Raw genomic sequence first — 485,627 nt, forward strand, 5'->3', positions numbered from 1 at the left:
CCACTTTTGATGCCATATACACTTAGTTGTCATGTCTCTAGCATCCTCTTGGCTGTGACAATTTTTCAGACTTTCCTTGTTTTCGATGACCTTGAGAGTTATGAGGAGTACTGGTCAGGTATTTTGTAGATTTTGTAGAGGATTTTGAAACTTGTCTGATGTTTTCCTTATCATATAAATGAGGTTATGAATAGTTGGAAGACCACAGAGGTAAAATGCCATTTTTATTACATCATATCAAGTGTACATAGTATGAACCTCACTCATCACTGCTTGTGTTGATTTTGATTAATGGCTGAAGTAGTGTTAGTTAGATTTCTCTCCTGTAAAATTACACACCCCCACCATTATTCTCTTTGGAGGGAAGCCAGTATGTGCAACCTCTACCTGAGGGGTAAGTTATACTCCACCTCTTTGAGGGCATAATTATTAATTATTGGAATTATTAATTCCAATAATTAACTATATTAATTATTTGGAATTCTTCTACATAGGAGATCTGTATCTTCTCTCCCATTTACTTATTCAATGATACATGTATACCAGTATGAACTCATATATAGTATTTATTTTATACTTCAGGTTATAACCCAATATGTACTTTGTTTTCTTGCTCAAATTGTCCTAGTTTTGGCCACTGGGAGCTCTTTCAGTTGGCTCCCGTGTCCCTTTCACACACTTCGATCAGTGTGGATTTTGAGTCACCATTTTAATAAGCTCCCCAAGCAGTTCTAAGGACTACTCTGTGAGAAATGTGACTTAAGGTGTGCTGTGAGCTCTGCTAACTACAAAGTGCCACCCATTCGTTGATTCCTTCAGCAAGCAGGTAAAAAATGACTTCTAACTATTTTATCTATTCATCAAACTCTTACTTATTGTCACTTCCTGCCTCTTTTCTGCCAAGCGCTGTCTTGATGCTGGGAACACAGAGCTTGTCTGGAAATTCAGACTTGGGGATGAATATGTTATGGGGGAAATATGGATGTGGCTAAAGGAGAGAGGAAAAGATGTTCCTACTAAACCATTTATCTGTATTTAGTCAGATCCCCAGAAACTGTAGAAAAGAGCATGTTAAAAATTGGAAGAGGATATGCGTAAGGGACAGAGCAGGGTCCTAGAAGACACAGGATGGACGCGACAACACCTATGGGAGATTTTGAATTAAACAGGAAAAAAATGCTTTATCCTCTGAAACTGAAGAAAATAAATTAGCTATAGAAATTTTTATAAATTGGGTGGTGAGGGAGGCATGTTTGAAGTCACCTATAATAACTTTATTTTCTGGATAAAACTGGAGGCCATCCTTATGAGAGTGAGGGGTCTGGGGTTAAACACGCTGCCTGGGAAAGCACTGAAGTTTCAAGATGATGGTTTTAGGGAGCAAGGATGTATCAGTTAGAAGCCATTCAAGAGACTAAACCACAACAATAATTTGAAAAGAAAGAACTAAATATAAAGAACTGTTGGCTATATGGAAGTCAAGAGAGAATTCCATGGTCTCACAGAGAAAACAGCTAGTACCTCTTAGGCTAGACAAATAGGGTGAGTACCTGGGGTCATTGGAACCCATAACTCAGAGGAGCGGCCCCATGGGCCTGGGACCTAGACCTCTGAGGGGGCTGCTGGTTGGCTGGTGATGGTCAGAAGCAATGAAACTGTCTCCTCAAGTGTGGGAACAATTGAATTCAGGTTTCAGCTGCTGCTACAGGAAGGGACTGCTCCTCCTGGGTAAAGAGGCATTGCTGGGGTGTTGCTCAGTAGAACCATAAGCAGAAAGGAGTTTCGAGTCTCCCCTTCTTGCAGGTTTACAGCCTTCTGAGCCCAACATGAGTTCTGAAGGATCTCAGCCCCAGCATCACAAAGCTAAATAAAGAAGCATTGGTTTGGAGCTGAGAGGGAGTGACTGTCATGGGTACTACACAAAGCCCTCAACTGTGTGAGTTACATTTAGAGACTGCATACACATGTGAGTCTCTACACTGGCTGAATTCTTTTCTCCCTCGTTTACAAATCATGTCTTCTTCTCTTAGGGCCTTGCTCTATGGAGGTCTTGCCTCATTCCAGGAGTCAGTCACTGATTCCTTTGGTTGCTTAACCTGCTCCAGAAATTCTTGATGAACTGTCTGGTTCAAAAGGAACTAAACAAGGGTTACAAGCATCCACTGAAGAAAGAGAAGATAAACAGAATGTGATATATGCATATGGCAGAATATTGTTTGACTTTGAAAAGGAAGAAAATTCTGATATATGCTATTATATGTATGAACCTTCAGGACATTATGATAAGTGAAGTAAGCCAGTTATAAAGAAAAATGGTACATAATTCCACTTAGAAGAGGTACTTAGACTAGTGCAATTCATAGAAACAGAAAGTAGAATGTTGGTTGCCAGGGGCTGTGGGAGGGGAGAACAGGGAGTTGTTATTTAATGGTTTTACAGAGTTTCAGTTTTACAAGATGAAAATGTTCTGTGGATAGATGGTAGTGATGTTTGCACAACAATGTGAATGTACTTAATGCTACTGAAGTAGATGCTTAAGATAGTTAAAATGGTGAATTATATATTATTTGTATTTTACCACAGTATTTTAAACATTTTAAAAGAGACTAAAGAAAAGTTACAGCTAGAGAATATGGGTGGGTGACCTCTAGCCTGATGTGTTGCAGGTCTACATGTTCCCCTAGTGATTCATTCCTTGACTCACCTTCATGAGCAGCTTTTTCCAGGCTTTGCTTCATAAATTTCAATGCGTTTGTGGCCTCATTTGCTCTGCTGCACATGCCTGCACCCAAGATGTATGTGTATATGCAGGGACAGCTTTCCCCTCTAGTTTTCCTGAGAATAATGTTATTTCAATGGATGATAATAGTTAATAGTAACTGAGTTTTCCAATGTGAGGCATATCCATTATATATAACAAATCTGTGTTTTAAATAGTATTCCCGTCTCCATTTCACAGTTGAGGAAACTAAAGCTCTGAGGTGTTGCGACTAAGCTTACCTCACCTCTCTCCAAAGTGGAGAAACCGGGACAGATCGGGGGCTCTCTCGGAGCCAGTTCCTTCAGGCTCTGTACTCCACTGCCCCCTAGTGGATCCTCTAGTCTTTACGGTCTCACTGACCATGGGCTCAGGTAGAAGCCCCTGCTTTTTTCCCACTCAGTGAGAAAGTCATTTCACAGTCATTTACATTTTCCAGTGCAGTCTATAGTTCCGCAGCATGGCCCCTCCTTTCAGCCCTGGCACTACACTGTCTGTATTATGGCAAGTGGTAGCAGTGGCTGAGTTTTGCTGCATGCCTAATGAGGTTCCCCAGATTCTCACTTCCCAGCAGCATCCCTGGTAGCTTCCAAGATTTGTAGCAGGATTAATATGTATTGGTTACAACAGCCCTGTCACTCTCTTCAGGAGCATCTCTGATAGATTTAAGAGTTCTTCTAAGCTTCTCTGGTTGTATTGATCCTTTGAATGGTAAAAATCAAATCAAAACAAAACACCCAAACCCACAAAAAGTATTTCTATTTCCCAGCTACCTAAGTATTTTGGGGAGTAAATAACTCTCCCTGTTTCTCTATTGATCTGAGTGGTCTCAGCAGGGTTCTGAGTTGGGGATCTGTTCCATGAGAAGTGCTTTTTCTTTTTTTCCTATACCACAAGACCACTGTCTTCAGAAAGTATGGATGATGCAAATATTTTTTGTTGTTTCAGGATTCAGTTGAAGTTGACACATTGCATTTGGTCAATATATTCGTTCAGTCTCTCTTTTTTTTTAAATTTATTTTTTATTGATTATGCTGTTACAGTTGTTCTATTCCCCCCTTCATTCCCCTCCACCCTACCCCCCATCCCCAGCATTACCCCCCCCTTTAGTTTATGACCATGTGTCTCAAGTCCTTTAGATTCTATATTTCCCATGCTATTCTTGCCCCCCCATCTATTTTCTATCTACTGTCTATGCTACTTATTTTCTGTACCTTCTCCCCCCATCTCCTCCTCCCACTCCCCTGTTGCTAACCCTCCTTGAGATCTTCATTTCTATGTTTCCACTCCTGATCTAGCTGTCCTTTTAGTTTGCTTTCGTTTTAGGTGTGGTTGTTAATAACTGTGAGTTTGTTGTCCTTTCACTGTTCATGTTTCTTTAACTTCTTTTTCTTAGATAAGTCCCTTTAACATTTCATATAATAAGGGCTTGGTGATGATGAACTCCTTGAATTTGACCTTATCTGAGAAGCACCTTATCTGTCCTTCCATTCTAAATGAAAGTTTTGCTGGATAGAGCAATCTTGGTTGTAGGTCTTTGGATTTCATGACTTGGAATACCTCTTTCCAGCCCCTTCTTGCCTATAAGGTCTCTTTTGAGAAATCTGCTGACAGTCTGATGGGGACTCCTTTGTAGGTGACTGTCCCCTTATGCTCTTGCTGCTTCTAGGATTCTCTCCTTCATTTTAATCTTGGCTAATGTAATGATGATGTGCCTTGGTGTGTTCCTTCTTGGATCCAACTTCTTTGGGACTCTCTGAGCTTCCTGGATTTCCTGGAAGTCTATTTCCTTTGGCAGATTGGGGAAATTCTCCTTTATTATTTGTTCAAATAAGTTTTCCACTGGTGGCTGTGCCTTTCCCCCTTTTGGTACCCCTATAATTCGGATGTTGGAGCATTTAAAGATGTCCTGGAGGTTCCTAAGACTCTCCTCATTTCTTTGAATTCTTGCTTCCTGACTCTTTTCTGTTTGGCCATTATTTGCTTTCTTCTGGTCCACTCCATTGATTTGAGTCCCAGTTTCCTTTTCATTGCTATTGGTGTCCTGTGCAATTCCATTCATTTCAATTAGTTTCGCCTTCATATATTTGTCTAATTTGTTGATATAATCAACCAGTTCTGTGAGGACCCTGATGACCAGTGTTTTAAACTGTGCGTCTGAGAGTTTTGCTATTTCTTCATCGCTTAGATCTATAGGTTCTGGGGCTTTGAGATCTTGTGACATTTTTGGTCTGTTCTGGCCCTTTAAGTGTGAGAAGCGGTGCCTTGGACTCCCAGGTCGCTGGGTTGTGACGCTGTATGTGGGGGCGTGGTCAGAGCAGGGAAATGGCGGCGCCCTCCACTGCGGCCGCCGGCTGCCGTGGGGACCTGCGGGGCCCGGTCCAACCGCCCACTCCCTTGCCTGTCTGCCCGCGCACAAATGGGCGGCCACAGTCAACACGCAGCACCGCTTCCCCGCTGTCTCCTCCGCGGTCACTCACCCGGTGGCTCGCTCGGTCACTCACTAGGTCCAACCCTGCTCCTGGATTCCGCATGTCTGGATTCCGCGCCTGAGTCCGTCTGACTCCTGTGCAACTCCTCACCAGCCGCTGGTTTCGCCCCTTACCGGTCAGGCTGAAGAATTTGTTGTTAATGGACTTCCGAAAAGTTCAATTTTCCATGTTCAGGCTGTGTTTTCTGTTGCTAATATTTAGTTGTCTCTAAACTTGGTTGCGTGAGAAGGCACGGCACATCCACCTATGCCTCCATCTTGGCGGAAGTCCGTTCAGTCTCTTTTAATCTAGAGTAATCCCCCCTCTCACTTTTGTGTGTGTGTGTCACATGGAACATTTTGGAAGATTCCAGGTGCGTTGTTTTAGATTGTCTTCCTTGTCAAATATGTCTGATCGTTTCTTCATGATTAGATTCATGTTAAATAATTTTGGCATAATTAATTTGTAGATGGTGTTTTGTACTTCTTAGTGCTTCATATTAGGAGGCACATAAAACCCCATCTGGGCATTGTACACTCAACAAATATATGTTGGCTGTGTAGGCTGAGCACTCTTCTATGGAATGAAGATATAGGGGACCCACAAATATAAGTGTGAGGTAAAAAGATAAGGAAAACAGAAGTTTAAGCTTAACAATAGGGAATAGATTTGCCTACTCATGACAGAAAACTCAGCTTGCTGTAGTTATACCAAATAGAGGGAGGTTTGTTTTTTTCTTGTATAGCTACCAGTCAGGAGGCAAAGAATCTAGAGCTGATATAGCACCTCCACTATATTCAGGGTTTCTTTCTCTCTGTCCACTCTCATTACGGTATGGTTTTAACTTCCATGGATCTAAGGTGTTACCTACCCCCCAGACATTGTGACTCCCTTCCAAGCAGGAAGCAAACAGGAATGTCCAATGACTCTGCACCCATTTGAGCCAGTTTTATCAGAGGCAGCACCCAGTGATTCTGCTCACATCTCATTTGTTAGGACTGTGTCACATGGTCAAGCCAATATGCAATGTTGTGTGGGAAATACAATTGATGGTAACATTGCTACCTTTAAGAAAAACAGTCTTCTGTTAGTAAGAAAGAAGGAGAATTGGTATTAGGTAGGTAATTGACAGTCTTTGCTGTGGAAGGTATAAGGCAGATTTTTAATGACTGGAGAGACAGCTACACATGTTGCACATGAGAATTTAAAAGTTTCCATAAACCAGGAAAAATTGATTCTTCTGTAGTCATGGTAACAAGTAGCCACAAGAATGAGTTTTATATCTGTTAAACTGGTGAATGACAACTTGCTTCAATGAACACGCTTTTACAACCTAACAATCACAGACTGACTCACTTTTGAGTGCCACCCAATCAACAGTAGCTCAGCCAGCAACCACACCTCTACAGATGATGTTAACCCCCTTATACCTTGACAGTTTTTTAATCCTTGAATTCCATGCTCCCAAAACCTTTCATAAGTTAATACTGTATTTTGTTTAGAGAGACTGAGCCTAACTAGCATAGCTCCCCCTCACTATAGTAAATAATACACTTAGTTTTGTTTTCTTATTTCTGATATTACATGTAGTCCTATTATAAGCCAACCAAAATCATATTCCTTAACTTCTTTGCATCCTCCACAGAAGACTCATCCCCCAAGCAAAGCCTTCAAACATCTCAGTCTGTACCCTCAGTACCTTAGGCTACAAAGTGTGCAGAAATGTCAGCAGCCCAGACTAATGGAGAAAGAAACAAAACAGGGACCCAGAGTGCTAGTGTTGGGAAACCATCCAGATGTTAACAGGTGATCTCTCTGTTTAGAGCACATTTACTGCTTATTGTTAAGGGAATTACTTAACCTTAATTACTTATTTAAATGCCCTCTCTCCAAATATAGTCACAGTCAGAGCTACTGAAGGTTAGAGTTTCAACACATGAATTTTGAGGGGGCAAAATACAGCGCCTGTACATCATTCAGGAGATGCCAGGCCATTACACAGCAACAAGTTCTTTTTTTTTTATTATTTTTTATTTTACACAGCAACAAGTTCTTGACCCAACCCGGTAGTGATGGTGTTAGAAGTGAGGAAGGATGTATAAATGTGTCCCTATCTTTGTAAATAATGCCTTAGAAATGGGGTGAGCTTTGAGTCTCATAGTGGAGAAAACTTGCTGTCACAGGGCTTGCTGAAAACAAGTATTAAAGACTTCCTTTTTGATACATTGTATTTTATTAATTAAAAATCAATTACAGAATTACCTAGATTTTTTCTTATGACAATAAGAAAAGAATCCAGTATAATTTTAGCAGGAAGTAATGCACATTCACTTAGGAGTGTTTTTGCCCTGCTGTGAATCAGCTTCAGAAAAGGTATCCAGTCCAGGTTTTCTCCTGCAAATTCAGCTAACATACTCCTCTCTGTTCTGAACACATCATTACTACCTTCACCCCTATTCATGATTATCTATCCTCTATTTCAGAGGACACCTTGAAGAAACATGACCAGATACATTTTGGGGCCAAGAAATGACTCTCTCCCTCAGTGAAGGTGGCTGAAATGCCACATTTTTCTTTCTTCTCTCTATGTCAGAGGCAGAAAAATGCTCTAGTTTCTGACCTATGACATGAAAAAATAAACACACACATACCACAACCCCCAGCCTACTGTGCCCACACTTCAACCTCCCACCAACAAATCAAGAATGGAAACTGAAATGTTTAGAACAGAAATGTCACATGGACTGACATGGTTTAATTCTGAGACACTAGAACAGATACTACTCAGATGAATTTGAGACAACAGAGATAAAGGATCCAATTAAAGGAATAGTATATTATAATACTTTTTCAATACCATAAAACCAGAAAAATGTTTCCAGTGCTGCAAAACTAATTTGGAGAATATAGAATTGATTAAGATAGTGTATCTTAACACAATAGAATAAGCTACTTACTTCCAAGCTAGATTGAAGTACAGTGGATCAAATATTTAAAAATTCAGGCAACCAATGTATAAATTCAAATAATTAATGCAATCAGGAGGATAATGCTTGTTCCACTCATATGTACTCCTTTCCTAAATATCCTCTGACCTCAAGCGTGCCAACATTCATATCATGGGGGTGCCAGAATGAGAAGTGAGACAGCAAGAAATTGAAAACCTATTAAAAAAATAACGACAGATAACTTTTCTACCTTGGTGAAGGAAATAGACATACAAGTCCAGAAGCACAGAGAGTCCCAAACAAGATAAACTGAAAGAGCACCAAGACACATCATAATTAAAATGCCAAAGATTAAAGACAATGAGACAACTTTAAAAGAAGCAATAAAATAGGAGTTAGCTCCCATACCTACAAGGGAGCTCCCGTAAAACTGTCAGCTGATTTCTCAACAGAAATTTTTCAGGGCAGAAGGGAGTGGCAAGAAATATTCCAAGTAATGAAAAGCAAGGACCTATAATCAAGATTACTCGACCCAGCAAAGCTATCATTTAGAATTGAAGGACAGATAAAGAGATTCCCTGACAAGAAAAAACTAAAAGAGTTCATCACCACCAAACCACTATTACATGAAATATTAAAGGGTCCTCTTTAAGAAGGAGAAAAAGAAGATCAAAACTATGAGCAATAAAATGGCAATAAATATCTATCGACAATTGAACCTAAAAAAATAAATAAACATAACAGAAACAAAATCAAAGATACAGAGAATATTTTGACAGTTGCCAAATGGGAGGTGTTGGGGAAATGGTGTAAAAGGTGAAGGGATTCAGAAATTCAAATCTGTTGTTACAGAACAGTCATGGGGATATAAAGTATATCATAAGAATATAGTCTATAATAGTCTAATAGCTATGAATCATGCCAGGTTGGTATGGGGTAATGGGGACCTTGGGGTGACAGGCACTAGGCCATGCAAGGGGTTCTGGGGGGAGATCATTTAAAAATAGTGTGCAGAAACATCACTTCCCTTTTGGATCTCCCTTCCTTCCCAGTTTTCAGGGGCTAGAGATCCTGGGCCCTGAACATTAGAGATGGTGAGAGGGGAGAAAAGGAGACTCGGGTCTTTCAGTGGCAGGCCTCACACCCTGCCCTGTGCAGACCTGTCAACAGCCACAGACTCCACACCTCTTCCCAGGTGTGGGCCTGTCAAGCATCGCCAGCAGTTGCCAGTGTGGTCCTGTAGAAAGAGGACAGCAGGCCACAAGGAAGAGGCCTGGAGGCACAGTTTCCGAAAAATACCTGAAGCTAGACAGTGACTGGAGACCTGCTAAGCCACCTATGTTTACACTATTTTGGGGTGGGATAAGAGGTTACTGGTGTGGACTTGAACTGAGCTGGCAGAGGGTAACAAGGTGATTTTGGGGAGGGCGTCTTAGACCAAAGATTATGTGCCTTCTTCAGTTGTCTTGCATTATTTTCAGTTCTTGAATCTATGTAATAGTTGTAATGACAAATATTTAAATAGCTTTGAAAATTATTAAGTAAAAGATTCTTTTCCTTTCCACCACACTCTGTCTTTGGAGTTTTGCCTGGCAAGCAGCGAGGACCCCACCCCCACCACCATTGGTTGAGTTCAGTAACAGAAAATGGCAACTCTGCTGGGACCCTAGCTGCTCATGGAAAGTCGACCCCCTGAGAAATGAGACTGTGGGTTTTCCCAGTTTCTGGGAAATCCTTTGCACACCCACTGGAGGCAACAACTGCTTAAACATGCCTGGCTGGTAGAAAGAAAATGTGGCTGGAAGATAGACTCTAAGAAGGAGGAAGGATCACCTGAGTTTTGGGTCTGTGAACCATGGTCTGGCTGAAGACTGGCCCAGGAACGTCATGTAGCTAGGACTGGGAGAGGAGCACCTGAGTTTAGTGGTGGGTGGGGGGCACAGTTTGGAGGCCATGATTTGCAGCATCAGTTGGCTGAAGATAGGACCGCCAAAACCTGCTTGTGAGATGGAGTTGTGGGTGTAAGTTCTGCTTATATGTTCACAGTTTGCCTGCATTCTTCCAGTCATAGCTTTGTATGCCTGTGCCAATAAGGGCAGTTCTGTGCTGACTCCTACCATAGGGTAGGATTTGGGCATGTACTGCTATTATCCAATGTCCAAAGAGGTATTGATTTATTATTGTAATACTGTATGGCCTACATGTGTTTTGGATTATGGGAAAGGTGGCCCATGCATGGTTCCCTAAGTTACTGTGGCATCATGTAATTGAAACAGTATTGCCAATGGTTAGTCAGATGAGATGAAATCCGTTGTGTCAATGCACTTATGTCATTGCATAATAGGGTTTTGCTTGGGACAGAGAACTGCTTGATGGCACAGAGGATGGAAATGGCCTCAAAAACACATCCTTAAGAGTAAGACACAAGAAGAAAAAGAGAATGAAGAAATAAGTCTTGTTAATGTCTTGAACCAAGGGGCCATCAGATTAGTAGTGGGAAGACCTCTCCAGTCATCACTCTCAACACTAGCTACTCCTGGAGTGGGGCCCACAGAGTCAACGGCTCTACCCCTGGTTCTATGGCAAGGGGCAGGTCTCCACCTCAAAAACCTATCAGGAAACCTCCCTATCTGGGGCAAGGCAGTTCCCTTTGAGGCAATATCCTATAGGTGGAATAACTCAGGAAGACCAGCCTACTGGCTACTATTGGGCCTATACTCTATTCTCCACTTCAGACTTAATGAATTGGGAGAATTCCAACCCCTTATCTAGTGAGGGTCTTCAGAGAACAGCAGACCTTATCACCTCCATTTTTGCTACTCATGCTCTGAGTTGGACAGATGTACAGGCTCTCCTTAACATCTTATCAACTGTAGATGAGAATAGCAGGTTATAAATAAAGCAAAAAAGGTCTAATGTCTCCACATAGAGAATCCCAATGGGACTCCCAACCCAGCTGGGGCAATACCCTTGACAGAGCCTGACTGGAACCTAAATGATGGGGGCCTTACTTTCCTGAAACATTACAGAAAGTGTATCCTGGAAGAGCTTAAGAAATAGGTGTCTAACTAAGAGCCTGGATAGGATATAGACCCTTCAACAAAAACCAAATGAAGATCCATCTGAATTTTTAGAAAGGACCTACCAGGCCTATAGAAAGCACACTGATGCTGTCCTGCAGGCACCAGGAAATGTGCAGATGGTGAACATGACCACTATTGGACAAAGTGCTCCAGATATTAGAAGAAAACTCCAGAAGTTAGATGGAGCATGGGTAATGAATCCTTCTCAGCCTGTAGACATAGCCTTTATCATCTACAATGCCAAGGAACAAAGGAAGATAAAACAAGTCATGGTGTTCTCAAAAACAAAGTAGAGCAATTAGAGGCAGAGGCAGGACCCTAAAGGAAAGAGGAGAGGCCCATTAAGTGCAGATCAGTGTGGCTTGGCAAGGAGGAGGGCCATTGGGTAAAAGAGTGTCCAAAGTTCAAAAAGGAAAATAGAGATGAAAACCCTCACTGAGAAATGTTAAAAAGGTGAGGGAAATCTGATAATGAATGAGAAGGCCCAGAGGCTCCTTTGGACATCTCCCAACCTATTACTAGTTTCCCACAGAAGCCTTGGGTAGAGTTGATGGTATTGATTTCTATGTAGATATGGGAGCTACATATTCAGTCTTGAATATAAAATTAACCTAGAAAACTTAGGATGCAGTAATAGTTACTGGAGTGACTGGACAACTACAAAACAGGCTTTCCTTCAACACATAGAACACCAGCTTAGGGACCAGAGGATTGTATATAGTTTTCTCTACTTACCAGATTGTCCCATTCCATTGCTGGGCCATTGGAATGCTTGGCCCATTGCTGGGCCAAGATTACTTTGCAAATTACAGGCACTAATAAATTTTTCTCCCAGAAAGTAGAAATTATGTGTAGAGGTCCCACTGGAACATGCTGTACAGCTCCAGGTGCTCCTGACTTGCCTGGAGGACTCGGAGGTGAGCACTTCCCACTTGAGATCTATGAACAAATCAATTAAACCTTTTGGGCTGATTGAACCCCAGGTAAAGCAGTTAACATCCAACTCATAAAAGTCAACATAAACAAAGGTGTACAAAAAAAGAAGGGGTGCAGATCCCATAGAAGAAACAGTATCCCCTCAGAAAGGAGGCTTTGGTGGAGATTGAACTGATATTACAGAAGTTCTTAAAATTGGGACTAATCTGGTCATGCCAGTCTCCGTATTACTCCCATATGTCAGTCAAAAAACCTTGTTGTAATGAATATTGGTTTGTACAGGATGTTAGAGCTATAAATGACATTGTGCAAGACATTCATCCTACAGTGTTGAACTCCTATATTCTGTTGACCATGGTGCATGGAGATAACAAATGGTTTTCAGTCCTAGACTCAAATAAATATTTCCACAAATAGTTTTCAGTCCTAGGCTCAGATGAATTTTTCTACATCCCAATAGATGAACAGGCTCAACTATTATTTACCTTTAAATGGCAAGACCCAGAAAAAAAGCCACACTCCAACACTGCTGGACTGTGCTGCCAGGATTTAAGAACTCCCCAACTATATTTGGTGAAGTATGAGCCAAGGACTTAAGGAACAGTCAATTGAGATCAAAATTATTCTGCATTATGTAGATGACATATTGATACCTAGTAGCACTTATGAGGACTGTTTGGTCAACACCATCACAGTTCTAAATCATTTGGCAAAAAGGGGATATAAGGTATTGGCTCACAAAAACCCTGATTTTCAAACAGGATGTGGAATACCTGGGATTTCAACTGAAAGGGAGAACTGGGAGCTGAAATGCAAATAGAAAGCAAACCATTGGAGTTCTGGCCAAGATAAAGGCATAGGTAGAGATACTCTGATTCCTCACATAACCAAAAGAAGGATAACAACCAATTTAAAAACAATAAACAATGAGAACTGCCAGAATATCAAAGTGCATGGAAATCCAATAACCAAGGAGTTAAAGAAGCATTCATCCAGACCAGTAGAAGAGGGCAGAGATGGACAGGCAGCAAGGTGGTGGACCATACAGGTGAGGAGGGGCTGGCTCACTGGGAAACTAAAGACTCAAAACTTCTAGTGGTAAAATATATTGCTAGAGACTGTAAAGTCAGGAGAAACTCCCAGTTTCACAGGAGAGTTCATTGGAAAGTGGGGCCAGAGCAGAGAGAGCAAACAGCATTGTTCCTTCTCTGACCCCTCCCCCCACACACAGGGCCACAATGCACCTAAAAGGGTTGTCCCACCCTGCTGAATACCTAAGGCTCTTACAATGTAACAGGTGCACCAAGACAAAGAAATATGGCCCAAATGAAAGAACAGCTCAGCCCTGGCTGGTGTGGCTTAGTGGATTGAGTGCCAGTCTGCAAATTCCTGGTTTGATTCCCAGTCAAGGGCACATGCCTGGGTTGCAGGCCAGGTCTCAGGTGGGGGGCATGTAAGACGCAACCATACATTGATGTTTCTCTCCCTTTCTTTCTCCCTAACATTCCCCTATCTAAAAATAAATAAATAAAGTCTTTAAAAAAGAAGAAAGAACAGATCAAGACTCCAGAAAAAGAGCTAAGTGATAAGGAGATAGACAACCTATCTGATGCAGAGTTTAAAACATTGGTAATCAGGATGCTCACAGAATTGATTGAGCTCAGTCACAAAATGAAGGAAGAAATGAAGGCTACACAAATTGAAATAAAGGAAAATATACAGGGAACCAACAGTGAAGGGAAGGAAATCAGGACTCAAATCAACAGTTTAGAGCAGAAAGAAGAAATAAACATCCAACTAGAAAAGAATGAAGAAACAAGAATTCAAAAAAAAAAAAAAAAGAGGAGAGGCTTCAGAACCTCTGGAACAACTTTAAGTGCTCCAACATTCGATCATAGAGGGTGCCAGAAGAAGAAGAAAAGGCAGAAATTGAACACTTATTTGAACAAATAATTAAGGAGAATTTCCTCAATCTGGTGAAGGAAATAGACTTCCAGAAAGTCCAGGAAGCCCAAAGAGTCCCAAAGAAATTGGACCCAAGCAGGAACACACCAAGATACATCATAATTAAGTTACCCAAGATTAAAGATAAGGAGAGAATCTTAAAAGCAGCAATAGAAAAGAAGACAGTTACCTACAAAGGAGTGCCCTTAAGGCTATCAGCTGATTTCTCAAAAGAGACCTTGCAGGAAAGAAGAGGCTGGGAAGAAGCATTTGAAGTCACGAAAGGCAAGGATTTACATCCAAGATGACTCTATCCAGCAAAGCTATCATTTAGATAGGAAGGGCAGATAAAGTGCTTCCCAAATAAGGTCAAGTTCAAGGAGTTCATCATCACCAAGCTCTTATTATATGGAATGGTAAAGGGACTTATCTGTGAAGTAGATAAAAAACTATGAACAATAAAATGACAACAAACTCATAACTATCAACAAAAAACCCTAAGCAAACAAGTAGAACAGGAATAGAATCACAGAAATGTAGATAACATGGAGGGTTATCAATGGGGAGGTGGAGGGGTTAGAATAGGGGAAGATACAGGGAATAATATGGCACAACATAATTGGTAGGCATAAAAGAGACGGGTGGGTTAAGTATGGTATAGGGAATAGCCCTTGCTGATGTGGCTCAGTGGATTCAGTACTGGCCTGCAAACCAAAGAGTTGCTGTTTGATTCCCAGTCAGGGCACATGCTGGGTTGTGGGCCAGGTCACCAGTAGTGGGCACTCAAGAGGCAACCACACATTGATGTTTCTCTACCTCTCTTTCTCCCTACCTTCCCCCCCTCTAAAAATAAGTGAATGAATGCATGAATAAATAAATAAATAAACAAACAAATAAATATATAAATAAATTTTAAAAACCAGAATAGTATAGGAAATAGGGAAACCAAAGAACTTATATGTACAACCCATGGACATGAAGTAAGGGGGAGGGGAATGCTGGAGGCAGGGGGTGCAGGGCAGAGGGAGGATAAAGAGGAGTTTAAAATTGGGACAACTGTTGAGGGAAGATGGTGGTGAGATAGGAGGGAGCGGATTCCACTTCCCCCTACATGCAGGAGAAAAACCTAGCCAATCTACAGAGGAACAGAGCAAACGGCCAAGAATACCCAGTGTATATGAAGATAGGAGACCAAAAATTATAGCAGACATTGAAAAACCAGACTGTCAGGAGAGTGCTTCAGGACAATAAGGTCCCTCAGACCAGGGCAGCTGCAGCCCCAGGCCCCAGCACCTGCCTGGTGTACCACAGGGTTCTTGGGAAAGAGTGGGTCAATAGCTCCCTCCCCTGCCAAACAAGGTTTGAGCAGCACCAGGAGAGACCTGGTTGCTTGAAGTTGCAGAGAGGGGAATAGGACTAAGTGGCAAACATGCAGGTGCTCTGAGCACCCACAGAATTTGTGTACACCAGCTGAGGAGAGTTGAGAGTTGGGCTGTGGCAGGTCCTGACCTGGATAGTCCTAGGTCTGGTTGGAGAATTGGTCTGTGCAAGAGACCAGGCCTCTGTACAGAGCGGCAGGCTTGAGTAGGATGAATTTCTCAAAAAGAAAAAGTGAAAAAAGAAACACTTGGTGGCTGTTTAGGGAACTTTCTTGCAGCAGCCATTCTGGTCTCCTCCCCACCCAGCCAGGTAGCACTCCAGAGGTGGCACGGAAAGCCCTGCACACCCCCATAACCCTGGGAAGAGAGCGCACCCAGACCTGAGGAACTGAAGGTGACCTGGTCCAGTGCGCACACCCACAACCCAGGGAGAGTGTGCTCTGCAGAATGCCCTGAGCCCACAGCCATAATGCCAAAGAGAGTAAGTTCTGAGGAAGGCCTGCATCCTGCACCCAAAGCCCTGGGAAGAAGCACCCACCAGCAAGACCAGCAAAACTGGTTTTGGCCAGTTGGCCAGTTTGAAACCAGCAAGAGGCTTTTTTTTTAAGTAATTATTTTGTATTTTTATTCTTTTTTATCTTTCGACTCCTTTTCCCTCTTTCCTTCTTTTTTGTTTTATTCCTTCTTCATTTCTTTCCAACTTTATCTCTTCTTCCTTCCTTCCTTCCTTCCTTCCTTCCTTCCTTCCTTCCTTCCTTCCTTCCTTCCTTCCTTCCTTCCTTCTTCTTCTTTTTTTAAAATTCCCACAAGTGCGACAAAAAACCCTGGAACTGCCCTGGCTGATGTAGCTCAGTGCATTGAGCATGGTCCTGTGAACCAAAAAAAACCTGGAGCTGTGAAAAGACCAGAGTTGGACCCAAAGAGGGGTCATCCCAACAGCTGAGACAGTAAGACAAATTTCACTTTCCTATTACAAAGAAACTGCAAGTTATTGCATATTTGTATTACTATTTTTCATTATTCTTACATCTTTTATTTTAACAGTATTTTTGTATTCCTCTTCTTTTTGTTAAACCTTCTTTGCTTGGCTGCTTAAATTGTGTCATTTCACAGGCTTCCTCTGTTCTCTCTTTCACAGTGTATTTTTAATTTACTGTCCTTCACGTCCCTTGTGTTCCATTAGCACACTACTCAAGGTCCTATACTCCCTATTCCTGTTATCCAGATCACATAGATTCTCTCATGATTGTTGCTCCGTTATTATTACAAATAATAGCTGTTCCAAACAATTGTAAATACTACACGACACCCCTCCCAGATGTTAGCCCACTTTAGGTGGGCTAAGGTTTAGGTTTAGGTTTCCTGAACTTAGCCCACTTTAGGTTTAGGTTTCCTGAACTCTATTACTGTAGTGGTTAACTCTATTCTCTCACACACTACACCTATTTACTATCATTTACTATTGCCTTACCTCAGAGTCTGACCTCCAACAACCTCACTGCTTTCTAGATCCAACTCACAATCCTTCCCTCCCCAACAAGAGTTTTATCTTCTTTCCATCCTTTCTAAAAAGTGGCTAGTTGGGTGTAATACCACTGTTAACACTGTACGTAGCCAAAGGATCTCCTATCTCTTCTCTACTGGCTGCTACTGTAAGTATAGAATACACTCTTGCTGTCTCAAACCATTTTGCCTTCTCCTTCCAACTGATCACAAAAAAAGAGTAGGTGGAAGCTGTGAATACCAGGATACCTGCTAGAAGAGGAAACCCAACAACAAAGGAACCACCAACAGATAACAACAGGAGAAGGTAAAGGCGGGAGTGGAAGCTTCAATCCAAGACCTATCTGGAAATACAATTAAATAGTGGAGAAATTACCCAGAACAAACAACTGAACAAGAGCAAGAGAGAATCCTCAAAACCTGTACACACAGAAGAACCAGCTTCAGTGCAACGTGCCCACACCTGCCCAACACAATACAGAGGATGGCGGACAGAATAACCCTCAGTTAAACAGCTAGTGGGAGGGGCCCACCAAAGAAAGACCCAACAACAATTAAAACCCAAAGACAAACACACAGCAAACTTAAATGAGAGCCCAAGACCAGTGAGCTCGGGAGATCAAGGAGACAACACCACCGAATCTCACAGGTGTTCTACCATAGAAGTTCACACCATAAACCCAGAGAGTCAGAACAGATCAATTTAAGAAGCTGAGGCTAACAAGAAAAGTCTCACAAACAATGGGAACACAAAGCAACAACCCCCAAGTGAAAGGAAAGGAGGAAGCCTCAGAAAGAATGCTAAATGAAATAGAGGCAGGTCAGCTATCAGATATTGAATTTATGGCAACAGTTATCAGGAAGCTCAGTGAGCTCACAGCAAACTACCAGAAACTACAGGGAAACTACAATGAATTCACTGCAAACTATATCAACATGAAAAAAAAGGATATAGAAACTATCAACAAGGGCCAAGAGGTGATGAAGAATATAATTCTTGAACTGAAGAACACAGTAGAAGGAATCAAAAGCAGGATTGATGAAGCAGAGGATTGGATCCGTGAGCTGGAGGGGAAGGTACAAAAATACATCCAGAAAGAATAAGAGAAAAATAGGCTCAGAAAGGATGAAGAGGGATTAAGAGAAATGCAGGACAATATGAAACATAATAATATCCATATAATAGGGATACCAGAAGGAGAAGAAAGGCAAAGGAAGAAAATCTATTTGAAAAATTAATTATAGAAAACTTCCCTAATTTGATGAGAGAAAAAGCAACACAAATCATGAAAACCCAAAGAGTCCCAATAAAGATGAACCCAAAGAGACCCACTTCAAGACACATCAAAATTAAAATGTCAAAACTCCAAGACAAAGAGAGAATCTTAAAGGCAGCAAGGGAGAAACAGGAAGTAACAGACGAGGGACCCCAATAAAGTTAGCAGCTGACTTCTCAGTGGAAATGCTCCAAGCCAGAAGAGAATGGCAAGAAATATTCCAAGTAATGAGAACCAGAGGCCTGCAACCAAGGCTACTTTACCCAGCAAGGCTCTCAATCAAGATAGAAGGCCAAATAAAGAGCTTCCAAGACAAAAGAAGTCTAAAAGAATACACCTCCTCTAAACCAGTTCTGCAAGAGATGCTAAAGGGACTGCTTTAAGGAAGGGAAGAAAAAGAGAGGGAGGGGGTGGAGCACAGATACGAAGTTTAAATACTCCAATCAAAAGACATATAATAGCTGAATGGATAAGAAAGCATGACCCACACATATGCTGCCTACAAGAAACCCACCTCAGGAGAAAAGACCTACACAGACTGAAAGTGAAGGGCTGAAAACAAATTTTCCAAGCAAATAGACAGAAAATTTTATAAAAGCCAGGGTAGCAATACTCATATCATACAAAGTAGACTTAAAAAAAAAGGGCCATAAAGACAGACCCAGAAGGTAACTTCATAATACTCCAGGGAAGAATCAACTAAGAAGACATAAACATTGTAAATATATATGCACCCAACATAGGAGCACCCAAATACATAAAGAAAATCTTAGAGGACTTCAAGAAAGACATTGACAGCAACACAATTATAGTAGGAGATTTTAACACTGCATTGTCAAAAATGGATAAATCTTCCAAACCAATGATTAACAAAGATATTGTGGCATTGAACAATGCCCTAGATGAAATGGACTTAATTGATATTTATAGAGCCCTTCATCCCAAAGAAGCTAAATACTCATTCTTTTCAAATGCACATGGAACATTTTCAAAGATAGACCACAACACAGAACACTAAACAAGCCTCAACAAAGTCAACAAAATTGAAATAAAATCAAGCATTTTCTCTGAGCACAAGGGACTGAAACTAGAAACCAACCCCAAGGAAAAAAAACCCATGCACTAAAAATCATGGAGATTGAATGGCATGCTATTAAACAATGAATGGGTCAAGAATGAAATTAGGGAAGAAATCAAAAAGTTTCTGGAAACACAGGAAAATGAACTCACAAGAATCCAAAACTAATGGGACATAGCAAAGGCACTCTTATGAAGGAAGTTCATAGCAATATAGGCTTGCCTAAAAAACATAAAAATATTTCAAATAAACAGCCTAATCCTACACCTACAAGAACTGGAGGAACAACAACAAAGACAGCCCAGTGCAAGTAGAAGGAAGGAAATAACCAAGATCTGAGCAGAAGTAAATGACATAGAGTTTAAAAGCACAATTCTAAGGACATAGAGTTTTAAAGCACAATTCTAAGGATCAATGAATCCAGGAGCTGGTTCTTTGAAAAGATAAGCAAAGATAAGCAGGCTCTTCAAGAAAAAAAGAGAGATGACTCATGTAAACACAATAAAAAATGAAGAGGAGAGATTATAACTGATACCACAGAAATACAAAGGATTGTAAGAAATTACTACAAAGAACTGTATGCCAAGAAATTTGAAAACCTAGGTGAAATGGATGAATTTCTAGAAAAATATAATCTTCCAAAACTCAATGAAGAAAAAGCAGAAAGCCGGAAAAGACCAATAACAGCAGACGAAATTGAAGCAGTAATCAAAAAATTTCCATCACACAAAAGCCTTGGACCAGATCGTTTCACAGGAGAATTCTACAAAGCATTTAAAGAAGAGCTAACCCCTATTCTTCACAGACTATTCCAAAAAAAATTCAAGAAGATGGAAGACTCCCAAACTTTTTTTATGAAGCCAGCATCATCCTAATCCCAAAACTAGATAAAGAAACAGAAACAAAACAGAAAGAAAACTTCAGGCCAATATCACTGATGAACATAGAGGCTAAAATCACCAACAAAATATTGACAAAATGCATTCAACAATACATTAAAAGGATTATACACCCTGACCAAGTGGGACTCATCCCAGGGATGCAAGGATGGTACAATATTTGCAAATCAATAAGTGTAATACATCACATAAACAAAACCAAGGACAAAAATCACATGATCATATCAACAGATGTGGAAAAAGTTTTTAATAAGGTAAAGCACTCATTTATGATAAATACACTCAGCAAAGTGGGAATAGAGGCAGCATTCCTCAACATAATAAAGGCCATATATGAGAGACCTACAACCAGCATCATACTCAATGGGCAAAAACTAAAATCTTTTCCACTAAATCAGGAACAAGATGAGGTTGTCCACTTTCACCATTTCTATTCAACATAGTATTGGAAGTTTTAGCTACAGCAATCAGACAAGAAAAAGAAGTAAAAGGCCTCAAAATTGGAAAGAAGGAAACAAAACTGTTACTGTTTGCAGATGACATAATAGTGTATATAGAAAATCCTATTGATGCCACAAAAAAACTACTCGACCTATTAATTTAAAAAAACAATGGGATACAAAGTCAATATTCAGAAATCAAAGGCATTTTTGTATACCAACAATGAAACACCAGAAGCATAAATCAAGAAAAAATCCTTTTGATATAGCAACAAGAAAAATAAAATACCTAGGAATAAACCTAACCAAGGAGGTAAAGGACCTGTCCTCAGAAAACTACACAACACTGAAGAAAGAAATCAAGGAAGACACAAACAAATGGAAACATATACCACGTTCATGGACTGGAAGAATTAATATAATCAAAATGTCCATAATATTCAAAGCAATTAAAGATTCAATGCAATACCTATTAAAGTACCTATGTTATATTTCACAGTCATAGAACAAACACTTCAAAAATTTATATGGAATGATAAATGACCCTGAATAGCTGCAGCAATTTTGAGAAAGAAGAGCAAAGTAGGAGAGAGCACAATACCTGATACAATCTGTATTACAAGGCCACTGTAATTAAAATAGCTCGGTACTGGCATAAAAACAGGTACATAGACCAATGAAACAGAACAGACAGCCCAGAAGTAAATTCAAGTCTCTACAGTCAATTAATATTCGACAAAGAGGGCAGCAACATAAAATGGAGTAAAAATAGCCTCTTCGACAAATGGCATTGGGATGGCTGGACAGCTATGTGCAAAAAAATGAAACTTGAGCACCAGCTTATGCCATACACAAAAATAAATTCAAGGTGGATAAAAGATTTAAATGTAAGTTGTGACACCATAAAAGTCCTTCAGGTGAACATGGGCAGGAAAATCTCAGATATTTCACACAGCAACATTTTCACTGATATGTACCCTAAAGCAAGGGACATAAAGGAAAGAATAAACAAATGGGATCTTATCAAAATAAAAAGCTTCTGCATGGGTAAAGAAAACAACATTAAAATGAAAAGAGAGCCAACCATATGGAAAAAGATATTTGCCTCAGACAAGAGATTGATCTCCAAAATGCACAAAGAACTTACATGACTCCACTCTAAGACAAGCAACCCAATTAAAAAGGGGGGGAAAGGATGATTTGCATGGTTCATGAAAATTTTTGTCTTTAGACTTCTGCCAAGATGGAGGCATAGGTGGAAACACTGTACCTTCTTGCACAACCAAGTTTAAAAACAACAAAGTTTTAGTAAGAAAAAACGCAGCCCAAACACAGAAAGTTGAACTCAACGGAAGTCTGACAAAAACAAACCATTCAGCCAGACCAGTAAGAGGGGCAGAGCCAGCAGTGGAGCAGGGTCTGGCAGAAAAGATTTGCCTGACCAACCCAGGTGCACAGGGGGCCGTGGGCGGATCCCAGGTGTGGGGTAGCAATGGGCGGACCCAGTGAGGGCACAAGGTGGCAGGCTGACCGCAGTCACATATTTGCGCATACAGATAAACCATCAAAGGAGAAAGGAGTGAAACAGACCTCGCAGGCCCCAGTGGTGGGGAGCAGCAGAGGGGACCGCTATTGCCCCGCTTTGACCCCACCCCCCACATACAATGTCACAACCCAGTGACCTGGGTTGCCCTACCCTGGTGAACACCTAAGGCTCCGCTCCTCATACATAACAGGTGCAAACAGACCAAAACATGGCTCAAGAAGAACTCAGAGCCCCAGAGCTGATAACGCTAAGTGAGTTATAGACCAAGAAATAGACAAACTTTCAGATGCACAGTTGAAAACAGTGGTGATCAGGATGCTCACAGAACTGGTTGATTATAGTCATAAAGTAAAGGAACAAATGAAAGCTAAACTAATTGAAATGAAGGGAGATGCACAGGAAACCAATAGCAATGAAAAGGAAACTGGGACTCAAATCAAGGGAGTGGACCAGAAGGAAGAAAGAAACAACCAAACAGAAAAGAATGAAGAAACAAGAATTCAGAAAAATGAGGAAAGGCTTAGGAACCTCCAGGACATCTTTAAATGCTCCAACATCCGAATTATAGAGGTACCAGAAGAGGAAGAGAAAGAGCAAGAGGAACACTTATTTGAACAAATAATAAAGGAGAACTTCCCCATTCTGGCAAAGGCAATAGACTTCCAGGAAATCCAGGAAGCTCAGAGAGTCCCAAAGAAGTTGGACCCAAGAAGGAACACACCCAGGCACATCATAATTAATTAGCCAAGATAAAAATGAAGGAGAGAATCCTAGAAGCAGCAAGAGCTAAGGGGACAGTCACCTACAAAGGAGTTCCCATCAGACTGTCAGCAGATTTCTCAAAAGAGACCTTACAGGCAAGAAGGGGCTGCAAAGAAGTATTCCAAGTCATGAAATCCCAAGACCTACAACCAAGATTGCTCTATCCAGCAAAACTTTCATTTAGAATGGAAGGACAGATGAAGTGCTTCTCAGATAAGATCAAATTTAAGGAGTTCATCCTCACCAAGCCCTTACTATAGGAAATGTTAAAGGGACTTATCTAAGAAAAAGAAGACAAAAAAGATGAACAGTGAAAGGACAGCAAACTCAGTTATTAACAATTACACCTAAAACAAAAGCAAACTAAGAGGATAGCTAGATCAGGAGCAGAACCATAGAAATGGAGATCACATGGAGGGGTTAGCACCAGGGGAGTGGGAGGAGGAGAAGGGGGGAGAAGGTACAGAAAATAAGTAGCATAGATGGTAGGTAGAAAATAGGGGGGAGGGTAAGAATAGTAGGGGAAATATAGAATCCAAAGAACTTGAGACACGTGGTCATAACCTAAAGGGAGGGAATGGTGGGGGAGGGGTGTGCAGGGTGGAGGTGAATGAAGGGAGGGAAATGGGACAACTGTAATGGCATAATCAATAAAATATATTTAAAAAAATAAAATAAATAAAAATTGGGGAAAGGACTTCAACGGACATTTCTCCAAGGAGGACATACAGAGGATCCAGAGACACATGAAAAGATGTTCAGTATCACTAGCTATCAGAGAGATGCAAATTAAAACCACATTGAGATACCACTTCACACCAGCCAGAATGGCCATCATAAACAAAGCAACAAACAAGTGTTGGAGAGGTTGTGGGGAAAAGGGAACCCTAGTTCACTATTGGTGGGATTGCAGACTGGTACAACCACTATGGAAAACAGTATGGAATTTTCTCAGAAAACTAAAAATGGATCTGCCTTTTGACTCAGTAATTCCACTGCTAGGATTACATCCTAAGAACACTAAAACACCAATCCAAAAGAACCTATGTACCCCAATGTTCATAACAGCAGAATTTACAATAGCCAAGTGTTGAAAGCAACCTTGGTGCCCATCAGTAAATGAATGGATCCAAAAACTATGGTACATTTACACAGTGGAATTCTATTCAGCATAAAGAAAGAAGGAACTCCTACCCTTTTTGACAGCATGGATGCAATTGGAAAGCATTATGCCAAGCAAAATAAGCCAGGTGGTGAAAGACAAATCCCATGTGATCTCACCTTTAATAGGAACCTAATCAACAAAACAAACAAGCAAGCAAAATATAACCAAAGACACTGAAATAGAGAACAGGCTAACAGTGAACAGAGGGGAGGGAGAGGGAATTTCAGGGGAAAAGGGGAAGGGTTTGTAGGAACTGGTATAAGTGACACATGGACAAAAACAAGTGGGGGTGGTGGAAATGGGAGGCAGGTAGAGAGGGCTGGGGGAGTGGGCCTGGATGGGAATAAAATAAAAAATAGGACAACTGTAATAGCACAGTCAATAAAATATACTTAAACAAAGAAAGCAAACAATTGCTACACTAAAAATCCCAGAGAACCAATGGTAGATTCATGGGTTCTTAGAGATTACAGGGTTCTTCAAATTTGGATTCCAATCTTTGGATTTACTTACAGTAAAACCACTGTATGATTCTTTGAGAGGACTAGACTCTGGACCTTTTGAATGGGCAATGGAATGTCAGGTAGCATTTGATATCTTGGAGGAAAAGCTAGTTTTGGCTCCTGTACTAGGATGGCCCAATTTACAGAAACCTTTCATACTGTACATTCATAAAAGCCAGGAGATTGGACTAGAGTTACTAATCCAGGCTCTGGGAAACATCCCCAGACTCAGCCTATCTCTCAAAGAAGTTGGATCACAGAACAAAGGGATGGCCACCATGCCTCCAGACAGTGGCAGCTACATGTGACATCTTACTGGAAGGCGAGAAATTCACTTTGGGACAGACTACTAAGGTATTGGTGCCACACCAGGTCCTAACTCTACTGGAGCTGAAAGGAGGGCATTGGCTGATGGCGGAGCCCATGGGAAAATACCAGGCCTTTCTGTTGGGAAACACAAATGTTACCCTGAAGACTACCACTACCTTGAATCAGGCCACTTTGTTCCCAGACTCAGAGGGAGACTCAGCCCTCCAGCATGACTGATTGGAAATTATTTACCAAGTTAATTCTAGCAGGCTGGGTCCACTGGACCAAACACGGGGAGCAGCAGACTGGAAATTGTACAAAAATGGAGCAGATTCATGAATAATGGCCAGTGATGAGCCAGGTATGTGGTAGTCACCATAGACAAGATAACAGAAGCCCAAGCACTCGCACAAGCACTTGCACTTGTGCAGAAAGCTGAACTGATAGCCCTGATGAGAGCCTTAGTACACTGTCCCTGGGAAAGAAGGTTAACACCTACACAAACTCCAAATATGCCTTCATGGTAGCCTATGCCCATGGAGCAATATGGAAGGAGAGAGGACTCCTAACCTCAGGGAACAAGCATGTAATCATCCAGAGGAGATTTTATAATTGTTAGAGACAGTGAATCTATTGGACAGAATGCACCCCAGAATAAAAGGGAGTACAATATAAAGGGTTATGCCCTTTTGAGGACTGGAAAATAGACTTTAAAAAAAATTGTTGTTCAGGTACAGTTTTCTGCCTTTTATTCTCATCCCAGCCCTCCTCACTTCCCTCCCATTTCCACCCCCACCCCTTGTTTTTATCCATGCGTCCTTTATACTTGTTCCTGTAAACCCTTCCCCTTTATACAAATGCCTAAAATCAGAGGGAATTTCAAAATTTTATTCATTTTTGTAGACACTTTTTCTGGGTGGGTAGAGGCATACCCTACTAGAACTGAGAAGGTGACTGAGGTAGTAAAACTTCTATGTAAAGAAATAATTTACAGGTTTGGCCTTCCTCACTGTATTCAGAGTGAGAATGGATTACCATTCACTTCAGAGATCTCCCAGAAGTTTGGACAGGCGCTGCAAATAAGATGGAAACTAAACTCATCTTGGAGACCTCAATCTGTGGGAAAGACTGATAAAGTGAATCACACAGTAAAGAAGACCCTGGCAAAAAATTTCCAGGAAATGCATTTGAAACAGGACCAGGCTCTTCCCATTGCTTTACTCCAGATTAGGGTAGCACCCAGAAGTGGGCTTAAATTAAGCCCACTTTTGAAATAGTTTATGGGACACTCTTCCAAATTTTTGTTCTGGGAATGTCAACCCCCTAGATTTGGAACATGAATAAAAAATCAAGCAATATGTGCAACATTTAGGGCAAATACTAACCATTCTGCACGTTTGCTCACTTCAGGTCCACCTACCCATTTGATGAGCCCTTACACCCATTCCAGCCAGCCAGGGGACCGAATCTTACTAAAAATCCGAAGACTCAAGGACCTGAACAGCAGCTAGCTGAGCAACACACTGGTCTTTATGACGTCCTACTAATAAAGCACTCTTCTCTAAAGCTCATGGAAATTAAGCACTGGATCCACCACACATGGATAAAAGAGGCACTTCCTGAGGACGATTTAAAACTGCTGCAACATCCTGAAAAAGACACCTAGACTTATACTTCAGAAGGAGATTTAAAATTTCTCTTTCAGAAGAGAAAGAGAAATTTTTGTTCATGGTCAGAAGACAGTGGGCCCCAGTGAAAAGTGACCATATTCCCTTACTTTTTTTACGTGTTTGAAAATGTATGGACTTTAGGCTGCTTGACACTGACTTAGGGTATGGTCTTTTTCATTGTTAAAAAGAACAAGGATTGAAAGGAAGTTATGGTTATTTCTGAATCAGTATAGAAAGTTGTGAGAGTTTTAACTTAAAATTAAAGAAACCTCAGTTCTTGGTTACAGTTATTCTTTGCTTATTTCCTGTTCCTGTGGAGACTAGGGCAAACTTAGATGTTTTGTTTATACCAGGAATCCTCTGTTTCTGCTATTGACATTAGGCTTCATGACATTTGGATCTGGTCAAGGTCATTTGTGGGTTGGGACAAGATAACATCTCTGTCATTTGGGCTTTGTGCCCCTTGGACCTCATAAAGGTCATCTGTGTTACTGAATGGTGTGAGATAACGTCTCTGCTTGTTGTGCTTCATGCCATGTGGATCTTAGGTCATCTGTGTGACTGATTAGTGGAACCAGTCTGTGTGAGACAAGAATCTAAGGCTAGTTCCAGTCCTTCCCTGACTTCTTTTGAAACTCTGTTCTCACTTTGGGTTTATGCTTTGAAAAAAAATTGAGGTTTCTAAGGGTTAAAACTTCACATTAAGTTGAAAAGTAAAGTAACAAAGATATAAGGCACAAAGATAAAACTTTGTCAGATACTAGAAGGACAGGATTTTCCCTTATGCTATGTATTTTTTCCCTACTTGATCCTTCTAGAATTTGGATGATAATGAGTATAATTTTAGAGACAGGAATCAGGTTTTAATAAAAATCACAAGGCTCAATTAAGAATATTGAACTTTAGTGTGGCTAACTGTCCTCAAAGTTGGTTTTCACTTAGCATTTGAACTACTTTACATGAAGGATTTGTCAAATTGTCACTGCTTGATATCATTTTAGCAAAGGCCTTGCAGCTGAATGTACTCTCAAAAGATAATCTTACAGACTTAGAGATGGTGTAGGTGGGACCTACTTGAGAATACCACCTACATTGCCACCTCCTAAGACTCAGTGGTTTGGCTGGACTAGATGGTTGAGTTGATGACCTATGGGGGCAGCCTACCAGCTTTGTTTTGAAATTGGTTTTCTTTTTCTGCTTTAATGATTTGGACAGAAAAGGTACAGATGTATTAAAAGGGGGGAATTGTGGTTATTTAGTTGTGTGGTTTTGATTGTGCCTTCTAATTCTCTTGCTAAATTTGTTGTCCCCAGAATACAAAAGGCTGGCAAACTGCTCATCAATGCCAGCTTTTGGACATTGTGCATGCCACTTTCCAGGAACAACCAACTGACCTGAACCTTGCAAGATTCTTCTCCCTTGAATGAAGACTCGCCTCAATTCCAGACCCCCTTTTATTACTGACCTCTGGACCAGAGGATAGGTAGGACTACATCCTTGGCCAGCGGGAAGAAGAATGAGACCTTTGTCCATTAGAACTTGTAAGATTATAAGTGTTGGAATGTTAAAAGGGGGCAGTTGCAATGGGGTAACAGGGGCTCTGCCCCAGACATGGGGGAGAGGTTGAGTTGCACATGTGTATGTCACCCTAGCAACCAGGGCAACACACATTGGGTGACACAAAAGATTCTGGGTGAGATCATTTAATAGGAGTAGGCAGAAATGATCTCCCCTTTTTTCTGGATCTCTCCTCTTTTTGGATCTCCCCTCTTTTCTGGCTGCCTAGGGCTAGAGGTCCTGGGCCCTGGTCATTATGGATGGTAAGAGGGGAAAGAAGGAGGCTTGGGACTGTCAATGGCAGACCCTGGACCCCTCCCCACAAGCAGAATCTCAAGGGTCACCAGTGTGGGCTTATGAGGGGCAGTAGAAAGAGGACAGTGTGCCACAAATAGAAACTTGTAGGTAGTCTCTGAAAGATGCCTGAAGCTAGACAGTGACTGGAGACTCACTAAGCCACCTACATTTACAATAGTTTTGGGTGGAAGAAGAGGTCACTGGTTCAAACTTGAACTGAACTGGCAGAGGGTAACAGGATGATTTGGAGGGGGGTGTCTTAGACCAAAGATTATGTGTCTTCTTCAGTTGTCTTGCATTATTTTCAGTTCTTGAATCTATGTAGTCGTTGTAATGACAAATATTTAAATATCTTAGAAAATTGTTAAATAAAAGATTTCTTTCCTTTCCACCACACTCTGTCTTTGGAGTTTTGCCTGGCAGGTGGCAAGTGGTAGGATTCCCTTACTGGTTGGGTTCAGTAACAAGGTGGGTGTGAAATTTAGTGGGATGATCACTTATTAAGTTATGTAATGTCTAACCACTGGGTGTACACCTGAGACTAAATAGTAATGTATGTCAACTGTAATTGAAATTTTTAAAAATGATTTTAAAAATAAGAAATAAATATCCTCTCTCCATTTGTTGTTCCCTATAACTGTTGTTTTCTGCAGTATTTCTCATTGCCTCTCTTTGAATACATTTTCTTGGAATCTGCTTTTCTCACCACAGTTTTTCCTAGTTTGACCTCATTCATTTCTCTCAGTTTCCAAGTTCAATATTCTCTCCTATGTGGATCTCACATTCCCAGTGTAAGGAAGTACCAGTGCCCCCAAAATGTAGTTCTTGAATTAGAATTTGGTACATCATGTTGGGGCTGATGTAGGAGTATTAATTCTATCTTTTGAGTATTCCCTAACCCAGTGATCTCTCACATGGTCAGGTGACTTTATACAGTGTTTGTCACATAGTATATACTCAGTAATGTTAGATTCTGTTGTTGTTAAGACAGGCTGGACCCAGCAAGACTTTACTGGATGCCAGTGGAGATGAACCATGGAGAATATGAGAAATATAAACAAGTCACTTAAAAATAAACTCTAATACCACCATGGCTTTCCTTTTGTCCCCAAGGCTCAAGGTCCATTCCCTTTGCAAATGAGATCCCAAAGAAAGAGTGCTCCTGGCCTGTCTTTCTACATAGTCCCAGCTGATTTCTTCCTACTAGATTCTCCCTGGACACTTTGATCTCTCTATAATTAAACCTAAATGAAAATACTGCTTTTTGTCATTTAAGGCCTCCCTTCTGATTCTAGCTTCTGATCTGAAATATTTGCCTTTCTCCTAGATATCTGACATCATGAAAGGATTCACCTTTCTTTCCTGTTTTCCATTCTCAGGTGTGGTTTCTAACCATAGAGAAACGCTAGAGAAAAAAATAACTATATTTCCAGCCCTGGCTGGAAATCGAAACTGACTTTTTGGTTCACAATCCAGCACTCAATCCACTGAGCTATACCAGCCAGTACAGAAATTTAAAATGCTGGTTGGCTCTAGCTGTAACATTTGTCAAATTTTACAATTTGACTACATGACATAAATGGAGTGCTGATGTAACTACACCTGTACAATAAAAGAAGGGTAGCTCATCATAACTGACCTTACAACTCATCATTTAAAGTATAATATTAATACCTGATTTCCATATTAATTTAAATTGGGTTGAGATATCCACTAACTTGTCATAAAGACTTTAAATTCATAGAGTCACACAATGTTAGAGCGGGGAGACACCTACATATTCCAACTTAGAGTTTCAACTATGGAATCGAATTAAAGTCCCAAAAGTCCCCCCAAGGGAGCCAAATGAATTTCCTAACTTTTTATACTTCAGTGTGATTTTGTTAACTGAGATCAGATTCTTAAAGGTTGAGTCTGGGAAGAGAATCTGAAGAAAAGAAAAGAGAGAGGACCATAAGAACAAAAGAAGAATCAAAAGGTGGCTCCTAGAAACAATGTATCTGTTCCATAATTTTTTCTTCATCCCTGCCCTAAGATACCAGGGATGGTTTTGATGCCTTCTCCATCACCAATATTCTGACTTAAATTAAGATCATGTAACTCTGTGGGCTCTTTTCTTTTGCCTCCAGACTGCTGCCCACCCAACCTTATTAATAACACAATTCTATCAATTATATCTATAAACAATTTTTGTATTTCATCATCTCTAAAGTATTCAAAACTAGATAAAATTCTCACTTGTCTATCCTGAAACAACTATTTTCATTTCCTATTAGATCTTCAAAATATATTCTGTTCAAAAATAGATATCTTTTTATTCCCCTCCTCCTTTCATATTATTTTTTTCTTCCCCTTTACAACGAACGAAGCTCAGAGAGTTGGTGATACTTGCTGTGTTGATTTCTCAACCTCCCAATTCTCTTTCTAACCCATTCCAAGCAGGTTTTCACCTGTGACTCAGTGAAATAGTGTTTATTAGAATAATCAATGACCTCTACCTGGTATGATCCAGAGGTCAGTCTTTGTCCTTTATCATAACTGAACTCTTAGTTCCTTTACACAATCAACTATTTCCATCTTCTTTTAAAAATTACATTTTTCATACATGAAAAAAGACATAATAAACACCAGTATACCCATCAGTCAAGTTAAAAAGTAGAACATTTCCACTAGAAACTGTTGTGTATCTTTCTCTGACTGCTCGTTCCTTCCTACCTCCTGGATGTAACTATTCTCTTGAATTTTGTGCTTATTATTATTTTATTATCCTGCTTTGTTTCACTATATATGTGTATACCGCTAACAATGTATTATTTCGTTTTTATTTTATAAACTTTATATGAATGACAACTTACCAAACATCTTTGTAACTTGTTTCTTCTCTCAACATTATATTTATGAAATTGATTTATGATGTTACTCGTAATCATAGCTTCTTATCACTATTGTACGGTAGTATTCTTTTATATGCCCAAATTAGTAATCTATGTCGACAGTCATAGATTACTCCACAATTTAGCAGCTCAAAACAACTATTAACAATTTCTATAGGTAGGAAATTTAGGAGAGGCTTAGTTGAGTTGTTCTATCTCAGGGTCTCCCATGAGTTTGCAGTCATGATATTGACTAAGTATGCAGTCATCTAAAGGCTTGACTGGGCTGATAGTTCATTTTCAAGGTGTTTCACTCATAAGACCATGCATTAGTGCTGGTTTGGAAAGAGGCCTCAGTTACTTGCCATGTAGATATCTGCATAGGGCTGCTTGAGTATACCTAAAACATGGTAACTGGCTTCTTCCAGAGACAGTGATCCAAGAGTACAAGGCAGAAGTCACAGTGACTTCTATGACCCAGCCTTGGGAGTCACCTACCATTGTTTCTGAATTGTCCTACCGGTTACACAGTTCACCTCTATTCAGTGTGGGAATGGACTACTCAAGGTACATGAACACTAAAACTTGATTATCAAGTGGCCATCAGAGGGAGACCCTGTCTCACAGTGTCCCCCAGCGTCATGGATGAAATAGATCAGCATCATGAGGAAATGGATCATGTCCCCAAGACATGACCTGCTTGGGGAGAAAAGGCTGGCTAATCTCTCAGAGGAGAAGAGCCTTGAGCACCTCATTCCCTGGGCTTTTATTGAGTTTAGTTTCTATGGGGATACATGGCACATATATAAAGCTCATCACTCAGTGTTAAACAGTAATGATCAAGGAAGAGAGATATGGTTAATAGATAACATTTAAAAAATCTCAAGGGCCTTTTTTGAGTCAGGGTCTGGTAGACAGAGTGATGCCAATTGGCCATAAAACCTGGGGAAACAAACTCATTTTGTGCGTGGACCCTAAACATTTAGTACATATTAACTTGGGGGCATTCTAAGCAAACAAGTTTTACAAGATTTAATGTACTATTTCTCAGGCCTGATTGCCCCTCTGGGAACTACCCTTTCCAGCACAGGGCTGCACCTGCCACCAGCATTGTTTTAGGCTTAAGTCAGGAGAGGGAAGTAAGGCAGCCATGAGATTAGGAGACTGCTTACAGATAGAAGGAGGTCTGTAACAGGCTATAACAAAGCTGAGGGGTGAAGGTTCATCACCCCTTCTCTAAAGTCCTCTATGTCCTTCCCTGATGGTATCTTTGTGACTGTGCCTGCCTTGGGTTGTTTCTTCCTTGAGAATCTTACCCATCCTTGGCTAACCAGCCATCAGCCCAGGCCAAGCAAGGGGACATAAGAGAGGGGATAGGTTTTCGTCTCCTAAGCAGCTTATGTACCTAAGGCCTTTCCACTCAACCTTTGCCGTGGGAGGCTACTGTTTCTGAAACCAGGAAGGACAATTCCCAACAGCCATCTTGAAGGCTGCCTACCATAATGACTATATTATAATTTATGTATCTATTCTCATGTTAATGACAATATTATTTCTTTTTTTGGTTATTATAAACAGTGCTTCTATGATCATTCTTGTTCAGGCTTCCTGGTGCACAGGAGCAAGGGTTTCTCTGAAAAGCAATAGCCAGGTCACAGGGTGTGTGCACCTTTAAATGTATTAAATAACACCAAAATTGACTCAAAATGATTGTACCAATTTATATTCCCACCAGCAATGAATAGTGTTTTACATACTCCATGTCCTTGTCAATACCGAGTATTTTCATATTTTTAAATGTATGCCTATCTGGTGTGTGTAAAATGATATCTTTTGCAGATTTAAATTTGCATTTTCCGATTGCTAATGACATTAAACACCTTTTCATATGTTTATTGTCCATTCAGGCTTCCTGTAATGAAAAGGGTCTATTTATGTCATCTTCTCATTTTTTTCTATTGGTTTATGTGTCTTTGTCTTACCAATTTGTAGTTCTTAATATATTCTGAATTATTAAGAAGCTTTTGGTGATTATATATGCTGCAAATACCTTCTTGCAGTTTGTGCTTTTTCATTTTACTTTTTAATACTGTTCTTTAATAAATAGAAATTTATTTATCTTATTTTATTTATTAATTTTTTAGAGAGAAGGGAGGGGAGGGAGGAAGAGTGGGAGAAAAACATCAAATTGTTGCCTCTCACATGTCCCTAACTAGGGATATGGCCCACAACCCAGGCATATGCCCTGGCTGGAAATTGAAATTCTGACTTTTTGGTTCACAATCCAGCACTCAATCCACTGAGCTATACCAGCCAGGACAGAAATTTTAAGTGCATTAGTTTTTCCCTTTGTCATATGTGCTATTTATGTCCTTTCAAAGACATAGTTCCAGTGACTGAAGTCATAAAGATATTTTATACACTCCCTTCAAAAACTTTTAAATACCATATGATCTCACCTTTAAGTAGAACCTAATCAACAAAACAAACAAGCAAGCAAAATATAACCAGATATATTGAAATTAAGAACAATCTGACAGTAACCAGAGAGGAGGCAGGAGCTGATAATGGGGGGGAAGGGTTTTCATGAACAACTATAAAGAACACAATGACAAAACCAAGGGCAGGGTGCAAGCAGGGGAGGGAGGTGGGGATGGCTGTGGTGTGGGGAGAGTGGTAGGGGTTAAATGCAGACAACTGTACTTGAAAAGCAATAAAATAATTTTAAAAAACTTTTAAAGTTATGCTCTTCATTTAGGTATTTTATCCAAGTGGCACCTGTTTTTGTGATATAGGTAAGGTGGAGATTTAATTATAATGCTTGTTCCACATGGATAACCACATGATCAAGCTTTCTTCTTATAGCACTTCCTTCACCTTTCTTCAGACACAACACATGTTCCAGGTCTTTCTCTGATCCGGCTTGTTTCTTTTTCTTGGTCAGCATTGCTACCTGTTTGAATCCTCTAAATGACGGAGTGATTTGGGAGTGTTTCCTTTCTCTTGCCTATCTAGTGTCTCTCAATATTCTCTCTCTAGATGATATCATCCAAGTTCATGGCTATGAATAACATTTGTATGCTGAACATTCCATGTTCATATCTTTACCTCCTTCCATATCCCTATGTGGTTCACTCCTTCCCATTTCTTAGGGCTCCCATCAAATGTCATCTCCTCAGAAAGTACTTCCCTGACCATATTATGTAAAATAGTAAGCACCTGTAACTGTCTGTACACTTACATTGCTTTAGTTTACATCAAAGCATCATCAGTCACCTCCTGACCTTCTATTAAAAATCTATTATATATTACCTTCCTAGAACTAGAATATATGTTATAATTCATGGACTTTGAACTGTTTGCTGCTACATCTAACTGACTAAGAAAAGTGTCTGGCTTACAATATTATAGATGCACAATACACATGTGTAATAAAAGAAGCAATGATAACCTTTATTTAATACAGTGTTTCACAGTTTATATAGATCCTTTATATGCAATCATATTTTTCCTAACATCAATTTAATCCTCAGAGGTGTGATTTTTACCTACATTTGTGAATATCAGAGCAATAACATCTCTTTAGAGGTCTCTTAAAGTTTTTTTTACACACAATCATTAATATTACTCCCAGTTTTATGCATTGTTAGGTGTGTGACTATCATTTGAAGAGGCTTGAACTATAACTTCTCTTAGCTGACTCCAGGTCATGCAATCTGCCACTTAGTTCACACGAATGAAATGTAGTTCTGAGAAAGTGATAAGCAATTCAAATTTATGAATGTGTAAAGGTATTTGTTAATCTAACAAACAAACAAACTCATAGCTACTCAAACTAGTGGTTCTCAGTAATTTCTTTTCAACCAAAATACATGATTATGGGCTACTTTGATATGACCATAAACATTTTTGCTGGACGAAAAATACTATAAAACATTCTTTTTTTTTAAGATTTTTTATTTATTTATCTTTAGAGGGGAAGGGAAGGAGAGAGGGAGACAAACATCAATGTATGGTTGCCTTTCGTGCGCCCCCTGCTGGGAACTGGCCTGCAGGGAACCGGCCTGCAACCCAGGCATGTGCCCTGACTGGGAATCGAACCGTAATTGCCTGGTTTGCAGGCCCGCGCTCAATCCGCTGAGCTAAACCAGCCAGGGCTAAAACATTCTTATTCACCACAACTATCAGCAGCTGTTAGAACCACAGCCTACATTTACACACAAGGTTATCTAGCAGACATGGTCTTTGCATCTGGGCCCTTCCAGGAGCATACTGACAAGATCCAGACCTCTATCCATATTAAATTATTGAGAAGCCAGTAAATCTATGTGGCTAAGTGCATAAAAACACACATTTAGCAAATTCGAGCAGCCAGAGAAATTCATTAATTCACCCAGTCTACCAGGGGTTTTTGAACTCAGTACTTGAGAATCTGGTCAATTGTGTCAAGTTACTTGTTTGCACTCTGACTCATTTCACAACACAAATAGAATTAATTTGTGCATATCTCTCCCTTGAGGACACAGAAAGGGACTTGAGGCTGATTTAAAATAGATTTCTAATTATCTGGAATTCAGTAGACTGGTTATGTTATTGACAGTTCTGACCCTGTATGCTGACAGTTCATAATCTCAAAGCACATGTTCAAGAATATGTGGGAAAGATTCCAGGTACTTTGTGGGGATATGGGGGCTGAAATTCTAAGTCCTGTTAAATAAAGTTGGTGAAGACAGGAGTGATAAACTGTACAGCAATGGACCCTGGAAAGTCAAAGTTTATTATCAGCAACAGAGCTAACTGTCCTCAAGGAGATCTCCTGCTGAAGTTGTTTGACTGATTGACACTGATTGACAGTGAAACAAAAACTAAGTCAAGAGGAGGGGCTTACCTGAATTCTAAAAGAGCACAATACCACTGTTACACAAATCCAAGGGCAGAAGTTGTGTCCAGGTAGGTGTCACCCACAGAGTCTCAGCAATTTCCTTAGAATCTAAGAGGTATGATGTATATTACTCAGGAGAAGCTCACTGCCACAACCTACAATAGCCAAGTCTAATTGGCTTAACAAAAAAAGACTCTCAATCGAATATAGATTTGGGGAGCAGGAAGCTCTGTTCTGTGTAGTTATTCAAGGACTCAGGCTTCATTTATCTAGTGGCCCTTCTATCCTCTAGAGTCCAGGAGTCCTCAGAAGATTCTCTGCATCTAGCACACAGACAAGACAAGCGGGATATAGATAATTCAAGGAAGAATTAGGGGATTCATCTGGAAATGCCACACATCACTTATCTCCACATTTTACTGTCCAAGACTAGTTTATGATCAGCCCCAGACAACAGGGACCTGGGAAGTGCAGTCCAACTGTCTGACCAGGAAGCAGAGGAAAGTTTGATACTGGTGAGTCCTAGCAGCCTCTGTTACAAACAGTTCATAAAACAGTTCATAAACTCAGTTTAAAAAAACTTTATTGTAATTTTTCCATTACCATTTATCTCCATTTTCCCCCTCCTCCTACAATCACCACACTATTGTTCATGTCCATGAATCTTTTTCCTTTCTGTTTGATCCATTCACTCACTAACCCTACACACAGAGCTGTTAGCCTACTCTCTATCTATGAGTCTGTCTCTATTTTGCTTGTTTGTTCATTAGATCTCACATATGAGTGAAATCATATGATAATTGTCTTTTTCTGACTGGCTTATTTCAGTTAGGATAATGTTATGCAGGTGCATCCAGGCTGTCACGAAGGGTAAAATCTCCCTTTTTAATGGCTGAGTAGTATTCCATGGTGTAACTGTCCCACTCATCAAGTTGTTTTACCCACTCATCTACTGATTGACACTTGAGCTGATGCCATATCTTGGTGATTGTAAATAACACTGCAATGAACATATGGGTGCTTATGTTCTTTCAAATTAGTGTTTCAAGTTTCTTTGGATAAATTCCCAGAAGTAGAATCACTGGGTCATAAGGCTGTTTCATTATTAATTTTTGAGGTATCTCCATACTGCTTTCCATAGTGGCTGCATTCCCATCAACAATGCCAAAGAGTTCTCTTTTCTCCACATCCATGCCAGCATTTATTGTTTGTTGAAGTATTGATGATTGTCATTCTGACAAGTGCAAGGTGATATTTCATCATGGTGTTCACTTGCATTTCTCTGATGATTAGTAACACTGAGCATCTTCTTGTATGTCTGTTGGCCATTTGTATGTCCTCTTTGGACACATGTCTGTTCAGGTCCTTTGCCCATTATTTAATTAGATTGTTTGGGTTTTTTTGGTGGTGAGTTGTATAAGTTCTTTATAAATTTTAGATATTAATCCCTTGTCAGATGTATTGGCAAATATGTTCTCCCATTCTGTGGGTTGTCTTTTTATTTTGTTGATGATTTCCTTTGCTGTGCAAAAGTTTCTAGTTTGATGTAGTGCCATTTGTTTATTTTTTTCTTTTGTTACCCTTGCCTGAGGAGATATATCAGAAAAAAATATGCTACAAGCAATGTCTGAGATTTTTACTGGCTATGTTTTCTAGGATTTTTATGGTTTTGATTAGAACATTTAAGTCTTTAATCTATTTTGAAGTTATCCTTGTGTATGGTATAAGAAGGTGATCTAGTTTCATCTTTCTGGACTTACTGGTCTAGTCTATGGCCATACCACCCTGAACGTGCCCGATCTCGTCTGGACTTACTGGTCCAATTTTCTCCACACCATTTACTGAATAAACTGTCTTTAGCCCATTGCATGTGCATGCTTCCTGTCAAATATTAATTGGCCATAAAGACATGGGTTTATTTCTGAGTTCTCTGTTCTGTTCCATTGATCTATGTGTCTGTTTGTATTACAGTACCATGCTATTTTGATTTCTATGGCCTTATAGTATAGTTTGATACTAGGTAGTGTGATTCCTCCCAATTTGTTCTTTTTCAAGATTGCTATTGCTAATCTGAGACTTTTTGTGATTCCATATACATGTTTGAAATATTTGTTCTTGTTCGGTGAAGTGAATCACTGGTATCTTGATAAGAATTGCATTGAATCTATAGATTGCTTTTGATAGTGTGGACATTTTAATGATGTTAATTCCTTTTACCCATGAACATAGTATGTGCTTCCACTTATTTGTATTTTCTTCATTTCTTTCTTTATTATCATGATTTTTCAAATATAGGTCTTTTTCAAATATTGGTTGGATTTATTTCCAGGTATTCTTGTCTTTTTGAAGCAATTGTGAGTGGAATTGGTATCCTAATTTCCCTTTCTGATAGTTCATTATTGACATATAAAAAAGCAACTTATTTCTGAATATGGATTTTGTATCCTGGTACTTTACTGAATTCATTGATCAGTTCTAGTAGTTTCTTGGTGGAATCTTTAGGGTTCTCTATGTACAATATAATTTCATCTGCAAGTAATGATGGTTTTACTTCTTCATTTCCAATTTGGATGCCTTTATTTATTCTTCTTATCTGATTGCTGTGGCTAGGACTTCCAGTACTGTGTTGAATGAGAGGTGAAAATGTACATCCCTGTCTTGTTCCCAATCTTAAGGGGAACACAGGTAGTTTTTGCCCATTAAGCATGACACTGGCAGTGGGTTTGCCATATATGGTTTTTATTATGTTTAGGTATGTTCCTTCTATTCCCACTTTACTAAGAGTTTTCATCATACATGGGGGCTGAATTTTATCAAATGCTTTTTCTGCTTCTATTGATATGATAATGTGGCCTTTATCCTTCATTTTGTTTAAGTGATATATCACATTTCTTGATTTCTGAATGTTGTAGCAACCTTGCAATCCCAGAATAAATCTTACTTCATTATGGTATATGATTTTTTAAAAAGATTTTATTATTGGTGGTTGGTGAGCATCATGGCAACCGTGATTTTATTTAGGACTTCCTCCAAGATGGAGGCGTAGGTGGAAACACCTTGCGTCCGCGCACAACGAAATCTAAAAATAAAGTTTTAACAACAATAAACATAACCAAACCACACAAAAAATCGACAATACAGAGTCCAAAGACAACGAAATGCTCAGCTAAACCGGCAAGAGGAGCGAAGCCAGCAGTGGAGCAGGTTGGCAAAAAAGATCCCCAACCGGGTGGTACACAAGAAGCTGAGGGCACAGATCCCAGGTGCGGGCTAGCTGCGGGCGAACACAAGGAAGAGGCGCGGCTGGCGGTCTGCAGTTGGTGGAGCATTTGCGTGCAGATAAAACAGTGAAGAGGCGAGCATTGAGACCGCACAGTGCAGGGCGGTGAGCTCTCGCATTTCTGCTCAGATAAACAGGCTGGGGCAGTGGGACAGTCAGGTGAGCAGAGAGGACTGCCATTGCTCCCTCTCTGACCCTGCCTCCACATACAGCATCACAAACCAGCGACCTGAGTGGCCCCGCCCTGGTAAACAACTAAGGCTCCACTCCTCATACTTAACGGGCAGGAACAGACCAAAAATGGCTCAAGAACAACTCAGAGCCACAGAGCCGATAAATCTAAGTGATGAAGAAATAGCCAAACTTTCAGATGCACAGTTTGAAACACTGGTGATCAGGATGCTCACAGAACTGGTTGATTTTAACCACAAATTAGAGGAACAAATGAAAGCTAAACTAATTGAAATGAATGGTAATGCACAGGAAACCAATAGTAATGGAAAGGAAACTGGGACTCAAATCAAGGGAGCAGACCAGAAGGAAGGAAAAAATGACCAAACAGAAAAGGATGAAGAAACAAGAATTCAAAAAAATGAGGAGAGGCTTAGGAACCTCCAGGACATCTTTAAACGTTCCAACATTGGAATTATAGGGGTACCAGAAGGGGAAGAGGAACAGTCACGAGTGGAAACCCTATTTGAACAAATAATAAGAGAGAACTTCCCCGTTCTGGCAAAGTAAATAGACTTCCAGGAAATCCAAGAAGCTCAGAGAGTCCCGAAGAAGTTGGACCCAAGAAGGAACACACCAAGGCACACCATCATTACATTAGCCAAGATTCAAATGAAGGAGAGAATCCTAGAAGCAGCAAGAGCTAAGGGGACAGTCACCTACAAAGGAGTCCCCATCAGACTGTCAGCTGATTTCTCAAAAGAGACCTTACAGGCAAGAAGGGGCTGGAAAGAGGTATTCCAAGTCATGAAAACCAAAGACCTACAACCAAAATTGCTCTATCCAGCAAAGTTTTCATTTAGAATGGAAGGACAGATAAAGTGCTTCTCACATAAGACCAAATTCAAGGAGTTCATCATCACCAAGCCCTTATTATATGAAATGTTAAAGGGACTTACCTAAGAAAAAGAAGATAAAAAAGTTGAACAGTGAAAGGACAGCAAACTCACAGTTATCAACAACCACACCTAAAACAAAAGCAAATTAAGAGGACAGCTATATCAGGAGTGAAACATAGAAATGAAGATCACGTGGAGGATTAGCAACCGGGGAGTGGGAGGAGGAAAAGGGGGGAGAAGGTACAGAAAATAAGCGGCACAGAGAGTAGATAGAAAATAGACAGGGGGGAGGGTAAGAATAGTAGGGGAAATACAGAATCTAAAGAACTTGAGACACGTGTTCATGAACTAAAGGGGGGGAATGGTGGGCGAGGGGTGTGTAGGGTGGAGGGGGAATAGAACAACTGTAATGGCATAATCAATAAAAAAATGTTTAAAAATATTTTATTCATTTATTTTTAGAGAGAAGAGAGGAGGAAGTAAGAGAGGGAAAGAGACATCAGTGTATGGTTGCCTGTCATGCTCCCTCGACTGGGGACCTGGCCCATAACCCAGGCAGTTGCCCAGACTGGGAATTGAACTGGTGACTCTTTGGTTCACATGCTGGCACTCAATCCACTGAGCCTCACCAGCCAGGGTCTTGGCTGGTGTATCATCATTTTGACATATTGCTGGATTCAATATGCTAATACTTTGCTGGGGATTTTAGCATCTATGTTTATCAGGGATGTTGGCCTATAATTTTCAATTTTCGTAGTGCCTTTATCTGGTTTTGGAATTAGGGTAATGCTGTCCTTGTAAAATTAGCTTGGGAATTGTCCCTCCTCTTGAATTATTTGAAATAGTTGAGGAGAGCTATAAGATCTTGGAATGTTTGCTAAAATTCACATTTGAAGCCACTTGGTCCAGGACTTGTTTGTTGGGAGTTTTTTTTTTATTACTGCTTCAATTTAACTAGGTATAATCTGTCTATCCAAATTCTCTGATTCTTCCTGAGAATTTTGTTTTGGAAGATTGCATGTTTCTAGGAATTTATTCATTTCACCCAGGTTGTCCAGTTTGTTGGCATATAGTTGTTCATAATATTTTCTTACAATCATTTGTATTTTTTGAGTGTCAGTTATTATTTCTCTTCTTTCATTTCTGATTTTATTTATTTGGTTCTTTTCTTTTTATTTCTTGTTGAGTCTGGTTAAATGTTTTTCAATCTTGTTTATCTTTTCAAAGAGCCAGCTATTAGATTAATAGATCTTTTGTACTCTTTAGACTCTATTTTGTTTATTTCTGCTCTGCTCTCTATTATTTTCTTCCTTCTACTCACTTTGGGCTTTGTGGAAACTCAATTTTAAAAACAAATTTATTAAATTTAATAAAAGCCAACACAGAACTGACTTTCAAAGTGGGTTCTACAAGAGATCATATGTTCAATTCAAGTAGTGCTGTCTATTTTCAAAAATGTCCTTTGGATCAACACTCTTGGAATTTCATTCAGAGATATCACAGAAGGTCATTTTTTTTCATAGTCACCCTGGTTGAAGTTAATACTCAAAGTATTAAATTTACCCATCATTTAAATAATATCCATCATTGATACCCTCAGCGTTTTTTCAGTTTCAGTGAATACTTTTATCATTTATTTAATAGATCTTCAACTTCATCTCCCTCCCTCCCTGCAACTGAAATTTTATCTCGTTTTCATGCTGAGTAGCAAAACAATGACAATGCTAACCAGAGTAAGCCATTCCAAGAAAAGAAGTGAATAGTTTAGCAGGTAAAATAAAAATATATTTTATCCTTATATTTATGCACTCTAGAATGCACAATGGTTTAGCCACTAAGAAATTCAGACGAGATTCTGAAGAATGTAGTGAAATCCAGGGTGAAATCCAGGATTGTTTGTTATTGGTTGTAGTGAAATCCAGCTGCTGTACAGCTGAGTTAAGTGTTCCTGGACAGCATCTCTTGTCTACTAGCTGAATCCTGACATGGGGGAAGATTTTAGCTAATACAAAGTAGAGATGTGGAAAGCACTAAGTAGAATTAGGACATACACACAGGAACCAAAAGGCAGCAAAAGTACTAAACATTGTTGAAAGCATCCACCCCAGGAAGGACTTTACCTTTCAGTAGCTCCAAACTGGCATCACCCCCAAGGCTGACATGGCTGACTTTGTCTTCCGTGTTCCATATCAAGCAGCAAGTGGCAGTGTCTCCACCATCTATGATGGTGATGCAGCCACTGGAAGTGGCTTTTACCACCTTGTCCATGACGGCTTTGTTCTCTCAGGCACAAGCTTCCCATTCAAATATGCCCACAGGTCCATTCCACACAGTCTGCTTGGCCCTAGCTACAGCTTTGGCCTATTTCTTTCTGCTCTCAGGACCACAATCCAAACCCAAGCCAGCAGGTATGCCAGCGGCCGCAGTTGTTTGGCCAGTCTTGGCATTCTCATCAAACTTGTCAGCAGTGACAAAGCCAACCAGCAAGGTAATCTTCACACCGTTCTTAGCTTTGGACATCAGATCTTTGATGATCTTGTCTCCCTCTCCATCAAACAGAGAAGTGCCAGTCTCCAAGCTTTTGAGCACCTTAAAGAAGGTAAAAGCCATTCCACCACCAATAATCATCTCATTGACTTGGTTCAGCATATTGACTACCTGCATCTTATCTGCAATTTTAGCTGCACCCAGGATGGCCAGGAAGGGTCACTCTGGACTTTCCAAGCCCTTGGCAAAGTACTTAAGCTCCTTCATCAAAAAAGTTTCAGCTTTCTGTGGAACATTGACTCCCACCATAGAGCTGTGGATTGGTGAGCAGTGCCAAATGCATCACTGATATAGACATCTATTAGCTTGGAAAGTGAAGCTCAGAAAGCTTCTACTTTAGCTGGCTCAGCTTTAATATTGTTCCCAGAAGCATCTTTTCCCTTCCCTTCTTCTTCCATGTGAAAGTAAGGGTTCTCCAGCAGGATGACAGACCCAGCAGCTGGGTCAGTACAAGCTTTCTCCAGTTCAGGGTCTGCACAGTCCTTCAAGAACAGAACATCCTTGCCCAGCAGAGATTGGAGTTTTACAGCAACTGGCTCCAAGGAGTACTTGTCAGGCATGGGGACACCATCAGGCTGACCCAGGTGGCTCATGTGAATAACTGACTTGGCTCCATTGTCCAAGCAGAATTTGGTGCTTGGGATGGCAGCCTTGATCCTCTGGTTGTTTGTTATTGGGTTGTTCTTCATAGGAACACTCAAGTCCACTATCATGCCCTTCACAAACAGCTTGTCCAGAGTCAGCTTGTTAGCAAGTGACATCTCGGCAGTACAACAAAGGCAAGAGGCCAAGGGAAGGCAGTGATGGAGATAGTAGCAAGCATGCACTAGGAAACGCATGCCAACAGCTCAGCTCGATAGCCTCAATTTGATATTTAATTTTAAACAAAATGCCCTGAATTGCTCAGATTTTACACAATCAGATAGTATAAAAACAATTCTCTGCAAAGTATGAATGAACAAAGATAAATTAATCTTCCTACATGTACTCTCATCCTTTTTAAAAAAGATTTAATTTATTTATTTTTAGAGAGATGGGAGGGCAAGAAGAAAGAGGGAGAGAAATACCAATGTATGGTTGCCCCTTGCATGCCCCATACTGGGTACCTAGCCTGTAACCCAGGCACGTGCCTTGATTAGGAATTGAACTGGTGACCCTTTGGTTCACAGCCCACACTGAATCCACTGAGCTACAGCAGCCAGGGCTATTCTCATTCTTTAAAAGGGGACCCATGGAGTGACATCAGCAAAATGGTTAAGTAGGAGCTTTCTACCATTGATTTTGAAAAAGAATATACCTGCTGAAAAGGACTCCTTTTGGTTAATTGGGCCCAAAATCATAACCAAAGTCTAACAGGCATTGCTAACAGTCTCTCACACGCATTTCAGGAAAAATCCAGACTGAACTTTCAACCTTCTACACTGTGTCCCTGTAGACTGAGCTTTATAAAAATGTTGCTGGTATCAACATGGAACCAATGAACTAACACCTGTCCCATCCAATCAAAACTGCATAGCAATATCCTTATTTGCATCCATCTTTACTGACCAATCAGAGTAGCCCCCTAATGACCAATCAGAACATGAAATTCCAACAAATAAGAATAGTGCTATTTGGAACAATTAGACTGTGCAAATTTGGATTACTCATTTGGGTAAAAATGGGCCAATCAAGGACCAGGGCAGGGACTTTATAAAAAGTGCCCCCCTTTTTGTCTCAGCAGAGCACACTTGCAGTTTCCACCAGAGGCTGTTTCCCCAGTTTGCAAAATGTTTACCTGAATAAAGTTTCTCCTCTTTCTGCACTCCAGACTGGGAACTCCTGTTGATATTAGATTGGTGGCAGTGAACTTTTGTTGACACTAGTCTATTTTCTCTAAATTTTTACTGCCTCCCACAGGTAAAAGTATATATTTGGAAGTCCAAGAGTCCAGCAGAGAAATGTCAGCACATCACTGGAGGAAAAAAGAGGGAGTGAGGAATTGAATGCATTGAAGATGGTAAGAGGAACAGTTTCATTTTATCTGCACTGCCCATCCCCCAGAGCTGTGCAGCTGAGTGTCAAGAGAGACCTTTTCTGGTGGTGATTTCTCCTGAGCAAAGTGGAGGTGAGTATCTGGTTTCCCCAACTGTGGGACACTGCCAAAGAGGATCACCTCTTTCTTGCCCCATCCAGACAGAATACTGAGGTGTACTGCCCTGCTCAGGAGGGCAGGGGCCAGGTGAGCAGCAGCCAGTACTGTTGAAGGTCATCAAAATGACATGAATCTTACTACTTGCTTCTCAGACTCAAGTACCCTGCCCATCAGAAACCCTGCCCATGAGCCACTGGGGATACCTTGCCTGCAGAGCCATACAGACATTCAGATATTGTAGTAGTGGCAAAGGAGATCTTCTAAAGTTCTACCAAAAACAAAACACTGGACTTCAAGTCCAGACACCAAGGGTGAGTTCTGGCCTGATGCAAGCCAGTGGCCACATCTGGGAACAAAACATTTCCCTATACAAAGGGAATTTTTCTCTCTATGTTAACACAGCAGAAGCAGAATGCTTCTACATCAGTCTTCCTAAAACTGCCTCTAGTCATGTTCTTTCATGTACAAACACCTTCAAGGATTCTCCTTGTCTTAAAATCTGAGAAATTCTCTGAATCTGAGGTCCTGTGCTCCTGCCACACCACTCTTTTCCATCCGACCTCCAAGGACTCTCCTGCCATCATCCTTTTTCAAACAAACCTGATAATCCTGTTCCTTCACTTACTCTTCACTCTCTACTGCTGTGCTCTCCCCACTCCCACCATCTAGAATGTTTCTCATCTCCCTCTGTCATGTGTGCCAGTGGAAATCTCATCCATTCTTCAAGGTCCAGGATGAATGTTTTCTCCTCCCTGAAATTTCCCCTGATCTAGCTGAATGTCCATAACTCTTGGGTATCCTCTCTTATGTAAAGTACTTTGTTATTTATGTGATTTATTTTCTCCCTGCCCCTGGAAGAATTCATGTTTCTCTCAATGGTGTATATATCTTCTTTCAACTTTCTGTTTCTCCATACACACTAGGAAGATGACTTTTACCCAGTAAAGCTATACTATGCATTTATTACATATTCATAGACTCAAAATGAAGCAAATTAAAGACATCAACATTGTCAAAAATAAAACAACTTTTATTGAGCACTTACTATGTACTAGACCCTGTATTAAGAGCTTTTTATACATTATATAATTGTCATGTATATATTTCTATATAAAGAATACTTACACTTATTTTCAAGTTACTTGTCTATTTATAATTATTTTACATTTGGCTATTTTATGTATAACCCTTAACAATCACTAGTTTATAATACATAAGCTCCAAAACTAAGTAAGTATCAGAAGAAATAAAATATAAACTTTTCTATTTAGGTAGAGTGATATTTAGGAATTTTGTATTTTTTGATTGACAAACACTCTGACTTGGCCCTGGCCAGGTAGCTCAGTTGGTTAAAGTGTTGCCCAGATATGCCAAGGTTGTGGGGTTCAATCTCTGGTCAGGACACATACAAGACTCAACCAATGAATGCATAAATAAGTGGAACAACAAATCAATGTGTGTTTTTCTCCCTCTCTCTTCTCCTCTCTCTCTAAAATCAATAAATAAAAAACATTTTTAAAAGCTTTCATTTAAAGGGCATTGGTAGTTAAAATATCAATTCATATTAGTCAAAATGATGGGAAGGCAAAAATTAATAAAGTCAAAGAATGCATTGCCTATAGATTGTACCTGAGACAACAATAAAAAACAGTATTTTTCTCACTAGATTATGATTACCTACTATTTTTTAAAAGTAGTGTTTAAGGAGGAATTGTAGAGCATTTCTGGTCTGTGAGAAGAATTCTTTTCTTGCCCTACATGCTTCCTATTACTAACACAGGACACAGGCCAAATTTTTGACCTCTTACCTTTAAGAAAATTCTCTTAATCACATTTTATCTTATTCTGTCAGCAAGTTGGAAAATAGATGTATGTTTTATAATGAAAACTATGCACTCCTTAAAGCTGTTGATTTTTATAGTCAGCCAGACCTCAACAATCTGGTCATTGCCAAGGAGGTGGTGTAACCCACTGAATCACTCATTACAGCTAAGTTTCTGCAGTAAATACTTTTTTATTGTGGTAAAATAAATATAACATAAAACTTAATATTTTCACGATTTTTAAGTATATGATTCTCAGGCATTAAGTGCATTCATATTATTGAGCACTCATCCTCACCATAATCTCCAGAACATTTTCTTCACTTCGAGCTCTGTACCCATGAAACAATAACTCCCCATTTCTGTCCTTCTCACAACCCCTGGAAACCACCATTCAATTTTCTGTCTATAAATTTGATTATTTTAGGTACCTCAAATAAATAGAATCAAGCACTAAACATTTCAAAATAATCTATTTTAAAAATAGATTATTTTTAAATAATCATGTGTTACATGTCTTAAGCATGTTTTTCTTTTTAAATTTGTTTTAAAAATATTTTTATATAATTATTGAACAAGTATAGTTTTCTGTATTTTACTCCCATCCAAGCCCACCCCCCCAGTGCTCCCCACCTCCCTCCCATTTCCACTCCTCTTAGTTTTTGTCCATGTGTCCTTTATACTTGTTCCTGTGAATCCTTCCCCTTTTCCCCTGAAATTCCCTCCCCTCTCCCCTCTGGTCCCTGTCTGCCTGTTCTCTATTTCAGTGTCTTTGGTTGAATTTTGCTTGCTTGTTTGTTTTGTTGTTTAGCTTCCTGTTACAGGTGAGATCATATGATATTTGTTTTTCACTGCCTGGCTTATTTCACTCAGCATAATGCTTCCCAGTTCCATCCATGTTGTTGCAAAGGGCAGGAGCTCCTTCTTTCTTTCTGCTGCATAGAATTCCATTGTATAAATATACCATAGTTTTTGGATCCATTCATTTACTGACGGGCACCTAGGTTGCTTCCAACTCTTGGCTATTGTAAATTGTGTTGCTATAAACATGGGGGTACATAGGTTCTTTTAGATTGGTGTTTTAGGGTTCTTAGGATGTAACCCTAGCAGTGGAATTGCTGGGTCAAAAGCCATATTCATTTTTATTTTTCTGAGAAAATTCCATACTGTTTTCCATAATGGTTGTACCAGACTGCAATCCCACCAACAGTGAACTAGGGTCCCCTTTTCCCCACAACCTCTCCAACATTTGTTGTTTGTTGCTTTGTTTATGATAGCCATTCTGACTGGGATAAAGTGGTATCTCATTCTGGTTTTAATTTGCATCTCTCTGATAGCTAGCAATATTGAGCATCTTTTCATGTGTCTCTGGATCCTCTGTATGTCCTCAGAGAAATGTCTGTTCAAGTCCTTTGCCCACTTTTTAAGTTCTTTGTATATTTTGGAGATTAAGCCTTTGTCTGAGGTATCATTGGCAAATATGTTTTCCCATACAGTTGGTTCTCCTTTGATTTTAATGCTGTTTTCTTTAGCAATGCAGAACCTTTTTATTTTAATGAGATCCCATTTGTTTTGTTACAGAAAACAACTCAGCCGCTTTCAGGTGTACAGAGTGGAAATTTATTTTACACGTGGACCCAGAGGAGTCAGTCTCCAAATTCTGGGCACTGAGCAGTGGGGGAGCAGTTATTTTTATAGAGCAAGGGAGGGCCCTTCCTTTGGACCCTTACTTCTGGTGCAAAAGCAGGAGACAGTTTACAGAAGCAGAAGGATTTATCTCTGGTATGATAAACAGTCCAGAGAAGCCAAGAGAGGCTTTTGGCCTCTTTGGGCCAAAACAAGCCACCGGGCTTCAAAAGCAACTGGGCTGCAAAAACAAATCACTCTGTAGTCACTGTGTTGTATCTTAAAATGGCTATCAATTTCCCCCAACAGTTTATCCTTTCCTGTACATCCCTTGCTCTAGGGGACATATCAGTGAAAATGTTGCTGTGTGAAATATCTGAGATTTTCCTGCCCATGTTCACCTGAAGGACTTTTATGGTGTCACAACTTACATTTAAATCTTTTATCCACCTTGAATTTATTTTTGTGTATGGTGTAAGCTGGTGCTCAAGTTTCATTTTTTTGCACATAGCTGTCCAGCTCTCCCAACGCCATTTGTCGAAGAGGCTATTTTTACTTCATTTTATGTTGCTGCCCCCTTTGTTGAATATTAATTGACTGTAGAGACTTGGATTTATTTCTGGGCTCTCTGTTCTGTTCCATTGGTCTATGTGCCTGTTTTTATGCCAGTACTGAGCTGTTTTAATTACAGTGGCCTTGTAATACAGTTGGTATCAGGTATTGTGCTCCCTCCTACTTTGCTCTTCTTTCTGGAAATTGCAGCAGCTATCCAGGGCCATTTACCATTCCATATAAATTTTTGAAGTGTTTGTTTTATGTCTGTGAAATATGCCATTGGTACTTTAATAGGTATTGTATTGAATTTGTAAATTGCTTTCCGTAGTATGGACATTTTGCCCATTGGAAGATGTTAATTCTTCCAATCCATGAACGTGGTATATGTTTCCATTTGTTTGTGTCTTCCTTGATTTCTTTCTTCAGTGTTGTGTGGTTTCCTGAGTAAAGAAAGGTCCTTTACCTCCTTGCTTAAGTTTATTACCAGATATTTTATTTTTGTTTTTGCTATATTGAATGGGATTTTTTTTCTTGATTTCTCCTTCTTCCATTGTTAGTATATAAAAATGCCTTTGATTTCTGGATATTGACTTTGTATTCCGCTGTCTTGCCAAATTCATTGATTAGGCCGAGCAGTTTTTGGGTAGAATTTATAGAATTATCCATGTACACTATCATGTCATCTGCAAACAGTGAGAGTTTTGTTTCCTCCTTTCCCATTTGGATGCCTTTTATTTCCTTTTCTTGTCTGATCACTGTAGCTAAAACTTCCAATACTATATTGAATAGAAGTGGTGAAAGTGGACAACCTTGTCTTGTTCCTGATCTTAGTAGAAAAGATTTTAGTTTTTGCCCATTGAGTATGATGTTGGCTGTAGGTCTCTCATATATGGCTTTTATTATATTGAGGAATGGTCTCTCTATTCCCACTTTGCTGAGTGTATTTATCATAAATGAGTGCTTTACCTTATTAAAAACTTTTTCCACATCTGTTGATATGATCATGTGATTTTTATCTTTGGTTTTGTTTATGTGATGTATTACATTTACTGATTTGTGAGTATTGAACCATCCTTGCATCCCTGAAATGAATCCTACTTTATCATGGTGTATGATCTTTTGAATGTGTTGTTGGATGTGATTCACCAATATTTTGTTGAGGATTTTAGTGTCTATGTTCATCAGCGATATTGGCCTGCAGTTTTCTATCTTTGTTGTGTCTATATCTGTTTTTGGAATTAAGATGATGCTGGCTTCAGAAAAAGAGTTTGGGAGTCTTCCATCATTTTGTATTTTTTGGAATAGTCTGTGACAGATAGGCGTTAGATCTTCCTTAAATGTTTTGTAGAATTCTCCTGTGAAACGATCTGGTCCAGGGCTTTTGTGTGATGAGAGTTTTTTTTTTATTCCTGCTTCAATTTTATCTGCTGCTATTGGTCTGTTCAGGCTTTCTACTTCTTCTTCACTGAGTTTTGGAAGATTATATTTTTCTAGAAATGTGTCCATTTCCTCTAGGTTTTCAAATTTCTTGGCATACAGTTCTTCATAGTAATTTCTTACAATCCCTTCTATTTCTGTGGTGTTAGTTGTAATCTCTCCTCTTTCATTTCTGATTGTATTTATTTGGGTCCTCTCTCCTCTTTTCTTGATGAGCCTACTTAAAGGCTTGTCTATTTTGTTTATCTTTTCTAAAAACCAGCTCCTGGATTCATTGATTTTTAGAATAGTGCTTTTAATCTCTATGTCATTTAATTCTGCTCTGATGTTGGTTATTTCTTCCTTGTACTTTCTCTGGGCTGTCTTTGTTATTGTTTCTCAAGTTTTTGCAGACGTATGGTTAGGTTGTTTGTTTGAAATGTTTCTATCTTTTTTACATAGGCCTGAATTGCTATGAACTTTCCTCTCAGGACTGCCTTCACTGTGTCCCATAAGTTTTGGGTTGTTGTGACTTCATTTTCATTTGATTCCAGAAACCTTTTGATTTCTTCCCTAATTTCACTCTTGACCCATTCATTGTTTGATAGCATGCCATTCAATCTCCATGATTTTGAGTGCATGGGTTTTTTTCCTTTGGGGTTGGTTTCCAGTTTCAGTTTCTTGTGGTCAGAGAAAATGCTTGGTATGATTTCAGTTTTCTTGAATTTGTTGAGGCTTGTTTTGTTTCCTATCATGTGGTCTATCTTTGAAAATATTCCATGTGCATTTGAAAAGAATGCGTATTTAGCTTCTGTGGGGTGAAGGGCTCTGTATATATCAGTTAAGTCCATTTCATCAAGGGTGCTGTTTAATGCCACAATATCTTTATTGATATTTTGTTTGGAAGATCTGTCCATTTTTTACAGTGGTGTGTTAAAATCCCCTACTATAATTGTGTTGCTGTCAATATCTTTCTTGAAGTCCTCTAAGGTTTTCTTGATATATTTGGGTGCTCCTATTTTGGGTGCATATATATTTACAATGGTAATGTCTTCTTGGTGGATTCTTCCCTTGAGTATTATAAAGTGATCTTCTGGGTCTGTCTTTATGGCCCTTTTTCTGAAGTGTATTTTGTCTGATATCAGTATTGCTAGCACGGCTTTTTTTTTCTTGTCTGTTTGCTTGGAAACTTTGTTTTCAGCCCTTCACTTTCAGTCTGTGTAGGTCTTTTGTACTGAGGTGGGTCTCTTGTAGGCAGCACATGTGTGGGTCATGCTTTTGTATTCATTCAGCTATTTGATGTCTTTTGATTGGAGCATTTAATCATTTATGTTTAATGTTATTATTAATATGTACTTATTCATTGCCATTTTTTTTACCTGTGTTCCTCTCTCTCTTTTTCTTCCTTAAAGCAGTACTTTTAGCATCTTGTGCAGAGCTAGTTCAGTGGAGGTATATTCTTTTAGACTTCTTTTGTCTTGGAAGCTCTTTATTTGGCCTTCTATCTTGATTGAGAGCCTGGCTGGGTAAAGTAGCCCTGGTTGTAGGCCTCTGGTTCTCATTACTTGGAATATTTCTTGCCATTCTTGTCTTGCTTGGAGCGTTTCCAATGAGAAGTCAGTAGCTAACCTTATTGGGGCTCACTTGTTTGTTACTTACTTTTTCTCCCTTGCTGCCTTTAAGATTCCCTCTTTATCTTGGAATTTTGCCAATTTAATAATAATGTGTCTTGAAGTGAGCCTCTTTGGGTTCCTCTTGATTGGGACTCTCTGTGATTCCTGGATTTGTGTGACTTTTACTCTCATCAAATTAGGGAAGTTTTCCCTCATTACTTTTTCAAATAGGTTTTTTATCTCTTGTTCCTTTTCTTCTCCTTCTGGTATCTGTATTATTCAGATATTATTATGTTTCATATTGTCTTGCATATCTCTTAATTCCTCTTCATTCTTTCTGAGCCACTTTTCCTTTTCTTGTTCTTTCTGGGAGTTTTTTTCTACTTTGTCCTCCAACTCAGAGATCTGATCTTCTGCTTCATTGATCCTGATTTTGATTTCTTCTACTGTGTTCTTCAGTTCAGAAATTTTATTCTTCATTTCCTCTTGGCCCTTTCTTGTAGTTTTTATTTTCTTTTTCATATTGATATCATTTGCAGTGAGTTCATTGTAATTCCCTTGTAGTTTTCTGGTAGCTCATTGTGAGCTCTTTGAACTTCCTGAAAACCAGTGCTTTGAATTCAATATCTGATAGTTGACTTGACTCTATTTCATCTAAAATTCTTTCTTTGGCTTCCTCCTTTCCTTTCATTTGGGGGTTGTTTCTTTGTGTTCCCATTGTTTGCGAGACTCTTGTTATTAGCCTCAGCTTCTTAAATTGATCTATTTTGACTCCCTGGTTTTATGGTGTGAACTTCTGTGGTGGAATGCCTGTGAAATTCAGTGGTGCAGTCTCTTTCGGTTATCCTGGTGTTCTCCACTTCCATCTACTCTTTTTTTGTGTGTGATGAGTTGGAGGGGGAGGCAAACTGGTTTATGACAGTGAGAGAGTATTTTATATTTACAGTAGCAGTTGGTAGAGAAGAGATAGAAGATCTTTAGGCTATACATAGTGTTAACCATAATCTTCAACCCAACTTGCCACTTTTAACAGAGGATGTACAAAAGATAAGTCTCTTGTGTGGGAGGGAGGGCTTGTGAGTTGGATCTAGAAAGCAGTGAGGTTGTGGCTGGTCAGATTCTTAGGTAAGGTGAGAATAAAAGAGTAAATAGGTGTAGTGGATAAGCAAATAGAGTTAATCACTCCAGTAATAGAATTCAGGAAATTGTGAAGTGGACTAAGATCTGGGAGATGTGTAGTGAACTATTTACAGTTGTATAGAACAGCTATTATTTACCATAATATTAGAGCAACAACCATATGACTGACTCTGTGTGATCTGGATAACATGAATAGGGGGTATAGAAGTTTGGGTCGTGTGCTAAAGGAAAACAAGTGCCATGAAGTGTGGAAAATTAGCAATACACTGTTGAGGAGAGAACAGGGGAAACCTGTCAAATGATAAAATATAACCATCCCAAGGCAATGAAGCCTATACAGAAATAGGAGGAATACCAAGATACTATTAAAATATAAAAGAAGTGAGGATAATGAAAAAATAATAATACAAACATGCAGCAACTTGTGGCTCCTCTGCTACAGCAAAGTGAAATATGTCTCTCTTTCTGTACTGTTGGTATACCCCTTCTTTGGGTCCAACTCTGCTCTTCTTGCAGTTCCAAGTTGTTTGTGTCACTTGTGGGTAAAAGAATAAAAAGGCAGGAGAAGTGAGGAAGAAGCTATAAGTTTGGAAAGAAAGGAAGAAGGAATAAAACAGAAAAGAAGAAAAGAGAGGAAAAAAGGATTGAAAGATAAAACAATAATAAAATTAAAAAGATACAAGATTACTTTGAAAAAAAAGAAAAAACATCTCTTGTTGGTTTCAAACTGGCTAAACCAGTTTTTCTGGCTGCAGCAGGCTGAGGGGTGATTGGTGTGGTCTTTCTGCGAGCGCTTTCCCAAGAGCCAACCCTGTGCGTCTCCCCAGCACCCCATAAAAGGGATCTAGGGCTTCCTCATAGCACTCTTTTCCCAGGGGTTATCAATGTGGGCTAGGTTGCGGGGTGTGCATGCACACATGCGCTGGCCAGGCTGCCTGGGTCCCGTGATTTCGGGCACAGACCCATCCCAGTTCTGTAGGGGGACTCCAGGCCCTCCGTCCAACCTCGGGTTTGCTGCTAGGCTGGGTGGGGAGCAGGCCAAGCAGCTGTCACAGAAGAATCCTTCAGTTTACTTTCCAAAAACTTTCTCCTTTAGAAAGCCTGCCTCTCAGCACAGCTTAATCCCCCAGCCAGACTGCTGACTATCGGAGTCAGGGCCCCACACTACGCCTCTCAATTCTCCCAGGCTGGTGACCACAGAGTCCATGGCTGATCTCAGCCCTTTGTCCTTGGTACCCTCTCTGCAAACTCTAGCAAAGAAATCTCTCCCGGCGTGCAACCTTGCTTGGCCGGGGAGGGAGGGAGCTGATAACCCAGCTCTCTCCCAAGGACTCTTCAGCAGGTCCGTGGCTCCCAAAGACTCAGCGGGAGACACACTGGGAGCTGGCCCTGAGTACTGGGCACTGGCTGAGGTGTGCTTGGAGTCGGCCGAGGTGGGCCAGGCACTGGGCTCTGGGCTGTGTGCTGGCTGAGGCCACAGCTACTCCTGCCTTTGCTCCAGTCCGTAAGACTCTACTGTACTGCAGCTGTCTCCTTACAGTCTGGCTTTTCTGTGACCATTAGGCTTTCTGGTCACTTATTTTCATATATGCTGGGGAACTGTTGGCTGTTTGCACTGTTCCTCTGTAGATTGGTCAGGATTTTCTCCCATGTGTACGGGGAAATGGAATCTGCTCCATCCTACTCCGTTGATATCTTGGAAGCCTAAGTATCTTAAATTAACCAAATTGGCTGAGTTTATTCAAACACCTAAGTAAATCTTTTTCCACCTCCCTCAAAATGGGATTGCAGAAAAGGGATTATTTAATCTGTATATGTATCAAAACTCTTCATCAACATGGGTTAGTGGCATTGGGAGTCTCTGAAGATGTTTTACTTCTCAGACACAAGAAAATATCTCAACAATCCTGGCATTTCTCCAATCTCTAGAAAGGGAAAACTTATGCTTTTTGATTGTTAAAGCAAAAGATTTTGATTTTGTTTTCTCCTATTATATATAAGAGAATATCTGCTGAGAGGAGCACACATTTCTTTTTTCTTTACATCATATCAAACGTGTAAAGTTAACTGGTTAAAAATTTCAGTATTTTTTTTTTTTACTAAAAATGATTGATTGATTGATTTCAGTTTGGTTTGTGTCAGGATGGGCAGAGTAGGATAAAATAGTAGCCGGACTACAGTCTGAATGGCGCCCGGACTACAAACCGGAAGAGATGGCTGATGTCAAACCAGAGAGCCGAAAGGGCAGGCTTTGCTAAAACAGATGTCTGCATAGCAACCTAAGCTCAAGCCACCAATGATATATTGCCGCTTTGTTCAATGGGGACCAATCCCCAGCTCCCACAAAGAGAGCCAACCAAATAAAACCTGGCCATATTCCCTACTTGGGTGCAACTTCCCTGGCCCCACTCTGCAATCCGGAGAACACTGCCTGGGTGCGCAAACCCCAATAAGGCTCTATACTGCCTAACTTTGTGGCTGATTGGCATTTTCTTCCTCGGTGGAGCTTAAAAAAACCTTTCAGTTTGTAAGTGTCATTAGAAAAGATATACTTTTTTCTGTTTTAATGTGACAGTTGTATACAGGCTCCCTTTTAGTTTCTAAATACAAATTTAGGCAAATGGAGCTGTTTGCTTTGGCTCAAATACATTTATTTCTTCAGAGTTGAAAAGGAAAATATAATACAGAATAATATTGGAGACTCCATGAGCACAGATAGTTTTGTATTCAGCCCCCCTTTGATCTCTATAGAAACAGGCTTCCTGCAGGTGTAAACTAGCAGCCTCTGCCTCAGCTACTCCCAGTATATTAAACTTCCTGCTTTCTACTCTGAAAGTGTCAACTTGACACTCAGGTATGTGCAACCTGTGAGTATGGTTAATTTTATGTGTCAACTTGGTTGGGTCATGGTACCTAGTAAAATAAAGATACTTTACTTACTCTTAGAACATATACATTACAAATTAGTAAATTATTAGTAATTATACATGAAATGGTAACTTATAAAATAGCCAAGCAAACCTGAAAAAAGTATACTATTTATATAGAAATAGCTACATGACTATTAAATGCTGTAATTAATGGTCAAACATTATTCTGGATGTTTCTGTGAAGGTGTTTTTTTAAAAAATGAGATTAACATTTAAATCAGTAGACTTTGAGTAAAACTCTTATTTATTTTCCACTGTCCCTCGTATGAGTAGGTCTCATCTAATCAATTGAAGACCTTAAGAGTAAAAGACTGACTTTCTTCTGAGCAAGAAGGCATCCTGGCAGAACATGACCTTGGGACTCAAACTATGACTCTTTCCTGAGTTTCAGCCTGCCAGATATTATATCAGATTTTGGACTTGCTAAACCTCCATAATCATATGAGTCAATTTCTTAAAATCGATCATCTATCTGTCTACTATCAGTTTATCTATCTATCTAATTAGCAGACATTAGGTCCTGACCAAAACATCTATGGAGACATTTGGTCATGCCAAAATGTCCTTGATATTTGGTGAGCAGAATGATAGAAAAGACACATGGTTGGGAAGGGAGATCCTGAGCTGAGTTTTGGAAGACCCTTGTCCTTTACTATTTGCCTCTTCCTGAGTTTTATTCCTTCACAGTTTTGATGATCTATTTATAGATCCTTTACCTCTGGTTACCCTCTGGTTTCCTTTGTTTGCATTACTCCTACTTTCTAATTTCCTTCCTAAGCAATCCTAATTGCAAGCTCTCTAAGGCCAGGGCTGTCATGCTTAATGTAGTTCTTACCACTACTCTATCCTCCCAAAAATTGCACCTGCAGGGGACTACTTGCTCTGTCTGTCTAAGGTAGGGTTGGCTCCAGTTCATCACTGTTTAGTCCTGTGGCTACTCCTACATTTAATCTCATTCAAATATTGCAGCATATTAGGAAGTAAAATAGGTTTTATGAGAATAATGGGGGACTGGGCAAATGATAAAAAAAAGAGCAAAATATTAGCTTCAGTGGCTGAACTAAACTGTTAGTTGGCAGCTGCTCTTTGGCATATCCAGTAATTTTACTGTCAAATATACATAAGAAAAAGAAGACACTAAAACAGACTTTCAGAGATTTCTTTGAGAATGGCTTAAATTTACAGAGATCATTCCATAACATCATTTTACTCTCTTTCAATAGGATTTCTTCCCATTGTGTGCTAACAACCATTAGGTTGCATAGAACTATTAATTATCTGTGTGGAATTTCACATTTTTAAAGTCTCTCAAAAAATCAACCCTCTTACCCACCCCCACCAACTGAGCTCAGAGACCATGGCCCTTTGGACTGATACAAATGGGTCTGATTTTTTTTGTCATTGGGTTCCCAGGCCACGTTGCTAAGCTAAGTGAAATCATTGATTAAATTGTAAATTCAGGGCAAACTAGTCAAACTTATTTAAATCAGGTCAGACACAGAGGTGGGTCAGTGTTTTCCATTTATAGTATAAAATATGTTCAAGTCCCCAGAATAGGTCAGAAACAGATATTATGTGAGGTGATGACATTACAGGGATTATGTTAGCTCTCTTTGTCTCTGTCACAACATATGGATATATGCAACATAGAAATGATGGTTTTAGATATGGTAAATATGTAGTTTGACTCAGCATTTCACTTTGATGGGAAGAACCTCAGTAGATAATGAATGAACATTATTAAATCAAACATGTAGAAGCATGTTTCTAAAACAGGCTTCTAGAGGCTTGCTCCTCCTAAAAATCTTGTCCATCTCAATCAGTTGCTTCATTGTCCACCTGGTTACTCAGGCAAAAAGCCTCAGAGTCAACATCTCTTTCCAGCCAAGTTCTAGTTTCATAATATTTGTATCCTGAAACCTATATCACCATATCCACTAGTATCACTAACCCAAGCCACCTGGCCCCTCCTACTTGAAGAATTTTAATAGTCAATCCTACCTAATTGGTATTTTTAACCATCAGTCACAGTTTTAACCTGAGGAACTTTACCTGTAAGTGAGTGGGTTTAGTAACTAAAAGGTAATGCTTCATAAAAGTGCATCATACATTGCTTGTTGAAATCAAAAACACCTCAAAGAGGGAAAAGATAAAATGGTAAAAAGGGATATGAAGGAATCAAGGCATAGCAACAGCATCACCCAAAATGTCAAATAATCTGATTCGTGATATCTGGAGTCCAGAAAGCTGGATGCTGTTTTCCAGTCCTGTTATTCACTCAAGTAACTTTGGGAACACACATTGGCATTTTGGTTCTCAGTTGCAAATGTAAAGAGATAATGATAATGCTTGTACAATTTTTTTGTACAGAAAATGTTCACTTTTCAGGGCTGATACTCATCTGCTATAGGTACATACTGATTGTTAACACATAAGTAGCTCTGTGTTGGGTGGTAAACAGCCTCTGCCCTGAATGCCCCATCCTAATTTGGTCCCTTCCCTGGAACCCCCACAACTAAAATGCTGGGCACAGCTAGGGGGGTCCCTAGTGTTATGGTCAGTATTCTTTCCACCATGGGAGATTAGTGAGAAGATATCTGTCTATGAGTCAGGAAGTGGGTTCTCACCAGATCCTGGATCTGCTGGTGTCTTGATCTCAGACTTACCAGCCTCCAGAATTGTGAGAAATAATAGCTGTTTAAGCCATCCAGTGTAAGGCTGCACTGAGTGTCCTTTATAAGAGCACTAATCTCATTCATGAGGGTTCCACCCTCATGACCTAATCACCTCCCAAAGGCCACATCTCCTAATACAATCACATTGGGGATTTAGACTTTAACATATAATTTGGGGGTACACATTCAATCCTGACTGGTAAAAAGCGAAGATCTTCTGGAAAAAATGTAAAAACATTATACAAGGGCATAGTATTAATCTTTTAACTTTTCTGAATGGGTGAGTCTACCAATGACCTTTAGGTTTGAGGAAAGTTCCAGGATATTCAAATTAAAAATTCAATTGTCAATGGCTTTGTTTATGCAATTCCTACCACTTTTACTACCATTTTACAAATTAATGAACTCTTTTCACATGGTGTATATGGACACAATATTTCATGTAACAGGAGCTGGGGCATGTTAATTTTTAGCAAAAAGAGGCTTTCTTTGAGGAAAAATAAAAATAGCCAATGCAAAGATACCTATGATTTCCTTTGGTGTATTCCAAGTCACATAGGTTTAAAGAAAAAAGAAGAGGACAAAGAAGGCCAATAATCTTCCCAGTGTAAGCCTTTGAAATGTAAATTCATTTTCATTTTAGGTTCAGAGCTTTGCCATAGATCAAGAAGACAGATGTTTGAAGGAAACTACATTGATTTAACCACAAGAGTTACATCTGGCCCAAGTGTTTACCTCAATGTCAATTTTCTGAGGTAGAAAATATGACAAAAATCTACCCACAAATATGGCCTAATTGGTAGTATTTTCAAGGTCTATTGATATTTAAAGATGATAGTTACTGACAAAGAGTGATTAGAGGTCAGGACCCAATTTAGGGTAGGTATCAGCCATCAGAGAAAACTTTTTTATTTCTTGGAATTTTGAATGGGCTTTGGAAGATTATTTGGGAAAACAATGAGTCCCTTTGTATAATTTTATGTTGACATCTAACTGTCATCATAAATTGGCATCTAACTTTTCATCATAAATTGGCCATTTCTGGAGTATTATAAATATTGAGGATTTAATTATTAAATTGTCACGTCATTCTCAGATAAACCCAATAGAATCTAAAAGCAATTTAACAGTCACATCGTCCATTTAAAAAATACAGATCACTGTTCACAGCTGGACAGTTCACAGTTTCATTTTCCCTCCTCAAACTCATTTCTTTTCCACTCTCACCTTAGAAATTTACCCTAATGTAAGTTTTTATGCTTGAAAGTTTTCTGTTGCTCACCTCTTAATGATACTTTGTAATAAAAGTATGTATATAAATTTAACTTTCTGTGACTATGAAATTAAAAGTGATAGTTATAAGTTGTAGTGAATTTATATTATAATTATAATGCCCACAATTGAATAAAACAAAAAAATACATTACAATAAAAGAATGTATAAACCAACTGTGGTATATTCATACAGTGGAATCCTATTTAGCAATAGGAAGGAACACACTACTTATACATAGAACATCATGGATGAATCTTAAAAACATTTTTTACACTGAAAGAATCCAGACACAAAGAGCACATATTGCATAATTCTGATTTACATGAAATTCTAAAACAGGCAAAGCTGATCCATGGTGGATGAGCATGAGCACCTCTGGTGGACTTACTGCCTCTGGGGTGGACTTGGGCAGGGACTGCATGAGAAATAGTATCAGGGCTTTCCAGTTGATTGTACCTTGATGGAAATGTGAATTACACCGGTGTATGCATTTGTTGAAACCCACAGAGTGGTCAATTTAAGATTTGAGTATTTCATTGTATGTTGATTTTACCACAAAATAAAAAGAAATAACTGCCTACAAATACTGAATTTTAATTAATGATACATATGCGTAAGTGTTTCAGAGGAAAATACACCGATGCCTGCAATTTATTTTGAAACTTACATGGATTGATAAGTGGAGAGAGGGAAGGACAAATGGGTAGATATGTGATATAGCAAGCTCAGTAAAATAACTCCAAATCTAGGCAGTGTACACAAGGACACTGCAGAATCTTTTCAACTTTTCTATATGCTTCAAATTTTTCATAACAATTACACAACACATTGAAAATACTTCCTTTACTGAGATGGGTGGGAATATCTTCAACCAGTTGCATGTATCCAGGGAATATTAATTTCTGCTAGAATTAAGGCTAGGGTTTAGCATCAACTTCATACGTATTTTCCTCTTTTAAAAATGTAAGCACTGAGCCCTTGCTGATGTTCAGTTGGTTGGAGCATCCTGCCATAGATTGAAAGGCTGTGGGCTTGATTCCCAGGCAGGCACACACTCAGGTTGTGGGTTCCACCCCTGGTAGGGGCACTGAAAGAAGACAATCAATTTATGTGTCTCTCTCTCTCTCTCTCTCTCTCAAAGCAATGAAAAAAATGTCCTCCAGTGGACAAAAAAAAATGTAATCACTGAGAAAACATCTAAGTGGATGGGAGAAAATGGATGTGGGTAAAGAGAAAGGCATCCAGTTGAGAGATGAAAGGGATCAGACCATTATTGGTGCTGTGGAAAAAAAAGACACTGGTATAGAGACACTGCAGAAGTAGAATCAATTGAACTCACTGTAGAAAGAATGATCCAGACTCCAGGACCAAATACCTATTTAGGGAGAGAAGACAAAAGTGTTTCAAAGCTTTGAAACCCCAGAGACAGTAAACCCAATGAGCCCATCAGCAAAGGTAAGGATCACATCTGGAGCACATAGTGGACATTATTGGACAATTTCTTTTTTTCTTTTTCTTTTAATTGTTGTTCAAGTACAGTTTTCTGCCTTTTACCCCCAGATAATTTCTTTTCTTAAAATATATTTTATTGATTATGCTATTACAGTTGTCGCATTTGCCCCCCTGTCTTTCCCTCTGCCCTGCATACCCCATCCCACCCTCATTCTTGCCCCTTTAGTTTATGTCCATGGGTCATACATGTAAGTTCTTTGGCTTCTACATTTCTCATACGATTCTTAACCTCCCCCTTCCATTTTGTACCTACCATTTATGTTTCTAATTCCCTGTACTTTCCTCCCATTTTCCTTCCTCCCCCTCCCTGCTGTTCTAGTTGTTTGCTTACTTTGTATTTCTTTTTGTTTTTAGGTTTAGTTGTTGACAGTAGTGAGATTGTTGTCAATTTATAAGCTTTTTTCATACTTGCCTTTCATGCTACAATGTTGTATCCTAACAGTGACTATTTTATCTTTTAACAATTTAGTTTAAAATGTGTTCATTTTTTTAAGAACTTTGAATTGTTTAAGTGTTATTCTTTTTATTGGTTTGTGAGTGCTTTTATTTATAAAGATATATTTTTAACTTTAAGTATATTTTATTGATTATGCTATTACAGTTTTCCCAACTTTCTCCCTGCACTTTACCCCACTTCCACCCTGCACCCCCGGCCCTATAAGTTCTTTGGCTTCTCTGTTTCCTATACTATTTCTAATCTCTTCAGTCTATTTTATATCTACCAATTATGCTTCTTATTCCCTGCACCTCCCCCCCATTCCTCCCCTCTTCCTCTCTGCTGAAAAGCCTCCATGTGATGTCCGTTTCTCTGGTTCTGTTCCTGTTCTGGTTGTTTGCTTAGTTTGTGTTTTTGTTTTTTAGGTTTAGTTATTGATAGTTATGAGTTTGTTGTCATTTTACTATTCATAGTTTTTGATCTTCTATTTCTTAGATAATAGATAAATACCTTTAACATTTCATATGATAAGGGCTTGGTGATGATGAACTACTTTAACTTTACCTTGTCTGGGAAGCACTTTAGCTGCTCTTCCATTCTAAATGACAGCTTTGCTGAATGGAGTAATCTTGGATGTAGGTCCTTGCCTTTCATGACTTTGAAAATTTCTCCCTAGCCCCTTCTTGCCTGTAACGTTTCTTTTGAGAAATCAGCTGATAGTCTTATGGGAACTTCTTTGTAGATAACTGTCTCCTTTTCTCTTGTTGCTCTTAAGATTCTTCATCTTTAATCATGGGTGACTTAATTATGATGTGCCTTGGTGCATTCCTCCTTGGGTCTAATTTCTTTGAGACTGTCAAGGCTTCCTGGACTTCCTGGAGGTCTATTTCCTTTGCCAGGTTTGGGAAGTTTTCCTTCATTACTCAAATAAGTTTTCAATTTCTTGCTCTTGTCCTTTTGGTACCCATATGAATCAGATGTTGGGATGCTTCAAGTTGTCCCATAGGTTCCTAAGCCTCTCCTCATTTTTTTGAATTCTTGTCTCTTCATTCTGCTCCAGCTAAATTTATTTCTTCCTTCTGTTCCAAAGCATTGATTTGAGTCCCATTTTGAGTCCACTCTTGGTTCCCTGTATATTTTCCTTTATTTCACTTTGTGTAGCCTACATTTTGTGCCTGATTTCAATCAGTTCTGTGAGCATCCTGATGACCAGTGTTTTGAACTCTGCATCATATAAGTTATCTATCTCCATGTCACTTAGCTCTTTTTCTGGAATTTTGATCTGTTCTTTCATTTGGACCATATTTCTTTGTCTCAGTACACCTGTTACATTGTAAGGGGCAGATCCTTAGGTATTTTCCTAGACTTGGCAAACCATTTTGCTGTGTTGTAGCACTGTATGTGGAGGAGGGGTCAGAGAGAGAACAATGCTGCTTCCTTGTCTTGCCTCACTTTCAAGAGACTGGCAATTTCTCCTGCTGCCTCAACCCCCACAGATTTTTTTCAGTCAGAGGTTTTGAGGCTTTATTTCTCCGCAATGGAACTCTGGGTTGTGTGATCTGTCCCACTCCCCAGGTGTTCTTCCTGGTTTATCTACACATGAATGTGGGAATGCCCAGTCCACCAGCTGCCACCTTTCCATCCATCCTTTCTGCCCCAGCAGCCTGTCTCTGCCCCCCCTACCAATCTGGATGAATGTTTCTTCTTTAACTCCTTGGTTGACAGACTTCCACACAGTTTGATTTTCTGGAAGTTCTGGTGTTTTTTGTTTTTGAATTGGTTGTTTCCTTCTTTTGGCTGTGCAAGGGGGTAAAGCATGTCTACCTAAACCTTGATCTTGGCCAGAACTTTCTTGGGTATAATACCTTCAACTTTGTTCTTATTTCTCCAGCTTGCTGTGGCTATTCAGGGTCTTTTATGGTTCCATATGAATTCTTCTTTATTTGTTCTAGTTCTGTGAAATATGACATTGGTATTTTGATAGGAATTACATTGAATTTATAGATTGCTTTGGGTAGTATGCACATTTTAATTATGGTAATTCCTATTATGCATGAACACAGTATATGCTTCCATTTATTTCTATCTACTTCAATATCTTTCTTCAGGATTTTGTAATTTTACAAATACAGGTCTTTTACATTCTTTGTTGAATTTATTCCAAAGTATTTTTTGATATAATTGTATATCGGATTCTTCATTTTTCTTTCTCATAGTTCATTATTGATATATAAAATGCAGCTGGTCTCCAAATATTTATTTTGTATGCTGCTACTTTACTGAATTCATTGATTTCAGTAGTTTTTTTGTGGAATATTTAAGGTTCTCTATATATACAGTATCATGTCATCTGCAAATAATGACAGTTTTACTTTTTCCTTTCCAATTTGGATACCTTTTATTTTTTCTTTTTGTCTGATTGTGCAATTAGGATTTCCAGCAATATACTGAATAAGAGAGATGACAACACACATCTTGCTTTGTTTCTGATCTTAAGGGAAATGCTCTTAGTGTTTCCCTGTTGAGTATGATGTTAGCTGTGGGTTTGTCATATATAGCCCTTATTATGTTTAGGCATGTTCCTTTTATTTCCCCTTTGCTAAGAGTTTTTGTCATAAGTGGATACTCAATTTTGTCAAATGCTTTTCTGCTTCTCTTGATATGATAATGTTTTTTAATCCTCACTCAAGGATGCATTTATTCCATTTTTAGAGAGAGGGAAGGAGAGAGAAAAATATTGATATGGGAGAGAAACATCAATCAGTTGTCTCCTGTACATGCCCAGACTGGGGATTAAACTTGCAACCTAAGGAAATGCCCTGACCAGGAATCAAACCCATACTACTCTGGTATATGGGACAACACTCCAACTCACCGCCAGGACTGATCATGTGGTTTTATTCTTTATTTTGTTAATGTGGTGTATCACATTAATTGACTTGGGAATGTTGTAGCAACCTGGCCTCCCAGAAATAAATCCAACTTGATCATGGTGTATGATCTTTTTAATGTATTGCTGAATTCAGTTTGCTAATTTTTTATTGAAGATTTTAGTAACTATGTTCATCAGTGATATAGGCCTATAATTTTTTTGTAGCATCTTTATCTGGTTTTGTCAGGATTATGCTGGCCTCCTAAAATGATCTTGGGAGTTTTCCCTCCTCTCACTTTTTTTTGGTGGGGAATAGTTTGAAGAGGATAGGTGTTAATTCTTACTTGAATGTTTGGTAAAATTCACCTGTGAAGCCATCTGGTACAGGACTTTTGTTTGTTGGGAGGTTTTTCTCTCTCTCTTTTTTTTTTTTTTACTGCTTCATTTGTTTTTAGTTGTAATCAGTCTGTTCAATTTTTTTTATTCTTCTTCATTTAGTTTTGGAAGATTGTATGTTTCCAGGAATTTATCCATTTCTTTTAAATTGTCCAATTTGTTGGCATATAGTTGTTCATAATATTTTCTTATAGCTCTTTGTATTTCTGTGGTATCAATTGTTACTTCTCCTGCACAGGTAACTAATTGCCTTTTTTCTTGCTGCTTTTAAGATTCTCCCTTTGTCTTTAACCTTTGGCATTTTGATAATGATATGTCTTGATGTGGGCCTCTTTGGTTTTATGTTGTTTGGGACTCTCTGCACTTTGTAGTCTTGTGTATCTATTTCCTTCACCAGGATATTGAATTTTTCAGTCATCATTTTTTCAAATATGCTTTTAATTTCTTGCTTTCTCTCTTCTTCTTCTGGTACCCCTCTGGTGCGGATATTAGACTCGATGTTGTTCCAACAGCCACTTAAAGTATCCTCATTTTAAAAAATTTACTTTTCCTTTTCTGCTCTGATTGGGTGTTTTCTGCCACCTTGTCTTCCAAATCACTGATTGGATCCTCTACTTCATCTAACCTGCTGCTGATTCCTTCTAGTGTATTTTTTCATTTCAGATATTTTATTCTTTATTCTGACTTTTTTTTAGTAGTTTCATTGTCATGGTTTATGTTAACTATTTCTCTGTTTATGTTCTCACTAAGTTTATCCATTCTTCCCCTTAAATTTCTTGAGCACCTTCATAATCATTGTTTTGAACTCTGTATCTGGTAGTTTGCTTGCCTTTATTTCATTTTAGTTCTTTTTGGGAGGTTATTTCTTTTGTTTTTTCATTTGGTATGCGTTTCTTTTTCTCCCCATTTAGCTGAATTCCTGTATTTGTTTCTATGTATTAGGTAGGTCTGCTATCCCTCCCAGTTTTGTTATGGTGGCCTTATGGAGTAAGTGTCTTGTGGGGCTATATGGCATAGTCTCCCTAATCACCTGAGGTAAGTGTTCCAGAATTGTTTCATGTGTGTGTTTTGTGATCTCTTTTGTTGTAGTTGAGTATTGATTGCTGCTGGCCCATTCATGGGTGGGGTTGATTCTCAAGCTAGCTGACTGTGAGGATCGACCTCAACCACAGTGCATGTGCTGCTCTTTGGGGATTAACTTCACAAAAACTTTGCCCCAGCAGGGTATGGTGACTTCAGAGTGCTCCCTTGGAGTGTGCCACTTTGAAGCTAATTGGTTTGTGCTCTGGTGTGGTCTGAATTCTGCCACCAGCTGTGTTGGTTTGGGGACCTTTTTGCATGGACTTTGGTACAGGTCATTGTCAGTCACTGCCTATGACAGGCTACCTGTGGATGAAACAGTGACCCACAGTTTGTGGCTGCCTCTCCTGGGCCTGCAAGCACATTGGAGGGGTGAATCTGGGCACCAAAGCTGACTTCTATCATCATCGAGCCCCGGTGCAGGTCACCAAAAGGCCTAAGGTACCCCAAGATACCTGCCAGCTGCCTGTTAAGCTCAGTCACTGAGAGAGCCTTTGGTGGTTTGTGAGTTGTGAGTTGCATGAACTAGGTTCTCAGTGAGTTACCAGGTAGGTGTGAGTGGCGTTCACCATATTCATACATATTCAAATTTGGTGTCAGTGCTGGGTCTGAAGCCACTCAACAAAAGTCTCAGGTTAAAATGAGGGCAGCCACAACCTGCCAGGTACTTGCAGACATTTGTGGTGGGAGGAGTCTCAGGGGGTCATCAGGGTGAGGCCTACAGAATCATCAGACCCATACCAGACCAAGATTTGGCTGTATGAAAGGAGGGATTGGCACAGGAATGGTGGCAGCTCTTGATCTTATGAGGGAAAAGTGGCTCCTTTCCTAGAACCACACAACTCAATCTCTTTCTGAGTTTGCCCAGACCTCCTCAAGAGACTCCCAAAAGAGCTGCATCATTGGCCCAGTCAGCTGAGTGGGTAGTCTGCCACAGTCAGCTGATAATATTGTAGAGCTCAATCTTGTACAGGATGGGGGCACCAGGAGTCATAAGGGTGGGGCTAGTGTACCTCCCTTGGTAAAGCTAGTGGATGTCCCCATAGAAGTGTAACACTGACCAGGTTTGCATTGGTCAGCTTTGGTGCACAGTGGGGAGGAGAAATTCTCACAGTCCCAGAGCCACACAACTCAGTCTCTGACACCCTGAGTTTGACTTCAAGAACCCTCCAAGAAAGTCTACACCACTGGACTAAGCAACTGACTCCTGCTCAAGGTATGAGTTGGCAGGGTAGGGCAAGAAGTAATTGAGAGTGTGGGATAATACAGTCCTCCAGGCTGGTGCAGTATAGAGTGGACTGTTCAACTCAGAAAAGGTAGCATCTGTGGGTGTTGCATGACAGGGACTCAGCCCAGGAACTCTGAAAGCCACCCTTTTAGCTCTTTCCCCCAAACCACACAACCCAGTTTTTCCCTGCACAACTCCAGTCTCCTTCACTTCTCTCCCCACTGCTGGAGCCTATGGTAAATGGCCATGAATGAGATTTTGTGTGTTGGCTTTTTAAGAGGGAGCCTGGGTTTTTAGCAGACTCCTATCTCTCTGGATGACAGAATCCTAGCTGATTTTCACCCTAGCTCTGGCACTCTGGACTAGGGAGCCCATAATGGTATTGAGACCCCGAAGTCCTCAGAGGAGACTTTGCAGCTGAGATATCCTTCTGGACTCTCATTGCCATACCTGGGTGTAGGATTAGTGTTTTTTGGGTCTCCACCTTTCTCACTAGTCTGGATGTAGGTTCTTTTGTAAATCCTTCTTTATAAGATTTTGTTCAGCTAATCTTCAGTTGGTTATTCAGGTTGATTGTTCTAAATTTAGTGGTAATTCCAGTTTGGACCTGGGAGGAGGTGAATGTAACTTCCACATACTCTGCAGCCATCTTTGACCCTCCTCTCTGTTTTTTCTCAAAATGTTTTTAGTTCCAGAAATTCTGTGAGTATGTGTGCTGTGATTGAATCTTATGTGTTCTTTTTGTACTTTACTTCAAATTTTTGCCTGTCTCCTCCAATAATTGTACTTCCCTTGAACCTATAAGTACTCTGATGGTTGTTTCTCTCTGGTGATTCTAGGGAAAAATTCATTTCCATCTTATCTCCAACTTGTAGAGGCTGTATTTCTCAACTTAGAGAATCATCAATCTTTAAAACACTCACACCAACCTCTGTTTTTCTGCCTCTGACTTTCTTGCCTCCCTCTGATAAAGACTTTTGTAATTTCATTGGTTCTGTCTGAAAAATCCAAGATGATCTCCCATCTCAAGATTTATCACTTAATCATATCTTAGTAGTCCTTTTGCTATGTAAAATAACATATTCCCAAGTTTCAAGGATTAGGATGTGGGCATCTTTGGGAGAAGGTTATTATTATGTCTATCACATTCCTTAAACAGAAGTCATTCCTTGAATGACAGAAGCAAGACAGTGCCTGCCCCTGTGGGCCAGTTGAGTGGCAGTTAACATCCCATCAGTTCTCTATTGTGACATTGGGAGAAAGGCTCCTTGACCTCTCATGCTGTCAGCTACATGGGTTTATATGTTCTCATATAAGACAAATGTGTCTCAGTAAAGACACATTTGTCTCCTTCCCTCCTTCTCCAGCTTCTTAGAATACAGAAAAACCAGTGGGTTCTTCTGAAGATACCATAAGGATCCAGAATTACCCTTTCTCTCAGGGGTCTGTGATGATTAATTTTGTGTCTACTTGCCTAAGCCACAGTTTTCAGATATTTGGTTAAACACCAATGTGTTTATTGCTTTGAGGGGTTTTTTTTTGTAATATTAACATTTAAATCCATAGACTTTGAGTAAAGCAGATTAACCTCCTTAATGTGAGTGGGTCTTATCTAATCAGTTGAAGGTCTTAAGAGAAACAACTCAGATTCTCCAAGAAAGGACTTCTGCTTCCAGACGGCCTCCACACTTAAGCAACAACATTAACTCTTCTGGGCTCTCTAGTTTGCTGGCCTGCCCTGTAGATTTTGAAATTGCCAGCCTCCCCTCCATATTTGCATGAGACAATCCTTTAAAAATCATTCTATCTGTCTGTCCTTCTCTCTCAATATATATCTTAATATACACATCTTATTGGTTCCATTTCTCTGAAGAATTTTACTGTTACAGATCCATAGATCTCCTCAACAGGCCAAATGCTCTCAAAGAAATCTTCTCTGATTTTTCTCCAGAATTTGGTCACTGGTTGCACAGCACCTCTTTGATCTAGTGGGGGGAAAGTCCTGAGCCATCTAAGAGAATGGTGGCAGAGCCCAAGTCCTTCCACTCACTTTCTAGGTTCCCTGGAGTTAACTGGAATTGAGAGAGAAGTAGAACATGGGGACACTTAAGACAACTGTTTCTCAAAATTTTGTCAGGATTTTTTTAACCCGATTTTATAATCCAGAGTTTAGCTTCCCAGAATTTTACCTTTCTTTAATTTGATAACAATGCATTTTACATATTTATCCAAGATGTTGATAAAAACATAAAATAAATGAAAGTCAAAGATACATCCCAGAAACCATCTCTTTAAGATTCAATTTTTTTCATTTAGTCCCTCCTTTTTCTAAGTCCCTATTTTTTTTAAATATTTTATTTATTTATCTTTAGAGAGGAAGGGAATGAGAGAAGGAGAGAAACATCAATGTGTGGTTGCCTCTCATGAGTCCCCTGCCGGGAACTGGCCTGCAACCCAGGCATGTGCCCTGACTGGGAATCGAACTGCGATTGTGTGGTTCTCAGGCCCGCACTCAATCCACTGAGCTATGCCAGCCAGGGCATCTAAGTCCCTATTTTTAAATACTAAATTGATTTTGGTTCCCATCCTCTTTTGGGGAACTTGGTGACCTTTTCATCATGGGCCCCAAAAAGAGGGTACCTCTCTCCCTTTACTTTTTAGAAGTCAAAGTTTTCCTTCTGGGGGATTACTTACAGTATGGCCTGCCAGATCCCCTGCCTCTGTACCTGCCTTCCATGTTCTAATGAATAACATCTTTTCCCCTACCCCACATATAACCTTAGTGAACAACAACCACCCCCCAAGTTTTGGAGTCAAATGTGGCCTTAGCCACATGGAATTCAAAAGTGTAGATCAGTAGATAAGTCCTGATAGAGTATGCCCTGTCATAGGTTTTCTTACACCTTGTGACTCATTACCTCCCCCACACTTAGTATTCAGTTCTAGTGTTTCTTGACTTCTGAAGTTATTTTTGTAGCCTGACAAATGACTGCTATTTTTATATACTACCACTTGTCTGTTTGGTTCATCACATATTACCTTCTCCCTGCTGTTATGCCTCAGTGGTCTGCAAACACCAACATACTACTTTCTTTCTGAACTTCAGAAGTGCTGAGCACTGCCTAGTCTATTGCCAGGCATGGTCCTCTCACCAGGTGATACATTGCCTACATGTGGGTTCTCTCTCCAAGTATTGGTCTTTACCCCATGAGCATGTCTAGACTCCAGGTGCAGAACCCTCCTGGGCAGTCCTCATCCCTTCATTTTACCCCTAAGCTCTTGTTTTGATAGAAAGGATGTGGGATTCAGAAACTCCCCAGCAGGGCAGCTCCAGGAAGGCTGGGACCTTGTTTTGCATGCACTCGAATATATTGAACATTTAGTTGTTATAGAAAAGTAACCTGATTTTGCTCAACCATAATTAAAGTCTTACTAGTTTTAGAAAATAATCTGATTTTCACATTCTCATTTTACCTTCAAAAATATATTTCATAAATTTCCCCTCACAAATGGCTTATATGTAACTAATAACCACAAAATTTTATTATCTTATAAAAATATATCAGAAAGATTTGAGAGTCTGAAACTGGATGAAAACCCCTTGTTAGCTTGAGCATATGAGGAGGGTGAGCAGGAACACTTTCTTCCAGTTCTCCTAAAACAGCAGCTGTAGAGTCTTTAGCACATTATTTTAACAGTTTTGTGACTCATTTCCTCAGTTGTAGCACTGAAAAACTAATGCAGTGCCAACCAACCATGAAAGGATGTTATGAGAAATCTCATCATAGAGTAATTAAAATTTTATTTTGTATATAACATTGACCTTATATATTCATATTATAATACTTTTGGGTTTGAATATATAATATTATTTTTGGCTTTGCTTGCTTCGACTAGAAGCTGTGAACTATGTAGACAATGATGGAAAATCACTCCCTGAACAACATCCTGGACTACAGTGTCCATAAAAGGCAGTGTGCTAGCTTAAGAAAGTGAATGATATCATACCTAACCTGTGATTCTCATCTCCCCCCACCCTCCTTCAAATCTGAAAGCACATTGACACAGAGAGGAGAAAAGTCTCTTTTTTTTTTTCATGTTTTCTTTTTACAGCTCCTTGTTCAGGTCTCCTAGTTGGAAAGACATTTATTTCTACACAGGAGCTTATTGCTCCTGGAAGAATCCTTCACAGTCATATAATGTAGCCTGTCTCCTAATGCAGAAATACCTTCTAAAAACTTGACAGATGACCTGCCAAGGATTAATTATTTATTTATCTAAGTGCCTACTGTGTGCTTTGACATTGTGCCAGGCCTTGCATATTAGCAGATCCTGAGATAAAGATTCAAGTGCAAATAATTTATTTGAGAGACAGTCCTAGGAAACACTGGTCATAATGGACATGAGGCAGGGAAGGGATGGAAGGCAACGGAGGGTTTATTATCAAGCAAGTTACCACCATGGACAAAGAGAGTTCAATTGTAGTAGGAAAGTCTCAAAACCTCAGCTCAGAATTAATCCAGTCAATGGGCTGGTGGGCTGAGGTGTTTATCCATGAATTCACCATTGGTTCGGGGTGCTTTCAGGGGAATTAACTGGCTGGCATTTTTGGTTTTCCCATGCCTGGGCACAGTATGTTTCCAAGTCCAGAAGAAGACTTCAAGTGGAGATTTTCAGGGGTCACATGTAAGCAGGCTTTGATTTTGGAAATGAATCTAAAAGGGTTGGGGTAAGGGAAACTAACAGTACCAGCTATGGTAGGAAGGCAGAAAGAATTAAGATCACCTTCCCCTTTTGACATGAAGGAGGAAATAGGACATTCATTCCTTAAATCCAGTAGTGTCCAAAATGGGGAACTGAGCAAGGAGAAAACACTGCAGCAGCCATGGAGGTACTAAGTCTGAGGGAGTATGTACAAAACATGTGTCAAATTGGGGTGAAGATGACAGTGAGAACAACAGCTCCAGATGACATCAGGCCTTGGCTAGTTGCCAGTAATGCAAAAGATAAAACTGTCAGGAGTGACATGGAAATGCCAGCCCTCCTGCATCTGTCTGGCTGAAGTACATGAATGTTACCTTAGGCAGACAAACCTGACACAGAGTCAAGCCTGGGGTAAAGGGGTTGGAAGTAAATATGCGTGTGTGAGCTGGGCAGGACTTCCACCTCCTCCTCCTTTGGGGAAAGCTGGCTCAAAATATGTGTCAAGGAGCCAAGTGGAAAGGCTAGTAGGGCAGGCTAATCAGGGGCATGGAAGATGCAAGGCCCAGATTGCAACGTTTTCACCAGACCTGGCACTATTTAACACTAGTTACTTAGAACAATGGAAGGGATGCCAAGACCAGCGGCAGCCCACCTGCTTGCAGGGAGTAGTGACTAATACCTAGCTGGGCTGTAGGTTGTTTGGGTTAGAGAGGAGTGAGAGCTGAGGCTATTCAAACTCAGAAATCAGTAAGAGAGAGGCGAATGGGGGTGACTTTCCAAGGTAAGGCAGCTGGAGTGAAGCACTCCTGTTTTTAGGATTGTTTTTTTCTGGGTTGGACTGAAATTAACCTGCTTTGAACTTTTCCTTGGTCCTAATGCTGCCATTTGAAATTCTTTAATCAACCCCAAGAAAGTTTTTCCTCAATGTAGTGCCTGGCCCGTGGCAACCAATACAAATCCCATTTGGGTAGGTGTTTGTGTTTTATGAGATATTAGGAAGGTTATAACAAAAATGTTGTGGCTCATATCCCTTCCCCTAGTTTTGGTTAGACTGCTTACTCCAGCTATTTCCAAGGACAGCAACTCTACCATGGACACATGTAAGGTTTTACTGCCAGGCTCCTTGTCTTTATTCTATTTGCCATTTCAGGCTCACAGTTCAAGGTGCCATCTCAAACAGCAATGCGTTTTTCTCCTTTTTTTTTTTTTTGTTTTTGGTCTGCTATTATAAGCCCTCTTACAGAATTTTAAAATGTACTCAATATTCGTTCAGTTTCTCTGTTACTAAAAGAGACCCATTTTACTACCCTATCAACCTGCCATATGGATCAAGAAGGGCTTTAATTCATTTTATGTTATTTGAAACTTAAAGCATAAGATTTAAGAATGAATAACAATGGTGCACACATATTGGTAAGTCTGCCCGTGGTCACTTCCACAAATTTGTATAAATTATACTCTTACATCCTAATTAGGATTTGAAACATTTCTCCTTTTAAAACTAAACCAAGACTTTGTTTGCTTTGTTTTAGCATCACCCAGTTACAGAGAAGAGATAATTAGATGAACTTAGGAGTTATTGAAGGGAATTGAAAAGTTTGGCTAAAAGAGCTTGTATTTTTTGAGCTAAATATTTTTATTTCATTTTAATTGCATATTAATGAATTTCTGAGAAATTAAAAAATTAAACCTGAAGAATTTACATATACTCACATATTTTCCAAGTTTAAGTATAGATAGATAGAGAAGCACTTTCTTTACCTTAATATTATTTACCCTTAATCTTACTGTATATGTGTTTCAAGTGAATATATTTCTTTCATAAATTATCTTCTTTCCCCATTTTCATTGGGAACTCTATTTCCATTAATTTCAATTCTATCAAAAAACTATTTTAAAAAAAATTTATTTATTTATCTTTAGAGGGGAAGGGAAGGAGAAAGGGAGAGAAACATCAATGTATGGTTGCCCTTTGTGCATCCCCTGCTGGGAAGTGGCCTGCAGGGAACCGGCCTGCAACCCAGGCATGTGCCCTGACTGGGAATCGAACTGCGATTGTCTGGTTCGCAGGCCCGAGCTCAATCCACTGAGCTATACCAGCCAGGGCCTCAAAAAAACTATTTTTAAAGGTTAAAAATATTTCTTTCCTTTTGATCCTTCTTAATAACTGACATAAAAGTAGGCTATGTCCTACTTCTAGGAGAGAGCACATACATGATGAGGAATACATAAAAGGGAGTGGAAAAAGTAATTTGTCATTCTCTATTTTCTAAGATACTGAAAATATCAAAGCTGAAATTATTCCTATATATGGTTTTCCTTCCTCTAGAGTAATGTGGGTTTATGATGAAACATAAATCCTAGGGAAAATATAATGACTGTTTAAAAGGAAAAACAAAATTTTCAAAAAATAAACAGCAAACGATGATAGATTTATAAATTAGGTCAAAGGAGAAAGAATATAAAAACATCTGTTGCTAATATGCTTTTAGTGAATATAGTAAAAATTTCCAAATTAAATAGATATAAATTTTTAAAACTTACTTTCTGAACTTTCACTGAGAGGTAGAAAGGGAAAAGATCAGACCTCCTAGCAAACCATTCTTACCTCATAATTTTTCTGATTCTTTCTGAGTAAGGTAAGATTTTCTTTGACCTTCACAACACTGTGAAACAACATATGTTCAGATTTTGTAAAGCAAGAGTTTAAACTGAGGTTTCTGGGGTTGAGGCCTTGAATGGAGTCCTTGTAGAGGTGGGAAGAATGTTAATCCATCTATTAACCCTAAGTGCCTCCCAAACAGCACTTACTTAATTCTTCCAAACAATCCTATAAAACAGGTATCGTCCTCATTTTACAGATGAAGAAAGGTGAGAGATTAATCAACTTGTAGAAAGAAGAACTGGGATTCAGGCAGAGGTCAGCCTGTCTCTAGAACTAAGTACCAAATGAAGCTCTTTTAGGGTTAAACAAGCTGATATGTGGAGAAAAAGACGTGAAGATAGAGTTAAAAATGGAGCTTTTCCTCAGATATGTTAGTAAATGGATAGGGGAGTTAAGATTTGAAGTAGGTGATAGCGTAACAATTGAGGTAAAGCATTAGGTTAGGTTTCAGTATGTTGCAGTCATTGGAGTTAGGATTTTATCAAGAGTTGTGAGGCAGGGGTGGCCTCTTTATTTGAGATTGAAAGAGAGTTTAGATTCAGAGTGAAATTTGCATTAAATACTGGGAAAGGATTTGAACACAGCCGTGTTAATTAAATTTCCTTGATGACAAGAATCCCGTAGGCCCTTGTTGGAAATACAAATTCCTGGTCCCACTCAGCTGAATCCCCATCTCCCAGAGAAAGCAGTACTGTTCACAAAGGAACCCAGCATGGAATCTGATCATGAGGAAAGTTGGGAGAGGCCAGGTATTGGCCACGGCTGAGGCTTTCCATTAGAATCATGTGGTGAGCTCTTTGTAAATACTGATGCCTGGGCTCTAACCCTCAATTAAATCATAATCTGAGGAGATAATTATGTTTAAAAAATTCTCTAGGTGATTCCTTTGGGAAGTCAGGATTGGAATACCAGATAGATAGTTAGAGATGAAAATAGATACTTCTGTCTTCTGAATTCCTGAAGATCTTCAACGATCCTGTTATTGGCAATGTTTGCATACTAATTTATTAATATCTGTATACATGTTTTTTACAACAACACTGTAGCCTTAAAGGGCAGAGATGTATAAACTATATCACCCACATATTTAGCATTGTGATTTTGAGTAGATAGATACTGTTTTGTGCATATAGACATTCAAAGAACATCCTTGGTACCTCTGCTCAAGGACAGGAAATACACCATGAAAACTACATGCAAATTCACCCAATGAAAAGGACTTTCCTCTCTACTTGTTTTATAAATTATCAAGACTAATTTAATGCTGAGCAGTTTATTGATTGATTGGAGTCTGGGGAGCCATTCCTGATACCAGTTTTTTCTGGGCTGTTCCTGCCTTGGCTTCCCCTGAATCCAGGCTTGTGCTTAGTGACTTGCTTGATCAATAGGATGTGGCTTTTGGGAACTTCCAATGCTAGGTTATAGAAATTTTTGCAACTATGAGAATTCTGAAGATCTTATACAAATAAGAGTTCTGGAGCTCTTACATCATTCACGGAGCCCTGAGCTGCCATGTAAGAAGTCCAACCACCCTCTAACCAACATGCTTGAAACAACAAGTGCAGTTCCTGAAATTACATAAAGAGAGAGATGCCTGGCCATCCCCAAAAGCACTCACTTTCAGACAAGAGGATTGTCAAAAGATTTAAAGATCTCCTTAACCTAGCAAAGCACATCACTAAAAAAAAAATCACTATGATTTCCTGTCAGTACTATAAAGAAAAATAAAAGTTAAGTAATTTATAATAAAATAATACATATTGCAATATTTTATTTTATTTTTAAAGATATTTTATTCATTTATTTTCAGAGAGAGGGAAAGGGAGGGAGAAAAAGAGGAAGAGAAACATCGTTGTGAGGGAGAAACATCTATTGGCTGCCTCATGTATGGACCCCAACCAGGGTACAGGCCCAACCAGGATAAAACCTACAACCCAGGCATATGTCCTTACCAGGAATCAAGCTGGTGAATGTTTTGCTTTGCAGGGTGACACCCAACCAACTGAGCCACATCAGTCAGGGAGTATTGCAATATTTTAATGCCTCAGGTAAAGCACAAAGAAGTAAGCAGGAAAAAGAGTGTGTATGTCTATAGAATCATTGGAGAATACAAAACTACAAATGCAGGCTCAAATGGGTGTGCTGTGCTGGCCAAAAGCACAACCTAATGCCATGGGAAATGTTGCCTTTGGTGACTTCTGAAGATGATGAATACATTTTATATAGTTCTAAATAAAATAAAATATACTATGTCCTGGTTAATTAATTAATGTGTAATTAATTACATTCCTAAAAATTCAGTATATATTAAAACAGTATAACACTGCCTTGTGTTTAAAAATTCTGATCCTCCATAAGATGGAGAAAGCACATTTATCCTCTTTCTCTGAATGCAGCTATGAATCCGCATGGAACAGTTATTTGAGGACTCTGAAGAGTAAATGTGGGGCAGATGAATTGGGAAAAAAAAAACAGAATTTGTACTACCAATGAACTGGAAGTGAATTTCCTGTTTTTGTCCTTTCCCATATCTTCCATACCTGGACTCCAGATAATCTGAAACCTAGAAGAGGGTCCCCAGTCATGGACAGAAAGAGCTCTCCTGGTTGAAGTAACTGAAAAGGAGACTCCTAATCATCAGAGCTTTCCAGGAGATCCCTTGCATTTCTTTTTTCCCTCCATTTTCTTAAGCCCTAGCCCCTAGGCAATCACAGCCTTTGCTGCACCAGTATGAGTTTGCAGGTATCTAAAACTCCGAGGTGGGAAGATTTCTGTTTGTTTTTTTTAAGATTTTATTTATTTATCTTTAGAGGGGAAGAGAAGGAGAGAGGAAGAGAAATATCAATGTATGATTGCCTCTTGTGGGTTCCCTACTGGGAACTAGCCTGCAACCCAGGCATGTGCCCTGACTGAGAATCAGTCGATCCTCTGGTTCGCAGGCCTGCTCTCAGTCTACTGAGCTACACCAGCCAGGGCAGGAAGACTTCCTTTCTAATGATCACTAGATGGAGAAAAAACTTCCAAAGCATTTTTCTCTCTCTGTCCTCACACCTCTTTTCCTGGACATGGGCACTGAGTGGAATAACTAATATCCCAGCTTTCCACATGGAGGACCACAAACAGGGAACCACAGGAAACTAGAAAATACCAGGGACATGGCAGAAAGAGAAAAATCCCCAGGAGAATACTTCTTTTCCAAGCTACAAAAATCTGACCATAAAGATCATATCACAAAGTTTGAGAATTGAGCTATGAGTAGATACCACCCTAGTCCCAGACTGGCTATTGAGATAATGCAGACACAGGACAGATTCTAATAGTATAGCAAAGATATTATGAATAGAAATAACACTGAAAAAAACAACATACAGAAAGGATAATGGAACAAAAAAGACTTACAGATATGGTCATTTGATTTTCAACAAAGGTGCAAAAGCAAATTAATGAAGAAAAACGGTCTTTTAAGCAAGTTGTATTGGAAAAATTGGTCACCCATATGTAAAAATAAATAAATAAATAAATAAATAAATAAATAAAAATCTCCACCAAAAACTTAGCCTAAACCTCAAACTTATGTAAAAATTAACTCAAAATGGATTGTAGATCTAAATGTAAAACACAAAACTTTGTAAGTCTCAGAAGGGGAAAAAATCATTGTGATTTGAAGTTAGGTAAAGAGTTCTCTTCCATGGTGTCAAAACAACCAATTTTTTAAAAATTATACTTCCTCAAAATTTTGAAAAAAATACTATTAAAAGAATAGAAAGACAAATTGTAGATGTGGAGCAAAGATTTTTTAAATCACATATTTAAGAAAGAATTTATATCCAGAATATATAAAGAACTTTCAAAACACAACAAGAAGAAAACAACCTAGCTTAAAAATGTGCAAGAGACTTAAACCCTTCACTAAACATGGTATATATACTCCCTAACTATGTGGCTTAGTTGGCTGGGTGTTGTCCTGCAAAGCAGAAGGTTGCTGGTTTGATTCTCAGTCAGGGCACATGCCTGAGTTACAGGTTTGGTACCTGTTCAGGGTACCTACAAAAGGCAAATGGTAGATATTTTTCTCCCTCTCTCTAAAAAATAAATAAAAAATAGGACTTCCAGCTAAGACAGAGATGTAGGTAGACGCACAGTGCCTTTTCACACAACCCAAACAAGGACAACAATTTAAAAACAAAACAAACAAACAAAAAAACCCAGAACTGACCAAAAATCAAACTGTATGGAAGTCTGACAACCAAGGAATTAAAGAAAAACATTCGTCCAATTCAATAGGAAGGGCAGAGAGGGGCAGTCCAGTATAGAGGACTTGTGGAAAGGTGGTGGCGGAAGGACCAAGGTGGGCAAGGTGGTGGCTGGAGGACCCAGAGACACAGCGGACTGTGGAGCACAAGGCTGCATCTGGAGGGCAAGACAACAGCTGGTGAAGCAGGTGGTCCCACATTTGCCTGCAGATAAACTGGGATAAACAACTGAGAAGCCGGAAGGACTGTGTGACCCAGGGCCCCAGAATGGGGAAATAAAGCCTCTAACCTCTGACTGAAAACATCACTGAGGGTTGAAGTGGCGATGGGAGAACTCCTACCCTCATAGGAAAGTTTGTTGGAGAGGCCCAAAGGGTCCTAGAAAGTACACAAAGCCACCCACCCAAGATTCAGCACCAGAAGGGCCACTTTGCTTGCGGGAAACGGGGGAAGTGACTTAATCAGCAGAGAGAAAAGCAAGAGCCCTTGTTCCCTCTCAGACCACTTCCCAACATACAGCATCACAACAGAGTGACTTGGGTTGCTTCGCCCTGGTGAACACCTAAGGCTCCACACCTCATACATAACAGGCAGGTCAAGACAAAAAAAAAAAAAAGGCCCAAATGAAAGAACAGATCAAAGCTCCATAAAAAATACAGCTAAGTGATGAAGAGACAGTCAACCTATCAGATGAGCAGTTCAAAACACTGGTGGTAATCAGGATGCTCACAGAATTGGTTGAGTATGGTTGCATATTAGATGAAAAAATGAAGGCTATGCTAAGTGAAATAAAGGAAAATGTACAGGGAACCAATAGTGATGGGAAGGAAACTAGGACTCAAATCAACAGTGTGGACCAGAAGGAAGAGAGAAATATCCAACCAGGAAAAAAAAATGAAGAAACAAAATTTCAAAAAAATGAGGAGAGGATTAGGAGAGATGTCCAGGACATCTTAAACATTCCAACATCTAAATTATAGAAGTACCAGATGGGGAAGAGGAAGAGCAACAAGTGGCAAAGATATTTGAACAAATAATAAAGCAGAACTTCCCCAATCTGGCAAAGGAAATAGACTTCCTGGAAATCCAGGAAGCTCACAGAGTCCTGAAGAAGTTGGACCCAAGAAAAAACAGACGAAGGCACATCATAATTACATTACCCAACATTAAGTTTTTGTTTTAAATATATTTTATTGATTGTGTTATTACAGTTGTCCCATGTCCCCCCTTCATTTTTCTTTACCCTGAACACCCCTTCCCATGCACATTCCCCACTTTAGTTCATGTCCATGTGTCTTAAGTTCATTAGCTTTCACATTTCCCATACTATTTTTGCCTTCCCCATCTATTTTCTACCTACCATCTATGCTACTTATTCTCGGTACCTTTTCCCCATCTCCCATCCTCCCACTCCCCTGTTGCTAACCCTCCATGTGATTTCCTTTCTGTGGTTCTGTTCATGTTCTAGTTGTTTGCTTAGTTTGCTTTTGTTTTAAGTGTGGTTGTTAATAATGGAGTTTGCTGTCTTTTTACTGTTCATGTTTTTTATCTTCTTTTCCTTAGATAAGTCCCTTTAACATTTCATATAGTAAGGGCTTGGTGATGATAAACTCCTTGAACTTGACCTTATCTGAGAAGCACTTTATCTGCCCTTCCATTTTAAATGCAAGCTTTGCTGGATAGAGCAATCTTGGATGTAGGTCTTTGGATTTCATGACTTGGAATACTTCTTTTCAGCCCCTTCTTGCCTGAAAGGTCTCTTTGGAGAAATCAGCTGACAGTCTGATGGGAACTCCTTTGTAGGTGATTGTCCCCTTATCTCTTGTTTCTTCTAGAATTGTCTCCTTCATTTTAATCTTGGGTAATGTACTTATGATGAACCTTGGTGTGTTCTTCCTTTGGTCCAACTTGTTCAGGACTCTCTGAGCTTCCTGGACTTCCTAGCAGTCTATTTCCTTTGCTAGATTAGGGAAGTTCTCCTTCATTATTTGTTCAAATAAGCTTTCCACTTGTTGTTCTTCCTCTTCTTCTTCTGGTACCCCTATAATTCAAATGTTGGAACGTTTAAAGATGTCCTGGAGGTTCCTTAGCCTCTCCTCATTTTTTTGAATTCTTGTTACTTCATTCTTTTCTGTTTGGTTGTTTCTTTCTTCCTTCTGGCCCACTCCAATTGCTTTGAGTCTCAGTTTCCTTCCCATTACTATTTGTTCCCTGTGCATTTTCCTTCATTTCACTTACTATAGCCTTCATTTTTTCATCTAATTTGTGACAAAAATATCAATTCTGTGAGCATCCTGATCACTAGTGCTTTGGACTGTGCATCTGATAGGTTGGCTATCCCTTCGTCTCTTAAAAGTATTGGTTTTGGGGCTTCAATCAGTTCTTCCATTTGAGACTTTAAAATTTTTTTTTGGTCTGGTCGCACCTGTTATGCAGTGAGGGGTGGGGCCTTAGGTGTTCACCAAGGCAGACCAACCCACATTGCTGGGTTGTGATGCTGTATGTGGGGGCAGGCTCAGAGAGGGAACAATAGCACTTGCTCCACTCTCTCTCAGATTTCATTCCCCTCTGCTGCTTCCCACAAGCAAATTGGGCCCTTCTGGTGCTGATTCCCATGTGGGTGAGTTTGCGTACATTCTAGGACCCTGTGGGTCTCTCCAATGAACTCTCCTGTGAGTCTGGGAGTCTCTCCAGACACCTCAACCCCCAAAGTGTTTTCAATCGGTGCTTTTAGGCTTTATTTTCCAGCGCAGAGGCCCTGGGTTGCATGGTCTGTCTTGATGCCTGTTTTCACCTGGTTATCTGTGCACGAATGTGGGACCACAGTCAGCCAGCCACCTTGAGTGCCACACTGGGTCTGCTCATTGCCTCCCCACGCCTTGGGTATGACAGTTGCCACCTGCGCACCTGGGTCCACCAGCCACCACTTTTTTCTGCTGCAACCCCTCTCTGCCGGCCGCTGACTCAACCCCTCTTACTGGTCTGGATGAATGGTTGTCGGACTTCCATACAGTTCAATTTTCTCTCAGTTCTAGTTGTTTTTTGTTTGTTTGTTTGTTTCTATATATTTTTGTTGTCCTTAATTTTGGTTGTTTGTGGAGGCACAGTGTGTCTAGCTATGCCTCCATCTTGGTCAGAGTCCGCCCAAGGTTAAAATTAAGGAGATGTTCCTAGAAGCATCAAGAGAAAACAAAAGAGTTACCTACAAAGAAGTTCCCATAAGACTACTAACTGATTTAAGGTCTTCTTAAAAAGAGACCTTACAAGCAAGAAGGGGCTGGAAAGAAGTATTCCAAATCATAAAAGGCAAGGACCTACATCCAAGATCCCTCTATCCAGCAAAGATTTAATTTAGAATGAAAGGGCAGATAAAGTGCTTCTCAGATAAGGTCAAGTTCAAGGAGTTCATCATCGCCAAGCCCTTATTATATGAAATGTCCAAGGAATTTATCTAAGAAAAGAAGATAAAAATATGAACAGTAAAATGACAGCAAACTCTGTTATTAACAACCACACCTAAAACAAAAGCAAACTAAGCAAACAACTAGAACATGAACAGACCCACAGAAATGGAGATCACATGGAAAGTTATCAACAGGGGAGTGGGAGGGGGAGAGAGGGGAAAAGGTACAGAGAATAAGTAGCATAGATAGTAGGTAGAAAATAGACAGGGGGAAGATAAGAATAGTATAGAAAATGTAGAAGCCAAAGAACTTATGTGTACAACTCATGGACATAAAATAAAGGGGGAGAATGTGGCTTACGTTACTTAATATAATGCTTTCCAGTTCCATCCATGCTGTCACAAATGGTATAAGCTCCTTCTTTCTCTCTGCTGCATAGTATTCCATTGTGTAAATGTACCATGTTTTTTTGATACATTCATTTGCTGGTGGGCATCTAGGTTGCTTCCAGCACTTGGCTATTGTAAATTGTGCTGCCATATACATTGTGGTGCATAGGTCCCTTCAGACTGGTGTTTCAGGGCTCTTAGAGTATAATCCCAGCAGTGGAATTGCTGGGTCAAAAGGCATGTCCACTTTTACTTTTCTGAGAAAATTCCATACTGTTTTCCACACTGGTTGCACAAACCTGCAATCTCACCAACAGTGCACTAAGGTTCTATTTCTCCACATTGTTTCCAATATTTGTTGTTTGTTGCTTTGTTTATGATGGCCATTCTGGCTGGTGTGAAGTGGTATCTCATTGTGGCTTTAATCTGCATCTCTCTGATGGCTAATGATACTGAGCATCTTTCCATATGTCTATGGACCCTCTGTATGTCCTCCTTGGGGAAGTGTCTGTTCAAGTCCTTTGCTCATTTTTTAATTGGGTTTTTTGTCTTTCTGGAGTGGAGTCATGTGAGTTTTTTATATATTTTGGAGATCAGACCCTTGTCTGAGGTATCATTGGCAAATATGTTTTCTCCTACAATTGGTTCCCTTTTCATTGGAATGCTGTTTTCTTCAGCTGTACAGAAGCTTTTTATTTTGAAGAGATGCCATTTGTTTATTCTTTTCTTTATGTCCTTTGCTTTGAGAACATGTCAGTGAAAATATTGCTGTGTGGAATATCTGAGATTTTTCTGCCTATGTTCTTCTCTAGAACTTTAATGGTGTCAAGACTTATATTTAAATCTTTTATCCACCTTGATTTTGGTGTATGGTGAAAGTTGGTGGTCAAGTCTCATTTTTTTGCACGTAACTGTCCAGTTCTCCCAACACCATTTGTTGAAGAGGCTGTCTTTCCTCCATTTTATGTTGCTTCCCCCTTTGTAGAATATTAATTGACTGTAGAGATTTGGGCTCTCTATTCTGTTCCATTGATCCATGTGTCTGTTTTTATGTCAGTACCAGGCTGTTTTGACTACAGTGTCCTTGTAATACAGTTTGATATCAGGTATTCTGATTCCTCCTACTTTGCTCTTCTTTCTCAAACTTGCTGCAGCTATTGAAGGTCGTTTATGGGTCCATATAAATTTCTGAAATGTTTGTTGTATATCTGTGAAGTGTGCCATTGGCATGTTAATAGGTATTTCATTGAATCTACAAATTGCTTTGGGTAGTATGGACATTTTGATGACGCTAATTCTTCCGATCCATGAACACAGTATATATTTCCATTTGTTTGTGTCTTCCTTAATTTCTTTCTTCAGTGTTGTGTAGTTTTCTGAGTATGGGTCTTTTACATCCTTGGTTAGGTTTATTCCTAGGTATTTTATTTTTCTCATTGCTATACCAAATGGGATTTTTTTTTCTTGATTTCTGCTTCTGCTGTTTCACTGTTGGTATACAAAAATTCCTTTGGTTCCTGGATATTGACTTTATACCCTGCTGTTTTGCCTAATTCATTTATTACATTGAGCAGTTTCTTGGTGGAGTTTATAGGGATTTTCTATGTACACTATCATGTCATCTGCAAACGATAATAGTTTTGCTTCCTCCCTTCCAATGTGGATGCTTTTTATTTCTCTTTTTTGTCTGATTGCTGTGGCTAGGACTTCCAGTACTATGTTGAATAGAAATGGTGAAAGTGGGCATCCTTGTCTTGTTCCTGATCTTAGTGGGAAAGCTGTAAGTTTTTGTTCATTGAGTATGATATTGGCTGTAGGTCTCTCATACATGGCCTTTATTATGTTGAGGAATGCCCCCTTTATTCCCACTTTGCTGTTTTTTTCATAAATGGGTTCTGTACCTTATCAAATGCTTTTTCTGCATCTATTAATATGATCGTGTGTTTTTGTCTTTTGTTTTGTTTATGTGGTGTATTATGTTTATTGATTTGTGAATATTGTATTATCGTTGCATCCCTGGGATGAACCCCACTTGATCATGGTGTATGATCTTTTAAATGTATTGTTGAATGTGGTTTGCCAGTATTTTGTTGAGGATTTTAGCATCTGTGTTCATCAGTGATATTGGCCTGAAGTTTTCTGTCTTTGTTACCTGGTTTTGGGATTGGGGTGATGTTGGCTTCATAAAGAGTTTGGGAGTCTGCCATCTTTTTTGATTTTCTGAAATACTCTGTGGAAGATGTGGGATAGCTCTCCCTTAACTGCTTTTAAAATTCTCCCATGAAACCAACTGGTCCAGGGCTTTTCTGTGTTGGAAGCTATTAATTATTGTTTCAATAATTGGTCTGTTATTGGTCTGTTCAGGCTTTCTGCTTCTTCTTCATTCAGTTTTGGAAGATTATATTTTTCTAGAAATTCATCCATTTCACCTAGGTTTTCAAATTTTTGGCATATAGTTCTTCATAGTCATTTCTTACATTCCTTTGTATTTCTGTGGTATCAGTTGTAATCTCTCTTCTTTCATTTCTGATTGTGTTTACTTGGGTCCTCTTCCTTTTTTTCTTGATGAACCTCCTTAAAGGCTTGTTGATTTTGTTCATCTTTTCCAAGAACCAGCTCCTGGATTCATTGATCCTTAGAATTGGGCTTCTAGTCTCTATGTTGTTTAATTCTGCTGTGATCTTGGTTATTTCCTCCCTTCTACTTGCTCTGGGGTGTCTTTGTTGTTGTCCCTCATGTTCTTGTAGGTGTAGAATTAGGCTGTTTATTTGAAATGTTTCTATGTTTTTTAGGTAAGCCTATATTGCTACGAACTTCCCTCATAAGACTGCCTTTGCTGTGTCCCATAAGTTTTGGATTCTTGTGAGTTCGTTTTCATTTGTTTCAGAAACTTTTTGATTTCCATTCTTGACCCACTCATTGTTTAATAGCATGCTACTCAATCTCTGTGAGTTTGAGTGTTTTTCCTTGAGGTTGGTTTCTAGTTTCAGCTCTTCGTGGTCAGAGAAAATGCTTCATATGATTTCAATTATCTTGACTCTGTTGAGGCTTGTTTTGTGTCCTATGCTGTGGTCTGTCTTTGAAAATTTTTCAAGTGCACTTGAAAAGAATGTGTATTTTGCTTCTTTGGGATGAAAGGCTCTATATACACCAGTTCAGTCCATTTGTTCAATTCCACAACATCTTTGTTGATATTTTGTTTGAAAGATGTGTCCATTTTTGACAGTGGGGTATTAAAATCCTCTACTATCATTGTGTTGCTGTCAATATCTTTCTTGAAGTCCTCCATGATTTTCTTTATGTATTTGGGTGCCCCTACGTTGAGTGCATATGTATTTACAATGTTGATGTCTTCTTGGTTGATTCTTCCCTGGAGTATTACGAAGTTACATTCTGGGTCTCTTTTTATAGCCCTTGTTTTGAAGTCTATTTTGTCTGATATGAGTATATGGGGGGGGGAGAAAGTATCTTGTCTTCTTTTTTTCTGTCCGTTTGCTTGGAATATTTGTTTCCAGTTTTCACTTTCTTGATGAACTTTCACTTTCAGTCTGTATATGTCTTTTGTTTTGAGGTGGGTCTCTTCTAGGTAGCATATGTGTGGGTGATGCTTTTGTATCCATTCAGCTACTCTATGTCTTTTGATTAGAGCATTTAATCCAGTCACATTTAAGGTTATTATTGATATGTACTTATTCATTGCCATTATTTGTACCTGTGATCCTCTCTCTCTCTCTCTTCCTTTTTTTTCTTAAAGAGGTCCCTTTATCATCTCTTGCAGAGCTGGCTGGGAAAGGTGTATTGTTTTAGACTTCTTTTGTCTGGCAAGCTCCTTATTTATCCTTCCATTTTAGTTGAGAGCTTTGCTAGATAGAGTAGTCTTGGTTGCAGGCCTCTGGTTTTCATTACTTGGAATATTTCTTGCCATTCTCTTGTGGCTTGGAGCATTTTCATTGAGAATTCAGCTGATAGACTTATCAGGGCTCCTTTGTATGTTACTTCCTATTTCTCCCTTGCTTCTTCTAAGATTCTCTCTTTGTTTTGGAATTTTGCCATTTTAATTATGATGTGTCTTCAAGTGAGTCTCTTTGGTTCCCTCTTAATTAGGACTCTCTGTGTTTCCTGGATTTGTGTGACTTTTTCTCTCATCAAAGTAAGGAAGTTTACTATCATTACTTTTTCAAACAGGTTTTCTATCCCTTGCTCTTCTTGTCTTTCTGGTATCCCTATTACATGGGTATTATTATGTTTCATGTTGTCTTGTAGTTCCCTTACCACCTGTTTCTTCTTTCTGAGTCTCTTTTCTTTCTCTTACTCTATTTGTGAGTTTTTTCTACCTTGCCTTTCAACTTGCTGATTCAGTCCTCTGCTTCATCTAGCCTGCTTGTAAATCCTCCTAATGCGGTTTTTAAAAAAAAATATTTTATTTATTTATTTTTAGAGAGAGGGGAAGGGAAGGGGAAAGAATGGGAGAGAAATATTAATGTGTCATTGCCTCTCATGTGCCCCCTACGGGGGACCTGGCCTAAAACCCAGGCATGTGCCGTGGCTGAGAATCCAACCGGCGACCCTTTCCTTCACAGGCCTGTACAAAATCCACTGAGCTACAGCAGCCAGGGCTCTAATGTGTCTTTTATTTTTGAGATTTTATTGTTCATTTCTTTCTGTTTATAGTTTTTATTTCTTTTTTCATGCTGATGTAGTTCTCACTCAGTTCCTTGTAGTTTTCTGTGAACTCCCTGAGCATCTTTTTTTAAATTTTATTGATTATGCCATTACAGTTCTGTCCCCCTCTTCATTCCCCTCCACCCTGAACATCCCCTCCCCCACCATTTCCCCCTTTTAGTTTATGACCATGTGTCTCAAGTTCTTTAGGTTCTATATTTCCCATACTATTCTTGCCCCCCCCATCTATTTTCTACCTACTGTCTATGCTACTTATTTTCTGTACGTTCTCCCCCCTTCTCCTCCTCCCACTCCCCTGTTGCTAACTCTCCATGAGATCTTCATTTCTATGGTTCTGCTCATGATCTAGCTGTCCTCTTAGTTTGCTTTTGTTTTAGGTGTGGTTGTTAATAACTGTGAGTTTGCTGTCCTTTCACTGTTCATCTTTTTAATATTTTTCTTAGATAAGTCCCTTTAACATTTTATATAATAAGGGCTTGGTGATGATGAACTCCTTGAATTTGATCCTATCTGAGAAGCACTTTATCTGTCCTTCCATTCTTTTTTTTTTTTGGATGCATCAAAGTTTATTTAGTCAATTTCAAATAGTGCATTAAAGTTGTTATCTATTTTTCATTGATATTACAAAGCATATAGCAATGAACATTCTTGTGCAAAAAATCTCTTTGCATACTTCTGATTATTTCTTTAAGATAGTTTTTTAAAAATTTTTTATTGATTATGCTGTTACAGTTGTTCTATTCCCCCTTTCATTCCCCTCCACCCTACCCCCCCATCCACACCATTACCCCCCCTTTAGTTTATGACCATGTGTCTCAAGTCCTTTAGATTCTATGTTTCCCATGCTATTCTTGCCCCCCTTCTATTTTCTATCTACAGTCTATGCTACTTATTTTCTGTACCTTCTCCCCCCATCTCCTCCTCCCACTCCCCTGTTGCTAACCCTCCTTGAGATCTTCATTTCTATGTTTCCACTCCTGATCTAGCTGTCCTGTTAGTTTGCTTTCATTTTAGGTGTGGTTGTTAATAATTGTGAGTTTGTTGTCCTTTCACTGTTCATGTTTCTTTAACTTCTTTTTCTTAGGTAAGTCCCTTTAACATTTCATATAATAAGGGCTTGGTGATGATGAACTCCTTGAATTTGATCTTATCTGAGAAGCACTTTATCTGTCCTTCCATTCTAAATGAAAGTTTTGCTGGATAGAGCAATCTTGGTTGTAGGTCTTTGGATTTCATGACTTGGAATACTTCTTTCCAGCCCCTTCTTGCCTGTAAGGTCTCTTTTGAGAAATCAGCTGACAGTCTGATGGGAACTCCTTTGTAGGTGACTATCTCCTTATATTTTGCTGCTTCTAGGATTCTCTCCTTCATTTTAATTTTGGCTAATGTAATTATGATGTGCCTTGGTGTGTTTCTTCTTGGATCCAACTTCTTTGGGACTCTCTGAGCCTCCTGGATTTCCTGGAAGTCTATTTCCTTTGCCAGATTGGGGGAATTCTCCTTTATTATTTGTTCAAATAAGTTTTCCACTGGTGGAGGTTCCTTTCCCCCTTCTGGTACCTCTATAATTTGAATGTACGAGTGTTTAAAGATGTCCTGGAGGTTCCTAAGTCTCTCATTTTTTTGAATTCTTGTTTCTTCATATTTTCCTGTTTGGTCATTTTTTCCTTCCTTCTGGTTCACTCCCTTGATCTGAGTCCCAGTTTCCTTTTCATCACTATTGGTTTCCTGTGCATTTCCATTCATTTCAATTAGTTTAGCCTTCATATGTTCCTCTAATTTGTGACTAAAGTCAACCAGTTCTGTGAGCATCCTGATCACCAGTGTTTTGAACTGTGCATCTGAAAGTTTTGCTATTTCTTTGTTGCTTAGCGTTATGGGCTCTTGGGCTTTGAGATCTTCTTGAGCTATTTTTGGTCTGTTCCCGCCCGTTAAGTATGAGGAGCAGAGCCTTAGGTATTCACCAGGGTGGGGCCACACAGGTCGCTGTTTTGTGACGCTATATGTGGGGCGGGGTCAAAGTGGGGAAATGGCAGCCCCTTCTGCTCCATCCTGTACCTGGGACCTGCTGGGTCCTGTCTCACTGCCCACTCCCTCACTGGTCTATCTGCACAGGAATGCACCAGCACAGTCAACCTGCTGCCCTGAACCCTCGCTGGGTCCGCTGTTCAGTCACTGGGTTGCTCACGGGGTAGCTCACTGGGTCTACCCATTGGAACCCCATGCCTGAGATCTGTGCGTCTGCGTCCATCTGACCAAGTTTTCCTGTGCAACCCTGCTCCACCAGCTGCTGGCTTTGACTCTCTTACTGGTCAGGCTGAAGAATTTGTTGTTATCAGACTTCCAAGAAGTTCAATTTTCTGTGTTGTGGCTGTGTTTTCTGTTGCTAATATTTTCTTGTCTCTAAATTTGGTTGTGTGAGAAAACACAGTGTGTCCACCTATGCGTCCATCTTGGTGGATATCCTTTCCCTCGAGCATCTTTATAACCACTAATTTGAATTCTATATTTGATAGTTTGGTTACCTTCATTTTGTTTAGGTCTTTTAGTGGGGAGTTTTTTGTTTCTTTTAATATCATGTTCTTTTTGTGTCTCACAACTTTACTTTCTTTTAAGATTTTTATTTTTATTTATTTATCTTTAGAGAGGAAGCAAAGGAGAGAGGGAGAGAAATATCAATGTATGGTTGCCTCTCGTGCGTCCCCTCCTGGGACTTGTCCTGCAACCCAGGCATGTGCCCTGACTTGGAATCGAATTGCGATCCTCTGGTTCCCATAACGGTGCTCAGTCCACTGAGCTACGCCAGCCAGGGCCTATCTCACCATTTTAGATGATTCTTTTTGTTTGTGTGCTTCCTTATGTTTCAATTTGTTAGCTGACTTTGTAAGGTGAACTTCTATGGTAAGAATTCTATGAGGTTCAGTGGTATGGTCTTTGATTTTTTTGACTGGTTGCTCTAGGTTTGCCCTTCTGTTTGTGTGGGCTCTCTTGTTGTACTTGTGTTTGTACTTTTTGGTGGTTCATTTATTGGTGGTTTTTCTCCTGCAGCAGGTATACTGATGTTCACAGCTCTCACCTATTCTTGTATTTGCTCAGTGGCAGGGGGTAGGCAAAGTGGATTAAAACAGCAAGAGAATATTTTATGGGGTTTAAAATACCAGTAAGTAGAGAAGAGATATGAGATTCTTTGGATAAGTATAGCCTTAACTGTGGTATTTCACCCAATTAGCCACTCTTTATAAAAGATGAAAGAGAAATAAGACTCTTGGTAGAGGGGAGGATGATTGTGAGCTGAATCCAGAAAACAGAGTGCTTGTGCAAGGTTAGATGAGGAGGTATAGTGAGATTAAAGTATAGAAAGTTGATGTAGTGTGAGAGAGAATAGAGTTAACCACAACAATAATAATGCTCAGGGTTAAAGTGAAGCGGGCTAAGATCTTGTGGGGTTGCTGTGTAGTATGTACAATTGTATGGAACAACAATTATTTACAATAGTACTGAAACAACAATAATATGAGAAGAAATAAATGACTTGGATATACAGAGTAGAAATTACCCAACAGAGCATTGTGCATTATTGGAACATGGGTGAAGTGAAAGAAGGAAAATTAAAATGCAATACAGAGAGAGAATAAGGAAAACAGTCAAGCAATGCAATTAAACAAGAAAATAAATTGAGGAAAACTAAACATAAGGAAGGGAAATGAAAAAATACTAATAAAATAAAAGTGGTAAAAATATTTATTTGTGAATAATAATACACATACACAATAAACAAGGGGTTAACCTTGTGCTCCCCCTTTTGATTTGTTTCTGGACCTTTGTAACTTGTATCTTATTGTCTCACTTGGATGAAGAAAAAAAAAGAAAACAACAAAAAAGGTGGGGGCGGATTCTGAGAAGGACTTCCACCAAGATGGAGGCATAGGTGGAAGCACTGTGCCTTCTCACACAACCAAGTCTAAAAACAACAAAGTTTAGTAACAAAAACGTAGCTAAACCACAGAAAATTTAACTATATGGAAGTCTGACAACAACAAACCCTTCAGCCAAACCGGTAAGAGGGGCAGAGCCAGCAGCACAGCAGGGCTGGGCAGGAAAGATCCACCAGACCGACCCAGGCGCGCAACCCTGGGACTCCGGCAGCCGTGGGCGGATCCCAGGTGTGGAGTTGCGGGTGGACCCACTGAGGACCCAAGATGGTAGACTCACTGAGGGCTGACCACGGTCACACATTCGCGTGCAGATACACTGGTGAAGGAGCGAGCGGTGAGACAGACCATGCAGGCCCCAGTGGTGGGAAGCGGCAGAGGGGACCACCATTGTCCCTCTCTGACCCTGCCCCCACATACAGCATCACAAATCAGCGACCTGCGTAGCGCTGCCCTGGTGAACACCTGAGGTTCCGCTCCTCAGACTTAATGGGCGCTAACAGACCAAAAATGGCTCAAGAAGATCTCTTTTTGTTTTTTTTTTAATTAATTTATTTTTTTGAATTGATTATGCTGTTACAGTTGTTCTATTCCCCCCTTCATTCCCCTCCACCCTGCCCCCCCATCCCCACCATTACCCCCCTTTAGTTTATGTCCATGTGTCTCAAGTCCTTTAGGTTCTATATTTCCCATACTATTCTTGCCCCCCCCCATCTATTTTCTATCTACTGTCTATGCTACTTATTTTCTGTACCTTCTTCCCCCATCTCCTCCTCCCACTCCCCTGTTGCTAACCCTCCTTGAGATCTTCATTTCTATGTTTCCACTCCTGATCTAGCTGTCCTTTTAGTTTGCTTTCGTTTTAGGTGTGGTTGTTAATAACTGTGAGTTTGTTGTCCTTTCACTGTTCATGTTTCTTTAACTTCTTTTTCTTAGATAAGTCCCTTTAACATTTCATATAATAAGGGCTTGGTGATGATGAACTCCTTGAATTTGGTCTTATCTGAGAAGCACCTTATCTGTCCTTCCGTTCTAAATGAAAGTTTTGCTGGGTAGAGCAATCTTGGTTGTAGGTCTTTAGATTTCATGACTTGGAATATTTCTTTCCAGCCCCTTCTTGCCTGTAAGGTCTCTTTTGAGAAATCTGCTGACAGTCTGATGGGGACTCCTTTGTAGGTGACTGTCCCCTTAGCTCTTGCTGCTTCCAGGATTCTCTCCTTCATTTTAATTTTGGCTAATGTAATTATGATATGCCTTGGTGTGTTTCTTCTTGAGTCCAACTTTTTTGGTACTCTCTGGGCTTCTTGGATTTCTTGGAAGTCTATTTCCTTTGCCAGATTGGGGAAATTTTCTTTTATTATTTGTTCAAATAGTTTTTCCACTGGTGGTTGTGTCTTTCCCCCTTCTGGTACCCCTATAATTCGGATATTGGAGCGTTTAAAGATGTCCTGGAGGTTCCTAAGACTCTCCTCATTTCTTTGAATTCTTGCTCCTTGACTCTTTTCTGTTTGGCCATTATTTGGTTTCTTCTGGTTCACTCCATTGATTTGAGTCCCAGTTTCCTTTTCATCTCTATGGGTTTCCTGTGGAATTCCATTCATTTCCCTTAATTTAGCCTTCATATGTTTCTCTAATTTGTGGCTATAATCCACCAGATCTGTGAGGAAGCTGATGACCAGTGTTTTAAACTGTGCGTCTGAGAGTTTTGCTATTTCTTCGTCACTTAGATTTATCTCTGGGGCTTTGAGTTCTCCCTGAGACATTTTTGGTCTGTTCTGGCCCTTTAAGTGGGAGAAGCGGCGCCTTGGAGTCCCAGGTCGCTGGGTTGTGACGCTGTATGTGGGGGCGTGGTCAGAGCGGGGAAATGGCAGCGCCCTCTATTGCCGCCGCGGCCGCCGTCTATCGTCGCCGCCGCCGCCGGTCCAACCGCTCACTCCCTCACTCGCATGCAATTAGGCAACCACAGTCAACACGCTGCACCGCCTCCCCACTGTCTCCTCTGCAGTCGCTCACCCGGTGGGTTGCTCGGTCGCTCACTAGGTCTAATCCTGGGTTTGGAACCCGTGCGACTGGATTCGCGCGTCTGGATTCCGCGCCGGTCCGACCGAGCCCTCCTTTGTAACTCCTCACCCGACGCTGGTTTCACCCCTTACCGGTCGGGCTGAAGAATTTGTTGTTAGCGGACTTCCGAAAAGTTCAGTTTTCCGTGTTCTGGTTGTGTTTTCTGATGCTAATATTTAGTTGTCCCTAAACTTGGTTGTGTGAGGAGGCACGGCACATCCACCTAAACCTCCATCTTGCGGAAGTCCTTCTCAAGAAGATCTCAAAGCCCTAGAGTCCATAATGCTAAGCAACAAAGAAATAGCAAAACTTTCAGATGCACAGTTTAAAACACTGGTGATCAGGATGCTCACAGAACTGGTTGATTTTAGTCACAAATTAGAGGAACAAATGAAGGCTAAACTAATTGAAATGAAGGGAAATACACAGGAAACCAATAGTAATGGAAAGGAAACTGGGACTCAAATCAATGGAGTGGACCAGAAAGAAGGAAGAAGCAACCAAACAGAAAAGAATGAAGAAACAAGAATTCAAAAAAATGAGGAGAGGCTCAGGAACCTTTAGGGCATCTTTAAACGTTCCAACATCTGAATTATAGGAGTACCAGAAAGGGAAGAGGAACAGCCACCAGTGGAAAACTTATTTGAACAAATAATAAAGGAGAATTCCCCCAATCTGGCAAAGGAAATAGACTTCCAGGAAATCCAGGAGGCTCAGAGAGTCCCAAAGAAGTTGGATCCAAGAAGAAACACACCAAGGCACATCATAATAACATTGCCCGAGATTACAATGAAGGAGAGAATTCTAGAAGCAGCAAGAGGTAAGGAGATAGCCACCTACAAAGGAGTTCCCATCAGACTGTCAGCTGATTTCTCAAAAGAGACCTTACAGGCAAGAAGGGGCTGGAAAGAGGTATTTCAAGTCATGAAATCCAAAGACCTACATCCAAGATTGCTCTATCCAGCAAAGCTATTATTTAGAATGGAAGGGCAGCTAAAGTTGCTTCCCAGATATGGTAAAGGTAAAGGAGTTCATCATCACCAAGCCTTAGGTATGTTAAAAGGACTTACCTAAGAAAAAGAAGATGATCAAAACTATGTACAGTAAAATGACAACAAACTTACAACTATCAACAGCTGAATGTAAAAACAAAATAAAATACAAAAGCAAACTAAGCAAACAACTAGAACGGAAACAGAATCACGGAAATGGAGATCACATGGAAGGTTAGCAGTGAGGGTAGGGAGAGGGGGATAAAGGGGAAAATGGTACAGGGAATAAGAAGCATACATGCTAGCTAGAAAATAGACAGTGGGTGGGTATCAAGAATTGTGTAGAAAATGTAAAAGCCAAAGAACTTATATGTACAACCCATGGACATGAACTAAAGGAGCAGGGGGAATGCAGGTGGGAGGAGGTGTGCTGGGCAGAGGGGAATAAAGGGGGGGGAATGGTACAACTGTAGTAGCATAATCAATAAAATATATTTTAAAAAAGGAAATGTGGTTACAATAAATAAAAAATAAGCTATGTGCAAAGAAAAAAGCAAAAAGCTGGGACAACAATACTTATATCAGAAAAACAGACTTCAAAAGAAAGGGCATGTAAGAGACAAAGAAGGTCACTACATTTAAGGGAATAGTTCATGAAGAAGATATAACCCTTGTAAACATTCATGCACTCAATATAGGGGCACCTAAATCTATATGGAAAATCATGGAGGACTTCAAGAAGGATAGCGACAGCAACACAGTCATTATAGGGGATTTTAATGCCTCATTGTCAACAACAGACAGATCTTCCAAGCAAAAAATCAACAAGGATTTTGTGGCATTGAAACAACACTGTGGATCAAGTGGATTTAATTGATATATACAGAACCTTCCAAGCCAAATAAGCAAAATACACATTTTTCTAAAATACACATAGATCATATTCAAAGATAGACCACATGGTATCACAATGACTTGAAACTAGAAACCAACCTGAAGGAAAAAACTGTTAAATATTCAAATACATGGAGACTGAATAACATGCTATTAAATAAGTTAACAATGAGATCAAGGACAAAACCAAAAAGTACCTGGAAACAAATGAAAATGAACACACAACAGCCCAAACCTATGGGATACTGCCAATGCAGTCCTCAGAGGGAAGTTCATAGCAGTAGAGGGTTACTTAAAAAGAGATAGAAAAGTCTAAAAAAAAAACTAACCTAACCATACATCTACCTGTACACACACCTGTACTTGGGAAACTACAAAACACTGAAGAAAGAATTTAAGAAAGACAAATAAATGGAAGCATATACTGTGTTCATAGACTGGAGGAATTAACATCATTAAAATGTGCATACTACCCAAAGCAATCTATAGATTCAATGCAATCCCTATTAAAATGCCAATGGCATATTTTACAAATATAAAACAAGTATTTAAAAAATATATATGGATCAAAAAACAACCCTGAATATACTCAGCAATCTCTAGAAAGAAGAACAAAGTTGCAGGGATCACAATACCTAATATCAAACTATACTGCAAGTCCATTGTAATCAAAACAGTCTGGTACTGGCATAAGAACACGCACATAGGTCAATGAAACAGAATGAAGAGCTTAGAAATAAACCCATGTCTCTATGGTCATTAAACACTTGACAAAGGTGACAGGAGCATAGAACGAAGTTAAAAATAGCCTCTTCAATAAATGGTGTTGAGATCTGGACAGGTACATGCAAAAAAAAATAAAACTAGACTATCAACTTACACTATACACTAGAATAAACTCAAAATAGATAGAAAGACTTAAATATAAGTTGCAATACCATAAAAATCCTAGAGGAAAACATAGTCACTAAAATTTCGGATATCTTATGTAGCAATATTTTTGTCAATATATCTCCTAGGGCAAGGGAAATAAAGGAAAAAATAAACAAATGGGACTACTCAATTAAAAACTTCTACACAGCTAGAGAAACAATCATCAAAATGAAAAGGGAATTGACCATATGAGAAAATATATTTGGTAATAATACCTCAGACAAGGGTTTGATCTCCAAAATATAAAAAGAAACCATACAACACCAGGAAGACACACAATCCAGTTAAAAAATGGGACAAGGACCTGAAAAGACACTTCTCCAAGGAGGACACAGAGATGGCCCATAGACATATGAAAGGATGCTTAACGTCAGTAGCCATCAGAAAGATGCAAATTAAAACCCTAATGAGATACCATCTCACACTGGTCAGAATAGCCATCATTAATAAATCAAGAAACAGTAAGTGCTGGCGAGGATGTGGAGAAAAGGGAACCCTAGGTCAGTGTTGGTGAGAATATAAACTGGTGCAGCCAAGTGGAAAACAGTATGGAATTTCCTCAAAAAATTAAAATGTAACTGCCTTTGGATGCAGTGATTCCACTGCCTGGATTATACCCTAAATCCCTGAAATACCAATTCAAAAGAACCTATGCACCCATATGTTCATAGCAGTATTATTTACAACAGCCAGATGCTGTAAACAGCCTAAGGGACCATCAGTAAATGAATGGATCAAAAACTGTGGTACATTTACACAGTGGAATACTAAGCAGCAGTAAGGAAGAAGGAATTCTTACCCTTGGCAACAGCATGATTGGACATTGGAACTGGACACTATCATTCTAAGTGAAATACGGCAGGTGGTGAAAGAGAAATACCACATGATCTCACCTATAAGAGGAACCCAATAAACAAAACAAATGAGCAAAATAAAATGAGATGCATGGAAACAAGGAAGAGACTGACAGTGACTGGAGGTGTAGAGGGAAGGGGATAAGGTGGAAAAAAGAGGAAGGGACTAATCAAGAAACATGTATGAATGACTCATGAACATGTAGAAAAGGGTAGGGATTGACTGTGATAGTAGGGGGTAGGCTGGGTGGAGGAGAGCAAAGGGGGAAAATTGGGACTACTGTAATAGAACAATAAAATATTTAATTAAAAATACTAAGAAAACCCTTACAATCTTGCTTGATTAGTGTGGCTCAGTTGGTTGAGTGTTGTCCTATAAAGCAAAAGGTCACTGATTCGATTCCTGGTCAGAGCACTTACCTGGGTTGTGGGTTGTCCTTGTTGGGGTGTATGCCAGAGGCTGCTGATCATTGTTGCCTCACACAGTGATGTTTCTCTCCCCTTCTTTCTTCCTCCCTTCCCCAAGTGTCCATCAGTAGATGAATGAATAAACAGCTATGGAACATTTACACAATGGACTACTATTGGGCAGTTAAAAAAAAAGAAATAAAGAAAAGAAAATTTTACCCTTCATGAGAGCAAAAATGGACCTGGAGAACATTATGCTAAGTGAAATAAGCCAGTCAGAGAAAGACAAATACCCTATGGTTTCACTCATATGTGGAATCTAATGAACAAACTGAGCTAGCATGCAAAATACAGACAGGCTCATAGAGAGAGAGCAGGCTGACAGCTATGGTGGGGTGGGGTGGGGTTAGGGGGTGGAGGGATCAAGCAAAAAGGGAAAAGAACTGATGGACATGGACAATAGGGCAGTAATTGGAGGGGGGAGGGTATAAGGGCCCTAAATGTTAATGAAAAAATATAATAAAAATTAAAAATAATACATTTTAAAAAAGAACTCCATGAGCACAGAAAAGATAAGTAAATAAAATCTTTAAAAATTAAAAAATAAAAAGCAGTTTTTATAAATAGGATCATTTTACTAACAATTCCTTACATTTTGTTTGTATATTACAGGTTAACTATTCCTTCACTTTAATGGTAAACCTTCGTTTATTTAGAAGGGATGTTGATGCAGCTGGATATTTTTTCTCTGCTTGTTGAATGGTAGAACTATTGAAATTGGGATGTCAAGCTAAGTGGGGAAAAGGTACTGGTTTATACTTCCCTTTGCCTGAAGTTTTGCAGAGAGAAGAGGTGAGGACAGGAAAGTTCAGTTATGACACTGATAACTCTCAAGATACATCATAATGGTGCAAGAATTTGTGGGTTTAGAATTTTATGAGAAAAACTACGTAGGTACTAAAACTGTCATTGGGTTTACTGTTGGGTAAGAGAAATGTGATCCCTAATGAAAGATCTGGAATGAATAGAATGAACTGTTGGAAATAATGGTGAACAGATTAACTAATAAATATATGAGCATATCTAATCAAATATTGACTGTATCAAACAAAAATTAATGCTTTATTTGCGGGGCTTAAAGCAACCCCAAATATAAAGCAGGATAGTATTTGACAGGATGGTGTTTACCAGTCATTTTATATCTTTTCTATGAATTGTTTGGTTATAAGTTTCGTCCATTTTCCCATTGGATATTTGGTCTTTCCCCTTAAAATTTAAAGGGCAGTTCGAGCATTTTTAAGGGTCTATGGTTTGCCAAACTGCTAGAAAGGGAAGTCTAAATGCTCACCACTCACAAAATGTGGTCTGCGGATGATTCCCATCTCCATCAGTGAAGAGTTTGACATCACTGGGGAGCTTGTTAGAACTGTAAAATTTTTGGCACCACACCTGACATTCTGAATCAGAACCTGCCTTTTAACAAGATCCCCAGTTGATTTCTATGTCTAATAATGTTTGAGAAACTTTGGTCTCAACCATCTCTTAAAGATCTCATATTGCATCTCCTCTAGGAACTTCTCCTGACTAAAAGAGAAGTGAAAGATGCCCTGGCTGGTGTGGCTTAGTGGATTGAGTGCTGCCTAGTGAACCAAAGGTTTGCTGGTTCACCCAGTCTAGGGCACTGGGTTGCAGGCCAGGTTCCTAGTAGGGAATGCATGAGATGCAACCACACATTGATGTTTCTCTCCCTCTTTTTCCCTCCCTCTCTCTAAAAATAAATAAATAAAGTCTTAAAAAATAAAATAGCAAGGGAAGAGGGGATTGTATTCCTCCAGTACCATTAACCCTAACAGGTGTCTGTGAACTCATGTGTTATATTAATTGCATACCTTTCCCCAGATGCTCTATTTTGAAGGAAAGGTTGTGTCTTCTACATGTGTTAGCAAAATTTTAAAAAGTTTGTTTTCTAAAATTAACCCATATTCTTAGAAAACAAGCATTATAAGAAACATTTAGAAAATACAGTACAGTATAATGGTTTGTCAAAAAATTAAACATAAAATGACCATATGGTACAGCAACTCCACTTCTGGATGTATACCCAAAATAATGGAAAGTAGAGGCCCAAAGAAGCATTTGTACACCCATATTCACAACAGCATTATTCACACTAGCCAAAAAGGGAAACAACCCAAGTAAGTGTCATTGATAGATTAATTGATTTTTAAAAAAGTGATACACACACACACACACACACAATAGAATATTGTTCAGGCTTAAAAGGAGGAAGTTCTGACACATGCTATGTGAAATAAGCTGGACACAAAAAGAATTATATTTATATGAGGTACCTAGAGTAGTCAAATTCCTAGAGACAGATAAATAGAATGGTGGTTGCCAGAAACTGAGGGAAGGGGGAATTACTGTGTAATGACTATAGATAGAGTTTCAGTTTGGCATGTTGAAAAAAGTTCTGGAGATGGATGTTAACAATTGGTGTTGAACACCAATGCAAATGTACTTAATGCTACCGAACTGTGCACTTAAAAATGGTTAAAATAGTAAACTTTACATTACATGTATTTTACCAAAATAAGAAATCCAAAGCCTATTTACCATTAGATTGTAAGAAACTTAAAAATTTATAATAATGAAATTTTATAAATGTCATTATAATTTTCATTATAAATAATGAAATTTATAATAAAAATTTCATTATTATAAATTTTGATCTCTAGGAATGCCTTGTATATAATAGGGTTCATATTTTTAATAAAAGTTGCAACTTTCATAGGAAAAAAAGTATAAAATTCATAGATGCATATTTTAAAAATGCACTTAATGCAAGAATAAAGAATGAAAGCTTCCTGTACACTTGCTTGGATGCTACAGTTCACAGATCTGACTACTCTTTAGAGGTTAATTTTTATTTATGCTAATAACAGATGTGCTTTTTCAGGATATATATGGAAATAATTTTAAATGAATTATGTGTCATTGAGACATATACAAATCCTATAGCAAACTTAACCAGGAAATGATACAGTAAGAGGTTATTTAAACATTAGAACTATTTGAGCATAGTGCAGTCATTTATATGCAATTTTTTAAAGCTGGCTACATTGTATCTCCACTATCTACTAGTCTCACCTTCAACTAAAGGAAAACTTACTTTCTACAGCTTTGGGACAACCAAGACAGAGTCACTCCTCAGATGGATGTATCTTCCACCACACTTAAACACCATCCATTCCCATTCCACAAAGCGCCTTCGCTTGGAGCTCATGCTCCTTTTGTAAAGGTGTGACTGCCTCTCTCCAGGAGTTGATGCAGTAAAAACTCACACAATTCTAGTTGGGGATTAAAAAAAAAGTCTTTAGTAAATATGTTAGCTTCCAAAGGTCATTTATTTAATAAAGTACCATAAACAGGATGCCTTAGAATAACAGAATTTACTTTCTTAGAATCCTGAAAGCTAGAATTCCAAAATCAAGGTTTAAGCAAGCCATACTCTCTCCAAAGGCTCAAAGGGAAGAATCCTTTGTCTTGCGCCCCTCCTGGTGGTTGCCAGCAATCCTTTGTGTTCTTGACTTGCCGATGCATCATTCCGATCTTTGCTTTTGTTGCCAGAGGGCCTTCTCCTTGTATGTCTGCATCTGTATCTCTTCTCTTCTCATAAGATGTCAATCATGTTGGTCCAGTGTGACCTCATTTTAACTTGGCATCTGCAAAAACCTTATTTGCAAATAAGGTCACATTCACAGGTACCAGGATTAGGACTTCCAATATTTATTTTGGAGGGATACAATTCAACCCATAACAGTAGAACCAAGTTTCTGCTGAAACTTAAACTTGAGCAATGTTCTATTTGTTAACAATACACTTTACCAGGAAGAAAGGTCTCAGCTCCAGGTTGCTGGGAAAATCAGTCTTTCTGGGCTTAGTTCACATTTCCACACTTCTTTTTTGACTATAAGAACTTGCACTTGGTTAGATACTGTCGGTCACTACTGTCAGCACCTTATATTTCACTTCCTGCTTCCTAAATGAAAATTTGAATTGTAGAATGTAATGAGTCAGCAAGCAAGCACAGAATTTAGGGCTGGTAGATATGAGGATGAAATTAGAAGGCTGGGGAACTCTTCACTATCCAGATATATGTGCTCTTTTCTTTGCTAATGTATTTGTTAAACAAAATGAAACAAAGAAACAAAAAGAATAAAGCCCCGTAATTTTGTGTGCTTTTGTTGTTGTTTTTAATATTTATAATCTATTTCCCTTCTATGGAAGTAGATATTGTTTAGTAACCCAAGTTAATATGGTGGGTAAAGGTTTGTGCTGTTTAGGACTTCTTCAGGAGTCAGAAACTCAAAAAGGAAATCTTAATTTAGAATTCTCAGACTAGTATCTGAAAGTTCAGGTAAGAATTAAGCTTACAGTAATTGCTGGTGTGGTTCATTTGGTTGGAGTATTGTCTGGTAGACTGGAAGTTTGAGGGTTCAATTTCCCATTGGGGCATATATCCAGGTTTTGGGTTCCATCCCCAGCTGGTCATGTACAAGAATGCAACTAATCGATGTTTCTCTCTCACTAAAAGCAATGTAAAAAAAATAGTACTCCAGATGAGAATAAAAATCAACCAAACGAAGAGAACTGAGCTGACATATACCAGTGTAGCTCAGAGGTGTAAACTTGGGGTGTGGATGGTTTTATAAAACAGCACGAGGCAGGGTGAGGTTGCCCTGTATCTCCCTATCCTATTGGGAATACCCAGTCTACTTTTGGAACAGATAAGGCCTGGAAAATGTCTAACACTATTCCCTGATTTCGTAGAGGAAGTAGATATGTGTGAGATTGTTTTTACTATACACACATTACTTGTTTTGTTTCTCTTCCAGGCCGCCAGGCTCACTCAGTGCTACATCCTAGGTTCCAATTGATTAAGATTAGGAAAATAATTCAAAGCAACAAGCATTTATTGAATGCTGATTGTATGCCTAACCTCATGTCTTATGTGCCAGACTTACCCATTAAGTCACGAACGGCGGTGTTTTGCTTCCAGCACTGGATTGGTAGATTTCTCTACCACTTTAAGATTCCGCATTAAGCCAGTGTTTGGTTTTCGGGCTGGGTGGGATGCAATGGGCGGCCTTCTTCCCCGCAGTAACGTTCGGACACTTGGGCGGGAGGAGCCACTGGGATTCCCCTGAAAGGTAGCGAGGCCAACGCTGACTTTGGGGAAGCCAAGCTGGCAGGTAAAGAGCTGTCCATCAACAGGGTACGGGCTTGTCCTGCGCTAACCGGCCAACCAGCCCTGTCCTCCGAGAATCCGCCCAAATCCAAACCACTGAGCATGCGCTAAAGGCCTCTACGCAAATTCGCCTTCTCAGCACGTTTCCCTGCGGGGTCAGTGTTAGAGTGCTCAAGGTATCCTTAAAAAATAGGGGGAAAGAAGAAAAAATAATGAGTGTCCTTTGCAATGGGAAAGCGGGAAAGTATATGTGAAGAAATTCCTCCGAGTGGTGGTTGCTCGCAGCCGCCAGCTCTTGGGCAGGCATGTCCTGTCATTTTAGCCTCTTGCAGATTTTTCTTTAAAGAAGCCGCATACGAAACTCAGAAGTTTTGATCCTATTCCAGGTCGCCCTTTCGAGCTGGGTGTTTGCGTGATTAGCAAGCTACTCTGGCCTACAGTGTCCCTTAATCGCGGGATGCTCATTCAGGGTCTCAGAAGCTTCCCACATTTCTCTAGAAGCCTTTGGGGCGCTCCGTCTGGCCTGCACACACGCGACTTCCGAACGTCCGTGTCCTCTCGGTGCCCTATAAAGGCCACCTTCTTGAAACTTCCGTCCCCACAGGCCCCAAGCGCACAGGGGGACAAGATGCCATCACACCCGGTCCGGCCCTTACGGTCCGTAAGGGTGATTCCCCAAAGCTCTAGAGGTGCTCCATGGGCAGGGAACCCAAGATCCCAGGGAATAGGCGCCAGTTCCAGGGTCTTCGCCTGAGCTAAACGCCCCCCGCTGGCGTGCGCCACCCTCATCTCAGCCCATTGGGCCTTCGGCTTGGGGAGGATCGAACCGGAGAGGAGGCGCTCCTTGGAGTCCCCACCCGCCCCGCTGGGGGCACCTCAAGGTGCTGCATGAGCATCGTGCAGCGTCGCTCCCGCACTGCGCTGAGTGGTGCTGGCCCGACACCCCTCGAGGCCCGTGCCAGCCCCTCCTCCGTCTGTCCCGCCCCAAGCCGCACCGGACACCCCGCCCCGAAGAGGCGGCCGCGTGAGCGCCTGTGGTGGGAGGCTGGTGGCTTGAGGGAACCGCCACCGCCACAAGCACAGTTACCCCCAGCGAGCCCAGGCACTACTCCGAACGTGCATAACTGCAGACGCGGAGAGGGTCGCCTCGCAGCGTGACACGGCTTGGAGGGCGCGGCCTGGGCTGCCCCCCCCCCCCCCCGACTCGCTGCGAAGGAAACAGGCGGAGGCGCTGGGAGCCTAGGGCGGGCGGGGCGTGAGGACGCACCTGGCGGCGGCGGCGCTGCGGGGCCAGACTCCGGGAGCCAGCGCGGCGGCGGTGGCGGCAGCTGCGAGAATGTCGCAGCTCTCGCTGCTTCCCGCCTCCGCAGAGACTCGGAAGTTCACCCGGGCGCTGAGTAAGCCGGGCACAGCGGCCGAGCTGCGGCAGAGTGTGTCTGAGGTAGTACGCGGCTCGGTGGTCCTGGTGAGTGAGGGAGGAATTGGGACAGAGGGAGGGGGGCGGACGGCCACTTCCTCCGTGCTCTTCTAAGTGGGCTGGGCAGAGGTGGAGTAGTCGACTTTACTGGGTCTTAAATATTATGAGGTGGTGGGAAAGAGGGGCGGGGGCGTTGGACGGGGAGAAGAAGACAGTACTGGAGGGGTAGCAACTTCCAGATTCCACCTTGCATCCGGAGGTCCTCGCGCCACTGCTGCCCCTTACTGGGCAGTGAGATCGCTACCTCCGCTTCCCATCCCCCAGCCAGTTTACCTCCCTCTGCCAAGTGGGAAATTATCCTCACCCCTAGTCCCTGCCACAGCCCTGTTTTCCTTCGGTTTATGGAGAGGCTTGACACCTGTAGCTTGAAGGGGCTCAGGGGCGTGGAGATTGGGGTTTCCTTTCCCAGTTTGCAACATAGGGTTGGGAGATGGCCCTGTGGACCCTTTGGGTGGGCTGAGTTCCAAGAGCAAAGGGGCTCTTCATCTTCTTAATCCCCCTTCTTCTAGCCGGCATCCTGAGGGTTGACCTCCTCTTATAAAGGGTTAGGGGGCATGATAGGAGCCGTCGGTAACTTCAGCTTGGTGCAAATTACTATGAAGTTTGGGGATTTGAAGCAAGTGAAGCAAGCTTCTCCGAGATTAATCTGGTTGTAGCAGAAGGTCTTTAGAGAATAGACCCCTGGATGTGAGGGAGATGAAATTTTAAATCAACTTTTCCACAGCCAGGGCTGGCCCTGTTATATTGGGAAACTCGGTGTGCCTGATCAGTTGGATGATCCAGGAGAGGAGTGACGTTTAAGCAGCAGCATGTTTTTCCGGGCAGCTGGAAACTTTTAGTAGCAACTCGCCTTGTGGCTGACATTTGTTTTCTTGAAAGGGGCTTGTTTGTGGGTGGTTAACTCATGGTGTTTGTTGGAACGATGCAAGAAGATGGGCCTTGGAAGCAGTTCACTGGGCCATGTGGCAATGTTTGTGGGGTATTATCAGGGTGGAGTGCCAGGTCCCTTAAAACAGGGGCTAGGTATCTTTTTGGTGGTAGAGAGATGCCCTGCCTGGGCAAACACAGGATGGCATGAGTGATGTTTGTGGAGTTGGAGATGAAGTTTTGCTGATTGCCAAATTCAGCTTGCTCAGTTTGATTTTTCTCTCAATTGCCAGCTCTGCCAGCTCACTCTATATTCCACAAACTCTAATTTGTTCCATAATAAACAGGGATTCTATTTTTCTGGTTTACTAAAGGTGATGCGTTGATGGTATGGAGTAGAGGTAGAGTTGGCAAAAGACCAGAACCTTGCATCTCATCCATAATCCCAACTAACTTTTGTTGATTTGGCTTTAGTAGGACATCTGCATCTTCCCAACTTTAGCCAGTGTGTGTATGTTAAGGATCAAACTGCATTCTCTCTGTTTCACAGGAAACTTAGTTCTTTAAACTGGGGGCTGCTGTTCTGGGGGATTTGTGGCAAAAAGAGTGAATAAAATATAACTGCCATGATTTCCAAAGTGCTGGCAGACCTGTACTGAAGAGGAGGTATGAGCTTAATAAGCCATTCCATTGAGCACAGAAGTGCCAACATAGACACAACACTGCTTGTTACTGATGTGCAACAGTCCTTGAATATCTGTTTTTCCTTTTGGAGAACGGCCTACTGATAGTGACTTACTGTTCATTCCTGTGTGTGACATTCTTCTACTGTGTTACCTTATGACACTTTTAAATAGTGTATCTGTTTTTCCCTGGATACCCTTAAGCATGAACACTGGGCTGGTGTCTCAATTTGTAGTGCTGTTTATCTGTGGTCACTTGTTTAATGAAACCTGTTATGAAACAAATACAAACGGTAGGAAAGCAGATGGGCCTATTCTGGTGAGTAAAAGGCTCCCCCTGAATGGAAAGTGTATTGCAATGGTTCTGCATTGCAAAAGGAGGAATTTGGGATAGGTTACAGATACTAAAAATTACCCATAAATTTCTATTCCCTCACCTCCTGCCAGGTACTGTACCACTGTTTTCTTCCTCTTGCTGCTCCCCTGTGTCTGCCAGGAAGTCACAGCAGGTGCATCTCCCATACAGGTTCTGGCTCAGCTTTGTTCTAGTAGGATCTAAGAAAGTGACTCTGATCCGTGCTGGAGGCAGAGCCACAACTAAGCCAGGCTTTGGAATCCCATGGTCCACTGATCTATGCTTGGATGGAAGTATTATTTTGCTCTGTCTTTGATGACTTGGGTCAGAGCTAATACAATGCCTCTAGCATAATAAATGCTTATTAAATATTCTTAAGTAGCTGATTAATAAAGCAGTTCTGCAGATGGACTAAAAGAAAAAAGGCATAGGTTATCAATTTAACTACCTCTTCCCATGCCTCTGGTATTAATGAGTGGCCAGTACTGGGTTCAGAAACAACCAAATTAAATAGTTCAGTGGGTTGCAAAGGCTTCCATTTAACAAACTAACTTGAAAATGTAAAAGTGAGATGTGCTTATAAATTTTTCATAGCTTCATTTTTTTAATGTTTAGGTTTGTGGACCTTTAAAAATGGTCCTCTTATCAGCTATACAGTGTTAGGCATATAACTTCACCTTGTTGTCCCTCAGTTTCTTTGTCTATAGAGTGGAGATAATAATTGTGCTTGAATTATAGGGCTGTTGTGAGGATTAAATGTACAGGTAAAACTCTTAGTGCATGGCATATATTCTTTCAGCTATTAAGTCACCTTGTGCTGTTGCTTAACTTCAGGACTCCTGTTCTGGGGTTTTTCTAGAGTTCCTTTTGTCACCAACAGGCTTTGATTCTAAGCTGCTTTCATTAGAGTAACATGTGCTACTAGTGATATTCCAGTAATATATACATTAGGAAAAGTAATTTATGACTTTGGATAATGAAAGAAGAATCCTCATGATTCTAGAATCAGCTTTCCATGATTTAGAATCATCTGGAGGGCAGCATGCTCAAAATATATGCAAGCTCAGAAGAAAGACTAGAAATAATTCCCTGAGCAGAGTCGAGCGAGTTGTGATTGCTTTTGGAACTCCTGAAGGTATTTATTTTACCTTGGGTCTCTCAGTGTATTAAAGATAGCATCATAATGTCCTAGATCTAACAGTCTATCATTCAAGGCCTAAAAATATCTTTTCTCTGAAAGACTTGTTTAAGTATTGTGACACAGCTCTTTGTATGGATTTGCTGATTTATGTGTCCAAGTCATCTGGCTACTGGCTTCTTACTGATCTTAACTTCTTATGTTTAGTTTCAACCTCTTCTAGTATGTGAAGCCCCTGCCAGCAATACCATTCTGTGCCTCTTGGAGACCTAGCAATATAAAATGAAATAAAATGAAACCAAGTCAGGTCCTTACTAAATTTTCCTTTGCGTTGCTGGAGGACAGACAGGTGTGGAATGATAATCTCCCAGATGTGCTTGGGCCTTCCTCACCCTCCCAGTTTAGTCAGATTAGGATTCTAGTATTATCTGAGGGAATGTGAGACCCAAGTGGTGTTCTTTGAAATGCTCTGGTAACGTAAAACCTCATTTTGGCTGTAATTTTAAATCAGATATGTTAGTAAATCAGCGACTAAATTGGCCTGAGCTTTCACCTCACTGTCTTTCTCTACCCTCTGGTGGAGTCCTAACAGAAATAATCCTAAAATACAGGAAGCACAGTGAAGGCCCATCTCCAACTAGATAATCAACAACAGGTTCTGTTTCTTTGGCTGCTAGTCTATTTGAATATTAGGAGACAGGAGAGCCTTGAATTTGAACAGGGAAGGAAGGAATTATGAAATTTTTATCCACATTTATTGAGGGCCTGCTCTGTGCTAGGACTCTTTGTTGGGTTCCGAGGATATGCTGTTTTGTTAGAGCAGGCCCTTGTCCTGAAGTGTTTATGATCTAAACAGGTAGAAAGGTCAGTCATCTATAAAAAGATAGATAACAGTACAAAAGAGCAAATTTAAAGGGTCAAATGCCTCCTGCAGAGAATTGAGGAAGGTAAAATAGCTGAACTGGTACACTAGGAAAAGATTTATGAAGAATTGCACTGGACTTGGAAGTATCTTGCATAGGGGGGATTGCCCTCTGCCCCAGAAAAGAATAAGAGATTGAGCACATGCTTAGGGTGCCCAGGTAGGCCAAAAGCGAGCAGAGCAGGTTGGGCAAAGAGGGGTGTGTTTTAGGATGAGGGGAGAGAAGTTTTGAGAAATACAGTTGCCAGTTTTGTAAAAAAATATCAGTGATTGGCTGAGAACACATCATAAAAGATTTTTTTTCTTGTCTTTGTGAAACCCCAATTTAGGGAAGAAGTTCAAACCAGCCTATGAACATATGCTTCTTTTTTAAAAAATATTTTATTTATTTATTTTTAGAGAGAGGAGAAGGGAAGGAGAAAGAGTGGGAGAGAAACATCAATGTGTGGTTGCCTCTCATGTGTCCCCTACTGGGGACCTGGCCTGCAACCCAGGCATGTGCCCTGACTGGAAATCGAACCAGCAACCCTTTGCTTCACAGGCCCGCGCTCAATCCACTGAGCTATACCAGCCAGGGCTGACCATACGCTTCTTAAGGAGATTTTTCCCCTTAGTACAATTGTGGGGTAAATGTGATAGTTTTGTGTCATATAGGCCCAAGGGCAGGATAGAGGTCTGTAGTGTGGAGGAGAAAACTCTGAAACCTCTGTGTGTGTGTAAACATTTAGGGTATCATGTGAAGAGTCAGATATGGTGAGTGCACCATTAAGTAAATGATGTTGCATAAAACAGTGTTGGAACCCCATCATAAATAACATACTAAAATAAGTGTAACTAAACGTGAGAGTTACCTATAAAATGAATAATAGAGAAAGCATTAATCATGGGTGAATAATCATGTAAGAGTGAAGAAGGATTTTTAAAGCATGAAATGAAAGAGAAAAACCAGTTTGGCCTGGGCTCGGGAGGTGAGCCATGCCTTTGCCACTGATGAACTGGGAGGCCTTTGAGCAGGTCACTTCACCTAAGCCTCAGTTTGCTCATTTGAGACTTGGGATTGTTAGGTATTATTATTTTAGAGAATTAAAAAAAAGATTAAATAAAGTAATGTATATGAAGTACTTTAATGAATGTAAGCTTGTATTATGTTAATAAAGGAAAACACTTATTATCTTGACTAAATACATCTGGAGCTAGTGTTTATTGAGCACTTATTCTGTCCTAGAATATACAGCTGTAAGTGGAAGGGCTGACTCTTGAAACTGGCCACTGTGGCTTAAGACCATGGTTTTTTTAATCACAATATTTTGTTATTGTATTTATTCATTATCATTTATGAATGTCCCCTATGCCCCCCCCAAAGGCCACGACATTGTCATCTGTGACCTTGAGCCCTTTTTCCTTTTTGCTCCATTCTTCCACCCCCAACCCTCTCCTGGACCATAGCTGTCATCCTGCTCACCATCTATGCATCTGTTTCTATTTTGCTTGTTCAGTTTGTTCATTAGATTCCACATGTGAGTGAAATCATATGGTATTGGTCTTCTTCTCACTGGCTTATTTCACTTAGCGTAATGTTCTTCAGGCCCATCCATACTGTCTCAAAGGATGAAATTTTCTTTTTTACAACTGAATAGTATTCATTGTATACATGTACCATTGTTATTTTGCAGATCATGTGTTCTTTTTTGAAAATATATTTTATTGATTATGCCATTACAGTTGTCCCATTTCCCCCCTTCGTTCCCCTCCACCCTGCACAGCCCCTCCCCCACCATTCCCCCCTTTAGTTTATGCCCATGTGTCACAAGTTCTTTAGATTCTATATTTTCCATACTATTCTTGCCCTCCCCTCAGTCTGTTTTCTACCTACTGTCTATGCTGCTTATTCTCTGTACCTTCTCCTCCTCCCACTTCCCTGTTGCTAACCCTCCATGTGATCTCCATTTCTATGGTTCTGCTCCTGATCTAGTTGTCCTCTTAGTTTGCTTTTGTTTTAGGTGTGGTTGTTAATAACTGTGAGTTTGCTATCCTTTCATTGTTCATATTTTTTATCTTCTTTTTCTTAGATAAGTCCCTTTAACATTTCATACAATAAGGGCTTGGTGATGATGAACTCCTTGAACTTGACCTTATCTGAGAAGCACTTTATCTGCCCTTCCATTCTAAATGAAAGCTTTGCTGGATAGAGCAATCTTGGATATAGGTCTTTGCATTTCATGACTTGGAATACTTCTTTCCAGCTGCTTCTTGCCTGTAAGGTCTCTTTTGAGAAATCAGCTGACAGTCTGATGGGAACTCCTTTGTAGGTGACTGTCCCCTTATCTCCTGCTGCTTGTAGAATTCTCTCCATTTTAATCTTGGGTAATGTAATTATGATGTGCCTTGGTGTGTTCCTTCTTGGGTCCAACTTCTTTGGGACTCTCTGAGCTTCCTGGATTTCCTGGAAGTCTATTTCCTTTGCCAAATTGGGGAAGTTCTGCTTTATTATTTGTTCAAATAAGGTTTCTACTTGTTGCTCTTTCTTTTCCCTCTCTGGTACCCATATAATTCGGATGTTGGAACGTTTAAAGATATTCTGGAGGTTCCTAAGCCTCTCCTCATTTCCTTTGAATTCTTGTTTCTTCATTTTTTTGTTTGGTCATTTTTTCCTTCCTTCTGGTCCACTCCCTTGATTTGAATCCCAGTTTCCTTTCCATCACTACTGCTTTCCTGTGCATTTCCCTTCATTTCAATTAGTTTAGCCTTCATTTGTTCCTCTAATTTGTGACTAAAATCAACCAGTTCTGTGAGCATTTTGATCACCAGTATTTTGAATTGTGCATCTGATATGTTGGCTATCTCTTGGTCGCTTAGAAGTATTGGCTCTGAGGCTTTGAGCTCTTTTTCTGCTTGAGCCATAATGTCTTGGTCTGTTTGTGCCTGTTATGTATGAGGGGCGGAGCTTTAGGTGTTCACCAGGGCGGGGCAACTCAGTCACTGGGTTGTCACGCTACATGTGGGGGCGGGGTCAGAGAGGGGAATTGGTGTTCCGCTCTCTCTGGGATTTCGGTCCCCTCTGCTGCTTCCCGCAAGCAAACCGGGCCCCCCTGGTGTCGGCTCCTGGGTGTGGGTCTGTGCACCCTCCAGGACCCTGTGGGTCTCTCCAACAGACTCTCTGTGAACCTGGGAGTTTCTCCCGGCAACTCGACCCTGAAAGTGTCTCCAATTGGTGCTTTTAGGCTTTAATTCTGGTCACTGGGGCACTAGCCTGCATGGTCTGTCTCACCGCTCACTCCTTCGCCTGGTTTATCTGGGCGCGAATGTGTGACCACGGTCAGCCAGCCGCCTTGCACCTCCACTGGGTCTGCCCGTTGTCATCTCACGCCTGGGTTCTGCCAATGGCTGCCTGCATGCCTGGGTTGGTCAGGTTCGGCTCCTTTTTCCTGGACAACCAGGCTTTGCCAGCCGCTGACTCCGCCCCTCCTTCCAGTCTGGATGAATGGTTTGTTGTTGTTGGACTTCGGTACAGTTCAATTTTCTGTGTTTTGGTTGTTTTTGTTACTAAAACTTTGTTGTTTTTAAACTTGGTTGTGCGAGGAGGCACAATGTTTCCACCTATGCCTCCATCCTGGCCAGAAGTAGATCATGTGTTCTTAGTTTGGTAAAGCCTGCTGTTTTCCCATATAAACAAACCTCTGTTCTGTATGTCACAATTATCATAAATGTAAAAGTTAAACATAAGCTTAGAAACAGTATTTATCTGTTTCTATATCTTGGTTATAGTATTACGTTTTTTTAAAAATATTAGGAGTTCTTACAAATTAACCTAAAAAATATTCCAATAGAGAAGTGAGAAAGGCAATTCTTCAAAGAAAGGAATACAATTAGCCAATAAAGAGTGGAAAAAGATGTTCAGCCTTGCTTATAATTAAGGAAACATTAACTTAAATAAAATTCCATTCTTTCTGATAATTTTGCAAATTTACAAAGATAGAAAAGGTATTTGCAAGCCTGGGCGACCTGGGCACTCTTATTTGTAGGGCTGCACCATTGCACAACTCCAGTGCCCCATTCAGGTAGTATTTTATAAGACTTTTGTCTCCTATATTTTATAACATGGTGAATGATACAGTCTTTTTGCAGTTGGTGTATATGTAACAAGAACTTTAACAAACTCTTATTCTTTGGCCCAATACTAACATTTGTGGGAACTTCTAAGGACTAACCTGAAATGTGTGAAGTATCTGAAGTCACAGTGCTGACTGGAGTAGAACTTGTAGAATGCTGACCAACTACAAACTATCTAAAGGTCTTCACAAAGTCTAAAAAACTGAAACATGGACTGTTTTTTGATGCCATTAAGTTTTATTTTAGAAAAATAGTAACGAGCAAAATTCTTCCATTACAGTACTGGAAGGCAGTGGGGCTTGTGGTTGAGTTCAGGGGCTTGGACCTGGCCTCCTGGGTGGGACCTTTATTTGTAACCTTGCAACTTGGTGTCTGTCGTTTGTGTGGGGTGGCTTCTCACTCCTTTAATTTGTCTTCAGTTGTCTGCTGCATTGGATATCATTCAGTGCCCCTCCTTCCCTTTCTGTGGTTCTTCCTCCTTTGCTGTGTTTATTCTGTCTGCATTCTGCACTCAATGGCTTCCATAACGGGTCTCTTCTTCACCATTGGTTCATAGAATTCATTCTCCTCCTTTTATTCTGAAGGGAGTTATATACCTATAAGCAATTTCTACATCTTTATCTCAGTTTTGATTTTTCTCCCAGCTCAGATCTGGTTTTCTGCTCACTTGTCTGATGTGTACTTGATCATCCTACCAAGTCCTTTACCTTTAACATCCGTGAAGCATAATTGTCCCTTTTTATCCCAAATCAGCCTTCCTTTCTGCATCTTGCATCATTTTCATGGTCACCGACTGTGAAATCTCCAATTCCTCTTTCGTCTCTTCTGTTCATTTCCTTTTGACTTCCTCATTCCATCATCATTACATCTATTATGTTCTATTTCTACATCAGTCAGTATGGGCTCATCACTCCTAAATCTCAGTGGCTCAAAACAGAAGGGTTTATTTTTTCCCCCTCATTCTTCCTCTTCATTGAGGGTAGCTAGAAACCATGTTGTCCATGTCCTGGAACCTGGGTTGATGGAACTGCCACCATCTTGAACCTAGTGGGTACACGTTGAGGGAAAGTGTGGGGACTCCTTCATAAGCTCCTAACTTCCACCCAGCACTTTTTCTTATGTTGCATTGGCTAAAGCAAGTCTAATGGCCATACCTAGCTCCAAAGGGCAGGGAGGTACAGTCCCATCTGTTTGCCTGGAAGAAGAGATGAACTGTTCAGTGAATAGCATTCATGACTGTTGCAACCTGTAACTCCCTCCCCTCTGTCTCCTACCCTTATCTTGTTCCATGTAGTAGTAGGGATAGGGTCCTCCTACCTGGTCTCCACTGCCATTCTTACTCTATCCTTAAGGCTTCAATTTTAAATCCTTAATTCTCCAGTGTTCCCACTGTCCTTGGAGTAGAAGCATCTTCCCTTTGACAGTAAGGTGCTCTTCTTATCAGGTACAACCTTGCCATTGCTCACCAGCCTGGCTTTAACATTTTCCAGATTCTAGGCTCCCATACTCCAGGACCTTGGCAGAAGCTCTTACCTTTGCACAGGGTAATGATCACATCCTTGCCTGCCTTCTCATTTGCCAGGCCACGCCCCTTGATCTTTGGAACTGTACTTACACAGCCTTGCCTATCCACTCAAACTGAAACAGGCCCTGCCTGTTCTTTCCCTTTGTATCACTGGGCACATTTATATATTTATTTGTGTATTCATTTGTCAGTCTGTATTTCCCTCACTGGACTGTTTGCTCATTATGGTTTTTTCATTGTCTGGCTCAGTAAATATTTTGTGGATAAAATACCTTACACGTTTCAGCTTTTCATTCTTTTTTGATTCCGCTGTTGTCTTTAATTTCTTCTCTCTTCTACACCCGTTTCTATTTACTTTATTCAGTCCTACTTTCCTCTGCCAGATTAATTTTCCTAAAGCACAGGTTCCATTATTATCATTAATTTTTTATTGCCACTGATAAATTGCTGGTAGTCTGGCATGTATTGCTTTGGGGGCCAGTCCTGTGTTTGTGTTAGCTTAGAAGAAGCTGATCAGGTTGTCAGTAAATCTGCATCATCTTTGCATGATTTTTGAAAACAGCTATACATTTTGATTCAAGTAAGATTAATTTGTTTTTTTTAGGATGATTTTTTTCACCAACTCTATATAGCTCCAGTATGTAAAATAACAGTTATCTAAATTCTTTTGTTAGGATTTAGTAACACATTTACTTGGGGAAAACAAAAACCAACAAAATAAAACAAATATACAGATAATAAAAACCATTGAAATGGCCTTTTATTCAGTTAAATCACGAGTTTTCAAACCTTCAAAGGAGCACTTACTTGGATGTTGAGGTTTCTGTTTCTTTTACATTTTTTTGTCACTCTTTCTCTCATGGACTTCTTGGGTACAATTCTGTAATTCAGAATGGTTCGTTTGAATCTCCTTGTCCCTCATTTCTTTGAAGTTGGCAGGGATAATTCAATTAAGATAGTGCTTGGGTATGTCTACTTTGGGAGGCTGGCTGGGTCAGTGCCTGTGTTAGAGACATGCCCATTTATTTACTATAGATGAACATTTATTGAATATTAACCTGGAAATGAATGTGAAAGCAGATGTCTGAATTGTTGAGGGTCTCCATTGACCACTTGAAATTTATTCTCAAACTCTTATGTACTTAGTTTGAGATTCACATACTCTATTTTCATACATTTTGTCTTAACAGAGAGTACATATTCTGTCATGTGGTAATAGTAATGTTTTAAGGAGATACGTTTACCACACTAAGTTAAAAAATGTATAAACAGTGTATACAGAATTAATTCACTTTTTAAAAAGTGTAAATGTTTTTGTTCATGAGAAAAGTTTTACGATCTTACAGGTACAGTAATAAATTATTCTCTTTTGTTTCAAGAATAAGTTAAATATCAGATATTTACTTCTGGAATTCTAGAACATAGAAAATACAGTAGTATAACCACGTTTGTGGTAATAAAGGTTTTTTTTTTCTTGCTAGGGATGGCAGTAGGGCATCGTAGATAAGGACTTGATTTCAGAGATTCTAAACCTTGCTCTTCTGAGAAAGGTGTTTACCCTGAGAATGAAAATTATAATAGCATTTACCCCATAGATGTGATGATTAAGTGAGCAAATGCATATACAGCACTTAAAATAGGGCCTGGCCCATAGTAAATGCCGAATAAGTGCCAGCTTTTGTTATTTATGAGGGCAACCTAAAGGAATATCATATAACCCTTCTGGAAAATTTATAATATGGAAAAATTAAAATATTGGGTGAAGAAGACACAGTATTGGGAAATAGTGTGATCACAATTGTGTAAAAAATAACTTATGTTAAGAAATGTGTTGGAAGGAAATAAATGAAAACGTAGGCATATGATTGTTTCCTTATATATCCCAATATTTTCTGATTTTTACTTTTACAATAAAAGTCTGGATAATAATCTGTCAAGAATAAGAAAACAGCAAATGTAGGAGGGAAATTTTGGCATATAAAACATTCAAATTTGTACGCTTTGGACATTCCGTTTGTACTTCTCAGTGCGTGTGCAGGTGTGCATCTTAATGTAGAATGTGTTCCTGAAGTGAGATGTACACATGCATCTGATAGCAAAAGTATTGTTGGCTAGTGAGGAGCCCTGCTCATTAAATGCTCAAAGAGGGAGAAGGCCCCTGTGAAATAATGAAACTTTGCATTTGACAATTCTATAAAATTCTTTCAAAAAACTTCTTGCTTGAGCCTCTGGAAAATCTAGTCAGTCAGGGATAATTTTTTTTTTTTAAATTCTGACTTTCAATTTGCTTAAAGTCACCTGGCTAGCAGTAACGTCCCCCCCCCCCCCCGACACACACAATCTGATGGCAGGGATTGTCTGAAAGATATTTTAAAATTTGAATTTCTTGGAAGCTTTTAAATTGTTAACTTGAATCATTTAGCACTTTTCTGGAAAGTACCACAAATTCTTTGGGTTGATAGATATTTGTGATGTGGAAATGAAGTCATACTGTTTGGAGGTGAAAGATATTTTTAGAGGTCATTTAATTCAATTTCTTAATTTTTAAAGATGAGGAATAAAAAGTCTTGGATTTGTGTGTGGTCATACAGTTAGTGTTATGGAAAAGAACAAAATCTAGTTTACTAACTACTGGTACAGGGTATTTTCCACTGATCATGGGAAGTAATTGAATTTACTTTGTTTACACTTGCATTTTTCAGTAAGTAATTTTACAGACCATGGTAATCAGATATCAGAATATGAAACATCTATTTGCACCATAGATCTCCTACCTGCTTTTATATTTCATTAGTCCCAGGTCAGTTTATAGGTGAAATTGACATACATTTTTTTCTATACTTTAGGACAAAAGAGGGGAAAAGCAGGAATTACAGGATTAATCTAAAGAAAGTCTCAATAGAAACTTATTGAAGAAAGAAGAATTAATTTAGTAGTCACATAAGTTATCAGGGAATGGAAAATCATGGTTTTATATATACTGTGGTTAATATAATTATGTGGCTTGAGAAAAAAACCTCCCCAGGCCTATTAACCTAAAATTCTTTAATATAGAAAAAAACTCCGTTAATTTAGGTCATTTTACCTTGCAAGCTCCTTTGCCTTGGCTAAACTAAATATTCAACTATAAAAAGCAGTTTGGTTCAAATTGTATACTACAGAAAGAGTTTCATTTCTAAGATTGTTTAGAGGATTTATTTAATCTGTCATTTTAACATATTGCTGTTTTCTTAAATAGAAAGCCGAGTTCCTATGGTGATAGCAGATGTGCCATAATACTTACAATATATTAGATTCATTTATAAACTATTAAACTAGTTAGAATTTACACATATTTGATCTCTTAGGTGAACTTTTTTTCTTCCCAGGCTATTTAGTATGCTCATTTGTTCATTTTTTATTTTCTTCATTTAAGGAAACCTTCTGAGAGAAAGCTAATTATTTACTTGTAGAAGACCAGAAGTAACTTATGTTTTTTCCCTTTAAAATGAAGACTGTGTGTGCTTTTTTACTGACTTCTTTGGAGGTGATTTTTGTGAAAAACCCAACTAATACACCAAGTTTTTAAAGGTCAAGACATAACCTTGTCCTCAAGGAACATGTAATTTAGAGGGAAAAAAGAGCTTAGATGGTACTCAAGGAGCTTATAGGTATGTACTCCTTTGAGAGTCCTCTACATCTTGGCTCTTTCACATCCTTGAAAGAAGAAGGAACCACTTCAGATCAAGTTCATAGGAAGGTGCTGAGACTCAAGTCAGCTTTCTGGGAAGTGGAAGTATACATGGACTTCCCATCTATTACTTTGCTTTCGTGAGATCCAGCATACTATGTGCACGTTCATTGCAGGAGCAGCAATGTTTAGAGTAGTGACATTTGGAATAGAATGTTTCTCTGATGAAGATATTGGGTAGGGATAAAAGAAACTCATATCAATGATAAGAGTACAGTGAGAATTGTGGGCCAGGGATCAAAGAAATTGTCTAGAAAGGTGGAAGGGAATGGTAGGAGAGAAGGCTAATAACAACCTAAAGTTTCTTAAAATTAAGACTTTTAGTCCTGGCTGGTGTGGCTCAGTGAATTGAGCACTGGCCTGCAAACTGAAAAATTGTGTTTTTGGTTTCCAGTTGGGGCACATGCCTGGGTTGCAGGCCAGTGTTTCTCTCCCTCTGTTTCTCTCTCCCTTCCCTCTCTCTGAAAATAAATAAATAAAATCTTTAAAAGAAAAGAGATTTTTAACTATACACATGTAACTTACCTTCAAGCTAACTAGGGAAAACTGGGTCTTCAAAAGATTTATTTCTTTTGGCATTTAGAATATGTCCCCTGGTGCAAAGACCCTCACATTTGTAGGAATTTGGACCTCAGTTAAGTCCTTAATTAATCCTAGAAGTAACATACGACATTTGTGTTAAATAACATAGTATTGTTAGCATTTTAAACATGTGAAATAATGTGGTAGTATTTTATTGTAGTTCTTTATATACTATATTCAAGGGTGCAAGAACTATAAAATCTTTGCTTTCTTTAGACCTGAAAATGAAACCAATTATTGTGGAGCTCCTGAGTAAAAATAATCTGAATTGATTGTGAGAATTGTGGGAGAAAACAAAATTAAGTGAGTTATGTAAAATTATCAGTGAGTTTAAGTTTCATGGAACACAAATTTGCATGGTGGCACTATTGCCTGGGTTTTTAAGTGAATGTAAAAAGCACTGAATACTTACATGGTGGTTTTTGGAAGCAAGATGACATCCTGCTGATTGCAGGATGACATCCTCTCATTAGTTAGGCTAATGATAGCATAACTAAGGTACTTGTCATTGCTTCAAGAAAAGCACCACATTTCAGGTGCCAAGAAACATCTTTATTTGTAAATACTGAAATTGGTTCTTTTAAAAAAAATTTTATTGATTATGCCATTACAGTTGTTCTATTCCCCCCTTCATTCCCCTCCACCCCGCACACCCCCTCCCCCACCATTCCCCCCCTTTAGTTTATGACCACCTGTCTCAAGTTCTTTAGATTCTATATTTCCCATACTATTCTTACCCTCCCCCCCTATTTTCTACCTACCGTCTATGCTACTTATTTTCTGTACCTTCTCCCCCCTTCTCCTTCTCTCACTCCCCTGTTGCTAACTCTCCATGAGATCTTCATTTCTATGGTTCTGCTCCTGATCTAGCTGTCCTCTTAGTTTGTTTTTGTTTTAGGTGTGGTTGTTAATAACTGTGAGTTTGCTATCCTTTCATTGTTCATATTTTTTATCTTCTTTTTCTTAGATAAGTCCCTTTAACATTTCATAAAATAAGGGCTTGGTGATGATGAACTCCTTGAACTTGACCTTATCTGAGAAGCACTTTATCTGCCCTTCCATTCTAAATGAAAGCTTTGCTGGATAGATCAATCTTGGATGTAGGTCTTTGGATTTCATGACTTTGAATACCTCTTTGCAGCCCCTTCTTGCCTGTAAGGTCTCTTTCGAGAAATCTGCTGACAGTCTGATGGGAACTCCTTTGTAGGTGACTGTCCCCTTATCTCTTGCTGCTTCTAGGATTCTCTCCTTCATTTGAATCTTGGGTAATGTAATGATGATGTGCCTTGGTGTGTTTCTTCTTGGGTCCAACTTCTTTGGGACTCTCTGAGCCTGCTGGATTTCCTGGAAGTCTATTTCCTTTGCCAGATTGGGGAAATTCTCCTTTATTATTTGTTCAAATGAACTTTCCACTTGTGACTGTTCCTCTTCCCCTTCTGGTTCCTCTTCCCCTTCTGGTACCCCTATAATTCGGATTTTGGAACATTTATTTTTTTTTTAATTTTATTTATTTATCTTTAGAGGGGAAGGGAAGGAGAGAGGGAGAGAAACATCAATGTATGGTTGCCTTTCATGCGTCCCCTGCTGGGAACTGGCCTGCAGGGAACTGGCCTGCAACCCAGGAATGTGCCCTGACTGGGAATTGAACCACGATTGTCTGGTTCGCAGGCTCGCGCTCAATCCACTGAGCTACACCAGCCAGGGCTGGAACGTTTAAAGATGTCCTGGAAGTTCCTTAGCCTCTCTGCATTTTTTTGAATTCTTGTTTCTTCATATTTTTCTGTTTGGTCATTTTTTCTCCCTTCTGGTCCACTCCCTTGATTTGAGTCCCAGTTTCCTTTCCATCACTATTGCTTTCCTGTGCATTTCTGTTCATTTCAATTAGTTTAGTAGTTCAATATGTTCCTCTAATTTGTGGCTAATATCAACCAGTTCTGTGAGCATCCTGATCACCAGCGTTTTGAACTGTGCATCTGAAAGTTTGGCTATTTCTTCCTCGCTTAGAATTATGGGCTCTGGGACTTTGAGTTCTTCTTGAGCCATTTTTGGTCTGCTGGTGCTCTTAAGTATGAGGAGCGGAGCTTCAGTTGTTCACCAGGGCGGGGCCATGCAGGTCGCTGGTTTGTGACGCTGTATGTGGGGGTGGGGTCAGAGCGGGGCCATAGTGGTCCCCTCTGCTGCTTCCTGTCGCTGGGGCCTGCGTGGTCTGTCTCACTGCTTGCTCCTTTGCTGGTTTATCTGTGCGAATGTGTGACCGTGGTCAGCCTGCTGCCTTGTGCCCTCACTGGATCCACCAATGAGTCCACCCCCACACCTGGGGATTTGCCAACCGCTGACCGGGCGCCTGGGTTGGTCTGGCTGAGTTATCCTCGGATAACTTCGGGATAACTTGATTTAGGCTTGATTTTTATCGTTTAGTTTTATCGTTTTATTTTTAACTTCCTGCCATTAAGCAATATGTAGATCATGTTAGTTCCATGGGAAAAGAAACAAGTAAATATTTGACATAAATATGCAAGCACATGTATTGTATACATGTGGGAGCATATGTATTACACATCTATACATGTATAATATACATTTAAATAGACTGTGTCATTGGAGAATTTTAAGTAAAGTGTTAAAGGGAGCTAAAGAGAGAGAGTACCTTTAATCTAGGAAATCAGAATACCCTTAATGAAGGAGATGGCATTTTGAGATGAAAACATACTTGAGCGATAACAGTTGTGCTAGATAGAGGGCTGTGTGTAATTAACGGCCTGGAGGAAGGAAATTATGGGTTGTAACCCGGGAACAGGGAACAGTTGAATCTGGCAAAGTGTAGGAAGATTTAGGGGTACACAGATCTGGGTCACCCATGGAGGGGGAGGGTTGTTGAAGTTGTAGAGTGTCAACTTTATTCTTTGTTGTGGGTTTTTGAGCTGGAAGGCACACACATTAGAGCTTTACGGTGGGAATATGGTGATTGTGTTGTTGGAACCTAGTGCCTGGGGGCAGAGAGCTGGGGGTTTAGATATTATTTAGGAAAGTTTTGCTATAATTTAGGCAACAATTAGTAAGCAGGTCATGAAGTAAAGAAGTTATGTATAAGAAGTATTTTGGGCCCTGCCTGGTGTTGCTCAGTGGATTGAGTGTGGCCTGTGAACCAAAGGATCGGGGTTCAATTCCCAGTTAGGGCACGTGCCTAGGTTGCAGGCCAGTTCCCAGCAGGGGATGCACGAGAGGCAACCATACATTGATATTTCTCTCCCTCTCTCCTTCCCTTCCCCTCTAAAGATACATAAATAAAATCTTTTAAAAAAGAAGTATTTTGGGATAAAGTGGATGGGTATTTGAGCCTGATTGGATTAGGTGATTTATTTATTTAATAAATATTTACCAATAATTCTCCATCCCCCCACACCTAGGTGAGGTTTGTATTTCCTGGCTAGGTGAGATTGTAAAGCTGGAGGTATTAATATAGCCTTAGGTTTCATCCCTGGGAAACCTGGAAAGGGGTGAGGCAGAAATCTGAGAACACCCACCCCTGTTACCAGTCCTGGAGGGGAGTGTAAACTTATCTGGTCTCCAGGATGGCTTTCAGATAAACTGTAGCTGACAGATTAGAATCTTATCTGCCATTATAAACTACCACCAGAGAAAGGGATTAGCAGTGAACTGCTAGGGACCTTCATTTTTTTTTTTTTTTTTTTTAAGAGAGTGTTTAGGGTAGAGCAGGCAGCTTTAAAAAACCATCTAGCTAAGTACTTAGTCCTCTTTAAAATAATCATAGTGCGCTCTTTAACCAAGAGATTCCGGTCAGCTACTTTTTCTGCCACTGTGCCTCCAGGGCTTACTGACATTCTGACTTCATATTGATTTTGTAGGATGACCTTCCTTCCTCCTTTTTACGGGAAAAATTAAAGAAGCCTTTACAAATGTTGGTTCATAAACAATTATTTAGACAAGATAGTTAGGTAATTAATTTTGTTATTTTTTTTGGTGCACATTTCCATTGTGTACTTGTTTTAGGTAAGAGAAAATAAATGTGACTGCTTTGTTACAACAGGGGTCCCAGTTCATTTTTGGATGTGGGCTTCTTTAACATTTTCAAGTACAAATTAAGTCACTGCATGGATTGATAAATTATAGATAGAAAGGTGTTCTCAGTTTTCTTCCTCTTGGATTTCTTTGCTTCCTGTAACCACAGATCTCTTCTGAAATTCTATCTTCCTTTGATACCCAAATACTGTTATTATTACCTGGTTATTAATCAGTATGGTGAGAGTGGTAATAATAATAACTTTTTTTTCATGTCTTTCTCTTTCACTGTGTTCTCATTCAGCTTCCTACTCTAGCCATTCCCCCAGAAGAATGAGGACCTGATGCTGTCTGTCTTCCACCTTACAGAGCTATTGCCTTTATTTCAATGACTCCTTTATTTCCAGCCTTGTCTAAGACATTTGTGAGGGTGAGGAGAAAGCCAGTTGGTGAAGGAATATGATGAGTAAGAAGGGAGGAGGATAAATTAGAGTTTCCCCTAGTGGAGGATCTGCAGGTCTTAGTGGAAGCCTTCAGAACAGAGAAGCACAGTGAGAAGTGAAGATGTGAAGGTGTTGAACCTCCATATCTTGTTTTAAGGCAGTGCTACACAATTTGAAATCCATGAGCAGGGTTTGTAACTGACCTATGACAAGATACATATAGAAATGGAGAATAAGTGTTTAGACAATTTGAAAGGGCAACTTTAAGTCTGTTAAATCTAATAAAAATTTGGGGCATTTTTACATGTCCTTGTTTTATTTATTAGTTGTTTTTATTTTGTATTTTATACAGCTGTTAGTCCTCAGTGCAGTGGAGGAGGAAGTAGACCTTCACCACAAGTAGTTTGAGAAGGTCTGTTGTAGGTTTGTGGAGATGGCAAATTTATTTGAAGTGGTTGGTTTGGGAAGCCAGAACTAGGGATACCTGAAGGAAAGGAGCCCCTAGTGAGAAGGAGTCTTGTGACTTAAGGGAGTCGTGGGTGGAGGTCAGTGTTTAGACACATGGTACCCACACCGACATGAGGCCCAGCCCCAGCATTTGGTAGGAATGTGTACATTGTAGTTCCCTCTTATCCATGGGGAATACATTCCAAAACCTCCAGCAGATGCTTGAAACTGTGAATAGTACTAAACCCTACTGTTTTTCCTTAGACATAGATACCTTTTCACTTTAAGTTAGCGCTTAATGTCTTCTCTTTGGCATATCCAAATTACCAGCATCACTACTCTTATGTTTTGGCATCATTATAAAATAAAGTAAGGGTTACTTGAACATAAGCATAGTGATACCAAGACAGTTGATCTGATAAAAGAGATGGCTGCTAAGTGATTAATGGCTGGGGAGTGTATACAGTGTGGATACACTGGACAAAGGGATGATTCATGTCCCAGGCAGGATGGAGTGGGACAGCGTGAGATTTTATCACTTTACTCAGAATGGTGTCAAATTTAAAACATAGGAATTGTTTATTTCTGGAATTTTCCATTTAGTATTTTTGGACCTCAGTGGGTAACTGAAACTGCAGAAAGACAGCAAAGCTGTGGATAAAGGGGGAATTGTAGTGTCCTGCTGGTGTGGCCTTCTGAGCTGGAAGAGATTGCCTGTGATCTGAGTAGGGGTTTGTGGATCATCAACAGCAGTGTTGGTTTTGGCTTACTAGATGAGACTATGGGATCATAGCTTTGTGTGCCCTACCCTTGCTTTTCATATTTTATTTGTCCCTGTTCTTTCCTACTTTGACTCTGCCTCGTCATATTGCATAAGCCTTAATGGTGATTCTTTTCTTTTTTTCCCTAAACCCTTAAAATTCTTCCAAAATGAAGAATGATTCCCTTTGTTGATAGTTATCCTGGACCTCTTGGATTCTAAGCCATATACCTTTCCATTGGCCTTTTCTTAATTCTGTCACTTATATAAAGGCGACTGGTTTTTCTTTCTGGATGCCCAGTAAACATTAACACCAGCAGAGCAGATTCTGATCCTGTACTGGCAACTTCATCATTCTGTCTTTTCCCCAAAGCAACCATATATTAAACCACTGATCTGGTGCATTCCTCGGCTGCCTGCCAAAGGAATATTTGGGGAGGAATGAACCAACTTTTGTTTCTCTTGCTTTCTCTGTAGACTTGGGGTAGATTCTGAGGGGATGTTTTTCCTTGCAGCACTTACCCATTTGTATTGAGGAAGCAGGAAAGAGAGTTTTCCTGTTTTAAGTCTTAAACAAAAAGCAGGCAGCGGATGGAGATATCCTGTTGTAGAAGGCTTGGGGGAATAAATGCAGACAAATGCATCTCATTCTTTCTGTGTCTTTAAGGAAGATGAGGAGATGGAAAGGAAATCAATCACTCTGTAGGCCAAGCCAGAATGGGTTTCCTTTTATTTATGGTGCTTAATAAGAAGGTTATAAATGTATGCTTTGTGATTTCAAAACTTGTCAGATTCAAAGATGTATAGCATGTAACAAATTAGAAAAACAAAGCAGTGTTTTTGCTTCCCATGAAGTCATTCTAAGTTTGCCTGGGATTGGGCAGTGAACTCTAAAAGTCAGCGTAAACTCGTATTCAAGTTTTATTTATTTTTAAGTTTAAAAATAAAATGGCAAATTCTTGCAGAATTAGATTTATAAGAAGATAGCTTGTTATATACTGTTAGGGGGCTCTTTCTTGGTACTTTTGAAAAATAACTTTTTCCTCTCATTATAAGAGCAATACATGTTTATTATAGGAAAATGAGAAAACACATACAGGGAACTAAACAGTATAATAATGGGCTGGAAAGATATGGAAATGGAAATTAGAGCCAGTGATGAAGGAGTGTCGTCTGGGAGCAGTGGGGTAGGGACAGGCTCAGGGAAGGCCTCCCTGAACCCCCAGGGAGGAGGTTGTCTTGCTTGAATGCCACACCTCCAACTGTGACTTCATATCTTTTAAGGCTGGCCTCCCAGTCTGTCACAGGGCTAGAGCAGACCATTCCAAGCTGGTTTAGAGCTAGAAAAATGTGTAAAGACACAGTTGACACTGTGACACTGTAATGACAGTATAAAGTTGAAAGTTTAGTTAACCCACTGAATTTTACATATTGTCAATCAAGAAGAAGGAGTGCTAAACAAGATTCTCAAGAGACAGATTTATATCAGTGAGTGAGTGAGTGTTGTGTGTGTGTGTGTGTCTGTGTCTGTGTGAGTATGTGTGTGAGAGAGAGAGATGAAATCTTTGAGAAATTTGACTTTAAGGGAGATAAAGCAAATATAAAAGAGTAGATGTAGAAAGGTAATATAATTGAATACTTGTGGGTGGAGGAGGAAATGTGCAAATGTCGTCATCTTTCATTGTTTTCTTGACTTTGCCATTCCCTCCACATCTTGCCAATTCTCAAATACTTAGATGTGCTATAGAATGAAGAAAGTTCCATGAAATGAAGAAGCTCATTCCACTGTTTTATGTCAATAAATATCACTGAGCAGCTCTGAAAGCTCTCACTTTATGTTAAAATTAATATTTCTATTAATATTGAGAAAAGAAGAAAGTGTAGGACTTATACTTCCTGATTTCAAAACTTACTGCAGAGCTATATTTATAAAATAATGTGATACTGGCATAAGGAGAAACATATATATATGCATGCTATAATATTTAATATATAATTATATATATGTGTGTGTGTGTATCACTGAACTAGAATTGAGAGTTCAGAAATAAACCTGTACATTTATAGTCAGTTGATTTTCAAAAAGAGCGCCAACCAAGATCATTCAGTGGATATAGAATAGTCTTTTCATCTGGCCAAGATGGAGGTGTAGTGGAAACACAGTGCCTCCTTGCACAACCAAAATTAAGGACAACAAAGATTTAGAAACAAACGCACAACCAGAACAGACAGAAAATCGAACTGTATGGAAGTTTGACAACCATACCCGTAAGAGGGGCGGAGTCAGTGACTGGTGGAGAGGGGTTGCAGCAGGAAAAGGCACTGGCTGCCAGTGGTGTGCAGTGGGAGTGCTGGCAGTGCAGGTAGGAAATGAGCAGAGCGGGCAAGGCAGTTGGCTGACCTTGGTCACACATTCGTGTGCAGATAAACCAGGAAGAAACAGGTAGTAAGACAGACTGTGACACCCAGGGACCCAGTGACAGGAAATAAAGCCTAAAAGCACCTATTGAAAAGGTGCCAGGAAAGATAAAGTGCTTCTCAGATAAGATCAAATTCAAGGAGTTCATCATCACCAGCCCTTATTATATGAAATGTTAAAGGGACTTACCTAAGAAAAAGAAGATAAAAAAGATGAACAGTGAAAGGACAGCAAACTCACAGTTATTAACAACCACACCTAAAACAAAAGCAAACTAAGAGGACAGCTAGGTCAGGAGCAGAACCATAAAAATGAAGATCACATGGAGGGTTAGCAACAGGGGAGTGGGAGAAGGAGAAGGGGGGAGAAGATACAGAAAATAAGTAGCATAGACAGTGGGTAGAAAATAGACGGGGGAGGGCAAGAATAGTATGGGAAATACAGAATCTAAAGAACTTTTGACACATGGACATAAACTAAAGGGGGGGAATGGTGAGAGAGGGGGTGTGCAGGGTGGAGGGGACTGAAGGGGGAATGGGACAACTGTAATGGCATAATCAATAAAATATATTAAAAAAAGAAGTCTTTAACAAATAGTGCTGGGACAACTGGATATCCATATTCAAATTAATGAAGTTGGATCCTATGTCACACTGTATGTAAAAAACAAACTCAAAATTGATATAGACTTAAATATAAGACCTAAAAGTATAAGAATCTTTGATAAAGTATGTGGCTTTGAATTCTCATGACCTTGGATTAGGCCGTGACTTCTTAGATGTGATACCAGAAGTCCAAGCAACTGTGTAAACTTTTGTGTATCAAAGGACAGTGAGGAAAGTGAAAAGACAGCCTACAGAGTGAAAGGAGAGATTTGCATATTATGTATCTGATAAAGGACTTGTGTCCAGAACGTGTAAAGAACTATTAAAATCATTAATAACAAAATGGGCAAAGAATCTAAAAAACATTTTTAAAGAAAATATTCAAGGTTGAGAATTCAAATATTCATAACTGATAAATGGATAAACAAAATGTAGTATATCTATAAAATGGAATGTTATGTAGCCATAAAAAAGGAATGAAGTTCTGATGCAATTCACAACATGGATAAAACTTGAAAACATGCTAAGTGGAAGAAGCTAGACATAAAGGGGCACATATTGTTTGATTCTGTTTATTTGAAATGTTCCGAATAAGCAAATCCACAGAAACAGAAAGTAGATTAATGGTTGCCAGGGAATGGGGAGAAGGGGCATGGAGAATTATTGCTAATGGGTCCAGGGTTTTTTTGTTTGTTTGTTTTTGAGTGATGAAAATTAAGTGGTTGTGGTTGCACAAGCCTGTGGATATATACAATTATTGAATTGTACACTTTAAATGTGTGAATTGTGTGGTATATGAATTATATCTCAATAAAACATTTTAACAAAGGAGTGTGAACTTTATCCTGAGCTTGGTCGAAGGGTTTTAAGCAGTACTGTGACATGATTGGATTTGTGTGTTTGGAAGATTATTCTGGATGCAGTGAGGAGAGCAGCTTAGAAGGGGCAAGACTAGAGGCACGGATCTCATTAAGAAGTTATTAGAATAATACAAGTGAGACATGGTAGTTTAAAGTAGGGAAATGGCAGTGGTAATGACAGGAAGTAGACATGTTCAAGATATAAAACTCAGTAGGCTTTGGTGGTTGATTAGATGTAGGAGCGAGGAATCAAGGATGATGCCTGTATTGCCCAGATTAAGCCATGGGTGGAGGAATGAGCAGGTTCGAAAGAAAAGGTGACCTGATCATGTCCCCAGCATCCTTAGTGGTGAGATGTCCTTGAGCCAGGCACATAGAGGTATCTAGTAGGTAGTTGATACAGGGCTCAGGAATTCAAAACCTCAGGGGGCTTATTAAAAATGCAAATTTTGAGTTTCACTCCAGACATAATATGAGTCAGAATCCCTGATGATGGTGACTAAAATGTAAGGCCTCCTGTGGATGTGCCTTGAAACCCTAGGAGTGGATGGGATTTCCTATGGAGAGGACATGGAGGAGACAAGAAGTGGCTCTGTCAACATTGACAGGTCCAGTAATAAAGAGGAGAACTCGTGGAGGCCTGAGCCCTGAGACCAGAGACATAAGAGGTGTCTAGGAGGGTGGGTGTCAGGGACACTAAAGGAACAGTGTTTCAAAGTGAGAAAGTGTCCGGGGTATCATAAGCTTCAAGATAAGAGATGCAAAATGTACATTAGATTTATTTACCAACAAAATGGTGACTTTGGTGAGGACTGAATGATGCAGATGTGTCCCCAGAGCCTGGCTAGTGTGGGGCTGCCACGTGCGGCTGTTGGTTTCTCCAAGGGTGGAGTTCTTGTGCTGATGGTCTGCAGCAGTCAGCGTGTTTTCCCTGGCTGTACTCCATTCTGTGGTGTGGCCTCATAGCACGATATGTGCTTCCATAGCAATCACTGTGGAATTGACCCTGACTGCATCACCAGCGTCCTAGGGGGAACCCTTGGTGAGTGGCCTAGGCATGTGGGGCACATAGAGCTGGGTGGGGGAGGTGAGGTGCTACATTGTGGCAGAGCAGGTGTCCCATCTGGTTTTCACTTTGCCTGGTGAGGGACCAGCGCTTGGCTCCATCGTCTTCACACTGTCAAGATATATACTGTTGTGCTGTGGGACTGAATCACTGAGGTCTGGGGTTTTTGAAGTTAGGGCATTACATATTTTTCTTGGTTTGTTGGTCATGCACAGCTCTGAGAGCAATACTGTACAAATGCTTGGAAATAATAGCCACTTCCCACCCTACCCCTGATTTTGGCGTATTCTTTTTCTTTTTGAAATATTGCCTAGTAAAAGTTACTCAGTTCTCTTAGAACTGTAAATCTATATCTCGTCATTTTTCAGCATAACAAAGTTACAGGGTATTTTCTGTATGAGAAATATCAATGTGAATGACAGTATCTTCAAAAACACAGATAAGCAGAGTGCCTGCTAGTCTTTGGTCTATTGTGAACCAGACTGGGACTCTAGAGGTCTGCCTATTTGTGTTTTCAAAACTGCTGTTCTTTTTTTTTGGTAAAATATATTTTATTGATTATGCTATTACATTTGTCCCATTTTTTTCTTCCCTTTATTCCCCTCCGCCCTGCATCCATCCTTCCACCAGCATTCTCCTCCTTAGTTCATGTTCATGGGTTGTACATATAAGTTCTTTGGCTTACTATAAGTTCTTTGGCTTTTCCATTTCCTATACACTTCTTAACCTCTCTATTTTGTACCAACCAGATAGGGGTGTTATGTTACAAGGGGCGGAGCCTTAGATATTCACCAGGGTGGGGTAACCCACATCGCTGTGTTGTGGCTCTTTGTGGGGGGAGGGGTCTGAGAGGGGAAAATGCCCCTTGCTCTGCTCTCTGCTGGTTTTAAGTCACTTCTACCACTACCTACAAGCAAATTGGGCCCTTCTGGTGCTGATTCCTGGGTGGGTGGGTTTGTGTATATTCTAGGACCCTGTGGGTCTCTCTAATGAACTCTCCTGTGAGGCTGGGAGTTTCTCCTGCCACCACATCCCCCACAGATTTTTACAGCCAGAGGTTTTGAGGCTTTATTTCCCTGAGCTGGAACCCAGGGTTGTGTGGTCTGTCTTGCTTCCCAGTTGTTCTTCCTGGTTATGTACACACAAATGTGAGACCACCCAGTCTGCCAGTTGCCGCTTCACCAGCCGGGGATATGGAAGTACCCTACCTGCAAAATTGAGTCAGTGATTAGTAAAGAAATCAGAGGTGAAATGAAAACCCAGGTGGTCTTCTAGCTCATTTAGGACTATGGCTTCCTAGTCCTAATAATACAAGGGTCAAGGTAATTGTTTAAAAATAAAGACTTAAAAATATTATTTTTATTTGTGTTCCATGCTTATTTGTGCTGTAAGGTTTCAGTCCCAATGTATTAACTCCTAATATTTTGAGACCAGTTTTTTGGTGTGTGTTCTATTTATTTGGACCCTTTGTTACAAGTAACAGAAACTAAATCCAAGTAATTTAAGTAAAAAAGGGAACTGTATTATAAGGACACAGGTTATCTCCAAGGGCCAAGGAGCAGAAATGCAGCTAGGTGTATCAACGGGTTTCCCAGCCTCCAAAAATCTCCCTGATCTCTGCTGTTGTCATTCTTCGGCTCCTTTTCCACCTGGATATTTTGTTTCTTTGCTCCCGGTCTACATGGTGGGAAATGGTTCTGTGACAGTCCAGCTATCTGGCAAGAGACTGGTCCTTCTCTTAGGCCCAGGCTCTAAGCCCCCAGGGAGGGGATCTGGATTGGATCTGATGTGTTCACCCTTAGAACCCTGCACTGTCACTGGTATCATGGTTCATTGTAGGAATGTGGCTTCTGGGAGCCCTACTTCTGTACCAGGACCACTTCCTTTTGTCGGGGCAAGGGACTGCTTCCCAGTCCCAGAGAAGAACTGGCCTGGATGACCTTTCAGCCTCTACTGGCAGGAGAGAGCCCCCACTGCCATGGAGGGGAAGGGGACAGGGTAAAGAAGACATCTCAGAAAAAAATGTCTTACGGGGAAAAGAAGGTGCTGGGCAGCCACTCCAACAGATACTCTATGAAATGTATTTTTCACTTAGAAAAACAGAATTGGGGAGGGATGTTTGTCACTCCAAAACATGAATTCATTCAGAAATGAGTTTCGATTGCTCATTTCTTTGTTCTGCATGGTTAGGAGCTGGTTTAACTCTTCATGAGGCCTGTGCCACACCTAGTTGAATCATTCAGATGTAATATCCTTTCCCCCACCAAAGTTAATGTACAAAATAATATTTGTAATCCTTCATAAGGGTATTAATATATCTTTATAACACTTTTTAATATTTAGTATTAAATCTCCCTTTGATGATATTTCCCATTAAGATTTGTTGCTTTAAGAGAAGCTCAAAAACAGCTTCATCAGCACCATTTAATGTGGGGGAAAAAGGTAAAAAAAGAATGTGATTGAATGCCCAGGGAAGCTGAATTGCCTGTGATTAGTGTGTGCAGCAAAACATGTCACAAATACATTTTCAGAAGTATATTTTGCATGTATATTCTAAAAATGACCATTGCTTTTTTTATCAGAAAAAACAATTCCCTGGAGACACTATGCTCACTAAACTGGAAGAAGACCTTAGAAATTAGTATTTGTCATCTTTAAAGCATTTGGTGTGGAATACAATAACAAGACTAGGTTCTGCTTCACTCAGCTACAAAGGCACTTTTGTTGTTAAAATTACATGTCCCTGTTCCTGTCCCTACAGCTAATACTTGGTTCTGACAGTGCTTTTGGGAATCTTGGCTTATTTCAGGTAAAGCTCAGATGCCTTGGGCTAGGATTATGACAGGCTTTGATCCTGGGTGTAGTTGCTGCAAACTTTTAGGATGTGTTCTGAGCTGTCTTCCCCATTTTGCTCTCTGTATTTAAAGCTGGAGAGACGGTGTGCAGTCTTAGTCCTGTTAGAACCTTGGAGAAAAGTTGTCCATGTGCATAGTAGTAAATAATTTAGTTATTTACATAGTTTGCCTCATATATTTGCATGTATTTTTTCAATAAAATCCAAATTCAGATTTCTTGTGCCTCTTTTAATGCTCTGCCCTGTGTTTTTGAATGACTACAGTTGATAAGAGTGTTTGCCAGGCTGCCCTTGTCTCCTAATCCCTCCCATTCATTTCTCTAGACAAAGTCCCAGCTAGCTCTATTGTACCAGGTATAGCATTGTCCTGCAATTGCCTTGTTTTATTCACTGGAACATCCCCAGCCCAAACAAATATCCATCTCCCAGTCCCACAGGTTCTCCTTTCCTTTTGGATTCCTGCTTCTTTCTGCATGGGGACACAGATTTCACTATTGAAAGCTCCTTTAATTATTTATTTAATATATTTTATTGATTATGCCATTACAGTTGTTCTATTCCCCCCCTTGATTCCCCTCCATCCTGCACACCCCACCCCTCATTCCCCCTTTTAGTTTATGACCACGTGTCTCGATTTCTTTAGATTCTATATTTCCCCTACTATTCTTGCCCTGCCCCCTATCTATTTTCTACCTACTGTCTATGCTACTTATTTTCTGTACCTTCTCCCCCCTTCTCCTCCCACTTCTCTGTTGCTAACCCTCCATGTGATCTTCATTTCTATGGTTCACTCCTGATTTAGCTGTCCTCTTAGTTTGCTTTTGTTTTAGGTGTGGTTCTTAATAACTGAGTTTGCTGTCCTTTCACTGTTCATCTTTTTTGTCTTCTTTTTCTTAGATAAGTCCCTTTAACATTTCATATAGTAAGGGCTTGGTGATGATGAACTCCTTGAATTTGATCTTATCTGAGAAGCACTTTATCTGTCCTTCCATTCTAAATGAAAGCTTTGCTGGATAGAGCAATCTTGGATGTAGGTCTTTGGATTTCATGACTTCCAGCCCCTTCTTGCCTGTAAGGTCTCTTTTGAGAAATCAGCTGACAGTCTGATGGAAACTCCTTTGTAGGTGACTGTCCCCTTATCTCTTGCTGCTTCTAGGATCCTCTCCTGCATTTTAATCTTGGGTAATGTAATTATGATGTGCCTTGGTGTGTTCCTTTTTGGGTCCAACTTCTTTGGGACTCTCTGAGCCTGCTGGGTTTCCTGGAAGTCTATTTCCTTTGCCAGATTGAGGAAATTCTCCTTTATTATTTGTTCAAATGAACTTTCCACTTGTGACTGTTCCTCTTCCCCTTCTGGTACCCCTATAATTCGGATTTTGGAACGTTTAAAGATGTCCTGGAGGTTCCTTAGCCTCTCCGCATTTTTTTGAATTCTTGTTTCTTCATATTTTTCTGTTTGGTCATTTTTTTCTTCCTTCTGGTCCACTCCCTTGAATTGATTCCTAGTTTCCTTTCCATCAATAGTGCTTTCTCGTGCATTTCTGTTCATTTCAATTAGTTTAGCCTTCATATGTTCCTCTAATTTGTGGCTAAAATCAACCAGTTCTGTGAGCATCCTGATCACCAGTGTTTTGAACTGTGCCTCTGATAGGGTGGCAGTTTCTTGTTCACTTAGATTAATGGGCTCTGGGACTTTGAGTTCTTCTTGAGGCAGGTTTTGATCTGTTTGCGCCTGTTAACGTATGAGGAGTGGAGCCTTAGTTGTTCACCAGGGTGGGGCCACGGAGGTCACTGGTTTGTGATGCTGTATGTGGGGGCGGGGTCAGAGCAGGGCAATAGCGGTCCCCTCTGCTCCTTCCTGTCGCTAGGGCCTATGTGGTCTGTCTCACTGCTCGCTCCTTCGCTGGTTTATCTGTGTGCAAATGTGTGACCCTGGTCAGCCTGCTGCCTTGCACCCTCACTGGGTCAGCCTGTCACTACCCCACACCTGGGATTCACCCTTGGCTGCCTGGTGCCTGGGTTGGGGGATCTTTTTTGCCCCACCCACTCTGCTGCTGGCTCCACCCCCTTACTGGTCTAGCTGAGTGGTTTGTTGTTGTCGGACTCCTGTATTGTTCAATTTTCTGTGGTTTGGCTGCGTATATTGTTGCTAAAACTTTGTGGATTTTAGATTTGATTGTGCAAGAAGGCAAAGTGTTTCCACCTACGCCTCCATCTTGGCGGAAGTCCCTGAAAGCTCCTTTAATGTTGGTCTTCAACTGAAGAAACCCTACACAGAAAGGAAATTAATATATTTTTTCCTGTTTTGTTGTTTGGAACTTTTATTGACTTTCAAACTTACACAAAAATGCAGTAGAACCAGGAAGTCTCTCATACCCTTGACCTAGATACCCCTAGTTGTTTACATTAGGGTAGATTTTTATTGATCATATTCCTAAAAGCACATAGAAAAATCACTAACAAGGTATGATTTCTTCTCTACACTGAAATCTCATGACTTCTCTGTACTTTTCAGACTTTAAAATTTTGCCTTGTATTTTTGTACTTACGTAGTCAGCTGTGACTCCTGGAGACCCTATGAATGAGTGATGTCCACAGTGTCCTGTCCTCAACAGCCCTGCTTAGCTCCTGTAGGCTCCTGCATATGGCTTCTTTTATGGAGTCAATCTACCTCATATTTGGTCTTTGTCTTCTCCTGCTTCCTCTGTTTTTTGCAGCATTATTGTTTTTCAAAGAACCCTGCCTTCTCATGTTGAAGCAGTATTTAATATTGTATCTATTGAAACATGTAGTGCAGTGCTATAGTGAGAACCTTAACAAGTGGTCAAATGCAATTTTCTTACTAAGATTTTTCTTACATAGTTTGCCAGTTAGCCATTTCTCATGTGTCCCTGTGTGCCAGGCTGCAAAAATAAGTAGGCAGAGGAAAAGGTCATGGTGCTACTTTCCTCCCGTGTTCTTTGTGGCAGCTGGGGCGATAGCCTGCAGATAGCTAGGAGCACTGTCCTTTACTTTGCCAAGTTTTTAAAAAACAGCTTTATTAAGATACAATTCCCTTACCATATAAATTTACCCATTGAAATTGTACAGCACAATGGCTTTTGATATATTTATTAATTTTAAAAATTGTGGTAAAATATGTGTGACATAAAATTTAGTATTTTAAGCTAAGCAGAATGTGTGCTTGATCTTTTGGCTGCTTAAGGAAATGAGTAGACTTTGGAGTGACTATGGCAGTTAAAAAAATGCCTTCATTTTTTAGACTTGCATATTTCGCTAATTTGGAATGCGATTGTTTCCTTGAGTTTCAAACATAAGACTGCCACAGCCCCATCACAATATTCAGTGGTAAAACTTTGTTTGTTCCTGTCATTCTCATTCCTTTTCATTTAGAATCAGAATAAGGTTGTATTTCAAATATCAAAAAAATTACTACTTTAACATTTCTTTATTCACTTATTTTTATACGTTTTTTGAATATCTCCCAGAAACATAATTTTTAAAAATATTATTGTTTATGTTGGCACAGTTGTCCTAGTTTTTCCCTCTTTGGCCCCTTCCACCCAGCTTGGCTTCCACTTCCATAGTCCTCACACCATTGTCCATGGGTCCTCCATGTATGTTCTTTGACTATTCCCTTCACCTTCTTTCAATCAGTCTCCAACTCCTCCCTCCCCTTTTACAGCTGTTAATCTATTCCATGTTTCTATGTCTCTGGTTCTGTTTTGCTCATTAGATTCCACTTATAAGTGAGCTCATATGGTATTTGTCTTTCACTGGCTGGCTTATATCACTTAGCCTGATAGTCTCCATTTCCATCCATGCTGAAGGTAAGAATTCTTTCTTTCTTACTGCTGCATAGTATTTTATTGTGTAAATGTACTACAGATTTTTGAGCCACTCATCCACTGATAGGCACTTAGGCTGTTTCTAAATCTTGGCTGTTGTGAATAGCGCTGCTATGAACATGTAGGTACATAAATTCTTTTTATGTCAAAAGGCAGTTCTATTTTTAATTTTTTGAGGAAGACCTATACTGTTTTCCACAGTGGCTGCACCAGTCTGCATTCCCCCTAACAGTGCACTGGGGTTCCCTTTCCTCCACATCTTCTTCAGCACTTGTTACTTGTAGATTTATGGACAATAGTCATTCTCACAAGTGTGAGGTGATATTTCATCGTGGTTTTAAGTTATATTTCTCTGATGATTAATGTCATTGAACATCTTTTTATATGTCTGTTGGCCATCTGTGCTCTTTGGAGAAGAGTTTATTCAGGTCCTCTGCCTATTTTTAAATTGGATTGTTTTTTGAGTGCTGAGTTGTATGAGTTTTTTAGTAATTTAGGATATTATATTGGATATGTCATGGGCAAATATCTTCTTCCATTAAGTAGGTTGTATTTTCATTTTATTGATGGTTTCCTTTGCTACCAAAAGTTTTTAGTTTGATGTAGTTTAGTTTAGTTTGATGTAGTTCCATTTGGTTATTTAGTTTGATGCCATTCCATTTGGTTATTTTTTTAAATTTTTTATCCTAAGCTGAGGAAAACTTTTTTCATTGCTTTTAGAGAGAGAGAGGAAGGGAGAGAGAGAAACATCAATGGGAGAGAGAAGCATTGATTGGTTGCCTCCCATATTCACCCGGATTGAGATTTGCATATGTCAGGACTGGCATCTGAACTCACAACCTAGGCATGTGCCTGGATGGGGAATGAATTGGCAACCCTTTGGATATGGGTGGATGCTTGACTAATTGGGCCACACTGGCCATGGCCGTTGATTATTTTCTTTTGTTTCCCTGGCCCAAGAAGTTAAATCGGAAAAAATATTGCTGAGAGAAATGTCAGAGATTTTATTGCCTGTATTTTCTTCTTGAAGTTTTATGGTTACCAGTCTTACATTTAAGTCCTTATTCCATTTTGAGTTTTTTTGTTTTATGTGGTGAAGGAAAGTGGTCCAGTTCCATTGTTTTCATTATCTGTTAAATTTTTCCAACAGCATTTATTGATTGGACTGTCTTTACCCCACTATATGTTCTTGCATTCCTTTGTCTAATACTGATTAACTACAGAGATGTATGTTAATTTCTGGGCTCCCATTTCTATTCCGTTGATATATATTTCTGCAATAACATTGTTTTGATTACTGCAGCCTTGTTGTATAGTTTGATATCAGGTAGCATAATACATCCCACTTTGTTTTTTCTACAGATTGCTGTGGCTGTTATCATGTCTTTCATGGTTCCATATAAATTTTTGGATTATTTTTCTAGTTCTCCGATATACATCATTAGTATTTTGATAGGAATTGCATTAAATTTTTATATTGCTTAGGGTAGTATGGACAGTTTTAATGATGTTAATTCTTCCAGGAAGGACCCTCAAAAACCCAGAATTATTTTCTGGAGTGCAGGCTTTTTGTAGTATAGGCTTTCTCTGCTACATAAGTGTTTTAGGAACCCATCTGCATCAACATATCAGCTGGCATAGTTGTGAGAGGCTATATTTGGCTTCAGCGAAATTTCTTTTGAAGACTTCTTTCAATGTATTTGCCCATTTTGTGATGGGTGATTTACAAGCACACCTGCCCACACCTAGCTGAGTGTTCAGCAGTTTTTGATGAAAAATGGCATGACTCCCTGTGCCCTACTCTCAGTATGTGCCTGATCTCACCCTGAGCGACTCTTTTTTGTTTTCCTGGATGAAAAAAGTCCTCAAAAGGAAACATTTGCTGAGTGGAAGAGGTGAAACAAAAAAGTGTCAGAAGCACTGAAAGGCATCAAAATCAATGAGTCAAAAACTATTTTGAGCAGTGGAAAAAATGTCTCAGTAGGTGTATAGCATCAAATGGGGAGTACTTTGAAGCTGACTGAATTTTAAATGTGTAAGAATAAATAAATAATTTTTTATAAATAAATCTGTTTTTGGGGGTCCCCCCTCTTATTCTTCCATTTATTTGTATCTTCTTTGGTTTCTTTCTTTGGTGTTTTATAATTTTCTGAGTATAGGTCTTTTACCTCCTTAGTTAAATTTATTCCTAGATATTTTTCTATGATGAAATTATAAATGGGATTGTTATCTTGGTTTTTCTTCTGATAGTTCATTATTGGTATATAAAAATGCAACTAATTTCTGAATATTTCTTTTGTATCCTGCAAGTTTACCGAATTAACTTATCAGTTTTTGTAGTTTTTTTTGTGGAATCTTTAAGGTTCTCTATATACAGTAGTATGTCATCTGCAAATAATGACGGTTTTACTTCTTCCTTTCCAATGTAGATGCCTTTTATTTCTCTTGTCTGATTGTGTGGCTAGAACTTCCAGTAATATGTTGAATAAGAGTGGTGAAAGTGGACATCCTGCCTTGTTCCTGATGTCAAGGGAAATATACTTAGTGTTTCCTGCTGACCATGTTGGTGGCAGTGGGTTTGTCATACATGGCCTTTATTTTATTGAGGTATGTTCTGTGTATTCTCACTTTGCTGAGAGTTTTTATCATATATGGGTGTCCCATTTGTCAAATGCTTTTCTGCTTCTATTGATACAGTCATGTGAGGTTTTTTTTATCCTCACATGAGGATATGTTTATTGATTTTAGAGAGATAGGGAGGTAGAGAGAGAAACATCAATCAGTCACCTTCTGTACGTGCCCAGACTGGGATAGAACTTACAACCTAGGTATGTGCTCTGACCAGGACACATACTCATAACCTTTTGGTGTATGGGACGACACTCCGACCATCTGAGCTACCCAGCCAGGGCTGATCATGTAGTTTTTATTCTTCATTTTATGTGATGTATCACATTAATTGATTCGCGGATATTATACTAATTTTTCATCCCAGAAATAAATCCAACTTGGTCATGGTATATGATCTTTTTAATGTATTGCTGAATTCTGTTTGCTAATATTTTGAGGATTTTAGCATGTATGTTCATCAGGGATATTGGCCTATATTTCTTTTTTTCTTTGTGGTGTTGAAATCAGGATAATACTGGTTTTATAAATGATCTTAGGAGTCTTCTCTTGAATTTTTGGTATAGTTTGGGAAGAACAGGTGTTAATTCTTGTTTGAATGTTTGGTAAAATTCACCTGTGAAGCCATCTGGTACAGGACTTTTGTTTGGGAAGAATAGGTGTTAATGCTTGTTTGAATGTTTGGTAAAATTCACCTGTGAAGCCATCTGGTACAGGACTTTTATTTGTTGGGAGTCTTTTGATTACTGCTTCAATTTTGTTAGTTGTAGTCAGTCTGTTCAGATGTTCTGTTTCCTCTTGATTGAGTTTTGGAAGATTGTTTCTAGGAATTTATCCATTTCTTCCAGATTTGTTGGCATATAGTTGTTCACAATACTTTCTTATAGCCCTTGTGTATTTCTGTGGTGTTTTTATTTATTGGGGTCCTTTCTCTTTTTTTTTTTGATGAGCCTGGTTAAAGATTTATCTGTCCTATTTATCTTTTGAAAAAGCAGTTCTTCGTTTTGTTGATCTTTTGTATTACTTTTATAGATTCTATTTTGTTTTTATCCACTCTGGTATTTATTATTTCTTTTTTTCTATGCACTTTGGGCTTTGTTTATTGTACTTTTTCTAGTCTTATATGTATATGGTTAGATTGCTTATTTGATATTTTTCTTGTTTCTTGAAATAGGCCTGTAATGCTGTGAATTTCTTAAGAGTATCTTAAGACTGTTTTTGCTGAGTTCCGAAGATTTTGGGTTTCTGTGTTTTCATTTCATTTGTCTCATGGTATCTATTTTTTCTTCCTTGATCTTGTTAGCCCTATTCATGTGGTTTTCTTTTTTTCTTTCTTGTAATTGATTTCTAATTTTATACCACTGTGGTCAGAGAAGATGCTTGATATGATTTCAGTCTCCTAAAATGTATTGAGACTTTTTTTGTTTTTTAACATGTAGTTTATCCTGGATAACATTCCATGTGAACTTGAAAAGTGTATATTCTGCAGCTTTGGGGTGAATTTCTCTGAAAATATCACTTAAGTCTATCTGGTCTGGTGTGCCATTCAAGGCCACTCTTTCTTTGTTGATTTTTTTGTGCGTGGAAGATCTATCCCTTGATGTCAGTGGGGTGTTAAAATTCCCTACTGTGACTGTATTGCTTTCAATCTCTTTCTTTATGTCCATCCAGATTTGCTTTATATATATATATATATATATATATATATATATTTAGATGGTCTGTGTTGGGTGCATAAATGTTTACAAGTGTTACATACTCTTGTTGATCTTTTTATTATTATGTAATGTCCTTCATTATTATAACCTGTGTTTTAAAGTCTATTTTGTCTGATATAAGTATTGCTAGCCCAGTTTCTTTTTTTTTTTTTTGTTCCATTTGCATGAAGTACCTTTTCCATCCCTTTACTTTCAGTCTGTGTATATCTTTTATTCTGAGGTGGCTCTCATGTAGACAGCATATATATGGGTCCTGTTTTTTTTTTTTTATTCAGCTACCCTATATCTTTTGGTTGGAGCATTTAAATCATTTAGGTTTACATTATTATTGGTACATATTTATTGCCATTTTATTTTTATAACTATGCTCCTCTTTGTTTTTCTTTCTCTTAAAGAACATCCCTTTAACATTTCTTGTAATACTGGCTTGGTGGTAGCAAAGTACTTTTGCTTTTTAAAAAATTTGTGTGTGTGTGTGTGTGTGTGTGTGTGTGTGTATACAAAGCCTTTTATTTCTCCTTCAATTTTAAATGATAGTCTGCCTAGGTAAAATAATCTGGATTTTAGGTCCTTGGTTTCCATCACTTTAAATATTTTTTGCCAGTTTCTCCTGGCCTGAAATGTTTTGTTTTGTTTTGAGAAATCTGGTGACAGTCTTATGGGAGCTCCCTTGTAGGTATCTGTTTGTCTTGCCGCTTTTAAGATTCTTTGTCTTTGATTTTGGCATTTCAGTCATGATAGGTCTTGATGTGGGCCTCTTTGGTTTTATCTTGTTTGGGATCTCTGTGTTTCCTGGTCTTGTGTGACTTTTTTTTTTTTCACCAAATTATGGAATTTTTCAGTAATTATTTTTTAGAATAAATTCTCAATCCCTTGCTTGTTCTCTTCTTCTGGTATCCTTGTGGTGCAGATATTATTAGGTTTGATGTTGTCCCAGAGGTCCTTTAAATTGGACCTCCTTTTTTAATACATTTGTTCTCATTTTTTAATACATTTTTCTCATTGTTCTCATTTTTAATATATTTTTCTTTTTTTCTGCTTTGATTGGGTGTTTTCTGCTACCTTGTGTTTTAAGTCACTGATTTGATCCTTTGCTTCATTCAACCTGCTACTGATTCCTTCTAGTATATTTTTCATTTAAGACATTTTATTCTTCATTTCTGACTGGTTCTTTCTTATGGTCCTGTTTTATGTTTACTATCGTGTTCATGTTGTCACTGAATCCACCCTTTCTTCCCCTAAATCCCATTGAGAATCCTTATAATCATTGCTTCAAACTCTGTATCTTGTAGTTTGCTTGCCTTTATTTAATTTCAGTTCTTTTGGGGAGTATTTCTCCTGTTCTTTCATTTGGGACATGTTTCTTTATCTCCCCATTTGCCTGCTTCTCTGTATTTGTTTCTGTGTATAGGTAGATCTGCAATGGCTCCCAGTCTTGGTATGGTGGCCTTATGGAGTGTCTTGTGGGTCTCAGTAGCACATTCTCCCTGATCACCAGAGGTAGGTGTTCCAGGAATGTCCCTTGTGTGTGTGTTTCGTGATCTTGTTTGTAGTAGCTGAGTCTTGATTGCTGTTGGCTCATCCATGGGTGGGGTTGATTCTCAGACTGGCTGACTATTAGGATGGACCCCAGCTACTGTGTATATGCTGCTGTGTGGGGGCTGAGACCTCACAAAGAGCAATTTGCTTCATCAGGGTCTGATGCCTGCCGAGATCTCCCTTGGGGTATGCCACTTGTGGAGCTAATTGGGTTGTTCTCTGGTATGGTCTTGGCACAGGGTGCGTTGGTTCTGGGGCTTCTTGGATGTACTCTGGTGCAGGTCACTGTCAGACACTGCTTGTGGTGAGCCGTGGGCTACCTTTTTGCAGCTACCCAGTGATCTGTAGTTTGTGGCTGCCTTTCATTGTCCTGGGTGTGCATAGGAGGGGCCAAGCTAAACACCAAGGCTGGCTTCTATCAGCACCAATTTCATGCATAGGTCAGCAAAAGGCTAAGACATCCCAGCTCTGCCTAGCAACTTCATGTTAGGCTCAGTCACTGAAATAGCCTCTGGTGGTACATGAGTTTTGTGAGGTCGATTCTTAGTGAGTCACCATGTAGGAACAAGTGGTGTTCACCTGATTGATAACAGATTTAAACTAGGCACCAGTACTGGGTCTGAGTCCACTCAGAAAAGTCTCAGGTACACCAAGGACAGCTGCCACCTCCCAGGTGCCAGGTGGACCTTTTTGGCGGGGTAGAATCTCAGTGAGTCATGAGGGTGAGGCCATTAAAATTCATCAGGCCCAAACAGACCATGGTTTGGCCATGTGAAGGGAGGGCTCTGCACAGGAATAGTATGCTTGTAGGGCAGTGAGGGAGACATGGTCTCACCCTAGAGCCACACAACTCAGTCTTTTCTGGATTCTATTTGGATCTTCTCAAGAACCTTCCAAGAGAGTGCACTGAGGGCCCCTGCCAGCTGATTCCCCTGCAGAGCGTGAGCTCTGCAGGGTAGAGCTACAGGGTATTGGGAAGATGGGGCTAGCGGACCTCCTGGGGAGATGCGGCACCTGAGGAGGTGGGTGAGGCAGTATGTGTAATGGCCCCGCGCAAGAGCCACACAAGTCAGTCTCTGGCTCCTCCTGAGTTTTCCCTCAAGAGGCTACCAAGAGAGTCTACATCTTGGGCCCAGAAAACTAACTCCCCTGTGTCGGCAGGGCAACAGTGAGTGGGGAAAGTAGGGCTAGTGAAGGCTGATGTAGTATGGATTAGAGTGATCAACCTAGGAAAGATGGCATCTATGGGTAGTGTGGGAGAGGGTCTCAGCACAGGGACTCTGGCTGCTGCCCCTTCAGCCATCTCCTGGGAGCTACACAACCCAGTCCGTCCTTGGACTGTGGTCCACTCTGATTCACCCTCCCTCGCAGGAGGCCAGTATGAGTGGCTGCAAATGAGATTTTGTGCCTTGGCTTTTTAAGAGGGTCCCTGGGTTTCTAGCATACTTCTGATTCTCATTCATGATCAGAATCCCTGTTGCTTTTCATAGCCAGATGTTACATGGCCTCCTCTTCCCAGCTGTGGTGCTCCAGGCTGGAGGGTTCAGCTGTGGTTGAGCCCCATGCTCCTCAGGTTGGATCCCCACAGCTGACCTATCCCTCCCAGTTCTTCCAGTTTCCACACATGGATATGGGGTCATCCCGTTTTGCATCTTCACCCTTCCTACTGGTCTCAATATGGCTCCTTCTGTAAATCCTTAGTTCTAAGATTTGTTCAGCTAGTGTTCAGTTGGTTATGCAGGTTGGTCATCTTATGATTTAGTTGTAATTCCAGATTGGACCTTGGTAGGGGTGAATGTAACTTTGTACCTACTCAACCGCCATCTTAGATCTCCTCAACAATTTTTATTTTTTTAAATTGTAAAATACACAAAATATAAATGTACTATTTTAACCATTTTTAAGTGTACAGGTCAGTTACTTGAAGTACACTCACATTGTTGTGCTACCATCACTACCATTTATTCATGGAACTCTTTTCGTCCTGCAAAACTGAAACTCTCTACCTATTAAACAATAACTCACCACTCACCCCAGCCCCTGGTAACTCCTGTTCTACTTTCTGTCTCTATGAATTTGACTTTTTTTAGTACCTCATATAGGTGAAATAATATAGTATTTGCCCTTTTGCGACTGGCTTATTTCATTCAGCATAATGTCTTCAAGGTTGATCCATGTTGTAGCCTGTGTCAGAATTTTCTTCCTTCTTTTTTAAAGCTGCATAATATTTCATTTCACCTATCATTTATCCACTTATCTGTTGAACACTTGGATTGTTTCCACCTTTTAGCTACTATGAAAAATGCTGCTGTGGACATTGGTGTACAAATATATCAAGTCTTTGCTTTCAATTCTTTTGGGTAAATACCCACAAGTGGAATTGCTGCATCATGTGGTAATGTTTTAAATTTTCTGAGGATATTTAAATGATGTTAATTGTACAGTTAAGTAGCATCATTTATGTTTACAATGTTTTGCAACCATCACTTTATTTTTATCCAGATCGTTTTTTATACTTCAGACACAAACCATGTACCCACTAAACAGTAATTTTAGGAGGAATTCCCCATTCCTCCTCCCTTGCCCCTGATAACCTCTATTCGATTTTCTCTTTTGATGAATTTGCCTATTCTAGGTGACTTCTTGAAAGTGGAATCAGACATGCATGTTTATCCTTTTGTTTCTGGCTTTTATTACTTAGCTTGAGGTTTTCAAGTCTCATTCATATGGTAGTACATGGTCAGAGAATTTTTTTATGGCTGAATCAGAATTCATTGTATTTGTATGTGGCTTTTAAAAAATCCACTTATCTGTCAATGGAAACTTGGGTTGTTTTACCTTTTGGCTTTTGTGAATAATGCTTTAATGAATACTGATATACAAGTATCTATTTGAGTTCTGGCTATCAGTTTCTTTGGGTATATACCAGGAGGAGAATTGTGTCTCCTCTTTCTTGGTACATCCTCTGTATAAGTTAAACAGAATCAGTTAAGCCATGGCACTCTCAAGTAGTATGGAGCCATAGGCCATTCATTCTTATGTTCACGTAAGAACTTTTCATAATAGAGGCTTTCTGTATAAAAACAGATGGGAACCATTCTCTCCCTACTTCATGTCTACTAATAGCAAGTTGTGACTGTTTTAGTTTCTCAATCTCTAAAATGGGTATATGAAAACTTATTTTCTGAGTTGGAGATGTAAAAGGGGAGAGGATACTACATAATTCTGAGATACCATCTTTTGTATTTTCTTTGTGGGATATTGGCTTTAAAAATGGCTCATATTACAGGCAAGCTCAGATGTAAGGTGGTTTGAGTGTTTCTCCTTTATCCTTTAGCCTCATCCCTTAATTTCAGGATGGTGGTGTCTTTGATTGCACTTGTGTAGTAATACTGGTGTAGTTAAGAATCTCCTAGCAGAGAAGAGAGAACCTAAGTAGCAAGAGTGAAAAGAGGAGCAGGTTTCATCAAACCTCTGTGCTTTATGCCTGGGTCAAAACAATAGTAAGAAGAGAAAGTTGATGTTATTTTGTGCCTGTGTTTCTTTCGCACTTGTTTTCAAACCCTGTTCAACAAAACCAATAAACAAGAAAAGCCCAGTTTTTAGGTTTGCCACAGTTAGGAACTTCACTGTATTGTGTAGGCTTGTGTAGTTTCCTCTAGATATTCTTTGAAACCAGTTTCTTCATGATTTTTCTTATTTATGCTGTTGAGCTAAGTGTCTGTGTCTTGTTTTTAAGAGATTTTATTTATTTTTAGAGAGAAGGGAAGGGGGGAGAGAGGGAGACAAATATCGATGTGAGGGAGAAACATAAATTGATTGCCTTTCATACATGCTCCGACTGGGGAGCGCACCCGCACCCCAAGCATGTGCCCTGATCAAGAATCGAATTGGTGACCTTTTTCTTTGTGGGACAACGTGCAGCCAGCTGAACTACACTGATCAGGGCTGTGTCTGTTTTTTAGGATGCACTAAGATTATGGCTAAGCTATCTTGGCTTAGATCTCTAGGTAATAGTGGGCTGTGTGGGCCTTCCTTCTCTCAAATTTTCAGCTAGGACAGAAGTACATCACATTAGGATCTCACGGAGTAGAGTCACATTTGTGTGTTGCAATTACTCTAGAACTGAGGCTGCTTTTTTCTAGGTGAGGGCAGTTATAGTTGTAATTTTTTTATCCATTGGGATATATAAATAGACCAGGATAATCCTTGTGAACTACATTTCAGAGCAAGCCACAAGGAGAGTTGCATTCTTTGACATATGGCAAAGCATCACAACATCTTTTATAGTAGAAAAGGAGAAAGGTGAAAATGAGTAATATAGAAATCCCCTGAACCTGTTGCAAAAGCCCCCTCTTCTCTGACTTCCCAGTGGGCTAAGGCAGTCCAGTCTAGGCTCTTATACCGCTATTTCTCTGCTGGACCTTTCCTTGTTTCACTGTCTCCAGCTTTAATAAATGTATCCTCATAGTTGGGGTGGGCTGGGGAGAAATTCACCCCAGATTTTCACTTAGGTTTCTCCATGATTTCCTTTTTCTTGTTTAACGTGTTTGGGCAGATAATCTTTGAGAGGTGTTTAAACTATTTCAGCCCTATTGGTTGTGTGTGTTTCCAATGTGGAATTAACCTTGTTCCTAAAAGCACATGCTGTTTTCTTGGTTGTAGGAAGGAGGGTGAGCGGAAGTGGAGGGTACGGGGTGCTTTGTTCTCTTTGCTAATAACCCTCTGAGTCAGTGCTATCTGATGGGCCCAGGCCACATGTTGTCTATTTGTCACTGGGGAGCAGGTAACAGTCTCAGTTACAGTAACTGAGCCTGACTCCAGGCAGTGGAAGGAAGCAGAATCCTCCAGTGCTTACTGAAACTGTGACCCTGTTTTTATTTCTTTATTCTTTTGTACAACTATCTGAGTTACAGAGGGTTGTGTTTGTCTCAGTAAATTCTTACCATTGGCCTTAAATAAAACCAGGTATCCTTCTTGATGCAAGTTTCTTATGGGAAGAATATCTTTGAAAACAACTTAATTTAATGTAATTACATTAAATTTGAATAATTACATTTGTATTGTTGTTTTTTTCTTAAAAGCATGTGTGGTATTTTGGAAACATGTATCAGAGTTGCTAAGGTTTTTCCCCCTCTTTTGACATACGTGATTCGTGAGGGAATTATACTACTCATTGCTGCAGTTTTGAACAAATGAGTGACAAAATTTATCTTAGTTCTCCTGAAAATTTAAGAAGATGGTTAATTTTCACTTTCCTTATTTAACAAAGTCCTACTTATCTATGTAGTTTAAGTTATAATCAACATATTTCTTATTCCAATAGAGAAGGGTAGTAGGAAAGGGAACACATTGGAAGCTGGGAGAGGCAGTGGTGGTGATGTCAGTAGTAATTCACTGAGGGGAGAGAGAGGTCATTGCTCAGAGGTGGTATTTGTAGGGCCTTTTAGCAACAGGGCTCCTTGTGACAACTGAGAAACAGGTGCTGGAAGTGGTCTTATTGAAGGGGTAATGGGAAAGACTTCATCCCACCATGTAATCCTTAGTGAGACCTGAAAAATTTACCATTAGTAATTATTCATTTGTATTAATCATAGCTGTCTTCCTGTGATCTTTTATTAGCATATATTACTGGGAGCAATAATGTCTTAACTCACTGATATCTTAGTACAAATTAGTTTTTGTGTGGGATTTTATAATTAAATTTTCTATTAGGTAACTGACCTCTGAGATAAGATGAAAAATAGAGGGGCACAAAGAACACAAAGTTAGAGAGCAACCCCATAAGCTTTCTAGTTTGGCCTTGGTTGATGGCCAAGTTGGTAGTAAGATTGGGAACTTCACTAACAGGGCAGCTGTTTCTGGCAAGAATAGATCAGCAATGATCCAGAACACCTCTTCTTTATCACTGATTTTGTACTCTAACCTGGCATGATGAGAGATGATGCGTGTAATATATCTGGCTTAAGCTTTGGCACATGGTAGGCAATGAATTTATGAAGCCTCTTTATAATAATATAATATTAGTGGTTATCAATAACTAATACAGTTTTGCTCTCTTAAAAGGCTTTAGAATGAAAGGCAGAGTTCTTGGGTAAAAATGTTACAACAGAACCTGTTGTCTTTCTTCCTTGGTGATTGTGGCAAGAGGGTGACTAGAGAAATTGATATTTGGAAATATTTTAGGAGAGTAGAATATTTTGTTGACTATTACTCTTTCAAGGAATCTGGGGAGATGGAGAGTAAGCTGTGTACTGGCTCCTGATTAACATGAGAATTTTCCATCCTACTTCATGCCCAGGTAGTGAGTGGTAGGTCAGGGAAGGAGGTCACTGAGGAGGAGAGGATTCTGGTGGATTGCTTTGTTGGGTATGCTACACCAGGCAGGTCCCTCAGCGTTCACTCATGAGCTGTGAAGTGGATTTATGCCTGTTACCTTAGTTTCGCTGGTGTCCAAGCATTTCCATGAAGAAAGTGATCGTGCAGGGAAGCCAAGAACTTACGATTTATGATTATTAAGGATGTTTTGAATCTTTAAACAGGAATAATACCTTGGCTGAATATCAGCTTGGCTTCTGTTGCTTCTTGATTTTTTTCTCTATTTTCAGAAAGCCAACTCATATCTTTTCCTATGAGGTATTTCCTGTGGTTCTTGTGTTTTTGTGGCCAAATTTATTATGAGGGAAGTTTAGAAGATTGTGAGTTACAACTTCTTTTTAGCCACGAGAGGGTGAAACATGTTCTTTATCTCTAGACTGAAACATAATTTTTATTTGATGATTTTTGAGAGGGTTTATGTACTTTTTTGATCATGTTTAGCAACTAGGACTCTTTTTTGTCTGCGGACTGAGGTAATTGCAGATAAAAATGATTAATGTGATGATGGCGAAAGACACAATTCTGTAGTTAAAGTCCGCTATAGATCGTATTTATCATTCACATTGGGCTTTTTTTGATTTGCTCCATATCTATCAGCAAAAGACTTGTTTATCATTCTGATAACACTAAGGCCTGGGTATTAAAAAACCCCCACATTTTTCTGGTTTGGGTGATATTTTTCTGGGCATGAAGGCTGCAGGCTTCAGGTTCCTGTTAGGAGGTAGAAGTGAAGGGGAAGGATGACAAGTCTGTAGGCCCTGGGCCCCAAACCCTGGGTAAGATGTATGTCTTTAGGCTCTGTCTTCAGGGACTTTGAGAAGGTTGCAGATGTGGTGTGCATGAATAGTGAGCTTGTATGAAAATCAGTGAATTAAAAAGCAATAATTGAGCTTTGGACCTCAAGGAGTTAGGGGGAGGGGTTAGCCTGGAAGAGTCTACAATTTTAATTGCCAGCTCCCTGTTAGTGAAGTGTTGATCTGGCTAATAAGCAAAGAGAATCTGGGTCAGGTTTCCCTTCAGCCTTTCAAGTTCATTCTTTCCCCTGGTGCTTCAGGTGACAGCAGAGGAGGCTGTAAAGTCAGTCCCACAGAGGGCAGTAGCCCTCATACCCACTGTTGCTGGATGGAGGGGTCCTGGCACACATGGGCAAGGGGGCTTACTTTGAGGGTGGGTGGTGGAGAAGGAAGTCTCCCACCTGCTACTCCATTCTTCTTACATCTACTTTGGAGAATGAGTTTATTGTGCTTGGCTTTACCTCCTGATAACTCTCTCTGAAAAATTTTGACCTTTGCTTTTGAGAGTCAGACACTTTTGTATCAAGGGGGAACTGGCATTAGCGGAGGTCATGTCTAGGAAGTGGAATCTAATTTAGAAGCAAAGGCGCCTTAAGTGAGCTGTAGCTGCTCCAGGTTATAGGTGAACAGTTAATGGGACTTGTTTGTCAGGGTGTCTGAAACATAGTGAATGCTTATGAAATGTTTATTGAATGGACAAGAGAATAAGTGAGTCATTAAAGATTGGACTATATGTTGTTGATTCATTTTCCTGCTTTTATGTTTCTACTGGTGTATTATCCTGAAGGAAACTGATTTGTTTACTCTTCTCCTGTGGTCTTGAAATACAGGATGAGCTGTAGGTACTGGATTATAATTAAAGCATTACTAAAGTTTTATCTTCTGTTTTTTGATATACATAAACTACCCATTCTATGTGTGTTCCAATTTTTTATTTGTTTTTACTTGCTGTCTCCTGTTTGAAATTTTAGACATGATCCAACATGTAATCAGGTGTCATCTTACATTCTATAAACTTTGAAAGCCTCATGAGTTATTTTAAATATATTTATCTATTAGACTAAAAAATTCTTTTTAGTCTATACCATAATTGCTGCTTGTATTTTTAGATATGATGAAGTTGTTGGCTAGGAGAATGCTGACAGCATTGATGACCTTGAAAGATCAATAATGAAATGCAGTTTTATGTGTTAGAAATCATTACCCGGCCCTATAGTGTGTGTCATGCCATCAAACATTTATCTGTTACATCAGTTAAAGTAGCCTTTAACTGGCCCCCTTGAATCAGATCTCTTTTTCTTTTTTTCTTTTTTTATTTATCCCTCAGACAGTTCCTTCTGGAACAAACTTTCTTCTTCTCCCCCAGCCAGCCCCAGTAGGTTAACCTTTACAGATTCTGGGACTAGAACAGTAGGTAAGACATGTGAATGTTTCATCATTGGGAAGAGATCTCTCTTTTTCTAGTATGTCCTTACTCCATGGTTACAGCAAGCTTCTGGAGCTCTGAGTTGGTCAAGCCACCCTGCTCTGACATGAAGCCTTTAACATCACTTGTTACCTTCCCTTAGCCAGATATGCTGAGGTCGGAAGGTGATGAGGCAGGTATGGTGTGTGAATTTGGAGATATTGTAAACATGTTCATATGAACTCAGTGTTACTGTTCATGAAGTTTTGCTTTACACTTTGGGTTCACCTGTAAAATTCTTAAGTACTAAGTGAATTGAATAAGAATAACCATTGGTTACATTGCCATTTGAAACCAGGGAGCAGTGTTTTACTGAAGTTCATATAATGCCAAAACAGTAACTATTCCGTTTCATACCATTCTGAGCCACATAATTTATCAGCTGATATCTGTAGCAAACTAAATTCTAGTGATTCCAGATTTCATTTTTTAGTACTGATATCTTTAAAAAGTGGGCGATTATCAGAAACTGTCAGTGATGGATTAGTATAATAAAGTATATTACATAAAGTTACACAGGTGACTGAAGAGACCTAAAACTAGTGACATTGTGAGAGGATAGGAGTGTTGTTTGTGTGTTCTCCTTGTTTCTCATATTAGACAGTTGATTGGAAATGGTTAGAAAAGGTAAATTTAGAAAACCTATATGTTAGAGATATGGAGGGAACTATCAGAGAAACACCAAAATCATTGAAAGAATTTGCCTCTGAGGAGCAAGGCAGGAAGTGGAGTAGAGCAAGCCAGACTACACTTGCTTTTCATTATAAGTGCTTTGTTTATATTTATATTTTTAGATATGTACATATGTTACTTTGATAAATACAAAATACTCAATATTAAAAATTCTTCTTCTTCTAGAGTAGGTACCAGATAGTAGCAGAGTGGTGAACTTTTAAGCAGTGGCAGCGAGAACTGAATTAGGGGAAGCCTAGAGTCCTGGTCACTACCCATAGGCTGTCTTCAGGTTTGCTTTTCTCTAAACCCAGTTTGCTGAAAATCTTGCCAGAGCTTTGAAACAAAACAAACAAACACAGAAACAAAACAATAAGCCAAGAAATGGCACAATGGTGAATCATTTTTAATCCTGTGTGAACATCTTCTAGAACCTTGGAGCACAATGGAATGTATTACCAGTGGGCACAGACATTGAACACCAGTGTGGGATTGAGGCTTTTCTTCCATTGTGATTCCTGGTGCTCCCACTGAATAGGACTTTGCTAGGCTGATATTTGTATCAGAGCCAATTATTTGACTAGTACTAGCTCTGCTATTGAGTTAGTAACATTACAGGGAAAGCAAGACATGAGCTCAAAATTGGCAAGGCAAAGGGGATGGGACAGCAAAATGCTGAATTTGTGTCCAGGGACACTTCAGGAAAGGCTGTTGCTTAAGGTTGGTGCTTCTTAAGGGATGAGAAGTTTGCCTGTGGATCATGTTTAATTTTCTGTTTATTTGTAAACACCCCAGGAGTGAAAGATAATGCAAAAAGAAGACATTCTTATGCCAAATAAGTTTAAAAACTGAAAAAAGAGCCCCTAATTCTTATCTAATTTTAGGGCCTTGACAGTGATGGAAATACTTATTGGGAACCTCAGTGTTTGCATGGCCGGGCCAGTGTGCAGCCTGCACTCCTCAGTGCGGCAGCTCTCTGCCCTGCCTAGGGAGATCTGGGATCTGTGGTCCCACTGGGGAGACTTTTCTGAGGAAGTCAAAAATATATAATTTTTTGTGTGTGTAAATAGGCCATACTTTACTTTCAGGGTCAACTGGAATATATTTTATTATAACTTATTTATTATCTTGTGAAATTTTAGCATTGAGAAAAGTTAAGCGATAAGCTTGGTTCATGTGAGTCCAAAAATTGCACAGATTTCAGTGGCTCTTTGGCATTATTTTAAATAAATATTTCACCTATTAATTATTAGGGACACAAGAGTAAAATTTTATTCATCCAACATTTGCTCTTGCTTCATATTCAGCCTATTGGAGAGAAGATTTCGGATGGATTTTCACTTGAGGTGAAACCTAAATAGAAGGCTTTAAGAAGCATTCGGAGCTACATTTTGTAGTACAACACAGGTGTGAAGCTAAGTGTGATATATTTCTGGGCATATCTTTAGGAGAGCGGGAGGTCAGTTGGATATAAGAATAAAAATGAAGTAAATGATGGATTTAGACAGAGACAGATACTGGTATCCAAGTTTATACTCTAAATAAAACTTTTTGAGGGTGTTTATGAAATACAATCAATGTATTTATTTTTAAGATACAACACTTATTTATTTATTTTTATTATTGTTCAAGTATAGTTGTCTGCATTTCCTCCCCACCATTCCTCCCCTACCCCAGCCATCATCACTTCCCTCTCCTGGTCCCAGCCCCCCCTTGGTTTTGTCCATGTGTCCTTTATAGTTGTTTCTGAAAACGCTTCCCCCCATTATCCCCTCCCACCTTCCCTCTGGTTACTGTCAGATTGTCCTTGATTTTAATATCTCTGGTTATATTTTGCTGGCTTGTTTTGTTGTTAGGTTTCACTTAAAGGTGAGATCATATGGTATTTGTTTTTTATTGACTGGCTTATTTCACTTAGCATAATGCTCTCCATTTTTATCGATGCTGTTGCAAAGCGTAGAGCTCCTTTCTTTCTGTTGTATAGTATTCCATCATGTAACCATACCTTCATTTCTTGATCCATTCATTTACTGGTGGACATTTAGGTTGCTTCCAGCAATTGGCTATTGTAAATTGTGCTTCTGTGAATATTGGGATGCATAGATTCTAATGGATTGGTGTTTCAGGTTTCTTAGGGTGTAATCCCAGCAGTAAAATAGCCAGGTCAAAAGGCAGTTCCATTTTTAGTTTTTTGAGGAAATTCCAAACTATTTTCCACAGTGGCTGCATCAGTTTGCATTCCCACCAATAGTGCAGTAGGGTTCCCTTTTCTCCACATCCTCTCCAACACTTGTTTGTTGCTTTGTTTCTGATGGCCATTCTCACAGGTGTGAAGTGGTATCTCATTGCAGTTTTAATTTGCATCTTTCTGATGGTTAGTGATGCTGAGCATCCTTTCATATGTCTCTGGGCCATCTCTGTGTCCTCCTTGGAGACTTGTCTATTCAGGTCTTTTGCCCACTTTTTAATTGAGTTGTTTGTCTTCCTGGAGTGGACTCGTATGAGTTCTTTATGTGTTTTGGAGATCAAACTCTTGTCCAAGGTATATCATTGGCAAATATGTTTTCCCATATAGTTGGGTTCTCTTTTCATTTTAATGCTATTTTCTTTAGCTGTGCAGAAGCTTTTTTATTTTGATAAGATCCCATTTGTTTATTCTTTCCTTTATGTCCTTTGCTTTAGGGGATATATTGGTGGAAATATTGCTGTGTGGAATATCTGAGGCTTTATTTAATTTTAGAGACAGGGTGGGGGAGAGAGAGAGAGAAACGTCAGTGTGTGGTTGCCTCTTGTGTGCCCACCTCTCTTGTGTCCCTAGCTGGGAACCTGGCCTGCAACGCAGGCATGTGCCCTGACTAGGAATCCAACCCAAGACCCTTTAGTTCTCAGGCTGGCACTAAATCCACTGAACCACACCAGCCAGGGCCTACACTCAATGTATTTAACACAATAGTGATTCACAGTGATTTTTTAGGACCACCCCCCTCTTGGGCTTTTGACTTTCCTATTAGGTATGTGTCTCTCAATAACTGGGCAAGTTCTTTAGGGTGTTTGCTGCTAAGACAGGTCCTGAAAGTTGAACAAACCTTTAATTGCTGTTTTCCAGAATAGAACTAAGGGAGTTAGCACTTTGAGTGTAAAATCCTCCCTCCTTTTGAAATCCTCCCTCCTTTTGAGAACCTCAAAACCTACAAACTACTTCCTTTCTTAATCTCCATTGTGGAGCCCTTAGTTATGTAATGTATGTGGCCCCAAGGTCAGAATCCTCCTATTCAGATCCATTGGGCCTCATTCCAGCAAAACCTGTTGGTGAGTATTCTACCTCCCATCTGCCATAGAGAAACACAAGGTGGGAGCAGTCATTCAGCTTAGTTCTGCTGAGTCTGGGGTAGGATCTTTTCTGTTTTTGCTTTAGATATTTCCTGATTGTCTTGTTAGTGACAGACACTTAAAAAATGCTGATTAGTAAAGTAAGACATCTCTTGCAGAAGGTCTATCCGCCTGGGTGCTGCCAAGTGGTTGGTTGGTGGGTATTTTTTGCAGGAGTGGTGGTGCTGGAATTAGGGTGGAAGTTTACCCCTCTTGATTCTCAGTATGATAAAAATCCCATCTTGTCCCTGAAAAACATATAGAGAAATGAAACAACACATACCTGTGTGATGCAAGTAGCTGCATGTATAATCAGGTGATAGTTCTGTTATTTACTTATACTCTGTGGTTTTAAAAACTGTATCGTAGTGGGGAAAATGATTACTCTTGTCTTCAGCCAGTATGGAAATGATTACTAAGGGAGTCAAAATATGTGCCTTTTAAGATAACTCCATTGTTTCTTGTTCTAAGCTTTTGGATTCCAAATTCTGTTTTTTTGCTTTTTGTGGCAAAACTTGCACTTTTATAAAGCATCAGTGAGTAATTATTCTGTATTACTTTAAAATAAAGAAGTAGGAATCAGTTCTGGTTTTCAGAAATAATGATCTATCATTTCTTTGCAGTTGCCACCACATTGCCACACTGCCATCCTGAGTGCTGTGGGTTTGGCTGGGGCCCTCAGCCAGGTGAGGGGACACTTGTTGTCTCCAGAGGTTGAAACACCTCAGCTATAGGAAGCATCTGCTGCTGCAGAAAACCTCAGGATAAGCATTTATTGATGCCCTACTGTATACTAGGCATCCTGCATACTGCTAAGGAAACAAACATAAGTACTATCCACTGCCTGTGGCTGAGTCATCTGCAGGGTTCTTGTTTGTTGAGTTAGTGTTTCCAGCAGAAATAATTGTAAGAGGGGTGGCCTGTTGTTTTTCTTACTGTCTGTGTTTAAGATCAACTTGATCGCTAAAACTCAGGACAGTGAACAGTCAGGAGTTGGCCCTGATTTTCCACTTGTGAATGAATGTTCAGCAATGTTGCTGGAGCAGTTGAACATGCTTTATGACCAACAAACCATGACTGAGCCTCCCTGAGCTATTATTAGCAGATAACTTCATAGCAAAGTTAATCATATAAATAAGAATTACATTTGGGTTGTACAGTAATTACATGTAAATTGTAAGGGCTCACGTTCATTCAGCAAACATTTATTAGAGGCCTCTGGTGCCAGGTAGTGTGGAGGGGTAGTCACACCAGTGTTGTCCCAACTATAATAGCCAGATACACAGAGGCTGGTGGGGGACAGGAAGTGAGCAAACACTGGAGTTTGCTGTGTGTGTGACCTTGGAGGGCTTAAGAGAAGAGCTGAGCTGAGTGTGGGGCTGTGGACAAGGTGCTTCTTGTAAAAAAGTCAGTTCTCTATTGTTACTATTGCCTACTTGAAGCCCCCAGTTCCCTCTACCCCAGAGGGACACCCTGTCCTCAGCTTCCCTTCCTAACCCTATAACACCTTATCTTATTAATGTAAGGTGAGGATCATGGGGTATGAAGAGCAGGCTTAATGGCTAAAAATCTGCTTGCTTGTGCTATTTTTAAAATAATTGGATGTGTAAAAATGTGTGTTTGGTGCTGGTGAACTTTTGAGCTAACCAGACTCAGCCTGCAGTGAAGAGATAAACTATCTAGGGGCCAGTGCACAGAGGCCATCTTTATATAACAATGACAAATCTTTTAATTCCACAGGAAAGGAAATGTCTAACAATGTAAACACTTGGGGAGTAATAAGTCATTGGTGTTAACATATTTCAATCCAAATTTAAACATATTTCCAGGTTGCTTTCTCGTTTGACAGGGAATTTAGAAGTCTGGCAAGCATCACTCTGCCTAGTAGGACAGGGCTGGGTGGGGAAGAGAGGTGGCTATTGGACAGAAGGAAGAGGCTGCACAGCCCAGTAAACTTAAACACATTTTTGGATGGAAGGCATGGAGGACTAGGAAAAAGACCTCATTTAGTGGACCCAGGGGTGTGACATGCTGCTCTACCATATCTTGCTTCATGATCTCGAGCAAGTTAACTTTTGGTGCATCAGGGCCTGTTTGTAGAACAGAGCTAATACCTACCTTGTAGTTTGTTAGGATTATTGATTACGACTGAAATAAATGTGCCCGACTGTAGGCTGCCAATAAAAGGCCACCAGAAAAATCATATAAACTCTCTTGGCTTAATAATATTGTTCTCTGTATGTTTCCTAGGGCCGCCATAACAAATTATTGCAAACTTAGTGGCTTAAAACACCTTGTTCTTTTACAGTTATGGAAGTCAGAGTCTGAAATGTAGTACTACTTCTGGAGGCACCTCCAACTTCTAGTGGCTCTAGGTGTCCTTGGGACCCTCCAGTCTCTGCCTCTGTCTTCACATGATTTTCTCCTCTCGGTCTGTGCCACCTCTTCTTCTGTTTCTTCTAAGATCACTTGTCACTGGACTTAGGATCCACCTCCGTAATCCAGGATGATTTGATTGCAAGATACTCATTACATATTTCAGAGACCCTTTTTCACAGGTTTTGGAGGTTGGGACATGAACATACTCAGTATCATTTGAGGGGATACCATTCAACTCACTATATTCCCTCTGTATCCTGATGACAAGAAAGTATAGCAGAGTTACCCCATGGTGTGCATTAGGTGTCCAACTCAAATGATGCTTTTAATTGTACAGCATTTAAAATGTTGAGAAGTGTATCAAGAAACAAGGAAAAAAATGTATCTGCCTACCTGTACATATCTCTGTAGCAGAGTAAGAGAGAGTAGTTTATTTTCTCCTTCTATCCTGCTTAAACATCTTCATTCCTCCTTGTATTCCTTTCAAAGATGGTCTAGTCAGGGGTGTCCAACCTTTTGGCATCTCTGGCCCACACTGGGAGAAGAGTTGTCCTGGGCCAAACATTAAATACATTGCAACACGTAATCACACACACAAAAATCACATAATGTTTTACGTAAATTTACGATTTTGTATTGGTCTTCAGGTTGGACACCTGCTAGCCATAGATGCTCACTTGTTCCTGTTATAGGCTGAGCTGTGTCCCCTCCATTCACATTTTGAAGCCTTAACCAGTACCTCAGGTTGTGATGGTAGTTGGAGACTGGGTCTTAAAAAAAGTAACTAAGTTAAAATGAGATCATTGGAGTGGCCCTAATCTAATATGACTGATATCTTTATAAGAAGAGATCAGATCACAGACATACACAGAGGAAAGACCGTGGGGAAATACAAGGAGAAGATGGCCATCTGTATACTGAGGAGAGAGGCCTCAGAAGAAACCAACCCTGCCAACACCTTGATCTCTAGAATTGTGAGACGATACATTTCTGCCACGTAAGCCAGTCAGTCTGTGGTACTTTGTTATGGCAGCCTGCACAGACTAATGTATGCCCCACACCCAGTAACCCCAGAGTTACTTGATAGCTCTTAGATGCCTTGGGACAAAGGGTTCTGCGGGGCCCACCTTGGTTGTGAGTAGCATGCCTAGGAACAGGAAAAGCAACTTTTCAGACTTTTGTGTGGGCTGCCAAATGAGATTTTTAATTGTCATTAAGTACAGTTGTCTCCATTTTCATCCCACAACACGCCCCCACCCCACCGATCCCTGTCTCCCACCCTTGAGCCCATCCCCTTTGGCTTTGTCCATGTGTCCTTCATACATGTTACTTGATGGCCTCCCCATTACCCACTATTATCTCTCTTCACCCCTCCTCTGTGGTTACTGTCAGATTGTTCTTTATTTGTCTCTGGTTGTATTTTGTTTGCTTGTTTTCATTCTAGTTTGCTTTAAAGTAATAAAACCATCTTTTATTACATCACTGACTTAGGGAAGATCATCTCATGCAGGGATGATTTGGAGTAGCGAGGCAAGAAAGGGTTGGTCAGTACATTCTAAATATTACAAGTTGTGTCCTTCCTCCTTCCCTCCCTACCCCTAATCTCCTCACCTCCTGTTTTCATGGGCTTCTTTAACAGTGATGCAGATCTTCTCCCTGTGTCTCCAGTCTGAACAGAATAAGAACTATCCATAAATATTTGGTGAATGGGTACTTGAATTCTGGGGATACATGAATGATTTATGCTGCCACCAACTCTCTGGTCCAATATTTAGATTGAATTTTGAAACAGAATGCTCTGTTTACACAGTCACTGTACATATTTGTCTTAAATGTATATATTTCTTTTTTTAATATATTTTATTGATTATGCCATTACAGTTGTCGTATTTCCCCCCCTTGATTCCCCTCCACCCTGCACACCCCTCCCCCACCATTCCCCCCCCCTATAGTTTATGTCCACGTGTCTCAAGTTCTTTAGATTCTATATTTCTCATACTATTCTTGCCCTCCCCCCTATTTTCTACCTACCGTCCGTGCTACTTATTCTTTGTACCTTCTCCTCCTCCCACTCCCCTGTTGGTAACTCTACATGTGATCTCCATTTCTATGGTTCTGCTTCTGATCTAGCTGTCCTCTTAGTTTGCTTTTGTTTTAGGTGTGGTTGTTAATAACTGTGAGTTTGCTGTCCTTTCACTGTTCATATTTTTTATCTTTTTCTTGATAAGTCCCTTTATGTATGTATTTCTTTTTTTTTAAATTTTATTTATTTATCTTTAGAGGGGAAGGGAAGGAGAGGGAGAGAAATATCAATGTATGGTTGCTTCTCGTGCATCCCCTGCTGGGAACTGGCCTGCAACCTAGGCATGTACCCTGACTGGGAACTGAACTGCGATCTTTTGGTTCACAGGCCCATGCTCAATCCACTGAGCTACACCAGCCAGGGCCTATGTATGTATTTCTGATGATGATATCTTTGTCTTCTCAGAGAGTTGGAGTCAGTTTTTTTCTATTTCCACTCAGGTCTCAGCAATACTTGTAGATGTCCATCCTGTGAAGTGTGATAAAAAGAACGGCGTAGTGATAGTTGGCATTTAGGGGTGGGTACTATTACTGTCCCCCTTTAACAGATGGGAAAACTGAGCCTTATAGAGGTTAAGTAACTTTTTCAGTAAGCAGTGGAGCTAGAATTCCTCAAACCAGGACTGCCTGACTCCAGGTCCCCTTTGGATTTTGAGCACCCGCTCAATATTATTCTTCCTCAAAAATAAAACTCCCATAAGGCAGTCCATACAGATATGTATAATTAAAGTAATAGAATGGTACTTGGTCTCCTTGATGGTGTTGCTGTACTGATAACTGAGCAAATATGGAAAAGGAGCAAGAGTCTGTTACCAAGAATGGGCTGGTCTTACCCTCTTGTGTAGAAAACTTCTCTGCTAGACAGAGACCTTTATGGGATTGAATTACTTTTTTGCTATATTCCTCTACCAAGTATAATGCTTGTTGAAAAAGTTGCATCATTTCGTAGACAATAGCCATTAGGCTTTATTATTAATAATATTCAATTAAAGTATTACATGTATGTCTTTCTACCAAATTTTCTTCTTTGTAACACTTTCCCACAGTTTCATTTGAGAATGGGGTTTTATTCTATTTGGTAGTTAAAAATAAAACAATTCCCCAGTGTTAAGAAATAAAAAGCATTTTTTCTTCCCATGAGTCATGGTTGACAATAATGTCATTTAAAAGTTGGATTGTAGAGCCATTTTAACACCCACAAATTATAGGGTTTATTTTGTGAGGCGGAATGTTAAGACTTTTAAGATCCTGTCTTATTTATGGGCACTTATTAACATAATTACGTGTGCAACAATATTTTTTCTGACTTCGAGAAAGAAATATTTTAGTTAGTGAATCTATTGTCCAGACAGATGTTGTTTTTTAAATAATGCATTAAAAATTAACCTATATTCCGCCAGGATGGAGGCATAGGTGGAGACGCCGTGCTTTCTCACACAACCAAGTTTAGAGACAACAAAATGTTAGCAACAGAAAACACAGCCAGAACACAGAAAATTGAACTTTTCGGAAGTCTGATAACAACGAATGCTTCAGCCGGACCAGCGTGAACAGACCAAAAGTGGCTCAAGAAGATCTCAAAGCTCCAGAGCCCATAACTCTAAGCAATGAAGAAATAGCAAAACTTTCAGATGCACAGTTCAAAACACTGGTGATCAGGATGCTCACAGAACTGGGTGATTTTAGTCACAAATTAGAGGAACATATGAAGGCTAAACTAATTGAAATGAATGGAAATGCACAGGAAACCAATAGTGATGAAAAGGAAGCTGGGACTCAAATCAAGGGAGCAGACCAGAAGGAAGAAAAAAATGACCAAACAGGAAAATATGAAGAAACAAGAATTCAAAAAAATGAGGAGAGGCTCAGGAACCTCCAGGACATCTTTAAACGCTCCAACATCCGAATTATAGGGGTACCAGAAGGGGGAAAGGAACAGCCACCAGTGGAAAACTTATTTGAACAAATAATAAAGGAGAATTTCCCCAATCTGGCAAAGAAAATAGACTTCCAGGAAATCCAGGAAGCTCAGAGAGTCCCAAAGAAGTTGGACCCAAAAAGGAACACACCAAAGCACATCATCATTACATTAGCCAAGATTAAAATGAAGGAGAGAATTCTAGAAGCAGTAAGAGATAAGGGGACTGTCACCTACAAAGGAGTTCCCATCAGACTGTCAGCAGATTTCTCAAAAGAGACCTTCCAGGCAAGAAGGGGCTGGAAAGAAGTATTCCAAGTCATGAAATCCAAAGACCTACATCCAAGATTGCTCTATCCAGCAAAGCTTTCACTTAGAATGGAAGGACAGATAAAGTGCTTCTCAGATAAGATCAAATTCAAGGAGTTCATCATCACCAAGCCCTTATTATATGAAATGTTAAAGGGACTTACCGAAGAAAAAGAAGATAAAAAAGATGAACAGTGAAAGGACAACAAACTCACAGTTATTAACAACCACACCTAAAACAAAAGCAAATTAAGAGGACAGCTAGATCAGGAGTGGAAACATAGAAATGAAGATCTCATGGAGGGTTAGCAACAGGGGAGTGGGAGGAGGTGAAGGGGGGAGAAGGTACAGAAAATAAGTAGCGTAGACGGTAGGTAGATAATAGATAGGGGGAGGGCAAGAATAGTAGGGGAAATACAGAATCTAAAGAACTTAAAGACACATGGTCATAAACTAAAGGGGGGAATGGTGGGGGAGGGGAGTGCAGGGTGGAGGGGAATGAAGGGGGGAATAGAACAACTGTAATGGCATAATCAGTAAAATAAAAATTAAAAAAAATTAACCTATAGAAGTTGTTTTCTAAAAGGTTTTGATACTTCATGCTGGGTATAGCATAGCAAATGCAATAGTACAGATTTTTATTTAGATGTTTTGTAATGAAGTAAGTAAATATAAATCAAGTAGGTTATAAAGTTAAATTGCTGTTTTTATGTTTTACAATTATTCAAAGGATGATGTGGAACAATAATTGTCAAGCACCAAATGTGTGTGTGGCTTCCAAGATATCCAACAGGTATTTTATATTTAGGATTTTGAGAAATTCTCATAGTACAGTTAGAACTTTGGTTCATCCACTAATGCTTGATAACTTCTAGGTACCACTTATTTTTTTCTTTCTTAACCCCCTTTGAAGTATACATGTGTGCACACACTGAGTGTAAATGTACTTTCCCATGGGAGAGGCCAAAAATGGCATGGGAGACAACTGAAATTTTTTTTTATTCAAAGGACAGTGTGAAATGCATGTTCTTCTTCCCTCTTTTTGAAGTCAGTTTTGTTTTGAGTTAAAAATGACACAATGTCAGTTTTTCAGCTTACTAATTAGGGTATTTTGGTAACTTTAGAATATAATCTGAATTAGATTGGTTCAAACTAAGACAGATGAATGTATTTTTGAGTCTTTGTGTGAAAGTGCTATCATAAAGACCTTTTCCTTAAATAACTTTATTGAGGATAACTGACATACATTAGAAAACATATGTGTAAAGTTAAAATATTAAAATTTTAAGTTATTTATATTACATAATGGACTACTTTATTTATTTATTTATTTTATAAGATTTTATTCATTTATCTTTAGAGAGAGGGGAAGGGAGGGAGAAAGAAAGGGAGAGAAAAACATCAATGTGTGGTAGCCTCTTGTGCACTCACAACTGAGGACCTGGCCTACAACCCAGGCATGTGCCCTAACTGGGAATCAATCTGGCATCCTTTTGGTATGCAGCCTGACACTCAGTTCACTGAGCCACATCAGCCAGAGCAAATATGGTAAGTTTTGATATCTGTAAAACCATCACCACATTCAAGATGGTAAACATACCCATCATCTCCCAAATCTCCTCATACCCTTTTGTAATCCATTCTTTTTTTTTAAAATAATTTTAAGATTTTATTTATTTATCTTTAGAGGGGAAGGGGAGGAGAGAGGGAGAGAAACATCAATGTATGGTTGCCTTTCGTGCATCCCCTGCTGGGAAGTGGCCTGCAGGGAACCGGCCTGCAACCCCGGCATGTGACCTGACTGGGAATCGAACCGCGATTGTCTGGTTCACAGGCCCGTGCTCAATCTACTGAGCTACACCAGCCAGGGCCCTGTAATCCGTTCTTTTTGTTCCTTCCTCATTCCTAGATAGTCACAGTTCTACTTTCTCTTTCTATAGATTATCATAAAACCCCCTACAGTTATATGCTTTTTTTGATGTCAGTTGCTTCATGTGGCATAATTATTTTGAGATCTATGTTGTTTCATATTTCAATATTCCTTTTTATTGATGAGTAACATTTGCTTAGAAAGATATACTATAATTTATCTGTCAGTCAGTCAGTTTACTTGGATATTTGGGTTGTTTACAGCTTTTGGTTATTATAGATAAATTTGGCATGGATATCTGTGTGTAAATTTTTGTTTGGGTACATATTTTAATTTTGGGGGGGTAAATATCTAACAGTAGAATGGTTGGGTCATATGGCTGGTGAAAGTTTTGCTTTTTAAGAAACTTTCAGATTATTTTCCAAGGTAGTTGTACCATTTTATATTTTCACCAACAGCATATCAGAGGATATTATAGTTCTTTTGCTCCACGTCCCTGTCAGCACTTTAGTAAGTATGTAGTGGTAGCTCGTTGAATTTTAAAATAAAATTTGCTGATTACTAGTGACATTGAACATATATTTTTTTAAGGTTTTATTTTTTATTCTTAGAGGGGAAGAGAGGGAGGGAGAGAGGATTAGAGAAGCACTGATATGAGAGAAACATCAATTGGTTGTCTTTTGCATACACCCTGGCCCTGACTGGGGACTGTCTGGCATGTGCCCTGACTGGGAATTGAGTTGACAGCCTGTTACTTTGAGGGACAGGGCCAGCTAACTGAGCCACACCAGTCAGGGCTGAACAGCTTTTTATGTACTACCTTCTGTGTATCTTTTTTTGTGAAGTGTGTATTTAAATTGTTTATCTATTGTTTATTGTCTTTTATTATCATTGAGTTTCAGAAGTTCTTTACTAGACACAAACCTTTATTAGGCATATGATTTAAAAACCTTAAATCACTCAGTTAAAATGTTTTTTTCTGAATTTTTCCTTTTGCATTTTTTATTTTTATAAACTATACACAACATAAAGTTAACTTTTTAAACACTGTTTCAGTGTGTAGTTCGGTGGCATCGGGTACATTCACATTATCCTCTCTTTTTAATACTGTAGTCCAGAGTTTTAAAAAGTCAATCAGAGTGTGAGCTCTTAGAGTGCAGGAACTGAATCTTATTCTCAATTGTATTTCTAGAGTTTGTACTATGCTTGGCACATAATAGGTTCCTAATAAATATTTGTTAAGTGGGCAAAATGTTTGTTTTCGGGTTTGTAGCTGTTTCATTATTAGTTAGGATTTAACTTTTACAAAGACCAAAAATCAGTGGCTTATAGAGGATGGAAGTTAAGTTCTCTCTTACATAATAATCCAAATCTATACAACCTGGGCTTAATTAATGACTCCACCATTTTGGAGCCCAGGTTCCTTCTATCTTGTTGTTCTTTCATCTTCCACAATATCTTTCTTCTTTCTAGTTTTGGGTAATTGGTACTCTAGCTTCTGCTGACTTGTCTGTATTCTGGTTAGCAGGAAGAGGAGATGATAAGAGGATGGTATTCTCTTTCTCATTAAGTGCATGACTTTAAAGTTGAACATATCACTTCTGCCTACCTCCCATTAGCCAGAACCCAGTTGTGTGGCCAAACCTTATAGTAGGAGAGGCTTTGAAACATAATCTTTGTCTGGGTAATCATAAGCTCATGAATACTTCTCTTGTATTAAAAGGGGAGGATAGATTTTGGAGGCAAAATAATTTCTGACAGTGTTCATTCATATTTTGTGTTACATTACAGTTAACAGTTTAATTGTGGTTGAGGGTGTTTACTGATAATATTAAACATGCTCATTGAAAACTGAAAAGTTTAGAGTTATGACCCAACAAATGGTTCATAATTGGTATTACTGAATTTGATCTTTTTAAAAGAAATTTATTTTATTTTATTAATTTTTTTCCTTTTTTAATTTTATTGATTATGCCATTACAGTTGTTCTATTTCCCCCCTTCATTCCCCTCCACCCTGCACACCCCTCCCCCCATTCCCCCCCTTTAGTTTATGACCAGGTGTCTCAAGTTCTTTAGATTGTATATTTTCCTTACTATTCTTACCCTCCCCCCTATCTATTTTCTTTTTTTTGAACCTTTTTTTAATTTATTTTTTTATTGATTATGCTGTTACAGTTGTTCTATTCCCCCCCTTCATTCCCCTCCACCCTACACACCCCCTCCCCCACCGTCCCCCCTTTAGTTTATGACCATGTGTCTCAAGTTCTTTAGATTCTATATTTCCCATACTATTCTTGCACCCCCATTTATTTTGTATCTACTGTCTATGCTACTTATTTTCTGTACCTTCTCCCCGCTTCTCCTCCTCCCACTCCCCTGTTGCTAACCCTCCATGAGATCTTCATTTCTATGTTTCCACTCCTGATCTAGCTGTCCTCTTAGTTTGCTTTTGTTTTAGGTGTGGTTGTTAATAACTGTGAGTTTGCTGTCCTTTCACTGTTCATGTTTTTTTTAACTTCTTTTTCTTAGATAAGTCCCTTTAACATTTCATATAATAAGGGCTTGGTGATGATGAACCCCTTGAATTTGATCTTATCTGAGAAGCACCTTATCTGTCCTTCCATTCTAAATGAAAGTTTTGCTGGATAGAGCAATCTTGGTTGTAGGTCTTCAGATTTCATGACTTGGAATACCTCTTTCCATCCCCTTCTTGCCTGGAAGGTCTCTTTTGAGAAATCTGACGGTCTGATGGGGACTCCTTTGTAGGTGACAGTCCCCTTATCTCTTGCTGCTTCTAGGATTCTCTCCTTCATTTTAATCTTGGCTAATGTAATGATGATGTGCCTTGGTGTGTTCCTTCTTGGGTCCAACTTCTTTGGGACTCTCTGAGCTTCCTGGATTTCCTGGAAGTCTATTTCCTTTGCCAGATTGGGGAAGTTCTCCTTTATTATTTGTTCAAGTAAGTTTTCCACTTGTGACTGTTCCTCTTCCCCTTCTGGTACCCCTATAATTCGGATGTTGGAGCGTTTAAAGATGTCCTGGAGGTTTCTGAGCCTCTCCTCAATTTTTTGAATTCTTGTTTCTTCATCCTTTTCTGTTTGTTCATTTTTTTCCCTTCTTCTGGTTCACTCCTTTGATCTGAGTCCCAGTTTCCTCTCCATCACTATTGGCTTCCTGTGCATTACCATTCATTTCAATTAGTTTAGCCTTCATTTGTTCCTCTAATTTGTGGTTAAAATCAACCAGTTCTGTGAGCATCCTGATCACCAATGTTTTGAACTGTGCCTCTGATAGGGTGGCAATTTCTTAATCGCTTAGATTTATTGGCTCTGGGGCTCTGAGTTCTTCTTGAGCCAGTTTTGATCTGTTCGTGCTGGTTATGTATGAGGGGAGGAGCCTTAGATGTTCACCAGGGCGGGGCTATGCAGGTCGCTGGTGTGTGACGCTGTGTGTGGGGGCAGGGGTCAGAGAGGGAGCAATGGCGGTCCCCTCTGTTCCTTCCCACTGCTGGGGCCTGCATGGTCTGTCTCACTGCTCGCTCCTTCGCTGGTTTATCTGTACAGAAATGTGTGACTGTGGTCAGCCTGCTACCTTGCGCCTTCACTGGGTTAGCCTGTCGTACCCCCACACCTGGGAGTAGCCGGTGGCTGCCTGGGTCGGGTGATCTTTTTTGCCTGACCCGCTCCACTGCCGGCTCTACCCCTCTTACTGGTCTAGCTGAGCGGTTCGTTGTTGTCGGACTCCTGTATTGTTCAATTTTCTGTGGTTTGGCTGCGTTTATTGTTGCTAAAACTTCGTGGATTTTAGATTTGGTTGTGCAAGAAGGCAAAGTGTTTCCACCTATGCCTCCATCTTGGTGGAAGTCCTCTGAATTTGATCTTTTTTTTTAGCACTTAAAATATAAGTCTTGGTGAACAGGTATGTGAAAGTTGACATACAACTTTTGAAGCTGAGGCAGAAGACAGGAACCCATTCGTTAAGAGTATTCTACCTCATTCTTTAGGAAATGGGTCGATAAAGTTTTGGAGCAGTGTGGGACAGTGACAGATTGGGGGCATGGACAGTTAATATCGGGGCTCCCCACTGATTGTTGGATGAAATCCAAACACATTAATATGGTCAACAAGGACCCACCTTCCTGTTTCATCTCAACTCAAGGCATCTACCTGTATTACCTATGTTTTGGTCACTGAGTGGGGGACAATTCCTTATTATTATGTATCTGCCTATCTTCCAGCAACTCAGCTTGCCATTTGCATTACTTTTTTAAAATAGAAATTTGAAGGTGAAGAAAAGGAGAGAAAGGGTTCATAAACTAGAGGAGTGAGCCTATTTAGGTTTCGCCATTCATTGTGTGCTCTGGTCCTCCAGAAAGCTTCTGTGGTGCTTTTCATCAGTCATCCCTCTTCATCCTCACAGAAACCTGTTGGGGTGTACCACCATCCATGTTAGACAAAGGAGGAACTGAGGCAGAAGTTAAATAAATTACTTACCAAAGGTTACTACATTAAGAAACCTGGCAAGACCAGGTATGTTGGCTGACTTCTGAGCTTCATTTTTTTCTTACCACCTGTTTTTTTTTTCTTTGAGAGCAATGTTTACTCTTGGACTTAAAACGAAGATTAGTAACTGCAGTAATATCAAAGAGCTATATAATATCTGAGCATCTGAGTTAGACCTGCTGGGTGTGTGCCACCTGAGAACTCCTTTTTTGATTACTTGTGAGGGGGGCAACTTGCTGAATCCTTGCATATGCTGGGGAAAAATGAGAACAGGGGAGAGGAAGCAAATTTAGAGTATAATTTTAATTAGTTGAGTGAATTCATCCTTGACTCTTGCAAGCTTTATAATCTCTTTATAGTGCTGCTCTTTTGGGTAGAGGTATGGTTTAATGAATGCTTTGGGATTATGTGAACTTAGCAGTATTGAAAATGTGCATTTCCCTCAGACCAAGGATCTTACTTTAACCCACTAGATGGAGCACATGCTTCGAATATATTTCATGATGAGAAGTTGGAAGAAAAGATCTGGTCTTCACATCACAGCCATTTTGCAGGTCCCCCTGAAGTTGATCAGGCATTTTGATGTATCCTCCCCCCCCAAAACATTTTTTCTTTTACTTACTATTTCTGTGTGTAAGGAATATGTGAGATTCTTTGGGAGCCTGACAGAGAAGCATCATGGTAGAAGTAGAAAGAGTTTGAATCTGCAAGTCTGGGGATGAGCAATGTAGCTGTTCTAGTTCAGATACTCAACACTCTGTTTGATCATGTCATCTTTAAACATCTTTGAGCCTCACCATCCTTACTTGGAACTAGGCAATATGTAAGATGTACCTCAGACATGTTGGGTATATTGGGCCTTCCTGACCATCCCTTCAGCTCACCCATGTAACCAAAGATGCCCTAGCTGCCTTGTTGTCTTACTGAAATTGCACTCACAGTCAGTGTCTATAGGATGGAGAACCCATCAAATTGCAGGACCTGAAATGATTTTTGAGGTAATTTAGGCATTTTTGAGGCATTCTTACTGCAATGTCACTCACCTGGAGAGCACACATGGGGGCAGCACTTTCCTTGCCTCCCAAACAGCCCATTCTATTTTAAGGCAACACTGGTGATTAGAGAATTTTTACATATTGATCTTTCTAGAATAGCCCAGATCTTGTACATCTATTCTGTCTTCCACATTCAGATTTTCTGTTTTAGAGCTCAGAGGGAGCATTTGTCTTTACCTTCTCTACTACTGGGCCTGGCTAAATGAAATGATCTCTAAGAAATAAAAAGTAGCATCAAGATCTTTCTCAGTTTTTAGTTCACACCTGATGGCTGGGAAAGGAACCATTTATATTTAAATGTGTTATCTGTGCTCAACTATGTTAAAACATCACATGTCTTAAGATTTTTAGATTTCATAGCAAGGAACTATATTTTTTAACAATTGTTGATATTCCTAAAAGGCAATGCTATCTTAGACCACTGGAATTTGCTCCTAATGTTTAGTGAAGTGAAATTAAAGCTTTCATTTTTAGGCAGCTTTGACCTTTCTATGGAAATGGGCAATTTCACCATTTATAATTTCTGTTCATAATTTTTCATTAAATAGACATCTGCTAATAAAGACTTTCACATAGGTTGACATTCTTATTGATTACCAAGTACAAAAGAATGTGATATTTGGAAGCGGATTCTTCAGAATTTCTTTAAAAATTATGCAGATTTGGTATCTTCAATGAAAAAGCAACAAAACAACAAGCCCACTTTAATTCATAGCATATAAATCAGTACATTTCTAGGACCTTCCTTTTGGTTGATGGAAAGGACCTGGCCTTAGTCTTTCCTTTCCCAAGTAGAGGGGTCTTAGGGTTTCATATATTTGAATGGACTTTGGAATCACTTTTAACATTAGTATATAACCTTTACTGAATCTTCATTGGCACTGAGGTAATACTAAATATATTAATATATAGCCATTTTCCCATGCATTGGGTGAAAAATAAAAACTGAGAAACTTTCTTGGACTGAGGCTGCTTAGTGTAAGCATGAACTTTGATCTTCCTAGTAACTTCCAGCCAGTGACTTACACTGGGGGACTCTGACACATTAAAAGAAGAAATTTTTTCTTCATAATTTTTTTCCAGAAAATATTGAGTTATCAAGATATTTCTTTGGTCACCTAATAGGTGAAATCGAGCTGTTGGTTATTATGAAATTAAGTAACATGTCTTCTTAGAGTGGCATTGATTTGTTCATTTGTGAATCTTGGAAGATTCTAATCTCTTCCTCCTATCGCAGATGTGTTGGGGTGTCCTAAGCAGGTAAGTGTGACATCAGTCCCTGAATTCCCTGTGGTTCTCATCAAGAACAGTAAAAATGGTTCCTCACTTTTTGTGGAAGTGAGGAATTTTTGTTTTAAGTAGAAATTGAGGGAGCATTCAAACAGAGACTTTACCTTGGCTTTACATGAATCAGGAGGTTTGGGATAATACTAATGACATTTGGCTACTTATTGAGGATCTTCTTTGATGCTGTTTGACTTTGGGGAGTGTACCTTCCCTTTCAGTTGATGGAAAGGACATAGCCCTTGCCTTAGGTTTCTCAAATAGAGGACCAGCTCTGTTTTAATAAACTAATGTAATCTAAATCATCATTATCATTAATGACATTTGTGACATGGTGGAAAGAGTAGGGATATAGGAGTGAGGGAGACCTGGCTCTGACTTTGGTAAGTTAGTTTATTTCTCTGAGCCTTGGTTTTATCATGTGTAATGGGATTAAGTAGGTGACCTGTGTCTCTTGGCCTAATTATTAGTTCCTGGATAACATTTCAAGAGATCGCTGTTAAATTCAGCTTGTATTTACTGTACCTTAGGCAGAATGTTACAAATTTGGGTTTTATTGCAGAAAATCATTTTATGCCATAAAAGCAACAAATATGACAAAAATTATAAAAAATTATAACAAATACCTGCTTTTTAAAGTATTAATTATGAAAAACAAGATATTTATTATAAAATCCATGTTATCAATATATTCCTTTTTGAAATATTTTACATGAATTTGGGGGGAAGTCTTAAAATATGAACATAAAGTATGAACAAAATACAAACTGTGGCCTAGAGAATAGTTCTTTTCTCTGTAGCAAGCATTGACATTTTTCATTATCCAGGAATCAACAAGTTGAGTTGAAAATCTGAGCCATTCATTTAAAAAAAAGTGCTTGCCTATCTGAATGGTTTGTTTAGTGGAGGGAATGTATCCATCTTTAGAGATCCCTTGCCTTTACATTGTAATGATATCGCAGTTCCAGTTTGTTTTCAAGGTCAAGCACAATTTCAGTGATATAGATGATATATTTAGTTGTATAGTATTTGATGCCTAGGGACAGTCAGTCTTTGCTCTTTTGCAACGAGGCATTATCAGTTTTTCTTGTCAATGTCACTGTCATTGGTAAAAGGCATTCCTATGGAGGGGGGAAAGCCTGTCTCCTTCACTCAGGCTGAGCATGTTTCTAATGCCTTACTCCAGACCTATTCCTAAGTACTTGAAAGATATTTAATATGCTAAAATTGTTTGGTTCTTAGGCATGCTGTATTTATCATATGCAATTATATGTATGTCTAGGGACAAACATTTCATTTTACTTATCAGTGCATTGTGGTTTCTTGTCATGATTTATTTTGTTTGCCTATGACATTAGATTTTCTTCAAAATGTTTTTTCTATTCTTTTTGGGGGCCTGGATTTATTTATTTATTCATTCATTCATTTATTTATTAAAATATATTTTATTGATTACGCTATTACAGTTGTTCCATATTTCCCCCCTTTATTCTCCTCTGTCCTGCACCCTCCCTCCAACCCATATCCCCCCGCCCCTTAGTTCATGTCCATAGGTCATACATATAAGTTCTTTGGCTTCTCTATTTCCTATACTATTCTTAACTTCCCCCTGTCTATGTTGTACCTACTATTTATGATTCTTATTCCCTGTACCTTTTCCCGCATTTTCCCCTTGCCGATAACCCTCCATGTGATCTCCATTTCTGTGATTCTGTTCCTGTTCTAGTTGTTTGCTTAGTTTGTTTTGTTTTTTTTTAGGTTCGGTTGTTGATAGTTGTGAGTTTGTTGTCATTTTGCTTTTTATATATTTTAGCATCTTCTTTTTCTTAGATAAGTCCCTTTAACATTTCATATAATAAGGGCTTGGTGATGATGAACTCCTTTAACTTGACCTTATCTGGGAAGCAGTTTATCTACCCTTCCATTCTAAATGATAGCTTTGCTGGATAGAGTAATCTTGGATACAGGTCCTTGCCTTTCATGACTTTGAATATTTCTTTCCAGCCCCTTCTTGCCTATAAGGTGTCTTTTGAGAAACCAGCTGGTAGTTTCATGGGAACTCCTTTGTAGGTAACTGTCTCCTTTGTCTTGCTGCTTTTAAGATTTTCTTTGTATCTTTAATCTTGGATAATGTAATTATGATGTATCTTGGTGTGTGCTTCCTTGGTGTGTCCCAATTTCTTTAGGACTGTCTGGGTTTCCTGGACTTCCTAGAAGTCTGTTTTCTTCCCCAGATTGGGGAAGTTCTCCTTCACTATGTTTTCAAATCAGTTTTCAGTTTCTTGCTCTTCCTCTTCTCCTTCTGGTGTCCCTATGATTCAGATGTTGGAACATTTAAAGTTGTGCTGGAAGTTCCTAAACCTCTCCTCATTTTTTTTTTTTCTTTGAATTTTTGTTTCTTCATTCTGTTCTGGTCGAATGCTTATTTCTTCCTTCTGCTCCAGATTGTTGATTTGATTTTAGTTTCCTTCCCTTCACTGTTGGTTCCCTATACATTTCTCTTCATTTCACTTTGTATAGCCTTTACTTTACTCCACTTTGTGACTATACTCAAGCATTTCTGTGAGCATTTTGATTACCAGTGTTTTGAACTGTGCATCTGATAGATAGGCTATCGCTTCATTGCTTAGTTCTATTTTTGGAGCTTTGAGAGCCTTGATCTGTTCTTTATTAGGGCCATATTTTTTTGTCTTGGTGTGCCTCTTATGTATTAAGGAGTGGAACCTTAGGTATTCACCAGGGCGGGGCAACCCATGTCACTGTGTGGTTGTACTTCATGTGGGGGAGGGGTTCAAAGGGGAACATTTTCCCCTGCTCAGCTCTTGGCTGCTTTCCATAATTTCCTCTGGTACCCACAAGCAAATTGGGACCTTCTGGTGCTGATTCCCAGGCGGTTTGGTTTGTGTAGATTCTACGCCCATGTGAGTCTCTCCAACAAAGTCCCCTATGAGGCCAGGAGTTTCTCTTGCCATGCACCCCCCACAGGTTTTTACAGCCAGAGGTTCTGAGGCTTTATTTTCCTGAGCTGGAACCCATGGTTGCATGGTCTGTCTTACTCCCCAGTTTTTCTTGCTGGTTATCCACGTGCAAATGTTGGACTACCCGCTCTGCCAGCCACTTTCTTGCCCTTTCCAGTCCTCCAGCTGCTGCCTTGCTGGTAATCCTCTCACCCCAGCCGCCCATCTCTGCCCCTCCTACCAGTCTGAATGAATATTTCTTTTTTAACTCCTTGGTTGTCAGATATTCATACAATTCAATTTTTTGGCAGTTCTGGTTATTTTTTTTTAATTTGTTGTTGTCTTTTTATGGTTGTGTAAGGAGGCAGAGTATCTACCTACACCTCCATCTTGGCTGGAAGTCCTATTTTTCCTATTCTTTTGTTTCACAGCTTTATTGAGGTATAATTTACAATATCATAAAATTCACTCTGAAATTTAAATGTACAATTCAGTGAGTTTACATAAATTTGCAGACTTGTGCAATCATCACTGTGATCTAATTTTAGAACATTTCAGTCATCTCCAAAATAATCATTCCTATTTGCACTTCCTCTCAGTTCCTACACATAACCACTCATTCTGTATCTATAGATTTTTTTTTTGAACATTTTGTTTAAATGGAGTAAGTCAGGTCCAATGGCCTGCCGAGCAACATGCCCAAGTTTTATTGTGACTACTGTGATACATACCTCATCCATGACTCTCCATCTGTGAGAAGGACACGCTGCAGTGGCAGGAAACACAAAGAGAATGCGAAAGACTACTATCAGAAATGGATGGAGGAGCAGACTCAGAGCCTGATCAACAAAACAACTGCAGCATTTCAGCAAGGAAAGATGCCTCCCACTCCGTTCTCTGCTCCTCCTCCTGCAGGGGTGATGATTCCTCCTCCCCCAAGTCTTCCGAGTCCTCTTTGCCCTGGGATGATGCCCGCACCCCATATGGGGGCCCTTCCATGATGCCAGTGATGGGTCCTCCTCCTCCTGGGATGATGCCAGTGGGACCTGCCCCTGGAATGAGGCCACCTGTGGGAGGGCACATGCCCATGGTGCCTGGGCCCCCAGTGATGAGACCTCCTGCCCATCCCATGATGGTGCCCACTTGGCCAGGAATGACTCGACCAGACAGATAAGGAGAGAGGGGAGCCTCTTTCTGTCACTTTTATATTACTTGTTCTACTTCACCAGGAGAGTGTGGTGCTGTGACTCTGGGTGTTTCCTAACAGCATGACAAGGAAGACTCACTCCCTCTTCCTATCAAAGAGAGAATAGTTTTGGAGCGGAGTAGTGGGACAAAAAGAAAAATTTCATTTGTGCTTTAAAATGTGAAAATAAAGTTGTAAACTCTGCTAGCAAATAAACAAACAAACAAATAAATAAATAAATGGAGTAAGTTGGTGTGTGACTTTGTGTCTTGTCTCCTTTCACTTAGTTCAATATTTTTAAGGTTCATTAATACTATAGCATGTATCAGTACTTGATCCTTTTTATTGCCAAATAATATTCCGATATTATTTGGCAATAAAAAGAGCACATTCTGTTTATCTTTTCACCAGTTGATAGACTTTTCATCTATTTTTTGGTTATAAATAATGTTGGTAAGAATATTTTTATACAAGTCTCTGTGTGAATATGTGCTTTCATTTTTCTTTTATTTCTTGTTTTTTAATCTTCTCCCAAGGACATTCTGCTCATTGCTTTTAGAGAAAGAGAAGGAGAGATAGGAAGTATTATCGATATGAGAGAGAAACATTAATTAGTTGCTTTCTTGTATGTGCCCTGACTAGGAATCGAACTCATGACCTTTTGGTCTGTACATGACATTCTAACCAACTGAGCCACACTGACCAGGGCTGTACTTTTATTTTTCTTGAGTGGGTACCAGAGAAGTGGAATTGCTAGATTATATAGTAACTTTTTGTTTAACATTTTTAGGCACTGGTAAACTGTTTACCAAAGTGGCTCTGCCAACAGTGTATAAGGGTTCCAGCTACTCCACATCCTTGCTAACATTCATAATGGCCAGTCTTAAAATTTTAGCCATCCTAATAGGTGTGGATGTCATTGTAGTTTTAATTTGCATTGCCCTATTCATGCTGAGCATCATTTTATGTGCTTATTTGCCATTCTTATTCTTTGGTGATCCTAGTCTTTTAAAATTGTTAGAACCTAGTATAGTATAGCAGTCAAGAGTCCAGCCAGGAAACAGAAATCATGCTGGTTATATTTTAACAATTAAATAAACATTATTATTAGGGGCCTGGCTAGTGTGGTTTAGTGGATTGAGTAACAGGCCTGTGAACTGAAAGGTTGCCGGTTGGATTCCCAGTCAGGGCACATGCCTGGGTTGCAGGCTGGGTCCTCAGTTAGGGGCATGCTAGAGGTAATGGATATTTCTCACACATCGATGTTTTCTCTCCTTCTCTTTTCTCCTTACCTTTCCCTGTCTAAAAATAAATAAGTAAAGTCTTAAAAAGAAAAAAAAGAATTGTTAATAGGTATGAAGTTAAGTAGGGAACTGAAAAGTTAAAAAGAGGACATTAACATGTTACAGGAGTAGTGGCTGCAGGAAGCAGCCATCAGCTCTGGGTCTGGGGGGATCGAAGGATAAGATTGTGTTATCGAATCTTAGAAGCTTAGAGGAGGGGCCCTATAGATTGGAAACCCAGACCTCTGAGGAGTGGTGCTGGGTGCCTGGGGATGGGATTTGTGAGGAGATGCAGTGGGAATGGTTCTATAAGTGCTAGAAAAGCTGCAAACCCAATTCAGCTGCTGCACAGGAAGGAACTGCTACTGGCCAGGATGAAGAAGTGTTGCTGGGTGAAGTATGGAACCAAAGCAATAGGGAAGTAGGTACCAAAGAGCGAGCTCCTTCTCCTGCCCCAGGTTTGGTCTCTCTTTGGTGCCCTTGGTGGCAAGCCTAACAGGGAACCAACTGGGTAACACAGTGTGGTTTTCAGAGTGCCAGACCTATCCAGAACTGAGTGTGGAAGAGTGGGGTTGGAGGTGGGAGACAATAACTTGGTAAGTGGCACAGCCCACTCCTTTGACTACTCAGCATGCAGATCTACCCTTCCACATGTATTGAACTTACATACAACAAAAATTTCTATATTTCAACCTAACAGAAGACAGATACTCCTCATGCAAATGAAGATTCTCACCAGCTCCCCAAAACAAGGAATCACAGTCTCATTAGTCATTGTATCCATCTTGAAAAAGACACACATTATTCATCTCTGGGCTTTGTTAATTAGTCCTTAAATTCAGTTGCAGTCTTGTGTGAATATGTGCTACCCAAAGTCCAAATTGCAGAGTTAAATTTCAACAGCAGTGTTTGTATGAAGTGTTACAAGAAGGAGGAGGAGAGAAGAAATTGGTACCCACATGCACAGCCACACGCACAAACCCCACCCACACAAGCAGGAAAGCAGGAAGGAAATATGCTGCAGTGCTCAATTCTCTAACTGGTCACTTGGCAGTTGATGTTTATATTTTTATTCTCCTATTACTTATAACATATTTCCTTCACTCCCAGGTAGGACCGCAACTGATGAGAGTAATTCACTGGAAGGTCTGATTTTTCAGTGATCCTGCCTTTCTGTGGAATGCTGTGGTTTTCCATGAACTTTTACTATTTGAGATAGAAGCATTAATTGATGCCCAGAAGAATCCACCCTGGATTCTAGTTAAAGACCTTCCTGACCCATTTGGAAACAGCAAACCTGTTTCCTCTTACTCCAGCTGGTAGGGTATCCTCCTCATTTGTCTCTTGGTTCAGTGTTTGAGGAACTGAAAATGGTGTGGTGGCAGTCTTGCCTTCATAATCACTGTACAATGTTGTCTGTCTTTAATGGGAGCTTTCTTCCCTTTAAAACCAGCAAGGACAGGAAGCGAAAGTTCTTTGAATGTGTTATTGGGGTAATAATGAAAGGAGCCACTCCTCTTTTACCCCTTGATTTCTTGATCAGTGTATTCTGACTTTGGGAGAAAAGACAGCTGATTCAAAGCAATATAATTATTGTATGGGACAGAACTCTGTCCTTTCAGAATGTTGTCTTACAAATATTGTCTTTAGTAGGCCATTCCATTCTTCTGTTGGGCCAGCTGCTTGTAGGTAATGAGGTGTAGTGAGACTAGTGAATTCCAGGTGCTGACAGACTACTTAGTAACTGGCTTGTGTGTTGTTTCTTACACTGTAGTCCATGAACCACAGGGGTCCTGAAAACAGTTCAGTGGACTATGACCAGTTCTATTTCTCCTTCCCTTCTTTCCTTTCAGTGAGAGGCTAGAAGAGAACATAAAATAGGACAAATAAAATTGAGGCTTGTTGTAAGGGTACAAAATTTGGGGGGAAATATTCTTCTGCAGATTTATTACATCATAATTTAAAATTAATTTCTTCATAAAATTTGTGGTGACAGTACTTTGAAAGCTACTGGTCTAAGGAGATATTTGAATTTGTGGGTTACTTATCTCAAATCCCACTCCCCTGATGTTAGTGCCGGTTGTAATCCTTTAGTGGGCCCACACACAAGGATGGGTTTCTGTGGAAATCTTGCATATTTGAAACAAGGTCAAAGAAGAGCAAATATAAAATCTTCAAACTTGTAGATTTGTTTGAAAATTAAAGGAGACCATGTGACTGAATTTTTTGTTCAGTGTCTGGCATGTAGCAGGAATTAGGTCCATGTAACATACACTGTTAAAGATGTGCCCAGTACTATTTGAATAATATTTTTTTAAACTTCACAATAAAATATACATTTAAAATATGTATCTCCTAGAATGACCTAAATAGAGCCAATTCTATGATTTGAATAAAATTTCAGATTCCATTTTAATAATTCTTTCCACCCCTTTCTTTTTCTCCAGCGTTTTTTTTTTTTTTTTCCTTGATTCCTGGGAGCCTTGTGGTTAAAGCAGAGATGGAAATTTTATGGGAAAAGATCTGCAAAATAAATTTCTTAGAATAAATTGGGATAGATGACTCAGCTCTCAGCCCAGATCTTGCCTTAAAAATGAATGAGCCAAAATTATTGACCAGACAAAAGGTTTCCTTTAAGTGCTCTGTATGTTTAGAGCAGAATAACTGGCCCTTTTTGAAGAAATCATCTAACATTCTCTTCTGTACTCTCTTTCATATATACAGTGCCAGGAATGCTTTTGGAAATTCGCTGTTTCGGAGGTAGTGATAATGTTATGGAGAGAGACTTCTGTTGAGGATAGACAAAGGGCCTTCAGGAGAAATTCAGCTTTTTATAGCTGCACCCCTGATATGTCCTATATTTTTAAAATAGCTTTATCAAGATATGCTTCACATATAATTTGCCTATTTTGTCGGACACTTTTTTAAACTTTTTTTATTGATTATGCTGTTACAGTTGTTCTATTCCCCCTTTCATTCCCCTCCACCCTACCCCCCTATCCCCACCATTACCCCCCCTTTAGTTTATGACCATGTGTCTCAAGTCCTTTAGATTCTATATTTCCCATGCTATACTTGCCCCCCCATCTATTTTCTATCTACTGTCTATGCTACTTATTTTCTGTACCTTCTCCCGCTTCTCCTCCTCCCACTCCCCTGTTGCTAACCCTCCATGAGATCTTCATTTCTATGTTTCCACTCCTGATCTAACTGTCTTTTAGTTTGCTTTCGTTTTAGGTGTGGTTGTTAATAACTGTGAGTTTGTTGTCCTTTCACTGTTCATGTTTAACTTCTTTTTCTTAGGTAAGTCCCTTTAACATTTCATATAATAAGGGCTTGGTGATGATGGACTCCTTGAATTTGTTCTTATCTGAGAAGCACTTTATCTGTCCTTCCATTCTAAATGAAAGTTTTGCTGGATAGAGCAATCTTGGTTGTAGGTCTTTGGATTTCATGACTTGGAATACTTCTTTGCAGCCCCTTCTTGCCTGTAAGGTCTCTTTAGAGAAATCAGCTGACAGTCTGATGGGGACTCCTTTGTAGGTGACTGTCCCCTTAGCTCTTGCTGCTTCTAGGATTCTCTTCTTCATTTTAATCTTGGCTAATGTAATGATGATGTGCCTTGGTGTGTTCCTTCTTGGGTCCAAGTTCTTTGGGACTCTCTGAGCTTCCTGGATTTCCTGGAAGCCTATTTCCTTTGCCAGATTGGGGAAATTCTCCTTTATTATTTGTTCAAATAAGTTTTCCACTTGTGGCTGTGCCTTTCCCCCTTCTGGTACCCCTATAATTTGGATGTTGGAGCGTTTAAAGATGTCCTGAAGGTTCCTAAGACTCTCCTCATTTCTTTGAATTCTTGCTTCCTGACTCTTTTCTGTTTGGCCATTATTTGCTTTCTTCTGGTCCACTCCATTGATTTGAGTCCCAGTTTCCTTTTCTTTGCTATTGGTGTCCTGTGCAATTCCATTCATTTCAATTAGTTTCGCCTTCATATATTTGTCTCATTTGTGGCTATAATCAACCAGTTCTGTGAGGATCCTGATCACCAATGTTTTAAACTGTGCGTCTGTGAGTTTTGCTATTTCTTCATTGCTTAGATCTATTGGCTCTGGGGCTTTGAGATCTTCTTGCACCATTTTTGGTCTGTTCGTGCCCTTTAAGTGTGAGAAGCGGCGCCTTGGACTCCCAGGTTGCTGGGTTGTGACTCTGTATGTGGGGGCGTGGTCAGAGTGGGGAAATGGCAACCCCCTCTGCTGTTTCTCACAGCTGGGTGAGGAGCAGCGCCTTAGGTGGTTCACCTGGGCTGGGCCACTCGGAGTCGCTGGGTTATGACGCTGTATATGGAGGTGGGGTCAGAGTGGGGAAATGGCGGCGCCCTCCACTGCCGCTTGCGGTGGGGACCCACCGGCCCCGGCCCCGGTCCAACGGCCCACTCCCTCGCCTGTCCGCCCGCGCACAAATGCGCGACCACAGTCAACACACAGCATCGCTCCCCCGCTGTCTCCCCTGCGGTCGCTCACTAGGTGCAACCCTGTGCCTGGATTCCGCGCGTCTGGCGTCTGGATTCCGCGCCTGAGTCCGGCTGACCGAGACCTCCTGTGCAATCCCGCTTCACCAGCCACTGGTTTCGCCCCTTACTGGTCAGGCTGAAGAATTTGTTGTTAACGGACTTCCGAAAAGTTCAATTTTCCGTGTTCTGGCTGTGTTTTCTGTTGCTAATATTTAGTTGTCTCTAAACTTGGTTGTGTGAGAAGGCACGGCACATCCACCTCTGCCTCCATCTTGGCCTTGTCGGACATTTTATACCGACAAAAGCATACAATATGTGGTCATTTGTGACTGGCTTCTTTCATTTAACATGTTTTCAAGGTCCATCCATGTTGTAGCATGTACCAGTACTTCATTTTATTTTACTGCTGAATAACATTCCATTGTGTGGATATACTACATTTTGCTTATTCATTAGTTAATAGACATTTGTGCTGTTTTTACTTTTTGACCATTATGAATAATAATCTTAAGAACATTCACATACAAATTTTTGTGTGGACAAAAATTGCAACTCTCTTGGGTATATAGACAGCTGGGAGTAGAATTGCTGGATCATATTGTAACTCTGTGTTTAAACATCTGGGGAATATCAGTAAGACTGTTCTTCGAAGCAGCTGTCCTATTTTACACTCACACCAAGAACTGCACTACCACTTACTGTCTCTATTTTTTATCTTAGCCATCCTAGTAGTTGTGAAGTACTATCTCATGGTTTTGATTTGCATTTCTCCGGTGACTTTTCAATTACTTATTGGCCATTTGTGTATCTTCTTCTGGTCCTGTCTGTTTTTAGTTGGCATGGAGGAGTGGCAGCATCTGTATAATCTCTCCAGTTCTTATGTGGAGGATGGTTTCCTCCAAACATTTCCCACTTCTCTGACCTACTCAAATCTACTTACGCATCAAGGAATGTTTGGTTGAAGTAACATTCTTTTAAAACACAGTTATAGTTAAGCCATAATTCATCCATAGGCTGTGTATAAAAGAGATCTTATGAATGTTCTGAATTTTGTGTCTTTGGAAGAAGAAATTAGGTAGAGAATGGAGCTTTGTGAGCCTCCATAAGCAGCGATATAATAATGTATCTAGTTCCTTCTGACCTGACTGGAAGCCTGCACAGAGGAGTATGAATTTTATTTTGTCTTTTCATTCTGATTTTTCAAAACCATAGGAATATTTTGAAAAATTTCATTTTTCTCCTATATTTTGGAGAGGTAACCATTGTAGTGTATTTATTTTTTATTACCTTTTGATTAATCTAATTGAAAATATGATGTATTGCGATAGTTTTTTAAATGGCAAACTAAATTTCATGTTTATGTTTTTCTTTTTATTTCCTTTCCTTCTCCACATGGAGACAATATTTCTCTACTGACACAATGACAGTAAAAAAATTAAAATACTGAAAGGTAATACACAAGTACTTGAGGTTCATAGAATCTGAATTTCAGTCTCTCTTTACATGAAAGAACATCTTTCCAACAGCCTAAACTCCATTTTTGAAGCACACAAACTATTTTATGGATGCATTTGCATATGAATTATGCTGTATAGATCTTCCATAATTTATAATCAGTATCCCTTGCTGCTAAGTGATCTTTTCAGAAATGTCTGCCTAAAATAGAATTTCCTTGAACAGGCTGCTAGAGGCCAAGAAGAGGTCACTGTGAGCCCTGATTTCATTGTGAGTTTGCTCAGCTTCCTTGCTTTTTACTTAGTGTCTATTTATAGTTGGACATTGCTGCTTATAGTATTCATTTCAATTCTGTGTCATCAAATTCCCTTCACTCGGCCCCTTCCCTGCAGATGTTTGCAGAAGACGTGAAGCTTTGCAGATAGGTGAGGTCTTTTAGCAGCTTCTCCTATTTGACACTTCATGGGTTTATTGGTTTCTCTTCAAAGACCTGAGCTCCTTGTGACACCATGATTTTGTTTCCTAACTAACCTCTTATAACAGTAATTGAAGTTCTAACATCCCCTGCAGTTTCCTGAGCTGAGGGATAATTGGAAACTGTATAAATACTGTTGGTTTGTTCATTTTGTGGTCTCTTTTTTTTTTTTCTGTGTTGGTACATAGTTCAGAGGATTTTTCTAACAAGTACATTACCAAGTAGAATGATAAATTACTTACTAGTTATAATTATGTAAACTATAGTGTATAAATTAGTCCAATATAAACTAGTAGAAATACTTATGAGGAAAATAAATATTATGAAATCTATCCCTTGTGCTTGTCTGCCCTTTATAAGGGGTGTGGTTAGAGAAAGAAGAAAAGTCTAGTTGCTCTCCTGGTTTTCTGTTATTTTACATCACTTGTTCCTGGAAGTCATAGGAAAGCTGTGCCTAGTAAGTTGGTTTCCTTCCTTTTTTTCTGCTTGTTGTGTTAAGATTTACATAATATAAAACTTACCATTTGTATCATTCATTGGCATTAAGTGAATTCACATTGTGTGCAGCCATCTATCTTCAGAACTTTTCATCATCTCAAACTCTGTATCCATTAAATAACAACTCCCTATTTCTTTGCTTCCTCTCAAACCCCCAGACCCTGGTAACTACTATTCTACTTTATCTATGAATTTGTCCATTCTAGGTACCTCATACAGTATTTAGTCTTTCGTGACTAGCTTATTTCACTTAGCATAATGTCCTGAAAGTTCATCCATGTTGTAGCATGTGTCGAAATTTTCTTTCTTGGCAAGGCTGCATAATAACCCGTTGTATGTAGATAACACGTTCTATTTATTCATCTTTTATTGGGCAGTTATGTTACTTCCACCTTTTGGCTGTTGTGAGTGATGCTGCTATGATCATGGGTGTACGAATACTTTTCGAAACTCTACTTTCAGTTCTTTTGTGTACCTACACAGAAGTGACTTTGTGAATCATGTGGTAATTCTGTTTAATTTTATGAGGAGTCACCATACTTTGCTTCACAGGGGCTATCCCATTTATATTTCTGCCAGTAAGGAAGTTAGTTTTCTTACCCCAAACCTTTCTTCCCATAGGAGATCTGTTTTATTTTAAAAGCTTTTAAACTTGGTCTCCTGCCGAAAAAAATAAAGGATTCTCCTTTCTTTTGAGAGACTGATCATCTCTGGGGAGACTACCACCCTCAGTTCCATAGAGCCCACTTCGTTGCTTCTACTCCTTTTACTTGGTCACCCAGTGAGTGTGCCAGGTATTCAGAGCAGCCCACGGGGACTGGTTGCCTCCCTAATATTCTAGCAGCAACATGGAGACACCTTTGTTACTTTCCGTTCTCTCCTTTTTTTTTTTAAATCCTCACTCGAGGACAATTTTTCATTCCTTTTAGAGAGCAAGGAAGGGAGAGAAGAAGAAAACGGAGGGAGAGGAACAGGGAGTGGGGGGAGAGAGAGAGGGAGGGAGAGAGAAACATCAATGTGAGAGAGAAATATCAATTGTTTGCTTCTCATAGGCTCTCTGACTGGAGATCGAACCTGCAACCTAGGCATGTACCCTGACCAGGAATTGAACCTGCAACCTTTTGGTGTATGGAATGTCATTCCAACATTCCAACCAACTGAGAACCTGGCCAGGACTCTTTTCCATATTTTTAAAAGGTCCTTACTTAATAACACTTAATTTCTCTTATTTAAAAAAAACTTTTTAATGATCATTGATGAAATGATCATCTTTACCATCTTAACTCCTTTTCCCCTGCCAAACCTGCATTTCTCTGTTTTAACCATTTTTCTCAACAGAGGTAATTTGTAATTTGACTTTATTAGAGCTGAGATTCTCATATCCTTGCACTACAGTACTCTTTACTCTTAATGTTAAGGAAGAAAAATACTTAATTTGGGGTTAAAAGGAGGAAGGAAAGACAACATTTATTAAGCGTGTGGTATGTATTAGGCCTTATTTTAGACACTCTACTTATCTTTGACAATACTGATTGAATATGAAATGGTGTTGTCAGGGTGTTGACAGGCCAACTTATATAAGATCTTTGTTTAGCAGAATTCACTACATTAATATATGAAATATGTCCTGTCAGGGGTGCAAGTAAGCTTTTCGTATGGACTGGCCGTCATCATGATACTTAAATAGAATAAATGACATATGAGATTGACTTCTACCCATACTCCTTTTATTTAGGTTTTGTGAAGTGTAGCTATATCATATGTGATGTACTATTGTAATGTGAAGTCTTCATTTCAGCCACTGCAGAACAGACTTCACTTCTTTCCTGGCCTCCTAAGGTAGGAAGGACCCAAGGTCTAACCTAGGTAAAAGATTTATGTCTATTTGAGAGACAATATTATCTCTAGTTGATAGTTCTAGATTTTTAGGTGTTATATCAGGTTCTTTTTGTATGCACATTATCCTGGAAGAATCTCAAAAGGAATCAAGATAGATATCCAGTCTTGAGAGATGTATAACATAGAGGTGACATTTAAAGATGTGAGAGTAAATGTGATCTCCTAGTTGAAATTCAGAGGTCTGACAGAAGTGAGGCCTGCTTGAATGTGGTTGGGAGGGTAATAATATGGGTGTAATAAATTTATAGTTTTAATTTGAACATTTCACCTAAAATGTCATCTGGTGTATTTGAGTGTGATATTGTTATGTGACAGAATTACATGCTTATGATTTTGTAATAAAAGATTTTGTAATAAGAAAGGGTCATTTTTTGTGCTGTACCCTGTATATACGTGTAGGTGGCTGAACTGGTTGTCAGTAGATACCATTCATCTGTCCCTGTCCTCTGGTGGAATTTATGCTAATTGTCACCTTAGACCAATCCAAGATAATTCTGATGCAGAAAAATCAGTGAAACCAAGTACACATTTTGAATGATTCTTATTGTCATTTTTCTGTTAGCATGAAACCCATTTTTTGGCCTTGTTGAATCCTTTGTTGTAAATATTTTCTGATGTTTTTCTTGTCCATGAATTTTGTTGGTTGAAAAAAGACTAATATTTAAAAGCGATACATTTGCTGAAATGCTTATTAATGTATATCTAGGAAAATATTTCTTTTTCCTCTGAATGATTGTTAGAAAATTGTTCCATTCTCTCCCATTGTTTTAAATATTAACTTGGAGCTTTAAAATTTTTTTAAAAAAGATTGTATTTATCTTTAGAGGGGAAGGGAAGGGGAGAGGGAGAGAAACATCAATGTATGGTTGCCTCTCATGAGTCCCCTGCTGGGAACTGGCCTGCAACCCAGGCATGTTCCTTGACTGGGAATTGAACTGCGATCGTCTGGTTTGGAAGCCCGTGCTTAATCCACTGAGCTACACCAGCCAGGGCTAACTTGGAGCTTTTAAAGTAAACCAGATATATACTTCCAATTTGCTTGGTTATCATTCATACTGCTTTGTAAAGTTCATATATAATATTTTGCATCTCAAATAATATTCCCTGGCTTCTACACCCAGAATGTCTAAAATAGGTAATAATAATAAATTGTTTTTAATTTCTAGTTACATTTTTATTTGTATTCAATGAACTGTTACTTTTTAAAATTCTCTTATAATACAATTATAAGTTTTCTGAATTCTTAAAACAGACAATTTAACCTGTGTGTCTAATGTTATAGTCTCCAGTATTCACTTTCTGTACAGAGTGTTTCCATTTATCTATATGCCAGCAGTGTTATGTCACATGAAGATTTGGTCTTAATGTTAGGTCTTGGGTGTGATCTTGAACACTATAGCTCTGTTTAAACAGAATTGCCATTCTTTTTGTTTTTCCCTAAGTATTTTTATTTTATTTATTTATTTATTTTATTTAATTTTAAAGATTTTATTTATTTATCTTTAGAGAGGAAGGGAAGGAGGGAGGGAGAGAAACATCAATGTATGGTTGCCTCTTCTGTGTCCCCTGCTGGGAACTGGCCTGCAACCCAGGCATGTGCCCTGACTGGGAATCGAACCGCAATGCTCTGGTTTGCAGGCCCGCGCTAAATCCACTGAGCTACACCAGCCAGGAGAATTACCATTCTGAAGCAGAACATTCTAGACCATTTAATTCCTGTGCTTTTTGCACGTGGCCAGTATTTCTACTTGCTTGATCTCCTCTGGCTATTAGCTTATTGCATAAAAATTCAGGAAATAGACATAACCTAGATTTTTCCCTTATATATGGGGCCTAATATATAAACCAGCCATAGAAAACAGAAATTTGGGGGTTATGTGACTGCATGGTGTTCTCTAAAGATCTGCCTTTGCTACATTATATAGGTTTCTGTTACTAACCATAAGTACTCAGTCATTCCAATCCATTGTAATTTTGAAATGAAAACCCTCTGTTACCTTGTAAAAATAAGGGAAAATATCAGAATAGATCTTAAAAAGAGCAATCACTTTTTTCCAATGCATGTTATATGTGGAAAGGGTTCACCTATGTCTTTTTACATAATTCTACTGTCATTTTTTAGAAGGAAAATGCCAATAGTCAACTTACTATTATATCAGTGACAGGCTTCTCTATTGGCCCCCAAAGATACACATAAGGTAGTAGAGTGTCAGTGAGTTCATTCCACAGTGGAAGGATCTGGGTTACTTATGCATCAAAAATTATAACCTTGTTGGCTGTGGGACTCCAGTGTGTATTACCATTGCATACCGAGGTGCTGCTTCAGGAGGACCAGGTAACCCTTTATCCATATTCTCATTTGCATCTTTGGGTACCAGAGATGGGAGAATCCTTTAAGCAGTGTAGACTTGCTAGCCCTCTCTAGCAAAGAGTAGACGTGGGCAGAAGTCAAGATCCACACAGCAGTTTTGTGTCCCTTTTTGTTTGCTGTCAGCAAGCTGTCGCCCACACATGCAATGGTTGTTTGAAATGGGCTTACACGTTTCCATAGCAGCAGTCATCTTAGTGATTTCACTCGTTTTTGGACATTTTTCTTTTGCTTCTCTCTTCCTTGCTGATGCAGGATTAAACAAAGAGCATATATAGGTCAAGGAAAGAGATGTTCGTTAATATAGATGCTAGGCTAAGCATTCTGGGAGAGTGATTTCTTGCAGCAGATCATTCTTTGTGCCTTCCAGCAGTATCTGCAGCAGGGTGGCTGTCTTGTACCATCTTTTTCCTTTTGGGAGGCAGGTTCTGAGATTCAGAACAATTCCAAGCGAATCATAGGAGCTAGTAGTTTCCCAGTAACCACATGTAAATCTCCTTATTTGTTCCTTGGTATTGACAGTGAAGCAATCTGCTGGAAAAAAACAACACTTGAAAGGTTTTGGTGCATCCGAGGTGTGCCATTTTGCGTTTGCACCACCCCTCCTGTTTAACACTTGGAGCCTGGATTTTTTTTTTTTGTCAGGCTGTTGGGCAGGAGCGGATTCTAGTGCAACAGCTCAGAGCTTCCCTTCTGGTGCCGGCAGCTGCCTGTCATGAAGATGGTATAGTGAGAGTCTGCTTTGAAGAGCCAAGGAAGATGATGTGGAAATGCAGTAGAGATTGCTAGAAATCTGAACGAACATCCATATCTTGGGGATGGGTTGCACTACTAGTGTGATTCTGTTTAAAGGCATCCGCACTGTTTTTGAAAGAAACTGTGCCTATATGTGCAAACAGCAAGGAGAGAATAATGCCCTCGAATATACAGCATACAATTGGACTAAAGAAGATTCAGAACTATTGATCTCCTTCTGTCTGGTAAATGCTGTTTTGCTTAATTAACATATAGTTCAGTGGTGTTAAAATAAACTAGTATTTACTTGTAAAGCAAATATATTTATTTCATTATGCTTATATATAGCATATATGTGTATATAAATGGGTAATTAGTGACCTTAGGTTTAAGTTATGAGGTGCCCATTTGTATGTGTGAGAATGTGATGGATTAATCAAAACTAAATATATACAGAGAAAGGTTGGAGTAAAATACTTGATTTTAGAACAGTTTTCTAAGTTAGTTTTATGAGCTTATATTATCTTGGTATTATCCCAGACATAATGCTGGGTAAAGTATGTATTAACGGTATTAGATATTGAACCCTCTGCCAGTGAGAGAATTACTCAGTTTCTTTACAGCTTTTTCTTGGCTAAATTTTTCGTACTGCTGGCTTGTGGTCAGTCCTTTGGTTCAGGGGAAGAAATTTAAAGGGAATATGAAAGAAACTAATAGGTATAAGGAAAATTTAGTTTCAGTATTTTAAATGCAACTGTATATAATGTTTTGGATGTAATGTTTTACTCATTGTAAGTGTTTTCCTCCCTTTACAATGTTTGAAGATGTGTCAAGTCACATATGGGTGTGCCTCTCCACAGCCTTCTGACAAATTCCAGTCTCCTGAGGAAGCTACACATTGCTCTTCTCCTCCCTCAGGATGCCTTGCCATTTTTCCTTTTGTTCCTGTCACAGTTTTTGTCAAAACGAATGAGAATAGTACATGTGAGAGTTCTGTGTGTGAGTCTGGCCAGCAGCCACTTGGTATGGTGAGGCTGAGGTGTGCCCAAATCCCAAAACCTACCCTGCCATCTGAGACTGAGAAGGAGTGTTGGTTGCCACATGAATCTCAGGATCAGATCAGGTCACCCCAGCCTTGCAGGACCACAAGAGAGGGTATATTTTGTGCAGTGGCTAATGTGATGTTTGCTCTCCAGATATTTGGGAGGAAGAAAGAGAGAGCATCACTTGAGCATCAGATGCATTTTGAAAAATAGTGTTATGTGTGGGTATGGGCTTTAAGTGGTACTGTATTAACTGTTAAATATTTTAAACACTGATGTATTTTGGAATGGACTTTTGAGAATAATTAGTATCAGAAATTAGAAGGACTCGCTCATTACAGTGTCTTTCCCATTAGCAGTATAATTCATAACCCTGATAGCCCTGGGACTACTTAGCCAGTGATGGCAATGCCTCTTTCATGCTACTAGCATTTGCTTCCTCAGGCCATACTGACTTGTCTTTGGTTAACCTGCCTTTGTGAAACTGCTTGTTTTTCTTTTTATTTTATTGTATGAAGGAATAATAACTTCCCAGAGGCTTTGTTGGTGCTCTGGACTGGATTTGGAGACACTGTGCATGTGTATTGTGCTGGATGCTCTCTGCCCACTATCCTTGCCCACACCAGCAGATCAAGAAAGCTGATATGACCTTGAGTGCATGTGGCTGAGGTGCTTTGAGCGGAAAGATGTGCCCTCTGAACTGGTCTCTTATTTCTGTCCTTGACCTTATGACCTCTTTTCCAAATGGTAAGTAGTGGCCTTCCTTTGAAAAGGAAAGATAGATTCTTCATTGCTCAGAGTCAGATCTAGTATTATTATAGTGGCCTCCAGATCTGTCCGCAACATGCCCTGCCTTCATTTACTTCTCACTCTCTCCTCATTCCTCATTCAGTTCTGGTCTCTGAGGCTACCTTGCTCTTCTCTCCTGCTGGGACACCTCTACTCAGGTATTTACCTGGTTCACTCTTGACCTCCTGCAGGGTATTGTTCAGATTTCTTTCTCATTGAGGCTTCCTTGTCCACCAATGTCATCTTGCAACACTTCAGCACATCCTTCTCTGATTCCCTGCCAAAGTTTCTTGTATTTATCTCTCCCTGGCATATAGTTAGTTGAGTACCAGAATAAGCATAGTAATGGTAAATAGTGGTGTTACTTAATAATAGTAAGAACAAGAATAAGATTTATTATGGCAGGAATTTCTCTATTTTGTTTACTTCTCTGTCCCAACAGCTAGAACAATGCCTGATTCATAGTAAGTACTCAGTTAATGAGTGCGTTCTTAGGACATGGTTTTATTATCCTGAACCTGAACTTGGAGAAGCTTCTGAGAAGAGAGGATATAATCACTTATTCTAACACCAGAGTCTTGAAAAAAAATTTATGTAGTTAACCCTGAACAAGTATTTGCTCTTATTTTATAATCCTTCCTATCATGTTGACCTTTCAGCCTCCTAGAATTATACTTTCCAACCCTTTGCCTTAGAGCTATACCAGGTTATGTGGTTCAAGGCTGAGGGAATGGGTTTGATATGGATGTGAATGACAATTGATGATAACTACCTTTGGATTTTATCTGGATTAGATCTGTTATACCTATTCCATGCCGTTAGCATTTGGGGACATTTTCATCCTTTGGTTCGAAGCAGCCAAACACTTTCTTAATGGAGCTCTGCCCACTGGCACTCTCTTGGGTCACCCGGATGCAAAGGTAGGTTGACCATCTCTTCAGGCAGGTATGGGTCCTTGTCAGGCTCCTGAGCCTTAGTTGGGAGGGTGTCTCTTCTTCCTCCAGCTCAGGTGGCCACTCCAGCCTGTGATTGTACCTTACCTCAGCCACTCAATCTGTACCAAATCTTGTGGAGGGAAATTACTATATTTTGCTGTATATAATGTGCTTCCATGTATAATGTGCACCCACATTTTTGGCTCAAACTTTCAGGAAAAAAGATATTTTATTTTAGTTTTTTATTCAATTTCTAATTTATTTATATTTAGATACTTGTTTTTTTTGTATTAGAAGGGAATTTTAGCATTTATTTTTGAACATATGCTACAAGAAATTTTATGTAACAAATAATTCTAGAGTTACACTTTTAACGCATGGGCATAAATAAAAGAATTAAAAACACTTATATAGATACAGGATTAGTATTACCAATGTATAATACTCATCTTTTATTTTCCCTTCAAAATTTGGGCAAAAAAACTACATTATACACAGCAAAATATAGTAATATTCATGAAGAATAGCTGAAAGGGTTTCAGGCCACCCATTTTTCTAGAGACTCTAAATATGCCAAATATCTATCAGTCACAAACCCACACATGTGTACTGCCTCATTTTGGCCCCAGTGGAATCACTGCTCCTGATCTATGTAAACTTTGTGTTTTTCTCTTGGTCTACACTGAAGTGCATCATAAGAAATATCCTTATGAAAGTGGTGTCTACTATGAGGGTATTTTTGAGAACATTATTCATTTGCTTTTGAAACAGTGAGAGAAGGCACTGGAGTGTAGTGGTTTAGAGTCCCGTCTCTGGAGCCAGCTGATAGGGTTTGAATCCCAAATCCATACCTGCTAGCTGTGTGACTTCGGGCAGTTTGTTTAACTGCTCTCTTCCTCAGTTTCATTACCCACTATCTGTAGATTGGTAACAGTACTGCACAGGGTTTATTAAATGAGTAACTATGTCTAAAGTTCTTAGAACAGTGTCTTGCACATAACATAGTGTATTTTTTAGAGTTTTCTTTATGAAGAGCTTTGGAAGAAATTTTTTCTCTCCATCCTCTGAATGGTTGTACTTGTCCTGGGGAACTGCTTTGTTTTCATTTTATATACATTATAATTCAGTTGACTATTTAAAGAAAGCTTAGTTCTAAACATATGACCCAATTCTAATCGATACATAGGCTCTTTCAGATGATTTTCAAATTATATTTTATTGATTGTGCTATTACAGTTTTCCCAATATTTTTCTCTCTTTTATCCCCCCTCCACCCTGTAATCTCCAGCCCTCCACCTTTCTCCCCACCCTTAGTTCATGTCCATGGGTTTTTACATGTAAGTTCTTGGGCTTTTAAAAATATTATCCTTAAACTTTGCTTTTTATTTTTCTGCACTATTTTATCACAGTCTGCTTTTTCTCCTCTTCTTATTACAATATTTTTAATCTTGTTTTGTATGTATTTATGTAAATAGCATTAAATTCTTTGGTATTTAAGGACAAAGTATAAATTAATAAGCCAACAGAGAACTATATAGTGAAGAAAAAACTGTTTTACAATCATTAAGTTTGGCTCTGAAGCAAAAATCAGATGTCCTGAGTGCAGACTTTAAGTTTGTAAGGCTACATCTGTGCAGTCTTGTACAGTAAGGTTCTTTTTATATTTAAGTGACATGAATCAGCCCTATGGTGGGTAGTTTTCTGGAATATGAGCTTATCTGACAATTGTGGATTGATTGAATTTCAAGTATATTACACTTAAATTTTGACTAGTAATTCTGCAATGGAAGGGCAAGGCTAAGTTGGGATAGATTTTTATTCCTGAGTATAGATTTTGCCTAAAGTCTCCCATTTCTTAATTGAATGTATTAGTTTACCCCATTCAGGAAACTACCTGGGTTACTGAAGTGATGAGGGAGCTCCCCTTGGGAGAAGGCTGATATGCAGGTCCCACAGGGCACTGTTGGAATGTGGCATTTTCCAGGAGGAAGGGCAGCTTGAGCTGAGGCCAAATGTTTGTAAATCCCATTTTATCTTGTCTTTTAAGGTCCATGATGGGCCTAGCTTTATTGGCTAGGACTTGACCTGTTTTACTCGTAGCTAGTAATATGATATTCCCTTCTCTTATTGTGTCTGCGGAAGAATTGAGGAGGTGTGGGATTATTCTTTACCATGTTCTTTTTTTTTTACCAATTCTAACTGAAATGGAAATCACTCATTTATGACCTTGACAGCGGCTAGAACCCTGTCAGCAGCTTCATAAAGGACAATAATGAAGGTAAACTGCTGGAAGTCACGAAGGGAAAAAACAAACTTTCTTGTCTTCAATTTCTTTTGTAACATGTGAGGATAGTATAGTGATAATTTTACCCATTTCATTTTATTTTTTTAAAGATTTTATTTATTTTTAGAGAGAGGGAAAGAGAGGGAGAAAGAGACGGAAAGAAACATACATGTGAGAGAGAAACAACAGTTGGTCGCCTCTTGTATGTACTCCTACCGGGGACAAAACCACACCCAGTCATGTGCCCTGAGCAGATACTGAGCCTGTGACCTTTTGCTTTGTAGGGCGATGACCAACCAACTGAGCCATACCAATCAGGGCAGTTTTACCCATTTTAAATTAAAATTTACTTTTTTCTACCTCCTTAAAGCTTTAAAATTTTCCATGGTTCTCCTTATTACATCTTAAACATGTCCTCAGCTTTTATTGCTGTGTAGGATTTTATCAGCTCACCTAGACTCCCCAGGCCAAATAGTAATTTAAAAAACTTATTGGTTATGAGAATCTTTTGATTTATCACATGCTCATTAAAAAATCCTTTATTGAATACATGCATTGTGATAAGAGAACAAGAGTTGAAGGCGGATATGATCTCTGGCTAATAAGAGCCCACAGTCCTGCTTGTCTGTGTCTTTGTGTGTCTGGAGGTGGGGATGAGTGGGGTAGGAGGTGTGGAGTGGATGATTTCAGGGGACATGGCAGTTTAGTCAGTGTGATAAGAGCTGTAATATATGTCAGCTTAAGACAGCTGGGAAAGTGACGGCTGGGTCTTGATTATTTTAAGGTGTTTTCTCCTGTGTCTTGAATTGTTATAATTGTCTTGAGAAAAGTTAGAAAGCAGGGATGTGCTTGGCTATGTTCTGGAACACTACTTCAGATCCAGGTTTGATCATGGGATGGTGGCTTGGCTGTGTTTTACATTTTATTTCTAATGTCCTTAATGATGGCCAGGGTTTTTTTATTTTGATCACAACAGTAATTTGGGCTGATGTTTTCAAGGAACAGTCTGCTCTCATTCTAGATCCATTTCCTGTCTCCTGAAACCACCCTGCTCAACTGATGTGTTTTGTGAGGTACTGCCCATTTGAGCTAATTAGCCTGAGATCATATTGCATCTTTCCCCAATGCTTTACTAAAGTTTACCATTTTAATTATCCATAGGATTGATTTATTTTAATATTTATTAAGTTACAAATAATTATGGTAGAAACAAAGCATGCTGTGTTCACTACACAGGGGTAACCACTGATTTAAACATTTGAAAGTAAATCTCTCAGAATTTCATTCATGTATAGCACTGTTAAAACAGGTTGCTGTTGGACTGAATTGTGTGTCCCCTTCAAAATTCGTATGTTGAAACCCTAACTACCAATGTGACTGCACTGAGAGATGGGGTCTTTAGGAAGTGATTAAAGTTAAATGAGGTCATAAGGGTGGAGCACCAATCTGATAGAACTGTGGTTTCGTAAGAATAGAAAGATCTCTTTCCCTCCTCTCCCCATCCTGTCCCTCCCTCCCTCCCTCCCTCCCTCTCTCCCTCTCTCTACCCTCCATGTGAGGACACAGTAAGAAGGCAAGGTCTCACCAGGAACTGACCATGATGGTACACTAACTGTAGACTTCCAGTTTGCAGAATTGTGAGAAAATAAATTTCTGTTGTTTAAGTCACCCAGTCAATGGTATTTTGTTATGGTAGCCCTAGCTCACTACACCGTATATGCTATTTTATTTTATAGTCTTGTAACTTGCTTGAAAGAGACTCCATAATATATCACAAACATCTTTCCAAGTCAGTAAGTATACATTTATGTCTCGTTTATTTTTAGAGAGAGGGGAAGGGAGGAAGAAAGACAGGGAAAGAAACATCAATGTGTGGTTGCCTCTCACATGGCCCCCACTGGGGACCTGGCCTACAACCTAGGCATGTGCCCTGATTTAAGAATTGAACCAGCGACTCCTTGATTTGCAGCCTGCACTCATTCCACTGATCTGTACCAGCCAGGGCTAGGTCTCATTTTTAATGCCATCATTTCATTATATAGATATGTGTTAGTTCATTTTGGGCTATTATAACAAAATACCATAGGCTCATAAACAACAGACATTTCTGTCTCACAGTTCTGGAGGCTGAGAAGTCTAAGATCAAGGCACGTGAAGATTTGGTGTATGTTGAGGGCCCACTTCTTGGTTCATAGATGGCTGTTTTCTCACTGTAACCTCATATAGAGGAGGGAACAGGGAATCTGTGGGGTATCTTTTATGAGTACTAATCTCTTTCATGAGGGACTCACTCCCATGAGCCAGTCATCTCCCAAAGGCCTCACTTTTTAATAGCATCACATTGTGCCCTGGCTGGTGGGGCTCAGTGGATTGATTGCCAGCCTATATACCAAAAGGTTGCCAGTTTGATTCCCAGTCAGGGTACATGCCTGGGTTGTGGGCCAGGTCCCCCAGTGGGCGGGGGGGGGGGTATGCCAGAGGCAACGACACATTGATATTTGTCTCCCTCTCTTCCCCTCTGCCTAAAAATAAATAAGTAAACAAACAAACAAACAAATAGTTGTATCACCTTTTTGCATTAAGTTTCAACACATGATTTTTAAAAAATTGTTTAAAAGATTTTATTTATTTATCTTTAGAGGGGAAGGGAAGGAGAGAGGGAAAGAAATATCAGTGTATGGTTACCTCTACCTCTTGTTAGTCCCCTGCTGGGAACTGGCCTGCAATCCAGGCATGTGCCCTGACTGGGAATCAAACCGTGATCCTCTGGTTCACAGGCCCGTGCGCAATCCACTGAGCCATACCAGCCAGGGCTCAACACATGATTTAAAAAAAATTTTTTTTAAATTTATTTTTAGAGAGGGGAAGGGAGGGAGAGAGGGAGAGAAACATCAATGTGTGAGAGAAACACTGATTGCTTGCCTTTCACGTGCTCCCAACTAGAGACCTGGCCCACAACCCAGGTATGTGCTCTGATTGGGAATTGAACCGGCAACCTTTCAGTTTACAGGATGACACCCAACCCACTAAGCTATACCAGTCAGGGCTCAACATATGCATTTCGAGGGGACATAGACTTTGTCCATTGAAGTGACATTTTATTTAAGCTATGTCTACTATTCCATTTATTTACAATTGTAAATGCTGCAATTAACATCTTTGGACGTATACTTTAAACACGTGTCAAATTTTCTTAGCACAGATTTCTAGACTGGTATTAATGGGTGGAATTGTATTTACTTTTTAAAGACTTTAATATATATATATATAGAGAGAGAGAGACAGACAGCGAGAGAGAGAGAGGAGAAGAAGGAGGAGGAGGAGGAGGAGAGGGAGAGGGAGTCAGATTGCTCTCCAGAAATATTATTTTGAAATTAAAAAAAATTAAAGACTCTTAAGAGAGTTTTTCTCTGCCTTGTGACTTCAAGCAGTTTGCCTGTATTAAGTTATTGATAGTTATTTGCTGAACAGGATAACAGTTATTGACTTAGATGCTATATACTTAGGCAAGTAACATAGTTATACTGAAGTTCAAATTAGCACTAATTTTGCCTCAACTTCTGGAAGCATGATCACTAGCATTCTTCAGCATCCCAAGAGAATTCAGAAGTGTCCTATCATGGGGGCTGGAATGTGTTTGTCCTGGGAGGCCTTTATCCATTTACAGTTGGAATAGCTGTTTCAAAGAGATGAAAGTAGGGAAGAGGTCCGGAAATATTGAATAGAAACAGATGAATAAAGCTGTCACTGCTTTGCTCAAGTCTTCTTAGATATCCAAAGTAGTTGACTTTTGTTTTTCCACATATTTAGTGAGAACATTTTTTGCTTTTTAAAAGTAACATTAATCTTTCATATTTAAAATACATAATTACTGCCAAAAAAATTATCTATCTATCTATCTATCTATCTAGAGGAAGGGAAGGAGAAAGAGAGGGAGAGAATCATCAATCTGTGGTTGGTTGCCTCTCAAGCACCTCCCACTGGGGACCTGGCCTACAACCTAGGCATGTGCCCTGACTGGGAATTGAACCAACAGCCCTTTGATTTACAGGCCCGCACTCAATCCACTGAGCCACACCAATTTAGATAATATAAAGAAGAATAAAGAGGAAAACAAAAATCAGCCATAATCCCACAGCCCAGAAATAATTACTGTTTAACATGTGCTGTATATTTTCTTTTCTTTTTTAAAAATATTTTATTTATTTATCTTTAGAGAGGAAGGGAAGGAGAGAAGGAGACAAACCTCAATGCGTGGTTGCCTCTTGTGAGTCCCCTGACGGGAACTGGCCTACAACCCAGGCATGTGCCCTGACTGGGAATCAAACCGCGATCCTGTGGTTCGCAGGCCCACGCTCAATCCACTGAGCTGTGCCAGCCAGGGCTGTGCTGTATATTTTCTAATAGTTTTTCCTGCTTATGCAAATATTGAAAACTGGTGTGATATTCCGACTCAGATCCCGGCCCCTGGGGTCTGAGGCATTATGGATGAGATGAGACAAATTCACAACAACTACTGAGTCCTCTAGAGAAAAAGGGATGGCACAGCTCCTATCTCAAGAAGAAAAAAAGCCTTCGAGTGCTTCAGCCACTCTCTCAAGAGGAGAGCGCCTCCACCCTTGCCTTGACAGGCTTTTATTGGGTTCAGTTTGCACAGGAATACAGGGTGTATACATAAAGCTCATCAATCCTTGTCAGGCAGAAATGATTAAACAATAGATAACATTCAGAGAACTCTGAGGGCTTATTCTGAGTCAGGGTCAGATAGTTAAAGGGCCATAATACTTTGGGAAACAAACTCACTTCCTGCTTGGACCCATATCATTTAAATTGAGGGTATTAGCAAAGTAGGTTTCAGAGGATTTTATGCATTCTTTCTTAGGCCTGATCACCCTAGGGAACCTGTCCTTTCCAGCACAGGGCCACCCCCACCTCCAGCATTGTTTCAGTCTTAAGGCATTGTTTCAGGCTAAGTCAGGCAGGGGAAGTAAAGCAGCCAAGAGATTAAGAGACTTCTTACAGACAGACTCAGGCTATGTCAAAGTGGAGGGGCGAGGGTCCATCACTCCCTTTTTCTATAGCCTCCCAAGTCCATCCCTGAGGGCCCCATTTGCGACCATGCATATCTTAGGTTGTCCCTTTTTTGAGGAATCTTACCCCTCATTGGCTAACCAGTCATCCACCCAACCAGTCATCCGCCTGGGGCCAAACAGGGTGAAGAGAAAGGGGGCAGAGGTGGTGCCTCTACAAAGAAGATAGGCATTGTCTCCTAAGTGGCTTATGGTCCCAAGGTGCTTTACTCAGCCTTAGTCACGGGGGAATTACAGCTTCTGAAACTAGGCAAGGCCATTCCCAACAATATTCCATAAATAATTCTTTTTTTGTTTTGTTTTTATTTATTTTTATTTTTTAAATATATTTTTAATTTTATCGATTATGCCATTACATTTGTTCTATTCCCCCCTTCATTCCCCTCCACCCTGCACACCCCTCCCCCACCATTCCCCCCTTTAGTTCATGAACACGTGTCTCAAGTTCTTTAGATTCTATATTTCCCCTACTATTCTTACCCTCCCCCCTGTCTATTTTCTATCTACTGTCTATACTACTTATTTTCTGTACCTTCTCCCCCCTTCTCCTCCTCCCATTCCCCTGTTGCTAACCTTCCACGTGATCTTCATTCCTATCGTTCACTCCTGATCTAGCTGTCCACTTAATTTGCTTTTGTTTTAGGTGTGGTTCTTAATAACTGTGAGTTTACTGTCCTTTCACTATTCATCTTTTTTATCTTTTTTTTCTTAGCTAAGTCCCTTTAACATTTCATATAATAAGGGCTTGGTGATGATGAACTCCTTGAATTTGATCTTATCTGAGAAGCACTTTATCTGTCCTTCCATTCTAAATGAAAGCTTTGCTGGATAGAGCAATCTTGGTTGTAGGTCTTTGGTTTTCATGACTTGGAATACTTCTTTGCAGCCCCTTCTTGCCTGTAAGGTCTCTTTTGAGAAATCAGCTGACAGTCTGATGGGAAGTCATTTGTAGATGACTGTCCCCTTAGCTCTCGCTGCTTCTAGGATCCTCTCCTTCATTTTAATCCTGGCTAATGTAATGATGATGTGCCTTGGTGTGTTCCTTCTTGAGTCCAACTTCTTTGGGACTCTCTGAGCTTCCTGGATTTCCTGGAAATCTATTTTCTTTGCCAGAACGGGGAAGTTCTGCTTTATTATTTGTTCAAATAAATTTTCCACTTGCGTCTGTTCCTCTTCCCCTTCTGGTACCCCTATAATTTGGATGTTGGAGCGTTTAAAGATGTCCTGGAGGTTCCTAAGCCTCTCCTCATGTCTTCGAATTCTTGTTTCTTCATATTTTTCTGTTTGGTCATTTTTTCCTTCCTTCTGGTCTGCTCCCTTGATTTGAGTCCCAGTTTCCTTTCCGTCACTATTAGTTTCCTGTGCATTTCCCTTCATTTCAGTTAGTTTAGCCTTCATTTGTTCCTCTAATTTGTGGCTAAAATCAACCAGTTCTGTGAGCATCCTGATCACCAGTATTTTGAATTGTGCCTCTGAAAGATTGGCAGTTTCTTGATCGCTTAGATTTATCGGCTCTGGGGCTCTGTGTTCTTCTTGAGCCATGTTTTGATCTGTGTGTGCCTGTTAAGTTTGAGGAGATGCGCCTTAGGTGGTCACCAGTGGGGGGCTTTGCAGGTCGCTGTTTTGTGACGCTGTATGTGGGGGCGGGGTCAGAGAGGGAGCATTGGTGGTCCTCTCTGCTCGCCAGGTCTGCCTCACAGCTCGTCCCTGCTTCTTTCTCTGATCAGAAATGTGCGAGCCCACCGCCCTGTGCTGGGGCCTGCTCAGTCTATCTCAAAGCTCATCTCTTCACTGGTTTATCTGCGGGCAAATGCGTGACCGCAGGCAGCTAGCCACCTGCGCCTTCCCTGTGTCCGCTGGTAGCTACCCTGCACCTGGGATCCGTGCCCTCCGCTGCCTGCACGCTGCCTGGGTAGGGGGTTCTTTTTGCCTAACCTGCTCCGCTTGTGGCTTCGCCCCTCTCACCAGTTTAGCTGAGCGGTTCGTTGTTTTTGGATTCCGTATTGTTCGATTTTCTGTGGTTTGGTTGCATTTATTGTTGTTAAAACTTGTTTTTAGATTTGGTTGTGCGAGGAAGCAAAGTGTTTCCACCTACACCTCCATCTTGGCAAAAGTCTCCATAAATAGTTCTTGATGATGCTTTTTTGACATAATTTTCTTAGGGCCATTTTTATTCCTGTAATGTTCTGCTAAAAGAAGATTTAATATATGTATAATATTCTATTACAATGTATGTAGTAGGATTTATTTGAATGTTTCTCTGTTGTTAGGCATTTAGGTTGTTACAAATTAAGATATAGAAGACATCTTTACCCAGAAATTTTTCTATGGACCTGCAGTTATTTTAATAGGCTGGATTCATAAACATGAACTTGGTAAGGCAAGGGTGAATTTTTTAAAGGCCTTTTAAGGCATGTTTTAAATGCTTGATGGTTGACCCAGCTTACATTCCCAGGACCAGTTAATATTAATCTTTTTTTATAAATAATCATTGCAGCGCCATTTTTGCCAGTTTGAGAGACAAAAGATATAAATTCGAAACTCAGTTCTCTGTCATATTAATTTCAAATATTTTTTTCATTTTATAATTTGCATTTATTAATTTTATTATTTTTACTAACAAGTTTAAATGCAGTCGATGAACATAATTGTCCTTTCTTTGGGGATTTCTTTCATTGCTTTTATGCTTAGAAATTCTTGCCTATCTCAGATCATATATTCATCAGTATTTTCTTTTGGAACTTACTTGTTTGCTTATTTAATTATTTATTCACTTATTTATGTACTTACTATGCAGGCAGCCTGCTTGCCAAGTGCTTTTATGACTAAAGTTTCATTAGCATATAGCCACACTTATTTGTTTACATGTTGTCTGTGACTGTTTTCATTGTGGCAGAGTTGAGTGTTTGCAACAGAGATCTGTAGTATTTACTAGCTGGCTTAAAACATTTATTACTTGGCCCTTTACAGAAAGTTTGCTGACACATGCTTTAGTCTAGAATTTATTTGTATATATAGTTTAGTGGAGGCCCTAACCTGATTTTCTCCTTAGCTGCAACACTTTTTTTCTGATCTTGTAGAATAATCCATTCCTTACTCATTGATTTGTGATCCTTCCTTTATTATATTTTCTTTCATATACTAGGATTTGTTATGTTACTACTTTATGTCCATTATAGAAACAAAGTTCTTACCCAGCTGTTTGTTCAACTGCAATTTAGTAAAAATGGAAATAGTTAATTTGGAGAGAAAAACATTAATTGGACAGGCTATATATTGGGTAAGTCACTGAATCAAGTAGTCTAAAAAGCACTTATTGGTAAAGATTCAGGACCTAAGGGTTAAGGTTTGAGTGTAGATAAACCGTATTTGAAAATTTGTTTCCTTGTGAACTAGCCTGTTCATAAGTAGATTAAGCTTGTCTTTTTAAAGATTTTGTGGTGCATTTTGATGAGAGAAAAACTCCAGCTGCATCCTTAAGTAACCGTGATTTGAACCTACATTTTTTTTCTATATTTGGTCTTTGCAATCAAAAGGAGTTGTCGCAAAATATAAGTAGAAGTGCTACCAGAATTTTCAAACCAAGTGTATTTGTCTGTAGGAAACATACATGTATTTTAATAGATGAAGATTAAATTCTAGTTTTCTTCTTATACATTATATGAATTTCAAAGACAATTTATTTTCCTCCTTATCTACAGTTTGTGCTCATGTGAAGGTTTGGATATGTGTATGCCTATGAACGTGTTTGTGACTATGTGTATGTTTTTTGTTGTCACCTCAGTATTGGAATATTGGATAAAGAGGCACTTTACTTTCTTTCACATGTCAATGAACAGTCCAAGGCTTTATTCTAGGATGTATTTCAATAAACATTTGTTTCCTTGCCAAGGAAAAACCCATATCTGAGAAACAGGCTCCAGTACATGTGACTTGTGAACCTAAGCTGAAGGACATGGAGCTTGTTGCATACTGATAGGTTTTCTGGAGGAGGTTTTGCATTTACAGAGTCTGTATGATGAGAGTTTGCTTATAGAATTCTAAGATGTGGGTTTGGTAGTAGTTCTGTATGCTACAGATTTAACTTTTTCGCATGTTTGATATTTCCTATATATTTTTCCAGGCTTATGAAATAGGCAACAGGATCAAAGAAATCAGTCTTACAAGTTATTCTTCTTTCTCTATGTTTTCTCTATTGTTGAAGAGCAATAAGAAGAGAATATCTTTGTTTTTTCTCCTTGTTTTTTACCCTTCTGCTAGAAAAAACTGTTTCCTGTTCTCACAACACTTCTGACACCAAATGTGTGGGTTTTCTCCCTCACCCTAAACAATTCTGATACTAACTACCCAGAATTAATGCACATCCTACTGGTTAAGGGCTCAGTTACATAAGCCTGCCCCCACTTCTGATGCCAGTTGTGAGTCAGGTGGTCACCTGTGCTTCTGACCTTCCGATAAGTCAGGGGTTCCCACAACCTTCTTCTTGGGTTTGATAATTTACTAGAATGGTTCATACCTCAGTGCACGGTATGGGGAAGGAGTGTGGAGCTTCCATGCCCTCTTTAGGTGTGTCACTGTCCTAGCACCTGTATGTGCTTATCGACCTGGAAGCTCTTCAAACTCCTTCATTTAATTTTTTATGGAGGTTCCATTATGTAGGCATGATTGAATAAGTTATTGGCCATTGGTTATTAAAGTCAATCTTCAGACTCTCTCCCCTCCACTGAGGTCAGGGAGTAGAGTGGATACAACCTTCCAATCACAGGATTGGTTCCCGTGGTAACCAGCTTCCTTCCTTCCTTCCAGTCACCTCACAGCATAAACTCAGGTATAGGTGAAAGGGGTTTATTATGTGTAACAAAAGATACTCCTCTCACCCTTGTTACTCAAGGAATTCCAAGAGTTTTAGAAGCTCTGCTCCAGGAATCATAGCAGAGGCCAAATATGTATTTCCTAGTATGTCACACCCAATCTCCATTGGCTGCCTGCTGATGAAATGGTGAATAAGCCACCATCTGTGCTCTGAGAGAGAGAGTGAGGATACACAGGGTACAGTGGTGAGCAATAAGGTTAAAGAGGTAATCATAGACCAGGTCAAGGTGGGTCTTTTGGAACTTTATTCTAATATTGGAGGGGAGCCATTTACTGAAGATTTTTTAACAAGGAAAGATGTGATCAGACTGATGTTTACAGAAAAACCACTCAGACTGCAGAGGGAATTGAGGGATTGAAGAAAGGTGGAGTTTGAAAGACAGGAACACTAACTAGTGAGGAAGAACTTCAGGGTGAACAGGTGATGTTGGCCTGATTAAAGTTGATGGTAGTGGATATGGAGAGATGCATCTGGATTTAAGAGACAGTAAATGACAAGGAATAAGAACAACAACAAGAAAATGATACCAAATATGTTAAAAATACCCCCCCCCCCAAAATTAAATGAGAGGAGTCAAGAGCATTCAAATATTTACCTAGAGCACCTCCAGGGTGCCATTTATGGAGCTAGGGAACATTTTTGAAGGAATGAGTCTAAGGAGGTTGCAATGGAGAGAATTTCAGTTGGGGACATCCTGAGCGTGAGGTTAGGGATGTTAAAATCCAGACATCTGTAAGTCAATGGGCCATTACCAGAGTTGTGGGTGCCAGCAATGTGAGGGAAGTGTGGCAGTGGAGGAGGTCTCCTATTGAGAGTGCTTAGAATAAGTATTGGTTTGGCCAGAAAGTTCATTTAATTTTTTGTTTGTCTTTAACTTTATTTGAAACACTTTCATTAGATTGTATTGTGACAGCTGCTATAGCAGTGTGTATTAAAAAAAAATCAAAATTGGTGCATTTTTATACAGTCATTTTAATACTAAGATGGAATAAAATATGCAACATCCTTGGCATATTATGCTTTACTATTTCAAAAAACAAAAATGCAACTGAAATGCAAAAAAAATTGTGCAGCGTATGGAGAAGGTGCTGTGACTGATTGAACATGTCAACAGTGGTTTGCAACGTTTCATGGTACTATTGACATTGTGGCCAAATAATTCTTTGCTGTGGGGCCGTCTTATGCATTGGAAGATGTTTAGCAACACCCCTGACCTCGACTCACTAGAAGTCAATAACAGAAGATAGACGACATACTCAGAATATCCAAATCAATAAAGTTATTGGTGCAAGTGAAAAATGTACCTTTTATTTTATGGAGAAAACTAAACAGACTTTTTGGCTAACCCAATACCAAGAGCACAGGCCCTAGAAAGTGCATAGAAAAAGAAATTGGAATAACTCTCTGGAGTTGAGTGGTCAGGGAGGTACAGGATAAGTTTGCATTTGGGAATAGGATCATAGCCACCTAAATACCTAGAGCTTGAAGAACTTTGCCTGCAGGTATTTGTTTAAGCCTCCTTTCTGTTGTGCACTGACACCATTATCTATATTATTCATAGAAACATTTAACAAAATATGTGCCCAGTATCCTTCCTGGGGCAACAAACTTTCAAGGTAAGTATCTCTTCTGCCCTTAGAAGGTACTTCTATAGTGGAGTGGGAAAATAATTGATTACTGAATAAAGCCATCCTCCCTTTCTTCTTCCCACCCACCCCACAGTGTGCCAAAATAGCTGACATGTATTGACTGTGCACTAGTTATCATGCACTGTTCTAAGCTCCTTATGTCTGTTTACTCATTTAATCCTTATGACAACTCGATGAGGTAGAGATACTCTTCTTACCTTTATTTTATAGATGAGGAAACCAAGGAACAAAGAAAAAGGTAGGTATTGTCTAAAAAGTCACCTAGCTAGTGAGTAGCACATCTGGGCTTCAAACCAGTAATTGAGTTCCAGAGTCCAATGTTCTTAACCATTATACCTTTGAGTCCTGCCTTCCAGTATAGCACACATGAATATAAGGGAACGTGAAGATGGGGCCTGGAAAAGTTTATTCATTCAAAAATGAGTGAATTCCACAACAGTGGAAGAGTGAGAAACAGAGATGAAGAAGGGAGTCTGGTCTAGTTGGGAGACAAAAGTAAATAGGAAAAAAATTGCTGAATTCCAGAGAAATCAAAGGGTGGTGTGAACTAGCTGAGCAGGGGCGATGAGGGAAGGATTGAAGGGAAGGTGGCATTTAAATTGGGCTTTGTGGGGTTAGGGTGTGTGTATGGCGAGGAGAACCTGTAGCTGAAGACAATAGCATCCTCAGAGCTATGCAAGTAAATGTGAGAAGTTCAGAGCTGGTTGTGAGATGAGCTGGCCAGTCTGTGAGGAGCTACATCATATGCTGATATAGCACGTGAACAGAGCTACCTCAGCGGTTTCTGTCTGGAAGCCTGCAGGTCTGTGGGATGTTTTAGACCATTCTTTTTATATGACAGTGGGATCAGAATAAAAAGCATGAGACTGGAAGCACAGGGATAAGGGTAAAAACTCTGAGCCTCCAAACAAACCCTCTATTGAGAAAATAGAGGGAAAGAATCAGACTGGAGGGATTTTTTTTTTTTTAATGGAGATAGAATTTACTCATCTGTTGCATGCTGGAAATAGATGAGTAAGGAATAACTACGCCCACTGTCCTGGCTTGGCAGGTGGTGATGCTATTAATCAAATGCCTACGCAGAAGGGGAGGGCAGGATTAGGTTTAGGAGAGCAGAGGAACTGTCCCAGGTGGGCACAAGTAACCAGGTTCTTGGTGATCAGGACGAAGAATTGAACCAAACACCCAGAGTTTATAGCAGAGTTATAGCCTCACCCAACTCTGCCCACAGTTGGCCACAGCTGCCAGCATTCTCGTATTTTTCTAGATTTTTGGGGCTGCCATAGTAAGTCCAGGCAGGTGTGGCCCTGTGGTGTGGAGCCAGTTACGCAGGCTCTGTAACCAGGGGAAGTTGCCTCCCAGTTACATCATGAGTTCAAGTCACTCCCTTCTTCTGGCTCAAAGCATGGCCACAGCTAGTTAACATATCTATGAAACCAGTTAAAGGTAATAAAATATGTTAAATGACCGTTCTAGAGGTTATCTGCAAAACTGTTGCTGTGCAAAACAACTCTCAGTGGCTCTGCTCCATGTGTCCCATCCCCCCAGCTCACACTTGTGGGGGTGACAAAAGTAAATAGGAACATCTAATTTTTAATATTTCCTGGACACTCTTGAGTTCTGGACCCCATTACAAATCCTGTTTTGGGGGTCCCTCTGGCTGCATCCTCTTACAGAAGGAGGAGCGAGAGATCACGAATTCACTTTTGATCTTACTGTTCAGATATCTGAGGAACCTTTGGGTCAGGTACATATTCAGTTTTGGCAGGGCCCTGCAGCTTTTACAATGTAGAGTCCTTCCTTAAGAAAACCAGTAGAAAATTACAAATACCAGGATAGGTATAGGACCTTGTGGTGGGGAGCCCTTCAGGGGAGGGTCTGGAAGCTTAAGCTTCATTAACTTCTGGCGAATCCGCTTCTCCATCATGGCAGATGCTTGAGGCTCCCTGAGGTTCTTCCTTGTCAACCTGAGACTGGTTGTGTTCTGTTTAGATTGTTTCAGGTAATTAAAGTTAATCCAAGGGTTACCTTAACATGATGTCACAAAGCATTGCAGGTGGACATAGGTAACTAGGTTCTTGGTGATTGTGAACAATGAATTGAACCAAACACATAGAGAGTTTATAGCAGAGAGAGGGAAGATTTTTTAAGTGGTAGTACATTTTACAGAACATGGGAGTGTATCAACTCTGAGCAAAGTGGCTGGAGGGATTCTGTTTTCTTTTTAAGATTTTATTTATTTATTTTTAGAGAGAGGGGAAGGGAAGGAGAAAGAGAGGGAGAGAAACATCAGTGTGTGGTTACCTTTAACATGCCCCCTACTGGGCACCTGTCCTGCAACCTAGGCAGGTGCCCTGACTGGGAATTGAATCAGCAACCCTTTGGTTCATAGGCCATTGCTCAGTCCTCCGAGCTATACCAGCCAGGGCAGGATTATATTCTTAGAGGGAGATTATTTCCTGGCTAGTTTTGGTGGGATTTTATTGTGCATGTACAAGTGGTTAATATTACTTTTAAGCTACTGGGCATGCAGCCTTCCATGATTTTCCTTGATTATCCCCTGGGGGAGAGGGGTCCCACAATATTAATTTATTATAATGGTATTATAATGAAGCATGGGTCTTGTAGCATCCGCAAATGTGCATTCATGATTCACCATGATTCAGCACTTTTCCAGAAAGCAGGGACAACTGGCTGTACAACAGGGTCTCTGTCCTCAATCCATGTTTTTTGCCTTAATCTCGGGTGCTTTCAGAGTTTCCTCACTCCAACTATCTCCTGCCTCAGGAGGGCCCTTGCTGTGCCTTCTGACTTTATTGTGGAAAAGGTACTCTGCTTCCACAGTCTTTCTAACAAAGAGAAACTAAAAGAAACAACACCCAGTGCTTGTACGAAATAAAGGGTTTATTATAATATCACTACCCATGACCAAAAGAGGACAGTGCTATGAAGTATCCCTCTCTGTTTAGATTACCAATAGGCATTAGTGGCCATGCATACATTGAACTGAAGCACTTCCAGCTTTTCCTGTTACAAGTTTTGGAGGAACTATTTCATCTAAAATCTTTCACTTTGAACAAAACCTTTTAAACCAAATTTAAATGGTTTTTAAATAGAGATTAAAAGTGGTTTCATAATAGTAAATGTAAGGCAGCACATTTAGTAATACTTACAAAATACTTACTCAGTAATACTTACAAAATGAGTTTTTTTTGTTGTTTTTTTAAAAATATATTTGATTCATTATGCCATTACAGTTGTTCTATTTCCCCCTTCATTCCCCTCCACCCTGCACACCCCTCCCCCACTATTCCCCCTTTAGTTCATGACCACATGTCTCAAGTTCTTTGGATTCTATATTTCCCCTACTATTCTTGCCCTCCCCCCTATCTATTTTCTACCTATCGTCTATGCTACTTATTTTCTGTACCTTCTCCCCCCTTCTCCTTCTCCCACTTCCCTGTTGCTAACCCTCCATGTGATCTTCATTTCTATGGTTCCACTCCTGATCTAGCGTAGCTGTCCTCTTAGTTTGCTTTTTGTTTTAGGTGTGGTTCTTAATAACTGTGAATTTGCTGTCCTTTCACGGTTCATCTTTTTTATCTTTTTCTTCGGTAAGTCCCTTTAACATTTCATATAATAAGGGCTTGGTGAGGATGAACTCCTTAAATTTGATCTTATCTGAGAAGCACTTTATCTGTCCTTCCATTCTAAATGAAAACTTTGCTGGATAGATCAATCTTGGTTGTAGGTTTTTGGATTTCATGACTTGGAATACTTCTTTGCAGCCCCTTCTTGCCTGTAAGGTCTCTTTTGAGAAATCAGCTGACAGTCTGATGGGAAGTCATTTGTAGATGACTGTCCCCTTATCTCTCGCTGCTTCTAGGATTCTCTCCTTCATTTTAATCCTGGCTAATGTAATGATGATGTGCCTTGGTGTGTTCCTTCTTGGGTCCAACTTCTTTGGGACTCTCTGAGCTTCCTGGATTTCCTGGAAGTCTATTTCCTTTGCCAGAATGGGGAAGTTCTCCATTATTATTTGTTCAAATAAATTTTCCACTTGTGTCTGTTCCTCTTCCCCTTCTAGTACCCCTATAATTTGGATGTTGGAGCGTTTAAAGATGTCCTGGAGGTTCCTAAGCCTCTCCTCATGTTTTTGAATTCTTGTTTCTTCATCCTTTTCTGTTTGGTCACTTTTTTCCTCCGTCTGGTCTACTCCTTTGATATGAGTCCCAGTTTCCTTTCCATTACTGTTGGTTTCCTGTGCATTTCCATTCATTTCAATTAGTTTAGCCTTCATATGTTCCTCTAATTTGTGGCTAAAATTAATCAGTTCTGTGAACATCCTGATCACTAGTGTTTTGAATTGTGCCTCTGATAGGTTGGCAGTTTCTTGATCACTTAGATTTATTGGCTGGGGCTTTGAGTTGTTCTTGAGCCATATTGTTATCTGTTCGTGCCTGTTAACATCTGAAGAGTGGAGCCTTAGTTGTTTACCGGGGGGGGGCTTTGCAGGTCGCTGGTTTGTGACGCTGTATGTGGGGGCGGGGTCAGAGAGGGACAATGGCTGTTCCCTCTGCTGCTTCCTGCCGCTGGGGCCTGCGTGGTCTGTCTCACTGCTAGCTCCTTCACTGGTTTATCTGCTTGGGAATGTGTGACTGCGATCCACCCTTAGTGGGTCCAACGCCTTGCGCCCTCAGTGGGTCCCTCCTGCTTCTCCTCACCTGGGATCCGCCCACAGCTGCTGGTGGTCCTGGGTCATGCTCCTGGGTCCATCAGGTGGATCTTTCCTGCCCGACCCTGCTCTGCTGCTGGCTCTGCCCCTCTTACTGGTTTGGCCGAAGGGTTCGTTGTTGTCAGACTTCCTTGTAGTTCAATTTTCTGTGGTTTGGCTGCGTTTTTGTTGCTAAAACTTTGTTGTTTTAAAGCTTCGTTGTGCAAGAAGGTGCAGTGCTTCCTCCTACGCCTCCATCTTGGCGGAAGTCCTCACAAAAGGAGTTCTGTAGCAGTAAAACAGGAATGGAGAACACTTGGACTTTTTTAGTCTGTCTTTGATAGCTCCTGCTGAAAAACCTTTTCTTTCAGGGAGATAATTGTTGATACAGTCAAGGACAAGATTATATTTAGGTTAAATATCCTCTATCCTGCTGCTGTGGCTTGGCCTTTGGAACTCCCACTCGGGGCTGGCCCTCTGGGTAGCCATCCACCCATCTTCCCTCAGAGTTCCAGAATTCCACCCCTACTCCCTTTTCACTGTCATCCTCTGCCTGTGAATGATATCACCTAGATGAGAGATTTTTTTTATCAGATTGAAACATTCACACCATGGTATAAATAACTGACAGAATTATTTCTGCCAAGGGGTGTGTCTGCATTTTAGAGGGGAGTTTTCTAACTAAAGGTGCTTACATGATCAGCAGTGATCATGTAAGATTTGGAGCAGATTGTCATTCTGTTATAGAACAGACCCAGAGGTGCGTGTGTGTGTGTGTGTGTGTGTGTGTGTATACAATATACTGTTACAAAATGGACCCCCCCTTTATGCTCCTGGACTCCCCCCCACCCCACCCCGGACTGGGTTCGCCTTGCCTGCCACTGGGGAAAGACGTCTCTCAATGCCAGAGATTGGTGAAAAGGAAAGGAATTATTTATTCTAAGAGTTATACAGATTTAGAGTAGTGACTTAATGTCTTCATTAAAATACTAAAGTTCTGCCCTGGCTGGTGTAGCTCAGTGGATTGAGCGCGGGCCTGCGAACCAGACAATCGCGTTTCGATCCCAGTCAGGGCACATAACTGGGGTTGCAGGCAGGTTCCCTGCAGGCCAGTTCCCAGCAGGGGATGCATGAAAGGCAACCATACATTGATGTTTCTCTCCCTCTCTTCTTCCCTTCCCCTCTAAAGATAAATAAATAAAAAAAATCTTAAAAAAAAATAAATAAATAAAATACTAAAGTTCTTTAGAATACCCATAAATGCACAGTCCTTCCTTTTCCCTCTGCCCAGTCCAGGGTACTGGATCTCTGGAAAAGAAGTAGAAGTCTATGGTTCAAGCAACCCCTTGGTTCCCTGCACCATCAGCTGTGTCACCGCCATTATCTTCAGTTAATCGAAAACCATGTGGTACCTTCTCATTGCCCACCAGCAAGAATCCTTTTACCCCTTTTCTTCCCAGCAAGGTCTCTCCTGTTTTCTAAGCCACATGGCAAAAGGAAGCACCCCAAAGCTGCTTGGTAATAGTATTTATTACACCCAACTTTTGCCAAAGCCATGTGTTTCCCCAAAACAAAAACTAGCATGGATGCCATGCCTGGGTTTAGATCCCAGTGCCAGTCTGCCTCTGCAGCCCCATTTACAACTCCTCCCACAATTGGCTACACTTGCCAGCATTCCCATATTTTTCCAGCTTTTCTGAGGTGCCATAGTAAGTCTGGGCAGGCGTGACCCCATGGTGTGGAGCCAATCATCTCCAAGCTCTCATGCAGACACTGTAATGAGGGGGAGTTGTCTCCTAGTTACATCATGGGTTCAAGTCACTCCCATCTCCCTGGCTCAAAGCAAGGCCACAGTTATTTAACATATCCATGAAACCAGTTAAAAGTTATAGATATGTTAAATGACCATGTCAGAGGTTAGCTGCAAAGCTGTTGCTGTGAGAAACAGCTCTCAATGGCCCTGTTTCATTTGTCCCATCCCTCAGCCCAGACTTTTGGGGGTGAGAACATCCTATGTATATATTTTTCTAATATTTCCTGGACACCCTGAGTTCTGGATCCCATTACAGATCCCTACTCTGAGTCTCCCTTGGTTGCACCCTGTTGTAGTTCATTTCCAAACTGAAGAATGAATGGAGTTTGTATGCTAGGGAGTCTCCGTATGGGAGTTTGGGTCTTTGTTTTGATTACAGGAGAATACTTTTTTTTTTCCTAATTTTTCTTCTTTCTTTTCTAAGCAGGCCACAGTTTTCCTTTTTCATTTTTAATTCAATATTTATTGTATGTTTTTACATTACCTTTCAGTTCCCTTATCCCATCCTCCCCCCAGCAATCACCACACTGTTATCCATGTCCTTTTTTCTTTTTGCTCAGTCCCTCAACCTCCTAACCCCGCTTCCCACTAGCTGTCATCCTGCTCTCCATTTATGAGTCTGTCCCTGGTTTTTTTTTTTTGTTAATTCAGTTTGTTCATTAGATTCCACATATGTGTGAAATCATATGGTATTTTTCTTTCTCTAACTGGCCGATTTCACTTAGCATAATGTTTTCCAGGTTCATCCATATTGTTGCAAAGAGTAATATTTTATTCTTTTTTATGGCCAAGTAGTATTCCATTGTTTAAATGTACCATAGTTGTTTTATCCACTCTATTGATAGACACTTGGGCTGCTTCCATATCTTGGCTATTCTAAATAACATTGCAATGAACATATGGGTGCTTATGTTCTTTCAGATTTGTGTTTTGGGCTCCTTTGGATATATTCCCATTAGTGGATCAAAAGGGGCAGATCCATTTTTAATATTTTGAAGTATCTCCATACTGCTTTTCACAGTGGCTGTGCCAATCTGCATTCCTAGCAAGAGTACAAAAGAGTTCCCCTTTCTTTACATACCTCACCAGCACTCGTTCGTTGATTTAATGATGATAGCCATTCTGACATGTGTGAGATAGTATCTCATTGTGGTCTTAATTTGCATGTCTCTGATGATTAGTGAAACTGAGCATCTTTTCATATGTGTTTTGGCTATCTGTATGTCCTCTTTGGAGAAGTGTGTATTCAGGTCCTTTGCCCATTTTTTAATGGATTGTTTGGTTTTTTTGGTGTTGAGTTTTTGTAAGTACTTTATAAATTTTGGATATTAACCCCTTATCAGATATATTGGTTAAACACATTCTCCCATGCTGTGGGTTGTCTTGTTATTTTGTTGATGATTTTCTTTGCTGTGCAAAAATGTTTTAGTTTGATAAAGCCCCATTTGTTTATTTTCTTTTGTTTCCCTTGTCAGGGGAGATATATCCGATAAAAAATGATGTCTATGTTTTCTTCTAGGGTTTTTCTGGTTTCTGGTCTAACATTTAAGTCTTTGATCCATTTTGAATTTATTCTTGTGTGTGGTGTAAGAAGGTGGTCTAGTTTCATTTTTTGTACATATCAGTCCAATTTTCCAACACCATTTATTGACTAAACTGCTTTTAGCCCATTGAATGTGCTTGCTTCCTGTGTCAAATATTAACTGATCATAGAGTCATGGGTTTATGTCTGGGCTCTCAACTTGGTTCCATTGATTTCTATGTCTGTCTTTATGCAGGTAATATGCTGTTTGGATTACTATGGCCTTATAGTGCAGATTAATATTAGGCAGCATGATTCCTCCAACTTTGTTTTTCTTTCTCAGGATTGCTGTTGCTATTTATGGCATGCCTTCTGTGGTTCCATATAAAGTTTTGAAATATTTGTTCTAGTTCTGTGAAATACATCATTGGAATCTCGATAGGAATTGTGTTGGATCTATAGATTGCTTTGAGTAGTATGGACATTTTAATGATGTTAATTCTTCCCTATCCATGAACATGATATGTGCTTCCACTTATTTGTATCTTCTTTAGCTTCTTTCTTCAGAGTCTTACAATTTTCTGAGTATAGGTCTTTTACATCCTTGGTTAGGTTTATTCCTAGGTATTTTATTATTTTTGAAGCAATTGTGAATGGAATTGTTTCCTCAGTTTCCCTTTTTGTTAGTTTGTTATTGGCATATGAAAATGCAACTGATTTCTGGATTTTAATTTTGTATTCTACTTTGCTGAATTCGTTTATTAGTTCTAGTAGTTTCTTGGTGGAATCTTTGGGCATTTGTATGTACAGAATCATGTCATCTGTGAATAAAGACAGTTTTACTACTTCCCTTCCAGTGTGGATGCCTTTTATTTCTTCTTGTCTGATTCCTGTGGCTAGGACTTCTGGTACCATGTTGAATAAGAGAGGTGAAAATGGATATCTCTTTCTTGGTCCAGATCTTAAAGGGAACACTTGTGGTTTTTGCCCATTGAGTATGATGCTGGCAGTGGGTTTGTCATATATGGTCTTTATTATGTTTAGGTATGTTTCCTCTATTCCCACTTTGCTGAGAGTTTGGGTACTGGATTTTAACAGATGCTTTTTCTGCATCTGTTGATATGGTCATGTGGTTCTTATCCTTCATTTTATTTATGTGGTGAATAACATTTATTGATTTGTGAATGTTGTCCTCTTGGAATAAATCCCATGGATTATGGTGTATGATATTTTTGATGCATTGCTCTATTCCGTTTGTTAATATTTTGTTGAGGATTTTAGCATCTGTGTTCATTAGAGATATTGACCTGTAATTTACTTTCTTTAAAGTATTTTTGTCTGGTTTTAGAACTAAGTTAATGTTGGTTTTATAAAATGAGTTTGGGAGCCTTCTCCCCTCTTGAATTTCATGAAATAGTTTGAGAATCAGAGGTGTTCTTGGAATGTTTGGTAAAATTCTCTGTGAAGCCATCCAGTCCAGGGCTTTTGTTTGTTGGGAGATTTTTGATTATTGCTTCAGTTTTACTAAGTATAATCTGTTTATTTAGATTCTATGGTTCTTCCTAATTTAGTTTTGGAAGATGTATGTTTCTAGGAATTTATCCATTTCTACCAGGTTGTCCAGTTTATCGGCATATTTGCTCATCATATTATCTTACAATTCTTTGTATTTCTTTGGTGTCAGTTGTTCTTTCTCCTCTTTCATTTCTGGTTTTATTTATTTGGGTGCTTTTTTTCTCTTGATGAGTCTGATTAAAGGATTCTCAATCTTGTTTATCGTTTCAAAGAACCAGGTCTTGGATTAATTGATCTTTTGTATTATTTTTTTAGACTCTGTTTTGTGTATTTCTCTCTGATCTGTATTATTTCCTTCCTTCTACTTACTTTGGGATTTGCTTGTTATTCTTCTAAGTATAAAGTTAGATTGTTTATATAAGCTTTTTGTTTTTTTTGAGATAAGCCCTTAATGCTATGAATTTCCCTTAGGATTGCTTCACCAGTGTGCCACAGATTTTGGATCATTGTGTGCTAACTTTCATTTGTTTCAAGGTATATTTTACTTCTTCTTTGATCTTGTTGTTGACCCATTCATTGTTCAAAGACATGTTATATAGCTTCCATGTCTTTGCCTATTTTTCAGTGTTCTTGTGATTGATTTCTATTTTCATAGTATTGTGGTCAGAGAAGAAGCCTGATAGGATTTCAGTCTTATTAAATTTATTGAGACTTGTTTTGTGTTCTAGCATGTGGTCTTTCCTAGAAAACATTCCATGTGCACTTGAAAACTACATACATTCTGCTGCTTTGGGGTGAAATGCTCTAAAGATTCAATTAAATCCATTCGACTTAGTGTGTCCTTTAAGCCTGTCTCCTTGTTGATTTTCTGCCTGGCACATCTATCCATTGAAGCCAATGGGGTATTAAAATCCCAGACTATGACTGTATTTCTGTTGATCTCTCCCTTTATGTCCATCAATATTTGGTTTACATATTTAGGTGCCCCTATGTTGGGTGTGTAAATGTTTAGTAGAATTATATCCTCTTGTTGGATTGTTCCCTTTATCATCATGTAGTGTCCTTCTTTGTCTCTTACTGTAGCTTTGGCTTTAAAGTCTATTTTGTCAGATGTAAGTACAGCTACCCAGCTTTTTTTTCCTTTTCCATTTGCATGAAATATCTGTTTCTATCCTTTTATTTTTAGTCTGTTTGTATCTTTTGATCTGAGATGGGTATCTTGGAGGCAGCATATATATGGGTCTTGTTTTCTTATCCATTCAGTTACCCTATGTCTTTTGATTGGAATATATAAGCCATTTACATTTAAGGTGATTATTGATAGATATGTACATAGTACCATTTTTATCATTAGACTGCTTTCCTCATTTTTATCTTTCTGTTCTTCATCTTAAAGCAAGCCCTTTAACATTTGTTGCAGTACTGGTTTGGTGTTAACAAACTCCTTTAGCTTTTTCTTGTCCTTTCTTGAAGAGGCTCTCTGAGTGTTTGGCCATCTTGCGGTGGCAGACAGAAACCCTGCTCCTTTGCATAGCCATATGTTATTTGGGTTCCTTTTCAGGTTCTGGTGCTCTAGGCTGGGGAGCCCAGCTTGGGGTTTAGAACACAGTTTCTTGGAGAAACCCCCTAGCTGCTGAAATATCCCTCCAGATCTTCAGCTGTTGTCCTTGGGAGCCCAACCAGCCCTCTCGTGTTTCTGTGCTCCCTTCAGTCATGTTGTGCTGAAGTGGTTTCTTCCGTCTGTGTGTGATTATAATGCTTCTCTTCAGCTAGTGTTCAGTTGGTTATTAAGGATACTTCTATATGATTTAGTTGTGATTCCAGATTGGTCCTAGGAGGAGGTTAGTGTAGCTTTCACTTATTCTTCCACCATCTTGGATGTCTCTTCCACACTCGTCTCTGTATAATTTTCTAGAGCAAGTGTAAAATGTTTAATTGGGGAGAGTATGAGGTTTTTATTGGTGGCATTCTCTGCTGTCTCTTGCTGCCTACAAGCCACCCTAGCTCTTCTACCAAGGCCCCAGAGATTTGAGCTTGGGAATCTAGCACCTTGCTTTGGAAAGGCTGGATCCTGTTCTTGTGAACTGAAAATATCTGCAGATTGTATCAGTGGGCCCAAAATCCTGGAACCTTGTAAAGAAAAGACAGTAAGATGTTGCTTTCTTGTTTGAATGTGTGATCTGCTGGTGTTCTTCAGTTTGTGTTTAGAACTGAGTGCTAAGAAGAACATAATAGGTCAGGGGAATATCCAGAGAAGGCCTACTAAATTGACCAGTACATATGTATAACCTGTAGTTGGGAGGTAGAAGCCTTTTCTATGTTCTTTTCTGGACCCTTAAGTCAGACCAGGCCATCCTGCTTTTAAAAATCTCGTGTTGGGGTTTGGTTGGGATAGGATATTGAAGTCAGGCAGAGCCCTGAACATTTTAGCCACTTTCCAAAATAGACACCATTGTCTTACTTTTGGTTTCCCTTTTCTACTAAAAAGAGTTCACCAGTTTTTCTTTGCCAGATTAACAAGCGTGGGAGTATTGATTGTTTCTGGAAACTTGAATGCAAGAGAGTCAGTGCTGAACTTCCATTTTCACTCTTTTAATTCAGCCACCTTTTATTTATTAAAATTTTTTTTGAGATTTTTAAAAATGTATTTATCTTTCGAAGGGAAGGGAAGGGAAGGGAAGGAGAGAGGGAGAGAAACATCAATGTATGGTTGCCTTTTTGTGAGTCCCGTGCTGGGAGCTGGCCTGCAGGGAACCGGCCTGCAACCCAGGCATGTGCCCTGACTGGGAATTGAACCTCTATTGTCAGGTTCACAGGCCCGCGCTCAATCCACTGAGCTATACCAGCCAGTGCATCAGCCACCTTTTAGACTCGGCTCTTTTGTTACAGAAGGATGCAGGCCACTGTCCAAATCATAGTCTTATGACTGGTGTTGTAAAACAAGTGGAAACTCTCATAGCCTCTGCAGATGTGGGTTTATTTGAAAAACAGCTGGGCACTGTCCAAAGGGCAAGTGGGCAGTTACACTCTTAATTTAAAAAACAACCTCTAGCTGCACCAGGACCTTAAAACTTTTCATTTTTATTTCTAATCATCTTCTGTTTAAAAAAGAGCATTAAAAAAAGGAAACATTGAGGATAGGATTTAGGACTCCTTATGTTGTCTCTCTTGCATTCCCAGGCATGAAGGACTTGACTGCAAGCATGCAGTTAGAGAATTCAGAAGGCCAGATGATCTTGAAACAAGCAAGAGAGTTAATTCTTTAAGAATTCTTTTTATTGGGAAATGATTAAAACAATAACAACAACAACAGAACTTAAAACTACTTTTACTTTTCTTATTAAAAAATAGTTGTTTTGTTATCCTCTCCTTGACCACTTTCCTGTGTGTGCATGTGTGTATGTTGGGTGGATGGGGTATAAGCTGCTCCTATGAACTTTGTTCCAGGCCACATACCCAACCTCTGAGCCTGTGAACAAGATGACTTAGTTGGAGAATACTGTTGAAGGAACTCAAGAGAATTTCCATACTAGCTTTTATGAGAATACTTTGGCCATTTAATTCCAAAATATACAGTGTATCAACATCTACTTCCAAACTCTTTGGGTTCTTATCACAAAAATAATAGGGGGAATTGATGCATAGCCTTGACATTCCTACCCACCCTGTTTTCTATGGTTAGATGATTTATATAGTTGGTTGGCCAAAACATCTGTTTACTTTTTCTGTGAAATAAAAGGTACATTTTTCATTTTCACCAGTAATTTTATTGATTGGGATATTTTGAGTAGGTCAGCTATCTCCCACTATTTACTTCTAGTGGGTAGAGGCCAGGGGTGCTGCTAAACATCTTCCAATGCATAAGACAGCCCCACAGCAAAGAATTATTTGGCCACAATGTCAATAGTACCAAGAAACTTCACAAAATACTTTTGACACATTCGATCAGTCACAGCACCTTCTCCATACATTGCACAAATCTTTCTCTTTTTTTTTTTTGCATTTCAGTTGCATTTTTACCTTTCTTGAAATAATAAGGTATCATGTGCCAAAAATGTTGCCTATCTTCTTCCATCTTCTGTATTAAAATGGCTGCACAAAAATTAACCAATTTTGATTTTGTTTTTAAATGCAGGCTGGTACTATAGCTGTCACAATACAATCTAACAATATTGTTTTAAATGAGGTTAAAAAGAGCTAAGCACTACTAGAGCCATTGTGCAGAAAAAACTAAATGAATGTATTGGTCAATTCAATAGTAAAACTGTGATTCTCAGCTACGTCCCTTTTTACCCCTTTCTTACCTCCCTCTACTCACAGGGACACTTTCCCTATCACCCACTCACTGTGTGTTTGGAATTGCAAACTAATTTTTACAATAGCTTTAAGTGAAAAATTAGGAAGATAAATCTGGTTGCTGAGATCCATAGGCAAATATAGATTGTTTTGATTGTCCACCATGATGGTCAGCCTGCTCCCTTACATCTCTCCGTCACTAGTTTTGGAAGTAATGGAGAGTAATCTGAATGATTGAGGAGAATATATATTCTTAGAATTTAAGTTGCAGTGTTAGCAGCCCTGTAACCTCCCAGTAGAGGGTTACTCTACTCTTACTCTACTGGGTAGGAGATAGGTTGGGAAGAGCTCAGTTGGGTGGGGAGTTAGGGAGGTTAGTATAGAAGGAGGAGGTGCTGACCAAGACTATGCTTCCTAAAAACTACATCTTCTTCCTTTATGGATTTTACAAAGTCTCTTAGGTGAGAAACTCATAAATACTTTGGAAGCTTTATGAGAATGACTCAGAAGGAAACCAACGCCAGGAATGCTGCAAGTGCACCTGAGGTTAAAAGGGGCTCATCACATATTTGGCAACAGGCCTTTTCCATTTGTCCATCTTCCTGGACAAAAGATTAGCTCTTAGTTTATACCCAGGGAGAAAGCACAACTTCCGTCTTGAAAGTGAGGTGGCTCCTATCTCCAGGGACTTCCATTTCATTTAGTGAGACCTGTATGCAGAGATAAGAGGGTGCTCCAACCTTTACTTTGCTATACTCTGTGTGGATTTTCTCTGTGGTGTGTCTCCTCAGCATACCCGATGGCTCCCCCATGCACCCAGTTCCAGAGTTAGCTGTTGTTGGCTGTGACTCACCCATGAAAGGCTAACTATGTGCAAAGTAAAAGCAGAAAAGGGTGTCAGGTTGGGTGCTGTATTGTGACTTTACCACCATCTAGGATGTTTCTGAGGTTTGTAGCACATCATAGATAAGTGTAACGGCCTCTGCCTCACAGCCTGGGAAACTTTTCAGGGCTCTACTGAAGAGGATTTTGGGGATTTAGCAGGGACTTGTGTTGGCAGAGGGTAGACTGAGCCAGTACCATACCTACACGGAGCAAAACCCTCCCTCCCTTAACCATGAAGTTGGGAAGCAGTGTTCTCACCATGCGGGCAAGTGGAAGTGTTTTCTATTCTGTAACAAAGATGCACTAAATTGGGGGAGGGGGCATTGGGAATGTTCCCGTGAACCCAGGAGTTAACATCTAGTCCTGATCAGCTGTGAATGAATCTATGCACAAAGAGGGGGAAGGTGAATTTCTAGGAAGAAACAGTGAAAACTGAACATGGCAAACCCTGGAAAATAGTCTGAGGACAGAGAGGTGAGTGCTGTGGATGGAGTGAGGCAGGGAAGTGTTGAGAGAATGCTGAAGGATGTTAGAGAAGTGGGTAGTTTTAAAGACAAACCTTATTTCACATTGTTACTGGCCTGCTTTTACTTCAAGTGTAGCAAATAGTAATCTAGTGGTCAAACCGGGAGATGTGTTATCAAAGCCCTTCAGGGAGGTTCTCTTTACAGAGTTTTTAGTAGGCAAAGCAACTCTAATTAAATCTTGCTCAGCAAGACTGAGAAGGCTTTAGTTAGAAATTTGAGGCAAATTGGTGAATTTTTTTATTCCAAATTTAGATGTCTCCTGTTTGGAGATGGGGTTGGGGAACTCGTTAATTAACGAGTGGAAAGTGTGAAGTTATCTATGGAGAGTCTAAGTGAGGCCATTCTGGTGTCTGTTCCCTGAAATTTACCGAGATGTGTAGCACTTGGGGCACAGCGCAGACAAGTGCCCCTGTTAAGCAGGTGTGTTCCAGACTGAGTGCCCTGTGCAGGCCTCTTTTCCTGTTAAACCAGATGAGAAGTTAGTACAGAATAGGCCTGGCACAAATGGAGTTTTTTTGAGTTTGAGGACCTCCAAACTTATTTTTATTAATGCTAGTGCCGTTTGCTTTCCCATTGGTAGAGCAATTTAATTCCAAATTATTATAACAAAATGTAAACAAATTTACATGGGAAATTATGTGTTGTTTTCATGGTCATTCTTCTGTAAAGCTAATAGCCCATGGCCAGTGTGGACAAATCTTGGCCAGGTTGCTTAATTTTCCTGAGCTACCATTTTCTCATGTATAAAGGGAAGTTTTAATTAGATTATCCCTTCCAGGTCAGAACTTCTTTGAATTTGAAATTAAGTATCAAATACAGACACACTCACACACCCATCAGGGAACTATAAAGCACAGTCCAGTTGAAGTATGAGGTATAAATGGAAGGTTACATATATAATGTCAGTCTTGATGTTAGCTCAGAATGATTCTATAGCAGGAAAAGACACTGGTGTTCGGGCTCCCTGTCACTCACTATCAAACCCAATAAGCATTGACAGCCATCGAATCTTTATGGGCACTTTATTTAGATGGCCAGCGATCTGAGAAGATGGGTTCATACCCTAACTGACCATCTTGTCTTTTCTTCCCAGGCCAGCCTTTTTATAACCAGGAATAAACAAGGTGTGGTGAGGGCTTTGAGATTCAGGGAGGATTAGGTGATAGAAGCTGCAACATTCCTGCCCTTGGCAGTTAGCTGTTCCCAGGGGCAGGTGGTCCTCTGTCTGTTCCTGGAACACAAAGTCCCAGATGCCTCCAGTTGTCCCCAGGCGGTAATCTTTAGCAGTGCCCCAGGAGGTTAGCTGTTTTCCCAGGAGCCAGGACAGGCCTTATCTGTAGTTTCTGAAACAAAAGCTTTAACATATACCGTAATTGCTAGGCTTAAGCTAAAATTTTCCAACTCTAGAGTCCCCTATCAATTGAGTCCCCTCTCACCAGTTTCTATACTGGTGATACTCAGGAGATATATATCAGTCAGCTAATGCTGAATTGCTGTTAGTACTCAGGATCTGGAAAACGGTGTGTGCCTATTGTCATAGCTTTGTTGGTTTGTATGATGGATGCAGTGTGGGTAAGAAGGATGGTTTATGGTTATTAGTAGTAGCACCTGTGTTACTGAGGGCTTATCCTTGGCCAGCATTCTCTTCTTAGGTGATATCATTCACTTTTATTGTTTTAGCCAACACCTGCCTATCTGCAGTTTCCCACTATGTCTGCATCTGAAGCTCTCTTCTCATCCTCATGCATGTATGGCCACATGTCATTTTCTTCTTAAAACCCTTTTATATCTTCCCACTTAGCTGAGGCTAAAATAAACAACTCTTAATATGCCTGTCAGCATGACCTGCACTTTGTTAATCACACCAGGCTCATCCTGAGCTTTCTTTCCTTGACCACTTACACTCAAACTACTTGGGCCACCTTCCAGCTCCCCAAAAGGAACGAGTTTTTTTGTACCTCAGAGCCTTTGCACATGCTGTCCTCCCTGCCCTTAACTTGTACCCACTCAGCCCTTTTGACTTGCACTCTTCTAGGCACAGATCAATGGTATATTCCCCAAAGGCTTATTTGACTGCAGATAAGCATTTTCCACTTTTACTGCACTTATCACAATTATAAATAAATAGTGCTTATATTGCTAGTTGCTTACTGGATGATCCCATTGACTTCTGTTTATGATTTGTAGAAACTCTGGACAGTTAACATGTCTCCCTTTGCATCTTTCTCCCAGCACACTTGCTGGTGTAAAAGAAGTACCCTGACATTAGCTTTATATGAGTGAACAATATTATTAGAATGTCCTTTCTGTTTTATACTGGCGAGACTCAGTGTCCTAATGGACACTGATGACCTACACATAGGCCCAAACAGTGAAGAACCACTAACCATCCAGCAGATGGACTTCCAAGAGCATGATTTGGATCTTAGTGATTTTTCCCTATATAAATATTTCTTTAGAACATCTGGGTCATTTATACAATTTTCTATTTACCTCACTAACTTGTTACAGTTTTTTTTTTACTTGTTTATAATTCAAAGTAAACAGAAACATAATACAGTGTTTAATGTTGTTGGGCTTCTATAATGTACTGTTCTAAAAATGTAATAATTATATAACTTGGGCCCCAAAAAATTAGTTACCATATGTAAGGCCTAGACTTTTGCTAAGCATGTTTCTAATCTTTTTTCATAAATCGTACAAAATGATTTATGGAAATAAAAGGGAAGAGGCATTAACTACCACTTTATATACAAGATGAAAAGATATTAAATTAAAAGCATAATTGAGAGGAAGGAACAAAGACAATGAATTAATTTACCTTGATTAGTAACATAATTATAAATATTTATATATGAATATAAATAACATAATATAAATAAAATTATAGGATGAATACACTGCATTGTTTAGACATACATTTTTTGTTGTTGCACAAGATTTATACATTTGAAGGATAGCATTGATATCTCTTCTGATAGGACTGATTGGTACAAGGTTTCTCAGTCTTAGCACTGTTAACATTTTGGGCTGGATAATTCTTTGTTGTAGGAAGCTGTCTGATGCATTGTAAGATGGTTAACAGAATCCACAACTCATGACAACCAAAAATGTTTCCCGTTATTACCAAATGTTCTGTGGCAAATAACCCCAAGTTGAAACTACTAGATTAGAGTATCTGGTGCTTCAGGTTAAGTCTGTAGTCTGAAAAATGAGTACTCAAAACAAACACAACAAAGGCAGAAGAGGGCGCCCATCTACATCAGAATTCCCATCGTAGAACATGGTGTGCTTGCCCCAACTACTGCTGGGACTCATGCCAGCCTTCCTTCTGTCGTACAAATCTCATTTTGGACTTCTCTGAAGTAAATGAAGTCTATTTTACTGGTAAAAAACCAAAAACACTTGAAGCACCAATTCAACTGTTAATTATTCTTTAAGATCTAACTCAAACCCACCTTGGTAAGTAGCTAGGTGATCACCCATTAATTCCTGTTTTTGATCTGTGTGACAGAAAAATAAGGAAAATGTGGTGAACTTTTAAAGATTTAAGAGCTTTTAAAACAGTAAAGCTTTTAAAAACAGTAAAGATTGTCATTCCTAGTTTCAAGTCTGTATATATGTATGTGCTTTAATAGTCTTTCTTTACGAAACAGTAGTAGTGATTAATATTATTTGATTTTGTTTGTTTGGATTTTGTAGTTCAGTATTACTGCTTGACAAAATAAATGCCCTGATAAGAATAAGTTGATCATATATATGGCACTTCTTTTACAAAGTTGTGTGTGAGCGAGGCCTATTAGAAAAGTATGTTGCTGAAAGTAATAGCATACATTTTTTTCTCTTTGAGGAAAACCAGTTTATACCCTTGATTTTTTTTGACATAAGCAAATTCCATGTATTATTCATCTAATTCTAACTACAGCAATAGAACACATTTAATAAGTTGTTTTAAAGCAAACTATTTTGGTCCCTTTCTTTTTCCTCTAAATGATCATAAAGGGACCATTAGATTTCCATATAGGGCAAAGAATATATTGGCTGAAACAGAACTCTTCTTCCTTAAAAGGGAAAACACTGACATTTTCCCCAGCATCCATTTGAATGCAGTACAATTAGCATGACTATTTCATCATCTTGCACCTACTTAGCAACATATTTTTACCATTTCCTTTTAATGGTGCCTGTATATGAGGTCCATCTAGAAGGTATCCCACCATGTAATATGAAAAATAGACACATTTATTGAAGAAGATGCAAGAAACATTGTATTGTACGTAGGACAATGACACCTCAGACCTCTTCAAAGCAGGCACTTTGGGACCTCACACAGTTTTCCTGGTCGCCATCAGCTGCCCAGACAGATTTTCCTGAATATCACTGATGTTCTGAAATCTCTTCCCTTTCAAAGGTGATTTTAGTTTTAGGAAAATCCAGAAGTTTCAGGGTGCCAAATATGGGCTATAGGGGGCCTGAGTCACCCGGGTGATTTGAAGTTTTGCCAAAAACTCTTCATGGACGTGGTTCATGAACAGGCGGGCGTTGTTGTGATAAAGCTGCCAATCACCACTTGCCCACAGCTGTGGCCTTCTGAATCATCTGAATAGTTTCTGTGGAGGAATATTCAGATTTATTGCAAACTTTGATACAGATTTGTTGCTCTACTCACTCAAGTCATTTTGAATGTGACGGCTACACAGTATACTTGCTCACTCAGTGGCATCTATCACCCCCACTGACTAGTACAGTGAAGTCATCATTGTTCATGCATGCACATGCCAGTCCACTTTCCTTGGCTGCCAGGTTGGTTACATTGATGTCATGCAAACTGTTTTCATTATGTTAACAATGGCTGGAATTTTCTAGACAGTCCTCGTATAAACATTGTGGTAGAGATGAAAATTTGGTATAGTCACAAACTAGGCTATGATTTTATAGAATATTGTTCACAACTACTCAGAGGACACTAACATCTGGGTTTTAATTTAGTTGAATGAGTTGGGAACTGCTTCTTTATTTTGGTCTATCCTGAAACGTGGAAAGAGGGCACTTAGAATTCTACTGGAAAGGATTCCTGGTGAAAGTCATGGTGTTCCTCATAGTCCCTGCCTTCCTTATCCATCACAAGCCCATCTGTCTTCCATCATGGTGTTTATCAGTTCTGACTGTGTCTCTTCAAAACAAGTAGCCATTTGTATATTACGAGGTTGAATAGTAACTAATAAAAACTCTTTGAATGTAAATTGTATACCTTTTCCTAGGAACACATTTCTTTATATTTCCACTTCTAATCTCCCAAGGTTTCTGAGAAGTAGATTGAAGGTAAATATTACTCTGCACAAATGTAGCAGTTAAACTGTTTTGCAAGTCACATAACAAGATTAAAATAAATTGGTGGTTGATCCAAGGATTATGATTTTCGAGTCTCACACTTGGTCCATAATGATCAAGTTACCATACGGTTCCCTTATCATTTCCCCAGGAATTTTGTGGGTAATTGAAATATTAATATATGAATTAGTAAGTGTTCATATTTACTTTACAGTAAATATGAATTCCATATGTTGTGGAAATGAAAACTGCTTCAAAGTTTTTATTGAAGAGGCAGAATTCAGACTTCTGATTTACTGAATACCAACCTACCTTTCTCCTTTTCTTCCCAAACTCCTTTTCCAGCCCCTGTGGTGCTTCTTTACCAAAAGTCTCGCTGTTCCCCCAGATAACACCATGCTCTTCCAACTCTTCAAACTTTTCTATATATGAGATTTCCTTTTACCTGGAATGCCTTTTATTCTCTTCACTGCTTGACAAAATATTGCTAATTTTTTAACAAGGTGTTACTACTCCCTGGTCTAGCAACATCACCAGCACACCTTGAAAGCTTTTTAGAGATGCAGATCCTCAGCTGTGCTCCAGACTGCTATATTCGGGGGGTTGGGAGAAAGGAGACTGATGGCAGCTCAAAGGAGAGCCTTGAGGTGAGGTTGGGTGAGGGTGGGTGGGCGGGGTGGGAGACCTAGTACTCTTAGAGGGCCAACACTCTCATAAGAGCTCCCTCTCCAGCTGGGTCATCCTATGGAGGATTAGAAGAGGGTCCAGCAGTCTGTGCTTTTACAAGTTCCCTGAGTGATTCTGACAATGGAGTTTGAGAACCACCATGTTTAGACACCTCTTACATGGCATCTTATCTTTGAAGCTTATTCTGACAACTCTTGAGCAGGTAGTCATCCCTTCTGTCAAAGCACTCATTCTTAGTGTATTAATTTATAAAGTATGTTAATTGCTTTAACCAAATGACAGTAGTTTAATACTGTAAGCATTTATTTTTCACTTGTTACAATATCTCATTGTCTATACATCAGGTGGTCTTTCATGTGATGATTTAGGAAGTTAGCTTCCTTACATACATGGCTTCTCTCTTGCCCAGAACCTCTGTAGAGGCCTCTTGTGGAATGTCTGCCTTTAGCTTGGCCATAAGGACTGAAAAAGAGAGTGAGCGCACACTGGGATGATTTTGTTCCTTGTCTTCCAAATGCATTTGGAATTTGCTGTCTCATTTTTTTGTATTCTTTTGGCCATAACACAATCACATAATTTCAACACAACTGTCAAGGAGTTGGGGTAATGTGGTCTTTCTGTCTGCACAGGAAGAAGAAATGGTATTAGGGAGAATCAAGCCCAAAGAAAACAATGCCGGCCACATGTGTAATTTACATTTCCTAGTAGCTGCATTAAGAAAAATTAAAAATAAAAGTTTAGGGACTTCCGCCAAGATGGAGAAGTAGGTGGAGGGTCCACCTCGCCTCTGTGCACAACCAAATCTAAGAACAACTATTTTTAACAGCAGTCACAACCAAGCCACACGGAAAATCGACAATACGGAGTCCAAAGGACAACTAGATACTCGGCTGGACCGGTACGAGGAGCGAGGCCAGAAGCAGAGCAGGTTAGCAAGAAAAAATTCCCGGGGCGGTGCGCGGGGGCGCAGGCAACCAAGGGCTGATCGCCAGCGAGCTGGCTGCCGGAGCGCACAGGGAATAGGCGCGGTGGGTCGCTCAGTCGCGCGCATTTACGTGCGGAGAAACCAGTGAGAAGGGAAACGCGCGGTGCAGCAGGCTCGCAAAATTAGGATCGGATAAGCAAGCCCGAGGCGTTTGAGTCACTGGATGCGCTGGGCTAGCGGAGAGGAACGCCATTGCTCCCTCTCTGACCCCCCCCCACACACAGCGTCACAAACCAGCGACCTGGGTCGCCCCCGTCCTGGTAAACAACTAAGGCTTCGCTCCGCTCACTTAACAGTGCGAACAGACCAAAAATGGCTCTAGGACAACTCAGAGCCCCAGAACCGATAGACCTAAGTGATGAAGAAATAGCCAGTCTTTCAGATGCACAGTTCAAAACACTGGTTATAAAGATCCTTACAGAACTGGTGGATTTTAGTCACAAATTAGAGAAACATATGGAAGCTAAATTAATTGAAATGAATGCTGATACAAAAGATACCAATAGTGATGGAAAGAAAATTGGGACTCAAATCAAGGGAGAGGACCAGACAGAAGAAAAAGATGATCAAGCAGAAAGGAATGAAGAAATAAGAATTCAGAAAAATGAGGAGAGGCTTGGGAAACTCCAGGACATCTTTAAACGTTCCAACATCCGAATTATAGGGGTACCAGAAGGGGAAAAGGCACAACCACCAGTTGAAAAATTATTTGAACAAATAATAAAGGAGAATTTCCCCAAGATGGCAAAGGAAATAGACTTCCGAGAGATCCAGGAAGCTCGGAGAGTCCCGAGGAAGTTGGACCCGGGAAGGAACACACCAAGGCACATCATAATTACATTAGCCAAGATTAAAATGAAGGAGAGAATCCTAGAAGCAGCAAGAGCTAAGGGGACAGTCACCTACAAAGGAGTTCCCATCAGACTGTCAGCCTGATTTCTCAAAAGAGACCTTACAGGCAAGAAGGGGCTGGACAGAGGTATTCCAAGTCATGAAAACCAAAGATCTACAACCAAGATTGCTCTACCCAGCAAAACTTTCATTTAGAATGGAAGGACAGATAAAGTGCTTCTCAGATAAGGTCAAATTCAAGGAGTTCATCATCACCAAGCCCTTACTATATGAAATGTTAAAGGGACTTACCTAAGAAAAAGAAGATAAAAAAAGATGAACAGTGAAAGGACAGCAAACTCACAGTTATTAAGAACCACACCTAAAACAAAAAGCAAACTAAGAGGATAGCTAGATCAGGAGCAGAACCATAGAAATGAAGATCACAAGGAGGGTTAGCAACAGGGGGAGTGGGAGGAGGGGAAGGGGGGAGAAGGTACAGAAAATAAGTAGTATAGACAGTAGATAGAAAATAGATAGGGGGGGAGGGAAAGAATAGTAGGGGAAATACAGAATCTAAAGAATTTGAGACACATGTTCATGAAAGAAAGGGGGAAATGGTGGGGGAGGGGTATGCAGGGTGGAGGGGAAGGGAGGGGGGAATAGAGCAAATGTAATGGCATAATCAATAAAAAAAAAAAGTAAAAAAAAAAAATAAAAAAAAATAAAAAAAAAAAGTTTAATTTTCATTTTAAGTTTAATTTTAAGTTTTAATTTTAAGTTTAAGTTTAATTAAAATTTTTAATTTTAATTAAAAATTAAAAATAAAATTAAAAATAAAAACAGATGAAATTAACTTTAATAATATATTTTATTTAATCTGGCATTCAAAGTATTATTCAACCTGTAAACAATAAAAAACTATGAATAAGGTATTTTACATTCTTTGTTTTTTCTTACAACCCCTTTGAAATCCAGTGTGTATTTTTCACTTACAGCATGTCTCAAACTAGACAAATGTCAAATGTTCAGTAGCCCCATATGACTAGTGGGTATTATTTTGGACAGCACAGGTCTAGCAGGTTCCTGCCACAGTTGGTATTGAAATCACTTCTTTACATCTTTTTGTCTTGCTCCCCACCCTATGCTGTGCATTTCTTATATCTCATTTCTGTGTGTTACTTACCTCCCAGTCCTCACACAGTGCCCTGTGGTTAAGAAGTATTGTGGAGAGATTGGGCAGGCAGGGGGCTTAATGTATAAACACAGGAGAACATTCCTCTTGGCTCTTTTAACTATGTAGTGACATAGTGAAAGTTTCTAAAATGTTTTGTTATTAAGTGTGGTTGCAGAGTATGACAAAATCAGTGTCACAGTAGAAGGATAAAACAATTGTAAATAATGCTGCCATGAACATAGGGGTGCTTATGTTTTTTCAAATAAGTGTTTTGGGTTCCTTTGGATATATTCTCCGAAGTGGGATCAGGTGGTCTTTCATGTGATGATTTAGGAAGTTAGCTTCCTTACATCCATGGCTTCTCTCTTGCCCAGGACCTCTGATTAGGACCTTCTAATTGCAATGGGTCAAAAGGCAGATCCATTTTTAATATTTTGAGGTATCTCCTTACTGTTTCCTACAGTAGTTGCACCAGTTTGCATTCCCATCAACAGTGCAAAAAGGTTCTCTTTTCTCCACATCCTCACCAGCACTTGTTGTTTGTTGATTTATTGGTAATAACCATTCTGACAAGTGTGAGATGATATCTCATTGTGATTTTAATTTGCATTTCTCTGATTAGTGACATTGAGCATCTTTTCATATGTCCATTGGTCATCTGCATGTCCTCTTTGGAGAAGTGTCTGTTTAGGTCCTTTGCCCATTGTTTCATTTGCAGCATTATTTATAATCACTAAGACATGTAAACAACCCAAGTATCCATTAGTAGGTGACTAGACAAAGCAACTGTGGGACAATTTACACAATGGAATATTACTTGGTTGTACAAAAAAAAAGGAATTTTACCCTTTGTGACAGCAGGATGGACCTGAAGAACATCATGCTAAATGAAATAAGCCAGTTAGAGAAAGACAAATACCATATGATTTGACACATATGTGGAATCTAATGAACAAACTGAACGTACAAGCAAAATAGAGACAGATTCATAGATGGAGAGCAGGATGACAGCTATGGGGGCAGGTTAGGGGATGGAGGGATTGGGCAAAAAAGATAAAGAACTCATGGACATGGACAACAGTGTGGTGATTTCTGGAGGGAGTGGGGTGTAAGGGTATAAGGGGACTAAATGGTAATGGAAGAATGCAATTAAAAAAACCCCTAAAAATAAAGAAGGATAAAGCAAACCTAATTAACTATGGAACTAATATGTATCATTGAATTGTAGAAAGTTTGAGCCAAAAAGACTTGACCATCAGATAGTTTAATGTTCTCATTTAATGGACCTGTGCCCCCACAGAAGTAGAAACTTGGATGTTGCACATGAGCTCTGCAGAGCTGGCTGTGTTGAAACATTTGGTCGATATAACTCTATTGCAGTAAATCTAGAATCCTGTATTTTTAAAAAATGAATGAACACATGTTGTAGGATTGGCCAGGTATTTCAAAACGAGATGTGAACATTGTTAACATAGTCTCAGTTTTAAAATGCTGTCAACAAAACTTGTTTAAGATTTTTTCCTTTATTTTAGTGGCTTTTCTGTAAGTCCTAAATCAGGGACTTGGAAAGCTTATAAAAGCTATATTAATCCAATGTGTATTTCTGAGTAAGAGATTCTATTTAAAAGAGAATAATAGTACATTAAGTCTGTAATATTGGATAGTTTTTTTCCCCCATTACTGGCTTAATACCAGTGACTTGTGGAGGATGCATATGGCGGATGTAAATTTGACATGTCATTTCTCTTATGGCAGAGTGAAAGGAAATCCTTAGAAATGCATGTTGCCTTCCTCTAAACAGATTGTTTCATTGCTTTTAGTTAGGGAGATGGATCAGAAATGTGAACTTGAATGAGATCATGTAACTCAGCTGGCAAACAAATAAGGTGTTTGTGAAGGGATTCTAGGTAACAAAACCCTAGGGTGGGTTTTGTTCTTTATTATCTTTAGGAAAGTATCCTGCTAAGCAAGCATTCAATTACATGGTCACACCCTTAACAATATGAGAGATGTGTGGAGCTTGGATTGTTTTGTAGGTCCTGTCTTATTGACTTAAAAGGCATTTTATTTTGGCAGAGGTAGGGTGGAAATGAGGAAGGTGGGTGAAGGATAATTCTAGTGGAAGAACCCACCCACAAAGTTATGTTGTTCCAAAAAGTCCAGCTAAATCGAAATTACTAGTCATCAGTGAGTCAGAACCTGCCATGGCATTTTCAGTAAGGCTAAGATCCCGTAGAGGATAGTAAACATTTTGGTCTCATTCTTAGCCCACCCTCAACTTTCAGCCAGATACAGTCCTCTCTGTCATACCTGTGCAGAGACATACCAGGGAATGCATCTATGCTTTCTTGTGTTGGATCTGGGCTTAAAATTGTGTTTTTCCTGTATCTTTTAATTTATTAAATCAAGAATGGTGATTCTCAGATGTAGATGGATGAAAGACTTCAGCATAGGTATCACCTGGGGAGCTATGAAAAATATAGCTGCCTGGGTCTCAGCTCAAGATTCCAGTTCAGAAGTTCTGGTGGAACTCCAGGAGTTTTTATAATACAGAGGTGAGCATGCATTTGACAGATCTTAATCTGCAAGGAGGTGGTAACATTTAAGGTTGATGGACAGCATTTCTGGAGGCATGAAGGTAATGCTTGAGGAAGCAATACAGTCAGTGTTCTTTGCATAAAGCTCAGGACCAGTGGTGGTGCAAAGAGGACAGGGGAGACCATGGGGCATCTGTGTGCCTCATTACCCTGAAGGCTGTGAGATGGGGGTTGTCACAGGGCAGTAATCACAGTTTGGCATATGGAGGGACTGCCTTGCTCTGGGAGCCAGATCTCCAGGTTTTACTCTTTGTTTCTTCCTTCCTTTGGGAAATTAAAATGAGAGGAAAGTCTTTGCTTTCATCTTCTGCATTTCCTCTTTCCCTCACTCTGTTCCATTCTTTGAACTACCAGGTTTCACCTATGTGTGAACAATAAAATAAAAAAGGTTTCAATATAGTGAGGTTTGGATCCTTTGCCCAAATTGACCCTGTGTTACTTAATTTTCTGAAGAAGAAGAAGAAGTTATATTGAGCTTGAGTTTTAAATCTTTCAAGTTGTGGATGATATCTGGAGATCTGGTCATTTGTAGACCAGTTTTTTTTGTGTGTGTAGACCAGTTTTAAAAAATTGATGTAGATTTTATCTTTATGGTCAAGGCAAACAAAAATGACTTTTATTAATCTGTTTAAAGGTGTTTATTCAGATGACAGCTCTTTTGACCTTGGACTATAACTTCCATGCCTCAGTTTTCTCATCTGTAAAATAAGAGTAACTATCTCAGGGTTGGAGTGAAACCAGTAAAGCTCCTCTTCCTGCTGTCTGACATACTACCAGACCCAATAAGCAGAGACGGGGATTGAATTTTTATGGGCATTTTATTCAGATGGCCCACAGTCTGGTAAGGCAGGGTATGTACAGCCTGTCTTAAATTACATTTTAAACAGATTCTTTTTATAAGAAGAAACTTGTAGGTAAGGGGGTTACAATTCAGGGAGAAAATCAGATAAAAGCTGCAGCATTCTTTCATTTGTGTCCTGGGGGAGGTGGTCCTGGCCTGTGGTCTTTATTTGTGCCCCGGGCAGTGGACATCTAGCCCTGGAGCTTATTGGCTCAGATACCATCTTGATTGCTAGTGAACTGTTTATGGTCTGGAGTCAGGGTGGGTTATACCTTCGGTTCCTGGAAAAATAGCTTTTTATTGCATTGATTACTAAGCTTATTAGCTGTTGCCTAAACTGAATTTTTCTAACTCTTGAGTCCCCCCATCATGTGTAGAAATAAATATACTGTGTATCACAGTGCCTGGTACAGAGTAAGTCCGTGCTGAACAGAGCCAAATTGTAGTGTGGGTATAAAAAAAATCAGTAATAATGATTCTATCTTTATTTCAAATTTTGATTTATCATAGCTTTTTTGTTATTAATTTTGATTTGAGTATTTCATTAAGGTTTATTTATTTTGATTATTGACTTTTTAGTACTTTCTTAAAATCTGTTCCAGAATTAAGTGCCTCACTTATTCCCCACCAGTCCCAGCCCTGGAGGAAGCAGTGCCTGTGCTGTGTGTGCATGAACTACTTTGTGGACATTATTTTTAAAAATTTCCCAGATAGTGATAAGTGGCTTTTAAAGTTTAAAAAAATGTTCAGTTTAAAGTAGTTTGTGCTTATTAAGAAAAGTTTAAAATATATAGATAAGTGGAAGTAGGGACAATAAAAGTCTATGTTCCTTATTTCAAACACAACCACTATTGATAACTTTTGCTTTTTATTTACTACTATTTTTCATTTTAATGTTTTCAGCCCTTAGAAAACTCTCCAGTATTTTTTTGTGGCTCCCCTAAAGAATTACACATTCAAAAGGGAGATAAAATTGTTTGAAGTAAAACTTAAGATATTGTGATTGATTTAATTACCAGGTTTAAGATTAATATTGGAACATAGGTCCAAAATATAGTAACTGTGTAAACTTAGGGTAAGCTATTTAATTTAACACCAATTTTTAGAAGCAAAAATGCCTAATTATAGTGTTATTATATATTTGATTATAAGGGTTAAATCAATCTATGTTAAATGTGTATGCATGTCAAGTGCCTAACACATAGTAGGAGCTTTGGAAATGTTTTCAAATGCCGTACCTCAAGTCATTCATTCTTTTCCCTTTCCTCTCTCTCCCCTTCTGTGTTGAAATTCCTCTATGACTGTTATAATTTTAAAAAGTACATACATAGATATTAATTTCTAGATTTAAGTCTTGGCAAAGAGTAAATGGAATTGTGTACCTGGGGAGTTCCTAAATGCTAATTTTATGTAACATTGGAAACTTCTTCTATTTTGTAATTATTTGACCTTTTTTTGAATAGACAGAGGACTGTAAGACCTGGCATCTCTTTGTGGATGGGCCTGTGGAATATTCCTAGCCACTGTTGGTCCAGTTTTCAGAGCTTGATTAAACATCACTCTCTCTTTTAACCACATGTTTTCTGGAAGCATTTTTTCCTCTTGTTTGAGAGGGAAAAACGGAAGCCCATTGTGTCACATATATAATACTTTAGAAATGTAACAGAAGTAACATTGGACTGTTCAACAACCTTTAGTAGAGGACCAACAGTGGCTGCAACTCCTTCACCATCTCTGTCACCAGCTTTGTTTGTTTCTAAGTTATATGATGTGTGTGGTTTGATTTGGCAGGGAAGCTTTGATTGCCTACTTTGACATTCGCCCTCCCCACCTACCTGTTTGTATCTCCAACTCTGGTCACCTTCATTGTAGAGTATCTATGAAGAAGGTTGTTTAGTTTAGTTACATAGTTTTACAGGCACTCAGGGGGAAAGCATGACTTGTCAGGATGTGTTGCTCAGGAATAACATTCGAGTCCCCTCAAACTCTGGCTTTTTTTCTGTTCCTTGGCAGTCTCTTAATTTCACATAGGAAATCAGTCACAATGAACTGGGAAGAAGTGGAAGGCCATTATTTAGGCAGTAGGATGAGAAGTGATACATCATCTTTGCTGCTGATGAGTTCATCTTATGGAAGGGACATGATCTAATGCTTTTTAAAAGAGGGGACTTCCCAGTTATTGTTAGGAAACCTGGTATTATTGTAAATGATCATTGTCTTTTAAGTATAAACTAAATTAATTTAGAGGTGCTAGTGGAGAGTCCACAACCCCCTTTGCCAACTTTCTCCTTGTAGCCCTGGGGTATTTTTCTTTTTGCAGAAGTAGGTATCCAGCATTTTCCTGCAAGCCTGTCCTCTCTCTTTCCCTATGTTAGGTAACTAATGGCCATTAACTCTGATACCTGAGAGTAGTCAGAACTGTGTGACCTCTGCCAGCTTGTCCCATCTCTATCATGTATAAATCTAGATGGTTCACTGGTGTTGTGCCTTATAAACACTGATGGGATTTGCTATAAGTGAATTTCATGTATACAAAGAAAGATATTACAAAAGCCGTAAATTTGGAGGGTGGTTATTTGCATTTTTTAATTAGATTGCTTTGGGGGTGGATATGGGAAGAAGTGGAAAATGGACATTATTTGTCTTCCAGTTGTAATTGAACAAAGCATTTTTATGTAGAAAGAAGCATTTTAGTGTTTTTTTAAGGTTTTGATTGTTTTTCTCACCAAGTGTGTATTCTCTGGATCTTAAACTTAGCATCTGTCATGTACTGAGGAAAGTTAGAAAACTTTGCTCCATATGAATTCCTTTGAAGGTTGGGTCTCTGATAAATCAAACCAATATGAGGCAGTTTCATTATTTTTTCTATGAGCAAATCTTTATGGATTGCCTACTGTGGACACAGTACATAAAGTACGCATAGTGTCTGCTGCCAGTTACCTGCGCACACACACGCATACACAGTACTGAGTGTGTGGAGGGGTGATAAAGCATGCCGAGATTGTTCCAGTTAAGGTTGAGGCAGTGAGGCAGGCCAGGCTTTGGTGACTCAGTCTGGGAGTTTTGTTTCCTCAGAAAAATCCCAGGCACATTATGTTTTCCTTGGCTTTGTAAATTTCCATCTCTAAAACAAATAAGTAATACTGCTGGCTGAATTATCATTATTGTGATTGAAATAAATTTATAGTTTGCAGGAAAACTCTTGGTATCTGTAGTGTAAAAGCTCTGTGTTCAGCCTGAGGGGATCCTGGCCCTTCAGTAAATTCATGCAAGACATGTTTTTTGAGTACCTATCCTGTTTTAGGACCTGGAGCAGAACAGTGAGCAAATAGACAAAAAAACCCTGTCCTCATAGAACTTCTTGGGTGGTTTTTTTTTTTTAAGTTGTGATTAGACAGACATTGAACAAATAAGAAAAATAGCATAGAGAATGCCTGATGGTGATAGAGGCTGTGGAAAAATGGAAGCAGGAAAAGGGGCTGTCTCAGGTGACCGTGGGCTGTCTTTACTGAGAAGCTTTTTGAATTGGCTTTACACAGTGTTCCTCCACAGAGTGGGACATAGCCATCATCCAATGGGCCTTGGGGGGTGAACAGAATCTAGCTAGGATTATAATGGTGGATATTATAATTCATGTTTTCTGGATGTGGGAACTGGGGCCCCCAGAATGGTAAATACACTGTCCTAAATTCACACAGCCAGTACCAGAGAGCCATCTCTAGAAGCAGAAGGACTCTCCCCATCTTAGTTTCTTCATGTGGAAACAAAGCCTTCTTTAGGGCTTTTCCACTGCTGTTCCAGCACTATGGTCTTACCCTAGAGCTGTGTAAAGAGGGTAGTGGGCCTCCTCTGAACACTCTTCTTTACCAATAGAACATCTTGTAGTTCTTTTTGTCTGCCAGCCTCTCAGCTCTTCCTCTGCTCTTTTGGAAATGAGGCTGTGATACATTTAGAAATATATCCACTTTTAGTCTTTATGTTTTTCTTTTGTGTGTAGTAGGGCAATATGATTTGGAAATGTTTATTATGCCATTGAGGTGACTTATTTTTTCCCAATTGTCATCGTTAAGATCTTATCATCTAAGCCCTCATTTTACAGGACCCAGAAAGGTAGGACTTAGGCAAAGTGACTTTTAAAGTATCACAAAGTTGTTGAGTGGCATGGTGGAGGCTAAGACCTCAGTGTGAGCTTTTTCTATGCCACTGTTTAGTAATCTGATGTTTTCATTTATTTCTGACTGTAGAAGTGATAAGTACTTTGGAAGAAAATTTTTAGAAAGCAAGAGTTTAGAGAATAAAATTACTGATAGTTTCACATACCAGAGGTAATCAGAAGTCACATTTTTTTGGTCTTGTATGTGTGTTTAATTATGGGCCTTTTCTCATTGTCATTAAAAGTTCTCAAGATATATACTTTGTATTGGTTCTGTTATTTATCCTGTTTTGGGGTTATATATTATTGGCCTCGAGTTGTCCGCTGGGCATTGGGCTTCATGTAATGACCCATTTGCTGATCTGGCCATCTGTCAACAAGAAAGTAGACTACAGGTTTTGATGATGCTGATTGCCATCTAATGCTTATTTATTTAACTGGGGTTTGGTGTTTAAATTGCTGTTACCTCTACTTGGATATAATTGAATCTGTTGAAGTGAAGAGTTTTTGTATCCCATAACTTGGGTGGTTCTCCAGGTTATCTCACTGGATCTTAGTTTCTTTATTTTGTGAACTGAGTCAGATCTTCACTTGGTTCCTTCTCTAAGTACTAGATGAATTCCAAAGGCTTCTCAAGAAAATTACAGGCATACAAACATTTGAATGTCATTTTAGAGGGCTCATGGACCACTTTCTCCCCAAGTTCAGCCTTGGATTCCAGTCTAAGAAACACTAGACCAGATGACAGTATGTTTTTCCATTTCTGTGATTATTTGAGGTGAGCATCAGACTTTATATAAAAATGTATTTTTTGATATTACTTCTTCCAAGACACCAAGGGGTCTGATGTGAGACCCTCTCTCCTCTCTCATCTACAGCCGTCCCTACATCTATTCTCTATTCATTGTTCTACCCTGTCTCTGCCATAACTATAATATTTATCACTTCACTCCTTGCAAGTGTTGACTCTAATCCTGTCCCACTCTGTTTTCTGCTTCTTGTGTCTCTTAGGTACAATGTTTTTGTTTTTCTCAGAAGGGAAAATCATTTTCCTGGTACCTTTTCTTTTCTTTGGCCAGCAAGCTGACCTGTAATAATACACTGTGGAAAATATTTAGTCATTACCTTTTTGCAGTTTTTCATAATTTTTACCTATAGTTTTAACTTTTCCCAAATTAAGAGAGAAGGAATGATTACTTTAGATTAGAGCCATATATATAATATTAAGATACATATTTAAGGGTGTTTTCCAAAATATGTATGTTATATATCTTTATGCTTTATATATTTAAATATACTTTGTATGTACTCTAAAGGCATTTGTGAGGCCTGTTTGGAAAAAGTCCAACCATTGCTAATATGAAAAAAATGGTTTGTGTGACATCAGTGTAACCTGGCAGCCAAGGAGAGTGTGCTGGAATGTGCATGCGTGAACAATGATGACTTCACTGTACTCGTCAGTGGGCATGGTAGATGCCATTGGATAAGCCTGTGTACTGTGTGGCTGTTGCATTTAAAATGACTGAGCTAGTAGAACAATGAATGTGCATCAGAATTTTGTGTTAAGCTTAAACATTCCTTTGGATGAGTCAGAAGGCCACAGCTATGGACAACTGATGTTAGGCAGCTTCATCATTACAACATACCCACTCAAGCATCGCATCTTGTGTAGTTTTTGGTGAAACATCAAATCGTCCAGGTGAATCCACCCCCATACAGCCCAGATGTGGTGCCCTGCAACTTCTGGCTTTTCCAAAAACTAAAATCACCTTTGAAAGGAAAGAGATTTTAGACTGTTGATGAGATTCTGGAAAATCTGACAGGACAGCTAATGGTGATTGTAAGAACTGTGTAAGGTCCCAAGGTGCCTACTTTGAAGAGGACTGAGGCATCGTTGTCCCTTGTACAACATTTCCTTTATCTTGTATCTGTTTCAATAAATGTGTCTATTTTTCATGGCACATGGCTGGATACTTTCTGGACATACCTTATATATGTACCTTAAACTCTCTAACATATATGTATATACCTTTAAAGTTAATTGATCTATTTCATATTTTTTAAAGATTTATGTATTTATTTTTAGTGAGGGGGGAAGGGAGGGAGAAAAAGAGGGAGAGAAACATTGATGTGTGGTTGCCTCTAGCACCGCCCCTAATGGGAGACCAAGCCTGCAACCCAGGCATGTGCCCTAACTGGGAATCAAACCAGCAGTCCTTTGGTTTGCAGGCTGGCACTCAATCCACTGAGCCACACCAGCCATGGGTAATTGATATATTTAAAGTATGCTTCTGATATGCCAAGAACCCCTAATAGGTGGGTAAAAAAGCTCCATTATGTTGAGATATTTGTTCTGTGTATGGTTATTCCTTATACAGTTATTATCTACAGCAAAATGCAGTTTCGAATTTTGTGTAATTCATTGCTAAAAACAAGTTTATTTGTATTTCTTAAAGATTCAGTTGTACTGTTTCCAAGAATACATTTGTCTCAAAAAATGACTAGCAAGTATTCAGTATAATATTTCTTGGCTGGGAGAAAGGAACATTTTAATTAATAGTAAATGATTCTTTGGGTTTTGGTTTACAAACAGTTGAATGCTTCTGCCTTAATTTGGGCCATTAACAAATGGAAATATTTGCATATTTTTACAGCTACTAAATTTATCTTTCAAGCTAAAGATAATCAGTAACAAGAAATGGGCATGAGCATTAAGTTCAGCAAATATGTTTTGAGCACTTGCAATACAAAAGACACTGGGTACTCAAATGTCACCAAATATAGATAGTCCCTGCCCTTAAGAATTTACAATCTCATTAAGAATGTGACATGTACAAACTTAGTAAAAGACTGGATTGTGAAAAGCTCCAAAAAAGAGAGGTAAGCAAAAGTTTAACAGAAGAGGAGTTAATTGATCTGGCTAGGAGGATCAAGGGATTTCATAGAGCAGGGTGGTATTTAAACTGCGCTTTGAGTCGCACATAGGGAGTCCTCTGGGTGAGAAGGTCCTTCACCTTGCTTTTCAGAATGTGATGGAACTTCACTGTACAGTGGGAGGGCAGAGAGAGATATGGGGGCTTTTGAGTCTAAAGTTTGCCTTCCTTATAGTAAAAAAATTTCCCTTAAAAAAATCCTCTGAATTTCTCATAATGTTTTTATAGTTTTGTGTACCTAACCTCAAAAATAATGTTCATGCATATTAAAATCTGAAAACTGAAACCTGTATACAGGAGCATTCATTCCATCCCGAAGTATTCCTGTTTCCCCACAGAGTTTACTCCACTTTGTTTTGACAGTGAAACTTTATACCCTTAATATGTGTTCATAGATATGTTTGTTATTGTAAGAGTTAAATAAGTTAGTGTGTGAAAGAACTTGAGGTTGCCGGGTCATAGGAGCTCAGTAGATGTTAGTGGATTTGAGTTCATAGGTCCAGCATATGCATACATGTTGTTCTTTGAAATGGTGGAAACCTTGGCTACCTGTTTCCTGTCCTAAGATGGCATTTCCTCTTGTGGCTGCTGTGACACAAGATGTCATTTTTCTTGTCCTCAGACACTGATCTCATAAACTCCCTAGAGAAACCACATCCTTCTCAGAGGTTTAGGTTCTGGAGTTAATGGTCTATTCTAAATGATCAGACTATAACAAGGACATCTTACACTGCCTGAGAAGTTAGGTAGTAGGAAGGCTAACAGTAGTGCCTCCATTCATCTAGGTTGTTAGAATTTCCTTTCTCCATAAGTTGGACCTACTTGAAGGTGCTCTGAGAACTGCTCTCCTGTCTCCTGAATTTAAATATAGTGCTCTGAGATGGTGGTGAGAAAGCTGTGTGAATTTGGCTGCTGCATTTCCTATAAATATGTTGAGAACCTTGTCTAGTACATTAATCAGTTCTCCTTTTATATAAGTGTCTGTGTGAGAAACTCTAAAAATTTTACTTGCCTTACCGCTTGATATCTTTTCTTCTTTTGATGATATGAATTATGGAACTGATCATGTTTCCCTTTCTTTCCTGGCTACTTGGAAGTTCAGAGCCAAATCAAAAATTTTACCTTGATTACAAAAGAAATATAAATTCACTGCCAAAATTTTGAAAAATATAGAACAACTTGAAGAAGATGCCTGGCTCGTGGCATGAGCACAGGGGTTTCAAGATGACTGAAGGCAGTTGTCATAGTTGAATTGCAAAGAGGGAAAAACAGTTGATTTTAAATAGCCGAAGCACTTTGTAATGTGTTGCTACAACTCATTACAAAATCTCCTTTGAAATAGCAGTTGGTAGAATTGTTATTTTAGAACACAATATCCAAGGTCCTGAATTCAAGACTAAGATAAGCAACTTCAGACTATGATAACATCAACAATAACAGCAATTATTATGAAATGAACCAGGGACTATGCTATGCCATTTTATGTTTTTACTCTTTTCACTAAATTATCTTGATGGGATTAAACCCACATGCTGACTTTATTTTTAGTTGTTGATCAGTAGCTTTTACATATTTGCGCTTTTTAGCAGTTGGCATAGTCCGAATAAACAGCTGGTTCAGCACAGTATTATGGGTTAAACATAACGTGTACACTGGATCCATATTGCCACTGCTTGCAGTGTGACCTTCTTCACATACATAAAATCTCTGTGCATCTGTTTTCTCATCTGTGAAACAGGAATAACCATGTTACCTACTTTATAGGGTTGTTTTGAAGATTAAAAAAGTTCTCTCTTCAGGGCTTGGGACACAGTGGGCACTCTAATTTCCTAAAATACACAACCCACGTTCCTTCTCATTATCTAGAGAATATCAGGGTACTTTGATGCAACAAATAGGATAGCATTCTCTCAAAGTCCAGAACTTCTGGTGGCTTTAATGATGATGGGGATGTAAGGAAGAATTGGGCTATTTAGAACTTCTCAAGCCATTTCAAAAAGGTTTTTGGGTTGTTGGTTATGCTGTATTTTCCTAAGGCTTAGTGTGTCTGTTTAGTGCCTGTGGCTTACCCCTTCCTTGCCTCTTCTGATTCATAGAACATTTCTAAGTGTTAATTTAACTGTTTTTCCATTATTTATTTATGTAACAGGCTTTGGGGGTTTTTTCCTACCCTCTTTTAACTTTACAAAGATAGAGTTTTAAATTCACAAATCATATTATTTTAAAACACAGATTTGGTGAGTTTATATTTACCTTGGAAGATTACCCAAGGTTGAAAGATTAGGTAGTGTAAAAAAATATTATAGAAACTACTAATTTTTTATTAGAGACTTGTTGAACCCTTGTGACTCATTACACAATTAATATCCACACTCAGAAGAATTGCTGGTATTTAAGTGATAGAGGTCCTGGTAGAAAGGAAAATAGATGGACATTGGGTGCCATCTCAGCTCCCTCATTCCCCATGTCGCACCCCAGCCCTCCCAGCCAGTTACTTTGCCTGGAAAGTGGGAGACTTGTACTGTATCTTATGTGATAGCTTATACATTTCCCTGGGTAGTGTACCTTATGGCACCTGTTGTTGCTAAATGACACCCATTTCCATTGTTTGTTTACTTCTATTACTTCTATTACCTACTGTAACTAAATCCTCTGATTTCAAGAAAATAAGCAGAGTAACTAACTGGGAGAAGCACTGCAGCAGCCCAGGAAGTACAGATTAATATTTAATCCTATCTTAATGTCAATTTCTGTGTAACTTTAAAATAAATCCCTTAAAACTTGTTTTAGTTTTCCCTAAGAGATGATCTTAAAATGATTTAAAAATTACTGTTATTGTGAGGAAATAATGAAAATAGGCTTTTGGGAAAACACATTTTGGGTGCCATCCCCAGTGAACCATGGGATGGTGACTCAGCTACTTTCCTGTGCTTTGTGTAAATCTCTGTTAATTATGCTAATCTGTTACTTATGCTGTATATTCATCTTGCCTTCCCAACCACCTCTGGCACTGCTTGAAAGGACAGACACCCTGACTATAGATGGACTTAAAGTAACATTCTGTTTAATAAGAACAGTTACCATGATATATGGTTTCCCATGAAATTGTTTGATGACTTTGTTTTGCCAGCATAAAATAACATGTAAGCTAAGTTTTTTCGTGTAGATAGAAACTTTCTTGACACCTGCAGCCACGAGGTTGCAGGCTCTGGAATCCCTTGCTGATTTCTCTTGCTGGCATTGATCATCAGCCAGCCTTTGGTGTTTAGCCATAATACAAAGAAAAAGCATAAAAAAACTAAGAATTTTAGAATATCTAGATGATCTGGCTGTCTTTTCAGCTCCACAAGCTTCATATTTGAAGCAATTACTTCAAATAATTATGAAGGAGTTTAACTGTGACTGGTTTTCTTTTAAACACTGTACTATTTTGATTTGTGCCCATCTGGCCCACCCTACGTGGAGCCGACACAATGAGGCCGGTCTTTAACAGAGAGGCAGTACACTGTGTATTTATTGTACAGTTCAGGATTTGTTTTCCTCTGGCCTGTGAGAGGGACCCTCCCATTTCGTGAGCGGTAGTAACACCCCTGAAGGCTGGCCGTCACCGTCATGCCCTCCCACCCTGGCAGGCTCTGCAGACCCAGCCAGTGGGGCTGACCACTTGTGCCTGGGAAGCCAGCTAGCTTCCTTTCCTTCCTCTGGCCACTGGCATGCGTGTGTCTTGCAGAGCCAGGGTCCAACAGCTGTCCAAGTTGCAGACTTTCTGACTTGCATTTTTAGCCAAGAATGCAGGTTGATAAATGCAGGACAAGTAGAAGTATCAAAAAGGAGCTGGTGATCGAGTGCCCCATGCAGCGCAAGGACGCATCTCAGGGAGAAGTGGAAGCAGAGAGCCCACAGCCAGTGATGGTAAGGGGCACATCCACAGTAATTCTTTTGCCTTCCCCACACAGTGCTTATAATTGTGTGCATGCTTCGTGCCTTCTTGCCTTCTGTGGGATTTTAAAACTTGCTCTGCCTGTCTCTTGAGAACTCTCTTTTCCTGTAGATTGTCTTCGGTTCCATTTTGATTTTCTTTGTGAGGAAAGATATGTTAACCTTTTGTGGGTAAGCGTGGTTTCCAGGAGGCTTCTTTGTATAACACGACCATATATTGTTCAAAATTATGTCCCACTTCGCTGCAGTATACCCAGGGAAGAATGTTTTAATTGCCTTCTGTAGGGTTGAAAAAGATGTCCTTTGCAAAATTAAAACATTTTTACATTATGCATTTAAGTTATTGGGAAAATGAGGAGGATGACATTGGGGGCTTTTAAGGAACATAACTGTTAAAGTTACATGTGGTCTTACTCATTTTAACAGGTTTGCCTTGAACAGAGTAAGAAATAACCTATATTTTTAACCAATTGATAGAAATGTTTCTGTTCTTAACATTAGCTCAACTCATAGCAGTTTGATAAATTTACGTGTTTCAGTAGACTTTGTAAGGGAGGAATGTGAAGAACGGTCGTGTTGTTAGGATCAATGAGTAGTTTGTGCTGTCTCAGAGTTTATTTAGTACAATGAAGTCACATAATTTTTAAAAAATAAACTGCATAAAATCACCAACAGACACTGCAAAGGGGACAGTTGAGCTTTTCAAATGAGCTGTTAAAGGGATTCTGAAACTAGTACTTAGTGATTTTATATAGTAATTTTTTTTTAATAGAGGTCTAATCGACATTATCATAAAGTGTTTGGTTAATTAACTTAATTTTCAATGAATATCTTTAAGAATCTGAACTGAAAGTTCCCTATAATGATTTAATTTGAATTAAACTGCTTTCCTCTGACATTGAGACTGCCTTGTATTGTACTGACTTCAAAATTATATTCCTAACCATGAACTGAGAAAGTCAGTAATGGGCTTTTGCACTGTAGGCTTTCATCAGAAAGATTTAGGCCTCTACCCTGGAATACTGTTTAGAGATGTTATTCATTATTTTGGAATTCTTTCTGGTGCACAATAGTTCATTTATCTATTGAGTAACTGACCTGCTTATGTGCTGAATAGATTTAATTGGAGGAAATTGTGTGGTTTGGGTTCCTTTGTGAATCTTCTTAAAAATCTTTTTAAGATTTTGTCAGTGATTCTTCAGATGTATAGAAATATTTGTCCAGATGATTACACTATACAGAAAGGTACTGTGTGGTTTTTTTAATTCCACAAGTGAACATTAAAAAAGTTTATCTTTCTAGTGCTCAAAAATAACAATAACAATAACAACAACAACAAAATCAGCCCCTCCTATCCCAGTTATTTGTTTAGGTCAAATCTTACTCCAGGCACTTACTTCCATGGAGAGGTTTTCCCCACTGTAATGGATGAGGTATGCTGGCTGCAGCTGTACCTGGTGGGGATGCTCATCAGGGCTCAGGAGCTTTTGGCAGTGGGGAAAGTTCTGTCTCCATGGGGTAAGCAAGATACAAAGAGCTAATATCAGATAAGAGAAGCAAGGGTATTTAAGTAGGGCCTCTGCCCAAGGACAGACCTCCTTATCTGTGATTATTACTGCCTGCAGTGAGAATTCAACACACTGCTTGGAGTAAAACTTTTTCCGAGGACGGTTTTCAAAAAGTATGCCCACACAGCCATGAGATCTATTTTTGTAGTGCTATTCGTTACCTCAGTAGCTCACATGCTCACTGAGAATTCCCAAGTCTACAATGTTTATTTATTTAATTTATTTTTATTGATGAGAGAGAGAAAGAGAGGATTATCAATTTGTTGTTCCACTTATTTATGCACTCATTGGTTGATTTTTATATCTGCTCTGTCTGGGGTTGGAACCCACAACTTTGGCATATGGGGACAACACTGTAACCAACTGAGCTACCTGGTGAGGGCTGCAACATTTAACTTTATTCAAGACATAGCACTTTGAAATTAAGTTCTGCCGGTTTTATTTATGTACATAATCACTCCTTGGGGGGAAATACTATACAGTTTTAGAAAGCATAAATGTAATTAATACATATAATAAGAAATATAAATAGTAGAAAGGTGGAAAAATAGAAAGATGTATAAAAAGATCTTTTCTCTTCCATAGACAGATGGAAAAATAAAGTGCCCTTACCTTTATTCTCTAAAAGTGCTCCCTATTAATTACCTGGTATATATACTTCTAGATTTTTCTCCTGTGCATATAAAAACATAACACTGTATTTGTGTGTGTGTTTGGAAAATGTGCTAATACTATAGATTTTGCATTAATTTTCTCTCAACATATCAAGAACATCTTTCTTTGCCACTACATACAGATTTATGCCATTCTTTTTAATGGTTGCATATTATTCAGTTTATGGCTATATCATAATTCAATGATTATTCAATTTGATTCTAATTCTTTGCAATTATTATAATGTACAGTCACTGAAAAATGATCGTGTGGGCTGTGAATGACTAACAGTGAATGTACTAGTAAATATAGCTTATAGCACTTACATAAATCAGAAGTACTTGTTCTATAAAACTTCTATTAGAAGTTTCCTCCAGGCCCTCATTGGCGATGATGTTTCTTTCTTTTCTGTTAAGACAAAGGTTAAGGTTGCTCTTAGTAGTGGCTGCTTGTTCTGTGCAAGGTAAAGTTATTGAGTATTTCTAAGAGAAGTATGTGTTTGGACATTATAAAGTTTCAGAGGCTGCAGTATTCAACTTATAGGCACCTATGTAGGTTTTGTCCTTTCATTTTGACTGTAAGCGGGGAAGGAAGTACATGGTGAAACTTCCCTGTTCCTATCCAGGCTCACTGCCAACCCCATTGAAAAATGCCTTTGTGGGCTGTGAGTGACTAATAGGGGAACAGTTGGGATATTCTTGATGGCTACAAGTTAGTTACCCTGCTTACATTTGAATCCCTATTTTTGCCTCCCCCCGCCCCACACCCCCCTGGCTCAACTCTAAGTAATTCCTGGAAATAATTTATTCTAATTGTTAACTGCCCAACAATTTAGAAGAAAAGGGTGTGGCCTCAAAGAGTAGAAATGGTTGGAGATGTGTCGTTTGTGTTGTCCTTTAACTGAGTTACTTTTAGGAGGCAGGTAAAGACTGCAGCACAGGTCTTATGTGAGGAATTTTGAAGGTTGAAGGATGTGAAGATAGAAAACTGAATTTTCATGTGTTAGATATACTCATTAGGTAGTTTTTGAAAAGTTCTTTTAAGAGACACCTTTTCTATTTATGTTATTTTCTGAGATCTTCAAGTGTTAAAAAATGAATCTGAGTTCTTATTTTGGTGTTTGAATGAACAGATGATTAGTTAACTGGCCACATGAGAAGGTAGCACGTGTGCCAATGTGTTGTAGGTAGGATGAAGAGACTGGGCCTTTGGTTGGACAGGTCAGTATATTATCTGGGAAAAGTTTTTCTCTCCCCGAAGTTCTCTTTACTTTAGAAATAGCAGAAGTGAATTAAGACAGAAATCCTGAAGTATAAGCTTATGAGCAATGATCATGGTCTTCCCAATATCCTATACACAGGAGGCAAACTCAAAGCCCATGGGCCGAATCTGGCCCTCCACCTTGTTTTATCTGGCCTGGCACCTTGTTTTTACCCAATGGCAGTGCCAAGCCCTTGCTTATCCATTAAGGAGTAGTTACATTTATACAGTCCTAAAATTACATTTGCTCCTTTGAAGGCAACCATGAGGCTGATGTGGCCCCCGGTGAAAATGAGTTTGACACCCTTATAGTATAAGACTTTGGGTGTCTGTGATTAAGTTAACTAAATTATATGTTTAAAGTCCTTTAGCCCTATGGGTTTTTCTACATCTTTATAGATGTCTTTAGAAATAATTAACCATATGAAATACCTTGGTGATACTTAATAAGTAGTTTTCTCATTTTTAAAATACTGAGTGGTGAAGGAAAGATGCTCCTGCAAGGTTTATGTAGTGACATTCCCAGGTGACAAAAAAACCAGGAAATTGTACTTATTTAGAGCCATAGCCTTCCCTGTGCTTTTTGGTTTTCTCCTTAATTTGTTTATTCTTTCATTCATCAGACCTGTATTTATAAGCACTGAGATTTGTCAGACTTACTGTGTAGTGCACTGGGGAGGCAGGTGAGTGAAACCAGCAACCTCCCTCTCTCCCCAAGCAGTAAAGTCTGGGTAAGGAGGGGCTTTGTTCATCAGAAATACTTTTTACGTGGTGCTTATTAGGCACAGAGGAGTGTTAATCTCACCCATCCTTTTCCACTAAAGCAGACAACATTTAAATCATCATCAGCTCCAGGAAAGGACACATCCTTAATTTTTGAGCTCCTAAAACAAGCCTAGCCTGGCTTTACAGAAGGCATAGGGTCCCCTAAATATTCATATGAACAGTTTGCATGAATGAGGCCCCCAAAGTTGCACACATATTTTGTGGACTGGTTGGTGGAAGGAACCTTTGGAGAGTGCATGCTTCAATAGCATTAGGGTGAATTTAATAACCTTGCCAGCGTGGAAAACTATCCTAGAGAAGGGGCTTCCATATCTTGTATCACCATCTCATCATCACAATGCTGAGTCACTGTTACCTTCTGGGTTTCTTGCTTGTATAGAATAGGAAAATCCACCTGGCTCCTGTGTGTTTCTTTGCTCATGAATGTCATCAGTACGGAGGCAGAATGTCTGGTTACTATTTTTTTTTATAACAAAGTAATGCCAGTTGTTTTTCTTTGGGGGGGGCATAATAATAAAATGGGAAAAATATATAGTGATTTGCTCTATGCTAGACACTGTTTTAAGCCTGTTAAATACATAAAATGAGAAGCATGTAGTAATAATCTCTAAGGTCTCCTCTTAGAGATTATTAAGGGGCTAATGTTTTAGGGTTGTTAGTGTTGATCATTGTTAGTGTTGATCACAGAATAACCTGTGATGGAGTCAGGTCAAGATTCTGGAATTTAGTTTTAGATTCTAAGTTAGTTTATCCAAAATTGTTTGAATTTTGGAGTTGTAGCTGCCGCAAAATAGGGGATATTGACTTTTCACTCAAGGTAAATAAGTAACACAGGTGAAATGCATTGATCAAGCTGGAAATAAATAAAAGTTAGGAGGGAATATTACACAAGAGAGGCAAGAAGCCCTGGCTTGAGCCTACAAATGACATTTCACTATGAGTATAATTTTGGAACTGAAAAAACTTGGAAATTATAGTTTAGCCTCAACTTTCCAGAAGTTTGAAATATCCCTGTAAGGTAATATAGCTAGTCCTACATTTCTCTTAGAGTGACGTTTTGTTTTGAAGCTTTAGAAGTTTTTAGTGTTTGATTTCCAGACAATGGATGTGCCACTTACTGACAGGTCTTTGATAGCTTTGCCACATTCCTGGGGAGGAGCTGATCTGTAGTTCTGTTTTGGGACCTCCTTGCTCTTGAGAGTTGTCACTACCAAGGGAGAAACAGAAGTGTGTGCTGCAGCGGGGATCTGCATTCTGTGTGTATTAAACAACATTCGACATTTCTAAGCCAAGATTATGATTCTGTAAGATGGAGATAGTAGTGTCCGCCATTTAGACACCTCATCTCCGAAAGTTATCTGGACTGCCCAGGTCAACTTACTGCGTTCTGTCTTTACTTATTCTGCGCTATACTTCAACATGCTGCCTGACAGTTTTTTTCAAAACACAGAGTTATTAACTTTCCTGCTTAAATGTCTCCTCTGTGCAGAGAAGGCAAAGCATGGCCCTTAGAGGCTGTCCCTGAACTTATTTGCTGTCCTCATCTCTGCCATTTCCCAAATTCATCCTGTCCTGGGCCCTGTATTTTTCCACTGGCGATGCTTCCACACCTGGGCCCTGCTCTTCCTTTGTCTGGTATGTGCTTCACTGCCTGACCATTTCCTTTTGTCCTTTGATTCTCAACTCACATGTCAGCTCCTCCACATAGCCTTTTCATACCCTGTCCCTGCATTTTCCCACAGACTGTGTACTCCTTTGGCCCACCACGGCATCGTTATTCTAGCATGTTAAGTAATTATGCATCTCTGCCTCACTTAATTGGCTGTGGGGGGTGGTAAGGTATGCCTACCAGGAACCATGGTTTTTTGGTTTTGTTTTTTCAATTACAGTTGATATTAAATATTTTACATTAGTTTCAGATGTAAAGCATGGTGATTAGGTATTTATATATAACTTAGAAGGTGATCCCCCTGATATGTCCTGGGGGATCTACCAGGTATCTACCTGGCACCATACATAGTTATTACAGTATTATTGACTATATTCCCTGTGTTATACTTTATATCCTTTTCTTTTTATTTCATCTCTGACAAAATGCGGAAGCTACTGCACCCCTCCTCTGGTTTTTTTGTTTGTTTTTTACTTTGTTTTGCGAGGGGGGGGTGGTTTTTGCTTTTCCATACCCTTTGCAGAATATATTGACAAAAACCAGTTGCAGAAAGGGCTTCAAGGAAAGACTGTATCTGATGAGGATTCTCTTTTATTCTTCCTTCTTTTGCCTTCAGAGGTTTAGCCTCCAATATCCAAATGTGATGAATTGCCAAAAAAAGTAATAAAGGATCACCTAAAGGAACCTACTTGAATAAATATTATGTGGGCATTGTGCCACTAAACCGTGCTTCTATTTTTTAATGTAAATTAAAATATTACCTGATATTTTATGTGAATGCTTGAGTACAGAAGTGCAAACTTAGGTGACCAAAGTCAGAAGCCTTCTCTCTCTTCCTCTTAGCCAGCACCCCTTCTGTTATCAGAACCACTTCTTCCTTGTCGGCCACACCTGAAACCATAACATCACCTGTGGTGGTTGTAGTACACTTGGAGAAATCATTGTGTGACTTTATTGTGTGAAGCTGGGTTTTCCTTGCAAAGATCATCACATCCTTGAAATATTTATTGGTAAAGTAAATTAAGTACTACCTAATGGCATTCATATGTATTCCAGGATTCAAACCTGGTTCTTCAGGAAGATTTACTATTTTGTGATATTTTTAATATTCTTAAGAGAGAAAATAAGTCTCTTTCAGGAAGGGATTCTGCCTTTTCTTTTCCTTGGTGAGATCATTGGAGCCTGGGCGTTCAATGTGGCTTACATTCCCAGATATCAGAGCTGGGCAGAGAGCAGAGTCTCAGACATATGTTCTCCCTGAGGTGTGTTGGCTGAAGCATCACAGCGTGGAGAGTGGTTTTAGGTCTTATATAGAGGGAAATGGAAGGATTGGGGAAGCATTTCCTGTCGAAGAACTCTGAGATTCCATCATGCTTATTGCCATTGGGTTATGGGAAGGGTCCTGTGTTGGAACCAGGAGAGCCAAGCCCAGGACCCTTCATTATTCATATAAACCCTTAATTAATTAATCAGTTGGTATAATTCATATAACCCCTCTGAATTTCAGTTTCCTCATCTATGAAATGGTGAGGATACAACTGTAGAATTTGGGGGAAGTTTAAGAAGATAATGTGTGTGTGTGATCCAGCAAAGTTATATGTATGTTACACGGGCTAAAATTCTCTTTATGTCTGAATGACATAACTATATATGACCCCATGACCACCATTTGTCAAGTTTCTGCCTTTTAAAGGTACTGTATATTGAAACCCTTTAATAACCTTATGCCAATGATAAGAGAAATTACTTCTTCCTACCTGTAGATGCAGGTATGGAGATTTAATAAGCTGCCCCAAGGCCACATAGGCAATAATCAGTGGATCAAGATTTTATGAAAATATTTTTAATATGAAATTCTCAGACATACACAAAAGTAGATTAGTAGAGTGGTTCTCAGCTTGAGTGTATACTAGAATCAGCTGGTGGCTTTGTTAAACCCAAATTGCTTGGCCTCATCACCAGAATTCTGATTCAGTAGGTCTTCAGTGAATTTGCATTTCTAACAAGTTCCAGGTGATGATAATGTTGCTGGTCTACGACCACACTTTAAGAAACACAGAGCTGGTATTATGAACCTCCTACCTGTCACCACCTCCAACAGTAGTAACATTTTTGGCACCAGGACTAAATACTCCCTACCCTTCTGCCCTTAACTGGTATCTGAAATGTCTTCCTAGCCGTGAGGTGTATAGAATATATGTTATGAATATTCCATCCCCCACCATCACTATTTCAAATAAGTAGCTTAAGTAAATTGTATTGAGATCTGACTAAATCTGGCTTGTATAGCCTTTTAGCTTAATTACTTGACCTCCTCATTTCAGAGTTCCAAAAATAGTTTTTATGGGCATAGGAAGAATTAAGAATTTCAGATATAATGTTACAATTATGGTGGGGATGGGGATGATTATTGGCTGGAAAAGAATCTGTAGCATACATTTAAGATAGAATTATTCATACAACTACCATGGTGTATCTTTTTTTTTCTTGCTTTCACATGTAAAAAAATGGCAGGCAGAATTAGAAGCTGGGATGGTTATGTGTATGGGCGACACAGGGCAAGCCCACCCCTCCGGTTCTCCACATGTTACCTCTCTGTTCTCCTTAAACTCTTCTTTGTCTCTCTTAGCCCTTGTCTGTGCCAGGATAGATGACACTTCAGGTACTGTCTTTGTAAGGGCAGTTGCACCATTCCATTCATTTTTCTGCTTCCATTCATCTGTGCTTGGTCCTTGGGCAGTGACAAAGTCCCCTAAATCCCTGTCATGCCTTTCTTTCTTTATTGACATTCTCTGCAGCATCCCCATTGAGCACAGCTCACTTAATGCAGGCATTTTTGTGGGGTTTTGGTAATCAGTATTATCTTTATTATTACCCTAAATTCCATTATTATGTTTCTCTTACATCATTTTCCAGATGTTTGATAGTTTTTCATACATTCTTTAATTCTGTTCATTTAGTAATAGGATAATAATTTTGGAAGACCACAGTTTTTTTTATAAAATACATGGTCTGATATGTATTTATAAAATAAATGGACTGACAAATACAAAACTTCAGACTTTTTTCTTCCTATCAAATTGATTTTGAGTGTTCAAGTTTTGGAAATGCTGCCAAGCCTAATAAATAAAATCTTCATTCAGTGACAAGTTCTCAAATTTGAGTGCTTAAATTTGGTATAAAAATATCTTATCCATGTTTACAAGATTAAAAAATACTAGATTAACAAGTACGTCATTCTTGGTGTTCGTCTCTTCTGAGGACTATCCCCACCTTTGCCTAATCTTACATTTCAATTTAAGGACTATATTTAGATGTTTGAAGTTTGGTAGTTTTTACGTATTCTTCTGAACATTCTCCAGTTCATTCACTATTGTGGTTTAATGCTCACGTTTGAGCCTGCTTCTCAGTGCAAGTTTAGACGAGGTTCTCTTCAGCTTTTTTATATCATGTGCTTATGCACATTGGCAATGAAAGTACAAGAATTAAGATATAGAGGCCAAGAAGAAGAGCATGGACCTGGATCCTGACCTGGGATCCAGGCCCAGCCTTGCAGCAACTCCTCCTGGAACCCGAGACAGTCACTTAACTCCCACACTCCCTTGTTTCCCTGTGTGTGAGATGAGAGGGCTAGACCAGATAATCTCAAGTTCTAATATTTGCAAAACTGTAGTTCTAATGTTACTGAACCTCCAGGTCCTTTTAAATAAGCATGATCCTAAAGAGCTGCCAAGACCATTGTTGCTACACACTAATGAACAATCTAGAGAAGAAATGGGATCACATTTTATGAGGGTCTCTTAAGTTTTAATGTGGTGGGTTGAGAGAAGAGGAAGGCTCCATGTCCATTTCAAGGTGATAGGAAGTCATTTTTTATGACTGGAGGGTGGTACAGGACTTTTGTCTTCGGTGCCCTTTTTGCTGTGCCAGTTCGCTGGCTTCCTTTGGGCCCTTCCTAACATTACCCATCTGCCTCTCTGGCCTCATCTTTCACCACAGGCTATAGGCCGGGGGTGGCTTGGAGACCTGTGGCATACCAGGTGAGCTAAACATTGGTACTCCCTGAAACAGGTGGCACTTAAATTGTTTACTATTTTAGATGAGAAACTGAAAGCTGCTTGGAGCAGAGGTCCAGTAGGAGCCCTTGTACAGAGCTATTCCTTGCTGGCTCCAGAGAAACTAAGGCCAGTGGGTGGTTGACAGTGGTTAACCAGCCATTGTCAAGCACATCCATCCCAGAGTCCTGCTGCTCACCTCAGGTAGCTTATTCATGTATTCTTTGCAGTCACATAGAATATCCTTTCCGATAGGAGTTATCATAAATGTGGTTTTCTGTCTTGTATTGGATTTCCAGTGATGCTGTAGCACCCGAAGTGACTGTGTCCCAAGCCCTTGGCCCGCTACCACCCTGCGCCCTTTATGAAACTGCCCAGCTGTTGTGAGCTGCTTGCTGCTTTTTGAACTCATGGTGCTCAGAGGAGTATTTATCCTGAAGCTAGTGAACCTTCAGTTTCAGGATCCCTTCCAAGACCCTGGAAGAGATTCCAGCCACTTTATATTCATAATTTTATATTTTTAACCCCCCCCCCCCCCAATCACAGGCCCCACAAAATCTGTGAGAATGCAACCTGGCATATCCATTTTCTTTGCAAGGAATTTCCAGTCCACTCTGAATCCTGGCTAACTCATTCATTTCTTAGATTCAACTCTTAACCTCCATGAAGAACACCATGGTGCTGGGTTTTGTCTCTCATCCAACACATTTATTGAGTGCCTATCCTATGCCAGGTGCTTTCCTAGGTGCTGGAACGTAGTGAATAAAATAGAGAAATCTTTGCTTTTGTAGAGCTTGTAATCCATGGGAGAAGTCAGGTTCATTCTGGTGGGTCAGACGCCTCTCATGGAGTCCTATTGTTCTCAGTCGTTCCGCTCTAATTGTTCACACATCTGTTTTCATTCTGTATTGTGAGCTCTCTGAGGTGGGGGCTGTGTCCTTTTCACCTTGGTGTCCCAAAGACCTGGCACAGTTTGCATGGACAGGCTCGGTAAAATTCTGGAGAGAAGGACACATAATTGCTAATAACATTTGCATGTGAGGAAGGGAGGCAGCTGCTAATTTCTTGGGCCCATTCTAATTATAGGAAAATAAGGATTCTTCTTTCAAATTTGACAACTTCAGGAAGTTCTTGGTGGGAGTATGTAATGAGAGTTACCATATTTTGCTGTGGATAATGTGCACTTTTTTGTCCAAATTTTTGAGGGAAAAATAATGATGTGCATTACACATAGGTATAATGATCACACACCATGGGTATAATAATCCTGTGTATAATGCGCACAAAAATGTGAATGTGCATTGTACACAGGAATGCATTATACATGGTAAAAGATGGTATGTACAAGAGAGTAGTTCAGGAAGGCTTGCGGGGTCACACTGATTATCTGGCTCCAGAAGCCTTCTTATTGCAAATTTGTGGTCCTTTTCCCTAGCAACAGTATTGGCAGCATTGAGAAGTGTACCATTCTGAAAATAGACCAATTCCTATGAAAGGTTTTTTGATCTCAGTTGATCAGGTAGCTTCCATAGCCATGAAGACAAATCAAGAAAGTTCTAAATTCTTCATAAACAGAAATGATCAATTTCTCATTTCTTATAATAGAATGCTTTAACAGTTGCCATTTCCTTAGTATACTATTTCAAGAAGTGGCATCTGGGGTTTCAGCTTGTGTTAACATTTAATTAAATTCTCAGAGACAGTACTTCTGTCCATTATGGAGGCACAGGTATATGCACTTTGCATCCTCACATAACCAAAATAACAACCAATTTAAAAACAAAAAACAGCCAGAACTTTTTGAAAATCGAACTGTATGGAAGTCTGACAACCAAGGAGTTAAAGAAGAAGCATTCATCTAAACTGATAGCAGGGGTGGAGAGGACACGTGGCAAGGTGGTGGCTGGCAGACCAGCAAGTCCCACGTTCTGTGCAGATAAACTGGGAAGAAAAATGGGAGCAAGATAGACCATATATCCCACAGTTCCAGTGCTAGAAAAGAAAACCTCAAAACCTCTGGCTGTAAAAATCTGTTGGGGTTACAGTGGCAGGAGAAACTCCCAGTTTCACATGATAGTCTGTTGGAGGGAACCACAGGGTCCTAGAATGTACACAAACCCACCCACCTGGGAATTAGCACTTGAATGGGCACAGTTCGCTTGTGGGTAGTGGGGGAAGTAACTGAGAGCCAAACAAGCAGCATTGCTCTTTCTCTGACCTATCCCCCCTACACAGTGCCACTCCACTCCTTACAACATAAAAGGTGTGCCAAAACAAAGAAATATGGCCCAAATGAAAGAACAGATAAAAATTCCAGAAAAGGAATTAAGTGATGAGGAGATAGCCAACCTATCAGGTGCAGAGTTCAAAACACTGGTAATCAGAATGCTCACAGAAATTATTGAGCTCAGTCGCAAAATGAAGGAAGAAGTAAAGGCTATAAAAAGTAAAATAAAAGAAAATATATGGGGAACCAACAGTGAAGGGAAGGAAACTGGGACTCAAATCAATGATGTGAAACAGAAGGAAGAAATAAACATCCAACTGGAACAGAATGAAGTAACAAGAATTAAAAAAAAATAAGGAAAGGCTTAGGAACCTCTGGGACAACTTTAAACATTCCAATATCCAAATCATAGCAGTTCCAGAGGAGAAGAGGAAGAGCAAGAAATGGAAAATTTATTTGAACAAATAATGAAAGAAAACTACCCTAGCCTAGCAAAGAAAATAAACATGCAAGTCCAGGAAGCTCTGAGAGTCCCAAAGAAGTTGGACCCAGGAGGAACACACTGAGGCACATCATAATTACATTACCCAAGGTGAAAGAGAAGGAGAAAATCTTAGCAGCAAGGGAATTCAGCCAGATCGGTAAGAGGAGCCAGCGGTGGGCAGAGTGGGGATGCGCAGGAAAACTCAGCCAGACCGACCCAGGCGTGTGGGCAGTGTCTAGCAGAACCCAGGTATGGGTTTGTGACGGGCAAACCCAGTGAGGGCACAGGGTGGCAGGCTGACCACGGCCACACATTCGCGCACAGAGAAACCAGGTGAAGGAGTAAGCAGTGAGACGGACCGCGCAGGCCCCAGTGGCGGGAAGCAGCAGAGGGGACCACTATTGCCCCTCTTTGACCTCGCCCCCACATACAGCATCACAAACCAGCAACCTGCATGGCCCTGCCCTGGTGAACACCTAGGGCTCTGCCCCTCATACATAACAGGTGCGAATAGACCAAAACATTATGGCTCAAGAAGAACTCAAAGCCCCAGAGCCAATAACTCTAAGTGACCAAGAAATAGCCAACCTATCAGATGCACAGTTCAAAACACTGGTGATCAGGATGCTCACAGAACTGGTTGATTTTAGTCACAAATTAGAGGAACAAATGAAGGCTAAACTAATTGAAATGAAGGGAAATGCACAGGAAAGCAATAGTGATGGAAAGTTAACTGGGACTCAAATCAAGGGAGTGGGCCAGAAGGAAGAAAAAAATGACCAAACAGAAAAGGATGAAGAAACAAGAATTCAAAAAAATGAGGACATCTTGAAACGTTCCAACATCCGAATTATAGGTGTACCAGAATGGAAAGAGGAAGAGCCACAAGTGGAAAACTTATTTGAACAAATAATAAAGGAGAACTTCCACAATCTGCCAAAGGCAGTAGACTTCCAGGTAATCCAGGAAGCTCAGAGAGTCCCAAAGAAGTTGGACCCAAGAAGAAACATACCAAGGCACATCATCATTTACATTAGCCAAGATTAGAACGAAGGAGAGAATCCTAGAAGCAGCAAGAGATAAGGGGACAGTCACCTATAAAGGAGTTCCCATCAGACTGTCAGCGGATTTCTCAAAAGAGACCTTCCAGGCAAGAAGGGGCTGGAAAGAAGTATTCCAAGTCATGAAAGGCAAGGACCTATATCCAAGATTGCTCTATCCAGCAAAGCTTTCTTAGAATGGAAGGGCAGATAAAGTGCTTCTCAGATAAGATCAAATTCAAGGAGTTCATCGTCACCAAGCCCTTATTATATGAAATATTAAAGGGACTTATCTAAGAAAAAGAAGATAAAAAAGATAACCAGTGAAAGGACAGCAAACTCACAGTTATTAACAACCACACCTAAAACAAAAACAAACTAAGAGGACAGCTAGATCAGGAGAGGAACCATAGAAATGGAGATCACATGGAGGGTTAGCAACAGGGGAGTGGGAGGAGGAGAAGGGGGGGAGGTACAGAGAATAAGTAGCATAGATGATAGGTAGAAAATAGACAGGGGGGAGGGCATACTATTTCCCAATAGTATGGGAAATATAGAATCTAAAGAACTTGAGACAGGTGGTCATAAACTAAAGGGGGGAATGATGGGGAGGGGATGTGCAGGGTGGAGGGAAATGAAGGGGGGGAATAGGACAACTTTAATGGCATAATCAATAAAATATATTTTTTAAAAGAAAAAATTAATGATTCCAAGTTATCAATAGAAAATAAAGTACACAAGTGAATATTTGGAATTTGAGACGAAATCACAACAAAGTGCAAATTTAAAAAAAATTAACTCAAACCATAAATGTCAGTGATACAGGAAAACAGTATATGTCAATCAGTAACCTCTTGACAGAACTCAGTAATACTTTCCTCTGCACATTTTTTGGATTCATACTATGATCACCTCTTCATATGACATAATTTTGTATTGCCATTTTGTATCCTAAGGATAGATCATTTAATCTTTTCTGTAACATGATTAGTTAAAATTTGTATTAATCACAGTTTAGAAGTTTTTTTCTAGCTTCAGAACATTAGGTAATATTACATAAATTTTTAGGATTGGAAAAACTCCTCTCAGGTTTCTTTCATATGTGAACTATATGATTTGGGGGCATTCTCAGTTTGTGCAATAACATTTCAAATAAGTTAGTTCCAGGTAGTTCCAGGGCTACGCACCTTGGGATTTCTCTGTATTACAATATAGCCATGCCCTCATGCTGCACCTTCATGTCAGGAGTCATTACATTGGGAGGACTGACACAGCAGGTGTATTCCTATAAATCTTCCACTTACATGTCAGTGGGCAGAAGACTGTCATATAACTACACCTAACCATGGGGAGGCTGGGAAATGTAGTCCAGCTGTATTTGGAAGGAAAAGAGACAGATTTGGGGAACATGTAACAGCCTGAATCACAATATCCAATTTAGGTGTTACATAGTAGACACCATATATATATATGTGTGTGTACATACACACACACACACATGCATATGTGTTTTTGCGTGTATATATATAATCTTGTCATTTTAATATACATAACATTTGTTCAGATTATGAATATTAGATGCTTCTTAAAATAATGTTGGTCTGTACATGTGCATATCTATTTTAACACTTGGCATGCTGTGCTATAGTTAGTTGAATGTGTATCTGTATCCCTGACATAGCTCGATTAGTGCCTTGAAGGGGAATGTGATCAGTAAACACCGTAGCAAAAACTTCTCCCCAGTAAGAGATTTTTACTGGGAAGAGTAACTTCTGGATAAATTTGAAAAAGCATGTTATCTCTTTTCTTTCCCCACTTGCTTGTTGCCTCCTCCTTCTTCTTAGTGCATCACTAACCCCTATAAAGGTGCACCCACAAGTCCTGGTTTAAGTTGTACTTTTTTCCTCTCTCTGTTTGTCTGGTTTTTCTGTTGAAATACTTACAATTTAAGTTGTAAATATTTCAGCATAGACAGGGATATTTTGAGACTTAGAGATGTATTTTATCGAGTCTTATCTGAAATAATGAGCCCTGTGGATGCTTTAAGCCCTGAGCTGAGAAAGGGGGGACAGGTCTAGAACCAAGTGTGGGCCTCCAGCCTTCGCAGTCAGATCCTAGCTGGAACCCTAAGGGGGCAGCTCTGGCAGAGCCTAAGGCTTGAAGGGGTACTGATCCAGTCAGGGGCAACTCAAGTTGCGCCTGAAAGTTCCACCAGAATCCATAGCCTCCTTTGTGCTTAAATAACTAAGCAGGCATGAGTGAATGTAGACAGAGTGCCGTGAAGTACCTTCTTTGCTTTGAAAACAACTTTTATATTTTGTTTTTGATTCTTCCTGGTAGCAAAACTTACGCACTCTAAATTATATATTGTAGAAAAGTTGGAGAATACAAACACACGTAGAGTAGAATTTATATAGTTCTTTATACTTAAGAAAGTGCATGTATCTATAAGAATGTTTCAAATGCTTGTCTTTCACCTTCCAGGCAAAGCCAAAGCTGATTGAGCCACTTGACTATGAAAATGTCATCGTCCAGAAGAAGACACAGATCCTGAATGACTGTTTAAGGGAGATGCTGCTCTTCCCTTACGATGACTTTCAGGTAGATAACTTTTAAGTTTCTGTAAATGGAACCATGTGGCTGATCTTTACAATTAATTTTTATATGTTGCTTTATTGTTGTTTAATTTAGGATTTTTGAAAGATTAAAAGATATTAGTTGATAGAAAAGTTATGTCATTGTATTCTTCGGGCATTGATGAGTTGATTTTTAAAAAACGGTGTTTATGCATATATATGCAAGTATGAATATATGAATATATATTTTGTATGTGTGTATATGCAAAGATAGGCATATAACATATATATCATATAACTTTTTGACAAGTGTGTATGTGTTTTATCTCGAATACAAGTGCTGTTCTCTGGGCTGATTTAACTAAGGACACAAGTGCCTCCTATGTCTTGTGAGATTTGTTTGAAGAGGAATTTAGGGTTTAATTTAGGTTTTTTTCCCCATGTGCCTTAGAGCCTTAAGGCTGAGACTTGCTGGGAAGCAGTGGAGGATTTTGTCATGTATCTTTTTAGGTGACTGCCATGAGGAAGCTTTGAACTACATGTGAGCTCACAGAGTAGGGTTTGGAGGTAACTAGGTGTGTCCTGACACCTACCTTTTTGGTACAGTGGCAAGTGCTGTTTGTTTGGAGCTCAAGATGCTGCCAGCAGAAGACTCAGCATAGCTCCTGCTATGAGTGGCACTCTAGATGGTTGTTCAAAGCCTTTCAGATTATGGGCTGTGGCTGAGGCACTCACAGGAACTTAGAGGCTAGTGAGGGGTGAGATGAACATCCTTCCTCTTGGAACCCCATACAGTGGTGTTGTATGCCTGGTCACCTAAAGTTACCTTGGTCAATTTGGAGGTTCTGGTTACTTCCCTTGCTCTCCTAGAACTGAATCTTGGCACTTCTTTCTTGTTTACCTTGATGCTTCTCTACCTGATGTTGTTATTGTCCAAGTCCTGTCTTCTGTGAATTGAGCTGCATTAGTTTTTTAAAAACTTCATTGAATTTTTGTTTTTTAATTTAAAAGGTATTATATACTTGTAAACAAACAAACCAACAGGCACTATTGAAATATTGGGTTGGCCAAAAACTCCCTTTCGTTTTTTCTGTAAAAGAAAAGATACATTTTTCATCTTCAGTATTAAAATGGCTCACCATTTATAATAAGTTTTTTTAAAAATGCATGCTTGTTATGGCAGGTGTCACAATACAAAATTGTTTCGACTGAAGTTAAAGACAACTAAGCACCACTAGATCCATCATAGGGAAAAAATTAAATGAACTTTTAGGCTAACCCAATACTTGACATTAAAAGCCTCCCCCACTACCTTCTTATTATTGTTCTACTCCCAGAACATAACCTACTATATACATTCCTGGGCATACTGAATTGTCTTCAGAAACTTCCATGTTAATTATAATTGTTAAATTATGTTCCTTAATGTTTTTTTTTTTTCTCACCAGCTTTAAGAGACTTCAGTTTACAACAAGGCTGAGAATTTTCACAAATGTTTACTTTTTTCTAACTCATTACAGGTACATGTGTAGAAAATTTTTGTTCTTTAGTTCTTTCCTGAAAAGGGTTGCCATGGAATTGAAATTGACCATTAGCATCCTGCTGCTGCCAAATTGTGTTCCACTGATGAATAGTTTCAAATTGTGTCTGAAAATATGATGCTTTGATTGCATGAATAGACTACCCAGCTAACAGACAAATAAATGGAAACCTCAGAATGATGCCTGTTGCCTGTGATTTTGGCAAAAAGTTAACATGAGAAGTTAATCAGATGACTACAAATTATAATCCATGTTGACATATTTTTCCTGTAGTGTGCTTGGAGGAAGCTAAAGGTTATGTCAAGTTTCTGTGAGCATGAAGTATGTATTCTTCTTGAGATAATTAGATTAACAAAATTATTTCAACTTTTGCAATGTAGAATGCAAAGTTGTATTTCTAGCCCTGACATAAAATTGCCTAAGAAGCAAACAAACCGAAGAAACAAGATATAGTTAATTTAGTTTCTTTTTTTTTAATCCCAGAGGCAAGGAATTGAGATGCTTAAGCAGTTGTAAAATCAAATGATTGAAACTGGGAAAAACTCCTTTGTCCTTTTTGCCTGTAACTACCTCTGTGGGGATACCAGGCACAAATTTTCTAGGAAAGGCAAAGAAATCACTGACATTTTGCTGGCCAAGACTGAACAAGCAAGTATTATTTTACGTTTTGGGGAAGTTTTTCCAAAGAATAAGGAGCTTGAATTTCATTTTTGATCCCCATCTCAGTAATTGTGACGTCACCATTTAAGTTTGGACATTGTTCTTGTTATTTTAGAGACTCCCACTTTCTAATCAAGTAAAGCCATTTATACTGTGCTTTCTTTCCAGTTTGTCTTGGTGATTTTAATAACTGTCTATTTAGTTGAATATGCAAAATGTCTTTGCAGTGTCACAGACTCCTTCTGTCTGTTCCTGCTTTTTCAGGCAGTGTAGGAATGGAATTACTGTTGTATTATTAGAGGCAGAGGGAACAAATTAGATTAGGGGAACGTATTTTATTTAGGATGGAAAAAAGATAGCAAGTTGGCTAGCACATGGGTCTAATACAGTGAGCAAAATGCATGCTGGGAGTTTATTTGCAATACCACGATTACTAATTAAACAATATTAGTTAACTATTAAAATAATAGGACCTTATATGAAGTTCTGTCAAACAGATTCTGAACGACAATTTAGTAAAATATAAGTGTGGATACTGATGATACATTTGTACAGTTCTTGAGTAGGACATATATTGATATTGTTCAGCTCCTAAGGGTGTCTGAGTGTTATCTGAAAATGAGTGTTATGGAGAGATTTGTTTGTGGGATGTACTTGCCTAAGGGTGGAGGAGAAAATAAAACCTCAGAGACATGAAGTAAATACGGATTTTACAAAAACAAAAGAACAATTCTGAGCCCTCAGAATATTTATGGATTAATGTTTTATCTGCCATGGCCAGAAATGGTTCTGCCATGGCCAAAATAGCCCTTACTAGCCTGCTGTACTTCTCTTTTCAGGATTGGACCCTGGTACTTCGGGGTCTGCTCTGTTCTTTCTCTGTCTTGGCTTCATGATTCTCCTTGTGAACAAAAATTTTCTCTTCTTTTCCATCCTGTTAGAACCATCTCACCGTCTGAAGCCACTTCATATCCCACCATATTTTACCCCCATTCTCTTATTTCCTCTGATGCTTATTGTCTTACACCTTGTATACATTAATACCTAAGTACATTGGGCTTTTCACTAATGGCTTTTTGTGCTTTTTGTGTTCAAGTGTCTCCACTGTGCTGTGGCCACAAGGAAGACCCAGACACGGGGTTTGTGTCTGTGAAGCCTCCTACCTGCCCATCCACCTTCATATCAACATCATCTCTGAACACTCAGTACTAGAGTTAGGTACTTTTAGCTTCATTTAAAATTAGTAAAACTGAGTTCTGGCCAAGATGGATGTGTAGGTAGAAATACTTACCTTCCTCGCAAAACCAAAAGAAGGACAACAACAAATTTAAAAAGAAAAAACAACCATAACTACCAGAATATCAAACTACATGGAAGTTTAATAACTAAGGAGTTAAAGAAACATTCATCCAGACTGGTAGGAGGGGCAAAGATGGGTAGGCAGGGCAGAGTGGATGTGTGGGAAGGTGGGGGCTGGTTGACAGGGCCATCCCACATTCATTTGTGGATGAGCCAGGAGGAACCAATGGAGATCAAGGCAGACTATGAAACCCAGGGTTCCAGGGTGGGGAAATTAAAGACTCAAAACCCCTGACTGTAAAAATCCGTGGGGGTTGAGGTGATGGGAGAAACTCCCAGTTTCACAGGAGAGTCCTGTGGAGAGACCCACAGGGTCCTAGAATGTACACAAACCCACCCACCTGGGAATCATCACCTGCAAGGACATAGTCCACTTGTGAACAGGGAGGAAAGTAATCGAAAGTAGGGCAAGAGCCCAGCAAGTGGCATTGTTCCCTCTCTGACCCCTTCCCTACATGCAGTACCACAACACAGGGTCATGCATTGCCCCACCCTGGTGAATACCTAAGACTCCGCCCCTTACAATGTAACATGTGCTTGAGACAAAGAAATATGGCCCAAATGACAGAACAAATCAAAACTCCAGGAAAAGAACTAAGCAATGAGGAGATAGACAACCTATCTGATGCAGAGTTCAAAACACTGGATGCTCACAGAAGTGACTGAGCTCAGTCACAAGAAATGAAGACTATACAAAGTGAAATAAAGGAAAATATACAGGAATATGAAGGGAAGAAGGTGGGACTCAGAGAAACAATTTGGAACAAAAAGAAATAAACATCCAACTGGAACAGAATGAAGAAACAAGAATTCAAAAAAAAAAATAAGGAAAGGCGTAGGAACCTCTGGGACAACTTAAATACTCAAACATCTGAATCATAGGGGTTGCCAGAAGGAGAAGAGGAAGAGCAAGAAATGGAAAACCTATCTGAAAAAGTAAGGGAGAACTTCCTTAATCTGGCAAAGGAAATAGACTTCCAGGAAGTCCAGGAAGCTCAGAGAGTCCCAAAGAAGTTGGACCCAAGGAAGCATACACCAAGATACATTATAATTAAGTTACCCAAGATTAAAGATAAAGAGAAAATCCTAGAAGCAGCAAGAGGAAATGAGAGAATTACCTACGAAGGAGTACCCATTACTGTCACCTAATTTCTCAAAAGAAACCTTACAGTCAAGAAGTATTCAAAGTTATGAAAGGCAAGGACCTACATCCAAGATTACTCCATCCAACCAAGCTATCATTTAGAATGGAAGGGCAGCTAAAGTGCTTCCCACATAAGGTCAAGTTCAAGGAGTTCATCATCACCAAGTCCTTATATGAAATTGTTAAAGGGGCTTATCTAAGAAAAAGAAGATGATCAAAACTATGAACAATAAAATGAGAACAAACTCACAACTGTCAACAACTGAACCTACAAAGTAAAGCCTAAGCAAACAACTAGAATAGGAACAGAGTCACAGAAATTGAGATCACATGGAGGATTACCAGTGGAGGGCAGGGAGAATGAGGATGAAAGGTACAGGGAATAAGAAGCATAAATGGGTACAAAATAGACAGGGGGCGGGTAAGAATAGTATAGGAAATGGAGACACCAAAGAACTTACATGTACATGAACATGTAAGAACTTACTACATGGACATGAACTAAGTGGGTAGGAGATTGTTGAGGGTGGAAGGTTGCAGGGAGGAGGGAGATAAAAGGTAGAAAAAAATTTGGGACAACTGTAATAACATAATAAAATATACATTAAAAAATTGGTAAAATTACTGTGACCGTTAGGTAGTTTGTTTTGATGCTGGAAGTTAAATATGAGTACCATTGAGCACATTTGGAAATGCCAGCTACTAAATTCATAAAACATTTTGTCTGATAGATGATTTGGTTTGGTGGAAGTTAGATAATTTATGAAATAAAAGAATGGAGTAGAAACATTGTCATAAAAGGCTTATACTTACTGGTGGCTAACAAACATTTATTCTGAGAACAAACTTTCATGGGTTAAATTGTAATTAAACGCTACTGGGCAGTTAGACAGAAGTGATAGCTATTATGATTAAAGTGTTTTAGAGCTGTAAGTTAATTTGTTGCTTAAGAAGTGACAAATTTATGTATAACTGAAAGTAATGCCCACAATCCTCTTTCCTATCAGAGACATAGAATTCGGTGTGGGTCTGGCCATTGATTTTCAATCATCGTTCTCCTTCAAGAGAAGTCTTTTTACCAAATGCTGTTGCTGCTGGTGACTTTCTTAACTGTTGCCAACAATTCACTGAATCTGCAGCTGGCTTTTTGAGCTCTTTATATCCTGGCTTGTAATGTAGTTTGTAATGTTTGTATAGTTATATAAAGTAATGGAATATAAAGAAGGTAGCAAATATTTTTAAAAGGATGTTAGGAAGCAATTTATATATACCATTTATATTTTACAGATATTAGAATTTGGTGTGTGATATGAACTTGCAAGGAATAGAGTTGGTATGGAAGGAGTAAAAGAACATGTATATCCCACTTTTGGGGATATATTCAAAAGATTTAAAAGTAGGGACTCCTGGCTGGCGTAGCTTGGTGGATTGAGCGTGGGCCTGCGAACCAGAGTATTGCGGTTCAATTCCCAGTCAGGGCACATGCCTGGGTTGCAGGCCAGTTCCCAGCAGGGGACACATGAGAGGCAACCATACATTGATATTTCTCTCCCATTCTTTCTTCTTCCCTTCCCCTCTCTCGAAAAATAAATAAATAAAATATTATTAAAAAAAGTAGGGACTCAAAGAGATATTTATATGCCTGTGTTCATAGCAGCATTATTCACAATAGCCGAAATGTGAAAACAACCCAAGTGTTCATTGATGCATGAATGGATAACCAGAGGTTGTATATCCATACAATATAATACTATACACCTTAAAAAGGGAGGAAATTCTGATACATACTACAACATGAATAAACCTTGATTTCATTATAATAAGTGAAATAAGTCAAAAAAGGACAAATATTGTATGATTCCACTTATTCGAAGTACCTAGAGTAGTCAAATTCATAGACAGAAAAAGTAGAATGGTGATTGCTACAGGGTGGTGGGGAGTTTTTGTTTCATGGGTACAGAGTTTAAGTTTTACAAGATGAAAAGAGTTCTGGAGATGGATGGTGGTGATGGTAGCACAAGAATGATAATGCCACCGAACTGTACACTTAAAAATGACTAAGATGGTGAATTTTGTTGTATGGATATTTTAGCACAATTTTTTTAAAAAAGGCATATTATAGGAATTCTGTGCTACATGGGTGTGGTGTTGTCATCCTTAAAGCTGCATGTGACGTTAGGGTGAGGAGTGGTTTCTCAGGTGCTCTTTCAACTGATATATAAAATCCTTACTGAAGGACATTTTTTCTTTGCTTTTTAGAGAGAGAGAAAGGGAGTAGGGAGAGAAAGTGAGGGAATGGTGGCGGGGGGAGAGAGAGACACACACACACACACACACACACACACACACACACACACACCCCGATTGGTTGCCAGGAACTGAACCCACAACTTAGGTATGTGCCCTGACAAGGTATGGAACCTGAAACCTTTTGGTTTATGAGATGATGTCAGATCAACTGAGGAAAGACAGGAACACAAAGCAAAAATTATTAATAAGTGGCAATTTTAGAAATTTTCACTTTTGAAAATGTTTAGATCCAGGAGAATCCTGGTGTTTGTGGCATTGTATAGAAAAATGTGGTTAATCCATTTCCCTTTAAATAACATCCTGATTTTTATTTTTCTTCTGTTTCTTTTCCTCTTCTACTTACATGAGACTGATAATGATCTACAAACCATTGACCTGAAAAGGAAGCCAGGCCCTGCTATTTACAAAGGATCTGGAAGTCCCTGATCTCATTTCCCATTTATTTTTTTTAAGAGAATTTTTTTTTTACAGAGTTTTGTCCTCACATTTTACTATATGCTATCAAAAAATAATCTCAATATGTAACCGGCAAAGGCACTGGCATTTGGGTTGCCTGTCACTCCCAAATCCAGTAAGCAATGACAGTGATTGAATCTTTTATGGGAGCTTTATTCAGATAGCGGTGATGTGAGAAGATGGTGGGTTCATTCTCTAACAAACCATCTTCTTCTTTTTCCTGGCCAGACCTTTTATAAGGGGGGTGGGGGAGGACAAACAAGGTGCGGTGAGGGCTTTGAGATTTAGAAGCTGCAACACTCCTGTCCTCAGCAGTTAGCTGTTCCCAAGTGGGCGCTGGTCGTCTGCTCCCCTGGAAGACAAAAGGCTTGGATGCCTCCAGTTTGTCCCCAGGTGGTAATCTCTAGCCAGCGCCCCAGGAGGCTGGCTGTTTTCCAGGAGCCAGGATGGGCCTCACTGGTAGTTTCTGAAACAAAAGCTTTAACATACACATTACTTGCCAAATTTACAACCTTTTTACCTTAAGGTAAAATTTTCAAGTCTTGAGTACCCTATCAAATACTTTATTTTGAGCTTTTTACTAAAAAGTGCTCTTTCTATAAATTTCTTGAAATTTTTATCAGTCAGAATTCAGTGGCCAACATATACTTTCCGTGAACATAGTGATTCTGGGATATTCTTGTTTAGGATTTTACCTTCCTGAAAAACCTGGATAGATAATAGTTCTGAATGGACACTGGCCAGAACTTCAGGAGATGAATATTTAAATTCTAGCTCAAGTATAATAGCTTTTACAGAAAACAGTGACAGATCATTCTTTTATAATCAAATGTGCCTTTTTTAAAATTATTTTTAATTTAATTTATTTATCTTTAAAGGGGAAGGGAAGGAGAGAGGGAGAGAAATATCAATGTATGGTTGCCTCTTGTCAACCATACATTGGTGGAACCATTCCCTGCTGGGAACTGGCCTGCAACCTAGTCACGTGCCCAGACTAGAAATCGAACTGTGGTTGTTTGGTTCGCAGACCTGCACTCAACCCACTGAGCTACACCAGCTGGGACTTCAAACATACCTTAAAAAAAAGTTTATTTTTCACATAGCACTGAGCAGCTGAACTGAAGAGTGTATTTATTTAGCTTATAGTTTATGGTTATACTACTTGTGCAAAGGGCGCAGCCTTGTGAGATGCTTAACAGTATAAATAAATGATAGGGTTTCTGCTTTTAAGTTGCTTAAAACTAAGGAGAGGAGATAATTAATATTAGTAATAAGAAGAATATGAGCAATGTCATGGCAGAAATGGAGTCCTGTGGAAATTTATTCTATTAAGTTTGAGGTAGTGGGACATTCAATTGCTAAGAGTTTTTTTAAGTATTGGAAATGCAAAAGTCCACTGTAAGAGAGAAGCCATGGTTCATGTCAGACAGTGGTAAAAAGGTTAAGAGTATGAGGATGCTTATGGGGACAGGATGGTGGGGAGTACCTTCACTTATGAAGGAGGGAGTGAGGAAGCAGAGACAGAAAGTATAGAAAGAACCAGGAAGCCCAGGGGTCCTGGAAGGCAGCAAGAGCAATTTGAGGAAGGCAGGCCGACTTTGGACAGTTGTATGCTTTTGGCTCATTAGGCGGGGAGAAAAATCGTGAGAGTAGGTAATTAGGATGTCTTTGCCAATTAAGATATTTTATAGGCAGGGCTGAAGAATTGAGTGGGTGTTACACAGAGGTTCACATTAAATAGGAGAGAGAAGGAATCATTTGGCTCAGCAACAGTAAGAGGTGTTTATTAGGATCAGGGAAATGAAAGGAGGGAAGTCCAGGCATGAGGAAGAGATTGAAGATGTAAGATACTGTGTTTTGCCATGTATAATGCTCAGTTTTTTGCCCAGATTTTTTAGGGAAAATAAGGATGTACCCTTACACATGGGTGGTACTAATTCTGTATCTCCATAAATGTTTTTAATTCTTTTATGACCAAAAACGTGTGTGTGTGCATTATACATGGGAGTGCATTATACATGACAAAATAGATATTATGGGTATGTGTTTTGAAGCAAGGCACTTTAGGGGTTTGATGGGATGGAATTATAGGTCTTTGGGGGAGAATTCAGGAAGAAGAGACAGGCCTATCTCTGAACTGTAAAAAGAGGACTGGATATTAAGAAATTTAGAGGTGAATTGGGCACAGGTGAGCCCAGTTGAGGTACAGCTTCGGGGAGAGTAAGGGAAGTTTGGAAAGCAGGCTATGGGGAATAGTAGGGAGTGGGCAACAGTTCATGAAATGGCATCCCCACTGCTGTGACTGTGGCCACAGCCTTTACCCTTTCTTGACTTGGTTAATGTGAAAGCCTCCTATCAAGCCTCCTGGAACTTGTTCTAAGAGGGTAGTCAGAGTGGTTGTTTCAGGAGTTTAAAAGGTCAGATGACATCACTCCTGTGTTTGGGGGCCCCCAGGGAAGGCCCTACCATGGCCTGAAGGGCCTGTGATTCTGTCTACCCACTGTCTCTACTACAGCCACACTGGTCCCCTGGAGGGGGAGGGGCTCCTTTTATCACTCCTGCCTTAGGGCCTTTTCTCTCCCTGTTCCCTCTGCCTGGCACATTCTTTACCTAGCTGTCCCTCACCTGTAAACCTTTACCCAGATCTTACCTTCTCAGTGAGGCCCTGGCTACTGCCATACCCTCCAACCTTCTTTGGCATTCCTGGCCATCTTTACTTTGTTTTGTTTCATTTTTTTCTCACTGTATCACCTATCTACTGCAAACAGACTTATTTACATCTTTATTGTTTATTCATGTGAACTCCATATGGCTAGAGGAAGAATTAAATCAAGATGATATCTTATAACAGAGATAGCTTTAAGTACGTAGAGATTTATTTATGAGGGGGGACTCCCCCACAAAATGGAATTATTTTCTGGGGGGTGGGTCCCTAAACAGGCTTCCCTGCTAGGTTAGTGTTTTAAGAACCCATGTGTATCTTGGTATTGTTGGTATTGTTGTGAGAGGCTGTGTTTGGCTTCAGTGAATTTTTTTGAAGACTCAATGTGTTTGCCCGTTTCCTGATGGGTGATTTATGAGCGTACCTGCCCACACCATGCTGAGTGGTCAGCTGTTTTTGACCAGAAATGGCATGACCCCTATGCCCCACCCTCCCTATTCAGCTGATCTCACCCTAAGCCACTTTATGTGTTGTTTCCCCATGAAAAAAGTCCTCAAAGGGAAACATTTTGCTGATGGGGAAGAGGTGAAACAAAAAACAATGGAAGCACCAAAAGGCACCAATATTGACAAGTTCAAATACTTGAGCAGTGAGAAAAAGTCTTGATAGGTGTTTTGGACCAAATGGAGAGTACTTTGAAGGTGACTGAAGTTTAAACATGTCAGAATAAATACACAGTTTCTTATAAATAAATGCCATTTGTGGGGGGGTGTCACCCTGCATATACTCTGTCTGTAGCATTCATTGAGTATTGTTCTTTATTACAACTTATTCGTAACAATGACTGTTCAACTTCTCCCTAAATAGAAAAGGAAATTTCTATGAGAGTAGCAAAGCATAGTGTTTTGAAAATTCATTTTGCATTTGCCAAAGTTTCTACAAGAAGTATTTATTTATAGTGGTAGGCATTTAACATGTATTGAAGAAATGGATTTGGGATCTTGGCACTAGCTGCTTTTAAGGTTGTAAGAGCATATCTCAAGGTAGCATATAAGGGAGTAGAAGAGGGAGAGAAATAATATGTAGACATGCAAAAACAGAAAACAGAAGTCCTTAAAGAAAAATAAAACTCAGGTTTTGGCTTCAAAATTATAAGATGCCATTTAAAATATTACCAGGCATAAAATCTTTATGGGTCCTATATCCTGAAAGGGTCCAGCTGTGCCCCCACCTCTGCTTTTTTTCTACCAAAGTCGCATGGCAGAGCCTGTATACTGCAGAGAGTGTCCTGCAGTATACAGCCTTGTTTCATCAGCACCTTGAGTATTTACATGAGATTCAGAGGGTACAAATGAAATTCATCAAAGTCCCCTGATGTCAGAAGTCTTTGAATCAGGTCTTCCCCATCTGCTTAGCATTTTATCTGCAAAGCATAATCTCTCCTCAGCTGTGTTTAAAATTTATAAATATATATGACATTTTAGGAAACAGGACATTATGCAGTTACAAAAGCTCCCTGGTGTCTCACCAGTTGCTGAAACACTGTCTCATTTGGAACCTCAAGTGATCTCACAACTAAATAGAACAATCTCCATTTTAAAATCCCAACTGCCCATTCTCTCAGCAGACATTTACATCGTACCAGATGTTATGCATGCTGGGGTGTTGGAGAAGCAAAGAAGAACAGTATCGTTGGAGGTTCTCAAGTCTAATAGGAGATACAGGAAGGTTTTTGAGTAATTTCAGTAGAATGACATGTTAATTGAGGGCGGTGTGCTGTAGGAGCCCTGAGGTTGGTATAAGCAGTTCTGCAGCTAGGCAGAGGGGTCTGTGCATTAGGGGTCGGAAGTTCCACATGTGCTGGAGGGTTGGAGAAGGACAAGGAGAAGAGTCAAAAAACATCAATATGGCTGATCTTGGAAGGTCTTAGTTCATGCTGAGGAGTATGGACTTTGTTCTGGTAGTAGTGAAGAGTCGTTGAAATTGAAACACTTTAATCTGAGGCATGATGCTATCAAATCAAAGTTCCAGAAAGATGGCTGGCAGCTATGTAGAGAATGGATAAGAGGCAAATAGAAGGAAGGTAGACATGCTAGTTAGGGAGGGTGCTGCACTGGGGTTCACGCAAGAGCATCCTCATTCTGTATGTTATGGGGATGTGTAGCAAGGAAAGTCATTGACCTCACAGAGTGACACTGTTGAAGCAACAGAGAAAAACAGTTAAAGATGGAAGCTTAGGGACCATGCTGATGCCTAGTGAACAGAAGCTGTTAGAAAGAGGTAGAGAAATGTCTATTTCTCTGGGCATAATCAGGGCTCTACCCTTGAAATGTTTTAATTAGTTCCTTGGGAGTTATATTTTGTTAGATTCCTCCAGAAACCTGAATGGACTTCCTTCTTCAGATTCTTGTCTTGTTCCATGCTTTGTCCATTTTCTTAATTATTAGTGAATTAAACATTGAAAATGGAATTGTCTTATCTTAATAGAACATGTGGGCTGTCAAGACATGATCTCTCAATGAGACGTGAGGAACACCTTATGTGGATTGTAGTTTCCAGCCTAGTTTGGGACTGAATCCTCTCAAAAGTGCGTCATCTGCTCTGAAACAAATACGTGTGCCAGATATTTGAAAAGGCTTCATTACTGCTATGCTCAGTAAGTCACAACAAAGTTCCCAGAGTGTATAATAGTAATGTTTAATACTGCCCTGGATACAAAACATTTAATGTATGGACAAATGCAGCCAAGGGGGATATCCAGCAGACGTCAAAGGGACCTAACCCCCACAGACACAGGAGGCACCTGCAGTTTGGCTCAGACCTGGAGATGAAAGGAGGGAGATGTGAGGAGCCATCAATCTAAGAGGGAGTAGTTGAAAATCTGAGATAACTTTAAAACATTGAAGCAGACACTGTCTCTACTTGGCACAGTTGAGCACAGTAAAAATTCAACTCAAGGCCAGTCTTTAGTGAGGGAGATGGGCCAGGCCCAAGGGAAGCCCACTTAAAGAGCTCCCAGTCTTTCATCTCTGGTGGCATCCACTTCCTCCCCTCCCTTCACTGAGCTCTGGACCCCTCCTACCCCCACTGCAAGGTTTCCCTTCTCCTGGTAGATCAAAGGACTTTGTCTCTGACAGATGCATCAAGCTCTCAAAGATTCGAAGGGATAATTCTGTTAAATAAACTGAGAAGACACTAAAACAAACATAACTGCAGACGCTTTGTAGGGAATTACAAACAGGAGAGGTTGACTGATGAGTGAAGATAGTCTGCATTTTAGCTTAAAAGTAGCTTGGAGTTGACCAGGCTCTAAGATCTGGTGGGTCTCACTGTCCAGCGTGTCAGTGGAATGGCTCTTGGACCTTTTGTCTGACTTCACACTGTACCTTAAAGGTAAGGCAGCAGGTACTTAGGAAATTTTGCTCTGTTTGTTCTGCTTCTAACCTGTTAGGAGAGACTCCTCTTCATTATCTAACTTAGGTGCTCTGTTTTAGACACCCTAAGGGCCATCTCTTCCTGTTTCTAAGTCTGTACTCCCTGTGATGTTTGTTTTTCTGTCTAAGGCAAGACATTTCCCAACCCTGTGCTCCTTTGGATAGGACAGATGGGGAGACAATTTGTAGTAGATCCACACAACTAGCTCAGGATGCAGCCCACCCACTTCTCTGGAATATTGTCTTTAGCTAATTGTTCATGTGGTCCCAGGAGAAGGGTGGGCCATTGTTTCAGCCTCTTTATTAAAACCCTATAAAATAAGATGTTTTAAATACCCAGTGGATATGCATACTTCCCACCAGGAATTAAGAGGGCTGTTTTTTTTTATAGTTTCATGCCCATTGTAAAATGCTTAATAAAAAATTCAATGACATATGAGTTGGGAGGGTTAGAAAAATTTTAAAAATGATGTCATAAAAGCATGTCTTTGTCAATACTCATGCCTCTATTTAAGTCTATTTAGTGAATCTTCCTTCTTTTTAATCTGACAGTTCCTTTTATTAAATAAAATAAATGGGACTATAAATCAAAGCAGATAGAGGATTAATTTTTTTCTGGATATCTTTTATGTTTTAGTGTCTCACTAAACAATTCATAACACTCATATAAACCATTTGAGAGAGACAGACTTAGAATTCCATGTTCACAGTTGTGGAATTTTTAAACCACAAAGGAAACCTGGAAATCCTAAAAAACTCTCTATTTTATGGATGTGAAAAGTTAAAACTTTCCCCCAAGATTATACAGCTAATTAGAGGTTGAGCTCAGATGAAAATTTAGGTTTCTTGGCTCTCAATTCAAACCCTTTTCCATCATCACTTCTCAAATTCTTCCATAGGAAGTTTAATTAAATTACGTGTTTCACATTGCTTGTGGTTTGAAACATGAGCTTCTCTGTATCTCAGCCTCAGTGGGTCAGAGTAGCATGTTGGCCAGCACTGATGGGAGGAAGACAGAGCCCTAACCAGGTTGGGGTCAGGAATTTTGATAGTAGAGAGGGATTCAAAGTTGAAGCTGAAGAAATGGGGTTGCAGCAGGTCATCAGGGAAGAGAAATGAGTGAGGAAGAAGAGGGGCAGGAAATACCAGGAGGCCCCAGGCTTGGTTTTGTTTGAAGAGATCTGCTACCTCTCTATTTTCTCTTCAGATGGCCCATGACTCTGCCTCCCTGGGCTAAGCATCCAGATGTGGCTCATAGCCAGTCAAATGGTCTTAGTTTTTGGAGGTAGTCATTTGAACCAAGAGAAAATAACAAAATTTAAAACAGAAAAAAGATCTATTTAAAAATTTTTATTTCAAACTAGATTTGCAGATCATTATAAATTTTATTCTTTATATTGTGGTCCAGGGGACAACTCTGTACTTCTTCAACTTACTCTATTGCAGGGGAAAAGTCCCATACAGACTTACCTGGGGCTCAGAGGTGTTCGCACATCATTATATAAGCCCTGTGGGAGAGGACTTAACCCCTTCCTTTTTCTTCTTTAGCAGTCCAGTTTCCTTTTTAATTACTCCTGTAATTTTTTGGAACTCCTTATAAAGCTCCTACCCATACTTGGTCAAGGCAATTAAGGATTTCTGTGTGCCAAAGACTGACAGTGTTTAATCTAAGTAATCATACTGACTAAAATTAGACTATTTTTTGTGCTGTCAGATTTATATCCCAGTGGTTGTCTCAGATGCTAGCTATGATTAGATTTAATTTTCAAGTCTTATCTCACACTTTATAATGTGAAATGTTCTTCTCTCCCCTTTGCAAATACAGAAAGGTACTTAGAAGCTACTAAGCTTTCTTAGTAGAACAGAAATAGTTTATTTTCAAACATAAAAATGGGACTGGTATTTTTTGAATGTCCAGCCTTGATATTGATTTATATAAAGGGGACACAGACACATCTTTTAGCAGGAATATAATTTTAATGGATAGAAAAGTAGAAGAAGAATACTACAACCATGAAAAAGAAAATTATGCTGATTTTTAGAACGGCTTTAACGTTCACGGAGTATACATCTCCTGGTATTGATTTGAACTCTGTTATAAGCCAGTCAAATAAAGCTACAGAAATTTAATGTGAATTGATTTGGCACACAGTTGACTATTACCCAAATGTGATTTTCAACACATAAAATCTATGGAGAAATTAAAATGGAGCATTTACTTATACTGTGGCCCTCCCTGTCAGTTTTTGTAATGGACTTAGAGAACTTTCGTAATAATAGAAAAAAAAAAAAAACATGTGCAAGTAATGGATGATTATTGGTAGGTTCCTATTTCTATCTCAATTGTCTGTTTTATTTATTCATTTATTAAGTACTTGGCACAGAGATATTGTACAAATATCCTGCCCTCAAAGGCATACATAATCTGGTAGGATAAAGAAGGACATGCCTGCAGGAGACTTTTGGATAATGCAGTCAGGGATTGTCAAGCTGTCAGAGCCTCATGGAGCATGGTTTATGAGGTTATCAAGGTCCCACTTTCCAAGTCCAGAGACTGGGTTTGGTCAATATAATCACAGTTATTTGGGCTCAGGGGAACTGACTTGTAGTAGCTAGCCCTACAATAGAATAAACCAGAATACTGTTAAAAATGTGCATTCAAGAAAGAAAGAAGTAGCTCCTACCTTTTGTGACAGCATGGATGGAACTGGAGAGCATTATGCTAAGTGAAATAAGCCAGGCAGTGAGGGACAAATACCATATGATCTCACCTTTAACTGGAACCTAATCAATAAAACAAAAAAGCAAGCAAAATATAACCAGAGACATTGAATTTAAGAACAATCTGACAGTAACCAGAGGGGAAGTGGGAGGGGGTAATGGAGGGAAGAGTTTTCAGGAACAATTAGAAAGGGCACAAGGACAAAACCAAAGGGGGGTGGAAGCAAGGGAGGAATGTGGGCATGGCTGGGGTGGGGGGTAAATGCAGACAGCTGTAATTGAACAACAATAAAATAATTTTAAAAAAAGAAAATGGAAAGAAGGTGCATGCAATAAAGTTGGAAATTTCAGAAATCAAAAATAAATAGAAATGTGCATTCAGAACTAGAATTAATAAGCAGATCAGGATACATTCACTGTACTCTTTTTTTCTAATTAGCAAAGTCTAAATGGGGATCACATTATAAACAAGTGGATTTTTGAGGTTGGACTCAGAGCAAAGGCAGTGATTTGGAAGACCTCTATAACTGGTGGTGTTAAATGGTGACTTCTCATTGGTGCCAAGTCCAGAGTCCCCCAGTGGTTCACAACCTGATAGATCCCAGCCTTTCCTTTTAAAGATACTGGGAAAAGTGCCCTGGTCATGCAAACCTTTTTCTTTCTGTTGGCTCATTTTTTTCCCCACATGAACTAAAAACACTAGCCTGTGTGTTGGTGTAGTTTTAGTGTTGTTTAATTCAAATTTAATTAGAGTTCTAGGAATTTTTCCCTTTGAATATAAGATCTGTCCAGAAAAAAGGCCAGCCATTGGTAATATAACGAGAACAATTAGTGAGACATCAGTGTAACCTGGCAGCCAAGGAGAGTGGAATTCCAGTTGGAATGAGCATATGTAAACAATGACGACTTCACTGGACTAGTTACTGGGGTCAGTAGTAGCCATTGAGTGAGGATGTGTATTGCATTTAAAATGACTGAGCCAGTAGAGCAACTAATTTGCATCACATTTTGTGTTAAGCTTGAACATTCCTCCGTGGAAACTGTTCAGATGATTCAGAAGGCTGCAGGTACGGGCAACTGGTGATTGGCAGCTTCATCATGACAACGCTCCAACTCAAGCATCACAGCTTGTGCAGTTTTTGGTGAAACATCAAATCACCCACGTTACTCAACCACTTACAGCCCAGATTTGGGGCTCTATGACTTCTGGCTTTTCCCCAAACTAAAATCACCTTCGAAAGGGAAGAGATTTCAGACCATCAGTGAGATTTAGGAGAATACAGTGGGGCAGCTGATAGTGACTGGGAGAACTGTGTGAGGTCCCAAGGTGCCTACTTTGAAGTGGACTAAGGTGTCTTTGTCCTATGTACAATGTTTCTTGTATCTTCTTTAATAAAGGTCTCTATTTTTCATAGCATATAGCTGGATACCTTCTGGACAGACCTCATAGAGCATGTTTTCAGTTATAGCATTTAATAGGTTTGTTTCATTTGTCTGTGAAGAGCTAATCTCATTAAGTCCTTTTTAAAAGATTTTATTTATTTATCTTTAGAGGGGAAGGGAAGGAGAGAAGGAGAGAAATATCAGTGTATGGTCGCCTCTTGTGCATCCCCTGCTGGGAATTGGCCTGCAACCCAGGCATGTGCCCTGACTGGGAATTGAACCTTTGGCTCTCAGGCCCGCGCTCAATCCACTGAGCTACACCAGCCAGGGCTCATTCTTTAAGTCTTGATTTTGGCCTTTTAACTTCCCCAGGGTATCTCCAAGTTTCAGTATATTCAGTACAAGTACTGAACACACATTTAGTAATCTTGTACAATTTAGTTTAAGCATTTTTGCCTCAGCATACGTCTTCCTGATACCCCTTCCTCCTTCCTGTTGGTTTTAGACTCCCCTACTCTTTCCTCTCATACCAGCCTGTGTGTCTGTCTTTTCTTCTCTCATATCCTCCATAGTACTTATCACACTCCCATAAATTATTTCTTCTCCTTCCTCTGTGATCAGATGGTAAACTCTACATTTTATTTTTTAAAAATATATTTTATTGATTACGCTATTACAGTGTGCCATGTTTTTTCTCCCCTTTATGCCCCTCATCCTGTACAGCCCCTGCCCCTGCCCCTGGCCCTGCCCCCAGCATTCCTCCCCTTAGTTCATGGCCATGGGTCATACATATAAGTACTTTGGCTTCTCCATTTACTATACTATTCTTAACCTCCCCCCGTCTATTCTGTACCTACCATTTATGTGTCTTATTCCCTGTACCTTTTCACCACATTCTCCTCCCTCTCCCTCCATGCTGATGATCTCCATTTCTGTGATTCTGTTCCTGTTCTACTTGTTTGCTTAGTTTGTTTTTATTTTAGGTTTTTTGTTTGTTTTTTAGGTTTAGTTGTTGATAGTTGTGTTTGTTGTAATTTTGCTGCTCATAGTTTTGATCATCTTCTTTTTCTTAGATAAGTCCCTTTAACATTACATATGGTAAGGCTTGGTGATGATGAACTCCTTTAACTTGACCTTATCTGGGAAGCACTTTATCTGTCCTTCTGTTCTAAATGATAGCTTTGCTGGATAGAGTCGTCTTGGATGTAGGTCCTTGCCTTTCATGTTTTGGAATACTTGTATCCAGCCCCTTATATGTCTGTAAGGTTTCTTTTGAGATATCAACTGTTAGTCTTATGGGAACTCCTTTGTAGGTAACTGCCTCCTTTTCTCTTGCTGCTTTTAAGAGTCTCTTTTTATGTTTAATCTTGGGCAACTTAATTATGATATGTCTTGGTGTGTGCTTCCTTGGGTCCAATTTTTTGGGACTGTCTGGGCTTTCTGGGCTTCCTAGAAGTCTGTTTTCCTTTGCCAGATTGGGGAAGTTCTCCTTTATTATTTTTTCAAGTAAGTTTTCAATTTCCTGCCCTTTAGTACCCCTATGATCCAGGTGTTAGAACATTTAATGTTGCCCTGGAGGGTCCTAAGCCTCTCCTCATTTTTTTGAATTCTTCTTTCTTCATTCTGTTCTGGTTGAATGTTTCTTTCTTCCTTCTGGTCCACACCATTGCTTTGAGTCCTGGTTGCCTTTCCTTCACTTTTGGTTCCCTGTATATTTTCCTTCATTTCACTTTGCATAGCCTTCACTTTTTCCTCTATTTTGCTACATTATGAACCATTGCTGTGTGCATCCTGGTTATCCTGTTTTGGACTCTGCATCTAATAGGTTGTCTGTCTCCTCATCGCTCAGTTCTTTCTTTGGAGTTCTGATCTGTTCTTTAGTTTGTGCCATATTTCTTTTTCTCAGCACACCCATTACATTTTAAGGGATAGAGCCTTAGGTATTTGCCATGGTGGGGCAACATAGTTCGAGTTGTGGTGCCTATGTCAGGGAAGGGTCTGAGAGGGAACAATGCCACTTGCTCAGCTCTTGGAGGGCTTTCAGGAGCTTCCCCAGCTCCCCACAAGCAGATGTGGCCCTTCTGGTGCTGATTCCAGGGTGGGTGGGTTTGTGTACATTTTAGGACCCTTTGGGTCTCTCCAATGAACTCTAATGTGAGGCTGGGATTTTCTCCTGCAGCTGCAACCCCCACAGGTTTTTTGGTCAGAGGTTTTGAGGCTTTATTTCGCCATTCTGTAGCCCTGAGTTGCAAAGTGTCTTGCTTCCCACTTGTTTCTCCTGGTTTATCCGCACACAAATGTGGGGCCACCAGCCTCTGCTTTGCCTACCCAGTCCTTCAGCCACTGCCTTGCCAGCCATCCTCTCTACCCCAGCTGCCCATCTCCACCTCTCCTAACAGTCTGAATGTATGTTTTTCTTTTATTCCTTGTTTGTCCGACTTTCATACAATTCTATTTTCTGGCAGTTCTGGTTGTTTTTTGTTTTTTAATTTTTTTGCTGTCCTTCTTTTGGTTGTGCGAGGATATAAAGTGTATCTACTCACACCTCCATCTTGACAGAAGTTCTCAACATTTTTTTAAACATGGTGTTTCCAATGCTAGTTCAGTGTCCGTTGGTAGAAAGTAGGGACCCAGTAAAAGGACAGAGGGTTAAAGGTTGGGGAGAGAGAGAGAAGGATGGATGGATGGATGGAGAGATATTTATGCTGAGCCCTTAAGTGATCAGTAGACTATTCTTTGGGAAGAGAAGCCACTAAAGTTATTCTCGAGGTTTAACAGAAACTTTTTCTTACTTTACCACTCTTTGGACACTGACTGAATAGAAGATGAGTGTAAAAACCAGATTGCAATTTAGTGTATCCCCTCAATGCTTCTCTCCTAATGCTATACTGTGTAACATTTTCATGAAAATGGCAGTATTCTCCAGTCCTTCAGTTAGAAGGTGTCCCTACTCTCTTACAGTCTTGTTTCAAGTCTTGTTACTGTTATCTATTTCAGTATAACAAATCACCCCAAAGCTGATAATTTATTGTTTCTCACAATTCTGAAATGTGGTTGAGGCTAACCTGGGTAGTTCTACTTTATTTAGTGTCTAAAGGGGCTGGGATGTTTAAAGTGACTTCCTCACTCACATTGAGGTACTTCAACTAGGATGGCTGGTACCAGCTAGAGGCTGGGGGGCATCTTTCTATATATGACTTCTCCATATGAGTAGCTTGGACTTTTTTACAACATGGTAGTCTCAAGGTAGTAGATCTTTTAATGTGCTGGTTGTCTTCCAAAAAGGAAGAATCAGAAGCTGTCAGTTTTCCTAAAGTCTAGGCTTGGAACTGGTAGGACATCACGTCTACCTCATTTTATCAGTGGAAGGCCATCCAGATTAGAAGGGAGGGGAAATAGACTTTACATTTTGGTGTATAGCATGCGCATATAGTGAAGGACAGTAAGCATCTAAAAGAGATGATCTAAATACCACAGATAATGTACAAAAAGAAATATACATAAAAATAACATTTAAGCTACATACATAATAAAGGAGTATGTTGAATTTAAGTGCCTGGTTTTGAAGAAATGTGCTAAGTTTATTTGGATGAAGTCTGGAGGAATAAAGGGGCTCTGTGTGGTCAGTAAACTAAGCTTTATCAAAATCATAGTTAGGACTTGATTAGAAATGGAGTCAAACCTAGTATTCTGGTATTGGTGGGTGGTAATAAACACGGGGTGATTGGTTTAATTATGTTTAGTGCTCTCTTATTTGTAAAGGTCAAGTCTCTAGTGGTTTTTGCTTTCTTTTGAAAGTGAGAACATGACACTTTGATCCATGAGATTAAAAAGATTCATTTTCCAAAATTTAGTAATGTTTCTTGTTTAGAAAAGTATCACATTACTAAATTTTCTTGAGTTGGTAATTCACTGGGAAAATTTTGTAATCCATTTTCTTTCCTCCTGGTCTAATCATAGGAAGTGAGCTGAAATGACTCACGTAGTTCTAATTCTTAACCTGAACCATTTCCTCAGTATATTTAAAATATAGTCATTAGTTTCAAAAGTCTTGATAGACACAAATAATCAAGATAAAGACATAATAAGTGGGAATATTAAGAAGCATACACAATTTCTTAAGCAATTTCCATTTACTAATATTATACTTGATTCCTAACAGTTTTGACAATCTTTTTGTAATTGATATATTACTTTGAAGCTTTTTGAATAGATTGTGCCTCTGCAGTGCTTGTTGTCACATATCTCTATGACATTTCATGGTAATAGGTGTGCAATAGGAGTCACCCTTTGTTTGTGATATTTGCAAAGAAATCAAGACACCCAGGGTCTTAAAAGCCCTCTTGGAGGCGGAATGAATTAATAATTCACTGGTGAAGGACTTTGGTGGAGAATAGAGTTCCTTATTTTCCTTTCTTTAGAATAAGGGAGGCTTATTCTATAAATAAGAGATAAAATTAATTTCAAAGATGAATACAGTGCAAGAAAAGAATAAATATAGGTGAAGCAGACACAACACAGAAAATGTGGGCAGGAAGTAAAATTACATTATGCACAAAATATATGCCCCGAGGTTCTTTACTTGTGTTGGAGGTGGGGGTGGGGGATGGGCCAGGGATCACAAATTTAACTCAAAACTTCTAACCAAAAGAAGAAGATAAACAGCTGGGTGAAGTGCTAGGAGGTGCCAGTTTAGTAATTAGCTACAAAGAGCCAACAGCGTAGATTCTGTTAGCAAAATGTTTTCGTGTATGCTATTTTATGATCTGTTAATAGTTCTGAGGATTGTAGTCCATGGGAGAAAAAAATCTAGAACATTCCTTTTTGAAGCTTGACACCCAGTTATCTCTATCAACATTATTGTCCCTTACAAACAATGTTAATTGGGGTGGATGTGCTTCTGCCTAAAGTCATAAGGCATTTTACTATTTAAATAAGCATTTAAGCCTCATGAAACAAGAATAGTCCTAAGGTTCATAGGAAGGGAGGTAGAATTCACAACTCATGGAGCCAATCAACAAATATTGATTAAGGATCTTCTATTTGGTTGCCCTGCTCTTCAGGACTGAAGTTGTGGCAGTGAACAACAGACATAAAAAACAATTAAGAGATGGATGGTGGTGATGGTTACACAGCAGTGTAAAAGTGCAATGACACTGAACTATACACTTAAAAGTGGTTACAATTATAAATTTTATGACAATTAAAAAAATAAGACAGTTAAGGACATTAAAAAGCAGTATAATGAGACTAGCTCAAGAACCTGGGTGTTAGGGACTTTCCGAATGGGCCTTTACCTTGTCTGAGGGGAGCAGAAGGGCTCCCTGGAGAGTTCATTTGGAAGAAGCAGGGGCCATTGCCCCACATGACTTTTGAACTTTAGGGTGTCAAATGGGATCTGTTGTATGTGAGCTAAGGAGGAAGGTGGAAGTTGCACTGGCTGGTAGAGGCTGAAGTGGCTGTCCATTTCAGGTCCTACTGCACTTGGAGGCTGGCCGCTTTCTTCTCTTAACAAAATCCTTGCCCGGTGCTTTCCTTCACAGACAGCCATTCTGAAACGACAGGGTCGATACAGATGCTCCACAGTTCCTGCAAACGCACAAGAGGAAGCACAGAGCTTGTTTGTTACGGAGGTAATGTGTTTCTTCTACATTAATTTGTGTCATTTTAAATCATTTTTCTAATGCCTCCTCCTTGTCTTTAAATTTTAATGATGTTTTCAAGAAAGTGTCAGAGAGGTAATTATATTTTTTATAATAGAAGTTAAAATCAGAGAAGAATGAAGTTTTCAGAATCTGAAACTTAGAAATGTCAACAGAAGACAAAACGTAAATTCTGCAGAACTTATAAAGAGCAACTTGTAAATGAACTCACTGGGTACAGTGTCAGAGGCTTTGTTACTGATATTTTTTTAATGGAAACTCAGCACAGACATTTATGTATTTATTTACTTAATTTCATGTTTATATTAGGAACTTATTTTTAAGACTAGTGCAATATTTATGAAGTGCCAGGTGAAAGTGAGCTGAGCCTGATGATCTCTGATCAACATTTAATTACTGTTACTTTTGTTTGAACATATAAACGATTGTTATGAGGAAGAAAGAAAACTTACTGCATTTAGATTGCCTCTCCCCCACCTTGGAGTGTTTGTTTCTTCCTCCAATTGCTTTTAGGTAGGATGAATTAATTAGGTTTTAATTTTGTTTCTTGAAATGCTCCTTCATTTAAAAATAATGGATTTGTACTCCCATTTTCTAGATGATAAATATATCCATTGGTAAATTTTCCCACTATAAGGAAGTTATGCTTTTATAAGTGAAGACCAATTAAAATAACAAGATTTAGTTTCCATGGAGATTTTTGAAAAATTAAATATGTATTTAAATGTTTTAAAGTGTGTTCTTTCATACTTCTGAAAAGGTAACTTCTTATCTTACTTCCTTTGCTACTGTACTACTAAAATTAATTCTGGACAAATAGCTAGGTATGTTATATATTCTTAAATGTTTATTTTAAAACAGGATGTAGGCTAATTATGACCTACAGGCAAAATCTGGCCTGCAGCCTGTTTTTATAAATAAAGTTTTACTTCAGCACAGCCACACCCAATAGTTTGTGTTGCCTATGACTGCTTTTATATCACAGATCAGGGCTGAATGGTTACAACAGAGACTATATGTCCCCCAAAGCTGAAAATGTTTACTCTCTGGCCATTTGTAGGAAAAGTCTGTTGACTTTTGTCTTAAAGCATGTAGAGAAATTATTAATTACTGATTCAGATTCCCAGTTGCTTAAAAAACACAGTTTTTGAAGGGCAGTCAGTAAGTTCTTTAATCGCTGCAGGTTGAGCAATAGTGGCTTCATCCAATGCTGCTGGAGCCAACATAACTAAACTCCCTTGGTACCCTTCCAGTAGGGTGGAGTAGAACAACACTTCCTTTCCATCCTCTCGTCCAGAGGAGATTGACCTATTCAGCATAACTTCAAAATATTATTGAATTTCACAAGTTTGAAAGGTCAGTCATGAAATCAGTCAGAAGGGTGTTGTTAGAGACTAGTTCTCTGGGTACTGATTTCTAATTGAACCCATTGTCTCCTAGACTTTCTACATCCCCAGAGGGATGGGTGTTTCTTGCCTTTTCTCTGTTTCTACCTTGGAATTTAGCAGATACCTGCTACAGGTATCTAAAACCTAATTAAAGGCTTATTAAATGACCGAATCTCTATGTATTTAACCTGGCTAACTATGGGCTTGTTTGTTTGTTTGATTTTGCAGTTCCTTATAATTTAAAAATCTAAACATTATGTTTCGTACTAATCTTACCTAAGGTATTAAAAATCTGGGTACTCAGATGTTCCGCTCATAAATGCACATGATTGTGTATGTCTGTCTGCACTTATTTATTTTTTAACTGAGCAGGTACATTTTATACCTCAAAATTATTGTAATGACCTGCAAGAGACTTTGGTGGCACAGTGTTAGTGGCTGTGCATGATGAAAAACACTGTGGCCCCGAGGGCTGCTTATGTCTTGGATTTGACTTCCCTCACAAGGAGAATAGCAGCATGTCCACAAGACTGTATCATTCATAGTCAGACTTGACTTAGTTGTTCCAAACCTACGGAAAATTCAGAAATCATACTGGTTTTCTAATGTAATTTAGAGTGTAGATATCTGGTGTTTTAAATGTGAAAACACTTGAAAAACTTTAAAAAGCATTTACAAAAATAGTATTTAAAGACATCTGTAACTACATAGCAAAGAAATTGGAAAGTTGGTTAGCTCCCACATTTCACTCTGTTCTTGATCCTTCTCTGGTGTATTTATTACACCTGTCTGACTGATGATGGGAAAAACTTCTACTACCTTTCCTTCACAACCTTGCCAGTGAAGTGCTTAGCATAGAGCTTGACATGATAGAAGCACCCACTGTTGTTGCTTGTAGTTATTTTTATGACTTTGGTGTGGAGGGGAGTTTACCTTAGATGTTTGGGCATAGGCCATGAAATAGATAAAAAGGTTGGCAATTAATGAAAAGAAGCAAGCAGCCAGAGTCAAGTCAGCTAGGTAAGACAAGTATATTTGTATACTGATGTTTTCATTTACTCATTTTTTTGTGAGAGGTCTACATATGTGTAGTTAAAGGCTGATTACACAGAAAAATTCTTAGGACTAAGATGATGATAACTAAATCAAACATGTCACCTCTTAATTTTGACTTATCCACATTTGAAGATCCAGCAGATGTAGCCTTATTTATAGTCTCGAGCCCCTGTGTACTACTCAGTGGATCCTCCCGGGTAGATGAATGAAAGATACCATGCTGGCCCATTGAGTCTGTCATGTGAAAGTAGTTTAATATATTCTCTGTAGGTTACTGTCATAGATAGAATCCTTGGCAATGGAATGCTCCATAATTTGTGCATTCTACACACATAAGATGTCACTGTGCCACTAAAGAAATGGAATCCTTCCTCCTAATGACCTTACTATGTTCCTTATAAATAGAAGGAAGAACTGGGGGCAAATTTATATAATATTGACTAACAGAGACAGTTGTAATATTAGTAAATATCATGAAAGCATCTTATGGTTCACAGTTTCTGTTCATTTTCATGTTCTGGTAGAGGCCACTACTTCTTAAGGACCAAGTGCTTTTAAGGCAGAAACTGTATGTTGTTTCGTAAATGTAGCAAGAGGAGGTGAAATTTGTCTCTTATAAAATCTGCTCTCAGATGACAGCTAAGGAGGGAGGGAGGAGTGACTGAGGAAAAAGGACTGACTCATGGACATGGACAGCAGTGTGGTGATTGCAAGGTGGAAGGAGGTTATAAGGAGACTAAATGGTAATGGAAAAAATGCAATTCAAAAAAGGAAAAAAAATCTCAAATCCTGAATGATGGTAACCTAAAGTGACCCCTCTCCCAGGGGTAATGTTTCAGTGGTTCTTAAATGTCAGAGGAAACTGTAATGGTGTAATTTTAGTCATGAGAGGGTTAAAAGGAAAAAAAAATTTAGATGTTTGTATGGATGTGCATTCATAGACCTTTCTAAACATTCTCTAAAAGTCATCACATTTTTTTTATTTTTCTCATAAACTTTTTAATTTTCTTTGATCCTGCCCAATAGTGCATCAAAACCTACAACTCTGACTGGCATCTTGTGAAGTATAAATATGAAGATTACTCAGGAGAGTTTCGACAGCTTCCAAAGTGAGTCAATGGTCAGACCACACAAGGTGGTGTTATACACATAGGGAAAATGCTTTGTACTGAAAATGTTTAGGGAGGTATGTGACTGCTATGCAGTCAAATTCATTGGAGAAATACTTCTAGATGGTTTGTATGTATATGGGGTACTATTGTTTACTGGGCATTTGATAATAGGACTCAATCCCAGTACTCTGGGCTTGGCACAGATGGCACACAATAATTATGTCCAGTGATTCTTTTCAGGGCACTGCTAATAAAACACAAAAAGGTAAAATTTTTTTGGTGAGAAATAGAAAATAAAGAAAATATAAAGATATTGAAAATGCTACATTGTGTTTTCTTGTAAGAAGAATATTTTTAAGAAACAAAAGTTTTATGTTTTATTTTGTATTGAGTAAATAACAAATTTTGTTTCATTTTTTATTAAATTTTATGTAGAAAGTATATCATAGAACAAGCATTTCCCAGACAAACTTCTTTACCTCCTTTCAAGTATTAACTCTTTCTAAAATACACTAAAAGCACATGTGTTTAGATTGATTAGTGGTGGTTAAAGTGAACCAGAGATAGGTATGTCTCACCTTGAGAGGATAAAGGAGTATACCCTTAAACGATGGAGTTAGCAAATCTAAGTATAGTTGATCATGAAAATTGAAAGCAAATAATGATGGATTGTTTTAAAAGTAACCATTGCCAATGAAAATTTTACTTGAGAACCTATAAATATATTTTTCTTTGTGTTTGTTGCATCTATGGGCTTAATTTGTTTACACTATTCTTGGTGAACCTAGCTATTTGTTTTTTCTATTCGTGCGGTTTAGCCACTCCTTAAGAATGTTTAGCCAGCTTCCCAAGTGCCTTTTTTAAACCTCAGCCAAGAATACTCCCTTCCAGCATTATCTTCTCCAGATGGGTATGCCTCTTAGTTCTATATTTATCCAATACTCTTGTGGGACTTTTAAAATTCTTCCCATTTGATCCGATCACTTCATAGTCTTGTTCATACCATTCTTGTGGCTGAAAGAGAATAGAATGTGAGATGTATCGTACTTAACTGTATGATATACTTTTACTGCTGGTAGATTTCACTTTTTGGCATTAAGATAAGATTTTCTGATTATGATGACAATTAGAGGGAAGATTATAATAGTGAATAGTGACATAGATTCCGTTCCATGTCTGTCTATGTCATCTACTTGCTCTGCTCTCTCTAAGCCTCAGTTTTCTCACCTATTAAATGATCTTAACACCAGTCCCCACCATCTAAAGGACTAGAAGAGATAACATGTGCAGTACACAGCACAGTGCTTACTACATAATAACTATTTAATAAATGCCAGCTGCTACTCTTACTGTCATGTTTTTGTCGTGAGTGCCATCATCCTCTAAGATTATGGTTCCTAATACATTTAAATGCAGTAACCTCATTTTCCATGCTCTTTCTTAAACTTCATATTAAAAGTTATTTTACCAAGACTTTATTTATTAACAACATTCCCATTTTGAAATACTCTGAACAAGTTATGCCATCTTAATTCCACTATGAAAAACAATAGCATTGATGATTTTAATTCTTCATCTGAGTGGGCCAGTTTTGGATTTGTTAAGTGCTGGTTCCTCTGGACAGGAGAAGAAATGTACCATCTCTTCATGGATTAGGTAATTATAAAAACAAGATTTTTTTTCTTCTTTTTAAAGCAAAGTGGCCAAGTTGGATAAACTTCCTGTTCATGTCTATGAAGTTGATGAGGAGATTGACAAAGATGAGGTAGGATAATCACTCACAGTTTTAAAAATTGATTTATTTTATGGACTTAGAAGATAATTAGAAAATAACCAACATTTAGCCAAAACAGGGATTGGATTGTTTCTTGAAACAGTGGAAGAATTTTTAAATATGTGTTGTTTGATTGATTGAGATAAGGTTTCTGTTTCAACTTAACTACTTAGCATGAATAGCTTGTTCTTCTGGTCCTGTTTATTTGTTCTGAGATCATTTTCAAAGGTCTGGATGAGATTTGGTTATGCTGTTATTACTTAGACCTTATGTTTATATTGTTTTTTAACAGGATGTCTTAAAACAAACTAGTAGCCAGTAAATTTGAAATGGCTGTTTTTTTCAGTGTTTGCTTTGAGTGATGTAGTACCCAGAAGCTCTGATTTTAACAACGCACCCTCCCCTCCCTCTGCTATGGTTGGAGAGATGAATATGGCCGGGAAAATGTACAAAAAGAGCAGGACGTGAAAGTAACTGTGTCCACTGAGCAAAGGAAACCTAATAAAATGCTAGTGCTACCCATCTCTGCATTTCTTTCTCCTCTACTCATTATTGTGTACTTCATCATGAGTTCAGTTTTTCTTTTCTTTTTTTAATTGTCAGCTAAGCCAGTGACACCAGCCATTCAAGAACTTTAACAATGTCCTTGGTAGCAAACTATTTTAGAAACCACTTTTAAAATAATTCTGGGAAGAGAAGGTAGTCATTCAAAATGAAAAATATCAAAAACTTGGTGCTAATTAATAGTAAGAGGAAGACCAATGCATGTCTGAACACACAAAATGAAACTATAAAATCCCAGATAAGTTATTTCTATTATTGCCAGTAATAACAACAATAAAATCACCAGTATTAATATTGAGGTAGTCTAAAATCAAGCATAAAATGAGTCTTTTTGCCCTTGTCTGCTTGATTACAAAAATAAGAATTGTAATCAGAGACTAGCTTTAGGATGTGTGAGCTAGGTAACCTGACACTGTGTGGCCTTCTCTTCTCAGGGTACCTACTGAAATATGTATTGGGCACAGCCTTAAAGGAGGAAAGCAGTCACAAGGGACTAGTCTTAAGGAGTGTGGAAGGGTGTGGTGGAAGTCTTGCTAGATTGTGTATTCATGTGTGTATATGTTTCATCACTCTGTTTATTATGTGGACAAATATATATCTATTATTTTTAGCAACAATTCACAGCACCACCCCCTTAAGCCCAGATCTCAGAATTTGGGGTCAGACCTTGAAGTATAAAGAGCAACTGACAGTAACTAGAGGGGAGGGAGGAGGGCAACAATGATTAGGAAGGGGAAGGGTCATCAAAGGACATGTGTTAAGGACCCATGAACAAAGCCTAAGGGGAGAAAGACTGAGGATAAGTGGGGTGGGGGGAAAGTGATGGTGGGAAAATGGAGACTGTACTTGAACAACAATTAAAAAAATATTTAGTTTGTGAAAAATAGAATAAATTATTTAAAGCATTTGAAAAAATCTTGAAGGAGCATGTTTCTTTTTATTTTCTAACACTCCCTCTTTCCTCTCTATTATATTCTTCCCTCCTTTTCTGTTGCCCCCTCGTGTTACCTCTCTTTTCTTTATTGCCTCACATTTCCTTCCTTCCTTTCTTTATTCACCTTTCCCTGAACTAAGCTTCTGGGAAGTTTTCCAGGAATTTGCTTTTGTTCTTCAACTATAGGGGAGTGTAATTTGAAAATATTTTTTATGAAAACAGGCAAGACCTTACAACTTGAGCAGTCAAGTGTGATACATACTTTCTGTGGCTCATTAAACACTTAAAAATAAAAACAAAGTAGAACTAGCTTTGCCTTTTAATGGACTAGGGTTTTCAGAAATTTGGCTTGTTCTTCTCTTTCCCTGTTAAGTGGACTCTAAAGTGACTTTGTAGGTATTAGGGTCAGATCGTTACTCCAGTAAAGGAGCAAGGGCCAACCTGACACCAAATGAATGATTTTCCTATTAAAGAGACTCACATAAAATAACAGGTAATAATGGGACATTGATTGAGGTGTTTTCCTTCTCTCCTAGGATGCTGCCTCCCTTGGCTCTCAGAAGGGTGGAATCACCAAGCATGGGTGGCTGTACAAGGGCAACATGAACAGTGCGATAAGCGTGACTATGAGGGTAAGGAGGCCTGTCACCCTGCTTATTGTAGGTCTTAGGAATAATGCTCAAAATGAATGGGCATGCTGTTTTTTCTGACAAAAGTGACATTGTCTTGTTAGTAAGATGCCTCCCTTTGATTAATATGATTGATGTCAATTTGTAGAGAGCCTTCCACCCACTTACCCTTCTCACCCTCTCACCACCTATGTGAAAAGATCATCACTGGGCTGGCATGAAAGTACGAATGCTAACACAGGCTTTCTTCTCTGTGTTGACTATGAAAATTATACTTGGTACCTCAAAAAACATCCCTGAGAGGCTAAACTAAGCGCTTTTGTGGAGGTCTACTGCAACAAAGTCAAGTAAAGTAAAAATTGAGGACTAAAGGGAAATGATTACATTGATGGAAGAGGAAAGTAAAACCAGTGTAAAATCTACTCAGCAGAAATATAGAGCCAGAGAAAAAAGAGGAATAATAATAAGAAAATAAACAGTGGTAGGGTAGACAGGGTGATAAAAATTAAATTGGACAAAATGCTGACTATGTTAATTCTGAATCTGGACAATAATTCAGTGTCATGAGGCAGAGAATAGTTTCTATTCTGTGTGAGCAAAAAAACCCTGGGGATTTGGAAAGTTTCCATCCCTCTGAGCTGCATCCCAAATTGGAGCTCCCTGCACTGCTTTTGGGTAGTTATGTAAAACCCTAAATTCTGTGGATGAGAAAAATATTCGTAGACATTAAGTGAACCACCTCCTTAGAATTGAAATGCAATGAAATTATTAGATGTGAAAGAGAGTCTTAACTCACCCAGTTACCTAGGGCATTGGCCAGAATTAGATTTGTTTTGGAGAGAACTAAACTTGTTTTTATACGTGTGTCAAATTATGACTTATCAATATTGTAACTCTTCATTTTGAGCTGTGTATGTATTTTTCTCTCAGTCATTTAAAAGACGGTTTTTCCACCTGATTCAACTTGGTGATGGATCCTACAATTTGAATTTTTATAAAGATGAAAAGATCTCTAAAGAACCGAAAGGATCGATATTTTTGGATTCCTGTATGGGTGTGGTTCAGGTAAATATCGGAAGAGGCTATCAAGTTTTCTTATTTGTAAAGTACCATCTGATTTATTAATAGACTTTCAAAAATGGCAATTTTGTGGTAGAAATATAGTGGCTGACTTTAAATTAGAACAGGATTGGTTTTCATCGTTTTGGAAGATGTCAGGAATGACATGGAGATGCATTGTTATAGTAGGCACAAGTGCTCTTATGCACAAGCTCTTGTGTTTAGAACCTGATTAACCACTTTTTAGCTGTGTGACCTTGGACGCGCTGTTACCTGAAGTTCCTTCATTTGCAAAATTTGGATGGTGATAATATTTCCTAAATAGACTAAATGAAAGGATTGGATAAGCTAACTTAGAAACATTTAGAACAGTTCTTAACATCTTAGTTGATAACTTTACCAATGACAGAGTAGTATATGGAACAAGAGATTGGGTTTCAGAACCAGACTGACTTCGAATCAACCACTTACCAATTGTGTAACCTCTCTGAGCCTCACTTTCCTCATTCATTAAGTAGGGATAGTAATAGTACCAAATACGGCTTCTGAGAGGATTAATTAATTAATCTTACAATGTAACAGCTTATGACAGTGATGGCACATAGTAAACATTCAGCTGGTATTAGGTGTTTTTATCATAGTGCTGTTGCAAGTGTAGAATTATTCCTAAAAAAATTATTTTTTATTATAATATATAAGACATGAATACATACATATTATAAGTATTAGAAAATACAGATGGTGGAAGTCCCTGTTGACTCCAATTGCTTCCTTTCCCAAAGAGTTACTTTTACCAATTTGGTATTCTCCTTCCATACCTTTATAGAATTATCTTTGAAAGCGGGTTGCCTGCCCATTCCCTTGCCATTTTTCAGGAAGATCTAAAGTATGTTGGAAAGCAGTAAGATAAACATGGAGTTAGGGAAGGGAGGAGATAAAGTGGAATTAAGATAAGAAAAAAGTAACATGTTACGAAGACCTAATACCAGTTTTGGGTGGGCAACAGACTGGGCTCTATGCTTTCTAGCTTGGAGACACATTTAGTCACACAGCACATAGATACAATCTAATTAGAATGAAGCTCAGGGATATTTTGTGGGGGACACTCAGACAGAGAGCTCTGTGTGATTAATGAACAATCTCCTTGACAATTCCTCACAATAGATATAGTCACCATTGTCAGAGAATCTCTCTTAAAATGACTCTATGTTAGTCAGTGACATCAGCCTGAAGCAAAAAAGGTTGTTTTGTGCCAGCAAGGTTAATGTTAGACCCACAGCTCTCTGGTTTGACCCTTGGATATACTTACTTGTTTATTATGTATTTGTGTTTACTTAAAATTAAGTTACATGTTCATCATATTGTTCATTGGTTTTAAACAGTCAAACAGTGTAGAAAGAACAGTAAATGCACATTCTTGCCTGCATCACTCCCACTTCACCCACTTCCCACTCTCCTAAAATGATGGTTTTGAATTCTTTTCATGATTTTTTCTGGGGTTTGTCTTCATATTGCTAGATAAGCAGTGTTTGTGCTCTTTATTCATCAGTGGTGGACATTATGTGCTGGTGATAGGATTTTAGCTCCTGTCACCTTCCTTTCTGCTCTAATTTGGACTACAGTTGACCCTTGAACAATGCAAGGATTAGGAGCACCATCCACCTACAGAGTTGAAAATCCATGTATAAATTTTGACTCCCCCCAAATTTAACTACTAATAGCTTGCTGTTGACCAGAAGCCTTACTGATAAAAACAGTCAGTGAGCACATATTTTGTATGTTACACATGAATATGTTTGTTTATATTTTTCTTGACTGCTAATGGTGCCATGTCTGGTCTGTAACTGTGTTTATAAGTTTTTCTAAATTTTAACTTCTATAATAGATTTCTGAATATTTTATGATAGTAAATGATAAAAATAGACTACTATCTGCATAGATTTTATTCATTTATTACATACCTAACTTTTTCTTAATTTTCAATGTTTCTAGTCTATGCAGCTCATCTGCAAGTTTTTTCAAATAGTTACAAATATCAAAACAGTTTTTTCCAAAATATTTATTGAAAAAAAATTTATATCAAAGTGAAGTTGGGTGGTTAAATCCCATGTTCGAGCATCAGATGTAGTTGCTTTCTTAGCCTGTGCACAGCCATACATTCTGAGAATTCCCTTTACCTTCTTTTCTGTGTTGGATTCCTATTTTGAGGATCTTATGTCATCTTCTTGTTTTATTTTCTTGCATACCCTACAGTAGCTTCCTGAGAAATCATGTGTAGGATGTTAATTTTTTGAGGGTTGGCATATCTGCAAATATCTTTATTTTTGCATTTATACTTGACTAGTAGTTTGGCTATATGTAGAAATACAAGGTAAAATTTACCTTAGAATTTGAAGGCATTTCAATATCTTGTAGGTGAACATGTTGTTTTGGAGTCTGATGTTATTCTTATTCTTCATTCTTTGTGATCTTCTCTTTATCTTTGGTCACCTGAAATTTAGGTTATTGTGCCTTTTGTTTGCTGTTTTTTTTGGTGGGGTAAGCTTTTTATTAAGGCAAAACATATAAATAGAAAATATACATATAATGAATGTGAGACTATATTTTTACTAAGTTTGGATCTCTTTTGTGCTGAGAGCTCTGTTCTCATTCTGAAACCTGTCCTGCATGTTCTAGCCACCTGGGCCTTCCTGACCTCCAGTCTCTTCAGCTCAGGGAGACTACAGGACTGTTTGGGTTTCCCTTCCCATGCCATGATCCAGGTATTGCCTCTTGGCAAAAAGCTAAGATGCTAGTAGAGTTCACTTCATTTACTTTCTGTCAGAGATCCCAGGCCTGCTCTCCCTGTTGTCAAAAATCTTAAAACAGTTTCATCTAGTTTGTCCAGTTTTCTAGTTGTTATTATGGAAGAGTTAAGTCCAAACTTTATTACTTAATCATGGCCAGCAGTAGAAGTTGGGGGTCCATCCAAACTTAGATGTTTTCAGGGACCAAACAGGTAAATTAAGTGAAAGAAGGAGCCTGGGTGTAAAGCAGATAGGGAATACTTGGAAGTGTCACAAACTGGAGAACAGGTGGTCCCATTTAAAGAGGACCGATGCTGCCGGGTGGAAATGTTACAGAACAGGCACACAGGGGCCTGGACTCTGGAGTATGGTATACTAATACCGTCTGGACAACCTACTGGCTTGATTGTCCGCTGCCAATCGGAAAGACATCTCTCAATGCCAGAGATTTGTGAAAAGGAGAGGAAATGTTTATTTAATGCCATCCAGACTTAAAGTAGTGACCTAATGTCTTCATTAAAATATCGAAGTCCTTTAGGATATCCACCTACATACACAGCGCTCCCTTTTCCCCCTGCCCTAATTCAGAGTACTGTAACTCAGGAAAAGAGCAAAAGTCTGGGATCCAAGCTCCTGCCACCATCTGCTGTGTCCACCATCCAGGCAGGATCTCTAATTAATCCAAAGTCATGTGGCACCTTCTCATGGTCTACTGGCAAGACTTCTTTGTACCCATTTTTCCAGGCAAAGTGTCTCCTGCTTCCCAGGCTACGCAGCCACAGGGAGTACCCCAAAGCTGCAGGGGTCTGCACTCTGGCCAAAACTGCATGGTTCTTTTCTTCCACCAGAGCTGTGGGAGTCTACACTCTGGCTAAGCCTCATAGTTCTCCCTTCTTCCACCAGAGCCAAGAGGGGGTCCTCACTCTGCCAAAAGTACATGGCTCCCCCCAGTGGCTGCTGTGTTTCAGTTTAAATCCTCGAGCTAATCCTCTTCTGTACCCCCATTTCCAGTTCCTCCCACAATCAGTTACACCTGCCAGCATTCCTGTATTATTCCAAGTGTACTAGGCTGCCATCGTGAGTCTGGGCAGGTATGGCCCCATGTCCTGGAGCCAGTTTTATCCAAGCTTCCCTGCAGGTGCTGTAATTTGGGGGACCTGTCCCCCAGTTCCATCTTGGGGGTGGAGTGACTTCCATCCCCCTGGCTCCAAGCATGGCTACAGCTATTTAACATATCCAAGTGACCCACCAGAGGCTATAAATATGTTAAATGGCTATGCCAGGGATTAGCTGCATGACTGTGGCTGTACAAAACAGCCTTGCATATTCCTGCTCCATGTGTCCCTTCCCCCAACTCATACCTGTGGAGGAAGGAGTGAGGACATCTTATATGTCTCTCCAATATTTCCTAGACACCCTGAGCTGTGGACCCCATTCCAAATCCCCCTCCGGGCCCCCCCTCTTAGCTGCACCCTGTATCAGAAATACCAGGTCAGGGTTGCCAGATCCTGACCTGGCAACCCTGCCAGGGTTTTTCAGGAAAGGCAAAACTATAAAATTGTAGTTAAATCTTAGTGTTCTTAATTATTGGTAACTGATTTAAAAGAAAACCACTGTGCAAGATCCAAAAAGGGTGTGTGTGTGGAATACATAAAAGTGTATTCAGTGTATTTGGGCCCTGAATCAAGAGTATAGCATCACTTAGCATTCACTGAAAATTATTATGCATCAACAGCTAATTGGCACATAGCTATCTCCCCAGGTGATAACCCAACCTCACCTGAAAGCTGCTGCTGTAGAGACCAAATTATATCGAAAAGTATGTTTATTCATAGTATGAAGTAAGGACTATCAGAGTGAATTGTCAATGATGGCAAACTAACTTCTTGTGTGGGATTCCTAAATAGGAGTTTGATTTATATTTTTAAGTTGAGACACTTTTTAAGTTACCTTTTAGTTGAATTTTCTTAGCATTTGGAAAGTAGGAAGTGATTATTTTGTTTGTAAGAGGTTTTTTGTCAGTCATCAATTCAGTGTATAGGTAATTTATAAGTATGGACTGGATGGTCTATTCAGTCTCTGGGGTACATTTTAGAATCTAAGGGTCTGACTTCAATGGCTGTCTCATCCTTTTTTTTTTTTTTTTTTTTGCAGACATTGCTGATGGTGGTTTTTATTTAATGAATTGTATCTAAGTCTTCAAAAGTTTAAAATTATTTGTTTTTGTCCATTTCCATTTGTAACCTAAGATTCAAAGGTTGTGGTTTAAGTGTTTGGGGGTTTTAAAAATATATATTGCTATTGGACATTATTTTAATATTTAGTTGATTGATACTGTGAGTTCACAGAAATACCTAAACTAAAATTTTAAAATAGACCTGAGTTGAATCCAGTTTAGAATGTTGAGCCTTGAGAGTATTTTAGGAGCTTGAAGTGATTATACTTATTTTGTAGATAAGGAAACAGGAATAATTCATAATTAAGACCTAATGTTCTTTCCCTGCTCCCCTTTAATTTACTTTCATAATTGTAAGTATGTGAGGAATGTAGGGGAAATAAAACTCATTTCACTTCCAGACTTTGATTCTTTCCTTGAAGTAAAGTGAAGTTTAAGTGAGGTCCAAGGCAGCAATTAGGGCACCCACACTAGGTCGTCCGTATATAGTAGTTTTTGTGGCTTTGCTGGGAGCAGCACATTCCTTCATGTTTCTGAGAAGTACACAGAGATGCCTTTGAGAGTATGGCCCTGTCCCTGAGACCTGCATTGAGGAGCAGGGGACAGCTAACCAGCTAGAATTTTAGTGGGAAGGGGTCTGCTATGTGATCTGCAGGTTGGCAGGAGTTTGTGATATTATGTCCCTTAGCCTGTACTTACAAGGAATCTTGTACCATGGTCTGTCGAGCTTAGCTTCTATCTAATATAGTCACTTGGGATGATTTTAGCCCCAGAGGATAGTTGGTAATATCTAGAGACATGCTTTGATCTTTACAACTGGAGGAAATGCTACTGGTATCTAGTGGATATAAGGCCAGGGATGCTACTAAACCACCTGTAATACACAGTATAGCTCCTCAGAGCAGAATTATCAACCCAAACATCAGTAGTGCAGCGGTTGAGAAAACCTGCTCTAGGGCATGTTCATCTTTCATCATTTAATGCCCATGGACTACACCCTTCCCCAGTCATAAAAACCACAGGCATCGGTGGAGGGGAAGGTAGACACAGTGTCCTAATATCTTTGGGGACTCATAAATGATTAAAAGTTTTGAAGTAAGGAAGTCAAACATATTGATAGATAATGATATGCTTTAAAAAATGTAATACACACTAATTCATTAAAAAAGTAGGAGCTAGGGGAATTGAAAATATTCGTGAAATTTCATTCATTCAAGTATTTTTCAAGAGCCTATTATTTGCCAGGCAGTGTTCTACAAATGGGGATGTAGCACTGAGTAAAAGAAATCTCTGCCCTGAGGAAATTCCATTCCATTGGAGGGAACAGCAAATAAGATGACTACATAAAATATGTAGTATGTCAGATGGAAAAAAAAAGCTATGGAGAAAATAAAGCAGGGAAGATAGATAGTGATGGGTTTGGGTTTTCTGTGGAGGGGACTTGTTCCCAAATGCCAGTGTGATAGGACCCATCAGCAAATAATAAAGAGAAAAGCTTTAAAGGCCATTCCAATTCTTTTAAATATGTCTTGTTACCCCTTTGCCATTTCAGAACAACAAAGTCAGGCGTTTTGCTTTTGAGCTCAAAATGCAGGACAAAAGTAGTTATCTTTTGGCAGCAGACAGTGAAGTGGAAATGGAAGAATGGATCACAACTCTAAACAAGATTCTCCAGCTCAACTTTGAAGCTGCGATGCAAGAAAAGCGAAATGGAGACTCTCATGAAGGTAGGTAGGTCTAGCTTTTCCCGTATACAGGCACACTCTGCAGGTGTCCATTACTTTTGCCAGAGGGTATAGAAAATAGAAATATATTGCATATGTACATGAAAGGTGAGACATGTGAGCTTTTTACAGATGGCTTCTCAAGAAAAGATTTTTGTCACATTATGATTTATTACCCTCTAACATCATTTTTATAAGTAAATCATGTAATTAGAAGAACCATAGGTTTGGAGTCAAAAAGGAAGACCTGAGATATTGAATCCCAACAATAAACATTATTTTTCATCTGTGAGCACTTAGGCAAGCCGTTTACATTTTCTAAATATTGGTTTATTCACCTGTAAAACAGGAATTAAAAAATGGAATGTGCTGGTCCATGGGAAGATTAAGTAAGATAATGCATGTCTAGTACCTAGCATAGAGTCACTGTTTAAAATGCTAATTATAGTTATTACTGTTATTATTATTGATCATATCCTTTGGAATTTCCAAAGCAAAGGTAGAGGGCAGAAGCCTCAGATGAAATTGGTGGGAAAATATGGCTATTTTCTTGATAATTCATGTGCGGGTCTGGGGAGTTTTCATTTTATTTTATATTTTTAGTTCTTTAGACAGGTGATTCTCAACTCTGTCTCTTAGAAATGCCTTGAAACTTAAAAAAAAATTTTTTTCTTGCCCTGGCCTCTGTGGCTTAGTTGTTTGAAGTATTGTCCTATAACTGGAAGGTTGCAAGTTTGATCCCTGGTCCATGTGTGTATGGGAGGCAACCAGTCAGCGTTTTTTTTCTCACATCAATGATTCTCTCTTTCCTGTCCTGTCTCCCTTCCTCTCTCTCTAAAAGCAATGAAAAAATGTCATTGGCTGAGGAGATACGTATATACTTTATTTGTTCCACCAAAGATTCTGAAGACTCTGACTGAGTTGGTCTGGGGAGGCTTGATTTTTAGCACATCTGATGGGTGTGGCCCTGTGGGGATGGTGTGCAGGCCTAGTGACAGTTCTAATTAGACAGTATCAGTGCTGTACCAGCTATCAGATGTTTAACTCTCACCATTGGGCCTGGGTATCTGAGTATTTTTTTAAAGCGCCAGGGTATTCCTAAAGAGCATTCAGAGTTGAAATCCGGTGTGTTCAAGGGCATATATAAGAACTGACCTTCTTCCTCCTGTTTTTCAAAAAATTTGTTCAACTATAAGTGACTCAGGTAATCTGTTTTGCCATTTTAGATGATGAACAAAGCAAATTGGAAGGTTCTGGTTCCGGTTTAGATAGCTACCTGCCTGAACTAGTCAAGGTAACATCATCTTAAATCTTCTGCTCTTCATAGAATGATACGGAAATATAAAGAGGGCCCCCCCAACCCTCCAAACTTACTTATTTATTTGTAAAGTATTTTTATTTAATTATTGTTCAAGTACAGTTTTCTGTCTTTTACTTCCATCCCAGCCCCCATAGTGCTCCCCACTTTCCTCTCATTTCCACCCCCCTTAGTAAAATTTTGTCAATGTGTCCTTTATACTTTTTTCTGTAACCCCCAAATTTATTTATAAAAAGTTGTGTATTTTTACATGTTTAAACCTAAGTCACATTCAAAGAATTCTCCATTTGATGCAATACACCTATCAAGAACTTTTTTCCATTGCTCAAAACAGTTTTTGAATTCGTCGATTTTGATGTCTTTTAGCACTTCTTCTGTTTTTTTGTTTTACCTTTTCCACATTGGTGAAACATTTTCCTTTGAGGACTTTTTTATCCCAGAAAACAAAAAGTTGCTCCATGAGAGATTAGGTGAATGGGGAGAGTGGGACACAGGAGTCATGTTGTTTTTAATCAAAAAACTAGCTGAATATTCGGCTAGGAGTGGGTAGCTGCACTCATAAATCACCGATCATGAAATGGACAAATGCATTGAAAGAGTCTTCAAAAAAATTCACTGAAGCCAAATGCAGCCTCTCACAACAACACCAGATGGTACAGTGATACAGATGGGTTTCTAGAACAATTGCATAGTGGGGAAGCCTGTACTACAAGGAGTCTTCCCTTCAGAAGATAATTTCAGTTTTTTGGGGGGTTCCCCTCTCCTATTTATTGTTTCTTCTGTTGAAATGATTAGCAGCAATTACATTGCAGTAAATGACATTGTAGTTACTCCTTTCTGACTTGAATATGTGCTGAGGTGAAATACACTACTGACCAGAATTGGATTTCAGTCTGTTTTTTAGAAAGTGCCTTACAAAGTATTCAAAGGATTGTTTTATTATTATTTTTTATGTCAGCAATGTTCATCCAGTGTGCTGCAAGAATTTTTAAAACATCCAGTATCTTACTATTTAGTCAAGGGCATTGACCTCCTTTTCCTTCGATTGTCAAAAAAATGACAACAGCGAACACAACACTAGCCAGTTGGTGGGAATGAATCAAAATTATAGTTATTTTTGTGTCAGATCAGCAAAAAACATATTTTTGTCATCTGCAGAATTTTAGTAATTCCTTTGTATGCCATGAAATGAAAAAAGTTGAGAAGTTGAAAAACACTTAATTTTTCCCTCCATAAAATTAACATAATGTTAACTAATATTACAAGTATTAAAGAAATAACCAAAATACACAGGTAAATGTTCCCATGGTAATGAAATACTTACTGTGTTCACATACATACAGCCCTTATTCAAGTCATTAAACACAATTTAAAAGATGATGGGTCCATGTTAATCTTGCCACGAAATCAAAGAGGGGTTGCCTGTATTATATAAATTGTTTGTGGGTTTCCATTTGCAATGGAAAAAAAGTTACATCTAGTATTGTTTATAATTTTGAGAAACTTACAAGTTACTCAAAAGCACAAAGTCAAAACAACCATGTTCAGAAAACATGGTGTCAAAACACCCAGATTCAGCACTTGTTACTATATTATCAGCTTTCTTTGTTTAAAGGAAGAAAACACCAGTTATAAAGTTCTTTTTAAACATCATCCTTATTCCATTCCCTTCTTTTCCTGCAACCTCGATCAGAGGCAACCACTATTAAGAATTTTCTGGGATTAATTCCATTTACTTTTTATATCTTTACCAATATATCTATTAATAATGATATATATGATTGTGTTTTATATGTTTAAAAATGTATAAATAGTAATGTATCATTCTGCACTTGTTTTTATTTTTAATTCAGCATTGTCTTTGAGATTTATCCAAGTTAGTATATAGATCTAGTTCAACCCCTTTATTGCATTGTGTAAGCATTTTATATTAGCTGTTGTTTATTTCCAATTTTTTTCTCTTCCATTGTCACAGTGAATATTCTTGTACTTGTCTCCTTATGTGCATCAATGAATGATTTCTTTTTCAAATGAGAGAAATATCTTTGTCTTCTCTAGATCTTTATATTCTTACTCTGTTACTTTTTTTTAATTCTTTTTTTCCCCTAGTACAATGAAATAAAGACTGTATACACCCACATCTTAAACACTGTAATAGAATACATGGTTTCTCCATATACAATTATAAATAGACTAGCATTCAGCATTGACCTTTAGTTTAAATAACATGGTTCTTCTAAAATATAAAATCTCCTTCCTAGGCGAGGACTTTAGAATATTGTTTTTCTTAGGACTTGACTGTTACCACAGTATCTTTTTAGCACCTGCCTATTACAGCTAATTTTAGTGCTACCATTGTAACCACTTTTTAGGCTGGGAAAAGTTTTGGTGTGTGTGTTTGCTTTTCTGTGTTATGAAATTTTGTGTATCATAGTTTACGTTGAGATTTTTTTAAATTTCTCCATGTTTGGGGCTTCATAATTTCTCAAAGCAAAAGATTTGTTGAAACAGATAATGTATGCAATACAATTTAGAATTCAAAAAGTAACTTTCTATGCTTACTGGGTGAACACAAGGGATACCTAAGAGAAGACCCATTATATTTGAGCCTAATGTTGTTTCATTAGTAATGTTGTTGTTTTTTTCCTGTGAAGACATCCAGGAGTGGTGCTCTTCTTTCTTTTGTCATTGCCTACTACTATTTAGCCAGCATAATTCAGAATTCCTTTTTCCTGAGACCTAGGGAGATTTTAAAAATAAAAAATACATATACACGTACACATTTAAAAGAAATCTGGGTCACATAATGTTGAGCTAAAGAAGCCTGATACAAAGCCTGACACGAATACACACACACACACACACACACACACACACACACACACTTGTGAGTGTACATATGTATATGTGTGTATGTATCCTTTTAAAAATATATATGCATAACATATTTGGAGCAGTTTTCAAATTGTGAGTAACCACTATACTAGCTGAAGCTGTCTTAGTTGGTAAAATCAATTTAATTAGTTTCAAGCCCCATTTCTTACTTTTTTTTTTATTGAAATAGAACTTACATAGAGAAAATGCTCAAGTATAATACTAATTATACAACTTGATGGATTTCACATTTGTGTACCCACATAACCACCATTCAGATCTCAATATATAAAACATTTCCAGACTTCCAGCCAAGATGGAGGCATAGGTGGAAACACTACCTCCTCACACAACCAAGTTTAAAGACAACAAAGTTTTAGTAACAAAAACACAACCAAAACACAGAAAATTAAACTGTACGGAAGTCTGACAACAACGAACCATTCAGCCAGACCAGTAAGAGGGGCGGAGTCAGTGGCTGGTGGAGCAGGATCAGGCAGGCAAAAGCAGCCTGACTGATGCAGGAGCGCAGGTGTTGGCGGATCCCAGGGTTGGGGTGGCGGCAGGCAGACCCAGTGGGGGCGCAAAGTGGCTGGCTGACTGGAGTCACACATTCACGCTCAGATAAACCAGGTGAATGAGCAAGCAGTGAGACAGACCACGTGGGCTAGGGCCCCAGCACCAGGAGTTAAAGCCTGAAATCACCAATTGGAGACACTTTCAGGGTTGAGGTGCCAGGGGAAGCTCCCGGGCTCACAGAGAGTTTGTTGGAGAGACCCACAGGGTTCTGGAGGGTGCACAGACTCACGCACCCAGGAGCTGGCACCAGGGGGGCCTGGTTTGCTTGTGGGAAGCAGCAGAGGGGACCAAAATCCAAGAGAGAGTGGAACGAATGCCATTGCCCCTCTCTGACCCCGCCCCCACATACAGCGTCACAACTCAGCAACTGGGTCACCCCACCCTGGTGAACATCTAAGGCTCCGCCCCTCATATGTAATAGGCACGACCTGACCAAAACATTATGGCTCAAGCAGAAAAAGAGCTCCCAAGGCCCAAAGCCAGTACTTTTAAGCGACCAAGAAATAGCTAACCTGTCAGTTCAAAACACTGGTGGTCAGGATGCTCACAAAACTGGTTGATTTTAGTCACAAATTAGATGAACAAATGAAGGCTAAACTAATTGAAATGAAGGGAAATGCACAGGAAAGCAATAGTGATGGAAAGTTAACTGGGACTCAAATCAAAGGAGTGGACCAGAAGGAAGAAAAAATGACCAAACAAAAGAACAAAGAAACAAGTGGGACAACTGTAATGGCATAGTCAATAAAATATATAAAAAAAAAACATTTTCAGCATCTCAGAAGACTGTCCTGTAACCCTCACCAAGCTGATATTCCCATTCTTTTGACCTCTATCATTGTAGATTAGCCTCAGCTATTCTAGACCTTCCTATAAATGGAATCATTTAGCATGCACTATCTGTCAGACTTCTTTAGCTTGACAGTACGTGACCCAGTTTTTATTAAAAGGATAGAATTTGGTAGAGAATATTAAAGTACACTACTCTTAATGATGATGGATATTACTTTATGGATGTAGATACACATCTTGTGTATGCATTGGGTGGTGATGTAAATATATGTTTTACTGTGGGTCATGGTGAAAGCCAGACAAATGCAGCGTTGTAAGGGACTAAACTGCTGTTTTTCCCCTTGGCTCTCAAGTGTTTTAAACATAATTTGATTTAGGAAGGCAGAAACAGGAAGAAAGCCATTTTTCAAAGGAAAAAAAGAATAAAGCAAAATTAGATGTATTATTATTCACACATTGTGCCACCATCATGCTTGTAGGTGGCAGGTGTCCATCGGTGATGCCTTTGTGGTGTGCGGTGTAAGGGACCAGGGTCTGTGTCCAGCTCTCAGGTCTTTCACAATCCAAGGCTTCTAATGAGACTGTGGTTTTGGCTGTTTCCAGTCCCATGCAGTGTATCTGGGGTGGTAATCATTCATATCTATTAAAAAAGCAGGGATAACTGGTCATCCTGATTACACAAGGAATGGATTCAGAGTGGAAGGGAGAGTGGAGAGTCTGGAGGCACAAAGCTGTGCAAGGAGGGGAGTTTAATCAGGGATGAAGAATAAAGTGGTCAGTACCAGGGGAGGAGGGTGTAAGAAAGGGTCCAGTAGGTGATTATGTCACAGTTAAGATTTTGGAGAAAAGAACAGAACATGAGGGGCAGGCAGAAGTTTGTTAAAGGTGTAACTCCTCTTTCTGCTTCATTTATCCCATTACCCTGGCGTTTGTTTTCCACTGTGATTGAGACATGATCAAACAGGATGTGAGTGACAGGATGTTGTTTTGTACAAAAATAACTAAAGTCTCATTCTGGAATATAATGGAGAGGCCCTCTACATGTGGTAGGGATGACATGGACTTCAGTTTTCAGAATATTTTGTATATTCTTAGCCCTTATGTTGTTTGTATATTCACTACTGAACATCATTATTATTTTATTAGGCGACATGCTGTATTTACCCTAAAATTTGTTCTTTTCTTCCAGTTGTCCAGTATGGAACCAAACATGTTTGTCGTGAATTTAACAGCATTTAATAGTATCAGAATACTTACTTTTATAAACATTTTTATTGACTATGTAAACTATAAAATTAGTCAACCCTTCAAAGTCTATGGTTAATATGATCAAATTGTAAACCTGATTATTATTTGTTTAATCATTTCTTTCTCTGGTTGCACTTAAATTAGGTAATATTGGGATGTATGTCGTGTCCTTCTGTAAAGACAGTATTAAGAAAATCTTCATGCTTTCAATTTATATTTTTCTCCTCCACAGCTTTTCTATTTTTTGGACTTTTTAAAAAGTATGTTTTATTGATTATGCTATTACAGTGTTGATCCAATTTTTCTCTCCCTTTTATCACCCTCCTTTCACACACACTCCAGCATTCCCCCACCCTTGGGTTGTGCATATAAGTTCTTTGGCTTCTCCATTTTCTATACTCTTCTTAACCTCCCTCTGTCTGTTTTGTACCTGCCTATTGTGCTTCTTATTCCCTGTACATTTTCCTCACATTCTCCTGCTCCCCACTGATAACCCTTCGTGTGATCTTCATTTCTGTGATTCTGTTCCTGTTCTAGCTGTTTGCTTAGTTTTTGTTTTTGTTTTTTAGGTTCAGTTGCTGATAGTTGTGAGTTTGTTGTCATTTTAATGTTCATAGTTTTGATCTTCCTCTTTTTCTTAGATAAGTCTCTTTAACATTTCACATAATAAGGGCTTGGTGATGATGAACTCCTCGAACTTGACCTTATCTGGGGAACACTATAGCTGCCCTTCTATTCTAAATGATAGCTTTGCTGGATAGAGTAATCTTGAATGTAGGTCCTTGCCTTTCATGACTTTGAATCCTTCTTTCCAGCCCCTGCCTTGCCTGTAAGGTTTCTTTTGAGAAATCAACTGATAGTATTATGGGAACTCCTTTGTAGATAACCGTCTTCTTTTCTCTTGCTGTTTTTTTGTTTTTTTTTTAAATTTTTTAAAATTGATTAAGCTGTTACAGTTGTTCTATTCCCCCCTTCATTCCCCTCCACCCTACCCCCCCCATCCCCACCATTACCCCCCTTTAGTTTATGACCCTGTGTCTCAAGTCCTTTAGATTCTATATTTCCCATGCTATTCTTGCCCCCCCCATCTATTTTCTATCTACTGTCTATGCTACTTATTTTCTGTACCTTCTCCCCCCTATCTCCTCCTCCCACTCCCCTGTTGCTAACCCTCCTTGAGATCTTCATTTCTATGTTTCCACTCCTGATCTAGCTGTCCTTTTAGTTTGCTTTCGTTTTAGGCGTGGTTGTTAATAACTGTGAGTTTGTTGTCCTTTCACTGTTCATGTTTCTTTAACTTTTTTTCTTAGATAAGTCCCTTTAACATTTCATATAGTAAGGGCTTGGTGATGATGAACTCCTTGAATTTGATCTTATCTGAGAAGCACCTTATCTGTCCTTCCATTCTAAATGAAAGTTTTGCTGGATAGAGCAATCTTGGTTGTAGGTCTTTGGATTTCATGACTTGGAATACCTCTTTCCATCCCCTTCTTGCCTGTAAGGTCTCTTTTGAGAAATCTGCTGACAGTCTGATGGGGACTCCTTTGTAGGTGACTGTCCCCTTAGCTCTTGCTGCTTCTAGGATTCTCTCCTTCATTTTAATTTTGGCTAATGTAATTATGATGTGCCTTGGTGTGTTCCTTCTTGGGTCCCACTTCTTTGGTACTCTCTGAGCTTCCTGGATTTCCTGGAAGTCTATTTCCTTTGCCAGAATGGGGAAGTTCTCCTTTATTATTTGTGCAAATAAGTTTTCCACTGGTGGCTGTGCCTTTCCCCTTTCTGGTACCCCTATAATTCGGATATTGGAGCATTTAAAGATGTCCTGGAGGTTTGTAAGACTCTCCTCATTTCTTTGAATTCTTGCTTCCTGACTCTTTTCTGTTTGGCCATTATTTGCTTTCTTCTGGTCCACTCCATTGATTTGAGTTCCAGTTTCCTTTTCATCGCTATTGGTTTCCTGTGCAATTCCATTCATTTCAATTAGTTTCGCCTTCATATGTTTCTCTAATTTGTGGCTATAATCAACCAGTTCTGTGAGGATCCTGATGACCAGTGTTTTAAACTGTGCGTCTGAGAGTTTTGCTATTTCTTCATTGCTTAGGTCTATGTGCTCAGGGATTTTGAGAACTTGCGACATTTTTGGTCTGTTCTGGCCCTTTAAGTGTGAGAAGCGGCGCCTTGGACTCCCAGGTTGCTGGGTTGTGACGCTGTATGTGGGGGCGTGGTCAGAGCGGGGAAATGGCGGCACCCTCTACTGCCGCTTGCCCCGGGGACGCGGGGCCCAGTCGAACCGCCCACTCCCTCGCAGGTCCGCTCGCGCACAAATAGGCGACCACAGTCAACACGCAGCACCGCTTCCCCGCTGTCTCCTCCGCGGTCGCTCGCCTGGTCACTCGCTTGGTCGCTCACTAGGTCCAACCCTGCGCCTGGATTCCGCGTCTGGATTCCGCGCCTGAGCCCGTCTGACCGAGTCCTCCTGTTCAACCCTGCTCCACCAGCCACTGGTTTCGCCCCTTACCGCTCAGGCTGAAGAATTTGTTGTTAACGGACTTCCGAAAAGTTCAATTTTCCGTGTTCTGGCTGTGTTTTGTGTTGCTAATATTTAGTTGTCCCTAAACTTGGTTGTGTGAGAAGGCACAGCACATCCACCTATACCTCCATCTTGGCGGAAGTCTCTCTTGCTGTTTTTTGTTTTTTTTTTAATTTATTTATCTTTAGAGGGGAAGGGAAGGAGAGAGGGAGAGAAACATCAATGTATGGTTGTCTTTCGTGCGTCCCCTGCTGGGAACTAGCCTGCAGGGAACCTGCCTGCAACCCTGGCATGTGCCCTGACTGGGAATCGAACCGCGCTTGTCTGGTTCGCAGGCTCGTGCTCAATCCACTGAGCTACACCAGTCAGGGCTTCTCTTGCTGTTTTTAAGACTCTCTCCTTATCTTTAATCTTGGGTAACTTAATTACAATGTGTCTTGGTGTGTTCCTCCTTGGATTCAACTTCTTTGGGATTCTCTGAGCTTCCTGGACTTGCATGTCTCTTTCCTTCACCAAACTAGGGAAGTTTCCTTTCATTATTTTTTCTAATAAATATCCAATTTCTTTCTCTTTCTCTTCTCCTTCTGGCACCCCTATGATGTGAATGTTGGACCTCTTGAAGTTGTCTAGAGGCTCCTTAAACTACCCTCATTTTTTTGTATTCTCTTTTCTTCTTTTTGCTCTGTGTAGTTGTTTTTTGCTTTCTTATGTTCCAAATGATTGATTTGATTCTCGCTTCATTCACTCTGCTGTATTTTCCTGTAAATTGTTCTGTATTTTTACTAGTTTATCCTTCAGTTCTGACTGGATCTTTTTTATGCTGTTGAGGTCCTCACTAAGTTCCTTTAGCATCCTTATAACCAGCATTTTGAACTCTGCACTGATAGATTGCTTATCTCCCTTTTGTTTAGTTCTTTTTCTGCAGTTTTAATCTGTTCTTTTATTTGTGCCATGTTTCTTTGTCTCCTCATTTTGGCAGCCTCCCTGTGTTTGTTTCTATGTATTAGGTACAGCTGCTATGACTCCCTGTCTTGGTAGTGTGGCCTAATGTAGTAGGTGTCCTGTCACCCAAGTTGAGTACTCGAAGTGTGCTCCTTTTTTTGGACTGAGTACACTCTCCTCTTGCAGCTGGGCCCTGGTTACTGTTGATTAGTCAATGGGAGGGATTTAGCCAGGCCAGTCAGCTGCAAGGACTGGCTTTAATCACTTACCCCCAACCTCTGCCCTCTGTGGAGGTTCAGCTGTGCAGCAGTAGGGTTATGGTGCTCCTGCATGGTCTGTAGTTGTCCACTGTGTTAGCAGGCCCTGGCATTTCCTGGGTGCTGCAGATCAAGGTCAGCCCCCATCTGTGTTTTGCCTGGGAAACCCTGCCTGAACTATAAAGCAATCTGGGAATACCATTGCTTTTTCTGGACTTAGAGATTCCCCGGTGAAGCCTAGGTTGAATCTAGGTTGGCTGCTATTAGTGCCAGGCCTATGACCACTTAGCAAGAGATATAGGGGCTGGGGGCTTACTGAGGCCAGCTGTTGCTTGTTTGAAAGAGTTTAGGAAGTTGTGAAGCAGGAGTTGACACCAGCCGTTCATATGGGAAAGCCTCTGTTAACAGCTGTGAGTTGGGTGGGATGAAGTCTCAGCATACTCCAGGGTGGGGCAGTGTTAGCCATGTTGATGGAGTCTCAGATATGGCACCCACCTGCCAGTTCCATGGCTCTGCCACGGGTGCTGTCCCGCAGCACTCTCTTGATGCCAGACACTTCAGTTCCTCTCTGTATGCCACTGGTGACTTTCAAGTTGCTACTCCAATGCTGCAGCTTAGAGGAAGTGAGTCTGAGTAAGTCTGTGTGTGGGTTCTTTGAAAGGAATATCTTGGAACACCAGAAGTTTCTTCTACGGACTGAATCTCTGCTGGGTTTTGAAGCCAGAACTTAGGTGAATTTATCTTCCTGGCACCTGAATGCTGAACTGGGGGGGTGGGGGAGGCTTGATGTGGAGCTGGGATTCCTCACTCCCAAGACGCCCCTCCTGAATTTCTATCCACTACATGTGGTAGTGGGAACAGATTGTTTCACATCTCTGCCCCTCCTACTAGTCTGGAGAGATGTGGTTTCTTTTATTTTGTAGTTGTCAGACTTCCACTGAATTCAGTTTCTGACAGTTTTGAGTGATGGTTGTTTGGTGTGGTTGTGCTAGCAGTTGAGCCATGTTTACCTACACCAGCAACTTGACTGGAAGTTTAAGTCATATCCCTTTGCTAACTTTTTAAATTAAGTCTGTAAAAGATGCTTCCTTCCCCATATCCTAATCCAGAAAATTATTTAAATGTATTATGATACAAAGGTATTGGTAGGATTGTGTTTGTGAGGTCAGCGGGTATTCTGTTTTTTAGGCCTTCTTATTGTATAATGCTTATTATGACTTTTAGACCCAGAGGATTATATATCATCCCAGGGAGTTAGATATCTTGGAGGGAGTGGAAACAAATCATGACAGCACTTTATATTAAAAAGTATATATTCTGACCTCAGAGTATTTTGCTAAATCTTCCTATTGCAGCCCTTCTCTTTAAATCAGCCAGTAGTCAAAATGTTGTAATTCTGATAACTCATTCTCAAAATGAAATGTTGTAAGCCATAGTCTTTGACCTTCAATGGTTTTGTCTGCTTTAAGATAAACTTAAGACACAAACAAAGTAGGCCTACAGCAGTCCTTCTGTAAACTCTGAAATGTTTGGTTCATAATTACCCTTTAAGAAAAGGAAGAAAACATTATCAGGGTACATCATTAGTGATTAAACTTAGGGTTTACAGAAGTGAGGTGTGCAGCCCTTTTTTTAGACAAATTATTCTTCTTTGACTTATAAGCAAGTGTCAGTTTTACAGAGGAAAGTTCTTTCATTGTTCATTTTCTTCATTTTTTTCTCCTTTTGTTCTCTAGTGAACCCAAAGTATTAGATGTGCTATGGGAAGGATGGCAGTGACAGGGTCTGGCGAAATGCTGGTCCATTTCTTCATACCTCCACAATGTGAACTGACCACAGGTTGTTTTAATAGCAGAGCTGGTTTCTGTTGCTTTGAGAAGTGCTGGATGGTGTAGTCTGGCATAATATATTTTTTTACAGCTGTGTTTTGTAGGCCTTTATATTGTGAGAGTATATTATAGGAACTTATTTGTCTTTACTAAAATTTAAATAAAAATAAATGTGCTTGCTATAGTAAGTAAAGATATCCAAAGTTATATGGAGAAAAGTTAATCCTTTATCTTATCTCCATTGCCACATTCTTGAGAACACTGATGTTATTAACCTGTTGTAATTCCTCTTTCACCAAACCAAGTACTCATAGAAAAATACACATATATGTAGTGTTTTTAATTTTTAAAGATGCTCATGATACATGCATTACTCTACAACTTGTTCTTTTTTAATGTATTACAGTTATTCTAATTATTTCCCAGATTTCCCCCTACACCCAGACCACCACCCACTCCAGTACTCAGTCCCCACCCTGCTGTCCATGTCCATGGGTCATTCATATATGTTCCTTGACTAATCCCTTCAACTTCTTTCAAAAGTCCTCCCTCTCTCCTCCACTCTTACTGCTGTCAGTCTATTTTGTGATTCTATGCCTCTGGTTCTATTTTGCTAATTAGTTTATTTTGTTCATTATATTCCTCTTGTAAGTAAAATCATATGGTATATGTCTTTCACTGACTAGCTTGTTTCACTTAACATGATAGTCACCATTTCCATCCTTTTTTGCAAAAATTAGGATCTCTTCTCTTCTCTTCTCTTCTCTTCTCTTCTCTTCTCTTCTCTTCTCTTCAGCATTCTATTGTGTAAATGTGCCACAGTTTTTTGATCCACTCATCTACTCATGGGTGCATAAGTTGTTTCCAACTCTTGGTTATTGTAAATAGTGCTGCTATGAATGTAGAGGTGCATGAGTTCTTTTGAATTGGTGTTTTCAGATTTGGGGGGATATATTGCCAGCAGTGGAATTGCTCTGTCAAAAGGTAGTTCCATTTTTATTTTTCTGAGGAAGTGTGCCATACAGTTTTCCACAGTGGCTGCTCTAGTCTACATTCCCACAAATAGTACGATAGGGTTCTCTTTTCTCTACATAATTTCTAGCACACATTCTTTGTTGATTTATTAAAGATAGCCATTTTGATAGGTGTGAAGTGGTATCTCATTGTGGTTTTAAATTGCATTTTTCTGATGAGTAGTGATTTCTAGCATTTTTTCATATATCTATGGGCCCTCTATATGTTCTCCTAGGAGAAGGGTCTACACAGGATCTTTGCCTGTTTTTGAATTGGATTGTTTTTCTTCTTGGTGTTGAATTGTATGAGTTCTTTATATATTTTGGAAATTAAACCCTGATTTCATGTATCATTGGCAATATGTTTTCCCACACAGTCAGTTCTCTTTTCATTTTGATGATAGTTTCATTAGCTGTGCAGAAGCTTTTTACTTTGGTGTAGTCCCATTTGTTTATTTTTTCCTATATTTCCCTTGCTCTAGGAGATATATAAGCTAAAATATTTCTATGTGAGATGTATGAGATTTTATTGCCTACATTTTCCAGTAGGATTTTTATGGGATCACAACTTACAGTTTTTATCTATTTTGAGTTTATTCTGCTATATAATGTGAGTTGGTGATCTAGTTTTGGTTTTTCACCTCTACTGGTTCAGTTCTGCCAACACAATATATTGTAGAGATTATTTTTACTCCATTGTATGCTCATGCTCCCTTTGTTAAGTATTAATTGACCATAGAGACATGGGTTTATTTCTGGGCCCTTTATTCTGTTCCATTCCTCTATGTGTCTATTCTTACTTATTTACTTATTTTAATTAATTATTTTTTATTTAATTGTTGTTCAAGTTCAGTTTTTTGTCTTTTACTGCCATCCCAGCTTACCTCCCCCAGCACTCCCCACCTTCCTCTCATTTCCACCTCTCAACAACTTAGTTGTTGTCCATGTGTCCTTTATAGTAGTTCCTGTAAATCCTTCCCCTTTTTCCCCTGAAATTCCCTCCCCTCTCCCCTCTGGTCCCTGTCTGCCTGTTCTCTATTTCAGTGTCTTTTATTAAATTTTGCTTCCTTGCTTGTTTTGTTGTTTAGCTTCCTGTTAAAGGTGAGGTCATATGGTATTTATCTTTGAACACCGGGCTTATTTCACTCAGCATAATGCTTTCCAGTTTCATCCATGCTGTTGCAAAGGGTAGGAGCTCCTTCTTTCTTTCTGCTGCATAGAATTTCATTGTGTAAATGTACCATAGTTTTCGGATCCATTCATTTACAGATGGGCACTTAGCTTGCTTCCAGTACTTGGCTATTGTAAATTGTGCTGCTATGAACCTTGCTGTGCATAGGTTCTTTTGGATTGGTGTTTCAGGGTTCTTAGGATATAATCCTAGCAGTGGAATTCCTGGGCGAAAAGGCAGGTTCATTTTTAGTTTTCTGAAAAAATTCCGTACTGTTTTCCACAGTGGTTGTACCAGTCTGCAATCCCACCAACAATGCATTAGGGTCCCCTCTTCTCTACAACCTCTCCAACACTTCTTGTTTGTTGCTTTGTTTATGAGGGCCATTCTGACCAGTGTAAAGTGGTATCTCATTGTGGTTTTAATTTGATCTCTCTGATAGCTAGCAATATTGAGCCTCTTTTCATGTGTCTCTGGACCTTCTGTATGTCCTCCTTGGAAAAATGTCTGTTCAAGTCCTTTGCCCACTTTTTAATTGGGTTGCTTATCTTCTTAGAGTGGAGTCGTGTAAGTTCTTTGTATATTTTGGGGATTAAACCCTTGTCTGAGGTATCATTGGCAATTATGTTTTTCCATACAGTTGGATTCCTTTTTATTTTAATGCTGTTTTCTTTAGCTGTGTAAAAGCTTTTAACTTTGATGACATCCCATTTGTTTATTCTTTTTTTTATGTCCCTTGCTCTAGGGGGCATATCAGTAAAAATGTTGCTATGTGAAATATCTGAGATTTTCCTGCCACTGTTCTCCTCTAGGACTTTAATGGTGTCATGGCTTATATTTAAGTCTTTTATCCACCTTGAATTTATTTTGGTGTATGGTGTAAGTTGGTGCTCAAGTTTCATTTTTTTGCACGTAGTTATCCAGTTCTCCCAATACAATTTGTTGAAGAAGCTATTTTTAGTCCATTTTATGTTTCTGCCCACTTTGTTAAATATTAATTGACTGTAGAGGTTTGGGTTTATTTCTGGGCTCTCTGTTCTGTTCCATTGGTCTATGTGCCTGCTTTTATGCCAGTACCAGGCTGTTTTGGTTACATTGGCCTTGTAATACAGTTTGGTATCAGGTATTGTAATTCCTCCTACTTTGTTCTTCTTTCTCAGAATTGCAGCTGCTATTCAGGGTCATTTATGGTTCCATATAAATTTTTGAAGTGTTTGTTCTATGTCTGTGAAATATGCCATTGGTACTTTAATAGGTATTGCATTGAATCTGTAAATTGCTTTGGGTAGTATGGACATTTTGATGATGTTAATTCTTCCAATCCATGAACATGGTATCTGTTTCCATTTGTTTGTATCTTCCTTGATTTCATTCTTCAGTGTTGTGTAGTTTTCTGTATATAGGTCTTTTACCTTCTTGGTTAGGTTTATTCCCAGATATTATATTTTTGTTTTTGCTATATCGAATGGGATTCTTTTCTTGATTTCAGCTTCTGCTGATTCATTGTTTGTATACAAAAATGCCTTTGATTTCTGGATATTGACTTTATATCCTGCTGTTTTGCCAATTCATTTATTAGGTTGAGCAGTTTTTGGGTAGAGTCTATAGGATTTTCCATGTACACTATCATGTCATTTGCAAACAATGACAGTTTTGTTTCCTCTTTTCTGACTTGGATGCCTTTTATTTCCTTTTCTTGCCTGATGGCTGTGGCTAAAACTTCCAATACTATATTGAATAGAAGTGGTGAAAGTGGATAACCTGGTCTTGTTCATGATCTTAGTGGAAAGGATTTTAGTTTTTGCCCATTGAGTATGATGTTGGCTGTAGGTCTCTCATATATGGCCTTTATTATATTCAGGCATGCTCCCTCTATTTCCACTTTGCTGAGTGTTTTTATCATGAATGGGTGTTGTACCTTTCAAAAGCTTTTTCCGCATCTATTGATATGACCATGTGATTTTTGTCTTTGCTTTTGTTTATGTGATGTATTACCTTTACTGATTTTCAAATATGGAACCATCCTTGTATCCCTGGGATGAATCCAACTTGGTCAGTGTGTATAATATTTTTAATGTATTGTTGAATGCAGTTTGTCAGTATTTTGTTGAGGATTTTAGCGTCTATGTTCATCAGTATTATTTGCCTAAAGTTTTCTTTCTTTGTTGTATCTTTATCTGGTTTTGGGATTAGGATGATTCTGGCTTCAGAAAAAGAGTTTAGGAGTCTTCCATCATTTTGGATTTTTTGGAACAATCTGTGAAGAATAGGGATTAGCTCTTCCTTAAATGCTTTGTAGAACTCTCCTGTGAAACCATCTGGTCCAGAGCTCTTGTGTGTAGGGAGATTTTTGATTACTGCTTCAATTTCATCTGCTGTTATTGGTCCATTCAGGCTTTCTGCTGCTTCTTCATTGAGTTTTGGAAGATTACTGTTTTCTAGAAATTTGTCCATTCTACTTAAGTTTTTAAATTTCATGGCATATACATCTCCATAGTAATTTCTTGTAATCCTTTGTATTTCTGTGGTGTCGATTGTAATCTCTCCTCTCTCATTTCTGATTGTGTTTATTTGGGTTCTCTCTCTTCTTTTCTTGATGAGCCTGCTTAAAGGCGTGTTGATTTTGTTTATCTTTTAAAAAAAACCCAGCTCCTGGATTTGTTGATCCTTAGAATTGTGCTTTTAGTCTTTGTGTCATTTAATTCTGCTCTAATCTTAGTTATTTCCTTCCTTCTACTTCCTCTGGGCTGTCTTTGTTGTTGTTTCTCAAGTTCATGTGGGCGTAGGGTTAGGTTGTTTGTTTGAAATGTTTCTATCCTTTTTAAGTAGTCCTGTATTGCTATTAACTTTCCTCTCAGGACTACCTTTGCTGTGTCCCATAAATTTTGGGTTGTCATGAGTTCATTTTCATTTCTTTCCAGAAACTTTTTGATTTCTTCCCTAATTTCATTCTTGACCCATTCGTTGTTTAATAGCATGGTATGCAATCTCCATGATTTTGAGTGTTTTGGGTGTTTTCTCTTGGGGTTCATTTCCAGTTTCAGTCCCTTGTGATCGGAGAAAATACTTGGGATGGTTTCAATTTTCTTAAATTTGTTGAGGCTTGTTTTGTTTCCTATCATGTGATCTATCTTTGAAAATGTTCCATGCATATTTGGAAAGAATGCATATTTACCTTCTTTGGGATGAAGGGCTCTATATATATTAGTTAAGTCTATTTCATCTAGGGTGTTGTTCGATGTCACAATATCTTTTCTGATACTTTGTTTGGAAGATCTGTGCATTTTTGACAGTGGGATGTTAAAATCCCCAACTATAATTGTGTTGCTGTTAATATCTTTTTTGGAGTTCTCTAAGATTTTCTTTATATATTTGGTTGCTCCTATGTTGGGTGTATATATATTTATTAATGTTTATGTCTTGGTGGATTCTTCCCTTGAGTATTATGAAGTGACCTTCTGGGGCATTTTATGGCCTTTTTTTTTTTTTGAAGACTGTTTTTTTCTGATATGAGTATTGCTACCTCGGGGCTTTTTTTTCTACCTTTTTGCTTGGAAAATTTGATTCCAGCCCTTCACTTTTAGTCTGTGTAGGTCTTTTGTCATGAGGTGGGTCTCTTGTAGGCAGCATATGTGTGGGTCATGCTTTGTTATCCATTCAGCTATTCTATGTGTTTTATTAGAGCATTTAATACATTTATGTTTAAGGTTATTATTAATAGGTATTTATTCATTGTCATTTTTATACCTGTGTTCTTCCCTGTCTCTCTCTTTTCCTTCCTTTCCTTAAAGCAGTCCTTTTAGTATTTCTTACAGAGGTGGTTTTGTGGTGGTGTATTCTGTTAGACTTCTTTTGTCTTGGAAGCTCGTTATTTGGCCTTCTATCTTGATTGAGAGCCTTGCTGGGTAAAATAGTCTTGGTTGCAGGCCTCTGGTTCTCATTACTTGGGTTATTTCTTGCCATTCTCTTCTTGCTTGAAGTGTTTCCATTGAGAAATCAGCAGCTAACCTTCTTGGGGCTCCCTTGTATATTACTTTTTTTTTCTCCCATGTCGCCTTTAAGATTCTCTCTTTGCCTTGGAATTTTGCCATTTTAATGATGATGTGTCTTGAAGTGGGCCTCTTTGGGTTCCTCTTGATTGGGACTCTCTGTTTTCTGGGTTTATGGGACATTTTCTCTCATGAAATTAGGGAATTTTTTCATCATTACTTTTTCAAATAGACTTTTCTATCCCTTGCTCTTCTCCTTCTGGTATCCCTATTATTCGGATATTATTACGTTTCATATTTTCTTGCATTTTTCTTAATTCCTCTTCATTCTTTCTGTGCCTCTTTCCTTTTTCTTGCTATTTCTGGGAGTTATTTTGTACTTTGTCCTTCATCTCACTGATCCGATCTGCTGCCTCATAGATCCTGCTTTTGATTCCTTCCACTGTGTTCTTCAGTGCAGAAATTTTATTCTTTATTTTCTCCTGGCCCTTGTTGATAGTTTGTTTCCTTTTTTATGTTGATATCAGTTGTAGAGTTCATCGTAATTCCCTTGTAGTTTCTGGTAGCTCATTGTGAGGTCTTTGAACTTCCTGATAACCAGTGCTTTGAATTCAGTATCTGATAGTTGACTTGCCTCTATTTCATCTAACATTCTTTCTGAGGGTTCCTCCTTTCCTTTCATTTGAGGATTGTTCTTTGTCTTCCCATTGTTTCTGAGACTCTTCTTGTTAGCTTCAGCTTCTTAAATTGATTTGTTCTGGCTTCTTAGGTTTATGGTGTGAACTTCTGTGGTATAATATCTGTGAGATTCAGTGGTGTAGTCTCCTTGATCTCCCCAGCTCAGTGGTCTGGGGCTGTCCTTTATGTTGGCTCTGAGTTTGTCTTTAGGTTTTGGTTGTTTTGGGGTCTTTTCTTTTGTGCGTCCTTCCCACCAGCTGGTAAACTGATGGTCTCTCTGTCCACTACCTGTTTTAATTTGTTGTGGTGGTGAGGGTGGGTTGCATTGAAGCTAGTTCTTCTGCTTGTATGGGGTTTTGAGGATTTTCTTTTGCTCTTGTTCACTCGTTTGCCTTGGGTAGTTTCTCCACTGTTTATTTGTATTTCCAGATCAGTCTTGGGTTGAGGTTTGTGTGGTTTGTACTCCCTCCTTCACCTTTTTCTGTTGTTATCTGTTAGTGGTTCCTTTGTTGTTGGGTTTCCTCTTCCAGTGGGTATCCTGGTGTTTACCACCTCCACCTATTCTTTTTTTTTTTTTTTTTTTGTGATCAGTTGGAGGGGAAGGCAAAATGGTTTATGACAGCAGGAGAGTATTCTATGACATTTACAGTAGCAGCTGGTAGAGAAGAGATAGGAGATCTTTAGGTTATGTATAGTGATAAATGTAATCTTCAACCCAATTAGCCACTTTTTAGAAAGGATGGAAAGATGAGGCTCTTGTTGGGGAGGGAAGGGTTGTGTGTTGGATCTAAAAAGCAGTGAGCTTGAGGGAGGTCAGATTCTGAGGTAAGGTGAGAATAAAGGATGGTAAATAGGTGTAGTGTGAGAAAGAATAGAGTTAACCACTATAGTATTATAATTTAGGCAACAATGAAGTGGGCTAAGATCTAGTGGGGGGTGTTATGTAGTATTTACAATAGTATGTAACAGCTGTTATTTACAATAATATTAGAGCAACAATCGTATGACAATCTATGAGATACCAAGATTAGGGAGTATTGGACCGTCAATAGTGTGCTAATGGAACAAGGGAACTAAAGAACAGTAAATTAGCAATACAGTATGATGAGGGGACAGGGGAAACCTGTCAAGTGATACAATATATCTAGCCAAGGCAAAGAAGACTATATAGACAGAGGAGGAATACAAAGATAGTATTAAAATATAAGATGTAAGAATAATGAAAAAATAAAAATATGCAGTAACTTTAGTTTTTCTGTTATAGCAAAGTGAAATTTATCCCTTTGTCTCTACTGTTGGGATGCCGCCTCTGTGGTTCCAACTCTTATATTTTGCAGTTCCAAGTTTTTTGTCTCACTTGTATGTGGGGGGGCGGGGGCAGAAGAAGGGAGAAAAAAGCGCTAAGTTTCGAAGGAAAGGAAGAAGCAATAAAACAAGAAAGAAGAAGAGAGAGGGTAAAGGTATTGAAAGATAAAACAATAATAAAAAATAAAAGATTATTGAAAAATCAAACAACCATCAAAAAACTTCTTGTTGGTTTCCATTTGGCCAAACTGGGTTTTCTGGTCTCACTGGCTGCAGCAATCTAAGGGGTGATTGCTGTGGCTTTGTTTCCTTCAGTGTACTCAGCCTGTCTCAGGAGCGCTCTTGCAAGATCCGGACCAGCGCCTCTCCCCAGCACCCAACTGAGAGCAGTCTTTTCCTGGGAGTCACCTTTGTGGGCTGGGGTGTGGGCTTGTGCTCTTGGCTAGGCTTCCTTGGTTCCACAGGCTTGGGTGCGAATCTTTCCCAGTGCTACAGGTAAAGCAAGGGCGACTCTCAATTTTTCCAAGCCAGCGACCACAGACTCCACTGCTGAACAAGGCCCCCTTGTTTGCTTCCTTGTATCCATTCCTCTCTCTGACACTTCAAGCAAACAGGTCTCTCCCAGTATTTTTCATATTGCGCCCAGCCAGGTTGGGAGAGAGCTGATGATCCTGCTTTCTCCCATGGACTTTGCTGCCAGTTCTCAGTTCCCAAAGAGTTCGCAGCAGACCTGGCCCAGGCCCCTGGCACCCGGCCTGGCAAATGTGGCAGACGTGGCCTGCAGCCTCTGTGCTGGTCCCTTGGACCTTTTTGACCTGTAGCTGTCTCCTCACCGTCTGGTCTTTCACCGTAAGCGGAATTCTTTGTGCTACTCCGCTGCCATCTTCTCCTATCTCTCAGACTGGCAGTGGACAGGTTCCCTGGCCTAGTTCACTTGTACCCTGCTGCAGTTGAAAGCATAAGTGCCTTCAACCAACTCCTCCATGATTTTGTCACTGGAGTTCTGTGGAGACTGTCATCTCCTCCTACTCCCCAAAGCAGACTATGTTTTTATTCTTATATTAGTACCAGACTGTTTTGGTGACAGTGGCCTTGTAGTATAGTTCGATATCAGGTATTGTGATCCCTCCAACTTTGTTCTTCTTCCTTAAGATTGCTGAGGCTATCGAGGGTCTTTTTTGGTTCCATATAAGTATTTTTTAGGGCCTGGCTGGTGTAGCTCAGTGGATTGAGTGCGGACCAGCAAACCAGAGGATTGCGGTTCGATTCCCAGTCAGGGCACATGCCTGGGTTGCAGGAAGGTTCCCTGCAGGCCAGTTCCCAGCAGGGAATGCACAAAAGGCAACCATACATTGACGTTTCTCTCCCTCTCTCCTTCCCTTCCCCCTCTAAAGATGAATAAATAAATAAAATCTTAAAAAAAAAAGTATTTTTTAGTATTCTGTATCTGTGAAATATGCCATTGATATTTGAATAGGAATAGCATTGATTCTATAGGTTGCTTTGGGTAGTATGGACATTTTAATGGTCCTAATTCTTTTAGTCCATCAAGACAGTATATGCTTCCATTCATTTGTATCTTCCTCAATTTCTTTTTTTAGTGATCTACAGTTTTCCAAGTACAGGTTTTTTACTTTCTTGGTTAAATTTATTTCTAGGTACTTAATTTTTTGTTGTTCCTATGGTATATGGCATTTTTTTCTTAGTTTCTCTTTCTGATAGTTCATTGTTGGTGGACAGAAGTGCCTTCAATTTCTCAATATTGAGTTTGTATCCTGATACTTTGCTGAATTAACTTTTATTAGGTGGAGTAGTTTTTTGGTAGAGTCTATAGGGTTGTCTTTGTACACTGTATGTCATCTGCAAATAATGGCAATTTGACTTCTTCCCAATTTAGATGACTTTCATTTCTTCTTCTTGTCTGTTTGCTGCAGCTAGAAATTTCAGTACTATGTTAAATGAGTGGTGAAAGTGGACACCCTTCTCTTGTTCCTAATCTTATGGGAAATGCTTTTAGTTTTTCCCCATTGAGTATAATGTTGGTGGTAGGTTTCCTGTATATGGCTTTTATTATGTTGAGGAATGCTCCCTGTAGTCCCACTTCACTGACTGTTTTTAATCATGAATGGGTGCTGGATTTTATCAAATGCTTTTTAGCATCTATTGATATAATAATTTTTTGTCTTTCCTTTTGTTTATGTGATGTATTACGTTTATTGATTTCTGAATATTATACCATCCTTGCATCCCTGGAATAAATCCCACTTGATCGTGGCGTATGATCTTTTTAATGTATTACTTGATCCAGTTTGCCAATATTTTGTTATGGATTTTAGCATCTATGTTGATCAGAGATATTGGCCTGTAATTTTCTTTCTTTGCTGTGGCTTAACCTGCTTTTGGAATTAGGATCATACTGGCCTTGTAAAAAGAGTTTGGGAGTCTTCGCTCTTCTTGAATTTTTTATAATAGTTTAAGAAGGATAGGTGTTGGTTCTTCTTTGAATGTTTATTAAAATTTGCCTGTGAAGCCATTTGGTCCAGGGCTTTTATTCGTTGGGAGTTTTTTGATTATAGCTTCCATTTCACTGGTTGTTATAGGTTTATTCAGGTTTTCTGCTTCTTCATTTCTGGAAAATTGTATGTTTCTAGAAATTTATGCATTTCCCCCTGTTTGTGCAATTTGTTGGCACATAGTTTCTCATAATAATTGTTTACAATCCTTTTTATCTTTGTTTCATCCATTGTTACTTCTTCTCTTTCATTTCTGATTTTATTTATTTAGGTCCTCTCTTTTTTTCTCCATGAGTCTCATTAAAGGTTTATCAATTTTGTTTATCTTTTCTAAGAACCAGTTCTGAGATTCATTGATTTTTTTTGAGTTGTTTTTTCGTCTCTATGTCATTTAATTCTGCTCTGATTTTGATAATTTCCTCTCTTCTACTCATTCTGGACTTTGTTTGTTGTTGTTCCTCTAGTTTACAGGTGGCAAACACAAGGCCTGTGGGCCAAATCCAGCCCTCCACGTTGTTTTATCTTCCCCGGCACCTTATTTCTACCTGGTGGCAGCACCAAGCTCCTTGCCCCTAGTTAAGGGGTAGTTATATTTATACTGTCCTAAAATAACGTTCTGCCTTTTGAAGGCAAGTGCGAGGCTGATGTGGCCCCTGGGGACAATAAGTTTGACACCCGTGGGCTATTTCTTTTGTATGTAGGTTAGGTTTTTTGGTTCAGATTGTTCTGTCTTCTTTAGGTAGTTCTTTATTGCTATGAACTTCCCTCCCAGTACTGCCTTTGCTGTATCCCATAGGTTTGGGGTTGTTGTGTGTTCATTTTCATTTTTTTCTGTGTACTTTTTAATTTAATTTTTCCTTGATCTCTTTGTTAACTTATTTATTATTTAATGACATCTTATTTAGCCTCTATGTATTTAAATGTTTGGGGGTTTTCTCCTTGAAGTTGATATCGAGTTTCAAGACACTGTGATTTAAGAGGATGCTTGATATGATTTCAGTTTTCTTCTTTTTTTTTTAATTTATTTTTTTAATTTTATTTATTTTACAAGTACAGTTGTTGTCTATTTCTCCCATCCCAGCCCTCCCCGCCCCATGCTCCCCACCTTCCTCCCATTTCCTCCCCCCCAGTCCTCATCCCAGTGTCCTTCGTACTTGTTCCTCCAAATCCCTCCCCTTTTCCCCCCTTTAATTCCCTTCCCCCTCCCCTCTAGTCACTGTCCCCTTGTTCTCTATTTCAGTGTCTTGGTTTTTATTCTGCTTGCTTGTTTGTTTTGCTGTTTAGCTTCCTGTTAAAGGTGAGATCATATGGTATTTGTCTTTCAACACCTGGCCTATTTCACTCAGCACAATGCTTTCCAGTTCCATCCATGTTGTTGCAAAGGGTAGTAGCTCCTTCTTTCTCTCTGCTGCATAGAATTCCATTGTGTATATGTACCACAATTTTTTGATCCATTCATTTACTGACGGGCACCTAGGTTGCTTCCAACTCTTGGCTATTGTAAATTGTGCTGCTATGAACATTGTGGTGCATAGGTTCTTTGAAATCGATGTTTTGGGGTTCTTAGGCTATAATCCTAGCAGTGGAATTGCTGGGTCAAAAGGCAGGTTGATTTTTATTTTTCTGAGAAAATTCCATACTGTTTTCCATAATGGTTGTTGATTTCAGTTTTCTTTATTTTGTTAAGGGTTGTTTTGTGTCCTACCATGTGGTTCGTCTTTGAAAATGATCCCTGTGTGTTTGAGAAGTATATATATTTTGCTTCTTTGGGGTGAGATATTCTATAAATATAAATTGGGTTCATTTGATCTACAGTCTCATTCAGTGCTACTGTGTTCTTGATTCTTTGTTTGGAAGAGCTGTCCATTGTTGACAATGTGGTGTTAAAATCCTCTACAACAAAATCCCCTGTATCGCTGTTGGTTGCTTAAAGCCCTCCTGGATTTTTCTTATATATTAAGGTGCTCCTCTGTTGTGTGCATGTATGTTTACAAGAATTACATCTTCTTGCTGGACTACTCCTTTAAGTATTTTGTAGTGATCTTTTTTGTGTCTTGTTATTGCCTTTGGTTTGAAGTCTGTTTTGTCTAATGTAAGAATTGCTACCCCAGCTCTTTTTCCATGTCCATTTGCTTGGAATATTTTTTCCATCCCTTCACTTTCACTCTGTGTGAATCTTTGGTGGGTCTCTTGTAGACAGCATATATACAGGTCCTTTTTTCATATCAGTTCAGCTACCCTATGCCTTTTGATTGGGGCATTTAATCCATTTACATTTAATGGTTATTATTGATAGGTGTTTGTTCATTGCCATTTTTTTACCTTTATACCTGCATTCCTCTTTCTCTCTCGCTCTGTTTCTGTTTTGTCTTCTTTCTTCTTCTTCAAGCAGTCCCTTTAGCATCTCTTGTAATCCTGGTTTAGTGGAGCTGTATTCTTTTAGCCTTTTTTTTGGTCTAGAAAGTCTTTATTTCTCCTTCCATTTTGAGTGAGAGCATCACTGTCTAGAGTAGTTTTGGTTGCAGTCCCTTGCTTTTCATTACTTGGATTATTTCTTGCCATCCCTTTGGCTTGTAGTGTTTCTGTTGGGATATAAGCTGATAGCTTTACTGGAGCTCCCTTCGATGTTACTAGCTGTTTCTCCTGTGTTGCTTTTAAGATTCTCTCATCTTTAAATTTTATTGTGATGTGTCTTGGAGTGGACCTCTTTGGGTTCATCTTGATTAGGAAGACCCTCTTTGCTTCCTAAACTTGTGTGACTTTTTCCCTCACAAGTTAGGGAACTTTTCTGTCATTAATTTTTCAAACAAGTTTTTGTATCTCTTGTTACTTTTTTTCTCTTTCTGGTATTTTAATGGTGTGAGTATTGCTACATTTTATTGTCCCAAAAATCCCTTAAACTATCCTCATTCTTTTTTTGTCAGGGTTTTTTTTTCCATTTTATTGCTCTGACTTGGTGCTTTTTTCTACTTCGTCTTCTAACTTGCTGATTCAATCCTCTGCTTCATCTAGCCTGCTTTTAATTCCTTTTAGTGTATTCTTCATTTCAGAAATTGTATTCTTCATTTCCAGCTGGTTCTTGTGCATGCTTTTTATGTCCTTTTTCATGCTGTTGTAGTTCCACTAAGTTCCTCATAGTTCTCACTGAGTTCCTGTAGCATCCTTAGAACCATTTTCTTGAACTCTATGTCTGATTAATTGCTAGCCTCAATTTCATTTAGCACTCTTTCTGGGGATTCCGCCTTTACTTTCAGTTGGGTTTTGTTTCTTTGCCTCTCTGTTTTAGGTGACTCTTTTTTCTTTACTTCTACACATTAGCTTGATTTGCTTTGACTCCTGTCCTCTTGGACCTCCTACCCAGGTGGCCTTCTATGGTAGAAGTCCTGCTGGACTCAGTGTTGCTGTCTCCTTGAACTCCTATGCTGTTGTACCAGTTGCTGACAGAACTAAACTACACAGAAAACAAAACGCACACCAGCAAAAATACCCCTCCTTGCAACAACAGCAATATCACTGACAAATGAGCAGAGATTAGTAAAGTGGAAGGTGAATAAGAATATTATAAGAAAAGTAAAAAATAATATGAAATGACTAAAGGAAAGAAAAATGATTTTGAGAAGATAGGAAGGTAAAGAATAAGAATAAACTGAAATGAGGTGAAGAAAGGGAAAGATTTTAGAGTAAAAATAAGAACATAAGGGAAGGCAGAAAGAAAAATGGAGTAAGAAAAGGGAAGAATATGAGATTTGAAATAAAAAAATGCATAGTGAACTAATAGGAACAAAATTGAAGAAAAAGAAAAGAATGTTAAAAAAGCTATGTGAAAGAAAAAACATGCAAACAATGAAAAAGAACAAGGTGGAATTCATCTCAGCAGAGATCAGTCCTTGGCCTCAGACCTTTTCTTGGGTATCCTGCTCTGGTAGCATCAGACACCTGGTCTAGCTCTAGGCAGCCTGTTCAAGGCTGTAAACATTCAATAGTCTGTGACTGTCTCTTTCAGGATTGGCTGTGTCTGGGATGTTCCTTGCTGCTTTGCCTTGCTGGCTTTTCATCAGCACAAAGCCTGGGAGTTGGTCATCCAACATACAAAACCACTGCAGTTATTACCTCCGCCTGCATTTTTCTGCAGTCTTGCCATTAGTCTTAGCCTTACCACTGACCCATCTGTTTCTGAGAGGGCTTCTAGTGCAATTGAGAGTCTGGGGGCCCTGAATCTCCCCTTGGAAACATGTTCAGACTTCAGGGAACAGGGTGGGTATTTTTCTTCTGCCCCTGCACCACACATCTTGGTCTGTCCCAGGTTATCTTCAATAATGTATAGTTTCTGATGAGTTAGCTGTCAGTTGCATGTGAGGGGCCAATTTGTGTAAAGGAATCAGCTCTTTCCTGCCTGGTGTTGATGGCAGCTCTGTATAAGAGCCAAGGCTGGGCAGGCCCCTGAATTCACCTTGCTGTGCCATTTCTGCACAGCTGGTTTTGGTGGAATAGAGCCTAAGGAACCAATGTGTCTTGTTGAGGCTGAGAACATTTCTGAAGGGACCCTCCTGGTGTCTCCCTTTCTTTTCCCTGCAGATATGTGCCTAGCAGGGGGCTCTTAAGCCTGGCTGGACTACTTTGCAGGAAGGGGATGGCCATGCCTTTGCCTTCCTAGAGTTTTTTACTCTGTGGAGGTGGATGGGTTTTGCCTGGCTGTGTAGGATATCTGGTGCTTAGCTCTTGCTTATCTAACTCCCAGGCCACTGTCTTTGCAGGAGACACAATCCAGAACTCTGTTCTCTGCAGCCCCTGGAATGCTAGCTGAGCTGGGTTGGGCCCAGCAAACCCCTTGTTGTGCAATTCTCTGAACTCCCTGACCAGCTGTATTTAGTGGGAACAAACTATGCTTTCAGTCTAATCTCTTTGCTGGAAGAGCAGCTGTATGCATGATCTTTTCCCAGCCACTTTTCAGCTCCTTTTTAAAAAGACTCTATATGCTACCCATACCACAGTGCTGTGTTACTGTCTAGTTCTCTGCACAGATCCCCTCCTCAAAAAACAAAATGTCTCATGAATACACCTGGCTGCAGCCTGACAGTGTGTGTATATATGTGTGTCCTGGGTCCCCTATACTCCATATACCTTCCTAAGTCACTCCTAGTTAGGGCCGGGATCCCTGTGCAGGACTAAGGCCCCCTGCTCTGAGACAGGAGGGAGCTCCAAAGCTATGATTTCTCTCTGGTCTTTCTGCTGTTGCCAGGCACTATGCATAGAGTATTTCCCTTTCAATTTATAACATCTCCTTACTGGACAGTATAAAGTGTCTTCTGTATTCCTTGGCTTCAAAACTTCCTGTCAGCTAAGATTCCATTTATTGTTAGGGTTAATTGTTGGAAGATCGGCGAAAAATCTGAGTTGGGGGCAAGATCAAATGGACACGGCTTCCACCTGCTCAACCACCATCTTCAACCTCTGCAACTTGTTCTATTAGTTAAAATATTTCGTAGCTGACCCTGGATTAGTTTACTCATTTTCATAGCTATATAGTATTCCAGATATGGATATTACAGACTTTATTTCACCATTTCCCTAGTTATGAGCATTTAGGTTACTTTCAGTTTTTAGCCTCTACAAACAGTACATAATAAAGATAGTAAGATATTTATAAACTTGAACACGTGCTTTTATTTCAATAAGAGAAATTCCTCAAAGTGGGATTTCTGAGTCAGAAGTTATTTTTTTTTAATATTTCAAATAGTGACAGGTTACTCTCCCAATAGGTTATAACAGTTCACATTCCCATTTTTCTGCATCCTCACCAGAGAAGTAAAAAATGGTATTTCACTGCTTTAATTTATATTTCACTGCTTAGCAGTAATACTTTTCATACTTTTATGTATTTATTTGCCATTTGAGTTAATCTTCCTCTCTCATTGGCCTGTTCATTGTCTAGTAAGAATCTCTTCTCTAAAGACAGACAGACAGCCTTAGAAGCCAGGCTCCTGTTTAATGTTGTGAGTTCCTAGGCAAAGTGTTTACCACTCATGCCTCAGTGTCTTCTCTTCTCAATAAGGATAATAATAGTATTTGCCTCCTAAGTTCATACAAAATGTAAATGTGCATTTAGGATGATACCTAGCATAGTAGAGATATTGGCTGTTATCAATATTCATCTTTATCATCATGATGCTTTCAGGTGTTTATTATTGCCTGACTCTGGGAGCTTGTCCTGAGCCTCATTTTCTTACCCTCTAGATTTACTTCATTATTTCTTCAAACACTATTTATTGGGCATACTCTCTGTTTAATGCAGCCTAGGCTTTTTGGAAAGATGGGAGGAACATTAAGAAGCTGAGCTTGCTTTTTATCTACCTCATAGCAGAGCTGTCAGTGTATGGAAGGTGTATTGTAAGTGTTTCAGTTATTTTTAGCCTAAAGTTGTCCCTTCTTTCCCCTTAAATCATTTGTCCAGGGAAGACAATATCTCTTGGATATTAGTGAGTACTAGCAGCAACATCAGGATGAGTCCGTTTTGGTTAGTTGTTGATTTTTTTTCTTTTTATGTGTCTGCATCCCTGTTTGTCTTCTGTCGTAGGGAGCTTGTAGCAGTCATTCTTGCTTATTCATTTTTCATCTCCTAGCACAGTCAGCTTGACACAACAAGCATTTTTCAGAAAGGCACAAGGAATTGCCTCTACATTAAGAACTGATCGCTCTGCTTCAATGTCTGAGACCATAATATTCACCTTTGTTGAGGAACTGAATAGAAATTCATGAGTAGAATGCATTACTGTTGGTAGTAGCTCACAGCACTTCATACTGGTGTTTTGTTAAGAAACATTATGGCCCTGTACAAAGTAAAACAAATTCTTTGATTTCAATAAAATACATTCTGTGCATATATGTCCTGGCTCTTTTTTATTTGTTTTTTATTGTCACCCAAGGATTTTTTTCATTGCTTTTAGAGAAGGAGGAAGGGAGAAAGAAAGAGAGAAACAGTGATATGGGAAAACATCGATTAGTTGCCTCCCATACATTCCCAGACTGGGATTTGTTTGTACCTGGATGGGCGATTGGACTGCCACGCAGGGGTGTGCCCTGACTGGGAATTGAACCCACAGTCTCTTCAGTTATAGGGTAATGCTCCATCCAACTCAGCCACACTGGCCAGGACTGTTCTGGCTATTTTGATGTGAAAAAATAGGAAGGATGATAGGAGCTTGCCTCAGCCATGGGCATATGGTCCTTTGTAAGCATAGACAAGTGATTTGAAGGAATCTTCCTTAACCTCCAGAACCTGAAAGCTCTTGTAGATAGTATCAAGATAAAATTTGATGTGGTGAGAGACTTGAGCCATCATCTTGTTCACTATTTTTACTCAGAAATGAAAATGGAGTCCAGGGAGGCAGAGTGGTTTGATCAAATTCACACCACTAGTCAATGACTGAACTACAAATAGAATCCAGTTTGTTAGTATCCTGGTGGTCATTTCATTTTGCTAGACCTGTAGACAGTTGGTAAAATAGTTATGATAGAATTTGGGCCATTGCTAAGAACCTGTTATAATAGTTGCATGCCTGAGAAAATTAAGACAATGCTCAATTTCTCATTAGCCATAATTAGAAGTGTAATATTAGATCTAGGTCAGCCACCAGTAGAGAGGACAAAATACCCTCTGACTGTGGCTGTTGCTGGCCCATCATATGCTGAGATGTGATAGATGTGACTTGTGGTCTTTGCAGAAAGCATGTAAGACATTCTATTCTGACTCTATAAACTTAACCACTGAGAGCGAGAGTAACAAGAACAGCATATAGATTAGGGGCACCGGGGTGAGAAATAATGTAGTTGGAGATGACTTCTGTCTTGTGAATATCTTAGAACAGGGGTATCAAACTCATTTTTACCGGGGGCCACATCAGCCTTGTGGTTGACTTCTAAGGGCCAAATGTAATTTCAGCTCGTTAACAGTTAAGGAGTAGTTATTTATACAGTCCTAAAATTCTTTCGACCCTTTGAAGGTAATTGTGAGGCTGATGTGGTCCCCTGATAAAAATGAGTTTGATACCCCTGTCTTAGAAGCTGCTTCTTTCTGTTCCCACATCCCACTTCTCCATTCCCCATCTTGCCACCATATATTTCTTTCCTTCAATGGCTTCTCTTCTCCAAGTCTGTGATTCCAGCCTTCATCCCTACCTTGTGCTAAAGTTCTGTTTCCCTAGCTGTGTACTGGACGTTTCTAGATGGAAATCCCACAGGCATCTCCAGACTCCAATGTATCACCTACTGCATAGACTTACTCTTCTCCTGAATTATCTATCTCAGTTAATGGATTGACCAGTCAGCAGGCTACTCAAGCTAGGAATGTGGAGTGTATTATGGGCCTTGCTATGAAATGGAGAGGCAGTTTTGATAACCCAGGAGAAACAATGGCCTCCTAGTCTTTCTTCCAATCTGTTTCTTCAGCCCTATCCAAGCGATGCTTCTAAAATGCAGAACTTGTTATTTTATTCCTTTGCTTAAAATACTGCAGGATTTGGGGGGGGGGGTGCATTTTGAATGAAGTTCTAGTCCTTCACATACATCCCAAACTCATTTTCCTTTACTTTTTCCACTATGCACACACATTCAGTCATAGCAAATGATTTAGTAATTTCTCAGATGTGACTTTCACCTTTGTGTCTGCAGTACCTCCTCCTAGATTGTCTTCTCTCCTTTTTTGGCCAAATTTTCTGGTACTTCAAGGTGGATCTTCCCTCTTGAAGCTTTTTCCTGACTGCCCCTCCTGGTCCAGGTTAGCACTCACAGTATCTTAAGTTTTCTTTTGCCATTGTTATTGCCTATTTATATTGTCTTCCTAACCAGTGTTCCTTGGGGGCAGGAACTTCATTTCACTCATGCTTGTGTCCCTAGTGCCTGGCACACAATAGGTGCTCAGTAAATATTTATTTAATGAGTTGGCAGTGCCCCTCTGTGCCCCAGACATCAATGGCTCTCCTTCAGTGTCTGACATGGTTTTCTCTATCCTCACATTGAAAACATATTCCTTTCTCTTCTGTGACTTGTACCCTCAGTCTTAAGTGGACCCTAAATTTTCTACTGTCTGAGCTCATTTTCATACTCAGTATCTATCTATCCATGCTGTGCATCTTATTCATTCAACTAAAACGTTTGTTTTCTTCCTTTTTGCTATCTAAATTCTACCGTTTCTTTCAAAGCCTGGTCCCTATTCCATTAAATTATGAAGCCTTTGTTGATAGTAATAACTATTCTCATTTACTTTCTTTGTATTGGTATTGACTCTTCAGTTGATTATCAGTATCATGAGCCAGGGATCAGGTATCACTAACCTCTCTTTCCTCCCCAAGCAATGTCTCTGTGTGCCATACTTGACAGTCTGTCCTTATTCATCAACATGAAGCTGACTCCCCAAGCTGAGGACAATCATTTAGCAACCTGGCTTTTCAGGATGGGGCAGCTTTCAAACATACTTAGACATGCCTGTAAGAAAAGGGTCATATTTTAATATAATTTGTATTTTTTGTTTATTTTGTTATTAGAGTACCCGAGAAGCAGAAATCAAACTGAAAAGTGAAAGCAGAGTGAAACTTTTTTACTTGGACCCAGATGCCCAGGTAGGAACTATCTTAATGTTTAAAATTTAAAATTAAGTTTGGGAAAGAAAACCTTTGACAGGTTATTTGTTTCTTTGTTTCTTTTGGATTTACAAATAATATAGCAACAAGATGGGAAATTCAAGGGGAATAGGAAAAATAAAAACAACCTATGATCTTATCACCATAGAACTACCATTGTGAATATTTAATTTTCAATAGATTATTGAAAAGTGAGACAGATTTATCCAGAGACATAGTCAGGAGACAGAGAACAACCTATAATCTTATCACCATAGAACTACCATTGTGAATATTTAATTTTCAGTAGATTGTTGAAAAGTGAGACAGATTTATCCAGAGACATAGTCAGGAGACAGAGAACATATAATTTACCCATAAAATAATATTCAGAAAATACAAGCATCACTGCAGATGCCCAGTAGACAGTGCTATTTTCGGACTAGCAATTCTGACTTCTTCACCCCACTTAAGGTTTTTTATGTTTCTTCACAGAATGCATAGCCATATATACTTTTTGCTTTTTGACAATGTTTTAGTTGTGATAAAGTATGTGTAACATGAAATTTACCATTTTAATTCTTATAAGTGTGCAGTTTAATGGTTAAGAACATTTACAGTGCTGTGCAACTATCACCCCTGTTCATTTCTAGAATTTTTCATTATCCCAAACAGAAACTCTTTATCCAATAGACAATAACTTCCCCATTCTTCTTTCCTGTCAACCCTAGAAACCTGTATTATACTTTATTTTTTATTTTGAAGTATATTTTATTGCTCATCTTTGTGAATTTGCCTATTTTAGGAACCTCATATATGTGAAATCTCATATTTGTCTCCTGGGTTAGGCTTATTCCACATTCCATAATGCTTTTAAAGTCCATCCATGTTATAGCATGTGTCAGAATTTTATTTTATTGTGGCTGAATAATATTCTATTGTATGTATGTATCATATTTAGCTTATTCATTCATCTGTTCATAGACACTGAGTTACTCATAAGCATAATTTTTAAGATCTGTATGATGATACATTAAGTAGATATACCATCATTTTTGACCATTTTTATAAACTATATAAATTTATAAAATGTTAACACTATTGTGAGTAATGAGTATTATATAGCTTTTCTATATGGCAGTTTCCTTAGGATACTGTACATTGATAATGGGATGTTTTTAAATGTGAGCATAATGAACTTATATGTTTACTTTTTTTTTTTTTAAAGAAGCCTGACTTCACATCAGCTGAGCCAGAAGTGAAGCCATTTGAAGAGAAGTTTGGAAAAAGAATTCTCGTCAAGTGCAATGATTTATCTTTCAATTTGCAGTGCTGCGTTGCTGAAAATGAAGAAGGACCTACTACAAATGTAATTTTTTAAAAAGGCTTTTTAAAAAATAGAGATTTCACATGTGCCTATTGCAATGCAGTCTGGACATGAAATTCTAATCCTGGTATCAATGAGGTACAATGTTCAGATCAGGATGTGGGGGCGGGGGGTTGTTTAGCCTGTAGGGACAGGATGTTTGTGACAAAGGATAGGGATCAAGTTCATTTCTCTTTAACAGTAATTTATAGCAACAACCATAAATAAGTCCAGTAGTTTCTTCCATGATAGCAGCATTCTTATTCTCTCCATGAGTCTGAGCCATAGCTATGGTACGGATTGTTTTGTTTTGTTTTGTTTTGTTTAGGTAGAGCCTTTCTTTGTTACTCTATCCCTGTTTGACATAAAGTGCAACCGAAAGATTTCCGCTGATTTCCACGTGGACCTGAACCATTTCTCAGTGAGGCAGATGCTGGCCACCATGTCCCCAGCTCTGTTGAATGGCAGCGGGCAGAGCTCACCTGCCCTTCAGGACATCCTTCACGAAGGAGCCATGCAATATCCGAAGCAGGTGGGGGGCCTGAGCCCAGTATAGTCATACTACTGAGACGTATCTTACACATGCTATGTATGTACATAGAAGCTTTGTCATGTATAATGGAGGTGAGATATTGATTATATTGACAGCTAACCTAATTAGACAGTAAAAGCAACCTGAGAGAAGAAGTGGATTTGGATTTCTCATTTTTTCCCCTAAACTTTCTGCTAGTTGCCTTACCTATCAAATACCTTATTTGAGTAGATGATAAACTACTGAGCAGTTAACCAGTTTGGCACTGGGTACGTTTTTTAATTTTTTTTAAGATTGTATTTATTTATTTTTAGAGTAAGGGGAAGGGAGGGAAAAAGAGAGAGGGAGAAACATCAGTCTGTTGTCTCACATACACATCCCTATCTGGGACCAAACCCATAACCCAGGCATGTGCCTTAACTAGAAATCAAGTAGGCAACTTTTTGCTTTGCTGGATGATGCCCAACTAACTGAGCCACACTGGTCAGGACAACATTGTGTGCTTAATAGCTAAACAGTTTCACCGCTCTTTGCTGCTTTAGAACCTTTAATATTCATGGGATTTGTTTAATGTGGCTTTACTTACTGAATGCATGTTCTACTTTCTATTGTTTCTATTTGTTTTCTTCTTTCTATTGAAGAAAATCATTTGTTCCCTAGGGAATATTTTCAGTCACATGTCCTCATCCAGATATATTTCTTGTGGCTAGAATTGAAAAAGTCCTTCAGGGGAGCATCACACATGGCGCTGAGCCATACATGAAAAGTTCAGACTCTTCTAAGGTAAGATGACTTCTATGTTTTGTGATGATAAATAGCAATTGGGAGAAAGAGCTCCCTGTTGAAGTGGAAATGCTTAAAGAAATCAGAGTTAAACCATATTTATATTTCAACAGATGTAAACTACTGTACATAGATTTACTCTTATATTTAACCTTATGTGTCCAGTTTTCGATGCAAAATAATTCTTTGTGTAAATATAATCCTTCATTTAGCTGGAGTGTCCTGATATGAATTAATGCAGAGAACTTATCAGCTTAATAGTAAACCTTTTGTCATTATAAAGTTCATACATTATATTCAGATAGAGTTCTTTTCACTTATTGATGTCTCTCTCAGGTTCTGGAAATATATTTGGGTCCATTTACACTTAAATATGAGACTGAGACTAGGAGATGGTCTGGCTCAGGTGGTACGGCCAGCAGGATCGGTGGTTCAGGTCTACTTGTGTTTTGTCAGATGGGGCAGGATTAGGGTGGCACAGGTAGTGTGACCTTGGGTAGAAGAGTGAAGGAAAATGTATAAGATATATATTTTGTTTATGTGCAATTTACTATTCCCTACCTGGGGAATGTCTAGATGTGGACATACCATAGAGTTATTGAATATTAGAAGCCATTATTAGAAGGTGTTAGTCCAATACCTTCTTTCTGTTCAGAAAATTGAGGTTTACAAAGGTCTAGTTACCTACCTGGTGTCCCACAGATGGAGTGGCTAAAGGACGTTTGACTATCATTTACTAGCACATTGAGCTGTCTGGTTAGAGTAAGCTATTCAGTGCCGTCCCTGCCAGTTTTGCAGTATTTTTATTTAAAAACAATTTATAAATGATAATTTGAAGACTACCCCAATACATTGTTAAGGACTGGTCAACAGTAAGAGGGGTTGCCCAGAGGCTCTAAGGTGAGGTTTGCTGATCTGACTCAGTTTCTTTCTCTTCCTTTCTGCGACCATTCATACATCACATGTCCATGAAGACACAGGATGTTCCTTAAAGAACAGGTTCTAGGAGTCAGACACATAAGAGCTGAGCCTAGGTACTAATTAGCCTAGGTACTTTACACAAATCATGTCAACTCTCTGGGCCCAAATGTTTCATCTGTAGTTGAAGGTAAGTGTTGCTATCTGCCCCTACATTTCTCTCAGGGACAGTGCTAGGATCAAACAGGTAATATACAAGACAAGCTAATACAGACTCCACAAATCACTGACCCATGTAGGACATCATTATCATGTATTACAGCCCTAGTCAAGTAAAAGCCCATTTACCTGGGCATATTGCTTCAAACAGTATGCCTTTCTGGTTGATCAAAGCTGAGTAAAGTTTGGTCTCTGGAGAGAGGCTATTTTATTTTTTAAATCAGGTCTGTAAAACCATGGACGAGAGCTCTTTTAGCTTTGATGTTTTCGTTAATAATCAATGAAGGCCCAAGATAAGATCTACTCCTCTGACTGTGTATGCCAACACATTTCCAAGGCACATGCGCACCACCTTTGCTACTTCTGTCTGCCTGCCACATGCATGCTTTGAAACGTGGCAGCTTCTGTTGCTGCAGAAATCATGTATCATTGTGCACTAGACGTTACAATCCACCCTCCCAGTGTCCATTGAGCATCTACTCATGTCTGCTCTTTCTTCATCCCTTATGTGATGGAAAGCTCAGCCATGTGCTCAGTGCTTTGTTAATTCCCATCTCCAACACGGTAAGTTAAAGAAGAGATTAAGATTCAGCCATCTTATATCAGAATTTTTGACAGAGGTATGACAGACAGATGATTTTTGTTTTTTTCTGTATATAAAATTTGTCTCTTCATGTTTTCCAAGGTGGTGTAGACATCTTTTAGAGTAAATTTTTGTTTTGGACAAAATTTTTATGAAGTCTCTGTGGGTGACCACCATGAACAGATTTTTCTTAAAGAAAAGCAATAAACAAACCCAAAGGGCAAATATGAAATTTTCACTCTCTCACGTACATTATGTTCCATTTGCACCCTTGGGAAGTCTGAGAGCTCAATCCTTGTTCACTGCAGTGAAGAGTGAAACTTATTTGAAGCCTTGTGTTTTAGCTTTAAATTTTATGCAAATACTGCATTTTACTCCATGACATAGTCATTATTGTTAAACCTAAAAATAATAGTTGCTAACAAAATTGCCACTCTAGGAAAGTAGTCCATTTTACCCTATGTCTGTGTACTCCCAAATTCCCACATGAATGGATCCCACTCAGAAGAAAAGAAGGGACTATATGAGCTGATATTTGTTTCAGTCGAGATATGTTTTCCAGTTCCCTCATGAAGGCAGCAACTCCCACAGCATGAATAGGTAGAATCATAATGTTTCATAATGAAAAGTGTAAACCAAACCCATTTTTTTTAAAGTATGGAAAGTGGAACTTAGAAAGTTGTAATGGCCTATAGGTTCACACAGGTGATTTCAATTTGACTTAAAGAAAGGAGATTCTATTATTTTACTTCTGAGCCTTCTAGATGGACATGTCTCAAACCCAGTGCACTCAGGTCACCAGAGTTTTGGTCAGATGCAGATTCTGACCCAGGAGCTCTGGGGTGGGGCCTGAGGCTCTGCATTCCTTACAGATTCCCAGGTGTTGCTGATGCTACAGCTCTTTAGAGCACATACTGGTTCACAGGAGTTAGGTTACTTCCCAAAACTGGTTTGTCTTTGATGTACTTAAGTAATGTAAAAGACTTTTCAACCCCTTCGCTCTGACTGAATCAAGCTTTGCCTTAGTAACAAAGCAAAATCCCAGTACAAGCAAATTTGGGAAAGTGTTATCTGCTTTAGCAATAAAAGTGCAGTTGATTAATAGACCTGCCATGCATACATCTTAATCCAAAATCAAATATGCTTCACTGTGCACTATAGGGTTAATCAGTCAACCCACAAAAAGTCAAAAATGGTCATTTGGAAGTGAAAATAGCAGAGTTTATATTTAGAAAGCAAAAATAAAGCAATTGAAAGAAAGCCTTGCCCTAACAAATCAACACCTATAATGTTCTAATAATGAAAATTTACCCCCAAATTGTGGGATTCTGCATAAGCTAGTACATATTAGAGGCATATTAGAGCTTAGTATTTACATTAGTGTTCTGATTTAAACTATTAATGCTTGGTATGAATACCAAGTATTAGTAATTATTAATAACTCAGTGAACTTATAATACAATATGCAGCCCTTAGTCATAAAAAACTGCGAAAGCCTATGGTATAGCATGGATATTGACCTGTAAAAGCAACATTTTAGGTAAGAAAAGACAGTCTTTGTTCTATTTTGTTGAAAATGGCTGCTGAGAATTTGTTAAACAGAATACTTTGTGCTGTTTAATAATCCAGCCATATTTATTATAACACAGTGTGCTTTTTGCATTTAAATACTATAGTAGGATGATATTCTTCTGTTAGTGGGATGCAACATCTCATGGCTTTGTTCTAATGTTTTCAAGGTTGCTCAGAAGGTGCTGAAGAATGCCAAGCAGGCATGCCAAAGACTAGGACAGTACAGGATGCCATTTGCTTGGGCAGCGAGGTAAGGGGAATATCCTCAGTACCTCCGATATGGATGTAGACATGTATGTGGGGGGGCAGCAGGGAGGAGACAAACAGACTGACTTATAAATGGACAAACCTATTCTGTCTTATTGCCCAGAGACAAAGAGGATTTAAATGTATAAAGTTGGAAAATAAATAATCCCCATGTTTGAATAATCATTTATTGGAGTCACAGAAAGGAAATATGCTGGTTGGAGGGTACCCATGTGGAACTGGCAGGGTGAACAGGAATGTTGGTTGTAGAGGTGATATTCCAGGTTCCAGCCACTTCTTCAGCTTGAAGTGGGGTGACGGCCCAGTGAGGTCTTCAGATCATCTTTGTTTTGTGATCTCCACTTCTTAAGCATTTGACTGTGTATTGTTGTTTCTGAAGCACAGACCATTTGCTGGAAATGTTTTCTATGTAAATTGATTTAGTTGTGTTCATCCTCATAAATATTTTCTGTGTTTTTAGGTGATATTTCTGTTGACTACAGTCAGCGGAATAATAGTCTTCAAGTTGTGGATTTATTTTGGTCTTTTGGAAACTCAGTTTAGAAGTGTTGTTTTGCTATTTCAGGACATTGTTTAAGGATACATCTGGAAACCTTGACAGAAATGCTAGATTCTCGGCTCTCTACAAGCAAGACAGCAATAAGCTCTCCAATGACGACATGCTCAAGTTACTTGCAGACTTTCGGAAGTGAGTCTCAAGGCCTTATTTAGTTTCAAATCTGAAAAACAGAAGTTGTTTGGTAGGGAGGGAGGAAGTGGGAGCTCTCTTTCAAATTGCTCACTCAAACATCATGGAGCTTGTTGGATGGGCATGGGGCTTTACCTCAAGTCCTTGGGAAGGAAGAGAGTGTTTATAATTGGAAGAGTAACCTGGTTAATTTGAATTCTGTAAAGGATGTTTTTGCTGGTTCAGTGAAGGATGGATGGAGACAGAACCTATGTAAGAAGAAGACAGTTGAGCAACTTTTGCAGGAGGTGGGAGGGGACTCAGCAAAGCCACTGCAAGTGGAAATAGGAATATCAAAACTAATTCAAGTCATGTCAGAGAGGCTCAGTTACTGGGTCCTGGTTTCCTTCTTCTTTTTGGCATCTTGAGAATTTATTTATTTATTTATTTATTTATTTATTTATTTATTTATATTTAGTTATTTTTCAAGTACAGTTTTCTGTTTATTTCTCTCATCTCAGCGCACCCCTCCCCATGCACCCCACCTCCCTCCCATTTCCACCCCCCTTAGTTTTTGTCCCTGTGTCCTTTATACTTGTTCCTCTAAATCCCTCCCATTTTTTCACCTTAAATTCCCTCCCCTCTCCCCTCTGGCCGCTGTCCCCTTGTTCTCTATTTCAGTGTCTTTGTTTTTATTTTGCTTGCTTGTCTGTTTTGTTGTTTAGCTTCCTGTTAAAGGTGAGATCATATAGTATTTGTCTTTCAACCCCTGGCTTATTTCACTCAGCATAATGCTTTCCAGGTCCATCCATGTTGTTGCAAAGGGTAGTAGCTCCTTCTTTCTCTCTGCTGAATAGAATTCCGTTGTGTATATGTACCACAATTTTTTGATCCATTCATTTACTGACAGGCATCTAGGTTGTTTCCAGCTCTTGGCTATTGAAAATTGTGCTGCTATGTACATTGTGGTGCATAGGTTCTTGGAAATTGATGTTTTGGGGTTCTTAGGCTATAATCCTAGCAGTGGAATTGCTGGGTCAAAAGGCAGGTCGATTTTTATTTTTCTGAGAAAATTCCATACTGTTTTCCATAATGGTTGTACCAGTCTGCAATCCCACCAGCAGTAAACTAAGGTCCCCTTTTCCCCACACCCTCTCCAACATTTGTTGTTTGTTGCTTTGTTTATGATAGCTATTCTGACCGGTATAAAGTGGTATCTCATTGTGATTTTAATTTGCATCTCTCTGATAGCTAACGATATTTAGCATCTCTTCATGTGTTTCTGGGTCTTCTGTATGTCCTCCTTGGGGAAGTGTCTGTTCAAGTCCTTTGCCCATTTTTTAATTGGGTTGCTTGTCTTCTTAGAGTGGAGTTGTGTAAGTTCTTTGTATATTTTGGAGATTAAACCTTTCTCTGAGGTATCATTGGCAAATATGTTTTCCTATACAGTTGGTTGTCTTTTTAATTTAATACTGTTTTCTTTAGCCATGCAGAAACTTTTTATTTTGATGAGATCCCCTTTGTTTATTCTTTATGTCCCTTGTTCCAGGGGACAGATATATCAGTAAAAATGTTGCTGCTTGAAATATCTGAGATTTTCCTGCCAATGTTCTCCTCTAGGACTTTAATGATTTCAAGGCTTATATTTAAGTCTTTTATCCACCTCGAATTTATTTTGGTGTATGGTGTAAGTCAGTGCTCAAGTTTCATTTTTTTGTGCGTAGCTGTCCAGTTCTCCCAACACCATTTGTTGAAGAGGCTATCTTTACTCCATTTTATGTTACTGCCCCCTTTGTCAAATATTAATTGACTGTAGAGAGTTGGGTTGATTTCTGGGCTCTCTCTTCTGTTCCATTCGTCTATGTACCTGTTTTTATGCCAGTACCAGGCTGTTTTGATTACAGTGGCCTTGTAATACAGTTTGATATCACGTATTGTGATCCCTCCTACTTTGTTCTTCTTTTTCAAAAGTGCAGCTGCTATTCGGGGTCATTTATGGTTCCATATAAATTTTTGAAGTGTTTGTTCTATGTCTGTGAGATATGCCATTGGGACTTTAATAGGTATTGCATTGAATCTGTAAATTGCTTTGGGTAGTATGGACATTTTGATGATGTTAATTCTTCTAATCCATGAACAACGTATATGTTTCCATTTGTTTGTGTCTTCCTTGATTTCTTTCTTCAGGGCTGTGTAATTTTCTGCATACAGGTCTTTTACCTTCATAGTTAGGTTTATTCCCAGATATTATATTTTTGTTTTTGCTATATTGAATGGGATTTTTTCCTTGATTTCTGCTTCTGCTGATTCATTGTTGGTATACAAAAATGCCTTTGATTTCCGGATATTGACTTTGTATCCTGCTGTTTTGCCAAACTCATTAATTAGTTCGAGCAATTTTTGGTAGAGCCTGTAGGATTTTCCATGTACACTATCATGTCATCTGCAAATAGTGACAGTTTTGTTTCCTCCTTTCCTGTTTAGATGACTTTTATTTTCTTTTCTTGCCTGATCGCTGTGGCTAAAACTCCCAATACTATATTGAATAGAAGTGGTGAAAGTGGACATCCTTGTCTTGTTCCCGATCTTAGTGGAAAAGATTTTAGTTTTTGCCCATTGAGTATGATGTTGGCTGTAGGTCTCTCATAAATGGCCTTTATTATCTTGAGGAATGCTCCCTCTATTCCCACTTTGCTGAATGTTTTTATCATAAATGGGTTTTGTACCTTATCAAAAGCTTTTTCCGCATCTATTGATTTGATCATGTGGTTTTTCTCTTTGCTTTTGTTTATGTGATGTATTACATTTACTGATTTGCGAATGTTGAGCCATCCTTGCATCCCTGGCATGAATCCCACTTGGTCATGGTATGTGATCTTTTCTATATATTGTTGGATGCGATTTGCCAATATTTTATTGAGGATTTTAGCATCTATGTTCATTAGCAATATTGGCCTGAAGTTTTCTATTTTGTTGTGCCTCTTTCTGGTTTTGGAATTAGGATGATGCTCGCTTCATAAAAAGAACTTGGGAGTTTTCCATCCTTCTGGATTTTTTGGAATAATCTGTGGAGAATAGGGGTTAGCTCTTCCTTAAATGCTTTGTAGAATTCTCCTGTGAAACCATCTGGTCTAGGGCTTTTTGTGTGATGGGAGTTTTTTGATTACTGCTTCAATTTCTTTTGCTGTTATTGGTGTGTTCAGATTTTCTGCTTCTTTTGCATTGAGTTTTGGAAGATTGTATTTTTCTAGAAATTTGTGCATTTCTCCTAGGTTTTCAAATTTCTTGGCATACAGTTCTTCATAGTAATTTCTCATAATCCCTTCTATTTATGTGGTATCAGTTGTAATCTCTCCTCTTTCATTTCTAATTGTGTTTATTTGGGTTCTCTCTCTTCTCTTCTTGATGAGCCTACTTAAAGGCTTCTCTATTTTGCTTATCTTTTCAAAGAACCAACTCCTGGATTCATTGATCCTTAGAATTGTGCTTTTAGTCTCTATGTCATTTAATTCTGCTCTGATCTTGGTTATTTCCTTCCTTCTGCTTGCTCTGGGCTGTCTTTGTTGTTGTCCTAGAGTTCTTGCAGGCGTTGGGTTAGGTTTTTTGTTTGAAATGTTTCTCTCTTCTTTAGGTAGGCCTGTATTGCTATGAACTTCCCTCTCAGGACTGCCTTGGCAGTGTCCCATAAGTTTTGGGTTGTTGTGAGATCGTTTTTATTTGTTTCCAGAAACTTTTTTATTTCTTCTGTAATTTCATTCTTGACCCATTTGTTGTTTAATAGCATACCATTCAGTCTCCATGATTTGGGGTGCTTTGGGTTTTTTCCTTTGGGGTTGGTTTCCAATTTTAGTCCCTTGTGGTCAGAGAAGATGCTTGATATGATTTCAATTTTCTTGAATATGTTGAGGCTTGTTTTGTGTCCTATCATGTGGTCTATCTTTGAAAATCTTCCATGTGCATTTGAAAAGAATGTGTATTTAGCTTCATTGGGATGAAGGGCTCTATATATATCAGTTAAGTCCATTTTCTCTAGGGTGTTGTTTAATGCTGCAATATCTTTGTTGATATTTTGTTTGGAAGATCTGTCCATTTTTGATAATGGGGTGTTAAAATCCCCTACTATAATTGTGTTGCTGTCAATATCTTTCTTGAAGTCCTCTAAGATTTTCTTGATATATTTGGGTGCCCCTATGTTTGGCGCATATATATTTATGATGTTAATGTCTTCTTGGTGGATTCTTCCATGAGTATTATGAAGTGACCTTCTGGGTCTCTCTTTATGGCCCTTTTTTTGAAGTCTATTTTGTGCGATATGAGAATTGCTCCCCCGGCTTTTTTTTTTCTTGTCCATTTGCTTGGAAAATATGTTTCCAGCCTTTCACTTTTAGTCTGTGATGGTCTTTTGTCCTGAGATGGGTCTCTTGTAGGCAGCATATGTGTGGGTGATGCTTTCTTATCCATTGAGCTATTCTGTGTCTTTTGATTGGAGCATTTAATCCATTTATGATTAAGGTTATTATTGATAGGTACTTATTCATTGCCATTTTTGTACCTGTATTCCTCTCTGTCTTCCTCTTTTCCTTCCTTTCCTTAGAGCAGTCCTTTTAGTATTTCTTGTAGAGCTGGTTTGGTGGAGGCATGTTCTTTTAGACTTCTTTTGTCTTGGAAGCTCTTTATTTGGCCTTCTGTCTTGATTGAGAGCCTTGCTGTGTAAGGTAGCCTTGGTTGTAGGCCTCTGGTTCTCATTACTTGGAATATTTCTTTCCATTGTCTTCTTGCTTGGAGTGTTTCCATTGAGAAGTCAGTAGCTAACCTTATTGGGGTTTTCTTGTATGTTACTTCTTTTTTCTCCCTTGCTGCCTTTAAGATTCTCTCTTTGTCTTGGAATTTTGCCATTTTAATGATGGTGTGTCTTGAAGTGGGCCTCTTTGGGTTCCTCTTGATTGGGACTCTCTGATTCCTGGATTTGTGTGACTTTTTCTCTCATCAAATTAGGGAAATTTTCTTTCATTGCTCTTTCAAGTAGGTTTTCTCCTTTGTTATTCTTCTTCACCTTCCAGTATTCCTATTATTCGGATATTATTACATTTCATATTGTCTTGCATTTCTCTTAATCCCTCTTCATTCTTTCTGAGCCTCTTTTCATTTTTTTTGCTCTTTCTGTGAGATGCTCTCTACTTTGTCCTCCAACTCACTAATCTGATCCCCCGCCTCATCTATTCTACTTTTGAAACTTTCTACTGTGTTCTTCAATTCAGAAATTGTATTCATTTCCTCTTGACCCTTGCTGATATTTTCTATTTCCTTTTTCATGTTGATGTAGTTTGCGGTGAGATCATTGTAGCTCCCCTGTAGTTTCTGGTAGCTCATTGTGAGCTCTTTGAACTTCGTAATAACCAATGCTTTGAATTCAATATCTGATAGTTGACTTGCCTCTATTTCATCTAACATTTTTTCTGAAGTTTCTGCTTTTTCTTTCATTTGGGGATTATTTCTTTGTCTTTCCATTGTTTGAGACTCTTCTTGTTAGTCTCAGCTTCTAAAATTGATCTGTTCTTACTCCCTCGGTTCATGGTGTGAACTTCTGTGGTATAATACTTGTGAATTTCAGTGGTGCAGACTCCTTCAGGTATCTTGATGTTCTCCATCTCCACCTACTCCCATGCTGGTCCTCGCAGTGGTCCCCGCAGTGGGCGCCTACCACTGCTGAGTGTCCCGGCTCCCTTAGCCGACTCCTCTGGGTCCTGGTTTTCTGATTGGGTATTAGGGTGGAATGAGAGAGAAATGGGTGATAGCCTTAGTTAGATAAATAGATTCCAGATTTCTGACTTATACAGTGTAGTGACTCATGGTACTTTTAACTGAATTGGTGATGGGGCCATGGTGAAGATAACTTATATAGTACTATTTATAAGCATAGTTCCTAAATACTTTACATATATTAATGACTGTATTAGTTTCCTAGGGCTGCCATGACAAAGTACCACAAACTAGGTGGCCTAAAACAATGAAAATTAGTTCTCTCATATTTCTGGAGGCTAGAGCCCAAAATCAAGGTGTTGGCAGGGACCACTGCCTCCCAAGATTTCTAGGGGAGGATCCTCCTTCCTTGCGTCTTCCAGCTCCCAGTAGCCCTAGGCATTCCTTGGCCTGTGGCAGCATAACTCCAAACTCTGCATCTGCTGTCACATGGCTGTTTTCCTCTGTGTCTGTCTAAATTGCCTTCTTATAAAATACGTCATGTTGGATTAGGGCCAACCCTAGTAACCTCATTTCACTTGATTACATCTATTGAGCTGTCCTAAAGTAAGTATGTTTTTTTCCCATAAAATAAAAGACTCATTTTTTATTTTCACCAATAACTTTATTGACTTGGATATGTTGAGTATGTCAGCTATCCCCCGCATGGTATGATGTTGATTGTTCTCAATGTCTTAATATGATTGCTATCAACTTCAGCTGGTCTATCCAACTTTGGAGGTGTCACAATACAATCTAACAAAATTATTCGAATGAAGTTAAAGATAGCTAAGTACTACTAGAGCCATCATATGGGGAAAGAAAACAACAAACTTTGGCCAATTCATACAAAGACCCTATTTCCAAATAATGTCACATTTATAGGTACTAGGCTTAGGACTTAGACATATCTTTTTGGGAATACAACTCAACCTGTACAATATGGTAAAGAGACGCTGAGCGGTGATGAAAGTCATTCTTGCTGAGAATCTGTTCTTATCCACTCTATCATAAGGAATTTATTTCTGAACTTATAAAAACTCATTTTCTTTCCTAGGGATGTAGGTTTTAGATTTTTTCTGGGAGAATTCCCACAGTGAGAAAGAAGTGAGGATATTAAAAGACAATGAAATGAAAGAATGACCAAGAGCCAGTCACTGACTTCCGTACCATAGGGACTTTTCAGTTTTGGATTTTTTTTTTGGGGGGGGGGGAGTGAAATATGTATATCAAAGTAATTACTGGTTTCCTAGAACTTAAGAATGGCTGGTTAGCTTTCTTTCACTTCATTTGCACCATTTTCTTATATCTCTTTCTTCTCATTTCTCAGAATTCTAAATACAGCCTTATTAACATCTCTTAAAAACCTTTACTTAGTGATAGCAAGAAATATACTGTCATAGATAACGTGTTACCCAGCAATTATTGTCATGTTTTTATTTGAGTCCCAGGAAACTTTTAGCCCTTTTTGTATAATAAAAGTTGTTTATTTGGAAACTCCACTCACCTTTAATTGAATAGATCACAGTTTTCCCTCACTCTACTACCATGCAATTCTCAATAATCATGGTGATCATCATGTAGGTCTGAATGTACTCACTTAGGAGGGTGAACACACTATATTGTTAAGAAGAAGAAGAAGTATATCTTTATGACCTCATTTTTGAAAAGAAAATATTTTATATATACTTCTATATATAAATGAATAAATGGATAGCTAGTTAGATGGAAAGATAGACCGGCATAAAAATAGTCATATAGACTGGACACCAAAATGTGAGTCATAGTCATCTCTGAGAGATAGGTTTATGAGTGACTTTTCACTTTCCACTTTACAGCTTTTCACAATCTTTTAAGAATATTTATTTATTTTTAGAGAGAGGGGAAGGGAGGGAGAAAAAGAGGGAGAGAAACAGCGATGTGAAATATATCGATTGGTTGCCCCTTGCATGTTGCTGCAAACAGGAACTGAACCTGCAAGCCAGGTATGTGCCCTGACCTGAAATCAGACTAGCAACCTTTTTGCTTTGTGGAACAATGCCCTGCCAAGCCACACCAGGCAGGGCAATTTCCATGATTTTGTGTGGACAGTTTTTATAACTAACATTTGCTTTTATATTCCTACAAAACAAAGAAGGATGTTTTTTTAATATGTGATGGAGGCTGGAAGCCATGTCTCAGAAGTTACTTCCTAGCTGAGATCTTGAAACTTCCCCTGCAGTGGCAGCTCTTCGAGAGTAGCTGTAGCTCTTAGATCTGGCTTCTTCAGTAGAGGCCAAAGGGTGGGGCTTTACAGGGCCTTTGGTCAACACGTGATCTGAGCTGAGAGTCTGAAGCCAGGCAGCAAACAAGCATAGATCTTCACTGTTTCAGAGCATGGGGTGGGTCCCCCACCCCCAGCATACACACCAGGCCTTCATGTGTGTGCTCAGTAGGAAGGTCTTTGTGGGTAGAGTGTGCTCCAGATAGCCATGGGAGATACATGAACCTGATAATAAGGATCTAGTGCTACTGGCATCAGAAGATATGACTTCACTCGGGGAGCAACGGCACTGGGGGAGCAGTGGTCCTGCTCAACAAGAATCCAGAGAACTGCCAGTGTCTGCTGCTTATGTTCTTCACAGTAGAGTTAGCGAAGTGAAGGATTCCTTTTCATTTTTTTAAAACCTTATCATTGTACTTTTTCTTTCCTCTGTTTTTCACAAAGAAGAATCTCATGTCAGTGGCTTAGGCACCAGCTGGAATCCAGAGGTATTGTTTCTATTCCCATGATTGTCTCAAAATGTCATTTAATAATGGATGAGAAAAATTTTCTCAAGCTGCCCCAGCTTTAGAAAACAGTTGCTAAAGCTCATAAGCCACTTCCCCCTTCATCCCTTGTAATCATTACCAGAGGATACTGTCCAAGATTTAGTGAGAAAGTAATTCTGTCAGATAGTATTGCTGGTGTATATTCTTTATAAAGTATTTATCTAAGAAAAGAGACTTGGTATATATTTTACACTTTGATTTGCTCATGGTCATGTCTTTCTTCACTTCTGCAAGAAATATGAAGACATGAAGGCAAAGTATAAAAATAGAGTATTTCCTTTAAATGTAGACCTTTTTAATCATACCATATTGGGTAATTTAGATAATAACACTGTCAGGGCTCTCGCATGAGACTGATATATGTATGTTTATTTATACCTTTATGTTCTTTGTATCCAAGTTTGAAATTTCTAACACTGCACTCAAGGCAGGTGGGGCTATTTGCCTTTCTGTGAATCCACTGTGAACTTTCACTATATCATGCTTTGCCTTCTGCCTGAATTGTGTCACTTTCTGTCCCCTCAAGCAGTAGCATACAAGTGACAAACACATACAGCATATACATTCCCCTTCTACTTTTGTTTCTCCAAGGCAAACTTATTCATCATTCAAAACCCCATGCATGTCTCACTTCCAGGTCGGGAGACCTGGGCCAGGTCACTTGGCTTCTCTGATTGAGTCTCCTCTTCTTTTTAAGGGGAATTGTAATGGCTCTGCCTCCTAGAACTGTGGTGAGAATAAATGAATATATTCATCAATGAATATATTGTAAGGGTGATTTTTCTCAAACTGTGAATGGTAGTCTTCTCATCCCCCGTTCGCTCTCAATACCCTACACATCTGCCTTCTGGTAGATGCTTATGCAAACTCTTTGGAGTAGGTATAATGTCTGCTGAATTTTTGGGTTCCTGAGGCTAGGAGTCATATCTTGTTTGTCTTCTATCCATGGTGCTTAATGTGATGTTGTATTACACCATATGCACTTAATAAATGCAGATTGAAATTTCTCCAATGCATAAATTCAGTGATTTTATTTAAACAAAAATATCTCATATTTCTTTCAATTGCATATAAATTATTTAAGTGACACCAACAATGCCTGTAGGGAATATTTCCCTTTACAAAATACACTTAGAAGATTAGACTCACTACCACCAACAGATCCAAGCATGCCTACACTGCTGATTAATCACATTGATGTATCAGTACGGGAGATAGAATCAAGAGAACTGCGTACAAAAACACAGATGTAGGGACACCAAACCTGTTGGCATGAAATGACTACTAGTTTGTGATACCATTCCTCTTCTCCCTGTGGGAATTGTCGAGTCAGCAGGAATGTATGGGCAGTGGGGAAAGAAAACCTTTGCCTTTACTGAGAGAGAGAGAGAGAGAGAGAGAGAGAGAGAGTGTGTTTCAGCCTCATTCCTAGATTTATACACAGACATAAGCTTTGCCCAAATTCCAGTCACCTTACGTGTTTTTACATTATACATTTATTTAATCAATGCATTTTTAGGATGGGTTTTCCTTCTCAACTATTGTAAGTTTTGCATAGAATATATGCACTTTGTAGCATTAAAAAAAAAATCCCTGTCATGAGAGAATTCACTTTGTATAACATGTCATTGTCATCATCACTTTGCAAATGCATATTTAAAAAAGGAGTGGAATTTTTGTCGTGTGAGGTTTTACTGTCTAAAAAGCTAGGTTCAATAAAAAACCCTGAACTTTTGTAATAGATTTAAGATGATGTTTTTAAAAACAATTTAAGTTGGTAGAAATAGCTTCCACAAAACCAAGGTGCTATGTGGTATGGAATGAAAATCAGATCTGTGCTTGCTTGGAAATGTTGTACTTGGACATTATAATGCCTCTATGGAAGTAGCAACTAGAAGTAAACGTTCCCAGCAGAAGGAGGAACCTGAATAAGAAACACGTATAGTTAGACATAGAAGTATATAATACTTTGTACAAAGAGTTCTAGTGAAGAATGTTTAAAATTTGTTGCTTAGAAATCCAACTCTCGCCCTGTCTGGTGTAGCTCAGTGGATTGAGGGCGGGTCTGTGAAGTAGGGGATCGCGGTTCGATTCCCAGTCAGGGCACATGCCTGGGTTGCAGGCCAATTCCCAGCAGGGGACATGTGAGAGACAACCATAAAATGATATTTCTCCCTCTCTCTCCTTCCCTTCCCCTCTCTCTGAAAACAAATAAATAAAATATTTTAAAAAAAAGAAATCCAACTCTCAAAAGTTTATAGGTGGATGATCTCAGTGTGATTGAAAAAGTGGTGAAGAAAGTACATATTTATTCACAGGTGCAAATAACTAGGAAGGGGTGAAATATTATACTCTTGAGTAGTTACATGTAAAAACTATTATTTGTAATAAGCGAAGTATTTCTGACTCAGGGAAGCCAATACAATTTAATAGGTGTCTAAGATTTCGTGGAATGCAATGTTTTGTAGTATGTTGCAGGGTTAAATTGTTCAAATGAAGAGGTGGAGTAAGGCATTATGTCAAGAAAATGTATACCTGTGTAGAAACCCATGGGCCACAAGGGTTAATGCCCCTTAAGAGCTTTGTTAGAGCTGAGAGAGGTTCCAACAGTGTATCACTGTTGGAGCATATAGTGATATATGGCCAGTGGCAGCTCTCTGCAAATGATTGTTGAAGCACAACTTTCTGGTAGTACAAAAGGATATTGGGTTTGTGAAAAAATCACAGAATGGGCACAAAATGTAGGGGTAATGCTGGACCGTACCTGGAAATCTTTGGGCCATAAATCTTTTAACTGAAGGCAGAATGTGTGAAAATTGTTGATTGCCTTCCTGACAGTTGTATTTTAGGATTTCAAATTGTTGTTCATTTAAATGCAGATGTGGAGATGAGAAGGAACCCTGAGAGAAAGTTATTCTGCAGGTTGGAGCTGCTGGTGGGCACAGATGAATATGCTGAATGTACTCTGTAGTCATTATTAGCAAGAATTTAGAACTGTTAGGGAAATCTGATTCAGATTAGCAATCTGATTCAGGTTAACAATACCCCAGGGTATGCTGAAAAGTTATGTGTGACTCTGCTTAATAGATAACAGTAATGTCAGAGGAATCTTAAAAACAGAATTTAAGAACTTTTCAAAAATTGGAATAAAACCAAATGCTGAATCTGTTGGCCAGTGAGGCCAGTGTACTTTGATATTCTTGGCAGTGTCTGAAAGACATCATTAATAAACCTGTGACTTACAAAGAAACATGAGACTGTTCTGTTTTCTGAGAGTAACTCATGTCATGTCAAACTAGTCATCCTAATCACATTTATGCTTCTTTCTTTTTAATTGGATTGCTAAGCTTGTATGACAGAGGCATGCCTCAGACAAGTGTATATTCCAAGATGTCCTATGAACAAGTCAGAGAAGTGTAGTACACTTGCGTAGACAAGTTGTTCAGTTGCTGGAGTAACCAGATACCAGGGAGGGTGATAAATGGGGTAGTATCATTCTGGCTATGGGCATCTAGAGATTTGAGAAGAAACCTGTTTAAGCCAATATTCTGTGCACTATCTTCATCAATGACTTTTATAAGAGAATATAACATGCTGGTGAAATGTCTTCACAACATAACGCTATTGGGAATATCTTAATACATTAGATGTAATAACCTGCATTTAAGAGGGTTTTGATCAACTAGAAAAGGCTCAAGTATACAAAGATGAAATTTCATAAAGATAAAAATCAAATTCTTTTCTGATTTCCAAAAGCATAATTATACAAAATATAGAATGGAGAGATGTAGCATGAGAGTAAAGCATATGAAAAAAGATTTAAAGATTTTAGGTAGTTGTAAATTTCATGTACATCATTAGGTGTGGCTTCCTAAAAGTAATAGCACTAATTGATGGGTGTATTATTCAAAACCAGACAGCTGTGGACTTGGCTGGTTAGAGCATTGTCAGGATATGACAAGATTGCGGGTTTAATCCCCAGTCAGAGCACATACAAGAATCAACCAATGAACACATAAATAAGTAGAACAACATCTCACTCTCTCTTTCTCTCCCTCCACCCCACCAAATCAATTTAAATACACACACGCACACGCACACACGCACACACATATTCTATCTTTATGTGGCCAGGCCATACTGGGCCTGATTTGTGCGGTTCTAGGTGCCACATATAAATGGAATGTTCTTCTAGGAGTAAAGTGGCATTGGAGGAAGGTGAAAAAGGGCTGAGAATCAAAGACTTCAGAAAGCTGTGTATAGATGGTTGACAGGTTTTACATTGGGAAACATAAGAACTAAACCCATTGAGGAGTGGAAGTTTCAGAGAGGTGAATTTTACCTTGCTGTGTTGAAATGGCTGTGTTGAAAGTTTTCTTGTCACTAGGTAAACAGTGTTTGTCAGGCATATTACAGAAAAGATTCCTGTATTGGATTGAGTCAGACTAAATACAAACCTCAGATACTTCATTGAGTATCTACTTTGTACCCAGCATTTTGCTAGACACTAGAAACTAAGATGACTTCTACTTATGAATTTTCATGGTTCTAAATGAGCCAAGAATATATGATGAGGTTGCTGTCCAACTCATTGGGCACTAGCCACATGTGGCTGTTTAGCACCTGAAATATAGCAAGTTCCAACTGAAATGAGCTGTGAGTATAAAAAACTCAGCTGGTTTTGAGTAATTAGAATGAACTCTTTATACTGATTACATATTGAAAAAAACCAATATTTTGCAGATATTGAGTTAAATAAAGGTATTTTTCAAACTAATTTTACCTGTTACTTTAAAACTACTTTTGTGTCTTGCATTGTATTTCTTATGAAGTGCTCGCTAGAATTTAGGTTTTAGAGCTAACCTAACTTATAAATGTTTGATTTTTTTCTTTGTAGACCTGAGAAGATGGCTAAGCTCCCAGTGATTTTGGGCAATCTAGACATTACCATTGATAATGTTTCTTCAGACTTTCCTAGTAAGTGTAAGTTCTGTGTAATAATGGACAAAATTTTGTTTGGTTTTTACTTCAATTTGTTTGTTTTTAATTTTTCAGATTATATCAATTCATCATACATTCCCATAAAGCAATTTGAAACCTGTACTAAAACTCCAATCACATTTGAAGTAGAGGAATTTGTGCCCTGCATACCAAAACACACTCAGCCTTACACCATTTATAACAATCATCTCTACGTTTATCCTAAGTACTTGAAATATGACAGTCAAAAGTCTTTTGCCAAGGTGAGTATAAAGATTGAGGTTTCATTTTAATATCAAACTTTTTTTTAGGTCTTGGGTTCTCATGTTCTTTGATAAATACCATATAATTGTGGCTGTTTCTTTTCTTTTTTTCTTTAAATATTGCTGCAGGCCAGAAATATTGCTATTTGTATTGAATTCAAAGATTCAGATGAGGAAGACTCTCAACCTTTGAAGGTTTGTTTTTTAAATATATTCACATTTTCCCATTTTAATAATATAATCTCATGATATTACACAACTAATTTAGCACATTTCAATTGACACAAACACAAAAATATGTAATATCATAATATGTAACCACATATGGTGAACCTTACAGAATATGGAATAATTGAGCTCTTATTCCTAATTGCCTATTTCTGTTTTGTTATACTTTTTAGGGATGAAGGCTTTTTGCATGTTCTATTCAGTAAACTTAATCATGTACCTACTGTAAGCCAGGCATTGAATGGTTACTAAGAATTATATTACCAACATTAATAATAGAAATAATAATAATAATAATTGATTGACATCTATCAAATGTTTATTATAGTATGGCAATAATGGTAGTAGTAGATTATTGATATTCCAGGCTCTGCTCTTAGAGCCTCATAGGTATTATTAAACTCCTTTAATTTTCATAACAGTCTTTTGAGTTAGGTACTATTATTTTTCTGCATTTTTTAGATTATATTAATGCACAGAATTTAAATAAATTGTTTAGGATCCTACGTTAGAGGAACTGATGTTCAAATCCAGGCAGTCTGGCTCCAGAGCTCAAATTCTTTAGTGGTAAACTATGTGAAAATGACTTTGCAGGAAGGAAGGAGACAAAATGGCAAAGAACAGTGCAGTGTAGTTTTTGCCCTCAAGAAACTTAATAGTTTGCTGGGAAAGACAGTTATGGGGAAAAAAAGCTTCCGGTATACAGAAGGTGCTGAAATGGTTTACTTACCAAACTGGAAAATTGGAACAGAAAAATACTGAAGGGACACAGAGGAAGAAATTAATCCTTTTTTGAAGGGTGCATGAAAATTTGCTTAGGGCACATAGAAGGGAATATCACTGGAACATAGGGTTTGCATAGCATAGATGTGGAAGTGTGAAAGGGCATAGCAAGCAGGGTCTGATTCAGAGATACAACTTGGAGGGGTGGGAGGGAGAGTGCAGGGAGGGCAGAGAGGTGAGCCGGAAGGTGAGTTGGGCCCAGAAGTAAGGGGGTTTGCAGGTCTGTAGTCTCACGGGCAGAAGAAATCCATCAAAGGTGGTTAAGTTTATGCTGTAGGCGTGTTCATCATAACACTTCTGAGTTTAATTTCTTACTCTATTAATTGAGTGCTGGTGTTTTCCATTGTTACTTCTTACTTTAGTGCATTTATGGCAGACCTGGTGGGCCGGTGTTCACAAGAAGCGCCCTTGCTGCAGTTTTGCACCATCACCAAAACCCAGAATTTTATGATGAGGTAAGTAAGGTTTTCAAGGGAAAACCCAGTTTAACCAGTTTTAAGGAAAACTCTTAAGTTCTCTGCTTAGTATAGCAAAATTCAAGAGAAGCTTCATACTATACTAAGAACACAATGATAGAACTAAATGTTGAATTATTTATTTTACATATTTTTTAAATTATAGAAGTAATGTGTTTATTGTAAAAAATAAAAACTTGGAAAATGCAGATAATATAGAAAATAAAAAGTTAAACTGCCTCTTCTGTCATAACCACAATGAATAATTTCGACATAGTTTTTTTCAAATTCATACTTATATATAGTTATGTTTGTTAGACCTTTCTTATTGTTAGGTTTCCTTATGTAAAATTATATGTAGTTCTTTAAAACTACTAAATGAATTCTACTTAGAAGTGTTCTACCCTGGTTTTTTGTCATGGCTTGGCTATGTTAAGTTAATGTAGTGGTTTCTCTCATGTGTTTTCCAATTCCTTCTAGAATTGGAATATCAACTCTCCTATTTCTGGTCAGTAATGTCTTAGTCTGTTCCATGATGCTGTAACACAGTACCACAGACTGAGTGGCTTATAAACAGCAAATATTTATTTATTGTAGTTCTGGAGGCTGGAAGTCTGAAATGAGATTGGTCAGGCAAGGGCCATCTCTCAGGTCATAGGTTCTTAGTTGTATTTTCACATGGTGGAAAGGACAAGGGAGCTCTGTAGGATCTCTCTTATGTAAGAGCAGTAATCCCATTTATGAGGGTTCCACCCTCAAGACCTAATCACCTCCAAAGGCCTGTAATAACCATCACCTTCAGTGCTAGAATTTCAACATGTGAATTTGAACACAAATTCTTGGGGGAATTTGCAGAAGAGAACACAAACATTCAGACCATAACAGTATAACATTATATTAAGAATACCTTTCTTCCTTACCACAAGTTACAGTCTCAGATTTCTTTGACCAGAGACCAGATAGACGTACCTGTACGCATTGGGTGACACATTGTGTGGCTGCTTTCACCAAGAAATTTTGTTGCTTTTTGCCCTAGCCGGTATGGGTCAGTTGGATGAGAGTTGTCCCACAAACCAGAAGGTTGTCATTTCGATTCCCAGTAAGGGCATATGCCTGAGTTCAGTTTCTAGTTGGGGTGTGTACTAAAGTCTACCAATCGATGTTTCTCTCCCTCTCTATCTTCCTCCTTTCCTGTCTTTCTAAAAATAAATGAAAATATCTTTTTAAAAAAGAAATTTTGTTGTTTTGGAATATTCAAAAAATTGTTGTCTCCCTTACAGATTAAAATAGAATTGCCCACCCAGCTACATGAAAAGCACCACTTGTTGTTCACATTTTTCCATGTCAGCTGTGATAATTCAAGTAAAGGAAGCACAAAGAAGAAGGATGTTGTTGAAACACAAGGTCTGAAATTTCATCATTCCTTTGATTGTTTATAACGTACATGTTAGGTTCTTAAATATTATTTTGATCTGAATTTTCATCCTTTTACAAAGGAGTTTTCACATGACCTTTGGGAAGGTAGCATGTCTGGCTTGTATATGTAAATTTCCATAAAAGATAATTTTAGAATTCTAATCCCAAAGCAGTCAGAGTACATTGTAGACAATGTTCTGCAGAGACTATATTCAGAGTTTTTTCAGTTTTTTAACCCTGATTGATACTGACAGTTTTTAAAGATCAGGCGATTTAGTAACATTGGCTTTCTTTCATAAGTTTTTGTATATTTACAGTGAATTTTTTTGTGCTTTGTTTCAACAGTTGGATATTCCTGGCTTCCCCTCCTGAAAGATGGAAGGGTGGTGACTAATGAGCAACACATTCCTGTCTCAGCTAATCTCCCATCTGGCTACCTTGGCTACCAGGAGCTTGGGATGGGCAGGGTATAGGACTTTAAGATTGTTATCCAAATTCCTTCAGAAAACATAAAAGACCAGTTAAAGCAGCAGTAACACAAAAAAGCACATAGTATTTTTTGCCAGTCCCAACATTTTGGCTTTAATTATGCATTTTCAAGTAAACTTAGGCCACTGGAAGGCAGTGCTATTAACAATATCACAATCTAGAATTATAGTTATAATTTTAGTATAAGCCCAGAAGTAACAGTGCCTCAATAGGAATGTGGAGGCACTTGGAGATACTGAATGCAGTAGGAATTTGGAGATGCTGGATAAGCTAGAAAATCTCTGCAAACTAGCCACACTCAAATAAAGATGCGTTTAAGGTCATGCAAATGATTAGGAATTGTCTTCCAACTCAGTGTAATGTCAAGTAAGCAAATCCCTTATCCACGTGCTATCCCATTCTGATACCTTTCTGATTCATTAAAGCCTGAATTGTCTCAGATTTCTCCAGTTGGTTTATGGGTTTTGCATTGTTTTTTAATTATCTTAGATTTTATAGACATGTTTAGATAAGGTTAGTTTTATTTCATTTTGAATGGCTTTTAATGTTTTCTCTACATTTTAAATAGTGCCAAATGTGGACCCATGTTATGGACAAATAGTTAAAATATTTTAAGATAAGGGTAAATCAAAGTAACATTCAGTTATAACTCCTAATCTGAATGTGAGAGAAGTGGAAGTTTTTGAAACTAAAATAAGTACAGACAGATGTTGACCCTTTGTGCCAGGAATACTCACTGTCGTATTGGCTTTACCTGGCACCTTGTACCATCTCAGAATCTCAGAGTCAAGTTTGGTTAAGTCACTAGTGAAATAGGATTTCTTCCCTCTCAAATGGACAGTAATTCTCATAGCTGCAACTAAACAGAAAAGATAACTTAGAAGATCCAGTAAGAATAGCACTGTACTTGGAGAAAGAAAATGGGCAGAAATTAGTGTTGGTTGCATTTTCGCTGTGAGCCAGGCATAGGCATGACTGTCAGGTCCCCAGAGCTGTTTGGGTCTTCATCAGTGCCCTCATTCAAGATGGGGATTGAAGACGAAATCACTAATGTGTTGGGATGTTTTTTCCCTCCACATTTTTCAGCATTGTGGTCCTGAAATTAAATGGGTAGATGGAAGCAAGCCGCTGCTGAAAGTTTCAACTCATCTGGTTTCCACAGTGTATACTCAGGTACACCCTATTCTGTTAAAATTAGCAGTGGTTGCTCTGTGAATGAGTTTGTATGATTTTTTGGTGAAACAAAAGTCTAATTGATATGTTATATGGATATATTTTTACTTTGTAAGTCTCTTGTGAAGAAAAGAAGTACATATAAGGTACTCACTCATGCACTGAAATAAATGAAGAGTAACATTTAACAGTCTTCCTCTTTTGTTGGAAGATTATTTGAAACCTTTTTTTTATTTATTTTTATCTTTTTGATGTTTTCATTTTTTAATGTGATTAGTTTCATAGTCTAAATAAAACATGCCTACTGCAAGAAACAAATACTGCTGTTTTCACAGCCAATATGTTAACAAGCTTTCATTTTCTTTTCTTTATTCCCTCCCCCAGGATCAGCATTTGCATAATTTTTTCCAGTACTGTCAGAAAACTGAATCTGGAGCCCAAGCCTTAGGGAATGAACTTGTAAAATATCTTAAGGTATCAGATGGCTTTCTTAATAACTCCTTAATAACTTATTAACTCCTTATTAACTTCTTTTTAAGGAGTTTGGAGTTGATTGGGTTTTCTGTTTGGTGGTGAGTACTGTAAGAATGCTTTTTGCTAGATGCTTTCATACCAACAGCTTCTGTATGGTTTTAGATAGTGTCAAGAAGGAGACTCAGAAATAGTGCTTCTCCTAGCTTCATCCTCATCCCATGTATACTCTTCTCATGCCAGACCTAAAACATACTGTTTCCTGCACAGACAACCACTCACTTACAGAGGCTTGTCATGTGGAGTTCTCAGGGGCACAGAACACAGGAACAGGAACATAAAGAGCAGTGACTTTAGGCCCACAATTTACGAACTTCTAGTTCATTTTAGGAGATAACATTAGCTTCATGAACACATACCAGGTGGGTTAAAAAAACATACCAAATAATGTATTTCACCACCCCAGCTTTGTGCAGGGTTAGGGAGACTCTTAGAGTCATTGAACAGTGGGAGCAAGGAGGGTTTGTCTAAGGGAATTCCATTGAGAACATGATTCTAGGGGAACACATATTAAAAGGAGAGTAGTTAAAAGGACATTCTAGGCATGGGGACAAAATATAAGAAACATGAGAAATGGAATAGAAGTTTGTTTGATTTAGGCAAGGAAAGTGGAATGGGGATCCTGAATTATTGCTGTGCCAAATCCCCTTTCAGCTATCTTACGAGCCATATGACTTGAAGAAGAGCGTTTATAAATGTTGACTTGAAGAACACTCCTTTTATTAGTTTCCTATTACTCCTGTAAGAAACTACCACAGCCTCGGAGGCTTAAAACAACACGTATTTATTATCTTATGTTTCTGTAGGTCCAAAGTCTGGCATGAGCTTCACTGAGCTAAAATCAGGGTGTTATTAGTAGGAAGGTTGCTTTCTAGAAACTAGGGGTGAAGCTCTTTTCTTACCCCTTTTATCTTCTAAACACTGCCTTCATTTCTTGGTTTGTGGCCACTTTGTTCATCTCAAAGCTATTGCACCTCAGGTCATTTTTCACCTCAGGCCTGAGTTTGCACCTCAGGCCATGTTTCTTTAGACACATGTCCCCTGACTGTCCTCTTTTGCCTCCCTCTTCCACTTTTAAGGACCCTATGATCACATCAGGCCCACCTGGGTAAATCCAGGAGCATCCCCCGTCTTAAGGCCACCTGGTTAGCATCCCTAATTTCCCTTTGCTGTGTAACATATTCACAGATTCTGCAGATTAAAACATGGACATCTTGGTCCCTTTTTTTTGCTTGCCACTGCCTTCTATTTGCTTTAGATGGACTTCTTCCATCCTTCATTGAAATTGAGTGGAAGTTGCTTAGACTTGGTTTACTTTTAAAAGGATAACTTGAACTTTGGTATTCATGTCTGTAGAGCCTGCATGCAATAGAAGGCCATGTGATGATTGCCTTCTTGCCCACCATCCTAAACCAGCTATTTCGAGTCCTCACCAGAGCAACTCATGAGGAAGTCGCTGTCAACGTGACACGGTGAGAGACACAGAAAGGTGGATACTCTTCTTCCCTTCAGTCTGTCCATAAAAGAGCATAGTCATACATATCTGGGATGCTAGTATGTGTTAAACATTATATTTAAGACATTTCTTTTGATCCCATATGTAGAGATCCCATCTAATGCCTTATTTCCTGTGGTGCCAATAGGATCATCATTGTTCCAGTACTGTGATGATAATGAAATGTTTCCATTTTCACATTACTACTCATTGCTTTATTCATTCCTGTGGTATGTAGGGTCATTATTCATGTGGTTGCCCAGTGCCATGAGGAAGGATTGGAGAGCCACTTGAGATCATATGTTAAGGTATGTAAAATAAATTGTCCCAGTTGCTTATATCTGTGGCTCTCCAATTTTCCTTCTAGATTTTTTTTTAATCTAGTTATTTGGGGATGTATGTTGGGATGAAACTTAATACCTATGCTTTTTCTTCTATATCACATAACCAGTGCTAGCACCTACATGAGAGGAAGTCCAAAGAAGGGCAGTGATTCATTTATTTACTTAATATCATTTTGTCAACTGCATTTCTTGTTTTAGTGGGTTTTGCAAATAATGTGACCCAAATGATGTGGAAGTTTAAAGGAGGCAATTAACTCACTCTTAGCTAGGCCTCTGGTATAGCTTGTTGTCTTCTTTTTTCTTTTTTCCATCCAAAAATTCCCAGGAAAACTGCTTCTCCCAAGACAGGAAGGTTGGCTCTGGCCACCATCTAAGTAGATGACTACGTTGGACAGCAAGAGATGTTGTTGGGACAAATACCAACACGTTCTTCATTTTTGTACAACACTTAGTAAACATAGTGCCAGTTACTGTTCTAAACAATTACACACATTTCATTTAGTCTTTGACACTCTATGAATTATAGCTGTGTGTTTGTTTAAAAAATAAAGTTTGGGTTGTTCAGGATATCAGTTACCCAGTGTTCTGTGACACATTTCATGAAGTCCTTAGGAGGTGGAGCTGTGGGCTACACGACCACTAACCGGAGTCAGGTGATTAACAATATTCTGACAAGTTCCCCAAAGACATCCTGAACTGCCTCTTTCTGTCACATGACAAGACCCTTCTCACCTTTCGTTTTCATACCTTCCTCTCCCCCCCCCCCATGCAATTGTATCTCAGTCCCTGATCTCATCCTTTGGAGTCTTTTCAGCATTCAGCTCATCTTGAAGAACCAATGCATTAAATCATCTTTCCCTTTTCTTCAAAGTATGCTTATAAGGCTGAGCCATATATTGCCTCTGAATATAAAACAGTGCATGAAGAACTGACCAAGTCCATGACCACAATTCTCAAGCCTTCTGCTGACTTTCTCACCAGCAACAAATTACTTAAGGTATGTTGGGAGAGCCAGTGTGACTCTGCAGTATTTAAATTGATTTAAAAAAATTCGTACTCCTCAGCTTGATCAATTTACCTTGTGTCGTCTTAGAGACAATCACCAACTCCTAAAAAATGGTAACAGAGTCAGTTCTTCAATACCACTTTGCTACTTGTACTAGTGCCTCTATGGAAGCTGCAAATTATTACTATACTCAAAGTTTTGTGGCGTCTAGCTGTTAATAAGTTATTATATTTAAATCATTGGGGGATTGTGAGTTAGAGATTATACAGGCAGGCGTTATCAGGCAAGACTCAGCCAAGAGGAAAGATTGTGTATCTAATGGAGCAGCACCACTTGTGTGGGTTATGTCATGCTGTTTGCACCCTATTTCCTAGAGGGATGAAGTCATGTACTGTCAGACACGTGAAAGCAGGAGAGTACCTGCCATACAACTCCAATCTGATCATTCACCAAGAGGTTCAGCCTTGTTTTTTGGTCACATCTGTCTTATGTCAGTAACATTGTCAGCCTAAGAGAATAAACATCTCATCTAACTGATTGTTTTTCTTACTGGAATCTTTTTTTTTTCTTTCAGTATTCATGGTTTTTCTTTGATGTTTTGATAAAATCCATGGCCCAGCATTTGATAGAGAACTCCAAAGTTAAGGTATGTCACCTCATATCAGGGCTTGTATGGTAGTTTTTAGGGAAAAATATAATTCATTGTGTTTGTAGCTAACATTTATTAACACTTTCTGTGTTCCACTTACAAGTATTGTTTTAAGTGCTTTCTAGTAGTAAAGCATTTTAGTGTTATGACAACTCTATAGGGGAAGTATTAGTTTTACCCCTCATTTTATAGATGAAGAAACTGAAGTCAGGGTGCTTGAGTTATTTGCCTAAGGCCATGCTGCTAGTGAGTGGAGGGAGCCAGGTTTTGAGACCACTCTGGCTCTAAAGCCCACACTCCTCAAGCACTGTGCTATTAAATCCAAAGAAAAATGTGTCTTTTCCTTTGACTAGCTTAGAAATCTTCAAGTTTGTTGAAATGGGAATAGTAGTTTAAGGATTCATTTAAAGTGCATTTACCTGATGTTTTTTAAGTGTCTTGAACATCTTAGACATTTCTCCAGGACTTAGATGGGTCTCTGGTGCTACTTCATGTCCTCTGTAACCAATGAATTGACTTTGAGATAACTCAGTCTCCTCTCTGAGGTGCCTGGGTATATGCCATGCTCATCTCTGGACTGACGCCTGTCAAGGTATAACTGGTTGTTGCTGGCTGTTTGAGCTTAGATTAATTTTTATAAAATTCCAAGGCAGTGAACACAGGTAGATGTATCACAGAGCTCCTTCTGAAATGCAGTCTTGGAGTTGTCATTGTAACTGTGAATTCTTACCACATTGTAGCTGTACAGAAGTGGAAGCTTGAAGAGCCTGGGTGAGAGCTGGGGGCACTGTTGCAGGGAGCAGTTGTGGTACCTGGCAGCATCTATCAGTGAAAGTGGGAAGGAGGGCAGAGTCACAGGCAGGGAGGCTAATAATGTTGGCCCTCTGACTCTGAAAGGAAGGCTTGGGAAAGGCTGATGGATTCTGTCAAGCAGAAGGCTGATGGTTCAGAACCTAAAACTCTAGTAGAGTGGACACTGGCGCCTGACCAGATGGTTTTTTTTTTCCTTCTTTTAATCCAGTTTTAGCACACAGAGAAATGCCAGATGGAGGTGGGCCCTGCCTTCCACAGAGTAACACACCATCTAAATCATGCTAGAATAGCCTACCAAGGAAAAAGTATAGCAGACTTCCTACTTGTCAGTGCAGCTAATGTACGAGCATACATGTATGTGTGTGCATACATGGGGCATGTATACACACATATGCAGGTTCTTTGTATATCATCTTTCTGTTAAGAATGTTGTCATATGCAGGCTAGACTTTAGGCCTGTATTAGTTTGTTAATGCTGCCATAACAACTAGATGGCTTGAATAACAGAAATTTATTTTCTCATAATTCGGGAGACTGAAAGTTCAAGTTCAAGATGTCTGTAGGGTTGATTGTTTCTGAGGCCTCTCCTTGGCTTGTGGATGGCTATCTTCTTCTTGTGCCGTTATATTGTCTTCCTTCTGTGCATGTCTGTGTCTTAATCTCTTGTCTTACAAAGACACCCAGCCCTGTTGGATTAATGGCCTACTTAATGACCTTGTTTTAACTTAATTACATCTTTAAAGACGCTGTCTCCAAACACTATCATATTCTGAGGTATAGGACATTAACATAGAAATTTTGAGGGGTTCCAATTCAGTTTATAACAAGGTCCCACTGGATTTTTAAAATTATTTTTGGCTCTAAATAAATATAATCACTTCAGAGAGATTAATGACTCACTTATATTCTAAAATGTAACTGATTTGTGTACACAGTATTCCATGAGCCCTTATTATATGTAGGCTCAAGGATTACAAAGTTAACTGTAGTGTGGTTTTGCCCTCACAGAAATTAGGTGGGAAAGTGTACCATTAGACCATGGAGATAAACGTCAAGGAAGTAACAGACAGTTCTGAAACACCCATAAGAAGTATATATAAAATCAAGGATCAATGACATCTTTCTGAGACCTGTGATAGAAGATTAATAAAGGAACTCAATTGCATGCATTCTTTTCTCCAGAGGCCAAATTAAACCATAGACCTTTAGGGATGATAGAGACCTGAAAACTACTTTCTGGTCCAGCTCCTCTCTTATGTCACAGAGGTTGAGATGGAACTATGGACCCATAAAGTAACCTGCCCAGGGTCACACACCTGAGCAGAGCCAAGAACTCCTGCTAGAGTCAGAACCAGCCTCTCTCAGATGCACTGCCATCTCCAGTCTCATAACCTAATTCTCTTATATCCTTTGGGAATCACTTTTGGAACTCTGCAAAACAAACCATTCAGGTGCTACCATGTACAACCTTTTCTGGAAATTAATTGTATCTTGGTCCTAAAACAATACTCAGTAAGTTTTTAGAAGTAACTTATTTTAAAATTGTTATCCAGTTTAAAAATAAACACTGACATCCAAAAGGAGAAAACTCAACTATAGCATAATTTACTATAAAAAGACATTCAAAACACCTACTTAGCACCTGGGAGAGCTGAACATTTCCATGTCATGCCAGAAACCACACCACTGTTTCCCTAAATCACATATTATTGATCTAGGAACTTTTTCCACATTTTTTTGAAGCCTTCATTCAGTTAGCCTTATATCTTAGGAGTAATGAGTTTTCTGTGTTTGAATTAGTTATTTTTATGTTCATCTTATACTTCAGTCTTAAGGATGTTCTGAATTTAAGGAACAAATTCATGTTTACCATTGCTGTATCATCAGTGATTTCCAGAATCATGATCAAATCCTGTCAGAGTTTTAATATTTTTTGACTGAAGATTATTAATATTATCCATTGTGTTTATGACTGTGACCTGATTTCCTTCCTCATTGGTTTTTCCTCAAATGCCATAACCAGGCTCATGCCTATCTTGTAGGTATACCTAGGCCACGGATTCATATCAGACCCGATAATGCTTTTGGTGTTGCTGAATGTGTTTTCCCTGGTATTGATCAGAATTTGGGGACATCGTGTATGTTGAGCTGAGGCCTTCAGTGTATACTCCTTGTGTTAGTGGGGTCATTCCATCTGGTGCGTATTTATGTGGAGGGATAAATTTGCCTGCTGTTCTGTTTGTTTCTGATTCTATACTCTTCTGAAAATGGAGGTGGCCAATGTGTCCACTTCCCTATCCCCAGCCAGTCAAGTTAAACTACACTGTATAATATTTGCTGAGAAAGGCTGTGTATCAGAGCCTCTCTTGGAACAAGCATCTAAAATAAGCATTTCCTTGCTAGATTTGACTGTTTCATAGGTGACATATGCTTGGAATTTAAAGTAAGTGGTTTTTGAGTAGACCTCATGGAGGCCTGTTAAGTTTGTAACCCTCAACCCCACTCTGCCTCAATAAGTAATATATTGTAGGTGTTTCTTTTGTATCATTTATATTTAGCAACTATAATTTCAGCAGACTCATTTTGAATTTCCTGCCCTCCCACACTGAATCAAGCAAATTGCTGGCATTACACAGGTGTACTTCAAGGAAGTTGGAAAACCTGGCATAGAATAGGATGAATATATACCCTTAAGAGTCACTTATTTAACCTACAGCCATTTTCTGGCTTAACTGAGCAAGGAGAGTTTTATTTGAAAAGTGGATGGAAGATGTTATGATTCATGTTCTAAATGGACTGTTTGGACCTCTCCTAAATTATATTTGTAAACCATGTACATAGGTGATGGCAGAATGTTCATATCCATACTTTCATCCATGGATAAATACTTTGAACAGTTATTTGCTATGTACAGAACATTGAGGAGAAATGCACGTGGAGTAGAGGATGCATTCTCAATTTTGAAACTGACAGAGTCATTGAAGAAAAAAGACATTCAGCTTGCAACAGCTGGAGAAGAATGCAAGAAGGTGTATATGTGAGCTCCAAAATGATAGATTAATGAGGAGATAGAGATGGAACTTTACCTGGGCCTAGAAAGATGCCACATTTAGAGAGAAGAGAATAAGCATTAGGAACAGGAGAGCACTCATGCACAGGTAAGGCTTCTGTGGCAGGCCTAAGGCTGCGAGTAGAGGGAAATAGAGAAAAACAAGATCAACAGCCCTGCCTTGTGTGGCTCAGTAGATTGAGTGCCAGTTTGTCAACCAAAAGGTCACAGGTTTGATTCCCATTCAGGGCACATGCCTGGGTTGCAGTCTAGGTCCCCAGTTGGGGGCATGTGAGAAAGACAACCAAGTGATGTTTCTCATATGGATGTTTCTCTTCCTCTCTTTCTCCCTCCCTTCCCTTCTCTCTAAAACTAAATAAATCTTTTAAAAATGCCATGAGATTTAAAAAACAGAAAACAAGATCAACATAGAAACAAGGATGAGATTATTGGGAGCTTTGAGGCCAAGCAGCCAATGATTTTATAAAGACCATAGAGTGGTAGCATAGGTTCTTCAGCAGGAATGACAAGATGGAAGAGCATATAAATGTTAGCAGAGTGGCCTGCAAACTTTATACCAATGAATCTGTTTTCCCCCTAGAGTTTAACCTGTAGAACAGATTAATATACCTGTCATTTTTTAAAAATATTTTATTTATTTATTTTTAGAGAGAGGGGATGGGAAGGAGATAGAGAGGGAGAGAAACATCAGTGTGTGGTTGCCTCTCATGTGTCCCCCACTGGGGACCTAGCCTGCAACCCAGGCATGTGCCCTGACTGGGAATTGAACTGGTGACCCTTTTCTTCACAGGCCTGCACTCAATTCACTGAGCTACACCAGGCCAGGGCACCTGTCATTTTTTTATATGTCTGGGTTTGTTTATTTGTTTGTTTGTTTTTTAGCTCTCTCACTGGGTGGAAGAGGTGGGATTGGGGATGAGAATGATCAAAGGATGAATGAATAAGAGAAAATATTAAGTAGACTAATTATTTGACCCAGCAACTCTACTTCTAGTATTTACTGAATAGAAATGAAAGCATATTCACGGAGAGATCTGTATGTGAATGTTCATAGCATCTTTACTCATAATAGCCCAAAACTAGAAACAACCAAATGTTTACTAACAAATGGACAGATGTGGTGGTAACTCTATACAATGGAATACTACAATGGAGTGATAAAAGGAACAGACTACTAATTTGTTCGACAACATGGATAAATCTCAAAAGCATTATGTTAAGTGGAGGAAGTCTCTCCACTTAAGCCGCAGACTTTATACTCTGTAAATCCATTTTATGACATTCTAGGAAAAGAAAATATTCTAGGAACGGAAAACAGAGCAGTGGTCTCCAGAGGCTGGGGGTGGGGGAATGAATTCAAAGGGATATGAGGGAACTTTTATGGTGAAAGAAATGTACTATATCTTGTTTGTTGTGGTAGTTACACAATTATATTCATTGCCAAGACTTGCCAAACTGTATACCTTAAAAGGGTGAATTTTAGTGCATATAACAAATATCAATAAACCTGACAAAAAAATAGAATGTAATAAAGTTAGTTTTTAGTGGGGATAAAAAGGTTGCTTAGATACTATGTTTGAGAGCATAGAAGAGTAGAGCATTTGGGAGAGATAATTAGGATGTAGTTTACCAAGCAAGACAGGACGTGATGAGTTTTGTTTGGGATATACATCTTAAGCTTCAGGTCCATGGGTTTAGCTCCTGTCACAGAGATCTAAAATAACAGTAACTAAAGAAAAAAATGTTATTTCTTCTCACAGGAAAGTGCAAGCTAGTATGGGGGTGCTGTACCACAAAGTTTATCTGGGACCAAGACTTTTTCCATCTCACTGCTTTGTATACGTGTAGTGCTGCTGCTCATATTTCCAGTCTAAGTGGGTTCACCACCATGCCCTTGTGGAGCTAGCAGGAAGGAGAAGATAAATCTTTTACTGGCTGTGACCTGTTGCTATTAAAATGGCCAGGTTTAGTCACATACTAGCTAGTCTTGCTTACCTGCAAGGGATTATGGTAAATGTAGTCTTTATTCTGAGTGTTCATGCCCTCAGTTAAAATGCTGAGGTTTTATTACCAGGAAAGAGAAGAGAGAACAGATATTGGGAGGCAACCAGCAGTTGTTGGCACAAGGAGCAGTGGCATAGCCCAAGAAAGTTTGCAGGTGGAGATTCAGATTTGGGCAAGGAAGAAAATAGACACAGCTAGAGAAATAGATCTGTGAGCACCAGTCTGCTAAAATCATACACCTAAGCTTTTCATCGGGAAAAGCATTGTGTTAGTGTGGAGTCATCAAATAAGGTTATCTATATAAGAGATTTATTAGGAGCAATTACTATGAGAAAAAATGGGAAAGAAGCCCAGGAGACAGTGGGAAAACCGTCAGATGGCAGAAGGAGAGAGAGAAAGAAGGAAAAAAATCTTAGACTTCAGTGCAATTCTAAGAGCATTGAGCAAAGCCACTGGAAAGTCCTTGAGCTCAGGCTGACCATCAGAGGACTCCGGTGTTCCCCAGGAACAAACCTCCCTTGGTACTCCTGCCACCCTTGGTCAGTGGCTGGGGACAGCCCATGCAAGATGTGGCAATGGTGTAAATGCAGTAGCAGAATTCAGAGCACAGCACCTGGGCCATGGGTCACTTATGCTCCCTGTAGTTGGAGATCTGAGTGACCATTTTCATAGCACTGGCAGGGTAGAGAGACTGATTTTGTGAATGAAAATAATGAAGAGCTCGGAGAAAGAAAAGATGTTGTAGAAAAAAACAAAAAATAATTTAGGAGTTCCAATAATGGGGAATAACTTTAGGCTACTAGAAAATGTCACTGGAAAATTTCTTGTCTACACCATTATTTTTTTGCTAGCTAAGTCAGAAAAAATGAAGTTTATTAGTTAGTTGTGGGGGTGACTACTTTTTGAGAGTCCCCCTGGTGCCATGGACACACATGAATGAATAAATATGGCCGAGACAAGATGAGATCTGTTTAGGGAGGAGGAGTGGGCTGTGGCCAGTTTCTCAGGGGAGACAAAGGCCAGCAGTGGCCTTTCTCTGAGGAGAAAAAAGCCCCGAATGCCCTCTTCCATAGCCTTTTATTGGGTTGTAATACACAGGAATACAGGGCGACAAGGATCAAACAGTAGATAACATTACAAAGAGATCTGAGGGCTTCAGAGTCTGAGTCAGTGTCTGTCAGGAAGAGAGTTGCAGAAACTTTGGGAGACATATTCATTTCCTCTCGGACCCTTATCATACGAATGAAAGCAGTCTTAGCAGAGCAGATTTCACAGGTTTATCAGGAAGTCTTTGTGATGCCAGATTTTTCCCCAGCACACGCTCTAGCAAGGTAAGTTGCTGCACCTCTCCCCATCAGATATTCAGGCTTAAGGGGATTAGAGCCAGGAAGCGCTTCTCCCAGAGAACATGGGGATTCGGGCTATGTCAAAGCTGGGGGGTGGGACAAGAGTCCATTGCTCTTTGTTGCAGCCCCCCCCCAGTCCTTCCATGAAGGCCTCCCAGGTGATCGAGTCTGTCTTAGGTTGCCCCCCACTGTGAGCGGTCTTACCCATCATTGACTTCTGACCAAGCTTTGGGGGCAGGGAGAGGAACTGAGGCAGTGTTTGCTACCAGAGACAGGCTTTGTCTCCTGCGGCTGGCATTCCAAAGGTCGTCTCTCGCCCTTAGCCACAAGGGGTAGAGATACAATTCCTAAAATCAGGTAGAGTGGTCTACAACATCTCCCCCATTTTTGTTTATGAAATGAATTGAAATAGGCCTATGAAATCTGCTATTTGCTATTCTCCTTCTTCTATCTCAGGGAGCAGTAAACCTTACAAGAATGTAGAGCACAGTATGGAACAAAGAATGAACGTTTGAAGACGGTTGGGAAGTAGTTTTGTACGTAAAGCCATATTTTTGGCCACAGGATTTGTTAAAGCCCAGACAACATGACATGTAGTACATGGTGTAGCTCATTGCTGGTGTCTACAAAAATATGTAGTGGTTAGCAGTGGGTCTCACAAGACCCTTCACAGCAAGACTAAGTGTGGGTCATCAGAGAGATTCCACTCAGCTGAAGAAGCAGGTGGCAGAAGCTGAGCAACCAGCAAGATGGGGGGGCATGGGACACAGCATGCTAGCTTGAGGATGCTGATTTGGTGTGGACTGGTACTGGACAGGCAGACTCTGTACCAGCAGCATTTGTAGAGGGAGCAGATGGTGGCGGCTGGGCCACCGGGGTTGCTGCAGCACCATTCAGTGAGGCTGCTACAGCAGGACATGATCAGGAGTTGGGTTTTGCTTGACTGAGATGTCTCAACATCCTCTCCTCTGAGCTAGAGTTTATATATGCACTGCCCCCTGCCCTGCCCCCCGCCCAGATGTCAGTCAATATCCTAAATGATTTTCTTCCATTTCAGTTTATAGTACTCTTCATAAACTCATTGTTTTGTTGCCAAATTATGACTCTTGATCATAGCTGTTTCTCACTGCAGAGAGCTTCATTTCAGTCTTCAGACACTGAGTTGTCATTTCCTAATCACTGAACAGCATTGCTGTTTTGTGTGTTAGTTATCTACCGTTCTCTACCATATTTTCTTTTTTTTAAATGAAACATTTTATTACAGAAATTTTTTAATTTTTAAAAAGATTTTATGTGTTTTTAGGGGGAGGGGAGAAAGTGAGGGAGAGAAATATCAACTGACTGAGAAACATCAACTGACTGCCTCTTGCATACCTCAATAGAGGATCTAGCTTACAACCCAGAAGTGTGTCCTGACGAGGAATCAAATTGATGAGCTTTCTGTTCACAGGCCAGCATTCATCCCACTGAGCCATACCAGCCATGGCTATTACAGAACTTTTTCAATAAAACTAAAAGGAAAGGGAATAGTTTAATGAATGTCCTGTTGTTTTTACCCAACATCAACAGTAAACCAGCATGTTGCCATTCTTACTTTATATATCCACCTTCACAATTTTTTTTACTAGAGTTCCTAAAAGCAACTCCCAGATATTTTATAATTGCATTGGTAAGCACTTTAGTGTGTCATCTTTAATAGATAAAGCCTTTAAAATAAAGATAAGTACCTACTACACTACTGTCAAACTCACCAAAAATTAGCAATATTTCTTTATTATCATCTAACACCAAATCTGTGTTTCATTTTTCCCCCAGGTGTCTCAAAAATGTATTTTACCATTGGCTTGTTAGAATTAGGATCTAACATAGTCTACACATTGCCTTTTGTTGATGTGTTCTCAAAGTTTCTCAAATTCTCAAACAGTCCCCTTTACATTTGTTTGGGCTTTTTTTTTTTTAAATGCAGTGTATTTGTTGAAGAAAGTGGGCCATTTGCCTTTTAGAATTTCTCACATTCTAGATTTGACTAGTCATAACTTCACACTTTTCTCAGATATGGTTCTATGTCCCATGTCTTTCCTATAAACTTGTACTGATAGCTAGATGCTCAAGTCCATGAAGGTTTGATTTGTTTTTTGTAAAGGATGCTTTGTATCCAGCACTACTGCATCACATCAGGAGGCATACACTGTCTTGTTGTCATACTTTTTGTTGTGATAATATGGACTAATACAGTGATTTTCAACCAGTGTGCTACAGGAACATTTAAAATGTAAAATATCACTCCGGGACTTCTGGCCAGGATGGAGGCGTAGGTGGATACACATTGCCTCGTCACACAACCAAAGAAGGACAACAAATTTAAAAACAAAAAAATAACCAGAACTTACTGGCATAAAAACAGGCACATAGACCATTGGAACAGAACAAAGAGCCCAGAAATGAACCCAAGTCTCTATAGTCAATTAATATTCGACAAAGGGGGCAACAACATAAAATGGAGTAAATATAGCCTCTCCAACAAAAGATGTCTGGAGAGCTGGACAGCTACATGCAAAAAAATGAACCAACTTAGACCTACACAAAAATAAATTCAAGGTGAATAAAAGATTTAAATATCAGTCATGACACCATTAAAGTCCTAGAGGAGAACATAGGCAGGAAATCTCAGACATTTCATGGAGCAACATTTTTACTGATATGTCCCATAGAGCAAGGGACATAAAGGAAAGAATAAACAAATGGGATCTCATCAAAATAAAAAGCTTCTACATGGCTGAAGAAAACACTATTAAAATAAAAAGAGAACCAACTGTATGGGAAAACATATTTGCCAATGATACCTCAGACAACGATTTAATTTAGACACTTCTCCAAGGAGGACATACAGAGGATACGGAGACACATGAAAAGATGTTCAGTATCACTAGCTATCAGAGAGATGCAAATTAAAACCACAATGAAATACTACTTCACACTGGTCAAAATGACCATCATAAACAAAGCAACAAACAACAAGTGTTGGAGAAGTTGTGGAGAAACAGTGCACCCCTAGTGCACTGTTGCTGGGATTGCAGACTGGTACAACCACTATGGAAAACAGTATGGAATTTTCTCAGTAAACTAAAAATGGATCTGCCTTTTGACTCAGCAATTCCACTGCTAGGTTTGTATCCTAAGAACCCTAAAACACCAATCCAGAAGAACCTGTGTACCCCAATGTTCATAGCAGCACAATTTACAATAGCCAAGTGCTGGAAGCAACCTAGGTGTCCATCAGTAAATGAATGGATCAAAAACTATGGTCCATTTACACAGTGGAATTCTATGCAGCAGAAAGAAAGAAGGAGCTCCTACCCTTTGCAACAGCATGGATGGAACTGGAAAGCATTATGCTGAGTGAAATAAGCCAGGTGTTGAAAGAGAAATACCATATGATCTCACCTTTAACAGGAACCTAAACAACAAAACAAACAAGCAAGCAAAATATAACAAAAAACACAAACAGAGAGCAGGCAGACAATGACCAGAGGGGAGAGGGGAGGAAATTTCAGGGGAAAGGGGAAGTATTTCCAAGAACGAGTATAAAGGACATATGGACAAAAACAAGGGGGAGGGTGGAAATGGGAGGGAGTTGGGGAATGCTGGGGGGGTGGGCTGGGGTGAGAGTAAAAGGCAGAAAACTGTACTTGAACAACAATGAAAATTAAACAAATAATAAAATGGGAAAAAAAACCAGAACTGCCAGAAAACCGAACTTTATGTAAGTCCTACAACCAAGGCGTTACAGAAGAAACACTTATTCATACTGGTAGTAGGTATGGAGAAGGACAGCAGGGATAGAGAGGACATAGGGCAAAGTGGCGGCTGGTGGACCAGCCCAGGCGGTCCCATATTTGGATAATCCAGGAGGAACAACTGGGGAATGAGATGGAACAAGAAACCCCAGGTTCCATTGTGGGGAAATGAGCCTCAAAACCTATGGCTGTGAGAACTAGTAGGGGCTGCGTCAGTGGGAGAAACTCCCAGCCTCACATGAATGTTCACTGGAGAGACCCACAGGGCCCTAGAACATCCACAAGCCCACCCACCCAGGAATCAGCACCAGAAGGGCCCAATTTGCTTGTGGGTAGTGGGGAAAGTGACTGAAAGCCAGCTAAGAACCCAGCAAGTGGCATTGTTCCTTTGTGGACCCCTCCCACACATACAGTGCCACAACCAGGGACATGGTTTGCCCTGCCTTGGTGAATACCTAAGGCTCCACTCCTGGCTACATAACAGTTGTGCTGAGGCAAAGAAATATGCCCCAAATGAAAGAACAGTTCAAAGCTCTAAAAATACAACTAAGTAATGAGGACATAGCCAATCTATCAGATGCAGAGTTCAAATTACTGGTAATCAGAATGCTCACAGAAATGGTTGAGTATGGTCACAAATTAGAGGAAACAGTGAAGGTTATACAAAGTGAAATAAATAAAAATATACAGGGAATCAGTGAAAGGAAGGAACCGGGACTCAAATCAACAATCTGGAGCAGAAGGAAGAAATAAACATTTAACCAGAACAGAATGAAGAAACAAGAATTCAAAAACAATGAGAAGAGGCTTAGGAACCTCGAGGACAACTTTTAACATTCCAACATCTGAATCATAGGGGTACCAAGAAGGAGAAGAGGAAGAGCAAGAAATTGAAAACTTACTTGAAAAAAAAATAATGAAGGGGAACTTCCCTGATCTGGCCAAGGAAATGGACATCCAGGAAGCTCAAGAGAGTCCCAAAGAAGGCAGACCCAAGGAAGCACACACCAAGGCACATCATAATTACATTACCCAAGATTAAAAATAAAGAGAGAATCTTAAAACAGCAAGAAAAAACAAGACGTTATCTACAAAGGAGTTCCCGTAAGACTATCAGCTGATTTCTCAAAGAAACCTTACAGGCAAGAAGGGGCTGGAAAGAAGTATTCCAAGTCAGGAAAGGTGAGGACCTACATCCAAGATGACTCTATACAGCACAGCTTTCATTTAGAATGGAAGGGCAGATAAAGTGCTTCCCAGATAAGGTCAAGTTCAAAGAGTTCATCATCACCAAGCCCTTACTATATGAAATGTTAAAGAGACTTATCTAAGATAAAGGACATTAAAAAATACAAACAGTAAAATTACAGCAAACTCACAGTTATTAACAACCACACCTAAAACAAAAACAAACTAAGGGAACAACTACAACAGGAACAGAACCAGAGAAAAGGAGATCACATGGAGGGTTATCAGATCACATGGAGGGAAGGGGTATAGGGGATAAGAAGCATAATTGGTAGGTACAGAATAGACGGGGGGAGGTTAAGAATAATATAGGAAATGGAGAAGCCAAAGAATTTAGATGTATGACCCATGAACATTACCTAAGTGGGAGGAATGCTGGTGGGAAGAAGGGTACAGTGTGGAGGGGAAGAAAGGGGAGGAAAAAATGGGACAACTATAATAGTATAATCAATAAAATATATTTTAAAAAATAATAAAATGTACAGTATCTGACCATTAGGGGCACTGATCTCTTTTCCTTAGACTGTTAAATTAAGAAATGACACAAGCCAATTCAACAATACCCTTCCATTGTGAGTGAATCAAAATTATACCTATTTTTTGTCAGATCATCAAAAATACATATTTTTTGTGCCACAGAACTTTATTAATTAGCTTATGGCATGAAAAAGTTTGAAAGTTGCTAGACCAATAGATTGATGTGGTGTTCCACTCCTTCCATTCATTATAGGGTTCCCCACCCACTTTTCATGGTTTTAGCAGTCATCGACTCAGCCTCATGCTGAAGGCTAAAGGCCACAAGCATTTCTTGGGAGACTTGTTTTTCAGTAATAGCAATCTTGGGCAGCTGGCTGTCAGTCTGGTGGTTAGGGTTGGCCTTACCTGAGTATTGAGTTATTCATTACATATATTGAAAAAAATCTTTTTGTAATTTCAGGTTTTACTGCATTGTTTTTGAAAGTAGGTGAACTTGAAATTCTTATCACTTGACCCTTACCTCATTGAATTCCTGAATTTATATAAATTTACAAAGATTTTCTTGTTACTGTTTTGATAATTAAGATTATTATAAAGCTAGTATTTCTAAATTTTAAAATAAATTCTGGTATTTAATGCATAAACATAAAGCATGCTTTCCTGTCAGAAATAACTGGGTTCCAGTTCTCGTTTTACAAAATACTGTTTGTTTCTTATTGGGATACTGATTTGGTTTCTCCAAAGCAGGCCAAAATAATAGTGCCTTAAATAAGGTAGAAGGTTCATCTCTCACTTACGGAAATTTAAGAGCCCATAGGCAGCTCAGAGAGTGGGGGAACTTGTTCCCCAAGGGAATTCAGGGACTTGGGCTATTTATATCCAATTATCCAGCCCAGGTGTTAATCTTTATCCACATGATTAGGAAACTGGCTCACTACAACCACCCATTCCAGGCAGTGATAAAGAAGAGAATTTAGAAAGCAAGCCATTTTTTTAATGGGAATGGCTGGAAAAGGCATGTATCTCTTCCTTTTATGACCCATTGGCCAGAAGTCAGTCGTATGGCTTTTATCTAGCAACAAAATAGACTGTGAAATATAGTCTTTAGCCGGACAGCTGTGAGCTTCTGTAAAACCTGAGCGTTCCACATCTAAAAAGGAGAAGGCAAGTAGGAATATTAAAGGTCAGTTAGTGCTTGGTTACCGCATCTCTCTAAGCTTGTTTCCTTGTCTGTAAAATGAAAATGAAAAAGAACCTATGCACCACAATGTTCATAGCAGCACAATTTACAATAGCCAAGAGTTGGAAGCAACCTAGGTGCCCATCAGTAAATGAATGGATCAAAAAATTGTGGTACATATACACCATGGAATTCTATGCAGCAGAGAGAAAGAAGGAGCTACTACCTTTTGCAACAACATGGATGGAACTGGAAAGCATTATGTTGAGTGAAATAGGCCAGGCATTGAAGGACAAATACCATATGATCTCACCTTTGACAGGAAGCTAAAGAATAAAACAAACAAGCAAACAGAATAAAAACAAAGACACTGAAATAGAGAACAAGTGGGCAGCGACCAGAGGGGAGAGGGAAGGGAACTTAAGGGGAAAAAGGGGGAGGGATTTTGAGGAACAAGTATGAAAGACACAGAGATGAGGACTGGGGGGGGGGGGGGAATGGGAGGGAGGGGGGAGACTGGGCGGGGGGGTACGGTGGGATGGGAGAAATAGATGAAAAAAAAATGTACTTGAAAAGTAACTAAATAAAATAATATTAAAAAAAAAAAAAGAAAATACCTCCCTGTTGTGGCTGTTTCACATGCATGAGTGGATAAATGCATGGAGCATTTTAATCAAACTCTGTCACGTTTAAGGCCTTATTAAATGGTTCCATTATAGGCAGGGAGGGGCAACAGGCATCACAGAACAGAAATAGCAGGGGCTTTGAACTGATGGTAGATCTTGATTTAAATCGTCATTAGTTAATAGTGGTGTGGCTGAGGACACATTTGCTTAACCTCTCTGACTCAGTGAAATGAAGGTTGAACTCATAAGATATCTTACAATAATTCAATGAAAAAATACATAAAGATATCTCATGCAGTTCCCAACCGGTAAAAGATATACAGTAATTGGAACCCAGCCAATTTTTGAATGGCCTGAGTGTAATTTTATAGTTAAGTATTCCTGTTGAGAAAAAATTACTATATAAAATTAATTTGAGCCCTGGCTGGTGTCGCTCGATGGATTGAGCACGGGCCTGCGAACCAAAAGATTGTGGTTCGATTCCCCGTCAGGGCACATGCCTGGGTTGCAGGCCAGTTCCTCGCAGGGGACTCATGAGAGGCAACCATACATTGATATTTCTCTCCTTCTCTCCTTCCCTTCCCTTTAAATATAAATAAATTAAATTTTTAAAAAAACTAAGTGTAATTAAAAAAAATAATTTGAAGAGAACTGCTCTAAGGAGTTTCAGCTGGTAATGTACAATCACCAATCTGTATGTTTTCAGCTTGCATACTTGAAGCTTAAACCTCAGGCAGTATTTCTATCTAAAGAGATCTCTGAGAGGCACAGGCACTAGAATCACCAAACATACTGGGTAAAAATGCAGCTCCTGGTCATTTTCTCTGTTACTATAGGCACATCTCCACATTTTTATAAATGTCTCCAGGGTGATCTTTATCATGCTGAAGTTTGAAATCTCAGGTCCAATCCACAGCACTCATTTAAGTATTAGATTACTTGTACTATACTTTGAGAGAAGGAATTCATTTATCTTTTCTGATTTCAGATAAATACGGTTAGAATGTTGAGTTTTTTAAATGAATTCAGAGATGAGATATTTTCCCCAAAAAGGTTGCAACTTAAAAAAGTAATGAATGTTGGCTCTCAATTCTTTTTTAGGTATTGAGAAACCAGAGATTCCCTGCATCCTATCATCATGCAGTGGAAACTGTTGTGAATATGCTGATGCCACACATCACTCAGAAGTTTCGAGATAACCCAGAGGCATCTAAGAATGCAAATCATAGCCTTGCTGTCTTCATCAAGGTGGGGATCTCCAGACCAGCAGGTGCTGGCTTTTAAGTGACTGAAGTGCCCTTTCTAGCAGAGTAGTATATAGTAGTTTATTGTTAGTTGCTCAATGTCAGTGACATGTTTGTATGCTAAAGGATAAACTGATTAACAATAAAGACTGATTAGAACCCAACTTTCTAAAAGTTTGGGCCTAAATACTTACCTTTGTGGGTTGTGGTTGTCTACAGAGATGTTTCACCTTCATGGACCGGGGCTTCGTCTTTAAGCAGATCAACAACTACATCAGCTGCTTTGCTCCTGGAGATCCAAAGGTAGTGTGTGTGTGTTACACTCTGGTCTTTTTTTTTCTCACTGATACACTACCAGCAACTTGCCCATTTCTTTTTGTTCACATCAGAGTTTTATTTCATTCTCAGAGGCACTAGTCATTCCCCTTTCTTGAAGATACCGACTAGTACTTGCATTAATATGTGAGATGTTAGGGAAGCTGGAATCCCGGATGTAAAAGAAACATTTATATAATTTTCTCATGAACAACTGAAATGATTTCTCAACTGCAGAACTAAAAGTATATGTGTTGGGAGTCATAGTTTATTTAGCAAGGTAATAGAACTAACTGTGCCCTTCCTCTAACTCATTTTTTATCATATTAGTCTGTGTCTATAATTATAAGCTGCCTGAAGTCCTTATTGATATAGGAGGAGCATAAATAATAAATGCTCTGAAAGTCAGTGAAGAATATTGTTGAATGAAATGTGTTCTCAATTTTCAAACAAATCCTTGCAGTTGTTCCAAAATCTAAAATACCACAGAGCATGCCTTTCTTTTTTTTCTTCTCAATTTCTACCCCTTTGTCCCCACCGGCCCCACGCTGCAGCATTCCCCACCCTCTTAGTTCATGTCCATGGGTGGTACAGATAAATTCTTTGAGTTCTCTGTTTCTCATACCATTTTTTACCTCTCCCCAACTATTTCATGCCGACCAGTTATACTTCGTCTTCCCTGTATCTTTTCCCCACTATTTCTCCCTTCCCCCTCCCCAGTGAAATCTCTCCCTGTAATGTCCATTTCTCTGATTCTCTTCCTGTTGTAGTTGTTTGCTAAGTTTTTGTTTTCATTGTGTGTCTTTTCTTTTAGGTTCATTTGTTGATACTTATTAGTTTGTTGTCATTTTGTTGCTCATATATTTTATCATCTTCTTTTTCTTAGATAAGTCCCTTTAATGTTTCATGTAATAAGGGCTTGGTGATGATGAACTCATTTAACTTGACCTTATCTGGGAAGCACTTCACCTGCCCTTCCATTCTAAATGGTAGCTTTGCTGGATAAAGTCATGTTGGATGTAAGTCCTTGCCTTTCATGACTTTGAATACTTTTTTCCAGTCCCTTCTTACCTGAAAGGTTTCTTTTGAGAAATCAGCTGATAGTCTAATGGGCACTCCTTTGTAGGTAATTCTCTCCTTTCCTCTTGCTGCTTTTAGGAGATTCTCTTTATCTTTCATCTAGGGTAACTTAACGATGATGTGCTTTGGTGTGTTCCTCTTTGGGTCCAATGTCCTTGGGACTCTCTGGGCTTCCTGACTTCCTGGAAGTCTATTTCCTTCTCCAGATTAGGGAAGTTTTCCTTCATTATTTTTTCAAGTATGTTTTTCATTTCTTACTCTTCTTCTTCTCCTTCTGGCACCCCTATAATTTGGATATTGGAATGTTTCAGGTTGTCCCAGATATTCTTCAGCATGTCTTCATTTTGGGGGGTTCTTGTTTCTTCATTCTGTTCCGTTTGGATGTTTATTTCTTCCTTTTGTTCCAGATCATTGCTTTCAGTCCAGGTTTCCTTCCTGTCTCTGTTGGTTCCCTGAATATGTTACTTTATTTCATTTTGGGATTCTTTTCATTTGTTTTCTCATTTTTTGACCAAGCTCAATCAGTTCTGTGAGCATTTTGATTACCAGGGCTTTAAATTCTCCATCAGATAGGTTGGCTATCTCCTCATCGCTTAGCTCTCTTTCCAAAACTTTACTCTGTTCTTTCATTTGGACCATATTTCTTTGTCTTGGCACACTCATTATGTTGTAAGGGGGTGGGGCCTTAGGTATTACCCAGGGCAGGGCAACTCTTCTTGCTACACTGCAGCGCTGCCTGTGGGAGAGGGGCCAGAGAGGGAACACTGCAGCTCACCCACTTGTCTCTAGTTCCCCTTTCCAATTAACTCTCATGTGAGACTGGGAGTTTTTTCCACCTCAGCAACTACAGTAGTCCACAGTCAGCTGTGAGTCTCAATTTCCCGTTCAGGCAGCTCTGCCCATGTAGTCCACTCCCTTGCCGCAGCCATTTTTAAAACCTCAGTTGAAAGTATTTCTGGGTAATGCCATGTATGTTTTCAAGAAATAAAGAAAATTGGCCTATTGAAGGTTACCAAAAGGTGCCTGCTGCATACCATTCTAAGTAGTCTTCTGAGGACCGAATTTGTAGAGGTTGGCAAGTCCAAAAGAAGTGGGCTGGGCAGGAGGCTGGAGACCCAGGAAAGGGTTGATTTTGCTAGTTGAGCCCAAGGACAATCTGCTGGCAGCTCTCCTCAGAGCATGCAGTTCTGAGAAGGTCAAGAAGCTAAAAACTGAGTGTGTTATTTCTTATACATTTTTAGGATGCTGTATAAAATATCCAGTCAGGTATTTAACTTAGGACTAAACATTTTTTTTCTGCAGACCCTCTTTGAATACAAGTTTGAATTTCTCCATGTGGTATGCAATCATGAACATTATATTCCATTGAATTTACCAATGCCATTTGGAAAAGGCAGGATTCAACGATACCAAGGTAATCTGACATTTACATATACATAGTTAGTGTTTTCACTAAGAGAGTCATTTACTTTTAATAAGATGAGAGAGGTGAGAGAACCTCCACATTTTAATTGTGGAGGTGAGAGAATCCCCCACATTTTAATTGATTTCAACATGACATTTTTTTTGTTTTCTTCATGGATGGGTTAATTTTTTTCTAGTTAAGTTTCCATGTTAAAAATATTGATAAAAATGCTCAATGGGAACTTACTTCTCAGCAAACTTACCAGACTATAGATCATATTAGTGTGACTCTTCTTCATTGAAACAGTAGAAATCCATTTTACTTACTGTGGTTTATTTTTATTTGTTTTACTTTTCCTTTTTTTTTTTTTCATGAATTAGCTTTTCTTTCACCAACTGTGGAGTCTAATGAAACTCCTATAGGTAGGTATGGGATATGATGCTTGCTTTCTTGCATTTTCTTTCTTTAAAAGAAAAAGAATGCAAGTGATTGCTGAAATGCTTTTGTATGCTATTTATCTAGGCATTTCCCATATACTTTGGTCAGTTTTTAAATTCATGATAAACCAGCGAATGTGTTCTTTCTATAGCTAAGAGATTGCGGTAACATCTCAGGGAGGCATCTTGCTTTTTGCTCATGGGTTCTCTAGGATATTTCTTTAGAAGTAAAACAAACAAAAATCCCTGCCTTACTCTAAAAATGTATTACTCCACTGTTTTCATAGCCCTTCTCCATAGTGGTGTCAGTTACCTAAATCAGTAGCAACTCAGCTTTTCACATGCTTCTTATGTTTGCATGTTGAGTCTATTAACTTTCCTGTATCCTCTTTAAGTTCAGCTCATAGTGATTTCTTTATCTTTACTAAGTCAGTCAAAGTAGGATGCTAGGTCCGTCGATTGATCTTTACTAGTTTTAGTGCCTTGTATGTGCTCAGAATTGTTTTAGCTAAAGGAGAAAGTGGAAGGATGCCACCAAACTATTACTATTACCTAAGTCAACTGACTCTGAAGTTCAGAGAAATATACAAAGGCCTTCATTCAGAGACATAAATATATTTCCTTAAAACAGACTCAGAATGATTTTTAGGGAATAGAAGAGGGACTGTGTCCTGGAATGGGTATTTATGCATTCAACAAATGTATGCCCTGGCTGGTATAGCTCAGTGGATTGAGCGCGGGCCTTCGACCCACACGATCGCGGTTCGATTCCCAGTCAGGGCACATGCCTAGGTTGCAGGCCGATTCCCTGTAGGCCAGTTCCCAGCAGGGGATGCACGAAAGGCAACCATACATTGATGTCTCTCTCCCTCTCTCCTTCCCTTCCTCTCTAAAAATAAATAAATAAAATCTTTAAAAAAAAAACAAACAAATGTTTTCCCAGTACCAACTATGTTTAGCCTCAGGATACAGTCATGGACAAGGATAACAGTCATTGTCCACATAACAATGTCTAATCCCATTAAGAATTTTTGTAAGATTTTATTTGAGCCAAACTGATAACAATTGTGAGGAAAGATGTCAAACACTTCTTAGAATGGCAGTCAGCAACTTCCTTTATGATTACATGAAGGTGGAAGAAAGCAAGGTAGAGATGAGATTACAGGATAATTAACAAGAATATATGCTTTCTTAAGGATAGTTACCCTTATTTCAAAGGAATGTAACCTTCGAAGGAATGTTACCTAGATGCACAAAAACAATGGGTAGATCTTACTTAAGTCAAAGAAAAATCTTTTACTGAAAAAAGTTATAAGGCTCTGGCTGGTGTGGCTCAATGGATTGAGCTCTGGACTTCGAAGCAAAGGCTTCCCAGTTTGATTCCCAGTCAGGGCACGTGCCTGGGTTACGGCCAGGTGGCTAGTAGGAGGCGTGTGAGAGGCAACCACACATTGATGTTTCTCTCCCTCTCTCTCTCCCCCTTCCTGTCTCTCTAAAATATATAAGTAAACAAAATCTTTTAAAAAATTTATAGGCATAGGACATCATTACCCACCATGACCTGCCCAATTAGGAATTGATGATCAGATCACCTGTGGGGTTACTTTCTATAGAACCCCCTTTTTCATCCACACAAGGATGATAATCCTTGGCTGTTTTACCTAAGGGAAATCTATAGAATGTTAGAGAGTGATAATTGCTAAGGACAGAAAAAAAAACAAGGAAAGGGGATTTGAAATGAGATGATGTTTGAGATAGAGTGACCAGAAATTGGTAATCTGAAGAAAGTGAGGGGTTGAGGCATGAACACTCATGGGGGAAAACATTCTGGGCCAAGGTAATAGCCACTTACTCAGCATTCCCTGATTCAACCCTGGCCCAGCTGTCTGGTCTCACTCCACACTATCCCCCACATTTCAGAAATACCTGCTACTACCAGCTCCTCAAACATGACATGCCTGCCCGTGACACACCTCAACCTCAAATCTTCTTAGGGTTGTCATCTTCCTCAGCTCCTCCTGTGTGTTCCCTGCTAGGTCTCCTCAACTTCTCCCAGTACCCCAACTGAAATTATCGCTCTCCACCCTACACTTAAAACCTTGTCACACCCTCACCTCACAGTCTTACCAGGTCGCCTGTACTTGCTAACTGTGACTATCTTTTCCTTTTACCTGTCAGGATATTGAGGATAGCTCTTTATACCTAGTTGTTGAGCAGTGAATATGTGCTAATGCCCACCTTCTGCTCTGACCAAGTAGGGCCCAATTGTTTATTGAGTGAAGTAGAAATCCTTCAGGTGCCCAGGAGACTGATGCAAACTCTTAGTAGAATGGTAGGTATTTGGTGACAGGAGGGACTGCCCCAGGCAAATGGTTGTGGGTCACTTAGGATAATTTCCCTTACATTGATAATAATGAGTATTTTTAATCATTTTTTTCTTCCTCTCTTTCACTGTCTCTTCCCACCCACCCTGACATTTGCATGTGCACACATGCACAGTTAAACCTATCAACAGTTTTCTTCTAAGTGATTTATCTGAATTCAGCCTGTGAACTGTTGTTTGAGTAAACTGGGCTTAATGTAAAGAGTGGACACTATTATTCTGGAAATAATCTTTCCCTTGCTGCTGCTGAAGGGTTTTGTTATTAGTGGAAAATAACTTGTGGTATCACGTGAAAAAGTATTTCCTGAGACTATATAGGAGAATGTGGCTCTGTGGTAAACTTTACCAATGACGCAAAATTAACAGGGTTTTCCTCCTGGCTTCCAGTGTCCCATCTCTATCCATCTTGCCATGAAAAGTTCCAGTCTTGTCTTCAGTAGGGCCAGGATGAGAGCCAGTGCCCAGAATTTCTGCTCCATATCAGTGTACAATCCACTCCAGCATCTAGCTAACTTAGCATGTATTTCTAGCTGCAGTCTGTTGCCTTGCTGTGGTATTCAGGCTCTCTCCTGGAGCCTTCATGTGGAGCCTACACGGCCATGGGTCTTGTGGCTGCCAAGGCCACATGGCTATGGAGAAAGGACATGCAAGTACATGGGGTGAGTGTGAGTCACGAGTAACAGAGAAAGAGACAGAAAGACAGAGAGAGAGAGGAATAGCAGGTGCTTCTTTGTCTCCCTGGAATTATATTAGTTTGGGCTTGGGACTAACCTGGTGCTTTTTACCAAATGACCAATTTCCCGGGGTTCAGTAGACTTTGGATAGGTCCACGTCCCCCAGTTAGACTGACAGGCTTCTATGGTCAAGCACCTTTCCCTGCACCCCTTAACATGCCATTTGCAGAGGGGGAAAGGGAGGAGTGTTGATCTCCTTGGGAGAGCAATGTTATAATCCCCTTGGGTGTAAAGCTATAGCTTTGTGAATAAGTAAGCAGGTTTATGTTCCCCGTTTTATTAACCTCAATATCCAAGTACCTTTGCTCCTCCTTTTCCATCAGTAATTAGCTAAATACCGATCGTAACAGTTTCGTGAGACTTGAGTCAGTCTTTTAGATAAGTTTAGGAGTACTAATAGGAGATTAAAGTCAAATGAGGGGCATATAGATTTTCCTCTAATAATGGATTCAGTATAAGAATCAATATCCTTGAACTTTTCTGGCCAAGATGGAGAAATAGGTAGATACACTTTGCCTCATTGCTCAACCAAAACAAGGACAACAACAAATTTAAAAGCAAAAAATAACGAGAACTGCCAGAAATTCGAACTGTATGGAAGTCCAACAAACAAGGAGTTAAATAAGGAACATTCATTCAGACCAGTAGGAGGTGGAGACAGGCATCCAGGCAGAGGACACACGCAGGGTGGCAGCTGGTGGATCTGGTAGTCCCACATTTGCCTGTGGATAAACTGAGAGGAACAGTTGGGGAGTGAGACAGACCATGCAACCCAGGGTTCCAGCACATGAAAAGAGCCTTAAAACCTCTGGCTATAAAAACCTGTGGGGCTTGTGGCAATGGGAGAAACACCTAGCCTCACAGGAGAGACCCACAGGGTCCTATAACATATACAAACCCACCCACCCACCTGGAATCAGCACCAGAAGGGCCCAGTTTGCTTGTGGGTAGTGGGGAAAGTGACTGAAAACCAGCTGAGAACCCAGCAAGTGGCACTGTTCCTTTGCGGACCCCTCCCACACATACAGTGCCACAACCAGGGACATGGTTTGCCCCACCTTGGTGAATACCTAAAGCTCTACTCCTGACTACATAACAGTTGTACTGAGGCAAAGAAATATGGCCCAAATGAAAGAACAGTTCAAAGCTCCAAAAATACAACCAATTGATGAAGAGAAAGCCAACCTATCAGATGCACAGTTCAAAACACTGATAATCAGGATACTCACAGAAATGGTTGAGTATGGTCACAAAATAGAGGAAAAAGTGAAGGGTATAGAGAAAAATATACAGGGAACCAACAGTGAAGGGAAGGAAACTAAGACTCAAATCAATAATTTGGAATAGAAGGAAGAAATAAACATTCAACCAGAAGAATGAAGAAACAAGAATTCAAAACAATGAGGAGAGGCTTAGGAACCTCTGGGACAACTTGAAATGTTCCAAGATCCAAATCACAAGAGTGTCAGAAGGAGAACAGGAAGAGTAAGAAATTGAAAACTTATTTGAAAAAATAAGGGAGAACTTCCCCAGTCTGGCGATGGAAAGGAAATAAACTTCCAGGAAGTCCAGGAAGAGAGTCCCAAAGAAGTTGGACCCACTTTGGACACAAGGAAGCACACACCAAGGAACATCATTATTAAGCTACCCAGGATTAAAGATAAGGAGAGAATCTTAAAAGCGGCAAGAGAAAAGGAGACAGTTACCTACAAAGGAGTTTCCATAAGACTATCAGTTGATTTCTCAAAGAAACCTCACAGGCAAGAAGGGGCTAGAAAGAAGTATTCCAAGTCATGAAATCCAAAGACCTATATCCAAGATTGCTCTATCCAGCAAAGCTATCACTTAGAATGCAAGGGCAGATAAAGTGCCCTTCCCAGATAAGGTCAAGTTAAAGGAGTTCATCATCACCAAGCCCTTATTATATGAAATGTTAAAGGGACTTACCTAAGAAAAAGAAGATGATAAAATATATGTGCAGCAAAATGACAACAAACTCACAAGTGTCAACAACTGAAGGTAAAAAAAAACCACAAAAAATACAAGCCAACTAAGCAAACAACTAGAACAGGAACAGAATCATGGAAATGGAGATCACATGGAGGGTTATCAGCGAGGCCAGGGAGGGTGCAGAATGGGGGAAAGGGTACAGGGAATAAAAAGCATAATTGGTAGGTACAAAATAAACAGGGGAGGTTAAGAATAGTATAGGAAATGGAGAAGCCGTAGAACTTACATGTACGACCCATGGATATGAACTAAAGGGGGAGAATGCTGGTGGGAGGTGGAGTGCAAGGCAGAGGGGAATAAAGGGGAGAGAAAAAAATGGGACAAATGTAATAGCATAATAAATAAAAAATATTAAAAATAAGAAATAAATTGTTTTGAAATCTTACAACCACCAAAAAATTTAAAAATTTTTAAATAGAATTAAAATCTTTGTTACAGCTTACTGAAAAGATGTATTTTAGCTTCAGAGTGATGTTTATTTGTTTTTATTTGCCTTCTCTAAGTATATTTTGCATTTATTTGTATCTCTTTTCCAGAAGAGCTTTAATTTTGTCAGTTAGTTTGATGATGATTTACTAATTTGGGTTGGTGTTTTGTCCATTTTCATTTTAGTTTATGTTAGTTTTTTTATTTGCTTTTAGAGGTGCAGAAGTATTAAGATTATATTTTTTAAAAATCTACATTAAGTTTTTTTATTCAGTGATAATGAATAGGCTGTATGCTAACTTGTTAATTTTAAACATATTGTTTTTAATGGGCGTATCTGACCATTAAATGACCAGGTAATGAACTTATTTAGTAAAGAACATTTCAGTAGACTATGTCTTTTTAATCTTTCTTTTATTATATGTTTGTTATTCATAGATCACTTCTCTCTATAATACTATCAATTAGTATGACAACTGTCTAAATTTCATTTCAATAGCAAAATTATACTTTAATATATATGTTCTATATTCTAAAAATTGGTACTAAAACTGTTCACTAACTTAATTATATAGGATGTAATATGCTTTAAAATCCACTGCAATTATTTGTATCAAAATTTTATTTTCATTACGAGCTTCATGTGTTAAGTAGAGCTATATTAGATAGTCACACTTTTCCATTTGGAAACCAAGTCTTATCATCTGTTGATACAACCAGGGTGGGTTTGGTTTTTATTTTATTCAAAGAGTGGTACATTCTCTTTAGCTAAAGTAGTTTTTATTCCCATTTCAGATCTCCAGCTTGACTACTCATTAACAGATGAGTTCTGCAGAAACCACTTCTTGGTAGGACTATTACTGAGGGAGGTGGGAACCGCCCTCCAGGAGTTCAGGGAGGTCCGACTGATCGCCATCAGCATGCTGAAGAATTTGCTGATAAAACATTCTTTTGATGACAGATACGCTTCAAGAGTGAGTGGTCCCCAATGCAAGGAAATAGGGTCTGACATATGTCCTTTATTTCAAGTAATATAAAGAAACTAACAATTAGAAAATTAGTGGTAACAGCACTAAGACTTTTCTTTGTTTATATAATAAAATCTAATAGCAATCTTTATAGGAAATATCTGAATACAGGAGATGGCTAGTGCTGGCTCAATCTGTCATTAAATTCTCAAGCCTGGGATAAACTTACAATGTGTGCCTTTGTTTCAGAGCCATCAAGCAAGGATAGCCACTCTCTACCTGCCTCTGTTTGGTCTGCTGATTGAAAATGTCCAGCGGATCAATGTGAGAGATGTATCACCCTTCCCTGTGAACTCTGGCAGTGTACGTAAGCATATTCACATATATACAGCCTGTATTTGTTTCCTGGGGCTGCCCTAACAAAGTACCACAAACTAGGTGACCAAAACAACAGAAAGTTCTTCTCTCATAGGCAGGACGGTATACGCCCAAAATGAAAGTGTCAACAGGGTTGGTTCCTTCTGGAGGCTCTGGGTCTGTTCCCTGCCTCTCTCCTAGCTTCTGGTGGTTGCCTAAAATCCTCGCATTCTTCAGCTTGTGGCTGCATCATTCTGATCTTGGCCTTTGTCTTCACCTTCTCTCCCTGTGTGTCTGTGTCTCTGGTATCTGTTGTACTCTCCTTTTCTTATAAAGATACCAGTAATTGATTGGATTTAGGATCCAGGGTGACCTCATCTTACCTTACATCTTAATTATATCTGCAAAGACCCTATTTCCAAAGATCACATTCTGAGGTTCTGGATAGATGTGAATTCAGCAGGGGGACACTATTTAACACAGTACATACCTATTTTCTGTCTCTCTCTCTCTCCCTCTGTGTGTGTGTGTGTGTCTTTCGCCACTAAAACAATAACATTGCACAGTACTAGTAAACTATTTCTGGCTAAGATGAGGTCAGTCTTCAAGTCTTGTTAAAAATTGTTATAAAATCATGCTTTTCTAATGCCCCAATATCTTGTAAAACATCAGGATCTTCTTTACCTAGTCTACAAATCTTTAGCCCCAGTTCTGGTTGTAACATACAACACAGTCTTGGAAAAACCACCACTTTGAGCTAAAGTCTCTCTCTGTAAAAGTAGAAAATCAAGGTGGATGTCAGAGAACCAAGGTAAGTGACATAGGCCCCACCTTCAAGAACTGACCATCTGAGGACTTCCGCCAAGATGGAGGCATAGGTGGATGTGCCGTGCCTTCTCACACAACCAAGTTTAGAGACAACTAAATATTAGCAACAGAAAACACAGCCAAAACACGGAAAATTGAACTTTTTGGAAGTCCGTTAACAACAAATTCTTCAGCCTGACCGGTAAGGGGCGAAACCAGCAGCTGGTGAAGCAGGGTTGCACAGGAGGACTCGGTCAGACGGACTCAGGTGCCCGGAATCCAGACGCACGGAATCCAGGCGCAGGGTTGGACCTAGTGAGCGACCCAGCGAGCGACCGCGGGGGAGACAGCGGAGGAGCGGTGCTGCGTGTTGACTGTGGTCACGCATTTGTGCGCAGGTAGACAGGCGAGGGAGTGGGCGCAGCGGAGGGCGCCTCCATTTCCCTGCTCTGACCCCACCTCCACATACAGCTTCATAACCCAGCAACTCTGAGTGTCCCAGCCCAGGGGAACCACCTAAGGCTCTGCTCCTCACCCAGCAGCTAGAAACAGCAGAGGGGGCCGCCATTTCCCAGCTCTGACCACGCCCCCACATACAGCGTCACATCCCAGCGACCTGGGAGTCCAAGGCGTCGCTTCTCACACTTAAAGGGCACGAACAGACCAAAAATGGCACAGGAAGATCTCAAAGCCCCAGAGCCTATAGATCTAAGCAATGAAGAAATAGCAAAACTCTCAGACGCACAGTTTAAAACACTGATGATCAGGATCCTCACAGAACTGGTTGATTATACCCACAAATTAGACAAATATATGAAGGCGAAACTAATTGAAATGAATGGAATTGCACAGGGCACCAATAGCAATGAAAAGGAAACTGGGACTCAAATCAATGGAGTGGACCAGAAGAAAGCAAATAATGGCCAAACAGAAAAGAGTCAAGAAGCAAGAATTCAAAGAAATGAGGAGAGTCTTGGGAACCTCCAGGACATCTTTAAACGCTCCAACATCCGAATTATAGGGGTACCAAAAGGGGGAAAGGAACAGCCACCAGTGGAAAACTTATTTGAACAAATAATAAAGGAGAATTTCCCCAATCTGGCAAAGGAAATAGACTTCCAGGAAATCCAGGAAGCTCAGAGTCCCAAAGAAGTTGGACCCAAGAAGGAACACACCAAGGCACATCATCATTACATTAGCCAAGATTAAAATAAAGGAGAGAATCCTAGAAGCAGCAAGAGCTAAGGGGACAGTCACCTACAAAGGAGTCCCCATCAGACTGTCAGCAGATTTCTCAAAAGAGACCTTCCAGGCAAGAAGGGGCTGGAAAGAGGTATTCCAAGTCATGAAATCCAAAGACCTACAACCAAGATTGCTCTATCCAGCAAAACTTTCACTTAGAATGGAAGGACAGATAAGGTGCTTCTCAGATAAGACCAAATTCAAGGAGTTCATCATCACCAAGCCCTTATTATATGAAATGTTAAAGGGACTTATCTAAGAAAAAAAAGTTAAAGAAACATGAACACTGAAAGGACAGCAAACTCACAGTTATTAACAACCACACCTAAAACGAAAGCAAACTAAAAGGACAGCTAGATCAGGAGTGGAAACATAGAAATGAAAATCACATGGAGGGTTAGCAACAGGGGAGTGGGAGGAGGAGAAGGGGGGAGAAGGTATAGAAAATAAGTAGCATAGACAGTAGATAGAAAATAGAAGGGGGGGCAAGAATAGCATGGGAAATATAGAATCTAAAGGACTTGAGATACATGGTCATAAACTAAAGGGGGGGTAATGGTGGGGATGGGGGGTAGGGTGGAGGGGAATGAAAGGGGGAATAGAACAACTGTAACAGCATAATCAATAAAAAAAATTAAAAAAAAAGAACTGACCATCTTAATTTATATTATCTTCATGCAGTCATTTAAAAATGTTTTGGAAATTAAGTTGACTAAAGGATGATCTCAAATTCTCAAAACTTTTAAGTTAGGAACCACCTGCCATTAATTTGGACAGATGTTACCAGCTCAGCAATTTCCTTTGCCCTTTTATTTTGGATCCATGAACCAGCTCAGTTGTTAATCTTGCCACTTCGTCATCTGGTGTACAGTTGGGGAGTTTCTTTTGATTTTTCTGTCCTTTTCCTGAAACAGAGATGCATTATTCCATTTTTATTTACTCTCCACCTCCAAGTATATCTAAATAGTAATACACTGAGATGAGCCATATTTATAGAATGTTTTTTTAGTTCCAAAGGGCATAAACTTTTACTGTTCTTAAATGAACTGCCCCACACTAATCTCACCCTGTACAACACTGTGTTTTACACGTGTATTCTCTAAACCTTTTGCAATCAGAACAAGTAATTCAAGGCATAATGCTCCCTCTCTGTACTGCTTCAGTCCTGAGAAAAAGTAACAAAGTTCTTTCCTTGGCTTACACCAAGTTAAATCTCTTTTGTGACATCACTTCAAACTTAACATGGTTTCTTCACTGATTTGGAATTCTATATGAAGCTCCAAATTTGCAGAGATTTTTTACTGCTGCTGTTATAAATTACTGTTGCTCATGTAGGAGGGTTTCTGATATGAGAGAAAAACTAGCATTCCAGTTAGAAAGAACATATGTGGCTTTTTCTGAAGGAAAAAAATTATACCAAAATAATTTAAAGCAATGTTACGCATCAGAGCTCAGGAAAGGAAGAGGTGCCAGATCTTATGGAGAAGGAAATGACTTTATGACCAAGATTTCTCTGTCTACCATATCCCTGCTTTAAATATCTGTGCTACCTTCTCCTTACTCTTCCTCTGATTCACCTGCCATCTTCCTCTCTCTCATATCCTGTGGTTGCTTTCTCCCACTCAGGCACATTTGACTCATCAGGCTGTTCTGTCTTGTTCTAACACTTGCCCTCACACTTCCAAGATCAGTTGATGACTTTTTAAAAATCATGTTTGATTGTTTCTTCTTTTTTCTCCCCTTTGGCAGACTGTGAAGGAAGAATCACTTATTTTGCCAGCTGTAAATCCATTGGTGACACCACAGAAGTCTGGAAACACGCTGGATAACAACCTGCACAAAGATCTCTTTGGTGCTATTTCTGGCATTGGTAATGCTTTGGGACCTTATCTGCTTGACTATAGTTTAATTCTGAAAGTGTTTTTTAATCTGATAGTTTGTAGCTTTCAAATTAGGATTTTGAAGTCTGAGTTTCTGGTTAGACTATTGCTTTCCTGGTTTTGATAGTTAACAATCAAAATTCCTTGACTCTTCACTGAAATAAAGACTCCCAGATTCTCATGAATTCTGAATATAGCACACTTAACCCCATATTTGTACTGTTGGCTTTTTGTTAATGCGTAAGCTAATTTATAAATTTAAATCTGTAAGTTGGAGTGCTTATGCTTTTAGAAAAGGAATATTTTTGCAGGTGTGTGGAAGGAATATGGTAGAATATATTTGTAGTGTTAGTAATTTAGATGAAATGTGACAAAGTAATTTCTGAAGGGGATAGTGGTTTATGGCTAGGGTGCAATCTTAAAATTCATTTTCTAAAATCTTCTTCCCTGGAATATGTTTTTGTATCTGAAATAAAGTAAGAGCAGCCCCCATGAGGAGGAAAACAGATGGCATAAATCAAGATCCAATGGAGTGGTTTTCTAAAGAAAATGCCTGAGAAATATGCTTATTACTTTTCTGCATAATTCAGCCCCTATGCCAACTTCTTCATAAAGAAAATGATACAAAAAATGTTTTCACAGAATTGTCACAGAAACATTTTTATTCTGTCTTTATTCCTTTCTCTTAAACAACACTTGGAATAAATGAAACCTGTTGCCATCAGGATAGAATAAAGGGCAGTCCTCTTAGCTGATTAGTTTACAGAACTGTTATTTATGCTAAGTTTATGTCCTTAACTTTTTTGTGTTGTTCTTGTTGTTGATATACTATTTCATATAAGTGATGAAGCTGGGCGGAATATAAAACTGGAAATCTCATATTTTAATGCCTCAATCTATCCTACCATACTAATACCAATCCTTAATCTTACTTACATTCATACATATTTTTCAAAGTTATACCTACTTAATTTTGTGTCATAAAGATTAAATGAGTTAATTCATACACAGTGCTCATACAATGTTTCCATTAGCCATTCTCCTGGGACCTTTGCTCTGTCTTCTTTGTCTTGCTCTGCCCATGTGTCCAGCCACTGCTGTGGGATTAGGGAAGGGCTCTCTTCTAGGGACTAGTCTGTAATGGTTCACAGCAGTGCTTTTAAGTCAGACAGATATGGCTTTGGATCCAGACTCCACCATTTACTAATTGGCATAAGCAGAATCTCTTTCCTCTTCAACCTGTGTCTACATTGCCAAAAATAAGTCACAGTGAGAGACAAAGTTAATATGATGAGTGCAGTACTTGGCATGGTAAACACTCAGTGTTAATATTTAACTGCTATTATAAAAAGCATAATTAGCATTATTCATGTGTGTAGTATACACTCATTTGCCAATTAAACAAGTCCCAGGGCATAGGAATGTGTTGAAATATTAACCGTAGGATCCAAGTTATCTGTACGATTCAGTACTGTGGAAATGCCCAAGTGAAACAATAAGACATGGAGTTATGAGAGGTCTAGAGACAGTTCCAAAGGGGGAGCACAAGGCTAACCCCAAAAACTGAGAAACTGAGACAAATGTCACTTTGCCATCTCATAGAGCTGGCATTTTATTCTTTATGTGTATTATTATTTTTCATTATTTTTCCCACTTTTATTTTTTTAGTATTTTCCTTATTTCTCTTATATTTAGTTTTCTTCATTTCATTTATTTAATTGCATTGTTTGACTGATTTTCCTTATTCTCTCTGTACTGTATTTTAACTTTCCTTCTTTCACTTCACTCATGTTCCAGTAACATACTACTCTTGATCATATACTTTTTATTTTGGTTATCTAAATCATATATTTCTTGTCATATTATTGTTGTTCCAGTGTTATTATAAATAATTGTTGTTCCATACAATTGTACATACTGCACAGCAACCCTCACTGATCTTAACCCACTTCACTTTATTACTAAGCTTTATTATGGTTGTGGTTAACTTTGTTCTCTCGCACATTATGCCTACTTTCTATCCTTTACTCTCATTATATGTTATCATCTAGCCTTGAACAAGCACTCTGTTTTCTGCATTCAGCTCACAATCTACCTCCCCTCTAACAAGAGTCTTCTCTCTCTTTCACCTTTCATAAAAAGTGGTTAGTTGGGTGAAATAACACAGTTAATGCTGTATTTACCCAAAGGATCTCCTATCTCTTCTTTATTTGTTGGTACTTTAAATCCTATAAAATACTCTCCCTCTGTCTTTATCCATTTTGCCTACCTCCTACCACTGATCACATACAAGATTAGGTGGGAGCTGTGAACATCAGTATAGTTGCTGGAGGAGAGAACTCACCAACAAAGGAAACCCCAAAAGGTAAAAACCCAAGTACATAAAGAGAACCCACACAAACAGAAAAAAGGTCAAACCTAAAGCATCCAGACAAGGAGATCAAAGAGAACACACCACTGAACCCCATAGAATCTCTACCATAGAAATGCACTCTACAAAGACAGCTAGCAAAGTGAAACATCAGGAAGTGCAGAAACACACAAAAAGATTCACCTAAAATGGGGAGACAAAAAAAGAACATGCAATCAAAAGGACTCCCCACTAAAAGAGCTAAATGAAATAGAGATAATCAAACTATCGAATACACAATTCAAATTAATGGTTATAAAGATGCTTGAGGAACTCACAGACAACTACAAGGAACTGAGTGAGAACTACAACAGTATAGAAAAGGAAATAGAAACTCTAAACAAAAACCAGGAAGAAAGAAGAACACAATTTCTGAATTGAAGAACACAGTAGAAGGAATTAGAAGCAGGCTGGATGAAGCACAGGATTGAATTAGCAAGCTGAAGGACAAAGGTAGAAAAAAACACCCAAAAAGAGCAAGAAAAGGAAAAGAGGCTCTCAAAGAATGAAGAGGTGTTAGGGGAATTTCAGAACAACATGAAACTAAATGATAGGGATACCAGAAGGAGAAGAAGAAGAACAAGGGATAGAAAACCTGTTTGAAAAAGTAAGGATGGAACATTTCCCTAATTTGATGAGAGAAAAAGTTACACAAATCCAGAAAACAGAAAGAGCCCCAATCAAGAGGCCCACTTCAACACATACCAAATTAAAACGGCAAAATTCCAAGACAGAGAGAATATTAAAGGCAGCAAGACAGAAAGAGGAAGTAACATACAAGGGAGGCCCTACAAGACTAGCAGCTGACTTCTCAATGGAAACATTCCCAGCCAGAAGAGAATGCCAAGGAATATTACAAGTAATGAAAACAAGGGCCTGAAACTGAGACTACTCCATCCAACAAGGCTCTCAATTAAAATGCAAGGTGAAAGAAGGAGTTTCCCAGACAGAAGTCTCAAAGAATATACCTCCTCTAAACCACATCTGCAAGAGAGGGTCTGCTTTAATAAAAGGAAAAAAAAAGACAGAGGAACATGAGTACAAAAAATAGCAATGAATAAGTACCTATCAATAATAACCTTTAACATAAATAGATTAAATGCTCTAATCAGAAGACATAGAATACCTGAATGGATAAGATCATGACCCACACATATGCTGCCTACAACAGACCCACTTCAGAACAAAAGACATACACAGAATGAAAGTGAAGAAGGGTTGGATAATGTATTCCAAGCAAATGGACAGGAGGAAAAAGCCGTGGTAGCAATACTCACATCGGACAAAATAGACTTCAAAAAAGGGCCATAAAAAGAGACCCAGAAGGTCACTTCATAATACTCAAGGGAAGAATCCCCCAAGAAGACATAAACATTGTAAATATATATCTACCCAACATAGGAGCACCCAACTACATAAAGAAAATCTTAGAGGACTTCAAGAAAGATATTGACAGCAACACAATTATAGTAGAGGTATTTAACATCCCACTGTCAAAAATGGATAGGTCTTCCAAATAAAATATCAAGAAAGATGTTGTGGCATTGAACAGTACCCTAGATGAAATGGACTTAACTAATGTATATAGAGAACCTTTCAACCCAAATAAACAAAATACACATTCTTTTCAAATGCACATGGAATATTTTCAAAGATAGGCCACATGATAGGACACAAAACAAGCCTCAACAAATTCAAGAAAATTGAAATCATATCAAACATTTTCTCTGACCACAGGGGTCAGAAACTAGAAACCAACCATAAGATAAAAACCCCATTAAACTCAAACTCATGGAGATTGAATAGCATGTTATTTAACAATGAATGGGTCAAGAATATGATCAAGGAGGAAATGAAAAAGTTTCTGCAAACAAATGAAAGTGAACTCACAACAATCCAAAACTTAAGGGACACAGCAAAGGCACTCCTGAGAGGGAAATTCCTAGTGATACAGGCCTACATAAAAAAGATAGAAACATTTCAAATAACCACCCTAATCCTACACCTACAAGGACTTGAGGAACAACAACAAAGACAGCCCAGAGCAAGTAGAAGGAAGGAAATAACCAAGATCAGAGCAGAATTAAATGACATAGAGACTAAAAGCACAATTCTAAGGACCAGTAAATCCAGGAGTTGGTTCTTTGAAAAGATAAACAAAATCAACAAGCCCTGAAGCAGGCCCATCAAGAAAAAAAGAGAGAGGACTTTCGCCAAGATGGAGGCATAGGTGGAGACGCCATGCTTCCTCACACAACCAAGTTTAGAGACAACTAAATATTAGCAACAGAAAACACAGCCAGAACACAGAAAATTGAACTTTTCGGAAATCTGCTAACAACAAATTCTTCAGCCTGACCGGTAAGAGGGGTGAAACCAGCAGCTGGCAGAGCAGGGTTGCACAGGAAAACTTGGTCAGATGGACTCAGGTGCGTGGAATCCAGGCACAGGGTTGGACCTGGTGGGCAACTCAGCAAGCGACTGTGGGGAAACAGCAAGGGAGCAGGGCTGCGGGTTGACTGTGGTCTCGCATCCGTGCGTGGATAGACAAGCGACAGAGTGGGCGATTGGATGGGAGCCAGCAGGCCTCAGTGGTGAGCAGCAGTGGAGGGCGCCGCCATTTCCCCGCTCTGACCCCGCCTCCACATACAGCATCATAACCCAGCGACTCTGAGTGGCCCTGCCCTGGTGAACCACCTGAGGCTCTGCTCCTCACCCAGCAGCTAGAAACAGCAGAGGGGGCTGCCATTTCCCCGCTCTGACAATGCCCCCACATACAGCGTCACAACCCAGCAACCTGGGAGTCCAAGGCTCCCCTCCTCGTACTTAACAGGCGCGAACAGAACAAAAATGGCTCAAGAAGATCTCAAAGCCCCAGAGCCTATAAATCTAAGCAATGAAGAAATAGCAAAACTCTCAGACGCACAGTTTAAAACACTGGTGATCAGGATCCTCACAGAACTGGTTGATTATAGCCACAAATTAGATATACATATGAAGGCGAAACTAATTGAAATGAATGGAATTACACAGGAAATCAATAGCGATGAAAAAGATACTGGGTCTCAAATCAATGGAGTGGACCAGAAGAAAGCAAATAATGGCCAAACAGAAAAGAGTCAAGAAGCAAGAATTCAAAGAAATGAGGAGAGTCTTAGGAACCTCCAGGACATCTTTAAACGTTCCAACATCCGAATTATAGGTGTACCAAAAGGGGGAAAGGCACAGCCACCAGTGGAAAACTTATTTGAACAAATAATAAAGGAGAATTTCCCCAATCTGGCAAAGGAAATAGACTTCCAGGAAATCCAGGAAGCTCAGAGTCCCAAAGAAGTTGGACCCAAGAAGAAACATACCAAGGCACATTATCATTACATTAGCCAAGATTAAAATGAAGGAGAGAATCCTAGAAGCAGCAAGAGCTAAGGGGACAGTCACCTACAAAGGAGTCCCCATCAGACTGTCAGCAGATTTCTCAAAAGAGACCTTCCAGGCAAGAAGGGGCTGGAAAGAGGTATTCCAAGTCATGAAATCCAAAGACCTACAACCAAGATTGCTCTATCCAGCAAAACTTTCACTTAGAATGGAAGGACAGATAAAGTGCTTCTCAGATAAGACCAAATTCAAGGAGTTCATCATCACCAAGCCCTTATTATATGAAATGTTAAAGGGACTTATCTAAGAAAAAAAGTTAAAGAAACATGAACAGTGAAAGGACAGCAAACTCACAGTTATTAACAACCACACCTAAAACGAAAGCAAACTAAAAGGACAGCTAGATCAGGAGTGGAAACACAGAAATGAAGATCTCAAGGAGGGTTAGCAACAGGAGAGTGGGAGGAGGAGAAGGGGGTAGAAGGTACAGAAAATAAGTAGCATAGACAGTAGATAGAAAATAGATGGGGGGCAAGAATAGCATGGGAAATATAGAATCTAAAGAACTTGAGGCACATGGTCATAAACCAAAGGGGGGTAATGGTGGGGATGGGGGGTAGGGTGGAGGGGAATAAAGGGGGGAATAGAACAACTGTAATGGCATAATCAATAAAAATAAATAAATAATTTTTAAAAAGAAAAAAAGAAAGGACCCAATAAGCACAATTAAAAATGAAACAGGAGAGACTACAACTGAATACCACAGAAATACAAAGGATTGTAAGAAATTACTATGAAGAACTATATGCCAGGAAATTTGAAAACCTAGTTGAAATGGACAGATTTCTAGAAAAATGTAATCTTCCAAAACTCAATGAAGAACAAGCCGAAAGCTTGAACAGACCAATTACAGCTGACAATATTGAAGCAGTAATCACAAAGCCTCCAGTATACAAAAGCTCTGGACCAGATGGTTTCACAGAAGAATTTTCTAAAGCATTTAAAGAAGAACTAACCCCTACCCTTCACAGATTATTCCAAAAAAATCCAAGAAGATGGAAATCTCTCAAACTCTTTTTATGCAGGCAGCATCATCCTAATCCAACAATTAGATAAAGACACAACAAAAGACAGAAAACTTCAGGTCAGTATTGCTAATGAACTTAAATGATAAAATCCTCAATAAAGTATTAGCAAACTGCATCCAGCAACACATTGAAAAGATCATATACGATGATCAAGTGGATTCATCCCAGGGATGCAGGGATAGTTCAATATTCACAAATCAATAAACATAATACATCACATAAACAAAAGAAAAAATAGAAATTCACGTGACCATATCAATACATGCAAAAAAAAACCATTTGATAAGTTACAGCATCTGTTTATGATCAAAACACTCAGCAAAGTGGGAGTAGAGAGAGCATTTCTCAACATAATAAAGGCCATGTATGAGAGACCTATAGCCAACATCATGCTCAGTGGGCAAAAAAAAAAAATCTTTCCCACTAAGATCAGGAACGAGACAAATTCATCCACTCTTACCACGTCTATTCAACATACTGTTGGAGGTCCTAGCCACAGCAGTCAGACAAGAAGAGGAAATAAAAGAATAAAAGGCATTCAAATTGGAAAGGAGAAAAAAAACTGTCATTGTTTGCAAATGACATAATAGTGTACCTGGAAAATCCTCTGGATTTTTAGACTCCACCAAAAAACTGCTTGACCTAATAAATGAATTTGTCAATATGGAGGGATACAAAGTCAATATCCAGAAATCAAAGGCATTCTTGTACACTAACAATGACATATCAAAAACAAATCAGGAAAAAATCACATTTGTTGTAGCAAAAAAAATAAATAAATAAAGTACCTAGAAATAAATCTGACCAAGGAGGTAAAGTATAAGACCTCTTAGAAAATTACACAACCCTGAAGAAGAAAAAAATTAAGGAAGATACAAGCAAATGGAAGCATATACCGTGTTCATGGATTGGAAGAATTAACATCATCAAAATGTTTATACTACCCAAAGCAATTCATAGATTCAATTCCAGACTATTAATGTACCAATGACATATTTCACAGATATAGAATAAACATATCAAAGATTTATGTGGAATCATAAACAACCCTGAATAGCTGCAGCAATTTTGAGAAAGAAGAACAAAGCAGGAGGGATCACAATATCTGATATCAAACTGTATTATAGGGTTATTGTAATTTAAACTGCCTAGTACTGGCATAAGAACAGACACATGGACCAATGGAACAGAACAGAGAGCCCTGAAATAAACCCAAGTCTCTGTGGTCAATTAATATTTGACAAAGAGGGCAGCAGCATAAAATGGAATAAAAATAGCCTCTTCAACAAATGGTGTTGGGAGAGCTGGACAGCTACATGGAAAAAAAATGAAATTTGATCACCAACTTACACCATACACAAAAGTAAATTCAAGGTGGATAAAAGACTTAATTAAGTCCTGACACCATAGAATTCCTTCAGGAGACCATAGTCAGGAAAATCTTAGATATTCTGCACAGCAATATTTTCACTGATATGTCCTGTAGAGCAAGGGACATAAAGGAAAGAATAGACATATGGGATTCCATCAAAACAAAAAGCTTCTGCATGGCTAAAGAAAACAGCATTAAAATGAAAAGAGAACCAACCGTATGGGAAAACATTTGCCAGTGATACCTCAGACAAGGGTTTGGTCTCCAAAATATATAAAGAACTCACACAATACCATTCTAGGAAGACACAACACAATTTAAAAATGAGCAAAGTACTTGAACAGACACTTCTCCAAGGAGGACAGACAGTGGGCCAGGAGACAAAATATGTTCAGCATCACTAGCCATCAGAGAGATGCAAATTAAAACCACAATGAGATACCATTTCACACTGGTCAGAATGGCCGTCGTAAGCAAAGCAATAGACAAGTGTTTGCAGAGGTTATGGTGAAAAGGGAACCTAGTGCTCTGTTGATGGGAATGCAGACTGGTGCAGCCACTATGGAAGACAATGGAATTTCCTCAGAAAACTAAAAATGGAACTGCCATTTGACCCTGCAATTTCACTGCTATGAGTATACTCTAAGAACCCTGAAACACCAATCCCAAAGCACCTATGCACCCTAATGTTAATAGCAACACAAGTTACAATAGGCAAGTGCTAGAAATAGGCTAAGTTCCCATCAGTAAAGGAGATCAAGAAACTATGGTATATTTGCACAATGGAATACTATGCAACAAAGGGAAAGGAGCTCCTATCCTTTGCAACATCATGGATGGAACTGGAGAGCATTGTGCTAAGTGAAAAAAGCCAGGTAGTGAGGGACAAATAGCACATTATATCACCTTCAACTGGAACCTAATCAACAAAATTTTAAAAAAGGAAGCAAAATATAACCAGAGACATTGAAATTAAGAAGAATGTGACAGTAACTGGAGGGTAGATGGCAGGGGATAATTGGGGGAAGGGGGAAGAGTTTTCGGGAACAAATATAAAGGACACACGGACAAAACCCAGGGAGGGTGGAATTAGGGAAGGGAGGGTAGATGGCTCCGTTGAGGGGGGAAAGGCAGAAATCTGTACTTGAACAACAATTTAAGAAAAAAACTGTATAAATGACCATACTGTTGGATAGGCCAAAACGTCCATTTTTTTCCCATTTCTCTTCGTTTTCACTAGTAATTATTGATTTGGATATTTTGAGTATATCAGCTATTCCCCACATGTTATAATGTTGATTGTTCTCAATGTCTTGGTTTTATTGCCATCAGCTTCAACTGTGGATCATTGTACAGCAAGAACTTTCTAGTTTGAAACTTTGCAAAGCACTTTTGTCACATTTCATCAAACACAGCACCTTCTCCATACACCATAGAAATCTTTTTTTTTTTGCATTTCAGTTGCATTTTTACCTTTCTTGAAATATAAAGCATAGTATGCTGGAAATGTTGCTTATTTTCTTCCATCTTCAGTATTAAAATGGCTACATGAAAATTCACCAATTTTCACAAGTTTTTTTAATGCACACTGATAATGACAGCTGTCACAATACAATTTAACAAAAATTTTTTGAATGAAGTTAAACACAACTAAGAGCTACTAGAGTCATCTAATGCAAAAAAATAAACAAATGAACTTTTTGGCCAACCCACTAGAATGAGGTGATGTTTTGGTTCTGACTTTATTCTCCAATTCCCCTTTCACCTTGTTAGGGTTTGGGATGCACTGAGACTATAAAGATGAACCATTCAGCATGACTTGAATGGCATGGCCTTCAATACTCAGTGTTCATAGTGAAGTCATGAAAAGTGCTTGAGACTGACTTAGTGTCTTTTCACTTTCTTGCATTTCCAGACCTGAGTACACTTTTCATAGGAATTCACCACAACAGACATTTATACCCAGGCTTTAACTGTGTTTCCCTTCATTTCTAAAGACATAGATCCTTGTTCCCTTTTAGGAATGCCTTTCAGGAAAGCTCCACCTGGATGTGAGTTTACTAGTTGTTTTTCTGGTAGCTTTAGCAACTCTTGTTTTATTAAGCAAGGAGTTTTCAGTTAACTTTAGTCCCAGTGCTTATCCTTTAAGAGCAGACTTTCTCCATTTAGAAGAAATCCTGTTTCTCTGCGTATTGAGAATGTGCCCTCAGCAGGTTTTTTTAAGTGTCTTTGGAACAGAGTACATGAAAATTTGTAAAACTGATTTATTGCTGGATACAAATTATATTCATTTTTAAAGTCACACATTCTTAGGCTCAGAGTTCCTTTTATCACCTATAAAGTATATTGTGTTGGGATGTCTAACACATCCCAACGAGAGAGAAAGAGGTAAACTATGCTTCTTCTTATATTACTTACATCTTGTATAATATTTTTAAGGGTGTACAGTAGAGCAGAATATTAAATATAAACCCACACAATATATAGGAACATTAATTCTACTAAGTGTGTTGATTTTGATTTATTGCATGTCCATCTGTTTGCCTTGGATTGGGCCCATAGTTTTGGAATTGAGCCTACAGTCCTGAGCATTTAGGATCACATTTTACTAAAGAACCTCTTTTTCTTGAGCTCTGTGTTCTACATTAAATATGAAGTCCATGATTATTAGGAGATAGTTATAGATAATTAGATAATTATAATTTGCTCATAATATGTATTTCTTTTCCAGGTATAGAAAAAAAGCTCATAGTTTTTTCATAGGGTTTTCACCTGGTCCTTGTGACAGTCAATCATGTAGTTTCTGTTCTGGGGAATGCAGCATGTGGCCAATGGCTTATATGTTCCATCCTTCAGTTACATTTTCCAATTCCTCTGGCTCTTTTTTTCTTGGTTTTAATACACTGAATGGTTTCAGGGATAGTGGTTGATAAACCTGAATATTAGGTAGGGGAAGGGATTAATTTAGAAGTATCTTGGCCCATGGCAGCTAATTTGCATGCTGAAACCTGAAAATGGCCAGCCTATTCTGTTGTGAGGTGCCAGGTAAAGGCACCTTCAGCTTAGGTGTGGGAGGCTGTGCTTGCAGCTTGCTACAGCACATGCCAAAGTCGTCCTGTGTCATCTGCACAACCAGCCAGGCCTCTCTGTTGGAGGCATGTGTTTTGGTTCAGTACAAAATGTACAAGTCTGCGAGTCATTTTTAATCACATGATTTACGTACATCTTATGTAAGCAGGAAGTAAATCTGTTACGTTGAAAAATTCCATAGTACTAGGGTAGGCACTGATTTTTGCCTTCAAATGCTGTTTATTCACAGATGTCACACATTTTATGTCTGTGTTAGATTTCCTTTCTACTTGTAACTGCTTATTGCAGAGCTTCCCAAACTCAGTTCACATCACTCATTGTCCCAGCAGTTTTTTCATGGAGTCCCCAGGCCAAAAGTAACACCTGTCAGGTCTGTTTATTTGGTATTTAGAGCCAAATAACTTATGTACTTATAGTCTAATAACTTGGGAGGCATTTGAAAGGTTTGTTCATTTAAAGAAAAACACTTGTATTTTATTTTTTAATAACCAGAATTCTTAGTAATGGAATGTGTATACATATTGGCTTTTCCAATTTGGAATCAGGTTGCTCGCAGCCCTTCTCATTTTGTTCCACATTGGTTTTTTGCCCAACTTTATATCATAGCAACCACCATATGCCCAGTTTCACAAAGATATGACACCATCAAAAGAAATGTAGCACAATCTAATGTTGAAACTGCAGTTTCCAACAAATGTCAAGTATCATTGTGTTTTCCTTGAAAATGTAAAATATCCCATGATACTCCTTTTGAGTTTTCTAGGGCACCTCAGCATACAGTTTGAATACTGCAGGTTTGTTGTATGGTTTAATTTTTTTATTTAATAGTTGTAGGTGCTTTTACCTTTTAAAAAATTTAAGTCTTCTTTCTATCCCTTTCAGAAATAGTGTGTGCTCCTTTAATTTTAGCAAAGTGGTTTCTTATAAGTTAATTGGTAGCTACATCTAAATGTTTTTTATTAAAGTTTATTTTTAACTACTCACTGGGTGATTAAATGCAATGCTTGAACCAAATTCTTAACAGAAAAAATAAGTGCTATGAAAGTAATTTTTTTTAATCTAGTGCTTACCTTTATTTTGTTCTCTCACCTAATCTTTGATCTTGGCTTAATTTCCCTGTAGCTTCTCCATATACAACTTCAACTCCAAATATCAACAGTGTGAGAAACGCTGATTCAAGAGGATCCCTCATAAGCACAGATTCGGGGAATAGCCTTCCAGAAAAAAACAGTGAGAAAAGCAATTCCCTGGATAAGGTAAAATTTTTTTCATATAACTTGTGTTTCTTTTAATAAATAGATTTAGCCAAAAGTAAACATGCTTCATGTTCTAGTGTTCGTTGTGTGGCCTTAAAAAAAATTCAGTTAACCTGGGGTAGATAATCAGGGTATTAACTAAGGATGGGGCCCATTCCCTGAAACCCCCTGATTCTTATTTCCAGAATTCCAGATCAGGGCAGTGTTTACAGTTTGAGTGGCAGGTTGGACAGCTAGGGAAATAAAAATGCCACTCATTTAAAATCCCTGTGGTCTGTATGCTGGAAAACACCATTTATAACATAGCTATCCACACAAATGGGCATAGGGTCCAAAGCCAGTTACAGAAAAGATTAATTGAGCACACAGATGATTTAGGGATAAAGCTTTATTTGAAATCATTCTGTTCTCATTGTGCCTCCAACCCTAGTCCAACAAATCTTCTTCATATTTAACCTTCTGTCTTGAAATAACTGAGGCTCAGATTATTTGGCACTTTGTGGGAATGGAAAAGGCTTGGATTTAAACCTGGAACCATGACATGTTGGTCTCACTTTGACACTGTTGTCCTAATTTATTTCAAGGTATAGGCAAGCACATATATGAATAAACAGGTGAACCATTTAGGGATATATTAGGAATATAACACTCAGAAATACAGACAATGTCCTTCCTCGGTACCAGGTTTATCATACTTTTCCATGGCTGTCATTGACATGATTATCCTTAACTGCCAGTTCTTTTAAGTTGTGTATATCACAGTGTGGGTGTATGTCATGACATGTTGAACTTTTCCCTTGACCCTGACATGCCTTCATGTATAGAGGGAGAAGATGCTCAGAAGGCACTCTGCTTGTGTCATACACAGTGCTGATGAGGAGGAGAGCTGCCAGTCAGCCAGGAAAAACCGGGTCACCATGGATTTTTCCCTTCTAACAATTCCAACTTTGCCAGAGGAAACATTGCATGCTGCACCTTCCCTCCCGCTGCAGGAAGTGCTGAGTTCTCCTAGTGGCTCTGATGAAGTGCGTGAGCCCAGTGATGCATCTGCACCAGTTTTGCCACTAATTGCTTCTGTATTTGTTCTTTAAATACAAATATTCACAGGTGTTATTAAACCTGTTTATTATATCTTTTTTTTTCCAATTGGCCTCTAATCCCTTGAAGGAGAGAGAATTTTTCCCTGATCTCAGTTGAAAATATAACTTTGGATTTTTAAATGTCTTGTGTTTTTATTATGAGATGAGATTCTTGTTCTGTATTTTTTTTTAAGTTAACCTTTTGAATGTGTGAACCTGCTCTGTAGTGGCAAAACTGCCCTCACCCTGCACCCTGAGCTTTCTGACGTTTGCTGTTTGAACTAAGTAGATGATGGAATGACCTCATCAGTTTAGGGTCTTTGGCAATGCTGTGCTGAGGTGTTCCTAATTGTCCCTGTAGGGCACCTGCCCATTGTTTTCACCACATGATGTAACTGAATGACAGTGACTCAGCTACAGGATTTTGTGACTGGTACTCAGAAGCACCATAGATTTCATTTGCTGTTTCAGCCACTGATGTTTTCCTAAGGATATGGTTGGTTCTACTGTGTCTTCTGAATCATCATTTCTGTGTTTGATCCCAGCACACATACTTTTCTGCATGAGGTATTACTTGACAGTTCAGAACTAAGCTGGTAACTAAAACAATAGTTACCCAGTTTGAAAGGTTTGTGCCTTCTGGCTTGTCCCATAGGAAAGTATGCACAGAAGACAAGCCAGAGCTTCTGTGAAACAGCTTGTGTATATTCGGTGAAGGCGTGCTTATAGTTTATCTATAAATTATTTATACTTTCCAATTTGAATGATTGGACTCAATTCTAAGAATGTTTTTCTTCCAAGGGAAATAGAATCTAATTTTCTTTTACCTGTCATTGAAGAAGAGAAATCCACCTATATTTCCTTTTTTAGCACCAACAAAGTGGCACTTTGGGAAACTCTGTGGTCCGTTGTGACAAACTTGACCAATCTGAGATTAAGAGCCTGCTGATGTGTTTCCTCTACATCTTAAAAAGCATGTCTGATGGTAGGTAAAAGTAAAGATATCTGTTTTACTTTCCTCGTTTCAGTATTTGGTTTATTGTTTTAAAATTATAATTGGTTGAAGGACTATAAAGATTTAAAGGGGCTTTTCTTCCTTGTTTTAAAAATATGTTAATTTTTTAAATGAAGTAGAGATAAAAATTTTAATTTGGAAAAGTAGCTATTAATTATTATAATCTAGAAAATGAGTTCTAAAATGTGAATGGGCCTATTTTCTAAATTTATATTAAACTCAGACCTACCATGTTAACTAAAGGAGGCAGACACAGATAAAGTAGCTTTTGATTTTGTTTTAAATTTCATTTCTCTAAACAAACTTACTGATAACTTGCATAACTTTATTAGTCTTTTTCTTGAATTAGAAAATACAGTGTTGGAGAACCTCAGCATCTCTTCTGTGTAGAACATATGACATCCCTGGCTTTAACTGGAAGCAAAGTGTGTTATTTTTATTTTCTAATGGATATAGTAGTGCCATAGTAGACCAAGTTTTTGATTAAGGGTTTGACAACCACATTTTTCAGTAGAAAGGACCATAATCATTAGTGCTTTATCGGTACCACATAAAGCATATAAACATCCATAACAGGACACTTCCAACTCTGGTTTTGTGATATAACCAGTCATGTGAAATTATGCCATGGTACAATTAATTGTCTCATTTCCTATTTTTGGTCAAAAATCTTTTCTTATTTTCCCTGAAAAAAATTAGAAAGTGTACTGTGAGTTTTGTTAAGGTCAAATGAGTGAAAATGAAGTCACTTTTGAAAACAAAAGTGCCATTTTTTTGAGAACCTGAAGACCTCTTGTGCTGCCTGTGCCTGGAGACAGTGGGTGTGGTCATTGAGCACTCTTGAAGGTATTTCTGCCTGCAAATAGTGTTTCTTTTATATTGAGTTTCCCTTTTAGCAGCAAAACAGCCCAACCTTATGACTGAGATGTTAGGAGCAGCATACCTATCCTGAAAGTGCTTCAGGAACAGGTTATTTTAGTCTTCTGTCAGTCTGTTACTTTAAAATACTTATTTACAAAAAAGAACCAACAAACAGGATTTTCTTTGAATGATGATGACCAAATGCCTAAGCACTGGACAATTTTTCTGATATTTGGTTTATAAAATTGAAATTCTTTCCATTAAGTCAGAAGTTCTAAACTTTACATTATACTTTACATTATGGTAGTGACTTAAAGCCATCATTATGATCCTGTTTACTTTATTGAAAGTTTTTAAAAAATATTTTAAGTTTCAAATAATAAATATGGTTTATAACTAGAACATACTGCTTTTTAAAGACAAATATCAGGAATTTTACATCCATGTGAAAGTTATCCTTTAAAGTCAGCCCTTCAGAAGGTTGTGCACATATTTCAAGACTACAACTACCTCTTCAAAAGAGTTTTATAACTTTAAAAAAATTACCAGAACTTATTAATTTTTTCTCCATAATTAGAATTATTTGCTTGTCATGTTTAAGAAATCTTTGCCAATTCACAGGATCATGAAGTATTTTCTTATATTTTCTTTAAAGGTTATGTTATTTAAATTTTCACATTTAAATTCTGATACCTAACTAGAATGGATTTTTGTGCATGGGATGGAGTAGAGAAGTTGCCTTCAGCCTAGTTTACCAGACAGATGCCAAACTTGATTGTGTAACTCTGTGGCTACCTTTTCCTGTATCCCACATTTAATGAGGACCTTGTACACACTGGGCCTTTACCCTCCGTGCCTCACTTCTTCATAGAGAATAGCTCATTTTTCCCCTCATTTTAGGCAAGTAGCCTGAGCTCCAAGTAAGGAATGGCCAACTTGGTGCCTCTTAGATGGCCACTGTCTGGCTGGATCTATCTGGCCTGGGCTGGGGTGACCACAGATGTCTATAAGTTGACCCAGAAAGCCCACCAGCATTCATTTGCTCCCTGGGTTCTCAGCACACCTGGATGACCAGCCTCAAGTAACAGAGTTTGTCTGTTTGGAATCTAAACTCAGAGTCCCTAAAAAATGGAAAATTCCCTAAACCATCCTTTTTAGTGGCCTAATAGGCTAAATGTGGCTTCAAAAATTAGGTGTGCTTCATTTAAATCACCATTCCACCATGATTCTTAGGCTTTTAACTTGGAGAATTATTTAACTTCCCTGAGCCTTCATTAGCTTCTCTGTAAATTGAAACTCTCTGTTTCTGATTTTGGTGAGAATTCAATGGCATGCTATATGTGACATCATGAGACCACCTAGCACAATGCCCACACATAACAGATTCTTGGTATATACCCCCTGGCTTCCCCGTATGGCACCATTCTTGACAGCATAGAGTAAAGGTTTGTGGCTGTGCATCTTCACAAGCCAGAAGGACCTCTGCAGCTACCTTCTCACTCAACCTCAGGCCTCCAAAGTCAGTGACTTTTTCTCTGATAGAAATCTCTTTGCCTGTTTCTCAACCTCAGTGTAAAATACTATATGAATGCAAAAATGTTTATGAAGTGATAACAAGAGTTGTGCAGTGTGCTAAATGGTTAAGGGTCCTACACAGAACATTCTTCCTGTAAATAAACTTGTAGGATTTGCTTTAACTACAAATACGCCACATCATCTTGATGAAGAGCAAATGTGAGTTTTTCATCATGTGGGGAAGCAGGCACTCCCACACTGCTTGTTTGGAGAGCTGTTTGGCCATATCTGTGAAAATTTTAAATGTACATACCATTTGACACAACTGTTTCACTTCAAGAATTTATCCTATAGACGTAGTTGGACAGGTGTGCAAAGACCCAGGTAAAAGGATGTTCATCAAAGCATAATTCATAGTAGCAAAAGATCAGGAGTAAAACAAATGTCTATCAGTAAATAGTGCATCCATGGAGCTTGAAAAAGATTGAGAGAGAGCTAAGCTGCATTGTTGAATTAAAACTCAAAAGTGCAAAACAGTGTGTGTAGAATTCATGCTTCCATTTTGGAGTATGTGCATGCATGCGTGCATATGTGTCAGGAAGGGAGTAATTATGCACATGCAGGACTTTTCAACAGATTACCTATTACAGAATCCCTCACCAGTAGGAAAAGAGAGAACCTGACTTTAAATTTTATGCCCACTTTTATTCTTTGAATATTCTAGTCCATTTAAAAGCACATTATTTATGTTATATACACAATGGAATTCTATGCAGCATACAGAAAGAAGGAGCTACTACCCTTTGCAACAACATGGATGGAACTGGAAAACAGTATGCTGAGTGAAATAAGCCATGGGTTGAAAGAAATACCATATGATCTCACCTTTAACAGGAAGCTAAACAACAAAACAGACAAGCAAGCAGAATAAAAACAAAGACACTGAAATAGAGAACAAGGGGACAGTGACCAGAGGGGAGAGGGAAGGGAATTTAAAGGGAAAAGGGGGGAGGGATTTGGAGGAACAAATAGGAAGGACACAGGGACGAGAACTAAGGGGGATGGAAATGGGAGGGAGGTGGGGAACATGGGGCGGGGAGGGGGCTGGGATGGGAGAAATAGACAAAAAACTGTACTTGAAAAATAACTAAATAAAATTAAAAAATAAATAAATAAAATTAATATAACTAAAAAATGCACATTATTTATGTTAAATATGTATTATATAGCACTAGATGCTATATGACAAAATAAAAGTTCAGATGTTCAAATGTAGCTTCTTTAAATTGAATAAGACCATTGTATTTGTTATCCAATATAGATTGGTCACTGTGGTTTGTCCTTTCATTAGCTATAAAAGGGAGCAGGGTTTGGAGGGCTACAATGAAAGATCTCATGTTATAATGTACAGAAGATGCATCATGATTCTGACCGGATAAATGTTTACTTTCTAGATGCTTTGTTTACATATTGGAATAAGGCTTCAACATCTGAACTTATGGATTTTTTTACAATATCTGAGTGAGTAGTTTTGTTTTGCTAATTGCCTCTTGATTTTTCTTGGATAGTCAAGAGATATGAAGAATACTATGTGGTTGAACCAGGAAGGTAGTATATTCACATCCATAGCTACTGTTAAGCTGTTTTTCCTGGACCAGCACCTGCTCTCAGGAGCTTATGACTTAGCAGTCAGTGACCAACCTTAAATTGTTATGAGAGGTAACTACTTATGTATACAAGCCATTTTAATAAAATAACAGAAAATGTATTAGCTGAATTGGGTGGATCCTGCATGTCTAAGTTAAATCTAACTTAATTGAAGTAGATGCAGAAACTGAGATGGAAAAATTGCTATAAGTAAAATTTTACATGTTACCTGTATTATTTTACTTCTTCAATTTAAGTTTCTTATTTCCTTTAAGCTCATTGGTTTTAGAATCTATAATCCATTACCCAAAACTGCTGGGGCCAGATGAATTTCCAAATTCAGAATTTTTTGGATTTTTGAAAAATATACATATTAAGTAAACTCCATAAAAAACCCCAGCAGGTTCTCAGGTAACACCTCATAGTCAAACTCATTATTGTTTCTGCAGTAAAAAAAATATTTCTGTAGTACTGTGATTGTTCACAGTCATTGGGTAAATCATAACTATAAGTAGCTTTATATTTGTTAGTGGGGTCATTGCTGCCAAATATATTTGCACAAACTCAGGTGGAAACCTGTGGTGTTCTGAGCTTTGTGCTTTCAGTTCATAGTCTCATGATTGTTCTCTCTACTGAGTTAAAAGTGGGAGATGTCACATGGTGAGGTGAGATTCAGCATCAGAAGAACTTACTGGACATTATTTTAACTGCCTCTTATTAAATATATGCTGGGTTTGTTTGTTTGTTTGGTTGGTTGGTTGGTTTTTACCCAAAAAGAAGTCAATGTTATAGATACTCTAAAACAAAACAGGAAACTACATACTTGATGTCTGTAAGGGACCAGTCTTTTTACTTAAGTCAAAAGAGAGAACTCCTTATTAAATAGATTTGAATGAAGATGAATAAGCATCTCAGAATAGTGCAGCAGTGCATATGGTTTCCCTTGTGGTTTCCAAGGCAAACTGCCTAGAGTCAATGTCTAAAACCTGAGTGGATGGACGGTCCTATGATTCCTAGGCCTTTCTTCTGTGTGGCTTTAACTGCCTACCACAGTACTGACAGACACATAATATAGGGCCTTCTTTGCATGGAAGTAATTTTCTCTTGGTTTAGAGGGGCCTTCCAGAGAATTTATGAAAACCAGAAGGAGCTAATAAGAATTTATTGAATGTATTATTTTATTATTCATGGGTTTATATAAAACAATGCATTGAAAATAATTTTATCTTCATGTTTCCCTAATAACCCTTCATCCTGTCTGTAGAGTCTGCTTGCACCAGTTCCAGTACATGGGGAAACGCTATATAGCCAGGTACTGTGGGGATTTTATCTTTAAAGTGTTGTGTCATTTTTCATATTACTTGGATCTATATGTGGGGCAATTGTCATCTGCAGTGATTGGCAGTTGGAATTCTCATAAACAGCCATGAAGACAGTTGGCATGTCTTTGGATTGCTACCATAAAATTTGTTAGCATCTTTTGTCTAGAATCCTGTCTTTTTTTGTCTCGTGCATATCTCATGGAAAGATCTTCCTTTGTGGCCTGTTGCTACACTTCTACCCTTCCTTGCTTCTAAATTCTTCCTCATGATCTGTACCTTCTGTCTTCTCTTTCTCTTCTCTCCCTCTTGATGTGTCTTCTGGCTCTTTTCTCCCTCCCCAATTATTTCTCTTTCCCTATTGTACTTTGAAAGTTTATTTTTACCCATTTTACCTCCCAACTACAGAGATACTAATTTCTCATCTAACCATTTTCTTCTTCCTGAATGAAAGAATGTTTTTAGTCCATCTCAAGTTTGGACTTATACAAAACCTCTAAAATTTAGCTTTTTCTCCTCCACTTCTAAGTAATCTATCCATGCACTTTGTTTTTATCTGACCAGAACTCTTTGAGGAGTATCATAAATCCACACTGCCCTGTCCCACAATATACTTTTGATCCCGCATTGAGTTTGAGGAGAGTTAAAAACTCATTGCTGATGGGCACCCAAGCAGCTCCTTCTTTGGAGGTATTTCCCCAGAGCATATCATGTCCTCATCAAGTACCTACTCCCACTCTGTAGCCATTTAGTGTGTCTGTGTTTGTTTTTTTTCCATGTTGTGTATTCTGTGATAATGTATTTATGGGGTCCTGGTCTAGATATATTTTTCTAATGCTATTGTTTTTAATACTGTAATTATAAGTAAACATTGGTTTTAAGAAAAACTTCACTTAGTTGTAATTGAGATTTTCTCTTACCTATAATTTTGTTTTATAGCAATGAAATAGAAGAGGTTTTTAATACACTTTCTGTTTGAATGTGAAGATTTTGCCTTTTATGTTAATATTGTTCTTTTCTTGGGCTATTTGAGAAATTTTCAGAATTACAGTTTATGTTAAATAAAAGTATATGTTTTCTTTTAAAAAGAGCAAATTTAGAAAGTCTGTTTTACGCTTTCCTCCTATTAATATTTTCTATTTTTAATGAAATGTGGTGGCACTTATAGTTATCTGATCTTAATTTTTTATTTTCGTCAGTAATTTTTACATTTGAGATTTTGAGTACCAAATACAAGTATACACAAGGTATTCTTATAGGGTATGTTTCCTTTGACTTTGTCCTGTCAAGATGGGCAAACAGTGTGTTTGTAATAGAAATACACTGAACTGGGCAAGCTTTACACCCTTCTTGCAGTAATGGTCACCTATGTCACAAGATGGCATTTGGAAAATGTGCAAAATAGAATAAAATGCCACAGTGCTGAACATGGTATATGTGGGAAGCTGAAGTTTTCTGCTCCAACAAAATATTTTAAAATTGGGTTTTGTGAAACTTAATTCATTTTTTAATGGCTATACATTTAATTTTCTAAAAGAAAATCTTCCATCTTTATAAGCACATTATATATATTTGCACATAAAATTATACATCCCTTGACCATCTTAAAAATAGATGAGCATAGGAAAGTGGAAGTAGAGGATGATGTTTCTTTGTTATGTGTGCTATGGAAAGTCATGGCATGCTTTATAGAAAAATGTCATGGTCTTTGCTGCATGTGAAAAAGATTCTGAATGATAATTCAAACATCGTCAGAGTTTGCCATTTATAGTGATTCCGTTTTATGAATACTACGCCTTCTCATTGTGTCACTTAAAAAACAGCCAGCAGCATGTTGCCAGATGGTATTTCATGCATGCTCACACGATAAATAACACAGGAGGATTTGGTTGGCCAAGGGATGGGGACAGGTATTTTTCTAGCACTGGCCTCATTTTTCATCTGCTCTGGTGGTGGTACATGATAGGAAGTTAGCTGTTTGATTGCTAACCCAGATCACTTTTCTATTTCCTTTACTTGACTGCTGACAAGTTTAACAAAGTGTATGGCTCTTCTCCTTCCTGCCTGGGTAAGAATAAAGGTGTTAAAACTGCTTCATATAATCCCTTCCATTGCATGTTTGTTCTGTTTCTTCCAATGCATTATTTTAATGAAACAATTTTTGCTCTTTAAGAACATATATAATTCAAAAAGATGTGTGGTGGTTTGGCAGTTGTCAAAATGCTAACTTTAGCACCACATTGGACTGATGCTCAACTTTTTTTTTAAGTTGCATCTCTAAAGTATTTTCTAAACCTGAAAAGTTCTCTGCTTTAGCTTTGTCTTTGCTTCTGTGTCATCACCAGTGCTTTGCTGCCTGTATGTCTCTGGCTCACAGACAGGCTCCTATGCTTGGTCCCCATGTGGCCAGTCTCCTCTCTGCTGTGTCCTCTTCTCACTAACACTCCCTGTTTCTCTGCAGTGTAACAAGTCTAACTTTTGCTTCTATTCCATTTCACTCATGTTGCAGGAACCAGGAAGGGTTGGGACCCATAGTTCATGATCGAAAGTCTCAGACATTGCCTGTTTCCCATATCAGAACAGGAATGATGCATGCCAGATTGCAGCAGCTGGGCAGCCTGGATAACTCTCTCACTTTTAACCACAGTAAGTCCCATGACATACCATCATAACAGCCAGCCATCTCATGTGACATCTCAGAAGGGAGAGGCCCAGGCCACACCACACCACTTCACCAACTTGACTTTTTTTCCAGCTCAAAGCAAGAAGGATGAAGAGCTCATGGCGCAGTTCCCTTCCTTGGAGGAGAGTGACATAATGTGGACCATAGTCAACTACAATACCAGAACTAAAGTGTTAGACCTTTTGTCCCAACTTCTCTGCTTGGTATTTTTAAAACAAAATTTGGCAGGTTTGATCGCTAGCCAAACAGTCTCTGATATTTTTAATTTAATATTTGGATTGCCTGACACCAAATTCTCATTGATTTTCCCCTTGCAACTTCTGAGAACATCTGGGACAGACTTCTTCGCCCCGATCCCATGCATGTAATTGACCATAGTCCACATTCTGACATTCATGCTTATAATGTGTGTTAAACTGTTGTGAAAACATAAAGCCCATGAATCAATTTGTGAGGGTGTGGAAAAGCCAATAACAAAGTGACTTTTTCTGTGTTTTCAGTGTGAGAAAGATATCAAGTGTGCTTGGAATTTCTGTAGACAATGGTAAGATTTAATCAGGTTGAAGTCTGCTTTACGAGGCTGCTTCACTTGCATATCGAGACCTTTTGTTCATCTTGCCTTCCTAACCTTGGTGCTTTCTAACTTCACAGTAGAGATTCTATAAAAATGTGGGTGCAAATGAAAAAAATGTGGGTGCATATTTTTAATTGACTTTTTTCAGTCACCAGAGGGGATGTGGCATCGTGTGCTATTCCTAAAATTTAAGTGTTTCATCTTCTTAAGGGTTTCTCAGAGCAGAAAGCCTAAAAGATATCAACCTGCAGCACTTTGAAAACTAATGTGATCATTTATGATAAATACCATTTCTCTTAGTGGTGTGTTCTCTAATTGTTCCACATTTTCTCCACGCATGGCATAGTAGTTATTGTTCTGTCTAGACAATTAGTTGTTCTCATTTTAAGTAATGTCCTAAATACATGATTATTAATATCTCCTCATCATTACTAATCATAAGAACTCCATTCACTGTGATTTCTATACCTTTTTTTTAATGTAGGCCAAGGGTAAAGACAATATTCCCATAAATTAAGTTAGTAATACAGTTGACCCTTGAACAACACAGGGGCTAGGACCACCAACTACCCTTGCAGTAAGAAATCCACATATAACTTGTGACCCCCAGATTTAACTGCTAATTGCCCACGGTTGACTGGGAGCCTTATCAGTAACACAAACAGTTGATTAATGCATGTTTCTTATGTTAAGTGTCATATGTACTGTATTCTTGCATAGGTTATCTAGAGAAAGGAAATGTTATCAATATTAAAATCATAAGCAAAGAAAATACATTTACAGTATTTATTGAAAAAAAATCTGCCTGTAAGTGAACCCACACAGTCCAAACTCATGTTATTCAAGGATCCACTATAGTTCGGGATAAGAAAGCTGAGGAATCAAAACACAGCAGCTTCCCATTCTTCCACCCCAACAACATTAAAGGTAATGGGCATAGTCTCTCTTCATAAAATTCTAGGATTAATTTAAATCAATATTATGTCACCCACATACTGAATTGGTAGCTTGCAAATGCTAGTTCTAAGTTGTGTACTTAGCTGTAAAGTGTATATCAGTGACACATCTAAGGCTAACATACCTGATTTTTCAACATCTTCTCTGTTAGGGCTTTTTCTAGTTCTGCAGACAAAGTTGAAACAAACAAAATAAGGAGTTTTGTTATTTTTTGTTTTCATTCCCTAATTAACAAACAAATTAAACTCCCACTAAGCTGCTACATTGCCTTAGCCAGCCAGATAATTTGTAACACAGGACCTGCCTTAGCCCAGATAATTTGTAACACAGGAACGATCTCACTATCAATTGACACAAATGCTTAAAATTGAAAGCACTTAAAAAAAAATAAGTAGACCAAGCCCCCCCACCTCCTAGGATATTTATTTAGGAAACACAGAAAACAAAGAAAAAATAAAATAAATGAGCAACAGCCAAATTAATAACCTTAGTCCACTAAGATATGCAGCAGCCCTTCCCACTGCAAATGGATTTTGTGGTGGCAGCTTGAATTGGAGGAGAGAGACAGCTGACTATGTTCCACTGCCAAAAACTATATTATTAGCTCTGGCTGGTGTAACTCAGTGGATTGAGCACGGGCCTGTGAACCAAAAGTTCGAGGTTCAATTCCCCATCAGGGCACATGCCTGGGTTGCAGGCCAGTTCCCAGCAGGGGCCAGTTCCCAGCAGGGGATACATCAGAAGCAACCATACACTGAAAAAAAAAAACAACTATATTGTTTGCATGGTTGATTTCCATTCTATATTCCTGCTACCTACACAGGGAACCCATCCTTTTTGCCTTTCTCCTCCTTCATCCTGGAGTTTTTTTTTTTTTCTTTAGTCAGTTTTCTGTGGCACTGTCCTCAGTCAAAGTTTCTCCTTCTGCCTTCCCCATAAACAGTACACAGCTGACTCTTAGCCTTCTCCTGTGTTTCTACATTTCCCGACCATTTCAAATTGCTCTTGATGTCTCATAGTCCTTGCATCTTCCCCTAGAACTCAGTTTTAATTTACAGCTCTAATTCCCATTATGTATATTTGGGTGGCTTCAGCCCTTCCCTTTGCTATCATTTTGAGCTTCAAATCGTCAACTGAGCCAAAAACCACAGGAAAAGGAGTGTATACTGTATGTATGCATGTATGTGTGTGATTATATGTATGTATTTGTACCCACATGATTATTTACATCTGTATCTAGACATTTTATGGGAAATTTATAGCCGTATACGTCTCTTTCAAAAAATTTCTATTTAACTATGAATACACTACCTTGTTAGGTCAACCAATATGACATAGATCCAATATATGAGATATTTTCTGGGATGCCAGACTCTAAAATGAATTTATTTTTTAGAAGAATCAAAATAGGAAGAGTCCCCTACCTTTTTTATTTTCTCTTCTGTCCCCATAGGAAAGGCTTGGTCAGACCTCATCTTGACCGGCAGGGCGCAGCAGAGGACTGTAAGGAACTTAATCCATTGTGGGTTAAGCTATATACCATCCCCATCACCCATTAATAGAACATGGGAAAAAACCTCATATGCACTACACAGAGTACTCTAGCAGGGACCTATCTGTACTCTCAGATTTTAATAGGAAATAATGAAAATGACAGTTCTCCCCATTGCCAGTAGTTTTATTCATTTCAAAATCACTCAGAGGATAGAGGCTTGTTGTTTGGGTCATTGCCCAGGAATTATATGAAAAGTAAATGTTTAAAACATTAAGACAATGACTTATATTTACTGTAAAGTGCACCCACTGTGTATCATTAGAAGAGATCTGTGCCAAGTGACATGTTGAGAAATGGCAACATGCAGAATATTTTATATAAACCAAGTTATGAGGGGGAAATGGTTTGCAAATAAATGATACATTTCCAAAAAATATAACATAACACCTTGTATTATTTTGATGTTATGCATTATCTAGGAATATAGTAAATTAATTTGCATGGTAATTCATATTTCCCACTAGTATGGGAAAAAACAGCCAAGAGGTAAATATGCTTGAAGAAAACCTGTATTTCATATAATTCAGTGTAAGAGTTTAAGATCACTGGATTAAGTTGCAGAGAATTAGATTTCAGGTTAATGTGGGGAGGCATATTCTACCCGAAACGCCCATTAGCTAGTGCAGGCACATGCAGCTAGAGTTGTGAAAACAGACTGGTCAAGGACCCAGTGGGGCTGTTATCTGGGTTGCTGACCCATGGTATAAGGAGTTGAAAGAGATGTCTTGTACAACCCCATCTCACTCCAAAATTCTTTCATGTCTATGAATCAAGAGTAAGAAAGTTAATATAGGTGATAATTACATTCCTTTATTGTACATACTACTGAATTAATATGAAAAATGTAGAGAATGCATGTATTCTCTGAAGTAAAATTAATATTTTTCAAAAGTTTACACAAGCACAATATATATTTTAAAATAGGTGAAGTAGGCTTGTAGCTTTAAATGTCTGTATTCAAGATAGTAATTAAAATGCTATAAAGCCACATTTCCTTGATTCTCAGACATGTTTTCTTGATTTAGAAATAAAAGTTTTGCATTTCACCAGTATTTCCAAAATCAGGTAAATTCTGTGGGGACTCTCAGTGTGTAAGCCACCTTATCTAGAATAATAACCTTGGTACACTTTGCCACTAGTTATCTAGAAAGAGAAAGGACACCAATAAATTCCATTAAAAATGATGACTTTTACAAAATAATTGTAACAGTGCATTTGGGGGAATACATCAATGAAACAATGTAACAATGTGCCCTTATTTTTAGTGTGATTACTACTTTTCTGTAAAATTTAAGTCTAAATGTAAATAATAACATACCATTTGAATATTATATCTCCACCTTAAAAAAAAGAGAGAAAGAAAGGGCAATTTCATTCAGAGAAAGAATGAAAATAATCGCCAAAGCAAGTTCATTGTTACAAATTAACCCAGCCTCTTAAAACTTTAAATTTGGTGTAAATGGGTACCCTCAGTAAAGGGTCCTTCCACCTGAGTGATAGTTTTGGTTGGTCTGATAAAAGGTATATATTTTTTTGCCCCTTGCCCCAGTTTATGTTCAGTGTAACAGTAATCATAAATCTGTTTTCCTCTCGTTGTCTCTGTATCTTACCAAACAAACCTCACTGAATGAGGAAATGTCTTGGCTTACAAAGGCAGTACAATGAATATTAGTACCAAAAGTATCCATCTTTTGTTCCTCTAGGAGATTTTTTTTTACCAAAAAAAGCTGAAGTAAAAAGAAAGAGAACTGGCATGATATCAAATGTGTTACGTGTGTTACTAAAATATGTAGCATTCATTATGTACCCTTGTACATGGACTCTGTTACAGTGTGAAAATCCACAGTCCACAAACACAGAGCTTTAGAACCACCTTTTAAAAGCCACGCAAAATTGTATGAAAACACATAATAGGGTTCTTATCATATTTTAAAAAGCAACTGACAAAAGCAGCTTTTTTGTAGCCTTTTAAAAATCCTCCTGTAACTGACATTTATTAGAATAGACAGATTCATACTAATTACTTTCTTTTGTCCTAATAATAGATAGTATGATGCAGTGACCTAAATAAGAAATTTAGAGTGGAGTTTCTGTTTTTTCCCCACTTCTGGCCTCAAGAAAATTCTCTGTGTTTTCTTTACTTCATTTTCATGATCTATGTACAAAATGTCCTCCTCTCTGGAGTATTAAGAAAATTACCTGCATAGTAAGTGTTGATTTGGTTTTGCTCCTTGGAGGAAGACATTATATAGTGTTTTATTATTATGTCATCATTCTTTGTAATCTAGATCAATACTGTAATATCTTTGCATCCATATGTATATTTTTGCTAATGCATACCATTTCATAATTTAACATTTCAATTTGTATGTCAAGCTACATTTTTCTTAGTACTAAATTGATTTTACAGCCACATAAGAAGATACCAGTTTGTACTTAAATTATGATACTTCAGGTTCTTTCCTTTTCTTAAACATTTCTATGTGACATATTGGCTTTTGTGCTCTTATTAAAGCAAGTAGAATATTATTAGAAGTACAGTCAATTCTTGATTATCATTCATTATTCTTGCTGATATTACAGCTCTTTACATTATTGACTTAAGACTTACCTGGTATGTAGCATTCATGATATACAAGATACTGTTTTAGGAGCTTCACAAATATTAATGATTTAATATTCAATACAGCCTCTGAGGTAGATACTATTATTATCCCCCTTCTCCAAATGAGGAAAATGAGGTATAAAGAGGTCAAATGACTTGCCCTCGGTCACACAGCTAGTAGGTGGCCAGGCTGGATTCAGTAACCAGCAGCGTGACCCTTGGCTTATCTTCTTAACTCCTGTGCCGTGCTGCTGCCTCTTTCTGTGTGGGAAGCTCTGGAAATCTCAACCTGCTTCACCATTCTCACTGTCCTAACAGCTCAGCCAAGTGGCTAGATTGAGTGACTCCCATCCAGGTGCCGTCCTAGCTCCACTGTTTACTAACTGTATGACTTAAAGCAAGTTGTTTAGTCTTTCTGTGCCTCTCTTTCCTCATCTGCAAAGAGGGTCTAATAATGTACGTATTTCATAGGGCTGTTGAGGGATTAAATGAAGCAATACCTGTAAATTTCATAGAATTGTGGCTGGTAAATAGCAAGCACACAATAAATGTTTGCTATTACTTGTAAGGTTAAAAATAATTAGAATATGAATAGAAACTTTATTAACTACCAACCCCTTCCCCCCCCACAAAAAAAGTAAGCCTTCTATTAATAATCAAAAGTTGACTGTGACTCTACCACACTGCCAGCCTCTCTGTCTGCAGCCACCTGGCAGTAACCTGGTGTTATAATTCATGCAGGCTATGGCCACTCAGACGCAGATGTTCTTCACCAGTCATTACTTGAAGCCAATATTGCTACTGAGGTGTGCCTCACAGTTCTGGATACTCTCTCTCTATTTACACTGGCATTTAAGGTTAGTATTGAATAGCTGTTTGTGGTTAGAGCTTTACCTTTTGTATTCATCCTGCTTTTTCAGCTGAACCAGCAAGAACTTCTTGTGTTTTCTTTTTACTATGGCAGTTGTTTTTGCCCCTATACGGAAACCGTTAATCCTTAAATTTCCTTAATGAAATTACTTAACAGTTACAATTTGCATTCCCTGAAATATAAGAAAGCTTAACAGGTCCTGGTGAGCCACAGGTGTGCAAGTGGTGAAAACAGTCTCTCAGGGTGGTTAACTCTTCGCTAGAAGACAGTATTTAATTGGAAAAAAGGCTTTGCTATGCCCTCAAGGGTGATAAATATGAGAATGTAATCAGATATTTCTGCCTCTACTCTCTTTAAACATGTGTAAATGTGGTAGCATTTGAAATTAGATATTTATTCATAGAGAAGCATTAAGTACAAACACATTCACCTTTTCAAATTAAAAAAAATTGTTATTAAATTAAATGGCAGAAGCATTTCAGGGATAGAAAATTAAAAAGTTGTTTTGGTCTTATTTTAGCTTTTAGGAAATATTCAGGTAGGTGGAGATGGCCTCTTTAGGCACTCCCTTGTTTTTAGGAACCTATTGCTTCCCATTCTTGCTGATTTCCTCCATTTCTACCATAGAAAGGAGAAACTGAATGAGTATTAATATGCTATGAATATTGAAACAATATGTTTATTTGCAAGGGTATTTGGAAAACAACCTAAGTCACTCTCTGCTTTGTTTATCTCCACTAATAAAGCACATTTCTTTATTAGACTAAAAATATTTACCCTGGTCTCATGTCACTTTATTGTAATATACCTTTATTCTTCATAGAAGCCAAGCTGTACTCATGTGTCCTGAACTATTATTACTAGCAACATGCTGAGAGACAAGGAACTACAGTGAGTGTGAGGGCAGCAGTGTCCTACTGCAGAGAGTCTCTCTGTTCTGGTGGCACCGAGTGTGGTTCCCAGGCTCCTAGAACCGCAGACCCTGGGAACTTGTTATAAACGCCAGTTCTCAGGCCCTACCCCAGATGAACTGAATCAAACTCAGGACGTCTGAACACTATTGCTCTACTGGAACCATATTTGGAACACCTTTCAGTGTTGTTTTGGATATTTTTAGTTTAAAATGTTTATGTAAATAGGCAGTCAACTTTTGGGGTTTCTTGTTTGTTTGTTTATTTTTAATTGTTGTTCAAGTTTTCTGCCTTTTACCCCCATCCCAGCCCACCTGGCAGTCAAGTTTCTAATGTGAGTAGTTGCACCTGCATCACTGCTAGCCATGAATCCATAAGTTCAGGACAGGAATTGCAACACTTTTCTTCCACTCTCTGCCTGGGCCTCACCATGTAACTGAGCAGGAAGCCCTGAAGCTCCAAGGCAGTTGCAGACCTGGCCTGATAGATGCAGGGAAGGGCACATGCAGCACAGGCATAGTTTGGCAGTACCATGAGAATAGTGATAGTTTCCTTACTAAGCAGCCTGTAGTTCTTATTCTCCCCTCTTTAAATTGTTTGCTTCATAGTAAAGAAGAGTATTGGTCAGAGTTCCTAGATATTCAATGACTGGCCACCAAATAGGTTCTGACTGTTGAGAGAGAAACATCTGATAAACTGGTTGTAACATTTATTAGCTGAATATCTTTAGGAAGATTACTTTGTCTCCAGACTTAAGATTTCTCATTTGTAAGATTGGAAGAATAGTATCTGCCTCACAGGGCTGTTGCTAATTTAAAGTGAGGTGACATAGAATAACAGTAAAAAAAAAAAAATTAAGTGAAATGACCCTAGAAAAGTCCTACCAATACACATGGGAGACAGCCATGTATACAGATATACCATGTATACAGATACAGGCTTAAGTTCCAACTCCACAGTTAGCCAGATTTTAAGCCTTGGGCAGGTCAATTTAACATCTCTAAGCCCTGATTTCCTTATGTAGAACATGGCAGTTATGCCTACTGTGTCATGGATTGATTCTGTGTCAAAGTCTATATGCCTGTGTGCAAAAACATTTGATGTTTCAAGCTTAACACCCCTACCCCATTAAAAAGTGGGAAGATGGGCAAATGTTATAGCATCAACAGAAGTCACACCAAGCTGTAGGCTCACCTATCCCAGATTCACAGGTTCATGACACTCATTGGCACAGCAGCCACTGGGATCTTTGCAAATCTTTAGTCAGCTGAGGTATCAATTGGAACATATCAGAAAAATTAAATTATTACATTGAGTTAGCTGACATAATTGTTTGCAGAAAAATCCTCTTCCACACATATTGCCCCATCATTTCTGAGTTTCTTAATTTTTATATGTTAATTTTCTTATATGTTTCTTAACATAGATGAAGTTACCAAAGGCAATCAGAAATCACATTCTTAATGAGTGAAAGCATTTGAAAAACTTAATCTCTGAATTCTGGCCATTATTAAAGTAACTTCCTACTATTTATTGAGCACCTTTCAAAGATCAAGCATGAATCTTCACAATAGTCTGGCCTAGTAGATATTCTTACCTCTCGTGTTATCAATGAGAAGATTGAGGCTGGGACAGGTTACAAAATTTGCCCAAGATCACCACATACCTGGCCTATCAAAGCCCTTGTTCTCCATTAGGGAGGGTGTGTGTGTGTGTGTCAAGGTAGTTGAACAATCTCTCCTAGGAGAAAAAAAAGAAAATTACCAAGTACTCACCAGATGCTGGTACCACACTAGGCATTTTCACATATGTTATCTCATGTAACAAATTAAAGTTGTGTTTGTAAACCAAGATAGTAACAGTTCAGAAAAATACAGTTCTTCTCTGGCTGTTTTCTAATGCCTATCAACACCACCCCAAAACAATGCTGGCCTTTAAATAGCTGATAATATTTTTAATGTGTCCACAAATTTAATCTGAAAATGTATTGTTAGCAATTCCATGTAGTGCCTTTTCTTGATTTGAGCTGTGTGGTGAGAACCAGGACATGATGATAAAGAGCTAGGAATGACCAGAGTGAGGAGCACTCGGATACTTGGGGTCTTACTAAGGAGTTTGTGATTTGGTTTGTACAACCATGAGCCTGGTCTACAAAGACACATGAGGTTTGGGTCATCTTAGCAATGGCTAAACATCTACAACCAAAACAGCTCTTCTTAAACTAGACTTTTATAGTTATTTTTAAATCAGTGCCTAAATAAAAATAATGCCATATGCCTAGGAAATGTGTAGCTGTCTTGAATAGTATAGTTCTAGATATCTTACTATCTTAATTTCCTGAATGAAATTTTCCCATAATGAGTAAAAGTCTATAAAGAGCCATGGCTGATGTGATTCAGAGGATTGAGTGCCAGCCTGTGAACTGAAAGGTCACTGGTTCAATTCCCAGTCAGGGCACATGCCTGGGTTGCCAGCCAGGTCCCCAGTTGGAGTGCAAGAGGCAACTGATTGTTGTGATATATATATATCACATTGATGTTTCTCTCCGTGTCTTCCTCTTTTCCCCTCTCTCTAAAGATTAAAAAAGTTAAAAAATACCTCTTCCTTTTAAAGAAAGTCTATAAAGAAAAAAGTGGAAGTAATAAACACTCCATGGTTATCTGTGGTTATTTCTGAGTGCAAAGGTAAAGGGTGACTTTCGTTTTCCTATTTTCTCCCCCGTGGGCCTTAGTGAATGTTTAAAAGGTTTTTTTAGGTTTAGTGTCTATGACTTTCTAATTAATAAGAGAGAGACCCACACACAGACACAGGGAGAGAGCAAATTGATTAGAAAATTAAGGAAGTTGGTAAATTAGGGTGCACCCAGGATTAGAGGTCCTTTACCCATTTAAATGAGAGCTTATTTATGTCTCAGTGTAAGTGAGTGCTAACTCTATTCCTGCAAGCAGATTTTGAGATTGGAGCCTAAGAGGCTAAGTCCTGAAAATGAGAAGCAAAACCTTGCCCAAAGAGAGTGGAGGGAAGAAAAATTCAATTCCAGAGGGAACTTAAGAGACAGGTCAATTCAATGACAGAACCAGGGTTTCACGATTTTGTGAATTCTGTCTTCTGGATCTCTCCAGCAAAGAGCTCTGAGAAAAATAAAATCGTACATCCAGATTCACCCAAACCTTAATCCATCTATAATTAGGAAGGACTATGGTTTCTAGGAAAGTGGTGTTCACAGACAACAAAACATGTTGGCAGTTCTCAAAACACTAAGAACATCACCCTTTTTTGTTTTAGCATGGCTGAGAATTTTAATCATATTTTCTGCTCATTAAACCCCTTCTCTTTAATATGGTAGAGTTCAATACTATACCTCAGTGTTTCATGATATAAAGGTTACTGTGGATTCCAGGTGTCCTACCAGCTGTGAACACAACTGTGAATCACTAAAAAAACAAAACTTACTCCTTGAGTAAATTTTTTCCCAACAATAAGATTTGGTAACTCTTATTACTATTACTCCATCCATAACTTGCTGTGTAACAAAATTATTTGTACATATGCTATCTTTGTTCAATTGGCTAAATTGTAAGATCAGTTTGAGATACTGGCCTCTTAACATTTTTTTATTATACTAATTTTTGCCTACTTGTACCAATTGCTCTCTCCCAAACACACACTCTCTTTGTTCAAAGAGGCATGTCTGTATTTGAAGATGCAGGTCTTTATTGTCACACATGCTTAAATGTGTGACAATACACATTTAAGCTGTATGCTGCCCTCCAGCTAGACAACACCTCTGTATGCTGTGTGTGAACAGCAGTCAATGGGCATTTTATAGCCAACCAAATTTACAGTGTGTTTAATAAGTGTGAATTTGCTGCTGATATGAGGAAGTCTTGAAGAATGAAGTAATTAATTGTGACCCTTTTATTTATTTTTTAATCAAGTAAAAATCCCTGGCATGTTAAAATTCTTCTAGCAACCACTTACTGAGCTAGACCAAAGTATGTGTCAGATGTTTCCTATACTTGACCTCAGGTCTTCACAGCAGCTGTGCAAGGTCAATTTTAGGGCCATCTGTTTTACAGGTGAGAATGGTGAGACTCAGTTTACTTGCCAAATCCATACACATGATAAATGGTGCCTGAGCAAAGCTTGTATATTTTCTGCCTTACCAAACTGATTATTCAAAGCTTAACAGAGTGCCCGAGAAGCATGGGGGTAGGGGAACCTCACTTTTAGAAGACCAGTTTCATATACATCACGTCAGTATTTTTTCCAGCCTTTAAATTAGCCAGCACCTGTAATGACATTCCTTTGTTGGAATTAAGGTGTCACAAACATTACCTTTGTATTAGTTGTCGGTATACAGTAAAAATAAGGAAATAAGTAGAAGCCAAATCAATAATGGGGAACAGTGGCCTTTTAAACCATCTTATAGTTTGCCAGGAGGTTTTATAATTAGCCCCTCTTTTTATAGGAAAAAGTACACTCTCCAAAGCAAAAATTTATTATTAGGCTTATTTGTAATACAAGAGGATTCTATTCATTTCCTAGAGGATTCATGGCAGAATTTAAGTTATAAGTTGTCTTATTTAGTACTGGGAAAATTTAACCTTTGAGCTTCAAAATTGTGTGAAATGCTTATTATAGGTGTCCTATAATCAAACCATCCTTGTGTGTTTTAAGAACCAGCTCCTGACTGACCATGGACATAATCCTCTCATGAAAAAAGTTTTTGATGTCTACCTGTGTTTTCTTCAAAAACATCAATCTGAAATGGCTTTAAAAAATGTCTTCACAGCCTTAAGGTCATTAATTTATAAGGTAAGTTGTTTCATCAGGGAAGGTCATCATTGATTGTCATGTTTCCTCTTTGCACTTGGAGTTGAAGGGAGCACTGACTTTTATTTGGTTATTTGCTTTCTTGTGCTTTATTTAGTTTCCCTCAGCATTCTATGAAGGGAGAGCTGACATGTGTGCTGCACTGTGCTATGAGATTCTGAAATTCTGTAACTCCAAACTGAGCTCCATCAGAAGCGAGGCCTCCCAGCTGCTCTACTTCCTGATGAGGAACAACTTCGACTACACTGGAAAGAAGTCCTTTGTCCGGACACATTTGCAAGTGAGTGTAGTTTACCTTTCCAAACATAATTTCTTTGAAATTGTGTTTTAACAGGAAAACTTTGAGTGTTACATTTATTGATTGACCACTGCATGAGTACTATAAGATTTGGTATCAAGGTGGAAAATTCAAAAGTCACGTTGACTGGTTTGGTTTATTTTATGCTCCAAGATTTTATGCTTGTAAGATTTAGGCCCAGGATGTGTTTCTATTGGTAAATTAACATTCGCATATTGATTCAATATGGGACTAACTAAAATTCCATTGATTTAAGATATATTAGAATCTGTGTAAGGCTGCCTCATTGTAAACATATAGGTGAGACACAAAAGTCCAAAGTGGTTCTCTTCCATCTTCCATCTACTGGTACACACCTATCTCTCTAGAGTTAAAATGTCCCAAGCTGTCTTCTCTGGAAACCATGCAAGATACTGAAAAGTCATGTGTATTTTTATAGACTCTTTTTCTGCAAATATGTATAAGACTGCCCTTTTCATCCCAGTAATCTTTTAACAAGTATTTATTTTTTGCAAACTACATACTAGGATCCATGGATCCAACCATGAATGAAACAGAACTCTCTCTTGGCCCCCCTGCAGTATATATCCAACTGGAGAAGAGACAAACCCTGCTGCTCTTGGGACTCAGTGTGCCCGGGGCTATAATAGAGGATCTTTTTTTTTTTTTGCACCAAGGAGGGGCATCTGGCTGAGGGGCCAAGGATGCCTCTCAGAAGATGTGAAGGATGAATGGGGCTTAGCTACCCATAGGAAAGGGCCCATCCAGGGAACCAGAGAAGATCCTTGTAGTGGAGTTGAGAGCATACGTGAAAACAAGTTGAGGAGGCATCAGTGCCTATTTGGAGGGATTGCCTGGACTCCAGTGCTGAGAATAGATTGGGGGAGTTGAGACCTTATCTAGGGAGACCTTGGGGAAAACACAATCAAATCTAGGCCAGAGAGGATTCTGGACCAGTCATGGTAAGCTTAGGAGGAGAAAGAGGTTGAGTTGACAGTACTTTGTGACCAGTTGCACTTGGGTTTGGTGAAGGAAAAAGAGGGAATAGAATAGCATCCATACATTTTAGTTTGAGTAACTGGGTAAAGACAGTGGTGTTCACTAACCCCTAAAAAGAAAGAGTCCCCTCATTGCAGAGTTAATGTGTTATGCATCTAAACAAAAAATGCTAAGGACAGTCCACTTATTGAAAGTTCACCAGGACTTCTGCCAAGATGGAGGCGTGGGTGGAAGCACTGCACCTTCTCGCACAACCAAGTTTAAAAACAACAAAGTTTTAGCAACAAAAATGCAGCCAAACCACAGAAAATTGAACTACATGGAAGTCTGACAACAACGAACCCTTCAGCCAAACCGGTAAGAGGGGCAGAGCCAGCAGCAGAGCGGGGTCAGACAGGAAAGATCCACCAGACCGACCCGGGCGCACGACCCAGGTGCGCCAGCAGCCATGGGCGGATCCACTGAGGGCTGATCGAGGTCACACATTCACACACAGATAAACCTGTGAAGGAGCAGGCAGTGAGATGGACCCCGCAAGCCCCAGCAGCATGAAGCGGCAGAGGGAACCGCCATTGTCCCTCTCTGACCCCGCCCCCGCATACAGCATCACAAACCAGCGACCTGGGTGGCCCTGCCCTGGTGGACAACTAAGGCTCTGCTCCTCATACGAAACAGGCACAAACAGATCAAAACATGGCTCAAGAACAACTCAGAGCTCCAGAGCCAATAAATCTAAGCAACAAAGAAATAGCAACACTTTCAGATGCACAGTTCAAAACACTGGTGATCAGGATGCTCACAGAACTGGTTGATTTTAGTCACAAATTAGAGGAACATATGAAGGCTAAACTAATTGAAATGAAGGGAAGTGCACAGGAAACCAATAGTGATGGAAAGGAAACTGGGACTCAAATCAAGAGAGTGGACCAGAAGGAGGAAAAAAATGACCAGACAGAAAAGGATGAAGAAACAAGCATTCAAAAAAATGAGGAGAGGCTTAAGAACCTTCAGGACATCTTTAAATGTTCCAACATCCGAATTATTGGGATACCAGAAGGGGAAGAGGAACAGACACAAGTGGAAAACTTATCTGAACAAATAATAAAGAACTTCCCCAATCTGGCAAAGGAAATAGACTTCCAGGAAATCCAGGAAGCTCAGAGAGTCCCAAAGAAGTTGGACCCAAGGAGGAACACACCAAGGTACATCATCATTACATTAGCCAAGATTAAAATGAAGGAGAGAATCCTAGAAGCAGCAAGAGCTAAGGGGACAGTCACCTAGAAAGGAGTTCCCATCAGACTGTCAGCAGATTTCTCAAAAGAGACCTTACAGGCAAGAAGGGGCTGGAAAGAAGTATTCCAAGTCATGAAATTTAAAGACCTACATCCAGGATTGCTCTATCCAGCAAAGCTTTCATTTAGAATGGAAGGGCAGATAAAGTGCTTCTCAGATAAGGTCAAATTCAAGGAGTTCATCATCATCAAGCCCTTATTATATGAAATGTTAAAGGCACTTACCTAAGAAAAAGAAGATAAAAAAGATGAACAGTGAAAGGACAGCAAATTCACAGTTATTAAGTACCACACCTAAAAACAAAAGCAGACTAAGAGGACAGCTAGATCAGGAGCAGAACCATAGAAATGAAAATCACATGGAGGGTTAGCAACAGGGGAGTTGGAGAAAGAGAAGGGGGGAGAAGGTACAGAAAATAAGTAGCATAGATGGTAGGTAGAAAATAGATAGGGGGAAGGCAAGATTAGTATGGGAAATATAGAATCTAAAGAACTTGAGACACATGGTCATAAATTAAAGGGGGAGGGGAGGGGTGTGCAGGGTGGAGGGGAATGAAGGGGAAATAGAACAACTGTAATGGTATAATTAATAAAATATATTTTTTAAAAAAAAGAAAGTTCAAACCAAAGACCAAGGAGATAAATAATAAGGTCTCTCTTTTTGTTGGAGAAAGCAATAGGTAATTATTCAAGTGATACAGGCTTACTCTGATTTTCATTCTTCTATACTCTCCGATTATCATTTTCCTATGTGAATAAAACCCTTAAAAGATTGCATAATCACCTTGTGGATTAGTTCTGGAAGGGGAGAAAATGATTTGTACATTTTTTCCAAATACTGGAGTAATCCCTGCTCAAAAGTTCCCCTTTGCTTTTACACACATCCTAACTGAAGGCAGGAGCTGAGCCAGAGGAGTCATTTGAAAACAAATTGATTTGCTCACATTTGTGTTTCCCTAAGGTCATTATTTCTGTCAGCCAGCTGATAGCAGATGTTGTTGGAATCGGGGGAACTAGATTCCAGCAGTCCTTGTCTATCATCAACAACTGTGCCAACAGTGACAGGCTCATCAAGGTGGGTGGCCTGGCCCCATTTTCTTTTTCATTCATATCATCTCACATATGAGACTCTGCCTCATATCTACTATGTTGTAGACAGGCAGAACACAACTGAAAGCCATGTGTCCTTCTTCCACCCTTGTTTTAGCACACCACATTCTCCTCGGATGTGAAGGACTTGACCAAAAGGATACGCACCGTTCTGATGGCCACAGCCCAGATGAAGGAGCATGAGAACGATCCGGAGATGCTGGTGGACCTGCAGTACAGTCTGGCCAAGTCCTATGCCAGCACCCCTGAGCTCAGGAAGACATGGCTGGATAGCATGGCCAGGATCCACGTCAAAAATGGGGATCTCTCTGAGGTAGTCCTGCCAGCCTAGCCAGCAAGATTTTTGATAAAATCACACTCCACTCACTAGAAGTCAATTTTGAGAAGAATTGTCCAGTAATTAAAAGAAACCAATGAAAAATATATGATACTTTAAACAGTGTTAGGCTCTGAGTTTCTTCGTAGCCATCAAATTATTTTAATAATTTATCAAATTGTAAGGGGATATTTATGTCAGATATTTATATTTTCTAAGAGTACTGTTTAAAAGCTCTTAGAAAACATTCAGGTTCATATAAATGCCTGCTAATTGAGGTGCACCCAGTTTCTGCAAAAAAATTCTCTCGTTCTAAAATTCCTCTACTTATAATACAATTAGATTTTTCTGTTATTAAAGTAATGATAGGACCTAGCTTTTTCCCTTTTGGTGTTAATTCATCTCCATCTGTGGACGTGGTAGATGTTAGAGTGTCATTTGTGTACAGAGCCGTCATGTTTCAGGAGGTAGCAGTTTAGGGAAGAGTTAGGTGTGTGGGCTCCAGAGACGTACTGAAACCCAGATCCAACATTTACTAACTTTGTGATGTTGAGCTAGTTTTTATCTGTGAAATGGGGGAAATAAGGAAAACAGCAGGCCATAAGGCAATTCTGGGTTCCCATGAAAACTCTGTCCAGGGTGTGTGCCTAAGGAATTTAGACATGATCAACAGTGTTACCAAAAAAGCGTGCTTTTACTTTTAAACTTCTATAATTGCTTAAATTAGTAAAATTATGCTCTACATCTGAAAAAATTATGTAACTATTTTTACATATTGATCATTCATGGGGTCCCTTCTGTTTGACCATAACTTTCACTGTATATTAGTTCTAATAAAAAATGAACTACAGCCCTGGCTGGTGTAACTCACGGGATTGAGCACAGACCTGTGAACCAAAGTATCGCAGTTCTATTCCCAGTCAGGGCACATGCCTGGGTTGTGCAGGCCAGTTCCCAGCAGGGGACGCAAGAGAGGCAACCACACATTGATATTTCTCTCCCTCTCTCCTTCCCTTCCCTTCTAAAGATAAATAAATAAAATCTTTTTAAAAAATGAACTACATATTATTAGTAGATGTAATTTTTCTCTCATTCTGACAGGAACCAGGGACCTACATATTACAACTTACAGTAGGTTCATTGCCAACAGCTATCAGAATTTTATAAGACTATGGTGACTTTATATTTTATTTCATTTTAAGGTTTCATAATGTTATCCTGTCAAAAGGAATTATAATTTTGGTTCATAATTTTATGTTTGGAAAAAGTTACAACTTCATTTTTAAAATCAGAGAAAACTATATTAGTCCCTGAAATTTGAGTTCTCTCAGAATCTAGAAAGGCACATGCCTTTTCCTTAAATGGTTTTCTTTTTGCTTTATGAAGCAGAAATCTAAGACTAAGAAAAATGTTTTTTTTTCTTTTACATTAAAATTTAATAACTGTAAATAGAAATGAGCCTTAGCAACTTTACTGCCATTTGTCTCAATTTGCAGTTTCTTTCTTTTTTTAAATTATATTTTATTTTTTATGCTATTACACTTGCGCCAGTCTTTCCCCTTTGCTCCCCTCTACCCAGTTCCCCTCCCCAATCCGTCAGGCAATTCCCACACTCTTGTCCATATCCATGGGTCATGGGTATATGTTCTTCGGCTACTCTATTCCTATGCTATACTTTACAGCCCCATGCTGTTCTGTCTGTAACTACCAACTTGTACTTAATTCTTCACCTTTTTTCACCCATTCCCCTGACCCCCTCCTACCTGGCAATCATCAAAACGTTCTCTGTATCCAAGATTCCTGTTCTGTTCTGCTTGTTTGTTTATTTTGTTTTTTAGAATCAATTATTGATACATATGTACTTGTTGCCTTTTTATTATTCATATTTTTATATTTCATTTAAGAAAAAATTGTTTATTGTTGTTCAAGTACAGTTGTCTCCAATTCCCCATCCCCACCTCCTACTCCTGATTCTTCTTCTTAAAGAAGATCCTGTAACATTTCATATAATACTAGTTTGGTGGTGATGAACACCTTTAGCTTTTTCTTGTTTGGGAAACTTTTTATCTGTCCTTCAATTCTAAATGATTGCTTTGCTGAGTAGAGTAATCTTGGTTGTAGGTCCTTGCTTTTCATAACTTTGAGTATTTCTTGCCAGTCCCTTCTAGCCTGCAGTTTCTTTTGAGAAATCAGCTGACTGTTTTATGAGAACTCCCCTGTAGGTAGCCAGCTCCTTTTCTCCTGCTGCTTTTAAAGTTCTCTCTTTGTATTTAACTTTCTGCATTTTAATTATGATGTCTCTTGGTATTGGCCTTTTCAGGTTTATCTTGCTTGGGCCTCTGAACTTCTTAGACTTTTATGTCTATTTCCTTCACCAAGTTAGGGAAGTTATCTGTCATTATGTTTTTCAAATAGGTTTCTAATTCCTTGCACTGTTTTTCTTCTCACATTCCCATGATGCAAATGTTGGTATGCTTTTAGTTTTTCAGAGGCTCCGTATGCTATTCTCATTTTTTTGGATTCCTTTTTCTTCTTGCTGTTCTGATTGGTTGTTTTTTGCTTCCTATGTTTCAAATCACGGATCTGATTCTCAGCTTCATCCACTCTACTGTTTATTCCCCGTAAATTGTTCTTATTTCAATAAGCGTGTCCTTTATTTCTGATTGGATTATTTTTATGCTCTTGAGGTCCTCCCTAAGTTCCTTGAGCATCCTTATAACCAGTGTTTTGAACTCTGCATCTAGTAGATTGCTTGTCTCCATTTTGTTTAGTTCTATTTCTGGAGTTTTATTGTGTTCTTTTATTTGTGCCATGTTTGTTTGTCTCCTCATTTTGGCAGCCTCCCTGTGTATGTTTTTATGTATTAGGTAGAGCTACTACCTAATACATCTTGGTAGTGTGGCCCATGTGGTAGGTGCCCTATAAAGTCCAGTGGCACAGTCTCCCCTGTTACTCAAGCTGGGTACTCAAGCTGCACCGACCACGTAGGCTGTGTTGTAGTTGAGCCTTGATTGCTCTTGGCACATCCAAGTTCAGCCACTGACTCTGTTCTCTCTGTGATCACACAGCATAAGCTACAAAGCAATTTGCAGATGGCTTCTACTTGTGCTGGGCTTGGAGGTGCCAAGGCGAGTACATGCTATGAACCAAGGCCAGTTGCTGCTAGTGCCAGGCCTTGGGGTTCTTAGTGAGAGGTACAGGGCTCACTGAAACCATATGCTGCTTGTTTGAGAGAATTTAGAAAAATGTGAATCATAGGTTATGACAAGCCATTTGTAGGGAAAAGCCACTGTAAACACCTTGGGTGTACCTATAAATTTGGTGTACCAGTGCCTCAGAGAAACCAGGGAGGGGCAAACAGTGTGAGCTAGGTTGATGGAGTATCAGATATGGTCCCTGTCTGCTAGTTCTTTGGCTCTTTGGGGGAGGGCTCAGAAAAAGAAAAACTACCTCTTCCAGTGCTTCTGTCTGAGAGAAAGCTGTCCCCTAGCTCTCACCCTCATGCTGGACAATTCAGTTTCCCCCCTATGTCTCTGATGTCTTTCAGTCTGCTGCCCCTATGCTGGAGCTCAGAGGGAGTGAATCTGAATAAGTCTGTGTATGGGCCCTTTAAGAAGAAGTGCCTGGGACTGTAGCAGTTTGTCTTTCACAGCCTCAATTCCTGCTGGTTTTTATAACCAGAAGTTGTGGGGACCTGTCATTCATGGATCTCTCTCCTGATTTTTATCTGCCTCATGTGAGTGTGGATCCAGCTCATTCTGCATATCCACCCCTCCTACTGGTCTCAGTGTGGTTTCTTTTTTAATTCTGTAGTTGTCAGACTTCTATTCAGCTTGATTTCTGACAGTTTTGAATGATGGTTATTTTATAGTTTAGTTGTAATTTTGATGTGGTTGTGCAAGGAAACAAGCCATGTTTACCTACGCTGCCATCTTGACGAGATATCTGCAGTTTATTTAAAAATTTCAGTTTATGTGAATTGTTCCACTTTTTTCAAAAGGTATGATGTCAGCTATTAGAAATACTAGTTGGTTCCTTGAGATCTAATGTAAGTACATACAGCCATTAGATTTCAGTCATGTTTTGACAAGCTTTATAAATGGTGACTCTGAGGCATGTGTCTTTTATTACAGGCAGCAATGTGCTATGTCCATGTCACAGCCCTGGTGGCAGAATATCTCACACGTAAAGGTGAGGAATGATTCCTGTATTTTGTGAAATGAATATAAAACTGTACAAAGCTGCAAACACAAGCAAGAGCCATTGAGAAAGATTTGGAGGTGGGGGATTTTGTGTGTGTGTGTATGTACAAAAATACTTGTGTACTATAGTCATTGTTTTGTTGACTGGCATGACATTTGCTTGATTTGGTAGGCACAGAAGAAATGCCATTATCAAAAAGAAAAATGAATGACATGTTGTCATGTAATGTCTTACCGATGGCTCCCTCTCCCAAGAGCTTTGGGCTTAATGAGCTTTGCATCTGGGTGTCCCTGACCAGCCAGTCTTAAGCTGAAAAGGTTTTACTTTTCCCTTATGATAGCTCCCACTAAAACCATTTATCAGTCAAAAGACAGTTGTAATAGATTGTCAGACAGCATTGGAATGCAGCCCAGTTTTGTGAGAAGGCAGCCTTGCTGGCTGGAAGCCTTGCCTTCCAGTGGAAGGAGGGGAGGGCAGGGAGTGAATGTTGCCTATTTGTGCATTTCACAAATTAGCAGGCTATAAACTCTTCACAGAGCACCTTTTGGTTAAACACCAGTTGCTCATTGCCATTTCAAAATCAGTTCAGGCCGAAAGAGTGTTTCTTTTTGGAACATGGGGTTCTTAGAAAAGCTGGCCATGTGCACATGTGGACTGGAGCACAGCAGCACTAGGTCTGGCTAATGAGGAGCGCATTTACAAAGTGAACAGTGCTAGAGAGTCACAGGTGCCCAGGCCAGGGAATTTCTGTATTCTGGTACAGCTGGCTATTTGGAATGAAATTTAAGGGAGTTTGGGCCTGTCATACATGAGACCCGTAAAGAGGGAGAAATTCAAAAAGGGCTCCATAATCTCTCACTACCACCACAATTTCCTGTTAAGATCTTTGTTATCAAGTAATACATTTCCTCATGCTTAGAAGCAAAGCCCCCCCAAAGGGAGCCAACCCTCTTCCCCTATAGCCACAGCACCTGCCAGAGGAGGTACCAGGGAGGCGCCTGATCCCAAGGGCCCCAGCTGCCCCATCCACATGAGATTTGGGGGTTTTCTTTTTCAGCTCTGCATGGATGGCCTTGGCCTTGGCTCTTCTTCCTCCCTTGGTTTCCTCGCCCCTCTGGTTCAATGAGAGAAAAGCACTTTGGCCACCCTTGTAGTTGTTCCACTAGAGTGAAGCTGTATATTTAAATGTACTCTGTAGCCTAAAATTAGTGGTCGGCTTTTATAATCTTGCTTTGTATACATTAATGTCAAGCTCCTAAATTAATGCTTTTTATTTGTCTGCATAAAACAAAAGCAAGGCTAAACTAGGACAGTGGCAGAGACACTAGACAACCCACGATAGGCTTGGAAACCTTGACCAGTATTCAGCAGGAAAATCTCTGACTTTAGGACCTACTCCTTTAAGACTTGATATTAAAATTCACTGTGTTCCTTTTCCCAAAAATGTAGGAGGTCTCAATTCAAATTTTGATGTCTGTTTTGTATTATTGTAAATAATGATCACAAAATAAAGTTACAAGATTTTTCAAGTCCTTCATTTGATTATTTTTTCCCAGCTGAAATTATCCAGCTAACAAAACTTTTCCCAGTGTCTCCAAGATGTGTTGAGGCCCCAAATTGGCCGTTATTGTTACTATCTTTTCCCAGGTATTTGTCTCAGTTCCAACCTTACACCATTCCCCCCTAGAGAACTGAGTGCCTGTGCCCCTGAACTATTCATGCTTTCTGTGCTCCAGCTCTGCAGCTATAGGGAGGACAGAAGCTTCTCTGTACCTTAGACAGTCTATTGGAACCAGCTAAGACGCCCTCTCAGTTCATCACAGTGGCTGTTGAGTATGTCCTGATTTCATAGACTGCTTCATGAAGGAAAAGGGCAAGTTCTAATCTGAGTTCTGGATTAACCTCAGCTAGAGTGGGTGAGATGACACCTTGAAGGAAACAGAGTTACTTTTGAGTCCTATATTTTGCTTTGATTGGCTTTTGCTTCATTATTTTTCTTTGTATCTGAGGAAATGTCACCTAATCAAATCAAATTATTGTTTAGTTTATAATTAATTTGATTCAGTACCTATTTTATTTCATTTACAGTTTAAAGATTGCATACATTTTAATGCAAGTGGGTGAGTGAAGAGGGGTGATAAAAAGAAACAAACTGAGGGAAGCAAAGGTTTAATATGAAGGAGTGAATGAAGAAAAGCACACAGTGGTCCTCAGGCTCCTATGGGAATTCTGGCTTGAGAAATAGGGGATTTCAAAATCCGTTATTTCATGTAATACAAAACCATACAGGGCACAAGAAACCCTCAAGGTTCATCCACTTACAGATTAATAACTCCTTTTTCTTTTGATTCTAGGCATGTTTAGACAAGGATGCACAGCCTTCAGGATGATTACCCCAAACATAGATGAGGAGGCCTCCATGATGGAAGATGTTGGAATGCAGGATGTCCATTTCAATGAGGTGACTGCTCCCGCCCCTGTAGGTTTTCAGTTACTTGAATATCTCAGAATCCACTGTTTACCCTGCCAGTGTATTAAACAAAGGCTTTTTTCTCTGCACCTGCTGTTTACATACTTTGTCTAATTAAAATAATTCTCCAGACAACTGAAACAGAGCAGCCAAAGATTCTGCCTTTCTCCCTTTCTAGGAATCCCTCCTTTACTCTGGAAAGAGAGTTTGAGGAGCTACTCAGTAGTGAAGTGAGGCTGAAGGTTCAAACTCTTGTGGTGAAAGGCCTACTGTTTTGGCCATGAAGTTTCTCATTCTTTCCAGCAATTTATTTCTCCAGTGCATGGGTTTTGTTGCTGTTTTCACCTGACTTTTAAATCAGTATGTCTGACACTAGATGTATTCCCAGTGTCCCCAAACAGTCAAACACATGGGAGGCCAGACTGGGCTTGGAACAGGAGAGCCCATCAGGCTCAGGTTCCTGCCCCTGCTTGTGCTCTGTAGCCCAGGTTCTGGCACCACTAAGAAATAAGATCACCCTGTCCCACCCCCAGTAGAGAACAAAAAGTTTGACATTAGGTCATCGAAGCAATTTCTGTGTTTTGCCAAAATAGGATCACCTTGCAGTTACTTACCAATAACGAGAGTTTTGAAATAAAGCCAGAAGTTTGAATAAATGCCAGTTACCTGCTTATGTTCCCAGAATTTCCTCTTCCTTGAATATATACCAGTAGGGTTTGTCAAGCCTGCCTGCCTCCCCTTGACTCGGGGCAGAATGGGACAGTCACGGGAAAGATTCTCAATCCTGCCCTTCTTTTAGGAAAAAGGGAGTTGTTTTTTTCATGTTGAAAGAAAGAACAGAGAAAGGAGTAAATATCTGTTGCCTCTGTTATACTTGTTTTTATATTGTGGAGTCCTACAATTAATATGAAGACTTTTAATCATATTCTTGCCGATAGGTAGGTAGCGCCTATGCACAGACATCCTGCCTTGGGCTCAGAAAGTCTTTGAGGTCCTTACTTTTCCTACTGAGTGTCTGTGTGAGGCTGGACTTTTTTTGTATATACATGTCATTCAAAACAGCACATAGAACATAATGAATGGAGAAAGTAGCTGTGGGAATCCAGGTTTCTCCCATGATAAATTCAGACATTAAAGAGAGTCACAAAAACGTAAAACAATGCCACTCTTCTCTAAACTTTTTTGGAAATGAAATTTTAAATGTTATTTTGTTAACGTGCATCAAGTTTACTATTGTTACTTTAATTAATAAATAAGTATTTTTACTTTTTTCAGTTTTTATTCCTCATATTGTAAATATTGAGTGGTAATACATACATAAAGGGTCTTAGTAATTTTAAGGTATTAAATAATTTTTATGACATATAAATGGGTCTTAAGCCCCAAAAGTTTAAGTACCCCTATCATAAAATGTCTGGTCTGAAATGATGCTCTGAATTAAAAACATGAGAAAAGAGGATAATATATTGAGTGGTTTTTATATGTTAATGTTAAAATAATTTTAACCAAAATAAAAGTTTTCTTCGTATCCTAAAAAAAGTGCAAGTTGATTATTACATCAGTAATAATCAGTTTAGCATTAACAGTTTAGCAATCTCCTCACTTTGAAATGCCAGGACAGGTGGTAATTTTTTTTATTTTTTTACTGTGAAATGTGAAACCTGCCACTGAGAAAAAGCAACAGAGCACACATACTCTTGGCTTTGAACCTCTCACTTCAAGGCCAGTTGTAACTGGGCTTTTTTCTTGAGAAGAGACTTGATGGATCTTCTCCTCACAGAAACCATCTTTGTCCTCCATGCCAAGTCAGACCTTTGGAGTACAGCACTTTGTTTAGAATTCAATAAAGAAAAAATCAGTGATGTCAAGAACAATTAAAGATTTGAAAGTAAACAGTTCTCAGGAACCTGTCCCACAGGGATCATAAAATAAAGCTCAAGTTTGCTCATCTGATTCAATAATAGCCTGGAACAATCACTACAGTGTAGAGATTTAGCCTGTGAAATCATGTACCAATTTTATTGGAAATTTGTGAATGGCACCCACTCTGAGCAACAGCTAAACATGTGATAGAGATTAACTTTATCAGTTATTTTCAGAATATGGATTTCCACCCTGACCTTGAAGCATAAAGTTGGAAAATCTTTAACGAGGTCCATAGTACATGACAATCTATAATGATTAGGGTGTTCCACACAGGGTTATAAAGTCCTGAGCAAGCCCTGCACATCAAGATTGAAACTAGCCAGGAATGAAAAGAATAACACATGTCCCAAAAGCCAGTAAAACAGAAATTGTTGTGTACATTTTTGCTTTAGCTATCAGGATGTTTTAAGAAAAAGAGAAAGTTGAAAATCTCTGCCAGAGAAGGGAATACACAAAGATTAATAAAAAAAATTATTATTCATTTAATTCGCATTATTAGATATATTTAAATGCCTTTAATATTCCCCTAAATGATTTTAGAGAATCTACCCAAAAATACACAATTCTTCTCTCAGCTGGCCTCACTGAGTTTGTATTGGTTGCAGTTTATTTTTCCTAACTCTGATCTGAAGGGCAGACTCCCTCCAGCCACTTTTGATTAGATGAAAAGGAACATCCCTTTCTGGCTAGGTGGCTCACTTGGTTGCAGTATCATCCAGTATACCAAGAGGTTGCAGTTCAATTCCCAGTCAGGGCATGTACCTAAGTTGTGTGTTTGATTTGTGGTCGAAGTGCATATGGGAGGCAACTGATTGATGTTTCATTCTGTCTTTTTCTCCTTGTGTCTCTCTCCCTTCTCTCTCCAAAATCAGTTAAAAAACATCCTAGGGTGAGGAGTTAAAAAAAAAAAGGAACATTCCATTTCTGTTTGCAATTTTGTTTCACGTTGGATCCTGTGCAGACAGAAGAACTCTGAGTCTGCTGTGATTAAAAATTCTACACAGCCCAAGAAGTTTGAGATCCTTCCCTCATTATGCCAGACAGTCAGAGTTCTGGAAGGAAACAGGTGTCATGCTTGGGAAAGTGACAAATCCCTAACAAGGGACTATTTTCAAAAGTTTAGACATGGCTTGGGGAAACCAACAGGGAATATTGCAGTTTCCTTGAGGTTAACAGCAGCTGGGTTACCACCCTTCAACCTCTGGACTCAGGTTGGAGAAAGAGAAAGTACACAGAGGCACAACCTGATAGGATCTATGGGCTTTATTTAGGGGAGAGTGCAATCCTAGCACCCTTGTAGCAAGGGAGCCATCAAGTAACCACTTCTACCCTCATTCTCCTCCTGACCTCCAGACTCCCCCTGGGCCTTCTATTGGCCAACTCAGCCAGGAGCTAGAGGACAGGGAACAGGCCAGTTAGTCCTGAGCATCTGCCTCCTGAAGCACAGAGCAAGGGACAACAGGGCCGAGAGGGACTCCAGAGGGGAAATTGGAAAATGCAGTCTATCCTATCTGCCCACTTGCTAAAATTTCTTTATAACCCCCAAATCAGTACTCATCAAGGTACTTTCGTGGTCATTGGGGACATGCTCAGAATGGCAAAAAATGTGAGCTCACCTATTCCTAACTGAGGTGGAACAAGGTAGCATTCTGCCTTCTTGGTTCAGCTCTCATGCTGTAAACAGGTGTCCTTTTCTATTTAGTGCCATGTTTTTCACATCATTGCACTTTTAAGCTAGTGATTTTGCTGTTTCAAATGGCCCCCAAGTATAGTATTGTCTAGTGTTTGTAAGCACAGGAAGTCTGCAATGTACCTTACAGAGAAAATACTTGTGTTAGATAAGCTTTGTTTAGTCATGAGTGCTTTTGGCCATGGGTTCAATGTTAGTGAATCAACAATATATACTAAATTAAGTTTCTTTAAACAGAAACACATGTAAAACAAAGTTATGTACATTGGTCTGCCATAATTTTGTAACAAGAGGCTCCCAGGAACCTAACCTTCTATATCCCCAAGGAGGAGTGGTTCAGTATTCACTAATTTATTTTTCATGGTGACTTTATACAATATAACTACCATGAATCATGAGAATGAGAATCAGCTGTGTCAAGCACACTCGACTGGTGTTTCACTGAGTAGCAACTATCACCACTGCATATAGTAAACATACGACGTTAACCAGGCAAGTCTCGCTTATATTAGCCAAATTGTTTCTATTTAGAAACAGCTGCCAGTAACAAACATAAGATATTTACATCTGTAGAACATCTCAGGAGATAGGTGTACTAGCAGAATATTTTGGATGATTCCTCTGTTTACATCTTATCCAAGCTTGATAATTGTCTGTAATCAATAAAGTTGTCTAACCATCCACTTTTCCTTGACCAAGAGTTATGTAGTGTATTCTCACTATTAGAATGATTCCCCAAAACAAGAGCAGTAGTGAGTAGTGAGTGAGCTTGATGCATGGAACCTGTCTAATGCTCCACCTTGACTCATCTGGGCATATTCCCTGCTTCATTTTGCAAATATTTGCTAAGCTTCTCCCCTGAGCTAGGTGCTGGAAATACAAGGCTGTGCAAGATGTTGTCACTGTCCTAGCAAGCTATTCTGCTTTTGATTCTTTCTTCCCTTCAAGGAGAAACACATAAGCCACTCTCTCTTTGAATATGAATTCCAATTTGTCTCAGCTCTTTGTGACCTGGACATTTATATATATTAACATAAGTTGATACATTCCATGAACTAGCTGTGTGTCATGTGCTAACTTAGGAATGTATAAATGAGGTGCCTGCCTCAGAAAGTTTCACTTAGTGCAGTAGTACTCAAACTTCGGTACTCTTGGAAATTACTTGTATTCTTGGTACAAGTTACTATACTTGTTACTTGTAACAAGAATGCAAGTAACTCTCCCCCCAACACACACACAAACACGTACACCCCCAGATTCATTTGGGTGGGTATGACACCTAAGAATCTGAATTTTAACAAGCATCTCAGGTGCCTATTCTAATGCCAGGGATTCTCAGATACGTCTTGAAACACACTGGTGGTAATTTGAATTACGCCATGAAGTGTAGCATTTGCCCAAGCCAGGTTGCACATTCACGGTTATTCCCCAATGGCAGATAATACAAACAATATCTAGCTTTATACTATAAAGGTGAAATTTAATTAACCCTGAAATGGAGCAAATGGCATTTAAATGAAAACATTTTAAATATCCTGCATAGCACAGCATCAGTGTGCTGTTTCCACAGACAGGTGCTAAGTACCATCATTGTATCAGTGTGGCACACTTAAAACTAGCACTGGCTAATTACATTTTAAACAGCTTCCTCAATGGTTTATGAGCCTAGTGCACTGACCCCCAACCAGTAATTACTTACAGTTCCTTGTACGTATCAACAATTTAGAAAAAAGTATCTTGGCATTTAAATTTTAAACAGAGTGGTAAAACCATGAGATTTTCTGTGTGATTGCCTTTCAAAATCACTACTGTCTCACCATGTTCTGGATGAGTTCTGGTTTTGATGTGAAATGCTTCCTGAGAATTCTAAGTCAATTAATATGTGGAGTTACTACTGATTTATGTACTCCAGTATTTAGTTACTATGATGTCTTCATTTCTTTGACACTATATAATTTTGTGTTTTTGACATATGTTCTCTCAAATTAACTACCTATAGTCACTGGTTTTTGGGTTTTTTTTCTTTTCAAAGAATCATTACTTGATGCACCAGTTGTGAAAATGTCTAGGTATGGAGTTGACATTATCTTAAATAATTTACCTTTGCAAATTTAGCTCAGATGTTCAGTAATCTATACTGTACTTTTCTGAGAAAAGAATTTACCTTTCATAAAAGCCATTTTTAGTGTGTTATTGGATAAAATGTGCACGGACTCTTCTGTTCATATTATGTATTACCATTTCTTTATAAAAAGTGATTTTAGACTGATAAACTATAGATTCTATAAATGCCTCCTGAATCACAAAAAAAGTCCAATAGAGTATAAAAGTTGATGATGTGTTATTTCCTAAGTTTTTATTACAATCAAATTATAATATTTATTTATTTTCCTTTTATTTTAAATAACTACTTTATTGTTGTTCAGTGACACTGGTCTGCATTTCCCCTCTCTGCTCACCCCCATCCCAGCCAAACCTCCCTCCCTCCCTCCCTTGCTTCCATGCTCCCCCTTGCTTTTGTCCATGTGTCCTTTATAGCACTTCCTGAAAAGCCTTCCCCCCATTATCCCCTCTCCTCTCCAGCTATTATAAGCTTGTTCTTAATTTCAGTGTCTCTGATTATACTTTGCTTGATTTTTCTTTTGTTGATTATGTTCCAGTTAAAGATGAGATCATGTGGTATTTGTCCTTTACCACCTGGCTTATTACACTTAGCATAATGCTCCCCAGTTCCATCCATGCTGTTGCAAAGCATAAAAGCTCTGTCTTTCTCTCTGCTGCATAGTATTCCATTGTGTAAATGTACCATAGTTTTTTGATCCAGTCATTTGCTGATGGGCACCGAGGTTGATTCCAGCACTTGGCTATTGTAAGTTGTGCTACTATGAACATTGGGGTACATAGGTTCTTTTGGATTAGTGTTTCAGGGCTCTTAGGGTATAATGCCAGCAGCGGAATTATTGGGTTAGAAGGCAGTTCCATCTTTAGTTTTCTGAGGAAATTCCATACTGCTTTCCACAGTGGCTGCACCAGTCTGCATTCCCACCAACAGTGCACTAGGGCTCCCTTTTCTCCACATCCTCTCCATCACTTGTATGTTGCTTTGCTTATGATGGCCATTCCGACCACTGTGAAGTGTTATCTCATTGTGGTTTTAAGTTGCGTCTCTCTGATGGCTAGTGATGCTGAGCATCTTTTCATATGTCTCTGGGCCTTCTGTGTGTCCTCCTTGAAGAAGTATCTGTTCGGGTCTTTTGCCCATTTTTTAATTGGGTTTTTTGTGTTCCTAGAGGGGAGTCATGTGAGTTCTTCATATATTTTGGAGATCAAGGCCTTGTCTGAGGTATCATTGGTAAATACGTTTCCCATACAGTTGGCTCTCTTTTCATTTTAATGCTGTTTTGTTTAGCCATGCAGAAGCTTTTTAATTGGATGAGGTCCCATTTGTTTATTCTTTCCTATATGTCCCTTGCTTTGGGGAACCTATCAGTGAAGATGTTGCTGTGTGGAATGTCTGAGATTTTCCTGCCGATGTTTTCCTGTAGGACTTTTATGATGTCATGATTTATATTTAAGTCTTTTATTCACCTTGAATTTATTTTTGTATATGGTGTAAATTGGTGCTTGAGTTTTATTTTTTGCGTGGATCTGTCCAGCTCTCCCAACACCATTTCTTGAAGAGGCTATTTTTACTCCATTTTATGCTTCTTCCCACTTGGTCAAGTATTAATTGACCATAGAGCCTTGGGTTTATTTCTGGGCTCTATTCTGTTCCATTGATCTATGTGTCTGTTCTTATGACAGTACCAGGCTGTTTTGATTACAGTGGCCTTGTAATGCAGTTTGATGTCAGGTACTGTGATCCCCCCTACTTTCTTCATCTTCCTCAAAATTGCTGCAGCTATTTGGGGTTGTTCATATAAATTTTTGAAGTGTTTATTCTATATCTGTGAAATATGCCATTGGTACTTTAATAGGCATTACCTTCAATCTATAAATTGCTTTGGGTAATACGGATATTTTGATGATGTTAATTCTTCTGATCCATGAACACGGTATATGTTCCTGTTTGTTTGTAACTTCCTTAATTTCTTTCTTCAGTGTTGTGTAGTTTTTTGAGTACAGGTCTTTTACCTCCTTGGTTGGGGTAATTCCTAGGTCATTTTTTTTTTTTGTCACTCTATCAAATGGGATTTTTCCCCCTGATTTCTGTTTCTGATGTTTCATTGTTGGTGTACACATATGTCATTAATTTATGAATATTGATTTGTATCCTGCTGTTTTGCCAGATTCACTTATTAGGTTGACCAGTTTTTTGTTGTAGTCTATAGGATTTTCTGTGTGTACTATCATGTCATCTGCAAACAATGACAGTTTTGCTGTCTTCTTTCCAATTTAGATTCTTTTTATTTCTTTTTCATGTCTGATTGCTGTGGCTAGGACTTCCAATACTATGTTGAATAGGAGTGCTAAAAGTGGACAGCCTTGTCTTCTTCCTTATCTTAGTGGGAAAGTTCTAAGTTTTTGCCCATTGAGTATGATGTTGGCTGTAGGTCTCTCATAAATGGCCTTTATTATGTTGAGGGATGTTCCCTCTATTTCCACTTTGCTGAGTATTTTTATCATAAATGGGTGCTTTACCTTATCAAATGCTTTTTCTGTATTTATGGATATGATCATGTGATTTTTGTCTTTGCTTTTGCTTATTTGTGGTGTATTATGTTTATTGATTTGCAAATATTGTACCATTCTTACATCCCTGGGATGAATCCTACTTGATCATGGTGTATAATCTTTTAACATATTGCTGGATGCAGTTTGCCTGTATTTTGTTGATGATTTTAGCGTCTGTGTTCATCAGCGATATTGGCCTTAAGTTTTCTTTCTTTGTTATGTCTTTATCTTGTTTTGGGATTAGGATGATGCTGGTTTCATAGAAAAAGTTTGGGAGATTTCAGTCTTCTTGGATTTTTTGGAATAATCTGTGAAGGGTAGGGGTTAGCTCTTCTTTAAATGGTTTAGAAAATTATTCTGTGAAACCATCTGGTCCAGAGCTTTTGTGTGTTGGAGGCTTTGTGATTACTGCTTCAATTTTGTCAGCTGTAATTGGTCTGTTCAAGCTTTCTGCTTGTTAATTGAGTTTTGGAAGATTACATTTTTCTAGAAATCTGTCCATTTCACCTAGGTTTTCAAATTTTCTGGCATATAGTTCTTCATAGTAATTTCTTACAATCCTTTGTATTTCTGTGGTATTCGGTTGTAGTCTCTCCTGTTTCATTTTTGATTGTGCATATTGGGTCCTCTCTCTTTTTTTCTTGATGGGCCTGCTCCAAGGCTTGTTGATTTTGTTTATCTTTTCAAAGAACCAGCTCCTGGATTTACTGGTCCTTAGAATTGTGCTTTTAGTCTCTATGTCATTTAATTCTGCTCTGATCTTGGTTATTTCCTTCCTTCTACTTGCTCTGGGCTGTCTTTGTTGTTGTTCCTCAAGTCCTTGTAGGTGTAGGATTAGGGTGGTTATTTGAAATGTTTCTATCTTTTTTATGTAGGCCTGTATCACTAGGAATTTCCCTCTCAGGAGTGCCTTTGCTGTGTCCCTTAAGTTTTGGATTGTTGTGAGTGCACTTTCATTTGTTTGCAGAAACTTTTTCATTTCCTCCTTGATCACATTCTTGACCCATTCATTGTTAAATAGCATGCTATTCAATCTCCATGAGTGAGTTTAATGAGGTTTTTATCTTATGGTTGGTTTCTAGTTTCTGACCCTTGTGGTCAGAGAAAATGTTTGATATGATTTCAGTTTTCTTGAATTTGTTGAGGCTTGTTTTGTGTCCTGTCACATGGTCTGTCTTTGAAAATGTTCCATGTGCATTTGAAAAAAATGTGTGTTTAGCTTCTTTGAAATGAATGGTTCTGTATATATCAGTTAAGTCCATTTCATCGAGGGTATTGTTCAGTGCCACATCTTTGTTGATATTTTGTTTAGAAGACCTATCCGTTTTTGACAGTGGAGTGTTAAAATCCCCTACTATAATTGTGTTGCTGTCAATATCTTTCTTGAAGTCCTCTAAGATTTTCTTTATGTAGTTGGGTGCTCCTATGTTGGGTGGATATATATTTACAATGTTTATGTCTTCTTGGGGGATTCTTCCCTTGAGTATTATGAAGTGACCTGGGCCTCTTTTTATGGCCTTTATTTTGAAGTTTATTTTGTCTTATATGAGTATTGCTATCCTGTTTTGTTTTGTTTTTTTTCCTGTCTGTTTGCTTGGAAAATTAGTTTCCAGCCCTTCACTTTCAGTCTGTGTATGTCTTTTGTCCTGAGGTGGGTCTCTTGTAGGCAGCATATGTGTGGTTCATGTTTTCTTATCCATTCAGGTACCCTATGTCTTTTGATTGGAGCATCTGACCTGTTTACATTAAAGGTTATTATTGATAGGTACTTATTCATTGTGATTTTTTCATACCTGTGTTTCTCTGTCTCTCACTCTTTTTCCTGCTTTCCTTAAAGCAGTCCCTTTAGCATATCTTGCAGAGCTGATTTGGAAGGGATGTATTCTTTTAGACTTCTTCTGTCTGGGAAGCTCCTTATTCTTAATTGAGAGCCTCGCTGGCTAAAGGAGCCATGGTTGCAGGCCTCCGGTTTTTGTTACTTGAAATATTTCCTGCCATTCTCTTCTGGCTTAGAGCATTTCCCTGAGAATTTAACTGCTAACCTTATCAGTTCTTCCTTGTATATTAGTTCCAGTTTCTCCCTGCTGCCTTTAAGATTCTCTCTTTGTCTTGGAATTTTGCCGTTTTAATTTTGATGTGTCTTGAAATGGGCTTCTTTGGGTTCCTCTTTAATGGGATTCTCTGTGTTTCCTGGATTCATGTGACTTTTTCTTTCATCAAATTATGGAAGTTTTCCATCATTAATTTTCAAACAGGTTTTCTGTTCCTTGCTATTCTTCTTCTCCTTCTGGCATTTCCATTATACAGGTAATATTTTGTTTCATGTTGTTCTACATTTCTCTTAACCCCTCATCATTCTTTTTGAGCCTCTTTTGTTTTCTTGCTTTATCTGGGTTTTTTTCCCCTACTTTGTCCTCCAGCCTGCTGATCCAACCTTCTGCTTCATTGAACCTGCTTCTGATTCCTTCTACAGTGTTCTTCAGTTCAAAAATTGTATTCATTTCCTTTTGGCCATTTTTGATAGTTTCTATTTCCTTTTTCATGTTGATAGTTTGCAGTGAGTTAATTGAAGTTTCTGTGTAGTTTTTGGTCATTCTCTATGAGATCATTGAGCTTCCTTATAACCATTGCTTTGAATTCAATATCTGATAGTTGACCTGCCTCCATTTCATTTAGCATGCTCTGTGAGGCTTTCTCCTTTCCTTTCATTTGCATATTATTTTTTTGTCTTCCCATTGTTTGTGAGATTCTTCTTGTTAGCCTCTGCTTCTTAAATTGATCTGTTCTGAGTCCCTGGGTTTATGTTGTGAACTTCTATGGTAGAAGACCTGTGAGATCCAGTGGTGCAGTCTCCTTTATCTCCTAAGCTTGCTGGTCTTGGGCTCTTGTTTATGTTGGTTCCGTGTATGTCTTTGTGTTTTTATTTTTGTTGGGTCTTTCTTTGGTGGGTCCTCTTGTCCAGCTAGTTAATTGAGGGTCACTCTGTCCACCACATCTTGTATTCTTGTGCAGGGGTAGACAGGTTGTGTTGAAGCTCGTTCTTCTGTCTGTATGTAGTTTTGAGGTTTCTCTCTCATGGTTGTTCAGTTGTTTTTTCTGGGTAATTTCTTCACCATTTAGTTTTTTGTGTGTGTTTTTTTTGGGGGGGGTCTTTTTTTAAAATTTTTTTATTGATTATGCTGTTACAGTTGTTCTATTCCCCCTTTCATTCCCCTCCACCCTACCCCCATCCCCACCATTACCCCCCCTTTAGTTTATGACCATGTGTCTCAAGTCCTTTAGATTCTATATTTCCCATGCTATTCTTGACCCCCCCTTCTATTTTCTATCTACTGTCTATGCTACTTATTTTCTCTACCTTCTCTTCCTTCCACTCCCCTGTTGCTAACCCTCCTTGAGATCTTCATTTCTATGTTTCCACTCCTGATCTAGCTGTCCTTTTAGTTTGCTTTCGTTTTAGGTGTGGTTGTTAATAACTGTGAGTTTGCTGTCCTTTCACTGCTCATGTTTTTTAGCTTCTTTTTCTTAGATAAGTCCCTTTAACATCTCATATAATAAGGGCTTGGTGATGATGAACTCCTTGAATTTGACCTTATCTGAGAAGCACTTTATCTGTCCTTCTATTCTAAATGAAAGTTTTGCTGAATAGAGCAATCTTGGTTGTAGGTCTTTGGATTTCATGACTTGGAATACCTCTTTCCAGCCCTTTCTTGCCTGGAAGGTCTCTTTTGAGCAATCCGCTGACAGTCTGATGGGGACTCCTTTGTAGGTGACTGTCCCCTTATCTCTTGCTGCTTCTAGGATTCTCTCCTTCATTTTAATTTTGGCTAATGTAATGATGATGTGCCTTGGTGTGTTCCTTCTTGGGTCCAACTTCTTTGGGACTCTCTGAGCTTCCTGGATTTCCTGGAAGTCTATTTCCTTTGCCAGATTGGGGAAATTCTCCTTTATTATTTGTTCAAATAAGTTTTCCACTGGTGGCTGTGCCTTTCCCCCTTCTGGTACCCCTATAGTTCGGATGTTGGGGCATTTAAAGATGTCCTGGAGGTTCCTAAGACTCTCCTCATTTTTTTTGAATTCTTGCTTCTTGACTCTTTTCTGTTTGGCCATTATTTGCTTTCTTCTGGTCCACTCCATTGATTTGAGTCCCAGTTTCCTTTTCATCGCTATTGGTTTCCTGTGCAATTCCATTCATTTCAATTAGTTTCACCTTCATATGTTTCTCTAATTTGTGGCTATAATCAACCAGTTCTGTGAGGATCCTGATCACCAGTGTTTTAAACTGTGCGTCCAAGAGCTTTGCTATTTCTTCATCGCTTAGATTTATAGGCTCTGGGGCTTTGAGATCTTCTTGAGCCATTTTTGTTCTGTTCGTGCCCGTTAAGTACGAGGAGTGGAGCCTTGGACTCCCAGGTTGCTGGGTTGTGATGCTGTATGTGGGGGCGTGGTCAGAGCGGGGAAATGGCGGCCCCCTCTGCTGTTTTGCGCCGCTGGGTGAGGAGCAGAGCCTTAGGTGGTTCACCAGGGCAGGGCCACTCAGAGTCGCTGGGTTATGACGCTGTATGTGGAGGCGGGGTCAGAGCTGGGAAATGGCGGCGCCCTCCGCTGCTGCTTGCCGCTGGGGCCTGCTGGCTCCCATCCAATCACCCACTTCCTCTTTTGTCTATCCACGCACGAATGCACGACCACAGTCAACCCACAGCCCTGCTCCCTGGCCCGTGGTCACTCGCTGAGTTGCCCACCAGGTCCAACCCTGTGCCTGGATTACATGCGCCTGAGTCCGTCTGACCGAGTTTTCCTGTGCAACCCTGCTCTGCCAGCTGCTGGTTTCACCTCTCTTACCGGTCAGGTTGAAGAATTTGTTGTTATCAGATTTCCGAAAAGTTCAATTTTCTGTGTTCTGGCTATGTTTTCTGTTGCTAGTATTTAGTTGTCTCTAAACTTGGTTGTGTGAGAAAGCACGGTGTCTCCACCTATGCCTCCATCTTGGCGGAAATCTCAAATTATATTTTAAATATAACTTAGAATAATTATTTATAAAACTGAGTTCAGTTCATCAAATTTTCCCATTTTCCAACCTTTCTGATTGAAGTCCATCATTTTGTACCAAATACAACAGATTTTTCATACTGAGCTCAATTATCTATAGTATTGACATGCTACTTGAATTCAGGCTTCTCTTTATTAAACTTTTCATGTGGTTTTGGTTTGACTAAGCAAGAGTAAAAATAATACTAAAATTTTAGTCTCCCATTTAAGAGCATTTGGCCCAGGAAATTACTCATAAAGTCTATTATTATAATATATATAATATATATAATATATGTAATATATTATTATATATTAATAAAAAGAAAAGAAAAAAAAAAAAAAAAAAAAAAAAAAATATAATAAAAATATAATAATATATAAAATATAAATAATAAATAAAAATATATTATATGTATTATAATATATATATTCATTAAGTTAGTAAAATCCAGGATCATTTAAAAATTTATCTGAAAGGCTGCCATACACAGGCTTCCTTACATGGATGGACAGAACATTATTTTTTTAATTATATTTTATTGATTATGCTAGTACAGTTTTTCCTGATTTTTCCCCCTTTGCCTCCATTCAGCACCACCAACTCCCTTAGGCAACCACTCCTTCCACCATGTGTATACATTTTTTGGCTACTCCATTTCCTATTCTGTGCTTTATATTCCCATGGCTATTTTTTACCTATTTGTACTTGTTAATCCTCTTGCCTCTTCACCTATCTTTCCACAACCCCTCCCATCAGGCAAATATCAAAATGCTATCTGTATCCATAATTTAGTCTCTGTTCTTCTTGTTTGCTTAGTTTATTTTTTAGATTCAGTTGTTGGTAGGTATTTATTTTTGCCATTTTATTCTTCATAGTTCTGATCTTTTTTTTTTTTCATAAGTAAGTCCCTTTAACAGTCCATATAATAATGATTTGGTGGTGATGAACTCCTTTAGTATTTTCTTGTCTGGGAAGTGCTTTATCTGCTCTTCGATTCTTTTTTTTTTTTTATTTTTAAGGTTTTACTTATTTATTTTTAGAGAGAGGAGAAGGGAGGAAGAAAGAGAGAGAGAAACATCAATGTGTAGTTGCCTCCCAGGTGGCCCATACTGGGACCTGGCCTGCAACCCAGGCGTGTGCCCTGAGTGGGAATCAAACCAGTGACCCTTTGGTTCGCAACCCACACTTAATCCACTGAGCTACACCAGCCAGGGCTGCTCTTCGATTCTAAATGATAGCTTTGCTCAGTAGAGCAATCTTGGCTATAGGTCCCTGCTTTTTATCACTTTGAATATTTCTTGCCAATGTCTTCTAGCCTACAAAGTTCCTCTTGAGTAGTCAGCTGACAGTCTTATTATGGGAACTCCCCTGTAGGTAACTAACTTCTTTTCTCTTGCCCCTTTTAAGATTCTCTCTTTATCTTTAATCTTTGGCATTTTAATTATGATGTGTCTTGGTGTGGGCTTCTTTGCATCCATCTTGCTGGGGACTCTGTGCTTCCTGGGCTTGCGTGTCTATTCCTTCACCAAATTAGGAAAGTTTCCTTTCATTATTTTTTCAAATAGAGTTCCAATTTCTTTCCTCCTTCTCTTCTCCTTCTGGCACTCCTATAATATGAATGTTGGACCTCTTAAAGTTGTCCCAGAAGATCCTTAAACTGTTTTGGTGTTGGGGGGGGGGGGACTCTTTTTTCTTCTTGTTGTTCTGATTGGTTGGTTTTTGCTTCCTTATGTTCTGAATCATTGATTTGATTCTTGGTTTCAGTCACTGTATTGTTGTTTCCCCATAAATTGTTCTTTATTTTAATTAGTGTATTTGTTTCTGACTGGATCTTTTTTATGCTCTTAAGGTTCTCACTAATAAGTTCTTTGAGCATCCTTATAACCAGTCTTTTGAACCCTGCATCTGCCAGAATGCTTATGTCCATTTCCTTTAGTTCTTCTCCTGGAGTTTTGATCTGTTCTTTTATTTGGGCCATGTTTCTTTGTGTCCTCGTTTTGGCAGCCTCCCTGTGTTTGTTTCTATGTATTAGGTAGAGCTGCTTTGAGTGCATGTCTTAGTAGTGTGGCCTAATGGAGTAGGTGTCCTGTAGGGTCCAATGGCACAGCCTCCACTATCACACAAGCTGGGTAACTGAGGTGTGCCCTTTGTGTGGGCTGAGTGCACCCTCCTCTTGTAGTTGAGCTTTAGTTGTTGTTGTCAGATCAATGGGAGGGATTTACCCTAGCCAGTCATCTGCAAGGACTGGCTGTGACCACTTACCACCAACCTCTGCCCTCCATGGAGGATTAGCTGTGCACAGGCAGGGTTGTGGTGCTCTGACATAGTCTGTAGCTGTCAACTGGGTGCACAGGTCCTGGGGTTTCCTGGGTGGTGCAGGTCAAGGTTGGCCACCACTTGTATTCTGCCTGAGCTATAAAGCAATCCGAGATGGTTGCTACTTGTGCTGGGCTTGGAGATTCCCAGTCAAAGCCAAGCTGTGAATCTAGGCTGGCTGCTGCTAGTACTGTGCCTGGGGCCACTTAGCAAGAAGTATAGTGGCTGGGGACTCACTGAGGCCAGCTCTTGCTTGTTTGAAAGGATTTAGGAAGTTGTGAAGCATCAGCCAAGACCAGCTTGTTCATATAGAAAAGCAGCCCGGGTGTGCAAGAGTCTGACCCAAGAGTTGAGTGCAGCAGAGTCTGTTGGGATCTCCAAAGAAAGACGCACAGTATTATTAGCCAGGTTGAAGGAGTGTCAGATATGGCACCAGCTTGCCAGCACTGTAGCACTATGGCTCTATGTGGTGAGGACTCAGAAAAGGGACAGTAGTCTCTGTTTGCCCCAATGCCAGACTTACTTCAGCCTCTCCCAGTATGCCACTGGTGCCCTTCAAGCTGTCAACCAGTTGCTACAGCTCTGACGGAGTCGAGTAGGTGAGTCCATGTGTGGGTCTTTAAGAGGAACTGCTTTGGATTTCCGCATTTTCTTCCACCAACTCAATCTCTGCTGATTTTTGTGGAAACATATCTTCCTGGCACTGGAACCCTGGCGGGACACTGGTGGGTCTGGTATGGGGCTGGGACCCCTTGCTCTGAAGATGTTCTTCCTGAATTTTTATCTACCACACATGAGTGTGGGACCAGCCTGTTCCATGTCTGCATCCCTCCTACCAGTATGGTTTCTTTTATTCTGTAGTTGTCAGACTTGCATTTAACTTGATTTCTGACAGTTCTGAGTGATGGTTGTTGTATATATTAGTTGTAATTTTGCTGTGGTTGTGCAAAGAGATAAGCCATGTCTACCTACACTGTCATCTTGACTGGAAGCCTCAGAACATTATTTTAAAATCAACTAGCATCTGCCTTAGATATTATTTCATTGTTGTGATAGTTGTATGTCTTTACACATTTTCATGCCTCATAAAATTATCAACATTTAATTACTAATTTATGTTTGACACATAGAAAACTTCGAGTGTGACAATGTAGTACTTTTTAAATCATTTTCACATGACCAACCTCATCTCTTCCCACTCTCTGATTCCAATTTTATAATCCAGTACTTTAAACTACTTGCAAATTCCCCTCACATCGTGCTGCCCTCTTCCCCATGTCTGCCTATCTGTTCCTTCTCCCCGGAATGTCTCCCCTCTCATCCTTCCTGCATCCACTTCTACCTTTTACCCTCACCTCCTAAATCCTGATAATTTTTAAGAGTCAGTCATCACCTTCTTCAGTTCTATGCACCCCCTTTTCCTCATCACTGATGGATGCCACTCCTTTGCATCTCCAATTCCCTGCACATTTTTTCATCAGCACACTTACCATCTTTTATAATCTCCTTATGGATCTTTCTCCACAATCTCAGCTCTATGAAAGCAGGAAGTGCTTTTTTCACTTGATCATTGGTCTCCCCAGTACTCACCCAGAGATCCACTGACTACTGTTAAATAAATAAATCCCTGCTGCTCTTAATTCAGGGTATTTATCTTTGTGACAGGCCCTACTCTTCATTTACAGTATGACAGAGGATCAAACATATTTAAAGGCAACTATGAAAAGCCTTAAAAAATATATTAGCAAATTGAATCTAATAGTATATGAAAAAGAGAAATGCAATGTGACCAAGTAGGATTTTCCCTGGGACTGCATTATTGGTTCAACATTGGAAAATCAACAAATAAAATTTAACATATTAACAGAATAAGTAAAAAAAAACAACATATGACCACCTCAATACATGCAGAAAAATTATTTGAAAAAATTCAGCATCCATTCATGTTGAAAAACTAAGAATAGAAAGGAACTCTCTCAACCTGAGAAAGATTATCTACAAAAAAATCTACAGCTAATATTACACTTAATGGTAAAAGACTGAAGACTTCCACCCTAAAATTGGGAACAAGACAGGAATATCTGTTTTCACCATACATATTGCTAGAAGGTCCAGCAAATGCTGTAAGGCAATAAAAGAAATAATATGGACTATATTAACACCAGATGCAGTTGTCTTTTGTGACTGAAAATCTTAAGAAATTTACAGAAGAAACCACTGAAACTAATAAGTGAGTTTAGCGAGATCACAGGATATAAGATCAATCACGGGATATAAGATCAATATATAAAACCAAACAACTTTCTTTTTAGAGACCCTTATGCTATAATTTCACTATATTGTTCATGTTTATTTTGTATAATTTTTGCAAACAAATACACTTTATGACACTGAATGTTATCCCAAACTTACTTCCTTGAAAAAATAATTTATCAGAATTTATAAATACTATTCATAATAACATCAAAAAATGCCAAACTTAGGTATGAATCTGCATAGATCTGTATGGTAAAAAATATAAGATACTAATGGAAGAAATCAAAGAACTAAATATATGGAGTGAAGACTCAATATTGTTAAGATGTCAATTATCTTGACTGATTTATAGATTCAAAGCAGGCCCAATCAAACTTCTATCTGGACTTTTGATAGAAATTGACAAACTGACTTTATAGAAAGGCAAAGGAACTAGACTACCAAAGTAATTTTGAAAAAGTTGGAAGAGTCACACTACCTGATTACAGGATTACTATAAAGCAGTTTTCCTCCCTGAGGATATTTTTCCCACCCAGGGAAATGTTTATAATTGTCATGAGTTAGGGGGTTGGGGATGCTCCTGCTACTGGCATCTACTTAGTAGAGGCCAAGGATACTACTAGACATTCTGTAATGCACAGGACAGTCCCCCAAAGCAAAGAGTTATTTGGCCCATAATATTAGAAATATCACTGCAAAGAAATCCTTCTATAAATATACAGTAGTAATGAAGACTGTGTGGTATTGGCACAAGGATCGAGGCATATGTCAATGGGAAAAAATAGAGAAGCCAGAAATAGACCTGCACACGTATGATCATTTGAGTTTTGAATACGATTCAAAGACAGTGCCATGAAATGGTGATGAAAAAATTGGACATACATATGGAAAAAGTAGATGTTGACCCATACTTTATACTATATTTAAAAGTAATGAATTATACACTTAAATATAAAATGTGAAACTATGAAATTTCTGGTAGAAAACATAGGAAAAAGTCTTTGTGAGCTTGGATTAAATAAAGGTTTTTTAGATATAATTTATAAAGGACAATCCAGAACATAAAAACTTGATATATTGAACTTCGTCAAAATCAAAAACTTCTCTCTTCAAAAAAACAATGTTAGGAGACTCCAGAGACAAGCTAGAAATTGGAAGAAAATTACAACTCACATGTCTGGTAATGGACTTTTACATAAAATATATAAAGAACTCTCAAAACCCAATAATAAGAAAATCAACTATTCAGTAGAGAAATGAGCAAAAGATTTGAATAGACACTTCACCAGAGCTATACATATGGCAAATAGTCACATGAAAAATTGACTCGGCATCATTAGTGAAACCCCACTCAAAAGGGCTTAAACAGAAAAGTCAAAAAAATTAGTTCCCATTAGGAAATTCCAGAGAGATTGATAATGGTCAGTCCAAACGTTTAATGATACAGTTGCTTTGGTAGGGAAGCGGATTCCTCCACTCTGTTGCTAAGGCAGACAGGCCCCTGACTATTGATAAGATGGATGCCAGTTCCACTCAAACTACATGCTGCCTCTCTTATGCCCATTCTAGCAACAGCAGTTCTGTCCCTGAATTCCAAGCTGAGGTCCGAGAATTACCCTGATTGGCCTGTTTAGATCATGTGTCTGCTCATGATGAAACAATGCCAGTGGCTAATAAATAGATTTATGCGGATTACTTTAAACCTGAGCCACATGCCCCAACCCTTGAGTCATAGATAATGTTAGCTTTCTCCAAAGTTTAAGGATTTTATTTATTTTTAAGTATATTTTATTGATTATGCTATTAGAATTGTTCCATTATTTTCCCCCCTTTATCCCCCTTCTCTCTGCATCCTCCCCACCCCTCTTAGTTCATATCTATAGGTCATACCTATAAGTTCTTTGGCTTCTCCATTTCCTACACTGTTCTTTTAAACTAAAAGATTTTATTTACTTATTTTTAGTGAAAGGGAAAGGGAGGGAGAAAGAGAAGGAGAGAAACATCAATGTGTGGTTGTCTCTCACTTGCCCCCCACTGGGGACCTGTCCCACAGCCCAGTTATGTGCCCTGATTGGGAATCGAAGCGGTGACTCTTTGGTCCACAGGCTGGTACTTAATCCACTGAGTCACACCAACCAGGACTCCTATACTATTCATAACCTCCTCCTGTCTATTTTGTACCTACCAAGTATGCTTCTTATTCCCTGTAACCTTCCCCCATTTTCTCCCTTCCCCCTCCCCACTAATAACCCACCATGTGATTTCCATTTCTGTGATTCTGTTCTAGTTTTTTTCCTTGGTTTGTTTTTGTGGTTCTTTTTGCTTTTGTTTTTAGGTTCAGTTGTTGATAGTTGTGAGTTTGCTGTCATCATTTTACTGTTCTTGGCTTTGATCTTCTTCTTCTTAGATAAGTCCCTTTAACATTTCCTATAATAAGGACTTGGTGATGATGAACCCTTTTAACTTTACCTGGTCTGGAAAACACTTTATCTGCCCTTCCATTCTAAATGATAACTTTGCTAGATAGAGTAATCTTGGATTAAATCTTGGATTAATCTAGGTTCTTGCTTTTCGTGACTTTGAATACTCTTTCCGGCCCTTCTTGCCTGTAAGGTTGTTTTTTTTGTTTGTTTGTTTGTTTTTTTTTGAGAAAGAAATCAACTGATAGACTTATGAGAACTCCTTTGTAGGGAACTGTCTCCATTTCTCTTGCCCCTTTTAAGATTCTCTCCTTATCTTTAATCTTGGGGGATTTAATTATGATGTGTCTTTATGTGGTCCTCTTTGAGTCCAGCTTCCTTGGGACTCTCTGAGTTTCCTGGGCTTATATGTCAATTTTCTTTGGCAGATTGGGGCAGGTTTCTTTCATTATTTTTTCAAATAAGTTTTCAGTTTCTTGCTATTCCTCTTCTCCTTCTGGCACCCTATGATTCAGATGTTGGAATGTTTGAAGTTGTCCTGGAGCTTCGTAAGCCTCTCCTCATTTTTTTGAATTCTGGTTTCTTCATTCTGTTCTGGTTGAATGTTTATTTCTTCTTTTTGCTCCAAATTATTGATTTGAGTCCGGCTTCCTTCCCTTCACTGTTGGTTACCTGCATGTTTTCCTTATTTCACTTTGTATAGCCGTCACTCCTACCTTTTTTTTTTTTTTTTTTTTTTTTGCTACCATACTCAATCATTTTTGTGAGCATCCCGATTACCAATATTTTGAACTTTGCATCTGATAGGTTGTCTACTCATTGCTTAGATTCTTTTCTGGAGTTTCAATGTGTTCTCTCATTTGCGCCATCTTTCTTTGTGTCAGCTCACCTGTTACATTGTGAGGGGTGAACCTTAGGTGTTCACCAGAGCAGCGCAACCCACATCACTGGGTTGTGACACTGTATGTGGGGCAGGGTCAGAGAGGAAACTAAGCTGCTTGTTCAGCTTTTGCCCTGCTTTCAAGAGACTGGCAGTTTATCCCACTACTACAACCCTACAGGTTTCTATAGACAGAGGTTCTAGGACTTTGTTTTGCCCACAGTGGAACCCAGGGTTGTGCAGTCTGTCTCTCTCCCCAGTTGTTGCCTCCCAGTTTATCTGCACAAAAATATGAGACCTCCCAGTCCATCCACTGCCGTCTTGCCTGCCTGGTCCACCAGCACCTCTTTCTGGTCATCCTCTCCACCCTGTCTGCCTGTCTCCACCTCTTCTACCACTCTGGATGAATGTTTCTTCTTTAATTCCTTGGTTGTTGGACTTCCATACAGTTTGAGTTTCTGACTGTTCTGGTTGTTTTTTGTTTTTCAATTTGTTGTTGTCCTTCTTTTAGCTGTGCAAGGAGGTGGGACGTTATCTACCTACACCTCCATCTTGGCCAGATCTAGTTTAAGGATTTTAATAGAGGCATGGTGAATACCCAAACTTCAGTAAATAGAAATCTCCAAGGGAAGGTGGAAAGGATTTTGGTGAGGCAGGCTTAATGCCTACCACACACCATCACTGAATTATCCTGAGATGTATAATTTGCATTGAAGTCATGCTTAGTAACTCTTCATGTCTCAAAATTGATATCATTCCTCAGAAAGGAAAAATTGTTTTTCTAATTATATTTATAAAAAGAGAACTAAGATTAAATATTGAGAGCCTACATGAGGCTATAAGTGTTAGTTTTTTCCTTGTAGTTAACTACTACACACTTGTACAATGTGACCCTTCATTTCTGCTTGCAAACATGTTTGGAAAATGGCTCATTAAAAAAGAACATAGTGCCCTGGCTGGTGTGGCTCAGTTGGTTGGGTGTCATCCTACAAATCAAAACGTCACTAGTTCTATTTCCTGTCAGGACACATGCTTAGGTTACAGGTTAGGTCCCCAACTGGGGCACGTCAGGAAGGCAGCCAGTCAATGTTTCTCTCACATTGATGCTTCTCTTCTCTTTCTCCCTTCCCCTCTCTCTAAAAATCAAAATTAAATTTAAATAAAAGAACATTGTTATGAGTTGTTAACAAGTATGGAAATTAATTTAAAAAATACTCCATATTTTGCCCTGGCTGGTGTAGCTCAGTGGATGGAGCACAGGCTTACGATCCAAACAACCACAGTTCGATTCCCAGTCAGGGCACGTGTCTGGGTTGCAGGCCAGTTCCCAGCAGGGGACACAGGAGAGGCAACCATACATTGATATTTCTCTCCCTCTTGCCTTCTCTTTTCCTCTAAAGATAAATAAATAAAATCTTTTCTTTTAAGTTTCAAAAAATAAAAACAAAAAATACTCCCTATTTTAAAATTTTCCTCCTAACTATTTTAATCAGTTATGCATTCTGCAAGGAATACAATGTCATTTTCCTTATATAAACACTCTTTTCTGGCCGATGGCCTTCTTCTTTGATCAGGATGTGCTCATGGAGCTCCTAGAACAGTGTGCAGATGGACTCTGGAAGGCTGAACGCTATGAACTGATTGCTGACATCTATAAACTCATCATCCCCATTTATGAAAAGCGGAGAGATTTTGAGGTATCTGAGTGGTTTGTTTTTTCCAGTGTGTAGGGACAATGGAGTGACAAATGTCCCCAGACTTTCTTACATGCAAGAGAGCAGAAAGACCACTGTCAGAGATGTGCAAGTGGTCTCTGACCCTCCACTTGGTGATGGAGGTCACCATCCTCAGAGCCATCGGTCATTGTACACACAGGCCCCACCTCTACACAGACCCCAAATCTCAAACAACAAAGATTGATAGTTTTGGCACTCCACTTTTGAAAGGCTTCCAGGAACAATTTTATGATCACCAGGTGCTTTTTTTTTTTTCTTGTAACACTTTGTTGCTCTACCTGCATGGGAAAATAAAGGACTAAGAACATCATGATAAGACTTTACTATCTCTAACATTTCATGTTAACTTGAAAGCAGAATTTGCTTACCACATTGTGGAAATTTGATGGGTCCTTATATGCAAGCTGGCCCTTTGGATAGGAAATATTGCAACTCAGAGATGATCGCTAGTATTTGTACAATCAAAATAATTCTTGATTTTTCTAAAACCTCAAGTCCAAGGATTTTTCACCCACATGATCTCATTTGTTATTTTTAAATTGATGTTACTAATTATAAATAGGAAGATATGGGTTTTTGTTCTGCTTTCCAGAGGCTAGCCCATCTGTATGACACTCTACACCAGGCCTACAGCAAAGTGACTGAGGTCATGCACTCAGGCCGCAGGCTCCTGGGGACCTACTTCCGAGTGGCCTTCTTTGGACAGGTGAGCCTCCTCTCTACTCTGTAGGCTGTCCCAAGTCCTTTTTTATTTTTTTAACTCCATAAAATTGTATTTTATAAATTTCCTGCTGCTTATAATTGCTAATTTTATGAATTTGTCATATTTAGTATGACTGTTAGCTTTCTCAGTAGTAAACTTTCTGCTTTTTTTTCTTCCTATTTTTTCTTTATTACTTTCTTAAGGCAGCGGTAAGTTCTCCCTCCATAAGACTTTCTTAGCAGCATCTTTGGTACTTCATGTGGTTTGCAAGTTTCTTTTCCAAGTCTGTATGTATCTGTCCAGTCATTACAGACTCCAAAATAATTAACAGTTTATTGCATTTACAGAAATAAATCATCTGTGTCCTCATACATCTATACTGCATGTTTTAAACCAAAGTTAAGACTCTCTGGTTTCTTTTATCCCTGTGTGTTTCTATGTCTTGTAATATAATATCTCCACAAGTATACTTACATTGTAATATTTCAGAATCCCTATATGAATGGGTTAATTTAAATTTAACTGAACATTTAACCTCCAAGTCTCTAACATAACTAAATGATATAAATTATAATCCATTTATTTAGAATGTGTGGTTTTCTATGAGCATTATATAACCTTATATTTATCCTGTTATTGTCTTTTATAACTTCATAGCAATACCAGTTTACAGACAGTGAAACAGATGTGGAGGTAATTATAGTAAATGCTTAATAAGCATATAATGTAGTGAAATTACTGCACCTAAACTCTTATTTTGATGTGGGCTTTTTTTGTTTCATATGAGCTTGCTGTTTTTGAAACATATACCGTAGTTTGGGCACCATTTTTCCTCTTCCACTTTAGATGAGAAATGTTTTGTTTTAATTTAGTTCAAATATTAACCCCAATCTGCACTTATAAATTTTCAACCTTTTTCACTTCCCATGCAGTTAGTTCTAAGCCTTGTTTTTATTCAGACATGATTGGTGCTAAAGCATTATAATAATGAAAATGTTGGTGATATGATACCATATATGACTAGTAATAATGAAAATATTTTCTGATATCATGCTACAGCCCTTGAATATTTTTCTCATCAGTATAGCAAAATAGAATTTATACAAATTTTACATAGCTTTTGCTGAACCTATTCTAGACCTATTTATGCCATAAAATCCTTTATAAGTGGGAACATTCAGGAGAAGGGATGTGTGTGTATTTCTGAGGCCTGTCTCGAGCAGGCTGCTGAGCTCTGTTTCTTGGGAATGTGAAACAGGCTTGAATCCCATCATCAGACTTCACCGAGAGAACATAGTCTTAAATCTCCAATCTTTCATTTCACTCAACACTTAATGATAGCATTTTTGAATGAGTTTGCAATTGTGTGTTTTTCCTTTATCTTTTACCCAGACTTAATGTTATTATCATTTTCCTTCCTATTTGAAAAGCCTGTTTACTTAGGATTTTATGTTAAAGTCATTTCTCATTTTTTAACCCTTATAATACCCTTCCTGGGTGGTAGCCTTGGGCTTGTATTTGGTGATAGTTCTCTAATTGTGCTGTATGTCACAGGGATTCTTTGAAGATGAAGATGGAAAGGAGTATATTTACAAAGAACCCAAGCTCACACCTCTGTCAGAAATTTCTCAGAGACTCCTTAAACTTTACTCAGATAAATTTGGTTCTGAAAATGTCAAAATGATACAAGATTCTGGCAAGGTATGACTGTGTTTGGAAACATATTATGGCAATATAATATCATTTTGATTATTCATGATTGACCATATGTATTCATAAATGTGAATAGGAGAAAACAAAGACCCAGGAAAAAAAATAAGAATGGTTGGCCTTGAGTGGCAAGTGTGTAATTTTCTTCTTAATACCTTTTCTTTCTGTGCTTTCCAGATGTCCTTCATTAAGCAAATTTTTATTTTATAATTTTAAAAAGACACTTATTTACAAATTAATGTCTGAAAGAATATACCCTTTTTAGTCTAGTTATTTAGAAACTCTGTAAGAGGAGTGTCCAAGGTTCTGTTTCTCACAGCACTTCTCCCTTGCTCTTAGCACAGGCATATCTACCTGACACTTTGACTGATTGTTAAATGTATGGACAGAGGGACCAGCAGATGGACACATCAGAAAGTAAACTAGCCAGCACACATTTGTAGAAATGAGATCTACCTTCCATATAGAGAGATTGTATTGCTCTCCTGAAGACCATTTCTAAACCTGCCTTGTTTGTTCTGTACATTTACGAGTGTGTGTCCATCCCACTGTCTTCAGGATATCTCCAGAAAGTTAGATATCCCTTTGCCTCCTGAAACTCAGGCCAAAATAGAGCTCCTGTTCTTTGCATTAAAAATGCTTCCCCTGCCCTGGCTAGTATAGCTCAGTGGATCGAGCATGGGTCTGCGAACCAGAGGATCACGGTTCGATTCCCAGTTAGGGCACATGCCTGGGTTGCGGGCCAGTTTCCAGCAGGGGACGTACAAGAGACAACCATACATTAATATTTCTCTTCCTCTCTCCTTTCCTCCCCCTCTAAAGATAGATAAATAAAATCTTTTTAAAAATGCTTCCCCTGCTCAGTTTCCAGCAATGATAAGCTCTCCTTCTTTTAGAGTCCCCAGTGTCTGGAATCTGGCTCCTTAGAGCCCTTCATTTCCTCTGGAGAAGAATCTTCTACTCTCCTGCCTAAGTGGTAGGGAGGAGATAAAGAAAGGGGTGATTCTGGATTCTGGATATAGGAGACAGGCAGAGGCTGAAGGTCCCATGTTTAGCCTGTAGCCGATCACCTACTTGCCTTATGTTTCACTCTGTACCTCATTTCTATTTTCCACTGACACTGGTGACTGCATTTAGACTTTCTCCAGACCAGTTTCTCCAGTGAACGTTCTATTCTCTTATGGGGCGAGGACTAGGGAAATGAACCTGGAGTTTTGCTGCTTCAGATAGACTTTGGGCCATTTGCCCTGGTTTCTGCCCCACACCTCTTCTGGTGAACCTAATCCTAGTGCTAGTGCTCCAGAGATATCAGTCCCTTCAGGCTGCTCTAACAAACACCATAGACTGGCTGGGTTATAAACAACAGAGATTTGTTTCTGACAGTTTCGGAGGATGAAAGTCCAAGATCAAGGTGCTAGCAGATTCAGTATGTGGTGAGGTCCTTCTTCTTGATTCATAGGCAGCTGTCTTCTCTCTCTGTCTTCACATGGTGGAAGAGGTAAGGAAGCTCTTTGATGTCTCTTCTGAAGGATACTAATCCCATCTTAAGGGTTCTACCCTCATGACCTAATCACCGTCCACCTTCTAATACCACCACATTGGAGGTTAATATTTCAAATTGTGAATTTGGGGGGAACATAGACATTCAGTCTATAGCAGCAGGCTTCTCAGTGATGCTCTGACTCACTTATTATCCATCTCTGTCAGAACTTGGATTAGAACTGCTTCTCTCTGTCAAATCAGATAGCACACCTCCATTCACCTGCCTTCCAGAAATTTATTAAAGTCTCACATCCACAGCTGCCTTCTGTCCTCTATTCTTGGTCCTTGCACATAAATTCTATATTGCCATTTTAACAGATTCACAGAAAGGAAAAGGGATAAACACAGGTCATTGGTCTATGTTTAACCAGGAACCTCAGTACAACTGTATTAAGGCCTACTTTCTTCCTAGGTAAATTACTCAGGTCCAATTTGCCTTTCTCTCTGAAACTGAAACCTTTGTCTGGGTCAAGTTGTGGCTTGAAAATTATAGCCTATTCTCAAGACTCTCATGTATTCTCCTTCTCCTTTTCATATGTAGTCCTTGATGTAACAGCTGAAAGACTTCCTAGACCTTCTCTTCCCTTAATTACCAGTCCTCCTTCCTTCTACTGAGATACATGTACAACTTTGAAAATGAAGACTAGGGAAATACCACTAAAATAATAGGGAAGAATATTCATTTCCACTGCTTTAAATTGTTTCTGCTAAAAAAGTGAAGTTTAATAGGTTTGAATACAATTACAGTGATTGGCCAGATGGCCTTTTCTAAAATAGAAATAACTCATGAATATGTATTTTCTTAACTTCGAAAAGTTAAGGCATTTTCACATCTGTTTTCATTTTTCTTTATAAACGTCTCTAAGAGAACAGTGGTGCATGATAATTTGAGACCAGTAAAACTATCTTGGCTATGTTTGTTTGCCTGTGCTGATGCCAGTCTGCTCTCCAAGCTCTGTGAATTCCTTTTGTGTCCCCTTTTATTGTTCTAAAAACTTGAATATAATTTATATGTGCAAAATTGATTTGTCTCCCTAATATACTAGCTTTGGGTTTCGTATGGAAAATGCCTATGTTTAATTTTCTAGCATGTCCCAGAAGTTAAAGCACCAGTAATTCCAGAAATGTTCTTTTAAAAGCATAATGTGCTTAGTTAATCAGGAACTAAATTTATATGGTTAGATTAGTTTTAGATTATTAGGTTGTACCCGTATTTGATTAATTCATCTACATTCTTTCTACAGATTAATTATAATTTGGGGACCTTGGTTCTGAACATTTTTACTGAAATAAACATTTCAATATTATGAAAACATAGTGGGGAATTAAAATTTTAGATTAAACAAGACTAAGAATATCACAAGTAAATATAAAATGTGATCATTGATAGTTTTTGGTTCAAACACAAATAGCTATAAATAACATTCTGGGGACATTTGAGAAATTTTAATACAGACTAGGTATTGGGGTATATTAGGGAAATAGTGTTAATTTTCTTAGGTATGATAATGTATTTTGGTTATGGAAGAGAATGTCCTCATACTTAGGATATGCTGGCTGAAGTGTCATGATATATACTACTTACTTTGAAATGGTTCAGCTAAAAATACTTTGTGTGTGTATGTATTTGAAACAAATATAGCAAAATATTAGCAGTTGTTTAAAGTGGTAGGTATATTCTTTGTACTATTTTTTTCAACATCTCTGAATTTATCTAAAACTTTTACTAATAAAAAGTGGGAAAACACAGTTTAGGCATGCTTTGAGGGAGTACTTAAGCTAGCACCAATTTTCTATTTTTATTTATTTATTTATTTATTTATTTATTTATTTATTTATTTAAAGGTCAACCCTAAGGACCTGGATTCCAAGTATGCATATATCCAGGTGACACACGTCATCCCATTCTTTGATGAAAAAGAATTGCAAGAAAGGAAAACGGAGTTTGAAAGATCTCACAACATTCGCCGTTTCATGTTTGAGATGCCTTTCACTCAGGCTGGGAAGAGGCAAGGTGGGGTCGAGGAGCAGTGCAAACGGCGCACGATATTGACAGGTATGGTTTCCCTGGCTCCTCCCTTTAAGAATCAGATCTAGATGGCAGCCTGGACACCCACCATAGAGCTCTCTAGAAGTGATCCAGAAGCTTCTAGAATTGGAAGTTTCCTTCAAGCTTAGTTAATTTTCCTCACAAATCCATTTCAGCTTAACATTTATCAAATGCTTGCCTTGGAATAGTCATGACATTTTTCTAGTTCTCTGTTTGCATTTTCTTCTACCAGACCAGAAGTTCATATTCAGTCTCAGGTCACTTACCATTCTTAGAATCTGATGAAAACAGTGGTCATTTACCTCCTCAGAATGCTTCTGCACACAATTTCAGGTGATTTACAGACTCCTTCTAAAACCCACATGGACCCCTGTTAAACCCGTAGCCACCAGCTCAAGAACCCCTGCCCACAGTACTATATCTTCCTTACAAGAAGAGACCCTTTAGTGATCTCAGGTCCCATCATGAACCTGCTCAGAGATTTTAAGCTGGGTGAATAAATAGGACATGATGCTGGATCCCTTCTACCTGGTGTCTGAGAGCAGTTGATCAGCCTCAGCTTAAATGCCTCCAGTACCAGAAAGCTCAGTATATTCAGAAGCCACCTATGCAGCTCTTGCGGAGTTTTAATTATATTTTGGTACTGTTTAGCCATCAGTCAGCCATTCTCAAAAATATTTTTGCACTATTTCCCAGTTCCTGATCATTGCAGAACCACATTAGAAGTGGTCTTTACCTTCTTTGGGAGGTCAGCAACATGGCAAGGATAACCTAAAATAAAACAATTTGACCTAAAAAAAATCAGTGGAGAAGCCTATTCAGAAGGTCTGGTGTGTCTATATGCACAACCTAGCCACATTCTTCAAAGAGTAGCCATAGTTGGATTGAACCAAGGAGGCAACCAGTTACCAGTCTAGGAGTCAATCTTGTCAGTGTTTCATTGGGGCGATCACATGGCACATTATAATAAATAAAAGAGCACTGCTAAGGTACAGTATTTCAGGTGAGGCACTGCTCTCACAATTGTATAATTCAAAGGTGTGAATTCTGTGGGATGTTATTTCTATCTCAATAAAGCTGTTAACAAAGAAAGTATGTCTCATTATAAAATAGCTCAGAACAGCATATTACAGGGAATTTTTACCCTTTCTATGAGGGAACTGGGCTAAAAGGTAAAAACTGTATTTTAAAAAACCTACATTCTTTTTTTAATCCTCACCTGAGAGTATGTTCATTGATTTTAGAAAGAGAGGAAGAAAAAGAGAGAGAAACATTGCTGGAGAATAACATTGATCAGTTGCCTCCCATACACACCTTGACCTGGGATTGAATCCACTACCTAGGTGTGTGCCCTGACTGGAAATCAAACCTGCAGCCTTTTGGTTTATTGGATGATGCTCCAACCAGTTGAGCCACCTGGCCAGGGCAAAAACTTAAGTTCTTAAAAAATGGTTCCTACTCCTGCTCTTAAAGTAATAAAATAACATGTAAAGCACACAGTATTGTCTCTCCCCTATATGTCATGAATTGTTTTTCTAGTGGACACAGTAGCACATTCTTCTTTTTTAAAAAATATATTTTATTGATTATGCCATTACAGTTGTCCTATTCCCCCCATTCATTCCCCTCCATCCTGCACACCCCCTCCCTCACCATTCCCCCCCTTTCATTTATGTCCACGTGTCTCAAGTTCTTTAGATTCTATACTATTCTTGTCCTCTTTCCTATTTTCTACCTACCGTCTCTGCTACTTATTCTCTGTACCTTCTTCTCCTCCCAGTCTCCTATTGCTAACCCTCCATGTGATCTCCATTTCTATGGTTCCTCTCCTGATCTAGCTGTCCTCTTAGTTTGCTTTTGTTTTAGGTGTGATTGTTAATAACTGTGAGTTTGCTGTCCTTCCACTGTTCATATTTTTTCTCTTCTTTTACTTAGATAAGTCCCTTTAATATTTCATATAATAAGGGTTTAGTGGTGATGAACTCCTTGAATTTGACCTTATCTGAGAAGCACATAATCTGCCCTTCCATTCTAAATGAAAGCTTTGCTGGATAGATCAATCTTGGATGTAGGTCTTTGGATTTCATGACTTGGAATACTTCTTTCCAGCCCCTTCTTGCCTGTAAGGTCTCTTTTGAGAAATCTGCTGACAGTCTGATGGGAAGTCCCTTGTAGGTGACTGTCCCCTTAGCTCTTGCTGCTTCTAGGATTCTCTCCTTCATTCTAATCTTGGCTAATATAATGATGATGTGCCTTGGTGTGTTCCTTTTTGGGTCCCACTTCTTTGGGACTCTCTGAGCTTCCTGGATTTCCTGGAAGTCTATTTCCTTTGCCAGATTGGAGAAGTTCTCCTTTATTATTTGTTCAAATAAGTGTTCCACTTGTTGATGTTTCTCTTCCCCTTCTGGTACCCCTATAATTCGGATGTTGGAACGTTTAAAGATGTCCTGGAGGTTCCTAAGCCTCTCCTCATTTTTTTGAATTCTTGTTTCTTCATTCTTTTCTGTCTTCATTCTTTTTTTCTTTCTTCTGTTCCACTCCCTTGATTTGAGTCCCAGTTTTCTTTCCATCACTTTTGGTTTCCTGTGCATTTCCTTTCATTTCAATTAGTTTAGCTTTCATTTATTTCTCTAATTTGTGACTAAAATCAACCAGTTCTGTGAGCATCCTGATCACCAATGTTTGGAACTGTGCATCTGAAAGTGTGGCTATCTCTTGGTTGCTTAGAATTATTGGTTCTGGGGCTTTGAGCTGTTCTCAAGCCATAATGTTTTGGTCTGTTCATGCCTGTTACATATGAGAGGCAGAGCCTTAGGTGTTCACCAGGGCAGGGTGACCCAGTTGCAGGTTTGTGACACTGTATGTGGGGGCGGGGTCAGAGAGGGGCAGTGGCGTTTGTTCCGCTCTCTCTCAGATTTATGCCCTCTCTGCCACTTTCCACAAGCAGTTTGGGGCCTCTGGTGCTGGTTCCTGGGTGTGTGGGCTTGTGTACCCCCCAGGAGGCTGTGGGTCTCTCCAACAAACTCTCCCAGCATCTCGACCCCAAAAGTCTTTCCAATTGGTACTTTCAGGCTATAATTCCCATTGCTGGGGCCCTAGCTTGAGTAGTCTGTCTCACTGTTCGCTTCTTTACTTGCTTTATTTGCACTCAAACGTGTGACCGTGGTCAGCCAGCTGCCCTGCGCCCTCACTAGCTCTGCCTGTTGCCACCCTGCGCCTGGTATCTGCCAACTGCCACTTGTGCTCCTGGGTCCATCCACCGATCTTTCCTGCTCAACCCAGCTCTGCCAGCCGCTGACTCCACCCCTCTTACCGGTCTGGCTGAATGGTTCATTGTTGTTGGACTTCTGTACAGTTCAATTTCCTGTGTTTTGGCTGCGTTTTTTTACTAAAACTTTGTTGTCTTTAAACTTGGTTGTGCAAGGAGGCACAGTGTTTCCACCTACGCATCCATCTTGGCCAGAAGTAAGTTACATTCTTCTTTAATGAGGCAAGATAGCTACATTTCTAAATGGTGTCATTTAATAAGAACTGTCAGCTTACAGTGTTCATCACTATAGTAGTGATAACCTTAAATCCGTGCTTATCCAAGGTTGTTCCTGGATCTGCAGCATCAGCATCACCTGGAAACTTGTTAGAAATGCAGATTTTCCAGCCCAGTCCAGACCTATGAATCAGACACAAGGGGTAGGAGGGGCAGTGAGTTGTGGTTCACAAGCCCTTCAAGTGATTCTGGTGCCACTCAAGTTGGAGAACTGCTGCTTTAAATAAACTCCACTCACTGATGAGTCAGGGCCAGGATTTTTTATTATGATTATTTTACTCAGGTACCATACTGATTCATGAACCGTTATTACCATAGGGTATTTTCCCTAGGCATGTTTCCGTCAGGGTTACTGTTTACCATTTTGTCACAGAAATATTTTAGATTAGATAAACAACATGAGCAAAGCTCTGTACTTGGAAGAACATAGAGAACCAAGAGTAACTCCACTCCAGGAGAGGCAAAATAGATGTAGATGTATGTTGTTGGCTTAGAAAATAACCACACTGAGAAAGTGTGGGCAATGCAAAGCTTAGGCCTTGGTCTTGCAGACCTGGGTCACACTCACTTTGTGATCTCGAGCAGGTCACTTAACCCTCTGTGCCTTAATTTCTTTATATGTAAGAGTTTTACTTTCCATCTCTAATTAAAGAACTCTGTGAATCATAACTCAGGAGGGGAAAGAATGTACATCATCTTGCTAAATCTCTCCTACCATTGAGCACCTTGCCCCTGAGGTTGATGATAACTAAAAGGAGATTGTAGTACAACACAAAAACAAGGATGTATATCAAAAGGATAAGTTACTGGGCAGCATAAAGATTTAGAGAGGGAGTTATAAAAATGCCACTAAAAACTATTATCAACCTTTATGATTAAAGATACACAGACCAGGATATTCTACAAACTTTGAACTTGAGAGTTTTTCCTCATGTTATTAATACCTCAGGTTCTTTTTTCATTGAATTGCTTCTAACCTGACCTTTGGCCATCCAAGATGTTGGGGAGCCCCAGCCCTCTGAATCCAGCAAATGCTCACTATTCTGGATAGTTCAGTCAGCTTCAATTTGTAATCATTTAAAAACCTAATAATTACCTTCTTGGCCCCTTTGGTGTATAAGACATTTCTGACCCTACCTCCCAACATGATCCCCTCTATTTCTTCTTTCATATAGTGACACATACACTGGCCTGCAGTGCCCATGGCATCATGGATGAAATATGAGACAAATTCACATGGACTACTGAGTCCTGTGAAGGAAAAGGGGTAGCACAGCTAATCCCTCAAGGGGGGAGTGCCTCAGAGTGGCCTGGCCACTCTCTCAAGGGGTGAGTGCCCCAAGCCTTGCCTAGACAGGCTTTTATTGGGTTTAATTTGCATAGGAATACAGGTACAGCTTATTAATCATTGCCAGGCAGTAAGGGTCAAACAATAGATAGCATACAAAGAACTATTAGGGCTTCTTCTGAGTCAGGGTCTATCAGCTAAAAGGCTATAAAACTTTGGGAAACAAACTCATTTTCTGCTTGGGCCTTTACTATTTAAGAGCTTTCTTAGCAAAGCAGATTTCACGGGTTTTCACATATCCTTTCTTAGGCCTAATCACCCAGGGAGCCCTCCCTTTCTAGCACCAGGGCTGCACCACCCTCAGTCATTGGTTTCAGGCTTAAGTCAGGCAGGGGAGGCAAGACAGCCAAGGAATTAGGAGAAATGAGGACTCAGGCTTCATCAAAGCCCAAGGGTGAGAGTCCATCACCCCTTTCTCCATAGCCCCTCAAGTCCTTCCCCAGGGCCTCCACGTGATCATGCCTGTCTTAGGTGGTTACCCCCTTGGGAAATCTTACCCGTCATTGGCTAACTGATCAGGCACTGGAGGCCAGTTATGGAAAAAGGAGGAGAAGCTTATCTCCTGCCAGGGAGATAAGCTTTGTCTCAGTGGCTTATTGTCCCAAGGTCGCTCACTCAGCCTTAGCCACCAGGCAGGGTGGTCCCAACAATATAGAACCTCTGGCCTGGAGTTTCTTCCTAATCACTCTCCCAGAGTCTTCCAAATCATGCCCAGACTCCCACTCAGGTTGGAAATACTCTCCTCTCTTCACTTTGTGTTCAGTCTAATCAGACCATATAATCACTCCTCAGCCTTCTCTTCCCCAGCTTCCTTCTTAAGGAGCTGCAGATCACTAGTGCAGCGCATTTATGAATAAGATGATAGCTCACTGAGTCCATCACCTAATTTTTCACCTTCCAAGCCACTTTGCTCCTTCATTTAGCCATTTGGGCAGTGATACATTTATTTTTTTTAATATTTTATTTATTTATCTTTAGAGGGGAAGGGAAGGAGAGAGGGAGAGAAACATCAATGTATGGTTGCCTTTTGTGCGATTGTCTGGTTCGCAGGCCCACACTCAATCCAGATACATTTATTAATTCACCAAAATTTCTTGAATACAGGCAGTGTTCCAACTTAACATACTAACAAAACAAAACTCTCTGGCTTGTGCACCTTAGATACTAGCAGGAGATAAATGATAAACAGTAAATATCATGCATAATTGTACCTATGTTGGAAGATAATATATGTTCTAAACAAAAGCAAGAGGAGATTGGAAACATGGAGGTGAATGTGAGGTTGCAGTTTAAATAGGGTAACTAGGGTAGACCTCATTGAAGAGGTGACATTTGAGTTCAGACTTGAAAGAGGGAGTAGGTTGTGAAAATATATAGAGGGAAAAGGAGCTGTATAAGAATAAACTCTGTATTTCACATACTTAACAACTGTAAACCTACTTTTGCCCCACCCTGCCTCTTTAAATTGCCAGTTATCATCACAAGAAGCAGTAACTCAGGACCTTTTTGCCAAGTGAAATCAGTATAATCCACAGACATCTCATAAACATCCTTGGAGTTGGTTTTTCTCTCCAAAATAGAGGTGGTACTGCACCATAACACTCAATACTATGATAAAACTAATTGTATGTGTCTTAACTTGGCTGTCAGCCCCATGGAATGTTTTCACAGGTGCTTCTTCATTATAAATGGGAAAGCTGTCATGCTGCTCCATAAAGCATGTCAGTCTTTCCCATCCAGGTACCCTTCTGGTCTGCAGGTCCTTTCCCCATTTCCCTGGCTAGTAAGCAGCAGTGCCCAGGTCTTGTCACATTTTCAAGGGAGACTTTGGTTTAAGTGGGATTTATCGATCCCAGTGTTGTTACTTAAAAACTCCACAAGGAATACAAAAGAAACATGAGACACAGAGCTGGACTTTACACTGATAAAATTTTTATAAACTAAGGCCAGTGATTGTGTGACAAATGAGGTTTTATTCGGTCGAACATTCCTTCAGCTTTGTGCAGACTTTGGGTGGCCCATTGGAACTCTGTGTTCTATGGGGCTGGCCTGTTTTCTCATCTTGTGATAAGTACTTTCTGAGTAACACCCCAGCCTCTTACTAAGTAGTAACAAATCCAAACTCACACTCTCATCTTATTTTTTCTTGTTAAGAAAATAGCTTTTAAGCATATACCTAAAGGTCAATTAGTAAATAGATGTTAAATGAGAATATTGCAGGTATTTATATACCATATAAAGCAACAAAGTAGGAATGTGAAACAGACCTAAATTAGAACCACCTGTTTCTCTGTTCATTTTTAAACTTAACTCTTTGGTGTTGATATGTTCAGGTGTCTTATTATGATAAAATAATACTGATTTTGGGGGGACAGGAAGTAAAAAACATGAGACATTTGTGGCCAAGATGGCAGCATAGGTAAACATGGCTTGCCTCCTTACACAACCACATAAAAATTACAACTAAATGATAGAACAGCCATCACTCAGAACCATCAGAAATCAAGTTGAATGGAAGTCTGACAACTACAGAATTAAAAGAAACCACGTCCATCCAGACTGGTAGGAGGCAGAATGGGCTGGTCCCACATCCACATGTGGTGAGTCAAAATTCAGGAGGGGTATCTCAGGAGCAAGGAGTCCCAGCCCTACACCAGGCCCCCCAGCCTAGGGTTCCAGTGTCAGGAAGATATGTCCCCTTAACTTCTGGCTACAAAAACCATCGGGGTTGCGTCAGTGGAAAAACTTGCTGGAGTACAAAGTAGATCCCCTTAAAGAATTCACACATGAACTTCCTCAGATTCACTCCCTCTGACCTCCAGCACCAGAGTAGCAGCTTGAAAGGCACCAGTGGCACACAGAGAGAAACTGAAATGTCTGACATCGAGGTGCAACCTGGCGGACAGCTTTCTCCCAGACAGAAAGATGGGGCAGAAACATTGTTCCTTTTCTGAACCCTTCTCTCATAGAGCCAGCAGGTTGCTGCTATATCTGAGGCTCCATCAGCCTGGCTTAACACTGTTTGCCCTACCCTGGAAATCCCCGGTGGTTCCATCCCACCCAACTTACGGCTGTTAATAGTGGCTTTTCCACGTGAATGGCTGGTCTTGGCTGATGCTTCACAACTTCCTAAATCCTTTCAAACAAGCAAGAGCTGGCCTCAGTGAGTCCCCAGCCACTATACCTCTTGCTAAGTGGCCCCAGGCACAGTACTAGCAGCAGCCAGCCTAGATTCACAGCTTGGCTTTGACTGGGAATCTCCAAGCCCAGCACAAGTAGCAACCATCTCGGATTGCTTTATAGCTCAGGCAGAATACAAGTGGTGGCCAACCTTGACCTGCACCACCCAGGAAACCCCGGGACCTGTGCACCCAGTTGACAGCTACAGACTATGTCAGAGCACCACAACCCTGCCTGTGCACAGCTAATCCTCCATGGAGGGCAGAGGTTGGTGGTAAGTGGTCACAGCCAGTCCTTGCAGATGACTGGCTAGGGTAAATCCCTCCCATTGATCTGACAACAACAACTAAAGCTCAACTACAAGAGGAGGGTGCACTCAGCCCACACAAAGGGCACACCTCAGTTACCCAGCTTGTGTGATAGTGGAGGCTGTGCCATTGGACCCTACAGGACACCTACTCCATTAGGCCACACTACTAAGACATGCACTCAAAGCAGCTCTACCTAATACATAGAAACAAACACAGGGAGGCTGCCAAAACGAGGACACAAAGAAACATGGCCCAAATAAAAGAACAGATCAAAACTCCAGGAGAAGAACTAAAGGAAATGGACATAAGCATTCTGGCAGATGCAGGGTTCAAAAGACTGGTTATAAGGATGCTCAAAGAACTTATTAGTGAGAACCTTAAGAGCATAAAAAAGATCCAGTCAGAAACAAATACACTAATTGAAATAAAGAACAATTTATGGGGAAACAACAATACAGTGACTGAAACCAAGAATCAAATCAATGATTCAGAACATAAGGAAGCAAAAACCAACCAATCAGAACAACAAGAAGAAAAAAGAGTCCCCCCCCCCAACACCAAAACAGTTTAAGGATCTTCTGGGACAACTTTAAGAGGTCCAACATTCATATTATAGGAGTGCCAGAAGGAGAAGAGAAGGAGGAAAGAAATTGGAACTCTATTTGAAAAAATAATGAAAGGAAACTTTCCTAATTTGGTGAAGGAATAGACACGCAAGCCCAGGAAGCACAGAGTCCCCAGCAAGATGGATGCAAAGAAGCCCACACCAAGACACATCATAAAAAATGCCAAAGATTAAAGATAAAGAGAGAATCTTAAAAGGCGCAGGAGAAAAGAAGTTAGTTACCTACAGGGGAGTTCCCATAATAAGACTGTCAGCTGACTACTCAAGAGGAACTTTGTAGGCTAGAAGACATTGGCAAGAAATATTCAAAGTGATAAAAAAGCAGGGACCTACAGCCAAGACTGCTGTACCCTGCAAAGCTATCATTTAGAATCAAAGGGCAGATAAAGAGCTTCTGAGACAAGAAAAAACTATAGGAGTTCATCATCAACAAACCATTATTATATGAAATGTTAAAGGGACTTACCTAAGAAAAAGAAGAAGATCAAAACTAGGAACAATAAAATGGCAATAAATACAAATCTGTCAACGACTGAATCTAAAAAACAAATTAAGGAAACCAGATCAGAGACAGAATCATAATATGGGAAGCATTTGGATGGTTGCCAGATGGAAGGTATGCATAGGGACAATGGGTAAAGAGGTGAGGGAATAAGATATTCAAATAAGTAGTTACAGAATAGCCATGGGGATGTACAGTATAGGAAGTGTACACACGTGACCCATGGACATAAACAATGAACTTACACACATGACCCATGGACATAAACAATGGTGTGGGAATTGCCTGAGGCATTCAGGTTGCTGGGTGGACAGGGGGACCAAGAGGGGAAATTGGGGCAACTGTAATAGCATAATCAATAAAATATAATTCAAGGTTTATGTATAAGAAAAAGTGAATATTTTTCATTACATTATTTGTTTTGAAATATCTCTATTATTGCGACTTCAACAGTTGTACATTTCTGGTTCACAGAATACTTTGCTTGGAATTATATTCTCACTTTTCATTAATTTTTCTGATTTGTGCAGACATTAGCATGTGATTCAAAGTTATTCTGTGGATAAAATTGATTTTTTCATATTTTTTCTGGACTTTAAATGATATCTTAAAACTATTTACTTTTTTTGCATTTCCAAAGCCATCTTATATCTAGTAGCTCATTCAAATCTCACAAAGTCCAAGGAAGGCAAGGAAGTCATGGATGAGAAAATTTAGAAAGGAACAATAAAACGATGTCTTCAAAGATACACTTCTCACATTAAATGTTAACAAGGAAACTGTCATTAAACATACACAATGATTAAAAAAACAGTATTATGCATCCATGAAATAATTACTTCTACCTCAATAAGAATAAAGATCATGCAAACTGTGGAATAATTCTGGGACTCATTCCTCTACAGCAATACACTGCTTTCCTTATGTAAAGAAGCGGATCCCCGTCATGTACCAACACCACACAGACCTGAACCCCATTGAAGTGGCCATTGATGAAATGAGTAAGAAGGTGGCTGAGCTTCGGCAGCTGTGCTCCTCAGCTGAAGTGGACATGATCAAACTACAGCTGAAACTCCAGGGCAGTGTGAGTGTTCAGGTAAGCCAGGCACCAACCAAAGCAAACAACAGGGCAACCAAGGGAAAGGCTCTTGATTTAAGTTGTTGGAAAAATTCAGGCCAGTCACACCAGCAAGATCTAGTGTAGATCTCTAGCTTTACCAGTGATCCTCCTTACCTACCCGCAGTGCCTGTGCAGTTTCTCCTGATACCAGAGGGGTAGTAGCCTTAGGGCACTCCTTCTTCCCCACCACCTGCAAAAATGTCATACTCACTAAACTGTTTGCCAGAGGCAGGAGACAGCTCTCCATGCTAACCTGATTTTTTTTGATAATTTGGGGAATTTGGGATGCCTAACTGGGAGCATTCAGACCCTTCTAAATATAAAGAAGTGTGGGTAGCTGTAGGTTCTCTTACAAAACTATTGTTTTATTGTTTTATGGTTTCTCTAAAAATTGTTATCTGAAAAAGTACCTTAAGTTTTACTCTCTTAAGGGTATATTTTGATTAACATAAATTCTTTATTTTTAATATGACTTCATAGATCAATTTTTTTCTTTGCTGGTAGCATTTTTCTAGTCTACTTTAAAAAAGTCTGTTCTTAAGAGAATATCTTTGAAACATAAGTATGTTTTCCTTCTTTGTTTAACATTCCTATGTAGATTGCAGTCCATCTAGAATTGATTTTTGCATGTGGTAGTAGATAGCCACTTTTTTTCCATATAGCCATCCAAGTGATGTATATTGTCTATGGAAAGGGTCACTCTTGATCTAGGTAATGATTATATAAGTATGTTCTGTTTATGAAAATTTATCAAGCTATGCATATATGTTATGTGGACTTTTCTGTTTGTATATTACACTTCAAAAATACATTTTTAAAAGGTTTCTTGTGTGGTTTCCCAAGAAGTTGGTAAATGTTAAATCACCTCCTTCCAGTAATCAGTATGCCTCTTACTTTGTTTGTATTTTTAAATGTATGTAAGTAGTTCTAGCACATGTTTGTGTGTGTGTGTTTATATGTATCTCCTTTTTTTTCTCTTTTAAGAGGGATGTTTATGAAAGATATGTAGATTGTAATATATAGATTTTGGGGTTTCCTTGGTTCATTTTCTGAAATCAATTTTTGTCAGCTTTTTATCAGATTCATGCTGAGTTGCTGCCTAACATTTTTCTAAATGTCATTCACCAGAAAAGTATTTATAGATGTTTTCAACCTCTTTTCTTATGGCCCAAAAGACTTAGGTGTCAAAATGAGTTATCAAGTGAATATGATCATTATTTCAGCAAGGTGAGTCCAGGGGCAACAATTTTCTTCAACTAAAAACAAAACCACTCAGTAACATGAACTGGGAACATCCAGCCTCTATCAAAAGGCCTGCAGAAGGGTGTGGGTGGCAGTAAAATGTGGGGCTGGGCAGGTTGAACTTTCTAAAGGGCAAAATGTGCCCTGCCATTGGACTGTGACCTTAGACTTTTACAAATGTTCAGTATCTTAAAAAGCAAGGAATTGCATGATGAAGTAAAATTAAGTTTATACATCTGTACCCACCAAAGTCAACACAAAGTTACAGCCAGAGGAAATTAGCTTTATCACTTTATTTGTGATCTCTGTAATTCTTTTACCAAAAGCCTCACTGGGGTTGCTATTTTATAGGATAGAGCTATCAGGGTGGCTTCATGGGGCTGTGCTCCAAGATCTTGTTATATTAGAATTTATAAAGTTTTCATCAACTTTCCCCTTTTTATTTTGTTAAAATTTAATACAGTCATCCCTCAGTATCTGTAGGGAATTGGTTCCAGGAACCCTTGGGGATACCAAAATCCATAAATGCTTGAGTCCCTCACATAAAATGGCATAGTATTTGCATATAACCTATATACATTCTCCAGCATATTTGAATCATCTATAGATTACTTATAATGCCTAATACTATATAAGTAGTTGTTATATGTATTATTTAGGATAAAATAGCAAGAAAAAGTCTGTACATGTTCAGAACAGAAACACCCATCTTAGGTCTAACTACATAGTACATGTCAGCAACAATGTAACTTTTTAAAAAAATATATTTCTGACCCATGGTTAGTTGAATCTGCAGATGCAGAACTTTCAGATACAGAGCCCACTACATATGTATCATTTTGGACAATCGGTCATTTGGGTCATCTTTTAACATAGTTTTTTGTTGTTATTTTTAAAGATTTTATTTATTTATTTATTTATTTATTTATTTATTTATTTATTTAGAGGGGAAGGAAGGGAGAAAGAGAAGAAGAGAAACATCAATGCCTGGTTGCCTCTTACACTCCCCCGGGAACCTGGCCCGCAACCCACGCATGTGCCCCGACTGGGTCTCTAACTGGTGGCGACCCTTTGGTTTGCAGCCTGTGCTCAATCCACTGAGCTATACCAGCCAGGGCTTAACATAGTTTTTAACATAGTTTCACACACACATATCCAGTTTGATAACACATTCAATCATCATAGAAGATTGGCTAGTTGTTCCTGTCTCAGGAGCCCACCTCTGGTATGAATTCATATACCTCAGATTTCCTGACATTGCTGTGTAAGTTGTGCACACCATGGATCAGAACCACAGCCCACAGCAATAAACAGCAACAAAAAAGACAGATGGCTCCCCCTACTTACTTACCTTCCAAGCCCACCAGACCTTCCAGGAAAAATTATGCAGTAATCATGGGGTAAAGTCCTTTCCCAAGCTGTCTCAGATGTCTAGAATTTTCTCTTTCCCATTCAGTGTGTCTAACTTTCTTTATATCTCTATTCCCACATTACCTGACTTACCCGACCAACTCCAGATAAGTTTTCTTGGTTGGCTGAGACATGCAGGGTTCTGATTCACACACTTTGTTGCTAAATGCCCCTAATCTTTGGCCTTCCAGCACACCTCAGATGGTTACTTCGTTCGAAGATAACAGATCAGTTTGCTAGAGCTGTCTACATAATTCAATGTGATGAACAGTTGGTTTTTTAAAAATTGGCATACATACCACATTATTTTCAGTTTTCCCCTGAACTCACCAGGTTGAATGTAATGTGGCACAAATATCAATTGGAAGACTTGGGCTCTGATCTAAGATGTTTCACTTACTGGATGTTTGACTTTGAATAGGTTTTTACATTTTCCAAGCTTTGGTTCTTCCTACATAAAATAAACCATCATCACAAGTGCCCTGAGGATGGTTGAAATAGTAAAATTAAATGACATGTAACAGTAGAAGCTTTCATCATGGTTTCCTCTTTAGGGTTGTAAGTTCCTAGAGGACAGGGGTCATGACTAACTCAAACATCATTTTTAGCACATACCAACTGAAACTAAATCACTGATAAGATCATTCTCTTAATAACATAATTTTAAATCTTTATTCTTTTTCTAGGTCAATGCTGGTCCACTAGCATATGCCCGAGCTTTCTTAGATGACACAAACACAAAAAGATATCCTGACAATAAAGTGAAGTTGCTTAAAGAAGTTTTCAGGTAAAGCACATGGGAAATGTCTTTTTCTCTTCAAGAATTAACAAGTTCTGTGCTCAGTCAAGGAAGACTCTTGGACTCATTCTTTGTTCTCAACATGCCTTTATTTCCCTCCCCCATACCATTTCAGGCAATTTGTGGAAGCTTGTGGTCAAGCTTTATCCATAAATGAGCGTCTAATTAAAGAAGACCAGTTAGAGTATCAGGAAGAAATGAAGGCCAACTACAGGGAAATGGCAAAAGAGCTTTCTGAAATCATGCATGAGCAGGTAAATGCCACAGTGGAGTTCTGCCCATTTTTAGGGAGCATGCATTATTAGTTGGGGTCTTAGGTATACCCTACAATGGCCTATTACCTTCTGACATCCTTCTAGAATTTTTAGAATAATACAACCCACTACACTGCTTCTACCATCTAACCACAGGTTACTTGGGAAACAACTAAGAAATTGCCCACCTGTGTTTATCCAAATTGCCCACCTGTGTTTATCCAATCTCACTAGAGGAGAGCAGCTTCCACCTCCTCTTCAACACTCTTAGAAGTGGCTCCTTCCCATTCCAATCTAGTTTAAAAAGAAAACTCACATAAAAAAGGAATACCCATACTGCTCCCAGAATTTTATTTATTCACCCACCCCTTTGAAAGAACAGGTTTACCAGCCTGTTTAAAGGGTTATCTGTTGCATTAAATTTCTTTTGCTATTTACAAAAATAGGGTTCAATTTTTTTATTATTTACAGCTGACCTGGGTGCCCCAGTGGTTTCTTCTTGGCGACTTCTATATTCCTTGTCATTATGGGATGTTGTCTGATTATACTGCTACTGTCACGTTCCTATAAGAATTCCTTTCAGTAGAATCATGTACGTGGGCTCAGTAGTCATCAGAGGGGACAGATGCCCAGGGAACCCAATAAATGTTACAAAGAAGCTTACACAGAATTTCAGAGAGGTCTTTCTCCATCAACCTTAGTCACTCCTTCCTAGTCATAGTGCCAGTCTTAATTAGTGTCAGTACCTCAGTAACGCAGAACTGGTTTTTCTCTTCCATACAATATTGCCTTTCGGTCTTGCAAAATGGAAGCCAGGACCATTTATGTCTATTAACTATCATGTGATGATATAGTTAGGAAATTTCTGTTGTAAGAAAGTAAATGCCTAAGCTTTAATTTGCATACTTTTTTCTCCTTCATGCTGACACATTCAGATGGGATGGTAATGTCATTTTTTAATTTTATTTTTCTGAAACTTGATAACCTGACTCATAAAGTTATTCCTGAGTTTGGGCACTTCAGACATTGGTATAATGACACATGAATGTCCAAAGGAAAGCATCCCTCTTTGGGCACTTAGAAAAGTAGAAAAAAATTGAAATGACTAAAGATATTAACATGTGAATACTTAACCAGAACGTGAGGGCCTCGTGGAGAACAAGTGTTTGGAGAACACTGACGGTCTTTTCCATGGGACCTTCAGATTCCTGTAGAATGGGGAGCGTGATCAGTGGGTGCCAGTATTTGGCACTAGAAAAGGTGAAAGTAGAAAAAGAATTATGGGCTGAAAATATTAAAATAAACTCCCAGATTGTATGGACATTTGATGCAGTGCTGTGCTCTAAACTTGAACTTTCTGTTATCTCAGCAACTATGAAGATTAAACTCCTTTGAACCCTTAAGGAAAAAAGGTCATAACCTGGAGTAGACTTGTCTTTGGCTTTTCCATGGGAGCCTGTGAGTGTGTATGTTCTCTGTTTTCACCTTAGAATCCTTTCTTGCATTGCTGAATGCAAAAAGAGACTTGTTCAGGGTCAAAGGGGCAGCCACTCTCTCTGTCTCAGGATAGAAATCTATAAGACCCTGAGAAAGGAACCAGTAGAGAAACACAGATGCTCCAGATTCATTTTAAAAGAATTTGCTAAGTGACAAAACTAGGTCATGTCTCCATCAAATATGTGTGACATAGACTTGAAGACACTTTATAATCTGGTAATCTAGAAGGCTCTCTACTCACTGGTTTGTAAAGGAAACAAAACATGTTTGTTCTCAACTTTCTTCTTATAATCCTGATCTGAAAAATGTCACTTACTAGGTAAGCCAACACTATTCTTCTGCAAATCGCCAAAGCCAAACTATTTATCTGAGCAGACCATCATTCCCAGTAACAGTTACCATTGGATGATAAATTGTGTATGTTTAATGAAACATACCATTTTGGGAAATGTTATTCAGGGCATTACACTTGGGTAATGTTGTGTTTCTGTGCCTCAAGATTTGCCCTCTGGAGGAGAAGACAAGCGTTTTACCAAATTCCCTTCATATCTTCAATGCCATCAGTGGGACTCCAACAGGCACAATGGTTCACGGGATGACCAGCTCCTCCTCAGTTCTGTGATTCATCTCATGTACCGTGTGTGGGGACTTGCTTTGTCATTTGCAAACTCAGGATGATTTTCAGAGCTAATCTTGGGGCTCGTGCAAGACACTGGGAAACCAAGCACAAGGAAAAATCAGGGGAATAGTAGAGAAAAGTAATGAAGAACTGTGTTATTTCATAGCAGATTTTCTAGAGGAGTCATAAGAGGACGCATATTTTTTTTAAATTTCACTGTCAATATTCAATGTTTTCATTCTGTCTTAACAGAAATGTGTGTGGTGGACACTAATAAACTGAAGTTAGATTTTATTTTCCATACTTAGTATTAAAATAAATGGCCTAGAGAAAACAAGTGTTCTGAAATAAACATAGCAGGGACAGTAGCACTGAAACGGAGGCTGGGGTGTAACCTTTTGCCTCTGGGCTAAGCTGGAAAATCTTGAAAATATTTTTTTTTCTCCTGTGGCACATTCAGGTTGAATACAAGAACTATTTTTGTGACTAGTTTTTGATGACCTTAGGAAACTGATCGTCATAATTTTTGTACTAGTGATCAAGGAGGTTTAGTGCTTTTATACATATATACTTCATTTAAAAAACAGGAAGGGTTAAGAAACTATGTGAGCTTAAAACTAGTGAAGCAGTTTAGAACCAAAGGCCTATGTTAATAAGCCTTTATAACGTAACTATGTTTAAAATAATACAGTATATTGTTGTATACTTAAAATTTGTTAATATAGTCTCAGCATTCTGTACATACATGTGTTACATTTTTACATTTTTAATACTCCTCACATCAGCTTCTGCATTGTTTTATTGTGACAAATTTGTGCTGTTCCTAGCATATGCAAGACATTTGACTTTACTGTTTTATTCTTGTAAATAAAAAGTGCAATATGGAGATGTACACAGTCTTTGCTATGTTAGGTTTATAAACTTTTTAAAAGTTCATTCTTTTGCCAAAGTGGTGGAGTATGTAATCGGTAAAACATAAATCCTGTGGTGAAAATGGTGTGATTTAAAGCTTTCACCATGTTATATTCGTTGGAGACATTAATTTAGCAATTTTATATTGGGGAAAATAGAGGTTTTTAATTTTATTTAACTAGATGCCCTGCCCTGCTGTAATTAAACACTCTGTACCACATCTGTATTAAAATATGCTGATTTTCTAGTAGTGAATATTGGTTATTTATTGTTTAATTGTCCTGAGAGGGACCAGATATTGAAATACTAAAGAATGAAAAAACATGGCATGTGAAATTTGCTTTAAAATACTTAAGAAAAAAAAGAGGTAGGTAGATGAAACAAGTTTGACAAATGTTGGTAATTCTTAAAGCTAAAGCTGGGTACAAGGGAAGCATTATATCAATTTTTCTGTCTTTTGTAAGTTTCCATGATACAAATGTCAACAGGCAGGTGTAGGGATCAGATGTTCCAGAGAAATTGGATAAATGCTTTGCTGCACCATGGTCTGGCTCTGAATTCTACTATTGTTCCCCAAGTATATGCAGACATTGTATTACCTCCCACTTTTGCCTTTCAATTATATTAAAACTTCCACTTTTTTAATCATTTTTGCTTGCTTTGAGATGAATACTGTGGGACAAAGTCATTATTTATTCCAGCAATGCATTGGTGGCCATGTGTGTACACACTCTCTTTGCCCTATGGTATCACAAACACTGAACCTAAGTCAAGTGATGGTTCAAATTGTAGGTACCAGTCCTGCCTCTAGTGTGCACAGTGATACAGCAGGTGTGTCAGTTCATTGTCACTCAGCCCCCATATAGTTCCAGTAGTGGAAGAAGTCTTCCCACAAGAAATAAAACGGCTGATTTTCTACTTGAAGGGTTTTAAAGGTTGCCCTTTTACATAACCAGTTGAGGAAAGAAAATGTGATACTGTGTACATCTTGAGCACCCAGATGCCAAGGATCTTTTGATGTCTTTGAAATATTCCATATCAGTGGTAAGGCTATCTTTTTACAGAGGGAGACAAGGTCATGAAGAGATGATGAAGTGTTATGGAAACTTACCAGAGTCCACAGCCCATTCATTAGTGGATCCAGATTTAGGGCTTAAGAAATTTTTCTATATAAGTTTGGTAAGGGTCTGACATCCCCAGCCCTTGACTCTCATCAGCAGGAATGGGTATTGTCTCCTTCGTCACTGAGCTGGATTTCCTACTTGTAAACACCTCATTTAGAACCATAAAATTCAAGTCACCATGTAGAAATATAAATACAAGTCTAGACAGAGCTAACTTGCTATCTCATCTTCAAACGTGGAGAGTAATTTGTACCAATGTCAATGTCAGATAAGATTCAGCTTGGGGCCCTGGCTGGCGTAGCTCAGTGGACTGAGCGCGGGCCTGCGAACCAGAGTATCGCGGTTCGATTCCCAGTCAGGGCATATGCCTGGGTTGCAGGCCAGTTCCCGGCAGGGGACGCATGAGAGGCAACCACACATTGATGTTTCTCTCCCACTCTTTCTCCTTCCCTTCCCCTCTCTTGAAAAATAAATGAAGAAAATACTTTAAAAAAAAAAAAGATTCAGCTTGGAAGGTGACTAATCCTCATTTATTACAACAGTGGAGAAAGGATCCATCTCTAAGTTGAGGAGAGCTGCTATTGACCCTGCAATGACACAAGTGCATATCCGTTAAAAACCACATATAGTTTTTTGTATGTAAATGTAATTTCAATATAAAGTTATATATTAAAGTAGCAATTAGAAAAAATTTTAACATTAAAGAATCTTTATTGTAGTTTTTCAGTAAATTTTTTAGTGTTTCCCATAAATCTTAGTTATTTTTTGAAATAAGTATATAACAAACTTTACCATTTTAACTATTTTTAGTTGTACAGTTCAGTGGCATTAAGTATAGTTTCATTGTTGTGCACCCATCACCACCATCCATCCACAAAACTTTTTCATATTCCAAACAGAAATTTTGTATTTATTAACCAATTAACTGCACATTCCCTCTTTGGGAAAATTGTTTTTGAAGTAACCTAGAAATTAAAACTCCAGTTAGTACTTTCTCAGGCATATTTGCTACCTGAGACCTAACTAACTCTACGTAGTGTATATAAATAGAGCCAGTCCTTTGCATGGAGAAAGCTGCTGAGACTAAGGATGGAAAATTGAAAGGTAACTTAGAAATAACCATGAGTACTTGTTTAACCATGTGACAGAGTTACTCTATATAGAAACTCCATTCAAAAAATACTTGTTTCCCATCAACAGGGGATGTGTTACATAAACTGTGCATGGTGTGATCTTCAGGATACTGTAAGTGAAAAACCTTAGAGAAAAGTGTAAGTAGTATACTACCCATTATTTAAGAGAGGAGGGATATATAAACACATATTTGTTTTTTTATATGGAAACCAAAAACAATGTTTTAAGTTACTGCCTATAGGGGGAGAGAGAGAATAATATATAGGGAACAGGGTTAGAAGATAAACCCATGCAAATATAATTTGCTTTATATATTTGGCTTTAGAATCATGTGAGTATTTACATAATTATTTAAATGATTTTTTTAATTTCTAAAAGTTGAAGGCAAATGAAATAAAGAAATAGCAGGTTGGTGACAAACGCACAGGAATTGTTTCAAATGACTGTAGGAATTTCACTGGGATATACTTAACAAAAATAGTGGCAATAAATAAATGATTGGTAATAAAAACCATTATCAGTAATTGTTTTGCTTGTGGAAGCAGTGTATTATTTTTATGAAATTGTATTGCTTTTCTGAGAAAGTAAATAAGTATTATGGTGAAATCATTGGGAATAAAGTTTTTGTCATAGGAGAAAAAAAGTTGCATCTATAAGACCAAAGAAGTTAAATGAAAACCCTTTAGTTCGGAATTTGATATGGAAATACCAACTTCAACTTATGATAGATTTTTCTTAAACATACACACTTATTTCTTAAGTTGGTTCACTGAAGAGGCCTGAAAAGGAATGACCAAGCCAGTAGCTATTAATCACCCCTAAATGCTTGTTCTCTAAATCCCTTTTCTACCAAAAAGATCTAGGGCTCCCTGGGGAAAGGCCGATTCTAAATTTGGGGCAAAAGGTGTCCAAAAGGAGTCTGGACCATCTTTTCTTACCAGATATCCAGGGAACTGGCAGACACACCTGGTGCCCTGTCAAAAGAATTGAAAGAAGTTCCTTTTAGATAGACATGGAATGCACATCAACAAGAATAATAATAGCAATAGATGGAAACTATATAATTAAATTCTCAAGTTCACAATATTACCAGGAAAAGAAAACTGGTAACTATTGAAGGAGTTAGTGTTACCAAGAAAGACTAAGACATCATGTGCCTCATGACAAGAAGTAGACGCCACCACCTGTGGCAGAGTCTTGCCAAAATTTAACCTGAATCTGATAAAGTCTCTAAATCTAACTACCAATTAATTCCCCGGGAAATACAGGGCACAGAGGAGCATGTTAAATGATACCAAGTAAATGTAATCAGCAAAATTCAATTTGGTGGAAATTCTGTAGAACAAACAACCTGGTTCTATTCAGTAAATTTTTTTAAAAAAAATAGAGAAGGCACCTGTATATTATAAAGGATTCATGGTTCTCTTGATATTGTATATCTACATACTATGTAAAGCAGATACACGTTTCCCTATCCCTTTTACTAAATACAATTTAAACCCTGGCTATTATACATTTAAAAAAGAAGATTCTGACAAAGTGAAGAAAGCAGGCTAAATATGGTCCTTGAGACCCAAAGAATGATACAGGGGAAGTTCCTGTTCTTCTTGTTGCCTCATATGTCCCATACTTGGAGCTGAAGAAGCCAGCAACAAGAAAATGCCTACAGGCATAGACTAAAAGGCCAATACCACTTCACACCCAGTATGATGGCTATTCTCAAAGAAAAGGGAAGAAGAAGGAGAGGGAAGGAAAGGGAAAGGAAAGAAAAGATGCCCTGGCTGGTATGGCTCAGCTGATTGAGTGCCAGCCTGAGAACCAAAGGGTGGCTGGTTTGATTCCCAATCAGGGCACATGCCTGGGTTGCTCACCAGGTCCCCAGTTGGGGGCATGTGAGAGGCAAGCATACATTGATGTTTTTCTCCCTCTCTTTCCCCCTCCCTTCCCCTCTGGAAATAAATTTTAAGAATCTAAAAAAA

At 39.1% G+C, this 485,627-nt stretch overlaps 1 protein-coding gene, 1 long non-coding RNA gene, 1 other non-coding gene and 2 pseudogenes across 14 annotated transcripts; 2 read left to right on the top strand and 3 right to left on the bottom strand.

Moving 5' to 3' along the window:
- Positions 1-42,709: 42,709 nt before the first annotated feature.
- Positions 42,710-43,953, bottom strand: LOC119053902 (phosphoglycerate kinase 1-like; annotated as a pseudogene).
- A 36,796-nt stretch (positions 43,954-80,749) lies between these two features.
- On the bottom strand, positions 80,750-101,404 carry LOC128627462 (uncharacterized). Its single transcript, XR_008391636.1, has 3 exons — positions 101,233-101,404; positions 98,073-98,233; positions 80,750-82,680 (listed from the first exon to the last, which is right to left on the bottom strand). It is a non-coding gene; the product is annotated as an uncharacterized LOC128627462 (long non-coding RNA).
- Positions 101,405-104,329: 2,925 nt separating this feature from the next.
- DOCK9 (dedicator of cytokinesis 9) lies at positions 104,330-481,645 on the top strand. Of its 12 annotated transcripts, none has more exons than XM_053665376.1 (54): positions 104,330-104,776; positions 258,986-259,102; positions 282,291-282,380; positions 285,881-285,963; positions 287,662-287,731; positions 289,775-289,870; positions 290,798-290,932; positions 297,441-297,615; positions 298,839-298,906; positions 330,190-330,264; positions 331,493-331,633; positions 331,959-332,162; positions 332,823-332,945; positions 336,405-336,487; positions 337,070-337,192; positions 350,619-350,698; positions 350,777-350,964; positions 351,094-351,159; positions 352,338-352,430; positions 353,711-353,834; positions 354,192-354,313; positions 355,422-355,508; positions 355,893-355,982; positions 357,396-357,511; positions 357,773-357,842; positions 358,750-358,875; positions 359,459-359,530; positions 375,196-375,342; positions 375,558-375,641; positions 378,036-378,147; positions 384,924-385,102; positions 385,346-385,459; positions 389,252-389,372; positions 401,840-401,973; positions 403,923-404,037; positions 407,898-407,964; positions 409,355-409,402; positions 411,919-412,055; positions 418,525-418,640; positions 424,246-424,383; positions 424,499-424,681; positions 427,955-428,068; positions 428,201-428,416; positions 432,553-432,610; positions 434,977-435,083; positions 457,861-457,983; positions 458,615-458,728; positions 459,383-459,418; positions 460,280-460,426; positions 463,823-464,033; positions 474,443-474,633; positions 477,996-478,096; positions 478,224-478,362; positions 480,359-481,645. In XM_053665376.1, exons 1-54 carry the CDS (start codon positions 104,648-104,650, stop codon positions 480,479-480,481), a joined length of 6,321 nt encoding a protein of 2,106 aa, XP_053521351.1. In that variant the 5' UTR covers positions 104,330-104,647; the 3' UTR covers positions 480,482-481,645. The 12 variants fall into 12 exon arrangements, with proteins under 12 accessions (XP_053521351.1, XP_037007582.2, XP_053521354.1 ...); XM_037151687.2 differs by having other exon boundaries at positions 411,988-412,055; XM_053665379.1 differs by lacking the exon at positions 411,919-412,055 and adding an exon at positions 412,593-412,636.
- Positions 150,398-150,523, bottom strand: LOC119053906 (small nucleolar RNA SNORD22). Its single transcript, XR_005083396.2, has one exon. It is a non-coding gene; the product is annotated as a small nucleolar RNA SNORD22 (small nucleolar RNA).
- Positions 172,491-174,332, top strand: LOC119053892 (U1 small nuclear ribonucleoprotein C-like; annotated as a pseudogene).
- Positions 481,646-485,627: the final 3,982 nt, after the last annotated feature.

The sequence above is a fragment of the Artibeus jamaicensis genome, unplaced genomic scaffold, assembly GCF_021234435.1.
Source record: "Artibeus jamaicensis isolate MK-2021 breed Jamaican fruit bat unplaced genomic scaffold, CSHL_Jam_final contig_410, whole genome shotgun sequence".
In the NCBI taxonomy this organism is placed as follows: domain Eukaryota; kingdom Metazoa; phylum Chordata; class Mammalia; order Chiroptera; family Phyllostomidae; genus Artibeus; species Artibeus jamaicensis.

Bases quoted from the DNA above. Each gene is read 5' to 3' on its own strand.
- DOCK9 (XM_053665376.1), top strand. From the start codon at position 104,648: ATGTCGCAGCTCTCGCTGCTTCCCGCCTCCGCAGAGACTCGGAAGTTC. The intron at 330,265-331,492 runs GTAGGAACTATC...TTTTTTTTAAAG, and splicing joins ACTTGGACCCAGATGCCCAG to AAGCCTGACTTCACATCAGC. The intron at 375,343-375,557 runs GTGGGGATCTCC...GGTTGTCTACAG, and splicing joins GCCTTGCTGTCTTCATCAAG to AGATGTTTCACCTTCATGGA.